Source organism: Gopherus evgoodei, chromosome 1 (genome assembly GCF_007399415.2).
Source record: "Gopherus evgoodei ecotype Sinaloan lineage chromosome 1, rGopEvg1_v1.p, whole genome shotgun sequence".
NCBI lineage: Eukaryota > Metazoa > Chordata > Testudines > Testudinidae > Gopherus > Gopherus evgoodei.
In genome coordinates this window covers 19,405,708-19,914,747 of record NC_044322.1, presented here as the reverse complement: position 1 = coordinate 19,914,747, position 509,040 = coordinate 19,405,708, and the positions used below count along the sequence as shown (strand labels likewise).

Genomic DNA, 509,040 nt, shown 5'->3' with positions numbered 1-509,040 from the left:
CATGCAAGTGACTTGTGCCCCATACTGCAGAGGAAACGAAAAAAAACCCCAGGATCTCTGCCAGTTTAACTCAAGCTAAAATTCTTTCCCGACTCCAAATATGGCAATCAGTTAGACCCTGAGCATGTGGGCAAGACCCACCAGCCAGACACCTGGGAAAGAATTCTCTGTAGTAACTCAGAGTCCTCCCCATCTAGCATCCCATCACTGGCTAGTGGAGATACTGGCTGCTAGGAATCGCAGATCAGCTGTAAGCCATTGTAGGCAATCTCATCATATCATCCCCTCCATAAACTTATCAAGCTCAGTCTTGAATCCAGTTAGGTTTATTGCTCTCACTGCTCCTCTTGGTAGGCTGCTCCAGAACTTCACTCTTCTGATGGTTAGAAACCTTTGTCTAATTTCAAGTCTAAATTTCTTGATGGCCAGTTTATATCCATTTGTTCTTGTGTCACATTGGTACTTAACTTAAATAACTCCACTCCCTTCATGGAATTTGTCCCTCTGATGTGTTTGTAGAGAGAGCAATCATATCTCCGCTCAGCCTTCTTTTGGTTATACTAACCAAGCCCATATCTTTGAGTCTCCTCTCATAAGGTAGGCTTTCCATTCCTATGATCATTCTAGTAGCCATTCTCTGCACCTGTTCCAGTTTGAGTTCATCTTTCTTAAATGTGGGAGACCAGCAACTGCACGCAGTATTCCATACGAGGTCTCACCAGTGCCTTGTATAATGGTACTAACACTTCCCTATCTCTACTGCAAATCCCTTGCCTGAAGCATTCTAAGATTGCATTGGCCTTTTTCATGGATGGATCACATTGGTGGCTTATAGTCATCCTATGATCAACCAATACACCCAGATCTTACTCCTCCTCTGTCACTTCTAATTGTTCAGTCCCCAGTTTATAGCAAAAATTCTACTTGTTAGTCCCTAAGTGCAGGACATTTTGAAATGATGTTGTCATGTACTGAGTGAGGGTGAGAGAAAGGGAACAAGATCTGTGTGATCAAGAGTGCAGTTTGAGCCCTAGGATGGAAAACGGAGACAAACTGGGATGATAACATAAGTACAAAAGTTTGAATCCAGATTCTATTTCATCCAGAACTCCAGTAGGTGGGTGAGTGAAGAATGGAAGGTTACATAAGATTAGATAACATTTTGATTCTATTTTTTCAAAATAAGAGGTCCAAGCCATTACTGAGTGGCATATAGGTAGCCCAGTACGTTTACATTACACACAATTAGGACTAAAGTATTAAATTTCTACTTAAAATGTAATCTTAAGGTACTAAAAGAAATAATCTCTAGCTGTTCAGTAAGAGGACTTCACCAATTTCATTATATTAAGCAAGACTCTTTAATAAGAAACAGATGATAAATTACCATGATCCATCTATTTAGCCTAAAACAAATACCTTCAGACCTATAGGAATGATATTTAGGAGATGAAGCTTAAACACACTGGTTTAAATATATGAAAGGAGCATGCTCCTGGCAAAAAAAAAGATTCTGAATGTTAGAAGTAATCAAGTTTTACCTCCAGACCAGCATACTAATGTCCTGCAAGCACAGCTGATCACCTGATTGATGTGTACTCAGTCATAACTGGAGAGATGGTTCCCTGCTCTAAAATTCAAGACAGACACAATTCTATTAAAACCTGGGAAGTGCAATCATTCAAATAAATTGTCCCAAATAGGCAGAGGAGAATCCAAAATTTGGTTGATTTCCAAGGAAGAACAAGCCATTACAGGCTAAATATTACAGGAGTCTTCTAAGATTAAAGGAGTTTTGATGAAAACAAGAGGTTTATTAGGAAGCACTTGTGTGATGGTCCAAGTGAAGTCAGGCATAAAAAACTATGCAGAAAAGAAATCATGCTATGCAGAAAAGGAGCGGCCACAGTCAGAGAGTAACACAGCAATATATTGGTTCACATTGGGTTTTCCAGGGACCAACAGATGAAAAAAAAGAAGAGATTATGATCTAAAAAAGCTGGGTTTAAATGGACTCAGGGCCATCTATACAATGGGTGCCCCAACACTTGCAGAAGGGTTGGGAAGACTTTAGCTTACTAGTTTTCCATAGATTAATGGGCAACTCCTGGTGTGTTTAGAGTGTATTTAAATCTGTTTGTTATTTTTGTTTTCTCTGTAATGCTTTTACTTTAAGAATAAATGTACTTAGAAAGAGCTGTGTGGTAATTTGCAACTCCTGGTAAAAACACCATCATTGTCCTCTGAGAGCATTGCACAAGGGCTGGCTTTCAGGGAGATGGAGGATGGCAGGAGACTGCATAGCCTTAAATCCCCCAGTCAGAAGGGTGTGGAACAAGGTTCCTGGCCTATAGGCAGATGATGGCTGGAGACCTGACTGGGCACTCCTGAAGTGGGCCACGGAGAGGGAGGATACAGGTCCAATTACTCTGAAACTGTGACAACAGTCTCCAGTGACTAATACTCACCTTGCCTTCACATGCAATGGCCTAGTAAAATGTAAGAAGTACAGATGCAATAAACAGTAGATATGTACATTTCTCTGAGCGTGTTTAAATACCCTCCCAATTTACTCATCATCTGCCCAAAGTTTCTTATGACTCCTGATGATGCTCATGAGAAGAATGTTAATAGTTCTTCTGTAGGGAATGCTGGAGCAAGAAGAATAACAACATTAAAAAGTTTGGGTCAGTTGATCCAAGTAGAAGTAAATTGAGCTGCTTGGGGCGGGGGGGGAAGGGAAAATATTTGACTTTTTTTTAACATTTTTTCCAATTCTTGTTTTTCAAAATTCAAATGATTGATGTTGAAAAATGTTTGGATTTTGAAATTTTCAAAAATGTTGTCCATCTTTAAAGTTAGTCAACATAGGGTTGGGGGGGAGGGGAAGACAATTTGTGAAAATGTCATTGTGAGTTCATGGTGATAAATCAAATTTTGAAATTTAAAAATTCTGAAACTTTGAAAATGTTAACAAGCTGTAGTCAGAAAAATCTCAGAGTCAGAATTTTAGGGCAGAGGGGACCACTGGATCACCTAGTCTGACCTCCTGTATACCACAGGCCACACACGCCACCCAGCACCTGCACACTAAACCCAACAATTGAAATTAGCTCAAAGTATTACAGCCCACAGGAAAGTAGACTATTATGCCACATAAAGAGAATAGGAGGGACTGAAGTACACCACTGGCCCCAGGCCAACACAATGGCAGGAAATGGATTAACTGACCTATAATGAGATAATCCTGGAAAGTGACCTATACACATGCTGCAGACATAAACTAGAACTGAGGCCCAGGGTTGCTGAGCCCTACTAGAACAAGCAACCCCATCATACAATCACACTCCTAAATGGTCCATCTCTCTCTGAAAACCATGTAAGTTGTTTGCCCTCAGAACTCCTATTGGGCAGCTGTTCCAAAACCTCACTCCTCTCATGGTTAGAAATCTTCTGATTGCCAGCCTGAATTTGTTCATGGCCTGTTTATATCTATTTGTTCTTGTGACACCATTGTCCTTTAGCTTAAATAGCTCTTTACCCTACCTGGTGTTTATTCCCCTTGACATATTTATAGAGAGCAATCATATCCTCTCTCAGCCTTCTTTTCGCTAGACTAAGTAAACCAAGCTCTTCCAATCTCCTCCCATAAGATAGGTCTCCATTCCCCTGTTCATCCTTGTAGATCGTCTCTGCACTTGTTCCAGTTTGAATTCATCTTTCCTGAACACATGTGACCAGAATTGTACACAGTATTCCAACTGAGGTTTCACCAGTGCCTTGTATAACGACGTTAATGTTTTTCCAGCTCTACTGGGAATGCTTCACCTGATACCTCCAATGATCACCATTTACCTTTTTCTCAGCTGCATCACATTGGTGGCTCATAATCATGCTGTGATTGACCCACACACCCAGGTCTCTCTCTTCATCCTGTCGCTTCCTGCTGATCACCCTCAGCTTATAGCAAAAGTTCTTCTTCTTAGTTTCTAAGTGCATGACCTTACACTTTGTGCTATGGAATTTCATCTCATTTCTGTCACTCCAGTCTTTAGTCATTCAGATCTTCCCATATAACGTTTTTGATGTTCTCCTCCATATTGATGATGCCTCCCAATTTTGAATCAACTGGTTTAATTAGCACACTCTGACTTTCTGTGCCAAGGTCATTAATACAAATATTGAATAAGAATGGTCCCAAGACCAATCCTTGAAGAATTCCACTAATAACTTCCCTCCAGTCCAATAATTCCCCTTTCAGCATAACCCACTTCTTTCTTTCCTCTAACTAGTTTCTTATCCACCTTATAATGCTTGTACTGATCCCCATCTTCTCTAATTTAACTAATAATTTCCCATGTGGTACCATGTCAAATGCTTTATTGAAGTACAAGTATATTGAATCTATTGCATTTCCCCTATCTAAAAAAATGAGTTATTTTCCCAAAGCAGGAAATCAGGTTCATCTGGGATGATGTAACTTTGGTAAACACAGGTTACATTACATCCCCTTTGCCACCACTCCATGAATTTAATTATTCTTTCCTTCACAATTTGTTCTAAAGCCTTACATACTACTGAGGTCAGAATAACAGCCTGTAATTGTCTGGATCACTCTCTCCCCATCCCCTAAATATTGGTATGACATTAGCTATTCTCCATTCACATGGTACCACCCCCGCATAAAAAGATTTATTAAAAATCCTTGCTACTGGACTAGAGGAGAGGAAATGTTGTGCATTCTCATTCAAGGTCTTTTCTTTAAATCATCTTATTTGATAAGGTTATGTTTTATTCCTCTGTAGAATAAGATCCGTGGCTGTTCCCAAGATCTGCACAAATTGGGATGCCTGTATTTGCAAATTGGATCTCGGCCTCATGGCTAACCTCCTGCAGCTTTCTCTTGAAGCACCTGCCTTCCAGAGGTTCTAGTGAAAGGGGCAACTCAGATGAAAGAACTCTGACTGGGGCTGCATTACAAGGCCATTTCCCAGAGGCCACTGCAGGAGAAGGAATGCTGCAGAGAGTGAATGTGCCCTGCATTCCCAGTTCACAGCCTCTGAACCTGCTGAACCCCATGCAATTCTCATGCAGAGGCTGGTCTTAGAGGCCGGGTCACCTTGCTTCAAGGGCAAAAGTGTGGGAAGGTAGTTCATGGTTGGGGGTCTCTTGCTTTATTTTGCTTTCCTCTGTTCTGTATAACAGAGGGTATCACATGGCTGTTCATTCCTAGACCATTTCCAGGGGAAAACACATAGTAAAAAGCAGGCAATTTATAATAGCTTCACTCCTATTTCTATAAATTGAAACTTCTCTCTAGCATATGAGATGAGAAGAAAAAGGCATATATTATTCAGCATTCAAAAAACCTCATTAACCTTCCATAACTCTGTCTAACTACTCCAAGGTCCAACAGCATTGAAGACTGAGAAATAGTAGATGTAATCTCCGATTATTTTCCCCCTCCTAATGATCAGCCTAACAAAGAATCCAATTGCATCAAATTAGACTCTCTGTGTAGAAATTCACTAACTGATCCATAGCAAACTATATAAATAAGACCTTGAAGTGTTTCTCAGTTTTCATGGAATGCCAAACAGAAATCTCAGCTCCTCGTTTTGAAAAAGGCTCTGTGTAAAAGAAGAATTGATATGTAGCCTGCCTATGCCGGAAAACGTTAGGGAAAATAAAGATGTTTTCACCCCAAAATAATGTAGTTCTACAATGATAAAGCCACAAAAACACAGGTGAAATCCTGCTCCTATTGAGGCGAAAGGAAGATTTGGAATTGATTTCCCTCGGGCCAAGAGATCACCCTGTCACTATTGTAGGACTGTACATTACCAGATGCATATTCATTGAAATCTACTCCTAACCTGGGTCACCAGTGGAATCAGCAAGGGGAATCCAAAGCTTTGCTCTGGTTACTCAAGCTGGGACCTGGGTTTATCTTTTGAAGATGAAGAAATTGAGAAGTCAACAATTGATTTGTTCCCAATGAGTACTCAAGGGAGGATAAGTGTGCAAAGAAGCTCCATGCAGAGAATGTGATGCCAGATTTTGAGGGCTTCCATGAAGTGAACTAACAACACTAGTATTGAATTTCACTAAATGTTTTTCACCAACTTCTTCCATTCCTTATGGAAGACGGTGTTATATTCTCCTGCAGATGTTGAGCTTTCCATTATTTATAGCACATACTGATTTTGAAGAAACCGTAGTGTTTTGTCTTCTTTAAAAACTTTCAGAGAAACATTTTTTGTCTAAGTGAAAATGGTCAATGGGTCCCATACAGTGACATGCCATCAGTGGAGATGACATTGATAATTGCTCTGGTGAGTTTTAAACGTTATTAACTTTACATATAAATATTAATTATGGTTTTATAAACTGGCTAAGGTTAATAGCACCAGCTGACCTACACATTCTGCGGGAACTGTGCACTGCTAAAATGATATAATTGAAGCATCAAAATATGATGAGAGAAGCATATTCTTCATTAAAACGAATGTTGCTTAAGGCTAAATTTTCTCCTCAGTTAGCAGTCTGAGAATACCCATGAAGGTTTGTGGGATGTAGGAGGAGTGGAATATTCCACTCTCAGACTGCAGATTGCCATCAGAATCCTCTCTTTCAGACATAGGGCTCCAGTTGCATCTGCTGCATTCCCTGCCTCATCCCCAATGTGTCCCAACCTCTATCCCACATACTGGGGCACAGGGAGCCCCTATGAAGCTGTTCTATATGTTTTACAGGAGGAGTCATGGTATGTTTACTTGCAGTATGTTATTCAGCCACTGGATGGCTCTGTTGATTGGCCATTCAGAGTTCCAGAAAGATTGTGGTGAGGGGATAAAACTGGGACTCAAGCTGTTTTGAAGCCTTTTTCTTCATGTCTATTCTTTGTAGTTGTTTCCCTTAATTCATTCCTCCTGTTTAAGATGACTGTGATTCCAGCAGGAGGTAACGTCCCACCATGGAACCCGCCTCCTAAATTCAACTCAGTCTCACTGGGTTGGTTATGATCAGGATCTTCCACAGCCACAGGAATCAGGATGGGGGATGATTTGCCCACCCCCCAGTAAACTGTGCACATAAATATGTTCCTGTTGAAATCTTATTAGGAAAATAAGTGGTATATTTGCACAATGAGTTATAGAAAAATCTCTTCAAGGTATGTAAATTATTAAAATGTTAAGGCCAGATTCATCAAAGGGAATCAGTAATTATCAGGGGCTGATATTTTGATATGAATTATGAAGCCCTTCAAAAATACTTTGTCAATAGTAAGTCAAAAAAATTAATAGCACTGACTCAGTTTCACAAGACTTCCATTAGCATTCTTTGGGAACTGATAAAATGTTCTTTGCCAGACTCGCTCTTTGATGCCAAAAGGAGCCTTGTGGGTGGACCTTCATAATTTTTTTCTTGGGTAAATTAAAAACTACCCAAAGTGCTCTCCTTATTTCGAGGTCTGGCAGGTGCTGAGCACCCTCAACTCTCACTGCCATCAATTTCTGTGTGTTAAAATATCACCATGATAAACTAAGCATATACATACATAGAAAGCAGATAGATGCACCACACTATATACGCATACACAGAGAATAGAGACGTATATGTGTAATATGTTTGTGTGTATAACTACACACACACACACACACACACACACACACACACACACACACACACACACACACACACACACGATTGGGGAAGTGATCAAATCACTGAGTTTATAATCTTTGGCTAATAGAAACTGTGATGAAGCATGGAAGGGACTTTTTAGGAGTCAAAGTTTAGTGTGAACAGAGGCAAGACCTGTTTTTGGTTACACAGTAGTGTGGCCTATAGTCAGTTTAGTTGGTTAAGTTTATAATTAATAGTTTGGAAAGCTGGTGTATTGTTCATTGAAGAGTGATTTGTTTTTCTTTATTGACGTTGTAAGGTTTAGCAACTAATTACCACTGGCCATTTTTAAATAATGAAATATGCAGCATTTTTGTGGATTTTCAAATTGGTAAAAATTAATAACATTCCATACTCTGATCCCCGATTTTGACCCCCTGGTTTTGGTGCTTGGACTCAGGCACTGGCCTTGACCCGGGCTTCAGTGCTTGAACCCAGACTTAAATTCATGGACTCAGACCCTGACCACTAGGCCTGACTACTCAAGCCTCAGTTGTGACACTGTGGCTCAGCTCTCCAGCCACAACCCAACTCATTTGCTCTTGTCCATAGCCAGTCCCTAACTGCTGGGCTCCCTCCCTTTCTGAAGCAGGTGTGGCAGTGTGGGGCAAAATTAAACAGGACCAGCTATCCCTTAAATGGGCAGGCTATCCTGTTACACCCCACATTTTCTGGATTTGCTCATGTTTCTGCATTTAACTGAATGGTGTCAGCTTTTTATACACTAATAACAGGGTTCAATGAGTATAATTCATCTTTTGGGAAGAACAGACCTATCTCAGAAATAGGCCAAACTGTATAGGAAACTAGACAAATTTGTTCTTAAAATAGGTCTAATATTAAATGGCCATTGTCAACTTACATTAGACAGTAATGGGGGGAGGAGGGAAGTCTTGAAAATTCTTTTTGTCCCTTGCTTTCTTTCAAATATGTACCAGTCCATGGCTCTAAGTACATATACACGCTCGTTTAAGAAACAAAAATATAATGTCAAATATATAGTGTGAATGGAAATAAATTCACCGGTCTTTCACATTTAAATAAAACCAGGTTTTTTAGTGGGACATTCCTTCGTGGTACATGGACACAAACACAACAACGTTGTGCTAGTACATGAAACCCGGAAAGTGAAACTAACATGCATTGGATTAGTTCAGTTTCATTTTTTTCCAATCTGTGTGAAACACAAAAATTAAACAAAGATTCTAAAGGAGATATTTGAAAGGTTTTTCCAGACTTTATGATCTGTCAATAACACAGGTATGTACATGTCTGTAATATATTGGGCCAGAACCGGGCCTGCATGGTAGAAAACCTTGGTGGAGCATGCATCAGCAAGTTGTAAAGGTGGCTTAAAGTCTTGAGTGCTTTTCCCCGAGCCTGAAACGTGGTGGTGTGTGGTTTATTTTGTTTTATTTTAAGCACTGGTCAGTCCCTAGCATAACCAGAGCAGACTTCAAGCCACTCTAATTATGCCAGCTCCCAATGGCCTCCACGGGGCCATTCTGGCACCTGTAACTCACCAAGCCATAAGGATGTCACATGCCTTTTCCCTGGCCTATTCCCTATGCTGGTAGTGGGTGGGAGTGGCATAAGAGCAACTTGGAAAACTCTGTGCCAGCAGAGGAGTTCCCTGTACAAGAAGAATCTGAAAATGGTTGGAGCTGCTGTCATAAACAGATAGCTAAGGGTTAATGTCTCTTTCACCTATAAAAGGGTTAACAAACAGCAACCTGAAACACCTGACCAGAGGATCAATCAGGAAACAAGACTTTTTCAAATCTGGGTGGAGGGAAGTTTTGGGTGTGAGTTCGTTGTTCTTTGTCTTGTGTCTGTGGCCTCTCGGCTCTGAGAGTGATTTTTCTATCTCCAGGCTTTCTAATCTTCTGTTTCCAAGTTGTAAGTACAAGGATAGTAAGACAATAGGTTTATATTGTTTTTTTGTATTTGCATGTGTGTAGTTGCTGGAGTGTATTCTTTTTGGATAAGGCTGTTTATTCATTTTTTTCCTTTAAGCAATTGCCCCTGTATATTGTCACCTTAAAACAGAGACCATTTTATGTCCTTTTTCTTTCTTTTTATATAAAGCTTTCTTTTTAAGACCTGTTGGAGTTTTTCTTTAGTGGGGACACCAGGGAATTGAGTCTGCAGCTCACCAGGGGATTGGTGGGAGGAAGAAGTCAGGGGGAAAAATCTCTTTGTGTTAGATTTACTAAGCCTGACTTTGCATACCCTCTGGGTGAGGGGGGAGAGAGGTTAGATCTCTCGGTGCTTGTGTTTCAAGGACTTGAAGCAGGGAGGGTGGAATCCCTTTGTTTAGATTCAGGGAGCTTGCTTCTGTATATCTCTCCAGGAACCTAGGGAGGGAACACCTGGAGGGAAGGAGGGGGAAGGGAAATGGTTTATTCCCCTTTGTTGTGAGACTCAAGGAATCTGAGTCTTGGGGTCCCCCAGGGAAGGTTTTGGGAAGACCATAGTGAGCTAGGCACTGTATAATTCCTGGCTGGTGGCAGCAATTACCAGGTCCAAGCTGGTAACTAAGCTTGGAGGTTTTCATGCTAACACCCATATTTTGGACGCTAAGGTCCAGATCTGGGAAGAAATGTTATGGCAGCTGCTTGATTTAAATCCGTGTTGTGCCAGCAGAATTAACCCATTGCAGAGTTAGAGCCCTTATTGTTGTCTTGGCAATAAGCCTTTAAAATTGTTACTTATCCCATTAGTTGGATTTAAGATTAATTATATTTTTCCGTTTTCCACAGAAAGCACAATGGTGTCGCTTTAGAGGCCAATAACATAAATATCACATGGCGAGTGAAATGCTGTAGACAAACACACTTGCCATTTACAGACAAAATGTACTTGGAATGAACAACCTTCAAAGAAATAAATTCAATATCTCATTCTTCTAAATCTTTCCGACTCTGATAACCCTTTAATTATAACGTGACTGACACTTCCAGACTTAATGAGCCCTAGGCTGTAACGGATCATTTCAGTTACTAAATGTTGTAGTTTTTGATATTGTACAGCAGACATTTTACAATCCATCTCCCATACGAGTATAAGAGGGCAACAATAACAAGAGATTTAACATTACAAGAATAGAATTTGAGAAAAGATTTGGCCCAATCCTTCCCAGTTGACTCAAGAAATGCAGGATTGCACCTAGAAGTCCCTTCCCTACAAACAGCAAGGCATGTCTCTAACTTTGTTCAGAGGAGAAGTCACACTGGACCAGAATGTGCCTCCTAGAACCATATGCAGAGCTCCCCTTCTCACATAGATCTTGTCCCACTATGCAGAACTGGGGGTGAAGGAGTTTCTTTATGGTAACTTCCTTGCATCTTCCCTTCCCAGTATTCCATGAAGGGCACTCTGTGAGTACCTGTCAAGGCTGAATCCCCACTCTGTCACTCCAAGTGCAGGAAGTGGGGCCCACCAGGATTCTAAAAATTAATACTTGCTGCTCCAGGCTTCTATTAAACTCCTAAGGTTACAGCTTTTCTCTGAACTTGGCTTGGTAAATGCTGCCACCACCCAAATGTAAAAAAACCCAACCCCTTTAACCCAGGAAGGAGCACTGGGGAATTCCTTCCTGTGGGGTACCTTCAAGACCCCCCTCCCCCGCCACAGAAGAGCTGAGAAAGAAAACAAAGGAAATTAACTGTTGCCACCAGCTAATCAAACAGCATATGCACAAACCTCTTAGGACACCAAAAATCCAATCCTATTCTTAAAAAAGGTAATTTTTATTAAAAACAAAAAGGAAGAAAATACATCTGGAAATTAGGCTTTTGCTAGATTTTAAAAGAGCAATCCCCAAAAGTAAACACCCAAAATAGCTTTCTTGGAGGTTCAGCTTAAAGGTTACAAGCAAACAAAAGCATTTGGGGTTAGCACAGAGGAGATCCACAAGCCGAAACAAAGAAATAAACCTAATCAAATCTATTTAAACATGCCCTGTCCAATGATTTCTTCTACATATGGAAGAAGAATTTTTATACCTGGTTAAAGCCTTACACAGCATTCCTGCTTATAGCATTGCTGCTCCCTGTCTCCTTCTCTGGAGAACAACAGACAAAGGGAAGGTTTCTTTCCTAATTTTAAAAGTTCTAGCCTTTCCATTGGCTCTTTTGTTCAGATACCCACTCCTTTTCTTTTACCTGTGGGCTTGTTAACCCTTTACAGGTAAAGCAAGCAGAGAACAGACACCAAAGGGATTTTACAGCTAGCTGGCTGGCTGGCTGTTCATAAAAGGGAGCTACCCCTCACACTTCATTTATCACAGTACCTGTGCAGAGGTAGGGGGTAAGGACTCAGCTGGCTATGCATGAGAAGTGGGTGGCTAAGTCTGGAGATTTTCAGCCTGAAAAATGATAGTTTCTGAAAGCTGCATAAAACTGAAAACAGAACATTAATATGGACATGTTCAAACAACCTTAGCCAGAGCGGTAGCTGCCACTCCCACTATGAGACTGTTGGCATCAGCTCTCCACATAAGAACATGTGTAACCCACAGTCACAATAATGAAGGCTGCTGAGGCAAGAGCAGATAACTCAGCTTTAGTTCATATGATTAGCTATTCTGCTACCCCTCAATCCAGCTATAGATTTCTGGTAGGGTCACCACTTCAGAATTTGTATGGCAAGTGCAAGAATTAAAAGACTTGCTGTTGTCCAAGTAAAGACCATGATCCTTGATCCTCCCTTTGTGATGTCTTATTCCATATACCTCCCTACAAGGAAGGTATGTCGTGGACAGGAAGAACACTGGGTAGCCATGTTGTCACTGTTTCTGTTGAGGGAAAGCCTTTGGAGGACAGGATTAGAACTAAAAACAACGTTGACAAATTAGAGAATTGGTCTGAAATCAACAGGATGAAATTCAATAGAGACAAATGCAAAGTACTACACTAGGGAAAGAAAAAATCAAATGCACAACTACAAAATGAGAATAACTGGTTAGGTGGTGGTACTGTGGAAAAGGATTTGGCAGATATAGCTGATCACAAAGAGAATATGAGGCAACAGTGCAGGAGAAGACTAATATTCTGGGGTGTATCAATAGGAGTATTGTATGTAAGACAAGGGAGGTAATTTTTCCATTCTGCTGGTCTCTGATGAGGTCTCAGCTGGAGTGTTGTGTCCAATAGTGGGCACCACACTTGGTGGATGTGGATAAATTGGAGAAAGTCAAGAAGAGAACAACAAAAATGGTAAAAGGTTTAGAAAACCCGACCTATGAGAAAAAGTTCTAAAAAAAGGGGAATGTTTAGTCTTGAGAAAATGACTGAGTAGGGATCTGATAATAGTCTTCAAATTTTATAAGGGCTGTTACAGAAAAGATGGGGATTAACTGTATTGCACGTTTACTGAAGGTAGGACAAGAAGTAATGGGTTTAATCTGAAGCAAGGGAGATTTAGATTAGATGTTAGGAAAAGTTTTCTAACTGTGAGGGTAAAGATCTGGAATAGTCTTCCAAGGAAAGTTGTGAAATCTCCATCACTGGAGGTTTATAAGAACTGGCTGAATAAACACCTGTCAGATGTATTTGGTCCTGCCTCAGCTCAGGAGGCTGGATTTGATGACCTCTCAAGGTCAGGAGCACCAGAAGTTCCCTAGAAGTGAGGGGGCCACCCACAACTGAATCATGGCCATGCCCCTTGCTCTGCCCTTCCCACCAAGGCCCCGCCCCTTCTCTACCTCTTATCCTTGAGGCCCCACCCACACTTGTTCCTTTCAGCTCCTGCCCCTGTCACTTGCCAGTAAAAAGTGGGAGGGTATAGCCCTCCCCGTGACCCCGCTGGACAGGTAAAAAGGGAGGGTATAGCGTTCCCCGTGACCCCGCTGGACCCTCCTGTTTCGGCACCACTGCTCAAAGTTTCTTTCAGCCCTACCTTTCTCTGATTCTGTCATTTGCTAAGAGTGTGTCTTGCCTTAGGCACTAAACATTTAGTTCATTTTGATTTCCTGAGATAGGGAGTTCCACAATGTTGAGCCATCCACCAAAAATTCTCTGCTCCCAGGAGCTTTGTCCTGGGCTCCCCCTGTTGCATTCTCCACCCTGATTACATCGTCCCTGTCAATATCTTCAGGTTGCTAAATTCATCTGAGTAATTCAGGGATATTAGTGTATGCAATTAACCCTAGTTTTTGTGCATCTATTTTTATAAAGAGGATAAAACATTTTGCGGAAGTCTCTGAATGTGGAATTTTTAGATGATCCTTTTGGTCTGGGTGCATACCACGGAGTAGTTTGCAAACTATGTAATGTTATCACACTGGAATATAGCTATTCTTTGTTTTGTTTTTTAACTGATAAAATAAATGATTCTATCGATTGATTCTATTTGCATACATCTTGGTAAAAGTATTAACGTTATGAGAGACAGAGTGAGCTTCAGAATTAAAGAGTAACTTAAAGCTATTCAGGCTCCACTTTAATTTATGTGTTTGATTTTTTTTGAAAACTTGTAAAAGTTGAAAGGAAGAATATATGCATCGTTGTGCCTTCGGCAAGCAGCATTGTATTTTATGTCCTTAGTGCTCACCTTATTAAAGAATTTACCTCTTCTATCAATGAAATACAAAAGATTTTACTGACATAAGTTCGATCCTAAAGTTGGATCCATGTGGACAGATATTTATGCCCACATCAAATCACATTGAAGTCAATTGTTTGTTTGTTTGAACTCCAATAGCACAGAGCAAACAGATGGATCTTTGCATTGGCGGAAGGGTCAGCTGAATTCAGATCACATGGCAGGATCAGGGTCATAACTTTTAATAACAAGGGGCTAGATTTTAGCAGGTGTAAATCAGACCTACTGCAATCAATGAAGCTTAGCCAATTTATGTCATCTGAGGATCTAGCTCAATGTTCTCTTGCTGTGCGCAAAGCTGCATTTCTTATAGCGGTCATTATATGCAGTCTAGAGATGGACCAGCCTCATTCTCTTATTTACTCAGATGTAAATCAGGAGTAATCCCACTGTAGCTGATGAAGTTGCACCTGTGTAAATGATCACAAAACGAGGACCAATGTAACATTTTTCCAGAAGTTGTATATACCTAGCAAATATGAGTGTTACTCTGGGACATTCCCTATGGTACAATCTGGACAGATGGATAACTGTATCTCCTCAAATCTCCACCCTTGGGTGTCTTTTACACTGCTTCTCCATGAGAGCAACCACTCCTAGTCCTGCTCTCGAACAGCTTCTAGCATGCAAAGTCACTCCCAGTTGAACTGGAAGAGTGTTATAGCTAACCAATCATAAATTACATTACAGGGTGACACCAGAAAATTCCCAGTCCCAGACTTGTTCCCAGAAATGTGCATCTTGTACTGCCCAGCTCTCTAATGGACAATGGAAGCCCATTTCATCAATGGAAAATGATATGCACAAACCTTATTATCTCAGGTGGAGGTTCAATCCAAACACATTGGTTTAAATAATAAAACAAGTTTATTAACTAAGGAAATATAGATTTTAAGTGATTACAAGCAATGAGGGGCAAAAGTCAGAATTGGTCACAAAGAAAATAAATACACAAACTAATACCTATTTTAGCAAGCTAAATAGATTCAAAGCAAAGGTTTTTCTCACCACCCGCTCTTGGCAGTCTCTTACTGGCTGGAAGCCTCCAAGCCAGAACCCCTCTCCCAGTTCAATGTTTCTTCAGTCGTTGCTGCCGTGAGCAGAGAGGAATGGTGAAGAAAGGCAATTTGTGTTGTTTGTGTTCTCTATTCTTACACCACTACCTTTTGAGGATTATTTCCAGCTGGGGTTTAGGCAACGCTAGTTTGTTTACATGGAAACCTCTAGTTGTTCTATTATTAATATGTAAAGTTCTTGCTTACACCCCTCTTTTTTCCTTAATGGCCATTTAACTAGGTGATAGTACACATGACTTTGTTGACATATGGTTAAGGTGTTGGTTTGTCTTTTGTTTTTGAGGAACAGGTTTGTGCCTGTTTTTCTAAACTTGGAGCATGTTACAGCAATGTTATGCTGTAGAATCTTATAACTTTATGTACAATGTTGCTACACATATTTTACCATGACAATAATGTTCCGCAGATTGAGTTTTCAAACGATACCTCATAAGGCATACTTTGTACAAAATGTATCATGGTCCTGTAAAAAGATGAATATAGGCATACACTCTGTCATACTCAAATACATGGAATGATGCTGGTCTACAGATCGAAGATGAAGGGGGGTGCCTATGTTGCTTTTTATCTTTTGCTGTCCCACAATAAAAAAGTTATATATACTCTTCCAAGTAGTGTAGGTAAAAGAAGAGAGATAGACACTGAGTATAGTTCCTTGGTGATGCTTTGGTGATTAGAAAAGTTGCACAATATTTCATGATCAAGATTTTTCCAGATATGTTTCAGTAACATCATTGGTGTTGGTATGGAAATCATGGTTGGAAACATGACGGGAAGCTGAAGTTTCACAAATTTAGATTAGCTATAGGGAGGAAATTTTTGTCAGCGAGGGTAATTCACCATTGGTATGACTTACCCAGGGATGTGATGCATCACTTGAAGGCTTTCAAATGAGACTGGATGTCTTTCTGAAAGATATGCTATAGCTCAACCAGAAGTTATAGGCTTGATGTAGAAAGTACTGGGTGAGCTTCTTTGGCCTGTGTTATTATGGAGGTCAGACTAGATGAGTTTAATGGCTCCTTCCAGCCTTAAAATCTATGAAGCAACCTGCAGTTGCTGTGATGCAGAAGCAACTTGCATCAAGATTTGAAAGCAGTCGAACAGATTTCACTGAAACATCTAAATTGTTTCACGTCATTCCAAATGTTGATGTGAGTTGCTTCTGGGTGGTCACAGATTTAATTAATATTCAGACTTTAAGGCCAGAAGGGACTATTATGATCATTTAGTCTGACCTCCTGCATTTCACAGCCCACAGCACAGTGTTCTGCAGAATTTGGGCAGCGAGGAATCTTGTCACAATGGCTGGTGCTTGTGAGTGGCTCTCTAGTTGCCACAAGGTGGTGCTTCCCAGGGGCTGTGCTCATTACTCTTGTTGGATCAGAACTGGTTTCTGTGCTGTGTGGGGGCTTATATCAGATCTTTCATACACCTACAGTTTTATGCCAAAAATAAGATGCAATCACTTGTTTCCTAGGTAACAAAAGCAACTGGCATGTGTAGTACTAACCATATAGGCATTGTCTCTAAAATGGTAAAGACTGTTACCTGCCTTTCTTGTAATTTGTTAGTGCTGACATATTGAATCTCCAATACTTTAGACTAAACGGCCTGTTGTTTGTGTAGTTACAGAAAATGTTCTTATACTGATGTTTACATCGCAGAATCCATTCTGGGCAAAAGTGATTTTTATGGGGGGAGACTGATGGTCAAGTATACGGGCAGTTGATTTCCCTTGTAAAGTTGGGGTTCTGGAATATTCAAAAGATCTTTTTAGATGCTGGTTTTGAACAGCACAACTGATGCTGGAACTCTGTTCAGCAACACGTTTCAAGTCCCTAACCCTTTCTTATTTCAAATATTGACAATTGCCCAATTGGGCAAATTACAATCAAATGGGCAAAGCCTGCAATCTGGATACCTACCTGGGTACCTATGACTCCCATCTCTGCCGTATTTTTTTTGTTCTTTAAAATCATAATGTAGTAAAATCTGCTGAATTCAGCTTGGTGGGTAGTTTTTCATCCCATTCAAGCAGAACTCCTGGTTACAATGCCCTAGAGCTATGAGCATTATTTTGTTTGAAAGTCTTCTTGCAAGGTCTCAAACAGCTTTACTTCATTTTCGTTGCATTGTTCTCACTCTCTGAAGACTCAGCCACTGACACGACTTACAGTGGGCTCTTCCCAAGTTAAGTCAAAATGATAAAGAATGTACCACCCACATTCTGAGTAGCCCTAGTCCTCTGTCAACCTGATGGGATTTCATCTCAGACTTACCTATTCAGTCTTCCTTGGTGTAGAAGTGTTGCTTTGCTTCCACAACCCAGAAAATAGATGTTAGGTTCCTGAAACCATAGATCCCCAATATCAATCCACAAGCTTCCACTGGTTCTCAAGCACCCTGTTCTTCCAGGGCGTCAACCTATCACAGCTAAAGTGGAGGGAGAGAAAATCTGCACAAGTTAATATTATCCGGGCTTATGACTTAAAGGTTGTTCAGATTACCTGTATGGGTTTGAAGGGTGGAGAGAATGAAGAGAAGTGTCCAGTGGACTACCCTGCTCCATCCAGTTCTGATCCACCCACTAGCTAACTTCCTTCCTGACATCATTGCAGAGGAGTCACTCTTCTCTGAGCATAGACATATGGGGATGAGGTCTGCTATTACTGTTGAGATTGTTATTCATTATTTATTATATGTTCCCAATTAAATGGGATGACTGTTCTAATTGAACAGTGGTCATTGGCTTCAAGCACCACATTTGCAAAAGCTGAGGCTATTGCCAATTCTTATACTTTCTCTTTCCTTAAAATAACCAAACAAGGACATTCCCGTTAAGGTTTATATAGAACACTTGTGAGAAGATTGTGACACTCCTCTTGATTGGTAGTTTTTCTTGTTTTGATACTTCATGCAGTTCCTGTCATAGACATAAAGTCTACTCTCATCTGTCTAACCCACTGGTCGGTGTGTGTTATGCCCTCCCCTCTATGCCCAATATACAGGGGATATCGCTCTGTTGCTCACTCAGCTTGAAAGCCTGTTCTTTTTAACTCAAGATGTACAGACTCATGCTTCTCTCTGGAGATCTGCAGTTCAATCCAGGGGGTTCATTTCAGAAAAAATCGGAGTGGGGGGGCAAAGTTGTGTCAGCATCCCCACTTTTGCCTCCCACTAAGGCAGCAGGTGCTTGTGGGGAGTTAATGGTGGGGGGGGGTCCATCCTGGAGGAGGTAGGCCAATCATATTCTGTGGAATGCAGGGGGTGGCGGGCTCGGGCGGGGCATATCTCACTAATGCCAGCATGGACAGGGTTTGGAGCCTGACTTTCCCCACATTTATATCTGGCCCGGGTCTCTGCTGCTGCTTCCCATTCAGCTGGTGAAGAGAGGGAGCAGCACCAGAGGCTACTCAAGACATCTGCAGCCCCTCTGTTCATATCTCTAGGGCATCAGATTTGGCTTGGCTGCCCTCCTGTCTTGATGGGAGGCAGCTGGGCAAAATTTGAGTAAGTGGCATTGTGACGTAGTGCCCAGGGTAGCAGCACCATTCTGTTTTGGCCCAGTGACCCTTCCATCATGATGAGGGGCGGTTGGGCCAAATCTGCCATCATAAGCAAATATCCAGACATCTTCTGTACTAGATAGCTGCCTAAAAGTCCATGAGGGGGAAACCAAGATCAGAGTGTGCAACTGCCCCCTACCCTATAGAAAATGGTCCCCATAGCAATTCCAAGTGTGTCAGCCAAGAGGGGTCAGTTGGTGGCTATTGTAATGATGTGTAACTGACCCAGAGTTTCATCCAAGGAGCCTAATCCTGATTCCATAATTTGACATTAGGTGAAAATTTACAAATATTCCCTCCTTTTCAACAAACACGGAAATTATCATTGTCCATATGAGTCCAGCTCATGTATCAAATTCATCATTCTGCCCAGTTCAGCTGATGTGTCTGACACATGGGAGAACTCTACTGAATCAGCTCCATGAGAACTTGTGCTGCAGCAGTGGCCTCTTCTCATGCTGGCATCAGAAACAAACTAATTACTCCATCAAAAAGGAACTGGAATAGGCCAACAGCTCAAAAAAGAAAATGATGAGCAAATGATGCCTTCTAATAAATGGGTAACTGGCCCCTACATACATGCTTCTCTACCTGGATTAGGATTTCAGATGTATTTATTTTAACACAGGGTGGAGAAGACCAGTCACCAATCTTCAGTGACATAGGAGAACCCTTGGCCTGTAAAACTTACTATGTACGCACTGTTGTGTTTTTAAAAATGCTAGAGAATTGCATCTTGGGGGATTGTAGCTGAGCCGGAGTCCATGACTTCTTGTAGACTTACATCTCATTAAAAAAAAACAGTAGAAAACACTGTCTTATTGATCGAACCCTTGCAGCCTAAATGAGCTTGCCATCATTTCTGGACCTTCCAAGTAGCAGTGACTGGAATGTCCATCCCCTCTAGCAATGAGGTGGTTGGGAATGACGTAGGTGGGAAATACATCCCCTCAAATGTTCTCCCTAGTAATGTCTGCTCAACTCTGCTTGCTCTCTGCCTGGCAAATTACAAATTATGAGGCATTTCCCTTCTCCCTCCTCCCCCTCCAGCTGTGTCCCCGGATGCTACTCCTTTCCACTGGATTGAAATCACAAGGAAGTAAGGTGGGAGAGCGAGACAGGTAGATATACAGGGTAGGATTTCAAAACTACCTTGTCCTGGCCTGACTCAGCTCCCACTGCAGTCATTGGGAACTTTGCCATTGACTCCAATGAGAGGCCAAGACTGAAAATTCTTTCAGAAAGGGACCATCTTTTTGTTTTGTATTCATACAGTGCTGAGCCCCACGGGACCCTGGCCCAGGACTGAGCACATATGTGACCACAGTACACACATAAATACCAGTGATGCTTTAGCAAAATTCTGGGCACCTTAGCCCTGACGTTCAGCAAGGAACAACAAGAAGACAGAGACTCTTTGAACTAGGCACTTTACTATGGCTGTTGGTTTACGTGGTAGACGCTCAGATACTGTGGTCATGGGCGGAAGTGAAAAACCCTAAGATAGAGAGGTTTAAGCACATGGTTTCAATGGAAATATGCAGTTGCTTAAAGTTAGGCCCATGGTAATTGTTAGTCCTGTGGAGTGTTGTTGCTGCTGCAGCGTTGGTGAGGCTGGTAAGTGCTGCTGTTTTTGGAGCTCCAATCTCAGCTGCAATAGCAGAGAATGCAGCATAGCGATTCAGCAGACCTCAATGTTGTTCATAAAGGCAGGCTGCAGGCTCAGTTCAGTGGCAAAGGTGCTTGGTCAGGTTTATTGCTGACAAAGTGTAACCCTGCGTGTGATGTTCTGTCCCATCTAATGGCACCGAGACCACTTACAGAGAGAGAGTGTGATTAATGAGTCCGCTCTACAGCGGTAGCTAAGGGCCATATGGTTTTTAGCTCAAGCAATAGAAGCTCATGCATTAAGCTCCAGCAGGCCCAGGTTCAATGCCGCCCGGGGTCTGTGAGCATTACAAAAGCACTGTACTAGCACCCATAAGAGTTACAGGTACCCTAACACATGTATGCCTGAGACAATGATATCAGGACCCCAGGATCCTACCCCTCCTATGACGTGTCCTTTTACACGTTGATACAAACAAGTTCTGTATTACACACCAGACATCCTCATCCATCCTCATCCATTAGCCTGCCATCCCATCCTTATTTTAGGAGGGGTCAGTGTGTTCTTGTACCATCTTGTAGGAATACATTTACATAGTTACTTGAAAGATCTGTGTGGTTTTGTACCATTTGTGACATTTTTCACATGTTTTTTAAGTCTTTCTCATTTATTACAGAAACAATATTATTATAATTTGCTTCTTGCTGGAATGATTTGCTTATGATCTATACCATGGCAGTTTATTTGCTGCAAAGGACTTTTTTAATGTAATGACATAGAAGATGTGTCACTATACATTCTCTGGAGCGCTTCTCACTAAACAAATCATTACCAAAGCAATCCTGCTAAACTTCATTGCTTCGCAATATATGTATGTGTGTGTGTATATTTATTATCTAATCTAATCTAATCTAATCTCTCTCTCATTTTTATATATATATATATAAGTGTATATATATGAAAGCTACATGAAACTTATGTAAAAAGTTTCATATAAAACTTTAGCTTTAGTTCATTTTTACAGTACAATTTTTAACAGGTATTACTGACTGATAGAGAATTCAGAAGACTCCTCTTGCTCTTGGTGGAAAAAAAAGACTATTGGCAGTGTCAATCTCAAAGGCAGACTGCAAATATTTTTATATCCAAAGGTGAAGAAATTCTGGATTGATGTTTCCAAAAGTCTTGCTGTATCACTTGAAATCTCTTCCCTTATACCAGCAAAGCTTTATATCCTACATCTCAAGAATCCTAACCTCTCTCTGCTTCTAAGTGGGTCTCTTCTGTTTTATTTGTAACCAAAAAGAGTTGTGTCAGGAAAGTGGAAAAGTACAGCTAGTCCTAAATACACAGAATAGCTAAAGCTTCCTTATTAGGAAGGTCTTGGTCCCTAGAAGCAAACAAGAGAGAGATGTGCTTAAGTGTGGCCCTGACAAGCTAATTATAGGTATTATGTGAGCGCACCCATTGTGATTAATTCACTATTGGTGTTTAATGAGAGGTTGTTGTCTTTCTGGTGCCTTTTTATAGATAGATTCATTTATACATAGTAACATGGTGAGTACAAACTCTGTTTTGGGTTGCTGCTATTTTCTGACTGTTTTGTCTCTATTTCAAATAATAATAATTTGTCTTTGTTTAAAAAACCCTCCAATATATTGGGCTTACCTGTGACTCAGACTATACATGTAACCTTGGTCAGTGTGTTTTACATGTCCCCCACCTACAGAGTATATGACTCTGTTATAGCCAACAAACTCATCTCTCTAGCGCTGAGGTTTCCTGGGTCAGTCTTCAGTGTCAGCCAAGGTGCTGGTCATCACACGTATATATAAAAGAGAAAGAGGGAGTCTGAATCCTTCCCACTAACCTCTGCTTATATCCCTGCAGGCCCTTGGATGTGCCGGACTATGCATTTGCAGAACAGCTGGGTGGGGATAAGCAGAGCCTTGGCTCCTTCATTCCTTTTCATGGGCCAGCACAACTTGCATAGGCCAGCGATAAATTACTACCCTTGAGTGCAAAGGGGTGAGAAGCAGGGAGTCTCAGTTACCTCATTGGGAATGTTTCTTGTGTGATGCAACTATGCACCACCCCTTCTGTGAGCGGTGTCCCTGTGGCAAAGTCTACCCCATTTATTGCAACAAGCTGACGTGAATGTTCCAGAGAAAACTGACGTTACAAAGCAGAGATGCTCTTGATTTTTTTTTTCAAATCCAAGTGAGATCACATCTGCAATTTGTGTTTACATTGGTACACCTTCTGGAAGTGGGTGGCCATGTTTGTAGTTTGCCATGTTTACAGTTTTTCTTTTTGCCTTTTCAAGGTACAGCTAGTGTTTGGCCTCCTCCACAAATCAGCTGGAAATCTTAAGCAAGCTATTATGTTGCAGCAAACAGGTAGCAGCTAACAATGGAGTTTCTGGGGGAGTTTGGCCTGAGAGGAGAGTGGTGATTTTGTGTTCTGAAGGTACGGTGATTTGTTCCAGGTGTGTGGCTTGATTTGGTGCTTGCTGATATTCCTCGATGAGGGTCCATGTTTGACTAGCTTTAAAGCCAGTCACTAGAGAACACTGGAACAGAGAACAGCTAGCAGGAGAGATGCTGTGGGAGTTTGTAAGTGGGAATTTGGTGGGGGGAGGGATTTTATTCCCTTTCCCTGTATTTTTTTCTAGAAATAGGGTCTAGGAAAAGAAGACAATGGTGTCTACTGAAGCAGCACTAGAAGTGACTTGAGGATCAGAGGAGACAAAGAAGATGATTGGATGTAAAATATGTGGGAGGTACATCATCCTGGAATGTGTATCTGATGGAAGCTACTTATGCATGAAATGTCACCCGATAGAGTTCATGGCAGAGAAGATCCAAGCATTAGCGATGCAGCTGGGTAGGAAGAAATTCAGATGAGAATTTGAAGGAATAATGCAGGAAAGGAGGTTGTGCAGATAACTCAAGATTTGCAGATACTTGTCAGAAGAGTAGGGTGATCTAGGGAAGAAGGGCATAGCAGAATGAGAACAGCTAATGGTGGTGAAATCTAGTTGAGTAATAGGTTTCCCGTGCTGGGGCATAAGGGGTAGAGACAGGCAGAAGATGGGGTGGTGGGGAAGAAAAGAAGGGAAGCCAATCCCTGCAAAAGAAAGAGGAAGAGATGTTGGAGCTAGCCAGGGACTAGGAAAAATGAGGATGATGTACAAGGGACTGTGAGAGAGAACATAAGACAGATTCATACCAACATCAGGAAGAAACAGCTCTATATGACCAGAGACTCTGTACTCTGGAGAACTGACAGGCCTGTCACCAGACCATAACTGGAGAAGAAAAAGTATGCTGTCTGCCAAGAAAAAGGAGATGAGATATAGCCATGAGGCTGAAAAGGATCCTAATGGGAGCAGGGAAAAATCCAATGATTGTGTCCAGGGCTGGCGCAACCCATTAGGCAACCTAGGCAGTCGCCTCAGGAGCTAACATTTGGGGGGCGGCAACCGCGGACGCCGGATCTTCGGTCGCAGTGGTCATTGATGGTATTTTGGGGGTGGGACCTTCTGCTGCCTCTGTCGGGGGGGCCATTTTGGAGGCAGGACCTTCCGCTGTGTAGGGCGCCAAAAAAGCTGGTGGTGCTCCTGATTGTGCCACATGTTGGGATGAATGACACTACTAGATTCCCACTGGAATGGATCAAGGAAGACGACACTTGGCTGGGTAAGACACTTGAAGAAGTGGAAACTCAGGTGATCCTCAGAAAAATATTTCCAGTCCTTAGAGAAGGAGGGTGAAGCATGACAAGATAATAAAGATCAACAGATGACTCAAGGATTAGAGCCATGAGGAAGATTTTGGGATAATCGACCATTCGGAGGCATACACAGAAAGAAGATTCTTCTTGACTGACAAACTCCATTTGAGTATGTGGGGTATTAACCTTCTGGGATCAAGCCTGGCATGATTGATAAAAAGGGCTTTAAACAAGATGAGGGAGAAGGTTGAGAGAGAGAATCATGTAATCTCCATGCCTGGCTTCAATACACAGGAAGAGGAAAATCAGCTAAATGAAGATTATAAGGAATAACGGAATACTGCAGAGTAAGAATATGGAGAGCAAGGAGAAAGTACAAATTTTGATTGGAATAGTGATCAGTATGTGTTACAGTTAGTAAAAGGACTATATCTAATCCAGCTAGAAAACTGGGTGAGATCTAAGGGAACCAAATGAAATTCGTGAGCATGAATGCAAGGGGTCTGGGCAATACAACAGAGGAACTGAAACTACTGGTGGAGGAGGTCAAACTACATTTTACAGGGATTAAAGAAACATGGTGGAATAACAGTCATGATTGGAATGTTGGCATGGAAGGGTATGTGCAGCTTACAAGATATAAGAATAAAGGTAGCGTTTATACATCAACAATGTAGTAAACTGTAAAGAAATAAGAAGGGATAGTACTGAGAAAACAAGATATGTCTGGGTCAAAAATGGTTTGGGAGAAGGCTTGTAAAAGAGGTTCTATTAGGATAACAGTAGCGGTCTGCTATAGGTGTCAGACTCAGATACAGATAGAGATCTCATTAATATTATTAGAAAGATAAATACTGTTAGGTATTGTGTGATAATGTGAGACTTTCACTTCCTGGGTATAAATTGGAGAATAAATGCTGCTAATACTGGCATGGCCCAGTTATTCCTGAAAGTGATGGATGATAGTTTTCTTTCTCAAATTGTCACTGAGCCAACAAGAGGTGATCCAGTTTTAGACGTGGATTTGGTAAGTAGTGAGTACGTGATAGAAGTGCTGGTTTTAGGAAATAACCTTGGATTGAGTGATCACGAATTGATTCAATTTAAATAAAATGGAAAGATAATCAAACAAGGTCATCACATTTTTTTTTTATTTCAGAAGGGCAGATTTGGGGAAATTAAGAGAATTAGTTAAAGAATTCAACTTGACTGAAGAGCTCAAGGACTTAAATGTGGAGGCGGTTGGAATTTCTCCAAATGCACTATACAAAAACTATCTGAAATTTGCATCCCAAGCAAGGGGAAAAAACTTGTAGGGAAAAGCTCCAGACCCAACTGGGTGAATAATCACCTCAAAAAGGTTATTAGGAATAAGTAGAGCACTTCTAAGGAATGGAAAAAGGGGTTGATCAGCAAAGAAAGCTGTATCATAGAGGTTAAAAAATATAGGAATAAAGTGAGAATTGCTATAAGTAAAACTGAATTAATTCTTGCCAAGGAAATTAATATAAATGTTTGTTGTTTAGCTATATACACAAAGGTTGTTTAACTATATACATAAAAGAGAATAAGGATGAGGTTGGGCAACTATGCAGCATGGATGGGAAGGAAATTCAAGATAATCTAAGTATGGCCCAAAAACTAAATGAATGCTTTGCCTTGGTATTAATAAGCATAATATAGAACATGTGCATGAAGGCAGGAAGGCTGATGAAAATGAGTGCATAGAAATTGAAATTACCACATCTAAGGTGGAAGAAAAACTTAAAGAGCTTAATGCACTCAAATCAGGGGGTGGGGAACTAGTTAATTTCTATCCCAGAATATTGAAAGAAATGGCACATGAGATTTCTGGTTTGGTAGACAGGATTTTTAATAAATCTATGTATTCGGGGGTTGTACTTTATGACTGGAGAATAGCTAATGTTGTGACTGTATTTAAGAAGAGAAAAAATGATCCAGGCAATTACAGATCTGTTAGTCTGACCACAGTAGTGTGCAAGGCTTTAGAAGAAAGAATAATTAAATGCATAAAGGGGATGTAATGCAACATGGGTTTACCAAAGGTAGATCATGCCAGACTAACCTGATTTCCTGCTTTGAGAAAATAACTAATTTTTTTAGAAAAAGGAAATGCAGTAAATCTAACATACTTGGATTTCAGGAAAGCATTTGACCTGCTATCTCACAGGACATTATTCGTTAAATCAGGGAAGATAAGAATCAGTACAAGAATTGTAAGGTGGATAAGGAACTGAGTAATTGGGAGAAGGCAACGGTTTGTGCTGAAGGGTGAATTATTGCAATGGAGGGAGGTTTTTACTGAAGTTCCTCAAAGATCGGTCTTGGGACCATTCTTATTCTATATTTTTAATTAATACCTTGGCACAAAAAGTTGGAGTGCTAATTAAATTTGCTGATTATGCAAAGTTGGGAGGCATCATCAAGACACAGGAGGATCAGAATATTATACAGGAAGATCTGGATGACCCCATCTGAGTGACAGAAATAGGGTGAAACTCAATAGTACAAAGTGCAACATCATGCACTTAGAGTCTAATAATAAGAATTTTTGCTTCAAGCTGGGAGCTCATTAGTTGAAAGCCGCTGAGAAGGAGAGAGACCTGGATGTGTGGGTCGATGACAGGATGACTGAGTCACCAGTGTGATGTAGTGGTGAAAAAGGAAAATCCTTAGATATGTCAGGCAAAGCATTTCCAATTGTTAGAAAAGTACGAATGCCATTATCAGGGCCGGCTTCAGGCACTAGCTCAGAAAGCAGTGCTTGGGGTAGTCAAGGGAAGGGGCGCCCATCAGCGCTCTTCGGGGCCTTCAATTCGGCGGGGTGTTCCTCAGTCCCTCTCAGAGACCTGCCTTGCCAAATTGCTTGGCCGCATTTGCAGCTTCCCCCCGCAGCCCGACGCTTGGGGTGCAAAAACGCTGGGCTGGGCTGGCCCTGGCCATTGCACAAAGCCCTGGTAAGACCTCAGCTGGAATACCGTGTACAATTCTGTCATACATGTTCAAGAAAAATGAAGTCTCACTGGAACAGGTACAGAAAAGAACTACTAGGATGATCAAAGAACTGGAGGGTCTATCTTCTGAGAGGAGACTGAAAGCTTGGCTTACTTAGCCTAGCAAAAAGAAAGCTCAGAGGGGATACGATTGCTCTGTATAAATACATCAAGGGTAAATACCAGGGAAGATGATGAGCTATTTAAGCTAAAGGACAATGTTGTCACAAAGCAAATGGATATAAACTGGTCATGAAAAATTTCAGGCTGGCAATCAGAAGAAGATTTCTAACCATGAGGGCTGTGAAGTTTTGGAACAGCCTCCCAATAGGAGGGTGGGGGCAAACAACTTATGTGATTTTCAGAAACAGCTGGGCAATTTAGGAGTGTGATTGTATGATTGGGTTGCCTGGTAATGGTATGAGGCAGGAATCAACATTATGTGTCAGGGTTTCAATTGGCCGCCTGCAGGGGTCAGGTGGGATTTTGTCCCCCACATCTTGCATCCTGGGAGCTTTTTAAAAAAAATCTCCTTCCTCTGAGGCATCAGCGATGGCCATGGCTGGAGACAGAATTGGACAGTGAGTTCTAAGGTGGCATTGAGCACACTCTCAGATGCGTGGCTGGTTGGTTCTTGCTCAAAGCTCAGGGTCAAACTAATCGCCATATGTGGGGTTGGAATTTTTCCCCAGGTCGGATTGGCAGTGACTTTGGGGTTTTTTGCACTTTCTTCTGCAGAGTGTGAGAGTGGGTCAGTTGCCAGGATTATCTGGATGCAGGGCCGGCTCCAGGCACCAGCACAGCAAGCTGGTGCTTGGGGTGGTTCTTAGAAGGGTGTGGCGCGTCCAGCTCTTTGGCAGCAATTCGGCGGCTGGTCCCCCTCAGATGGAAGGACCTACTGCCAAATTGCTGCTGATCACGATCACGATTGCGTTTTTGTTTTTTTCTCCACTTGGGCAGCAAAAACCCTGGAGCCGGCCCTGTCTGGATGTATCTCACGTAATCAATTCCCTGCCATTGTGTGCATCTCAGTCATGGGTGCACCTCAGTCCCTCCTATTTTTGTGTGTGGCACATAATAGTCCATTCTCCTGTGGGCTGCAAGACGTTGGTCTAATTAGGCTTCAGTTTGTGGGTGCTGGATGGTGTTTGTGGCCTGTGGTGTACAGGGCGTGAGACTATATGATTGGGTGGCCCCTTCTGGCCTTAAATTCTATGACTTTGTTTTTTGATACCAAGATGAAAGCTCAATACAGGGACAAATTCATATGAAATAAAAAAGTAGTTTATATAACCTCCCCCTGCTGCCCCCCCTCACAAAAAAACCCCAACCAACCGAAAAAAACACAAAACAAAAACAAAAACCTCAGCTCTGGTACTAAAATTTCAGTTACCTTTTGTTTCCCTGGTTTTGCTTAAATTATTTGATCCAAATGCAGGTTCATCAAACTCTCTTCTAAACCAGCATTCTAAGGGATATTTCTCTCGCTAGATTCTACATTTCATCCTAATCAAATGTGTAACTAGCTGTGAGAACTTCTTGGAGTTAACTGGGATTTTTTAGATCCTTTCTGAAGATCAGAAAGCATACGGCGAACCTCAGAGCACACAGACCGAGGTAAATATTTCTGGTCAGCCAGACAGGTGGTAGGCACGTGAGAAATCCCTTCACTAGATTTGGTTAGACAAACAAATAGCTCAGAGTGCACATTGCTCTCTTGGAGCCACTTAAAGCTGAATCTGACAGGTAACTTGACACAAGGGGAGAAGCAAAATTTAAATTTCTTGTGATCAGTGCTAGTGGCCATTGCTGAAAAAATAGGTTACTTCGGATGGCTGGCAATTAAGATAATTGACATACCATTCTTTTGAACACAGGCACTTTTTCATGTCCAGGGTGCCATCATCCCACTGAACGCCCCCTTTTTAGTAATCTAGTTATCTACTCTTACCATGAGGTCTGAGTAGCAAAGCATTTTAGTAGCAGATAGTTTCAGTCCATCCAGCCTCTGGGCACACTGCCTAGTACGCCATGGCCTTAGGATGAGGAACTGGAAGAGAAGAGACTGGGGAGACATTGAATATAAATGAGGTGTGATTGTTTACTGTTACTGTAGTAACAAAGCAACTCAGACTTGAGGGTATCACCCAGCCTCCTAAGGGAAGCAACCCAGTTGTAAATTCCTCAGTGGACATGGGCAATCATAAGGACAAATGAAACCACAAGCACACCTAGTTGATTGAGATTAGCTACGGTGAGAAGGTGCCTGGATTGGCAGACCTAAGCTTTGAGATCTATGGGCCGGCAGTAGTTATCTCCAGAACAACAATACAAAGCTTGTCCTGATACATCTTGCTGCAATTGTGTAAGCAAATAAGTTGCTAAGCATCTTTCTGTTCAATTATATTGATGGGAACTGTGCAGCTATATATAACTGTATATTCATTTATTAATCCGGTTTTTGTGTCATTCCTCTCTTGAATGAAATACTCATGCACAAATCTAGGAGCTGTTGACTGTTAAGAAGTCATCCCACTAGAGATTACAGATAGAAAACCCCATTAGCGCATTTGGGTTCAGGAGTCCTTTCATAGAGTGGAAACCCATATGAAGAGACATAGTATCTAGTGAATAATCCATTTTCATTCTCAGTCCATTTGATAATTCTGTGGCAGCTACAGCAATTGCTACATGGGAAAGCAATGTCAGGAAAGCACAGTACCTTCTTCAGGGTAGGAACTGTGCCTTCCTTTATATGTGTACAATAGCACAATGAAGATGTTACTAGAAACAAATAACTGTAATATTTAACAATTCTTCCGTATTTTAACTATTCCACTTTGCTTCCTTGAGAGTGAGTCCTGTTTTCTCGCCTCCCCTCTTTGATATACCAGCAGCTCCTGGCGGAGGCACTAAACTGACTCTTCCTTTTTGTTCCTTGCCACTTTTACAAATATTCAAGCTCCTTTTGCCATGAGGAGCCCGTACAACTACAGAAAGAGCTGGAAGCAAAGAAGTGGATCCAAACCTTGTGAACACCAGCCATCTGTGGGCTGACAGATTAAGAACTGATCTAGTCTGTGTCCTTGCTAATTCAGGATTGTTTCCTACCACAAATTGGTCCTTTATCCAGTTGAATTTAAATATCTTGGGAGTGGAGGGGACAAAGATCAGACCACCGTGTTTGAGGGAGATTTTCTCTGGCAAAAGGGAATAGAACATCAGTGTTTCAACAGAGATTCTGCAAATGGAATGACTTGTTTGTAGCTTTCCTGTGATGTTTTGCCATCTTCATTCATGAAGAAAAGGTTTGGGATATATTTAGGATGATGTTCACCCCCATGGCCCACTTACACCCTATTCTGATGGTTTAAGTGGGGCATAGTCCTGAAGCTGCCTCTCCACGAACAGGTGAATGTAATCTGTTTTCTCCTCCCCCTCCTCTGATGTACCAACTACTATTGGTGGATTCAGCTCAACTGGCTCCTGTTTTTTTCCTGCCACTTTTACAAATAAAATAGACTCAGCACCTTTGAATCTCTGCCATTAATCTCTCCCCCCAGTGGTCCTTGACTGAGCAAAACTCCCACTGAAGACAATGGGCCCCAGAGAAGAACAAACCTACTCTCAAGACCCAGGGCTAGATTCTCCTCTGCCCTGCACCAGAGTTTCATTGACACCAGTGCAAAGTGAGTGTAAAAACAGGACTGAATCAGAATGTAAGGAGTTGTTCTCACTTGCATTGGTGGAAATATCTTCACATCGTTTGGGGCAATGGAGAAACTGGCCCCCACTCTCCCTCCTGTTCATCAGAAGGGGGCAATGCTAGGAGCCACTTGGAGCACATGTAGCAGTGAAAACAAACAAATAGACAAACAAACAGAATGGGATTTGCAATTAGAGTTTCATCCCCAATTCTTGGACTTTATACTAGTCCCTCATCATAAGTGATGGTAGCTTCTAGTATGTGAATTTGTTACAGCTGCACAGCTGGGAGCTTTCAGGACATTTCATCCTTCACCGGGACTTGAAGAGCTCCCTGCTCAGATCTGAAAACCTTTCAGCAGAAATAGGAAACTCAGCTTCATGATTTTAATTGGTATCACAGCTCCAAGTTACATACTTCTGGGTCAGAAAGAACATCGTTAGCAACTAAGCACAAAGCTTGAAACTTCCTGAAAACACAGAAGTTTAGTGCTTCTTCCATCTGAGACCCACAAGTGAATTTCATGCTTTTTACTGTGTGTGATACCTTTAAACTGAGGTCCTGTCTGTTCCAGGCCAATTCCTAAATGTAGAGATTTGCTGTGGTGTCTAAAACCAAAAATTTCCATTCCCACTGTGGTTAATCCTCATTCTGAGGTGTATTTAACTGGGGGAAGTGATGCTTGTATGTAAATTGTAAACGGTGCTTTGGGCTTCTTTGGATGAACGGCGGTCGAAAATAAACATAAATGTGGATGGATACATGCATGCGTGTAATTGTAATATTTAGCACTAGTGGGAAAAACAAGAAAAGTCATGAAAAATATCACAAATTTTCTCTAGTTTTGTCAACATTTGAAAAATTTGAAAAATGCAAATGAAAAAATAGTTTGACTTACCTCTCATAATAATAATTAATCATATTTGGCATTTATTAGAACTCTAGTAAAGCAAAATACCTTACATCGGAGTTCCCAGTAGCCCTGACCCCGCTATTAGCATGATGTAGAACCTGAGAGAATGCTGCAGAGTTTCTGCTAACTCTCTATGGCAAGGTGCAACTCATTAACACCACTCTGGAAGTGAAAGTGGCTCTCTCGAAGAGAAAAGTTGGAATCAGGGTAGAGGAGAGCACCTGGAAAAAAAACACACCTCACAATGAGCTTAATCCTTCTTTAATTAGTCCCTGCAAAATTGGTTTCGGCACCATTCACTTTCCTAAATGAACTCTTCATAAGTTCACCTGTGGCCACACCCCACTGCATCTTCTCTGTACTCTCCCTCCACAAACTACTTCTTTAGTATGGGGGGGGGAGGAAAAATACTTAAAAGTTATCCTGCAATGTTCCAAATGCCAATTTAATTTTGAGTATTCTGGTTGGGTATCCAGAAATGGAGGGACCAAAAGTGAGAGACCAATTCTAAAATATTGTCCCTAGAAATATTGGCCTTAGAGGGTTTGTCTACCCTGCAGCGGGGGGCAATTTCTACCAGCCAAGCAAACAGACAGGCTCTAGCTCTGCTGCAGCTAGAACACTAAAAATAGCAGTGTGGAGGTTGCAGCATGGGCTAGCTACCAAATACAAATGCTAAGGGTCAGGCAAGCTTTTATTTGGGCAGCTAGTACCACCCTTCCTGCCACAACATCCACATGGCTAAGTGTAGCATACTGGCTAGTGCATGTGTCTGGCTGGGCTGGAAGCTGCACTCCCCAGCTCCAATGTAGCTGTACCCAGATCAACATTGGGCTCCAGGAAACAGGACACTGGCCTGCAACTTGAAAGCCCTGGGCTGAGTTACTGGTTTCTGCCTGTGTAACCTGGTGCAACTCAATGCCTCCATTTCCTGACCCATCCTTTGTCTATTTAAATGGTGAGCTCTTCAGAAAAGGGACTCTCTCTTACTTTGTGTTTGTACAGTGCCAAGCACAATGAGCCCTGATCTTGGTTGGTGCTGCTAGAATATTAATTGTCTTATATGCTTCTATATTACATACAATGTGTATGTGTTTAAATTTTCATTCATTTACTATCACTTTATAGATAGTATGACCACATGCTTGCAGGGAGATGACTTCCACTGTATGTTGTTAAAACATATACAGAATCTGGAACATACACAGGACAATTCTGTATAAGAATACATGGCAACAGAGAAATGAGTAGCCCACTTGTAGAATACAGAAGGTGGAGCAAATTTAAATACACCATATTTGGTTTTGTTTGCAAAGCCAACAAGCCTGTTTTATTGGGAGCTTTATCAGAAGGTTAATAGCATGCATAACCAAGGCAAGTGCTAAGGCCACCCCCATCCATTTATTCAGCTAGATTTTAATCTTTGATCCAGCTGCTACAAGCATCTGGCATGCTGTAACTCAGACAAGGGAATCTGACATGGAATGACACACCCGTGTAATGATAATAGTATAAGAATATAATACTATAGATGTGTGTGTATGTGGCACAGATTAAGCATATGTGTTTAAGTATATGTAATATAGTATGTTATATATAATATACTGTATATCCTACATATCATCTAGAGCAATAGAATGAAATCCAGATGCCTAGGTCTCATTTAGTGGTAGGATGCATTCTGTTCTTGCTTGTTTATATTTACACTGTATAAATGTAGTGTAAGAACAGTATTTGGGAAGTGGGTAGGGGGAGAAAGATAGGCAGTGATTGCTCAAACGAACCAGGAAATCCCTCCATGAAACCCCCAACCCCAAATCCCTATTGGAAGACACCCAGGCACTGGATAACTTCTCAGTTCCAGACACGAAAATTCATTTCCCCCCACTTTGATCGCTTTCTGTCCCCATTTCCCCCCACCCCCATACTTCCTCTCTCTCCATCTCTGGTTTTGCTAAATATATTAGCCACCTTGTTCATCGGGTGCAGGGTCCGGACCTTCTAGGAATTTCACAAATCTATCGCGCCCGCTGGTGTCAAAGACAAGGGGGGAGGGGAGAGAACAGCATGATGTCCCTCCTGGTTTGCCTCCATTCAAGCGGGGAGGGCAGGGCAAGAGCTGGGAGGGCACGTGCCCCGCGCGGGGGCGCTGCTGTGCCAGCCCTGTGGGCCCGGCTAGTCCTGACACCTCCAGAGCAGGTGTGAACAGTGTGGCTGGCAGCCGCCTTCCTGTCCAGTTGCGCTCGGAGCCGACTGGAAGAAACACGTGCTAGGGACATAGACCGCGCGCGCGGTGTCTTCTGCATTAGGGAACTGGCTGCTGCCGCCGGCGGTGCGTTCGCTGCTGCAAGGAGCCGGCGAGAGCTTTGGAAGAATGTGAAGCCGGTGGGCTGGGACTAACTGAGGAGTCCCGGTAAGCGCTCACCTTCCTGAGCCATCGCCTGTCTTGGGTTGTCCCCGAAGGCTGGCTCGTCGGGCCGGGATGTTGTCCTTCTACCAAGGGGCTGTGGGGTGTGGTGGGTGGTGGTATTGGGGGCGGGGGCCTGGGCTCCAGCAGCAATCCCCCCCCCCATGCCCTCCTCTCTTCCTAGAGCAAGTTTGAGAAAGTAGCCCCTAGCCGGACAAGTGCTTGGGAGTCGGGCGCAGATCCGAGGTGGCTGTCCGTGCAATAGCCCAGCACTCCCCGCCTGGCTTGGCTGGTGCAGATCAGTTGGTGTGCGGGATCTGGGTCACCTGGTGTTCGCACAGAATAACGTTGAAGTGAAAAAAAACAAACCAAACCCAAGGAGTGGAAAGAGCCGGGGATGGCACAAACCCAGGCTGTGGAGCAGCGGGCACGGCAGCAAAAGTATGTTAATGCTATAAAATGGATGCACTGGCTAATCCTCCTCTGCAACGGCGTCCTGGTAAATAGGCAGCCCCAGCAGCAGCCGCTAAAGTCCAGCTCAGCTATTACTTAAATGACATTTTTACATAATAGCCTGGAATAAAGAGATTCCCTCCCACTGTTGTTGCTGCTGCTGCTGCTCGTGCCGCAGCGCTCTGGGAGGTGTTGAGTTTGTAGAGACTCAGGAATGGCTGCTGAGCCCCCCTCTCTGCCCCCCTTCCGCATAACCACATACCGCTGTCGGGCTCGTGCGCCCAGGCGAACTGTTGCACAAAGGTGCAGCTGGATGTGTGAGGAGGGGGATTTGCTGTGGTGAGCGCGCGTGGTGTGTGGCTAAGGGTTGGCCTGCAGGGAAGCCAGGCCGTTTAGAGGGGACGGAAAAGGATAGACGGAGACAGCAGCATTGGAAAGGAGTGTGGGGGAGCAGGGGATCTGCGATGGGGTCCGCGGAGCCGCAGAGGTGCAGGGATGCTGACAGCGCGAAGGCAAGGGAGCGGAGGACGCTGATGAGAGCCGCTGAGTGAGGCGGGGAAGCAGGTAATGTGTCTGCGGAGCGTGCGGGTGAATAAAGGGAGGCGTGGGAAGGAGGGCGCTGAGCAGCGGGGGCAGCGTACCAGGACTCGCAGCAGGAGATGAAAGGCGGAAGGTCTCCAGCGCCGCTAGGGAGTGGGGCAGGTTTCAGGGGTCATGCGGGGAAGGGGGGGGTGATACTTAAGGCAGTAGGAGGAGGAGGGATACTTGTTCTCGGGAAAGGCGAGGGTGGGATAAAGCAGGGAGAAGAGGGGAACTGAGGAGACTGCAGCTGGCACGGATTCTGGCCATCGGAGTTGGCAGCTCTGAATTCGCCCTTGGCCGGTTCATTGCTTCTCGCCTGGCTGTGTCTGCCTTTGTCACACTGGACTGCTGTGGCGTGGTATTGCCCCCATTTCACCGGGGAGGCCTTGTCTAAAGCAGCGGCGTCCAGTGGTGGGGTACCACCGCAGGAGGGAATCTGGTTGTAAAAAATATGTTCTCCCCTCAAATAAGCATCAGGCAGAGCCAAGGGCGGTCTCGCTGCTTGGGCTCCTAGAGGGATCTGTGCCACTTGGTGGCACTAAAAAGTTGCGATGAAGACCATGGTAATCTCTCTGCATATAAATTTCAACCTCCACCCCCATCCCGTGCCTCGTCCGCACATACTGTAGGGTCTTCGGTGTGGGCTCCGTGTGATTAAACCAGAAAGAACGAGAAAGAATTGACCAGAAAACATGTTCACTCTGCAACGGTCTTTGCAGGGGGATGTAAAACTTTGTGGAGAACTAAGATATCTGCCGGCGGAAACAATAGGGGCAAATTCGTCTCTGGAGCTACTTCTGCGGAGAAAACCCTGTACAGTGTGTGTGTGTGTGTGGGTGTGTCTAGGTCTACCTCTAAAGCTTAAGGTGCTACTTGCTCTCAGGAAGCAGGTTCTAGAGATACATGATTCATGGTTTTAGGTCATCCCGGTATCATGCATGGCACCGAATTAGCCCTGTTGCCAGACCTGTAGGGAAACGGGGAGGGAGGAGATGGAATACATTGAGTGGGGAGCCTTAAACCTTCATACACCTGAAGCAACTTCCTGCAGTGCGAAATGCAAAAGGACTCAGATCACGGGGAAGGATTCAAAACCAATCGGTTATAAACCGAGACGCTGGGAGTCTGTATGGTGTGCTGAGGAGGGGATAGGAGGCTCTGTCCTGCTAGGTTTGGACAGCGAGAGGTTCTGGAGAGCAAAGATCCAGCTGCTTTTTATCCAGAGAAAACACTAACGCCTCTTGCAAACGAGGCAGTGGCAATGCTGGATGAGCAGTGAGGGAGCAGCGTGTTGCATGGCACGAGGGGGAGGATATACTCGGTCCTGAGTCAGTCTGGGATCGGGAGACAACAGGATGTGCTGGTAGCTGGAGGACTGACAGTGCTAGCCAAGTGGAGCCAAAGGCGCTGCTGCCGGATGGTGACCTCTCCAAAGAGACCTGAGGATTATTTAGCCCCCCAAAGGTCTGCGATAGGATTTGCTATCGACGGCCGTGTTAGCAATTGCAGGGGGCACCTTGCCTGCGCGTCTTGACTGACACCCCCTGGCAAGTGTCCAATGCTGCCATCCACAAGGTAATTCGGCCGAGGCGGGCGGGGGAGGCTGTGTGTGCATCGGTCCCCGTTGCAGCCAAAGGAATTTCCGTATCCGCAGGAGATCTCCCTCCCTTTCCCCTATTCTTCCGTGTTCTGATCGCATGGCTTCTAAGCAAGACAAGGCTGCACGTGAACTGGGTAGGAAGAGGAGCAGCGCCATGCAGCGTGCTTCTCCTGCACATGGCATGGCTGTACTGTCGGTATGTCTGCTTGGGAAGTCTCCGTAGTGACACGGCTCTGGGGCCAGCACAGGCTGTGGTGTTCTGCACGCTGGGACCAGCCAGTTAGTTACCTCGCGGCTTTGCAGGCGCGACCTTCCTCCACTATTAGGTGGAGGAGGAACCTGCCGATACCTGGTTTTTCCTAGTTTTAAATGATCTGGGTGCTCCGCTGGGCAGGGGAGGCTTTTCCTCCCTGGGCAGGAGGGGCGGTATAGTGGAAAGGCAATGGACTTGCTCTCCAGAGAGAGCGGCGCGGTGCTCAGCTGAGCCCCAGCCCGCCTGTCTGACCTTGGGACAAGGCACACAACCCGCTCTCAATTCCCCAGCGAATACTTGGGGCTATTAATACTTCCTGGTGTTACCAAAATCCGCTGCTGATGCGCTCTCTTCAGATACCGTGATGAGGCCAGATATGTGGAGAGATCTAGCTGGGTCTAAGACCCCAATACATAAATGCGTGGTGTAAAGGCATATATTATAGCTCTGGCTACATCTGTAGGCAAGATTGCCCTATACTTTATAAACCCCTGTTTATGTGTGTGTATAATTCAAAACCTTAGCCCAATTTGGCAGAGTTGTTACCAATACAGGTGTCCCCCCCATTTTCCCACGCCTTAACTTGTCTCTTGAAATGCCCAGCTTGGTGCCTGCCAGGTTGAGTATCTGTCTCGGGAGGTGTCCAGCTGTTAGCAGTCTGTTAAGGACCACAGACAGCTCCTTCTAATGCTTGGGGAGAGCTGGAACTGGACTGAGGATACAGCTCTTAGCAGCTGCTCCATGTAAAAGGGAAGGAACATTTTAGTTTGACTATCAAGTGAAACTCCCCACTGGTGAGATCTGTTAGACCATGGAATCAACTTCTCCAAAGGGGAGTGATGGAAACCCCCATCCCTTGAGATATTAGGCTAGAAAAGCACTTGAAACTACCCATCAGGGAACAATCCTGAAAAGAGAGTGGGGATGCACTAGGAAACCTAACAGGTCTCTTTTATCCTTGATTTTATTATTATTGCAAAACATTCAACTGTAATTTACAATAGCACCTCACAGAGGTGAAACGTATTCAGGTAGTAATGTCTGTGCTATGCAGATGGTGGTATTGTTATAGTTTTGTTTGGCTTTTATATTTTCAATGCTGAGCAATCACCCTTTGGATCCTCAATACGTGCTTTAGCCTCTTCTTTACTTATATATTTTGACATATATCTGCTTAGTAAAGTGGCAATATGGAAATACTCTTCATGCCCCCTTGTTTAGCGATTTGCTACGATGCCTTCTGCAGTTGTCACTTTGCCTTGCTTTCTGTTTATCACTTCTTCTGGGTCTGACTGTATTGTGAATAATCAAATCATTAAGCATAGTTGCAAGCACACTGGAAATATTAGTTTCTGTGTCATTCAGCATAATTGGGGTTTTGCTAATAACAGTAATACTTTGTATATATACTGTGCGGCCTTCTATAGATCATTGGCTGTTTTACTAGAATATTAGTTGCATATTAAAAAGTGTATCAAGAATTAAAGAAATGCAGAATAGACAAAGGAGCTGTGTGGGACTGTTATAGAGCAAAGATACTAGAGGAGTCAGTATAATCCTTTATGATGGTACAATGTGTATTTCGAAGTTACTGCATTGGTCCATTTTCTGATTTTATGGTCTTTACATTTTTAATTCATGTCCTAATATTTGTAAATGGAACAACATGGTGGTTTTCATTTCCTGTCCCTTGGTGTACAGCAGTTTAGTCTATTCTTAAAGGGCATGATCCAAAGCCCATTGGAATTCACAGTACAGTTAGTTCAATGGCTGGCAACTCTAATTTTTGGTCCATTTTTTAAAAAGTAAAGTTGAACGGCTTTTGAAATCTAAACACAAAATAACCTGGTTAATATAGGTCAAGGTTTCCAAAGCAACTAGTGATTTTTGGTGCTTCAATATTTAGATGCCCAACCTGAGACATCTAAGGAACTTGATTTCCTATCATGGGTGTTCAGCACTTTCTGCAAATCAGGCCCCATTAACGTGTCTCCAATTCAGCACCCAAAATCACTTGGTCTCAATGTGCAGGGATAGTCTTCAGCCAACAAAAAACAGGAGATCAGAGTTAAGTCTTATCATCCTTAAGTTGCACTCCTTACTCAAGTTTAAATGCTCTTCCTATATAGAGCAGAGCATAGACATCTTTATTCTGTATCCCTTATGCACCCCCAAACTCCTTCTGATTCAGTGGGAGATTTGCCTGTGTAAGAATTGCACAACTGGGCTTGTGTGCCAATACATCAGCGACTGTTTTCAGATGCTTTCAGTTCCCGTGTGATGAAAATCTTGAACTTTGAGTTCCCCAGAATTTATTGGTTTAAATCAGGTAGGCTTTAAATTAATTTAATTGCTTTAACAATTGGGTGGCAGTGAAGCAGTTATGTTTGGTGTATATGTATGCCTAGGAGGCATTTAATCTGCAGATACTCGCATGAGAAGTGTTTCTACATATTGAGTGAAATTTGTCATTACATATGTGTCTTGATCCCGCTAGGTGCTATGCATTCTGACCCCAATCCAGGAAAATTTAGGTAGGTACTCAGTTGAATCAAGGGATCCCTCCTGTTCTTAAAGTGGAGTATCTTCTTAGGTGCTTTGCTGGATTAGACCCAAAGCCTTCATCACCTTGCAGGATCAAGCCCATACACAGTAGATTGATTTTCTCTCATACAAAACTTAGGCATTTAAAAATGTTAAAAAATTATTCAAAAGCACTTAATACATTACGCACTAATAGGCATTGTTGTCCGTAAGGTTACAGGGCTGTAGAAAAACTGTTTAGGAGTAAAATGATTTTCTTGTTTTCCTAATGTAAAATGGACCAAATCAATCCCCCGCCCTCAAAAAAACAATTAATAAAAAAGTCCCTAACTGAGATTATACATGAGTAATGGTGAATTACAAACCCCATATAACAAGGGAGTATAACAGAAAAGCAGACAGGCTGTTAACTCTACCATCATTAGTGGGCTCTGCTATAATGTGAGCTGTTTATATAGGAAACGTTTTACATTGTAAAGACTCAAGGAAAGTTACTTTTGCTGGAGCATAAAGCAAAGGAAGTCAGAGATGCCCCACCAGATAAACTCCCAACAATTCATGTTTTGAAGAAAGAGCAAATGTTCAAGACTCCTAGTGGCTTTTGAGGAATCAGGATTAAATTAATGAAAGTACAGTGCAAAGTCACTTTATTGTTGTTATTTTTTATTCCATCAATTATAATCCCAGATAGTTTAGCATTTCAAATTCAAGTAAATAGTTTTAGAAAGATGCAGTATTACACACACAGTGCTGGAGATGTTAATTTACTGTGCTTTTAAGCTCTGTCCTTGGCACAAAAGAGCTGGAATATTGCCCTACAAGGATATCTGAGGACTCCTCTTGACACAGGAGAGTCCTAGGATGTCATAGTGGCCAAATGCCTGTCTCCCATCCTCTCTAGAGAGTTTGGGCGGGGTACATGCCAAAGGAGAAGGGAGGCAATACAGAGTGCTGTGTGCTCCATCAGATACACAGCTGGAGTAAATTGGGGTAGCACTATTAACTTCAATGTAGCAATACTAGTTTACACTAACTGAAGCGCTCATGCAAAATGTTTCTCATTCCTGACAAGACAGCAGGTGTTCTGTTTCCACCATATATTTTAGTGGCTGCAGATTCCAGTGCGCAGCATAGACTATATGCACTGTTATATTTAGGTCTGATAGCTTTTTCCTTTTAAAATATTTTCCTGGCCATATCCAAAAAACTGGCATACACCAGTAATCCCATCTTTCTTATGTTGGAATAAATCTGGAGTAGCTCTCTTGAAGTCAGTGGTGTTGTACCAGTGTAAAACTAGTGGGCAAACAGATCCATACCCTAAGTGTTTTGTTTGTTGGATTGTGTGTGCATCCGTGAAGAAGAATAAGTGCAGGTATATTAACAGTAGTTCCCAATCCTTTACTATGCACATGTTCTTCAAGAGTTCACTGCCTTCAAACCTGAACACTCTGATGGGTCCCTTGCCCGATTTTACATTAGAGATGTCTCCCAGGAAATGCCAGTGGGATGCTCAGCCCATTGAATCTCTGCTCAACTATCTTTTAGCCAAGGAGAACCTTTTAGCCAAGTTGGGATGTTCACCATGCTGACCCTGATGACATCCCTCAGTGCCCTGCCTGCAAAGACAGATGATCTCTCTTTAACGCTGGTGTAAATTCTAAATAACTCCACTGGTGCACTTAATGATGCCAGTGTAAATTCCATGTAATTTCACTAGCTGGTTTAAAATCCATGGAAGACAGTGGGAGTCTCTCCATTGACTTCAGTGGGCTTTGGATCAGAGTCCTAGCTATACCAATGTAAATCCCAAGTGACTCTGCTGGTTCTCTTAGTGATGTGGGTAAATTCCCAAGTAAATTTATTCTGTCACTTAGCTACTGTGGTGTAATTGAAATAACTGTCAGCTCTGATGTAACTAAGATCAGAATCTGGCTTTCTGGCCCTGGCTCTGAGGAGTGAAAGAGTTTGAGGGCTCTCAGAGTTGGCCTTTGGGCCCTATGGAGCCCTCAGTGTAGGCTCCCCTTGATTTTGGTGAACTGGAAATGTAAAGGAGAACCTCAGCTTTTGTTTTTTAGCTCTCTACCTTTCAGAGATAATTTTGCAAACGAACACCAGTATAAACACATGTAAACTGGGGTTGAGAGGAACAGATTGCTGGGCTCTACTTTCTGCACTCTGAGGCCTGGGAAGGCAAACATTGCCAACCTGGCACCCTCTTCACATGCATAATATTGAGTTGGTTACCTGAAGCTGTAAATGTAAAGAATCATGTCACTAACCTGCCCGGCTGCATTGGACTGGCCCTGTTGTGATAATGGTACACAGGAATTTGATAACTTGGTGGAGAATCATTGTTAAACAAGCTCATCCAAAAATACTCCGTCTGGCTCTGTTTGCTGAGTACACAGCTACCCAGAGAGGCAGGAGGTGAGCAGCACTTTTTAATTACACTCCAGCCTTGCTCTGAGCCAGGGCCAGAATTTGGCCATTTAACAATAGTGCTTTGCTGCCGGAGGAACTGAACACACTTTACAAACATCAGCTGATTTGAATAACAGGGCTTGTAGTGGAATAAAGGTGGAAATAAACGTGTTAAACATTATAATAAGTTAAATTAATTTACAGTGTAAGATTTTAATCTGTCCTGATAATTTACAAAAGTACCCTGGAATGATCTGTCATCCATAAAACAGTTTACACCTGATACTGAATTGTCTTCAGAGGCACACAATAAACAGTTGGAGGATCTAAGATAAGTAGTAGCAACATTCTGTAATTAAATTGAGACTAGTTAACCTGAATTGCATCACTTTTATTGCTTCACTGCAGAGGATTGTTATAGTGATATTCCAAGTCTTCACAGACTATAAAGCACTTGTTAAACTGATTTACAACAGTTTTGCAAGGTGTATTTCATTGCTAACGCTTTCTATTAATACTGAAAATTACAAGGACTATTTTTTTCAGTATTGTTTTATTATCACTCCTCTTTGAAGAAATTATTTTGCAGATGTTCAGCTAAACATTGCACGACTGTACTTCTGTGCAAATAGTTTTTTAGAATACTTCTTTAAAACATGATGTGAGGATAAAATGTCCAAATAAAGTTGGCTATCCTTAGACACTAATGTCTTTTGTGTTGGACTATGTGTTTGTTGTTTTCAGCGTTATGAGCTTTAACTTCATTGTGGCACAGGCTTAAACTATATACCTGTGAGTGATAAGGTAGGAATTTGCTAGATTCTGATCTACCTCAGTCTCAATACAATGCTAAGAGAAGGAGTTAGGAAGATATGCAGTATAACTTCCTCCAGCAGAAATTTCTCACAGCTTCTTTTGAAATAGCTGGCATGGGCCATTGTCAGAGACAGGATACTGGACTGGTCTCAACTTGGTCTGATCCACGATTGTTCCTAATTCCATTCACTTCAGTGGATGTATATCGGTGTAACTGAGATTAGAATCTGGTCTAGAATTTACAGTTATCTCATTACTAATGGGGTTGGGTATGTGGTTTTTCTAACCAGCTCTGAGCCTTCAGAGTCACATGTGCTTCACTTTACAGGCTGTGAATAGTCCCACTGACACAAACAGGACAACACACAGTGCCTAAAATGTGCTACAGTCTTGGCTGGATCAGGGCATGTAAGAGACTTTGAACAGAGTTCAGCAATGCGCTAAGCACCTGCTGTGAGGTTCTAAGTGTTTTAAAGTCCCTGTGACTTCGCTATTCTGACCAGGATATGAAGTCTTTGATGACAAATGAAAAATAAGTACCAAAGCAACAATTAAAAAAAAAATCAAATGCAGCTCTTTTCTAGTCTGCAGTGCAGAGTGCATAAAATGTTTCGTGCACCATTGTGTCTGCATTGCATGTACGCTGTTGTTTTTCTATCGTGGGGACCTGTGTAAACAGTTTATACTCCAAAGAGTTACACTTATCACTGGTGTAGGTGGGTTCAACCCTGCAGAAATCAGTGGCATTGCATGCACTTATTACACCTGGTGAATTTTACCTACAGATGCAAAACAAGGAAACACAGTCTACCTTTCAGCTAGTCTGATATTAGGACTAATTTACTACATCTGTGACTAAATACAGAGTAGTTAGTATTTAAAAATAATATGGATATTAATTAAAATTCGGTACTTAGTAGTTGCTAACAAAAGTGATTGTTTTCAAATCTTTCTGTCAATGGAAATCGATAGCCTTTTTTGAACCAACTGAGTTTTGCACAAGATTTGAAGGGCCAGATTCTGCTCCCATTTATATCAGTGTAGGTCTGCAGTGACTCCACTGATGGCAGTGGAGTTCCTTTGGATTTATACTAGTGGAATTGGGCCAGAGTACATTACTGTGCGTCCTATGTATATTCTGAATTACAATATTCAAATGTTCGAAAGGTTAAGGAGGAGATTTTCAAAGGCACAAATGAGAAGTAGGGCACATCAATGGGAATTAACTGCCGTTAATGGGAATTAACTGCCATTTGTGCCTTAGAAATTAGCTCCCCCAAGTGCTTTTTGTGTATCCCTTTTAAACATTCTGGCTTCAGTAGAGCTCTGTTGATTTACACCAGCTGAGGACCTGACCCAGCATAATGAAATGGTAAAGCACAAGAAGCTTTTTTAGCTTGCAAGATAATGAAAAAAGTAAATGTGTGATGTGGTGTTATCACCATTGGCAGCAGAGGGAATAGACATCCTTACAACTGATTTTAAAGCTATTTCCCGTATCTTTTTTTTTTGAAGGTTATGAAGATTATGATCACATGTGCAGCTCTGCCTAGCTGTTCCCTTGGAGACGATGGTGATTCCCTAGAGAATAGGTGGAAATGCCTGGTTAACCATCAGCTTCCTGCTCTTTTTATCCAAAAGATTCTCTAACTACATTTTAACAACTCTCCATTTTATTACATCATGTTGTCTCTACCAGCTTAAACTATTTCCTAAGATGGTCCTTTTGCTGTTCCTTGCAATCCTGTTATTGAAGGAAGATGCCAGTGGGAACTTTGGGTTTTTGGTTTCTGCACAGTCCAATGAAAGAAGGGTGGTTGCACATATGCCTGGTGATATTATCATTGGAGCTTTGTTTTCTGTCCACCATCAGCCAACTGTTGACAAGGTCCATGAGAGAAAATGTGGAGAGGTAAGGGAGCAATATGGCATACAGAGAGTGGAAGCAATGCTTCATACCCTGGACAGAATTAATCTGGACCCAACACTGTTGCCAAATATAACACTAGGCTGTGAAATAAGGGACTCTTGTTGGCATTCTGCTGTGGCTCTGGAGCAAAGCATTGAGTTCATAAGGGATTCTCTTATTTCATCAGAAGAAGAAGAGGGGATAGTGCACTGTGTCGATGGATCTTCAACATCTATCCACTCCAAGAAACCCATTGTTGGCGTCATTGGACCTGGTTCTAGTTCAGTAGCGATCCAGGTCCAGAACTTGTTGCAGCTTTTCAATATACCTCAGATTGCTTATTCTGCCACGAGCATGGACCTAAGTGACAAAACGCTGTTCAAGTATTTCATGAGAGTCGTGCCATCGGATGCACAGCAAGCTCGAGCTATGGTGGACATTGTCAAACGCTATAACTGGACCTATGTTTCTGCTGTACATACTGAAGGCAAGTGTTCTGCTTTTTTCATCCAAGCATGATTTTGAATTGCAAGCAGTAGGGAGTTAATTGCTAGATGATTATAGTGTTGTCTCTCTTTTTTTTAACCTGTTAGTTCTGAATGGTGTGGATTACGTACTTTAGTTTAAACATTAATTTCATACACTTGATGTGTCTTGATGACATTGGGCTGGTATTGATTGAACAGAAGGTTTGAAATCCAGAGTTTTACAGTGTGAAATGTGTTTTTCATATAATTTATCACTTACATAAAGTCCTTCAGGTGCCATTTAAAAATTGGCTGGGTAATTATTTTAATGTAGCTACTACTCAATACAGCAGTTAGAATATTCATTATGTTTATGGTGGTGGCAACTGCTAAGGGAGCTAATTCTGGTCTTAGCAGTATGAGCTTCACTGGGGCATGGGAGAGCGGTGATAGTAGCTAAGCCATGTGCTCCTCGTTAGCACTTGATGCCAGTATGAGGGTATGCCTAAGAGACTTGGGGACCTGGCCAGTGCTCTGAGTGACCACACCTCCTTAGGATAAAGGAGAACATTTTGCCAGGACCCCTCTCTAGTATTTAATGGACCACTAGGTCAATTTTTTTATCTATATCTGCTCCTCTGCATTTGGGGATGGGTGGGAAGAGCCTTCTTGCACCTTTGTCACACTCCCATGTTCCATGCAGGTGTGTAACAGGCCTGAATTATGCCCTGCATACCTCTCCTTCCTTTAAGTTTCTTCCAAGATTAGAGATTTTACACTGTACTATGAAGTGCATGCAGTAAAAGCATGGGATAGGGAGGAGTGAAGGTAGATTCCAAATGAGAAAAAGAGCCTGATTCCCCCATGATTTACACTGGCTTACTACACTGGGGTAAGTGAGAGGAAAAGCAAGCCCAAACCACTATAAGCCCTGCTTTTACGTGCCTGAGCAACACCAGAGAGTGGGAGTGCTGGGGCAGTACTGGTCACACAGTGCTTGCAGCGTGGGGTAGAGTAAATGTGTAGGAGTGAGCATGCTGTCCAAAAGAACAGTATATTTCTTTGCCCAGCAAGTGTTGAACACCTCTGCAGATGTCCTATTTGCTTTATCACAACCTTTGGTCAACAGCTCTTCCCCCCTCCTCCTGCCCCCCCCCTCACATACTGTGGATCTGGTGCTTCGATAGGCACTTTACCCATCTTTTTTGGGTAATGTTGACCTCATGCATGAGTGTGGTGACCTCCTCTACTCTGGTTGATACCTATAACACATCATATAGGACTTAGACCTAAGTATTAAAAGACCATTGACCCTAGTGAATGTAAACTGTTTTAGAATTTATATGCAGATTTTTAAAAGCAATTTTTCCATCCTGATCATGAGGGCTGATGAGTAATTGCAGTCTTATTCAGATATGTATGCATGAATACATTAGCAGTTTAATGTAACAGCGTATAAATCACACAGCATCATATGATGCGCTGAAGCTGCTATTGGTCATAAGACCTCCATGTCGGACATTCCCATCACAAAATGTGTGTGAATATCAGCTTGGGAGCATGATTTAAAAAAATAGGAGGATATAAGTGATATATTAGTGTTGCATATTATCATATGTCACTTTTTTAACTCTTCCAACTTCTGCACAAGCAACGCCCCCTTTTTAAGGTCACGCATCCAACACAAGCAGAGTTGAGCTAGTGTCGAAGTCTGTCTCCACACGTCATAGACACACAACATAGACCAGACAGTAACATGCATCCCCTGATAATCTTACCACAGAAGACTGGTACATAGTGGTGGTTGAATGTTGGGAAGGAGGAACATGGGAACACTGGAATTGAAGCTAGAGATCACTGCTGTGGATGAGACAAAGGGGGTGGATGGGTTTAGGGATGGGAAGAAGGGACCCAACAACCACCAAATGTGTAACTAGTAAGATGTTTGCTTATCACCATCCTGAACACATGGAATAGATGGTGGTCTTTAAACCAAAACCTTGGATAGGGTGCGGTGTGGAGCATCCCTGGAGAGATGCCCAGTCTCTCCTAATGCTGTTCTTTGCACAGATAAGGAAATGCAGTTTGTGGAGCAAGAAGCCTCCCTGTCCACTTTTCGGTGTCCTGTTATTGCAAGCAGCCTCAAGAACAGTTGTGGGGAAGTTTCTTGCTTGTCTTTCCATCCCTGCCTGGCCACACAGAGGCTGCTCACCATCTGGGCCTTTTTGCAAATTGCATCTGTGTCTGTTTTTGTCTTTTCAGGTGGTATCCTCTTGGGTTCAGGGATTGTCTTCCTCTGTGTTGGAAAATGTCTTATGCCCTTTGAATGCTACCGCCACCTGAAATAAAAAATAATAACTAACCTCCCCTCCGCCCCAAAAAAACGTGTAACTGCCAATGAAGAGCTGGATTTCCAGATGTTTCAAATGAATGCTGTGCTTTATCTTATGATCAATCTCTAGTAAACAAGAATCCACAAGCACAGAAGGAAACATCAAGGACTTTTCTTTGCTAAGTCTGGAAAGAATTGTTAGAACCTAAGGGCAGATTCTCAACTGGTGAAATTCAGCAGAGCTTCATCTGTTTTACACTAGTTGAGGGTTAGATCCTCACTGTTCAAATGTATCGTTTGGTAAATTTTTGCAAAGCAGTTTGAAAGAACCTAACATCTGAAGTACTGTGTTCCAGTAGGGGTGTTTTACATGGAAATAAAGATCTTGCCAAGTGGAAACCTCCAAGGCCTGATTACACCATGTTTACACCAGAGTAGCTCCATTGATGTTATTGGAGGTACTCCTGATTTGCAGTGGGAGTGGGTGAGAGTAGAATCTGAGGCACACATTGGGATCCTAGTATCAGAGGGGTAGCCGTGTTAGTCTGGATCTGTAAAAGCAGCAAAGAATCCTGGGACACCTTATAGACTAACAGACGTTTTGGAGCATGAGCTTTCGTGGGTGAATACCCACTTCATCATGCATCTGACGAAGTGGGTATTCACCCATGAAAGCCCATGCTCCAAAACGTCTGTTAGTCTATAAGGTGCCACAGGATTCTTTGCTGCTTTTATTGGGATCCTACCATCTGATGTCAGATGAAGACGATGAGCATGTCCTCTCTGTCTGAATAGCCTCAGAATTCCACAAACATAAAACGTGAACAGTTTGCCTTTAAAATTGGCTATAGAAATAGGAATTCGTTCAGATGTGCTGGGCACTTTCCAAACACTTGCGACGCTATTCATGTGCCTTGTTATTTTCCCTTTTAAAAATATGTCTAAACTATTCCCAACTACTCACACACCTAGTGATTTGTAGGTTTTATTTTTTAACTGTAACTCATCCTAGCCTAGTTTCTATTTTTTTAAACCTCCTGACTCTTGTACATTTACCTATTGATTTACACCCATTATTATTATTATTTCAAATACGAGTAAAAATGCTAAATCCCACTCATATGCCTAACTGCTATCTTATCCATGATCCCCACGCATTAACCATTGAGATGGCAACTCCCAGCCCCTCCTTCAGGATCTTTCATAAGCCATTCTCCTCTGCCTATGTGTATATGCACAGCACCGTCAGCCCTGACACGCAATCTCTGACTTCCTGAGGGGGAATGTTTCCATCCCCCAGGAGGCAGAGAGATCCTACACCTCATGGCTGCCTTTGGTAGAGGACCTGGACAGGGAGGAACCTGAAGGGAAAGTCCATCCTGGCTGATTAAAAGATGTTAAGGTTAGAAGGTACCACTAGTCTACCCTCTGCATAACACAGGCCATAAAATTTCACCCAGTAATCCCTGAAGTGGAGGGAAAATATTATTACTCATTTTCCAGCCCTGCGCTATACAAGCACACAGAGATTATCCCTTCCCCTGAGAATCTAAATAGACATAAGGTAGGAGGGGAAACAGAGAAGAGAAGTGAGTTTCTCAAGGTCAGTGGAAGAACTGGGTTTAGACCCAGGTCTCCTGAGCCCTAGCCTAGCTCTGACAGTACAATTTATTTCCTTACATAAACAGTGTGTAGCGAGACGGTGGGATATCCCACAGCCCCGCTGCGGGACAAACCTTTCCCAACCCTGCTTTGACCGGGGCCACTAGGGCTTGCGCCCGCCCCTCAGAGGTCACGGTGCAGACCCAGAAGTATAAAAGCTCACCGGCGGAGGTCAGTGCGGCCCCAGCCGCCAGAGAGAACAGACGTCTGTGACCGAGCTCCTGCTGGGGAGACAGCAGAAGGTCGCAGCCGGCCTGACGTCGCACCAGGCCGGCCAAGCCTACTCCTTGCTCAATATCCCGGGGAGGCCTGGCTGAGCCTACTCCTAGCTCATTACCCCGAGGAGGACTGGTCAGGCTTACCCAACTCCCGCTACCCCGAGGAGAAGCCGAGACTGCCGCTTGCCGGCTACCCCGAGGACCCACTGAGCCCACCCGTGAACACTTACCCTGAGGAGCCGATGGTGGTTGACCCCTCTGCTGACACCATGACGATTCAGGTACTCGATGAGGGGGAGAGTGGAAGTGGCCCGGGGGTAGCCGACCCCAGTCTGGCTGCAACACTGCCAGAACCAATGTCAGTGTGTTGCGGCTTGGATCCCCACTGACAGCAGCGACTCCCCGCCGCTGCTAGGCCCCCGGGCTGGGATGCAGTGGAGTGGGAGGGCCTGCGTTCCCCCCCCGCCACCCAACTCTTGGGTGGCAGGCTCCCCCTTTTCCCCTGCGCTGAGGAGGCCAAAAGCCACCTATTGACTTACTGTGTTTGCTGCCCCACCCTGACCTAAGGGCTGGGCCTAGAACTGTTACTGCTCAGCCCTGCCTAAGGGCCTGAGCCTATTGACTTACTGTGCTTGCTGCTCAGCCCTGCCTAAGGGCCCAAGCATAGTGACTCATGTTGGTTGTTGCCTCGCCCTGACCAGGGCCCGGGCTTAAGGCTACGGACAGTGAGGCTGTGGGATATCCCACAGCCCCGCTGCAGGACAAACCGTGGCTGCGCCGCGTCACACGTGGTACCAGAAGTGGGGACTTCTGCCCAGAATGTGGGCACGAGGCATTGAGCCCGAGAGAAAGGGGCTGGGGGGGAGTGAACCCCCCCCCGAGACATGGATCTGTCCCAGCTCTTCACGTTTTTGACAGAGAGCCAGGAGCGACAGCAGGCCGCCCAACTGCAGCAGCAGCAGAAGCAGCAGGCCGCCAAATCTGGCAACAGCTACAGCTGGTCGAACAGCTAGGAGCCCAGCAGCAACAGCTGATTCAGGATTTGACCACCCAGAACCAGGACTTCCAGTGAGAATGCTTACAGCAGTTCGCGACAGCGCTGTCCCGACCTGCAGACCCCCAGCCGGGAGGCCCGGAGGGGACCCATCAGCTAAACCTGCCTGTAAGGCTAACCAAGATGGGCCCACTAGATGACCCCGAGGCCTTCCTGGTGACCTTTGAAAGGGTGGCCCAGGTCACCGGGTGTGTCCCTGACCAGTGGGCCCCCTCCTGACCCCTTACTTGACCTGAACAGCAAAATCCACATATCGGAGTTTATCGACAGAGGAGGCCAGGGACTATACCCGGGTGAAGGCAGCAATTTTGGATGCTCTGGACGTTAGCCCCAAAACTTTTCTCCAGCGGTTCCGGAGTCTTGTCTACAACGCCGGCACCTGGCCCTGGCTGATGGCGTGGCAGCTGAGAGACCTATGCAAGAGATGGCTACAACCGGACCGGTGGAGCCCCGAAGAGCTCCTGGAACAGGTTATTATGGAGCAGTTCCTCCACATCCTCCCGCCATGGGGAAGGGCCTGGGTCCTTTGGCACTGGCTCCCGACGGTGGCCACCACCTTCACCCTCATGGAAAACTTCCTTGCGGGGGAAAACCCACTCGGACCGGGGACACAGGGTCCGTCCTCCAGGGCTTGAGCGCCCCAACCCCGAGCGACGGGGCGAACACGCGCGCCGACCTGTGGACACCCCTGCGGATTCAGGAACCCTGGGCTTGGCGGCCCAATGGGCCCTCTCAGCAAACTCCTCCAGGCACCGGGCCCGGGACCGGCCGTGCCCCGCGGAGCCCTGCTGCGAGCCCGAAAGGTGGTGCGAACTGACTAGGATGACCCGAAATTGGGCCCTGTTTCTCCTGCGGGAGGCAGGGGCACCTTCAGCGGGACTGCCCGGAGATGGATTGCAGCTTTGGGCACATCTGTACTGGCGAGAACCGCGCCCGAGGGCTGCAGGCCACTAAAATGCCGTGTCCGTAACCGTCGGGGACTGCCAGACGCAAGCCCTGATTGACTCGGGCTGCGGACAGACGCTCGTCTGCCAGAACCTTGGCGTCCCTGAAAACCCACGCCTGGGAACTATACGCTTGCAGTGTATTCATGGTGACGTCCGACCGTACGCGAGCGCCCGAGTTCCCCTCATGGTGGAGGGAGTCACACGAACCCTCGTGGTCGCTTACCCTGTGATTCTGGGGCAGGATTGGCCGGAGTTTGTGGGCGTCCTGCGGGCCTACACCCAGAAAAACCCTGAGGTCACCCCCGTCTTCAAAGGGGAACGCCCCGAGGAACTGGCTGAGGAGACTGAGGTGGCCAGGCCAGAGAGCCAGGACGTCTCGTCAGGGGACCCCCTGCCGATGCCCATTGATAACCCCGCGATCGACACAGATTTCTGCCAGGACCAGTGGGAGGACCCTACCCTGGGCCAGGCATATGAGCAGCTCGCGGCGGTGGATGGCACCCTTCTTGATCCCGCCCGAGCTAAAAGCTGGTCCCACTTCGAGCTGCGGCACAACTGTCTCTATCGGGTGGATCGGGACTCCCACACTGGGGAACTACAGACTCAACTGTTGGTGTCTCGGTGCCACTGACAGGCGGTGATGAGGCTTGCCCACGACGTCCCAGCTGCCGGGCACTTAGGCCAGGAAAAGACCCTCGCCTGGATCTTGTCGCGTTTTTTCTGGCCCAGGGTGCATCAGGAGGTGCGGAACTATTGCAATTCCTGTCCAGCGTGCCAGCTGGCGGCTCCCTCCCGGACGGCCCCAGCCCCCCGCATACCCATGCCCATCGTGGAGACACCATTTGAGTGGGTGGCGATGGACTTGGTGGGACCCCTCCCAAGAAACCGGGCCGGGTTTCTCTACATCTTAGTCATCGTGGACTATGCCACCCGCTTCCCCGAAGCTGTCCCGCTCCGGAGCATCACTGCGAGGACCATTGCCTACAAACTGGTCAAGGTCTTTGCCCGCGTAGGCCTGCCCCGGGAAATCCTTACCGACCAGGGTACCAACTTTACTTCCCGGCTGCTGCAACAGGTCTGTGAACTCCTCGGGATCAAGCAGCTACGCACCTCAGTGTACCACCCGCAAACCGATGGCCTGGTGGAGCGGTTCAACCGCACCCTGAAAGACATGCTGCGCAAGTTCTCGCCTGAGGACCTGCGTCGGTGGGACCAGTTGCTCCTGGCCGTCCAGGAGGTACCCCAAGCCTCCACCAAATTCTCCTCCTTCGAGTTGTTGTATGGTTGGCGACCGAGGGGCTCCTGGACCTCATGAGGGAGACCTGGGAGCAGACCCCCTCACCCACGCAAGGCCTTCTCCAATATGTCCTTCAGCTTCAGGGCCGCCTGACCCGAGCCGGGACCCTCGCTCAGGAAAACTTGAAGGCAGCACGGGAGGCCCAGGCCCTGACCTATAACTGAGGGGCCCAGACTCGCGAGTTTCAACCGGGGGACCGGCTGCTGCTCCTCCTGCCCTCCAATGAGTCTAAGCTACTGGCTCGATGGCAGGGGCCCTACGAGGTAGTTCGGAGGGTTGGGCCAGTCACCTACGAGATTAACCAACCCGACCGTCGGAGGAAGACCCCGAGGTATCATATTAACCTCTTGAAACCCTGACAGGAGCGAGAAGGCCTTCTGATCAACCCCTGCCCACCAGAGCCGGAGTTAGGACCTTGGGATGCCCTGCCTGAGGACCCCACAACACCGCAACTCGAGGAGTCACTCACGGATGAGCAACAGAAACAGACTGGATGCCTCCTGCACGCCTTCCTTAAGACATTTACCACCCAGCTGGGCTACATGACCCTGGAATATCATACCATCTAGACTGAACCGGGAGTAGTAATCCGAGAGACGACTAGGCTCTTACCTTATCAGATGCGCCAGGTCATCGAGGAGGAAGTTTGGATGATGCAAGAGCTGGGAGTTATTGAGCCATCACAGAGTGAGTGGCGCAGCCCCGTAGTCCTGGTTCCTAAACCAGACGGCACCCAGCGCTTCTGCATTGACTTCTGCTGCGTCAACTCTATCTTGAAGTTCGACATGTACCTGATGCCCCGCGTAGATGAGCTGCTGGATCGCTTAGGCGAGGCCCACTTCCTTACGACCCTCGACCTAAGCAAGGGATACTGGCAAATCCCCCTTGAGCCCGCGTCACGGGAGAAGACCGCCTTTGCCACAGCCTCAGGCCTCTATCAATTCACTCGGAAGCCTTTCGGCCTCCATGGGGCCCCGACCATATTTCAGCTACTCATGGATCGCCTCCTTTGGCCCCATCACGAGTACGTGGCCGCGTGTCTGGACGATGTTGTCATCTACAGCAACTGCTGGGAGAATGACCTGAAGCAAGTGGCGGCAGTCCTGCGATCCGTACGAACCGCGGGATTGACCGCCAACCCAAAGAAGTTCTGTATCGGGTGGCAGGAGACTACCTACCTAGGGTATACTATTGGGAACAGACAGGTGAGGCTGCTCGTGGGGAAGGTCCAAGCCTTAGCTGCCTGTCCACCACCCACTATGAAATGTCAGGTGAGCCAATTCCTAGGACTGGTGGGCTACTACCGGAGGTTTATCCCCGCCTTTGCCTCCATCACGGCCCCGTTAACGGGACTCCTGACTAAGGACAGCGCCCGACGGGTGGAGTGGATCCCGGAGTGGGATCAGGCCTTCCGGGCCCTCAAGGACTGCCTTTGCCGCTATCCCATCTTATGCAGCCCAGACTTTTCCCAAGGGTTCATCTTCCAAACGGATGCCTCAGACGTGGGCCTGGGAGCGGTCCTGTCCCAGGAGGTGGACGGGGAGGAGCACTCTGTTATATATCTTAGCCGGAAATTGTTTCCACGAGAACGACACTACGCCGTGATCGAGAAGGAAGCCTTGGCAGTAAAGTGGGCCTGCGACGCCCTGCGTTATTACCTACTGGGGGCCCCCTTTGTACTGGTCACGGACCACGCCGCGCTTCGATGGTTGGCTCAAATGAAAAACAGTGATATGCCGCTCACATGGTGGTATCTGGCCCTAGAGCCGTATGCTTTAACCGTCCTCCACTGGGCCGGAAAGGACCATGCTAACGCGGACTTCCTGTCCCGCCTGGGGGACATGGATGGGGCTGGCCCCGACAACCAGGAGCCAGTCTTGAGGGGGAGAGTGTGTAGTGAGGCGGTGGGATATCCCACAGTCCCGCTGCGGGACAAACCTTTCCCACTGTGGGCAGGGCCACCGGGGCTTGCGCCCGCCCCTCAGAGGTCACAGCGCAGACCTGGAAGTATAAAAGCTCACCGGCGGAGGTCAGTGCAGCCCCAGCCGCCAGAGAGAACAGACGTCTGTGACCGAGCTCCTGCTGGGGAGACAGCAGAAGGTCGCGGCCGACCTGACATCACACCAGGCCGGCCAAGCCTACCCCTCGCTCACTACCCCGGGGAGGCCTGGCTGAGCCTACCCCTAGCTCATTACCCTAAGGAGGACTGGTCAAGCTTACCCCGTTCCCGCTACCCCAAGGAGGAGCCGAGCCTGCCGCTTGCCCGCTACCCCGAGGAGGAACCGAGCCTGCTGCTTGCCCACTACCCCGAGGAGGAACCGAGCCTGCTGCTTGCCCACTACCCCGAGGAGGAGCCGAGCCTGCCGGTTGCCTGCTACCCCGAGGAGGAGCCGAGCTTGCCGCTTGCACACTACCCCAAGGACCCACTGAGCCCACCCGTGAACACTTACCCCAAGGAGCCGATGGTGGTTGACCCCTCTGCTGACACCACGACGACTCAGGTACTAGATGAGGGGGAGAGTGGAAGTGGCTCGGGGGTAGCCGACCCCAGTCTGGCTGCAACACTGCCAGAACCAATGTCAGTGTGTTGCGGCTTGGATCCCCACTGACAGCAGCGACTCCCCGCCGCTGCTAGGCCCCCGGGCTGGGATGCAGTGGAGTGGGAGGGCCTGCGTCCCCCACTACCACCCAACTCTTGGGTGGCAGGCTCCCCCTTTTCCCTGCGCTGAGGAGGCCGAAAGCCACCTATTGACTTACTGTGTTTGCTGCCCCACCCTGACCTAAGGGCCGGGCCTAGAACTGTTACTGCTCAGCCCTGCCTAAGGGCCTGAGCCTATTGACTTACTGTGCTTGCTGCTCAGCCCTGCCTAAGGGCCTGAGCGCAGTGACTCACGTTGGTTGTTGCCTCGCCCTGACCAGGGCCCGGGCTTAAGGCTACGGACAGTGAGGTGGTGGGATATCCCACAGCCCCGCTGCGGGACAAACCACAGCCGCGCCGCGTCACACGGTGAAAGAGCGAATGTCAGATAAATCGTCAGTGTTCACATGCATCAAGGGTGATTGGTGAGCCACCTTTGGCTAATCCTAATGGTGCTGGAATCAGATCTGCATTGGTTAGTGCCTCTAAATCAGTAGGTTGTTGTTTCTGTCTATTGGAGGAGCTACATATAAAAGTAGACTGTCTCCCGATGGCTACATTTCTGATATTGCATATAATAAAATTTGTCTTGTATTAAAAATCTTGCAGAGTGATGGTTTAAGTTAGTGAGGACAATTATTTCAGAACTGTAATCGTCCAAGAGCTAAAAGGGAGAACAAAACCTTTTCGTTTAAACTTGTGATGCTGGAGTGAGATTTTGGAACTATGCTTTTTGGCTGGATAGGGAGGAATTGGGCAACCATGAATCCTGTATTCCTAAAATGAATGTGGGTGATGGTCCAATATGTATTCATAGGAAATCTCCAGTAGGATTAAAGCACTTGGCTTTTCAAAATATCACCATGTCAGTGCTCTTTCTCCAGCTGCAGAATTCCTCAAGGTCTCAGCCCTTGTCACCTAGACCTCACTACTAAGCACACAGGCAAATGAATCAGACACACATGCCCAGTGTGCATCATCCTTAACTGCACACTTTACCAGCTTGGTGAAAGCCCTGTGCAAAATGCATTGCACATGTCCAGCGGGCAGTTCTTAAAGGGTCATAATGGCATGAAAATCCTTTTTCATGGAACATTGACCACTAAGGGTTGTTTCACTGGCAGGTTTCTGATGTCTACAAAAGAGGAAAAGAGCTGAGCAGGCTCCATATCCTCTTTTCACCCCCCAGATTTAGGGTAGGGAGCTGTTATGACTCCCAGAATACATTAAAGCAGCCCATGCAGCTGCTCTGTCTTACAGCAGCCTCCCCAGGGCTGCCTATGGACTGTACTGCATTCTAAAAACTCCATTGCATTGATTGCTATGGGTACATTCCTGCCTGACTCCAACCTACCCACTCCCACCAAATCCCCCTATGCTGTGACCCAGTAGGGGCGGGGAGCTGTGTAGGGCCACTTAGGTTGTCCTTAGGCAGCTGCTGCACTTCGGGAATTCTCCCCTGGCCTACTGTGACTTTTTGGTGACTGGAACAGAGTAGGCGGGGTGGAGTGGGGACTAGAATCGGGAGATTAAACTTGTCAGCCTGCTGGAAAGCATCTTGACTAGTCATTGTTTGAATCATTAATGAAGCAGTTAGTGATCTTGGAGATGAACTAAAAGTTCTGGATTTTGCTTTAATTTAATTTAGAATCAACTCACTAGAGATGAATGTAGCCTCCATCATATTAAAAGCTGACTGCAGTCTCTTCACTACTTGGAGTGTGGCTATGCTGCTGTAACATGATGTTATATCACACACATGCACTGAGGAGGATACACGCTGATCTGGACGGCTATTAGCACAAACAGAAAATAATAGAGGCCATTGATATATCTTTGAGACAACCCAATTTATTTTAAAAAGTCCTTATTTCTGACCTACCTTCTTATCCACCTTCTGTGGATGACACTTCACGTAAACCACAGTAAAGATTCACCTAGAGCGCTATCCTTGATTCTGGCTGACTGGATATATGACCAGCCTAAATCAATGCCCAAACCACAAGGATGTGTAAGGCCTAAACAATATCAACTACACTGTCACAGTGCCGGCGAATGATGGATGTGGGACAGCCTCTACTGTGTGCTCAGCAAAGGAGTGCAAGGTAATGTGTGGAAGGGCAATAACTGGGCATGTCCATTAGAAAAGGGACCTCTGGTAAACTGTCTCACAGTGTGACTCCACACGGCCAAAACTCAGCAGCTGAGAGAAGACAGGTTAAAAAAAGCAATACAATAAAAAAAAATGGTGCCTGACTGAGAAGATTCTAATTTTAATGATTCATCCTCAGTACGTTTATTCAATTTTATCTGAGGCAGAGCTCTGCTAACTTCCTCTTTTGGTAGCTCTGGCTGAAGCTGAAATCTTGAGGCGTTCCTACTAGCAGGCCGAGAGACATGCATAGTACTGTGTAAGGCACTGCGATAATGTATCGGAGACTGACATCTTCTACCAACACAACAGTTTCGACATGGAACCTGGTTCTCAAATGTAGATGCTTAAACCTGTGTTTGGGAGATTTAGGAGAGCATGGAGAGATGCTTTAGGAGCCTAAGTCATTCCTTATGTGCCTAAAGTAGCCATCTAGTTGGATTTTGGCACCCAGTTTTAGACACCTGTGTGTGAAGAGAGGGTAGCAGTAATGGATTCTACAAAGTGATGCCAGTGTGCCTAACATTTTTCATGCCTATTCAGCCTGAGATCTCTATTTTGGGACTGCCATTAAAGACACTGGTTAGTGCAAATTGCAGTGCTGCTGAGACATGTGTACCTGTTTGTTGGAGGCTAGACTGACACCAGAAAAGTCACCAGACAGGTAAACACGTCTGTTACCAACCTAGGCAGGATTTGAACCAGCAACATAGAAGTGAAATGCCTAGAATCATCCAGACTCCATGTGTTTTTTAGCCTTTTAATCCTAGTCTGTGACTTTATTGATCTGTTGGGAACAGTTTGAAGATCAAAGTGTTTTAATGTGCTCAAAACCCGCAAGTTTCAGTTGCTCTAGCACTGAAGTCACACAGCAAGTCTTCTTGGTTGGTCCCATAGCTCCTCTCCACACTTGATTAATAGATTTTAAAGCAAGTAGGTACCATTATGCTAATCTAGTCTGACCTTCTGCATAATTAAGTCCACGGAATTTCACCTAGTAATTTTTGTATGAAGCCCATAACTTCTGTTTGAGCTGTTGCATGTCTTTTAGAAAGGTATCTAATCACCATTTAAAACCTTCAAATGGTGAAGAACCCATCATATCCCTAGGTGAGTTGTTTTAATAGTGAATTACCCTCACTATTAACAAATTGTGTCCTATTTCTAATTTGTATCAATCTAGTTTCAACTGCCAGCCACTGGATCTTGTTATGCCTTTGTCTGCTAACCTTGTCTACACTAATGAGGTGGGTCGATCTAAGTTACACTAGTTACATAACTTAAGTTGATGTAGCTTAAATTGACGTACCATTGTGTCTACACTGCACTATGGTGAGGGGAGTTGCTCTCCTGTCAACATAGCTTCCACCTCTAGGGGAGGTGGAGTACTGATGTCAATGGGAGAGCGCTCTGCCATTTACTTATTGCATCTTCTCCTGATCCATGAATCCATGGCAGCGGTGCCAATTTAGCCAGTACTGAAGACAAGCCCTAAGAGACCTCTGCTTTCAGAAATCCTCTCCTCATGTAGGTACTTGTAGATTATGATCAAGTCACCTCTTAAATGTCTCTTGGGTCATGGATAACCTAAATCATTCTGGCTCTTAAGTGTCTCTCTTAGTAAGGCAGGTTTTTCAGACTTTGTCTTATTCTTGTAGTTTTTTCTGAACCCTTTTCAATATCCTTTTTGAAGTGTAGACACCAGGACTGGGGCACGGTATCTCAGCACGTTGGTTCCACAGACTATTTTCCTTTCTAGGCATGTCTTTCTTCATTTCTTCCTCTGCTAATCAACCAGCAGAAAGCTTCTTCTGTGTGTCAACCATGCTGCTGTTAATGCTCACCTTACTGGCTAGCCAGCACAGCTGCAGCCTGTAGACATGTACCATTTACTGCTGAAGTTTCCCATTAATCAGCCTGCAGCTGCCTCTGATAACCTACCTTTTCATCTGGTTCTTTCTTCTCACCTTTCCGGCTGTTCGTTTTTTCTACCCAGTAGTTTAAAGATGATAGCAGCATATCTGGTCATGGCAAAGGCTGTAACGGACTTGGAAAGAGTGATGTCAAGCATCATCACAAGGTGCTCTGCAGTAACAAGGTGTCCCAAAACCAGCTATTTGGCTCTTGGGTCACCATGAAATCATGATGGTTATTTTTTCTTTTACTCTTCAAAACTGCCACCAAATGGAAAAACCCTTTATTTGCTCAGCTCTAATTATTCTCACTCACTCCCTGTCCCCTGGAAAAAGACAGTATTGAATAGTTTAAAAACTCCAAACATAACTACAAGATTGTTCAACACACTTGTGTGTTTTTATGGCTGAGGTATGGAGTCCCTGTTTTGCATTGATTCTGTTTGTGTTTTGCCATATATATTTTGAAGTGAACAATTAATACTTACAGCACACTCAATTATGTGAGCTTCTCTGAATGTAACAAAGGAAACTGCACTTTGGCCTAGATGGAGGTCTGCATGTTCTGTATTTTCCCAATGAATTTTACTTATAGAGTCCACAAACCTTTCCAAGTGTGGTTCTTCTCAGAAAAAACTGACTGTAGAAATAGTCTCAGAGGTTGCCATGTTTATTGTGTCTCAATGACTTGAGTATCACGGTTGCTGAGTATGCAAGTAAAAGGTTGTTTTGTCTAAGTACCAGCCCTGAAAATTTAGCCTGGTATCTGAAAGTCAAGCTGTGCTCTTTCTTTCACCTGCATCATCGCCAGTAATAAAGGCCAAATTCTGCCCTCAGTTACACCTGTGCAATCTTACTGTGTCCAACAGAGCGGCATCAGTGTGACTGGCTTAGATAGGTGCAAGGAGGGAAAACTTTGAATGAGACTTTATAGGAGAAAGTTAATTAATGGTTCTGTTGATAAAACTTGAGAAGAAATAGAATCTAGGTCCATTTCCCACCTCTGCACTGGGTCTGCAGTGCTAGCTGCAATTAAATATTGAAACACTGTATGACTCTCTGATCCTATGGAGCAAATTTGTGGAGTAAGAAGGTGCTACAGTATTTTTGCATGGTTGCTTTTCGTAGTAGAATGGAAGTTTAGAATGTGATAATCATTAGGCAATGCTTTTCCTTCTCTCTCTCTCTCTTCAAATCACCACTTCACTAAGGGCCTGATTCGAAACCTATTGAAGTCAATGAGGAGTTTTTTTTATTAACTTCAAAGGATTTGGATAATGTCCTGAATGAGAGGGCAAATCAAAATCCAGTATCTATCTATCTATCTATCTATCTATCTATCTATCTATCTATCTATCTATCTATCTATCTATCTATCTATCTATCTATCTATCTATCTATCTATCTATCTATCTAATCTGCTAAAGGAGCACTCAAGGACAATAAAGCCATTGCGGAGAGACTAAATTAATTCTTTGCATTGGTCTTCACGGCTGAGGATGTGAGCAGGATTCTCAAACCTGAGCAATTCTTTTAGGTGACAAATCTGAGGAATTGTCCTAGATTGAGATGTCATTAGAGGAGGTTTTGGAATAAATTGATAAACTAAACAGTAATAAGTCACCAGGACCCAATAGTATTCACCCAAGAGTTCTGAAGGAACTCAAATGTGAAATTGCAGAACTACTAACTGTAGTTTGTAATCTATCATTTATATCAGCTTCTATACCAAATGACTGTAGAGTAGCTAATGTGACGCCAATTTTTAAAAAGGGCTCCAGAGGTGATCCTGGCAATTACAGGCCAGTAAATCTGACTTCAATCACAGGCAAATTGGTTGAAACTATAGTAAAGACAGAATTGTCAGACACATGGATGAACATAATTTGTTGGGGAAGAATCAACATAGTTTTTGTAAAGGGAAATTATGTCTCATCAAAGTACTAGAATTTTTTTGGGAGGGTCAACATGCATGTGGACAAAGGGGATCCAGTGGATATAGTGTACTTAGATTTTCAGAAAGCCTTTGACAAGGTCCCTCACCAAAGTACTTAAGCAAAGTAAGCTGTCATGGGATAAGAGGGAAGGTCCTCTTGTGGATCGGTTACTGGATATAAGTTAGGAAACAAACGATATGAATAAATGGTCTTTTTGGACTGGAGAGAGGTAAATACTGTAGTAGTGTCCCTCAGGGGTCTGCACTGGGACAATTACTATTCAACATATTCATAAATGATCTGGAAAAAGGGCCAAACAGTGCAGTGGCAAGATTTGCAGATGATACAAAACTACTCAAGACACTTAAGTCCAAAGCAGACTGAGAAGAGCTATAAAAGGATCTCACGAAACTGAGTGACTGGGCAACAAAATGGCAGATTAAATTCAATGTTGATAGATGCAAAATAATGCACATTGGAAAACATAACCTCAACTATATATACAAAATGATGGGACCTATAGAAACTATTACCACTCAAGAGAGAGAGTTTGGCATCACTGTGGACAGTTCTCTGAAAACATCCACTCAATGTGCAGCAGCAGCAGTCAAAAAAGCAAACAGAATGTTGGGAATCATCAAGAAAGGGATAGATAATAAGACATATTGCCTCTATCTAAATCCATGGTGCACCCACATCTTGAATACTGCATGCAGATGTGGTCGCCCCATCTCAAAAAAGTTATATTAGAATTGGAAAAGCTTCAGAAAAGGGCAACAAAAATGCTTAGGGGTCTGGAACAACTGCTAAATGAGGAGAGATGAATAAGACTGGGACTTTTCAGTTTGGAAAAGGGACAACTAAGGGGGGATATGACAGAGGTCTATAAAATCATGACTGATGTGGAGAAAGTAAATAAGGACATGTTATTTACTCCTTCTCATAATATGAGAATTAGGGGTCACCAAATGAAATGAATAGGCAGCAGGTTTAAAACAAATGACAGGAAGTATTTCTTCACAGAACACACAGTCAACCTGTGGAACTCTTTGCCAGTAGATGTTGTGAAGGCCAAGAACTATTACAGGGTTCAAAACAGAATAGATAAATTCATGGAGGATAGGTCCATCAGTGGCTCTTAACCAGGATGGGCAGGGATGGTGTCCCTAGCCTCTGTTTGCCGGAAGCTGGGAATGGTTGATGGGGAAGGATTACTTGATGATGAGCTACTCTATTCACTCCCTTTGGGGCACCTGGCATTGGCCACTGTCGGAAGACAACATACTGGGCTAGATGGATCTTTAGTCTGACCCAGTATGGCTGTTCTAAACTATCTAATCTATCTATCCTCATTCCACCATAACTATTGTACCTGAGCCACTCACAATCTTTAATCTATTTATCCTCACAGCTCCCCTGTGAGGTAGGGAAGTGGTATCATCCTGATTTTCAGTCCTACTGTTCAATTTGAAGGTGTCCAACTGTAAGGGAAATTGTAAAGCATAAATGCCAGTGTGACTGAGTGTGTTCAGAGATATCAAACTTTATGCACACTGTATAATAATTGGAATTATCCAATACCCAGTTGCCAATACAAACTGGAAATGAAGTTCTTACTGATCATCTAAGTAAGACTCAATAAGAATGTAAGCTCTATAGAAATAAGAAACTATGGGATAAGGAAAGGTTACTTGGTCCACTGAGCTCACCTCTTTGGTTATATCTTGACCCCACCTCTCTGATCTGATTTTACTATCTTCATTTCTTTGCCTTATGCCTTGTAACTAGAGCTGTCTGAATTATTCATGGCTAAATTGGTCCTTATTTCTACTCCCAAACTGACGCTGATTATTACAGATCTATGCATTATTCATAATTATTCAGTGAACAGTTTATGCAGACAGATTCCATTATATGGGCTGTTCGCAAGCTGTTCACTTAGGGCTAAATTGTGACATTAATGACCACCTTGCAGGAGGGTTGATGTGTAAACTGCACCAAACAAAGAGGAATTGTGCTGAGAGTCAAACCTCTGAATCACAATTCTGGCTCCTGGGGATAGTAATTTACGATACCAGCAGTTAATTACTGCCCCCAGCTCAGGCTGGCTCACCTACTCTGGCCAGTGAGTGGGGCTGGAAACAAAGATCCAGAATTAAGCCAGCAGAAAATGTATTCTGAGCAAAATATTTGGCATGAGAAAAGGATGGGGCCATGGTTGTTGTGGTGATATCCAACCCAAGGATGCTCAGGGTGCTGTCCTGGTACTTGGGAGAACCAATTCTATGCTCCGCCACAGATCTTGTATGTGACTTTGGGCATTTAGTGTCTGTGGCCCAGATCCTCAAAAGTATTTAGGTACCTAAATCCCATTGAAATTAATGGGAATTAGGCATCTAAATACCTCTGAGATTCTAGGCCACTGTGCCTCAGTTTCCCATCTGTAAAATGGGGATAATAATCCTACCTCACAGGAGTATTGTTGGGATAAAATCATGAAAGATGATGAGGCATTCAGATTCTTCAGTGTGGGGAGCCATATAAGTACATAGATGTCGAGACCTTATATAGCTATCCTTATCTACCTCAAGTGTCTATAGCCTAGCGTCTAGGTGCTTACATAATCAAGAGGAAAATCCATCTGTCAAGAATACTCCACAGGGAAGACAGGTGGGCAGTAATCACTGTAAGCTTTTTGGACACAGTAGAAAATTGAAAAATTAAAAACCGTTTGATATTTTTTTTCTCATTCACACACAGGCTTTTTACCGCTTTTACTGTTGAACAGTTGGAAGAGTGGGTGTTCCTGCCACTGACTCAAAACACCTTTGTGTGACAAGTCTCGTCCACAAAATACCAAGACATTCAATATCATTAAACACATGGGACCAGATTCTGCTGTGAATTGGACAGGCACAACTCCAACAGCATCTATCCATTTTGGGGACAAATGCACTAAAGATTTCTTAATGAGATTTTTAAAGATGTGATAGATCAGGGGTGTCAGACGCGAAGGCCAGTTGATGTATTTTTGCAGCTTGCAATGACCTATTCAAATCCTGCAGAATCTAAGCTTTCATTTTAAAAAAGTGCAAATTTCTAGCTAGAACTGGCTGAAAAAGAGGCTGAAAATGTTAGTGAAAAATTTCATCCCTTTTTTCATCGAAGTTCAAACTTTCAACAAAAACCTATATTGAAACATAGAGTTTTGAAATATTCCAGTCAGCTCAAATGGTTGCAAAGACAACTGGCAAATCATAATTGGAGTAAAAAACAAACAAACAATGTAGCATTGTCTGCCTGAGTCTGCGAAGAGCCTGAAACAATGATTCTGAGATGTTCAATGCCCTTCCCACCTGATAAATCTCACTGGGGTGTTAGCTCTAAGGTATGAGTAAATGCTCCTGAGTGTCAGCGTTAGCTATTTCATTGCAGATTATTTTCTGAGATGGGATGTGGGAGGCTGTGGGAATGAAGCCTATCAGGTTTTAAATTGAGAGTGAGTGCCAGGAAGAAAATGAAGAAGGATGGGAAGAGGAGAGATACAAAGATGGGAAAGATGGAGAGAATGGGGAATGGAGAAAAATAAAGGTCAGAATAGCAGAGGTCCTAAAAATGAAACTATGGTCCCACCAAGCAATTCTGAACATCTGATGATAATACTTAGCTTATGTATAGAGTTTTGCACTTATAGATTGTGAAGTGTTTTACAAATGAGTGCCATATCACTATCCCCATTTTACAGATGGGCAAACTGAGGCACAGAGCTGTGAAGTGACTTGCCCAGGGTCACCCAACAGACCAGTGGCAGAGCCAAGACAGAACCCAGGTCCCTTGTCTCCCAGTCCAGTGCTTCATCTACTATTCTAATCTGCTTCTCTTTGATAAATATTAATAATAATAGCTAAAAGATCTGCATGAATGACACCATATTCAGTCAGACCTTTTTGTGCCATCCTCCCACTGACATTTGTGAGAATTCTTCGGGGAAGTATGCAACCCCGATTTTATTCCTTCACACACAGCTGTAGCCCATAGGGCTAGCCTGCTTGCTTGCTTTATTAGATCCTTTCTTATGGGCTTCTTGTTTGTTTTATTATAATTGATTTATAGCTTTGTATTAGAGTATTTCTGGCAGTAATGCAAGGAACCTACAGGCCACATCCTGAATGATGAGCTAAAACAAGTTAGCATCCATACGTTCATGACCTTTGGCATAGATAAGTGACCTACTGATTGCCCTCTGTAATCTTAACAGGTACACCACAAAGAACATGGAAATCACCACTACCAAACGGATTCAGGCCAGAAATAACAGATGTGAGGATGAGCTAACTGTCATTAATATGTGTGACTATATTATCAATATGTATGAATGCGCCAGCCTATAGAGTAAGCACACCCAGATATTATATAGGTGGGGGACATCAAGTTTGGACTTGGGAGGTTGGGCATACAGCATGCAAGCTGTATAGGAGAGACAAGCCACCATGTTTAAAGTTTAAATTTAGGTTGTTTTTTCTTGGGTCTTTCTTGGCTTCGTTTTCTGGCTTTCTAACTCTCTAGCTTCTCCTAAGATTTTGTCTTGCACTCAAGCATTGAGTAACCTGGATCATCAGACTCTTTTGGGATGCCAGAGAGAAGGCTGGTCCTTTGTCTCTTACCACTAGGTTCTCAAGGAAGAGAGTGAGTATGTAAATCTAGGGAGTTTTATAGTAAACGATACCACATGTGCCTCCAGAACAAGACCATTTCCTTTTTAATTCTGGTTGATTACTTGTCGATTTATGTCAATGTAAGTCTCTAAGGCTGCATTTTGTTCTCAGGGGGTAAGACCTAGTCATACATCCCAAGGGTCCTTGCAAGGTGCTGCGTAGGCTGATTCTGGGACAAGAACCGTATTGTCTTCTGATTAGATAAGTTGGTGGACCTATAACCTATCTTATATGAACAATAATATTAATCCCCTAAAATCAGGCAACACAGATCATAATTGATAATGGAATTTGGCTTTTTCCAGAGAATGAATGTTACTATGGAGATAGATAATCTCAAAAAATCAGGCTAATGCAAACTATTGAATACAACAATAAACCAAGCAGCATTTGTATTATAGGTTGTTGGTACACATCTCAAACACATTGTGTGCAGAAATAATTGAATTTTGCCTGGTCCAACCAGTTTTTTGAATCAACCATGTTAATTGCTGTTCATAATGCACCCAGATACTAATGGAGATAGGTGTTCTATAGATAGATATTTCCAACATGACCATGTCAAATTCCTGTGGGTATGAAGTATCAGATGGGTAGCCGTGTTAGTCTGGATCTGTAAAAGCAGCAAAGAATCCTGGGACACCTTATAGACTAACAGACGTTTTGGAGCATGAGCTTTCGTGGTGAATACCCACTTCCTCAGATGCATAATTTCCACTACATGCATCTACATGCATCTGAGGAAGTGGGTATTCACCCACGAAAGCTCATGCTCCAAAACGTCTGTTAGTCTATAAGGTGCCACAGGATTCTTTGCTGCTTTTATGGGTATGAACTGGCTTAAGTAAACCAAAGAAAAGTAATTGCTTCACTGTCCAGTAAAGGAATCTGTCTAAAGATCTGTAGCAGAGCTATGCAAGCAAATGCAAACTGCCAAAAATAATGAGCTTTCATTTTGTTTGCTTGCTTGCTTGTTTGCTGGATTTCGGTAAAAATAATAAATAAAAAGGAAAACCCCAAATCGTCTTTGGATTTACCTCAAATTTTCCTCTTACCTACAATAAATAGAAGGCCATTTTATTTTCTGGAGGGAAGGAGAGAGGAAATTTCTCTGCCAATTGAAAATTTTCTGTAAAAATGGCAAATTTATGTGGAAATTTACATTATACTGTTTTCTTGCAGTGGAATTTTTGTATATTTTTCCTGCCATGAAATTGCTTCCATTAGTGGAAATCTCCATATTCACATGTGAAAATGTGCGAAATGAAAATGTTGAGTTTTCCTGCTCTTCTAAACATTTGTGGGAGATGTTTTCAAAAGCACAGATATGAATTAGTTTCTTAAGACTCATTGACTTCCAATGGGAAATGGAAGCCTAAATGCATGTTGTGCTTTTAAAATATTATCTCCTGAGAATCGTAGAGAAGACCTCTGAAGTAAAGGGACCAGGTCACTGATTTATTGTGCTAAGAAAAAAGGAAACAAACAAACAAACCCACCACCAGAGATTTCTTGATAACCTGCAGGACTCTGGAGGAGATCTGTTCTTTCCATTGAGGAGAACTGAATGTTAACCAGCTGCATATAGGATGCAGAAAAGGCTGATCACCATGGTTTTAAGAGCAATCCCAAAATCCTGTATGGTAGGACGCCAAGGCCAGTATGACTCTACTATTCATGCTGCCCTCAGTTCCCTGAGGAAATTGTGCAGGTCAGAAATATGCTTCATACATTTATTCTCTTTTGAAATGTCCTTCTTTGTAAACTGTTTGTTTACCGTCCCAAAGGATATAGCAAAGGTTTTGACTTACTGTGATCTTTAAAATAGAAAAATTATAAAAAGTTAATCAGAACAGCTCATTCTGGTATGAAGTGTTTTTTAAAATTATATTTATTTATTTATTTTCCCCCAAATAAGGGAAGAACAGAAAAAACCCCCTCAAAGAACAAAAAAGTAAAGGAATGCAGAAGGAGGAAAAGGTAAGGAAGGAAGGGGGAAAGGAGGGGAAAGAGGAAAGATATTTTAATTTCCATTTGCTAGGACTTACTCAAAAGTTGCTAAAAAGTTAGACCAAGGTTTAGAAAACCGGACCTATGAAGAAAAATGAAAAAAAATGGGCGTGTTTAGTCTTGAGAAAAGAAGACTGGGGGGCACCTGATAACAGTCTTTATGTTAAGGGCTGTTATAAAGAGGACTGTGATCAATTGTTCTCCATGTCCACTGAAGGTAGGACAAGAAGTAATGGGCTTAATCTGCAGCAAAGGAGATTTAGGTTAGTTATTAGAAAACCCTTTGTAATTATAAGGGTTGTTAAGTTCCGGAATAGACTTCTAAAAGAGGTTGTGAAATCTCCATTATTGGAATTTTTTAACAACAGGTTTGACAAACACCTGTCAGGGATCACCTAGGTTTACTTGGTCCTGTCAGAGTGTAGGAGTTGGACCTGATGACTTCTCGAGGTCCTTTCCAGCCCTACATTTCTTTGATTCTGTGATATCGTGTGACCACCTTTCAGTGGTAGATTGCACTACAGATTTCTAAAATGTCTCCTGTCCATAAATATATTTGGATTATATTTGAAAAAAATGACCATGTTGAATACTTTGTGCTGCTACACTGTACTGGTTGTTAGGGTTGCATGTTACCAAAATCCTGAATTCACCTTGTTATTGAAGATCGTACAGGGTGAAATTTACACCATTACATGATCTGTGTAAATCCCTACAACCAGTTGGAATGTGCTTCTGCTCTTTGTAAAAATAGCATCCTGGGCCTCCAGATTTATCGCATATTCAGTTGCTCCCACATAAAATATGTTCAGCTTGCAAGTAAGGAGATTTTGCTGCCAACCATCAGTTCTGCAAGCCCAGACTGGGCTCCTTGACAAACTGGGTTCTTCTTTTGTTGAACACCGTGCCATGGAATAATTCCCCACTCTGAACCTTAGCGTCCAAAAGAGGGGTACCAGCATGAATTCCTCTAAGCTCAATTACCAGCTTGGTACTTGTAGCGCTGCCACCAACCAGAAATTCCAGTGCCTAGTACACTCTGGTCCCCCCTAAAACCTGGCCCGGGGACCCCCAAGACCCAGTCCCTCTGAATTTTAACACAAGGAAAGTAAACCCTTTCCCTCACCGTTGCCTCTCCCAGGCTTCCCCTCCCTGGGTTACCCTGGAAGATTACTGTTATTCAAACTCCTTGAATCTTAAAACAGAGAGGAAAATTCACCTTCCCCCCTTCTTCCCTCTCCCCCTCCCAGACTCTCCCTGAGAGAGAAAGTAATCCTAACACAGAGAGAAATTAACCTTTCTCTCCCCCTTCGCTCCTTTCCCCCCACCAATTCCCTGGTGAATTCAGACCCCGTCCCCTGGGATCTCACATCAGAATAAAAAACAACCAGGTTCTTAAACAAGAAAAGCTTTTAATTAAAGAAAGAAAAAACAGTAAAAATTATCTTTGTAAATTTAAGATGGAATATATTACAGGGTCTTTCAGCTATAAACACTGGGAATACCCTACCAGCCTAAGTATACAAGTACAAATTAAAATCCTTTCAGCAAAATACAAATATGAACTCCTTCCAGCCAAATACAAATTTGCAAATAAGAAAATAAATATAAGCCTAACTCGCCTTATCACCTCGTACTTACTATTTTGAATCTATAAGAACCTATATCAGGGAGATTGGAGAGAAACCTGGTTGCACGTCTGGTCACTCTCAGAACCCAGAGAGAACAACAACCAAAATCTAACAGCACACACACAAACTTCCCTCCTTCAAGATTTGAAAGTATCCTGTCCCCTAATTGGTCCTCTGGTCAGGTGACAGCCAGGCTCACTGAACTTAACCCTTTACAGGCAAAAGAGATATGAAGTACTTCTGTTCCATTAACTCTTAACTATCCGTTTATGACACACTGCCTCTAGTAATAAAGGTTTTGCAGGCCATGATATGATGTTATTGACGCTTGTGCAATCCCATGACAAAATTATGTATTGCTTTCATTATGATGGCATAGATGTGGTTGATTGGAGTGAGTGGTCTGACTGCACACCACCAATTCCCTTTGATGTAAAAGAGAGCAGTGGATTCTCAGCATATTTGGAAATCAGGCCAATAACCTATTCCATGTTGGCTCTGCACGGCTAACAGAATCAGATCCTTCTTTTTCTCAGGAAGATGAGTAAATATGTCTCTGCATGAACATAGGGCATAGATCTATTGGGTAAGAGGGTGCTATTTTTACATATTTGCTGTACAGAGCATAATCACACTTTAAATGCTGCTTGAGAGGAAGGATGGTTTTGCGGTTAAGGCAGAGGGCTTGGTCTCAGAAGGCAGGGGTTAAATCCTTGTCTTTGCCAAAGATTTCCTCTATGACCTTAGACAAGTTACTTAACCTCTTAGGGCCAGATTTCTAAAGATATATAGGTATCTGAAGATGCAGATGGAATTTTCAGAAGTGCATAGGGGCCTAACTCCCAGTGAAATCCCACAGCATCTTAGACACCTAAATACATTTTAAAATCTGGCTCTTTGCCTCTTAGTTCTTCATCTGGAAAATGGAAATAAGAACATTTCCCCCCCCCCATGTGTCTTGTCTCTTTAGATTGGAAGCTGTGCATGGCAGGGAGTCTCTCTGACTCTCTGTTCTATATAGTGCCAAGTACAAAGGGTCTTGACCAAAGCCTGTATTCATCAGCAGGTTAAAAATAATAATTATTATTAATTGTGCTTCCAAACAAGCATGTATGTAGTGAGTCCTTCCACTCATCCCAAACTGAGAGACCATCGCAAGCTTCTGATATTTTTTCTTCTCCAGAGTCAAAGGATTAATTGCAATTAAACAAAGAAGGCTTGCAGAATATCAATCCATCGTGTACACTGCAGGGGATCAGTTCAGCATGTCTCTGGATCCTTCTGCTATTTATACACGGTGGAACATTTCAGATGGCTAAGAAATTGCATGTTTAAACTGTCCATTGTCACAATACAATAGGCTTTTGAAAGCATGTTGGAAGCATTTTTATCATTATCTGCTAGAAAAGAAGAGCAACGTCTTGGCATTTAGGTGGAATCATTGATTGTTTGCCTTATTTATGTATTTTCCCAAGAACTCTTTTAGTTGTTTGGTAACTAATACATTATTTTTTCTCCTTGCCTTATTGTGATTTTCACTGTGTCCTCCTTTCAGTGGCGGCTCCAACTCCTCGACTGGAACGAAACAGAAATATTGTAAGCACTTTATGACATAGAGCTATTTGAATCAGAGCCAACATCTTGACTTGTGTTTGGAGGCTACTGGCAGCCAGTAAAATACCAGTTTTATGCATTCAGTCCCTAGACATTAAAATTGCCTGTGTTGCACCTGCAAGTTACCGAGGGCTGAAATTGTACCTGCTATTTACAAGCACAGAAATGGAGACCAGAGTCAGAAAACCTGTTCTATAGCGTTTCCCAAACTTCTGTATTGGTGAGCTGCTGTATTTTTCTGCATCATGAGAAAATGTCCAGTCTTTGTGAAGTAAATGAATGGAAGCTTTTTGGGAAGGGACTGAGTGTTCTTATGGTGAATGAGGGGATAGCACCTCGCACACCAGGTGCCATCAAATACAAATGGTAAATAATTGCTAAATGTCCAAAAAGGTATAATTATTGTGCTTGTAAAACATGTGACCCTACTGCATCCACAGACAACATTGAGTGGTCTCTTGTCCATGTAAATCTGGCACTTATGAGAGTCATGATGCATGGACTAACTGTCTCTCTTAAACAGGAGGCATTGATTTAAGAAAACAGCTATAAATATAGACATAAACATACAAGCTTCCATGCAGCTTGAGTCCTCCCTTAGTCTCTTTTGTTTACCAGCGCACAGAGACGTCTAGTGGCTGTGTAATGTACTGCAATTAAATGTATCATTATATCCAGAAGCAGCACTGAGAGGCCCGTTTATTCAATTTGCTAGTGGTATTTGGTGCATTTGCAAGTGCAACATGTGTGCATGCATTTTGAGAGATGCAACTGTTTCAACCACATCCTAAAATGACTCCCCCAGAATCTTTAGAAATACCAATGAGGAGAACAAACATCAGCAGTATTGGCATGCATAATCTTGATGAAGAGAATAAGACATAATGAATTGTCAGGTTAGTTTAATTTCACTTCCCAGGAAGTATCATCACTAATGAAGGTGGAAATTAGTGGAGCTACACAGCTGCAAATTGGGGAAAGACTGCAACTGATGAGCTGAATAACTGCACTTACTGATAAATAAAACAGTGTGTGTGTAGCATGGTGTAACATCTATCCTGACATTCACATGCTCCAAAGGTCATGCCATGTTCACATTACACCAGGGGACCCAAATCAAAAGCGGCAGGAAAAGGGAAATGAAAATGGTCTGTAATTCAGTAAGAAGTTAGCTCTAGCATAGGGTAACTGCTAGTTCATACCCTCACATCCCCTTCTCTTTTCAAAACCAAAACATAATCAAGAGGAGAATAAGATTGAATGGAGTTTGGTTTTATTTGGAAATGACCCCAAATACACTCAGATTCTGGGCTGTACAAAATCCAGATTAAACACTGAAAGAAATCAAGGCTTTGTAGGAATATAGTAATATAGTAATTTTTGTAACTGATGGTAAAAGGCATGCAGCTAAAACTCAGTGTGTGACCTCAAACTTCATCCAACAGAGCAAGGATAACATGCAAACTTTAGCCCACAGAAAGGGCCAGATCCTCAGCAACAATAAAGTAGCATAAAAGGGAGTTGAAACTAATCTAATCATGGAGTTGAGCAGTGGTCCCCAACCTTTCTGTTGCAATAGCATATTCATGTTCCCAGAAGAATGTGGCGGGCACCGGACGACCAGCCGACGAAATGCCATCAAGAACCAGTGTCATCAAAAAGCGTTGCCACTAAAATGCTGCTGAGAAGCAGCAGCATTTCGGTGGCGACACTTCTTGATATTGCCGCTTCTTGGCAGCATTATGGCGGCTTGTTGTCCAGCGGCTGCACTCCTCAGCGGTGGGTTGTCCGGCAGAAGCGCTCCCTTGTCAGTAGGCGGGCTCACATAAATGCCTCACAGGCACCATGGCGCCTGCGGGCACTGCGTTGGGGACCACTAAAGTTGAGCATTTCCCCAGCCTGGGGGGAAAAGGAGCATTCTGTCCAGTCCTATCCACTTGTATGGCCCCCATTACAGTAGTATCTGAGTGCCTCTGAGCACCTCACAGTCTTTAATGTATTTATCCTCCAGCACCCTTGTGGTTTAGGACAGCCCTATTATCCCCATTTTACAGAGGAGGAATAGTATCACAGAAAGGGTAAATGACTTGCCTAAAGTCATCCAAGAAGCCTGTGGTGGAGCAGTTCTCCCAAATTCCTAACCATTGGCCCTTTCTGATCTTGTGTTGATGGTATGACAGTGTGTGTTGGACCAACCTTTTTCTCTTGTCACTTTGTGCAGAGTTTGAACTTGGTACAACTGAGGATCCAGCCAAGAATGTCCACAACACACTCCAGGAAATGTATGTGACTTGCTTGGTAGTTTAAAAAAATGAAAAGAATTTCAGAAAGGGAGGCAGATAAAAGAAGGTGGTGTGACCAGTGATGCCAAAATGGGAGACATTTTAGGAAGTATGAAATACAGAATCTCTAGGTATTTGTGCAACTGAAAATGAATGCATGGTCCACGCATTCCTCTGTATTCTTAGTGGGTAACATTAAGTAGAACTTGTGCAGTTATGTGTATAGAAAGATCATATACCGAGCAGTGAGTGATACTGACAGTCGTTGGAGCTCCATCTTCTCGCTGAATGCTACAAATTTGATCAGGGAGTGGTTGTACCCACAAGCCCCATTAAGGAATATTTGTGCCTCAGTGTAAGATGCAATGATGTATGTGGTTTCTTTCAATATTGATGGTTCAAAATAATTTCTGATTAATGCAGCCAGACAAGGAGCGAGTAAGTCAGTGTGTCCAAAGATCTAAAATGGATTCTGATGTGAACAGCAGCCGCTTATGCAAACAAGATGAAATGCTTGTGGCTATAGAGGGTAAATCTCAGCAGCCAAAGACAAACAGATGGACTGATTTTTATAACAGGGGAGGCAGGGGTACCTATGTTAATAGAAATGAAGGCTGCATTAGGGCTTGATTCAAAGTTAATGGAAAGGATCCCACTGACTTCCAAAGGGTTTGATTCAAGGCTTTCGTGAATAGTGAGTTGGACATGGATTAAGCTGATGTTGCATATGGTGCTGTTTTATCATCCACATGGCAAATATGCAAAATACAGTATATATGTGTGACAGTAGGGTGGCAAAGAGCTGAAGAGTTGAACAGCTGTATGTGTTTCACTTCCTCAAAAAACCCACTATTCTCACTTTCCATAGGTCCAGGGTGGAATATGGTCCTTTATGGCATAAGGGCTGCCCAAGTGAAAGGAATGGAAAGAGAAATACCAATTTTCACAGCATTCACTTATGCTCCCCCGCGCTCTCATATAAAAACAGGGCTTACATTCTTATAGAGTATTTCCTGGAGGCCCTCCCCCACCTCCCAACATGCTATAAAAACTACAGGAGGGTTGAAAATATTTACCAGAATTCTGCCCCGGGCAGCTCCGATGGAATTTAAGCCTTATATATGACCACATTCATGTAAAGGAGATGCTAGAATTCTGTTTTCTGTGCACCGCACCTATACATGTGAGGACTCTCCCTGCCTGTCCACCAGAAGGCAGTGTTGTAATGAATTCAGGAAACCTGGAGTTCATTGCTTCATTGATTTTAAACTCAAAAGTGAGGATCAAAATGATCATCTAGTCTAACCTCCTGCTTGACACAGAGTATATCCCAGTAAATCCTGTATTGGAGAGAATTATTCTTTCCTACAATATACGTAAGTGCTGTCGAGCTTGATAACTTGTGACTCAGCTAATGTATATCCTTGAGATAGATGTCCTGTCTCAATTTAAAGACTCCAGGGGGTGATGAAGTAACTGCGTTCCTTAATAATGTTGTAACAGTTAATTGCTCTTGCTGTTAAAAGAGTTGTCTTATTTCCAACCTACATTTTTTTCTAGCTTTGTTTTCCAGTCATTCTTCTAAAGAACAAATAGGACCCTGTGATCACTCCCTTCATGGAGATTTATATTTGTTCTTTGTTTGTTGTTTTCCCTAATCCCGAATAATAATTTGGACTGAAGATGCCTTCTGATCTCTTGTCATACAGCAGAGTTACTCTGGATTTACACCAGTATAAACAAAATCAAAATCTGGTCCTTAAAGTACACATTGTGATCTTTATATATAGAAAATCTATCCCATGCTATTAGGAGAGATTGAGATTGACTTTATATGAGCATGCTAGTGTGAACTCGTTTAGAGAAGGCCTCCAGTCTTGATTTCCAGTCAGCTTCTTTTTCAGCTTTTGGTTTCTCTTGCCAATATCACAGATTTCACCTTCGTGAAAGTCATCTTGAAGGAAGAAATTAATCTTTCTGGGAGAGAGACTTGCCTGTTAGTGATGCTGAGCTGATTTTATTACAGTGTTATGTCAGACAGTGATTTGCAGAGCAGTCAATACAGATGGTTTGACTAACCTGCTAGAAATGAATCACAGAACCATAGAAATGTAGGACTGGAAGGAACCTCGAGAGGTCATCTAGTGCAGCCCCTTGTGCTGAAGCAGGATCAAGTGAATCTAGACCATCCCTGACTGGTGTTTGTCCAACGTGTTCTTAAAAACCTGGAGTGATAGGGATTCCACAACCTCCCTTGGAAACCTATTCCAGACTTTTACAAAGTTTTTCCTAATATCTAACCTAAATCTTCCTTGGTGCAGAATAAGCCCGTTACTTCTCGTCATCCTTATAACAGCCCTTAACATCATTTATCCAAATTTTTTTCTATGAGAATGTCTTGTGGGACTGTGTCAGAAGCCTTACTAAAATCAAGATCTACTGCTTCCCAACTATCCACGAGGCCAGTAACCCTCTCAGCGAAGGACATTAGCTTGGGTTGGCATGATTTACTCTTGACAAATCCATGCTGGCTATTCCTTATTACCCTGTTATCCTCTAGGTGCTTATAAATTGATTGTTTAATGATTTGTTCCAGTATCTACCAAAGTAGGCTGACTAGTCTATAATTTTTAAAGATGGGGACTTTTCCAGTCCTTTGGGACCTTACTGTCCTCCATGAGTTCTTAAAGATCATTGCTAACAGTTCTGAGATTCAGCTAGTTTCTTAAGTACCCTAGGATGAATTTAATCAGGTCCTCCCAACCGGAATACATTTCACTGAATATTCTTTAACCCATTCTTTCTCCATTTGGGCTTGTGTTCTTTCCCTCTTGTTGAAGATCTGTTCTTTAATTATTTTTCCCTGCAGGGAAGCAGGTAATTTACTTGCATCATCTTAGTTTCCCAAATTGGGATACTGAGCTCAAGGACTGACTAAGACAATCTGAGACATCAGACCCTCCTCATCGTGGCTCCACCTCCCTCTTTAGATTGCTGTGGCATCCACACGATAGCACTTTTCAGGGCTGGTGAGGGGCTTGCTACTAATCCCTTTTTCGTAGGCTGGGCCTCCCCCTCTCGCTGGACTCCCATTCCCTGTCTTCAGACAGACTGGGACCTGCCCTGGAGGAGGAAGGACTCTGCTCCCACTCACCCATGCAGTGGATTTGTGTAGGGGGCGCCTGCTCATGACACCCCAGCAGAGCTATGATGGGCTGGCAGCAGTGAAGGGTGCCCTGTGTTGGGTGAGGATGGAATCCTGCAACGGCTTTCAACATTAAGATGAATGAAACATTTTACACTTTCTGTTTCAGGGTCTCTGCAGACTCAGAGAGGTCACTGCATCCCTTACACACAGGGCATGTTTTCTAGCTTTTCTTTCCAATAAGGAGGGATAGGAATGTAATTTTTTAAAATGAAAGTTGCGATTCTCATCTATGCTGGGTCAGACTGATGTCCATCTAGGCCAGTATCCTGTTTTCCAACAGTGGCCAATGCCACATGCTTCAGAAGGAATTAACAGAACAGGGCAATTATCAAGTGAGCCATCTCCTGATGTTAGGGCCCAGCTTCTGACAGTCAGAAGTTTAGGGACACCAGAAAATAGGGTTTCATTGCTGACGATCTTGGCTAATAACCATTGACGGATCTATCCTCCATGAATTTATCTAATTGTTTTCTGAACCCAGTTACTTTTTGGCCTTCACAATATCCCCTGTCAGTGAGTTCCATAGGTTGACCATGCATTGTGAGAAGAAGCACTTCCTTTTGTTTGTTTTACAGACTGATGCCTAATAATTTATTGGGTGACCCCTGGTTCTTTGGTTATGTGAAGATATAAATAACACTTTTCTATTTACTTTGTTCATAGCATTCATGATTTTTTGGACTCTATCATATTCCCCCCACCCCCTTAGTCATTTTTTTTCTTATCTGAAGAGTCCAAATCTTTTTAATCTCTCCTCAGATGGAAGCTGTTCCATACCCCTAATTATTTTGTTGCTCTTCTCTCTACTTTTCCCCATTCTAATATTTTTTTTTTGGGGGGGAGTGACAACAACTGCACACTATTCAGGGTGTAGGTGTACCATGTATTTATATGGTGGCATGATGATATTTTCTGTCTTATACCTTTCCTAATCATTCTTAATATTCTATTACCTTTTTTGACTGCCACTGAGCAGATGTTTTCAGAGAACTATCCACAATGACTTCAAGATCTTTCTTGAGTGGTATCAGCTAACTGAGTCTCCATAATTTTGTGTGTATAGCTGGGATTGTGTTTTCCAATGAGCGTTACTCAGCATTTATCAACACTGCATTTCGTCTACCATTTTGTTGCCCAGTCACCCATTTTTGGGAGATCTCTTTGTAACTCTTCATTGTCGGCAGCACAGAATGCTGTTCTGGGTGAAAGACTGCCAATGAGATCGCACCTCCAGCTGGGGTGGGGAGTTTGAAATCCAAAGGGGCAATTGGAAGGATGAACCAGAGCTGGGTCAGGAGTTGAGGGGATATAATACAAGAAGAACAGGGGAATAAAAGTAGTGGTCTGGGGAGTGAGAAGAAGGAAAGAAGGAAAGTAGGAAAGGTTTGAGGTCAGGAGAAGCAGGAAAAAAATTGACCTGGGTATGTGAGCAGGCACTATTAGAGAATAGAAGTAGAGGGAAATAAAATCAATTGACTTACCAGAGAAACAGTATCAGGGGAAAAAAAACCTGAAAGGAAATATAATGGGTGAAAAAGGAAATTGATCAAAAAGCTGTTAGATGAGAACCAGTCCTAAAAACAGTAAACGACAAGCCCACTCACAAAGGACCTAAAGTACATGAACAGAGAGTGACTGTTTGAACATCTATTGATGGAATACAGTTCAAAGTTGTCTAATGAACAAGTGAGGACCACCAGGTGAAGAAACCCTGCTTGTGGGAAAACTTGGTGAAAATAAGTGAAGCCACAGGGCCATTGAATCTAAGGAGCATTTCAAGCTGAAGAGAAGCAAAGAACAGGACAGCAAGAGCGGAGCTGGATTTACAGCCAAGGAGAGGAAGTGATATTTAATATACTTATTAAGTAGGCTTTTTTGGTTTTGTTAATAACAAATTATTTGGTACTATCTGCACAGCTTGTATAAGCTCACAAAGGTTAATGAGTTGGCAACATACAGTTTATTATTATACATAGTAAATCTTCAGTAATGTTCTAAAGTCTTTATGCTTCTGGTACAAATTTTGGGTTTTTTCCTTATAAAGTTTTAAACATTTACAATGATCCCTTTTGTCTTGGTTTGTCTCTGCCTCTCCACACGGTCTAGCCTAGCCTAGCTGGGTCACCACACTATTATATCAATATCCTCATTTAATATCCAGTTGTCTGCCTTCGTGTGATGTAACTGAATGGGATGCTTTTTTGTTTGGCTTTTTCTCTTCAGTTCCTACCTGTACTTTATCAGTTTCTATCCTCTCCTCTTTACAGTGTATCCTCTTTAATAAATCCTCCCCAAAGGATGTCTCTGTCTGAACTATGTGCTCTTCCACATGTGTTGGCTTTCACCCATCCCTTAGTTTAAAAACTTCTCTACGATCTTTTTAATTTTACATTCCAGCAATCTGGTTCTGTTTGATTTAGGTGGAGCCCATCCTTCCTGTATAGGTTCCTCCTTTCCCCAAAGGTTTCCCGGTTCCTACCGTCCTCCGAACACCATTGTCTCATCCACTCAGTGACACCTTTCAGTTCTCCCTGTCTGACTGAGCAGGTGTGAGGAACTGGAAGCATTCCAGAGAATGCTATCATGAAATTCCTGGACTTTAATCTCTTACCTAGCAGTCTAAATTTGGTCTCCAGAATCTCTCTCCTACCTTTCTCTACAACACTGGTTCCTGTGTGTACCAAGATAACTTGGCTGTGTGTGATTTTATTTTTAATGAAGCACACTCAAGATAACCAAAATAATGTAAAAACGTATCACACAAATAACAAAAGTTTAAAAAGCCCCATTCCCCCCGCTGCCTCCCAGACCTGGCAAATCCCACCCCCATTTCTTCAAGTACGATAAGGCCATTGTGGACAAACTAGATGCATCAGTCTTCACAGTTGAGTATGTGAGGGAGATTCCCAAACCTGATTCTTTCTTTTTAAGTGACAAATCTGAGGAACTGTCCCAGATTAAGGTGTCATTAAAGGAGGTTTTGGAACAAATTGATAAACTAAACAGTAATAAGTCACCATGACCAGCTGGTATTCACCCAAGAGTTCTGAAGGAACTCAAATGTGAAATTGAAGAATTAATAAGTGTAGTTTCTAATCTATCATTTAAGTCAGCTTCTATACCAAATGACTATACCAAATGGCTAATGTGATGCCAATTTTTAAAACGGGCTCCAGAGGTGATCCCAGCAATTACAGGCTGGTAAGCCTGACTTCAGTATCAGGCAGATTAGTTGAAACTATAGTAAAGACAGAATTGTCAGACACATGGATGAACATAATTTGTTGGGGAAGGGTCAACATGTTTTTTGTAAAGGAAAATCATGCCTCACTAATCTACTAACGTTCTTTGAGGGGATAAACAAGCCTGTGGACAAGGGGGATCCAGTGGATATAGTGTACTTAGATTTTCAGAAAGCCTTTAACAAGGTCCCTCACCAAAAGCTATTAAGCAAACTAAACTGTTATGCGATAAGAGGGAAGGTCCTCTCATGGATCAGTAACTGGATAAAAGATAGGAAAAAAGGGTAAGAATAAATGGTCAGTTTTCAGAACTGAGAGAGGTAAATAGTGGCGCCCCCTAGGGGTCTGTACTGGGCCCAGTGCTATTCAACATATTCATAAATGATCTGGAAAAAGGGGAAAAGCAAGTTAAGACTCAGGTAGACTGTGAAGAGCTACAAAAGTATCTCTCAAAACTGGGTGACTGGACAAAAAAATGCAGGTGAAATTTAGTGTTGATAAATGCAAAGAACAAGATCTTGGAGTCACTGTGGATAGTTCTTTGAAAACATCCTCTCAATGTGCAGCAGCAGTCAAAAAGGTGAACGGAATGTTTGGAATCATTAAGAAAGGAATAGATAAGAAGACAGAAAATATCATATTGCTTCTATATAAATCCATGGAAAGCCCACATCTTGAATACTGTGTGCAGATGTGGTCACCCATATCAAAAAAGTTATACTGAAATTGGAAAAGGTTCAGAAAAGGGCAACAAAAATGATTAGGGATCTGGAACGGCTGCCGTATGAGGAGAGATTAATAAGACTGGGACTTTTCAGCTCGGAAAAGAGACGACTCAGGAGGGATATGACAGAGATCTATAAAATCATGATTGGTATGGAGAAAGTAAATAAGGAAGTGTTATTTACTCCTTCTCATAACACAAGAAGTAGGGGTCACCAAATTAAACTAATAGGCAGCAGGTTTAAAACAAACAGAAGGAAGTATTTTTTTTCATACAATGCACAGTCAGCCTGTGGAACTCCTTGCCAGAGGATGTTGTGAAGGCCAAGACTATAACAGGGTTCAAAAAAGAGCTAGATAAATTCATGGAGGATAGGTCCATCAATGGCTAATAGCCAGGATGGGCAGGGATGGTGTCCCCTAACCTCTGTTTGCCAGAAGCTGGGAATGAGCAACAGGGGATGGATCACTTGATGATTACCTTTTCTGTTCATTCTCTCTGAAGCACCTGGTACTGGCCACTGTCAGAAGACAGGATATGGGATAGATGGGCCTTTGATCTGACCCTGTATGGCGGCCGGTCTTACGTTCTTGTGTTCAAAGGGAAAGACCTCAAACCCAACAAAGTGTAGGTTGAGAGACTTTGTGCTGGAAATGGATCTGAGCTTCCTTTATTCCTTGTGACAGTTTGGACACCGCTTTCGGGGGTGCCACCAGATGTGCTGGGATCCCACTGAGCCCGCCTGTCCTACCATCTGGGTTTCCCTCACTCTGGGCTGCTGTGACAGGCTCTCAAGCCCCTTTCCAGCACAGACACAGGCAGGGACACACCCAGATGTTGAATCACACAGCGTCTGTGATTAGCTGTCTGTGGGAGGGCTCAGCTAGGGCAATGCCCAGCTCTCCTGTGCACACAGCCTCTGGAGAGTAAACCCAAAATGATATTGTCTTGCACTGAATAGAGATCTATATCTCTATATCTACCGGGCAACACAGTATGGGAAGGAGGTGAGCAGCCCTCAGTGGTGAAAAAACAGATTAAGGGCTATTTAGAAAAGCTGGACATGCACAAGTCCATTGGTCCAGATCTAATGCTTTGAAGGGTGCTGAGGGAGTAGGCTGATGTGATTGCAGAGCCATTGGCCATTATCTTTGAAAATTCGTGGTGATCCAGGGAGGTACTGGACAATTGAAAAAGGGCAAATATAGTGCCCACATTTAAAAAAGTGAAGAAAGAGAACCCTGGGAACTACAGACCGGTCAGCCTCACTTCAGTCCCTGGCAAAATCATGAAGCAGGTTGTCAAGGAATCCATTTTGAAGCACTTAGAGGAGAGGAAGGTGATCAGGAACAGTCAACATGGATTCACCAAGGGCAGATCATGCCTGACCAACATGATTGCCTTCTATGATGAGATAACTGGCTCTGTGGATATGGGGAAAGAGGTGGATGTGATATATCTTGACTTTAGCAAAGCTTTCTTGCTAAAGTCAAGATATATTCTATATAAGTATTCTTGCCAACAAGTTAAAAAAGTATGGATTGGATGAATGAATGTCATAGTTAGAGATTGGCTTAAACCCTAAAAGATGAGTTTTAATATACCCTTCCACGACTTTATTAGCATTAACTACTACAGCTGTTATTCTTGTTATCCATACAAAGGACCAATTCCTCTTTGAGCCTTGCTAAATTCTTGGTGCCCAACAGCTAAAATGACAGCTTCTGTTTTGAAGATTTCTTAGCTCTTCGGCATCTGTGGGTAGAGGCCAAACAGATTTTTCACTGTATGAGTCACTTAGGAAGTTCAAGTCCCATCTTGTAGGATACTGAGCACCTTGTGAGAAGTGCTGAGTGCCTTCAATTTATGCTGGGAGATAAGGGTGCTCATTGTCTCCTGAGATTAGATGTTGCCACTTAGCACTGGTGGATGTAAATAGTTCATCCCACTATAGACAACTGTGGTTCCCATTAACCCAACTCCACTTGCTGCTGCTCAATTCAAAGCGGGGGAGTGACTAGAGTTACTCAAAAAATGGGCAAAAAAATCCCCCTCCCCAATTATTTTGATGAAATTATTTAATTTGAACAATCTCGACCAGCTCACTTGTTGGTCATAAAAATGAAGAAAAAACATCATGAAATCTAAGTCAAAACATTTTTGTCTGTGTGAAATTTTAAATTCAGAAAGTTCTGACCATCTCCAGGTAGCACGATGGCAAAAAGAAAGGTGCAATCAGCAGGTGTATATACTGCTTGATTCCCCCCATCTCTACGTGCTTTCAAAATTGCAGCCCTTTTATTCCTCACTGTGCTTGGTTTACTCACACAAGAATTCTCCCTGTAGTCAATGGGACTAGATTTTTAAGACCATTAATACTTGTGCTTTTTATTCAGTAGCATTTTACAGAAGAGGTCAATATCATCATCTTTTTTATAGAGGAGGAAAATGAGGCATAGAGAGATAAGGTGACTTACTCAAGGTCATCCATTGGCTGAGGCAGGAATCAAACCCAGGTTTCCAGAATCCTTAGGCCAATGGGCTATCTAGTGCTGCTAGCCACACAAATATGGCCATCTAGTCAAGCCTCATGGGTAACATAAGCCAAAGAATTTCTCCAGTAATTCCTATCCCAAGACCATAACTTGTGGCTGAGCTAGAGTGTATTTACTCCCAGGAGTAAGAGAGCAGGATTTATTTGGTCCTTTATATTGCAGCAAACATATGCATATTAATAGGATGTGTAACAGCTCAGACTGCTTATTCTGTTTCTCAAACAACAGATGCAAATAAGCACATCTCTGGGGAAATGATTGATATGTAATTATGCTGTTGGTTAAGTACTTCAGAACTGAAAAACACAAAGCACAAATGAAAAACAGGCAAAAAAACCCCAACCCCTTATAAAGTAACATTATTAAAACAATGTTCTCTGTGGTTCATTTCTATTTTAACAGTTTAAATAATAGCTTTACTTCTTTAAAAAATAGACAAAAATCATTATGCCTCAGGGACGCTGGATCCCATTCAGATGCACACCGTATGCTTCCAGCATAAGCCAAGACTTGATCACTCTACTCATGGCAAGTCGTTACACTGAAATCAGTGTGATCACAGGTGTCCAGCATCATCTATGAAAGCTGTGCATTCTCAGCAACATTCAGGGACAGCTCGATCGCATGCAGCACAATGTTCAAAAGCCCCTCATTGGTACGTTGGTGACATCTCCAATTCCACTCCTGTAGATAGGATCCATCATATATCCTGTTGCACATGTGGGACTGCCTGAGAGAACCCCATCATTTCCACATAGGCCATGAGCTCAGGACTATTGTATCCTTTGTATTGTCTATGTGGAGTCTGAGGTCCCCAGATTCCTTGTACTTGGTGGATTGCAGTACCATGCTGGTGAGCTACTCCACCAAGTTGACAGAGTTTCCCTCTGGTGCTCTGTACACCAGTAGGAGTCCTAGGTTCATTTTGTTCTTCACCTCACAGATCATATGGGTATACTCCAATTATTTTTATTTCTGGGGAGAAACATCTTCTGTATCTGAAGTTAGAGAGGACCAAGACTGCTACTCCACATCTTTTCTTTTACGGTGCACTCTGAGGTCTGTCTTGGCTTGTGTTGTATAGAATATTCTGTGAGAATGAGCTGTAGAAGATGCTTAGAAATCAGTAATAAGGTAAAATGCATTTTGTCTTCCTTTCACTGGCTCATCTTTTTTAGGGAACATTCGGTTTTAGTAAGTAACAATGATGACAGTTTTCCATGTAGTGTTTGTTTCACTGCTTTATTGCAGCATGTTTGTATAGCATTTTTTATTATGGCATCTTTGACTTCCCTTTGAGCTAAAAAATGTAATGAGATCATTGAGGGCCTGATTCTTAGTGGGTGGGTGGTGAAAGCGCTCGGCAACTCCCAGGGCTGAGCCCATAAGAATTAATGACATAAAATCTTGTCAGTTGTAGGAACAAAGGCCAAGATTCTCAAATATCAGAGGGGTAGCCGTGTTAGTCTGGATCTGTAAAAGCAGCAAAGAATCCTGTGGCACCTTATAGACTAACAGACGTTTTGGAGCATGAGCTTTCGTGGGTGAATACCCACTTCCTCAGATGCATAATTTCCACTACATGCATCTGAGGAAGTGGGTATTCACCCACGAAAGCTCATGCTCCAAAACGTCTGTTAGTCTATAAGGTGCCACAAGATTCTCAAAGGTATTTAGGAGCCTAACTCCAGCAATTTCAATGTGCCTAAATACCTTGGAGGATCTGGGCCATAGGAATTACCACTCTGGATCAGAGCCCTGTTCCACCTAGCCCAGTGTCCTGTTTCTGACAGTGGCCATTCCCAGATGCTCCAGAGGAAGGTATGAGAAACTGGGAAGTGAACATTTGGAATAACTCTCTCAAGAGGTGTTGTTCTTCCTATCCCCTGTCAATTTGCTGTTGGGTTGTGCATTGAAGCTTGAGGGTTGAGTACCCTCCCATTTTGTACTGACTATTGCAGTATCATTTTACTTTTGCTGGTAGGGAAAAATGTGCCATTTCCAGCTGCTGAAAAATCATGTTATAGCATCATTGGGGCTTCCCAGGCCAATCGCCTTGACCTTGGTAAAGTCAATCTTTGTGCCCCAGTTCCTGAGATGTAAAGGGGAATAATAAAAACTTCTCACCTCCTTGTTTAGTGATTAATATGTTGTGGATACACATTAATATGTTTTTTACATGCTTTTATGTAAACAGGTGAACTTACACTCAGTATTTTTTTCACTCAGACGATGGAAATGGGAGCCATATAAAATGCCTAGATGGCTGGATAGAGAGAGATGTCTCTATATCTGGGGCCCAGTCATTCAAGGTGGTGAGCATCCCAGTTACTTTAACAGGAGTTGTGGGCATGCAGCACCCAGGGACGGCTCTAGGCACCAGCACTCCAAGCGCGTGCTTGGGGCGGCAAGCCACTGGGGGCTCCATTAACTCCAGTGGGGTTGGGATCTGCCCTTGAATGTGGCACTGTGTAATACATACAGGTCAGTTAATATACCACTTTGTAACCCCAGTTAATACAAATATCACATCAGGTATTTTAGAAAGTCCATACAAACAAAGAATATGGCATTCAGGTATTCTAGTCTTCATGCAGCCCAGTAACCATGTTATGTGCAAAAACTTTTTCTGGTATCTCTTATTGTTATTGAGGTGAATTGCTTATTATTTCTTAGGTCAGTGGGCTAGTATTTGATGGAGTTTGGGTGATGGTAAATTGAATGTCAGAAAAAGAAAGGTAGGAAAAAAAAGACGAGAAAGATTAGCGCCCAGGCTCCAACGCTGTAAAGGGCTGAGCAACCACAACCCCAGTGAAGTCATTGGGAACTGCAGTGGGAAAGCCTTTCCTGGACATGCTCAAGCACAAACCAAGTTCTCACCCCAAGCAGATTAGCCACGGCTTTCGGAAGCAGAGCGGAATCCTGTCTGGCTGGGCAGCTGATATTCTATTCTACACTAATAGCTGATGCCTGTTGTCAGCAATGGATACCTGTTGTCGTGTGGACATGTCTGAGATATGTAGTAAAATGTAATGCAGAAAAATTAGAAAGCAGTCCTTTTGAGACTTCACTGGGATTACAAAGAGTTGGCTAGGAAATGGTTAAACAGAATTCAGACACACATAGAACTGACTAGCAAATAACCTCATAGTCATCAATTCCAAGTTCCCATCGTGGGCATCAGGCAGCATGTATATAGTATAAAATCGTATTCTCCCCAACTGGAGGGAGCTGTGTTTGAATAGGACCATGTTGAAGAAATTCTCTGCCTTGAAATCATCATGGCTGCTCACATCGTGGAGGCAGTCATCAGTAGGATTTCAATACAATTGCCAATGTTCAGACTTGTGCACTTGCCCTAAATAAGGTCAAAAATCAGTTCCCTGTGCCAGTACTTGACATGCGGCTGTAAGAATACTGTCAGTGCTGATGCCAGCCCTCAGCTGCACATCTCAGCTGTTCTGGTTGAGGAATGCTAATTGGCATAGTGGCACCACATATCAACGAAGAGCCATGCATACGTGAATTAAATATTGACGAATGGAGCCTTCACTGTGAAGGCTACCTTTTTATTCCAGCTGACACATTGGTTTACATTAAAATAAGCCAAAGAGTTTAGTTTTCCTTCTCATTTCAATTTAAGAGCCTGATCCTTACACCTATGAGTAGTAACTACTGCTTGACTATGTTAGGATTTGGGATCCAGCCTAAATTATTTGAAATCATAATTGCAGGATTCCAGTTAAGTGTCAGAAAAGCGAAACAAATACTTCCTAATAGAAACTATGAAAGAAGATCCTCACAGCTCAGACATTTTGGCTTAAGGGCATCATTTCAGGATATAAGTTCACTGCCTTCATTATGTCAGGATGATCTAAGATAGCCAATAAAATGTTCCATTTTACCTTTTACCTGCCTCCAGGCATTATTGATGATGTATCTGTTAACATAATTCCTTTGACTTCCAGTTTTCTACTACAAATAGCTATGATGATAATACAGCCTTTTATTATCTACTAGCAAGTTTGTCTTTTCTTGACTAATATAATGCCCGCTTCTGCTGACAGATAAGGACATAAGTAACTTTACTCACTACAGTAATACTATTGACTTCCAGTGGAGCCATGCAAATGCATAAAATGAAGCGCATGCATAAGTCTTTGCAGGATCAAAGCCTTTTAAATTCTTGTGCGCAGAGACCAATGTCTTTATTCAGTAGGGGACTGATGGAAAGACTTCCATTGACTTCACTGGGCTTTGGATCAGCCCCTATGTAAAGTGTCATGCACTCTTGTGTTGTTATATGCTAATTTCCAACCGTTTAAAATTAAAATAAGCACAACCAAATAAGGTTGTATTGGGAATTTTATATATATTCATTGATTTAATTTTTCATAACATGTTGATACATACATTAAATGAAAGAAGAAAAAAAGAAGGAACAAGCCAAAGCAATAAGATGGGGGAAAAACCTCAACAGAAAATCCTGTAAATCTTGTATGGAAATGGAAATTGATCAGCAGAAAAATCAATCTGAAGAAATGAATGCTGAATGTAACACTGCCATCTATTGGTTACTCTTTGCAACATGTGTTTTGCCTGATACTGTATTTTGTTCAATGGAACTCAGGCTCGGTGCCCCATTGTACACTGTACAAGCACAGAGGAAAATACAGTCCTGATAATAGGTTAACAATAGCACTGTCACAGATTACCTCAATTAGCTCATTATTACCCTACCTATTTTCATAGATTCATAGAATTTAAGGCCAGAGGAACCATCAGATCATCTTGCCTGGCCTGTATTTCTAGTTTTGAAATTTCTTGGCTTCAACTTCTAGCCATTGGTCCTTGTTTCTCAGTTTGTCACTAGATTAAAGAGGCTGTTAATACCCAGCAAAAAGCAACAGAGAGTCCTGTGCCACCTTTAAGACTAACAGCTGTATTGGAGCATGAGCTTTCGTGCGTGAATACCCACTTTGTCAGACATGCATCTGACGAAGTGGGTATTCGCTCACGAAAGCTTATGCTCCAGTACATCTGTTAGTCTTTAAGGTGCCACAGGACTCTTTGTTGCTTTTTACAGATCCAGACTAACATGGCTACCCCTCTGATGTTAATACCCACTGTTTTTTCCTGGTGAAGGCATTTATATATTGTACATAGTAATTTGTTTGACAAAGTCAACAGATTGAAAGCTGAGCCTCTCCTTCATGAAAATGAAAAATTGCTTGTTGCCACTCCATCTCAGCAACCTCACCCTATGGATTACATATCTTAATCTATACATCTTTCCCCTCTCCATCCTTACGTGCTTTGATAAGCGGTGAAATAGTTAAAGGGTGACATTTAAAGTGTTGTCACTGGCATCTGAGCTATCATGTGTTGCCATGAATGTTGCAGTTCACACCACAGAGCTATTGCTTCAGCATCTCTGAAAACTCAGGCAGATGTCTATCATTTATATTTTCTTCACATTTTGCAGGTTTTCTTTGCAGCCATAACAGCTAGTGACTCCCGTAAAAGGAAAGCAGAGTCTTTGGTGAGCAACTGGGGAGTCTGCATCCACCCCCTCCCTCCTTCATGTGCTCCACACTTTGGGAAACACTGAATTAACTATTGATTAGCTATTGTGTTCCAGTGGGAGCTAGTTCTTTATGCACTTCACACTGTGAGAAACACTCGACTAGTTATTGTACAACTTGAATCATGTATAAGATTTGCTTTTCCGTATAAATAAATGAATTAAATTAAATCAGCTGTCACAGACTGCTCTAGCATTGAACTGTCACCAAATAATCAGATTAAGGTGGTATGCAAATGAGAAATCTTGCACAATAACAGTCTGTTTGCTTGAATATTAACTTCATTCCATTTTGTATTTTAAAAAGCCTTTTTTAAAAAAAAAATCTTGTTAAAGTGAATTGCATCAATGCTCATATTTCATTCTCAAGTACCTTTCTTGGGACATTTTTTAACTGACACCTTGTCTCCTAAATCTTTAATCTTGGGCTGCTCAGTCTTCCCAAACCCTTAATTGGCTAGCTCTAAGCTTGGCCTAGTTTAGCACAAACTTTTCCTGCCTGTTGGCCAAGCAGAGACGTTGATTTCCCCCAAATCCAGAAAACAAAGACATACTGAGACATTCCCTCATATCATCAATGAATTAGAAAAATTGTGAACTTTATTCTGAAGTTGTCCCAGTTCTCCTTGAGTTTTATGAATCATCTTTCCTCTTCTTCATTAAAATAGAGAAAAATCCCAGAGAAATTTGATACATTTATCTTGAAACATAAGATTTTCTTTCTTCAAAGCAGCTTCTGGCTCACCATGTTCCAAAAATAACTAAAGTCCGAAACTATAAATCCCGTTCTATTCTGCTGCTTGTATTGCACTGTCCCATAGTATCAGAACACCTCCAAAGGAGCATTAGCCAGCTTTTTGGGTGTTAAAACATTTTGACTCATGCACCCAAGAAAAATCTCAGTTACCCTAAAAAAACATAACACACAAACTCCACAGCCACTCAACAGAGCATGAAAAATCCTGTGGAATAATGAAAGGAGATGAATCCAAAGGACAGAATTAGCAATAGCCTCATGAAGTTAAAGAAGACCCCTATATGTGCATGCTCCTTACTTTGATCCAAATTCTTCACCCAGATAGTTACTTACAACTCCCCTTTTGCTAAATTTGGTAAATTTGTTACCAGAGCCTATAGATTCCAAGTCCTCCAGGATCCCAACAGAATTTTAGAGTTGCTGTTCCACTCTTCATCCACAGCAGACAACAATATGTCCTCATTCATGCATGTAGCAAACATGGCACCATATAACAATCTTATATTTAGAAAGAGTCGTACTTCCATCTGAAAGGATGTCTAAGCCCTTGACAGCCATTAAACTGAAATATAAATTCTATTCAGGGAATCTCTTCACCAACCACTGAAATCCATCCATCTCGAGGGTGAAAAGTGGCAGCTGCTTAATAGCAGTCAGAACATCCCACAACAGTTTAGCATGAGAAGAGAAGAACATTCTGAATCAAACAGGCAGGACCAGTTTTCGGTAGGCAGAATCCAACCACCCTTCATCGAATTTTGTCACTTGTGATATTAACAAACGTTATCCCAGCTCTGAGACTACTGTAATAGGGCAAATGTGACAATAGTGGCTATAGTGCCAGCATTGCTTGATGTTTAGCCCTTGAGGTCTATTTGAAATGCACTTATGTGAAAGTAAAACGCCCACTGTTCTCTCAGACAGAACTCTTGAATTATTCATCGGTACTTCATTATCTCTATAGTGCAGTTCAAAGGACATGGAAGGCATGATGAGTTGCAGTTCTGTTTCTCAGCAGGGTGAACTGTTGTTACAATGTCAAGTTGGTGTACAGTCTGATTATTTACCTGAGAAAGTAGAATTCAGCTGGCATTCCTTGTTGAACCTGTTGACAGGATTTCAGGAGTGAGATTTATTTGTTGGAAGAATTCCATTTTAGTTATGCAGCAGAATGCTATAGAACCCAGTTAGTCGTGGTGTGTGAACCCAGCCTTTTGCTGCAGGAGATTGCTTACTGCACACATTGACTTGCAACATATATATGTGCTCTCTACTGGGACTTGGGGATTGACAATGTCCTAGAGCAACAAGACATGACCTACCCAGAGGATGTCAATGCTGAGGACATTGTCCAGGGGTGAGAGTCCTTTTCATAAAGTGATATAGTGCCTGGCAATTGTTGCTAAAATTAGGGATATCATTTCCATCTATCCATCATCCTTATGCTTTCACAGCACTTGCCACTCATTTGGAAATTCCTGTCCTGATTGCTAGAATCAATTCTAAACACAAACACTGAGTCCAAAGCAAGAGACGGGACTGCAGGTAGCAAGCAGGGGCAGGGGACTGGAGGGCAGGGGACTGGACTCGATGACCTCTCGAGGTCCCTTCCAGTCCTAGAGTCTATGAGTCTATAAAGCAGGAGCAGAGGCACTAGGGAGTGTGCAAGGCAGCCCTGTATTCTGCAGAAGTGAAGTAGCCTCACAGAAGTTTGTATTCCCTGCTCCATCTCCTGCAGCCCAGGTGCCACCTTCATTGGCAGCCCGGTGTGTCAGAGCAGCTCCATCGGCATTTGGATAACCCTAGTGTCAATAGAAGGTACTGCTCTTTGCCCTGCAGTGCATCTGCCATATAACCCAATAGTGACATTATTGGTGAGGCTGAGCTCCATTAGCTGCTAAGGAAAAGCTGCCCCTGCAGAAAGAGACCTGGTTGTTTCACACTCCTTGGAGGTTTAAGAAATTCAGACAAGGGAAGATGAGAGATTTGGATCTCTTAGAGCTCTCTGACGAACAAGCCAGCCTTGCTTTGGATTCTTATTCAGGTGGCTTTGGTGAGTTTTCCTCACGTTTTGTGGGGGATGTGGGAGTAGAAGAAACTCAACATCAGTATATTTCTTGGAACTTTCCCTAGATTCTCCTCCTGTTTTATTGAACTTTCTGAGTTTTTCTTTTTCTTTTCAAATGTTCAGCAGATGTTTAGCATATCAGGCCAGGTGCTGAGCTGTTTTGAAAGTTGATTTCCAAAAGGTATTCAAACAAAAAGTCTGATACTGATATGTGGTTTCTGGCTGATACAAATTGAGTTTCCTGTCTGAAGTTATAACAAGCTATGCAGAGAAAAAAAACCAAAGAAATACTAGAATGGTCTGATATGCAAAATTATGAGGTTGGTTGTCAATTAAAACAAAAAGTTCTTCTTTTATACACTCTAGTCTTACTCAGTTTTGTTAGATGTTGTTTATATTCCTAATATGCTGTTGCAATTTTTAAAAAATCAGGTCCGGTATATTGACAATGGCCCAGATTTTTAAAGGTGTAGAGGTGCCTAACTCCGATTGGCTATACATCTATTCCTTTATTGCTACATCCCTATTTGATTTCAGTCAAATACTACTGCATAGTGCAGCATTATTTAGCAGAATACTAACTGAATATTTGGCACACCAAACAGAATGGTAAAATATGATGTCACAAACTATCATCCGGGGAGTTTGCCAATTGCGATTCAAACACTGGATCAAGAGCACAGAGAATCCTCTTCTTTTGGTTATAGCACAAATCCTGGGGTCCTTCTTGGTGTTCTTTACTGAGTCCTTACTCAGCAAACTTATATTCAGAGCTGGTCAAAACACTTAATTTCCATTCCCTGGGAACATTTTGAAATTTTGTTATTTGTTACAAACGTGTCAAATGATTAGTTACAACATAAAAAAGAGACCTAAAGAAGAGCTCTGGATAAGCTCAAAAGCTTGTCTCTTTCACCAACAGAAGTAGGTCCAATAAAGGAGATTGCCTCACCCAGCTTGTCTCTCTAACATAAATATGAAACACTTTGATGAAGAAAAGAAGGTAAGATGTTTCAGACAGTGCTAAGTAGCAGCTGGCCTTAATGATTTTAAAAATAAAATTTAAAGAGTATTTTAAATATTATTGTATCTCATAGTATGACACATCAGTAGTAAGCACATATTATGCACTACTGTTAATACTGACAGGTCATGGAATAATGTAAAATATATATATATACAAAAATTCTAAATTACATTTTAAATTTCCAAAATGAGTTATTTCCTAAATATTTTTTCATTCAAAATTGTTTTCTATGTTATCTTTTATCTATATACTATTATAGATAGGATTTTTGTAAAAATAATCAGATCAAAAGTATTTTTTGTCACAAGAAGCTGTTTCAAGAAAAAATTTCCAAAGAACTCTACTCTTACTAACGTTAGTGGGAGTTTTCCTCTGTCAGAACTAAGTAAACAAATCAGTAAGAATCTTATGTTACCATAGAAAACTGGGTTAGCTTCATAACAGAGTGATAATAATCTGTCTCAATTCACTCTATGCATGCTAATGTTTTCATGCTGCCTTTTGTAGTGCACTCAACACTCTTGACTTTATTTGCACTATAGTTGATAGCACTATATAGTCTTTGATGTGGGGGAAGAGCAAAATGTGGCTCTTCATATGACAGAATGAAAAATTAATCTCACTGTCTCGAAAGCTACGATATTGTGGTTATATTGTACACACACACACACACACACACACACACACACACACACACACACACACACACATAGAGTCTTGTGTTCTATCAGTTCCACTGGGTAATCAAACAAAGAGCAGCTACATTGCTTTTGATATAATTCTTGTTTTTTAAGAAAAAAATTATGTTGGAGAGGCTAACATGCATTCCTGGACCAAGATTGTCAGAAGTTACAAGTGATTTGGGGTGCCAATATTGAGATACTTTTTCTAGAGGCTGATTTTCAGAGAGTGGGTGCTCAGCATTTTCTGAAAATCAGGCTCCTTCAAAGGATCCACAGTTTGGGCACCTACAAAATCACTAGTCACTTGTAAAAATCTTGACCCTGATATGAAAGGAAATGTGGAATGTGCTTAGCACTTTCCTACTATCAAACAAATTAATATCCTTGACCATTGGATACAATGTGGAAGTGTATGGATGGCATAATCAAATGCGGCTAGGGATGTGCAAATAAGACATAATGATTAGACAAAAATGATTAGGGGACTGGAGCACATGACTTATGAGGAGAGGCTGAGGGAACTGGAATTATTTAGTCTGCAGAAGAGAAGAATGAGGCTGATTTGATAGCAGCCTTCAACTACCTGAAAGGGGGTTCCAAAGAGGATGGATCTAGACTGTTCTCAGTGGTGGCAGATGACAGAACAAGGAGCAATGGTCTCAAGTTGCAGTGGGGGAGGTTTAGGTTGGATATTAGGAAAAACGTTTTCACTAGGAGGGTGGTGAAGCACTGGAATGGGTTACCTAGGGAGGTGGTGGAATCTTCTTCCTTAAGAGGTTTTTAAGGTCAGGCTTGACAAAGCCCTGGCTGGGATGATTTAGTTGGTGTTGGTCCTGCTTTGAGCAGGGGGTTGGACTAGATGACCTCCTGGGGTCCCTTCCAACCCTGATATTGTATGATTCTATGATTCTAAGACTAAGCCCCCATCGTCTCAATATATTATTTAACATTGTCTCTCATCTGTCAGTGAAATGATATCATCGTATAATCTCCAAAGCTTGTCTCTTTCACCAACAGAAGACAGTCCAATAGATGATATCACACACCTTATCAATTCAAAATTAGGTCATTATGTTTAAGGACCTTTGAATTCCTATAACCTCAGATTCTCTTCAATCTGGTCCTGAGCAGGAGAAGATGAACTTTAATCTGCAATTTAAATGGTACAAATTCAGTATTTTATTGTCCTGAAAACCTCATTCAGTGTGAAGTAAGCTGAAATATTGTTATTGTTGAGGGCCGGGAGAAATAAGACTTCATATCTAACACAGAAAGCAGAATGAATCTCAAAGACACAGATTATTTAATTTTGATCTCCTGTCTCTTAAATTAAACATTAAAAATGCATGCTTGAAAACCATACTGAGATCCATTTGCTTCTAGCTTTAAGCACCTGGCCACACAACTGGCTCCATTTCAGCTTAGGCAATTACTTTCTCACTACACTTATGTTCTCTGCCATTTCAAGTGGTTATCGTTCTGTTCTAAACCTTGCCTTACTATTTGTTAGTTGCTGTGTTATACTCTAGACATGGCTTCTGTGAAACAATGATGGCATACAAAACACAGCAGTACCCTTCCATAGAAACACTGTATTGTGTTATTACTTCATTCCTCCTAATTCTCCTCAGTTCAGAGTGGCCTTCTTTTAGAAGCTTTATTCCCAGCATGCCTTTCTGTGGGCTGTCCCTTTAAATTTGGCAGAGCTAAACAGCTGCTGCCCTAAAATGGCCATTTTGCAACTGGTGGCATCTTTTTACTATATCTCCATCTTTTCCTGCTGATAAGTCTGTTTAATTCTTGTCACTTGTTCATGAGGAGTGGGCACAGTCAGAGTGTGCTGCATTTCTGTAGTGGATGAAGTTGGTCTAATATATTCTTTCTGCAGCAGTTTAGAGTTGTGATTTGGGATCCTTTAGAATTACACAGAACTCAAATGCCCAGTGGACAAGTCTCTGGGTGCTTGGGAGAACTCAGTTGTCAGGTTTGGGGAAAGTTAAAGCATCAGATGTTTTGTAGTTAAAAAAAAAAAATCTCTGTGGAGTTGAATCAAATTGATCTTGTCAGCATTAATCATTACTTCCTTAGCACAAAATGCTTCTCTACCACATAATAACACCTTTTCTTTAATTCTAATAGATCGCTTTTCAAACCCACTAACCAGCTGTCATGTGGCATATTGTACTGTTGTTGGATTTAAAGTAGCAAAAAAAATAAAAATAGAAATAAGTAGTTTTAAAATGGCACTGAGACCATGCCAAAATCTGAAATCTTCCCCCATGATCTCGACTGTAAATCCAAATCTGAAATGTTTGCTTTGGCCCATGATAAAGATAAATTACTGTGTGTTTAAAAAATGCAAAATGGAGATGTGTCTGAAACAATACTCCAGATCCAACCACAGAGCTGCATCCGACCTCCCATGTGAGTCTGATTCTCCTCTTCTATTCATTTTACTCCACTATAATTCCAGTTATTTCAATGATGTGTAACCGAGAAGAGAATTTGTCACTATATTTCTATGATACACAAAAAGCTACATTTAAAAACAAATTAGCAAAGTCAATACATCCAACATTAAGCCTGACTGCCTCAGCCCTAGTCTTCCCCTTAGGCTCCTGGTTTGGGTCCCAGTATCTCTCCCCAGCCCTCTCATTTCCAGGATCCTGTCCCAGCAAATCTCAATTCCCCCTCCTGACGCCATCTCTGATCTGGGTCTCTCCTCCTCCTTGGCCTCCAAATCATCCCTCTCCACCCACACACTGGCTCCCAATTCCAAGCTTCCTACCTGTACTTCTTATCCAGTATCAGTCTCTGTCCCTCTCCTCCTCTGCCTCCTCCCCCCAATAATAGTCTTGGAAAATTCAGGATCTGAGCGTGAGCTTTCCCAATTCTGGGTATTATTCACTGTTCAGATTCAGTATCTTCTGAATCTGTGAACCCAAGATCTGGGGGGGTTGGCTGGCCCTATCTCTAATGTAAAATAGCACCTAGATGCTTTAGAAATAAAAAAATAGATTAAATGACAAATACATAACAGATTTGGACAGAAATATTTTATTTTGGTTGGGATTTTCAAGAGAGCCTAAGGAAGTTAGATGCTCAGCTCCCACTGAATTTCAAAGAGATTTTGGAACCTAATTCCCCATGGCTCCTTCAAATAACCCATCTTCTGTCTTTATGATATACACATTATATCTTCAAAAGCTGTTATTCCATTTGTGCTGTTGCTCTTGGATCTTTTAGAGCAAGAAAAGGATAAGACTCAACTTCCATTCTCTTTAGTGCCAGCAGGACCTACCATTACTTTGTCATTCCGTGTATATTTTTTTAACTGGTGGATAATGTTTCTGCTGGACTAATTCAAGCTGAATGTGCCACAGAGTTAGGAACGTGTTATGGCTGGACTTGTGCTAATCAGTTATAATGAAAATCAAAGGATCCTGGAAGCCAGTGGAACTCACCCTATTCTGGGTCTAACAGCAAAACTAGCCAAGGTTCACTTATATCTTTCACTGAATCTTTTTGCTCTTTTTGAGTGCCAGAAGCAGGAAAAAAGGGAGTCGTGTAAAAGTGTTTCTTTGAGAAATAATTGAAACTCTTGTTTTTTGTGAGTTTTGCAGTTTCTGGGCTTGTATAAACCTCATACCTCATGAAATTGCGCAGAAAGGGTAGTCAAATGGTTTTTTAACTGAAATATGATTTCATTAAGCCCCAGCTATGGTTCCTATCCTTTACATTGCCCATTTACCCACCAATTTGCAGTTAACTTGGGCAATTGCTTTCTCCTTATTCACATAGTCTGGCTCCAAAGAGATTATATTTCTCTGAGTAGCGGTGGTTTAGTTCGTGCTGATTTGTAGCACATGGAACTACTGGGAATCCAGATTTCCCTCTTCAGGATTGCTGTTGTGAGGTGTTTTGTGTGTATTTTCTTCCATTCTCTTAAACAATGGAAAGCTTGCAAGAAATGAGCAGTGAGCATTGTCCTTTTATCAACCTTGCTCCCAGCCCTGCCTCCAAGCATTGTGCATCAACTTGGCACTTTCCCACATCAAAAAGCTATATAACAATGATAACTCCTCCAATCAACTGTGGGCATGTATCTTTGTGAGGAGGCCATGCCAACATGTTCCTTTTTATTACCATGTTGAATGTTGGCTATGAATGGGATTCCTTCAGTACTTCCAAGACCTAACAGTAGATTAATTATCTTGATGAAATTATTTATTTTGCTAGAGTTCACTGAGCTGGCTAAATAGAGAGCTTTATTGAGCATCCCTACTACTTACTTGCTGGCCCTCTTCAGTGTATTACAGCAGGAAACAACATCATTTCGACTATTAAATTGTTACAAAACTGCTTCTTTCACACCCACATGCTTCCTGGCAGAGTTCTAATGCCTAGCATTCCTTCATCCACAGATTTCAAAATGCTTTACCAAGGCAGCGAATTATTACCACTATTTTATAGATGGGGTAATGGCATTACTAAAGTGATGAGTCAATGGCACAATTTAGCAGAGGACTCAGGTCTCCTGTCCACTGGGGTATGGTGGTTTCCCAGATTGGAAACAAGTGATGTGTAATCTGAAAGAAAATTGAAAGGCAGTGTGCTTTGGAAAACAACTTTTGGACCAAGACAATGGGAAGCCAGAACCTGATACAGGCATATTTCTGAATTAAATTGGTCTTAGTAAAGAAGAGAAACTTCTGTAGCAATATTCTGGAATATGATTTGAGAGTACAAGGCCATATTTAGGAACATTTAAACATCCTATTTGAAAACCAATCCCCAGTTTCTTGAATAAATCAGATTCTGAGCTCTCTGCAGCAGGGATTGCTTGTCTGTCTGTATTCATATAGTATAAAATACATGGCACAATAGGGTCCGATCTTGCTTGAGATGTCTAGGTGTTATTGTAACATAAATGTATAATGATTATTTGTTTGCATGAAGAGTAAATCATGAACATTCTAACAATGACATTCTAAACACACACTTCACTGGGGTGGGGGGAAAGTTATCAGCACATGTTGCTGGGTTTGGGGAAGGGCTAATCTTGTCTAGGACTTGGGACACCTGGGTTCAATTCCCTGCTCAGCTACAGACTTCCTGTGTGATCTTGAGCAAGTCATTTCTCTCTCTCTCTGTGTGCCTTATTTCCCTATCTGTAAAAGGGGGATAATAGCAGAGCCCTACTTCATTGGGATATGGTGGGTAAATACACTCAAGTTTGTGAAATGCTCGGGTATTATGGTAACAGGGGCCATATAAATACCATAGATAGAACATTTCAACAATAATTATTCACAGCAATGCTTTGGCTTTAACGGTTGTCAGATTTACCTTACAAAAGAACTGCCTTATGTTATAGCAATTGTTTCCTTGCTTAGCTGAGAAATGATCTAAATGAACTTAAATGTTTCGCAGTTAGGGCTGTGGTATTATGGACGTGTTGTTGTCAAGAAGGTAATACATCCAAATCTATCAAATAAACACATAGATGTGACCAGAGGAGAGGGAGAAAATATCGGGACACATGTGGGGGGGCGGGATCCGCCAGCAGAGAAAAAAACAACTCCCGGTGGAGCAAAAAAAAAAAGCCAAGCGCTGCTGGTGAAGCAAAATATCGGGACGTGGGACAAACACCTAAATGTCGGGACGTCTGGTCACCCTGTAAACACATAACTTTATGCTGGGAACAGTGGTGACAAAGATAGGGATTAGCATTTGCAGCCTTTCATTTATATGTAAATTTAGGGCATAAAAATTCTAAAATAAGCTCTGATAATGCCCGTTACCTAATATTCTTCAATCGTAAGAGATACGTACTTCCACTGAACTCAATATAAACACTAGTTATCACCAGAATGCAAACAAATTGCACATCAGTAACACCATTTAATCTTTTCCTTTGTAGCTTTATACAGAACGCAATCAATTTTGGTCCATAATTTTCTCCTTGTCTTTATTTTCATGGCAATACTTACTCATAGCTACAGGACCAGAAAAAAAGGATAACTAGGTAAAATGCTAAGGTTGAGCTAAATGGAATAATGGAAGCAAGTAAGGAGAAGCTGCTTATTTTCCTTCAGCTACAAAGCACTTTGGTGTTGAAACCTCTTGCAGTTGTCTTGTGAAATATAGGCAACCTATTTAGGGGCAGATCCTTAGCTGATGTAAGGAGACATAGCTCCAGTGAAATCAATGCATCTGTCTGCTAAATGGAATTGGCCTCTAACATCAGCTATCTTCTCCCTGTGTTTGTGTTTATACTGTGATCAAATCTCCTCTTCCTGACAGCTTTTGTGTCCCATGCTTAAAGTTTGCCCAGAGTACCAACATAAACTCGTAGATGTGTTAGTGTATGTCTGCAGTATGAAATTATTTCAAATGTATTCTATTGGAATTTTCGGAAGCGATTTTATACATTCGGTGTTGTGTGCCCCCACTAAAGCACGTGAATTCAGTGGAGTGCATCCACATTACCGAGGCTAGCATTGAATGTCAGAGCGGTGCACTGTGGGAAGCTATCCCACAGTTCCCACCTCCCATTGGAATTGTGGGTTAAGCTCCCAGTGCATGATGGGGCAAAAATATTCTCGCGGGTGTTTCTGGGTCTGTGCCATTGCTCGCTCCTCCCTCCGTGAAAAGTACAGCAGAGGCCATACTGCCAGCAGCAGAAGGTGCAGTACTGTGCACGGCCTGTCACCTGGTACTATGAATCCACCTCACATGTCCTCTTGTCTTCCTATCTACTCTTTTATTTAACCATTTCCCGCCAAACCAAACAGCACAGCTTCCGCCGCAAACTCTCTCCCGCTCTTGCATCGCTAGCTAATTTTTCCATGTTGTCTGTCCTGGGCTCATGTGCAAGCTACAAAAGGCAACAATTCCCTGCCGTGTTTTGGCTATCATGAACAGAGCCGCACAGCTTCCACTGCAAACTCTACTCTCCTACTCTTGCAGCTCTAGCGAGCTTCCCAACTCCATGAAAGCTACAGAAGACAACCATTTACTGCCTTTTATTGGCCATCTCAAATTGAACAGGCCTCCTACATTTCACACCCTTTTTCCAGGATTACCCATGCAATCATGGAGCCCTCTCAGATCTCTGCTACAGTTTTCACCATTGTAAATACCTCACGCATTATCCAGCACTGTGTGCAGTACCTGCAAAATGGGACAAGGAAGTGACGACAGTGCGGTTACTATACTAATGAGGACATGGACACAGACGTTCCTAGATGCACAGCATGTGGTGATTGAAGATCATGGTGGCATTGGGTTAGGTTAATGCCGTGGAACGCTGATTCTGGGCCCAGGAAACAAGCACAGACTGGTGGAACCACATAGTGTTGTGGGTCTGGAATGATTCCCAGTGGCTGCGAAACTTTCCTATGTGTAGGGCCACTTCCATGGAACTTTGTGACCTGCTGTCCCCTGCCCTGAAGTACAAAGACACCAAAATGAGAGCAGCCCTCACAGTTGAGAAGCGAGTGGCCATAGCACTGTGGAAGCTTGCAACGCCTGACCGCTACCAGTCAGTCGGGAATCAGTTTGGAGTGGGCAAATCTACTGTAGGGGCTGCTGTGCTGCAAATAGCCAGTGCAATCATTAACCAGCTGCTATCAAGGGTAGTGACTTTGGGAAATGTGCAGACCATTGTGGATGGCTTTAATGCACTGGGGTTCCCTAACTGTGATGGGGCGATAGACAGAACGCATATCCCTATCTTGGCCCCAGCACACCGGGGTGACCAGTACATAAACTGCAAGGGATACTTTTCCATAGTATTGCAAGCACTGGTGGATCACAAGGGACGTTTCACTGACATCAACATAGGATGGCCAGGAAAGGTGCATGACACTTGCATCTTCAGAAACTGTGGTCTGTTTGAACAGCTGCAGGAAGAGACTTACTTCCCAGACCAGAAAATTACTGTTGGGGATGTTGAAATGCCTATAGTTATCCTTGGGGACCCAGCATACCCCTTAATGCCATGGCTAATGAAGCTGTACACAGGCACTCTGGACAGTAGTAAGGAGCAGTTCAACTATAGGCTGAGCAAGTGCAGAATGGTGGTAGAATGTGCTTTTGGATGTTTGAAAGCGCACTGGCACAGTTTACTGACGGTTAGATCTCAGCACAACCAATATTTCAATTGTAATTGCTGCTTGTGTGCTCCGCAATATTTGTGAGAGTAAGGAGGAGACTTTTATGGTGGGGTGGGAGGTTGAGGCAATTCGCCTGGTGGCTAGTTTTGCACAGCCAGACAACAGGGCGATTAGAAGAGTGAAACGGGGCATGCTGCACATCAGAGAAACTTTGAAAGCCAGTTTCATGACTGGCCAGGGTACGGTGTGACAGTTGTGTTTATTTCTCTTGAAGGTACCTGCCCCCTATATCTAAGAAAGGAAATAAAGTTAAAATTGTTTAAAAACTGTTCTTTATTATTTGTTGCACAAAACATTGAGAGAAATCTGAAGGTAGACCGGGGGTGGGTGGGGTATTGAGTTAGGGGGTGGAGGAGGAGGGAAGGACAAGTCCAGAAACCAAATCAAAAGTTCACATATGCCAGCTTTCTGCTGCTTGGGTGATCCTCTGGGGTTGAGTGTGTGGGTCCCTGTAGCCTCCCACCTTGTGTTCTTGGGCATCTGGGTGAGGAGGCTATGGAACTTGGGGGGGAGGGAGGGTGGTTATACAGGGGCTGCAGTGGTAGTCTGTGGTCTTGCTGCCTTTCCCGCATTAGATCCACCAGACAACGGAGCATGTCAGTTTGCTCCCCCACGAGCTTGATCATAGCATCCTGCCTTCTCTCATCATGCGCGTTCCTCCTCTCTTTGTGTTCCTGTAATGCTTTATGGGACTCCACAATTGTTTGCCTCCATGCATTCAGCTGGGCCCTATCAGTGCGAGAGGACTGCATGAGCTCGGCAAACATGTCGTCCTGAGTTAGTTTTTCCAGACGTCTAATCTGGACCAGCCTCTGGGACGGAGTAGATAGGGGCCGTGTTGAAACATTTGCACCTGCAGGAGAAGAAAAAGGGAGGGTAGTATTTTAAAAGATACATTTCAGAGAACAAAGGGGACACCTTGGTGTGGGTAAGCCATGACACACAGCCGGGCAACAGAATTCATCTTTCAGGCAGCCTAGGGGCACATGGAGTTCTGCTTCTTCTACATTCATTTCAATGTTTTCAAACTGCTGGGGCCCCTTTCCCATAGCAAGCAATGCCTGGTGGTTTTGCCATATAAAAGGAGGGCCTGCGGGCTCTCTGGGATGATCACTTCACACAACACCCCTCCCCCTGCCCCGCACCCATTGCGTGGTTCCAGTGAGGCTCTGAGCGGGGATAAGCCCTTTAAACAAAATGCAAACAGCCTAGCGTGGCTGGGTTTCCGCCCCACCCCCTACTACGTGGCTCCGATCAGGCTCTCACTCACCAGAAGTACCTTCTCCAGGGTCGTGGTCCGGGAGCCCACCTTGGGAGTGGGGGGAGGCTATTGGCTCCAGCGTTAAGAATAGTTCCTGGCTGAGGGGAAAATGGATTCCCCACCTGCCGCCTGTGCACTGTCCTCCTGCTCCTCCTCCTCCTCCTCTTCGTCCTCCAATGACTCTTCCTCCTACTCCACTTGCCGAGGTGGAGTACAGAAATCAGATTAAAGAGCCCTTTAAATGGAAAAAAAACGGTTTGGTCGTGTGGACGGAATAATTTTTTTTTCTGAATTAACTCGGCTAATTCCAAAATAACAGACTCATGTAGACAAGACCTTAGTTAGCATTCTGATAAGTGCTTACTTCTTCATAATCTCTTAGGCTTTCTGGGCCTTTTCAGTTTCATCTTTGAATGTAATCAAATCAGGGATCATTTTTAAATGCAAGAAATTGAACCGCTAAGGAATAAAGATAGCATTAATTGGCTGCATAATATAAAAATATTGGAATGTGCCTGGGGGGGTTGGGGTGCTAATTAAGAAAAGCTGCGAAAATAGCTAAAGGAGAATATAGTTTTTATAGCTAGCGTACAGTGCACTAGTTCAAAAGCAAGACAAGTATGTTGAAGGTGAAATAAATTCAGGCAGAAATCAGATTATGCTCTGGTTGCTTTAAAGTTGGATGTTAGCATTATACACTTTTTATACATATAATATAGTGCATTTGCCTAATTCTAAATGAAATACAGAAACTTATGTGAATACACATGTCCAAATCCTCTTTAGTCATGCATTCTTTCCATTGAGAGAATGAGATGCAGCATAAAAACAGAGTGATCAGACTCATGATTGGTTAGTGTCATGTATGTTCCATTATTTTTTAAAAAAAATCCTTCAGTGTACACCAGTTCTGTATGATGGAAAATGAATCACAAAATAGGATCAGAAAAATCTACTTTGTGGTTCAATGTAAGCCCCGATATTTTTCATGACTGCACATTATTGTTTTCTCACTCACATTTTATCTGTTCTGAACGTCAGTATTTATAGAAACAGTTTTTTCGTGATCTCCTTTGGCAATCTATTCCACTATCAAGTTGTTATTACTATGAAACATTTGAATGTGTATCCCTGTAGCGAGGTGGTGTGGCTCCCCTCCCCCTCAGGGAGGGTCGAGTCCTGTCAGTCATCCACGGGGGCGGGGCCGCTGAGCGGAAGTCCCGCCCCTCAGAGGGTCAGGTGGTGACCCGGAAGAATAAAAGCCAGGCCCCAGCCTTCAGTTGCAGGTCTGCCACCGGCAGGAGCAGACCTGTCCACCGATGCCCGTAACTGGGAGACTGTCCAAGCCAGAGGCCGAGACCAGGAGCTGCCCGAGCTGCCTCGCCCCAACTACGATGAGGAGCTGCCGGAGCTGCCTCGCCCCTGCTACGACGAGGAGCTGCCGGAGCATTCTCGAGGCCACTACAACGAGGAGCCGCCGGAGCATTCTCGAGGCCACTACAATGAAGAGCTGCCAGAGCTGCCTCGCCCCTACTATGACAAGGAGCCGCCGGAGCGTTCTCGAGGCAACTACAACGAGGAGCTACCAGAGCTGCCTCGCCCCTACTACGACGAGGAGCTGCCGGAGCATTCTCAAGGGCACTACGGCGAGGAGCTGCCAGTGCTGCCTCGCCCCTACTACGACGAGGAGCCGCCGGAGCGTTCTCGAGGCCACTACGACGAGGAGCCACCAGAGCTGCCTCGCCCCTATTACGGCCCCAAGGAGCCCCCAGACCAGGCTTGGTCCGCATTCCCCGAGACACTACCGGACCTGCCGCCCAGCCCGGATTGGGAGGAACCGATGGTCCTGGACGTCCCCGGAGCGGAGGCCACGGACCAGGTAGGAGTAGAGGGGGAGCTAGGAAGTAGCCCAGGGGCATCTGACTCCAGTCAGGCTGCAGAGCTAACCTTGCCAATGTCAGTGTGTTTTGGTCAGGATCCCCACTGACCACTGGTAGCGGTGACGGCCGCTACCAGGGCCCCGGGCTGGAACACAGAGGAGTGGGTGGGCCTGCGTTTCCCCTGCCACCCGTATGCGGGTGGCAGACTCCCCCTCTCCCCAGCTTAAGGCCACTGCTCTGCCCTGCTCCAAAGGACAGAGCTGATTGTACTGTGTTTGGTGCCCCGCCCGAACCAAGGGCTGGGCCCCTTTTGACTTTGCCAGTGCTCTGATTGTAACTGCAGGGACAGACCTCCCCCGGGGCAAGGCCGCGGGCCCGAGGAGCGGCCCCGGGGACGACAGCGAGGCCGGTGTGGCTCCCCTCCCCCTCAGGGAGGATCAAGCCCCGGCGGAACCCGCTTACAATCCCAAACACCAAACCATTTTAGATTAACTCTCACCAATATGTTGTAATGATTGCTGTGAAGACTTAGTAGTACAGACACAGCTGGGACTTGAGAGATACAACACTAGCTAGTTACAGGTTAAGAAATAATTACAAGATTGTATAGCCTTTAGGTCAGAATTTTAACTACTTTTAAATGTGCTTTAGGAATTCCCATGGCTTGTGCTATATGTATGCCAACTGTTAATACCAGTGGTGCAAGTAAGCAGGTACAGTCAGGTATGCCATACCATTAAGATGTTTACTGCCAATATGCTGTACTGGAAAGACACATTTTCAGAACCGCCCAGCAGCCTCACGTTCTGTTCCTTTCGCTGCTGTGGTTCCCAGGAGAGCCCTGCGGTTCAATTGGTATCCGCTGAACTGAACCTCAGGGCCCTTCTGGGAGCTGCAGTGGTGAAAGGAATAGAATGTGGCCCCCATGCCAGCAGCTCCTCTAGTGCAGCAGTACCATCCCCAGCCCTGCCCCCAGCTCTGTCCTTCATCAGGGCTGTACAGACCCCAGACAGGAGATGCAGCTGCAGTTCCCGGGAAAGCCTTGCAGTTCAGAAATCATTATCTGGCATAGTGGAAGGACAGACCCCTCCTTCCCCCTGCCCCCAGGTAACATGGGATGGGGAGTGGACTGGGAAAGTACAGGGCCCCTGGGCTGGGGGCAGGGCAGGGAGCAGTCATGTGGGGGGGGGGGTCACATGGTCATGTGCCCTGCCTTTAGATAGTGCCCCTCATTATATCCCTTCTGTGAGTCACCTATGCGTACTGGTAAGAATTAAAAGCTACTTTCACCATTAGTTAATACTATGCATTTGAATAATTGCTTCTATCTAAGGATCTCAAAGTGGTTTAGAAACATTCATGAAATTAGGCCTTATAGCATGCCAGCAAGATATGCTATTATCTCCATTTTACAGAGGGAAAGTAGAGCCATAAAGAGGTTACATAATTTACTGATGATCATACAATAAATGGATCTCCCGAGTTGCAGTCCATGGCTGTGGGTAAACTGAGGGTTGCACATTAGTGGAATGATTTCCCAAGGCACAATGAGCAAATACGTGCCTAATTCCCATTGAAAATCATTGGGAGAGAGGCACCTAACTCCCATTAATTCAATATGTCCCTTAGATCTGTCGGTGTAATGGTCACTGTTCACCCACGTGAGTAAAGAATAAAATGAAATGGGAAGCTGAATATTAACAAAGCAGGAAAAAAGTACTTTATGTATTAGACTTCTCTGCACTGATTGCATTAAAAACTTGGCTAATAATGAATTGAATTTAGATTAAGGGTTTGGGGGTCCTTAAATTCAGAGGATAAGCAGAAAACTTGTTGAGATTGAAAGTGTTTTGTGTGGCAGACAGTGGATTGTCCATTGATTAATCTTATGCAGAAAACTTAATATAGAACAGTGGGAAGAAATCATTAATGTCATCTTCAATGGCAAATCAGAATAAAGTTAGAAGAAATAGAGCTTTCAGTAGCCAAATCCTGTAGCCTTTTCTCAGGCCAAATGCTCATTGAAGTGGGAATTTCAACTGAGTAAAAATGGAGGTGTCTCATGCTGCCCTCCCAGCACAAACAATAGAATAAGGAAGTCAGATTCTGTGACATATTTCTCCTTTTTCCCTCTCCCCAAGAGGTTTCTTCAGGGTCACAGATGAAAATACGATAAACAGGCATTCCTTGCGGTATTTGTGCAATTCTAGTTTGCCCATCCCTGATCAGATGAGAAAGGGAATGGAGTGCATGATCATAATGCTCTGCGTACTGGTAACAGGATATCACAAAGGGCTATTTACTGTCCATAAGGCTTGTGACCAGGGCTGGTGCAACCATTTAGGTGGACTAGGCGATTGCCTAGGGCGCCGAGATTTGGAGGCGCCAAAAAGCGCCCCCCAATTTTTTTTAAATGGTTGAGCAGCCGCTGCTGCTGGGACAGAGAGGGAGTCTGAGCTGCCGGTGGCAGCTGCAGCCCAGGGTGTCCCCTGTGTCAGGGCACCGCCGCAGCAGCCGGCAGCCCAGGGTGTCCCCCGGGTCAGTGCTCCTCCACGGCAGCTGGCAGCCCTGGGTGTCCCCCGGGTCAGGGCGCCTCCGTGGCAGCTGGCAGCCCAGGGTGTCCCCTGGGTCAGGGTGCCGCCGGAGGGGGCGGCAGGCAGCTCTCGTGAAACTGCTGCAGTGGTGCCTGCGGAGGGTCCATTGGTCTGCGGCTCCGGTGGAGCTGCCGCAGTCGTGCCTGCGGATGGTTGGCTGCTCGCGTGGCTCCGGTGGACCGCCCGCAGACACCACTGCAGCAGCTCCACTGGAGCCGCGGAGCACCAGACCCTCCGCATGCACCACTGCGGCAGCTCCACCGGAGCCGCGGAGCACCAGACCCTCCGCAGGCACCACTGCGGCAGCTCCACCGGAGCCGCAGGACCAGCGGGCGGGGCGGCGAAATTGCCGTCCGCCTAGGGCTCTCAAAACCCTAGCGCCGGTCCTGCTTGTGACTTGCTGTAGGGTGCTCCGGAGCAAATGAGTAGCTTTTAGTTTTAGAGTTCTGTGACTGCTTGAACCTACTCCAGTTGAAAGTCAATGGCCAAACTCTCACTAACGTCAGCGATGTAGGATTGAGTCTGCTGTGAACGTAGCACTGTGGGAATGGGTGAGCTGTGTCAAACGGTTACCTCCGATGACAGAGAATCAGTAGAGTTCAAAGAAAGAGTGGTGCATTGTCATTAGAGCCCAGATCCTGAACTCTTTTGAAAAAGTCTAAGTAAACAGCCTTTGCATGGGGAATTATCACAGGGGTCAAGGGAACTTTGTTTCCCCTGATCCCAGACCATAAAATCACCAGCAGTTCCACTCTGAAGCTGTTACTGCAGCCCTTAGTCTGTATTGGTTTCCGCTCAGGGGCTCCACCTACACTTGATGTTTTTGCTTAGTAGATCTATGTACCTAGCTGTGGACCAGTTGGCTGTGGCCTCAAGTTCCCCCTGCCCCACTCCTTGGTGACCCTCCCCTTGGCCCACCCCATACCTCTTCTGCAGCAGAGAGGAATACTCTGGCCCACAGCGAGGCCAAAGATGCAGAATCTCTCTGACTGGGCTCACCATCCCCTGATCCCTGCACAGCAGAATGGTGGCAAGTTCTGTTGCTTTTCAAGCCTTGGGTGGCTTCACAAGGGGCTGTCATGATAAGTTACTAGTAGGGCTGAATAGGCTGTCTGAGGGAGAAGAGAAGATACTTGATGGGCATTAACTGGGAAATTAGCCCAAGTGTATGGAGATGAAAAAAAGACATGCTAGCAAACACGGTACTGCAAACAGGAGAGTTTGAGGGGAGAGAACGATATCCCCCCGCTGAATGAACAAGGTGCAAGTACTAACCTTTGGGTGAGTGAGTTGGTTTGGCTCTTTGTGTGTTTCTTTCTCTTTCCGTTATTTCAGTTACTGGGTCAGTTGGGATTGTGTGTCTGAGGACTGTTTGAGTCTTTGTTCCCTGGATCATCCTTGACCATCTTTGGTCAGCCTCAATCAGCCTTGTAGTCACCCTCTCCCTGTGTGATTAAGGATGGGGTAGGGCTGAACTGGGAGAGAAGGTCATAAAGGCAAAGGCTAAATGACCAAGGGGGGCTAGTGAACAGGGGACCGCAAACAGGGGAATTTGTAGGAGGGAGATGTAATATAATCACTCTGATTAGGAAAGGCCACATTGCCAGTGCCAGCACTGCTCCTGGCTCCTCCACCTGCGCCTGTATCCAGACAGACCACCTAAGACTGGAGACCTCTACCCAGATCCTGTTATGGTTTTGTAGAGACTGTGGCCTGCATTTCCCACTCTCAGAAAGCTAGGCTGGGGGTTCATCCAATGCAAAAAGTGCCTGCTAGTGGAAGCTCTCAGGAGCAGCTGGGAGAGAAGGAGGAGGTGGCTAGGCTGAGGAGCATCCGTGCCCAAGAGGAATTCCATGAGAGTATTCACATGGAGACATTCAAGGCTGAGGAGTTTATCCAGCTAGAGAGGACTACTGTCACACCACTAGGGGAGGAGGATATGGCTCTGTCACAGGGAGGACACTGGCAGCTGGTTACTTCTGACAGCAGGAAGTGCACCATCCTTGCTCCCAACCCACCCACCAAGGTGATGGAAAACCGTTATGCTGCCCTGGAAATGAGCAATGAGGAATCACCCCCTTCTCATCATCATGGAGGAGAAGCCATGTACCCCAAAGGCTGGGGGGATCCCAGCTACCACTCCCAGGAGGAAATGTAGGGTAGTGGTGGTTGGTGACTCTTTTCTGAGGGGGGATGGAGGCACCCATCTGCTGCCCTGACATGGCATCCTGGGAGGTATGCTGCCTGACAGGGACCCATATTTGAGACCCTATTGAGGGATTGTCGAGGATCATCTGGCCCTCTGACTACTACCTCATGCTGTTCATCTATGTGGGCACTAACGATACTGCAAGGTTTGACCCTCAGAAGGCCAGAAGTGACTGCAGGGCTCTGGGAGTAAGACTGAAGGAATTCGGAGTGCAGGTGGTGTTCTCTTCGATCCTTCAGGTCAAGGGTAGGGGCCCAGGCAGAGACAGATTCATCCTGGAGTTGAATGCCTGGCTGCAAAAATGGTGTCACCATGAGAGCTTCGGCTTCCTTGACTACGGGATGCTGTTCCAGGAAGAAGAACTGCTAAGCAAAGATGAGTACCACCTATTCAGGAAGGGAAAGAGCAATTTGGATATAGACTGGCTAACCTAGTGAGGAGGGCTTTAAACTAGGTTCAAAGGGGGCAGGTAAGCAAAGCCCACAGGTAAGTCAAGAACATGGAGACCTGGGAGAAGGTTTGGAATTTGGGGGGAGCATGGGCTGTTATAGCAGGGATAAAGGAGAAACAAGACAGAACTGTGGGGGAGGAATCAAATTAATGTCTTATATGTCTGTATACTAAAAATCACTAGTAAATAAAGACAATTATGACATAGTTGCCATCACAAGGACCTGTGGGATAATACACGTGGCTGGAATATTGATATAGAAGGTACAGCTTGCTCAGGAAGGACAGGCAGGGAAAAAAGGGAGGAGGTGTTGTCCTTACACTTAGACTAAGGTTGATATGGAAGTAGGAGACAGACTTGTTGAAAGTCTCTGAGTAAGGATAAAAGAGGTAAAAACAAGGGTGATGTTATGGTAGGGGTCTAGTACAGATCACCTAACCAGGAAGAGGAGGTGGATGAGATTTTTTTTTTTTAAACAACTAACAAAATCATCCAAAGCACAGAACTTGGTGGTGATGGGGGACTTCAACTACCCAGACATCTGTTGGGAAAATAGCACAGCAGGGCACAGATTATCCAATAAGTTCTTGGACTGTATTGGAGACTATTTTTTATTTCAGAAGGTGGAGAAAGCTACTGGGGAGAGACTGTTCTAGATTTGATTTTGACAGATAGGGAGGAACTGGTTGAGAATTTGAAAGTGGAAGGCAGCTTGGGTGAAAGTGATCATGAAATGATAGAGTTCATGATTCTAAGGAATGGTAGGAGGGAGAACAGCACAATAAAGGCGATGGATTTCAAGAAGACAGACATTAGCAATCTAAGGGAGTTGGTAGGTAAGATCCCATGGGAAGCAAGTCTAAGGGGAAAAAAATAGAAGACAGCTAGAAATTTTTCAGAGGCATTATTAAGGGCACAAGAGCAAACTATCCCACTGTGAAGGAAAGATAGGAAGTATGGCAAGAGACCACCCTGGTTTGAACAGAAGATCTTCAATTATCTAAGAAGCAAAAAAGGGTCCTACAAAAAGTGGAAACTAGGTCAAATTAGAAAGGATGAATATAAATAAATAACCACAAGTATATAGGGAGAAAATAAGAAAAGCCAAGGCACAAAACAAGATTAAACTAGCTAGAGACATAAAGGGTAACAAGAAAACATTTGACAAACACATTAGAAGCAAGAGGAAGGCCAAAGACAGGATAAGCCTGTTACTCAATGTAGGGGCGGGAAACAATAACAGAAGATGTGGAAATGGCAAATGTGCTTAATGACTTATTTGTTTCTGTTTTCACCAAGGAGGTTGGTGATGATTGGACATCTAACATAGTGAATGCCAGTGAAAATGAGGGAGGATCAGAAGAGGCTAAAATAGGGAAAGAACAAGTTAAAAATTACTTGGACAAATTAGATGTCTTCAAGTCACCAGGGCCTGATGAAATGCATCCTAAAATACTCAAGGAGCTGACTGAGGAGGTATCTGAGCCATTAGCAGTTATCTTTGAAAAGTCATGGAAGACGAGAAAGATTCCAGTAGACTGGAAAGGGGGAAATATAGTGCCAGTCTATAAAAAGGGGAATAAGGACAACCCGGGGAATTACAGACCAATCAGCTTAACTTCTGTAATGGAGCAAATAATTAAGCAATCAATTTGCAAACATCTAGAAAGTAAATAAAATAAGTAACTGTCAGCATGGATTTGTCAAAAACAAATCATGTCAAACCAACCTGATAGCTTCCTTTGACAGGGTAACAAGCCTTGTGGATGAGGGGAAGCGGTAGACATGGTATATCTTTACTGTAATAGTTTTTGATACTGTCTCGCATGACCTTCTCATAAACAAACTGGGGAAATGCAACCTAGATGGAGATACTATAAGGTGGGTGTATAATTGGTTGAAAAATCATTCCCAGATAGTGGTTATCAGTGGTTCACAGTCATGCTGGAAAGGCATAATGAGTGGGATCCGACAGGGATCAGTGCTGGGTCTGGTTCTGTTCAATATCTTCAATGATTTAGCTAATGGCATAGAGAGTACACTTATAAAGTTTGTGGACAATACCAAGCTGGGAGGGGTTGCAAGTGCTTTGGAGGATAAGATTAAAATTCAAAATGATCTGGACAAACTGAAGAAATGGTCTGAAGTAATAGAATGAAATTCAGTAAGGACAAATGCAAAGTACTCCATTTAGGAAGGAACAATCTGTTGCACCCATACAAAATGGGTAATGACTCTCTAGGAAAGAGTACTGCGGAAAAGGGTCTAGGGGTCATAGTGGAACACAAGCTAAATATGAATCAACAATGTAACGCTGTTGCAAAAAAAGCAAACATCATTCTGGGACGTACTAGCCGGAGTGTTGTAAGCAAAACACAAGAAGTAATTCTTCGGCCCTACTCTGCTTATTAGGCCTTAACTGGAGTATTGTGTCCAGTTCTGGGCACCACATTTCAGGAAGGATGTGGACAAATAGTAGAGAGTCCAGAGAAGAATGACAAAAATGATTAAAGGTCTGAAAAACATGACCTATGAGGGAATATTGAAAAAATAGGGTTTGCTTAGTCTGGAAAAGAGAAGACTGAGAGGGGACATGATAACAGTTTTCAAGTATGTAAAAGGTTGTTACAAAGAGGAGGATAGGACAAGGAGCAATGGGCTTAAATTGCAGCAAGGGTAGTTTACGTTGGACATTAGGAAAAACTTCCTAACTGTCAGGGTGGTAAAGTACCGGAATAAATTGCTTGGGGAGGTTGTGGAATCTCCATCACTGGAGATTTTTAAGAGCAGGTTAGACAAACACTTGTCAGGAATGGTCTAGATAATACTTAGTCCTGCCATGAGTGCAGGGGACTGGACTAGATGACTTCTGAAGCTCCCTTCCAGTTCTATAATTCTATGCAAATTCTGCAGAAGCTGTTCATGCTGGACATGGTGGGCAAAATCTTCCCTTGCCTTCTGGCCCAGACATCCCCAGGGAAGTCAATGAAGATGTGAGATGTGAAAATCAGGATTCCTAGTTTCTCCACTGCCTGGTATCACTGCAACCACAACTAGGTTACCCAGCAGCATTCATTTTTGCTTGCTGATATTTGAAAAATCATTGTTATGTGAGTAACAGACACCCTCTAAGAACTAACTGTATTTAATGCTATTGTACAGCAGAATCAGGTTACCAGTTCTGATCATTTTCAGTGCTTGGAAGAAGGGTGGAGGAGCTAAGGGAAAAAGAAATAATAGATTAGCTAAAGGGACTACAGTACACTGATTTTTTTTCTTCCACTGCAGAAGCATTGTCTGAAAGCTATGTCAGCTTTTTCCTGTAGTTGAATGCATGCTATAAAAGACAAAACTGCCCCAACAATAAAACTCTTCCATCTCCATATTCAGCAGCCAGCAGATTTGTCTGAATAAAAACCCCTTTCAACTTAAGCACTAATCAGCATAAAAAATATCTAGTGCCCCTATTGAAGAGTATATTTAAAAAACCCAGCTGTTCTAGGGAGGATTTGAGATTTTCTTTGTTTTATTATTTATATTGTTTAGTGCCTAGGACCTAAGTCATGACCAGAAGCCCCTTGTGGTAGGTACTGCATGAACACAGAACAAAAAGACAGTCCTTGCCCCAAATAACTTACAATCTAAGTATAATTTCTATGGTAAAACATTCTGATGTGGTGCTTTGATTTTGGATACAAATACACTGTTATTTGATTTTATTAATAATTTTGTGCTTATATGGAGTAGTACATCTTATCTCAAAGTACAACCTTGCTGGGAGCCAGGTAAATATTTCATACATTTTGAAGCATAGAAAGGTACTGTGACTTTCCCAAGGTTACACAACATCTCAGTGACTCCACAGTAGCACACAAAAATTGTGACACTTCCCTCCTTCCCCCTCTTTCCCCTAGTGCCTTGCTCTGATCACTGAACCCCACTCCGCTGCTTTTTCAGAACAGGAATTTTACGCACAACTTGTAATTTGTCAAGGGAAAAAAGCATGAATTTGAGAACCAAATGTCTACTGTCCAGGAAATTTACCTGATTTTTGTAGGTTTTGCATAGTCACCCTGAAAAAATAAAATGAAAAACCTTTCCAGGTGAAAAGGGTGGTTGGGAAGGGTGGGCAGGGTTTTTTTTCCAAAGTTTCTTGATATGTCCTACTAAAAATACAATCACCATACTATGGGTGTTTCTTCCATCTCCCTTGTTCTACCCATTGTGCTGTTCCAGCAATCTTTGTAAGCATGCCATCCAGAGACAAGTCTATTGTGCTGGCTGACCAACTATCTTATCTAATCTTCTTTTATGACCAGTACCATTGTGGTACCTAAGCACCATTCTATTGCCTCCTGCAAGCTTCAACTCAAATACACTTGATTTAAGCCAGTTTCCCTGGTATTTAAAAATGAATAGAAATATTAACTTTGGTTAATATTAGCCCTACTGCACCCTTGGGAACTATGGGAGCTGCCAGAAATTCTGGGACCCAATGGCACAGATGGGGCTGGAAACTGAACTGGGTGTCTGCATGCTCCTCTTCTTGTTTGATTGCAGCCAAATTTGGTATTCCAATTCCATGCATTCAAAACTCATGTGTCAGCCCACCCTCCCCGCGCCCTCAAAATCCTGTGGTTGTCTTAAGAATCATGATATTTTTAACAAACCATACATGATGTATTCTTTTTATTTGCCATTTAGTTTCTGAGCCTGTAGGGGTGCACTTGTGTTGTGTTTTCAAGCTTTTCTCTGGAACCATGAGGGCTAGAAACCTACTTTTTCTTCTAAATGAAAGCAGAGTCTCCACTCATCACATGAATCCAAGATCTTGGGCTTTAAGAAAAACTTTCAGGTGTCATTAAATGAACAGTAAAATTGAGAGCGTTGTCGGTACTGGGTATAGGGTAAGCAGTGTCCTTACCACGCTCGCTTTTCCTAAGTGTTCCTCATTTCACAGGCAATTTTGTTTTGAGGCTGATTTTCATGACCTATCCTGCCATCTCACCACTGAGATACATTTGAGATAGTTTGATATACCATGCATTAGAGGGTAGTGGTACACACACCAACTAGCTGTTTTAATTAGATCAGAAATATTGTCAATATTGGCTTTGTAAACATAGAGATCTACAGGCCCTACTTACAATGTTCTGTCAGACAGATGTCTTATTAAAAATGTGTTTGGAAACAGCTGCTAATGAAGGAATTGGGGGTGGGGGGAAGTTACTGACACTGTTAAATCTCTTTTACATGTATTTAAAAGTGTGACCACAGTGAGTGAGTGATTTGGAAAGAAACTGGGGAAGCTTTTAAAACAAAACCTACAACTGATTTGCTTTTGAATTAAATATAAAACAATTTAAAACAAAAGGAATGGAGCCGGGGGAGAAAAGAAGTCATTGACACCATTCATTCTATTTTGTTTTCTAGGAGAGTACAGTTTCTGTAAAATACAGAAGCCTCTTTTCTTGGTAAAGCAAGAAAAATAAATACAGAGTGAAGGTTTTTACTTAGAATTCTTCATTTAAACACTGATTTGTGTTTCTCTATTTTCTTTTTAGCGTGGGATAATTTAAAAAATATTACATCAGCATCACCCTTTGTGTATCTGATCCTAAGTGCTTAATTTACATAATGTTGTACTAGCTAATTGGAGAAGTATGGTCCAAAATATCTAATGTATCCTTATTCCAGGAAATGGCAATACCACACTAAACTCTATTCATATTAACATTCGAATAATATGGAGTTTTAAGAGAGCAAATTTAGCAATTCATCTGTTAGAAAGTTGTTTAACCTTTTGTGGATGATGTGCATACTAAGTAGCCTTGCTTTAGTATGTGCGGTAGTGAAAACGACTGTTGTCTGGAAAATTCAATAGGAGGAGATAGAGGAAATCACGCCAAGCTAATGGCATTCAATATATTCCACAGATAAAAGTAGAACTCTCATAAATTTGGTCCCTTCCATTTGACTGTATTTTTACACAAGTTTGGTATAGTTCCCCAAGGGGAACCATATTGTAAGAAACATTATCAATGGAACTATGGTTATGACTAGATACTATTAACCTTGTTTTACGGGAATGTGAAGAGGTGCCAATTGAGATCAAGGCTCCATTGTGTTAGGTTCTCTCCATACACCTAGTGAGAGACTGTCCCTGTCCTGAACAGCTTGTAGTTTTAACATCTCTATTTACACTGATGGTTTGATAGCTAGAAAGCACACTCTGAGCTCAGCACTTTCTTCACCAGAACTCTATTATGAAGGATCAGGATCACAGTTCCTTTGTTACAATAAATGAGTTTGTTGAATAGTGAATACAAAAAAGGGTGGTAGTGAAGCTATAAGCACACACAGGCTGGGAAATTCAAATATATTATTATTTGTGTCACAGTTCAGGTCAGCTGTTCCTGTATTCCCCACTACGGTCTACCTACGGCAGCCCTTTAGGCTTCCAGCTTCCCCACTGTTGCATTTCTTGGGCGAAAGCAAGCACATTTGATTCTTAAGGGAAAAGCATTACAGAGAAACATATTAAAAACAACAGAAGAATCTCTCTCTCTTTCTAAAAGAACCCCCCCCCTCTGTATGTAATACGCTTATTAGATACCACCCCACCTCCAACACGAGCTCTAGCAGGTGATTAGTCTTTCAAACCCCACAAAGGAGTCTCTTCAGTGGTCACAACTTCTTATGGCCTCAGCAAGAACTAGCACGCGCATGAAGAGTTTAGCTGATCCTTTATACAGTTTGAGAGGTCTTTGACCTAGAGTTTCCAGGAGCAGGTTATCAGCAGACAATGGATTTTTCTCCCCAGGGCATAGCTTCAAAAGGCCTCCCAAGTACCTCCTAGGAAACGTAGTTCATATGTATTGTCCCTAACAATTCTTTGAAACTCCTAACATTTCCCTAAGGTTTACAGTAGTTACATCACCTAGAAAAGTTACATAAACAATTGCATTTTTAATACAATGGATCCCAATGGTATTAAACTTACTGAATTAAGTTAAACCTTACTGAATTACGGTTTATCCAGGATATTGCAGGAAAATGCCGTCTGTCATAATCTGTACTACAGTAATGCCTAGAATCCCCAGCTAGGTCAAAGCTCCATCACATGAGACTTACCATGCCTGTTCTAAGGAACTTATCATATTGGTTTAAGACTAGGTGGGTTAAACAAACAACCTCGGGAACGGAGAAGGACAAGGATAGTACTGCTAGCACATTCTTTTAGTGGAACAAGTTGCATGCACAATGTGAAGGCATCGCATATTGGGTACGGGGATGTTAATGGAGAAGCAGTAGTTTCAACTCATCAACTGCCTAGCAGTTAGCAGCTGTAAGTGTTTTCTAAGCATCACAGTAGAAGAGAGTCTTAAGGAAGGTTTTGAATGAGGATAAGGCAGATTTTGGGACAATGAGGATAAGGCAGATAAGGGATTTCCACATGTGAAAGCTGTCATGAAGAAATCAAGAAGGTACTTGTCAGATAAGCCAACAACCAGCAGATTGGGTTTGGAATCATTGGGCTGGAGCAAAGTTGTGGCTCCCATAGTAACTCTTCCAGCTAACATAGACAGGCCCAAATTTGCAAACAGATATGCTTAAATGCACACACATTTTTATATGCACCTGATTTTCACACACAGCTGCCTTCCCCATAGCACACAGGTTTGTGCATGCATACGTAGACATGGCCTACATCTCACCACCCATACACCAGAACAGTTTTTACACTGGGAACATGTGTGTCAGTGGTAACTGTGTACAAAAATGCACATGCACACACAGAGGAACACGCCTGCCTGAAAGCTTGGACCACTCTGTGTAGATGTTTTTCGTGACTGTGTATGATGTCAATCTCTCTGCCTTGATCAAGGCCCCATGTATTCTGCATCACACTGACCTTTTGCTCTTGTGATCTGCCCTCCACTGCATTTCCCCTTTGTCATACTTATGTGGTACAAGTCCCATAATGCCATTTCCTTCATGTGATATGTAAATTTCAGAACCCTACAATGCTTTAATTAAATAATGTAATTAAAAATGTGACTTGATGATCATAGATCACAAACCACAAAAAGGAAAGTGCACAAACTTTATTTAATATTGATATAAATTAGTGCAAACTGTCATAGGTGCTGGAACTAGGAGTGCTGAAGGTGCTGCAGCACCCCCTGGCTTGAAGTGGTTTCCATCATATACAGGGGTTACAGTTTGGTTCAGTGGCTCTCAGCACCCCCACTATAAACATTGTTCCAGCACTCCTGCTAACTGTGCTGTGGCTAATTAAAGACAAGGAATAGGAAAAACACCTGTTACATAACCTAACACCACCATTCTTTTGCTCAGTCTGTTTTGGGAACATTAAGAGACTTCTAGGCTGGTTCATGTTGTTTACTGTGAGCAATTAAATACATTGTTGTAATGTCAGTGTCCAGCTAAGTTTAACATTCCTAGCTATGGACTCAGCACAGGCAAGCATCATTATTCAGGACTGTACTAGCCTAAGTTACACTGAAGTCACTGGAACTTCAACATGTGATTAAGTGCTTTGCTAAACCAAAACTTAATTGCTCTAAGACATAAGTACTTGGATTCAGCAAAGCACATAGATTAGCATGTGCTTAAACATTCAGCAAAGCACATGCTTAAATCCCACTGAAAAGTAGGCACACGCTTAAGCACTTCACTGAACTGGCACCATATATCTCAGCCTTCATGATAACCACCAAAAGGATAATGGAATAAATCATTAAAAAAAATAAATCAAATTAGCTCATTTGTTTTGTACCATTCTTTTGATCATGGAAAAAAAGAGATAAAAATGTTATCAGAAAATATTGTCCAAGCTAGAAAATGTCTTTCTTCAGAAGACATTGCATATACAGATCTCAGACCTTGATAAATATTTTAAGATTAGAAGAAGGATATTTATCATGCAGACTGTCATCTGTTTTATTGGCATTCTCCTGTATGACCTAACCTGAGAGGTGAGAAGAATATTGATTGCCAGCAGAGCTGGAAATCCCCTGGTTGAAATGTAGTATGTGATGGTTACTATAAACCTGTATGCAAAGCTATAATCTAAGTGAACATCTCAGACATATAAAACTCTATTTGTTTGAACAGTTATAGTGAATTTCAGAGTCAAAAGTAAGTGCTATGAGGTCTGGGTATTATTTACTTGTCATTTGGACACTACTGTTCTCCCTTTAATGCCTTATGGCATTCTTTATGATATTAGAGAGTCAGGATTTGATTGCAATCCATATAAAGTGAATTCTTTATTGAAACCACTGATGATGGACAGACTTGGATTGTCTAGCTCACAGGCTAACAACATACAGCCTGTGATTACTAATGTCACACTAAGTCTTTGCTTGGACTAAGTAAACATAACAGGGACTGATGTCTACCTTATAACGTACCATGAATGGCATTACAGGATCAAGTTAATTATGGTGTAGGGAAGATATGTACATTTTATTAAAAGTGTGGTAGTATGATTGAAATATGTCCATTCAGTGAACTAGGGAAGAATGGCTGTTAAGGTAACCTCATATTTTTTCTGTTACGTTGTAGTGGTAGGTGTTCAGCAGCAGTCTCAGATTCAGAGAATCCAACAGGGCAGCAACATGAATGCCCCTGGTATGGCCCCCGCAATAAGGCTACAGAGTGGGCTTTACCATGTGCCTAACCCTGGGAAAACCTATGATTGTGGTGGAAGGACATGAGAAGAAGCAGCTAAACTCAGAATTGCATTATCTGCTATCAGAAAAAAATTGACAGCGTCTTGGACACTGTGCAGTAACATGCTGATGTCACATTTATATGAGGACATCCTCATGAAAGAAGCAGAGTCTTTGATCACAGCTGAACCTTGTTTCAGGGGACAGGGCTTCCCAATTCAGCAGGTCTATATAAGCAGCCAACTGTCCAGCCAGTGGCACAGAGTCAGCAAACAGAGATGAAAACAGGAAGGTTTGAGTGGGAGTTTGGAGAGGATATGTGTAGTGTTTTTCTGTTTTTTCTTCTTCTTTCTTGATGGGAGCTTAGGCAGGAAGGCTCTGACAGCTGCAAAGGCAGCAATGATAGCGAGCCAAAGAATAGAAGAGACAAGGAAGGTCACTGGATGAGGAAGCTGTGGGCTGTACATTATTCTGGAGGTCACCTGAAAGGTGCTTCGTTTGTATGAAGCATTGCCTGATAGATGCGATGGAAGAGAAGATCTGAGGTTTGGAGATGCAGCTGGAAGCTATGGCTGAGTTTTGAAGTGGATTTGAGCAGATGATGGAGGGAAGAAGAAAGGAAACTGAAGGGAAACCTCAAGACTTGCAGATCCATGCTGGACAAATGAACTAGGAGGGTAGACTGGATGAAGAAAGTGGCCAGTGAAAGCGTGTGAGTATGAGAACAAGGCAGAGGAAGGAGAAATAGAGCTGAAGAACTGGTTTTCTGAGTTGGAAAATGAAGGGGACAGGCAGCCAGTAACAGAAGATGAGAGAGCAAGGAAGAAGAGAAGAGGAACTAGTCCTGCAAGAGGGGATGAGTCAATGGAGGTAGCCAGAGTTTGGAGCCCCAGGAAGATAGAGGATGGATCGCAGAAGATTGCAAGTGACAACATAAGACAAGAAGACTTGAAACCAGAAATAAAAGACAGGGGAAAGCCAGAGACTCACATCCACACCAGGAAGAGGCAGGTCTATGTGATTGGAGATTCCCTACTAAGAAGAAGGTTCTTAAGAAGGCTTGTCATCAGAGTTGATCTGCAGAACAGACAGTTGTGCTGTCTACCAGGAGCTAAGATATGGGAAGTGGACCTGAGTCTGAAGAGGATCCTAATGGGAGTAAAAACTATCCACTGATTGACCTTCACATGGGAACAAATGGTACTGCTAGTTTCTCTCTGCGACATATCAATGAAGACTAAACCAGGCTGGGAAAGATGCTTAAAGAAATGGATATTCAGCTGATCTTCAGTAAAATTAGAAGAACAGGTTGTAGAGGACAGCCCTGGTTCGAGTGATCATGAGTTAATTCAGATTAAACCTAAATGGAATTATAAACAAAAATAAGTCTCCAGCTAGGGTCTTTGATTTCAAAAGGGAAAACTTAAAAAAAATTAAAGCAATTAGCTATGGAATGTATTGAACTGAAGAACTCAAAGATCTGAATGTGGAGGAGACCTGGAATAACTTTAGGTCAAAGTTACAAAAACTGCATCTCAAGCAAGGTGAAAAGATATGTAGGGAAGGATGGCTGACCAAACTGGATGAAGAAGCATCTCAAACAAGTAATATAAGAGAAAGAAGAAAGCCTACAAAGAATGGAAGATGGGATGGGTCAGCAAGGAAAGCTGTCTCTTAGAGGTCAGAAAGTATAGGGATAAAAGTGAGAACTGTCAAAAGCCAGGTAGAGTTGGATCTTGCAAAGGAAATTAAAACCAGTAGCTAAAGGTTCTTTAGCCATATGAATAAAAAGAAAACAAGGAAAGAAGAAGTGGGACTGCTAAACACTAAAGATGGGATGGAGATTAAAGATAATCTAGTTATGACCAAACATCTAAACCAGTGGTTCCCAAACTTGTTCTGCTGCTTGTGCAGGGAAAGCCCCTGGCAGGCTGGGCCGATTTGTTTACCTGCCATGTGCGCAGGTCCGGCCAATCGCAGCTCCCAGTGGTCGTAGATTGCTGCTCCAGGCCAATGGGAGCTGCTGGAGTTTAGAAGTGCTCATGGCTTGTAATCACTGGAAAATTTCCACAGGGGTATGGTGGATTCGCCATCCCTGTAAGTCTCTAAAACGGGGTTGGATGTTTTCCTAAAAGAAAAGGTCAGCTCTTCGTCAGCCAGACATTATGGGCATGATGCAGGAAGCACTCGGTGAAATTTTATGGCCTGGGTTATGCAGGAAGTGAAAGGAGATGTTCATAATGATCCCTCTGGCCTTAAAATCTATGCATTTCTTGCCTTGCCTGCTTTTAGGAGGCTTGTACTCAATGGATGTTGTGAGAGATGGTCCGAGTGTCCTCCCCACTCGCTTGCACATGGTGTGCAAGGGAGTGAAGGCTGATTGGATCCTCCCCGTTGCCCTTATATTCCTTAAAGTGCTGTCTAGACTGCAATAAAACACCCACAGCTGGCAGGTCAGCTGATTTGTGCTGAGAAGCTGAACAACTGCAGTACAGATGTTCACATGTCAGCTAGAGCCTGGCCTCTGGGACCCCATGAGGTCTACATGGTAGTTTTCTAGCTCTGCAACCTGAGCCCTGTGATCCGGAGTCAGCTGATACAGGTCATCCATGGGTGGTTTATTATTATTAATACCCAAAGAATATTAAATATCTACCCCGCGGTCCTACTTCTAACATTTTTGTGACTCGAGACTGTAGTATTGATAACATTTCATTGTGTGGTTATTGTATTTCTGCTGCCATCCAGCAGAGAGAGGAACTGAATTTTGATGTATTCCCATTACTCCCAGAAGAGACATCATGTGTTTTTCTCTGCGCTCAATAAATCAGCAGACACTGAGGGAAAATCTTTCTTAAATAAATTCAGATACATTAATAATAGTATCTACAACACCTCATTTAAAGTTTCCTGTGTGTTTGGTAAAAGTTTTTTCTACTTATCTATTGTTGTTTTTTTTTAAAAGAAGAAAACCTAAAGGGGGGAAAGGAAACTATAGGCCAACCTCTGTCAGGCAATCCACAGAGATGTAGAGAAAGTGAGGTGGTGAAGTACTTCTGCTGTCATAAGGCGATTGAAAAAAAATAAAGCTACCCAAAATTCTGTGTGTTCTGTTATTTATAATACGCCACAGTGAGATTGTGTTACACATTCCTACTATCCTGAATCACAGCAACTGCACATGTTATCATTTGAATCTATTTAAAGAGCACCCAACTGCACTCTAGGTTAGACCTGCAACTGTTGTGGATGGCAAGTGTTAGCTAATTAAGCATTCCAAGTGAATTAACACATGGAGGGACTCCTCGGCTTGCCTGGGACTACTGCAGACTTCATTTGCTAACGCCTTTTACTTGTGACTCACAGGTAAAGCCCTGGCTAACGCTCTATTTCCCAATAACAGATGTGCTGTTGCTTGAAAAAATTCAAAGTTTAAAATGTGCTACTAACCCCCCTGTAAAATGCATACAGTGTAGGAGAACAAGAATTACATTATTCCTTTATTCTAGCTCTTGGAGGAAGGGTTTGGAAGAGTCCCACATTTTCTCATTAACAAAAGAGAGAAGAAAGCGGAAAAGAACCTAACATTGCAGTTGTTGTGCACCCACAATTATCATTGATGCAACATTTATATAAGACCTGAAACGTTTATTTTGTTCAGACTCTGCCCTACCATGAGTTGATGTTATGAGAGTGAATCAGCAGGATTAGACTATAGAACTGGAAATTATTTGTATTAGCATAATGTGATGTGTGTGTGTGTGTGTGTGTGATTTTCAATAAACCAGCTCTTTTAGGGGAAATTTTTCCTTTATCAAAATCTATTTTTGTTAGGAAACAAATGTAACACCGGCATACCCCTCTGAAGCTAAATGAATGAGCCTTACCACTTGAGCTAAAAGCCACATGGCGCTTAGCAAAGGCTGTAGCAGACTCATTAATCTCTGAATGGTCTTGGTACCACTAGAGGGGACAGAACACCACACCCAGGAGGTGTGTTGGTTACACAAGGAAAATAGTTTCCATTGCAACTTTCTCTATTTACTTGTGAGGGGTGCCCAATGCATTAATATATTATTGAGGCTTTCAGTCAAAATATTATCAGAATCTAGTTGAGCATTGAGCATACAGCCATTACCATACAAAGCAATGATAAGTGGATTCTAGATATTCTTGGGCTGTTCCAGTACATGAAGCTTAAAACATTTAAAGCCTTATGCATCAACTTTTTGTGTTCAAAGTTTTGGGTTATGTATGGCTTGGGGTTAGAGATGGGCAAAGACACAATTAATGGATGTTCAAAGGGAGGATTTTGATTCAAGCCCATGTCTACTGTGGATATTCAGAAACTCTGCTCTGAACTCACAAATGGTATCTGCATAGGTTTCAATTCAATCTAATTGTCTTGCTTCCTTATGTAAGTATGAATCTGAGCTTTGGGTGTCCAAAATCTTGGACACATGATATTGAGTGTTTGATAATTTGAATGTGTAAATTTGAGCAAGCAAATTTTGATACCTTGAAAATTTCCTAAAATCTCACTTTTGTTAGCTATCGCCATCGTTGGACACTTCCACAAGAATTTATCTTGAAGAAAATTTCTGAGAGTACTACATTCCCAATCAATACTACTTCAGGTGTCACTGAGGTGGAATTCTAGATCACCTGTCAGTATTCTGGCATTATCCATGAGTTGCTGGTTAGATTAGTAAGGTATTTTGGTCTCAGCTGACTTCCAGTGTTCTCTAGTCCTGTTCCAGAAATTAAAGATGAGGTATCAATGTAACAGAAATGTTTCTGTTGCAAATAAGACTAATTTGTCCAGTTTTAATCTCAGTTGATCTCTTCCTTTAAAACAATTTCTGCTTCATAGCTTGGGTCCAGCTGTACTGCACACAACAGTAGTTGTATGTGTGTCTGAGTGCATACAAAGATTATGTAAAGTGTAATTTTGCACCTCTCAATCCTTGGTAATGGCTGGGCCCCTGGCATAAATTAGAACATTTTGAGAGGTGTTGTAACTTGTGGCAGCAGCTCATGGCCAGATTTTCAAATTACCATCAGTAGGAGGATGGTCTGGAGCCATATTGGCCAGTGATGGCAGCGAGATTATCCAGTTGCAAGGTGGTACAAAGCAGACTCTTATTTTAGAGACGGTGATAAGAGACCTAGACCTAGATCTCACATGCAGGCTTGAAGACTCCCAACTCCTGCCTCCAGCTGTCATGGAACCTTGAGACCCTGGCCACTGAGCATTCTTGTACTGAAGATTCCTGCTTTACTCTCTGCTAGTCCCTTCCCCTACATCTCAGCAGAGGGCAGGTTACAGTTGTTTATTGTTTTATTAAATTAATCTCATCTTTATCATTTGTTTCTTTCACTGTTGTTCAAATATTCTGCTTGATTTGCATTGTAGCATGTGGTTTAACTAACTAGTTGGGTGTTCCCCAGATGGCATATAGCCTTTATGGCTAAATCTATATCGTCCCTGTGCCTTCCCAGTCTGGGCATAGGGGACACAGTTGGAAGATGAGGTGGTGCAACCAAAGCATTGTCCTTCTGAACCATTGCAGCTGGAGGTCATTTAGAGCAGTCCCAAGATTGCTGTGGGCCTCAGATGTTCAGGACAAACTCCATCTGTTCCGGCGAAGTAAGTAATGATCTGCCAGAACATGTTATCCATCCCCCAACTTGCTCAATCCACAGAGGGCACAACTCTGTTACAGCCCCAGGTAGAGAAGCTGGACTCATTAGCTCAAGCTCTATCAGATCATGCTTCTACCTTTTTTCACCCCTGGTGTATCAGCCAAGATGGCAGTCATCACATTACATGTCCCCATCTTTGCCTAGTCCAGAGGATATGAGTCTGTTACTGCTCCCAGCTAGACTTCACTGAGACCAACCAGACAGGTTTATCCATCACAAAACCACCAGCTGGCATGCCAATGCTACTTCTTGCAAGTCATCCCATGGACTCATTGGTACCCTGGAGTTGGGTTATAGAACTGTGCCCCTTGTTTTCAGGATCAGTAGAGAGGACATAGATTAAATTCTTAAGCTATAGAGACTGACTATCCTCTCTCCCCTAGTGCTGCATTATCTAGTTCAGGGTAGAAGGCACATTGCCAGGAGAGTGTGAGGAATGTCACTCTGCTGCTGCCCATGCTAAAGCTATCCTGTGACTAGAGCGAGATCACCATTGCTGTCAATCCAGGATGGTTCATAAGTACAAAATTGAAACAGAATTTTAAATGAAGGTGGAGAAGAAATTTCCCAAAGGGTTGTGTGAGGCTAATGCAAAAAAGAAACAATTCCTCTGATTCTTTCTCAGTGCCTTTTGCTATGGTACACAGCTCAGCAAGCTTGTGAGTGCTTGTCAGTATGTGGGAGTGCAGTGGAAACCTTGATCCTTTGTCCTAGTGGAGTAGTTGCTGGAAAGCAATGTCTATAACAGGATCAAAATGCTGAACAGTTTGCTTTAAAAACAAACCATATGTAATCGGCGTTTTACAATTTTTTTTTCTAATTGTTTTCTTCCAGAGAAGGTAAAGGCTGGGCAGATGCAACGAATTGTACACCCTCAGAATATCATTCATGATAATCTGGATACACTTTGTATTAAGGTTCCATTTATAAAGGGCTAATAAGTTGTTAATAGGTATTATAATCATTATGGACAGGAGTAGTATGTGTTATAGATAAGCACATAAGTAGGTGTTATAGATTTTTACAAACAATGGTTGTAAGAAATCTATTGGATTTTATAACAATCTATAACAACTGACTAACCATTGATTAAAACATATGTTAATTATTTATTTACTCTTTTAAAATATAAAACACGACCAATTATCTTTTGGTTTTAAAAGAAAAATTCCATGCAGATCATCCAAGGGCCCATGTAACCCACAGCAAGCTAGAGCTAAATTCTGCAGCAAGGCGTCTATATTCCCCAGAACTTGAGTAAAATAATCATCATTAAGCTTTAAAGTTAACAGTCCATTAAGATGCATGGAGCAGTTTTCACCTCCCAGTTATTGTTTTGGGCTGTCTGCAGACTCAGGCAGACATCACTCTGTCAGTTTAAGTTGGTTTGCCTTTTCAAGTTTATCTCCTCAACCCTTAGGGTAGAAACATATCTACTGTTAAGTAATTAAAGCTGAGATTCTAGAATACAATTCTGCAGCCAGGGGTGAATTTGATGAAAAACTCTGTGGCTGCAGAATCATGGAATACATAAGGCGCTATGCATCTGCCTGGCTAACTTGTAAATGTGTGTTTCACTGTGGCTGTTGGGTCCCAGAATCCTCCTGTTCCTGTGCTGCAGTTCTCTCTCTCTCTCTTCAGCCTCTGATGCAGGCATTGTAAACCCACAGCCTTCCATTTTCACAGTCATGACTGAGTTTTAAAAAATCCACTCTTCTTCGGATACCAATCCACCTGGGAATGTTCTTGAGATAACTAGCTCTCTTTCTTCCTCTTCCTGGCTTGCCTGTGATCTTGCCTGGTAGTCTGACTGCTGGACCTGAGTTACTCTGCGATTGGCAAGCTATGTGTAACCAGAAATACAGTATTCTTTTCCTAGGGTTTCAAGTAGTTGTGCTCTTCTTAAATTCAGGTTATCCAGCTATGCTTATCCAGGTTTTTATAACACCAAAATGTGAACACTCTGAATCATCCTTTTTAAGTGCCTTGCTCCCACATCCATATGGGAGGGTTCAAAAATAAATCACAGACATTCATTTTTAACTTTCGACAGCAGAGAAGTTTTTGGAGTTGTCAAATACATTGTTGCAAGCTGTATCCTCTTGATTTTTTCGCCACAACTTCCATCTGATGATGTCAGACTGTTGACCATTGAGGAATAGGTATTGCCTACTTCATATGTGACTGTGTTTACTTATTAGCATAGTTGTTGTCTTCCTAGTGTTGATTATCGTTCTGTATTTCTTTCTGGCACTATTCATGGTGATGAACTGTGCTGTACCTGGCACTGTTAAGGCACCAATGAATCATCCCCCCTTCCCTTCACGGCATGCAGGTTGGCAACCAGAGATCCCCCAGTTTTCTAACATGGTGTGTGGGGGGGTCTGGCTATTATCTCCCCAGTTCACTTTTTGCTTCGCTGAAGAGCAGAACAGTGCAGACAACCCCCTTCATGTTTGCCTTCCAGCAGTGTTACATGTGCTGTTTCTTCAGCATTTTGCCAGATGGTTGAAGAATGGCTGGAAAGGAGGCTCCCATCAAAGAAAGCAGAGTATGCAATTGCACCAGTTACGAAAACATAATGCAAAACCTATCCTGGCCCTAGCAGACACTTGGAGAATGCATAGGCTAGACTAAGCTATATGTATCATAGAATGAACCCCTGAGGAAATGGTCTAGAAGGCAAAGGGTAGTCATTGGTGCAATAGGAAATAATTCATTACATGACACTGCAAGTTATCACCCCCACATTTATAGAAACAATTCCAAGTATATTCTGTGTTCTTTTACACTCTTTGAAATATTTTTATGCTGATTGGTATTGGGAAATAATGAAGGAAAATACCATTCTATTTTCTTTTAATAAATGTAATGTGAATAAATTATATCAGCAACTTGTATATGACATTGGAGCACAGCATTTAGATGTAATGAATGTAAATAGATAGATGACAGGAAATGGAAGATTTTTCACATTATTTCAGCAATTCTTGATGCAACGCATACACTTGTGTTATCACTCAGCCTATTAACATAATCCAATTCACTTCAACAGCTGCTACAGTCTCCTTTGCAGTTTGAAGTGGAGATCACGCATTATTTAGGGAAATGCTGCTCTGTGACTTTGAAAAAAGAAATCTGGATCACAAAACTTAAAGATTAAATCTAAATGGCATATCCAAGCCCCTGCAAGAATAAATGAGTTGCAGAATATGTCTCAATTATTTTCCAAAGACAAACTCATGCATTAATATAACTAATCTAATAATTCTTTATGGGAACTTGTCTGAGAGCTAATAGTTAACCTACAAATAGCTATGCAGAACATAAAATGTTCTGAGAAGTCAAAAATGTTTGTGCCTGGAGTAAATATATAACACATTTAAGGTCTGTCTGTCTATCTACTTATATGGCCCTTCTCAATGTAGTCTCTATGGACCTGCTGTGTTTACAATTTTAACAGACATTAATGTTTGCTTTAAACTCTTCACAAATATACAGGATTTTCAAAAGTCCTCAGAGTTCATCTAACTGTCTCATTGAAGCCAATGGTAGAATCCCTATTTACTTCAATGGGCAGGTAGGCCATTTTAATTAGGGAGTTAGGCTTTGGAAAATTCCAACCACACTATTACTTCACTCAGTTGCAGAAATCCAGTTAAAATTCACTTAAAACCCACATTTCCCATGAGAGAAAAATAATATTCTTGTGGACAGAGCTTCTTTTTCGCCAGATGTAATATTGATGCGTTATGCTCTTATTTACTTACATATTGTGCAGTAGGAGAGAGTTATTCTTTGTCCCTCTCTAGTAGCTTCTGGGTCTGCTCCTGCTTTAATTTTTCACATTTTGAGTTCTGCACATTAGTGAGATCCTAGTTGCTAAAATCTTGATTGTTCTTTTTCAGACAAAAGGAATGCCAGGCTATATATGTTATCAAATGGCTTACAGATCTAGAAGTGGTGATGGACAAACCCAAGTGAGTGAAAACAGAGATGTAATGTAGAAACGAGGGCAGAGTTAGTGGATCTGAATCAGATATGTTTGCAACTTGTAGTAATACGGTGTCAAAACAATCACATCGTGTTGTAGAATTTTGATACTCTTAGATTTCCTAAGCATAGTGCTTCAAATGTCTAATGGAGGGAGGGATTTTGTCGTTAACTGAAAGAGTGATGTATCCTGTTTCCTCACAACAACAGCATATCCTGTTTCTGTTTATAAGCTGCATCAACGCAGACAGCAGTAACTTAGATGCTTTTGCAGGCAAATGAATCAATGGGACCTCACTCAACTTTAGGGACACTATGTTATCCCAATATACATATTATTAAATACATTTCTAACGTACGCATCACTATAGTCTCTGGCTACTCTTCACATACATTTTCTTGTGGAAGGATTTCTGATGAAGGGGAACATATATCTCATCTTGTTCTTCATCATATCTTTCTTTGATCACATTCTAAGAAGAGTCGATGTAATCCTGACTAGCCATTAGGAAGATTGGGAGTTCTACCTACTTTGCAAAGTTCCATTGTTTGATATGAGGAACTGAAAGGCCCACAGTTGAAAGAAAGGATGTAACTATGAAGAAAGCAAGATCGCACTGAGAGTATCCATTGCAAGAACTTCCTCTCCTGTGTGCAGCAAGGATCCAACAGCAATGCGGGAGGAACCTCCAGGCTCACTGGGCTCTCCAGGGCCATGTTGCAGGATTGGCAGCCTGTTGAATGTTACTCACTCTCTCAGCCATGTACAATGGGACACAAAAACACCTTTGGCAGTTCTCATGGCATGTACAGAATCATAGAAATGTGGGGCTAGAAGGGACCTCAAGAAGTCAGCAGGGTCCAGCCCCCTGCACGGAGGCAGGACCAAGTAAACTTTGATCAACCCTGACAGTTGTGTATTCAACTTGTTTTTACAAACCTCCAATTGCTGGGATTCCACAACATCCCTTGGAAGCCTATTCCAGAGCTTAACTACCCTTACAGTTAAAAAGATTTTCCTAATATCTAACCTCGAAATCTGCCCTTGCTGCAGATTTAGCCCATTACTTCTTATCCAACCTTCAGCAGGCATGGAGAACAATTGATCGTCATCTCTTTATAACAACCCTTAACATACGTGGGGACTATCAGGTCTCCCCATAGTCTCCTTTTCTCAGGACTAAACATGCCCAGTTTTTCTTAACTTTACCTCATATGTCAGGTTTTCTAAACTTTTTATTGTTTTTGTTGCTCTCTTTTGGTCTCTCTCCAATTTGTCCACATCTTTCCTAAAGTGTGATGCCCGGAACTGGACACTATTCTAGCTGAGGTCTCACCAGTGCCAAGCAGAGTGGGACAATTACCTCCCTTGTCTTACGTACAACATTCCTGTTAATACACCTCAGATTGATATTAGCCTTTTTCGCAGCTGCATCGCATTGTAGATTCATATTCAATTTGTGATCCCATATAACCTCCAGATTCTTTTTCAGCAGTACTACCACGTAAGCAGTTATTCTGCATGTTGTGGTTGGGCTTTTGCATTTTCCTTCTTAAGCATAGCACTTTGCATCTCTCTTTATTGAATTTCATCTTGTTGAATTCAGACCAATTCTCCAATTTATCAAGGTCATTTTGAATTCTACTCCTCTCCTCCAGGCCCCTGCCACTCCTTCCCAGCTTGCAACCCCTCCCAGCTTGGTGTCATCTGAAGATTTTTATAAGCATACTCTCCATTCCATTATCCAAATAATTAATTAAAATACAGAATAGTACTGAATCCAGGACTGACCTCTGTGGCACTCCACTAGCTATGTCCTCCCAGATTGACAGCAAATCATTAATAATGACTTTCTGAGTAAGGTCTTTCAGCCAGTTGGGTGCTGAACTAATAATAATTTCATATAGACCACATTTCCCTAGTTCGTTTATGAGAATGCCATGTGGGACTGTGTCAAAAGTCTTATTAAAATCAAGATATGTCACATCTACTGCTTTCCCCCATCTTATCCCCTATTGTTTCCCATCACACTGTACCTTAAAGTAGTTGTCCTCCTTAGTGAGGCCATTAAGAACATTTAGATAGTGTCTCCATGGCTCCCAGAGGAAGCTCCACTGAAAAAAAATTGTCCCCACATTTTTCAGTTCAAAGTATCCCTTAAAATCTTTCTTATGTACGGTAGCTCTTTCATGGGGAGTGAAGAAAGTCATTATTAGACAGTGCCAGGCTTCCAGTTTAAGCAGCTAACTGGGATAAATGAAACAGCTTGTCTCTTCTAGCTCTTCACAGATTTTCTCTCAGGAGATGTAGTTTTATATTTTACAAAGAGCATAGTGCAATGGCTTGGAACTTCTCCTCCTGCCCACGATGATTGTAAAGCAGAAGGCTCTTCTCAGTATCTGTTCCCCAAGAGGTGATAAAGTGGAATAAATGTACAGCACCTTTGTTCTTTCCAACAGTGAGAGGATTTTAGAGCATTGTTAGGCACTCCCGGGTGTCAGGCATTCCATCCTTAAATTGGTTTATAAATTATCCTTGCAGTTTGGGGTGTAGTTCCTAAATTAGAACCTGCTGTAGCAACATTCACTAACCCCCACTCCTCCCATCTGTTCTGTGCATGGCAATGACTTTCTAAAAGAGCCTGTTGGGTGTAGGATGAATACTTAGGCAAGGACTATGAGGCTTTTGTTGCTAATGCTTTTAGTGTGGGTTATGTACTCCCCTCTGTACCTCTCGGAGCTATAAAAATGTATCTTAAATATCAGTTGCTAATTACACCATTCTTAAGAAAAATCCGAGTACTCAAGCTTTCATTAGCCCACACAGAAGATTTTCTTTGTGTGAGATCATGCATTTAGCTTGTAACCCTGAGTGAAGGGCATGCACTGGCATACTCCTCTTCCCAGGAAAGGCATCAGGAGGAGCACAATGGCTCCCAGGCTACCCAGTTGCAGGGGGAGGAAGGGAGTAATTTGTGACACTCGTTAGGCGATGCGGCGTACTCACCGTTGCTCAGTCGTCATTGTGCAACATCACTGGCCACTATGCTGGGGGGATTGAGTCATGGGTGCACCTACTCCTTGCCCATTCATTCCCATCAGGGAGCCTGGGGTGGGGGGAGCAGCCTGGAGCTCTCCTAAGCACTGAAACTGTGGTCCACATAGCCCTACTACAGGCTGCAGAATGCAGATGGGTGAGTCCTTAGTCCCATGCCCCAGTGCGGCCACTTACGGACAGGACATATTCTGGCCCTCTGTGCTGTATATGTATGTGCAGTACCTCCCTTGTCTCATAGCTGAGCACCCTAATTTATAGCTGACTAACCAGAAGGGCAGCATAAATGACTAAAACTGTGAGCCACAGCTTTTACGTACCCATGGAAATAGATTGCTCTATCCGTTAGTGGAATGAGGCTTTTTTTTCATTAAAGTCTACATGAGCATTGAAAGATATTGCAGACTGACATTCAAGTTTCCCAGTTCCCCAGGAAGACAGGCTACTTCTCACTTGAATTTACAAAGTCAGGACACCTTTATGCTCCAGGGGAAATTCAGGTACAAGTTTTATATTCTCTCTAGTACTTTGGAGTATACACAGTTACTCAGGGAGATGGTCAGATGAACACAATATACTAGCTATGGTCATCCCAGAGCTATATTGAGAGGGCTTATTGCTTACTGTCTTATGATGACTTCTCCTGTGCAGCCTGTGGTGGAGTTTCCCTTATAAGACATCAATTCCACCCATTCCCTTGCTTTGGGGTGGAGAATCGTCATATGGTTTTTGGGGCAGGCAGGAATTCATCTAGAAACCACTCAACCTTTATCAGCAACTGTCATCTTTATTAGCAAACACACAGTCCCTCTGTCACCAGCCAGGGGCCTCCTTCACTTTTGGCATCAGCTGTTTCTCCTGTATGGTGGAGATTCATGGAGGCCACATGCTCTGGCTTCTCCCTAGGCCTGTCCCCAAACCTGGAGCTCAGAATCTTGACCTGTTATGTCCCTGCAGCAGCAGCCACCACGTGTGCGCAGTTCATGCAGTTCCTTCTCCAATCCCAGGTGAGCTGGCAGCAGGGAGTAGTGGTGAGATTCCCTGCCAGGTCTCTTTCCAGCCAGAGCATTGTTTGCTCACCGGTCCTGCCAGTGAAGGCTCTGGGAATGGGGCAGTTGTCACAGCAAGCTGCTAATCTGTGGGCTGGGTCTTCACATAGCCCAAAATTCATTGGCCCATTTTGTTGCCACTGCAAACTCATGTGTAATTTGCCGTCTGCTTTTACCCACGATCTGTGTTATCAGGTTTATTTCTCCCATTGAATATATGTGTTTAGGATTATATTCCTCCATCTGTAGAGTTGTCCCCATTAACGTTTACCATTTAGCGAGTAATTAATATCACCACAAAATGCATCTATGCTCCCCCCATATTTTGGGGATGCTCATGCACGTGTCGCTTTAAGGGGGATTTGAAGAGCCATTTGTAGGAAATCAATATGGAGGAGCAAAAATGCTAACTAAAATCTAGGGAAAACCTTGACTGATCCTAACAGTTTTACTTTGCCATGTGTGACAGACCCAGACCAGTGGGGTACAGAAATCTGGTAGAGGGAAAATATACTGGTCATTGGATGAGTAGTTTTCTGTTCCCTGAGTGACCAGAGCAGGGGCTGCACTAGAGGAATCAGGAACCTGCTAGAACCAGTTAAGGCAGACAGGCTGATTAGAACACCTGTAGCCAATCAAGGCAGGCTAATCAGGGCACCTGGGTTTAAAAAGGAGCTCACTCCAGTTGGGGGTGGGGAGGAGCCAGAGGAGAGGAAGTGTGTGTGAGGAGCTGGGAGCAAGAGGCACAAGGAGCTGAGAGTGAGAGGCTGTGCTGCTGGAGGATTAAGGAGTACAAGCATTATTAGACACCAGGAGGAAGATCCTGTGGTGAGGATAAAGAAGGTGTTTGGAGGAGGCCATGGGGAAATAGCCCAGGGAGTTGTAGCTGTCATGCAGCTGTTACAGGAGGTACTATAGACAGCTGCAATCCACAGGGCCCTGGGCTGGAACCCAGAGTAGAGGGCGGGCCTGGGTTCCCCCCAAACCTCCCAACTCCTGATCAGACACAGGAGGAGTTGACCCAGACTGTGGGGAAGATCACTGAGGTGAGCAAATCTGCCAATAAGTGCAGGACCCACCAGAGTAGAAGAGGAACTTTGTCACACGTTTATTTCATACAAATGCCCCTTTTTAAAAAGAAATGTGTATGCTAACTGTCATTGATAGCTTCTGCCATTGATAGTTTTTCCATATTGTAACTCCTCTATGTGGAAAGAAATTCTGCCCCAATTAATTTAGCGCCTGTCTCTTTTTCAGGTTAAGTTCATGGTCTCTTTTTCATGTCCTTGGCACTTGCTCAAATAGCCTTGTAGCAATTATCCTTCACTGTATTGTTATCTACATCAAATAGCTTAAGTCAAACTTCTAAATCATTTTAAATTGTATGGCTCTTTTGCTTTGCATTGACTTGATATCATCCATGGTTTCAATTGATGCTAAAAGTTGGGAAGAACTAGAATTCAATGAGAAGATTAAACACAACTCACAGGCAAGACTAGCTTTGCAGAAGAAAATGGTAGTGATTTGCTCTGAGGAAGAGGAGTAGGTTGTTTGAGCAAGGGGAGATAATTATGTAAAACTCCTGGGTTATATTCTACCATTAGTAACACTGCTGTAACCCAGAGAAACTCCATATCAATGTACTAGAGCAGAATTGGCTTTTGATAATATACCTATTTGTGTAGATCCATGTTGAAATTTTGTTCAAAAAATTAAATGTTTATTTGCATATTTTAAAATATTTTGCATATAATGCTAATCTTCACTTTAGAAATATTGTTTCTATTTCGTGCAGGTGAAAGCTGTGGCTCAGCAGCCATGTTAAATGAAGTCCTCTGATTATCTATAAGACAAAAACAGGGTAGGCTTCTCCACAAACTGTTCTCCAAGCATACCTCAGCCCTCCCCTAGCATAGAAGCAACTATAATTTCACCCATTTTTCAAATAGATGGGAGGCTGCACAAGATCATTGTGTGTGACTATTTCATTTGTAAGCATTGCTTTCATTACTTGAACACACACTTCCCCCCTCAGAGCCATGAACAGAACTCAAGAATCTTGAGCCAGGGATGTAGGCAACCTTTTTTATATGGGGGCGGTGAGGGGGTGGAGATATATATATATATATATATATATATATATATATATATATATATATATAAAATTAAACTATAAGCTGTTAAATATCATTGTATTAAATAGTTTTATACCTTGACTAAATTTGTCCACTTTTAATAAAGTGAGATAAATGAGCTTCTGTTCCAAACTCAATGTTATTTAAAATAAATTAATGCAATCCCTATTTTTGAGAGGGTAAAGCCCCCAGTTGTGTATGCCCATGTACCCAGCATTCCACTTCTAACAATCTATTGGCAAAATGTGTCATGTCCACTTCTAGAAGTTGTTATATATGGAGGATAACTGCCTACTTCTGCTACCAATTGTGCCTTCACCTCTAGAGGAAAAGGTCTGTGCTGTGGATCTGAAGATCAAAGTCTCAAGCCATGCTGATTACCCTTGTGAGGAAAAAATAGTATATGATCATGTAATACACACAAGAAGACAGAATTATGGCAGCAAGCATACAGACCCCATTTACCTGTAATGGTCAGAACTGGTGATTTATAGGAACCCAATGCTGAATTTTAGAATGCGTCTATTACACTTAACCATATTCTCTTTACTCATTTTTAAAAGATGTACTTGAATAGAGGAAAAGGGAGTCAAACCACAGATTTTAACTTTGGTTTCACTGAGATCATCCTGCTACTGTTTTAAATGTACAATCCTTTGACCAGAGCACAGAAACAACAGCTGCCATCTGTCACTTATGTATTATACCATGTGTTCAGTTAAAGAAACATTCACTTAGCTGGCAATTATTGAACATGCAGTATCCTCCCTGAGTTTGAATTGGCTTATTCAGAATCCAATCATAGTGTGGTCTGTGATAGTCTAAGATTCAGAATGGTTAATAATTTCCTCCATATACTATGACAACACTTATTCTAAATGCCCGAGAGTCTCAGTTTTCCAAATATGAAATTGTTAGGTAACATACAGTAGAAGTATCAGAGGGGTAGCCGTGTTAATCTGTATCCACAAAAACAACAAGGAGTCCAGTGGCACCTTAAAGACTAACAGATTTATTTGGGCATAAGCTTTCATGAGTAAATAACCACTTATTCAGAAGTGGTTGTTTACCCATGAAAGCTTATGCCCAGATAAATCTGTTAGTCTTTAAGGTACTACCATGCAATAGAAGCAAATTCATTTGCTGGGTGAGGGAACCGATGACAGACTGTTTTATATATATATATATATATATATATCACAAAGATATTTGATTACCATTAAATAAATTCTCTTATTGTCTCCATTATTTAATTACTTATTTTTTTTTCTGGTCCTGTAAAAACCAGATTAAACAGGTGAATATGCAGAACTGTGGGAAAATAAAAGCTTTGTTGAGCTCATTATCGATGACTTTATTTTACCCAATGTAATTCTTGCATCTATGTGTGAATCCTTGTTTCTTTCTTTGTGTTAATATTTTAATTCAGGTACAAAGCAGAGTCTTAAGGAAAATAAACACAGGCTTAATTAGACATACATTAGGAATTTTTCTTATAGATCATTTACTGTGATTTGATTGTCAACCTATTTCAGTACAGCTTCTTCAACCCAATAGAGAAAAAATAAAAGAATTTACCCTATCCAAAAATGGACTAATTTCAAGGCATGTAACATACTTCTGTCTTTCACACAATTTATTACACATTGGAGTGATCTTATCAAATTCTTATGAAAGAAGTTTTAACAAGATCAGAAAATGTCACAACACAGATCTATTCTTGCAGTGATGATGGCACGAATTTAGCTCAATCTAACTACATGTCAAGATTCTGTGATCTACCTAATCGATTATATCTGTTCAAAATGTTTCTAGGGAGTTCATCACTGAAGCACCTAGGCACCAATAATAATATCATGTTTTTCTCTAGGAACAATTTGCTACAATTATTCATGAAGGATCAGAATGAAAAATGTATAGTGAATAATTCACAAATCTAGCCTTTTCTATACTCATGGAACATTCATAAACAGATTGTGATATCCTCAATAATTTGGTTGGCTCAGTCCTTTCTTTTTAGTGATTGTTTCTGTCTGTTTTACTCAATGGCTTCTTGTAAACTGTTTGCCATGAGTATTTTCTACTGAAAGTTTCAACTATGTTTGTTAGCTGTGAATGTAGGCAGTATAATAGTAGCTGTGTTGGTCTCAGGACATTAGAGAGACAAGCTGGGTGAGATAATATCTTTTTTATTGGACCAAAGTCTGTTGGTAAGAGAGACAAGATTTCAAGATGGACACAGCTCTTCTTCAGTGCTGGTAAAAGTACTCCCAGAGTCACAGCAAAATGCAAAGTGGAACAAATTGTTTAGCATAAGTAGCTAGCACATATTGTAAGGGACAGAGTGGCCTGTTACCACCTCTGCAGTCACAGGTAAAAAAGTGGAGGTCAATGGGTTACGGATTGTTGTTATAATCCATAAATCCAGTGTCTCTGTTTAGTCCATGATTTTTACTGTCTAGCAGAGCAATGAATTTAAGCTCCTCAGCTCATCTTTTGGAAGTGTCGTGCAGGTTTCCTTTGAGGATGAGGACTGAAAAACATGGGCACCGAGTATGAGAGCCTTGGGGAGGCCAAGCCTTCCCAAACAGGGCAAGAAATGCTGGATGCAGTGCACCTCCCTTTGGAGGTGTGCCAGCCCACTGCCTCTGGAGTGCTGCCACCAGAAGCTGCCGAGAAGTGTGTGGGGGGTCACTGGCACCCAGACTGTGGCTCCATTCTCGATCCGTCTCTTCCTGCCTCCCACTCTGCCTCTCTCCCTGAGACCCACCCCACCTGCCTCTTGTTTCTCTCCACCCTCTCTCTCCCCATCGCTTGCCCTTGAGGAGAGGGAGCAGAAAGGAGCAAGGGGCTTGAGGTAGGTGGTGAGCGGAGGGCACCTTGGTGGAGGGGATGGAGAGGGCAGGTGGGGGAAGTTCGAAGGAGGAGAGGAGTGGATTGGGGGCCATGGGGGGTAGAGTGGGGGCAGGAAGAGGCAGAGTGGGAGTGGGGCCTCGGGGGGAGCAGGGAGGGACTGAGGGACAGGGTCTCAGGGCGGAGTGGGGGACAGGGCCAATGTCCAGGTGCCAGTGGCCTCTCCCACTTCCAGGGAGCTTCTGTCACTCATGCCCAGCCTCCCCAAATGCAAAAGTCACGCACTGCCTATGCTGTAAGCTCAGATGTATATTGCTCACTTTGTGAAAAGTGTGCACCCACAGGTGATGTGGTGTTATTGTCTTTTATCATTTTTCTGTGAGAGTTCATTCGATAGTGTAGCGATTGTCTGGTTTCACCCACGTATTTGTTATTGGTATTGGGGGATTGTGATTGGTCACAAAAGTGACAGCATATTTAAGTCACATGAAGGCCCATGGGGGGATGAGTAACTCAGTGGTTTGAGCAATGGTCTGCTAGACCCAGGGCTGTGAGTTCAATCCCAGGGTTGTGAGCTCAGTCATTGAGGGGGCCACCTAAGGATCTGGGGCAAAATCAGTATTTGGTCCTGCTAGTGAAGGCAGGGGCTAGACTCAAAGACCCTTCCAGCTCTATGAGATAGGTATATCTCCACATATTTTGGTGGGAGGGATAGCTCCATGGTTTGAGTATTGGCCTGCTAAACCCTGGATTGTGAGTTCAATCCTTGAGCAGGCCATTTAGGAAATGGGTAAAAATCTTTCTCAGGATTGGTCCTGCTTTGAGCAGGGAGTTGGATTAGATGACCTCCTGAGGTCCCTTCCAACCATAATAGTCTATGAACATAAGCCATAACCAAGAGCAGTGCTTGAAGCCCCTGTGGCTTTCAATCTTTCAAGAAGAGGGAACAATTTAAATTGCGTTAGTAGATAAAATGGTAAACATTCTCCTTTCTGGACTCTGCCTGATATATCCTTCCTAGGTTGTTTTTGTTTTTTTGTATTTTTTTTAAGCTACCGTCAGATTTATTGACTAGGTAGAACTTACGTTTATTTTTCCCTAGTCATGTTCATACAATGTAATGATTGTGTTATTCACCATGCTTACTAGGCAGGTTGTGTTCAGAGCCTTGTGTTGTTCATGGGATTCCCTGTGAAGGTGTAACCTACACATATACAGTGGGGCTCACTGTCCCCCTCTAGTGGATGAGTCACATATAGCAGTTTGAATCCACTACAGCCTTTGATCTAACAGGTTTTGGTCTTTTAACTTAGGCAGTAGAGGCTCATTCTTCTAAATCCTGAAGTCCTGTCTTTGATCTCTTGTCAATGACTTTCCTGGGCTGTTGCATTTCAAGCACATCAGGTGTATGTATATATGCGCATGCATATATATAGATGTAGCTATTGATTTTTTAACTGTGTCATTAATCCCACATTTCCAGATTTCCCTTGCTTTGATTCACTGTAATAACCCAGAGGAGTCAATTTTGTGCCACTTAAGTCAATGCAAACTTTGTCATTAACCTGTGTCACTGTAGGATTTCAATAAAGAAATATATGAGGCACTGTACATAGGTGTCTGAGGGTAGACTGAGATCTGATTATTATTCTCATGTATTGGTACATTGCTATCAGTGTAAGTGATTTTAAGTTGCTGAACATTTTGCATAGAGTTAAAGAAATAATATCAATAGTGCAAAAATTCATAAGAGGGAGGATGAGAAAAAAATAACTAGATTGAGTTGGAAAAGATATAAAATGATTAGATATGCCTTCATGCATGAGGCCAAACTGAGTATCCAGGGATAACTATGTTGTGTTCTGATTACCAGAATGGAAAAATGGGGGATCGATATGAAGGGGTGATTATTGTTTCACAAAAAATCATAAAAGATGTTACTGAAAACACAACTGTGAACTGGAACAGGAAAATAACAGCCTTTCTGTACAATGTAACCAGTTAGTCCTGCAGTTATATAAATTCATATACTGATTAACCCAAACAGAAATACACTCAGCACATAAATGATTTTAAAATTACCTCTTGGTCTTTTCAAGTGTCTGGAAGTCAGCGTTCACCATTTCTGGACTTGTGACACATCTCAGGTTAGTGCATAGCAGGTAGTTATTTTTCTTTTAAAGATTTGCAGGTTAACTTAGTTAGACCTTTCATAAAATGGAAAAGAAATTCCATCAATGCAAGTTCCACTGGAGCAGGTCTCTAGGGGTTTGGTTAAGTGTCTCTTTCACTATATGTTACGGTTTTGCTAAGTTTTTCTTAAGTAGTATTATTTTATTCCCTTTGGAATAGGAAATTATAATGGCAATCCTTTGTAAAACCACATCACTTAGTTTAAAAAAAAATAGCACTTTTCTGATCCAATTTCCATGATCCACCAAGGTTTTGTTCTGGTTGTCATTTCTTAGATTTGAAGGCGTTAAGGGACCATTAGATCATGTATTCTGACCTCCTGTGTAACACACCATGGAATTTCACCCAGTTACCTCTGTATCAAGCTCAGTTGCTTGTGCTGGATAAAAGCAGATCATCCAGTCTTAATTTAAAGACTCCAAAAGATGGAGAATCCACAACTTCCCTTGATAGTTTATTCCAGTGGTTAACCACCCTATTAGAAATGTGAAACTTATTTCTAATTTTAATGTGTCTGGCTTTACCTTCCAGTTGTTGGTTCTTGTTATGCCTGTCTAGATCGGTGGTTCTTAACCTATTTACCATTAAGGGCTGCATATGCATCTCACTTGGTGTTATGTGGGCTGCATCCACACAATATACATACTACCTATATGGGCTGCAACTTAGTGCTGATTGGGCCATGAGCGGGCCGCGGGTGATGCCACTGGTCTAGATTAGAAAGTCCTTTAGCACCCAGTATTTCTTTCCCACCCCATGACATTATTTATACAGTGTAATGAAGTCACCTCTTTATCCTCCTTTGTGGGATATCTCACAAAGCAGGAGTTGGGGTCCTATCCAATTCCCATTGATGTCACTGGAAAGACTCCCACTGACTTCAGTAGGAGTTTGACTAGATCCATGGTGAGCTGTAACTATAAGGAACCTGAAGAAAAAGTTAGATTTCAAATTAAATATGTGCTGAATGCTCCTCTTGCTTTCATTTGGGGCATTTGTCTACCTACCCTAGGGTGTTGTACTGCTGTCCGTCTCCACTGTATTTGAGTGTTTTCCATGTAAAAATAGCTTGGCAATAGCAACGTCCCAATCCTTCTCCCTTTTAGAGTTATAAAAGATCAAGTGTAAGGTGTCTATCAGGCTTAGGGCAATACCGTGAACTTTGCTCTGGTTGTGTTGGAAATGCTTTACCAGATAGAATGGTTTTGCTGCTTTTCCTAAACATGATCAGACTCTGGATCCATCTAATCTCTCCTGGAAGTCATTGCATAGCTCAATCTCCTCAGCTGAGAATGCTTTGTCTCATTTGTAGTGCTCTGGGCTTTGTGATCTGCATTGTCCCCAAAGAGCATAATTGGCTTGGTGGTGCAAAGGTGGAGACATAATCTCTAATGTAGCTATCTGGATCCCTTAACTGCTTGAAGATTAGGATTCAGATTTTAAACTGCAAACTGAAGCTGATTTGGGGGAGCCAGCAGAGGGGTGCTGATCAAAGCAGCCTAACCTGTGGAAAGCTTTCAGCACTTACCTCTAGTTAGCTAATTTTTAGATACTTGATCATCATTTTTAAACTGACAAAAGCAGGGACATCCAAATTTAAGATTTAACTCCATCCTTAACTCACCCCAATTATGTCAACATATCGTCATATATCTGATAGCAGTTCCACTGGTGGAGATGTCTGTAGTCCACATTTATAAGGGGATCAGGTAAGGACAGACTTTCAGCCATAAATTCTAGTTTACTTGCTTTTCTGTGGCGGAGTCAGAACACAATATGAACTGTTATTTCTGTTGGATTCACTCATTATCTGCCAGAGGTGTTGGCTGTTAGTGCACAGAAACAACTTTAGCTTGGCCATGCAACATGTTGAAAAATGTCCTTCATTCTGTAGCCTCAGAGTCATGCAGCTTCTTCATTTAGGATTTGATAGTCCCTTTTCAGGCCAGTGCACCTTCCCACTACAACTCATCCTTGGTCAAATATCTCTGACAGAATCCCAATTTAAAATCTATTAGATGATGCTGTGTGTCCACCTTCAGCTGTTTTTCTAATTTAGGTGAAAATTGGCCTTCTGCAGTGGAGCAAAATAGGTCAGACAGAGCCTGTTCCTGGCTAGTGTAATCTGCTGACAAAACATGCACGGGTCCCCAAGTTGGATACACAATCAGGCAGTTTGTTTGGTTGCATTAATCAGGTTGCTCACATTGACTCTCAGCTGACAGCTGTAAACACTGAATCTCTTTAAAAATTGAATTTTGTGCCCATGAAAAAGTGTGTGATTGATAGCCCTGGAGACCAAAGTCTTTTATATAGTAATAGAACAGAGGCAATAAGAGAAATGCAATGTGATCTTCCCTACCAGAGTATGTCACCTGTGAGTCTGAGCTGGTGAGACCATTTATAGGCGTGAGAGGAGAGAGAGTCATTCAGTTCTTCATCCTCACTGCTCACACTACCAACACATGTATCAGTTGTAGTGTTGGGGTCCACAGAACATACACCACCATGTCTGCAAGGGAAATGGACTGATTGAACCAACCCGTTTCCAAAGGACAAAAAAACAGCTGTTGGATGGTAATGATTTTGAATCACATATAATTCTGACAAGTTTTGGAAGAGAAAACCTTTGATTTCCTTTGCCACTTACAGTAGCCATACATTGCCACCATCCAAGGACTGAAATCTCAATAAAAAGGGTAAGAAGTTTTGCCAGGGATAAATTGAGACATACAAGTAATTTACAACACGGTGGAATAGTGCAATGTAAGAATAAAGAGTCTATATATATTGTGAGAAGCTTAAGTGGAATGAAGAGCATGTTTTCTTCTCATAAAATTTTCCTGGCAGACAAAAACATATTTTGTAAAATTTGAACACACTATTATAATATATTGCACATTTATTCTGCAGTGTAAGAAAAATCCCACAAATTAAATGTGAGGTTGGATAGATTGATGACTGGGTTTTGAAAACATTTCCACTTTGGAGCAGAGTTTATTTATTGAAAAACAATCAGCCTGTTTATTACTTTCCACAAAGAACTTCACACTGCTTTCAGTGCCTTAACGTTCTTTCTGCTCCCTTTCCATGATTTTCCCCAGAGGTAACTCTTACAGTGCCACCAGCACCACTGGAGAACTGTAAAGGCCTGTAAGGCTCTTGTGACAAGACTTCATTATTAAGAATTTTATTTAATTTTGAATGAATGACCTTGGTGGAGAAGGTTCTCAGAGCAATAATACCAGTTAGATCTGGGACTGCTCCAAAGAGTCTAGAAAATTGTTTTTAATTTGAATTCAACATGAACTTCATTGCAAATTCTTGCTAGAGTAGCATTCCGTATGATATGCCTATAGGGATGCACTGATAAGAACACCATAACTTTGGGCTTGAATAAAAGTTTATTATTTGTTTTGTTTATTATTTGCATTATCATAGCATTTAGGAGCCTAATCATGGATCAGGACCGTGTTGTGCGAGAACCTGTACAAATACAGAAACAATGAGATAATTCCTTCCTTAAGGATTTTGCAATCTAAGTATAAGATAAATGGTGGATGGATGGAAGGCACATAAAAGATGGATAGACGCTGACAGAGAAGAACAGGGAAATAATGAGACAATGTTGGTCTGCAGGAGAGGCAGTAGTCTCAGCACACCATCAGCCTGTTAAGTTTTTTATAGGTGTCACAGTAAAGAGAGTTCTGAAAGAGATTTGAAAGTGCATATGGGGTAGAATAAAGGGTTATTCTTAAGATTTTTATGAATTTCCCACAAGCCTGCGTGGAGATTAGAAATACTACTGTTATTATTTATTTTACTATGGGCCAGAGCAGTGACTATCTTTTATGGATGTTGGTTTTAGGTTTTATTTAAAAGCAGGTACAGCTGACAGCAGAGTGCCCCCTCACATCATGCCGAGGCCTTTCCTGAATCAATAACTCATTGTAGTATTTAGGCATTCCTAAAAGATGTCCTATTCCAATACTCATCATAATCATCAAACACATGCGGTCTACTGAGGATCGTTGTGCCAGCCAGAGTGACCATGGTTGACAGGTGAGACTGGCCCCTGCTCAGGATAATGACCAAAGGCTAACAATGGACCCAGCAGATGTGGGTCAAGTTCCCCGATGGTGGTGAATGTGATGAGCGGATGCATGGGCCACATAAGGCAGAAGAAGAGCTAGAACTTCATAATGGTCATCCGCATCCTCAGTAACCAATGGCATATGACTGAAGAACTCCTGGGAAGGGGGATGGTTTCCCAAAAATAAAACTCCTCTACGTCTCTCAGTCCCAAGGATTTCAGTACTGACCCAGCCAAATACTACCTATTTTGTGACAGATCATAGTATGGCTGCAAGCATAAAAAATATAGTTGAAAAGATCCCTTTAATTTCAGTAGGTAGAATGATTATAGCATTCTATTTCTAAGCAACAAAAGTCTGTTACTTGAAAATTTTTGAAATGTCCTTGAATTATATTCTGCTGGTGGTGTTCTTTACGCATTTTATAATTGCTTCTATGTATTATCTAGGGCTTATAAAGAGACATTTTAAAGATAGTTCACCATATCAAGTTTCAAAGGTTTTCAAACTCAGCTTCACGCCATTCATTGTGCATTTGTTTATTTTTTGAGGCCAAGATGTGTTACTTTACATTAATATTATGTTTTATTTTTCTCTTGTCAGCCTAGTTTCAAAGCAAATCTGAGTTCTTTTGAAGGTAGTTAGGAGCTTTGCCTTCTAAATTCTTGCTAGTTCTTTTGGTATTAAAAGGGATTATTTTATACTCTCTTAATTTGGCCTACTTTTTACTTTTTTGCATATTATGGTTATTAGCATTTTCAAACTTGTTGGCCTGGAGTTCCTTAATGTTATTTTTATCCTCTTAATTTGAATATTTATCCTGATACTCCAGCAGTTTTTTGGCAACCTCACATGGGGTCTGCTGTGTGCATTCCTTGAACTTCCAAAATTCCCATTTATGTTGGAGGAATTAAATATCAGGCTCATAGACCAGAATTTTCAAAGGAGCTCAACACATTGCCCATTTTGTGCATGATCCAGCCCCACGCACATCAACGGGAACTTTACCATTGAATTCAACATGTTCAGGATCAAGCCATAGGTGCTGAGTGCTTTTGAAAATGGTGGTGCTTATCTAGATGTCTAAATGGGAGCTGAACTCTTTAGGAAATCTGTTGCCAACTATAGTTGCTGAATACTTGGAAACTTGGCTCTGAGCTCTTTTGAAAAGCTGACCCATTACCATAGCAAGTTGCTTTATCATGGTTCTGTTCATAGTTCAGCATTTTCAGCTTCATCCTTAGTGCCTGTTGAAGGCAACATAAACCAAAGGCATTCAACAACTCACAAGACCATGTCGCAGGTAGTATTAGTGGCTTCAGATTTTCAAAAGTGATTTTGAATGCCTCAGTTTTTGGGTGCCCTACTTGACACCCTGATTTTCAGACATGCTGAGCACCTGCTTGCCCAGTTGAAGTCAATGACTGCTGCAGGTGTTCAGCATTTCTGAAAATATAGATGTCTCAAATAGAGCACTCAAAATTACTGGGCCCCTGTGGAAATTTTGACCTAAGGTTATAAAGCTAGGGTTAAAATAAATCATTGAAAACTTTCTCTTTATCAGGTTGTCTTTGTATTTCATTTCTCCAGTCAATGCCTATGAAAGGTGCCAGATTGAGAACATAGGAAACTGAACTCACCTATCCATTGAACAGGTATAATGTACTAAGCAGTCATTGAAATGCCCACACACTGTCCCACAATTGTGTCTTAATCTAAATCTGGAGAGATCAGCTTTAGAGGTAAATACCATAAGTCAATGGTGGGCAACCTGCAACCCCATGGGCTGCACGCAACCCATCAGGGTAATCCGCAGGCAGGCCGCCAGACCATTTGTTTAGATTTGGATGGCTGCCCACAGGTCCCAGTGGCCACAGTTCACCATTCCCGGCCAATGGGAGCTGCGGGAAGCAGCGCAGGCTGCAGGGACATGCTGGCCGCCACTTCCCACAACTCCCATTGGCAAGAAACAGTGAACCGCGGCCACTGGGAGCTGCGGGTGGCCATTCAAATGTAAACAAACAGTCTGGCAGCCCGCCAGCGTATTACCCCGTCAGGCCACGTGCAGTCTGGGGGCCGCAGGTTGCCCACCACTGCCATAAATTCTGTAGTTTAGTCTCTTTATCCACTTCATTCTTAGCCTCTGTAGTTTTGAACATAGGGGGAGTGCCAGTTTGATACTAAAAAACCATTTGCCTTGTTGGAAAGTAGGTAATGAAGGTGATAAAAAGCCATCACTTAATTTTTGTATGGATATATGAAAGCTTGACAGTCCAAATTCTTTATTTTGTGTTGTCCATATACTTTAGCTAAAGAAGTAGGAACTATGATTTAGATGTGACTTGTCCTAAGTATTCCCACACATGTTTTCTCCAGAAAATCAGCCCTTTACAGTTAAGGTGAAATCACAGCAGGTGTGAAGCAGGCAGAACTCCATTGAATTCAGTGGCAGCTGTAGGATGTTCAACAGCACCTCTGAAAAAAAGCCCAACGTTTAATTTAGGTGCCTAATTATGGAATTAGCTCCAATTTTGGTCCATTCCTCTATTTAATAGAATAACTAAAATGTAAGGCCTTTGATAAATAATCAAGTGCTGCCCCTTGTGCTAAGGCAGGACCAATAAAACCTAGATCAGTCCGGATAAGTGTATGTTCAACTTAGTCCCTCCAATGAAAGCGATTCCACAACCTCCCTTGGAAGCCTATTCCAGAGCTTAACTATCCTTATAGTTAGAAGGTTTTTTCCTAATATCTAACCTAAATCTCCCTTGCTGCAGATTAAATCCATTGTTTCTTGTTCTGCAATTGATCACAGTCCTCTTTATACCAGACCTTAGCATATTTGAAGGCTGTTATCAGATTCCCCCTCAGTAGTCTTTTCTCAAGATTAAACATACTCACTTTTTTAACCTTTCCTCACAGGAACATTTCTTCACTTTGTCAAATATGTTCTTTGAAATGTTTCCTCTCCATGATTCTTGGGGCACTTTTTCTGGACTTATGGAAGACTTGTTGCTAAAGTAAGCTACAGACTTTGACTGTGGGTTGGACACTTTGGATCTGATCCAACTCCTGATGAAATCAGTGGAAATTGACTTCAATGGGAACTAGATCAAGACATTTGAAAGTAAGAGTTGGCTTTCCTTCATAGTACTTCCATCTCTATTAAAATAATAGCATTCCTATTGTTGCTGATGATCCTGTGTTCATGCATGCTCTCTCAACTGATTAGCTGTTTTAGGGGTTTGGCTTGTCACATGATACCCCACAGGATCCAAAATATGGCTATTAAAAGTCCAGATACAACCCAAATTGCTCCTGGCCTTTGATTTGTATGCATGTATGCATTTGTCATAAACAGATAGTTAAGGGTTAATGTCTCTTTTACCTGTAAAGGGTTAACAAGCTCAGTGAACCTGGCTGACACCTGACCAGAGGACCAATCGGGGGCAAGATACTTTCAAATCTTGGTGGAGGGAAGTCTTTGTTTTGTGCTTTTTGGGTTGTTCTTTGTTCTCTCTTGGGATTAAGAGGAGCCAGACATGCAACCAGTTTTCTCCAATCTTTCTAAAACAGTTTATCATGTTCTAAATAGTAAGTACTAGATAGGAGGCGAATTAGTCTTTATATTTGTTTTCTTGATTTTCAATGTGTATTTTGCTGGAAGGAAATTTAACTCTATTTGCTGTAACTTATACTTAGTCTAGCGAGGGAAGGGAGTCCCTCTGGGCTATGTAAAGCTGAGACCCTGTAAACATTTTTCCATCTTGATTTTACAGAGATAATTTTTACTTTTTCTTTCTTTAATGAAAAGCTTTTCTTTTCAAGAACCTGATTGATTTTTGTTATTCTTGTATGAGACCCAAGGGGAGTGGGTCTGAAGTCACCAGGGAGTGGGTGGGGGAGAGAAGGGGGAGGAAAAGGGTAATTCCTCTCTGTGTTAGGATCGAAGGAGTTTGGATCAGTGTACCTCTCAGGGAAAGTCTGTGAGGCGGAAGGGGGAGGAAAAGGGTAATTCCTCTCTGTGTTAGGATCCAAGGAGTTTGGATCAGTGTCTCTCTCAGGGAAAGTCTGGGAGGGGGAAAGAAGGGGGGAAAAGGTTAGTCCCTCTCTGTTTTAGGATCCAAGGAGTTTGGATCAGTGTATATCTCAGGGTTCCCCAGGGAAGGGTTTTGGGGGACAGAAAGTGTACCAAACACTATATTTTGGTTGGTGGCAGCATTATCAGATCTAAGCTAGGAATTAAGTTTAGAGGGGTACATGCAGGTCCCCACTGTCTGGACGCTAAAGTTCAAAGTGGGAATGAGACCTTGACAGCATTTATTTATTTATTTGGTAGCAAAGTCACTGTTACCAATGCTCACAATTGCATTACAAGTCTTGTGTTCTTAGCGGTTTCTTTAAAGCTCCATTTCCTAGGGTCATGTGATTAGATGAAAATCTCAAATTTCATGTAAAAAAATAAGTTTCTAGCCCTTATGGTTCCAGAGAAAAAACCTGAAAACATGATCCATGGGGACTCTAAAGCTTTAGAAACCATAAGATGAATAAACAGAATCCCAAATTTATTATTTTTTTAAAAAATCTTTTGATTTTTAATTCATAATATTTTGGGGAGCCTTACTCCTGATATTTAAACATTTGTGATTGACAATATTGGACTCAAAGATAGTGACAGTCCACAAAAGGGAAAGACATTGCTAAATCCTGTTCTCAGGGCATGATGTGAAGGATTCATTAACTAGTAATTTGTGGAAAGGCTATAGTGCAACTGTGAAGATTTTAGAATCTGAGAGCTTTGAATCTGATCTGGTTGGTAGAGCAGCACTTGACATCAGTGTTCCTCTGTGTGAGACAAAAGTCATTTTTAAACAAATTCTGAGACATTAGTGATGACATTTGAAATATAAGTGAAAACTTGTCCTTGTGATACCAAAACAGAAAAAAAAATATTCCAAATGAGTCAGAAAAAAAAAACTTAGCTCTTGACTCAACCTCCAAAGGAATGAGTCAGAAACTAACTATACCAAGTAAGCTAAAACCATGAAAAAATAATTTCAGCAGAAGGAGGAAGAAACAATGGTATAGTTTAACCTCGGGGCTCTCAGCTTAATTCAGACACTGGCTGATGTGATCAAACCTTGGGAACTAATTCATTCGTATGAAAAAGGGCACAATATATTTTGATCAATTTGCTCAGGTATAATAGAGTAATTTGATCACCTAGCTCTAGAAAAAAGTGAAAAAAACAGATTGACAGAGCCAGAAGAGTACCCAGAAGCCACCTACTACAGGACAGGCCCAACAAAGAAAATAACAGAACGCCACTAGCCATCACCTTCAGCCCCCAACTAAAACCTCTCCAGCGCATCATCGAAGATCTACAACCTATCCTGAAAGATGATCCCTAACTCTCACAGATCTTGGGAGACAGGCCAGTCCTTGCTTACAGGCAGCCTCCCAACCTGAAGCAAATAATCACCAGCAACAGCACACCATACAACATAAACACTAACCCAGGAACCTATCCTTGCAACAAAGCCCAATGGCAGCTCTGTCCACATATCTATCCAAGTGACACCATCATAGGACCTAACCCCATCAGCCACGCCATCAGGGGCTCGTTCACCTGCATATCTACCAACGTGATATATGCCATCATGTGCCAGCAATGCTCCTCTGCGATGTACATTGGCCAAACCGGACAGTCTCTACGCAAAAAAATAAATGGACACAAATCTGACATCAGGAATCATAACATTCAAAAACCAGTGGGAGAACACTTCAGCTTCTCTAACCACTCAATGACAGACTTGAAGGTGGCAATTTTGCAACAAAAAAAACTTCAAAAACAGACTCCAAAAAGAGTCTGAACTCGAATTAATATGCAGATTAGATACAATTAATGTAGGTTTAAACAGAGACTGGGAATGGTTGGGTCATTACACTAATTGAATCTATTTTACCATGTGAAGTTCTCCTCACACCTTCTATGGGTCATCTCGATTATCACTTCAAAGATTTTTTTTTCTCCTGCTGATGACAGCTCATCTAAATTGATTGGCCTCTTACAGTTGGTATGGCTACTTTCACCTTTTCATGTTCTCTCTGTGTATAAATATCTTCTGTCTGTGTGTTCCATTCTATGCATCTGAAGAAGTGAGCTGTAGCCCATGAAAGCTTATGCTGAAATAAATTTGTTAGTCTCTAAGGTGCCACAAGTACTCCTGTTCTTTTAGCTCTAGAAAGTTATTCTTTAACAAGGGAAGTCAGAATTTCAAGTGAAAGGGAACAAAAAAAGAATACCCTCAAGGAAGACACATGTATGAACAAAACTGCAGTCACTGGGAGTGCTCAATGGAGAGGGCTTCCAGAATCAAGGACTTCTTTTGACATTATAAACACTACATGTGCTGTGATATACACAACGGGTACTTACATGTATTGCAAAATCAGCTGCTTATTTCGAAGCAATGGAAAAGGACTCTAGATACTACAGTGAGCACCTAGACACTACAATTATTGTACTTCAGAAAGATGCATATAAGAATATAGGGCATGATTCACCACTGCTTGCCTCTTGCATAGGTATGGAATGTGGGTGTAAAATGGAACCGGACCCTAATTCTTCATTCACTCGAGTCACATTTTGCAGTCAATTTGCACAAGTGTAAGTGACTAGCTATGATTCAAATCAGTAGAAAATCAGACCTATAACCTTTATAAGTTCATAGTGAGCGACAACTGGAACATAAATGTTTTCCTGGTGGAAAGGGGAATTAAGGACATCATCAACCAGTCCTTCTCCCTCCACTCCATAACCAGCACCACATAAGAGTTCAGACAAAGCAGACTTGGACCTTAATAATAGACTATCTGGCTTGTTTGTTTGTTTGTTTTAAAGGAATTTGTGTCCCATCCTGACTCGTTGAATGAATTCTTGTTCAATTTTTCACTCTTAACATGTGGCTTTTGGGAGAAGTATTTCTTCAAATAATAACTATTTGCTTGGGAGCTTGTGGATGGAGGAGAAGGAGGGATAGATATCTTATTCTATTTGATTTCTTCTTGGTTAGTGTATAAGAAGAGATAAATAGCATACATAGTAGATGCATATTCTCCCACATATGGGAAGACATCCAATGAGGAACTTTTAAATTATGTATAGCTTAGAGATGCACAAGTTATTTGTGGGATTCAAGAAATCTTCAGAAAGTCCTTGAGTTGTGTAAATATTCATCCTATAAATAAAAAGAACAGGAAGAAGAGTAGTGGCACAAAAGCTAACCCCATTAGTTTGACATGACTAATGTACAAGATAATGGGAATCTGTACTAGGCAGACGATAAAATGATCACCTTTACAACCATCGTCTAACAGCAGATTATCTATATGAGTCAAAAAGAGAGGATCTGAATAACTTAATGCTATTTTTTCATTCTTATCACAGATGGTTGCAAGCTTTTGCCATTTAAAAGAAAATCACCTAAATTTGGCTTTTCACCAGTTAAGTGAGAAAAGTAATATATAATATCACCCTGTTCATATGTTGCAAATTGTACCATGGAGGGGCAGGGAGGGGAAAATTCCCCCTTTTCTATTGCAAAAAGAAAAAAACCTCTATCCACTCAGATAAATCAAATCAAATTAATGGTCAGAGACAATCATTTGGGAACAGCCTCAGGGTCATACCTTCAGCTGGTGTAGATTGGCATAGATCTTGTAAGGTCATGAAGCAATGCCATATTACACCATTTGAGGATCTGGACTGCTATGTTTTGAGCTAAAACCCTGAATCTTAACAGTCCTGACTTAGGGGAGACTTCAGATTCAGTCTAGATACAGGTTATGTAAAATGGCCTTTATCTTTGTAATGGGCGGAACCAAAAGCCCTGATCTAAATAGCCTCTGAAAACTTTGGTGTGTTCCAAACTGAGATTTGGATGTAAATGCTGTATCTTGTGCCTGTCTCTGATGTGCCCTCAAAACATTCTTCCTACTGGTAAGACTGAACTGCTGAATATGTATTGGTGACCTTTCTACATTGTCCATTTTGAAATATCATCAGTGAAATGAACTATTTAAGGCCCATGTATAAAAAGGTCACAAATCATTTCTATAGGGTTTTTGGGAAAAATTGGTCAGGAATGAAATACATCTACTTATTAAATAAATGTTTGTTGTACAGGCAGCAATATTATTTTTTGAGCAACTACAGTAGCTTCCTGTCCAAAAGACACTCAGCCTACAAGAAGAGAAATCTGAGTAGAAGGATGTGATTTATTTAGAAAATCAAATCAATCCAGGTCAGAGGCTGAGTATTCAAATTAACTTATTTTAAATTTTGTCTAACCTAATAGTGGTTAGTGCTTCCCCTCCCATCCACATGGATCTCACTTAGCTTTGCAGCTAGTTAGTCCTACATTCTCGTTCACTGCAAAAAAGGAAAAAATGTGTGCTCTTAACTCAGATTAGTTAACCCAAGTTAGCTAAATTGGGTAAAAGAGCAGTGAAGACACAGCACCCTGGCTTTTAAGCAGGTTGACAGCTCAGATTAAAGCCAAGAGCAGAGACGGAGGTTGAACTTGAATTTCTAAGCTGAGTTAAAGGCTGAGATGTCATGTCTTCACTGCTATTGTAACTTAAATTAGTGAATCCAAGTTAAGAACACACCTTTATTTTTCAGGGAAGACGTACCCTTAGTCTTTCCTAGCTAATCCTCCACATTTTATGACCTTTTTGTACCATTGTACCACACATCTGCGCCACTGCACTTAGATTTTCCAATGAGCCATTCCTGCCTGCTGTATTTCGTGTTGCCTCATCTTTATTTATTTAGCCATTCTAAAAAAAAAAAACAAATAATATTCTAGGTTTTTTTCACTAGCAAATTGCATTGTAATAGTCCTTACTCGCTTTGATTATTGCCTTACATTATGAATACTCACAATGAAGTCAATGGGAATAGTATTAGTTGGGATGTACATTGTCTCTTGTTATTTTAGAAAGAAAAGGTTGCTACTTCCCATTGTCTTTAGTTATTTTCAGTCAGTCAGTTTCAACAGGAAAATTTTGCTCTTAAATAGTATATTATTGGGATGCTACTCTTGCACTATGGTAATAGGTAGCTTAGAAATACCTAGAAAGGCTGGGTGAATAATTGGCACAAATCTAAATTATGATTCAAGTGGATATTTCTGATCAGTCAGGACACCAGTTACCAGTCTGTCATAATCAGTTTGTTTTGGTGACTACTGTTTATTAATTATATTACAGTATCAGCCAGTCAGGACTGGGACCCATTGTGCTAGGTACTGTACAATAATAAATACTGTTTTTAATAAATAATGTCTATTATCCATAATTGCTCCTCCACCTTGCCATCATTAGCTGGCTGATTTTGTTTTGTAAATTTCACAGCAGAAAAATCCCAGCAAACCCCATTCTTTAATTAATGTCAGTGGGACTAATGATTTACTAGAAGTTGACCAATAAATGTTTTGCTGAACAGGGACCTTGAATAGGAACTTGGAGAGTTTAGTGGCCTTATATGTTATTTCGAGAAGAATGTTCCATGCCTAAGAGAAAGCCTGGACATTTATATGGGGGATTACAGCTGTGCTGGAACCAAATTTTCCATTTTGTGGAAAATTCCATGATTTTTACATGTATTTTCATTCCAAACTGGAACAAACGGTCAAATTTTGAAATTTCCCATGAAACGAAATTAAAAGAATAGGTCTATTTGGGTTAATCAAAACATTTTTAGGTTAAATAAAAGCTTTTTTATATTCTTATTGGGCAAGTCACTTATTTGTATTATCTTGTATGATGACAATAATAATAAATATGATTTTTGAAGAGAAAAGTTGCTTCAAAATGAAAAATTGAAACATTCCATTCCAAAAATGTTGGAATAGAAAGTTGTCAACATGCTTTCTCCCCCTACCCTCAAATGAAACTTTTGTCAAAATCATCATGTTCCTGTGGAAATTGTTGATTTTTGACCAAACAACATATTCCAAAGGAAAAATATGCTGACGGAAATTTTTCAACCAGTTCTAAAAGAGACATTACTTTTGTATCGTAAGCAATACATACAAATATTAGTGGACCCATGAACTTTGGCTCCAGAAATGAAAATATTAGTCAACCTTTAATCCTTTAGGCCCAGATCCTGCAAACACGTATACACATGCTTAACCTTAAGCACATGAGTGGCCCCATTAATGCAAATGGGTCTACTCAGATAGGCCCTGATCCAGCAAACCCTTAGGCATGTGCTTGACTTTACTATCCTGAGTAGTCCCAAAGTTAAGCATGTGCATAAGTGTTTGCAGGATTGACACCATAGTTTAGGGGTAGGCAACCTATGGCACATGTGCCAAAGGCGGCACACAAGCTGATTTTTCAGTGGCACTCACACTGCCTGGCCACTGGTCGGGGGGGGAGGGGCTTCTTAAACATTTTAAAAACCTTATTTACTTTACATATAACAATAGTTTAGTTATATATTGTAGACTTATAGAAAGAGACCGTCTAAATATGTTAAAATGTATTACTGGCATGCAAAACCTTAAATTAGAGTGAATAAATGAAGACTCAGCACACCACTTCTGAAAGGTTGCTGACCCCTGCCATAGTTATTTCAGCATGTGTGCATGTTTAACAGGATTCGGTCTCTAGATGGTGGTAGCAGTAGTAGAGCTTTTATCAAATGCTCCATGGGATCCTCTCTGCTTGTCAAAAGAGAGAGAGATTTTCTTCAAATGTTATAGTCAGCCATTTCCAAATTTATCTTTGGTTCCCCTTCTTTCTTTGTTTTTCACTCATATGAAATTAACAATATTAGGATGATTTTGGCATACTTTTTACCTTCCAGTATCCACTTCCTTCCTTTAGACTTGTAGACTTTCTTGTCAGAGAATGTAAATTGTAAAAACAGAACTAATGTTTACTGAACCCAGAAAACAGCAGCACCAATATGAAATTGTATAATAATTGTATTTCCATTCAGAGAAAGATATTAAATATTGAGGGGCAAAATATTCTGAGATTAAATTATTTCTTTTATTATTTGAAAAGCCCCATGTTGATTTATTCCTCTGGTCTAGCATGAGGTGTTTGCCTGACACAGTGTGTATTCATTAACAATATAGTGAGCTATAAATGATGTCTCTGAATTATTTTAATCAAAATGCTTCTCTGAATTCATTATACATAATTGAATATGAGAGAGAGAGAAAGACGCAGACTCCATGAGAAAAACAACAACCCTATTTTATATGGTAAGGTATATGGAATTCCTCTGCTTCATACGATTTGTGGTATGTTATGTATTATCATCATACTTCAATTTCAATGAATCAGAAACAATGGATGTTTCTTAATACAGTAGTTCATAAATATTGAAGAGTGCAATCTTCAGCTAGGCAGGACAGCTGTCAATTCATGCAGCTGCTTGTTTCCATGAGACTAAACTTGTTATGAAAGCTGTTTAAAAGTATGATGTTTAGACAGTTAAGTATAGTTTTTAGACAGTTTAATACAGTTAAGACAATTAATTTAAGAGACAATAAGAAACAATAACTTGATTGTTGGTAGTTTTCTCATATGGGTGAACACAATGATAGTATATTTGAGGATACTTTGCAGTGGTCTCTTAACACAGGAGAATAGCTAAATGGAACAAAATATCAATATTTGAAATTTTCAGAGGAACAAAAAATATTTAGTTTTGGGTTGATAAAAATGTTTTGTTTTGATAAAATTGAAACCTTTCAATTTGATTTCAACATTTAAATTTGTATATGATCATTTATAATGTAATATAAAAGAAATTTTGAAATTATTACAGTTATTGCAATTGCATTTACATAGCTGTTCAAGTCACACATGTTAGTAAAAATATCTTTACCATTCAGTAGCAGAGGAAAGTGCATTGTGCAAGTCCAAGAGGGAACTAGGCAGCCTTTGCCAACGGATGCAGCCTGCAAGTATGTGATCCACATCATCTAAATGGCCATAGTGGCAAAGGAAAGACTCATGAAGGCCCCACTTATAGTCATTAGCAGCACATAGGATCACTCTACATCTGATGCAATTGAGCTTTGCCCACAGATGGTGTGGAATAAAGGCTGGGCTGTTGGATCCATCACAAGATGGGCATTAGCTGTATATGAAGCTTGTTCTTGATACCTACTATGCTCTCTGGAGGTGACATTGAGTTCTTTAAAGGATTTGTCCAAATGGAGTGCCTTGAACTAAGATGGTAGGTCAGTGGATTGGACATATCTTTATCAGGGGTAGATGTGTCATGTGTTGCATCTTTAAGGAGAGATTCTGCAAGGCTACTTGTTGCCTGATGTCAGAAGAGGCAATGTGGGGCAACATCGGCAGCCAGGCCAGGCTGGTTGGTCTCATGGTACCAGTTGCTGTTATATACATAGTTTAATTCAGCTGAGTGCCCACAACTCCTGTGTGAGAAGAGCTGAGCCACACTGGGGAGCAATCCTCTGTGAGGGAAGAGCACAAGGCAAGCCCAGAGCTTCTTATTGTCTGTGCACAGTCCTTTCAAAATGAAAAAGCCAAACACCCCAGTGTGAAAATGTGGAAATAGAACATTCTGACCTAATCAAAATGCTTCATTAAAATTGTTTTCTGAAATAAAATTTCATTTACCTTTCTGATCTATAGTATTGACCATATTTCAGATATCACAGAGGTGTTCACATACACTTTGATGTGTGCAGTATAAGAATATGGGTCAGACCTTATATTATCAATACACTGATAAATGTTTATAAGGGGTTGTTAAATGATTAATAGATTTCTTAATGAAATTTAAGCAATTGTTGTACCACAGGTCAACAGGGTGTTTATAACCATGACATATAACTATAACTCATGCTGCTCGTGTTTGTAATATGTTTATTACAGCAAGCATTTGTTCGTTAACCCTTTATAAAGTACTCAATATTAAGTATGACCTGAAAATATATTGTGTTCCCTTTGACCTGAGTGGTTAGCCAAAATTTGAGTCTTTCCAGAGTTGTTTCCATCATATAAGCCAGGTATATTCTTGGTGGATGTTTTTTCGAGAACAAATAAAAAAAAATAAAAATAAAAATAAAAAAGGCCTAACTTTTCTGTAGAAAGCAGACATTTTTTGTGAAAAATTTAGTTTAGTCAAAAACCCAATTTTCTGTCAAATCTGTTTCAATGCAAAAATTTTGACCAGACCTAGTCAGGAGACTCCTTTGTTCTCTTCCTAGCTCTGGTAATGATTCACGTCAAGCAAGTCAGTTAACCTTCTGTCTCATTTTACTGACTTGTAATTTAGGTATAATACTTCTCCAAGTGACAATGGTATGAGTGAATCCTAATTCATTAGTGTTTTAACAATGCTTTAAGACCCTTCTGTAACATGCCATACCTCAAAGTAACACCCTGTAATCCCCATATTCATCATTCAAATATGGTTGTGTATTTCATAAAAGGCATGGATTTCATACAAGCCATGAAAGGCTTATCTAAAAAACAAACACAGCTATTGTTTGCTTGAGCAGAGGCAGGCAGGGGGATCCCTTTGGAATGTCCTCCGTTTTGGAGCAGCGGCTTATCTGGTCTGTGAGGAAAAAAACAAAGAAGGCTATTTGCATTTTGTGAATGAGAGAGGGGTATGGGAAGGGTTTGGAACTTGCAAGGCAGGGAGCTGACACAGTGTCAGCTCCAAAAATCCACTCTCTTTGTCTTCCCCACGCTCCCTGTCACACTGCACCCCACCCCCTCTTTTGAAAAGCACACTGCAGCCACATGAATGCTGGGATAGCTGCCCATAATGCACCACTCCCAACACCACTGCAAATGTGGCCACACTGCAGCGCTGGTAGCTGTCAGTGTGACCACACTGCAGTGCTTTCCCTACTCAGCTGTACGAAGACAGCTTTAACTCGCAGTGCTGTACAGCTGCAAGTGTAGCCAAATCTGGGTTTACAAGGCTGTAAGTGAGCTGTGCAAGCATCACACAGTGGGGGATTGCTTAACTCTGTGACTCAGCAAAGCCCACCAGGATATGTCTGGACTAGTGTTTTCCAGGCACGTGAACTGAGAATATAAAATAGGGGATAGTGGCATCATCCTTTTACCTTTCTCCTCCCCCCGCCCTCCCATCTGTGCTGGAAGCAACAAGAATGCTGGGAAGACAAAGACTTGAACTGAGGAGACTGGTCCCATGCTTAAAGGGGAAGCCTGTGTATTAAGAACTGTAACCCACCTGCTACATCCAGTGGGGTGAGAAAAACTGCTTGATCCAAATACTGCCTAATGAAGTTTCAGATTTAGACTGCGCTCTTACCTTTTATTTTTTTGGTAGCTTTCCCTGACCTTTTGTGCCTACCATTTATAATCACTTGAAATCTGTCTTTCCCTATTTAATAAATCTGTTTTTTTTATCTTTTACCTAAAACTGTGTTTTGGTTGAAGTGCTTGAAAAATCTCAGTTTAGTTCACAAAGGCTAGTGTGTGTCCTCTCCACATCAGGGGAGGGGTGGACTGGGTAATAAACTTACACTGGTCAGGCTTCTGACCAGGGCACGATAGTATATTCCAGGGCTGCAAAGCTTGGGGCTTGGGAGATTTGGCTGGTGCCTTTCTCTGTGTGATTCATGAGTGGCTCTGGGCGCACTCATGCAATGTAGTTGGGTGAGAGGCTCCACGTGATGTTGTACTGAGTGATAACAGCACCTAAAAGGCGTTGCTACTTGTCACTAGCAAAGTTCTGTGAGAGACAGCCCAGGCTGGAGAGTGAAGGGGGCACAGTGGTACCCCAGAAATCCCATCACACCTTGGATGAAAGGTGCTCTATAAAGGTAAAGTATTATTTCATCTGGATCTTATCCTTTAACGCAGTTCCTTAGGGTTATTGAGACGGAAAAAAAACAGGTTTCCCTTCAAACGGTAGAAACTTTCGTTCACTGTGTGAAATAGATGCAGTGTACAGACATCAAGAAAAGGAAAATGTAAGTGCTGACCCCATTTCAGAAACCTTCTTCTTTTATTCTTCGGAACCCAGAACTGTCAGGACTTCTACATCTGTAGCTCAGAATTTGTTTCCCCAGTTTGTCCAAAGTTCTTACAGCCTGAATATCAGTCAGGTTTATACTCAAGTCCTTCCAATTGGATTTACTTTGATACACCAGTAGCTCTATGTCAAGTCATGGTGATACAGGTAAACTGGCCATCGGGCAGGTCCTTTACAATTTCACCACTCACAGTACCAAGGATGTGTAATCAATATGCAGAAAAGATCTTTCTATCTCTCAGAAGAACTGTCATCTGAGATGATTACTCAGTTTCTGGAAGGATCTTGTACAGTATTTTTGTAGTAAGAATGCCTGGAAATCATGGACCTTTCAAAGTTAAAGGATCATCCAAATTTCTTGGCAAGACAAAGTATTAAAGCTACTTGGCTTGCGCCCTCACGTTTTCAGAAATGTCCAGTAATTTTAGCAGCAAAGAATCCTGTGGCACCTTATAGACTAACAGACATTTTGGAGCATGAGCTTTCGTGGGTAAATACCCACTTCGTCAGATGCATGTAGTGGAAATTTCCAGGGGCAGGTATATATATGCAGGCAAGCTAGAGATAATGAGGTAGGTTCAATCAGGGAGGATGAGACCCTGTTGTAGCAGTTGAGGTGTGAAAACCAAGGGAGGAGAAACTGGTTTTGTAGTTGGCAAGCCATTCACAGTTTTTGTTTAATCCTGAGCTGATGGTGTCAAATTTGCAGATGAACTGAAGCTCAGCAGTTTCTCTTTGAAGTCTGGTCCTGAAGTTTTTTTGCTGCAGGATGGCCACCTTAAGGTCTGCTATAGTGTGGCCAGGGAGGCTGAAGTGTTCTCCTACAGGTTTCTGTATATTGCCATTCCTAATATCTGATTTGTGTCCGTTTATCCTTTTCCTTAGCGACTGTCCAGTTTGGCCGATGTACATAGCAGAGGGGCATTGCTGGCATATGATGGCATATATTACATTGGTGGATATGCAGGTGAATGAACCGGTGATGGTATGTCTGATCTGGTTAGGTCCTGTGATGGTGTCACTGGTGTAGATATGTGGGCAGAGTTGGCATCTAGGTTTGTTGCATGGATTGGTTCCTGAGCTAGAGTTACTATGGTGCAGTGTGCAGTTACTGGTGAGAATATGTTTCAAGTTGGCAGGTTGCCTGTGGGCAAGGACTGGCCTGCCATCCAAGGCCTGTGAAAGTGTGGGATCGTTGTCCAGGATGGATTGTAGATCCCTGATGATGCGTTGGAGGGGTTTTAGCTGGGGACTGTATGTGATGGCCAGTGGAGTTCTGTTGGTTTCTTTCTTGGGTTGGTCATGCAGTAGGAGGCTTCTGGGTACATGTCTGGCTCTGTTGATCTGTTTCCTTATTTCCTTGTGTGGGTATTGTAGTTTTGAGAATGCTTGGTGTAGATTTTGTAGGTGTTGGTCTCTGTCTGAGGGGTTAGAGCAGATGCGATTGTATCTCAGTGCTTGGCTGTAGACAATGGATCATGTGATGTGCCTGGGATGGAAGCTGGAGGCATGAAGGTAGGTATAGCGGTCGGTAGGTTTTTGGTATAAGGTGGTGTTAATGTGACCATCACTTATTTGCACCCTGGGGTCCAGGAAGTGGACCTCCCGTGTAGACTGGTCCAGGCTGAGGTTGATGGTGGGGTGGAAGCTGTTGAAATTGTGGTGGAATTTTTCCAGAGTCTCCTTCCCATGGGTCCAGATGATGAAGATGTCATCAATGTAGCATAGGTAGAGAAGGGGCATGAGTGGACGAGAGCTGAGGAAGCGTTGTTCCAGATTGGCCATAAAAATATTGGCATATTGTAGGGCCATGCGGGTGCCCATAGCGGTGCCACTGATCTGGAGATATATATTGTCATCAAATTTGAAATAGTTGTGTGTGAGGATAAAGGCACAGAGCTCAGCAGCCAGTTGTGCTGTGGCATCATCAGGGATACTGTTCCTGACAGCTTGTATTCCATCTGTGTATGGGATGTTTGTGTAGAGAGCCTCTACATCCATGGGGGCTAGGATGGTGTTTTCTGGAAGGTCACCAATGCATTGTAGTTTCCTCAGGAAATTAGTGGTGTCACGCAGATAGCTTGGAGTGCTGATGGCATAGGGTCTGAGTAAAGAGTCCACACATCCAGACAGTCTCTCACTGAATATGTGAGAGACATATCCAGAGTCTCTCACTGAAGGACTGTCTGGATATGTCTCACAATAGACTGGACAATAATTCACCCAGGACACAATTTCAGGAAGAGATCTCTCTTCAAAGAGATTTGGCATCAGTTGGGGTGGCCCACTGACAAACCAATTCCCTACAGAACTTTATGGAATCAGTGTTTGAATCTGTGTATTAGGACTAATTTACTGTCTGAACTAGAGATGGTCTCCAAAAATTCTAATCTTGGTTTTGAACTTCCCAAAGTTCAAGTATTTCAGGACACAATATTCCAATTCAGACTCATGTCATAAACAGATAGCTAAGGGTTAATGTCTCTTTCACCTATAAAGGGTTAACAAACAGTGACCTGCAAACACCTGACCAGAGGACCAATCAGAGGACAAGATATTTTCAAATCTCATGGAGGGAAGCCTTTGTTTGTGGGTTTTGAGTTTGGCTTTGTTCTCTCTGGGTCCTGGATGGGACTAGAGGTGCAACCAGGTTTCTGCCAATCTCCCTGCTACAGTCTCTTATCTATTCAGAATTGTGAGTAAGAAAAGGCGGTCATAGTCTTTTAATTTGTTTTTTTTTTAATTTGCATATGTGTACTGGCTGGAAGTAGCTTAAATTGTGTTTCTGCTGGAGAAAGTTTCTTTCTATTGTTTATAAGTTGAAAGACCCTGTAACTGTTTACCATCTAAAGTGCAGAGATAAACCTTTTACGTTTTCTTTCTTTTTTTATTAAAAGTTTTGCTTTTTAAGACCTGTTTGAGTTTGTTCTCCTAGTTAAGGTTCAAGGGAATTGGTGGGGAGAAGGGAAGGATGAATTTTCTCTTTGTGTTATATTCACGCAGCTTGTATTGTCTCTGGGTGAGGGGGAAGGTAACACTCCTCTCAGTGTGCTGATTCAAGAAGTTGAACCAGGCGATCTCCTAGTGTCCCCAGGGCGGGAAGGAGCTGGGAGGAAGAAGGGAGGGGGAAGGGAATGGTTTATTTCCCTTTGTTGTGAGACTCAAGGAATCTGGGTCTTGGGGTCCCCTGGGAAGGTTTTGGGGGGACCAGAGGGTATCAGGCCCTAAAAAAAATTCCTGATTGGTAGCAGTGCTACAGATCTAAGCTGGTAATTAAGCTTAGGGGAATTCATGCTAGTACCCATATTTTGGATGCTAAGGTCCAGATTTGGGAATTATACTTAACCACTCATCAGTAATTTAACCCATCAATTTCCACATCTGACTTTCTTTTTAAAAAGCTTTGTGGGTGGCACTCCCTCCTGCTAGGGGATTCAGAGACAACAACAACAACTATTGGAGATATACCTATCTCCTAGAACTGGAAGGGACCTTGAAAGGTCATTGAATCCAGCTCCCTGCCTTCTCTAGCAGGACTACTGATTTTTGCCCCAAATTCCTAAGTGACCCCCTCAAAGCTTGAACTCACAACCTTGGGTTTAAGCAGGCCAATGCTCAAACCACTGAGTTATCCCTCCCCCCAGACATTGAAGCATTGGCCTGTTGATTCCCCTTCACTACATTAATCCAGGAGAAGGTAGCACTAAGAGCTGTGTGCAGTATTGTTCCTGAAACACCTGCAAGTTTTCAAGTAAATTCTTCCAGCATTTCCAAGATTCTGAATATTGTCTGTCCATTAAATTCTTCTCTGAAAAGGACAGAGATCTGGATACTCCATTTTCTTTCCAAGTATTTTAGGGGAACTAAAGGACTTATAAATTCATAGATTCCAATGCCAGAAAGGACTACTCTGATCATCTAGTCTGACCTCCTGTATAACAGAGACTATAGATCTTCCCAAAAATAATGCCTGTTTGAGCTAAAAAAAATTCCCGATTGAGTTAAAAAAAAATCCAGGGTTAATGTAAAAATGTCAGTGATGGAGACTCCACCACCACGGTTGATAAATTGTTTAAATAGTTAATTGCCCTTAATGTTAAAAATGTATGCCTTATTTCCAGTCTAAATTTGTCTAGTTTCAACATCCAGCCATTGGATCATGTTATACCTTTATCTGCTAGATTGAAGAGCCCATTTTCAAATATTTGTTCCGCATGCAGCTATTTATAGAATGTAATCAAGTCATCCTTTAACCTAGTAGTATCTTAAGAATTATATTTTAGCTTATTAAAAATGTAGAAAATGTTAAAGGACCTCCACACTCAAACTAATTAAACAGGCCTGAAATAAATTTTACTGTATATAATTTATATTCAGAGAAAGCATGTTTCCTCTGTTAAAAAATGAATCAAACGTTCACCTTTTCAGTGCCTCATTCAGTGCTACATTACTTTTTACATGAAGAACTTAATGCAATCACCATAACAAGCTACACCTCTACCCCAATATAACATGACCCGATATAACACACATTTGGATATAAAATAGCACTCCAGAAGAGGGGGGCTGCGCACTCCAGTGGATCAAAGCAAGTTCGATATAACGAATTTTCACCTATAACGAGATAAGACTTTTTGGCTCCCGAGGACAGCGTTATATCGAGGCAGAGGTGTGTAATTAAGGAGAAGAAAGAAGGCAAAACTACAAATCTAATGTGCATAACTGAAGTCTTCTTCAGGACTAGCCCTGTTTTTTTTTTAAATGCAATTTCTTCCTAGCCTGCAAGGCATACTTTATTACTTCATTAGTTCTTTAAAAGCTATAGAGGTATTAATATGTAAATACAAGACAATCATTTCAAGACAATACCACTGCAGATAACAAAAGTTTATTTCTAGTATCAAATGGAGTAACAGTATTTTTATTTTTGTTACATTCATAGGGAGCCAGAAAGCCTATGGGGATGATAAGTGACTTGTTTATTAGCTGCACCTAGAGAACGGGGCTTGTTAAAAATTTCTGTGATGTTTGAGTGTACAGTGAAGTTTTTAAAACATACATTAACTTTTTAGAAGTCCAGTACACACGACAGGAGGTTTCTTGGTGGTCTGCCTAGAACCAGATCTACTTTCCCTATTATGTATTATGACTAAAGTAAAAGATGTGTCTGAGTTAATTTGTGGTGAACAATTTATTGGGTGTATTTAGCTACTTTCCCTGTTGGTAGAATGTCAATATACTGCAGCACTTATTATAAAAACAGGCCCAAGAACAGCATGTTAGAATTAGAGCTGTCTGACAAATGGAATTTCTGTCCATGGAAAATGTCAAGGTTTTACCAAAATTTTTTGATCCAATTCAGGAAAAAAGTAAACCTTTGAAATGTTTCATGGGACACAAATTCAAACATATTCCTTTTGGAGAGAACCAACAGGAATTTTTTCGGCTTGCTGGCTGACCACTCTGATGGGAGTAGACCTTATCCGTGGTGCTGTCTAGGTGTCTTAACTATTCCCCTTCTCCAGCATTTCTTGGCAGCAATCACTCCAACACTGTGGTGGTCTCAGCCCTGCAGCTAGGTCACAAATGGAGTTAACCCCTTTTTAGGGTAAGAGTCCAACAGATTACATAGAATCCAACGTCCACACAACAAAAAGGGTCTTCAGCCCACCTCCCAGCATCTGTTGGTGGCATACCTTGACTCAAGGTTTACAAAGTATCTACTCTATCCTTGTCTCTGGAGAGGCGGGGTGGGGGGAAGAGAGCGACAGGGTTTATGCTATAGGTGGGCAACCTGCGGCCGGTGGGCCACACATGGCCCATCAGGGTAATCCGCTCGTGGGCCACCAGACCTTTTGTTCACATTTGCACGGCCACCCGCAGCTCCCAGTGGCTGCAGTTCACCGTTCCCGGCCAATGGGAGCTGCGGGAATCAGAATCAGAGAAATACAGAACTGGAAGAGTCCCATTCATTCACCCTCACTGAGATAGGAAAAAGTTTACCTAGACATAATATTTGTTTAGTTGTTCTTTATCATTTATTTATTGTGTGATAGCATTTGGAAAATGCATTTTAAAATTCCATTGCAGCACATATTATTTTGTTTTCAGAAAAGGCCCACCTCCCTTACAGACTCTTTCCAGATATAGTCGGCACAGTAGGACTTTTTCTTTAAAATGTCAACCTTTCCTAAATTTTGGAGAAGCCAGAGAGAAAGAGGTACGTTTCATTATGACTGATACATGTCTGCATGAATAACTAGCATCTTCGCTGAGAAGACTGCCTTGAGGATATTGATGTTCATATAGATGAAATATCCACACACAATGTTGTATTATCTTGGCAGATGTTCCAAAATGAAACTTAAAGAACTAGAGAGGATTACTCCTGTCAATGTGTATCAATAAATAACAAAATAAAGGGATACATAACCAGAAAAACTATGCTCAAATAATAGTAAGGACTGACAAACGCACAAAAGCAAAACAATTCATTGTGAAGGCTGAAAGTCTATGCTTAACTTACCCTGTTGGGGTTTGTTATTCTAGCACATCTATGCTGTGCAGGAGGAAGTGATTATTCCTGGTCATACAGGGGACTGGAAATCAGGATTTCTATATTCTACTCCTGGCCCTGCCACTGGCTTGTTGTGTGACCTTCCTATGATCTTTCTGTGCCTCCATGTGCCCTTTTGTAAAATGGGGTTAATACTGATCAGTTTCATAGGGATGATGAGGCATAATTAATATTTTAAATTGCATTGAGGTGAAAAGCACATTACATACAAATTAGTATTATATCTGAGTCATCCACAGGTTGAAGACCCCTACAATATCTTGACTTAAGTATACGGTGAGTGAAAGGCAGAATTTCAGCCCTCATTGTGAATTTACTTGATTTTATAGGTTTAAACAGACTTCCAATGTTAAATGAATATCGTAGACATGGTGATAAGTATTTGCATATCTTGTACATATTCGTTCATTTTTAAAAGGTATGTGACTTACCTAGCATAGGAGCCATTTTGGTCTGTTCTCATAGACTCATAGACTCATAGACTCTAGGACTGGAAGGGACCTCGAGAGGTCATCGAGTCCAGTCCCCTGCCCTCATGGCAGGACCAAATACTGTCTAGACCATCCCTGATAGACATTTATCTAACCTACTCTTAAATATCTCCAGCGATGGAGATTCCACAACTTCCCTAGGCAATCTATTCCAGTGTTTAACTACCCTGACAGTTAGGAACTTTTTCCTAATGTCCAACCTAAATCTCCCTTGCTGCAGTTTAAGTCCATTGCTTCTTGTTCTACCATTGGAGGCCAAGGTGAACAAGTTTTCTCCCTCCTCCTGATGACACCCTTTTAGATACCTGAAAACTGCTATCAGGTCCCCTCTCAGTCTTCTCTTTTCCAAACTAAACAAACCCAATTCCTTCAGCCTTCCTTCATAGGTCATGTTCTCAAGACCTTTAATCATTCTTGTTGCTCTTCTCTGGACCCTCTCCAATTTCTCCACATCTTTCTTGAAATGCGGTGCCCAGAACTGGACACAATACTCCAGTTGAGGCCTAACCAGCGCACAGTAAAGCGGAAGAATGACTTCTCGTGTCTTGTTTACAACACACCTGTTAATGCATCCCAGAATCATGTTTGCTTTTTTTGCAACAGTATCACACTGTTCACTCATATTAAGCTTGTGGTCCACTATGACCCCTAGATCTCTTTCTGCCATACTCCTTCCTAGACAGTCTCTTCCCATTCTGTATGTGTGAAACTGATTGTTCCTTCCTAAGTGGAGCACTTTGCATTTATCTTTATTGAACTTCATCCTGTTTACCTCAGACCATTTCTCCAATTTGTCCAGATCATTTTGAATTTTGACCCTGTCCTCCAGAGCAGTTGCAATCCCTCCCAGTTTGGTATCGTCCGCAAACTTAATAAGCGTACTTTCTATGCCAACATCTAAATCGTTGATGAAGATATTGAACAGAACCGGTCCCAAAACAGACCCCTGCGGAACCCCACTTGTTATACCTTTCCAGCAGGATTGGGAGCCATTAACAACTACTCTCTGAGTACGGTTATCCAGCCAGTTATGCACCCACCTTATAGTAGCCCCATCTAAATTGTACTTTCCTAGCTTATCTATAAGAATATCATGCGAAACTGTATCAAATGCCTTACTTAAGTCTAGGTATATCACATCCACCGCTTCTCCCTTATCCACAAGGCTCATTATCCTATCAAAGAACGCTATCAGATTAGTTTGACATGATTTGTTCTTTACAAATCCATGCTGGCTATTCCCTATCACCTTACCACCTTCCAAGTGTTTGCAGATGATTTCTTTGATTACCTGCTCCATTATCTTCCCTGGCACAGAAGTTAAACTAACTGGTCTGTAGTTTCCTGGGTTGTTTTTATTTCCCTTTTTATAGATGGGCACTATATTTGCCCCCTTCCAGTCTTCTGGAATCTCCCCCGTCTCCCATGATTTCCCAAAGATAATAGCTAGAGGCTCAGATACCTCCTCTATTAACTCCTTGAGTATTCTAGGATGCATTTCATCAGGCCCTGGTGACTTGCAGGCATCTAACTTTTCTAAGTGATTTTTTACTTGCTCTTTCCTTATTTTCTCTTCTAAACCTACCCTCTTCCCGTAAGCATTCACTGTACTAGACATTCCTTCAGACTTCTCAGTGAAGACTGAAACAAAGAAGTCATTAAGCATCTCTGCCATTTCCAAGTCTCCCGTTACTGTTACCCCCTCCTCATTGAGCAGTGGGCCTACCCTGTCCTTAGTCTTCCTCTTGCTTCTAATGTATTGATAAAAAGTCTTCTTGTTTCCCTTTATTCCCATAGCTAGTTTGAGTTCATTTTGTGCCTTTGCTTTTCTAATCTTGCCTCTGCATTCCTGTGTTATTTGCCTATATTCATCCTTCGTGATCTGACCTAGTTTCCATTTTTTATATGACGCCTTTTTATTTTGTAGGTCACGCAAGATCTCAAGGGTAAGCCAAGGTGGTCTTTTGCCACATTTTCTATCTTTCCTAACCATCAGAATAACTTGCTTTTGGGCCCTTAATAGCGTCCCTTTGAAAAACTGCCAACTTTTCTGCTAATATAAATTCTCAAAAAAAAATGTATTATATTCTTGCTAAATAACAGCTTCTTTATGTTATTATGAAATGCCAGTAAAATCATTATTCACACACCCATTTCAGAACCATTATTCAAATCTTTAACTCCGTGAATCTTGGTAGTCATTGTTTAGCAGAGAGATGTTGTTGTCTTAATACAAAGGAATAATTTAAAATTTTGTCATAGATTTTCACCCCTAATAAATGGTGATTGAACTGCGATTATCTTTTAGAAAGACTTCTGTGTCATAGAATCATAGAATATCAGGGTTGGAAGGGATCTCAGGAGGTCATCTAGTCCAACCCCCTGCTCAAAGCAGGACCAATTCCCAACTAAATCATCCCAGCCAGGGCTTTGTCAAGCCTGACCTTAAAAACCTCTAAGGAAGGAGATTCCACCACCTCCCTAGGTAACCCATTCCAGTGCTTCACCACCCTCCTAGTGAAAAAGTTTTTCCTAATATCCAACCTAGACCTCCCCACTGCAACTTGAGACCATTACTCCTTGTTCTGTCTCATAGACTCATAGACTCATAGGTCAGAAGGGACCAATCTGATCATCTAGTCTGACCTCCTGCACAAGGCAGGCCACAGAACCCCACCCGTCCAATTTTATAACAACCCCTATCCCAGGACCGAGTTATTGAAATCCTCAAAATTGGTTTGAAGACCTCAAGCTGCAGAGAAACCACCAGCAAGCGACCCGTGCCCCACGCTGCAGGGGAAGGCGAAAAACCTCCAGGGCCCCTGCCAATCTGCCCTGGAGGAAAATTCCTTCCCGACCCCAAATATGGCGATCAGCTAAACCCTGAGCATGTGGGCAAGAGTCACCAGCCAGCACCCAAGAAGGAATTCTCTGCAGTAACTCAGTTCCCATTCCATCCAACATCTCCCCGCAGACCATTGAGCAGACCTATCTGGTGGTAATCCAAGATCAATTGCCCAAATTAACGATCCTATCATAACATCCCCTCCATATACTTGTCAAGCTTTGTCTTAAAGCCAGGAAAGTCTTTTGCCCCCACTACTTCCCTCGGAAGGCTGTTCCAGAACTTCACTCCCCTAATGGTTAGAAACCTTTGTCTAATTTCAAGTCTAAACTTCCTAATATCCAGTTTATACCCATTCGTCCTCGTGCCTACATTAGTACTAAACTTAAATAATTCCTCTCCCTCCCTAACGTTAACCCCCCTGATATATTTATATAGAGCAAGCATATCCCCCCGCAGCCTTCTTTTGGCCAGGCTAAACAAGCCAAGCTCTTTGAGTCTCCTTTCATAAGGCAGTTTTTCTATTCCTCGGATCATCCTTGTAGCCCGTCTCTGAACCTGTTCCAGTTTGAATTCATCCTTCTTGAACATGGGACACCAGAACTGCACACAGTATTCCAGATGTGGTCTCACCAATGCCTTGTATAACGGTACTAACACCTCCATATCCTTGCAGGAAATACCCCGCCTGATGCATCCCAAAATCCCATTTGCTTTTTTAACAGCCGTATCACATTGGCGACTCATAGTCATCCTGCTATCAACCAGTACCCCAAGGTCCTTCTCCTCCGTCGCTTCCAACTGATGCGCCCCCAATGTATATCCAAAATTCTTATTATTAATTCCTAAATGCATAACCTTGCACTTTTCACTATTGTATTTCATCCTATTTCTATTACTCCAGTTTACAATGTGGTTCAGATCTTCCTGAATAGTATCCCTGTCCTTCTCCGTGTTAGCAATACCCCCCAGCTTCGTGTCATCCGCAGACTTTATTAGCACATTCCCGCTCTTTGTGCCAAGGTCAGTAATAAAAAGGTTAAATAAGATCGGTCCCAAAACCGATCCTTGAGGGACTCCACTAGTGACCTCCTTCCAGCCTGACAATTCACCTTTCAATACGACCCTCTGGAGTCTCCCCTTTAACCAGTTCCTTATCCACCTTACAACTTTCATATTCATTCCCATCTTTTCCAATTTGACTAACAGTTCCCCGTGTGGAACCGTGTCGAACGCCTTACTGAAATCTAGGTAAATTATATCTACCGCATTTCCTTTATCTAAGTAATCCGTCACCTTCTCAAAGAAGGAGATCAGATTGGTTTGACACGATCTACCTTTACTAAATCCGTGTTGCAATTCGTCCCAATTACCATTGACCTCTATGTCCTTAACTACTTTCTCCCTTAAAATTTTTTCCAAGACCTTACATACTACAGACGTCAAGCTAACAGGCCTATAATTACCCGGATCACTTTTATTCCCTTTCTTAAAAATAGGAACTACATTAGCAATCCTCCAGTCATACGGCACAACCCCCGAGTTTATCGATTGCTTAAAAATTCTCGCTAATGGGCTCGCAATTTCACGCGCCAGTTCCTTTAATATCCTTGGATGGAGATTGTCCGGGCCCTCCGACTTCGTCCCATCGAGCTGTTCAAGTACGGCCTCTACCTCAGTTGTGGTAATATCCACTTCCATATCCACATTCCCGTTTATCATCCCTCTATCATCGCAAGGTTCCTCACTAGTCTTATTAAAAACTGAAGCAAAGTACTTGTTTAGATGTTGGGCCATGCCTAGGTTATCCTTAACCTCCATTCCATCCCCAGTGTATAGCGGCCCCACTTCTTCTTTCTTTGTTTTCTTCTTATTTATGTGGCTGTAGAACCTTTTACTATTGGTTTTGATTCCCTTTGCAAGATCCAGTTCAATGCGGCTTTTAGCCTTCCTCACTTTATCCCTACATGTTCTGACCTCACCAAGGTAGCTTTCCTTACTGATCCTGCCTTTCTTCCACTCCCTGTAAGCTTTCTGCTTTTGTCTAATCCCCTCTCTGAGTTGCTTGCTCATCCAGTTACAACTCTTGCCCATGGTTTTTTTCCCCTTTCTCGGGTTGCAGGCTTCCGACAGTCTCCGCAGCTGCGACTTAAAGTAATTCCAGGCCTCCTCCGCATTTAAATCCACTAATTCCTCAGTCCAATCCACTTCCCTAACTAATTTCCTTAACTCTTTAAAATTAGCCCTCGAGAAGTCAAAAACCCTAATCCCAGATCTACATTTGTTTATCCTTCCATCTAGTTTGAACTGAATCAGCTCATGATCACTCGAACCAAGGTTGTCCCCTACCACCATTTCTTCTACGAGGTCCTCACTGCTCACCAACACCAAATCTAAAATGGCATCTCCTCTCGTAGGTACTTCAACTACTTGATGAAGAAATCCATCCGCTATCACATCCAGAAAAATCTGACCCCTATTATTCTTGCAAGTACTCGTCCTCCAGTCTATATCCGGGAAGTTGAAGTCCCCCATAATCACACATTTCCCCTTTGTGTTTACTTCATTAAAGACATTAAAGAGGTCTCTATCCATATCCCAATCAGATCCCGGCGGTCTGTAGCACACCCCAAGCACTATCTCAGGGGAAGTTTTAGTTGCTTTTTTACCCAGTGTGATTTTTGCCCAGACAGACTCCGTCTTATCCATTCCGTCGCTTCTTATTTCGCTACAGTTAATTTCATCATTGATGTACAAGGCTACTCCACCACCTTTGCCTTTCTTCCTGTCTTTTCTAAACAGCACATAGCCTTCAATACCCGTGTTCCAGTCATGAGTACTATTCCACCAGGTTTCAGTTATCCCTATAATATCCGGTTTCACTTCCTGCACCAGTTACTCCAGTTCCTCCATCTTGTTACCTAGGCTCCTCGCATTAGTGTACAGACCTTTTAATTTTCGGCGTTTGGCATCAGTGACATTCTTTCCCCCGTCGTGCAGAGACCTTTTACCACCAGCATCACCCGTTACTCTGGTTTCTACTCCACTATTCCTCCTTGGATCAAATCTTGGGACCGCAAGGGTATCCCGTCTCACTTTGTTTACTTTCCTCTCCAGGTTATATTCCGGCGTGGAGATCTCCCGAACATCTCCCAACCATCTCCCCCAACTTCCTAGTTTAAAGCTCTCTTGATGAGGTCGGCGAGCCTCCATCCTAGAATTCTATTTCCCTCCTTGCTTAGATGAAGTCCATCCTGAGCGAACAGTCGTCTATCTGTAAACACTTCCCAGTGACCGTACATCCCAAAGCCCTCCTTATAACACCACTCCCTAAGCCATCTGTTGATCGCCATAATCTTGTCACTCCTTCGTCGCCCCGCTCTAGGAACCGGCAGAATCCCACTGAAGATCACCTGAGCCTCGATGTCTTTGAGCCTCTTCCCCAGTCTGGCATAGTCCTCCTTGATACAGTCCAGCGAGTAACTAGCCGTATCATTCGTTCCCACATGAAGGATAATCAACGGATTCTTTCCCGCTCCCGCTAAGATCGTATTCAGCCTCAGGTCCACATCCTGTATCTTAGCCCCTGGCAGACAGCACACCCTTCTGTTCTCCCGATCAGGTCTAGTTACAGGCCTATCTACTCTTCTCAGTAAAGAGTCTCCAATCACGTAGACTTGCCTTTTCCTGGCGACAGTGCGATTCTGCGGTCTATCCCCCACAGCAGGTGGTCGCAATTCCTTTCGATTTGTATTGGCCCTGTCATCTGCTACCACTGAGAACAGTCTAGATCCATCCTCTTTGGAACCCCCGTTCAGGTAGTAGAAAGCAGCTGTCAAATCCCCCCTCATTCTTCTCTTCTGCAGACTAAACAATCCCAGTTCCCTCAATTTAAAGACAGGAGATCTGAGTTCTGTTTCTGGCTCTGCAACAGACTTTCTGTGTGACATTGACCTGTGTGTCCACTAATTTTGGGTGATTTGGATTTTGAGTGTCCAACTTGAGGCATCCACAGGCTCCATTGTGGGAAGGTGCTGAGCCCTCTTGTAAGATTCTGAGCATATGCAGCTCCCATTTAATTTAATGGGAGTTGGGATTGCTCAACACTTAAAGTAAATCGAATCATAGCTGTCTCAGGTTGGTCACCAAAAATTACAGGGCCCTTTGAATAGCTAAGCCTTAACCTGTCTAGGCTTCAATGTACCAGTTTGTAAAATGGAGAAAATCAGTGGAGCTGGGACACTGTTCCCGTATTATCCACTGAGCTCCCCACCCTTCACCCTCACCCTGCCCCCCCAATACCCCTCTTCAACACCCCACCAACCTGACCTCATCCTCCTTATGCCACTGCCCCTTGGTTAGGATGGCATCTGGTTGTGTGGGGGTTGAGGTTAGAGGAGTGTAGGGCAGGGGTCAGAGGGTCAGACTGGCAGGGATCTCTCCAGTCCAGGATGCTGCTGTTTAGGACAATACCACTGGAGAAAATACCTCAGCAGGGGACTGGGAGGTTTGGCTTCTTTAATGTTTATAAAGTGCTGTGATCTGCTCAAACAAAAGAAGCAGATATAAGTGCAAAGTAGTATTATTAACTGAAAGGGTCCAACTGTGTTTTTCTTAATTGTTCATATGCTTGTTCTCTTGCTCAGAGGGGTTTTAGTGACATGAAGGCATCTTTTATAACTGCATGTTCCAAGTGCCGAAGTACATACTGAAATACATAAAGTGATGACTATTGCTCATTTGTCCCAAACCGTCACATTTTCAAACATGGTCACCTACATCAAACCCTGTGGATACCTAAATATGAATTTAGGTGCCTAACATCAGGCACATTAGTTTGAGAGGTGAGATTGGGGGAGGGATAGCTCAGTGGTTTGAGCATTGGCCTGCTAAACCCAGGGTTGCGAATTCAATCCCTGAGGGGGCTATTTAGGGAACTGGGGTTAAAAGAAAAAAAAATGGTCTGAGGATTTGTCCTGCTTTGAGCAGGGGGTTGGACTAGATGATCTTCTGAGGTCCCTTCCAACCCTAATACTCTATGAATGTATGATTTTCAAAGGCACAGAGGGCAGTTCCTTTAAAAGTGGCCACCTGATAGTGTTGTCCCCAGTTTCTAGCACCGTCTAAAGCAATTTATAAAAGTCTCAGTGGTGCCACCAGCCACATTCTGTTCTCAGTGACCCCTGTGCAACCCATGCATTTCAACGCAGCTACATGGGGCAAGAGGGGGTAACTGACTGTAGATCTCTGGGCAGAACTAAGACTTGTTCTCAAGAGTTCTGTACAAGGTTATTCCCAAGTGCTCTCCTACAACTGCTGATAGGTTTTCAACACTAAAGCGTGCAGGTGCTCCATGGTACATAGTGTGTTCTCTTTCAGAACAAATGAGGGGAAAGGCCCAATGCTTGGCTCTTAGATCTTTCTCCAGGCTTTTCTCTTTCTCTCATTGTGCAAGGGAGTTCAGTTTCATGTACAATATAAACCCGAATGATTACTTAATTAAAACCTACTGGACATGGTGTTTTAGAAGATCACACTTTCTCACCTGAATTATGAGGAAACACTGATAGAGTTTGGTTTTCTGAAACTCTAATGGTGCATTTTTGCTATGGATCTTCTGAAGATAAAATGATTGTGTGCCCCTGAAAACTGAGACTAGCCCGTGTTTTCAGGGCCTATCCCAGTCAGTTTTACAGACAAACTCAGTGTTTTAGAATGTGCCTTGGTGATATCACATCCATATTCCTCATTGTGTATTTGTTCATTCTCAAGGATTTCTTAGACATTTACTTTTTGACCTTCAATAAAGCATTAATAAAAGCAGAGAATTGGAAATGATTAGATGTGACCTTTTCCATGCTTCTGCCACTGATGTTCAGTGTGATCTTGGGCAAGTCAATCTGTGCCTCAGTTTCCCCAGCTATAAAATGGAGATAGCTTTTTTTTGATAGCTTTTTAGAGATCCTTGAATGAATGGTCCAATACATGTGGAAATTATTATTATTATTAATTATTAGTTTCAGGCAATAGATTGTGTCTTCTTTCTTTTCTTTTTTTTAATTAGCTCAGTTATCTTGTCTTCCCCAGTGGATTTTACCTATTTCTTTTTTGTTTGAAGAAGATTCTAATTTCACTGTGCTATAGCAGACTTCCTTTAAGCAATTTGACAATGATAATAATACTAGTAATAACTGCTACTCCAGGTTTTTGGAAAATATGAAATAACTGAATTAACGTAGTAAATGCCAGATTGTCTTAGACCCATCGTCCACCTAGTCTTAATCCAACAGTGGCTAGCACCAGGTGCTTCAAAAGAAGACACAAGAGACTCTGCAGTAGGTAGGTGAGAGGTAATCCCCCCTCCATGAAGAAGGTTTCATCTTAAACTCTAATAGTTAGACCCTAATGAATGAGATTTTATATCTCTTGCAAAAATGTTGTTAGCATTAGTCAGTATAACTTCATATTTTTGTTAGCCATATAACATCGAATCCCCTTTTGAATCTTGCTAATTTTTTGTCCTCGACAACATTCTGTGGCAATGAGTTCCCACAGTCTAATTATGTATTTTGAGGAAAAGTTTTATATTGGTCTTCTATCCATTTTGAATTTGCTGCCTTTCAGTTTCTGGAATATCTATTCATTATTTTATATACTTTTATCATATTCATGAACATTTTCATGTCAACATTTTCAAAAATTACAAAAAAATAATCCTCAGCTTTCAGTGGTAATTTTGTTTGTATAATCAGAGTGCCCAAAGACCCCACTCAGGGTTAGGGCCCCGTTGTGTTGAGCACCATGCATATTGGAGGACATGGCTCTTGCTCCAAAAGGTTTTAAGTGTCAGATTTCAATCCTGCAGTTGACGGTGCGCAGGCACATCCCTGTACCTAAACTGAGCCCTACTGGAGGACTTCACACAAAACCATTTGCAGGAATGGGGCTTTAGGCAAAGTATTCAGGGTGATGGCAGGCAAAAGTCACCTTAGATCTTTATCTTTTTCATACTTATTTAAATATTAGTTATATAAAAATTGTAACACCTTTGTTTCCAGAGATTTTTTCATGGGGACAGTAGCATTCCGGGTGCAAGTGAAGGATGAGATTTATAGACTAATAAAGGGGACTGGGTAAAAGGAGAGGGAATATAGAGGAAGGGCAGGGAGATAGGAAGAGGAAAGAAAAGAGGGGAGCTCTCAAAAGGCAGAGTTTGGGAGAGATAGGCTGAGCCTCTGAGATCTTGCAGAGATAGAGGGAGCCAACTATCAATGGTAATTAGAGCTGGCAAAAATCTGAATTTCTGTTTTGTGGGAAATGCCAATATTTCAACATTTGTTTTCATCCTGACTTCAGATGATTAGCTGAAATATCAATTTTTTTCATTAAAAATTTTCATTTTGAATCAGGTTAATATTAAAGTACATTGTCCTATGGTGGTACATTACCTCCTGAGGGCTGTAGTTCAAGTTTCCTGACACCTCAATTCTCTCCTATCGGCCAGGCTCCCTGGCTGGGCTACATCTTCCATGAATCACCATGAGCCCAGAACAGGAGACTACCTTGCACCATAGCCTGAGCTCCCTCCACTTGATAAAATGGATGATGGTGGAGAGATCCTGCTTGCAGGAGGTCCAGCAGATTTTTCTTGTTGGTTGGATGTTTTCCACTAGGTCCACCTACCTCTCTAAATGGATAAGGTTTGCCATCTGGGCACAGCAGTACCAGCAGCCCTAATGCATCCTGAGATCCAGGTGGTCTTGAAGTACTTGTTTCACCCGAATCAATCAGGGTTCTCACTGAGTTCACTGTGGGTTCATCTGGTGGCAATTTTAGCTATCCTATTGACAGTCATCAGTCTTCTCTCATCCTACAGCTATAAAGTTCCTGAGGGGCACTCCAGGATGTATTTTCCAATCAGGGACCCAGCTCCTGAATGGTACTTTAACCTGGTTCTCATGAAAGTGATGGATGCTGTCTTTGAACTCCTGGGTACATGCTCACTGCCTTCTCTCTCCATGAAAATGGCTGCCTTCCTGATAATCACATCTGCCAGTAGAGTCAGGGAGATATAAGCCCTAATGGCAAAGCCACCCTTATACAGTTACCTAGAAAGACAAAGTATCTATGAGGCTGCATCCTTCCTAAAGAAGTGTCATAATTCCACACCAACAAGGTCATCCATCTACCTGTACTCTTCCCCAAGCCTCCTTCCAGGATAATGGAACAAAGGTTGCACATGCTGGACATGCATTCAGCCATGTTGTTCTACCTGGACATGACAAAATCCTTCCAAAAATCTCAGGTTGTTTTTGGCTCATGCGGCGAGAATCAAGGGACAGGCTATGTCTACTCAGAGGATATTGAACTGGAAAGCTCAATGCAGTCAAGACATGTTACCAACTAGTGGCCAGGCAGCTGCATGGCAAAGTAAGAGTCCACCATACCAGGATTCAGTCCACCTCCATGGCCTCCCTTGTCGCCCTGCCAGTTCACGACATCTGCAAGGCAGTGACCTGGTCACATTCACAAAACACAATGTGTGGGTGCAAGCAGCCAGGGACAACCCAAGATTTAGAAGATCCATGTTGCAGTCCCATACTAAGAGGCTCCTAATACCCAACCCAGTGAGGGTTACAGGTTTGGAGTCACCAACCGTGGAATATATATACGGACTAGCACTTGGAGAAGAAAAAGTTGTTTGCCTCACTGTAACTTATGTTCTTTGAGATATGTAGTTCCTATACATATTCCATTATCCAACTGCCTTCTCCACTGCTCCAGAGTCCTGACATTGTGGGCTCTTGTGGTAGTGAATATACAGAGGCAGCATCGGGTGGCTCCATCCATTATATCTTTAAAGAGAGGAAGAGTTATGTGCTGCTCCAACGTGTACTGCTGATTAGATGTACTCTCCAACATGTGTGCACTCAACTGTGGAATAGGTATACAGACTAAACACCTCAAAGAACATGACATACTGTACTGTACTCATTTTCTTCTTCAGCTGTTAATAGCCTTACCTGCAAGGAATGTAAACTCTTTTTCCTTGACTATTGGCATAGAACATAGTTTCCATCCCAGTTATTTTCCGTGTGATGTTTCGTGTATTACTTAGAGAGATGTCACTCTAGCTCTTCTCAAGATGCCACCTTATACGCCTCCACAAAGCACCCCATGACTTGAGAGTTCCAAGGTTGCAGGCAATCATGAGTCTGTTATCTGATACTGCAGAGTGCAGCCATCCTTCCATTTGTATGGCTGGCTCTAAGAACTGAAAGTGGGAATTAAAATCTGAAACTGAATTAAAAATAGAATTTCTTAAAGCCAATTATTATCTGCTGTCACAGTTAACACTATTGTTGAACTTAGTCTGAATGGATAAGAACATCCTTTCTCTTTGAATGTGAACAGATGAAAGGGGACCAGTATGAAAGAAAAACTGTTTAGATGTTCTATTGGACTCTTCCCTCTGTGGATATGTCCACTAGGGAGGTGGGTGGGCTTCAGAGTCTTAGCTCAGCCCAAGCTGCACCTTCATAGCACTGTGTACACAGCTATTTTTAGAGCACAGGTGGAAGTTCTGTTAGCTCAAGCCTTTCAACCCAGGCTGTGAGGCTCATTCCAAAATGCAGTGTGGACATACCCTGTAATGCTTCACATTGCAGTAGAGCAAAGGTGCTTAGGCAAATCTCCCTAACTCACATACCTCTTTCTCTCTCTGTCTTTACATTGAGTGAAAAGTTTAAAGCAATTGCAGGGAAGAACACCATTCCACATAGAGGGCTGGAATAGTTGAATGTGATAACCCCGAGAAAATGGATTGAGAAATTTGGACTCATTTTCTCTTTCCACAATTCCAAAACAAAACTCATCTGAAAAACTCGACTAACTTTTAGGGGAAATAATATATTGGGGGAATTAATGTCTTGACTGAATCTGAATCTGAATCATGGAGTCTGTCCTTTTAAACCAACTGCTGATGTGAGAGGGTATAAATATTATTTGGGTAAATCCATCAGGTTTACAAAAGAATATATAAGCATAGGAATATCCAATAGGAGTAGAGAGGTTATATCACCTCTGTATTTTGAACCAGCGTTACTGCTGCTAGAATACTGTATCCAGCTCTGCGCTTAGCGGTTCAAGAAGAATGTTGATAATTTGGAGAGGAGTCACAAGAAGGATTGGAAAACATGACTGATGGTGATAGACTCAGGTAGCTCAATCTATTTAGTTTATCAAAAGAAGATTAAGGGATGATTTGATAATAGTCTATAAGTACCTACATGGAGAACAAATATTTGATAATTGGTTCTTCAGAGATAAAATACATGCTCTAAGGACTATTTCAGGGAAGTTCTATAGTCTGTGTTACACAGGAGATCAGACTGGATAATCATAATGGTCCCTTCTGGCCTCAGAATCTGTGGGTACATCTACACGCAAGAAAACCCCCTGTGACACCAAATCTCAGCACTTGGGTCAACTGACTGGGGCTCTTGCTCTGGGGCTTAACATAGCAGTGTACACTCTGGTTGGAGACCTATCTCTGACACCTGAGGGTAGGAGAGGGTTTCAGGACCATGCTGCAGCCTGAGGGGGAACACCTACATAGCTATTTTAAGACCTTTAGCGCGATCCCCATGAACCCAAGTCAGTTGACCTGGGCTCTGAGAGTCACTGCGATGGTGGGGTTTTTGCAATGTAGATGTACCCTATAAATCTAGCAGACAAAGGTATAACAAAATCTAATGTCTGGAAGTTGAAGGTAGACAAATTCAGACTGGAAATAAAATGCCAATTTTTAACAGTGAGGTTAATTAACCATCAATTTAACAAAGGATGTGGTGGATTCTCCATCATTGGCACTTTTTGGCTGTTTTTCTAACAGATATGCTCTCATTCAAACAGGAATTAATTTGTAGAAATTCTATGGGCTGTGTTATGCAGGAGGTCAGACTAGATGATCTCAATGGTCCCCTCTGGCCTTAGAATTTATGAATTTATAACCTTTTAAATGAGTATGATTCTCCAGACTAGTTTTTATTTAAATAGTGTAGAGATTTCACTGGGCTTAGAATCACAGAATCATAGAATAGCAGATTTGGAAGAGACCTCAGGAGGTCATCCAGGCTTGGACTGGTAAGGCTGAAGATAAGAGAGAATTGCAGGACGGTAGGTTGCTGTATATAAGAATGGGTAAGAAATCTGATGAAACCACCTGAATTATTGGTCTGCATAAGTAATCCCCCCTGGAATTCCTTCGTGACTCTAAATACTGAAGATATGAGATGTATTCTAAACTGAATGAGATTGACAGTGTTTGAAAAATATTTATTTAAGAAAGGTATAAAGTACCAAGAATATTATATTGTGCAAAAAAGTGCCAGACCTTCAAGGCAGGGACTGTCTTCTTTTCTTTATCCAACAGCTAGCACCTTTGGATCTTAGATTGTGACTTGGACTTCTGGAAAAATGCTGTAAAGAAATGCTGATTATTTTGCAAAACATGCTCATCTTTTACTGTTTCCTCATCCCTCCTACTCAGACTTTTGTCTGTTTCTTCCATCTGTTGCATCTTGTCATAATCCTATATTGTGGGCTCTCTTAGACTGAAAGTATATTTCACTTGTTTGCACAGTACATAGTGCAGTGGGGAGACTCTAATACAAACAAATACTAATAACAGTAATACTAATAATAGTAAAACAGCAGGTTATGACACAGTAGAGTGTCCGACATTGACATGATCAGCTAGAGACAAGTCAAACCTAGGTTACAACAGATAATATTGACCCAAATCTTCATGTAATAAAGCGAATTGAACTTTCTTAAGGTTCTAATATATTATTTTTCTTCTTTTATTTTTTTTTTTTGCCTTTACGTTACTGCACAGGGTTTTCGTGCTAGATTCAACCACTGCTCAGTCTTGTTTGCCATCCTGCCACCAATAATCATCAATGGTTTAGACTCTAAACTTTAGAGGAAAGAGAAGAAACCCCATAATACTTTTAGCCAAATGTGCATACCCCTGTAAGGGATTGATAAAATGAGGTTTCTTTCTGACTGCATCATGTCTGTCATCTTATGCTTTGAAACATGAGGTTTTTCATTTCCAGATAATTCTAATAGTCCAGTTTTATCCAAACTTTATGCTGCAGATCTCATGGGAAAGTTTCTATTTATGAGATTTTCAGTGTAGAGATCAGATTGAACAGAATCATCCTGAAGTTTTACAGTTTGTTTATGATATAACATTGTCACATTGTAATATACTGCTTAATCTGTATGTGTGAGTGTGTGCGTGTGCATAGGAGAGGTAGCTGATGTCTAGTGGCAAGCTCAAAGGGTTGAATAGAGACCTTTCTACTGGTGGAGGAAAAAAGCATTTTCCTTTAGCTTAGATTAGAAAGCTGTTTGGTTTTGTACCTGAAGGACAAGGATACTAGTCACAGCTCCCAATGTGGATGATTCATATCATAACTGAGTATTGATATCAATTGCTTCTATAGAGAGGAAAAGCAGCATTATGTGGATAAGCCTTATCAAGGGACCATACTATGAGCAAAGTGTATCATCACCCAGAGTGTTATCTGTATAGGAGATAATAAATTCTAAACATTTTACTTACATGCAGATCCCGTTACTTTCGGGCAATGAGCATCACTGCAGAGGTTTGAAGCTTAAGGACCATGATAACATTGTTTTCACTTATGAGGCTAATTTATATTGGCTTATTATAACTTTTGGTTAAATTTACCCACATTATTCACATACTCTTCAGAATTACAAACCATTCCACGTGCCATGGGGATATGTGGCTATGCAAAGTAGCTCTTCTTGTATGTACCAACAAATACAAGTGTAAGTCTCTCCTGAAACATATTTGTCAGCAAATTAAAGCTGCTGATAACAAATTGGAAACCTATGGTGCAGAAATATTACACACAGCTTTGTATCCGATTAACTAGCATTCCTCCTTTCACACAATACATTCCATAGGGAGCATGTGTTCAAGGCAGTGACCAACTCTCTGGCTCTGGATCAGAAAGCGTTCTGTTTTCTGCACTACTTTTGGAATCAGTCCAGCTGAGAGCATCGTTACTTAAACTCAAATCTATTTCACACTAAGGTTAACACACTATGATACCTGCACATTGTGGGCATTAAATCTTGTTACATTTGAGCAGTCAACTTTACAGTTTTCAGTAGCTGGCTATGCCCAGTTTGAAATGTTAATACGTTTCATAACATCAAATTCCACATTGTGTCTTTTTACCAAACACTTCATTAAAGCAGACTGGGCAATTAAAAAAGCAGATGTGGTCAAATAAGTCTTTATAACTAAGCTTTTCAAATCCACATCCACCTGACCTATTACTTGCATTTCTTTGAAAATGGTAAGTAAATGTTGGTTTATTATATGGACAGTGTTAGATCTGAGGTAAACGTTCATTTAACAGTGAGGGTGATTAACCACTGGAACAACTACCAAGGGAAGTAAGTGGTGGATTCTCCATCTCCTGATAACTTCAAATCAAGATTGGTTGCCTGTCTGGAAGATCTGCTTTAGTTAGTACAAGTTATCAGGTTTAATACAGCAGTAGTGAGATATGGCCTGGGATATACAGGTGATCAGAACAGATAATCCAGTGGTCCTTTCTGGCCTGAAAATCTCTGAATTTCCTTGCCTAAGAGCTAGATTTTTGGAGAACTATGTTATTATGTAGCAGCATCAGCTTGTTTTGCAGTGAAGTTTCTAGGGGGTTATATTTCCCAGGAATTGTTTTAACAGCTCTATTTAAAAAAAAAAAGTGTTCAGGTAAATGAATAGAAAGCTTTTAAAATGAAAAATAAATAGGTTGGAAGGGTCATCAATTTATTAAATTAAGGGTGTGTAAGTAGTCCATATTACTTTACTAACTTTGATATTTTGGGGGGAAGATTCTTTGAAGCAAATTGTACAGCCTACAGACAGTATGTCACTCCCAGTCTCTTTGCTTTGCTTTGTCAAAAAGACTTGTCAGCAGGGCTGCCCAGAGGATTCCGGGGGTCTGGGGTCTTCGGCGGCGGGGGTCCCCGCTTTGGTGGTAATTCGGTGGCAGGGGGTCCTTCCGTTCCAGGGTCCACCGCCGAAGTGCCCCGAAGACCCGCAGTGGGGGCCCCTCACTGCCGAATTACTGCCGAAGCGGGACCCGCCGCCGAAGTGCAGCCTGGTCTTCAGCGGTAATTCGGCGGCTGGGGCTCCTTCCATTCCAGGACCTGCCGCAGGTCTTCGGGGCACTTCGGCGGCAGGTCCCAGAACAGAAGGCCCCCCCCCACCAAATTACCGCCGAAGACCCGGCTGCACTTCGGTGATGGGTCCTGCTTCGGTGGTAATTCGGCGGCAGGGGGTCCTTCCGTCCTGGAGCAGAAGGACCCCCCTCCGGAGAAGACCAGGAGCGGAAGAAAATCTGGGGGCCCTGGCCCCGCGAAAGTTTTCTGGGGCCTCCAGAGCAAGTGAAGGACCCCACTCCAGGGGCCATGAAAAACTCTCATAGGGGCCCCTGCGGGACCTGGGGCCTGCAGCAAATTGCTCCTATCTCTGGATGGCTCTGCTTGTCAGGACTCTGCACTGGCAATATGTCAACACCAGTGTCTGTCATAAACAGATAGCTAAGGGTTAACGTCTCTTTCACCTATAAAAGGGTTAACAAACAGTAACCTGAAACACCTGACCAGAGGACCAATCAGGAAACAAGACTTTTTCAAATCTGGGTGGAGGGAAGTTTTGGGTGTGAGTTCGTTGTTCTTGGTTCGGTGACCCTTTCGGCTCTGAGAGTGATTTTTCTATCTCCAGGCTTTCTAAGCTTCTGTTTCCAAGTTGTAAGTACAAGGATAGTAAGACAATAGGTTTATATTGTTTTTTTGTATGTACATGTGTGTAGTTGCTGGAGTGTATTCTTTTTGGATAAGGCTGTTTATTCATTTTTCTTTTAAGCAATTGACCCTGTATATTGTCACCTTAATACAGAGACCATTTTATGTCCTTTTTCTTTCTTTTTATATAAAGCTTTCTTTTTAAGACCTGTTGGAGTTCTTTTCTTTAGTGGGGACTCCTGGGAATTGAGTCTGCAGCTCACCAGGGAATTGGTGGGAGGAAGAAGTCAGGGGGAAACCCTCTTTGTGTTAGATTTACCAAGCCTGACTTTGCATACCCTGTGGGTGAGGGGCGAGGGAGATTTGATCTCTCAGTATTTGTGTTTCAAGGACTTGAAGCAGGGAATCTCCTAGGGTCGTCCAGGGAGGGGAGCCTGGGAGGAAGTAACAAGGAAACAAGGGGAGGGGGTTATTTCCCTTTGTTGTAAGACTCAAGGCATCTGAGTCTGGGGGTCCCCCAGGGAAGGTTTTGGGGAGACCACAGTGAGCTAGGCACTGTATAATTCCTGGCTGGTGGCAGCGATATCAGATCCAAGCTGGTAATTAAGCTTGGAGGTTTTCATGCTAACACCCATATTTTGGACGCTAAGGTCCAGATCTGGGAAGAAATGTTATGACAATGTCTTTGTACCTTGAGAGTGAAATTCTGTGTCAAGGGCTTTCACAAGTCCTATGAACAACTCAGGTCCCATTATGGGTAAATATCAAAGATGTAATTGTTGACATGGCCTGTTGGAGGAGACACAGTTTGTCAGCATGTTTTCTCCATCAGCCTCGATTTCAGATAATTGTCTGATTATCAAATAATGGGAATTTCTTAAACGGTTTGCTCTTCTTATCCTTGAAGACAGCTTATTGCATGAGTCAGTGTCAAAAATCTAATCCTCTTTTAATCTTTCTGCTTTTATAAAGTATGTATCACTGTGGTCTCAAAGCTCTGTAGGGGAATTAAAAAATAACAGTGAAATGTACATGGATACGGTCAATAAAACCAACATATGTCTTAAATATTAATCTATAATGTGATTTCATTGGACTGGAAAAAGGGAGAAAACAAATGTTAGATGCCTCAAAAAAGTAAAAGAGGAAAGCAATGTTAAAGTCTTCTAATCTAAGGCAGTCCATTTATTGAAAATGACCAGAACAAATCCTAGTTGCCAGTGAAACTTACTCTTAAACAGTTCCAACTATGAGGGTTTGATTTTCATTTGAGTTATGAGATCAAAATCTGACTTATTATGAGACCTTGGTTGCAGTCTCACCGATGGAGGGGCTACCAGCGACTCCATAATAAATCATTCACATCTATAGATCTGGGTCTAAAACTCCTAAAACAGGCTGTGATTAAATGAATTTCTCTGTCCTCTATTACTTGTAGAAGGGCCTTTATGTTTTTCCCCCTTAAATTGCAACCAGCCAATAGAGGACAACGTGCTCCCATACATATAATGGGACAGATTTTCAAAAACAACTGGGATGGGATGGCTCCGTTAAGGAAGTCAGGCATAGCTCTACCTGTGCCTAACTAGCTGCTTTCCAGATGGTGAGTTAAAAGACCAATAAGCAGCTCAGTTGTGGGGGGAGAGCATTTCCTCTACAGCAGCGGCTCTCAGCCTTTCCAAAGGATTGTGCTCTTTCAGGAGTTTGATTTGTCTTGTGTACTCACAGGTTTCACCTCACTTAAAAACTATTTGCTTACAAAATCAGACATAAAAATACAAAAGGGTCACAGCACACCGTTACTGGAAAATTGCTTCCTTTCTCATTTTTTGCCATATAATTATAAAAGAAATCAATTGGAGTATAAATACTGTACTTACATTTCAGTGCTTAGCATTTAGAGAAGTATAAACAATTCATTGTCGGTATGAAATTTTAGTTTGTACTGACTGCGCTAGTGTTTTCTATGTAGCCTGTTGTAAAACTAGGCAAGTATCTAGATGAGCTGATGTAATCCCTGGAAGACGTCCATGTACCCACAGGGATGTGTGTGCCCCGGTTGAGAATCATTGCTCTACAGCATTCTTAGACCCTGGCAGTCTACAAGTCAGAGCATTGGTGCCTCTCCAAAACTAAGGTTAGATCAGCTTCCAGTATAAAGCCCTTTCTTTCTTGTTTGTTTAGACTGTAAACTGTTCAGAGCAGGGGCTATACAGCATCTAGCACAAAATGGTGCTCTGATCTCAACTGGAGCCTCTAGGGGCTACTGCAATGCTAATAATATTCAAAGGTGCATCAGTGAAGCGTATCGATGTCTAGCTGGTAGCTACCTACCTACAGCTAAAAGCCTGTGTGAAAGGAAAAATAGAGGTGGGAATAGGCAGCAGGTAGACAAGGGTGGTGAATTACTCTGACTGTGGGCTAAAGTGCCACACCTTTAATGAGGTAGATAAATAATTGCAATCCTCCTCTCTCCCATCTTCTCTTTTTCTTCTCTTTCCATGTCTGTGCCTCCTTTATACACATACAACTAATTTCATAAGGTGACAGCCTTATAAAAACATTGAGTTTAACCCTGCACCAGGACCAGAGTGCTATGGTATGGCTCGATTTTTTTATGATCACATTGAATATCTGGAGTCAACACGGTATTTCTAGTATATATTTTCATCAGAAGAGCATCCTCCCCATAGCTGATAGAAAATTTAGATGGAATGTAATCTAGGGCAGGAGTCCTAGGCAGAATTGTAACTTCTTTCTAGACAGAATTCAAAGGCAATAGATCATCTCTGGAGCTGCCTCTCACAAAATGGCTTTTCTGGAGTTCACCCTAGAGGTTTGCGTAAGTGACATTTTGCAATGAAGAACCTTCACTGATGATGGATGTTTGTATTAAACTCGACATCAGGTGTCTAATCAGGTCCATAATGGTGTCAAGAGCCTTGCAAGCTAGTAGTCTTGAACAAATAAGGCTGACAATAAAGCTGTGAAAGAGTGTTAGAGATGAATGGGGGAGAAATCTTTTGTAGCACAGCCTGTGCCCCCACAGTGGGAAAATAAATCAGTGTAGCTTACAATAACCTCAATGTAGCCTACTTCCATGTACACTTCAACATTGTCTCTAGTGAAGATGCAGCTTAACTCCTTCTATCTCAATGTTGTAGGTCAATGTCAGCCCACAATAAGGTAGCTAACCTTGATGTATTTTTCTGGTGAATATTAGTGCTCTCTGTGTGTGTATATGTAACACTGACAGACTCTGGTCACTGGCGGGGGGGATCGAACCAGGAGCTTAGTTCCTGAGTCTCTGTGGGTCTCAAACTTTTTTACTGGTGACGCCTTTCACAGTGCAAGCCTCTGAATGCAACCCCCCTAATAAGTTAAACACACTGTTTAATGTACTTAACAGCATTATAAATGCTGGAGGCAAGCGGGGTTTGGGGTGAAGGTTGACAGCTCGCAACCCCCCATGTAATGACCTCGTGACCACCGTAGGGGTCCCGACTCCCAGTTTGAGAACCCCTGCTCTACCACATGAGCTAAAAGCCAACTGGCTGTTAGCTAAGGCTATAGAGCAGACTCATTTTATCTCTCTCAGTGGTCTTGGTGCCACTAGATGGGACAGAACACCACACCCAGAAGGTGTGCGTATGCATGCACACAGATGTTGCCATTAATCTCAGCTTCTGCCAACAGTTACCACACAGTGTTACCACACCATTGATTGTTTAAACTCTGCCTGAAGGAGGCAATAATTGTGTGCATTTGGGGCTAACGTTGACTTTGTAATGATGATTCTGAGTGTATTCTTCTTTATATTTTTTCTCCAGTTTTTCCTTTCTGTTTCAAGTATTAGAGTTATTAAGCTTTGAACAGTGCCTAAAACATAGGATCCCCTGTCATCAGTCATTGACTGATGCGAGGCATTGTACAAACACACAATAAAAAGATGGTCCCTGCCCCAAATCTAAGGAACACTTTTGTACATTTTCTTTGTGCTGAAGTTTTTCAGGCTGGGGAAGAATGACTTTTCTCTTTTGCAGGTTGTCTTGTTCTCTTGTTAGTGGTTATCACATTTTTTTTTTATTTTGGAAATAAATTTCAAATACCTGCAGTGATGCTTCATTGCCCTTTTCAATTCCATCTGACAGATTGTGCTTAATTCACTGGATCTCTTTGTTTTTGTATTTAATATAATTGGGAACTCTATGAACTCCACATAATGATGCTTAAGAAACTTGTTGCCTCTCACTCCAAACAAAAGCAGTTGACACCCAAATAGGACTGAAATTTTGCTGTTGCAACTGGTATAGAAAAATAATCATGTTTGGAATCAAGATTCTCACTTTAGCATCTCCTCTTAACTGCAGAAATAGTTTACAATCCCCCAGATGACTAGTAGTTAAGAAATATGCTTTTAATGGAAATGCTTTTGGTTACTATTATTTCCTGAATACTGTGGATTACATTTTCTGCTCCAGGACTGTTGCTGATCTGTTTCCTTTGCAGGAAAGATAGGATTTCCCTTCCACTTTATTTTCAAGTGTTTTCTGTAGTCTAGCTTTAGAAGTCCCATATGAAAGAGGTCTGTCACTTCACTCAGGAGTGAGCATTGAGACAATTCCACAATGTGGTACATTATAGTTGGGATATTTTTCTTTTTACCTACATTTCTATCTTTTTTCTTCTTTCTGTCTTTCTTTCTATTCTCCATCCATCCATCCAGTTACTTCTGATTACATACCTATTTTCCTTTCTAAATCATTCTTTTCTCTGCTTGGTGCATACAGCCTTCAAATATTTGTAAGCCATTATCATATTCTCCGTCCTTTTCTTATTTTCAATTTAGCAAAGTTCTTATTTCACTCTTTCAGTATATAGAAAGGGACTCTTATATTCCTTCTTCATGCCAAGATGCACCCTGATGTGCCAATGGGCATTTTTTGAGCCATATCTCCTTGCAAAATTATGTCCCATTTGCTGTAATCCCTAGTTTCTGCTGCTCCAGGTGTCCCTCACATGTTGACAATAAATAAATCTTGGATTATTTCTCCCAAATGTTTTAATTGCAGTTTTATATGTGGAATTTAGGGTTTTTAAACTTTCTACCCAATGTTACTCCAGTGTATTAACTCTCTGTCCTAATTGGCATTCTCAGCATTTAGTGTCATCTGCAAGTTTCATTAACATGCTGTTTACTCCCTCTTTGAGATCATTAATGAAGATGTTAAATAAGACAGATGACAGTTAAGCACGTCATATGAAACTATTATCTCATCTTCGCTTAAGCATTTCAGAGGCTAAAGGAGTGTCAATTCTGATGGTCATTTCAGCCATCTGCTATGTGAACAAAGGCTTTTGTGCTACATACTTTTTCAGGAGAGGCCTGTTTTCTGAAAAACAGCATTCATCTTTTATGCACGCACAGGCAAAACCTGTCTGCTGTGCTGCTGTCTGTAAATATTTTGTCAGATGGCTTTCTTTCAAGGGCTGGTGCTGCAAGTGGCAAGAAATAAAGCAGTAAAACTGGCCCAGAGCACCTCTGTTTTGGTGTCAGTACTATCCTACTAGTCAATGACAATGAAAATGGTAGTTGTTGGTTAGATGTGGCTAAATGAGCATAGTAGATATTGATCCATCTTTGCAAGTATCTATACATTCATTAATCTGCCACACCAAGTGTCAAAACTGATCTTGCAAATGCTGCTGCGTGCAGTGTGATGTCAAGTGGAATATATGATCAGGAACATGTAGATCAGTTCCATTGGTTGCAGCCCCCTTTTCACTCCCCCCCCACCAGGAATGGCAACTCTTGGCATTTTTGTTCTGGGGAACGTTCCTGGAGAGAATGTTTGTGCATAAAGATATGTGACATAATAGCTAAATGAATGGAAAAGAGAAAACAATATTAATATATTCTGTTCCAAAATAGAATGAAGTGGGATTAATTTTAATCCAGCAAGCCTTTTGCCTGTAGGTAACAGATTGGAGTGCAGGCCCTAGACAAAACTAGAGCTGGTCAGAGCATTTTCATCGGAATATTTTTTCATGAAATATGCTGTTTTGTCAAAGCTGTGAGAGAGTGTGAATGAGAGAGAAACCAAGTCCCAGCCCAGAACAGCTGGTAGCCTAATGGCTCGGACACTCATCTGGGATGTGAGAGAGCCTGATTCAAGTCCCTGCTCTGCCTAACTCAAAATGCCTGATCTTTGGGGCTATTTTGTTGTGTGTTTTGACCAGAAATCCCATTCTGGACCTGAGACAATTTTGTCAAAACCAGCCCAGCACCCTTTCAACATTCAGGCAAGTTACTGGCCAGACAGTATAGGTTCTCTTTATAAAAGAAATTTCCTCCTCCACAATTTTTCTTAAGTAATATCTCCCAAGATTCTTCATATTAACTCTTTCAAAATCTTTTGTTAAACACTTCTGTGCAACTTCAGCATCCAGTTATCTCTCTCGATATGTGCAGACTCCTATGAGACCTCACTGCACTGCCAATCCTCATACAAATCAAATCAGGAGAATAATCAACCCCAAACTTGCCCAAAATGAACACATCAAATAAAATTGTATATAATCAGTTAAACATTAAATTAACATGTTCTCTGTTGTAACATGGAGAGTCCTCGTCACCTTCTACAATAGCTTTAAAAGTCTCAAATGTTCCTTAAAATAGACATTTAGCATGACTATAGATATAATAAATACAATTCAGCTATTAACTCAAATAAGCAAACATGAACATGACTCAAAGCAATTCAAGCAGGTTTGATGCTCAGATTCTACAGTAATGGGGGCACCTGAGTACGCTAGGTATATAAAAAGCTACAAGCTACCAAAAAGAGTTAAGAACTAACAACTGGAGCTGAGCAAAATTTGGAATTTCCATCCCACAGTAAATGCTAACATTTCAACCTCTGTTTTGATTGCAAATTGGGACAAAAAGTTGAAATTCAAAATTTTTCACAGAACAAAAATTCCAAAATAATTCGATTTGGAAATGTTGAAGCATTTCATTTTGACATTTTTGACTGAAACAGAATATTTTGACATTCCTGAAATTAAAATGTTTTGTTTGTTGAAATGAACCATACTGCTTAGTTTTGAGTCATTCCAATACTAAGTAGCATTTTCCCATGGTGGCATATTGCCTTCTGGGGGTTGTAGTTTGGGAGTGTGATGCCCCCAAAATCCCCGGCTGGACTACATCTCCCAGGATGTAACTGCAATGCTCCCCATTGGTCAGAGGGAAATCCACATTGCATTATGGGATACAGTCTTTCAGGGAGCTTAGCCCATATAGAGAGGGGATTCAAAGTACAGTTCCCATAAGGCAATGCACTGATAGGGAAATGAAACGTTTTGGGTCATTTCAACAAAATGAAATATTCTGAATTGTATTAAATGGACCCAAATCAAAATACTTAATTTTGATTTTCCAAAAATGGGCAAAAGTAAGATTTTTCTATGGAAACATTTGGTTTTGTAGAAATGGCATTTTCTGTCAGAATAGTTTTCTGATGGAAAATTACCGACTAGCTCTATGAATAATATAAGTGAATGTGACAGGCATCCGTGTTGCAGTCTGCAACATTCTGTGGACGCAAAGTAACTTGCCTGTGAAGTGAGCTGATTTTCACTGAGATATAAAACAAGTAATGGACCAAGCCCCAGCTATCTTACAGACCAAATTCCAGTTGATGAACCATTGCTCTCCTCTGGAACAAGGCAGATCACAAAATCCAGGACAAAGGATGCAACAGCTAGGGACAGCGTGTTCTGAGTTTAGAGGATATATTCTAGAAGAGAATAGCCAAATTCAGAGTCCAGCCACAATTAGGAAATATTGCAAAACCTTCCTCTTTGACAAAGACTTTCTGCCATAGGAGGGGTGACACCCTATTTAAGTGTCCCTATTTAAGTCTCCCACTTAAAGAAACAAACTGCAAGCCATAGACAAGCCTGGTTTGATAAATAGGAATGGAATAATTAGTTTCACACAGTTTAATAAAATCACTAGAAATGACAGCATGGGCGACAGTATGAACTAGTCACTTGAGTACATATGCAGGGTCCCAGGCATGTTTGTGGAGCCTGTTCTGCCGCCCATATTGCTAAAGCTTCACTAATGTTGTTGTTTGAGATATAAGGCAGCTTGGGATGTCTATACATCTACAGTCTCAGCTTGGATTGCAGAGTGAAAATACTCTTAGAGGTTTATACATCCGCTCATCACCACAGTATCACTGCAATTGCTACCCAAGCGAGCTTTGGTCTAGCTAGATTAAAGCTAGCTTGGCTCAGGTACATCTACCGGTGCTGCAGACACACCTCCTGATTGCAGGGCAGACACAAACGGAAAGTGCAGACAATTGTTAATATCTTCAGACTATAAACAAAGAAAGCAATCTGAGACACCATCGTGTTTCTGCAATAGATATCACGCTTGAAGTCTTGTACTAGACGTTAGCACCATGGAGGACTTCAACCATTATTCAGGGCAGAAGGGAATTACAGAGCTGTAGTTAGAGCTAGTTAATAAAGTGCATCAAAGGTGACCAGTCTACAAGGAAAGCTATTGACAAGACTTCTCTGGAGATTCTCAGTAAGTTCTGCTCTGGGGATTCTCAGTAAACAGGAGTGTTTTAATGAGATTTTCCATTTAAGTTTAAGCTGGGAAGTGACAACTTTAAAAGGAGACACAAGTTAGATGCATTAAACTGTGGAACTGGGTCAGAGTTTCCTAATGGGGGAAAAACTTTATTCATTTAAAGTAGCCAAAAAAAAGATGTGCAATTACCCCAAAAGGATAGCTTATCACCAAAGGAGATAATGGGCAGATGTATTTAATTTAATTAACTAAATTTGAATGTCAAGATTCATGTATTGTATTTTGTTTAGTGTATGTGATGTAGTTACTCAATTAAAAATATGAAATATTTTAATTATCAAGAGACAATAATCATAATTTAAAAGTAAAAATAACTACCTGGTTGGGAATTTTTCAATGAGATTTTTTTCACGGGAAAATGCCAGATGCAGACATTTTAAGGAAAGGGTTGGTTTCAACAAATTTATTGATTTGAAAAATATTTTGACAAAATTGTTTAGCAATTGTCAATGTTTTGCATCAACGGGCCCTGACAAACATTTCCGGGGCCACTTATAAACAGACGTCTTGTTTTTCCAAAATACATACATCAGCAATTTTAACACTCTTAGCAGGAAGGGCGCAGGGTCAAGCTGCCCTGTTTGTGGCACCCAAAACATCCTCCCCTCCTGTCTGGTTACACTGAGGCCACTGCATGACCAATTTATGACCTACTGACTTAGCTACTTTTGTTAGCAATAAGCAAGAATGGTTCAGTATGGCCTGCTAACTTGACTACTGTTAGAAACAAGTTTAGGCACTTTATTGGTTTGTCAAAATCTCCCCGAACAGATCTGCCCCTTATTCACGGAAAGCCCCGGTGGGCCGGACCGGTTTGTCTACCTGCCATGTCCACAGGTTCAGCTGATTGTGGCTCCCACTGGCTGCGGTTTGCCGCTCCGGGCCAATGGGGGCTGCGGGAAGGGCGGCCAGCACATCCCTCAGCCTCCATTGGCCTGGAGCAACAAACTGAACCCGTGGACGCAGCAGATAAACAAACCAGCCTGGCCCGCCAGGGACTTTCCCTGAACAAGCGGTGGACTAGCTTTGAGAACCACTCAGTAGATCACTGGTACATTTTCTAGTGATTTCCCCAGTCTAGTTTTAAATGTCACAAATGATGAGGTTTCTAACAGCAGGGTAGTCAAGAGTAAACTTGAGTAAATTGAGTTTACCCATTTCTTATTTGGGGAAAATGGAATTTAGTTAAGGTAAGTTTACCACTTTTTTATTTGTTTTGTTTTGCAACTGCACCACTGGTTTCTACCATTTCGCTTTGGGATACTGTTCTGCATCCTATCACCCTTGACTTTCAGAAAGATTGTCCTGATAATCAGACAGCATGTTGCATTTTATATATTGTTCCCATTGCTCCAAGTTATATATAAATCATTATACATATTCAGCTCTTCAAATACCTCCTGCAAGATGCTGTATCTTGTTAACTCTCAAGGAAGCCAGTGAATTTTAGTACAAGATGTGTGGCTAAATCTGCTGTTCTGCTTTGAAAATCTCTACTAGGATCTCTCCATACCTATCAAAAACACGGGTGGCGCTTCTTGATTAAAGAAATACCCTCCCGATGTCAGGTAGGATTATCACTAGCTAAATAAATGATGTAATACATTTCTTCGTTCTTGACTGACCATTCTGTTTTTCTAGAAAATTACGCTCTATGGTGATTTGACTTCTCCCCAACATCTGTATCAATTTTATATCTTAAAGTTCTCCAAATGGCCTCCTTTTTAGTTCCCATGCATTAAGCCTCATTTCAAAATGGGACAGATGTCTGATAACAATTTGCATTTAGAGATTAGGACAAAAAGCAATAAAACAATTTTTGTGTCTCTATCAAAATTCTCTCAGCATAGTATTTCAGTCAGCTGGGTCTTTATTATCTTGTATTGGTATCCTCTAGTCTGATAGAAGCAGATGTCAGTGTGTTTTGTTTATTATTTTTAGACTAAAATCCCTGTTGCTTTTGCCTTATAATGCAGATTAGATCTCAGAGGTTTGTATTAAGAGAGTTTAATTGGCTCAATTGCTGGGCAGAAGGAATAGTAGGAGTAGAAAGTAATTTGCCAGACCCCTTTCTATCAGATCCAAGTATTATATACTGTACTACATTCACTTTCATCCTGGGAGGAGGCGGGACAAAGAAAAAAGCACAATCTGTTCTTTTTAAGCTTCTTAATAGTCACTAGTACTGATCCAGCTGAAGCTGAGCTAGCAGGTGGTTATAGTTATAACATAGGTGGTAATGCATGTACCTTATATTGAACTAAACTGTAAATCAGAGGCAGGGCTAAGTCATTAGCAGGTGATGTAATACATGATTTATTTATATATGTTGAGACATATGGGAGCAATATTCAAGAGCTCAGCTTTCTTTTATTCACATTAAAAAAGGGCCAGACTTTCAAACATCCTCAGCGGTCACTTCTGGCCACATTTTCAAAAGAGATCAGCACCCAGCGAAAATCTGGCCCACATTCCAGTGTAGAGTCAGCTACAATATAAATTCATAGTTATTAAGTGCTTTAATGAAGAAACTGTTTAGGGGGACAGAGTTTGAATGTAAATCACTAGTTTCTCATTGCAGATTCACCTCTAGGTGTGGTTTAGTGAGTCTTAGGCCTTCTCTATAAAGTGTAATCAAAACGATGTAGCAAAGATCTACTTATCGCGGGGACCACACTACGCAACATCGATGGGAGATGCTGTCCCATTGACTCCCCTTGCTCTTCTCAATCAGGTGGAGTACAGGAGTTGACGGGAGAGTGACTGACAGTCAATTTAGCGGGTTTAGTGAAGCCCTGTTAATCGACCATTGATGCATCGATTTACACAGCATCCATCCTCCTGTAAGTGTAGACAAGCCCTTACATACTTAAATGGTGAAACAAAGTAACAGTAAATCAATTTCTCCCTTCTGTTTCTTACCTGGGGCAAGTTTTGCTCATTGTTAATGATTGTCTAAGAATTGTGCACAACTTCTAACCCTGCCTCTCCCCATCTATTTACATCTTATCTTTTTAATTTGTAAGCTCTTTGGAGAAGGAATTATCATTTTTGTATGTTTCGGACAGTGCCTATGTGAAAGGGCAGATAAGCCCCACGCTGGTAGGAAGGTGGGCCTGTGGACATGGTTGCCCCCACCCTGCTTCACCTACAACAGTTGTCAGGAGTGGAGAGGGGATTTAAATGGAAGAGGCCCAGCTCAGTTAGGGGCTGACAAGGAAGGCAGAGCAGAACCCTGTTTCCTCGTCAGTGAGGGAAGCCTGGCTCTAGCCAAGAACTGGAGACAGCTTGCTATCTGGGTGAGCCTCCTGGTGGATGTGGCGATTGGGCCCAGGAAGACTGACAAAAGGGACTGGCTACACAGAGACGTGCCCTGAGTAGGAGGGTGGGGTCCTGCTGATGAATCCTTTGAAGACTCTGCTTTGAAGTTCACAAGTTTCCTTTCATTTTGGCCTCTAATGTCCCAGAAGGGGTGGGACATAAGTGTGTCATAGGCAGAAGGCTTAAGGCATTATGGTGCCAGACCCATGAGGGGTGGGACCCAACTGACAGGGACTCATAACTGGGTAATTCACACTTTGGAGGGGGCACCAGGGTGTGCTGCCTAGGCAACCCACTTGCAGCTTAGTACAACAGGGCCAACCTCGTTGTGGCCTTTATATTACTACCACAACATAGATACCACATTTCCATTTTTATACATAATTTCCATGGATAATATCAATATTATCAACGTTTAATTTTAAGCATTTTTAAAACTTTTATCAGTTTCAGATTTCATAGTTGCACAAAATTATGGGTTTTAAGCATTTCTTTTATTTTCAGCAACTTAATTTTCCACAGTTGTGGGAGGAACAGTAAGCTAGGTCAGACAATAATTATTTAATGACAGTAGATGCTGAGATTCAAACAGTTAAAGCTTTCTAACCATTAAAGAACACATTGTCAACGTCACATGTCAAAATATACAAAGTAAATGTCCTTAAATCAAACTCTAATAAGTTCTCAAGCTACATTTTCTTACTTTGTCTATCTGTAAATTTAGATTATTACTGATGGAAATATTTTTTCATTGGTTTGGGTGTTTAGGGTGAAATTGACATTTACTGACACTTACAATGAAAATCTAATCCTTCCAAGCCTACTCATAATATGAATAAGATCTGGTTTCTTTGAGAAGTCTTACCAAGCATCTCTCCTTCCATGAACTCCCCAATCTCCAGCCCTTTTCCCCTTGAGGGAAATGTGTGGTGGAAACTCTTGATGAAAACTTCCCATTTTCTTCCTTCCCTGTTTTTTTTTTTCTTCTTTTTCCTGGAGGGGAAACATGGCTTTAAGGAAATTCAGACTAATTCATTTTTGTGATATAAGGGAATCTAACAGTAATGATTATTTTTCCACCAAAGAGCGTTCATTACCACTACAGTATAGCTAAAATTAAATATACATATCTCATCAAAAATACTCCACAACTGGGGAATTTTCTGTGAATAATTAAGTAGTTTAATCAGCAACGATTTTGACAAGTGGATTTGTACAAGTACCTTGATGCAAAACTGCATTCTGTTTTTGTTGAATCTCCCTCAAGCTCATACTGCACAGCTAGAGGTTTCCCAACTCGGAAACTCAGTCATTTTCAGAGTTAGAATATCAGGATTTTTTTTTCTGAATGCTGAAAATCTGCATAATTTGGTAAGTGTCTTCATTATTTTGAAGTACTTACTTTCATTTTATTAGAGGCACCTCTTACTCTATGGTGTAACAAAATTACAGGACCTTGAAATATTACATGACCAGTACATCTGTGACATAATCGTATTTGTTTGACTATAAAAGAGTCAATGGTTGGGACGTTCATTGAGAAAATGCTACTTGTGCTGCATTGTAGTTAAATCTATCCTCAGTTTTAGACCAAGCCTCAAGGTAATAATTTGTACTTGCACTTTCATCTGAGGAGTTCAGTGTTTTACATTTTGAAAATATCTGGTTCTGTAGGTGAATTACAACTGGTTGGAAATTTTCCCCTGAAAAATTTTTTTCAATGGAAATGCAGTTTCTGTAAAATCAAAATTTCCCATCAACAGATTATGAGTTTGCTGATAATTTTTTAATTTTCTGTGGGAAAATCAAAAGAAAATACACTTTTTTTTTTCAAATCAACTTGATGTTTCATTTTGGGTCAATTAGCCATTAGTTTGTGTAGGCCTGAAGTGCTGCAGGACCTCATGGGAGTTGTAGTTCGAGTACCTAATACCTCCATTTAGTCTATCGACTGGGTTCCCTGGCTGGACTACATTTCCCATGATGTACTGCAGGCTCAGCCTCTGGATGAACTGATGCATTGGCTCACGTGAGCCACATAACCATGGCACATTGTGGGAGATGTATTCTGGCTGAGGAGACAGGGTCATAGATTAGAATGGGTCATGAGACATGCAAGCTACAGCTCCATGAGACACCACAGCAGCTTAGAGGAAAACAAACACATTGAACTAAGCCAAAATGATACATTGTAACATTCCCAAATCAAACCATTTTTGAACCTTCTGTTTTGTGAGAACTGATGATATTTTGATTGTTCATCCGGATTTGAATCGGGCAGAACTTCTGATTTTGGACCACTTTTAATCCTAATATGGGAGGGAGGGTAGTTTTGAGGTTAAACCTCTAGACTGTAAACCAGGAGGTCTAGGTTGAGATCCTGGCTCTGCCACAAACTGACAGTATGACCTTCTACACACAAGTCACTTAATCTCTCTATGCCTCATTTCTCTTTGCATAAAATACTTTTTTTTCTCACCTTTGTCTGTGCTGTCTATTTAGAATGAATGCTCTTCAAGCTGGAACCAGTCTCTTATTCTGTTTATTTATGGTGCCTATCACAATAGGCCTTGAGAGTCTACCATAATACAAATGATGTTCATTTCATAGATATGTTAGCTCAGTTACGGAGGGCTGGAATGACTTGCCCAAAGTCATAAAGCTAGACAGTGGCAGAGCTAGAAGTAAAACTTACGAGTCCAAATTCCTGGATCCAACTCTAACCACTCAACACAATATCTTTCCATTGTTATTATTTTAGTATATTCCTGTATAACATTGATATGCTGTAAAGTTTGCACTGTTTAGAGTTTCTTTCCCGGAGGTGTTAACAGATGAGTTGAGGATCAGCAGTTCCCACCATTGTGCTAGGTGCCATTCGAACAAATAACAAAAAGATGGTCTCTGCTCCAAAGCCCTTGCTATCAAAACCAAGGGGCAACAGGTGAATACCGGCAGAGAGACAAGGAAACAGTGAGACAATATTGGTCTGCATGTTAGGCCTCAGTCTCAGGACACCAACGCCCAAATCGTTGTCAAGTTTAGGAATGTTTTAAAGAAGGATTTGAAAGAGACAGTGGGGGGCGGGTGAATGTTTAAAAGGAGCTTCTTCTGTGCATGAGGGGCAGCATCGCAGAAAGTATGAAAGTTCTTCTATTTTGGTTTGGATTTACGTTTGTACTTTAATAAAAAAACAAAAACGAAAAACAGCATTTTAACTTACCATGTCCCCTGTGTCTTCTGTTTTACCACATTTTCTCTAGAGATGCGCAGAAAAGGACCTTTCCTCAGAGGATTACTTGTGCCATGCACACATTATTAGCATGTTTAAAATACTGGTATGTTTCAGATTGCGTTATGTACAAAGTCACATTTTTTTGCTAATTAGTCTTTTTTAACATTCAGAATATTTTAAAGCAGGAAGGCAACAAACAAACAATTAGTTCTGAACACTTATTTTTACCTTTTAAAAACTGCCAAAAACCTCAAAGCAACTGAGCTAATTCAGTCCATTGAGCAGACTTTGAAGGGTTAGGTTAGTTTTGTGATTTATAAACATTTTGTTATAAGCATTGTGTTCTCTCTCTCTCTCTCTCTCTCTCTCTCTCTCTCTCTCTCTCTCTCTCTCTCTCTCTCTCTCTCAAAAGAATATTTCGTAATGGTACCTTGTTAGCATCAGTGATGTGAGCACCATTAAAATACCAAAGCATTTAACCTGATTTTTTTATTTCCTAATATGGAAAACCTTGAAAAATTAATCTATTTATTTACAGTTTGTGGGTTTCTTTTGTTTCCATTTAGGAAACTACGGTGAGAGTGGGATGGAAGCCTTCAAAGATATGTCAGCTAAGGAGGGGATCTGCATTGCCCATTCCTACAAGATCTATAGCAATGCTGGTGAACAGAGTTTTGACAAGCTGTTGAAAAAGCTAAGGAGCCACCTGCCCAAAGCAAGAGTGGTTGCCTGCTTCTGTGAGGGCATGACTGTGCGAGGGCTGCTAATGGCCATGAGGCGCTTGGGTCTGGCTGGAGAGTTTTTGCTTCTAGGCAGGTGAGTAACCCTGTATGATTATAGGCGTTCACTGATATGCATAGTACAACTGGGTCATGTGCAGATACTTGTGCGTGCATAAGCACACACACACACACAAGTTATGTACTGTGCGTGTGTGTTTCCTGAAGTTCAGGATATCATTTTAGCAGAATCTTTGTCATCTATGATATAGATACCAAAGAGGTTTGTGTGTATACATTACACTGTACACAGTGTCTCTGTTTGGAAGGTATTGCTGCATAATACAGTTTTTCAGAGAGTGGCTATAATAGATAGATAATTATTTCTGATGTATGTAATCCTTGTTCTTGGCTACGTTATTTTAAAATGCATATAAATATGATGCCATTAATAACTAAAACTATGGCTGATCTGAATGTTGTTTTAAGACACAGCTGGTCTAATCTTTGTGTGGAAATGAAGTAAAAGTCTCTTCAAAATGGAGAGATTATTTATGAATGATTATTTTCCTTTGGCGGTAGTGCTGTTCCATTAACATTGTTCTAAAGAAAGTATTCAGCTGTTCTTTCATATGATCTGGTGGTCAGTCATCCCAGGGGCGGCTCTAGACATTTCGCTGCCCCAAGCACGGCATCATGCTGCGGGGGGCGCTCTGCCGGTCGCCGGTCCTGCGGCTCCGGTGGACCTCCCGCAGGCGTGCCTGCGGAGGGTCCACTGGACCCGCAGCTTCGGTGGAGCCGCGGGGCCAGCGGTCCCTCCTCAGGCACGCCTGCGGGAGATCCACTGAAGCCGCGAGACCAGCGGACCCTCCGCAGGCATGCCACCGAAGGCACCTGCCTGCCGCCCTCCCGGCGACCGGCAGAGCGCCCCCCGCGGCATGCCGCCCCAAGCACGCACTTGGCATGCTGGGGCCTGGAGCCGCCCTGAGTCATCCTGGCTCAAATGCTCACTTCCATCTGCATGAGGAAAATATTAGCTCAATTAATCAAGCAGGAAATGAGACTGTGGTGATTGCACAAAGAGGAAAGGTGACTGCTGTATGTGCAATGTGCCTCTGTGTATTTGCAACACATTCCACATAAACTAATGGACCTTGGGTGCTGGAAGGCGAAGATGCCAGGCTACATGACGGGGTGTCAGAATAGTCACTTGACTGTGACAATCTCCCCTTCCAAGGAAGTGCAACTGGAAAGGGGAGCATATGCTGCCCTAAGACTGAAGGTTCTGTTGGAAGGTTCACAAGCATGCTGTACAGCTGGCAGAAAAAAGAGCAATGTGACAGTGAAGCCGGCTGTACTGGAGATGGAAGGGTGAGCCTGTGAAGAACATGGAAGGGAAGCACCTCCATGCAGTTGGCTTGGAATATATGGGGCTTGGGCCCTTGTCAACTATAAAATCTAGGCCTCTATTTGCTTCCCAGATCATGCTTCCTGCCCTTTTTACCATGCTGCCTATTCCTCTTTGGAAGGTGAACAATGGAGAATAGAATGGGCTCCTGCCTTCTCCTATTGACCCATAACAAGAATGAAACAATTGTGACACCCTTTTGAATAATTGTAATTGCTTATTTATTTCTGCATCTTCAACCAACGGGAGTCCATTACTATGGCTATTTTTCTTCCTATTGAGGTTGCTCTGTTGTATCATCCATGTTGTCTTGCCTTATTCCATCCATTTGTGGCCTGTTTTACAGAGAATCTGTTGACTTAGTTGGACTTGTGGGAGCTCATCACCTTTTTACCTCCTTTTACACTTAACACATGGTGATGTTTCTCTGTTGCAGGCCTCAAATTTTCAAAAGGACCTAAGTCCCGCTTTCAAAAGTCACTTATGTGCTTTGTTCATGTAAACTTCAAAGTCCCACTGATTTTATTAGAAGTTGCTCATTTGCAAAGTATTAGGATTTGGTGCCTAGTGGGTCCTCTATGACCGTGAGACAGAGTCAATGGTTTTGGTTAGAAAATGTCAAAATCAAACATTTTGGGTTTTTTTATGAATTTTTACCTCCTTTCCCTCCAACGAACGTTTGGCAAAACTAATATGAATTTGCAAAGCCTTTTGGTGTTGCTGAATCTGCATTTTTAACTAAAAGAAGTGTTGGCCTAAAAATGTCTCCGAGCTGTATCTGAGAAACATATTTCTTCACAATTCAGACGAGAGAGAAATGGAGGGGCAGGTAGCTATCATTTGCAATAAAAAGCCCATGGTGATGAGTGGGACATGAAATAAGTGGTGCCCAGTATCGCAGAGCTGGGAGAAACTAATTGCAGCTACCCAACCTGGGCCTGCTTTAAACTATAGCAACCTGGCTGGGGCCCCAAGGGGCTGTCAGCCAACTGGAGATTAATGGAATGCCGCATGTTCTCTTTATATCCTGCTGTCCCCAGGAAATGATCCTGGAGGCTGCACAAAGCTCTGTGACTGTTGGAAATGTTCTCTTCACTGGAGCCATCCTCATTTTGGAAATCTGTTCACCAGAAGCAATGTAAAGAGACTGATGCATGGCTCAGGATGAGTCTGTATACCATAATACATTCCCATTGCTGCAGCTTGTTATTGTCCAAAGATGACTTGTTTCAGCACAATAGCATTTGTTTGACTATAAAAGAGTCAGTGCTTGTTTCAGCTGAGCATCTGAGTCGTACTGGTAGCATGGCATGTTTATTTGATAAGCCACAGTGAGCAGCAAGGTTCCTGAGAGGCAGTTTAATCAGTAAGCTGCACGTCGGTGTACATTAGTGAGCTGATGGGCAAGCCTGGGGTGTGTTGCAAAGAAGAAGGTCTAAGGCCAACCACTCTGCCACAGCGCAGTGAGCCTAGAAATACACACCATGGTGCGAGGGGTGACAAACAGGAGAGGTTTCAGAAACTGCAAAAGACTTTTTTGAAGCATTAGATACTGTCTAGTGGTGGGGCCTTTATGTGCATTATTTTTGTGAGGAAAAAATACGGCTTTTAAGAAGAGCATGGAAAATGCCTTCAAACCATGGGGGTTGAGGTAGGGGGAATCATGAACCTGGCTATGCATCTACCCAGGGAAGGCAGGGTCCAAAGTGCACAATCCACTGCACAAGTCCATCGTCACCAGACATGCCTGGGGAAAGTAAGAGCAGCTACTGGTGGGCTGCAACTCTTCTTCCCACACAGGTAGGTGGGCAGGGGTGGGAAGTGACTGGAGCTTTGGATTTTCCCCCTCCCCCATATACCAGCTAGTGCAGCTTAGCCAGGGCAGATCACACCAAGTCCTAAGCTAGCCCACTAACCACTGGGATAGCCTTCCATCATGGGTTTACTTCCCTTGCTCCCTCAAGTTTTTACACACAGATACCTTGCATAAATCATTAGTAAGGCTACCTATATGTCACAGATGTCATGGAAGTCAAGGAATCTCTGACTTCCAGAGATCTCCATGACATTCTCTGCTTCAGTCCCTGGAGCTGACAGCCAATGGGGCCCTGGTAGGGTTCCAGCAACAGGCAACAGAAGCAGGTTCCAGTGATGGGTGACAGTCTCGCATAGGGGGAGGGGGATGCCTTGGGCGAGTGCCTGGGGTGTCCCATTTTCTCTTTGAGAAATATGGTCACCCTGCAGCTCCCAGCCGCCACGGGCAGAGGGAGAACCCCACAGATCCCAGCCATCACAGTGGTGGGAGAAACCATGGAGCTGCAGCAGCAAAAGTCAAAGACGGGTCACGGCTTCTGTGAATTTTTGTTTATTGCCCATGACCTGTCCATGACTTTTACTAAAAATAACCATGACAAAATCTTAGCCTTAATCATGAGTGTGATTTTTGATGCAGACAGAACTTGGGCCTGAAGTCACATGCCTACTGAACTTTGGTTTTCTCTTACAAAGGTAGAACAAAGAACAGAGACCAAAAACTTTGTGAAAAAGGTAACTCCTAATGAACACTAAACTCTCAGCATTCTCAGTAGTAACCATGATTGCATTGCCTGTCTGTGATAGTATTCTACGGAGATGAAAGATAGAAAATGTTTAAGTGACAATAGCTCTCTAAGGCTTTTTTTTTTAATGCATGGAAAACATTTTAAACGCTCAGCAAATGTTTACCTCATAGGCCTAGTGGGATTGGATTCAACCCTAAATGAAAAGGTGAGTGCACTGAATTTCAAGTGTAAAAAATTATGTGCTACTTTAACCCTGCAATTATTCAGTTTAGTAGAGATGTGTACACAAGGCTGCATCCATCTGTGCTTATTGCTTGTGGCCTCCTCAGGTCACCAGACAGATAATATTACAGATGGCATTGATTAGAGTACAAGAAATACATCCATTAAACAGTGTATTTCTCTGCAGAACATATTGCAAAAAGAAATATGGAGTATTAGTGTTGTTGGGTTAAATCATTTTATTCTTGGTTATGTGGCTAAATTACAGTGTGGTTCATTGGGTCAGGGACCGGCAATATCAGCATTCTTTTCGTCATTTTATTTAATACTCATTGCTAATAGCAAAAGTTCTGTTTCATACTGTGCACCTGGCTTTGTCTACTCCTCCTCACCATCAGTCAAGACTCTTTTTTGATATTTGAACAAAACTTCTGCAAGAGTTGCTAACATGATTGCTGTGCTGCTAATCTAGCCACTGTGCTGCTCAAGTGTTGTTCTGCAGTGAGGCTGCTCTCACGTGAGATAGGCTAACTCAAGGCCAGTTAACTGAAGTGTAGAAAGCTCCAGTTAATTCTGCAGTGAAAAGATAGCCCTAATTTCTTTTCCTCTCATTCATACCTGACACTTTCTCACCAGTACAGTTGACGACAGGATTGAGCCTTTGGTATTTATTGTTTTTCTGTATTTTTTTTTTTAATTCAAGTCCACTAATTTGCATCTAGCAGCAGTTCCCCATGCTACTTCACTATAAATAATACATATGATTCCTAAGTTAGCAGGGTGCTGTTGTAGCAGCATCTAAGATACCCCACCCTCTGGAGTAACGAAGAGGTGGATTTTCTCACTGCTTGAAGCCACTCATCAGTCACATGGTGCATTGAAACCATAAATAATAACTTTCTCTTTCCAAAAAATAATCTTGCAAAAATTTTTTTTGCATTCCTTTCTGAGCAGCTTGGTTTAGCATACTGTCCCTGACCATAAAGTGGTTTGAAACAAAACAAAACTGAAAAGCAACCTTCTCCTTAGTAAAATAGGGCTAGATCATGCTCTTTGGCATAACCCTGAGAAAGTGCCTTGGGAGGCATCGTGCCTCAGACCCACTCCTGTGAAGCAGAGTTTCTTCAGGACTTTCCTCTTGGACTGTGTGTGTAACTTAAAATTGCAACATCCCTTTATGAAGTAGAGTATACTTCCTGCCTGTGCACCCATCCAGCTCCACTAGATGGCATGTGGGGGAGGGGAAAGAAGTCTGCCACAGCCAGCCCTCTCATTCCCTTGCCTTGGGGGGAGCATGGTCCCTCTGTTCCGTTGAGCACTAAGGGGCTATGATGGGGGTAACACTAATACAGCCACATAAAGGAGGAGGGAATTTTATCCCTCTTCCCTCCCCCTGCTTCCCTTCCTGAATATGCCAGGGAAAAGGGCACGCTAGCCCTTAATTTGTTGGATTTGCTAGATTTTGTGATGCTCAAGAAGCAGGTGGGGTTGTGCATTGGAAAGAAGCCGCATCTCTGTGCAAGAAATGGCTGAGTGTGCAACTTAGCTAACTGAGGGTACGTCTACACAGATCGGGCGGGTAGCAATCGATCTATCAGGGATCGATTTATCGCATGTAATGTAGGTTCGATAAATCGATCCCTGATCGCTCTCTTGTCGACTGCTGAACTCCAACAGTGTGAGAGATGAAAGCAAAGTAGATGGGGAGTCGCGGCCATCGATCCAGCGCCACAAGGATGCGAAGTAAGTAATTTTAATTCAATCTAAGATACGTCGACTTCAACTATGCTATTCTCATAGCTGACGTTGCGTAGGTCAGTCTTCCCCCGCCCCCTCTTCCCAGTGTAGACCAGGCCTGAGCAGGAGCAAGTCAGTTTGGGAAGTGGGATTGGTCACAAGGAGCTCAGCTTTGCCTGTGTAGGACTAGATGTGTGTAAGTGGCTCAGCTATACTTGGGTAAGGTCTGGCCAAATGCACCTTAGTGTTACAAAGTGGTCTTGTTCATAGGGGCATTAGTCTAGCACTCAGGAGAGCTGGGTTTCATTTCCAATTCAGCAACTGATCTGTTGCTGATCATGGGCATGTAATGTACCCTGTGCCTCAGTTCCCTCACTGTAAAATGGGGATAATATCTCCCTACTTCACAAGGGGTGTGGTGAGGATAAATTCGTTAATGAGGATGAGGCAATGGAGGGCAATATAAACACATAGATAGCATGTGAGTGGCTGGAGCGAAGAGAAGAGGGGAGCAGTGTGTGAAGAACTTAGTGGGCAGGAGCCTGGTTTCTGCTTAGGGGGCAGTTCAGGAAGGCAAATGAAAGACCAACTGGTAGGAAACTCCGATCTGAGTGAGTGAGGAATGTCTGGTTAAGCATTAGATACAGGGATGTATGAGAGAAGCTTAGTATCACTGCTCAAAGATCAAAGCAAGATTGCTGATCTGAGGGAAATGACAAAGGCCTGGGCTACACTAGCGAGAGGGTTCAAAGTAAGATATGCAAGTTCAGCTACGCAAATAGTCAAAGTATCTTAGTTCAACTTACCTGGCCATCCTCATGGCGGCGAGTCGACTGGTGCGGCTCCCCCATCAATGCCCCTTACTTCTCCTGTCGAGGTGGAGTATGGGCGTCGATTAGCAGATCGATTTATTGCATCCAGACAAGACGTGATAAATCGGTCCCGATACATTGACCACTACCTGCCGATCTGGGTACCCTTTGTCTCAGTAATTTAAAAAGAGACCTTTACTAAGAATTACTAACTGTCTGTATCACAAAGACATCCCGGTAGAGGGCTTAGCCATTTCCTTCCTGTAAGGTGTATCAGCAGGGTAGGTCACTATCACAACTAACAGACCTGATCCAGGGTTTGTACACGTTCCTTTGCTTAGGGGCTCATTTAAAATAAATGAGGATGTGAAATTTTAGAGTCATGGAAATATTTGTGGTAAATTCATTTTCACTATTTCTTCCAATTTTGGGGAAAGGAAACCAAAATGTATCTCACTAATAGTTCTAGTGGTGGAGGCCTCAGCAGAAACGTGGAAGTAAAATTCCACACAAGCGTGCTGCCATCCTCTTTTGGGCTAAAATAACCAGGAGCTAAAAATGGCTTTACAGTGTGTTTGTGTAGCCCACTGGGGTGTGTGCACTACAGGTTCCTGCTCTGCTCAATCCACAGAGGACAGGAGTCTCTTACAGCACCACACAAGGCTTGTGGGATTTTTAGCTCAAATTCTTTTTAGCTCCAGAGGTTCCCTGGTTCAGTCCCCAGTGCGTCAGCGAAGCTGGCAGCTGTCACATTAGTACCTATTAATTAGATAAATACTACTTTTAATCAATATTAGTTGTAAGTAATTAATCCAGAAAAATTACTTGGGGACAAAATAGCTTAAAGGAGGTGCGAGGTCTTCCCTCACACCTTGCACAGTGTCTGGATTGCTGTCCTATGTAGAAGGAAAGAGCAGCTTCAATGGGGCTGTTCCACTCCCTACAAGTGAGTGAATGAGGAGGGGACAAAGCTTTGGATGAGTCCCCTCACACATACATGCCAGCCCATGAATCTGAGATTGTGCAAGGGGTGGGGTGGGGAACTGCATCCCCTAAAAAGCTGCAATAACTTGCATGGAATGAATTGTTACTGAGTTAATTCCTTCTCGTAGCTGCTCCTGGAGTGACATTGCTATGCTCTGCTCCTTATACAGCATTGGAAATTGGATCACAATGTAGCCCTTACTTATCTGTTTTATAGATTATGGCAAAGGATGAGAGATGTCAGAGCCTTTCCCCACTGCCAGAGCCATTCTCCACTGCCCCCTACTTCCTGCAGCCTTTCACTTCAGGCTCTGGAAGAGGGGATGCAGCAGGACACTACACTGCTAAAAATGTGCTTGGGCCTTTAGGGAGCCATATAGGGTATATAATCTGGGAAGCACTCTAGGCATGTAGGGCACTCTACTCTATTGCCTAAGCTGTGTCACTGTCTACACTACCAGTGCTAGCTGGACATCCCGTGACTGTGTTCTACATGTTGCTGTAGGCGAAGACATGATTTGCCTGACCCAGATCCAGGCCCCTACCCCAAACTTTGTGTGTTTAAAATCCAGATCAAAAAATTTTGTGACTCAGATCCCTATCTAAGAAATATATAATCCTGTGGTCCGTATTCATGGATTAGTATCTGGTGGGGCTGTGGGAGTCAAAGTAGTTGGATTTGGTGCCAAGTGGGCCCTCTGTGACTGTGAGACAGAGTCAGTGTAATGGATACTTGTAGATCTTAAAAAAAAGTATAAATTTGTTTCAAATAATACTTCTCACTGCACCTTTATGCAAATCCTGAATCATCACAATGTGCTGTGGGACAAATGTTGGACCAATGTCATAGTGGGCTAAGCTGTGACCTTGGAGAAGTATGTGCAATTCTTATTGATGCCAAGTGGGGATGCACATGCTTCTCTTCTCTGAGAGAGAGCTTGACCCCATATAATTTAAAGGTAAAAATGAATTTTTCATAGTGGTCTAGATAAAAAGATGAGGCATAGTCCAGTGACTTGGGCATGGAATAGGACTTGTGAGACCTGGATTCTGATCCTGGTGATGCCATTAGCTTTCCATGTGGCATTGCACTGCATAAATCACTTCTCTGTGCCTACATTTTTCCCACCCACAGTTTGTCTTTCTTGCTGTTCAGGGTAGAAACTGTCTCTTCCCACATGTATGTACAGCACCAAGCACAATGGTGCCACTGTCCTTGCTGGCACCTCTAGGTGCTATCAGGCTACAGAAAGTTAATAATAATAATAATTAATTAATAATAATTAATAGCAATAATGAAAAGGTATTGGGTCATAGCTGTTCAATGAGTGTTCTTGTGGATTTTCACTTTATGAATCTGTTTGTAATAATTAGTGTAAAGCACTGGTCTATGCTGCTACTGTAAGATAACTCTTTAATGGTGACAATGTTACTCTGCTCCTCATGCCACTCTAACATTGCATAATAACAGGCCCCAGCATGGCTACTTCGTGAATACAATCCTGTGCTCAGATAAATGGTTTATTTATTGAAGGTTCTAGTTCCCTCCCTCACTCGTATTAATACAAAATGTGAGTTTCATGTGTATTATAGGAATAGGCTACTTATATTGTAAAATACACCTCCATGAGGGCTGCATTACCTTATTTTTGATATGCAAATAAACCATAAGCACATAGGTTTTGCATGAAATTTGTTTTCATACAAACGCACAAAGACGTTGGAAAAAAGACATGAGAAGAGAAGAGAGCAGGTAATCCTGAAAGTTTTTGTTAGGGTTCAATTCTCTCAGTAGATGAAAGAACAAAATCTCTCAGAAATAAAGGCAAACTCCACATGAGGCAACCCACACAAGCACAGCCAGCAACCTAACAATGTGACAGCTTCAAAGAAAATTCCAAGCTGCCAACATATTTGCATAACAGGCACAGTAGATGGAGTTGCTGGGATACTGTTGTCATTGGGGGGTCAAATTCTGCCCTCCTACAGTATGTACATGCAGCTGATTTTACAGTCATATATGCCTGCATGTAATGCCCTGCTTTGTCCAAAAGTCTGTTAAAACAGAGATTGAGGAAAAGAATAGAGACATGCATAGCACAGGGTCTATTTGGGAAGGTGTCAGCCCTTTGGACCCTCTCTTTAAATACTGCATTTCTCCTGTTCTGAGAAAGTTCTGAAGTGGAGGACATTCAGCTAGAGATTTCTGGACTGAGGCCACTCTGGGCTGAGAAGGACGAGCACACTTAGGTTGAGAAGGACTCTTTGCTTAGAGCAAGATTGAGGATGCTGAAAGTACTCCTTAGGAGTCCTGCAACTTAAAAAAAAAAACAAAAAAAACCCAAACCCAAATTGGTTTCCAGAACGATGGTCTAAAGATGGGAACTCAATAGAGAAGAAATTTAGTGCTTTGACACCACACTGGGCATTCCACCATTTGTGGCAACGTCTGAATAAAAAAAAGAGACCTGAATACAAAGAGACAGATTTTAGAAATGATGAAAATGGGACTGAGAATCCTGTATACTAAGTAGCTTCCATCTTAGAATGATATAAGGTCATGTTGAACACTATGTTTAATTTAATAATAGGGGATATATCAATCTCCTAGAACTGGAAGGGACCTTGAAAGGTCATTGAGTCCAGCCCCCTGCCTGCACTAGCAGGACAATTTTTGCCCTAAATCCCTAAGTGGCCCCCTCAAGGATTGAGCTCACAACCCTGAGTTTAGCAAGCCAATGCTCAAACCAGAGTTATCCATCCCCCCATGGAAATGGTCTTATGTTATGTCAGTCCTCATCTTCCAAGTTTACTGTCTCTAGTGTGTTAGTTAATGAGGAAAAGTGATTCTCAAAATGTTGCCCACTCCCCCCACCCCCAGTTCATTCAGTAATTGGTACTCAACTATGATTTTGTTTTGCTTTTCTCTCCATTTAATAATTTTCCTAAATATTGTATTGACATTTCTTATAGTTTCATATACAGGACTTGGGAAAAAATGTTTACTCATTTAAAGTGCCTATTCTTAACCACAGAGGAGAGTTTAATCTTTCTGCAAATTCCTATTAACGTTATGGGGAGCCATGCATCGAACAGGAAATATATTCCAGTGTGGTTAACTGGGAAAAGCTATTTAAAAAAAAAAACTCTTGAGAAACATTCCAAATACTTGCAGAGATGGTAGATTTAATGGTAGCATTATGACACCCTTGTCATTAAGGTAACTGTACTTATTGCCATTATATTGATAATTGGTGGAAATGAATGTAGTTGTCTATCTATTCACTTTAATGAGCTTTGGTTCAGGTCCTTAGAAGCATCAATACCTGAGTGTTAACATAAAAATATGTCTAATATTTCTGTGAGATTTGAGGGGGTGTGAGTGACCCTCTTCTTGTTTGATATATTTTTAAGGCTTTGTCATCTTTGTTATAGACCTCACTTTTCAAAGGCTAAGACTTTGTTTCCTAAATATTTCCTCTGAGATAAAAGGTAAAAGACGGTTACTCACCTTTGTAACTGTTGTTCTTAGAGATGTGTTGCTCATATCCATTCCAGTTAGGTGTGTGCGTGCCGCGTGCACGTTCGTCGGAGAAACTTTTACCCTAGCAACCCAGGCGGGTCGGCTGGGCGCCCCCTGGAGTGGCGCCGCTATGGCGCCCAATATATATCCCAGCCGACCCGGCCACCCGTCAGTTCCTTCTTGCCGGCTACTCCAACAGTGGGGAAGGAGGGTGGGTTTACAGTTACAAAGGTGAGTAACCGTCTTTTCTTCTTCGAGTGATTGCTCATATCCATTCCAGTTAGGTGATTCCCAAGCTTTACCTAGGCGGTGGGGTCGGAGTGAGATGTGGCAGTATTTAGAACTGCTACGCCAAAGACCGCATCATCTCTTGATTGTCGGACTAGTGCATAGTGTGTGGTGAATGTGTGGACCGATGACCAGGTCACTGCACGGCATATCTCCTGGATAGGCACGTACGCCAGGAAGGCTGCCAACGACGCTTGAGCTCTCGTGGAATGTGCCATGAGGTGGCCAGAGGGGACACGAGCTAGATCGTAGCATGCGCGAATGCATGCAGTCACCCAGGAAGAAATCCTCTGAGAGGAGATTGGTAGACCCCTCATCTGTTCTGTGACCGCCACAAACAGCTGAGGAGACTTCCGGAACAGCTTTGTTCGCTCAATGTAGAAAGCGAGCGCTCTGCATACATCTAAGGAGTGTAGCTGCTGGTCCCTCCGCGAAGAGTGGGGCTTCAGGAAGAAGACCGGGAGGAAGATGTCCTGGTTGGTATGGAAGGCAGACACAACCTTAGGGAGGAACGCCGGGTGGGGTCGCAGGTGTACTTTGTCCTTGTGGAAGACGGTGTAGGGTGGGTCCACTGTGAGAGCTCTCAGCTCGGAGACCCGTCTGGCCGATGTAATGGCCACCAAGAAGGCCGTCTTCCATGACAGGTACGTGAGCGAGCAAGTCGCCAGTTGCTCAAATGGTGGGAGCGTGAGCCTGTTTAGGACCAAGTTAAGGTCCCAGGTAGGAGCAGGGCGGCGTGCGGGGGGGTAGAGACGCTCCAGAGCTTTAACAAATCTAGCAACTAGGGGGTGGGAGAATACGGAGCGGCCACCCTCTCCTGGTCGAAAGGCGGATATGGCCGCTAAGTGCACCTTTAAGGAGGATGTCGCCAGGACCTGCTGCTTAAGGTACCAGAGGTAGTCTAGGACTGTGGTAATTAGGGCCTGTGTAGGGTTCATCTCCTGATTAGCACACCAGCAAGAGAAGCGCTTCCACTTGGCCTTGTACGTTGAGCGAGTGGAAGGCTTCCTGCTGTTAAGGAGGATATGCTGGACCGGTGCGGAGCAGCTGAGCTCCGTCGCACTCAGCCATGCAGGAGCCACGCCGTGAGGTGTAGGGCTCGTAGATCCGGGTGACGGAGCCTGCCATGGTCCTGTGTGATCAGGTCTGGGTGGAGAGGAAGGGGAATTGGAGGGTCCACAGACAGGTCCAGCAAGGCGGTGAACCAGTGCTGTCTGGGCCACGCAGGTGCGATCAGGATTAGATGCGCTTTGTCCCTGCATAGTTTCAACAGGACTTTGTGCACCAGAGGGAACGGAGGGAAGGCATACAATAGGTGGTGGGTCCATGGCAGGAGGAATGCGTCCATGATCGACCCGGAAGAGAGACCCTGAAAGGAGCAAAACTCCTGGCACTTCCTGTTGGACTTGGTCGCGAAGAGGTCTATGCGGGGAAATCCCCACCTCTGGAAGATGGAATGAATGACATCCGGTCTGATCGACCATTCGTGGCATAGGAAGGATCGGCTGAGTCTGTCCGCCAGTGTGTTCCTGGCGCCTGGGAGGAAGGATGCCACCAGATTGAGCACTTAGCCGATAAGTGCGACTCCCCGAGGCACTTCAAGCAGGAGTCATGGGGGTCTCCAACTGGCATAGGCTTATGACAAGCCGAGCACTGCTTGAAACCCGATGAGCCGGGCATGAGCTCCGGCTCCCGGTGCGGGGAAGGGAGGGGTCCCCGATCCCCTCAAACTATAACTAATAACTACACTATTAACACTAACCAACTAACTGACTAAATAATTATATATATATACACAACAATTAACTATAACTACTATATACAACGATAGCGAAAAGAGCTGCTAGGGAGTGTGGAGGGGAGCGAAGCCGCGCTCCACAGTTCCAACGACCGACACGGGCGGTAAGAAGGAACTGAAGGGTGGCCGGGTCGGCTGGGATATATATTGGGCGCCATAGCGGCGCCACTCCAGGGGGCGCCCAGCCGACCTGCCTGAGTTGCTAGGGTAAAAGTTTCTCCGACGAACGTGCACGCGGCACGCACACACCTAACTGGAATGGATATGAGCAATCACTCGAAGAAGAACATAAATATATAGAAATTGATACAGTAGATCAAAACAGTGGCTTGGTGACTCCAGTCACCCAGGACCAGCTGCTTCAGATGAAGGTGCAAGAAGCCTTATAATAGCTAGTCCAAAAGTAATTTTTTTAAAAATATATTTTTAAAATACTGATGTTTTTCCACTAGCTGTTCAAAAATAATCAAAACTCATAATGTATTCTTTTGATAGTCAAAGCAATTCTGGACTATTGAATAACAGAGAAATTGATGCTTTTCAAAGTGTAATTATAATGCAATTAACATTTAAGAATCATTTAAGAACTCCAAACTACAAGTATGTAAATAGCATTGAGTAAAATGGTTTAAAATATCATAGTTTATCACAGTGTTTCTCAACTTGTTCCATAACAGAAGCATTTATGTACTCTGTGACTGCCCAGAATTGGCCTCTCATTTAGCAATATGACGATGGCAAGGTGGTCATGACCCCTTGTTAGCTGTTTGACCTACCTGGGAATTGAGAACCCCCCCTACCCCCAACCAGGCTGAAAATACATGGTCAATATTATGCCTATAAAAGTAGAAGTCAAGAGCAGTGACCAGCATACATAAATAAAACAGCTAAGGATTGTTGGCACATTTTCTGATGATGCTGGGAAATCCACATGGTTTGGGGTGAAAAACAGAGTATTTATAATAAGTACAGGAATATCAGAATTTTCACAGGTTGATGGACAATGGCCCTGATCCAGTTAAGCATTAAGCACTTGCTAAATTTTAAGCATATGATTAGTCCAACTGAGTTCAGTTGTTATTAAGTAGTACCATTATTCTTTTTCATGCCACTGATGCTGAGCTTGGCACAGGAGCATTGGGAAAGTAGAGGGATAAATTATCAGCCTTCTGTGGGATTCTTACACCTTCCTCTAAAGTTTCTAATTCAGGCCACCGTCAGAAACAGAAATGTAATAGAATCAACCTATAATATAAAGAGAATTATATCCCCACTATAGCATTCCATAGGATAACTATCAATTTCTGTAGGTCAGTGGAGCCATTTTTGTTGAGCTGTATTAAATTTGAGTAAAACCTATTGGCTCCACCTCTGTTAAATTCTGTATATTTCTTTATTGGACATTAAACTCCAGAATTCGATATCGTCCACAGTAGTTAACAGTGTTGATGTAGCTGTGTGGGTCCCAGGAGATGAGAGAGACAAAGTGGGTATGGTAATACCTTTTATTAGAGCTATTGCATAGCTCAAAAGCTTGTGCCTTCCACTGACAGAAGTTGGTCCAATAAAAGATATTACTTCACCTACCTTGTCTCTTTCATCAAACTCCAGAGTAACCCTTGGCATTTTGGGCAGGACTGTGAAACAATTTTTCCTCCTACACAATAATCTTGAGATTCCCCAAAGGATCATTTCACTAATCACAGTGTTGGCCTAAGAATTTAGGGGCATGCTAATGAGACACTGCTTTAAAACAGAATGGCTTCATTTTACCTAACAAGAGCGAGGGTGTGACAGGGTGCTAATCAGAAAACTGCTGAGCCAACCTTCTGTCACTCCAGTTCCAATTAAGGGAGGTGAATTGGAGCTGGGTAGATCACCTGGCCCTGATTGGGGAAGCTGGAACATCTGCTGCCTCATCAGGCTGGGGCTGGATAAGAGCCCCAGGGGGAGGAAGCCAGTGGGGAAGAGCTGAAAGAGGGAAGCTGTAGTAGAGGACTGGCAGAGAGAGAGAGAGCTTGCCCCCTCTCTCCTGCTGGTGGGCTGTAAGAAGGGGACTAGTGTATGGTGGAAAGGTAGTGGGAGCAGAGCCTGTAAATAAAAGCACCAGGTAAACACTGCACTAGAGGTCTCTGTGTGACTTTCTCAGCCCAGTGGAGGCAGGAGCCAGGAGGGCCCTGTGGGGTCCCCGTTACAGAGAGGTAAAGAGGAGGAAGAAGGTTCTTTAGGTTTGCAGTAGAGAAGCCCAGCTGCTTGTTTGGAGTTATGTGCATAGCTGGCAACATTTAAAAAAAAATTTTTGGAAAGGACAATCATCCAGTAAGCAGGGAGTCTGGGGTCTGCTAGGCCTGCAGCCAGTGGACTTTTCAAGCACTGACTTCTTCATCAGCAGCCTTTCCACTACTGATTCCCATAAAACATGATTTCACACACGGGGAAATGAAGGAAGAAAAGTTACAGCCCAGATATTTGATAGTGGCCTCTGATTTGGGGTGCCTCAATTTTTGAGTGGTCAGTTTACAGCCTGAATTTCAGAGGTGCTGAGCATCCACACCAAGCCCTTGCCCTGATTCAGGAAAGCACAGACCTTCTCTATGTGCTTAAAATAAAATGAATAGGGAGGCTGTACTGAATTGTGGGCACTGACCTATTCTTGAAAATCTAGTCCCAAAGTCTTTCAAGTTGGGCAGAAAAAAACAAAAACAAAAAAATCGCAGCCCCCCGAACCCCAAGGCATCTCCGTCACTGAATGCTTTTAAATTTTTTGGCCTTTTTGGCCAAGGCCATAGAAGGAGTGTGTGTCAGAGTTGGCATTAGAATTCAAGATCTTTTATGTTTGCCATTCTCAGCATAATATGAAGACACTTGAAAGGTTAAATCCAGGTGGGTAAACACTATGGGAAATATTTTTTACAAGGAAAGCAATATTGATGACGTGTCAATCATTCAAAATATTTTCTATTTTATTGTCATGATTATTTTCTTGCAGGTGATATTGTTTTCTGTCTTTCATCAGAACTATAGTCCTGCTTTTTGGAACACTGTATCGGGCAATAAAAGGACTAAGTACAGTCCAATACGCTCTGGGGATTGTGATAACAAGGACAGTATCCAATACACTAAATAAGATTGTCTGAGTACAATACTAATACCAGGCAGTAAAATATATTTCAAATACATCAGGATTTCTCAAACAGGGGTTGCCGCTTGTGAAGGGAAAGCCCCTGGCAGGCCGGGCCAGTGTGTTTACCTGCCCCATCCACAGGTCCGGCCAATCACGGCTCCCACTGGCCTCGGATCGCTGCTCCAGGCCAATGGGAGCTGCTGAAAATAGCAGTCAGTAAGTCCCTCAGCCCGCACCACTTCCAGCAGCTCCCACTGGCCTGGAGCAGCAAACTGCGGCCAGTGGGAGCCGCGATCGGCCGGACCTCTGGACAGGACAGGTAAACACACCAGCCCGGCCTTCCAGGGGCTTTCCCTGAACAAGCGGCGACCCTTGTTTGAGGAACCCTGAAATACACCTTATGGTACTATAGATAAGTTGCTAAGTTTCTAAATATCATTAATACTTATGCTCCTTAGATGATTATTATAATTTGAGGGGGGACTTCAAAGGCTAAAAGGAAATAAGGTCCCCAACTCTCCCATTGACTTTCAACAGAAGCTTGGGGCCTTACTGCCCTTTATGCCTTTGAAAAATCTCCCCTAAAAGGCAGCAGCCTTTGGTCCTGTGATGGTTCTTTGTGTGTGCAGGACAGCAAGTTAGGTTGTTACCCTTCAGCAAGAGAGAGAGACTTGCTTGTGCTGAACTGGGTGTCACCTCCCTGACACCTCCAGGCTATTAGCCACCCAAACTTTCTACTCTGGGCTTTGCAAGCCTTTGCTTTGCCTTGCAGGTTAAAAATTGGTGTACCCCAATTGCTGAGCTCCTTTGAAGCATTCGTCTGTAGTGTCTACTCCTTTATCCCCTGAACACCCACAATAATACCAGGTTTGCTGTTCCCAAGGGAACAGCATACATACCAGCTTGGAGGAATTAACTCAGGATCAGATCCTTGTATAATACCACAGCACTGAGATATAGTGAAAATAACATTAAGTTTAAGGTCAAGTTTCAAGAGGCAGTGAGTAAGAATAATGAAACAACGGGTTCCATATAACACAAAAGTATAACACACTTTCTAGAGACTAAATTTAACAGACTAATCTCCAGTCTAAATATGCTTATCTCAACTCCAATGTCTTCTGCCATGTTTCAGCCAAGCCTGGTTGAGATCCCTTTTTTATTAATGTAAACACACTTTCCATTTACTTTCTAGAAGCAGGATAAAGGAGTGTTTTCTTGCCTTCCACTTATATTCCCCAAGTTCATTGTTTGTACCCCAACTCAGGACAACCTCTGGGATTTATTTTCCTGCCTATGGCCTTAATCCTGAAAGTTGCCTCATATGGGCAAGCAATAGCAGATGGAAGGGGCAGATTAGAGAACAGCAATGGAAACATAAGGAAATAGATACCAGTTATGTTCATCATCCATGATTATTATGTAGTCATGAGAGCATTATTTATTTTATTTAATTTAGATCCATAGCCGTGTTTCATGTCCCATTTTGTAATCAAGAGTTGAAAGCAGGAATCAGAAATGGAGAGAGACTTTCCCCACCGTTCATACATTTAAAATGATTTAGAAGTATTTAAAACACCCAACAGACCTCACCATAAAGCTTGACCATTACCTTTGCAATGTAGATTTATACTGACAATTCTGTTTTACTAGTATCTGGGAGTGATTATGAAGAATCTCAATAAAAGTCATAAAAACTTCTGATTTGTAAACTTGAGATATAATTCATTTCTCTATTACTCTATTAAAATGAGAGAGTAACAAACATAGCAAATGCATTTCCTTGAGTATGACTGAATTGATATTTTCTGCTGAAGCTGTTGTGTCTCCAGACGTTAAGGCTGAAGGCGACTGATGACGTGGATGAAATACTAAAAACCTTTAAACCTCATTCTGATAGAATTCAGCTCACTAGATACTTGAAAAGACATTGTAAATCTTGGCAAAAAGAAACCATTTTCAGGAAGGTGGGGGGGAGGTGGAACATGTCTCTGCTTAAAGAATAGGGCCCAAGCTGAACTCTGTTGATCTTTATCTTTTTAATTAGAAAAGCTGTCATAAATAAGAAGAGAAACTGAATTGTATTTTGAATTGTCAAAGCAGAGACAGTATAAGTAAAAAATAGACTTTCAAAGGGCCAGATTTCACAACATTTACCCATGTTGAGTAATACTTTATTCTGCGAGTAATATCACTGAAGAAAATATAGCTACTCTTTGAGTAAGGGACTACTGGGAAATGTATCATGTTAGTTAACATGTTAAAGAACAAATTTTAACTGACACAATATTAAAAACAATTGAGCATGTAGTGGAAATACTGGAGATGTTTGCTGGTCATGGGTAACCCGAGAGCCTCACTAGGATTAACCATGCCCACGTACATTTTTAAACACAACTAAGACTGTGCTTATCCAAATTAAAGGCAAAATTATGTTTAACATCTTGTTAGTTACAACCTGTTAATTAACATGTTTTCTGACATGATGCATCTTCTCAAAATAAAGATGGCCAAAAGACGACAGAATCTGACTAAAAAAAGTAGGTTTGGCATAGCAAATAGATTAACATGTTGACACCTCCCATGAACTGTACTATAGCACAAATATTTAGTGCACAAGGTGAATACTCAGAAATTGATCTTCTAAGCATAAGTAAGCTTTTCTAATTTGACAAGCATTACATTGTCATGTAACGTCAGGTCAGCTACAACATAGAGATTGTTAGTGATGAAATATAAAGCTTTAAGTAATCCCACAGATGCAAAACTTATATATATGCTGAAGTGTGTTATTTAATTACACACATGCTAGGACCCCAGAAATTCACACTAATGTCTGGAAAATCCAATGTAGTTTTGTGAATCAGGACATGAATAACCACATTTAAAAATCATCACAAAGGGCACTTTGTTTATCTATTTTTATCAATTGTAGTTTAATTTTAAGGATTTAATATTGCACGGGATGCTAATAAATGTACTAGTGGTTTGTAAAAAAAAAAGTCTTAATCAGATTGCTCTACAGCATCTGCTATGAATTCTGGTAGTTTGTGTCCTTTTAAAAAAATATAAATATACCTGTTGCCATGTGTTTATATTAGAGAAGGCAAGATCAAAGAAGAGCACCTTGCAGTTGGAGTGAAAAGTGGGGGTTTTGTTGATGGTTCTTAGTTTCTAGGAGAGCCATTTCACAGTCTCAGCCCTAGAGGAAGAATAGAGGACCCACACTGGTGAGCTTTACTTTTATTGTAGAGATGTCCATTGTGCAGTTGTCAGCCACAGTCTTCATCCTGAAGCTTTAGACAATCTTTTAGGTAGCTGGGCCCAGGCCATGGAGCTCTGTGAAGATAAGGACTGAGACCTTGAACTTGATTTGATATAGACTATGCAGAAGAATGCAGGATGGGTCTGATATGTTCCCGGTAGCCTCTAATGCTGAGGAGACATGCTGCAGCATTTTCTACTAGTTAGAGTTTTCTCAATGCTGAAGGTTTCATGCCTAGGTCTATAGCATTGCTGAAATCCATGCTGACAGGCATGAATAACTGAGGCCACTCTTCATTTGCCAGGATGGGACAGAGTGTCCTAGTCAAACGGAGATGGTAGAAAGCAGATGCTGCTATGTGAGAGTTCAATGTGACACTGGCAGACCAGGTGCCAGCTTATGCCAAGGTTCCCCATGTCTCAAACAGAACACAGACAAATACATAGCTGGAATCAGTCTGGCTCACCTATGTGTCAGTATTGTTAAAAAAGGTATTAGAATTATAAGAATGCATTCAGTGTTTAGACGTTAAGAAATGCTTGTAAATTGCTGCATGCATTAATCTCACTTATAACATGGGAATACAGATATTATAATATAATATATGTGTTTGCTCGGTAGCTGCAATACACCAAAGAGGAGAGAAGGATTAATGAGTGTGAACTGCTACACCTTTACCTTAATATAACGCTGTCCTCGGGAGCCAAAAAATCTTACTGTGTTATAGGTGAAGCCGTGTTATAGCGAACATGCTTTGATCCACTGGAGTGCTCAGCCCTGCCCCCCGGAGCACTGCTTTACCGTTATATCCGAATTTGTGTTATATCGGATTGCGTTATATCGGGGTAGAGGTGTAGTTTCAATAAAGAAAGCCCATCAACACCAGACAGACTACTGTGGAACATCAGAGGACAAGAGATCAGACTAGATGATCACGATGGTCCCTTCTGACCTTAAAGGCCATGAGTCTAACGTCCTCCCCCTCACACAACCACCCTTCCCCATGAAAAGTAGATGTGCAAGTGAATTCCCCCCAAGAGCTAATTTGTAACTTGAAGGAGAAGGGAGAAGAAATAAAAAGATGCAACAAAGAGGAACTTTGCTACTTGGACTCTAGGGGGGCACGCTTGTCTAGGCATAAGAGGCCCCCAGTGTTTAGCCTGGGTTAGCCCTAAAAGACTTATAGAGCTTGCTTATTATAGAAGTCTATTATTTTTTGAAACTTAAGACTGTAACTCATTTATGTTTATCTGCTTTAACCTTATAAATAACTCTTATTTCCTTTTCTTAGTTCATAAATCTTTAGACAGTTTATAGGATTGGCTGCAACCATGTCTTTGGTGTGAGATTTAAGGGGAAATTGACCTGGGATATGCGACTGGTCTTTGGGACTGGGCTTAACCTGAATATTGTGAGTTTTGGTATAAGGGACCATCTGTCACAAAGGCAAGCTTGCCTAGGTGACAAGATTGATTGGAGTACCCAACAGAACTGTCTGTGACTCCATGCTTAGGCTGTTATAGTGCCTGAGAAATTTACACTGATACTTGGTGAAATCTAAGTATATAATTCACAGCCAATTGAGGTTTGTGCCCTGGTTTTTAACAATCTACCCTGAGTTTGCGCTCTTGAGCCACTGCATGACAGCTTGACACAGGTGAAGTCTTGGCAGAATACACATACCACAGGTCAATTAGGGTTATTGATCATACTCCCAGTGCTGTTAAGATTTAAAATTGATATTGAGAGTTTTTAAGGTTAAAGAATATACAAAATGAGTGAACTACAGTCATATGATGGTCGTGGAAAGTTTCGGAGAATAACAGAGTTCATACTTATTTGTCTGGGTACAGCAAAGTCAGATACTTTATTCTGTTTAGCAGCTACAGCAGGGAGAAGATGCACTAGGACATAGGGTCTCCCCTTTCTAGACCAGTCTCTCAACAGATAAACAATTACAGCAAGCATTTATACTATACAGACAATAATAAGCAACAGCTGCATTTTGTTTATACATAGGTCATCCTGATATCTTGATTTTCTCACTTAGATTCCAGTCTACATTTCGTATTATCTACACATTATCTACACAAGGTCGAAACAACTTCTCACATAGTTCTTTTCCACTCACCTCACACAATCCTCACTTCTACAAATCTCGCATTATTAGGGTTATAGTTAGCCTAACTCTTGCTAGCAGAGACTCTAATGCATTAAGATCCCCTACAAATCCCTGTCAGTTCTTTTTCTACTTCCACAAAAGGAAAGACCTTGAACAGTTATGTACAGAACATGCCATTAAAAAAATTCCCAGTTCAAGAACTGAGAGCTTTGCTCGTAAGTTCTGAACAAGGGGAGCCTGATATATAGAGAGAGGACCCTTTGCCCAGACACTGCAGAGGAAACCAGTGTAGTGGAACTGGCCCGGTTGCAGCTCCTTAGAGACAGGAAGAACATGAGCACAAGAGCCTGATGGCGGAATTGCAGATCAGGAAGACCAAAGCAGTCGAGGAGAGAGCCCGCCAAAGACACATGGAACAAATAGCAGCAGTTAAAGCCAGCAGAGAAGTTCAGGAGAGAGCACGCAGCAGGTAGATGGAAGCCCAAACGTTTCAGCTCAGAATATTGGAGCAGCAAAAGGAGCTTCCCCAGCCAGTGATTATAGCCTCTCTTAACATAAGAGAGTGGGAGAAATTCTGCCCAATTTATAAAGCAACTGACTGTACAACAGAGTTCCTGTCCTTTGAGAGACTATGTGGGATGCACAATACCCCAGTGGATAAGCAAATATCTATCCTCATAACCCTGTTAACTGGGAAAGCCAGACAAGTTTGTAATGATATGGAGGAGAGTTATGCTGGGGGACACATGAAATTTAAAGAAAATGTGTTGAAAAGATTTTAAACGACCCAAGACCTATCAATGAAAGTACAGAAATCTCAGGATGTTTGACAATATTACTCATGAAGGTGATTATGGAAAGCTGATTGTTATTGGTAGCTGCCTTTACCTTATCTTTAACTATCTGTAACCCCAAAAAATAAAAAATCCACAGTTTTAGAGGCTGCAGAAATTGCTGATGAATCTGTTGAATCAAGGGCTGATAGGGGATACAAATCCCAGGTGGACGCAAATCCCCATGTCACCCAGATTAAACGGGGAGAAGGGTTTGACTATAAACCTTACCCCAGCTTTGATTAAAAAAACACAAGGGAGCGAGGCTTTAAAGTCCCTTGCCAAAAGGGAAGGCAGGTAGTCTACTGTCACTGTGGGGCTCCCAGCCATATAAAATGATATTGCCCAAAAATTAAGGTAACCCTATGATCCACACCTCCACGTGTCCCAGTGTCCCCTACCATTGCTCCAAAGTCAGCAGTAGGGGAGAAGAAAATCCTAATGAACAGTATTAAGACTGAGTGTTGAGAGGGCAGTGAAGATTTTATTAAAGATGCTAAGGTCAATGGTATAGATTATAAGGGCTGGAGGGATTCAGCATCTCAAGTCACTTTGGTCAGGGTAAGTTTGGTAAAGGAGGAAGACAGGCTTCCTGGTAAGAGTTTAAATGTATTAACTTTGGCTGAGTTCCCTGTAACTGCACCTTTGGCCAAGATTTACCTTGAGTGCAAGGATTTTAAGGGAGACGTTGTAGATATTAGGAATCTGTTTCCCACTTATATTTTAAAGGGTAATGGCGTTTTAGCCATGTCTAAGCATGGTTAATGTTATAACCCGCACCCAGAAAGAGTATGGCTGTAACTCACCTGTCTTGTCTGTGGACAGCAGGGAGGCCTGTGAGAGGGAGAGAGTAAGCTGAAAGTAACCATTTGTCCCCAGAGGAGAGATTTGGAGATTCTATTCCTTTGTCAGAGTGTGCTCTTAATAGCCTGGCTGGGGAAGGAAAGGGTAAGTTTTTTCTAGAGGGAGGTTTTTTGTACAGGGAGGATCCCATTGGGAAAAAAGAGGCGCCCTAATGAGGTTTGCAAACAGATGCTTGTGCCTGATAATTACAGGACAGAATTGCTGCAAGTAGCTCATGATTGCCACTTTGCTGGACACTTAGGAGTGAAGAGAACCTGTGATAGGCTCAAACAGAATTTCTATTGGCCTCACATGTTTGAGACTGTAAAAAATTGCTGTCAGAGTGTTTCCAATGTCAGAAGCATAAGAAGTTAAAGGAACTGTGCAAGGCATCTTTGCAGCCATTGCACCTCCTGTTGGAAACTAGTGTTTCACATTTGTTAATGCTTCTCTCCTGTCCGTGATGTACAGTTACAGAGCAAACACTTTAAATATTACCTTATAACATGGGATATGGATATTATAAGTGAGATTAATGCATGCAGTAATTTACAAGCATTTCTTAGTCTAAACAAATTCTTATAATTCTAATAATTTTAACAATACTAACACACAGGTGAGCCAAACTGATTCCAGCTATGTCTTTATCGGTGTTCATTTGAGACTTAGGGACCTTAGCATGAGCTGGCACCTGGTCTGCTAGTGTCACACTCAGCATCAGCGAGGAATCCAAGAATACTCCTAGACTGCAGACTGAATAGACCAATTGCCCCTCTATCTTCAACTAAGAGAGATTGCACTGTTGCTGCAGACTCTTCCAAATTCTTTCCTCTCACCACCAGCATCACTTCTGTCTCACTCAGGTGCAGTTTCAGCCAGCTATTCTACATCCAAGGGCTATTTTTATCCAAGCATTGGGCCATCTCGATGGTAGTGGTGTCGTCCTGTGTGGTGAAGAATAGGTAGAGCTGTATATCATCTGCACTTTAGTCTGGGTTGTCTGACAAATTTACTTAATGGGTGCATATAGATGTTAAAAAGGAACAGGAGGAGAAGTGATCTTTATGGAACTCCACAAGTGAGGGGACTAGGGGTGGAGATCCTTCTATCGTTTCATGGTTGACTGAGCTTAATACTTCTTCTTCAGCCACTGGCAGGAAGGATCTGAGTTTTCTATAGGCCAAGAGGGATAGTGTCCCTGCCATTGGTGAGATGATCCTAGAGGCATCAGATTTTCTCCTTCATCAGAATGGGTGAACTGATATCACTCAATAAACCATTTCCATATCTGGAGGTCCCTAGTCCCACCAAGTGTGTTGAATATGATGGATGAGTATTAGATTCTTTCTAGCTGTCTGTTTCCTGTCTGAGAATTGGGAAAGTAACAGTTTTCTCCTAAGAGATCTGGGAGACTGATCATGTTGAAGACCCTGGACATCTCAGGGAGGGAAGAAAGTATGGCTTTCCCTTCACACTATAAGGTCAGATAGGGCCATTGTAATCATCTAGTCTGACTTCCTGCACATTGCAGGCCACAGAACCTCACCCATCTACCCCTGAAATAGACCCCTAACCTCTGGCTGATTTATTGAAGTCATGGTTTAAAGTTACAGAGAACTCACCATTTACACTAGTTTAAACCAGCAAGTGACCCAAGCCCCATGCTGCAGTGGGAGGCAAAAAAAACAAAAAAACCACAACAAAAAAACCCACCATCACCACCAACAAAAAACAGAGTCTCTGCCAATCTGACCTGGGGGAAAATTCCTTCCAGACCCCAAATATGGTGATCAGTTTGACCCTGAGCATGTGGGTAAGACCCACCAGGCAGATACCTGGAAAGAATTATCTGTATTAACTCAGTCCTCACCAACCTTCACCTAATTTCAAGCATAAACATGTTGATGGCCAGTTTATATCATTTTGTTCTTGTGTCTGCATTGGCACTTAACTTAAATAACTCCTCTCCCTCCCTGGTATTTATCCCTCTGATGTTTTTATGGAGAACAATCATATCTGTACTCAGCCTTCATTTGGTTAGGCTAAACAAGCCAAGCTCTTTGAGTCTCCTCACATAAGGTAGGTTTTCCATTCCTCAGATTATCCTAACAGCCCTTCTCTGCATCTGTTCCAGCTTATTTTGAGATGAAGAAGTTACTCAGAAGAAGCTGTTTGTTTTTCTCGAAGGCTGGTGCTGACAGTCTCTTAAGTGACATGGCTGTAGAGAAAAGGCACTGTTTCTTTCCAAGATAAATCAGATAATTTGTTACATTGTAACCTCAATTTTCATCCAACAGGCTTGAATCTAGGCCTTTTATAGAGTCAGGGCATACCTTGGGGTGAAGTGTTCACCTTTCCTGCCACTTTTGTTTTTGAAGCATCTCTATATACTCAAGTGGCAGATATGTTTCTTGGGGAGCAAACCAAACTCTGGCAGTGTTCACCTAGCAGATGGATGTGTGTCAACTTCTCCATAGTCTATCTCTATGGATGATTGTTCTTCTTAGAGAGATCCTGAGAGCCGACTCCCAAGAGTGGGATTTTTTTACTGTCAACTTTGGAGAGAGATAATTTCTTACCTTTCGTTCTTTTTCCAGAAGATATTTGCAGAAATAAATTCATGTCTACTCTCCAACCTCCCCTGCATTCTTGAAAATGTGGATTTGCATCTCTTAGTGCTTTCTACTTTTCTCTTGAAAAGGAACTGACAGTTAAAAATGCCATGGGACTGCTGAGCTCTCTAAGCAGGGACAGAATTTTCTGCCCACAGACACAGAGGAAATCAGCAGACCTCAAAACTTTCTAGCTTTGGGAGTTCATGGCCTGGCTTCTGCTGGAAGCATAAGACACAAGAGTATGACTCTATCACAATTTATACCATCTCAAAAGAAATATTACAGGTGAGTATTTTTTTTTCCTGGTTTCTGCATTTCTGCTTCTAGTCTTCTGCTGCCTCTTTGTCAGCTGACAGGGATGTTTTAGATGTTCTCAAAGCCAGGCTACAGTAGTTCTGTGTTCATGAAACAACAAAATTGCTTTGCTGTGATACAGATTGTCTCATAATTCCTACGTAAAGCTGCTTTAATTTTATACTTACTTTGGACTCTTTCTGCAGACTGGTACGGCAAAGTCCACATTCTTACACATAACTTTCAAGTGTCTTATATGTTGGTGACATATGAGTGTTTATCACAGAAAGCCCAGAGATCTTCTAAAATTTTCTCTAGACTAACATAGATGAAAGACATTCTTTGAGCTGCTTGCTTTTGGAAATAAATATTGATTAAGCAAAAGCCAGGATTTTAGACAACAATTTGCATAAATAATCTGTAGCACTTGTCAAAATATTGAAAATTTTTGAGAAAAATATTAGACTTCTCATTTTGTTTGAAATTGGTCTATTTTCCATTGGAAAATAGTTTGGGAGCTCTGTGTGTGTGTGTGTGTGTGTGTGTGTGTGTGTGTGTGTGTGTGTGTGTGTGTGTGTGTGTTACCAAAAACTGACAATGTCAACAATTTTCCATACAAAATTTCATTTTTGAAAAAAGGCCATTTTATTTAATGGAAACAATTTTTGTCCAAAAAATTATCAGCCATTCTAGAAATCTGTGTGTTCTGGATAAAAACAATGCTCCTGTAAAGCATCCTGAAAAGAGCCATTCTCCAAGAGTCAGGGGACCTCGAGTTCAGAAAATTAGGTTGGTTTCTGTTCAGTAGCTATAAAATTTTGCAGCTAAGAATTTGATCTTTATACTTCTGCTTATGTTTTTTTCCTGTCTGCATTGCCCACAATTCACTGTGTTTGTGTCACATTAGAGATGTGGTCCTCCTCATCACTGTAACTATGCCACTTAAATGGGCACACCAGCTGTAAGCAATACCAATAAACTTTTACTGTTTTTCTATACAGAGGCAGTGCTAAGATGGCTACGGCTATCTCAAAAATGTTAAGGTAGGCTGTTAAGATGGACTGTTCATTCTGTGCCAAGCCACACACAATAACAATAAGTAAACTCCATGAAGTAACTGTTTTCTATAAGCATATATGAGTGTTGTATTGTCATAACTCTAGTCCCAAATTTGGACCTTAGCATCCAAAATATGGGGGTTAGCATGAAAACCTCCAAGCTTAGTTACCAGCTTGGACCTGGTACTTGCTGCCACCACCCAAAAAATTAGAGTGTTTTGGGGCACTCTGGTCCCCCCGAAACCCTTCCCTGGGGACCCCAAGACCCAAATCCCTTGAGTCTTGCAACAAAGGGAAATAATCCTTTTTCCCTTCCCCCCTCCAGGTGCTCCTGGAGAGATACACAGAAGCAACCTCCGTGAATCTAAGCAGAGGGACTCCCCCCTCCCCGTTCCCCAGTCCTGAAGAACAGAATTACCTCCCTCTTCACCCAGAGGGAATGCAAAGTCAGGCAAATAAATCTAACACACACAGATCTCCCTCTGACTTCTTCCTCCCACCAATTCCCTGGTGAGTACAGACTCAATTTCCCTGAAGTTTCCCAGTAAAGAAAACTCCAACAGGTCTTAAAAGAAAGCTTTATATAAAAAGAAAGAAAAATACATACAAATGGTCTCTCTGTGACAAATACAGGGTCAATTGCTTAAAAGAATATTGAATAAACAGCCTTATTCAAAAAAGAATACAAATCAAAGCACTCCAGCACTATATTCATATAAATACAAAAGAAACAAACTCTTTGGTACTCACAACTTGGAAACAGAAGATTAGAAAGCAGAAATACTTCTCCAAAGCTCAGAGAAAGCAGGCAGACAGAAAACAAAGACTCAGACACAAACTTCCCTCCACCCAGAGTTGAAAAAATCCTGTTTTCTGATTGGTCCTCTGGTCAGGTGTTCAGATTACTTCTTTCCAGGTGAAAGAGATGTTAACCCTTAGCTATCTGTTTATGACATGTATAATTTCTGAAGAGGCTCAAGAATGCTTTCTCCAGTGCTGCCCCTCTCTCCACATAAACATCTGCAAAACTCACTCCTTATCCTCCTTCAAAGCCCTCCTTAAAATGTTCCATTTCCATGATGCCTGCAAAATCTTGACAGTGATTAGGCTGCTGGTGTGCCAAGACCACTGCCCACAATGCTGGCCAATGTTGTCTTATTGTTTCCTTGTACTCCCCCTTCAGTACGTCTCCACCTGTTGTAGCTACTCTTATATGCTTATATAGCTTAATCTTGTAAGCTGTTTGGGGCAGGAACTCTCTTTGTTCTGTGTTCGTACAGCATCTAACACAGTGGGGTCTTGGTCCATAATTAGGGCTCCTAGGTGCTGCAATACTACTACTACTACTACTACTAATAATAATAATAATAATTAATAAATAATTATGCTTAATAAAGAGGCTCCATATCTACTTGTTTCAGATATTAGCACAGAAATACTTTGTGCATGTGCATCCAATGCTTTTTGGGGGATTCTCCATTACAACCCTGGAAAATATGTGGATCTGGAGAGTCATGCTTTTCAGGAGAGGACATGTGAACCAATCACTTAGAGCAGAGACTGCTCTCAGCTGTTCCTCTACATAATTGATTCCAAGGACAACAGATTTGCTGTGCAAATCTTAGGGCACAATCTATTCCTTATTTCAGAATTAATGTCCTAATCAGCTATCAGGATATTAGATCAATGTAGGTGACCCTCTACATTGAATTTGGTGTCCCTGCAAGTATGGTTGTTCAAAAATCAACTGAATTGAAATAAATGCCCTGTACTTGGGCTAATGCTGATTAAAGAATCTGTCGTGAAGCAGTGAGTTATCTCTATCTAGAGCTAAACATGTTGCAAAAAAAAGTTTTCCTGCCTTTCCTATATGTACCTCACTCTGTACCTCAACCCAGTTTTCAGAGATGAAAAAATGGTTTGGTTTTGTAAGACAGTCACAGAAATTAGACTGTCCATTCAGCTTAGCTTTCTTATGTACTGTATCCTTGAGGTGTTAGTTTAGGGACAGACATGAGATCAGCTAATTAGTCTGTATTTGAATCTCATGCAGACAAATATTGGTTGTAGAGGGGAAATTCCTTGTTCAGTAATTTTCCATAGTTCTATTTTAAATACTTGTTTCAATATTGAACATTATGGTATGTTTGCCTTCTGGCTGTTGAAGTAGCAGAAGAATAGGACCGAATCTGGCTTGCATTTTTCGGTACTGGGCTTCCATACTGCTATTGTTAACCAGTGGGTCAATTTTTAGAAGATGAGTGTTGGCCAGTAGAAGATTGTAGGATTATAATTATTATAATTGATTTGTTAAAAATTCTCAGTGATGTACAAGGATGCACAAATGAAACCAGTCCTTCTCCCAAAGAACTTAAATTCTGCCATCAAAATCTTTATTTTCAAATGCTTTGCATAGCTTATAATGATAAATGTTTCTTATCTTTAGACCTTTCAGAATGCAAGGCTAAGCAACAAGAATGACGTTTTCCTGCAATCTGCACTTGCATTATTAAACAGCCTGGTATCTTTACAGTTCTCTCCCGGATATTTGATTGGCCCTGGGTTATGGAATAAATGTGATCTGGAAAAGAGAAGAATTTTAATGGAGAGGGCAACTGCAGAGTGTGAGACATGATCAGGTGCGTGGGCAGTGGTCCTCAAACTATGAACTGAAGGGAGATGTCTGGCAATATAGTCCTGGCTCTCCTCCTTTCCATCTGCTAAATCACGTTAAATGAAGTCAAAATTTATTAAGTGCTTTCCTACAAATTTTATTCTGTGTCAAAATTTGTTGTAGCTTCTGCCATGGATGTTTTTTGATTTCAAATGAAGGGGAAGTTGCCCATGTGATCATGAACAGAACGAGTGGTGGTCTAAGAGGCCAGTTTTTGTAGAGGTGGTTGAGAATTTTCCTATGAAATTTTTGCTGGAAAATGCCAATTTGTCAAAACTGAAATTTCATGAGGGAACATGTCAGTTTCAACCAATTGTTCATTTTGAGGGGGAAAAATTTCCAAAAAACATTGAATTGTCTCTTTCTGACACTTTTGGAATGAAGCATTTCAATTTTTGGTTTGAAATGACTTTTTTGTTTTAAAATGTTAGTTATTTTTAGTTAAATTTTAATAGGTCAAAATTGAAACAACATGTGAAATGTTTTGTTTTGATAATTTTGATTCAAGCCCAATTTTTTGGCATGGGGAGGGGTTGATAGTGAAAATTTTTGAGATTTCAACTTCTTGTCCCAAATTGGGCAGGAAAAAGTTATGAATCCTCAAAAATCCTCATGGGGCAGGAATACCATTTTCCACCTATTTCTAATTCTTTCAGTGTAGATGTGGTTCACCCTATGAAGAAGTATGAGTCCCCCTGCAATAAGGTCTTCTGTGCACCCTAATGTCTATTGGAAAAAATAGATTTTTTCCCCTGTCACAGTAGTGTCACGGTTTAGGGCTACTGCACTTGTATTCCCCCTTATAGTCTACCAAAGGCACCCACCCACTCTCAGTCTTCTGGCTTTCCAGACATCACCACTCTTGGGAGGAGACACACGTGTCTCTCCCTCCTGACTAGGGTATTTCCAGGTTGCACAGTTCCTTGTGCACATGCTGAATTCCCCAGGAAAGCAGACTCCCTCAGCAGGCCTGCTTTGCTTTCTTTTCTATAAACAACATAATTGCCCACAGTTAAGTTACCACACCACTTTTTCTAACACACACATTTACTCTTAAGATGAAAGGTGTCAAGAACCAGGATCTGCAGCAGAGCTCATCTCCAGGCAGCCTCATCAGTACAGCTGGCCTGCAGCAGCTGTCTGATTAGCCACTCAACCTGATTGGCTGCCGAGGCCAGCAGAGTGACTCTTAAGCCAGCAACAGCAGCAGCTCAGTGGCTTCTCGGTGCTCGTACACACCTCTCTGTGCCTGCTCCTATGCTACCTTGTTCCAGCTGCTCCAGTCTTACACCTAGTTGTGCCTCTGTCCAGTCGTTTCCTAGACTCCTTCCTTTCCTGATACGCTGCTCACTCCAGTTCCTGACTTCTGGTTCAGACCCCTGGTTGTAGCCCCAGACTATAGACTCTAGCTCTGGTATACCACTTTGTATCGGTTTTAACCTTGGCTCTGGTGACTGACTACAATGCTGACTCTGGCCACTTGGCCTGCTGCCTGCTCTAGTCACTATGCTACACTGTCCTTATCCTGACCAACTGACAAAAGCATTACAAAGAAAACAGTGAAAACAACTAAAAGAACCTGCAACTGATGCTAATAAGCTCCAGAAATACTTCAGCTCCAACAAGGGCTCTGACAGGTGAACAGTTCTTCAAACTCACCAAAGGATTTATTCTGTGGTTACACGTTCGTAACCACCTTGACTCTTAACAAGCACACTCATGAATCCGAGAGTCATTTCTTTATACAGTCTGGGGCTTTGATCTGTCCTCATGTAACAAGTGATCATCAGACAAAAAGTCCCCTCCTCAAGACAAAGCTTCAGAAGACTGAGTTCTTGTGTAACTGGAGGGTTTATATTTGCATACACCTCCTCTAGAAATTTCTTGGGAAACCCACTTCACTTTAAAAGTTCACATTAGTCATGTATCCCCCAAAGAGATGTTACATGTGATTGCACAATAATACATAAATATTTGCATTTTTAATAAAACAAATTCCTAAAATACGTAAACATATTTCGATAAGGTTTGTCTAGGATATTGCAGGAAATTGCCATATCTGTCAAAAGCAGCAGAAGTGATTTGGGGCATTCTTATTTTAAATCTGGATTTAGTTCTATCTGTGGGTAGTTGGGGTAATGAATTATCTCTTCTTTGGTGTGTTTCATTTGATTTTATGCTTGTGCTTATCTTTGATGACTCCAGTGTCCTCTTAAAAACAATAAGCACAGTAACTGAGAAGTCTATATCAGATGATAAATAAGCAATTTGTGAATGAATATCCCATGATGACACAAGTTTCAAAACAAGCTCTTCCAGATTGAGTGTTTTGCCATGGCAGCTGAATTTTTGGCAAGCCAGAGAACACAGACGGAAGATACATCTGTACTGCAAAAAAACCAATGACCCAAAATGTGGTAGCAAGTCTCAAAGCCCAGGTCAGTTGACTTGGCTTTGCTGGGCTCAGGCTATGGAGCTAAAAATAGCAGTGCATACATTCCGGCTCAGGCTAGAGACCCACTCCTGTTGCTGGGTTTCAGAGCCTTTCAAAACAAGGTCATTGGTCAAGCGGGCTGGACATTGCAGAGCACACCGTTTGTGGGAAATTTAGGAGTGGGAGCATGTTGGGGTCATCTTGCTGGTTGTAACCAAGACTAGTGAAAGCCAGAGTGGAACTGTGGGGCTGTAGACAGGCTGCCAGGGTCAGCACTGCTGAACCAGGGCTTTCTAGCACACTATTAGGGTGTGATCTGCAGTCTTGTAGTCTGGCTGTGAGTTCCCCGTACTGGGAGCTACAACAGCAAAGCACTGTAAGACACCCCAGGATTACAGGGGTAAGAAGTGACACAACCCCGATCTGGTCTGAATTGCACCAAAGCTAGACAGTTCAGAGGCAAGTTAGAGATAAGTTAGGACATAACCCCAGGTCATAGTGTAAACATGTTTTGGTCCACTCTGGTTTTTACATGTGTTTTAGATTAAATGTTGATGTTTCAGCAAATGTTATTTATATTAATGTAGGCACTAATTAAGAGGACGTTTAATGTTAAGTAGTCAATGAGAAAGAAGAAAATATTTAATTATGGAAGCAGAAATATAGATATGGTAAAAGATGGATTTAATGTTAATTAATGCAGGTTGTTTTTGTAATTGATTATATAAGAGTAGCACACTGATTTTAGATTAGGTGCACCCATACACCATAAAGGTACTGATAGAGAAAAGATTATACCTATTCTCCTCATTTAGGGACTGAGCAGCCCTAAATGCATCATTTCATCTTAGAATGTGAGTATAAATGTAGTGTTTGGTTTTCTCGTCAGACCTGTTTGCTTAATTACCTATTTTATATTAAATAAAATTTTCATGTTAACACTCATTGTGTCATTCACAGTCCTCCACTAAATTAAATTATCAGTAACCTCCCTGGAGGCTTGAACCTTAAAGAATTCTGTTTGGTTTTATTCCTCATTTTTTAAATTACTATTTGGGCACACATAAATCAAAGAATACAATAGTTATGTTGGCCAGGAGGTGTGATTTTTCTTCACACTCCCTCCTCACATAGCTGTGCCAGCAAAACTTTGTAGTGTAGACTTGAGCTTTACTCCCACCCCTCCACCCCTCTCTGGGGACAGCAAATAAAATTATCTCTGGTCCTGAACACCTGGAGCATCACCAGTGGGACCAGCAGGTATGCAAGAGACACTGTTTCCATGATCAAACCTGCCAATAGGGGGAAATTATTTTGTCTTGTATCTGGCTAGGTACTTATATGGCTCTCATCACCGTGGTACTGAGTGCCTCACAAACATTAACGAATGTATCATCTCCACAGCCCTATAAGTTAGGGAAGGAAAATTGAGCCACTGAAAGGTGAAGTGGCTTTCCCAAGGTCACACATTTGAACTGAGATCTTCTGAGTCCCTTAACCACAAACCATCCTTCCTCCTTTTGTCTGTAAACTGTTTAGGTTCTAAGTCATACAAGGAAGGCAGCTGTCCTAGCTGCCTGTAGATTATCCAGCATTCCTTTGGTTGTCATATCAATAATAAATAAAACAATATGCAAGACTCACATGTATGCTGTCTTTTGTAACTTCAAAAGAGACAAATGGAATTTCCTTTTTCTTCCTCCCTGAAAATTTGTAATCAAAACATTATTTTTGCTCCTAGACTGAATCCCTTAATGTCAATTGTTGTCCTAGAATCAATGATGACAACTCATTACATACTCCTGGAAAATGTTTATAGCAGCCATTATAGAAAGTACTCTTGTGGTCTACATAGATGGTACCAAGCATTGTACTGTAAAGTGTACATTTAGCTGAATGTGGAATAAAGCCAATACAATCTTTATTTAAATTAAAATAAAAAAGCTTTCATCCTGACCTTCAGTGTCTTTGAGAAAACCAGAAGTAGAAATGGTGGGGAAATAAGAGGTTGCAAACAGAGATATCATACACTGTGTGACACGGTAGAAGGAGAGACAGACACTGAAAGATGGGGCCATTTAATAGCTATAAAACAGAAATCAAAAAAGAAGTGAAGGAAGGAGAAAAGGGTAAGGAGGAAGAACAAAGGAAGAAATTGTGCTAATGGGACAGATTCTTAGCTGTGACGGTGCTAGCAGAAAAGCTGTCTTAAAGGGACTAGCTAAAACCTTCCCCTAATAACTCTGTCATTTGCTGGCAACCCTGTCCATGTGAGGGGGCAGGGTGTGTGTGTTGGGGATAGTGTGTGGGGGGGTAGGCTTTGCCTGAACTGTGGGGGGCACAGTTATCCCCTAAGCTTTTCTGAGTTAAACCATGGGATCATTTTGACCCCGGACAACCAAGGAGCAGGGAAACAGAAAGGTGACCTAGTTGCGTTCTGGGATTCTGGTCTGTGCCTTTGTCTTGTTTAGTTAATACGAAAACTAAAATACTTCCAGTGGGTGACATAATATGTCTTCAGTTTTAATCAGTCATTTTCCTGCACTGATTTCAAGAAAAGAAATAATTAACAATCCTTGCAGTTTTAATTGGTAGTGATTATTGCTCCCTACCACAAGACACACATTCTGTTCAAAGACAGTGGGGTGTGTTGTGAAGTACTGCATCTATTCATTTCAAGGAGTGCATGAGAATGTTAATTAGAAAACTGCTCAAGCTAACAAATCCCATAGACCATTCTGCACAAGCATCTTGTAGAAATGGCAACATAAAGTGCACCTTTCGGAGCTGAAACAAGTCCAGGTAAAGATACTCCTTTTTAAGGTATGCCATTATCATTCGTGAAAAGACAATAACCCAACCCACTCAGTGACAACAGAATATTTTGCAATGTGATGACATATGATTATTCAAGCCCCCAAACACAGAAGCAGTAACACAAGTTGGCTTCTTAACTGCTGCCATTTTATGGGAGATTTCCATCAGAAACAAAGGCAGCTGGAAATGACGGTAATGCAATAGAAGGCTTTGTTGTATTGTATTATCTCCCAATAGCAAGGAAGCAAAGTATCCCACTGTGTTTAGTGGAAATGTGTTAGAAAACTGACTGATAACACTGCTCTACAGCCAAAATGCTTCTGAAATAAATGTAGTCCAACTTTACTAATTCTGGGTCACTGAGAACGAAAATGATGCTTAAAATTGTTGATTGCCTCTAGTTTTCAAGATATACTATTGGGTCAGTATATACAACCCTTGACTTGGGGTTGGCGGAGGATAATTGAGTTATAAAGGGAAGAGATCTCAATTTAAACCAGAAATGACTAAAATACATCTTTGACTGGATCTATGAATAAATCTATGACTGGGTTTGGACAGTACTTGCTTTAGAGGTAAAACAATGAATGATGCAATCTGAAGTTGGTCTTGCATCATACATCATATGAATTGCATCATGTTATTCCTAGAAGTCATGGATGATGCAATGATAACGAAGCTTACATCACTCTGCTGAACAAATTGCCCTATATCAGCTCTAGAAATCATACAGTGTCGTGCTCTCTTATTTGTCAGTGTTTGATTTTGCAAAGGGACACATTTCTGTTTAGCCAAAGTGAGCAGAGATGCCTCGTACTTATGTGAACAGTGCAGATAACTTCTGCTATGTTTGTGGTGAAGTTACTTTTGCATCACAAAAGCGCAGTATAACCACTATGGTTAAGAAAGCCTATCACCTTTCTTTTGGCTGCAAAATTGGAGATCAGGACAAGAGGTGGGCCCCACACATATGCTGCAACACTTGTGCAACAAATCTTCGCCAGTGGTTGAACAGGAAAAGGAAATCTATGCCTTTTGCAGTGCCAATGATTTAGAGAGAGCCAACAGATCATACCAGCAATTACTGTTACTTCTGCATGGTGCCTCCAGTTGGGAAAGGTGTGTCAAAGAAGAAAAAGTGGACTGTGCATTATCCAAACATTCCATCAGCTATACGCCCAGTACCCTACGGAGAAGGACTGCCGGTTCCTGATGCACCAGAATCATTCTCACTTGAGTCAGATGAGGAAGAGGAAGAGGATGAAACTTCTGGTCCTGAACCATCAATGTCACAGGACCCACATTTTCTCCCATCCTCCTCCTCTGAACCACACCTCATAACACAAGGTGAACTGAATGACCTTGTCAGGGATTTGGAACTACCCAAGAGTAAGGCAGAGCTGTTGGGCTCCAGACTACAGCAGTGGAATCTCCTGGCAGGCTATCAGGGCAAATGGAGCCCAGCAATGCTTGCAGACTATTGCTGGACAGTGACGAGATGCTCCATTTAATGAACACGAGACAAGCCAAGAAGCGCCAAATAGACACTGAATAGGACTAAACTATGTACATAATAGCTTTTTGCCTTTTGTTTCATAATAAATTTTATTTATATAACCCTTTTGCTGATTTTTTAAAGTGTTACATAAATAGGACAGGTGAAATATTATCATGTAAAGCAACCATAAACACATGAAAAGACCTAGGTTTACAATTTATGATTAAAACTCTACTATCTACACAAAATACATAGACATAAAATGTAAAAACTTAAATATCTTAGAAAAATTAGCCAATCAGTTGTTTTAATTGTCAGATTTGAATTCAGCACATCAAAATATATAATAAATATCACATTTTATCTCTGAAGCATCCGACTTCTCAAAAATTGTAGACCAGTGTAATAAGATGCATGTAACTCTAGGAAGTGATTAATTTCAAAGGTTTGGGTGAAGCTACCAAGAGTCACTGTTCTGGGGTCAAATGGAATGTCTGGGCCAATAAGGGCACATTTACCTAGCAATTAAACAACTGCGGCTGGCCTGAGTCAGCTGACTTGGACAGCCAGGCTTTAAAATAGTTGTGTAGACATTTGGGCTTAGCCTCGAGCCCGAGCTCTGGGACCCTGAAAGTGGGGAGAGTCTCAGAGCCCAGTCCAAGCCCAAATATCTGCACAGCAATATTTACTCCTGCAGTCTGAGTTAGCTGACCTGGGCAGCCACAGGTCTGTTATTCCAGTGTAGATATAGAAACCTTGTGTAAAACCTTGTCTCGGATTTAAGGTGTGATGTTAGCACCTTGGACACATGCTAACTAACAGTTTTAAAGGGCTTGTGTGGACAAGGCACAGTGCTTTAATATATGCTAAACTGGTCCTGTTTAGTAAAGCATGTGTTGAAATATGTTCATTAACATGTGTAGTCTAGACTAGGTTTAAAGAAGCAATTTTAACTAAAGCCCATGAGGGGACTGGGTTGATACTCCTGCCTGGTTGAAGTCATGCTGTGTCTCAGAACACCCTTGCAAGGATCCCATACAAAGCTACTGAAAAGTTATTCCAAGATAACATTAGTTTGTGGAATTACAGCATTAGTCTAATGATCAAAGAGAAAAAATCAAAGACTTTCCTTTATCTTGAACATTATATACATGAAAACAACAACTGAATGGTCCCAGTACATAGTAAAGTTCAAACCACAATAGTGGAGAGAGGAAAAATTAAAATGACGGAGGAGGAAAATCTAATAGTCATCATCCGCTTCAATATTGGATCTCTTCACAAATTTTGATAATTTCCAAGCTTTTAGAGATGGAATCTATATTCAAGTCTTTGATTAATTTAAATGGCTAGGCTGGCAAGGTATTAAATAAAAAGAGATTAAATTAATACATTTTCCCCATGAGTCTGTATTTGGTATAGCAACTTTAGTCCAAAGGTTTAATTTTGCTTTCCATCCAACAAATAAAATCTGTATTTTTTTACTAGGAGGTATAAGCAATCAGTCAGTCATTGGAACCATAACTAAAGCATTGCAGCAATCTGTGTGAGAAATTCTAGAATTTCTTTCTGGCCCCTTCAAATATGAATGCATACTGGAAGCATGTTTTCAATCTACATTTCAAATAAATAATGAATGAGATTCCATGCAACAATGGTTTTTCCAACTATTTGGGGGAGAAGTTGGCAGTGTAGGATCTATGATGTCCTTAACTATCCATTTTTGTGCTTCTAAATGAAATGGTGAATGTTTACTCTATTGTCACCTAGGCCCTGATCCTGCAAATTCTTATGCATGTGCTTAACTTGAAGCACAGGCATAATCCTTTGGGAGTCAGTGTAAGTATTGCAGGACTATGAATTTAGCAAACTTAATTGAAAATTTTTCTGTTTTTGCTTTTTTAGGTCTTCAGCAAAAACTGGAAAATTTCAAATAAAATGGAAGTTTTATTTTAAAAAGAGGCTATTTTTCATTTTCAAAAAATTTCAGATGAAAAATTTGACCTGCTCTATCTCTATGTATAGAAATACTCTTTCTGAATAGTAACCAGAAAATAGATGGCTTAAAAACACAGAGCCTGATCCTTCTCTCACTGACTTCAGTGGCAAAAACACTCCCAACACCACTGAGATCACAGCTGGGCCCCAAATGATACACAACAAAAAAATCACAAATATCTTTGTTTGATTTTAACCTAATTTCTTCAACAATAGGTTTTAATGCATGGATTTCCAAGGAGATTTAACAACAGCTGGGAAATGACAGCTGTTTTCAAGATAACGGCAGACAAAGAAATGTTAGAGAAAATTCAAAATTTTAATCCTGGTAATTTTGTAATGGCTTGTAACTCATAAATGATTGAGATTTTCTCCAAACTTTACAGAAATATTCTAGAGTCAATCTGGCAATTGTCAAGCCCAAAGCAATTTCCCAAGGCAAAATTATAGTAATGCTTTAATAGGACTTCATAATGGAAACCTCTCTATAATGTTTAAGCTTTTTAATGATTGTACAAACTATAAATGAAGGAAAATAAGTGTCCCCATAATTTTTGATGATATCTTTTTGGAGTAATGCTTTGCAGTAAATGACCAGTTCTGTATTGCTGTGGATGAAATCTATAAAATTCCATTAACATTCCAATGTATTTTACCATCAAGGACCAAAAAGTCTGTTTTGTTCCAGTCCAAGGTAAGCATTTTGGCACCAGGAAAGGCTACATGGAAGCTGTATAGGGGATGAAGACCTCCCTCCTGGATTTGGAACCACCCTGACTCGCTACTGACATCTCAGAGCTGTGGTAGCTTCCATGGCTGTTGCACTTCCATTACATGTATGCGTTTGTATGAGGTTGCATGATGGATTTCTGAAGCTGTGGCTCCAAAAGTCATTCCCCATCCCACCTCCATTTTTGGGTAAATGGAGTCCCTGCAAAAGGCCTGTCCTTGAGGACAAAGATGGTGCAGATACTACACCTGCTCTTTCACTTGAAATGGAAAAGCTCAATTTTGTTTTATTCAGGACTCTTCTTTTGTTCAGAAAATTTGGCCATAACTGCAGTAATATGTACTTATTCTAGATATTGGTTTGTCTACAGGAAAACATATTGACTTCAATTAGAGTTCTGCCTGTGTAGCCATTGTTCTGTGGGTGTTACATGACCTCCTTCAATCGCTAGTTCACAAGGCTACGTGCCTACCACCAGCTAGTGGAGCTACTCCTGTAGCTCAAACAACAAAGCAAAAAGTTCTGGGTTCAATTCTTGGTGATGACCTGGTGATATGTATAGGATCTGCAGGCAAACAGATTTTTTTTGCCTTATCTGGGCTGGGATTGCAAGGAACATGCTGTTCAATCAGCCTCCCCTTCAGTCTTGGTAGTCTTCTGTATACGGACTTAGATTCACAGAAGGTAGACATAACCATAGTTAATGCTAATGAAATGTTATATATTCCATCCACAGTAATTCAGAACTAAACATTTACCATGAAGTGTTACTGCAAGAAGATGTGTTGTGAAATGGTGGGAATGTTTATTTTCCCCCAACTAAAACTGTTGCAAATGCATTAAGATATTTAAATGTAATATAGTGCCATAGTCATTCTGCAAGCTGTACCGAATATCTGGAAGGAAATCTTACTATGTATTTCTAAAAGATGCACAATAGAGGAACAAAGCAATAGTAATTAAAAATATACACTGCCAGGTGACAATCGAGTTAGCTTATCACTTGCAGATTTTGGAAAGCTATCTGTTCAGTCTCAGGCTTGGATTATTTATCACATTTGGTGTTTTTCTATTCCTTTGCTTGAATTGTTATGTAAAATAATGCAAAGTAAGTGAGCTGCTTCTTGTTGAGTGGAATCCATCTTTTGAATAAGATTTTCAGTCACATGCTTAGCTGATCCTTAGGCTGAGCATGGAAGCTACTTAAAGGCCTTCTGTGGCCCCATATGTCCTGGGCAACTTCCTCGCATAGCTCATAAAATATTTACACTACTATTTTTGTTTGATATTATTTATATTATTTTATTCCCCAGAGACTCTGATCAAGACTGGGATCGAGTTGTGCTATATGAACACATGGGTAGACGTGGCCCCAGGCCCAAAGGTTTATACATGCTAAGGACAATATTTATAATACATTTTCATATTATGGTCACACTGTTAAGATTGATTATAGCTGACCCTAATCAACCAGAGGCAAGTAGAATGCAAAATTAACTTGAAGTGTTAATTTCACATAGCTTTGTCTCTAAACAAAAAAAGGGTAGCTTGTATTAGCTTTAAAGGTTTGGGGACAATAAAAAATTTTCTATTGAAGATATCTGTGATCAAGAGAAGCTATTTTTTGTTCAGCTACTTGCATAATTTGACTCAGCAACAATTCTGGGAAGGAGAGGTTGAAATAGGAGCAATTTATTATAGCTTGCTTTTGATCAGAAGATCATGTCTCCCAATAAGTGAGTGAGAGAATCTGCCTTTGTAGTTGGGGCTTCAACTCTAAATTCGAGATTTAGTTTTAAAAGGATCTACCATCAACATGAGCAACACAGGGAGATGAGAAGTAGAAAAGGGTGAACAACAATAAGAACATGTAAATACTCAGTGAGTCGTGAACACATCTTTATGATTCTTATACACTAGGGTTTTTTTGAATAATTGATTCTCTTCTGATAGGTGACACAGCAGAAGTGAGTTCTTAGGAAACATGAATGACATGGTCTAGCAAATGGCTTTTTGGACTGCATTCCACTACATAAGATATATAAGGAGGGGTGGAAGATGAAGGGATTATTGAGGCTGGCATCACAGTGTAAGCTATGGAATGTGAGGGAGAAGAAAGGAGACCAGGTCAATTATAGGCCAGGTCTGAGTGAAAATGAGGACTAACCACTTGAATTTGATATGTGGAGCTATGAGGAGTTGACGGAAACGTTTGAAGAAGGAGGTGACTGGATTACTGGTTTTACAGCTTTGTTCTGTGTTCAAATAAATATCTGACTAAATAATAAAATGCTTTGAACCAGGAATGTGTTCCAGGCCATTATCTGCTCTGCATATCGTTCCTGTCAGAAGATGTTCAGTCAGTGACTTCTCACTCAGCTCTCCTGTGGTATTTCCTTTAGATAATAGGAAAATTAGGAATAATGCCAGAAGCTTTCTCTGTCCCTGGTATAACCAGGGCTCGTATGTTCTTCTGTCATTTTAGTTTTGTCAGTTTGTCACAATGAATTTTTTTGATTGTAGTTTCTTCTCAGTATTACATTTGCAGTGGGAAAGACCTTGTGAAGGAGTTCATTCATCTCTTTGGGCTGGATCTAATGGGCCAAGCTCTTCTGTCTTCAGGTCCTCCCCTCAACTGGATTCCCCATGCCAAGGATAGACTGCTGCCTTTGGCATTGCCTTAGAGTTGGTAGGAGAACCCAGGCTCATGCTCTCCATTGAGTTTTGATCCAAGGCCCAGTGGTAAGCAGCTAAATCCTGCACCCCACAGTGGTATACTGCTGCCTCTCTGGCTCTCTGCCTACTAGGTCCCTCTCTTCCCAATGGATAAAGTACATTAGAACAGCCAAACTGGGTCAGACCAATGGTCCATCTAGCCTAGTATCCTGTCTTCTGACAGTGGCTGGTGCTTGGTGCTTCAGAGGGAATTAACAGAACAGGGTAATTTTTGAGTGATTTATCCCTGGTTCACCAGTCCCAGTTCTGGCAGTCAGAGACTTAGGGGATGTTTACACTACCTGCCAGATCGGCGGGTAGCAACTGATCTATCGGGGATCAATTTATCACATTTAGTGTAGATGCGATAAATTGATCCCCAAACGGTCTCCTGTTGACTGCTGAACTCCAGCTCTGTGAGAAGTGGAAGCAAAGTCGACGGGGAGCCACGGCCTTTGATCCCGCTCCTCGAGAATGTGAAGAAAATAATTCTAAGTCGATCTAAGATACATTGACTTCGTCTACGCTATTCTCATAGCTGAAGTTGTGTATCTTAAATCGATTTCTCCCCTGCCCCCAGTGTAGATCATAGGGACATCTAGAGCATGGAGTTGTGTCCCTGATGATCTTGGCTAATAGCCATTGATGAACCTATCCTCCATGAACTAAAGTCATTAAATAACTGAACTCAAAGATAAAGTCTCAAACCTTCAGATTGTTGTAAATCCCTCCTTTGTGGGTGTGACCAAGTCGCTATAGCTGGGCATCAGATAGCAGGAACTCCTGCAAAGCTCCTTCCCAGGAGCTCAGACTGTAGATCACTACCACTGTCTGCCTCCTATTGAGCTGTTCTGCTCCCTTTTTAAGCTCATCCTCCAACCTGTGTATGTTTTGCAGACGTGGTAGTATGACCCAGGGACCTCTGGTGCCAAATGACAGAGGATACTGTGAGTTCATAGGGTTTTGCAGGAATCCCTTGGTTCAGATGTATGTATAAAAGTACATGTGAGGTCTTTTCTGAAAACCAGTAGCGCACTGGCTATCATAAACATTCCAAAATGCATTCGTGAATAACTTTTAAGGAGTTACATATCTATACTAAAACTTATGGTAAAGTCTTGGAGTTCAGTTAAAGTCTTGAAGCCTTGGGCATGTTCCTTTCAGGGGGAGGTAACTGACACTTATCTCCCTGTCTGATCATTTGTGTATTGTCTGAAAAAATCTATAAAAATCTACAGGAAGAAACAAAACAGCAGGTGCGTCCTGTTTATGAATGAGGACAAAGGTTGGGACCTGTATATTTTGGAGGGGCAAAGGAGCACACAGGGTCCTTCACCTAGGAGGCAGGCGATCAGTCTGCCTGCCTCATGAAAAGAGGATCACAGGCAAGCCCGAGTGTAAAACATTGTGAGGATTCTGGGTGAGCAATACTCTACAAGACATGAGAGTATACAGGTAATTAAGTCTAGGTTCTAGAATGCATGTTAGGATTTTATTTCATTTTATTTTTGTAAACATTTTTTCCAGTACTTCTACTTGGTATTACTTGAATCTATGCTGTGTTAACTCATGCTTGATTTCACGATAGATGTATCTAAGTGTTGTGTGTTAAGCAGAACAGTGAATTGCAATAGAACTGGTAAGCTAGGGTAAACTGTTTCCCTAGAAGCAGCAAATCTGTGAATACTACAAGTATCCAGTGGATCAGAGTCTGCACACTTCAGGAAGATGCTTGGGGGTTGTGCCTGATGCTAAATAGTAAAGAGACAGTGAGGCCTGCAGAGGCCTAAACAGGGGTGCTTGTGTTGCCCATGGCTGTTGGTGTTGGGGAGCTGACCCACAGCAGGCACAGACAAGGCTTCCTCCTGCTAAGGGCAGATGATAGTGAGGTGCCTCACAACCCTAGGTGTCCATAGGAAGCATCACAGGCAGGGTGGGGACACCTGGGCCCAGAGCAGCTCTTCAACTGCTTTCTTTCCAGTTTTGGATTTGTGTACCACCTCACCGCCCTGCGTGGACAGGGGTGTGCTGATTCCTTTCGATCCTGTGTTTCAATCTGGCAAGCTGGCTGGAGTGGCCCAGGAGTATAAGTATCAACCTCTGGGCATACTGTTGAGAATCAGGGCATTCACCCCAAATTGGTTGTGAGTTGTATACTTAGATTTCACCAGATATCAAGTGTAAACTCCTCAGGTATTACAACAGCCTTAACATGGAGTCACAGACTGGGATTGGGGCAGCTGAGTCCCTTAGCTCCTTTGAAAATTTCAGCCTCAGTTATTAACAAACTATTCTGTTTAACAACATGGTATTTCAACAGCAGTAATGTTATAAATTTGTGTATTGACAAATTTACCTAAAGAGATTAAATGACAGAAGCAACTATTTAGATGTTTAGAACACATACCCAAAGATTAATTTATGCTAAGAAGGAATGTCCGTTATCTCATAAGCAGGATTTTTTTTATAGGCTTTTCTAGTATCATGGTTAATTCTGAAAGAGAAAAGGGGGGACTGGATATATTTAGTAGAATTTTTTAGAAGGTTGAGTCTAGAGACATTTCATTTTTCTAATGCCTTAGTGACCTTGAACTATAAAGCCCTTAATTTGAGCCAAAAATGAATGATTTATTCAATGCCACAGGAAGGCACAGCAATCTGTCAGAGGAAAAACATGCTTAATCATGAGGCAGAAGCAAAAAAAAAAAAAAGAAAGATAAATTGTTAAACTACATATAAAGAGTAGCTCATTTGCTCTGAGCAAGGATACTAGAATCTCCTGTCAATCACTGCAATGCTGTAGTTGAAAGGATGGCGTGAATGCCAAGCCTGTGCAATATGGCCAAGCCAGAGAGAAAATTTCCAGCCTCAAAGCTACCAGGTGGTTTCCAAATGCTCTTAAAGCTTCCGATTTCTATTCAGTGTTGTGTACTTGACAGCTGGCCAGAAGACAACGATTCCTTTTTGTGGAAAATATCTAAGTTACAAATGTTGTTTTTGTTCTGATGTGGAATGAAGTGGAGACCTTTCAAATTTGAGAAAGCAAGAGCTAGAGAGAGAAAGAGAGACCCTCTTCCACTCCGGAATAGTCAGTAGCTTCGGAGTTCGGGCACTCACCTGGGATGTGGAAGACCTAGGCTCTAGCCCCTGGGTTGTAAGATGACACTATTGCCTGGTGGTTCAATGTGTCCTGTTAGACATGTTCCACTTTCTGTAAATATATATTCATTAGGCCAAAAAGAGAGATTGACTCTTCAGCCCAGTGGTTGGGGTGCTCAGCTGGGATTTGAGAGATGAAAATTCAAGTCCCTGCTCCTAATCAGCCAGAGCAGGGATTTGAATCTAGATTTCCCACATCTCAGCTGAGCACCTTGTCCTCTGAGGTGAGCCTATCTCATCTGATGTGTTTCAACCAGGTCCACAGAATATCATCTCTGTGGCTAAATACTTTATCCTGCACCAAGACTGAATTATTGGGCTGGAGTAAGGAATCAAATTCTCCTGCACAGATGAAGGGAATGTTACAGGAGCTGGTTTGTAGCATCCATCCATCCATGTCATGAGCTGGGTGAAACCATGTAATGGGTTGAGTTTAAAACCAGTTGAGATTGGTAGGTGTGAACTCACCTGTTAATTAACATTACTGTAAGAATCAGCCCCCACTTAAGACAAGAGTTGTGTGTAAATCTGCCCAGAAGCTTTTGGCTACATATTATTTTGGCTGCAGGGAGGAGGAAGCGAGAATCTACAGAAATTGACATAAAACTGAAAAAGACTGAGAGACTGAAGCAGCAGCTGAAAGCACAGTGGCTGCCTCTGGAAGAAACCTGCGGGGGAGGTTTTTGGGTCGGGGTGCAGGTTGAAAAGAGCACTCTTGATGCGGTAACAAAAGAAGTTGTTTCCTGCTGTTTGATTCCTTCTGTGTTCAGAGACACAGGACTTTGTACACTCTTTGTAAAAAAAAACCAAGAAAAACCCCCTAAACTGCATCAAAAAAGTACCTTACTACAACCGATTTCTACTCCCAACTAGAATACTCACAAGGTATTTGACTAGCCGCTCGGGTTGAAAAGGAGCAACATATATAGAGAATTCCAACCACTGTAATATCTATGTGCCAGCCTCAGTTCTTCAGTAGTGGTTATGTGCAAACAGTGTATGCTGGGCATGTCCTGTCTTTATCTGGAAGGATTCTTGAAGATTATGAATTATATGAAAAACTCTTTTGGGTGTCAAGCCCAAAATATCTGTAGGTTTATGGCTATGGCTTGCTGCTCCTGAGCAGCCAGCCATGGGCTGGCCACAGACTTTAAATGTTCTGGGTAGAGTTGGTTGAATTTTTTTTTTAATTAGAATTGAAATGTTTTTTAAAAACTATTGATTTTGATGAAATTTTGTTTCCAGAAAGTGTTTTGATAATGTTGAAATGTCCCATTGTAACATTTTCAGAATGGAAAGCTTTGATTTTTCATTTCAAGATGACTTTTCAAAATAAAATTCATTGTTTTTTTTAAATAATATTTTAAATGTTAAAATAGGTCAAATTGGAACAAAATGTCAATTTATTTGAAACAAAATGTTTTGATTGGCCTGAAACAATTTATTTTTCCAGAATTTTGTTTTGTGGGAAACTATTTATTTGTGCAGCAGCTGAATCCCTTCCCCTGTGTGGGGAAGTTTGGTCATTGGATTCATCTATTCAGGTATCCAAAACCTTTGCCCGAACACAACACTGATTCACTCCAAAACATATCTGCATGCTGTTGCAGGTGGAACCCCACCCAGCGCAACTTTGTTGTGTGCTAGAGACATGGAATTTCCTGTATATATCATGCCCATATTCAGTGGAAGCAGAATGGTGCATATTTGCCTATTTATGAGAAGAATTAGAATAGTGCAAGCAGACTTCATTAGAAGTAACTAGATGAAATTGAAAGGAAGAGCTAAGCAGAATACCTGGATGTAGATATCTATTAAACTGTGGAACAAGAGATGTGTTAAAACTCCCATTGTTGCAACATTTAAAATTAGACCAGAGAAAACATGAGAAAATGTAATGTAGGGGATAAGTGTGCACTAGACAGGGGAGTAGATGAGGTGAACTCTGAAAACTTAGCAAAAGTATAAGAGGGAACAGTTCTACATTGGAAGGAAATGGAACAGATGACCCTGAAAAGTCTTCAATGTGATTACTCACATACATAAAGTTATGCACATGCGTTACGTGCTTTGCGGAACCAGGGCCTAAGTGATTGATGCTGACAGATAAAAAAAGAGGAACTAAGCAAAACACAAATATGTTACCTAAGGATTTTAAGATAATGGAAGGAACTGTCAGTTCACCCTATGCAGACAACTTAACTGAAACTGATTGTGATAGCTATCTCATCTTTGTATTATTGTCCAGGAACAATGCCATGATATCGCTACAGGAAATTAGTCTATAGATGATCTCAGTGCTACTGCTTCACCTAAGGAACTGAAAAAGTATTTACATGGTCTGAAATGTTTCCAAGGCTAAGTTTCACAAAGCATTACAGTTCCCATCTAAATGTAGACATTTGGTTTAAGTGGATAGAGAACAATGGAGAACTTGGCCCTGTAACTTTTTGAAAAACTCCAGAGTATTTTCTAAATTGCTAGTTTTATATCTAACTAAATATAATCACACACTCATAGTCCTTTTCAATGGACTGATTTCTCAGAGCTGAATAACTTCTTAAGGCCCCATTTTCTCTCTCTCTTCCTCTTCAAGGCTACATCTTACTCTCAATGGACCCAGTCCAACTCTCAACAAAGTCAATGGAAGACTCCGGTGACTTTCAGTGGGAATTGGATTGGACTCACTGTTCTTTATGAATCTACTTCCAAGTATCTTTCCTTCAGTTACTAGATAATTCATCTCTCCACTCTAGTATCTCCTGCTCCCTTTCTGCGCTATCTATACTTCTCGCTATCTACACTTCTGCGCTATCTGCATCTGACGAAGTGGGTATTCACCCACGAAAGCTCATGCTCCAAAATGTCTGTTAGTCTATAAGGTGCCACAGGATTCTTTGCTGCTTTTACAGATCCAGACTAACACAGCTACCCCTCTGACACTACACTTCTCGGACTCTCTTACAAACAGCATTAATTATATATCTTCGTATAGACAGAGTTCACCATCTGAATAATCAGCATAGCAATTTATCAAGCATGATTAATCCAATCTGTCATGAATGTAATTTTCCTGTTACCAAGAGGAGACAATGAGAGGTCCTAGTCCCTTTTATTTAAGATTTTAGGATCACTAAAATGACAAGTTGTATGTCTATTCTAAGTGGGGTCTTATACCAGGATCTACATCGTAACTGTACATGAAGTTTAGCAATCTTAGTGATCTGTAAAGAATATTTTCAAAATTTTCAAAAGCACTCGTGACTTTGGATCCTCAGTCCCATTTTTCAAGGTGACGTAGAAACCTACATCCCAGTGACTTTCATTGTCGTTTAGACTCATAAGGGCCAGATTTTAAGGTACTTAGGCATCCAAAGAGGCAGACAGATGCCAAGTGGGATTTTCCAAAGTTCCTTGCTCCCAAAATCCCACTAGAACCCAAAGTTTTAAATGTATTTAGGTACTGCTGCACTCAGCATTGCAACACCTTCACTGATTTAGGAGCCTAAACCACATTTTTAAAAAGGACTTTAGTGGGATTTTGGTTTCTAAGTGCCTAAGTCTGTTTTGAAAATGAGATTTAGGCTCCTAAATCAGTGAAGGTGTTGCAATGCTGAATGCAGCAGTACCTAAATACATTTAATAATCTGGGCCTGTGTGTCTATATGTATCTTTAGGAACCAGAATACCTATAAAAATCTGGCCCTAAGTGCCTAACTCACTTTTGAAAATGGAACGTAGGCACTTCTAAAAATTTTACCCAATATTATTAACTACTTATATTATTGTAGCACTTGTTTTGTTGTAAAGAAGTTTCAACAATAAAAGTGAAGGGACATTGAATCTCTTTGGAACAGAGGTAACTCGAGGACTAAAATGAGCAACATTCTTAGAAGGATGTCCCTTCTGATTTTCAGACAGTGCTGAGCACCCACCCTCTAAAAAACAGGCCCTTTAACGCTGCATCAAGCTGGGTACTCAGAATCACAAGTCACTTTTGAAAATTTAGGATTCTGTATTTTTTCTTAAATCTTATGTTTAAAATCCTTTTGGGCATATAAGTATCAACTGCTATAATCAGGTAGAGGAGCCTGGGGTGCAGGAGGGTGTCCCACTGCAACAGCTATCTTGCAGTGGAGAGATTTCATGCAGAAGAGAGAGTACTTTCAGTGTGATACAGGCTGCCCATTTCAAGTCATGTTCACTTGGCACCTACAGTAACCACTATGAATCAAACAAGCCAAGAGACTGGGAGAACATTACTAGCTTCAGAAATGGATATTATTATGGGCAGCCAAGAGACCATCTGTGAGTATCAAATATGCCTGCTGCTGATGGCTAGAATCCCAGACCAAAAAGACCTTCCATATGTGATAAGGGGCCAGACCATTGCATTTCCTGCTCTGGGCTGGATTAATTTGCACAAACACGATTTAAAAAACAGTTCCTGCCGCTGCTCTGTAAGAGGCTTTGCTCCTGTTGAATCATGCATTACGGGACGGAGAGTAGATTTGTAACGATATCTGCAATAGCCCACCGCTGATTCAATTATTTGTATAGGCATCCATGTAATGTTCTTAAAATGGTCCTGCACACTAACCAACTAAACAGGTCAAACAGGTGTTAATCTACATTTCAGGGTCTTATGCAGACACAAGTGATGAACATCATTTCTGCTGAAGAGAGCATGGTAGTTACTGAGAGAGATAATATTGATATAATACTTATGTTTCAAAATAAATACTTTAGCAAGGAAAGGGAAAGTTTAGATTCCATTTTACAAAAAGGATAATTTGCTAAAACCCAATAGTTTACTTAGCTTGCAAATTATAATATGTCAAATCTATAACGGTGTCTATGATATATTTGCCCAGTTTTCTTTTCACTCCACCTTACATCTGTGGGGATGAAGGGCTTGTCTACATGGGAAGTTATATCATTACAACATAAGTTGTGAATTTACATCACTCTATATCACTCATATTACTCTCCCTTTGGGCACTCTGTTCCAGAATGCAGAGTGACTTCCGTTTTTTTAGCTATCCTGGAAAAAGCAACTCTTATTCTAGACTTTAAGTGTCTGCATGGTGGTTATACCTGCATAGTTATAGCAGTATAAATTCACACCTTATCTTATACCAGTAAAACTTCCTGGGTAAATAAGGCATAGGTGGACTTTGTACCTGCTAACACTTCACAACTTTAAATAGGGATGTTTGGATAGACACATGGGGACATATCTTTTCACTCAGCTGAAATACATTGGACAAGGAAAGTGAAAATTGTGCAAGTCGGAAAAAGAAAGAGACAGTTGTGCCTAAATAGGGACCATTTGCAGATATAGTCCTGGTCCCTGAAAATTCTATGAGGACTGTAGGAAAAGAGTGTTTTATGTTATAGGAAAGCAATGGTATTCAGTGGAACTCTCCTTTCAGGGCAAGAAACACCCTGCAGGTCAAAAAAGGAATTTTCAGGCTAAAAAGACTATGTGTAGCTGACATGCCCAAGGCCCTATAGGCTGAAATTCACTCCTGCACAGTCAGCCAGCACATGGCTGTATGCCACTGGCACAGAAGTGGGGCACAGGTCTTGGTGGACTCTCTGTATCGAGGTGATTTCACTGACAAGGAGTGGGTTGCTAAGGTTAGATTTGAACAGTCCTTTTCACAGCTTGTTGCACAAAATGTTTTTCTAAAGGAAATAGCATTTATTGGCCACCATCTTTTGTTGTCACTGTTACTGGTGCTTTTAACTGCCACCATTAAGCAAGTGTCTTACCTTTGAAAACTATTCTAATATACATTTACATATATATTTAAGAACATATGAATAACCCATAATAATGTTCCTCATGTCATTAGCAATCACTGATATAGAGGTCAGCATAATTCTAGATATTAACACATTTTCATTTCTGGCTCTGGTCTAGGATGCATGTTGATTGCTTCTCTTGGTGCAGCAGGATAATCAGACAATCTGAAATACAAGAGCCCAGTGCCAAGCAACACTTATTGTAATATTTCCCCCCCTTGGAAAGATACTCGTGTTTTCTTGTGAAAAGGCAATCTGTTTTCTCTATCGGTGTTATGGGCATCAATTGTTCACCAAGATGAAGATGAAGAATTGGAGGAGAGAGATTGCAACCAACAAATTAGATAAAGTCAGGGGAAGGTGTTGGAAGGTTAGCAACCACAGAGATACGGCACAGGGAATTTGAAGCATTACCATAGGTTGCTGTGGTTTTAAGGCATTATTTCCAGTTGAAATAATTGCATGCTTTACTGCAGTGCATCATGACATTTCGTGGGAAACAGAGTGAGATTACACAGTGGGGAGCAAAGTTATCCTTGTTGTGACACTGCACCCCATATTCTTCATAGCCATATAATTATGATATGGTTATAGCATAATTATGATTTTTTTATGCAAGATGGGTCATGTGAGGTGTCATTGGAAAAGTTATAATTTTGGGAATATGATTATCCTAATGGAATGCATGTATCATTTTTATATCTGAAGCTTTGAATATTAACTATGTATCTGTATTTCAAATGTAGTTACACCTGGGTAATGCCCACTATACAAGATGCTTTCAGTATAGATAATGGGTGGGGAAGGGCCTATTCAGGGCAATGGGCCTGGAAAAAACAATAGTCCTTAGGAGAAGCTTATCTCCCACCTGGAGAGCCTTCCTGAGAACACTACTGACAGCCTCCAGATAATGGCTGCTAGGACTTTTCACGGACATGTGACCCCAGATCACATGTCTCTGGACTTCTCTTGGGGTGTCAGTGTTTTTCCACAGACTGGTCTGGGAATCAAGCTTTGGAAACAAAGGATTCCCGCCATATGCAATAGCTATATAAACCAGGGAGTGACATCATCTGTGGTTATTCACTCCCCACACAAGAAGACTCCTGGAAACACCTGAGGAACAAAGACTGAACTGGGGGAAGTGCTGGACCCAGGCTAAAGGAATTTCTAGCCTGTGAATGAAACATCTGGGGATTCCAAGTTGTAAAGCAAGTCAATTTCCCCATTAAGAATCTGCAGCCTGCCTGTATCATCCCTTAGGGTGAGAATCTGCTAATTCATATCCAGTCTATTTAGTACATTAAGCTTAGTTTGCTTTTTTTGTTTATTTGCTAGGTAATCTGCTTTGATGTATTTGCTATCCCTTATAATCATTTAAAATCTATCCTTTGTGGCTAATAAACTTGTTTTTGCTTTCTCTACACCAGGGAGTTGGAGTGAAGTGTATAGGAATCTTAGCTCAAGGGGCAAAGGCTGTTGCATATTCCTCTCTACACTGAGAGAGGGAGCAAACTTTATGAGCTTACGCTGTACAGTTTCCGGTGCAGTGCAAGATGTTTTAATTTTGGGTTTATACTGCAGAGGGAGTGTGGGCCTCGGGAGCTGGGAGTTGCTTTGGCTGTAGACTTTCTATTGTGGGTTCAATGCAGTGGCTTTTCAAAGAACCTGCATATCATTGCAGCTGGGTGTGACCCTACCTGTATGAATGCTGGTGAATGTGCAGGCTGGAGGGCTCTGCAGCTTGTTGCAGCAGTGCAGTGTGAGAGGGAGCCCAGGCTGGTGGGTCAGGGGGCTCAGTGGTACCCCAGTTCCAAGTGACACCCCAGAAGGAATCCGTCACACTTGTGTCATTGCTACTTGATACTCAGTCAATAGAAACTTTAACTAATAAAATGAAATACTACACACAACCACAGATGCAGGGGACAAGAGCATCATCTGGAATGGAATTTTTCAGCATGCCACTGCAAAAGCAGTTTAAATATCTTATATAAACAGGTTGGTTTTCTGCTGCTCTTTCCTGCTGCCTTCATAGTAGTGATAATGTTAATAACAATCACAATTGCTTATAGTTGTATAACCACTTTCATCCCAAAGCACTCTCCAAATGCTAGTTCAGATTATGTCATTGGTTACCCTGATGTACCTCCACTGAAACCAAGAAACCTACATTACAGATTTACACCAGAGTAACTAAGAACAGAATTCGGCCCTTAAACTATGTACAAGGATTGATTTTTCCACCACTGATGGACAACCACCTCTGCAGTGGAATGTAGTGGTTGGAGGCTGTCTGGAGTGTTCTCAGGAAGGCTCCCCAGGTGAGAGATAAGCTTCTACTAAGGCCTATTGTTTTTTCTAATGTCCCATGGCCCTGAACAGGCTCTTCCTCACCCACTGTCTAGCAGAATATTTGGGGATCAACAGTGCAGAATAATTTATCCATCTTAAACTATAGAGGGAATTAAACAAGGCAGACTGTAGCTACTGAAAGTGAAATGAACACTTTGACTTTGACTTGATTGCATTTTTAAACAAAAAGATATTTTGGCTAGTTATATTTTATCACAGGCAACATGAGTAAAATCACTTTATATAAAGTATAAGGGCTCTCTGAGTATAAATCAAAAAGCTGCTTTCACCATTAACAATATGTTATAATTATTTACTGAACAGCTCATGCACACTGGCATAAATCTGCAATACTTATTTTAGTTCTGAAAGTTTGCCATATTGATTGTGATTAAAAGTAAACAAATTAAGAATAAACCCTGATAAATATCCTTTCCAAGGCTGGATTGCTGCAGGGAAGGTGTTGTCTGGACAGAAGGAGAGAAGACTATACATAAGGCAACTTAATGAGACATTGGTCATAGTCAAACAGGACATTTTGCCAGGTGGTAAGAACTTGTGACTGGGAGTCCAGGTTCCTGGGTTTTACACCTGGTTCAATACAATAGCAGGGCAGTGCTATTATCCCCATTTTACAGATGGGAGTTGAGGCAAAAAGAGACTAAGTGACTTGCCCAAGATCATACAGAAAGTCTATAACAGCAGGGACTTGAATACATGTCTTCTGAGTTCTAGGCTGGTGCCTTAAGCACTAGAACAAAGTATCAAACTGTTTCATTACCACAAGCAGTAGACACTTTGATCTGAAAAAGACCATAAAATGTTTCAATTAGTGCTGCCTTTAATGAGTGAAAAAAATAAATTAACAGAATATTTTAAATATGATGTTATGTCGTATGATGTCAGTAGTAGTAGCGCTTACTATGCATTACTCCTTACTGCTAAAACCTAGCTCTTATACAGCAGTTTTCATCAGTAGATTTCAAAGTGCTTGGCAAAGAAGGTGCATGTCATTATCCATATATTACTACTGATATGTTATGAAATAATATAAAATAATATAAAAATGAAAAATAAAATAAAATGAAATTTGAAATGAAATTTCAGAATTCCAAGCCCAATTTTTTTATTTTTTTAAGAAAATTTGATTTGCAGGAAATATCTAAATATTTGTTTTTTGTTCTGATTTGGACCAAAATCAAATTTGAAAATGTCAACATTTCCAGCATACCAGAAATTGAGTTTCAACCAGCTCTATTAGGAAGACCTGCAATTTATTTGGACCTGGCAGAAGAAAGCTCCTGTCCTAACTCTCTCCACGCTTGTGGCTAGGTTGGAGAAATGGCTGACACAGAGGAGAATAAAAGGTAAAATAGTGGGATGCATTTTTGTGTTTCTTTTCCCTCCTCTCCCGTTACCCACAGCTCCGACCCAGGCCCTGCTCATGCACTGCTATGCCCACATGAATACAGAGCAACATTTAAAATGGATCAGCCCTGTAGTTCAGCCTTTGTAAATACAAACAGACAAGCTGTGACTTCTAGGCTGAGTCAGGGTAACGGGAGGGGGCGATGATCCACTCAGTGTATTGTGTTATAGTATAAATGGCAGTCAGCCATTATTGTTTACTGTCTACATCAATTACTGCAATGCCAACCTGTTTTTAAGCATAGCAGAGGTTTACTTACATCCTTTGATAACCAGTTTCTGTCACATCTAGCCCTGGTTCCAGACAGAGCTGAGGTGCTGAATTTGAAGAACACTTAGAATTCTTGCATTTGGATGTATGCATTTGGTAATTTGTATGGCAGTTAGAATAGCTCTCTAAAATTAGCACCATTGGCTGAGCCATGAATAACACAAGAAGTCTCACTGTAGACGTCAGGAAATTCTCACCATATGCAGATCTATAGGGCACTGACTAGAATTCCCCTTAAAGACTCTCAAACATTAGCAGAAGGAGAATGTCTGTTCCATTTCACTGCCTTCATTGTCACTTTAAGAGTACATTTATTGGCGAGGAACTGATTCTTAACTCTCATTTCTCTGCTAATAATAACCCATGACTTCCTACTTTTATGAAGATTCTTTTTTGGAAGGCAGGTACTTTGTAAACTGAACTATCAGTCAAAGGCCAGATTCTGATACCTTTCCTCTCACTTTGTATATTCTTCTGCCAGTAGTTCTACTGAAATTAACATGGAAAGGCCTTACCAGCATGAGTAAGGAGATCAGAATTAGGCCCTAAGGTATGTGCACAAAACCCTTTGAATGAAGTAGGTAGTTTAAAGAGACAGGTAACTATTTAAATATCTTTCAGTAAAAGAAATGTTTTCATCCTATCCTCTTCACCCACTTGAAAAAGACCATTGGGTGAAATCTCTGCCAGGGACAGTAACATCTGCTGAATAAAAGTAACAAGTAGATTTTAACCCTTGTTGCCATTGACATGGCTTGAAAGGTGGAAATAGACATAACTAGTGAATTCTAAGAATGTAACTGCCTTTCTGTTAGGGAAATCATGAATTCTTTCTGATTTGGGCAAGCTTTGCGATCTTTTTGTAATTAGATGGACATGTTGGGCAGGAAATATGTTGGATAATATGAATAAAACACTACTGGTTACATTGATAGGTAATGACAGAATTCTTTTTGTGGAGCTTTAGTGACTCTCTTTCCTTGGTCATCATTAATAGATTTCACGTTTTTCTGTACACAAAGATAAGCTGAAATAAAGTCGTGACCTATAAAACTTAAATCTGAAGGCTTTGGCCTCTGTTGGTGCCTTGATGAAGTATATGAAAATGACAAAATGTCAAAGAATATAAGTAGCAGAATCACCCTTGAGCAGAGCCATTCTTGGAAGATGATATTAAAGATCTTCCAACTGGGTTGTAGCACTGCCATCCTTCGGTATGAGAAAAGTCCTGGTATACCAGTGAAGTGTTGTGTCAGAACCCAAGTGTTTATTGCAGAAACTAATAATGGCAAAGGGAGCATACTGTGAGAGAGGCATAGCCTGGTGCTGTTTGAGTGACTCTTCAGTTGTAATCCTGGCTTTGCCACAGGATCCTTCTGTAGCCTTCAACAAGTCATGTGGGTCCAGATTTTTAAAAGATCTCAGAGCCAGATTTTCAAGTGCTCAGTACTCACAGTTAAGGCCACTTATTTTGGTGTCTAAATTGGAGCTTGCACAGTTCTGAAAATCAGGAAAATCTGCCCCAAAATCTCAACTTCTGACAATGCTTTGGTACTGCTCAGGAAAATTATTATTCAGATGGAGTAACAGAAAAGTGTAAATATAAGTGCTGAGTTTTATTCTGCAGTTCACAACTGTGAGAAGGAAGCACATTTTTATCCTCTTTATCATAACTTATTTATGGTTATGAAATATAATACAGAATCATGATGAAGCCACTGAATTCTTATAAATTCTTATAAATATTTATGAGTTAAGCCAGTCACAGTTGGAAAATCCACTCTCATTTTAGAGATATTACTAATTCCAGCAATATTCTCCACTTAAGTATAGACCAAAATTAATTTTTAATTGTGACCACTATAGTTATAGCTAGAGCTAGTTAAATTTGTGCTGCAGGGAGGTTTACAACATATGCATATGATATCCAGTACTGGTACAGAAGACTTTAATAATGAGGGCCAGGAAACAGATTCAGTTCAATGCATTTCCATGACTCCTAATGGCATATCTGTGGCAGCCTACAAACCTACGGTAATTACAGTCACAGTAATGATTTGAGCTGCTATTCACTAACATACAATTCCCACACGCTGGCTCTCTGCTCACTTCATGCTGCTTTTCTGCTCGATAATCATTTTTATCCTCATGTTGCTTTTAAGAGCACATAAATGCTCTCTGCTATGCTTATTTTTTGAATAACTAATGATATAAAAGTTAACATCATCCAACGTAACCTATTCCTACGACCTTTTGATAAAGCTGTTTCAATAAGATCTTTGTTTCCATCAGGACCAGTGACAAGAAATAGAATTCTACTGAGGGGAAAAAAATATTATTTTTTTTATTTTAATTTAGCCATGTTGAAATCTGTCAACCATGTAGAACTGCATGCTAGGAACTACACATTTAAATCAGAATCATATCTTTTTCCTTTTGGTATCACAACATGGCTTCTCAAGAGAAGAAGAAGAGAAGAGAAGAAGTGTTGTGGGAGGGGTGTGTATATATATTGCCTGTGTGTTTGCCTACCTTGGCAATGCTTGTGTTCCACATCATTTTAACCAGTGCAATGAGGACAGTATTGACATTGTATCTTCCTGCAGAAGTCAAAAGGCAGAGCGGAATGGCATGAGGTCCTAGTTCACCAAACAGACTAGGTAACAGTCCAGCAAAGGAGTAACCTCTGTGAAATTGAAAGATAATTGAAAAATGCATTTTTATCACCATCAAACCTGGAAGGAATATCTTGATATTATTTCCACTAAAAAATTGAAATCAAAGTAGTGAATTAATAGAATAATTTACAGATGAGCAATTTTTAATTATGTCTAAATAGTATTTGTGATCACTTTTGTAGTTTAATTAATGAGTATAATAAAAACCACCTAGTCTGGAATTGTACATGATTTGCAGTTATTGCTACATTAGAAAGGAAGTTTGTTAGCTAGATTACTACTGGAATATTTTGTAATAGACATAATACTATTCCCAAATTTTGCCTCTTTATTTCTTATGTCAGTGTCAATTGCCATATTTTAATGTAAATCAGAAGATAGTAAAATCTTTAATGAAAAGTGCTAACTTTTGTACAGACCTGAATGAGGTGAGATAGAGTATAAAGATCATAGATATAATATGCGCTTTCCAGGACAGTCATGGGAAAGTCCCAGCAATCTTCAACCTTTGCTTTGTACTGGATCTAATATTGCCAGTATATTAGTGGGAGTTGTAGGAACATCATTGCCTTCGTGAAATCATTCTCCTTTAGGCTGAGATCTAGCCATGTGTGATGGCTGCCATCTTGGACAACACCGGGGCTGAAACGGGGACATTTAAGGGCTTGTCTACATCAGAAAGTTGCAGCGCTGGTGAGGGAGTTACAGCGCTGCAACTTAGGAGGTGTACACATCTGCAGGGCACCACCAGCGCTGCAACTCCCTGTTTGCAGCGCTGGCCGTACTCCCGTTTTGTCTCGGGTGTAGAGGATCCAGCGCTGGTGATCCAGCGCTGGTAATCAAGTATAGACACTTACCAGTGCTTTTCTTGACCTCCGTGGAATAAGCAGGTATCCCAGCATACCTGAGGAAGCCTCTGGTAATCAAGCTGGTCTCCTTTCCCAGTTTGCTCTCTCGTTCCCCGAACCCCCGAGCAAGCAGGTCTCCTTCCCTGCGGTTTGCAGGGTGGTTCGGGGAACGCGAGAGCGAACCGCGGCGAAGCTGGTCTCCTTTCCCGGTTTGCTCTCTCGTTCCCCGAACCGCTGAGCAAGCGGTTCTCCTTCCCTGCGGTTTGCAGGGTGGTTCGGGGAACGCGAGAGCAAACCGCGGCGAAGCTGGTCTCCTTTCCCGGTTTGCTCTCTCGTTCCCCGAACCGCCGAGCAAGCGGTTCTCCTTCCCTGCGGTTTGCAGGGGGGTTCGGGGAACGCTAGAGCAAACTGCGGCGAAGCTGGTCTCCTTTCCTGGTTTGCTCTCTCATTCCCCGAACCGCCGAGCAAGCGGTTCTCCTTCCCTGCGGTTTGCAGGGTGGTTCGGGGAACGCGAGAGCAAACCGCAGCGAAGCTGGTCTCCTTTCCCGGTTTGCTCTCTCGTTCCCCGAACCGCCGAGCAAGCGGTTCTCCTTCCCTGCGGCTTGCAGGGTGGTTCGGGGAACGCGAGAGCAAACCGCGGTGAAGCTGGTCTCCTTTCCCGGTTTGCTCTCTCGTTCCCCGAACCGCCGAGCAAGCGGTTCTCCTTCCCTGCGGTTTGCAGGGTGGTTCGGGGAACGCGAGAGCAAACCGCAGCGAAGCTGGTCTCCTTTCCTGGTTTGCTCTCACGTTCCCCGAACCCCCCTTGAAGCCGCCCAACAGCGCTGCAGTGTGGCCACATCTAACACCACTTGCAGCGCTGGTTGCTGTAAGTGTGGCCACTCTGGAGCGCTGGCCCTATACAGCTGTACTAATACAGCTGTAACAACCAGCGCTGCAAAATTTTAGATGTAGACATGGCCTTAGATCTGAAACTGGGAGTCTCTGCAGCTTGAGTTAAATAAATAGGGTCTTTAGCAGCAGTCTGTAACAGACTTGCATTCTCTGTGGATCAGGCACAGAGTGGGAAGTGTAACACAATGATCAGTGTATTAAACATTCTCACAGCCATAGTAATAGACCTCTTTTGATGGCTCAGCCCTGGAGGTGAATGAATCTGACTGGAATCCACTATGAGCGATAATAATATGCAAACATTGGATTGCTTCATTCATGCAGTTGAATTATTATATCAGATTTGGTTCCCCAGCATCGACACACTTTGCAATGATATCTTTTACTGATGATGACCTGGTGACAGCCAGTGTTTACCTCTCAGACCTTTCCACAGCCTTTGGTAAAGTGGAGTTGTTGATTAATCCACAGCTCACGATTGCTTTACAGTGACTTCCCTCCTTGGATTCAGTGAGGACCCAGAGGGTTGTGCTGATCAATTTTTCATTCTCTTTAAGGTCTTTTTCTTGGGACCCTCCAGAATCTTGTTTGTCATCTTCCAGTTTAACATATGAGGCTTCTGGGCAAGACTGAGATGTCTGTCGCTTCAGTATCACTGATATGAACCACAGCTCTCTACCTTTCTCTTTCTTCAAATCTGGATGGGCCATTCTCTTTGATTTCTCAGTGCCATTCTATGATTGAACCTAGGATGAAAGCTAGCTGTCTTAAGATCAATCTTGATAAGGTAGAGATTATGCTGAACAGCTGGAGGAATAGATGGGACTTGGAATGAAAATGAGACCTTTCAAAACTTTCTGAGTGCCAGACACCTCAGAATAGCCAGTAGCACAGTGACAAAGGCACTTACCTGGTATGCAGGAAACTCACATTCAAGTCTCTGCTCTGAAACAGGCAGAAACTCTGTGGTGGAGAGGTCTCTCTGATCTTGACCACAGATTCCATCCTGGATCTGAGTAAGTTTTAACTGAAATGAAAACTTTCCACAAAACATTTTGTGTTCACAAAATGGAAATTGGACAAAAACATTTCGTCAAGATGTTGCAGGAAGCTCACTGCTTGGTGACTCCAAATTTCCATTCTAACCAGTACAGAGATCACCAAAATATAAACAAAATAACTATCTGCAGACTCCATTCTTTGGAAGGTATAGCCAGAAATGTCAGCATGGTCAGTTATCTATAGAAACTGTGATTACAAACAGGGGTGGCTCCAGGCCACAGCATGCCAAGTGCATGCTTGGGGCGGCAAGCCTGGGGGGTGCTCTGCCGGCGCCACAAGGATCCGCTGGTCCCGCGACTTCGGCAGACCTCCCACCTCCCGCGGGCCAGCAGACCGTCTGCAGGCAAGCCGTGGAAGGCAGCCTGCCTGTCCTGCTTGGGGCTGCAAAATTCCTAGAGCTGCCCCTGATTACAAATATCTGCTTCTTGTGGTCTGTCATTTTTGATCCAGTATTTGCCAACTGAAACAAACTGTCAAGGGGTTCTTTTTGTTGTTTTTTCTTTGTTTTGGTTTGGGTTTTTTACAATATATTGTGACTTGATTCACCCTGATTCTGTTTGAGGCAGGCTGTTTGGTTCACTGACAATGTGAAAACACGCAAATTGGCCTTTTGCCAGCATGTGAATTTCATACTCATACCCTATTTGCAGTACTGCTACAGCAAAAAGCAGGGCATTAGTACTGCTACTTCTCCCTTGCTATTGCTGTAGGTGTTTTCTTTCTCTTCCTTGCCTCCACTCCCTTTCAAATTCTTTTACTTTTGCTGATCTTGATGTATCTCTTCCTCTGTTTGTCTGTGTCTGTGGTTGCCTCTGCCGGGTTCCTCTGTTCTTCTTTCCCCTTGCTCTTTCTTTCTCTCTCTTGTCACGTCTCCTTCTTCATCCTCAAATTTTCTTTCCTCCCCCCTCTCTTTTTTTTCTCCATCCCTCATCTATTCTAGCCCCCAGTCTTTCGAGCCTCTCCCACAGACCGGTGTAACCGCTCATGTACACTGCATAATGGAGGGTGGGGAATAGGGGGATTCAGCAGCAGCCGCCGAGGATTAGGGAATTTGGGAGTAGAGCACAGCTGGGAGTCTGTTCCCCTGTCCATGCTGCAAGAGACAAGTATTCTGCTTCAGCAAGGTCATTGGGTTCTCCAGCTCTTTAGTGAAGGGACTTCAGGAGATAGGATGATTGTTTCCTCGTCTTTCATAATAGAGAACAATGAGAGGAGATTAATTCCCCCAGTGCATAGCAGCCAGCCCTCAGCATGCCCTGTGATATTGGTAGAGCAGTGAGTTAGTGAACCTGAGCAGCAGGTAACAATTGAGGGTTACCCTGCCAGTGAGGGTCTGCTGTGTATAACATGCACCTACTCCACATCCAGCAGCCTACAGAGTAAGGAGGCATGTGAAGACATTGATTGGTTGACCGAATGCCCTTGAAAACTAGGAATATCCATGTGTTCGGGCCCTGTCTCAATCTTCCCATTGACTTTAAAAACAACAACAGTGTTTAATCCCAGTTTTTGACTCCCTGCCACAAGCCCCATTGTTGGTATTCCCTCTGAGACCTCTTCCACTCAGCTTATCCAGTACACCTCCTCCAGTTCTCAGAAAACACTTTATCCAGTGCTCCGGAATCCAAGAAATCAGGTCAACTCTGGACTTGTCACTGTGGTTTCTTCACTGGCATGCAACTCAAATTACACTTGAGTTGGTCAGGCTTAAGTATAGAGGGTGGTTACAATATAGGCCACAATTCCACAGTATGTACATACACAGTTAATATTATTGCTTAACATGCCATATTGCACACTTTATGATTGATCTATTCATTTTTGTAAGCAGGTCCTGTACTGATCATGAACTGTCCAAGAGCTGCAAAGTATGCTAGTAAACCAAGCTGCACCTATAAGCTTATCACACATTACTCTTCTCTTTCTTTATCTACCAACTACATATTATTTACAAGGCCACTTGTGAGTTTATGCTTCATCCACCTCTGTTCTCTTACTTCTTTTCCTTACTTCTTGCATTGTTCATGAAAGGCTGTTATTTCCACTACTTTCCCCCCTCCTTTTTAGTATAACAATGTTTTCATTTCAGACATATTCTTTTCTCTTTTTGCCTGCACTTTTTCAGGCTTATTATCCAGCAGCAGATTCCCAAAACTACAGTGGTGGTTACTAATTATACAGCCATTAAAAGCAAACAATGTCTGAACTATTGGATCTAGGACTGCTTCCTCTGGAATGACCCACCATGGGTTAATTGGTTTTGCCATGATGGTGTCTCTCTCATTATTTTGTTAGATATGATCTCAGTGATGGGTACCAACTGTTCTAAAGTGTGTTCCACTAACCCCTTGTCTTATTTCTTCTATTGCCTGAACCAAATGAATTACATGTTTATTACTGTATATGTCACCTGCAATGTTGTTGTTGTTGTTGTTGTTATTATTTATTATTATTTCCAAGACTATTGTATGTGATATACACAGTAGTAAGCATGTAATTTATTTGGTTCAGACAATAGAAGAAATAAAACAAGGGATTAATAATAATAATAATTAATATTTAAAAAGAATAAGGTGCTCAGAGGTTTTGACCATTAAGTTTTTTAAGATCCAAGCTTAAGGAGGAATAGGATGCCAAAGCTTGGGTACCGCTACTACAGCATCCTTCTACAATTTTAACTTTGCCTATATTTCAATTACATTATAAAAAAAAAGGTAGGGGAAATAATGTTTTTATTTATCACCACAGGAAATTCAGGTGTGAAACAGCATATAGGCCAATTTAAATGACATTCCTTGGCTCCATACCAGAAGTGTTTCCCCTCAGCCACCACACAATACTTGCAGTTTTAATTTACCAACTTCCCAGCATCTCAACCATAGTGCACAATTTTCAGTCTGTTCCCTCAGCATGAACTAACATGTCAGCAACTCTGTCTGTAAGACATTACACCTGCACATGTTAACGTCCCCCCAGGTGCAAACAGCAGTACAAGTCTGGGGCCCTGTCAATGACTAGCAATGTTATTCAGGGAGGGAAAACAACCTCCTTCCACACCTGCAGTGTTTCACATTTAAATTCAAGGTATTGGACCCTGGTTAATTTCCTTACCCTGCACCCATTTGTGTCACCTCCCTTGTACAATTTTTTTAACTTTTCTGTGCTTATAAATGAAGGCAAGCTTTCTTGCACCTTATCGCTTAAGCTGCTTTTACTTTGTGTAGCATGTATCCTCCCAAAGTACTGCACATCATTATTAGAACACATTGACTTAATCCCATACTTCCTTAAAACAATTACAACAATGTCTATAATAATATTAAACTGCATTAATGAGTCCTTGCTTGTGCTCATTCCATGGATGTAGTACTTTTGCTCCTATCTTTTGCTGAAATGCTTGGTTATGTTACCACAGCATCTTTATGTTAGCTTGGTTTCAGAATAACATACCAATGTCAAGCAGTCCGGTCCCCATGCTAACCCTATAAAGTTTCTTTCAGTGCAGTTGCCCTCCACCTTGGTAGTCTTCTGAATTCTAGGGGTAGCCGTGTTAGTCTGGATCTGTAAAAGCAGCAAAGAATCCTGTGGCACCTTATAGACTCATAGACTCTAGGACTGGAAGGGACCTCGAGAGGTCATCGAGTCCAGTCCCCTGCCCTCATGGCAGGACCAAATACTGTCTAGGCCATCCCTGATAGACATTTATCTAACCTACTCTTAAATATCTCCAGCGATGGAGATTCCACAACTTCCCTAGGCAATCTATTCCAGTGTTTAACTACCCTGACAGTTAAGAACTTTTTCCTAATGTCCAACCTAAATCTCCCTTGCTGCAGTTTAAGCCCATTGCTTCTTGTTCTATCATTGGAGGCTAAGGTAAACAAGTTTTCTCCCTCCTCCTGATGACACCCTTTTAGATACCTGAAAACTGCTATCATGTCCCCTCTCAGTCTTCTCTTTTCCAAACTAAACAAACCCAATTCCTTCAGCCTTCCTTCATAGGTCATGTTCTCAAGACCTTTAATCATTCTTGTTGCTCTTCTCTGGACCCTCTCCAATTTCTCCACATCTTTCTTGAAATGCGGTGCCCAGAACTGGACACAATACTCCAGTTGAGGCCTAACCAGTGCAGAGTAAGTTTCCAACCTTATAGACTAACAGACATTTAGGAGCATGAGCTTTCGTGGGTAAATACCCACTTTGCCAGATGCATGTAGTGGAAATTTCCAGGGGCAGGTATATATAAGCAAATAAGCTAGAGATAACAAGGTTAGTTCAATCAGGGAGGATGAGGCCCTGTTCTAGCAGTTGAGGTGTGAAAACCAAGGGAGGAAAAAGTGGTTTTATAGTTGGCAAGCCATTCACAGTCTTTGTTCAATCCTGAGCTGATGGTGTCAAATTTGCAGATGAACTGAATCTCAGCAGTTTCTCTTTGAAGTCTGGTCCTGAAGTTTTTTTGCTGCAGGATGGCCACCTTAAGGTTTGCTATAGTGTGGCCAGGGAGATTGAAGTGTTCTCCTACAGGTTTTTGTATATTGCCATTCCTGATATCTGATTTGTGTCCATTTATCCTTTTCCATAGAGACTGTCCAGTTTGGCTGATGTACATAGCAGAGGGGCATTGCTGGCATATGATGGCGTTTATTACATTGGTGGACGTGCAGGTAAATGAACCGGTGATGGAGTGGCTGATGTGGTTAGGTCCTGTGATGGTGTCGCTGGTGTAGGTATGTGGGCAGAGTTGGCATCTAGGTTTGTTGCATGGATTGGTTCCTGAGCTAGAGTTACTATGGTGCAGTGTGCAGTTACTGGTGAGAATATGTTTCAGGTTGGCAGATTGTCTGTGGAAGAGGACTGGCCTGCCACCCAAGGCCTGTGAAAGTGTGGGATCATTGTCCAGGATGGGTTGTAGATCCGTGATGATGCGTTGAAGGGGTTTTAGCTGGGGACTGTATGTGATGGCCAGTGGAGTCCTGTTGGTTTTTTTTTTCTTGGGTTTGTCTTGCAGTAGGAGGCTTCTGGGTACACGTCTGGCTGTGTTGATCTGTTTCCTTATTTCCTCATGCCCATATTGTAGTTTTGAGAATGGTTGGTGGAGATTTTGTAGGTGTTGGTCTCTGTCTGAGGGGTTAGAGAAGATGCGGTTGTACCTCAGTGCTTGGCTGTAGACAATGGATCATGTGATGTGCCCGGGATGGAAGCTGGAGGCATGAAGGTAGGCTTAGCGGTCGGTAGGTTTTCGGTATAGGGTGGTGTTAATGTGATCATCACTTATTTGCACCGTGGTGTCTAGGAAGTGGACCTCCCGTGTAGATTGGTTCAGGCTGAGTTTGATGGTGGAGTAGAAGCTGTTGAAATCGTGGTGGAATTTTTCCAGAGTTCTAAAGTTTACATTTTTCCAGAATTCTGAAGTTTACATTTTTGTCCATAAAGTCCTTTCAGCAGTTCTTTACCTATTCCACCAAACACCAGTGGACACAATCCTTTGGGTAACTACAAATTGGTAAAATTCAATAACACTGAAACATAAAACAACTGAACATCATTATACAATATTTCCCTAGTAGGTTTTAACCCTAAACCTTTTGGACCTGTTTCCAATGTAGGACATTTTAATCTCTTCCTTTTTTTTAATTTACAAAACTTTACCATAGAGTTTTTGTTTTTACTCCCTTAGTAACATTTACTTTACACATTTTTAACAGGATTTCAGTGGGTAGAGGTTTTGTCATGTTTTTCAGTGGTCACTGGACTGTTCAAAGTGGCTTCATCATCATCCATAATTAATAACCAATTCAAAGAAAACAGAATTTGGATGGCACTTCTGAATAGGATTTCAGTGGTTAGGCATCACTCCTTATATTTACTGATTTTCCTTGGTGCTGGGTTAGTTTCTGCTTTTAAAGCACACAACCACCCTAAAAAAAGAAAACATTACTGATCATGGCCCCTCTGGAGTTCTTATAGGATTTTAATTAAGTAGCATACCTTGTTTACATTTCTTTTACCCCTTTTACTGTATACACTGAATGTTTCACACTCCTTTCATAATGTAACTTATACTTTTTATTTGCTATAACATTATATTAGCCATATCAATTTAATTATGTATCATATATTATATATTATTATTAATATTTTTCTGCAGCTCTTTTAGCTGTTGCTTTATTACTGGCAAAGTGATCCAGGGTGTCTCCTTACTATTTTCTGGCTGCTCATTTTAGACCTTATTTTTATTTATTAATTTATAATTTAATATTTATAACCTTATTTTTTTTTAAATGTTAAACTTTGTAAAAGCACTGAGACACCTAAAGTGTTAACTAACAAAGTTAAGACTGTCAGGAGACATGGGCTGCTGCCCAGAGAGTGTCTGTCAGCTTTGCAACAGTGAATGAAAGATTCGGGTGGATTTTGAGTGGAATCTTTTAAAAGCCAATTTATTTTACATGTACATTTTACATTTTCTTTTTAAATTCTGTGGTTCTTTCCTGTGCTGTACACAGTTTATTACAAGAAACCAAATACATATTTTAAACCTGTTCATCTTAGCATTGCCAACTTATTATTTTTTCTCTTTCTTTTTCAAATTAGGTGTTCTCCCTCTTCTCTTTCTTACAATACATTGTTTGAGCTGATCAATGCCCCTTGTGTTGCTCTTAATTGTTTTTGTACACAGTTATGTGCAAGTTATATCCCTATTAGTACATTTGAAAGCAGTCGAGCCGTATAGAAATCTCTATTTCCTTTTTAGTGATATTGACTAAATCATCCATAGTCCAGTAATTCAAATCGAAATGTCACTCTGTGCATGCAGCATAGAACTGATTATTCACAGACATAGAAGGAAGGGCCCCATTTCCTTCAGAATAGCTGTAAAGGCTTCCTGGGGAAAAAAGCATAATGGTAGTAGTTGTCCTTACCTGTCCTGCACTTTGCATAATTTGTTTAATTTCTAAGGATTTTACCGGGCATGACTGCACCAAGTTATACTGCCATAATCAGGTTTTATTCTCAAATCAAGCATTCTGTTTTTTTTTAGCATCCTCTTTAGTACTTTATCACTTCCACTACCCTGGGCTATCTAGTCCCCTAGAAGCTCTGCAGCGTTGATTTGTACAAAAGTTTCTTTTAACCTCATATACCTTTTTCTTAAGTCGCTCACTTCAGTTTGTCATTGTTTAATAAGACACTTCCAAAGACCTCACTAGCTACTAAAGTCTGGGACCGTAACTCTTCTATGTTATCTCCCAGAGTAACAGATTTCTCAGCCAACTTTTCTTGGTGGCTTTAAACTTATCTTTTAAGTTTTTTGAACTTATTTCTTAACTTAGTACACTTTGCCTATAAAGCTGTCTTCACTACATACAATCCTTGAACAACAGCAGTCTTTTACTTTGGATTTATGCAAATAGGTAACAGACATTGTTTTCTCCATGACCTTCCAGGAATCTTTTCCATTGTTTCCTCCTCTACAACTTTGATTTGCGCTTTATGCTGTCTGCATTCATTGCTCTAGGTGGCACATTTCCTTTGTAAAATTTTAGCCACCAGAAATATTCCTTATGAAACTGCTGCCTTGATGTGGTCTTCCTTTGTCTCTAGGATAAAAAAACTAGATTCTCTTTTTTCCTCTTGCTGCCAATGGTTCCTATTTTTTGAAAATTTCAGTGTCATTCAGCAGACCTTTTCTGAGATCCACCAATAATTTATTTATGGTATTCAGTGAACATCTGCCATGCTCTGCCAGGTATTCTTTTTGTTTTTAATCTGCTACCCACTCTCTGGAGTTCTTTTTTAAGTACAAGTCTCCCCCTAATACTTCTCTGAGGAGTCCATAGAGTCTACCCTTAAATTTAACCCACTTCTGCAGCATGCTACTAACATCCTCACATTTAAACCCTTAAACTCTTCCGGTGCCATTTTCCTTACTGTTAGGTAGCGACCCTTACAGTCAGGGGTGTATACTTATGTAAGCAGAGTCAGGATGAGCTCTACCTGACATCTGGTGTTGAATTGTGGCGAGTTGTGGAAAAGAACTTCAGGGGCTGATCTTGTTTGCATAGGCACACCCACCCCACCTAGCATGAGCCCAAATGGTCACTTTAGCTGCTGTGGAATCCCCAGTTTCTCTGTTATTGGGGCAGAAAGAATAAAGTTTTGTTACCCTGTTTATGTAAATCAAGGACAATGACATTGTTTTATGACAGAGGGACTTGCCGTCAACTAAGTAGCACTTGCTAGACAAGGGACATGGGTTCCAAAACCCAGTGAATTGAGAGAGGCTGGGGATGGGTGTTTGTACCTGATGACATTGGCCCCCTTTTGAGGGCCTGAAACATCAATGGCTCCGGCTCCGGCTCCGGCTCACTACTGTGGAATATCAGAGCTAATTTTAATTCCATGAGGAGTCTAATTACAGGGCTGCTGAGCTGAGTTCATTTTGGGCCCATGGTGCATCAGCACTGAGGCTCCCCTGCTACAAGCTGAAATCACTAAAAAGCTAAAATTACTGAGAGCTGAAATCACTGAGTGCTGGGGGGGTGCTGAAGATATGTCGCTGAGCAGCTGACGGAGCAGAGCAGTTTGCAGGATGCCTGGAGCGGCTCCTGGGACAGCTGGTGGAGCAGACTGGCTGGCAGAGCGGACCAGCTCTCGTCCACTCACACCCCTTCTCTATCTACGCTACATTGATGACATCTTCATCATCTGGACCCATAGGAAGGAGACTCTGGAAAAATTCCACCATGATTTCAACAGCTTCCACCCCACCATCAACCTCAGCCTGGACCAATCTACACGGGAGGTCCACTTTCTTGACACCACGGTGCAAATAAGTGATGGTCACATTAATACCACCCTATATCGAAAACCCACCGACCGCTATGCCTACCTTCATGCCTCCAGCTTCCATCCCGGGCACATCACACGATCCATTGTCTACAGCCAAGCACTGAGGTACAACCGCATCTGCTCTAACCCCTCAGACAGAGACCAACACCTACAAAATCTCCACCAACCATTCTCAAAACTACAATACCCGCATGAGGAAATAAGGAAACAGATCAACAGAGCCAGACGTGTACCCAGAAGCCTCCTACTGCAAGACAAACCCAAGAGAGAAACCAACAGGACTCCACTGGCCATCACATACAGCCCCCAGCTAAAACCCCTCCAACGCATCATCAAGGATCTACAACCCATCCTGGACAATGATCCCACACTTTCACAGGCCTTGGGTGGCAGGCCAATCCTTGCCCACACACAACCTGCCAACCTGAAACATATTCTCACCAGTAACTGCACACCACACCATAATAACTCTAGCTCAGGAACCAATCCATGCAACAAACCTCGATGCCAACTCTGCCCACATATCTACACCAGCGACACCATCACAGGACCTAACCAGATCAGCCACACCATCACTGGTTCATTCACCTGCACATCCACCAATGTAATATACGCCATCATATGCCAGCAATGCCCCTCTGCTATGTACATCGGCCAAACTGGACAGTCTCTACGGAAAAGGATAAATGGACACAAATCAGACATTAGGAATGGCAATATACAAAAACCTGTAGGAGAGCACTTCAACCTCCCTGGCCACACTATAGCAGACCTTAAGGTGGCCATCCTGCAGCAAAAAAACTTCAGGACCAGACTTCAAAGAGAAACTGCTGAGCTTCAGTTCATCTGCAAATTTGACACCATCAGCTCAGGATTGAACAAAGACTGTGAATGGCTTGCCAATTACAGAACCAGTTTCTCCTCTCTTGGTTTTCACACCTCAACTGCTAGAACAGGGCCTCATCCTCCCTGATTGAACTGACCTCGTTATCTCTAGCTTGCTTGCTAGCACACATATATATACCTGCCCCTGGATATTTCCATTACATGCATCTGAGGAAGTGGGTATTCACCCACGAAAGCTCATGCTCCAAAACGTCTGTTAGTCTATAAGGTGCCACAGGATTCTTTGTTGCTTTTACAGATCCAGACTAACACGGCTACCCTCTGATACTTCTGTAAGCTGCTTTCAGGTAAACCTGCAGCTGTTAGGGGACGTGATTCAGACCTAGCTCTGGGTTTGCAGCAGGCTAGCGAGTCTGGCTCAAAAGAGGGAGGGCACTGAAGTCCTAAGCTGACAGGGCAGGAAAGCAGGAACAGAAGTAGTCTTGGCACATCAGTTGGCAGCTCCCAACGGGGGGTTCTGTGATCCAACCAGTCACATTAGCATCCAAGTATTCGGGTACATCACTCATGAGAAATTGTTCAGAGATTTGATTGTGGAAAGCAAAATATATCAATGAGTGGAGATTGCCCCTCAGTAATCGAGAATTAGGGTAGGTTGTCCATTTAGGAAATACAATCTATCAGGGAAGTCTTTCAGTTACTTTCCTTACAGCGCTTCTCACTGGCACTCCAGCTAATCCCTCCTTGTATTGCCAATGTCCTGTGATGTTTTCTATGTAGATGTCCCTCAACCATTTGATGGCATCACCATGAGTTGCCACATCAGCTGAGCGTAGCATTGACCAATTCCGCATTTTCTCAGCACTCACTCGTTACTGGAGTCCCATGCACCCAAGGCTCTGACAATCAGCGCATCTGTCTAAACCTGGTAACCCTTAGCTCTCAAGGTGTCGGCCAGAGGGGCGTATTTCTCCACTTTTCGAGCACGGGCATAGTGGAAGGACGGGGTCCTGTTTTCAAAGGGCACTGTGATGTCCACCATGATGATCTTCTTCTGGTGCTCATTGGTGATGACGATGTTCAATTGCAGTTTTGTAACCCAAAACAGCCAAAATTGATCATTTTGGCAAAGCAGCTCCATCTGTTGTGCTCCTAGCCAGAGTAGGCGTGTCTATGCCTGCTGTGCTTCTGAGCTCTTCTCCACACAGCTCATCACTAGATTTCAAGGGGGAGCCCATTCAGATCCAGCTTACACTTAACTTCAGGGAAAGTATATGATGGTACTGTATCTGAAAAGCTGCTTTTTTAAAAATCTGAGCTCCTATTGCTTTCCCAGCTTTCACATTCCAAGTTTTCTTCTTGATTTATTTTAGATAATAGTACATTGCACTACGCGTTGGTTTAAGAGAAAAAAGATATATTTTTAAAACCATTTGGAGTGTCATACTTTTGTAGTTTGCTGCAAAGCACTATGTGTTTAAGTGAGTGTTCTTAGAACCACTTTGTGGGTATTTTCCAGGGAAGTGTCATGTCACCAAATAGTTGGCAAACTATAAAAACAGAAATGTGAGTTGTTTATCACAGAAATAAATAATAGGGTCCACTTGCTTTTAGTGCATATTTCTTTTGGCTATAGGATTTAGTGGGCACAAAACTGAAAATGGTTTTACAGATAATTTCTGAGGTCCGATTCAAACTTAGATCTTGGGCTACACTTTCAGGGCTTTGAAAAAATGTGTTCCCTGAGCCATGTAGTTAGGGTAACCTAACCCACAGTGTGGAGGTGAATAGATTGACAGAAGGTTCTTCCATCGACCTAATTACCACCTCTCACAGAAGTGGATCAACTACATTGATGGAAAGCATCTATACTACAACACTACAACAGCGCAGTTGCAGTGCCGTAACTGTACCACTGTAGTAGTTAGTATTATTTACCCCTTCACAAAACACACAAACTAGGGGTCACCCAATGAATAGGCAGCAGGTTTAAGACAATAAGGAAATATTTCTTTACACAACACACAGTCAACCTAAGGAACTCATTACCTGGGGATATTGTAAAAGCCAAAGGTATAACTGGGTAAAAAAAAAGAATTAGACAAGTTAATTGAGGGAAACAACCCCATGCTCGAGGTGTCCCTAAACCTCTGACTGCCAGAAGCTGGAACTGGTTGACAGGGGATGGATCACTCGATAATTGCTCTGTTCTGTTCATTCCCTCTGAATCACCTGGCATTGGCCACTGTTGGAAGGCAGGATACTGAGCTAGATGTACTATTGGTGTGAGCTGTCAGCCTACACCCCAAGCCCCACTTTGCCTCCTGCATTTATAATGATGTTAAGTATATAAAAAAGTGTTTTTAATTTATAAGAGGAGGTTGCATTCAAAGGCTTGTTATGTGAAAGGGGTCACCAGTACAAAAGTTTGAGAAGCACCACTCTAGTGAACATCTCTGATCATTAAAGCTAATATTTTATCATAGATATTTTTAGTAAAAGTCTGGGAGAGGTCACAGACAATAATAAAAAATTCACAGAAGCCTATGACCTCTCCCTGACTTTTACTAAAAATATCAATGACATAATGGGGAGCCTGGCTAACTGGGCACGGGCTGGGAGCTCCAGGAATGCCCACCACCCATGGGGGCTGGGAGCTCCAGGGTCTGCCTCTGCTGGCGGCTCTGAGCTCCGGGGGTCCGCCTGCCTCCTGCAGCTGCTGGGAGCTGCTGGGGTTTCCCCCACCGCCCGGGATGGCCAGGAGTGGCGGGGGTCCCCACTGCTGCTCCCAGCAGCTGGGAGCGGCGGCAGTTCCCCTTGCCACCATGGCAGCTGGCGGGGGATCCTGCAGCTCTCAACCAGTGCTGGCTGAAGTCGTGAAGGTCTTTGGGAGTCACGGATTCCATGACTTCTGTGACTAAATCGCAGCCTTACTGATCATTATCTGAGGAGGCAGAAGAGCTGGTGAGAAATTTAATGTCAATGTTTATTCCATTGAAAATGAGGTTTGTGTAAGACATGAGAAAAAGTTGATGTTGCTGAGAATTTTTGATCGTCCACTGGGAAATTTATTTTTAATGGGGATTTTTTTGGGTCCATTCAACATGAATCTCTGTGTCTGCCTGAGCCATCACATGACCTCAGGCTTCATTCCCCCATTCTCCCTGTAAGTCAGGCTTCCCAGTGAGACCACATCTCCCATGATGCACTGAGGAACTTCAGCGCTAAGGAGAGACCACATTACATCATGGGAAATGTTGGGGTTCAGGGACATCGCTAGAACACTCCATCTAATACTGTTGCCTTGAGGTCCATAGCCAACTGATACAAATTAGAGCAGGCCTAACCTGTGCCAGGGCACACAATCAGGGAGCTGTTAAGTGATTGTCAAACTGTCTGGAGTGGTTCATGACCATGAGTGCCAGCCTCAGGGCAGACTATCAAAAAGGTGGGCAGACACTCCAGATGCTGGTTGTATGTTCTATAATTAGAATTCACCAACCCAGTAACAATTGTAAACTCCTGGGTCCCTGTAACAGTCTTACCATGGAGTCACAGACAGTCCCCTTGGGCACTTCAGTCTAGCTTGCCACCAAAAAAATCACAAATATTCAAGTCATTTATCCCAGATCAATTTTTACCTTAGATCTCACACCAAAGACCACGCTGGTAGCAAAAGTATAGTAAACCAACAAAGAATATATTAGCTAGGAAAAAGAAATGAGAGAGTTATTTGCAGGTTAAAGTGGGCAATATATAAGCACAAATGAGTTGCAGTCTTAGGTTCCAAAAAGTGACAGAGATGTAGTCATCTGTCCACTGAATGTCTTCTAGGGCTTACCCAGGTTGGCCCTGGGACAGTCTTCTTTTATATTTTAGCTCCAGCCCCTGCAAGAGTCCAAACAGCAAAAAGATAACCATTTCTTCTTGTGATAATCTTTATATGCTCTTCCCCAAGAGTTCAAAGCGATGAGAGGAGGGCTCCAGCACATAACTTCTTCATTGGTAGATGGGGCACTCAACACAGTTTTTGTCTTTCAGTGGCCTATTTAGTCTTGATAGTCCTTCTTGAAGGGTGGGAAAATTATTCTTCCTGCCTAGGTTCACAAGTTCAGAGCAGGCATGTTTACAGTTTTAAAGCAAAACTTACATATTCCTTTACAGCATAGGCTACAGACAATGCAAGTAAGATTAATGCATGCAGCAACTTACAAGAATTTGATGGAGTCTGAACATTAAAGAGATTCTCATAAGTCTTGAACAATACTAATATGTAGGTGAACTGGTCTGGTTTCCAGCTACGAACTTATCAGTGCTCAGCTGATGCCTACAGATTTAGCAACAAATGGTACCTGGTCTGCCACCATCACAGTGGTCATGAGTTCTCAACTTCTCATCTTTTCTCCCCTCTCCAGGGCTGCCCTGGGTGCTGCGTTTCACAGGGAGGCGTACTGTAAGGGGAGCTTCCCTAGATTCAGGCAGAGCCCAGTCAAGGTACTATCCCGCTCTTCTGCAATGGGATAGCCATAACGATTCTCTTCCCCCTCTCTTGCAATGCAGCAGGTGGTCAGAAGGGGAGCATTTGAGCAGCTGCAGCAAATCAGAGTTTAGGGCTGGAGAGTCAAAATATGGGAATTATTATTTTTTTGTGAAAATTTGAACATGAAAAATATTTCTCAAATTTTTTGGCAAAATTGTTTGAAATGAAAAATATCCATTTTGAAATGAATGGAATCTAACCAAAAACATAGTTTTCATTATTGGGGTTTCCTTCTCTCCTTCTCTTCTTCCTACCCCTTTTCTGCCCTTTTCCAGTGGAAAAAAGGGCAATAAAGGGAGAGAAGGGGGGAAATCACAAACCTTTCTGATATTGCTTCCATTTGATTCAAAGTAAAATGAGAATAAATGGTTTAATTGAAAAATCCAAACATTTCTCAAGATATATAACTTCTTTGTGAAAATCTTCAGAGTGTTCAAAGAGCCATTTTTCAATGAAAAACCTTTTTGATGAGAAATTTTTGACCAGCCCTAGAAGGGTAATCTGTTCCTCCGAGCACTCTTGGCTCATTTGGGGAAGTGGTGGAAAACAGAGTTCTCGCTCTGTAGCAGTGGATCTGATTCAAACGTGTCTGTTTTCAAATTGCAGGGTGCAGATCAGGGGGCACAGTTTCTGTTTGTAATCAGATACAAATTTTATTCTTAACACAGTCAGCCTTTGGAGTGAGAGTCTCAAGTGCCAGAAGTGGTCATCAGTTCAGACCCACTGCTGCAGGGCATTGGAGATATTAACCTAAGTCAGAGAGGGCATGCTACTTCCTCATCAGCTATATTTAGTCTCACAAGGGAAGTGTCCTGGAAAAGAATATATTTTGACGAGCAGCATTGTACTACAACTGTTTGCCAGTCTGTGAAACAATTATACTGCTGATCCCTTCACTGTACAGGGAAAGACCATTACGGAGCCAAGAAGTAAAAAGAGCTTGCATTTGGTGGTGACACTTGTGTTTGAATAACTGCAGCCAATGCAAACTGCATTGGGCTTTCACTCATGAAGAAGCGTGGAAGTCCCAATTGTAATTTGGGGTCGTGAGTAGTGTTAGGAGTGCTAATGCCAATGTAGGATTCAGGCCTGATTATTCTCCTGAGATAGTATTTTGGGTTTTCCTTGCCTGTTTGATTTTTTGAAACATATATTCTTATTAATATGTGTAAACAAAGGACAAAGACACTGTATATGTTGCTTCTGCCTAGCCAGATGGGTTTGTTAGTATAATGGGAATGGATAAGAGCAGTTAGTGTTACTGGGCATGGTGGGAATATAATATATGAGCGCACACTTGAAGACTGCCTCAATTCCTATCTCAAGGCAAGGTCAAGCAACCAGTCAGGAGGGGCAAGCAGGGTTTCGAGGGGAAGGTAAAGCACTAAAAGGAAAGAGAAATCCCTGCCCCTGATGGTAGCACAACCTCACTCCTTACCCCTCCCATGGAGTACAAAAGAGGTGAGATGAAGACCCCAGACCCATGTCTACTCCCCCCCAAACGGAACATGACTATAAATTGTAAGGGATGGGACTGTGGGCATGTATTGCAGGTATAATTATGCCTGCTAAGGGACGGGATGCTGGGAAACAAGGTTCTGAGGCATCAATGTTATGGACATGCTTACTGGAAAATAACTCCAATAAAAATCATATCGTCAGCACCTCGAACATCTGGTCTTCTGCTTTCTGGCTGCATAACAAGAACTGGGGAGAGGGTGAAGGGAAAGCCCTCTAACAAGTAGAAGAAATTGGAGGTGGTTTCTATGGTTCAAACTGTGATTACAGATGAGAATTATTGTTGTTTGTGCCAATGGACATTATACTGATACACACACACACACTCTTTACAGCTTCCCCTCGCCCCCATGCTGCTATGCACAATTATAGATAGAAACATCAAAATGCTGTCAGATAATTATCAAACCTATCAAAACACTGACGTTCTAGATTTGCAAATCTGCATGTCACTGCTTGTCCAACTGCAAAACAGCAATTGCATTTTAAGTATAAACATCAATTACTAAAAGGTATTTATTGAAGATTTATACGGCTGCAATAGATGTTACTAATCTTCAACATGTATATGTCATATTATTTCCTTATGTAGCTGCTATAAAAGAATAAATGCCTTGCCCTGAGGACCTTTCAATCTAAGGATTTGATCCAGAGAACACTTTCTTTTGCAGTCTGTCTTTATAGGTCCAATCCAACTTCTATAGGATTTTGATTCAGCAAAGCAATTTTGCTTAAATCCATCCTGATTCAGCAAAGCACTTAAATACATACGTAAATCCCACTAAACATTAATCTCATGCCTAAATGCTTTGCTGAACTTGACTGGGAATCTTTCTCTTGACTTCACTGAAAATTTGATCAGTTCCTTACTTGGTTAGTCCTATTGATTTCAATGGCCTTATTCACAAAAGTAAGGAATGCTTTTCAGAATTAGTCCCTAATGTAGAAAAAGGAGTGGGCGAAAGGATGCAACACACTCTCATTCTTTTGTTTGTAATAATAAAGGGACATCATCCACTTAAAAAATTATACTTCTGTTTAAAACTGTTTTTCTTGCTGTTATAACATACACATAAGCTTACTAGAACTCTAAGTCATTAGAAACAAAAAATAGATCTCAATTTTTCCAGTTTGTTTACTCTGACAACACCTTGGTCCAGATCCTCAAAGGTATTTAGGCTTCTGCCTTGCATGTGGGCCGTTTTCCCTAGTCAGTGTTATGACTTCCCCTATGAAGTGAGTCAGTGACCAGAAATTAAAAGTATTACCTTGCATTTCCATGGGGCCTTTCATCCATCACTGGAACTGTTTAAATCAAGATTGGAGGGTTTTTGTCTACAAAATATGTTCTAATTGAAACAAATTAATTCAAAGAAGTCCTGTGGCCTGTGTTACACAGGAGGTCAGACTAGATGATTACAGTGATCCCTTCTGTCCAAATAACCTATGAATTCATAATCTATAAAAGTAACCAAGTGCTAGAGCACCCCTGCCTTTAAGGTAGGTGATATTATCCTCACAGGCTTCTGCACAACAACGAGAGAGAATATTTTTTAGAAGATAGCAAAATGTGATGTAAAACAATTGGCAGAGAGATCTGGTGGCAAGTGTAGTACCAGAAACGAACATTGTTAGTCTTTGAAACTAACTAGATTATAAATTGATAAATGTCACTCTAGCTTTTCTTCCTATGAATCTTGAGTGTGGTCTTTCTACCTGTGTTAGCCTTAGCTGATTATTTTTTATGTGCCATGCTGTATTGTCTATTTTTGTTCAGTCTTTTTAAGCATTCTGAATGTATACATTTTTATTATACATTTATGTCTCTCTTTTTAATATTTCACTGAATCCATGGTGATTTAGTCACTTAGGTGCTGATATTGCACCACAGAAGTTGATGGGGTTTTGCCAAAAATGTGATTGGGAGCAGAATCAAGCCATTAACTCTTTCCTACTTTTGTGTAACCATCTTTTCTGTTCTTTTCCTGAAAGGTTAGTCCTTGCCTAGTTAAAGCAATCTCTTTCCCGGCCTCCTGCTTGTACCTCCGTCATTAAAATAATGTCCTCCTCCACCTGCTCACCCCAAACCCTCCACCCTGTGTGAATGAACAGTTCATTAAAAGTTAGCTCCACTGACATCGGAAGGTCCATAGAAAAAGTGAGCTGTTGCCCAGGAATTGTGATCTCAGTGCACAGCTTGTATTATTTCTGCCTTCAGCCACTAGCTTCATGCCACCTTCATAAACAAAATGCACATTTAAAGTGAACATGTTCAAGTTCTCATGCTGCTGGAAGCAGTTTAGAGATGCTGACAAATGAAGAAAAACAAGCTTCCTCCATGCTGTGCTGCTTGTTTCATGCATAGACTCATTTATTGTCTGGATAATGGAAGCATTAGAATTCAGCGCTTTACTTCATTCTCAGAAACATTGTTCAGTGCTCTTAAATCGATGCAATTCGATGGGTAATTCATAGCTGGAATTAAATCTAACTGTATTTGGGCTTTGATCCAGTAAAGCACTTAGCATGTGCACATCTTTAAGCATGCAAATAGTCCCACTGAAATCAAGTAAAGTTATTATGAACTTATCAAAAATAACTTGATTTGGGGACAGGATGACTTATTTGATTGCTAACAGGATAGGTAACCTATCACCTTCTAAACATTCTCTCACAGCCCAGGCCAACAGTGCCAAGAAGCTATTATCTGATGACTATTCAGGACCCTATATTATGTGAGATGAGTTTGGGGTCACGTTCCAATTTCTCGTGTACAGATATCCATATTGCAAAAATCCCCATTGCAGCTAGAACATTTTATCCCTCTGAGAACTGAAGCAAACACTTTCACATTTTTCCCAAGACACTGGCTCCTTACAGAATTTGAAATGTCTGATTTAAAATCTGATGTGTGGGTTACACCATTTTAGTTGGTGCAAATGGGCATTGCTCCACTGTTGTCAATGGAGTGATGCTAATTTTCACCGTCTGACAATCTGGTACCCAATATCGAATGTTGTGTCTGATTCTGTGATCTCTTATTCATATGAGTAGTCCCATTGACATCCAGATGTGGGTTGTAAGCACCTTGAGAAGAGTTAATGTCTACCTCATGCCTTGTGCAGAGCTGGGCAGACTTCAGGGGCTCTGCAAATAATAATAATAATGCTTAAGAAGAAGAATAAACTTGAGTTCTCCTTGATTTCTTCTGCATACTCTACCACGTAGACACCATCTTCCAGAAATACAATACTCTAGACTGAAATCCTGAAATCCTTCAAGTTGATGACAAAACTCCCATTGACTTCAACAGGGCCTGGATTTCGTCCTCATGCTCATAATTCAGAAAGGGAGGGTTAACTATCAGCTTCAAGTGTGAAATACCTGGAGTTTCCCAGCTTTGAATCTCGACAGCGTTGATTCAGCTCATCATTCTTTCAAGGTAGATAGAATAGCTTCCATGAACTTTAATCTATGGGGCCTTTCAGGTGGGACATTTAAAACCTCTGTATACTATGGTATTTTTTATCAGAGTGGGCATTTTGTCCTTGACTGAATCTTCCCCTCTTTATTCATTGTTGTTCTAGGTATTGCTAGCCAGCCTGCTGCCCTCCATCTCAGAGGTAGCTACGTTCCAGCTGCGAATGACGTGATTTCTTTACATGCAGAGTTTATAAAGTGCTTTAAGATCCCAGGCGCTTTAACAATGAAAGATGTCATTAAATCTTCATTCAAATACAATCAAGTGATCCTTAAAATAAGCAATTTTTGTTAAGATGCTTGACACATGCATAACATTTTTGTGATGGTTTTCAATTATCTTTCCAATGTAAACAGGTATTGTTTACAACACCCAGTTCCTTAGTCATAGTCTGATTAAATAGTTTATCATGTTCTCTCATTTGCACATCTTTTTGCTGTATTTCTCAGATCATTTTTCTGATTATTATCCATTTAAATTGTTTGAACACAGATGGTCTGATTATTCTCTTGACTAGTATCATAGCTGACATCAGTGGGGTAAATCCTGATTTACACTGGTGTAAATGAGGTAAGGCCCAGAGTCTATGACAGTCCAGTTCTGTCATCTTTACCTCCATTGTGAAATCCCTTGCTGCACAATTAGTCCCATTGATATTAATAGGATTATTATAATTTATTAGTCTTACTGCCGTGTCTAGGGACCCTAGTTGTAGACCAGGACTCCATTGTGCTAGACAATGTACGTACACAGAACAAAAAGATGGTTCCTACCCTAAAGGGCTTACAATCTGAGAACAAGACAAGAGGCAAGAGATGGATAAAGTAGAACTCAAGGAAACAATGAGAAGATATTGGTCAGCGTGATGGGCAGTGCTCTCTGCACAGGCAGTCTAACTGATACCAAGTTTTTTGTAGGCATCATGCAGTGAGCATCGACAGTGTGATAGTCAATAAGAGGTGGTAGATTGGGTGGAGATTGACTCTTAATGTCTTAAAAAGGAAAGCAAGTCACCTATGTTCAGAGACAACCCTTGTCTACCGATAGCAGGGAGTGGGGGATAGAGTGAGGGCAGTCGGCTTCAGGAGTGTTACTGAGCATGCTCAATCAGTGTGTGCATGCTCAATACAAGCCATTCAGTAAATAGAGAGGGGGCCTGTGACCACACATTCACCTCCCATGAGTCACCTCTGTTTATGTTTGGTGTTGTAGAGAAAGCAGAGCCAGTGAAAGGATGCAAGGAGAGAGGTGACATGGTAAAAGAGATGGACTAGGAAAATGATCTTTGCAGAAACTTTCGGAAAAGATATGAATGGGGCAAGATTGCCTTTGCCAAGGCCAGACAAAAGGAAATTGCGGTAATCAAGATGCAAGATAAGAGATTGGGCGAGAGTTTTCATTGTGAAGATGGACATGAAAGGCTGTATCTTGGAGATGTTATGCAGAAAAAATCAGCAAGATTTAGATATAGCCTAGATGTGAGGACCTAAGGAAAGATCTGAGTCAAAGATGATGCACAGGGTATGGGCCTGAATGACAGCAGGATGGTAGTGTTGTCCACACTGGTCAAGAAAAGAGGTAGCAAAGAGGGCTGTGGGCTTGGAGGGAGATAAGGAGCTCTGTTTTAGCCATGTTTAGTTTAAACTGATGGCTAAACACCCATGAGGAATGTTAGAGAGACAATCTGAGGTTTTAGTTTGGACAGAAGGAGATGAGTCTCGAGTAGAGATGTAGATCGGTGAGTTGTCATCATAGAGGTAGTAGTCGAATTTGTTTTTCGGAAGAGATTGCCCAGAGATATAGTGTACAGAGAGAAGAGAAGAGAACCGAGGATAGAGCCCTGGGGCACCTCTGCAGATAGTTGGAGGGAAGATGAGGAGAATCCTGGAAAAGACACATTAAAGGAGTGATTCGAGAGGTAGGAGAAGAACCAGGAGAGGACAGGGGGAGCCAAGAGAGAACAAGATTTTAAAGAGAAAGGCGTGGTTGACCGTGTCTACTTATGGAATAAGAATTCACTCAGTGTAGTTAAGGCTGACAGAAATGGCACCTTAATGTTGTGTCTATCGTGTACAAATGAGCCATAATAAATGTAGTTGCAGATCCATCTCTCACCCTTCATAATACAATTCTGTAGAACTTCCCTGGGGCATAACTGCTGGAACTAGGGTTGCTGAGGTTCGACAGAACCCCCTAGCTTGAAGTGATTTCTATCATATTCAGGGTTTGCAGTTTTGTTCAATGGCTTTCAGCACCCTCACTATAAAAATTGTTCCAACCCTCCTGTCCTGGGAAGACCCAGATTAAACTCTTGTAACTGTTTTATTTAATATTATTTAATACTATTTTAAAGAGATGGAGGGATGGGTGGGTGGATGGATGGATGGAAAACCACATCAAGAAAATTATGATATTTTGGAAATTGTGTAACCTAGGCAGGGGACTAAAATCTCAGCCATCATTTGCTGTTGACTTACATTCACAATAGATATGCATCTATTAGAAAGATGGTGTTAACTCAAAAAATATCATGAGTATCAAATCAGTTGTTTCTACAAGGAAAAAACATAGCTGAAGGAAAATTAATGCTAAGAATGAAGACCTAGAAAAGTCATAGAATTCTCATGTAAAGGTGCATATGCCCACCATAATTTTGCTTCCCATGTGTACATGTACAAGAGACTGTTCTCTGCACATTAGCATGACAACTTTAACTTGTCACACTGTCCCTACCAATGTGTCAGCTTTTCCTGCTTGGGAGGACATCTCTGTAGAACACGTCTTGGCAAGAGCATGTCTTAAGTTTTTCAATTCAGCTATATTTTAATCTCAATAGACAGGAGTGCCCATGGACACAGCATTTTTACATATTTAATTCTTCAATATTGTGCTGTTAAAAAACAAAGTTGTAATATATTCATACTAAGAGAATGATACTGAAGGAATTTGCATTTCCTCAACACAGTTTCTAATTGCTAATCCCTTCCCTATTTGCATTGTGCAACCGTAATGGAGTACGTCCAAAGTTAGCAAGGTACTTAATATGCTTACAGCAGTATTAATTTTAGAAATGTCTCTTGACCAAATACACTCTGTTAGCCAATGTGTTCTGCCTGTGATAACAGAATACCAAATGTTGAGTACAGCTCCAATCTATTTTTCTGAAAAGAAATTAGGAAGTAATGAGATGTGTCTTTATAAAAGTGAACTGTATTTCAGAATTACATGGCTCACTGTGGCATTGATCTCTCTCTGTTGTCATCTGATTTACAAGTCATTTCTTTATATCCTATTCGGAGATAACAATGGTAAGCTGGTGGTAGCATTCACATTTTGAGGCACTTGTGGCAGGAAAATACAGCAATTCAATAATAAATAATGAGCTTGTTTCTAACCTCACTCTTGTTTGACTTTTGTGATGTTACCCCTGGTTCTCATTGGTTTTAGAGAAAGGAGAATAAAGCGCAATGAGTATAATTAATACATCAAACCGCAGTGGTAATGGTACCTTACTTTTTTTTTTAGAATCAACAAAAACATCAATTTTATATTGTTGTTGTTTACATTGTGTTTTGTTTAAGCTGATTGGGTCAAATAGTTTGCTGACTTGTACTCTGTACAATACCATTCAAATCCATAGGACATATGGGGAAAGTCGTGAAGAATTTCACTCCTCCTCCTTAAGATTGCTTCTGCAATAGCATAATCTATCATTGGCCCATACGCCATGGAGAATTCCATTCTAATCAATGGGACTCGGTGCAGCTGTAAAGCAGATCGCAGGGCATTCTAGCAGATCGCAATGCAAAACTGAGGCCTAAATATATACTGTATTAGTTTGTGCAATATGCAAACATATGGAAGGATTAAAGAATGCCCCAGTTGGGAATGAAAGCTTAGCAAAATGCATCACTGAACTTCACATTTTTATGAATAATGTAGTGGATGAAACATGAAATTGTATAATACAACTTCTATCAAATATTCTTGGACAACTGCGCCTAAAAACCTGGGCTCCTCTTTAGGGCTTTTAACTACTAACAAAATCTAAAGGCTAAAGTACAGTAATCACTATTGAAAAGAAAAGTGCCTAATGTGAATGTTGTTTTAGTCCATTCAGAGTGTGTCCTGCATTGTCTTTCTAAATTATAGAAAATTACATCCCATAATTTTCATGCTGCCTTTAAATTGCTTTATATGAATCTCCCAATTCATCTTTGATTTTAGTTCATTGTACTGTATACATTGTATTAGTTTTACATAACATTATTGTTTCTTGAATATCACTGGTTTACGATAATTAGCTTGCCCGAGAGTCTGATGATGAGCATGCAATTGTCTTTGATGCAAAACTCTTCAAAAGAGCAAGCTCTGTGGCTTTATCTGCCTCTGCTATTTGTAATCATTAATTGTGCTGCCCTACTAAAGAAAATTAATGTTTTCCAAAGTCCATTTCATTGGAGCAGAGAAGAAGCTTTTATGATAACTGGCATCATGGCAGAAAGAGGCAGTGGAATAAATGGTTCATTACTTTTTAATAAAAAAGAAACTGTGAATAAGGCAGAGTCCTCCTGACTTAATCAACTGCAATTTTTGTACAACTGTTGGTCAGAGTAAAGAAAGTAAAACAAATGCAGAGATTGTTCTGAAAACTGTCTCAACCTTGAATGGAATTATCTAATCCATGACACTCCTTAAACACTACCAAAATTGTCTGTGATCCTACAGCAAAATCTGCACGCAAGCATATAGATACAATGTTTTGTGGGAGAGTGCATTATTCTTGTTCTTTGCATTTAGAGAGAGACCCAAACAACCACTTTGTCCCAAACCCCTTCAGCTTTGGGGAGGATCAGAATCTGAAGCTGGATCTATATTTCGGCTTTGGGCCCAAAGGTATGAACCAAAACCCTAGTTCTAAATCTCCAACTGATTTTGGTAGGTGTTTTATCCCTGGCTTAAAACCAAAAAACAGCTGTAAGTGGAAACAAAATGTCAGCAAAATAAGCAGCCATGTGCTAAATTACCTATGATTTTTTAGATAAGTAATTACAGGGTACTAGCTACTATAAGGAGATTGAAAATATGTTGATATCCACAGCCACTGGTACTGATGTTGAAAAAGTTATGGAATTATTGGAATTATGTTTGTTTCCCTCCAGCCTAATAGGAACATTGGACTAGATTAATGAATGCAGGAGAGATCTCCTTGATGCAATAGATAAGGGTAGGAATAATCAGTGATCTTGTTATTCTTCTTGGACCTTTGCTAGTTGATTCAATACAGTTCACGTGGGATGGACATTTAGTTAGAAACTATTGATATTTCAGATATGCATAAATGGTGCTTCCACATTTCAGAATGGCTCAGAAGGTCTTTCTTGCTTCATAGGTGGCAATATACATATGCATACTTTTCTTTCACCGTCTTATCATGTGTCCTGTATTGGCACAGCTATTTCCTATTCAAAAACTCTTCTAGTTGGCACTATAAACATTTACACAAGAAAAAGTTTTAGTCAAAATATAATTGAAGAGTTCACTCATTTATTGTGGATATATCCACTTTAGATACTTACAGAACCTTCAGATCTAGTATCTGAACACCAAGTGGAATACAATGAGTGAACTAGTCTTGGCAAATTAGGAACTGACTTGAAATCAGACCTGATTCTGAAAACTAACTCAGGGACTTGAACTCTTAATTCCCTTTCATCTCCCTGTTCCCTACATAGGTTAGGACAGGGGTCCCCAAAGCAGTGCCCTCGGGTGTCATGGCACCTGCAGGGGTATCTAAATGTGCCTGCATCCTGGCCGGCGGTGGAGCATCTGCCAAAATGTCGCCAAATTTCTGTGGCATTTTGGTGGTGACACCTCTCGATGACGTCACTTGTTGGCAGCAAGCGGTGTCATTGAGAGGCATCACCGCCGAAATGCCACAGAAACTTGGCGGCGTTTCGGCAGATGCTTCACCACCACCATGGTCCTTTGTCTGGTGCCCGCCAGATGAAAAGGTTGGGAACCACTGGATTAGGACCTCAATCCCTTCTCGCAGCCAACCCCTACTTTCTCTTCCAGCTCTTGTCCTGATTTCTGACACCATCTCACTGCTATTCTGGCACCTGGAGAGTTTAATTTGCAATGGCTGGTACATTGGGGTCCAGTGGAGGGGGCTAGAGTCAGGGTAGGATTGGAAGAAAGAAAATGCAGAGGGCAGTCAAAGGAAACAGATTGAGATTGGATTGGACTAGAAGTTAAATGAGTGGGAGGCAGCTCATGCTTGATTTGTGGGAGTCTGGCCTCTCTAGATTCAGTTAAAGTCTGGATGAGGAGAACTTGTAAATGTTTGTCTGAACTCTCTCATCCCATTATTGTTACTAACACTGCCCTTCAAGGACTTTTTTTTGGCTTTTATAGTAGTCTAACTCCTTAAAATACCTTTTAGTTTGTAATATAGTATCTTGTTGCCTTGTTGCTATAGACATATAATAATAACCAGTAGTGTATTAAATAGCAATATATCTTTGACAGAGAGAAAGAGCATGGCTTGAGTTGTCCTTAGAGTGGGAACACCATTCTGCTCATTGGTATGCAAACAGATGCACCAAGGATATGAGAAATTCAGAAGCAAGTGAGATGTTTGCTCTGTTCTTTTGCTTGCCAACAGACATTATGCTCTTCCAGCTCAAGCCAAACTATTTTATTGCTGATCTGTTGTCTGAGCTTTGGGAACAAACACAAAAGACTGGGTGCATCTCTGTGTGCCTGGAATTCTTATTTCAATATTGCAAGCAAAAATCGTAGGAGGACAGCTCTGGAAGAGGTCGAAGCTCTGTGTGTGTGTGTGTGTGTGTGTGTGTGTGTGTGTGTGTGTGTGTGTGTGTGTGTGTGCATATATATATTTGGAGATGATGTTGCACTTGCAACCACTGCTGGAAGTGGATAGGACTACCCTCAAAGGCTTCCATTTTTAATTCTAGAGGATCTAGGGGGCAGTGTTAGGCGATTGCTTTTATGGCCTGATGGGTTCCTTTATGTGGGTTATCATGAGTATCAAATTTGTCACCCCTGTTACTCAATGTGTTTGTGAGGCTGGTGGGAGAGTTAATGAGGACATATGGACTGAAGTGTTTTCACTGTGCTGGTGAGTTCCATCTTTATAACTCTCTCTCATCTGTTGCAGAGAGTACAGCTAAGTATTAGGGGAAAGATTAGATGACAGTGACCCAGTGAAGCCCAGAACTGAGAAGACGGGTGTTAATAATGGATTGGGGAAAACAAATCAAATATACAGCTGAGACTATATCAGCCTCCTTGACTGAGGCTGTCCTTTCATCAAAGTTCACAGCTCAGGTGTCTGACTGGCTGCTTCTAGACTAACAAACAGGGTCAGACATCAACCTGGCTTTTTATATATCATCTCCAGCTAGGACTGGTGTGACTATTTCTTTCAGATTTAATCCTAGCTATCAGGATCTTGTCTCACTTGTGGATTGGTTCTCTACAATGTGTTCTGGATGGGTCTGCACCTAAGTCCATTCAGAAGTTGAAGCTACAATAGAAAGCATCAGCCCACTTCCTTTGTAGGGTCAAGAGAAGATCCTGATCTTTCTGTGACTTTTGTCTAATATCACTGCATCTAGTTCTTGCCATGACTGGCGCTTCGTCCTTTTGTGTCTTTCACCTGACAATGTATTTTGGTTCTGAGTAATTCAGTGCAAGGAAAACAACTTGTTAAATACATTGACCTGCTACCTTCCGTGATCTGTTTCCCTCATAAGACTGCTGAATCATCCTTTTTTAGGGTCTGTGCAGTTTTAGGAGGCTTGTCAGTAATGAAGAAGTTTCTCTGAACTGTGTTGGATTTTCCTCAAAAGTGGTCATTCCTTCTCTGACAAGTCTTTGCCATCCTGGGCTGCTGTGTTCCAGTGTGTGGTGTCGATGCCACATCTCTTGATGTTTATCTTTAGGGTATCTTTGAAATGTTTATTTTGGCCTTCCCATTTCCTTTCTCCTTTGGTGAATTCGGCGTACAACAGTTGTTTTTGGTAAGTGTACATCAGGCATGCGCACACAGTGCCCACTCCACTGTAGCAGCTGTGTTTCAGTACCAGCACTTGATACCTTTGCTCCATGAACTGCCCTGGCTACCTACGGTCTTCTGCGTGGGATTTAATACATTGTTTTAAGCTACCTAAATGTCCAGGGATTCTCCATCCTGAGAGAGAGCCTCTCTCTCTGTACCATACTGCTGAAGAAGAGATCAGTAAGGAACATCAAACTGAAACTCTCTTGGTCTGTATGTGAAGGAGCTGCTGGCAAGGTGTTCTCCATGAGGGTCCATCACCTTTGCCTTCTATCTATGTAAGGTACATACATGTCCCCCACCTTACAATCTTTAATGTGTTTATTCTTACAACATCCCTGTGATGTAGGCAAGTACTATTATGCCCACTTTACAGACAGGGAACCGAGACACAGAGAGGCTAAGTGATTTGTCCAAGGTCACACAGATAGCCTGTGGCAGAACAGAACTTGTACCTGAGTCTCCCAAGTGCTGGGCTAATGCCCTAACCTCTGGACATCATGAGTTCATCTCTTCCCTCCTGGTCTGAAATAGCCTGAATTTGTTGACCTTCGAGGCATGCTGCAAAGTCCATCTCTTTGAACAGACATATGAGGAGGGCTGGCAAGACTGGAGGTGAGTTTTCTCTATGGAACTTCAGAGAGGAAAATTTTATTGTTTTAAATGTGTTTTTACTGCCTCTCGGTTTTATGCATGTGAGTGGGGCGTGAAGGGGAACATGCCACGGTTTAGGTTTTGCAATGATTTTGTATTGATTTTTTAAGTGATTGCAAAGGCGCCTAAAGCCAGGGTTTGATGTGCGTTTTGTTAAACCCAAGTAAATACATACAGTATCTAGCTGCCCTGTTTATTTTTAATACTGCAACCACATTTGGTAATAAAAAGCTCAAGGAGACCATGTGTTGCATATGAAGAAGCGATGCCATTTCCTCTTCCCAGTACACAAGCCAGTGCGTGAGCCACCAGCACCACTGCCCACATCACCTACTGTAGGAGCTCACTGGTGGTCTTTAACCAAGTTCCTGGCCCTGCGTAGATGATGAGGTGATAGGCCTCCTGGCATTGTTTTTTTTTCAACAGATTTTTTGCTAGTCTGGCTACTACAGTTATTTAGTATCTTTCACCCAGTATTGCCCATTAATATAATTTGTGAAGATATGCAATTTTAATTAGACTTGATATTATATTTTTGAAGAAATTGGTTACATAGCAGCTTAAAGCAGTTACTTTATTTTGAAATGAAGACCCGTAAAGCCAATGCTACTGTCACTCATCCTGAGTCACTGTGACCGTCCAATCTGAGTTGCATTCTCGTGGAACAGTGCCTCTGGGCTGGTGACTATTAGCTCTTCTCTTCGTAGTCACTGCCTGGGTTTTTTTTAGTTCAGAGGTTAGACATGGAATGTAAATTTGCTAAAAATAGATCATGATTTGGTCTGAAGAGTCTGCATGTAAGTTTGTATTTTTGCAATAAATTGTAGGACAGTGTCTTTTAAAGCAAGATCCCTTGATATGGCATTAAAACATCCAGCATGAAAACATCTGACATTTCCAGACAAATTGAGAAACCCAAATCTTTCTGGTTTGATACTTTTTTGCACAATCAAATCAGCATATAAAATCAATGCTGAGCTTTCTTTTATCATTTCTCTGTATCTCATTTTACTGACAGTTCAGCTCTCCAGATCAAGAACTTAGAAGTGCAGTATTCATTGTTTCAGTATGAATCTCACCTATCACTGTGGTGTACCAATGTTTCATCTGAAATTCACGTATTAATGAATGTTAGAAATCTCATTTATTTTCTGAGAAAACTGTCAACAACTTCTGAGCAACCTTTCAAATCAAGTTTGAAGAGCTAACATTTCAGTGAATTTCGGTTACAAATAATGACATTTTTATTAGATCTCTTTTCTTTAAGATGTCTACTTTCACAAGTCATACATGTACTATACACTCCAATATTCTGTATTTTCCAGAGGTATGATTTAGAATTCTGTACCTTTTAAGATAAAAAACCAAGAAAACATGCCTCCAACGAAGTGGTTATTCACCCACGAAAGCTCATGCTCCAATACGTCTGTTAATCTATATGGTGCCACAGGATTCTTTGCTGCTTTTGCAGATCCAGACTAACATGGCTACCCCTCTGATACAAGAAAACATAGATTACGGTACTCCATTTTGTATATAGCATATTAAACTGAAGCTGCATCCCAATGAAAGAAAGAAAATAAGAAGTGTAGGCAAAGGTGAAGTTTGGGGGGAAAAATGGACAACTGATGAAGCACAAAGGTACTAGATAGCTGTTCCAGGAGCTTCATAGAATATGAGGGTTGGAAAGGACCTTATCTAGTCCAACCCCCTGCTCAAAGCAGGACCAATCCCCAGACTTTTACCCCAGTTCCCCAAATGGCCCCCTCAAGGGCTGAACTCATAACCCTGAAGTTAGCAGGCCAATGCTCAAACCACTGAGCTATCTCTCTCTCCTCCTTCAGGAAAAGAAGGCTTTCTCCCCAGGAGAGCATATGCAGAGGAACAGCGAGGCGGTACTAGATGAACAGAAAGAAAAGGGATGGAAGCAGAGATAAATATAGAAATTCTCCTCCTCTCACTTGCATCCTTTTTCCACTACTGTAGCTACATCAGCTCCAATGGAGTCACTCCAGAATTACACTGGTTTGAGAAATGGTAAAATCCTGGCCCCAGTACAGTAATGTCAAAATTCCTATTGACTTCAATGGGGCCAGAATTTCACCTCTGTTCAGCAAAGTAAGTTGGATCAAGCCCTTGGTGGCTTTAAAAACAGGAAAGGCAATTAATCAACCTGGCTTATCTATTGATCAGTCAGGAAAGATGCCAATTCTTTGTGAAACTCAGTGACTTCTGTGTAGCAGCTGAGAAAATACACCTTTTACTTTGAATTTTACTTTCACTGAGCAAGAACTGATTTTCTCTGTGAATTTGTCATGGCAAATGAATGAGGTGAACATCTGAGACTGCTCCAAGGGCCTTGACTCTGCATCTTTGTGAAATGTGGGTTAATTTAACAAACTTATTTCATTTAAAAAAATAGGAATTTTGGGAGTGTGTGTGAAAGGAATGCAAGATGGGTCTCCCTGTGCATGCAGTGTTATAATTGCTAAATTTTCCCTAGCAAAATGCCTAAGCTGGTATGCTAGGGAATGTGTTCATTATTTAGTGCAAAATGAACCTGTTGGCTTATTATGGGGAGAAACTGAGGTGGGCATGTCAGGCTGCTGGCAAAGATGGGTATTTAGCTAGTGATGATCCCTGGCTGGCAGGGCACTCTTACACGCCAGCACAACATAGAACAACCTGCAGACTGCTCTAAGTGTCGCCATGGGACAATTCAGGGGAGGGAATGGAAAGATGGGAGAAAACCACCCCTGCCTTCCTCCTTTCTCAGCTGAGTTCAGCTCAGCAGCCACTGAGAATTCTTCCCTCTAACTCAGTTGCAATCAATGGCATTATACATTGGTATAAAACTAGTGTCAGCTCAGAACTGGTAAAGGCGCATTGCCACAGGGAGTATGTCAAACTGGAGATACCATATGGTGAAAGGAAATGTGTGAACATAGACTAATGTATGCCATACAGCGGAGTCTGTGGCAGTATCCTCGAGCACGGATGAAGCTAATTTGGTAACAGACCCTTTAAAACTGATCTGTACCTGCATAAGCTACTGTACTGTACAGAGATATGATCTACATTGCGTATGAAAATGAGCAGTTTTACAAGACAACTCTATGACATAAGCATGCTACAGTTATGAGTCTGCTGACATTTAGACGGATATGATGATTGGACTGCTTCAAAGATAGTCACATAGTTTGCCCTGAACAACATGAGTCAGTTCCACCGGAGCCGAGAATAGTGTTAATCAGCTTCCCACAGTAGAAATTTAAAATAATTCCTTCAATACTGAAATACATTGTGAAATAAGGGCCCTTAGATTGCTGTGCAGTTTATAAATAATCGCACTGAAAAGGCTAGAAATTCATAGGGCTGGATCTCAAACACTAATGAAGTCAATAGGAGTCTTTCCACTGACTTTAGTGAACTTTAGATCAGGCTCAAAGAAGGGGCTGGTCACTTAAAACCCGTGAATTCTGCTTTTCCTCTCACTTATATTTGTGTAAATCAGGTGCAACTCTGTTGAAATCAATGGATTTTTACTACTGTAAAACCTCTAAGAGGGGAATTCGGCCCGTGGGATGTGTACTGAACAACAGAATTGGACTAAGCTGTAGCTTTACAGATAGTTAATCAGCATAGGGGACTGGCTGTCCCAGGGGGAGTTTAGTAACAGCACAGAGACAGTTTTCACCTCTAGGTTGCTGGTTGGATTCCATGCCCACTTGGTTAGTAGAAACCACAATCTCTCTACAGCTATTGACTTTAAGATGGGCTGTAAGAAAAGAATCTGATGGTCTCTATCCAGCTCCCAGTGGAAAAATGCCCCCCTCACAACAATCTCAGTTTGCTTATCTCAGCCCAGAGGCTAGGAATTGAATGTGTTTTCATATATCCTTTCCCCCTAGACATGGTCCCTCCAAAATAAGATCCAGGTTCTTTAGCTCTGTGCCTTCCCTTATTTGAATGAATTGCTAAATCCATTATCCAAGTCCCAATATCATGCCTTCATTAGCACTAAACTCACACACACAAACTCTACAGATGGCCTTCAATGAGCAATTAGACTGACAAATTTATTGCATCATAACTATTTTACAAGCATTTTGTCTGTTTTCTTTTTATGGACAAATAAACCTTTTCTGTATGTATTGTGATTAGGCTTCACCTTGAAATTATTTTAATGAGATAAATAATTGGGCTGTTGTAGTTCAATACCAGGAGATGAGGCTTAGGTAAGTTGATGGTAATTATGATTGCTTAATAATATAGTGTTCACCATCCTATGATATAGCTTCCAATTCTGCTCTCTGATAAACTGATGTAATTAGAGTAACTCCGCATTAGCATCACGGAGAGCAGAGTTTAGAGCACAGTTCATCTGGAACTCATTCTAAATCAAGTTACCGTTGAGGTGATTCAGACTTTAATCATCACAGGTATATGTAAAAAGCAGGGTAAAATTTTTAGGGAAAAACTTTTGTTGGTGACATATGCAGATTCAGCAATACTGGAAAATTTTGCCAATTCATGTTAGTTTTAACTAGGTGTTTCAGCCAGAAAAAAATATATTCTGAAAAAATTGAAATGAAAAAGTGAAACATTTTGATATATTGTGATAAAATCATTTTTTGTTTTAAAATTCGTTTCAATTTAGTATTTTTAAAATGCAACTATATAAAAAAATCCCTGTTCTACATCAAACGTGAAACACTTAGACTCAAAACAATTTTTTTCAACTTTTCAATTCACCAAAAAGTCCCATAAATTTTATTTTTGGAACAACCCCAAATAATTTTTTCCCTAATTTTTCAGAATGGACAGAAGAACTAAAAAATCTGTTATTCACACAGCTCTGCTGATGATGAGCATTGTTCGTTGAACCACAGCAGTTTTAATTTCATTAATAGGAAAAAGTTATCATCTTTTCCACTCTTTTAAAATATTACCAGCTTGATATATTCACTTTTGTGGATAAAAGGCTGTCATATCATATACCCTACTGTAGACAAGCATGCAAGAAAGTACCTTCTAGATTACAACTACTTAAAGCACTAATTTATCTCTTATCCTCTTAGTTAAGATAGTATTATGTTAACTGAACTATATTTGAACGAACCAGGTCTGATTTCCTAAAGCAAGAAAGAAGACAAGCAGACTGACAAAATGAGTTTAAGACAAAATTACTGTTCCCAAAAATAGGCCACAAGACTTTGCAGGGATGGCTGTGGCAAGCTTTTGACGTGTTATTTTTAATACGACTTCTTACACTAAGTGGCCAATGGTAAGCATCTTACATAGTGAAGGAAAAGGGGTTTTTCCCCAAACATGGCTCCATTCATCTGTCTTTATCTGTGTCATTCATATAGATACTCACAGACTCCCTGGTTGTTATACATCTCACTTCAACTGAACTTCCTTTGTGGAGAATTCTCTCCCATTTGTACTGGCATGTCGAGCTAGACGTATAACAGACTTTATGCTTTGCTGGCAATTCAAAAGCAATTAGTTTGGATTGAAGCAAAAAACATTTTTTGGGGAGGAATTTTTGGAGACTCAAAATGCTTCATTTTGCTTTGATTTTGAGCATTTTTGATATTTTTAAAAGGAAATTGAAATCAAAACTCATTTTGGACAAAAAATCAAAACATTTTCATTTTCTCAAAACAAAAGTATTTGATTTTTTTCAGAGGTTTATTTTTGACCAAAACAAATTGATGAAATTGACATGAAATCATAACATGTTTGTGTGTCACTGGATCTGCATTTTTTGCTGAAAAAGGTTTTGTGTGAAAAATTTTGCCCAGCTCTCTCGGCATGACAAAATGTAAAAATCTTGTCAAGTTTCATGTTGACTGGAGCATCTGTATATGGGGCAGGATTTGGTACATGTCTGTTTCTGATTCCATGCCAAGTATATTATCAGAAAGCTTCTACGTTCACTTTCCTTTTTCTGAAAGTTCTGATTAGATTTCTTACATAGTTTGAGCTGCATCTCCCTCTAATGGTGCCTCTAAATGAACCATCTTTTTGTTCTATGTTTGTACAGCACCTGGCACAGTGGGGCCATGGTACATGATTGGGACTCCTAGGCACTACCACAATACAAATAAATAATAATAGTTAGTCTACTTAGAGGATAACATTGTTACCAGTTAATTAGGTTAGTTTTTTTAGCTCACAGAGTAAAGATCTGTTATGAAGTTATAGGTTACTGGTTCCAAAATATTTACCATCCCTGCTCGGTAACTATGCGTGTTTTTCTTTTGACTGGGACATCTATATTTTCTCTTTCCAGGAGCCAGAAGAGAAATCTTCAGAATATTTATTTGTATGTTGTACGTACAGTGAAATAAAAAAAAAACCTCTCCATTTCAATTTCTTTTCAGACATATTGATTACATAGTCTGTCCTCTTTCGGCTTCCATGATGTCTTATCTATATTCCATAATTTCTATTTGCAGTGTGTTATCATTGCTTCATTATTTACTGAGACAATTTTAGCAGCATCATTTTGAAAGAGACTGAAGGAGATGACTATTTTGAGGGGACAGGTTGCGTAATGATTACAGAGAATCATCCTCATTCTTTTCTCCCTCACTCTGATGCTGTTGTGTAACCGTCATTACCCTGTCACGCAGCCCCACCCTACCACACTGAGAAATGTGTGTGCTGTGCTGAAATCACAAAGCGCATTTCTCACTGTGGTTATTATTTCTATTAATGTAGCAACTAGAAGACCCAACTGCAGTCAGGGCCCTATTGTGCCTGGTATTGTCCATTCATAGAGTATAATTGAGAATCCCTGCCCCAAAGAGCTTGGAGTCTAACTAAACAAGACTAATGTAGGGTAGGAGAAAATAAATATTATCCTCATTTTACAGGTAGAGACCTGAGACACAGGGTGAGCAAGTGACTTGCTCTGTCACATAGGGAATCTATGGCAAAGCCAAAGATTGAACTCAGATATTCTGGGACAAATTGCATGTGTACCAGTCACTTTCCCTATGGGTAAAAGGTCCCCGGAGACCTACAAAACAGATCTATCAGCCAGAAGTACTCCATTACTCCATTGCTTTGAAACTTCATTTCCTATCTGACTCATGTTCCACTTGCCAAGCAGACATCTGCCCCTACAAACAGAGAACACCTTCTATAGCATTTAGAGTAGCTGGAGTCACTGACTCTGCTCTTGGAAAGTTCCTGAATTTCACAGCACTCCACTGGGGAGCTAGCTTTCATAGTTTACCATGTCTCGGTTTCTTTGGGTCTGGGAGAACATACCCTCTAGTGAGTGCCCACAATGAGTGTGTTGTTCCGGATTGCTAATATTTCTTTTGATATCTTACCACTGGCACACCTTGCACAGTATGCACCTGGGACTGCCTTATGTATCTTCCTCTGCTGAAACTGTTGAGCAATAGTTCATTCGTTCAAGGGTGTTCACTGATCACATCATGTTTCCTCTTGAAACCCATGCAGATGTGTGGAGGAGGCTGAGGAAATCTCTGCTTGAAGCACAGAAAACATGTGAAGGAGTTCAGCTTCACCCTGCAACTAGCTTATGTGCTTATTTCTCATTGGGCCTCGTAGGTCTGGTGGAAGGACATAGCTCTATGATCATAAGGTCCCCTTCACATGTGATATGGGGGAGTCTTTTGTTGTGAATTTAAGAATATTCCCCACTATGTCTCACAGAGATGTTTTCCTGGTAGTTTTCATGTTGCTTCTACCAGTTGCCACTACAGCACCCACTTCAGCACTGTGCCTTTTCTCCTCCAGTACGCCTTTTTTTACTGTAGCTATTACAGAAATACCATAAGGTTCCCTTATGTTGAAATAGGAGGCTTAGCTGAGTTATACCTTAAGCAGTGAGCATATTCTTCATACAGAAGCTTTCAGAAATGCCAGAGGAGTACAGCTGTGCTCATCAACAAGTACTTTTGATCCTACTAGGTGCTTAATTTCCTAACCATACTCATAATATTTTAATTGTCACTCCATTCCTGCATTGGAGGTATGGTTTGGGATTAAATAAATATATTTGCTTTTAAATATTTGCTTTTAAATGGCATGTGACCTTATGGGTTTTTTTATGAGTATCTTTTGTCCCTCAATGGACCAAAGAAGAAGGGCAGCATAGGAGCTTCTGTGGTGCCTTTAAACAGACTATGGATCCCCCTTCCCAGGGACACCTTTGTGCCAGCAGAACAGAGTAAAGTGGCTCCAGCATAGCGGAGAATCGGTGTCTTATGTTGTAATGATTAAGTGAGCAACGTATATGCAGTGGGGCAAATTTTGTCTGGAGCTGTATTCTCTACTATTACCCATACACCATGGTCCTGCTCTGTAGCAGTATAATTCTTTTCATGATACTTAGGGCCTCAATTTCTAGCCAAATGCCTAGTTAGACCTCTATAATATAATTAATAACAAATACAAGAAGTATGACAATTTGGGCAGAGGCATTGTGACAGTCTGAATCCCTATGTTCATCATTTCAACAAGACTATGATAAATTTTGTACAAAGTATGCCTTGTGAGGTATCATTTGAAAACTCATAATTTGCTGATCATCGATGTCCTGATAAAATATATGTGACAATACTGTATGTAAAGTTACAAGATTCTACTTTATGACATTGCTGAGACCTGCTCCAAGTTTAGAAAAGCAGGCACAAACCAGTTTCTTAAAGACAAAAAGGCAAACTGATGTCTCAGCCTAGTGTCAACATAATCAAAAGGACTCATACCCAGTTCAGTTTCCATTCTTTGGCAGGAAGAAAGGTGGGAGTGATTCATTTATATCTTTGCAATGGAATACCTGCAAGTAGACATTCTGCCTCTGAACCTCAGCTGGAGATGATTTTCAAATACAAAAATAACTATAAGAAGTAAGAACAAAGCGCACACATTGTTTCTCCTCCCTTTCTCTCTGCCTACGACATCACCAATGCCTGAAGGACAAGGAAAGGTTCATTGGACTGGGAGAGGGCCGTGGTTGAAAAGCATCCAGCCAGTAAGACTGCAAAATCATGCAGTGGGAGAGACATTTTGGTTTAAGTTCACTTAGCTTGTTAAGTTAGATATTAATTGTGTTTTACCATTTATTTTCTTGTAACCAAATTCAGACTTTTATGCTTCATTACCAGTACTTGTAATCACTTAAAAACTTTCTTTCTGTAGTTAATAAACTTGTTGTATTGTTTTATCTAAACCAGTATGTGTTCCATTTGAGATAACAAGATTTGTGCATATCATTTTCTATTAATGAAATGATGGGCTTTCTATGAGCTTGTATTGTCCAGGAGGGTGCTGGATAGTACAAGACGCACATTTCTGTAACTAGGAATTTCTGGAAAATTTATGGCACTGGGAATTTGCTGGTGTTGCCCTGCAATATAATTTATGAGTGACTGGCTGGCTAGCTATAGCACTCATACAGTATAGCTGCGGGTGATTTAGATGCTGGAGGCTGTGTATAGGCAGACCAGAAGTGGTTGCTCTCACAATGAAGCCAGGTTGGAGAATTGAGAGGACACAGCTGTTCAACAGTATAAATTGTACCCTGGGTATGTCACATGCATAAAGGCCAAAAGCTCACTATTTTTCTGTATTCAGGTCTTTGAAGGGTGGCTATCTAATTGTTTTATACTCGAAACAGCTATTATTATTCCTAGTAGAGACCCCAATCATACACCTCTGAACAAACTGTAGAAACACAAAACCTTACAAGTTGCCCCCAAGATATTATAATTGCAGTATTTGATATAGTTATACAAAGAATTATTTCCTTAAATCTGTTCTGATGGAAGTGATTTGTTAATTTCTTACTCTGAACCCCTTTTCTTTTTCTTTCAGATAGAAAGTAAAAATATTTGCACTCCTATTACACTTTTAGTTCATGATCTCAGCACAATTAACTAAATACAGTAATTTTATTACTTCATGATCTATCAGTGCTTTGCATTGTGCATTATCTGTTGCATTGTAAGCCTGTTCATTTGCAGTTCATGCTACTATGTTTCATAGGGCTGGTCTACACTGGGGGGGGGGGCAAATGTAAGATACACAGCTTCAGTTATGAGAATAGCATAGCTGAAATCAACTATCTTATTTCGCCTTACCTCCCACCCTCATGGCGCGAGATCGACGGCCGCTGCTCCCCCATCAACTCCGCTTCCGCCTCTCTCCCTGGTGGAGTTCCAGAGTCGACAGGGAGTGCGGCAGGGATTGATTTATCGCGTCTAGATGAAATGCGATAAATCGATCCGCGATAGATAGATTGCTACCCGCCGATCTGGCAGGTAGTGTGGATGTACTCATAGTGTAGGCAGTAAGCAATATTTTCCTAAATACCTAGCATCAAGAAGCTTAGGGCACTGACTGCAGGCAAACCTAAACTAAAATATAGCATCTGATTCTGATTTCACATCAGTGTAAATCAAGTCAAGAGCATTACAATTGCATAAAAGTAATGTAAAGAGATATCAAACCAGGTCCTTCATCTTTTTGAAGATATTTTTCTAAAGAATCAGTCATTTGGTATAATAAATCTACAGATCAGTTGGAATCTTTGTGTTAGTTTTAGGCAGTGGAAGGAGGGATGCATTCTTGATGTTAAACTATTAACTCTTGAGAAAAAGAGGGCAAAATTCTCATCTCAGATCAATACAAAGGGATCTCAAATCCAATCTGTTTCTGACATTACTGAGATTCAGTGTCTGTAATCTGACAATTAATGGAATCGTGGAAGGGGATCAGATGCTTTAAGGATTAGGTTAAAGTAAGAACTTGAATAAAACAGAACATTGGAGTGGAGATCAACTGTGCAAGAACTAAAAGGAGAATTCTACTTTGAGAAGAAACTCTCCTTGCTGGCTGATACATCAGCATTAAAGAAGCTCTTCTACCACAGTTACTAGTATGACAGCATAAAGCTTGCCAAAACTCATACCTTCAGGGACTCTTGAAGTCTCTGATTATGTTGCCTATGCTATTACCACTTTTCTGTTTTTTATATTTTCCAATTCATGTTTTACTAATTCATCCTTCATTATAAACAACATTCCCATAATGGTTAAAATATTGTATATGCCTCTGTTTTGAATTTTGGAGTTGGCAATACATCTGCTACTATCTTCACTGCACCCACTCTATGATATCCTAATTTGTTGTGTCTTGACTGTTATCATGGAATCATAGAAATGTAGGCCTGAAAGAGACTGCAAGAAGTTATTAAGTCCAGCCCATTGTGCTGAGGCCAGACCTAATAAACCTAGACCATCCCTGAAAGGTGTTTCTCCACTCTGTGTTTGAAATCCTATAATGATAGGGATTACATAACCGCCCTTGGAAGCCTATTCCAAAGCTTAGTTATCCGTATATTTAGAAAGTTTATCCTGAGTTATAGGGACATCCAGAGCATGGGGTTGCGTCATTGACCATCTTGGCTAATAGCCATTGATGGACCTATCCTGCATTAATATATCTATTTTTTTACCTCAGTTCTAGTTTTGGCCTTCATAACATCCCCTAATAATGCATTCCCCAGGTTGACTATGCATTGTGTGAAGCAATACTTTTCTTTGCTTGTTTTAAACCTGCTGCCTACTAATTTAATAAAGTGACCACGGGTTCTTGTGTTATGTAAAGGGGTAAATAGCACTTCACTATTCACTTTCTCCACACCATTCATGATTTTATAGACCTTTGTCATATCCCCCAGCCCCAACCATCTCTTTTCAGAGCTGAATGAGCCTAGTTTTTTTTTTTAATTTTTCTCGTATGGAAGCTGTTCCATACCCCTAATCATTTTTGTTTCCCTTCTCTGTATCTTTTCCGATTCTAAAATATCTTTTTTTTGAGATGGGATGACCTAAACAGCCCTCAGGATTCAAGGTGTGGGTGTACCGTAGGTTCATGTAGTAGTATTGTATTATTTACTGTGTCTTATCACCTATCTTTTTTCTAATAGTTTCTAACATTGTTAGCTTTTTTGACTGCTTCTGCACATTTGAGCAGAAGTTTTCAGAGAACTATCCACAATGACTCCAAGATCTCTCTTTTGAGTGAGAATAGCTAATTGAGTCCCCATAATTTTGTATGTATAGCTGGGGTTATGTTTTCCAATGTGCATTACTTTGCATTTATCAACACTGAATTTCATCTGCCATTTTGCTGCCTATCTCCCCGTTTTTGTGAGATTCCCTGTCTTGACTAATTTTGTAACATAGGAACATAAGAATGTCCATACTGGGTCATACCAAAGGTCCATCCAGCCCTTTATCCTGTCTGCTGACAGTGGCCAATGACAGGTGCCCCAGAGGGAGTGACCCTAACAGGTAATGATCAAGTGATCTCTCTCCTGTCATCCATCTCCACCCTCTGACAAACAAAGGCTAGGGACACCATTCCTTTACCCATCCTGGCTTCTAGCCATTAATGGACTTAACCTCCATTAATTTATCTAGTTCTCTTTTAAACCCTGTTATAGTCCCAGCATTAACAACTTCCTCAGGCAAGGAGTTCCACAAGTTGACTGTGCGCTGTGTGAAGAACTTTCTTTTATTTGTTTTAAACCTGCTGCCTATTAACTTCATTTGGTGGCCCCTAGTTCTTATATTATGGGAACAAACAACTTTTCCTTATTCACTTTCTCCACATCACTCATGATTTTATATGCCTCTACCATATCCCCCTTTAGTCTCCTCTTTCCCAAGCTGAAAAGTCCTTGTCTCTTTAATTTCTTATATGGGACCTGTTCCAAACCCTTAATCATTTTAGTTGCCCTTCTCTATTGTATTGTCTGTAAACTTTGTCACCTTGCTGTTTACCTCTTTTTCCAGATCATTTATGAATATATTGAATAGCACTGGTCCCAGGACAGATTCTTGGGAGGCCCCACTAGTTACCTCTTTCTATTCTGAAAATTGACCGTTTATTCCTACCCTTTGTTTCCTGTCTGCTAACCAGTTACCGACTCATGAGAGAACCTTCCTGCTTAGTCCATGACTGTTTACTTTGCTTAAGAGCCTTTGGTGTGAGACCTTGTCAAGTGCATTATATCAACTGGATCACCTTTGTCCTCATGTTTGTTGACCCCCTCAAAGAATTTTCATAGATTGGTGAGGCATGATTTCCCTTTAAAAAAGCTGTGTTGACTTGCAATAGCTAAGATCAAAGCTTTGTGTTGTATTTTGATGTCAGCAGTGTACTTGCAACTTGTGGCATGATTTGTTTTCTAAAGGATTTCAATTACTAAGATCAAAATAAAATACAGCCTACTGAGTAGTATAGTGTGACATTGGACAGCTACTGTACATGCAACATTTGAACTAATGAATATAGCATCTATTTCAAAAGTGAGAGCTCTAGCAAATAGCTTTTTTCAGATCTTCTTTCTTCTCCTTCCTTCAAAAAGTTCATAAATAATGTTAGCCTCTGAGGCTCTGCCAATCCATTATTATTTTTTTTCAAAAGTGAACGGATTTTTTTTGTGCTTTAATTATATTCTGTGAGAAAACTTGACTGGATTTGATTTTTGTGACTTTCAATGTATTGTAACTGTTTATTTCCAGGTGTTTTGCATTTATTTCAAACAAGTGTTTCTCAAGCAAGGTATTATTCTGAACCCCTCTTCCCACTCCTTCCACTTCAGATACTCATTCTGATTTCAAAATATTACAGACCAAATTCAAACCTGTTATTAATTGATACTACAAAATTACAATTAAGGCCTCCTCCCAGATCGGGGCCCCTATTGTGCAGGGCGCTGTACCAGCACACAGGCAATGTGTAGAGGGGAAATTGAGACACTAATGGGTAAAGTGACTTGTCCAAGGCCAGTGACAGAGCTAGGACTAGAAACCAAGGCCCTAGCTACAAGATGATACCGCCGCTATACAGTCACAAGTCATTACCAATGTTTCCTTATTCAAAACGGATTTTTCTAAATCTATATGTGAAGAAGTTAGACAAGACTGCCCCACAGCATAGAAGAGATGAAAACTATGTAAACTAGAAGCAAAATAATCTCAATCGATAATTAATTGTCACAAGATAATATCCAAATCCTGTTTAAGCAGCAAAGTCTGACTAAGTATAGGGCTACTGCTCTTAGAGATCCTAGGGGAAGATTTCCAAAGGTGACTTGTGATTCTGAGAACTTAACTTGAGATACTTTTAATGGGCCTGACTTTTAGAAAGTGCTAAGCATCTGCCCTCTGAAAATTAGGCCCTTTTAAGGTGTCTTAATTTGTAACCTGGAAAATGGACTGATGCCAAATCACTAGTCACTCTTGAAAACCTTGCTAAAGACTTTCAGCTACTCAGTGTGTGAATATCCTAAAACAATGATGCTCAACATTCAACAGCTGAAGGATGCAGAAAGCACTATCATCTAATCTAGGCTTGTCAATCGATCTTTTAGGGTTTATACTGCTTCTCAGTGAAAGCAATGACAGGTTTGCCTACAATAAGCCAGGAGTTTGCTAAAGTGGTTACTTGCTAAGTGAAGTCACAACAGGTTTTACTGCAGAGTGGTTTAGGTTAAGTGACTACGACAATAGTCAGCACATAGATGCTGAAATGAATATGAAGAAACTTGGCATCTGGATTCTTTCTGCTCAATTTTCAGGATTCCCTTAAGGTCAGCAGCGAGGGGAAGGCGCAAGGCCATCCTTAGGATTTATGGTGCCCTTGGCGGGATTATTAAATTAGTGCTCTTGTGCCTGTCTTGCTCTTAGCAACACAAACATAAACTTACAGTGTTGGAAAACTTGCCAGATGCATGTTATTAAAACCGGTTAAACTTAATGAAGCACACTGTAAGGCTGATGGACTAGCACTAAAGAAGCAGCACTATAGAAAAAATTCTGATTTGACAGAATGATGCAAATAATATATATTTTTTAATTTGTCAATGTTTTAGTGGAAATTTATATGAAGAGGTATTGAAACAAGGATTTGTTTTTAATTAAAAGCAATCGTTCTGGCTTTTCTGGCTGCAAAATCAGTAATAATGTCATCGTATGACAAAGACAAAGTGATGTCTTATTTGATTGCAAGAATAGCAAGACCAGTCAAGTGTTCCTGACTCGTTGAAGAGCGGAGATTGTTTTTAATGAGCTTTAGTTTTGAGAAACTCCATTCTTCTGATGCTACTGTTACAGAAATTGTCGGTAGAATACGAGTGGTAATGTACACATTAGGATATATATATATATATATATGTTTATATATATAAACAAGTTTGCTGGTATGAATAAACTGTACAATGTCCATCATCGATTTTGCATGTGACAACATTGATGTGGCAACACTGAAGTGTACTGAATTCTTCGTACAGTTCAAGTCCATTTAAATCAAAACGATCGCTGTGCTTCAGGAGGCTGTCTAAGTCAGGGGTCCCCAACGCGGTGCCTGCAGGTGCCATGGCGCCCGCAGGGGCCTCTCAGTTCGCCTGCATACTGGCCGGCGGACAAGCATCAGCCGAAATGCTGCCGAAATTCAGTGGCATTTCGGTGGCGATGCCTCTGGATGACGCCGCTTGCCGCTGACATGCAGCGTCATCCAGAGGCTTCGCTGCTGAAATGCCTCTGAATTTCAGCAGCATTTCAGCGGATGCTTGTCCGCCACCACGGTAAGGTTGGGGACCACCGCTCTAGGTTCTTGCACTTTGTCATTAGTCACTCTTGTTTTCCTATTTCGTTGAATTTAGTCCTACTCAGCCTGCTACCAACTGAGTGAATGGAACCCCAGGCTGACAGCGGGTTGAGTGGGTCAGTCAGGGTATCAGCCACCGGCCTGCTCAGCCCGCTGCCAGCCTGGGGTTCCTTGGGGGTCCCCAGACCAACAGTAGGTGCTGAGTGGGGCTGGCAGCCAGGACCCTGGGTAGCAATGGGTCAGCAGCTGGAACCCCAGAGCATCGACAGGCTGAGCCGCTCTGCCCGCCGCTGCATGCCATCAAAAATCAGCTCGTCTGCTACCTTTGGCACGTGTGCCGTAGGTTGCCGACCCCTGCTTTATACATTAGTAAGGAGATGAGCATATTACAGCTGTTGGAGAGCTCTATTTAGCAGTAACAGGGCTATAGGAAAGTCAGTCAACATTTTTTGTTTCTCTGATGAAAACTGGCCCACTCCCTTCCCCATACCAAACTTATGACAAATAATTGTCAACAACTTAATTTTCTGTTTTTGGCTAAGATATTGATTAAAATAAAATATTGAAATTGAATTCAGGATTGTTAGCAAGCATTTTTGGTGAACAAATTTGTTAAATGACAATCTAAATGGCAACACAGTACTGCTTTCATGCTTGGCTCACCCCCCAGGCTGCTGGTCCGACAACTCCAGTAGAGGAGGAGATAGGTGGAAAACTGCAAGACCCCCAAATCCACCTCTTGGGGTGCAGAGTGGCAACAGCAGCAGCAAACCCTCAGGTCTGATTACACGCCAGTGGGCCCCACCGCCAGCCCAATGGACCATGGTGAAGTTAGCACAGCATCTGATCTCAGGGACGGGGCACCCATGGAACCACAGCAGCTCATCCTGCCCTGTGCACCTCCCCCTGGATGAGATGGATCGCTGCCAGCCCGAGGGAGAGACGTGCTCCCCAGCTAGGGTGACCAGATCCAGATGTCCTGATTTTATAGGGCCACTCCCGATATTTGGGGCTTTGTCTTATATAGGCACCAATTACCCCCACCTAGAGTGACAAGGCAGCAAGTGTGAAAAAATCAGGATGGGGGGCGTGTCATAACATTTTCCCCAGATTTGGACCTTAGCATCCAAAATATGGGTGTTAGCATGAAAACCTCCAAGCTTAGTTACCAGCTTGGACCTGGTAAAGCTGCCACCACCCAAAAAATTAGAGTGTTTTGGGGCACTCTGGTCCCCCCAAAAACCTTCCCTGGGGACCCCAAAGACCCAAATTCCTTGAGTCTTACAACAAAGGGGAATAAACCATTTCCCCCCCCTTCTCCCTTCCAGGTGTTCCCTCCCTGGGTTCCTGGAGAGATACACAGAAGCAAGCTCCGTGAATCTAAACAGAGGGACTCCACCCTCCCCGTTTCCAGTCCTGGAAACACAAGTACTTCCCTCTTCACCCAGAGGGTATGCAAAGTCAGGCTTAGTAAATCTAACACAAAGAGATTTTCCCCCGACTTCCTCCTCCCACCAATTCCCTGGTGAGTTGCAGACTTAATTCCCTGGAATTCCCACTAAAGAAAAACTCCAACAGGTCTAAAAAAGAAAGCTTTATAAGAAGAAAGAAAAATACATAAAAATGGTTTCTCTGTATTAAGGTGACAAATACAGGGTCAATTGCTTAAAAGAAATATGAATAAACAGCCTTATCCACAAAGAATACAGTTTAACACATTCCAGCAACTACACACATGTAAATACAAAAAAAGAAACCTAAGGTCTTCCTATCTTTGTACTTACAACTTGGAAACAGAAGATTAGAAAGCTGGAGACAGAAAAATCACTCTCATAGCCGAGAGGGTCAGACACAAGACAAAGAACAAAGAACTCACACACAAACTTCCCTCCACCCAGATTTGAAAAAGTCTTGTTTCCTGATTGGTCCTCTGGTCAGGTGTTTCAGGTTACTGGTGTTACCCCTTTACAGGTAAAGAACATTAACCCTTAGCTATCTGTTTATGACAGGGTGGGATAGGTGTCTATCTAAGAAAAGACCCCAAAATTGGGACTGGCTGTAAAAGTGGGCCATCTGCTCACCCTACCCCAACCCCCTGTCCTGATTTTTCACACATGCTATCTGGCTATCCCCAGCCCAGCCTTGTATGACCATTCCAATCCTGGCTGCCTGTGAGGAAATGAGTTACTTTCATTGTCATTCCTCAGCAGGCAGCCAGCCTCCCCTCCCACCCAACTCAGCCCTGACAAAGGGGAGGGAGGAAAGAGGGGTGCTCCATGGTGGAGGAGGGAGAAAAAGGCAGGCTGCTCTGTGGGGCAGAGGAGAGAAGAATGGATGTTATGGGGGACAACAAAGGATACTGCCAGAGCTGCCAAGCCTGCCTCACCTCACGCTGGGGGAAAGAGTCACATTCACAAGTGAGTTCCTTCCGCTACCCATTCCCAGAGACGCCAGCAGCCAATCCCCTCCCTCAGACTGTGCTGCATTTATCTCTCTTTAGGACCCAGCAGCCCTGCTCTTACATTTTCCACTTCTTCCCGTTTGTCCGGGCTCCCGGCAGAGCGGTGCCCCCAGATCTAGTGATGCCCTAGGTGTCTGCCTGTTTTGCCTATGGCTAAGGACGGCCCTGGGAAGGCGGATTTTCAAAAGTGCTCATCCCTGAGCTAATTCTGTTCCTTTGAAATCAGTGGGCATTTTACTATTGTCTTCAGTAAGAGCAGAATTAGGGAACACTGAGCACTTCTGAAAATCCATCTTTTTTGAGGATTTTTGTTTGAATGGGGGGAGGAACGTAAATCCATTGATTTAGTATCTTTGAATGTGATTTTCTAAAGCAGTTAGTTGACTTAGGCCTAGTCTACAACAGAAACATTTGCCAGTATTGTAAGCAAAATAAACTATTTTGGCAAAAGCACTTTTAAGCCACTATAACTGCATTTGCACTGGGGCTTTTCCAGCAATGCATAATTGTAAGAATGTCACCCCCTAACGGAAATAGCTATGCAGGCAAAGGTTTCTAGCATGGATCTTCTCTCAGGAGAACAAGCCTGCTTAAAAGTCAATAGGGCATGTGGTCATAGGCAGTTATGACCAGATTTTTAAAAGTATTTAGGCATCTAACTCCTATTGAAAATCTGGCCCTTAGGTGATTTTAAAAATCCCACTCGTTATCTATTTTGATCTTCTTTATTTACACTTCTTCTTGTCTCTGTCATATTGTCATTGTAGTACCTGCACCTTGAAAGTCAAGTAAATACCTATTTTTGTTATTATACCAATTCTATGTTAGCCAACTGGAGGAGTGTCTTAAGCCCTGACTCAGGAGAGCATCCCTATTCAGTTATTCTGTAAGCACTTGCTTAAAGTTAAGCAGGTATGTAAGTGTTTTTGTTGAAGAAGGATTGACCTAACTATGTGCATAAGTGAGACATAGAATCAAGCTCTGGTTTGGGATCTGGCATGGTGAATCTTGGCTCTGAGATTCTGCAGTACTGACTCTTTTTTCTTCAAATATCTGACTTCTCACTGTGTAAACAGTATGCCTGGCAGCAAGTGTTTGGAGGCTTACACCTTTGTATAGTGGTTATCCTTTAAAAGATTGCTAATTATTCCTTGGGTAAATAGCTACATTTTCCTCAGCATTTGCAGTTTTACCAAAAATTATCTATATTTAATATTGGGAATAGCTAGAATACTGTAGTAGATACTGGGGTAAAGTTATTTAGCTATCGCAGGCATTACCAGAGACAATGGGAAAGCTTAAGGGCAAAGGGGATAAGAGAGCCCTGTGCAGCTGTTAGTTCACACGGATAGAGGACAATCAATTTGTACTACAGGTAGGATCAGGCCACAAAATTTGGAACCAGTTTTCAAACAGAGTCTAAGGATGTTCAGATCTGGGGTTTTGATTCAGATCTAGTCTAGTTCCTGGAGTCAATGGAACTACACCAAGTAATAAGCACTACATCTGGCTGTGCTTGGGTAATTGGATCCTAGAAACCAACCCATAATACCTAATGTCAGTGGGAGTCTTGCCATTGATTTCAGTGGGAACAAGGACAGGCTGTGAGAGTAAGCCATATGGGCCTTGCATGCCTACTCAAAATAAAATGAAGATTCATGTGCAATGACATTTAAAACAAGCAGTGGCTCTTGAAATCTCTGTGCCATTTGGAAAGGAAAAGCTGGAATGTATATGGTGTATTTGCGCCATGCAGTTTATTATTTTACTTTAGAGACCTTTCAATTATTCAGATATTACAGAGCAAGACCCCGCTACTCATTCATTGATAAATCTGTGACAGATTATGGTCTATTGTCATAATTTACAATTGTTTTAAATCTTCAGACATGTGATAGTAACCTTGTAGATTTATTCTTATATAATTTCAGATTAAACCACATTGCACTGTGCCATGTATTATATTCAGCTGTGAAATATTTACAAGGTGATGTTATTTATCAAAATCCTATGTGAAATATGACTTTAATATATCACATCAAGCTGTCACTTATTTTACTGAAAAGAAGATTCTGGGTTTACATGATTGTTTTGAGAAATTTATAGCATCTTCTCCCTGCTGCTGTATATTATTTAATTCTGTAATGTGTTTTGGGCTCCATTTTGTATGAAAGATGCTATACAAAATGAAGTTAGGTTGTATTATTGCGCTGTAAAATAACCATCTATCTAAGCTGTCTTAAATACTGTCACAAAATATCATGATTCTGCCCTTAGAACATGAATTCTCCTTTCTTTTCAATTCCTTTTATTAGCAATTTTGTATTCAGAATATAAAGCTGCAGCAAAATATTTGTAGAGTAGTATATAGACGTAATGATAGAGTTCATATCCTGTATTCATTACTCATATTGGTAATCATAACAAAAACTTTGGAATCCTAGTGTCTGGGTCTGATCTTTTAAGGGCTTTACACAAACATAACCCCATTGGTTTCAGTGGAGTTACTCTTTATTCCATTGTAAGATAAGGCTCCAAATTCTTTCTTTGTGGTAGATGATGACGCTCTGTTAAGGGATTAATTTTGTTTTTATTTCAGGAACAGTGTAATGGCTGATGCTGTAGAGTATGTACTGTGCAGTATGTGACTTTTCACTTTGTGCACCAACTATTGAAATCTTTGAGCAAATCTCCATTTTCATGCCCATGGGACTTATATTCATAGGTTGAAACTCACCTCTGGATTCTCATATGCATCCAGGCCACAGTACACCAGTCTGGTGAATGATGGGCATTAAAGTGGGCATAAATTCCATTAAGTGAGAATCAGGCCCACCTGTGCAGAAAGCCCAGGCATCATCTAATGGTCTTGAACTAACAGTTTCTTCTGGCCTTAAAAATCTATGAAGACCTCTCAGACCACTTTTAGCGTCACCTTCTGCAAGTGTAATCAAGTGGTGTGGCAGCTTAAAGGGATCTTTGCACTTCTTACACAAAGGAAGAGTTAGTCTGTTCTGGTGGCTTTGGACATACTGATGTGGAGAGCAGCAGCTATAGGGACTGGGAGAGGAACAACTGTAACCAGAATTTTGAAGACCCCATACCCTACACCTTATACAAGTGATGTGGGGAGAGGGATCTAATCAACACCCAAGTCTCTGTACCTTTGGCTTCAGCCCTATGCCTTGGCCTAAAATTGGAGTGGATTCTTATACACAGCAACCCCAGCACACTTGAAACTGGATTACTTGAGCTTTATCTGGATGACATACATTTTCACCCATGTGTAACACCTACCCACAGAGGGGCCTTGGAAGTGGGGATCAAACCTGAGACATGTGGAGCTTAATGCATGAGCTTCTGCTGCATGAACTAAAAGATGTGTTTCTCTTAGCCAAGGCTGCAGCAGGCTTATCAATCTCTACCTGGCCTAGCCACCACTAGAAGGGGACAAAATGCCACTCCAGGCAAGCAGGGGTTACACACGTAAAATATTAGTAGAATACATGAACTGGCATGTGCTGAACTGAGCTGAGGGCAAAATGTTACCTTGCGTAATGGAAATCTCAATTTGAATACAAGAATTTGGTACTTGCTGCTGTTGGAGACAGGAAACTAGACTAGAAGGACCTTGGTTCTGATCCAGTGTGGCAATTCCTATGTTCCTATGGTGTAGAATTTGACATGATATACATATGGTCATAGAGGTCAATGGGAGTTCCTCACCTTTGAAAATCTGGTCACTGATTGAAGGTGTCTAACTTTAGGCACTCAAGCTAAAACATTTGGCCTAAAATAACACAGTATTTTCCTTCTGATAGAAAAAAATGTGTATTTTAAAACAAGTTATCTATGTAAAAATGTTTTCTCTTAAAAAAAAATAAAAGATGTAAATGCTTTTCAACCCCTCATCTTCCCTCCTGACCACAGTAAGGAAATAAGAACTACTTTAGCTCGATAAAATATATTTATACAGGAAATGAAATTATTCTGTGTTTTTCGATTACTTCACATTCTTAAGAAGTGTGACTCTTCTTGTTTAAACTTGCTGTGGGTCCTGAAAGAGATTGGTGGCTCGCTGCAGCAAGACATCTTTTATTCCCGCTGTGCAAATCTTTCAGTGTATATTATAGATTAAATCTGTCATTTCAGCGAGTTTATTGTGATACACAGTGTTCAGGAAGAAGTTGGCTTTGAATATTATAGTGCAGATGATGTTATGCTGGCTATGTGAGGGCTTTCAAACCTTTTGCCTCCTTTCTTTGTGCAAAGAACCTTTCTTACAATGTTCATATCTGATCAGCAGCAGGGAATGAGTCCATCTTCCAGGACAGTTATTTGAAGAAATTAATATTTGGGGACCATAACACTTGAGTAAGTTTGAATTTAGCTTAGAGAGATAGCAGAGCCTCGTAAGGACATTCAAAAGCAGATGCAATTCAAAGCAGTGTTACCAAGAGGGAAACTATAAGGGGATCTCATAAGTGTTAGTAGGAACCAGCAGGAACCACTGCATGTGGAACCAGCCTGTGCTGGGTGAGAAATCATGAGAACAGAGAGAAAAAAGCCCAGTGGTTTGAGGACGAGGCTGGGAACCAAGGTGAAAGCCTGACCCCACTGAAATCAATGGCAACATTCCTACTTACTTTAACAAGGTCAGGATTTCATCCCACAAATCCCTCTTGGGGTCTAATCCTAGCTCTGACAATATAAATTGTTAGGTTATCTAAATATAGGGGTCATTAAGAGCTCCCTCTATAATATATAGATAAATGTCTATCAGGGATGGTCTAGACAGTATTTGGTCCTGCCATGAGGTCAGGGGACAGGACTCGATGACCTCTCGAGGTCCCTTCCAATCCTAGAATCTATGAATCTGTATATATTTGTCAAATTGTACTATATATATAAAATAAACCCTGTGTGTGTGTATGTGTACACACACTTACACACACCACACTGTCTATTGCCATAAATGTTTTTACAGACAAAAAATTGAATAAGTAAGATTCATAGAATCCAAGGCCAGAAGGGACCATTGTGACCATCTAGTCTGACCTCCTCTGTAACACAAGTTATCAAATTCTTCCAAAATAATTCTTAGAGCATACATTTAAAAGGATTGTATATCCTTTCACGTGAACTCACAGTTTCATTGAAACAAATGTTGTGTTCTGTGTTGCAGTATTCATCCAGTTTTAGTTAAAAGCCTATCTCTGATACCTGTTCACTATTGTGACTACATGTGAATTTATCACACATACTCCTGTTGCTTATCTATACAAGTTGTGTTTGGATATCAAATGGAAAATCATTCAGTAGATGGCAGCTCAAGCAAATCATCAATCCAAGAGAAATCCAATTAGATATAAGCTATTTTTTCTCCTGGTGGACATGATGCAATGAAACATCCTATCAGTCAAGCACAAGTAGAGTTAATCAGTGGTAGAAAAATAGCCTTGATCATGTCCTATTGTTATGGAACAAATTATAGAACTTTTGGGAAGTGGCTCCTGCATTGCCATTTTTGAGCTATTTCAGATCTGGGTGTGGGGGATGCAGAAACATGTGGTTTTGTGACACTGTTTTAAGGAAATAGATGTTCACTGATTATTTCTGCCTTTATCTTGGTATAGTATATAACTCTAGGTATTTGCTGTTATGTAGATATTAGGTAGAGAGCAGGTATGTATTATATTGTAATGACGAATAAACAAAACTTAATGAACATATTCTGATGAGTTAGAACAAACATTTTTATGGTACAGATATTCTTTTTCATATAAACAGTTTTTTCCTTAATTATTTTCTTTGCTGCTAGTGGTGTTATGTTATCTCTTTGGTAAACCCATATTTTTAAAAGCTGTGACTATCAAGAAGATTGCAATGTAAAGAGTTCAGAGTGACTTATCACCTTCAGAAAGCAATTTTTCATTCTGATTAATGGAAGGGCAAGTCCTTTTATACAGGTGCAATATAAACAATCTTATTTCAACCCTTTTGACTCCCAGCGAATGATTATATGAAAGTCCTTTTGGGGCTTTGCTCAATAAATGCTAATGCCCTGTTTCCTAGACTAAATATTCTGATATGGATCTAATTAAATAGCTGAATATAGCTGCCAATGCTAAGCATATTCTTCATATGATTAATGTTCAATGTAATCTCAGATACAAAGGTAGGGCCATTACTTTATTACCTTTTTGTCAGGGTTACACATATTGAATTAAAAGTAGGCCCTTAGAAAATTGTATAGGCATAGAGGTGTTTTTATTTTCAATCATTGGTCCATGATCCCTTTATTTTTATGAATCCAAGATTGTTGGTTGCACACCAATTGTTTGCTTGCCATTCGAACTGTTTGTATGCAGTGTTGTTGTAGCTGTGTTGTCCCAGGCTATCAGATTAAGCTTTTCACCCACTCACCGCTTTCTCAAAGTTTTCCTTTTGGCTGAAATTTCTATTGCAATTATATTATCATTGGAGAGACACAAATTTAAATACAGAACTCTCCGGAGGGCAGCACAGAGTGTGCATTCTAAAACATTCTAAAAGATGAGTGAGGCAATGTCTTTTGTTGGACCAGCTTCTGTTGGTGAGAGAGACCAGCTTTTGAGCTTTCACCAATAGAAGTTGGTCCAATAAAAGCTATTACTTCACCCACCTTGTCTCTCTCATTCACCACTGAGAAATTCAGAAGTGGGCAGATAGGCTGAAAAATGCTCTTGGTATTCCACAATTTAGCATTCATCTACCCATCTCCTTAATACAGAATATACAGGTTCCGGCATGCTCCATTTTAGTCTGAGCAGCTAGACAAGACAACTTGTATCAAGGTGGAGAGTTGTGTATTCTTTGAAGATCTCACTTCTGAACTACAGATGTCAGCAGCTGTAAATGCAAAAAAATAGATTGTTCAGCAGCTGAATTTTTTAAACTTTATTGTTTTTATATAAAATATAAACACATAACAAAACAAAGCATATATAAATACATGGACAAGCTGGAAATAGCATATAAATAACAAAAGTCAATGTTCATTATTTGCAAGATCTGGGGAAAAAAATCTAATAACAACAAATACAGAATTTGAATCCTTAGAGGTCATGCAGAGCATCAGTTATTAAAGTGACTAAAGAGATAAATAAGTGAGAACATAACCTATGAGTATCAGGGACTAATACATATAAACTGCAAAAGTATGCAATAGTTTCATGTGTGACCAGGCATCCTCATATTTTTTCAAAGTGTTTCTATTAGGCAGTTATTTTTTCCATTAATGCAGTAGCAGAGAGCTCACTACCAGTGTATGAGGAAGGAATTGAAGATTTCTTTTTGTTCAAAATAACTCTTTTGGTCAGTTAAATAGTTACTGCAATCCACTTCTTAATGTTAAGTAGCAATATCACTCAGCCAGAATCCTGCATCTGAATTTTGATGATGACATGCTTGTTTATTTTTTTAAATTCTGATTATTTGGAACTGTCAAGTTGTGAAATAACTAACATATGTAACAACTTGATCTTATAGCTACACTCATACTCTCACCACCCGTCCTCTTCTGTTGTGCATCACATTCCCCTGTTACATCTTGAACCAAATCAGAATATAATTAGGATTGTACCACCACAAAAAAACAATAAAACATAATAATAATGCATTGATGACATGGAACTCACTGACAAAACACTACATTTAAGTTTCAGCTTTATGTTTTGATGCCCTGAAAAGATTTCAAAGGCTTGACAGAGATTTAACTTCTGCATTTTGCATGGACTCACAAGGTCATTGTAAGATTACTAAAAGTGGAGTTGGGCTGGTCGGGGGAGAAGCTGCATTTCGACCATGACAATGACTAGTGGCATTATGAGTTCGATAGCTCGCACAATGTCTCCAAGCGCACCCATTTGCAGTCCTTGCTGCAACTTTGCCAAGGTATAGTTTGGGCTCCCCTCAGAGTGGTCTCTAGGGTACACCATTGTGGGGGGCGGGGAGGTGCGGTATGGCTGACAGTGCTAGGGTAACCTATCCTGGCATGATTTTTTGTCATTTAGTAACTGGTTCACATTAAAAAAAGGAGTCAATTAGTGCTCCCTGCTTGAGGAGTTACTCTGTTAGCTCAAGCAGTGGTGATTCTAGTTTTAGTGCTGATGGTCTGGAGTTCCTCCTGTAAGTGAGGTTATTATACAAGCACATACTGCTTTTTGGATGCATTTTGTACAAGAATGTGAATTCTTGTGCCCTCTCGCCTGTTCCCCTAAACCTCCCAGTACACCTGCCGTGCAGCAGCTGTGGTTTTAACCTATAGAAATTAGAGACGGAAAATAACCTATTCAATCATCTAGTTCACCCCCACGCCTGTACTTTGGTACATTTTCTAGTGTGTTATCCAGTCTGCTTATAAAGTAACAAGCAATGGAAACTCCACTACTACCCTTATTATTAGGTTATTGTATAACCTAACAGAATTTACTGACAGGAAGCTCTCTCTAGAAGCAGTGTTACTTACTGAGAGAAGGCTAAATCCAATGGTTAGGGCATAAAAAGGTTACAAAATATGCCAAGGGATTGTAGCATTTTTGGTCATAAAAAGAAGCTTGCAGAAGTTGCAAGAGGAGACAGTTTTAAATCACAGGTACAATCGGTGGGTGGGTCTTTTTGGTTGGTATAAGCACATTATAGTTATTCAGACCTACTGTAACTCCCTTGACTTTATTGCTATTATAGCTTCACATGCCAGAGCTGAATATAGCCTGAAGTGTTTATCTGTGAATTTAACTGGAATTTGCACATAGGTCAATAATACAGAATAAGAGCTTCCAATGCAGGTGCCAACATTAAGTATTGTGACAGGGTCAGGCCAGATGGCTACAGGAGAGTGATCGAAGGTAGATATGTTAGCCCCAGATTAAGCAGGGCCCTTTTCCCTGAGTAAGATAATGGGTTGTTCCAGAACAATCAGGAAGTTGCTGGAACCAATTAAGGCAGGCAGGCTAATTAGGAAACCTGGACCAATTATGAAGCTACTAGAATCAATTAGGACAGGCAGGCTGATCAGGGCACCTGGTTTAAAAAGGACCTCACTTCAGTTAGTGAGGTGTATGCGAAGAGCTCGGAGCAAGAGGCGCGCAAGGATCTGAGAGTGAGATGGTGAACTGCTGGACGAATGAGGAGTACAAGAGTTATCAGACATCAGGAGGAAAGTCCTGTGGTGAGGATAAAGAATGTGTTGGGAGGAGGCCATGGGGAAGTAGGCCAGGGAGTTGTAGCCATCACACAGCTGTTACAAGAAACACTGTAGACAGCTGAGATCCACAGGCCCTGGGCTAGAACCCAGGGTAGAGGGTGGGCGCGGGTTCCCCCCAACTCCCTATCTGATACAGGAGGAGGTGACCTGGACTGTGGGTCCCACCAGAGTGGAAGGCCTCTTGCCTGTCCCCTGACCCACTAGGTGGATCAGCAGAGACTGCGGGGATTGTTCTCCTCCTTTTCCCCATGCTGGCCAGTGATGAGCTTAGCTGAGTGAACAGCAGCTTTGAGCCACTAGCAAAAGTGGCCAAACTGCTGTGAATCTCTGAGGTGAGCAAATCCACCAATAAGCGCAGGATCCACCAAAGCAGGGAAGGAACTTGGTCACAGTATTAAGATCCATATTTATCCAAAACTTTTGGGGAAAGAGTCTAGGTTAGAGATGGTAGATTTTTTTTTTAAATGACTTTTTCTAAAAAATATTTTAACAGAAAGATATTAGAGGTAGAACTAGTCAGGAAAAGCATTTTATTCCCATGGAAAAAAAATTCTATGAAGACAAAAACATTTTAACTTTAATTTAACATTTTCTTCAAATATTTTGGAGTTTTCATTGAACAAACATACAAAACATCCTGTGCATATATCAACTCCAGCATAGGCAGAGTAAAAATGAAGCATAGAGAATGATGCTATTCTGGATGGAAAGCTATTAGGTGCATATTACTAATAAAGTTGAGTATTTCAGAGTAGATGACAGACGTGAAAGACCAATACAGAGAACACTCATCGCCTGGAACTGTATTAATAGAGTATTCAAACTTCCCACCTCTTACAGTAGCAATCATAATACTTTTACTTACATTAAAAAAGTCAGTACAGCCAGCTTCTATACAGCACATTACAATGATAATCCTACTTGCCTACTCATATTTTAGGAAATCAACAAGTTTCGGTCATAAAGACCTAGACCGTTGTGAGTCAGTGTCCTGCAGGATTTATTGCTGCTGTTATGTTTATTTGTAAGTGCACTAAATGTGCAAGGCTTTCTAGTGACATTATTGGAGCGCTGCTGTGGAGTAATACTGTAGTGCTTTTTAATACAAGTAAATTAGGCAACCCTTTTCTCCCAATGTGAAACTCCCCTCTTTCATTTTTTTCTAAGGGTTATTTTAGACTAAACTCTCTATCATTCTGACTCAGCTCCTGAAAAAAAAAACCCGTGGCAATGTAATCATGCAAATAAGCAATAATGTCATATATGGAAAATTGTGGACCAATATCTGCTCTGGGGCTCTAGTAAAGTCCATGGTATTGTCTCAGATTTATATTTAGCACAATGCAGCAGAATGTGGCCATACACAAATTCACTGTTGCAGCATTTCACTATGGTCTGCCATATTTGCAAATAAACACATCTGTCAAAGATTGGAACATCCTTTTTGACATCTGTAAGATACTGTACATGCAAGGTGTACACTCTTGTATGTTGCCAAATAAAATTAGAAAATAGAGTGCACACATTCTTTGATCCTGATCATCTTTCTCATGTTTTTGTTTTACAAAATAAAGCTTTTAACTCTCTACCAAACTTTTCTTCAGGGTCAGTTTTTAAATGAAGATTGGCTAGCATATTCGTATTTTAGAAAAAAGATCCTTTTTCCTCAGAACACCCAGAACGATTATAGACTGGTAAAATATTTGCTGATAGAATCACCTGTATCACTAAACTAAATGTTGGTATTTGATGAATTTGCATACACATGATATTTGTATATATATTCATATATGTACTTTGTACTCACTCATATTTTTTAGTATGTAAAATATGTGTGTATAGCTATATGACTATCTACACACACACATAAGATGTATGTGTACAAATATATGTGTATGTGTAAATATAATACATTGAAGAAGAACTGAATGAATAACTGATTTTTTGGTTCAGGTGGCAAAAAAAAAGTTTCATTTTTTTTTTTCAGTTTTTCTCACCAAAATTAAAAAAAAGAAAAAATTTTCTGCTCTAATTAAATGGTTTATTCAACCCAAAATTATTTTTTTCAGGTTTTTTGTGTTCTTTTGAGTCATTTTCAAGTATTGTTCTTCCCCCTTTTTAAAAAGTTACATGAATTTAGAAACAAAGCACCACTTCAAAATGAAAAGTCAAAATGTTTCTTTTTGAAGTGTCTGAAAAAAGCCATTTTGACTTTAAAATAATCCATTTTTTTGCAGCCAAAACTATTCATGGAGTTCAGCCTGAATTCACTAGTCATGTTGGTGCTCCAAAATAATGCATTTTTCAGTGATTTTTTGTGAAATTTGTTCCCGGTTCTATATAGAACACTTTTTTTAGTGTTTCACTTTTGATAACCTGTTAAAGATCTGGTGGAATTTACTTTGTGATCGCTTGTTGTGAGTTTAGCTATAATTGACGCTACTGAGAGCAATGCCAATTTTTCCCTCCTCTTTCATGATATAATTGTTTATTATCTTGGGTTTGCAAGCATTTTAAAATATTTTTTTAAAAAAATCCATAAATGGTGACACAATCTTTCAAGATGCAGATGCTACCGTACATTACAATGTGATGGTTTAATAAGAAAGTTCCAGTCATTAGGCTGACAGCATGGAATAAAAAGACAAAATTTAAAAGAACCGGAGAAGTGGAAGAGATGAAAAATGATCCTGAAAACAGAACCCCCTTCTGTGTATGTGTGTCTAGTATACGAGTAGCAGCAACGTCTGCTCATTGCATAGTCATCTTTCTTTTACTGAAAGTCTTCGGTCATGACAAGATGATGAATAAGTTATATTACCACATACCTTGTAAAAATCTCCACTGTGAGCTTTTTACCACTGCTGCTGGGACTGTTTATTTTTCCAGGCAGCCAGGATTTCCTGATGTTCAACCCTAGTTATAACTCCTTGTGGTAAGAAAATTTGCATATGACATTTGATTTTTTTTTAAAATCACATTTCTTTGCACACACACATACACACACACCCCACATGCATACAAAGGAGTTAAGTAAAGGATCATACTTCAAGACATAAAGAACATTTATTGTTGTTCCACAGTCTTTCTGATGGGATTTCCTTCTGATCTCAACCTTCTCACCTCCTGGCAAAGAGGTGGGCATCTCTGCTTACTATGCCACTTTGATACGTGCTAACAGCCAGGTCTTCAGATTGGGGTGACTCCAGTGATTTACACCAGTTGGTGATCTGTCCCCAAACATTTAGGGACAAACCTTTTGAGGGTGGGTAGAGAGCCACAGAAAAAGGTGGTTTGAGGGGATGAGCTAGAGGAGGAGCGAGGCCAGAAGAAATGGAAGCACATCAGTTCTAGGGCTTCAGTAATGTCTTTGGCTGGAAGTTCAGAATCTTTCTTTCTCTCTTGCCCCCTCTTTTTCTCTCCAGTACACAACCAGGCTACTCAGGCTGAGGTCAAGAGTCATACATCCTTACATGAATGTAGACATACGCTATAAAACCAAGGCAGAAATGCATTTGGTACTGCCTATTCCAAGCTAAGTAGAGTGGTCATAAAATGGAGAACTTGCCCAAAGAGTTCAACTTTTATAGTCGGGGCCTGCATTGTTTTAAATGGAGAAACAAATAGAGCGATGCAGCCAAGTACTCCATGTGCTTTGCAGTGCACTGTGAGGGCAGGTGCTGGTTTGCATTGTAGGAAAAGGGGCAGAAATCACTAGTGCACATACTCTAATGCCTAAGGCAGTAGCCAAAGCTTTAGACACAAACAGGGAGAAATACAGTAGGGTGGCACTGGCAGAAAAAGAGATGAGAGGCTAAAGAGAAGTCAAATGCTCTACCAGAAAATACCAACACAAAACCTCTGAGAGAAGATGGGAGTGAAAGTACCCAGCATTCCACAAATGACAGGCATGGAGAGTGTAGTGCCAGCCAGGATAACAAAGAGTGGCTTGTGCATTTACTGAGGACATGCCTACTCTATCTGTGATATTTCTGGACCCAGCAGAGAAGGAGATAGACAGAGAGGGAGCTGATAGAAACACAGCAGTGTGCTGTGCTTACTTTATTCTGGCAGCAAACCTGAAACTAACATGAAAGTGAGATTTTTCACAGGGGAGGGGAGAGTGCTCAAACATTTAAAGGGATGGGACATCACATTCTTCTACCCTACTTTAAAACACTTCCCAAGCACATATTGTTTACATGGCTAACAATAAACACAATATGACGTAAGAGTTGCAGGTGGACTACTGCAGACTCTTCAACTGCAAGGGATTATTGTGCCCTGGAACAGCAATTTACTAGCTAAACAATTTATACGCTCAGGTGCACAACTGGTTTTCACACTGTCTTGGGATAATGTGGTGATGGTGGTGTGGCAGTGTCATTAGCAATATGAACAGTAGGTAGTAAGAAATCAGCTAGATTGGGTATGGAATCAGCTGGATCCAGTACCAGAGATTCTTCTACCAAATTGAAATTAGGAGTTGTAACAATAGCGATTCAACAGGAGGATCAGAAAGTCCTGCTGGAACATCTCTTGACTCTGGTACTTGTCAAGGCTGCAACTGCTCCATATATGATTTCCATAAAATGCTGTTGGATAATTTTACCATGAACCAAACCGATCCTGTTCATTTTACAAGTTCTCCAGGTACCCATTTCACTTCACAACTGTAGCTGCAAGCTCACACCAAGTTTCCAACTTGAAAAGAATATTGACAAGTCTCACACTGAACACATGAGGCAATATCAGGATGTAACAGGTCCCAACAGATATGTAAAGATGACTCCTGGGTACTAGCATGTGATATGTTCCTGTAGACCAGCAAGAAATTGTCCAGTTTCTGCTGATGTCTCAAAATAGACTTGTTAGCTTTTAAGGCATGCTCTAGCGTTTGTACAAAGTGTTCCTCTCGTCCATGTGTAGCAGGATGGTATGGAGCATAGTATATGTGCTGAATTCCATTTAAAAGGAGGAACCTCTGAAATTCTTCAGAACGGAATTGAGGTCCAATGTCACTCACCAACTGTAATGGTAAACCAAATTTGCTAAACAAGGTATGAAGATGCCCACGTGTCTTTGTAGATATAGCAAATGTCATTCTGAAAACTTCTGGCCATTTTCAATGGGCATTGACAGCAATCAAAAACATATAACCTTCTAATGGTCCACTAAAGTCCATGTGAATACCTTTCCAAGGAGTCTGAGGCCATGACCCAGGGTGTGGACAGGGTAGGCCAGGATCATACTGAATTTGCTGACATGTTGTACAGCACTTTGCCTTCCTCTCAATGTCTTTGTCAGTCCCCAGCTACAAGACATGACTCCAGGCCTATTGACTTCATCTGCACAGTGCCAAAATGACCTTCATGAAGAGCTTCCAAAACCTGAGATTGAAGTGATTTCTGAATGATCTCTCACATTTCCCATAAGACACAAGCATTATTCACAGATAATTCATGTTGACGTTACACGAATTGTGTAAACTGGGGATTCTTTTGATCCAACACTGTACCTTCTAGTGCCATTCCCCTCACAAGAGAAAGCACATCATCCTTAGTGGTTTCTTTGTTGATATCTGTACTAAGTGATGTCACCGGGTTGTCTTAACCGAAAGCTATGGTAACTAATCTCTGTTTTCCAGGCAATGTCAGGAAATCAATCAGTGGGGGCACAGCAGCTCCATCTGATAAATGATTGGTACACAGAAGAATGCTTCCACTCATAAATTCTTTTTTAATTGAGTACTAAACACACATCAGATTATAGCAAAAGTCTAGAACACAGCAAAATATAGTTACTCAAAGTCTGAGGTGGTATGGAGTGACAGCAGAAGGGCTCCGGTGACCAGCCTCTCTCCTAGTAGCTGGGGAGGTAGCAGTCAGACTCCAAGCTCATAGAAATCCAAACTTCTCTGAAGTATACACTCCCACTGAATTCTTTATAGGTTTATCCAGAAAAAAATACATCACTCATAATGGCCCCTAGTATGCTAACGATTTCCCTAGGAACAGCAAATAATAACTCATTATTCTAAATAATAAATCATTATCAGCAAAGCAACTTCAGCAAGAAACTTATAATTACATACACCCACTAAGAAACGTACAGAGACTCTAGGTCCGTTATCCACACTCCCTTCCATTCCCATAAATCTGTCATTTCACTGGATCTATCCTTGTTAGTAACATGGCAGCTGCAGCTGTTTTTGTCTGCCTAGGCAAAGCCAAATTCCTTTTCATTATTAGGTGTCCTTGCTTCCAGCTTATAGTGGCTGAGTATACAAGATGACTGCAAGTTATGTCAAGTCCAGGTTATGCTAAATCCAGTTCTCTCATAACAGTGCTGGATAACCTATCCATCAAAGGGGAGGGATAGCTCAGTGATTTGAGCATTGGCCTGCTAAATCCCAGGTTGTGAGTTCAATCCTTGAGGGGGCCATTTAGGGAACTAGGGTAAAAATCTGTCTGGGGATTGGTCCTGCTTTGAGTAGCGGGTTGGACTAGATGACCTTCTGAGGTCCCTTCCAACCCTCATCTTCTATGAGACAGAACGCTTTGTCTGAAGTTTCTTTGGGTTGACATGAGCTTTGGGCCAGGTAGATATGATAGCCCATCAGCATTGCCACACTGAGTCCTTTTATGGAATTGAATAGTTTAGGAATGAGCTGAAAGTAGCAATACCCATTGTTAAATACAAACAGCAGTTAACGATGGAATTCCATGTTTTGGTCCAAAAATTGAAAGTAACGGGTAATGATCCATCAGTAAGGTAAAATATCTACCATGCAGATTGGCATGGATATTCTGAATTCCAAAGATAATGCTGAGAGCTTTTCACTCTGTTTGTGCATCATTCTTCTTAGGAGTAGTGAGTATTTGTGATGCAAATGCAATTAGTTTCTCCATGCCATTAGGAAAAATGTGGGAAAGAACATCATCCACTATATAGGGTGAAGCATCACAAAGCAATTGCAATGGCAGCAAAGCATCAAAGTGCGTAAGAACTTTGGCTGATGTTAGCCATCTCTTAGCTTCCTTAAATGTATCTCTTTGCTTATAACAGTTCATGTCAAGATGCCAATACTGTCACCAGATTAGGTAGAAATTTACCATAGTAGTTAAGCAGACCTAAACTCTGTTCACTCCCTTCAGAATCTCATCCATGGCTTTCTGGAAAAGGATTGGTGCCAATGTGATACCGAAAGGCAACCTGTTGTAGCAAAATAAGCCTTTTTGTATGTTGATTGTGAGATGTTTGTGAGATGCCAGATCAATCTCCATTTGTAGGTATGCACTGAGAAAATCCAATTTACTGAAACACTGTCCTCCACTAAGAGTAGCAAACAAATCTTCAGTATGAGGTAATAGATATTGATCTGCACCAAAAAACTGGATTCAATGTCACTTTGAAATCTCCAAAAAATCGGACTGAACTAATGGCCTTGATCACTGGTACAATGGGTGAAGCCAGTAACAAGTCTCCAGTGTTCATTAAATGATCCAGATCAGCTTTCACTTGAGGCTTCAGAGCAGAGGCACAGCTCTGGGCTTGCAATACTTTGTCTGGCTGTCAGACTTGACAGAGATTTTCACTGACACAATGTTCAAGCTCTTTTTCAAAAACTTTGGAATACCTGTCCAGTGTTTCCTGAAGATTTTTAGGTGCTTTTGTAATTGCCTCATTATAAGTCCAGGTCACCTGGAGCTTCTCAAGCTAATATCTGCCCAGTAATGGTGGATGCTTTCCTTCAGTCACACACAAGGGTAAAACAACTGATTGTCCATCCAGCTGAACTTTCACCTGGAGTATTGCTTTGGGGACCAACTTTTCTCCAGTATAAGTCTTCAAAATCATGGATGTTTCTTCCAGAGGAACGTGTGACAAAGTCTGTTGATAGGTAGATGCAGAAACCAATGAGACGGCAGCTCCCGTATCAAGCTCCATTCTTGTAAGAACTCCTTCAATCAAAGGTGTAACCCAGATGCCATCTCTGAATCCAGCTTGCAAGAACACGTGTAGTGCTAAATCCTAGTCAATGTCACTAGAGCTGTCGTTTTCTTCCAGATTATGAATTCCCTCCTTCCGTCCTTTTTTAGGTTCAGTTATCATAGATGTTTTCTTGAATATATAGTTACTCTTTGTTGCTGATCGTTGAACTGTCCCACAGCTCATAGCAATGTGTCCCTTCTTGTGGCACTTTCTGCAAATAAACTGGCATGCCCAGCAGTCCTTTTTAGCATGCGTATTTTGTGCGCTACAGCCACATGGAAATTCCTTATGTGCCCATGGTCCTCTGTCTCAGTGATTCACGAGATGAACTTTTTGGTTCACACTAAATTCCAGAGAATACTTCTTTGTAGTCTCCATTGCAACTGTACTTCAACAGTCTTTTTGGATGTAAGCACTTACATAGTCAATAATGTCTTCTGGACCTGGTCATTGCATTATCTGGAGACTAACTGGTCACGTGGGGCAACACTCAGTGTTTGTCCAAACTGATGATGCTCTGACAACCTCCTGAGAACAACATCAAACTGTGCTATTGACTCTCCACTTCCGTGATGTTGTTGATGAAACTAATACGTTCTGCTATCACGTCCCTGAACTGCTGCAATAATTGTGGTGTACATGGCAGTGCCAGCACTGGAGATAATAGGTCACACAGAAGTCCATGTGTTCTCACCCATCACTATCAACAAGGATGAAACCTGTTGTCCATCTAGAAAGGTGTTGCAGGTTACAAATTGCTCGGAATGTTTGCGGTACACTGCCCGTGATTCACAATTGTCATCAAACTCACCAACATTGCCCACACCATTTCACTGCTCTCCTGTTGCCTCCTGGACATCTCCTGCCACAGGGAGACGGTTTTTATTTGTTACTGCACTATTTGTACCCCCTCTGCTGGCCATGTGCTTACATGGCAAAATGCAGAATTTTTCCTTTGGCTATACTTGGTCTCCATCACAGTTGCTAACTTTCAGACAGTAAATAAGCACCCTAACTTCCACAGTAAACCAAAAATCAAGCTAAACCCATTTCAAAACAAGTCAGTCCCTAAGAACCCCAACACTCTCTGTGACTAGAACCCCCCAACGTGCAGTCTGGGACTGTGGTGGGCCCTCTGTGCACTGCTGACTCCCTCTCCCGTGACCCCCCTGCTTGTCCCTTGCCCCCGCTTGCTCCCCTTTGCCCCTGCTTGCTGGGAGCCAATCAAATAAAAGAAGCAACAAGCTACAATAAGCAACGAGCTACAAGCCAAACAAGCACCAAGCCAAAAACGAGCCAACAAGCAACTCACAAGCCAATTAAGCCAAAAACAAGTTAAAATTCTGCATTTTTTCATGGTTTGGCATGTCTGGGCTCCCTCTGCTGGCTGTAGACCCTCAGTGCAGGCTGCAGGCTGTTTGCCTGGCTGCCTGCTTGCACATGGTCAACAAAGATGGCTGTTTACTTCTCCTTCACTGCTCTGTTTGAACGGTTCTAGCAGTATATGCAGAACTTGTATCCTTTGTTCTATCTTTATTTACCTACTTGCCCCATCTAGCTGGTTGGTTCCCACGGTCCCAGGAGCAAAACCAGCAGTCTGACACCCTGTGCCAATAAGTGAACTTTTTCCCCTTTTTCATAGTATTATTTACGTAGTTTTTCTTCTTCATGTTCAATCAGTGGGAACACTGGACACTCATGGGATATAAATTCCTTGTCGTCAAATGTTATATTTCTGGATCCAGTAGAGAAGGAGACAGACACAACATAGAGGGAGCTGATATAAACACAACTGTGCACTGTGACTGCCTTATTGCTCTGGCTACAAAACTGAAACAAAGACAAGGTTTTGCACTGGGAAATGGCGAGCGCTCCAACATTTAAAGGGACAGGACACTGTGTTTTCTATCTAAATTCTTACACTGTGGTACCCAAGTAGTCTTCAGATGGACTGATTTTATTCTCTAGGCTGAAGCTGCTCAAGACCATTTATCTGCTGAAAAGATGAACTCCCTGTTTCGTATCTTAGCACAACCATCATTTCATTAGTTACAGCATATGCACTTACCACTTTCTTTGTGCTGGATGCCTTCTTCCGGAGTCTTCTGTACCATTTCTGGGTCTTCATGGCCATTTGCTATATCATGCATAACACCCTTTAGAGTGCACCTGAGAGGTTGCTTTATTAGTACTTCTGCATGTCTTTGCATGCATATTTTCCTATCTCACTTTCCTCCCTTCATGCCTTTTAGACCTCCTCAGAACGTAAGGACGTTGCATGTAAAATTCTGTTGAAATATCTATATTTCATATGCAAAACCCCTAGTTCTCTGATGCACAAAGATGCTAAGAAGGGCTATTTCCAATGCTATTGAAACAAGGAGTCAGTTCATGTAAAACGAGGGAGGGGGAGCACGTGGCCTAGAATTCTCATTTCTAATATAGACTCATAGACTCATAGACTCTAGGACTGGAAGGGACCTCGAGAGGTCATCGAGTCCAGTCCCCTGCCCTCATGGCAGGACCAAATACTGTCTAGACCATCCCTGATAGACATTTATCTAACCTACTCTTAAATATCTCCAGCGATGGAGATTCCACAACTTCCCTAGGCAATCTATTCCAGTGTTTAACTACCCTGACAGTTAGGAACTTTTTCCTAATGTCCAACCTAAATCTCCCTTGCTGCAGTTTAAGCCCATTGCTTCTTGTTCTATCATTGGAGGCTAAGGTGAACAAGTTTTCTCCCTCCTCCTGACTTTAATCCCCCTCCTCAAAACTTTAATCATTAGCATCCCCGAAGTATTATATCATTGTTGCTTTAACAACTCATGACATTTACTATAGAAATAAGATCCTTTCTAAAGGTGTGGCCTTGGAGTTTTTTAAACAATCCTATACAATTCTATAGCATGGATATAATTCTGCTAAGATGATTGAAAAAAACTATAGAAGAGCTGCTATTTGTTGTTCAGTTATATAGGACTTTGCCACATGGGATGGAAACATTTAAAATCTTGCTGAACATGAGATGAACATTTTGAATATAGCAAATCTATTTAGATAATTTCTACATTTAACTGTCTAAAATGTGTTTTTATTGTAGCACCAAGACAGACCTGTAAATGATTCCAGCCCTTGGGCTAGTAAATATCCTTCTGGGGGAAACTAGACTTTTTGCCAGAATTGATTCCAATTAGCACATTCAAGAACATTGACTCCTGTTTCCATCCCTAATATTATCTTAGTCTTAGGATAAATTTCAAAGCAGTATGTTGCACATCTCTCTGTGATATCAACTAAAAATCATTGCTCACCTCTTTTCCTTCATAAATATGTCTTATTCTCTCTTGCAGTAAATAACTCATTTTACCCTTTAATGTTTATTTTGAATCTGAAGCACTTTCTTTCCTCCCAGTATATCCCCTTCATCAGACTATTAGACTATTCAGGAAGGCACAAGCTTTTTGTTCTGTGTTTGCAAGTACAGTGTTTATAGACCTTACAATCTATGGCCCCAATGCTGTATGTTATAGAGGACAGGTGGACTTCTGTGCCAGCACAAAGCCAATATCCCCAAACAAGCATCACCTCACTGAAGTGAACAGGGGTCATGCAGTTTCAACAGTCTTCCTGCATGTTACAAAATTCATGATCAGGTTCTAAATAGGGACAACAGCTGAATTCAGAATACAATGAGTGGAGGGGCTGATGGTAATAGGAAAGAAAGGTTGCTTCTGTTAGTTGCAGTATTTCCAATCCCCAGGATTAAAAAATCAAGAGATGGTCTTTTCTAAAAAAATCACAAGATGATCTTAAAAAAATCATGAGATTTTAAAAAATAAGTAATGTTGGCTTCTTTTTATTTTCCTTATAGTTTTGAACCTTCAGAGTGCACATTTCCAAGCTTTTCTCAGCAACTATGAGGGTCAGAAACTCTCTATTTTCCCCTATGAAAACCAAGATTCTCCCATAATCCCATGGCCTCAGAAGCTGGGGCTCTATGAACAATACCAAATATGGCAATCATGGTAAAACAGCAGGAGCTGGGAACACTATGCTTAAATATGTATCATTTGGAGATGGAGCCAGATGAAACTTTCAGAATTTTAATTTTTCTATGGAAAATTTTTGTCAAAATTTTGAATTTCTATGAAAGAAAAAAAACGCTTGTGCATGGAGAAATCCACTGGAATGTTCATGACTTTTTTCCTGTATTTCTACCAGCTCTGCTTGGAGTTCAGAGTCAGAGTTCTGAGGGGATTTTAAGTGAAATAAGTGGAGGAGAATCGCTAACAGACTGCTTGATGGCTATTATCATTTGGTAGTTTGCCATTGGCATCTCAGTTTACTGTGATGCTCTTTTAGCCATGATTCTAAAAGCCAGCTTCCTGTCTGGTTTTTGCAAAGCCATTACAGATTCTGTGGAACTTTCGTTAAGTTGTCCCCTGGCTAGAATATGCCCAAACAAGCACCAGCCCGCTGAAGTCACCAGGGCTCAGTGCAATGCAGAGGTGCACATGCACACAGTCAATTACAGGACTGGGGCAGTGGCTTATATTGCTGGTCTGGATTCCTTGGGATACAAGCTTAAGAATACACTATATAAATAAAAAATGCTGATTACACATGAATACTCAGTGTAAGAAAATAGAAGATGCTGAATGCTACTAATCGAAGTATTACTAATACTTCACTGAACTCCACGCTCCAGATCTCTGGTGTGAGTGTGCATCTATTTGCTTCTACTGCTATTTGCAAAGTAGCACTTCCCTTGTTCTTTAGAATGGCGCATGAAGCAGTATCTTCACAGTGTTTTCTCTCTTTTATTTCTCTCTGCAGTGATGGCTGGGCAGACAGGTACGATGTGACAGAAGGGTATCAGCGGGAAGCTGTTGGCGGAATAACAATCAAGCTTCAGTCTCCTGATGTGAAATGGTTTGATGACTATTACCTGCAGCTTCGGCCAGAAACCAATCTCCGAAATCCATGGTTTCAGGAATTCTGGCAGCACAGGTTCCAGTGCCAGCTGAAGGGGTATCCACAGGAGAATACTAAATACAACAAGACTTGCAACAGTAAGTAGTTGGATTTATTTATGTATTTGTACTTAAAATCACTAAGGTTAAAGCCTTGATTTAACTAGATAATACCATGCCAAGGCAGCAAGATTTGCAGGAATAGAAGTCAGAAAGTCTGGAATTTTAATCCCAGATCTGCCACTGAGCGGATGACTAGTCAAGAAGTTAAGAGTACTAGGCTGCTTATGAGACCCAAGTCCAACTCCCTGACCTGACACTGATTTCCTGTGCGACTTTACTGTTACTTAACAGTAAAAATTCTCAAAAGTATCTAAGCGATTTAGGAACCTGCATCCCATTTTCAAAACCAATTTAGGCACTTAAAAGCTGATTTGGAAATGTATTTAGGTGCCTGAAAATTCAGAGAAGCAGCTAGTGGGATTTTCAAAAGTGACTAGGCACCCAACTCCCATTGGTTTCACTGGGAGTTAAAAGCTTAGGTACTTTTGAAAACCTCACAAGGTGTCTATCTGCAGTGACCAAAATGCATTTAATTTAAGTCCCTTCATAATTAAGTCTAGTGGAAAGTCAATGGAATTTAGGCTCCTAAGTGCTTGTCACTTTTGAAAATGAAATTTAGGCTCCTCTTAATCTGTTTGCTATCAATCTGTGAGCAGAGAAAGAAGGACTAAATTTGTCAAATTGGTCTCCCTGAATACTTTCTCCAGCTCTGATGCTTTGTCCAATGCTACCACGTCAATGAACTCTGGAAAAGGAGCAGACTAGACTAGGCTATAATATCCTTAACTGCTTTATTGTTGGTTTTTTGCGTGTAATTAACATAGTTCCATCTGCTAAAGATTTAATGGTGACCACTATTCAGACGCCATTGATGTGTCCAGGTTGGTATCTATTTCAATATGCATTGTTTTGCAAATATGGAGTTTATGCTCAATTTTATTGGTCATCATGCTGCTTTAGTTTCCTAAGTTTTACTCTGATCTAACCATCTTGTGTTAAAACTCACAAGAGGGGAACACAAGGCTTGGCTAATAACTCTGATGTTCACCTTGCAGAGTTTCTTTGAATGTTGCCCTCAGGAGCAAGAAGTCTGGGGGCTGCAGAGGTTGGCCTCAAATCCTTGGGTTTTTCTCATGATAGCTTCCAGTCCCCAAAGTAGCAGTATGGCTTCCTCATGAAGTCAATGAGTGCTCAGCACCTCTATGAAAATCTATCCATTTATATAGGTGCTTACGTATGGATTTAGGTGTCTGCCTTTAAGCACCCAAATTTGAAAGTTTGGACTTAAACTTCTGTCCAGCTCAATTTCCTCATTTTTAAAACATACTAACTGCAATTCTATGGGTCCTTTGTCCAGCTGACTGAAAGAACAAGGGTGATAGCCCCTATAGGAGCTTCCTCTGCTATTGGTGACAGAGGGGGAGGACAGGGAAGGCTTACCTGAATCAAGCAGGGAGGAACAGGAAGTGGCCATACCAGGTTGGGGGGAGGGTACTGAGCTTCCAGGTGACCAGAGGAAGGTGTGGTATTTGTATCCTGAGCAGTTCCAGAGAAGCCTTCTCTCATTGGGATCCAGCTGGCACCATCCATCTTCCCACTCATAGAATCAGAGTAGGACCGGATGCCTTCAGGAACCACTGTGGGGATTACGCTAGTCACCTCTTTCCTTGGGGGATGGGAAGGAATGTTTCCCTCCCTATCAGTCTGGCTGAGTCAGGATGGGTTTTTTCACCATTCCCACAGTACGCTTGGCAGGGAGGTTCACACATCACAACTTAGTAAATTGAAAAATGTGGCAGGTGTGCAGTGCATCCCTTAAGGAAGCTGCGGGAGGGGGATTCAGGGCTCCTGTGTTTGGTACAGCAGGAAACCAGCCCCCAATAACTCCCATACGAGGGGAGGGCAGTGGGATCCCAGCAAGGGGCTTGCTGTAGCTAGGACAGGAAGTGGGAGGACTGGCCGCAGCACTCTCCAATGGGGGAAACAGTTAAGGAAATAATGATGAACTGCACTATTTATTGCAAGGTACTCCCATATACTTCACGTGAGTAAAGTTGTGGCCAGATTGTACCACAGACACTGTCTCCCGTTCTTCTGGTATGATTAGACAAAGGGTGATATTGATACTTGCTTTCCTTACTAAAATGCTTTGAAGCCTACAGTTGAAAATAATATATTGTTGATGTGTCATATTTATCCTGCTATGAGTGCAGAATTTTGCCCTTAATTTCATCCAGTTAAATATTTTCAGCTCAATAGGAGTTGCATAAAAAATTATTACAGTATCTTCTAGTGACTCCAGTCAAAGGACTCCCAGCTGTATTGGGAGCTGTACAGAAAATTTAAAAAAAAAACACAGCCCCTACACAGAGACCACATAGTCTAAGACAGTGGCAAGAAGATATCGACAAAAAGGTGGGATGGAGGAGGTGGATGAAGTAATAGTTAAAAGAACAACTTGGTGAATAAGCAATATGCTAAGGTCACTACATGAGTGCAGAATTTGACCTATAGTCAACCACTTCATTTTAATGCAGTAATGTCATATTGATAATAATATCTATTCATATAAACAATATATTTTTTAAATATTGAAATAAGTAATAGGAGTTATGGCCAAAATTTGCATATGTGGATGTCTAAATCTGGATTTTGGTACATAAATTTAGTCATCCATGTTTGAAAACTCTAGCCTGTGCTTTCAAATCCCTGTATATTGAGATGATGAGATAGATTCACTCTCACAAATGCGAAATGTATAGATTGTGATGGAGTCCACTCACCACAACAGTGCCTCCTGCTGGCAATCAGAGGGATTAGCTCTGCCAGCTGGAGTGCCCTCTCAAGGTGGTGTCTCTCCCATCATTGTCTTTGCCTGCAGACCAGCCTTGGTCCAACAACCATAGCGTCTTCTTCATAAATCAGACCTCTGAATGTGTCATCATCTGTGCTTTCCCCCTTCCAAGTGTGAAGTAGCTCAGTTCAACAGTCTAGTCACTTCACCAGTTGCAAGTGGGAGAACCCAGGCCTACCCACTACTCCAGGTCCCTCCCCAGGGACACTGTAGATATCAGCCTCCTGAACTTCACTCAATGCTATGTCAATTCCCTGGGTCACTTCCCTGCCCTCTTCTCAGGGTATTCAGCCAGCAGCAAGCCAGGAGCTCACTCTTGCTCTCCTGGTCCCTCCAAGCAACTGCTCTGTTCAAGGTGCTCCCCTTCTTGCAGCCAACTAGGAATACAGTCCTCATTCCTTTGGCTCTCCACAGCAACTGACAGTCTCTGGCCTTGCAGATCCTTTTATGCGAGTCTGCTGGGCCTTGACTGGCTGTCTGTGCAGCCTCCCTCCACTTGACTGCTTCCCATGCAGCCTCCCTAGGCTCCTTGGAGGACTCACCTCCACTGCTCCTTTCTGCGACAGGGTATGGCAGGCCTCCAGGAGTATGGCAGGGTATGACAGGCCTCTTCCACTCCAGTGTGGGGCGAACACCCCATCACAAGATTCATGAGTGATGCTAGCCTTGTAGATCTCATTTTATAGTAGGCAAAAAATGTACACAGTCATTGTTACACAGTCACTATTTATTAGGGCAGGAGGAAATTCAGTGAGTCATGCAAAATGAAAATGTGATGATAAAGTAAAGAGCACATGAAAAACAGCCCCAAATGAATATAGCTTTTCTTCTTTCATTTCTATTAACTTCTGATAAGTTTCCATGTCTTCACATATACTTTGACTCATGTTGACATTTTAGCATCAAGCCTTTTTTTATGTGCAGATTGAGTATATTTACCTAATCCAAATGGGTGCCACTTCTACTGCTGTTGTTTAGTACATTGATTTTCTGCCCAGCTAGAACACTACTGAAAGGGAGAAGTTTGCAGACTTATCTGACTTCATGCTCAATGTTATCAATTCTGTGTCACAGGAGAATTGATGTGAGCCACCTAAGTAGACTGAGGGTCAGAGCAAAGGATTTAAATTACACCTTTAACTGGAGACTTTCCATAGCCCAAGAACACTTGAGATTTTACAAGAATTGGAGTGTGCTTCCCCTCTGGCACCAATCAGATGCTTTTGATTAACCAAGGCCCCAGTTCAGCTAGGCAATTAAACATGAGCATAGCTCTAAGCAGCTGAGTAATTCCACTGAAGTCAATGAATGTCCAACACCAGCACCATGTCACAAGAGGTTAATCCAATCCCTTGATGTTATATAACTTTAGACCTTTGCAGCCTGAGTATATATGAGTGTCTCCCTCTTTCACAAAAGAAAATACACACACAGAGTTCCAAATTCCTAGGGCCTTTTCTCCCTAGCAACAATGTTTTCCTAATACATCTCCTCTCTAGGCAAACTGAAACCTCACCAAAATAAGTCATGTGGTACAATCCTGGATGCATGGAAGTTAATAACAAAACTGCCATTGACTTCAATGGGTCAAGGAATTTATCCATTGAATTTACCAATCTGTTGTTGTCAGTCTAGAGGCCTCTAATATGGGTGCTTATGGCTCAAACAGTTACTGTTTTGTTTATTTATTTGTATTACTGTAGCACCTAGGACGGCATTGTGCTAGGCACTGTACAAACCCAGAGCAATAGCATGGCCTCTGCCCCCAAAATCTCATGGTATAAGGCAAGAGACGACTGATGGATCAGACAGACAAATTGGGGAATACAAGGAAACAATGAGACAACATTGCCTCATTATGATAACCATTGGTCTCACCACACCAGCTGTCTGCTGTCAAGTTTTTTGTAGGCATCACAGTGAAGACACTTTGAATGAGGCTATTGAGGCCGCTTTGCAGATGTTTACAGAGTGCTCCTCCCATGCATGAGGAGCAGCATGGGAGAAAGCACAAAGGTGTTTGTTGGAAAATTGAACAAGTGGGTAACGGAGGCTGGGATCATTGATTGATCAGAGGTGGGAGTTGGCATCTTGATAGTGAATGAGAGTTGATGAAAGATAGGGTGGGGATAGGCCATGAATAGCCTAGAAAGTGAAAACAAGGTAGCTTATGTCTGGTGTGATAGAGAAGAGAATGGAGGGATGCAAAGAGAGGGATGACATGGTCAAAGCAATGAATTAGGAAAATCATCTTTGTACCAGCATCCTGAATGAATAAGAGCAAGGCCCCAGAAGATGAGAATATCTTTCCATTAATGATCAAACTAGTTAACTCTTCACTACCTAAAAAAAAAGAGATGGAAATGCCCAAATAGCAGAACTAAAACTCGAAACAGTTTTCTACCACGATTGCTATAGAAAGCACAGGCACACAAAAGCCAAATGCAAACATGTCTATGGTGTTCACTGAAAATCAACTAGCTGGAATGGCAGATACTTAACAAGGTTGAGAGGACTCACCAGTTATGGGAATTCAGGTCCAGCCACAGTTGTTGTCAAATCTGGTCCCCTTGATGTTGGAGTTCCATCACACATTGCTTTTTTGAGGCTTTTTGATATAATGTTGGAGTCAAATGTAAATATCATCTTGTTACATTGCAGAATTGAAAACATATGTTGGCTAAACCCCAAAACAAAAAGCCAAAGTTGGTTTTACATGGCTAGGCCACAGCCAGCATGGGCAGGTCCCAGTCCCTGTCTGAGACTGTGCCTCTTAAATTTCCCTCATTTTGAGGGACATCGCTCATTTTAGCTGTCTACATTCTACACTAATTTGGCATGTCCTCACTTTTATGGTTAATTACTCATATCAGAAATTTAAAAAAAATAATCGGACTGAAATGATAGAAGAATCCACTTCGGTTTTTAAAAGAGTGAATTTTAATTTTCCTCCATAAATAATTTTTGTGTCCTTCAGTCTGGCGCTTTGGCACTCATTCCATCCCACATTTGGGCCTTGGCAGGTTAAGATATGTTCTAGCCTTAGAACTGATTAGAAACGTGCCCAAGCCCACATTTCAGGGACCCTGTTAATTCTCTCAAAATTCAGGAGGGTGGTAGGTGTGGTTCAAATCCAGAGGTTTTCAATTTAACTCATTACAAAGATGCAGGGCAGCTACAAAGTTTGGCTCCAGCTCTGAGGTTTCCCAACATTTGGAGGCATTCTGATCTGGGACTTTAATGCAAATAAATCTCCATTTTTTTAGAATCGCTCAGAGAAGAAAACAGCCTGCAGTGAGGAGTGCTATAGACAGTGCTGCACCTGACTGGAGAAAGATGCTTGTGGTGTTCCTGGATTTAAAACATTAATAATTCAGTCTCTTAAACAAATTTATTTTTCCTGCTACAGCTGCTTATTTCCAAATTCTGCAAACTGCTCTGAACGCTGACTTCAAAGATAACACTCGTTTTCTTCCACCCTAACTCTCCCCATCTCCCTCCTTTTATGCATGCTGGTATCCTTTGATATTGTATATTATGATTTGATTCCTTACAACATCATCATTCCCTATTTCTCTCCCCATGGACTACATATCCGAACTTGAACAACTCCTTGGAGTATCTAATGTCATGGATTAGGTAGATGGAGTGTCTCTATCCTTAATAACAAATGTAAACTGTAACTAAATGGATGTAGGTCCTATAATGTTTCTTATCTGATGGCTTACTTAGACCAATTTCTTTAGCTTTTTGTTTCAGCAGTATATTTTCCCTAGTGTAGAATTTAAGGACTTCATGTGGTGTTTTGCAAATGCAGGAAATTTTCAGTATAAAGGCCCAGATTTTCAAAGATATTTAGGCATCTAAAGATGGGATTTTCAAAAGTGCCTAAGCAAATTAGGTGCTTAGTTCCTATTGATTTCAATAGCCTGCTTAGGTGATTTTGCAAATCCAGTTAGGCACCTATTTGCACATCTTTAGCTGCCTACATATCTTTGAAAATCTGGCCCCTGATTCAAAACCCATTACAATCAAACTGAAATCCATGAAAAGAGTCGTTTTGTTGGGGCAGGTCTTAAATGCAAATCAGGCTGTGAATAACACAAGTAAATATTCGTTTCATGATACAGTTGGTGGTGGTGTTGGGGTTGTTTTAAAGAGCGTGTTTAGCCTTTCAGCTTTACGGAACTCAGTTTCTTTGACCATAAATCAGAATGGAAGATCCGCTCTTCTGGACACAAAAGCATATTAAATGTATCACCAGGAATTCCCTTCAGTCCCAACGAGTGAAAATTAGAGCTGGTCAAAAAAAATTCTCAGTGGAACAGTTTTCCACTGGAAAATGCAGTTTTGCTGAAATCAAAACATTTCTCATGACTGTTTATTTGATTAAATTTTCAAGAGAAAACATGTAAAACATCATTTTGTCTTTCTCATTTCAACTTTTATTGTACAAGAATGTTAATATTCTATTATATTTATATATTATAGAATATAATCATTTGACATTATTCAAATTAAACTTTTCAGTGTTCCTAAAGCAATATTGGGGGGGGGATTTCTATTCTGTGACAGAATTTAAAACTGAATTGCAGGGGAGGGCATATTTGCTTTTGTACAGTGCCTAGCACACGGAGGCCCCATTCTTGGTTCATCTCGAGGCACTACCATAATAACAGGATTCATAGTAAATTCCTGTTACTAACCCACTAACTTAACATGAACACAATATAAAAACAATTTGATTCATATTTAAGGCTTATTTGTTTTGAAGGAGACCCTTGAGAGTCCCTCATTTTTCCCCACCTAATTCTTTCCACTTAAGCATGCTCTATCATAGCAATAATTCTTACCAAGGCTTAGAGGGATGGGCCTAGTTCCAGAACCACTCAAAATGACCTTTCTCATCCACCAGAGGGAATGCTCAAGAGGGATGCAAAGTGCGTCATTGCATCAGGCCTAAGCAAGTTCTTTCTACAGTGCTTCCAGTCCTTGCTGGCTGAAAAAAGTTAAAAGCCAAACTGATTATCCACACATGAGAGCACTGAATACCATCAGGTTGGCTCTTCTTGCTTGTTTGATTTTTTCCTGTAGAGTTTAACCAACTGTTCTCACCGTGAGTGAGACAGCAGGAGATTCCCCAGATTGGAGCACCAGGGAATGCAAAATCAACACACGTTTGTTTTCTTCTTTTTAAATTCTTCCTCTATATGAATGCACAAGACAGAGCAAGTAAATCCTGAAAATCATGCAGCGTGTGCCAGAGTGTACATTCATGTTTATGTTCCATTCAAAGAGAATGGAACTTAAGTACATGCTTGGAAGTTTTAACTGTATGCTTAAATGCTGTTCTAAATGGGAATTGATTTAAGCATCTGCTGAAGGGCTTTCCAGAATCAGGGCCTAATACCCAGTTCAGCAAGGTATTTAAGCATGTGCCTTACCTTACATGCACAGTCCCACTGAGGAGAGTGGGAATACCTATATGCTTAAAGTTAGGCATGTGCTTAAACAATGCTTGGTCAACTGGCCTCAGATCACTTTAGACTTTGTAAAAGAATTAGAGATGCAGGCCAAGTACAAATTTTCCCAAAGTTTGGGAATATTCTGATTTGGGACTTTAATGCAAACAAATCTCCATTTTTTAGTGTTTCGGTATTAAGAGAATTTATTTCCTTCCCTTTGGTTTTTAGATTTTCTCTAACTACAGAGCCTTGATGTATTGCAGACCAACAGACACATGCTGTGGGGCAAATTTGCTGCTCTGTGGCAAGTGGAAGCAATCGCATGTAATGATTGCTTTCCCCAGCTGCAGAAACCAGAGCACCTAATTCCCTCAGATTTCCTTTGACAATTGCTAGCAGGTTCTATGAAGAGCTAAGCAGCCTCATTACAATGTATCAGGTGAACTGAGTGAGATCAAATGTGTAAAGAAAGGCTGGGTAATAATTCTATAAAACAGCAGCACAAAGCCCAATAACTAGAGTTCCTACAACTCAGAGTAAAGTTATTACATTTTGAAGCCATCATTAGTAATAAGGCAGGTGGAATATCATTTTAAAATAAATATTGTTGCTGATGCACATCAGATTCATTATATCGGTCACTCTAATTAATAGCACAGTTTGTGAGCTGTTAAGTTTGAGGCTGAATAATTGGATAAAGTTGTGTGCATTGTAATGTAATACGCTTGTTCAATTTTCCACTTAATTTCGATTAATGTGGATTTTACATGTAATCTATTGTTACAGTTATTACGCCTATTATTTTTAATTAGGGAAAAACATTTCCTCAGGAGAATGAAACAAATAATTTGCAGGTTTAAAAAAAAAACATAGTCATAGACCTAGGAAATTTGGTTTTCAGAGAAGTTGAGTGTCCACCACTTCACCCAACGTTCATAGGAGCCGTGGGAGCGCAGCACCTCTGAAAATCAAGACCAGAGATTAGAGAAGAGAAAGATCTTTTACATCACCTTGTTCATCTTTTGACCAGTGTGAAATGGTTTTCAATGAAAAAACAGTTTTATAGACATATTTTCCCCCTGGTGAACTTTTGCACCACTTCTACATTTTAGACGTGATTAAGAACTAGATTGTAATCCTCTCATCCTGCCCCAGTAAGGGCCGAGCACATTGGTGCACTGCCCAACAGCAGGGAAGGAACCAAACTGTGCTTCTCAGAGCCACAATCTGGCCCCTGTTTCTCCAAGGTGGATGAAATCTGAGCTAGTTCTTTTACTAACATGTGGTTGTAACCAGAATAGTGACTGTTTGGAAAAGATATTGTAGAGCTCATTGTTTATTGTCACTTATGACTGCCCACTTCACAGTTATTCCCATTACATATGAAATTGCTAGCGCCGAGTTCACCGCTCCTGCTTCAGGCCCACTGACAGCAATTCCAGGCCCCAGGGCAGAACAGTCAATGGGCCCCCACGTGTGGATGCGGTCCGCCTGACATTTGGGCGGTACTGCGCCTGCGCTGGTTGGTGCCCAGCGAGCTGCTGGCTGCATTGCTGGGCACGCTCTTCCAGCATGACCAAGGCTTCCATATGCCCGCCCGGTAGGGTTGCCAACGGTCTAATTGTGCAAACCCAAAGACCCTTGTCCCACCCCCTGCCCCACCCCTTCCCTGAGGCCATGCCCCTGTCACTCTCCTTCTCCAAAGCCCCACACCCTGCTCACTCCATCCCCCCTTCCTCCAGCGCTTACTCTCCTCCGCTCTCACTCACTTTCACCATGCTGGGACAGGGGGTTGGGGTGTCGGAGAGGGTGTGGAGTCGGGCTCTGGGAGGGAGTTTGGGTACGGGGTGCAGGCTCTGGGCTGGGTCAGGGGGTTGGGGTGCAGAAGGAAGTAAGAGGGTTGGCGCTTACCTCAGGCGGCTCCCAAAAGCGACCAGCACACCCCTACGGCAGCAGCTCTTAGGTGTGGGGCCTAGGGAGTCCACTACCTGCAGGCACCGCTCCCGCAGCTACCCTTGAACGCAGTTCCTGACCAATGGGAGCTGCAGAGTTGGCACTCAGGGCGGGGGCAGCATGCAGAGATTCTCTCCGCAGGGGCCACAAGGATGTGCTGGCCACTCCCGGGAGTGGCATGGAACGAGGGTGAGCAGGAAGCCTGCCTTAGCCTTGCTGCGGTGCACTGCTGGCAGCAGCGGCCAGGGACCCCCGGGCCCTTTTAAATTGTCCAGGCCCCTGGGCAATTGCCTGCTTTGCCGCCCCCCCACCCCACCCCTGTCTGCAGGCCTGTCCTGCTGTTTCTGCCTCTTCTATATTCATCAATGATAAAGATAGCTGGAATGTAGCTGACAGTTTTGCTGATTTTACACAAGGCTTAGTAGCATCCAGTCTACTCTCCCTTGGCTGTATCAGTGCTGCCACTAGTAGGTTATAAAGGAAACCCTGTAGGGTACATCTCAACGTGACTATGACTAAAGCAGGCCAAAGGACCAAGCTTAAAAGGAAGGAAAAAAGTTAAGCAACCTGACGTTCAGCATAGTTAATGTATGTAAGCTTGCATAAAATGCTGAATAATGGAAAAACAGATAACGCAATGGGACACAATGGGGAATTATAAGATCTTGGAAGATAAATGAATGGATGCTGAAGGTTATTAATGTCATCTAACGATAAATATACTCTGGATATAAAGACTAATGAAAATGAGCAGGATATGCAAGAAGTAATTTAAAAACAATAAAGGAGAGACACGTATGAAAGATGAAACACCAGGAAGAGGGAAGCAGCAGAAAGATAAGGGATTAAGGTAAGAGATTAGTACTGCATACTAGAAGTAAAGCAATAATGACAAATGAAATCTTAAATTAATGCATTTTCCAGGGACATTAAAATCAAGAGGTCACTAAACCACAGGAACATAAGAATTGCCCTTCAATTGGTCTCACTAATAGTTAAACATTTTCTTAATGCAGCATGAGTTTTTATCTCCCCTCCAAGACTTTTCTATTGTTGCATTAATTGTTATATTCTCAGGGAATATTCTTGTCAGCCACATACATGCCCAAACCCTCTCTGAGGAGAGATAGTGGCAGAGCCAGGTTTTGCAATGGGAGGGGTGGGGTAATGAGTCAGTGTTGATGCCACTTTCCATTATACCTTTTGGCTTATTAATTTCATACATGTTGTCATGCCTGATGGATCCACCACAAACTTAATCTCAATTTAGTGTGGCGGGGGGGGAGGGACGGGGGTGGTTAGTGGGGGCAGGGCTGGAAAGCAAGCCTCCTGCACATTCACCTGGCAGGAGTGACTCTTATTTTATGGGACTGGGTCTGGGTCCCCACTCTGGACGTTGCAGTCCGGTGCCCAGGATCGCAGTGCCTTTCAGATTTGGCCTGGCTGCCCCTAGGTCATGAAGAGAGAGGAGCTGGGCCCAGCCCTATGAGACAGGAATCACCACTGCTAGGCGAGTGCAGAACAGGCTGGTTCTCCAGCACCATGTGAAAAATCATGTTAGATTCCTCCTTTTGTCAATTGGACAATATACCTAAGGGCTGCTGGGCCAGGCGGGGAGGTTGGGGGTCAACAATGGAACTAATTGTGTGCTTAAAATTGATTGGAAAAAAGCAAATATAGTGCCCATTTTAAAAAGGGAGAAAGAGAACCCGGGGAACTACAGCCTCACTTTGTTCCCGGCAATATCATGGAGCAGGTCCTCAAGGAATTAATTTTGAAGCACTTGGAGGAGAGGAAGGTGATCAGGAACAGTCAACATGGATTCACCAAGGGCAAGTCATGCCTGACCAACCTGATTGCCTTCTATGATGAGATAACTGGCTCTGTGGATATGGCAAAAGAGGTGGATGTGATATATCTTGACTTTAGCAAAGATTTTGATATGATCTCCCACAGTATTCCTGTCAGCAAGTTAAAAAGTATGGATTGGATGAATGTACTATAAGGCAGATAGAAAGCTGGGGGAGGGGTAGCTCAGTGGTTTGAGCATTGGCCTTTTAAAGCCAGAGTTATGCGTTCAATCTTTGAGGGGACCACTTAGGGATCAGTACTTGGTCCTGCTAGTCCAGCAGGGGGCTAGACTCAATGACCTTTCAGGGTCACTTTCAGTTCTATGAGATAGGTATGTATATATATATTTTAAGCTGGCTAGATTGTTGGGCTCAATGGGTAGTGTTTAACAGCTCAATGTCTAGTTGGCATCCAGTGTCAAGCAGAGTGCCCCAAGGGTAGGTCCTGGGGCCAGTTTTGTTCAACATCTTTGTCAGTGATCTGGAAGATGGGATTAATTGCACCATTAGCAAGTTCTCAGATGACACTAAACTGGGGGATAGGTAGATATGCTGGAGGGTAGGGATAGCATCCAGAGTGACCTAGACAAATTGGACGATTGGGCCAAAAGAAATCTGATGAGGTTCAGCAAGGACAAGTGCAGAGTCCTGCACTTAGGAAGGAAGAATCCCATGCACTGCTACAGGCTGGGGACTGACTAGCTCAGCAGCAGTTCTGGGATTATATAAACAAGAAGCTGCATATGAATCAGCAGTGTGCCCTCGTTGCCAAGAAGGTCAATGGCATATTGGGCTGTATCGTAGGAGCATTGCCAGTAGATTGAGGAAAGTGATTATTCCCTTCTATTTGGCACTGGTGAGGCCACACCTGGAGTATTGCATCCAATTTTGGTCCCCGCACTACAGAAGGGATGTGGAAAAGTTGGAGAGGGTCCAGCGAAGGGTAACAAAAATAATTAGGAAGCTGGGGCACATGACTTATGAGGAGAGGCTGAGGGAACTGGGGTTATTTAGTCTGCAGTTGAGAAGAGTGAGGGGGGATTTGATAATAGCCTTCAACTACCTGAAGGAGGGTTCCAAAGAGGATGGAGTTAGGCTGTTCTCAGTGGTGGCAGATGACAGAACAAGGAGTAATGGTCTTAAATTGCAGTGGGAGAGGTCTAATCTGGATATTAGGAAACACTATTTCACTAGGAGGGTGGTGAAGCACTGGAATGGGTTAGCTAGGGAGGTGGTGGAATGTCCATCCTTAGAGGTTTGACAAAGCCATGGCTGGGATGATTTAGTTGGTGTTGGTTCTGCTTTGAGTAGGGGATTGGACTAGATGACCTCCTGAGGTCTCTTCCAACCCTAATCTCCTATGATTCTATGTTCTGGAAATGGATGAAAATCCAAGTTCACTGTATGGGAATCTTTCAGGAAGTGCAGGTTTGTGTTTGTTTTGGCTGCAGTCTTCTGGTGTGGAGCCTTCCAATCCTTCTAAGCTACTGTTTGGTCTGCTGCCTGGCACAGATTTTAATTCAAAAAGAGGCAGCAAAACAGATCCAGGAGCCATTACCTAGTATATTTAAAATCTTGTTAAAGGGGGAAAGTATTGATTGAGCTGGGCCGGTTTCTTAAACAGATCCTAAGTCTCTTTAAATGTGTTAGGTACTGAAGTATTTCATGAGTCAAAGATTTGGGTTTGATACTCATTCCTGAAATTTAGTCAGTTCATTTTTATGACCTTTCACTATGTGGATACAGAATCCCCTGTATAGAATGTGTCTGAGCAGAGTGACCAAGTTGGCCAACTTTCAAATTTTATTTATTTATTTAACCAGAGTCAGGTTTCCTTACAAAAGTTTTCTTTGTAAAGTTGAACATTCTTTCTAACAGAGAAGGATCACATTAATTTTTTGAATTAGTAACTTGTCTCTTGTGAAGGGACAGATGAGTTAACCAGGGGAGGCCTGGCCAGATCCTCTCATCATTAACCATGTGGACTGCAGGAAGAAGAGACAGGCACTATTATTTCAGCTGTACACCACTGGAGATCCACGTAGGCTGAAGTGATGCTTTTGCAGGCAGCTAAACTCGCTTTAGGGTTGCTCTGCACTTGCAGTTCAAGGGATAATCTAGGCCATTATCTACATGTGAGGCCTAAAACTAGAAATGTGTGTCTCTTTAACGCTGTTACCAGACAAATATTCTACAGGGTCGACTGACAGTTAGATGCTCCTTTCTAGTTGCACATATCCTGTTAACTTCCAGACCTTCTGCCAGACATAGGAAGGTTCAGTTTTGAGTGAATCACAGAAGCCGTAATCCTGAAAGGTTCTGAGTGTTCACAACTCCCATAGATTTCAAGAGGAGCTGTAGTTGCTTAGCATCTCACAGGACCAGGTAGCAGGATGATGTTAATAAGATCACTTTGCTGACAGAATATCAGTTTGCCAATTCCACTCAAGATTTCATTTCCATAGTAGCATTTTGGGTTGTAGTCAGGGGTGGCATGTTTGTAGAAATTTTGGTGGTGCACAGAACCTGCCCAAACTCAGGGCTCAGGGCTAAGGCAGAGGATCAGGGTGTGGGGGTGAGGGCTCTGACTGGGACTGAGGATAAGGTGTTTGGGGTGCCGGAGGGGCTCAGGGCTCAGGCACAGGGTGGAGGGTGTGGTGGGGGGGGTGAAAGCTCTGACTGGGGGCGTGGGCTCTGGGATGGGGCAGGGCTGGGGATGAGTTTGGGGTGCAAGTAGGCTGCTCTGGGACAGGGGACAGAGAGGAGGACTCCCCCTAGCCCTTTCCCTGCTGCCAGTAGCAAGCTCTGGAGGAGGAGCCCCCCTTTCCTGTCCCCACCAGCAGCACTGTCACTGCATGTACTCCTAGGGCCCCTCTCAGGTCCAGGAATCTCCCTTGCCTCCCCCTTGGTGGATGCCAGCGGATGCTGCATGCGCCTCTTCCCCTGCTGTTGTCCCTGACTGTAGCCTCACTGGGGGTGAGGGATGGGGCTGCCTCCTTGCCCAGCATGGGGCAGGAACAGTGACTGTGGATTTGGCGGGGGATAGGGGGCTGTGCTGCTGGAGGGTCCTGCCAGAAAAGGGAAGGATTTGAGGGGGAAGGGCAGGCTCACAGCAGGGCCGCCCGGGGGGGGGGAAGTGGGGCAATTTGCCCCGGGCCCCGCAGGGGCCCCTAGGAGAGTTTTTCGGGCCCCTGGAGCGGGGTCCTTCACTCGCTCCTGAGGCCCCGGGAAACTGTCACGGGGCCTGAGTCCCCGGAGCTTCTTCCGCTCCCCACCACCGAATTACTGCTGAAGGAGGACTGATCTTCGGCGGTAATTTGGCAGCAGGAGGTCCTTCTGTTCCGGGACCCGCCGCCGAAGGGCCCCGAAGACACACGATGGGAACCCCCCGCCGCCGAATTACCACCGAAGACCAAGCTGCACTTCAGTGGCGGGTCCCACTTCGGCGGTAATTCGGCGGTGGGGGGCCCCCGCTGTGGGTCTTCGGGGCACTTTGGCGGCGGGTCCCAGAGCGGAAGGCCCCCCCCGCCACCGAATTACCACTGAAGTGGGGGCCCCCCACCGCCGAAGACCCCAGGTCCCCGGAATCCTCTGGGCAGCCCTGGCTTACAGTCAGTGTGCCCTGGCACTGGAGAAGGGGGCGCTAGGACACTGCGGCAGCAGTTACTACAGGGAAGCAGCGTGGAGGAAAAAGACAGAGACACTCTGCTCCAGGGCCTGGGAAAGGCAAGCAGGGGGAAGGGGCAGCAAGTCGGGGCCATGGGACACTCGGGAGGGGGGGCGCAGGTCAGGCTGCGGTGGGGGAGGGCGCCCTGGTCCCAAATTTTGGTGGTGCTGGGCCCCGGCTCTGAATATTGCTGGTGCCCGAGCACCACGTGGGTATGGAACTTGCAGCCTATGGTTGTAGTGGATTTCTCAATTCCTTGCATAAGAAGGCCGTATTGGGTCAGACCAAAGGTCCATCTAGCTCAATATCCTGTCATTAGACACTGGTCAATGCCAGGTGCTTCAGAGGGAATGAACAGAACAGGTAATCATCAAGTGATCGATCCCCTGTCACCCGTTCCCTGCTTCTGGCAAACAGAGGCTAGGGACACCATCCCTGCCCATTCTGGCTAATAGCCATTGCCTGACCTATTCCCCATGAACTTATCTAGTTATTTTTGAACCCTTGGTTTCCCCATAAATCCAGAAACACAGAAGATGATACATAACGTTCCTATTACATAGGCACCCTCCCTGGCACACCAGCCACAAAGGGCTGCATCAATTAGCTTTGAGGTCAGTGGGAAGATTCTCATAGACAGTGGTCACTTCCAGGGAGCTTCAAAGTATTACAGTATGCTTTAATAGATCCATACTCACAAAAATATAGGGTGAAAGACTGGTAACCGAAAATGAAGATGCACAGGTTCTATTGCTTCATTGAGATGGAGACCAATGAGGACCTGTTCTCTCCTCCCTTTAGGGTTTTTTAATACTAATAATGGATATGCAGCAAAAATGTTTGAAGATTCATCATGTTTCTGTCTATGTTAATAACTAAACTTTGTGCTGTTTCCTAACAGGCCAGTTGACTCTCAAAGCGCAACATGTTCAAGATTCTAAAATGGGATTCGTAATCAATGCCATATATTCTATGGCATATGGTCTTCACAACATGCAGATGTCACTATGCCCAGGCTATGCAGGTCTCTGTGATGCCATGAAGCCTATAGATGGTCAAAAACTCCTGGATTCCCTCATGAAGACTAACTTCACTGGGGTTTCTGGGGAGGTGATCTTGTTCGATGAGAATGGAGACTCACCAGGAAGGTACTGTAAATATTTATCAGAAAGTGCAATGCCAGATATGCTTCTTTGTTATTTACTCAGGATTTTAATCAGAGGGCATCCCCAACAAGATGCTCACTCACCAAGGGAAGGGCTCCAGGTTGACTGTGCTCTTTACTCAGTGAGGCAATGTGGTTGCCAAGAAGCCCTGTCTCACTGAACGTGCACTGAGTAAAACATGGCTCTCCATGTGCAAACTAATGCATCATATAGAGGAGGAAGGATTCTAAAGACCTTGTTACTTAAAAACATAGACCTGCTTTCTGTGATCTTTCAGCCCAGTGATAGACACATTATTAAATCTAGCTCTAGTTATAAAGTTTGGGCAATATTTTCTTTTCAGGTATGAAGAAGAAGGCTTTTTAGCAGGGTCTACCTCTATTTCCTAGCTTCTGATTTGTCTTCTAGCTGGACTGGTCCCTAGTTCTTTCAGGACTCAAGCAACTGTAGTTAGCAATAGTGGGAGAACAGATCAGAACTCATCCCCACCTCTTCCTATCTTAAATATCTACATTAGAGTTGCCAACTTTCTAATTCCAGAAAACCAAACACCCTTACCCTGTCCATGCCCTACCCCTTCCCGAGGCCCTGCCCCTTCCCGAGGCCCAACCCCCACTCACTTCACTCTCCTTCCCCCACCCTCTCTCACATGCTCATTTTCACTGCAAGGCCCAAACAGGCATATTTATTGTTTTGACTGATGTATTATGCTAAGTTCAGGTTTCATTAAGGTTACAGGATGCGAGAGCTGGCAGCAAAATTGTCCAAAAGGGTAATTTAAAAAAAAATAAAATTTCACAGAGGTTTTCATGATTCTTTCCCTCCTCTCTTCCCATTTTTAGTAACCAGCTCCATGTTTTTTTGTTCACTAAAGTTATTGTGATTTTATGTGTGGAATTAGGACCACACATTCTCACAGCTGCAATGGATCCATTAATGACTCACTCATGAAGCCCAAATACAAATCCGTAAAGCACAACCACAGAAATGCACCTGTCCAGATACCTATATAAATAAATCTGTAGCAACTGACTCCCACACCTACATGCAGATACACACACATATTCCTGTGTACACATCTAGCATGCGCTAACACATATACAGTATTTCCACATTATTTGATATCACAGTTGTTGTTCAGTGCCTAGAGACTAAACTAAGATCAGAGCTCCAAGGTGGTAGGTGCTGGGCATGCACATAAAAAAAGAGAGTCTGCAAGACAGAGTTTATAATGTAGCTAGACAAAGGTGGGGAGAAATGTATGATACATTGGCTCTTCTGCATTTACTAGTCAACAACTTTCATTTTTTAAGAAATAATACATATCTTTTAGAGTTTCCTTCTCTTTTAAAAACTCATCATGAAATGAATACACACATATTTTATGTCATCAATTCTTTTGTGGGCAAGCCAGCAGAAGGAATAAAAGTCAAAGTTAGTCTGCAAATTTTATTCACGCAGGTATCCACACATGTGGCAAGACACACACCTCCCTACACAAAGTCTCTTACACACATACAATGCATGAATCACACACTTGCCTACACAGAGACACTTGTTCATACACTTTCCCAGAGGCTGCCTAAATCACCCAACTGGGAAGGGAGGAGAGTGGGCTGGAGGGGAAAAGATGGGGGTGGGGGTGGAGGAGATAGGGTGACCAGATGTCCCGATTTTATAGGGACAGTCCCGATTTTGGGGGCTTTTTCTTATATAGGCACCTATTACCCTTACGTAAATATGACAGTGTGGCTTGGCTTTATGGCCTCATTTTTTGCCCACTGTCTGCAACAATTTTAATTATCAGTTTAAGCACTGAGTAGTCACTAATATTTTTATAAATGCTTGTGGTGACTACATTGCACTCAGCTTCACTATTTTGAAATTAATTGATCATTTACTTTCATTGTCATGTGCTAATGTCTTGTGCAATCTTGTTCTGTACAATTAAGATACTCAGTGAGGGAAAGGTTGTTAGCATAACCTTAAAAAAACTGCACTGCTCTCCAAGTATGTTGTTGCTACTGAGGATATGACTATACTACCTGCCGGATCGTCGGGTAGTAATCGATCTATCGGGGATCAATTTATCGCGTCTCATTTAGACGCAATAAATCAGTCCGCAAATCGATGCCCATACTCCACCTCGGCAGGAGGAGTAAGCAGTGTTGACAGGGGAGCTGCAGCAGTCGACTCGCTGCTGTGAGGACGGCCAGGTAAGTCGAACTAAGGTACTTCGAATTCAGCCACACGAATAGCATAGCTGAAGTTGCGTTTTTTAGATCAATGCGCCCTCTTCCCCAGTGTAGACCAGCCCTGAGTAAACACTAAGGCCTGGTCTACACTACGCATTTAAACCGCATTTAGCAGCGTTAAACCAATTTAACCCTGCACCCGTCCACACAATGAGGCCCTTTATATCAATATAAAGGGGTCTTTAAACCAGTTTCTGTACTCCTCCCTGACGAGAGGAGTAGCACTGAAATCGGTATTGCCATGTCGGATTAGGGTTAGTGTGGCCGCAAATTGATGGTATTGACCTCCGGGCAGTATCCCACAGTGCACCATTGTGACTGCTCTGGACAGCAATCTGAACTCGGATGCACTGGCCAGGTAGACAGGAAAAGCCCCGCGAACTTTTGAATTTCATTTCCTGTTTGCCCAGTGTGGAGCTCTGATCAGCATGGGTGGTGATGCAGTCCCAATTCCAAAAAGCGCTCCAGCATGGACTGTGCGAGAGATACTGGATCTGATCGCTGTATGGGGAGACAAATCTGTTTTATCACAGCTCCGTTATGGAAGATGAAATGACAAAGCATTTGAAAAAATCTCCAGGCTATGATAGACAGAGGCCACAGCAGGGACTCAATACAGACAAAAGGCTTGACAAGCATAACGGAAAGCAAAAGAATCAAATGGACGCTCATGGAGGGAGGGAGGGGGGACTGAGGACTCCAGCTATCCCACAGTCTCCGAAAAGCATTTGCATTCTTGGCTGAGCTCCCAATGCCTGTAGGGTCAAACACATTGTCTGGGGTGGTTCAGGGTATATCTCATCAATTTATCACACCCCCATGAAAGAAAAGGGGAAAAAATCGTTTCTTGACTTTTTTCAATGTCATCCTATGTCTACTGCATGCTGTTGGTAGGTGCAGTGCTGCGGCACTGAACAGCAGCATCCTCTCCCCTCCCCTCCCCAGTGGCAGACGGTACAGTACAAAATGACTGATAGCCATCCTCATCATCCTGTGAGTGCTCCTGGCTGGCCTCGGTGAGTTCGGCCAAAGGCGCCTGGGTAAAAATAGAAATGGCTCCCGGTCATTCCCGGCAGATGGTACAGAATGGCTGGTAACCATCTTCATCATAGCAACTGGGGGCTGAGCTCCATCAGCCCCCCCACTTATGTCTAAAAAAAAGATTCTGTACTGCCTGGACTATCATAGCAGCGGGAAGCTGGGCTCCTCTCCCTCGACACCGTTTAATGTCCTGCCTGGACTATCATAGCAGCTTGAGGCTGCCTCCGCCTCATTTAATCTTACTAAAAATTCAGTGTTTCTTATTCCTGCATTCTTTATTACTTCATCACACAAATGGGGGGATACTACCATGGTAGCCCAGGAGGGTTGGGGGAGGAGGGAAGCAACGGGTGGGGTTGTTGCAGGGGCACCCCCTAGAATGGCATGCAGCTCATCATTTCTGCAGGATCTGACACGGAGCAGCTGTGCTCTCTGGTTCTCTGGTACACTGGTTCTCTAGTACACTTGCCCCATATTCTAGGCACGACTGACTCTATTTTTAGATAAAACATAAAGGAGGGAATGACCCGGGGAGTCATTCCCATTTTTGTCTTTGCGCCCCCGACCGACCTCAGCAAAGGCCAGCCAGGAGCACCCATGACAGCAGCAGATGGTACAGAATGACTGATAACCGTCATCTCATCGCCAATTTACAGTGGCATGGCAGACGGTACAATAGGGATGGTAACCGTCTCTGCTACCTTGCAAAGGCAAATGAATGCTGCTGTGTAACACTGCAGTACCGCCTCTGTCAGCAGCATCCAGTACACATACGGTGACAGTGACAAAAGGCAAAACAGGCTCCATGGTTGCCATGCTATGGCGTCTGCCAGGGCAATCCAGGGAAAAAGGACACAAAATGATTGTCTGCCGTTGCTTTCACGGAGGAAGGAATGAGTGACGACATTTACCCAGAATCACCCGTGACACTGTTTTTGCACCATCATGCATTGGGATCTCAACCCAGAATTCCAATGGGCGGGGGAGAGTGCGGGAACTATGGGATAGCTATGGGATAGCTACCCACAGTGCAATGCTCCAGAAATCAATGCTAGCCTTGGTACGTGGACGCACACTGCTGAATTATTGTGCTTTGTGTGGCCGCGTGCACTCGACTTTATACAATCTGTTTTACAAAACAGGTTTATGTAAAATCGGAATAATCCTGTAGTGTAGACATACCCTAAGATTACTAGGCTAGCAGGAGGGATGATTCAGTGATTAGTGTTCTATTCTGGGACTTAAAAGGCTTGGGTTCAAGGCTTGGCTATCCCACAGGCTTCCTGTGTGACCTTGGGAAAGCCACTTTGTGCCTCAGTTCATCTTTAAAAGGGGCTAACAGTACTTTCCTACTTCACAGGGATGTTGTGAGGACACACACTGAAGACTGTCAATCACTCAGACAGCACAGTAATGGGAACCATAGAAGAACCCAAGATAGAGCTCTCAGAGATTAGAGAACAACATTTTTCCTTTTTTATTGTTTCAGTTAGTGCATTTGGCAGCACTTTGTGTATAGTCTGTTTCACCATTTCCCCTACTAGGCAGTTGTCAGTCAGTTTTTCCTGTATTCTGTAAGGATCTTTCACACAGCAACAGGGGAGAGAAAAACTTTGTTTAAAAAATGATAGGATAATAGGCTTATAAAACTGCAACAAGAGGCAGGGGAGACTCAGTGGTCCACGTAGCACAAGAAAATACATTTAACTTTTTTTTAATTGATTAGATTTTGATTTGATAGTGCTCCTTTAAATTGAAAAGATTTTAGTGGAGCAAAAGATTGTATCTTTTGTATCGTATTGTATTATATGTATTGTATATTTTGTATCACTAAATTGAAAAGATTTAGTGATTACAAAACTACTCAAGATAGTTAAGTCCCAGGCAGACTGTGAAGAGCTACAAAAGGATCTCACAAAACTGGGTGACTGGGCAACAAAATGGCAGATGAAATGTAATGTTGATAAATGTAAGGTAATGCACGTTGGAAAACATAATCCTAACTATACATATACAATGATGGGGTCTAAATTAGCTGTTACAACTCAAGAAAGAGATCTTGGCTTCACTCTGGATAGTTCTCTGAAATCATCCACTCAATGTGCAGCAGCAGTCAAAAAAGCAAACAGAATGTTGGGAATCATCAAGAAAGGGATGGATAATAAAACAGAAAATATCATATTACTGCTATATAAATCCATAGTACACCCTCACCTTGAATACTGCGTGCAGATCTGGTCGCCCCATCTCAAAAAAGATATATTGGAATTGGAAAAGTTTCAGAAAACGGCAACAAAAATTATTAGAGGTATGGAACAGCTCCCATATGAGGAGAGATTAATAAGACTGGGACTTTTCAGCTTGGAAAAGAGGTGACTAAGGAGAGATATGATAGAGGTCTATAAAATCATGAGTGGTATAGAGAGAGTAAATAAGGAAGTGTTATTTACTCCTTCTCATTATACAAGAACAAGGGGCCACCAAATGAAATTTATAGGTAGCAGGTTTAAAACAAACACAAGAATGTATTTTTTCACACAATGCACTATCAAGCTCTGGAACTCCTTGCCAGAGGGTGTTGTGAAGGCCAATACTATAACGGGGTTCAAAAGGGAGCTAGATAGATTCATGGAAGATAGGTCCATCAATGGCTGTTAGCCAGGATGGGCAGGAATGGTGTCCCTAGCCTCTGTTTGCCGGAAGCTGGGATTGGGTGACAGGGCATGGATCATTTGATGATAACCTATCTGTTCATTCCCTTTGGGCACCTGTCATTGGCCACTGTCAGAGGACAGGATACTGGGCCTGATGGACCTTTGGTCTGGCCCAGCATGGCCGTTCTTATGTTCTTAGTGACTGTATCGTAAACTCAACTGTTTGTTCATTTTGTGTTTCAAAAGGTATGAGATTATGAATTTTAAGCAAATGGGGAAGGATTACTTTGACTATATCAATGTTGGAAGTTGGGACAATGGTGAATTGAAGATGGATGATGATGAAATATGGTCAAAGAAAAATACTGTAATCAGATCGGTCTGCAGCGAACCATGTGAAAAAGGCCAGATAAAGGTGAATAGGGTGCTTTTCGATTGTACTGATGTGTTATTTGCATAGTCTTCAAATGTTACCTAGAATGTTTGTCAAAATCTTCAACCCTGAGAACCTAAAGTTACGACCTTAAAAATAGTTTTGTCGCCTAAATAAAACGTGCAAGAAGTTGTTTATGTGATTACTGCTTCTTGCTGCTCTTTTCCTAATTGTCTCATTATTTTCTTATACGCCCTCATTTTCTGTATCCATCTGTTGCCTTCTGTTTTATACTTAGATGGTAAGTTCTTTGGGCAGGGATCATCCTTTTGTTCTGTGGTTTTGTACAGTGCCTAGCACAGTGGGGTCTCAATCTCTGATTGGGGCCTGTAAGAACCAGCCCAAAGCAAATAAACTCATAATAATTATCATCATTTAGGTGCTAAAATCTAGATTTAGGAACATCACTTTTAGTCACCCAATTTTGAAATGTTTAACCTTAGCTCTTAAGAGCCCTTAATTTCTTCTTATTAACAATAATACACTAAACACAGGAAAAATCTTTCATTTATAATTAATAATATGTTTAAAGGAAAATCTCATGAAAAGGTAAGTAAGCTAGCTGGATTTGCTAAAATCACAATCTGTTTTGCTTAGGGACTGTCATGTTCCTATTTTCATTAGCGGTCTGCAGTCTGCAAGTTGTGTTAATCTATAATTAAGGGGGCAAAGTGATGTGAATCAGGAGTAACTCACTGAAGCAAAAAGAGAATCAGGCCATGGTCTGCAATAACAAGAAGTGCTTGGGGGGGTTGAACTTAGTGATCTGGCTTCAAAACAATCAATACGTGTGGTGAACAGCATCACTGTACAGAGATAGGCCCAGGTCACAAGTTTTAGACCTGGATCTAAACCTTCTGAAATTTCAGGATTGTTTGGATCCAGGATTTGGTTAGTACCTGACTCTACTCTTCACCATAGATCCTAATTCAGCAAAGCACTTAGAATGTGCTTAAAGTAAAATGTTCTACACCAGGACCCATATCTGTAATCTTCTTTCTTTTTACATTTGATTGTTGAATATAAATCCCAAATTTTTGTTCATGGACAAAAGCGCATGTGCTAAAATAGAGGATGAGGCCTGGCTCCATTGAATGAAGTCAATAGAAGTTTTACCGTTGACTTCAGTGGAGTCAGGATTTGACCTAGGGAATCTAGACGCACACAAAGCAAGTGTCCCATTATTTAGCAGCATCCAGCATGTCCCTTCCTGCGTGGACTCATGCAAACCAAAAACAGTACAGCCCAGAACACCTGAAATATTCTGGAGACATCAAAACTCTTTGAAGAATCACAAGAATGACCTGCAGGAGAGTGGCCTGGGGAAAATAACTGCAGTTGAAAAAAGGATGAGATTTAGTTAAATAGGGCTGGATAAATTGGGGGAGGAGTTACAATGGCATCAACTGTAACTGATGCAGTCGGATGTTAAAGAAATGGACAGTGAAGCAGCTGAAAAGTCCATTTAACAAACACATCAACAGAGGGCTTGATCTTGATGTTTGCTAAGAGATTTTTACCCAGTCCTATGGGAGTTGTTCCCAACCCTTCACAATCAGAGGAAAGTTTTTGGAAATCTTCCAGTCTGTTTTCTCATTTACTTATTTCATCAGATGATTTTGTCCTTTAAGAATCTAATGTAAACAACCACCTCTTTTTGTAAACTCATTCAAAGCCATTGAAGGAGATTTCTTTCCCAGGTTTCTGAGCTATACAACAGCCTTGCAGGACTTTGGTTGACTATGCTCCTTTGCATTTGATTAAAATCCCAGTCCATGACATTTGCTTGTGAAACCAAATTCTGAACTGATCCCTACTGAAGAGTTAAAATCCATGTGCATTTTATATAACAACCTGGTATATGGATTGTGCCAGCTCTTTCTCAGACCCAAAGTCCAGAGTTTGGTCTGGAGACCAGAGGCCTAGCAAATAGTGATTAGTTAAGAGAAAGCTGGGGTAAACAGATAATCTTGTTTTGCTAAAAGAGGCCTGGTCAGCAAATTGCCAGGTGATGGAGCTAAGAACTAAATAATTCTGTCTTATTCAGAGTTGCAAATTGAACAAAGGATCCCTGTTCCTATTGTGTCAGTCTCTTCTTTAGGGACCGTTCTTCCCACAGATCCAACCTTGAGTTTATGAAAAGTTGGCACATGTCAATGTAAGATATGGCATCCTTCCACCTCTCTTCCCAGGGACCAATGCCTGCCTTAAGACATAAGGGGGACCATCATTATTGTCATATACTTTCACTATTTCTTTGCTTTAACCCCTGGGAATGTACCTGTTGGACAATCAAAGGAGTTGCTCCATTCCTACGGACCCCAAATCAGAATTCAACATATATATTTTATACTAATAACATTTCATCAAAGTATTAATTAAATGTTAACTTGCTAACTTGAGACCATGAGCGGAGACATTATGTAATCTTTTAACCATTGGCAAATGTGCTATCTTGTCTTGCTGCAAAACCGATCCTGGGGTGTGGAACTGCCTACCCCGTCACTTTTCTTTGCCCATGGAAAATCTATATATTCTATTGTAATCGATTGATTGACACTGTCTCTGAGCCTAATAAGCAAGGTGACCCTCCGCCAGCGCTGTGTGTAATAAACTTCTATGCTTGACCTCTACATGGTGTGGATTTATGTCCTTCACCTACAAAGGCGAGACAAGTCAGCCCAATGCTGTACTTGGTAGTATTTGTTTAAAAACAAATAGAACGTGATGAGCACGGACACTGAGAATACTTTATCTCAAAGAGGAAGGGACTTTCCCATCACCCTTGGCAGATCGCCAGGGATCACAGATGTGTTCAACGCCCAAGAGAAGTTACATGGGGGATTTTGAGAAACTCACATTTGAATTGCCAGGGTTCAGTAGGATGTAACATGTTGAATGGAAAGAGATGAAAATCAGTCCTGAATGTTAAAATGGATACACATTACACTCTCCTTATTAAATGTTAATTTAAAATGTGGCTGATCTGACTCAGTTTGGAAAAGGGACATAAAACCTGAATTTTCTCAGACTGATCACAAATTGAACTCTACCCCAGCCCAATGCTTAGGGAAGCAAATCTGGTTTTCCATTTTTTCATGCTGCATTTGGACTAGAACTGGGTAAATTCCTGTATCTACAGTGAACAATATTATTCCCCTTTTTCCGTGTGAAAATGATCACTGAAGAGATTTAGACCTTTACAACGTTGTTTGCTTGACAAACAATTTATCTGTACATATTTCAGCCTATAAGATGGTTGCAAACTATCCTAAGTGATTGTTTCTTCCAATGCCCATGAGTCACAGTTCATGCTGTGTGAATGATCAACCAGTTCTAATCAGAAGGATTTATAATGGTAAGAATAATATTAGCAAAAGGGGCTTCCTCAAAAAAACGGGCTCATCTCTATTAGAAACAGTGAGTAAAAAAGGGACTTTGAAAATCAAGTAAGGAACCTCAGCAGCATTAAAGAAAATTGATTTTAATAACAAATCTAATTGCTCTTTTAAATATTCATCTCAGGTGATCCGTAAAGGAGAAGTCAGCTGCTGCTGGACCTGTACACCTTGTAAGGAGAATGAGTTTGTCTCTGATGAATACACATGCAAGGCGTGCCAGCTGGGCTCCTGGCCCAACGATGACCTTACAGGTAATTGAGTTATTGTTGTGTTTAAAACCCAGCAAAAGTCAATGGAAATGTTCATACACTTTATACCTGAGTATCTATGCACTATGAAACAAAATATTAGGGGTGTTTAGATTTTATTTAGCCTAGAGTTTGGGTCCAAGTTTGAACTGAGGCTGGCATTTGTATTCATGGTTCAAGCTGTTCTCCATGAATCTTTGTCACAAACCAGGGGAAAATTTGTCGGAAGAGCTATTCCCAGAGTTCTGGATCTGGAAAACGGGCTTATTCTAGCTTTAGATCCAAACTGAGCCAAAATCATTGGGGGCAGGTTCAGATATGAACCTTCCAAAAATGGGCAGGAGCTAAGTTGTTGCAGAAATTGAGTGGGGCCCAATTTTAGGTGCCTCTGTTTTTCTCCAAAACGGCACAAAATAATTCTGTGAAATGTCAGAGTTTTCCATCCAAATTCTAGCCAGTTGAGAGACCCTCTGGACAACTTCCTGTGCAGCATACTCCTCCGCAAAACACAACTGATCCAAGAAGCATCAACATTTTTAATAGCCTTGGGTGCACCAGACAGTCTGAACTAAAACACACGGATGATGTCCTCCCAGCTCTGGATAATGTGCCTCTGTGTTTCAGTGCAAGGAAGTCTGCTGATTATCTGTTAGCAGATTTTTGAGACCATCAGTGTGTGGTCTCAGAACTGGTACTGCCCGGGTTTTCTCCTAGCTGCCTAATCATAGCATTGGCATTCAAATATTTTTATTACATTAACATCTACAAATGCCAGCACGGATTAGGTTCTTATTAGCTGGTCTGTGTACAAATGGATAGCAAAAGGCAGTCCGTATCCCAAAGAGCTTGGAATCTTGGTTCATGACAAGATGGATGAAACACATGGGTGGTGTGTGGAAAAGGGAGAATGAGAACATAATAGAGAGAGAGAGAAAGTGTGTGTGTGTGTGTGTGTGTGTGTGTGTGTGTATGCGTGCATGCGTGCGTGCCAGAATTTGGATTTAGGATATAGAGATGATATTGATGTTGTTAGACTAAATATTTCTTTTGCTGTGTAGGAAAGCTATAGTACTGTAATGTGTGCACCACTGAGGTATCTATTTACCATATACACAATTTTAAAGTAGCATTTTTTACCATTTTCATGCTTACTGCTTCATATCAATACACGCACTGCTACATTTTTATCGATCATTCTTCTGCTTGATTGATTCCATTTAATGTCCTCGCTGTTGCTGAAACTGACACGTGTACATATAAAACTACCTGTGGGTTTCTGTGACAAACAGTGTGATCTGACCCCTGCTCTTTAGCACTGTATTAAAAACCAGCTTCTAAAAAATGCTTTTCTGGGGGATCTTTAGGGTGGATGGAGCACTAATGTTTTATAATCATATCTAAGGACACCAGCTTTTATAGCTTGTAAAGAAAATGCATTTCAGTCTAGCCTTGTTTTTAATATAAGTTTGGGGGGGAGGGGAGAGGGAGAGAGAATATTTTGTATTCTGGCAGGAAATTTCCTTCAGTTTTACAAAGCACACACTAGTCTCCTTGAAATGCCCTTTTATGTTTGCTACTGCAGCAATCTGTGCCTCCTCACTGCAGGATAAAGCCACGTCATAGGTAATAATGACAGCTTCACAAAGCTTCGTTCATAAAAAGCTGATTGGAAAAAGTCTTTCTTCCACTATCTCCTTCAGATGAAAGTCTTGATGCTGTGCCTTCCTGGAAATATATCAACGCCACACCTGTAAAGGATGGCATCTCACTCTTTGCCACATATTGGGAAACAGCTATTGGCACACCTGTCGCATCTCAGTGTTTGCCAGATATTGGAGCGCTGATAAAATCTCTCCTGGCTCATTCGACAAAATGTTGCTCCATCTTTCCTCTGCTCAATGGCCAGGATTGGTTTTATGCCACAGACTTGATTAAATGTAATGAGGAGGAGCTGGGACGTTGCCAGTGGGGAGAAATTGAGCTTGGTGTGTTGCTTTACTCATATGTTTATAGGACATCAGAACACAAATGTGTCCTGGTGAAAAACAATTGTCAGAAGCAGAAAATGAGGATTAAGTCTTGAAGGAAAAGTTTAAAGTCCAAATGTATTCGGGGGGAGAGATAATTTCTGTTGATAAAGGCTGTCAGTGGAAAATAGCTCTGACACCATCTAAGAGTAAACACTAGAGGCCAGGAAAACAGTGATATGTGGCCAAAATTTTAACTATAGGATCCCTCAAAACTTTTCAGCCATACATGCAACATTCCCTGGGTAAAATACTTCTCATCCGCTTAGATAGTTCGTTCTTTCCCTTCCCAAAACCCATCAGTTCCATATTCTTCCCACTCCCAAATCCATCTATCTTTCCATCTACTCCCCAGCCTGATATCTCACAAACCCCTGAACCCCTTCTTCCCGAGTACCTCCTCTTGGGGGCTCCTTTGCACGGCACCTGCTCTTCATAAAGTGGTGGTTTTTCCTGTAGTAATAATAGTGGCAAGGAGGATGCCCTGAAGTCTCTGATAGTACGGTGGTTGATTGGATGATAATGAGACTGCACTGGTAGTGGTCTGGGTTGGAGGATGGGCAGCCCTGGCTTCTTGATTGGCATGTGTCCTCTGATTGCTGGAAGTCTCCATGCAGTTGGTGTGTAGGGATAGGGAAACAGGTGCTCCTTGGCTGGTGTGTGGGGAAAGAAAGCTTCGGGCTCCATGCCTTTGGGGATCAGGGAGGAAGGCACAGATGGGGGAGAAAGAAGTCTGGGTGCTGTGACTACAGGACTCTCACTCTACATCGGAAACTTTGCCCCCTGCTCTCGCCCAGCCCTAGTTCAGCTGGAGGAGGTTGAGAAGAGTGTGTGGAGCATCTCTCGTGCTCATTTAGAGGCACTAGTGGGTGACTCAAGAAGGGACTGACTTTCAGAAAGCTTTGATCACTCACTGTCTGAAATTCAGCCCTTTTAAAATGTCTCAAACTAATCATCTAACAATGGAAGCACCCAAAATCACTAGTCACGTTTGGAAAATGTAGGCCTTACTGAAGAAAAGGAAGTACTAGCAGGCAGTTCCAAAGAAAAGACAGAGATGGATACTTTTCAAATTTGCAGTAGGACTCTTTATTAAATGTTGTATTAATAGCATCCATGATTATTCAGGGTGGCTCTCTTCCCCCATATAAAGATTTAAGAGACTATTACAGCCTTTAAGCTAACACAGCCGCGTCTTTCAGCTCAAGGCATAGTAGCTCATGGGTTTAGATCCAGAGGTCCCTCATTTAATGACCCACCCAAGAGTATTGTCTGGATTAACTCTACAGTGGAGGGAGGAGAGAATCCAAACATTTTCAGACAGAAACAAGGGGATTCGCTAAACAGGCTGGATCCAAATTCCAGTAAAATGAATGGTAGTCCTTCCAGGGACTGCAGTGGAATTCGGATCAGAAACAATATCCCATTGGTTCTCTAGGTGATCATATTGTTTTTGAGGACACTGCCTTCTGTGTCCAAAAAGAAAGAGTGGGCTCAGGAAGAGTGTTTCATATTAGAGTTGTTTGAAATTCCAGTGCTGCCTTGATATATCTTGGGGATATCCTCTTTCTTTGTTTCCTTTTCCTTAATGGCTGATTTCAAAACATTTTTTGTGGGGAAGGGAATAAGTCACACTTTGTGTAACTTCTGAGACTGTGCAAGAGTGATAGCAACAAAGTTTTAGTGGCAACTACTTTGAGGACAGGAACGGAAGGTAAATACTTTTAGCATCGGTGACATTTGGTTCTTCTTCCTAACGTACTCTGCATGTGCTGGCGATTTGATTTTCTTAGCTGGATTCAGATGAGATTAGGAGGAAAAGTATTTCATAGTTCATTGAAATGTTTTCGTTTTCTTTTTTCTTTCCTTCTTTGGACGGCTGTTGGCACACAATGACTGAATATCAGAAATAGGTTTCTTTTTTCATCACAGTTACAAGAAATGTTTTCATTTGATGTGGCAAAATAAAGCAAGGACATTATTACAACTATGGTCAAGTCTTGTGGTCTGATGGTCGTATTGGTCGGATGTAGCCAGATTATGACCCTGTTCTGAGCTCTTAGCTGTCAGGGATTAGGTTTGCGTATGGAGACTGCATTCTAATCCTGGAGAGGCAGGGATTGGGAAAATCTTCTTCACCCTTAGGCAGCCCATTTGACTGCCATTTGGAGTAACAGGGAAAGGCTGCAAAGAGTGTTGCGTTCTCTCTTCTTTGTCTGGGGGCAGGTGAGTAGGAGCCCTGAATACTTCATGAAAACTGGGCTTGGATTTAATAGTGTGGCTAAACAGTGAGAAAATGGGAAGAGCCCAAACCCAGAAAACAAGATAACAGGCATTTGCAGTGCACTTTCCATAGAAAGAGCTTGACAATTCTATGCTGTATTCCATACAAAGCATTCTGTCAGCGAGAGCCCAGGATCAAAACTGGTCTAGTTTTGTAAGTACTGAACAAAAATGACCCCTTCCTTTGTACTGTGTACAATTGCTCACTCTCTCACTCCCTCTCACTGAGAAGATCAACAGAAAGTGACCAATTCCCAGGAAGCAATCATTGCTTAGTCTTGGTTTCTGGCACAGTTTGTATGACAGCTTATGAAAAGCACAGACCAGGGTTGAGTGGCAATGGCAAATCTCTGCGGATGCTTAGAGATGCTTATTGCTTGTTTCTGCTAGGTGCCAAGCACCCTCAATTCCTACAGAAATAACTGGGAGATATATGCAAAGCACCTGGTAGGATCAGACTCTAGGTACTTAAGCAATAGAAGCTGCTAAAATCATGCATGCACACACATACACAAGAATATTTTACAACTTTAGCTCACAGTTACGCTTCTTATGTCATCATAAGTAAAAATATAGATACTGCAGTCAGGAATTAGCTGACAGTTCTGATGATAATGCATGAGGCAGAACAGGATTTGGCTCATGTCTCATATGACTTTGCCGCTATAATGACATTCAAATCTTCTTTTGTCAGAATTTGAACAGCTGTAACTCAGAAACACAAGGATCAGATACAGGGAGAGTACAATTTTACACAATTGCTTTTATGACTCCAAACACTCCTCGGTACAGAACATTTATTGCTTCCATCATAATTTATTGTTTTCTTCTTTCTTTGCAAAATTAGATTTGATCATTTGCATAAATTATTCTTTTGCCAGGCTTTGGGGGAAGAAGGAATGAGTGGAGGGATGAATCAAGGCGTAGGGCAGTTATATTGTCATCTGGGATCATTGAATGGAGAAGGGTTTTTTTTTTCTCCCCTTTCTGGTTGAGGAGAGCTGCTGTTTAAGGTGCTTTATATTTAGTTAGGAGAGATTGTAGTTAAGGTGTTGGCCTTGGACTCAGAAGATCTGGGTTTAATTCCTGGCTTTGCCAAGTGATTTTCACTGGGATCGATCCAAAAGTCATTAAAGTCAATGACTGTCTTTCCATTGACTTCAGTGAGCTTTGGGTCAGGCTCTAAATCTCTGTGCCTGAGTTCTCCCATCTGTAAAATTAGGGTAACAACATTTCCTTTCTCTCCGCCCTTAGTCTAGTCCACACGCCCTACAGTTGGACTATGAGGTGTGAATACAGTGTGCACAAATGCTGTGCTGTAACTCCCCCGTGTGGACCTGTAGCTGCAAACTAAAAGATTCCTAGTTTGTGATAATGTAATTCTGTTTGAAGAGAGCGCCTGAAGCATCCAACTGGGGGAGTTCAGTGCAGCACAATTGGCAAGCACTGCTATTGAAACCCCCACAGTCCAAACTGTGGGACAATTGCAGCTAAGCTCTTAGTTACTTATCCATTAGATTATAAGGTCTTCAGAGCAGGTCTATGTACTTATACATACCTAGCATAAGTAGGGCCTCTAGGGTTTCAAAGGAATTCAGAGAAATAAATAACATTTTACGATCAGATCCCAAGGGTGAATACTACATGTCTTTAAACTTTTCTCACTGCTGAAGCATTGTTCAGCAATACAGATCACAAATGAATGTAATTCGTAACACCGTAGAGAGTGCTCTAGCTAATGTCATCTATATTTTTCACAAATGTAGCTGTTTCCTGTCAACATGTGAGCTTGCCTGTAATTTGTAGTTTTCATATCTCAGAGACTGAGAGACATTTTTATGGGATAGAAGATACTGCATATCAGAGTACTGTGCACACAACTAAGTGTATATAAATGTTGCAGTATGTTGGTGCGAACATCTTTATATAGCAATAAAGGGGGAATTCTTGTCTGTCTATATATCAATTTATTTCTGAGGTGCTCATCCTGACCTGTAGGCAGCTACATTTCTAGCCTCAGATACATTCATGCAGCTTTATTCCACCTTTGCACCACCCCTCATCCAAATCTATGGTGATCCTGGGGTCAATTTGCTCTCAGCACAACATAGTGCACCCTCAAGACAGTGCTAAACTTCCCCAGATGCTAAAAGCCTTTCCACCAAGCCAAGATTGCCCCCAATGTACCTGAGGGGGCAGGAGAGAGGTTACCGCCTTAGAATGCCCTTATGACTGAGAAGTCCCCAGCCAACCAATCAAGCAAGCTTTCCAGATGATTTGCCCTGCCAGTGGGGTGCAAGTAGATGGAAGGTGTGTCCAGGCATATGTCTGGTGGAGCAGAATTGGGCTCCTTTATGTATAATGCATTTTTCAGTATTGACATTAGTTTAATCTTGGCCAATTAATCTGGCATAGTGTTCAAAATCTTTTCCTCCTTTTCCTTCTTTTACTTTACATAATCCTCTCCTTCAAATGCCATTCTCAGATCCATTACTTGCAAACGTGTTTATATGATAACCACGCTGATCATCATTTCATAAAAAACATTCAGTCTTTAAACTTCAAAGTTTCAGAAAAGGGCAACAAAAATTATTAGGGGTATGGAATGGCTTCCATATGAGGAGAGATTATTAAGACGGGAACTCTTGGAAAAGAGACAGCTAAGGGGAGACACGTTTGAGGTCTATAAAATCATGACTGGTGTAGAGAAAGTAGATAAGGAAGTGTTGTTTACTGCTTCTCATAACACAAGAACTAGGGGCCACCAAATGAAATTTATAGGTAGCAGATTTAAAACAAAGAAAAGGAAGTATTTCTTCACGCAACACACAGTCAGTCTGTGGAACTCCTTGCCAGAGGATGTTGTGAAGGCCAAGACCATAACAGGGATCAAAAAAGAACTTGTTACCTTCATGGAGGATAGGTCAATCAATGGCTATTAGCCAGGATGGGCAAGAATGGTGTCCCTAGCCTCTGTTTGCTATAAACTGGGAATGAGTGATGGGATAGATCACTTGATGATTACCTGTTCTGTTCATTACCTCTGGGGCACCTGGCACTGGCCACTGTCAGAAGACAGGATATTGGGCTAGATGGACCCTTGGTCTGACCCAGTGTGGGTGTTCTTATGCTCTAACAAGTTCAGAGAAGGTTCCAACATAATAAGAATGATGAGAAGACAATATATGAAAAAGGTATCTAAATTATGGTTTAATTATATTCAAGAAGATAATAGTTAGGATTTTGAAATATAGACTCCTGCCACCATCATCAATATTTTAGGAAGGGTTAAAGCTTTTAAAAAATACATGTTTCCCAGTGGCTGGTCTTCTTATTTCCCTATCTTCCTTGACATTCCTTTGCTGTTAGAGGATTTTGGTCCCATAGAGCTTTCCTGGCTCCTTTCCTTTCAGGAAGTCCTGACTCCTGCTCACAGTTTCAGTGGCTCCTGTTTCCTCTCCTCCTCCTTGTTAAGTAACAGCAGCCCACAGTGGCTGGCTCCTCCTCCTTATTTCCATCTGCTGCCAGACGTATCCAGGCTTTCTAGTGCAAACAAGGAGATGGATGGATAGAAACATTAAAGGGATGCCAGGAACAAGTCACTTGCTAGCTCTTACTTCAGTTGAGTGAACTGGACTCAAAGGAATTAAAACTTCATTGGCTTAAAATGTCTTGTTTCTCATAACAACAGCAATTAAAGTGTTTCTTCATATCCAAGGCTCCTCACAGACACACACAGATAACCTACATTACAGGACCTTAACTGGGGGCTGTGTGGGCCAATGGGCCAAAATCTTGCAAAGAGTAAAATATTCAGAGAAAAGGAAAAATGCATTATTAATACAGAGATCCATCTAAGAATAAGGCAGAATGGGAGCAATGCAGAAACTCAGAAGATTTACATAGAAGCAGAGAGGCAAAGGCAGACGAACTGGTGATTCTGCTATTTAAAAATCTTCCCTTTTCTTTCAATTCCCACTCCAATCCCCACTTGGAAATGCAGAGGGCTTTATATTGGAGCCACTAGTGTCTTTTTTTTTTTAAAGACTACAAAATAGTAGGCAAAATCTGTGACTGATATAAATTGGTCTAACATCATTGATTTCATTGGTGTAATGCCAGTTTATGCCTGCTGGGGATCTGGCCCAATATTATGTTATCAGCGTGTATAGTATGCACCACCCCAAAGAGAACAAAGTGCCCCATTAACATAGTAGACTGATATACAAACACTATGTAGGGCTCACTTTCCTCACCACTGACATTTACCCAGCTCTGGATTGAAACATGGCAGGTATACGTTTTTGTAGGCAGAATGCATTTAACTGAGTTAGAATTTGGACAGAGTTAACACTCTACTCTTTTCAAAAATGCCATGGGGCAGGTAGTAACTACAAGTGGTCCAGTCCTCTATTTTGCATATTAATCAACAAGGCCATTTGGACAAAGCATCACTGTCATGTGTGTCGCCTCGGAACCATATGCTTATAGGGCCTGATCCAAAGCTCATTGAATTGACGTCTTCAACTGATGTCAATGGGCTTTGGATCAGGTCCACGGTTCCTGCAGCTGCTTGGCTAAATGCCCCTTTATGATTCTCCAACTGTAAAGGGCCATTGTAAAGACTCGTGATCTGAGATAAACACAGATTTTCTCCCACACAAATAATGGTGCAAATAGACAATAGATTTAATTACTGACAAAAGTTCCTTCTCAATAATAAAAAAATGTTCTCTGCAGAACTCTGCAGAGTTCATTTTTTCCTGCAAATATGTATCACCCTTGTTATTTATTTGTTTATTTGATCCATCTCATTCTCAATTTGTAAACACTTGGCACCTCTGTTTAGAACAAGTGTTGTTTTGAAGCTGGGGAGACCTCAAATTGGCAAGCGCCCTATCCAGGTGCCAAGTCACATTCTTGAGTACTGAAATGAGCTTCCTTATGCAATTGTTTTGCTATACTGACATTCCCAGAAAGGAACCTTCTGTAATAAGAGCAGAGTCCTCAAAAACTGAGTGCACACATGGAGAGCTGAACTTGGGGCAAAAAAATCTATGATCTTTAGGCAAGATAACTATAGCAGGAACGCTTGGAAATAGTGACCATAATACAATAGCATTCAACATCCCTGTGGTGGGAAGAACATCTCAACAGCTCAACACTGTGGCATTTAATTTCAAAAGGGGGCACTATGCAAAAATGAGGGGGTTAGTAAACAGAAGTTAAAAGGTACAGTGACTAAAGTGAAATCCCTGCAAGCTGCATGGTCGCTTTTAAAGACACCATAATAGAGGCCCAACTTCAATGTATACCCCAAATTTAGAAACACAGTAAAAGAACTAAAAAAGAGCCACCGTAGCTTAACAACCATGTAAAAGAAGCAGTGAGAGATAAAAAGACTTCCTTTAAAAAGTGGAAGTCAAATTCTAGTGAGACAAATAGAAAGGAGCATAAACACTGCCAAATTAAGTGCAAGAGTGTAATAAGGAAAGCCAAAGAGAAGGTTGAAACGGCTAGCCAAAAACTCCAAAGGTAATAACAAAATGTTTTTAAGTACATCAGAAGCAGGAAGCCTGCTAAACAACCAGTGGGTCCCCTTAATGATAGAGATACAAAAGGAGCGATTAAAGACGATATAGTCATTGCAAAGAAACTAAATGGATACTTTGCTTCAGGCTTCATGGCTGAGGATGTTAGGGAGATTCCCAGACCTGGGCTGCTTTTGTAGGTGACAAATCTGAGGAACTGTCACAGATTGAAGTGTCACTAGAGGAGGTTTTGGAATTAATTGATAAACTCAACATTAACAAGTCACCGGGACCAGATGGCATTCACCCAAGAGTTCTGAAAGAACTCAAATGTGAAGTTGCAGAACTATTAATTAAGGTTTGTAACCTGTCCTTTAAATCGGCTTCGGTACCCGATGACTGGAAGTTAGCTAATGTAATGCCAATATTTATAAAGGGCTCTAGAGGTGATCCTGGCAATTACAGACTGGTAAGTCTAACATCAGTACCGGGCAAATTAGTGGAAACAATAGTTAAGAATAAAATTGTCAGACACATAGAAAAACATAAACTGTTGAACAATAGTCAACATGGTTTCTGTAAAGGGAAATCATGTCTTACTAATCTATTAGAGTTCTTTGAAGGGGTCAACAAACGTGGACAAGGGGGATCCAGTGGACATCGTATACTTAGATTTCCAGAAAGCCTTTGACAAGGTCCCTCGCCAAAGGCTGTTACGTAAATTAAGCTGTCATGGGATAAAAGGGAAGGTCCTGTCATGGATTGAGAACTTAAAAGACAGGGAACAAAGGGTAGGAATTAATGGTAAATTCTCAGAATGGAGAGGGGTAACTAGTGGTGTTCCTCAAGGGTCAGTCCTAGGACCAATCCTATTCAATTTATTTATAAATGATCTGGAGAAAGGGGTAAACAGTGAAGTGGCAAATTTTGCAGATGATACTAAACTGCTCAAGATAGTTAAGACCAAAGCAGACTGTGAAGAACTTCAAAAAGATCTCACAAAACTAAGTGATTGGGCAACAAAATGGCAAATGAAATTTAATGTGGATAAATGTAAAGTAATGCACATTGGAAAAAATAACCCCAACTATACATACGATATGATGGGAGCTAATTTAGCTACAACGAGTCAGGAAAAAGATCTTGGCGTCATCATGGATAGTTCTCTGAAGATGTCCACGCAGTGTGCAAAGGCTGTCAAAAAAGCAAACAGGATGTTAGGAATCATTAAAAAGGGGATAGAGAATAAGACAGAATATATTATTGCCCTTATATAAATCCGTGGTACGCCCACACCTTGAATACTGCATACAGATGTGGTCTCCTCATCTCAGAAAAGATATACTGGCACTAGAAAAGGTTCAGAAAAGGGCAACTTAAATGATTAGGGGTTTGGAGAGGGTCCCATATGAGGAAAGATTAAAGAAGCTAAGACTCTTCAGCTTGGAAAAGAGGAGACTAAGGGGGGATATGATAGAGGTATAAAATCATGAGGGATGTGAGAAAGTGGATACGGAAAAGTTATTTACTTATTTCCATAATACAAGAACTAGGGGTCACCAAATGAAATTAATAGGCAGCAGGTTTAAAACAAATAAAAGGAAGTTCTTCTTCACGCAGCCCACAGTAAACTTGTGGAACTCCTTACCTGAGGAGGTTGTGAAGGCTAGGACTATAACAGCGTTTAAAAGAGAACTGGATAATTCATGGTGGTTAAGTCCATAAATGGCTATTAGCCAGGATGGGTAAGGAATGGTGTCCCTAGCTTCTGTTTGTCAGAGGGTGGAGATGGATGGCAGGAGAGAGATCACTTGATCATTGCCTGTTAGGTTCACTCTCTCTGGGGCACCTGGCATTGGTCACTGTTGGTAGACAGATACTGGGCTAGATGGACCTTTGGTCTGACCCAGTACGGCCGTTCTTATGTTCTTATGTTCTTAAGGTCAGCTGTGTTGTGTCAGATACCTTTGACTGTAGTGAGCTATTCATCTATATAAGGGGCATTCAGTGTGGGGAGCAGTATGGGCCTGACCCAAACCCCATTGAAGTCAATGGGAGTTTTTCCATTAACTTCAATGGTTTTTGGATCAAATCTTAAAAAAAAATTAAATAAACACATAGATTGGATAAGATATAAACAGCTCTTGGCTCACCATGCAGCCCTCCGGCCTGGCCTGCTCCTCCTTACTCTGTCACTTCCCGGGTCCAACCACATACAAAGTGTTTCCATATCCTCCCCTATTAGCTAAGAAAAGGGACTGAGTCATCTCTTCCAGCCTGGAGAGTCATAGGTTGGCAACATGGAAGCTGATGAGAACAGTAGTTAGTTTCCTGCTTAGGAAATATTTCATTCGCTGTAGGGTTGATTGTTAAAGTTATAACTACAGGAAAATGGAATGACTTGTTAATGCAAGATTACAGGGCATCCATTAGTGTCCTCTCTGTCAAGTTTGTGTTTTCCTTGAGCACCTTTCATCATGGTAGCTAAGTGCATTTTGAGCTGTAAGCTCTTATTAAAGACATGCAATTTTTGTACCGTTACTTCTATAATAATTTGATTAAATATTATTAGTATCATTATTAGTGGTAATTGACAGGAGGATATGTTATTAATAGCTAATCAAACTGTGTGGCCTTAAAATTATAATTTGCAAAATAATCAGTGTTTGAATTATGTAGGCATGGAACAGGTGTAAAGGGCCCAAGAGCCATATTATTCTTTATATGGACTGCTCCTGCATAGCGCAGGCAGTACTGCTAAGCTCAATCCTTAAAAAATCCAAAATCAGTCTACAGAAATTCAAGAGATTGGCTTAAAAATCATGCTGTGGTTTTAATAAATAAATAAATATTGGGGTTCTTTTCATTTTCCTTCTGGTTTGTGAGTCTTTACGATTAATTAATTTCACGTGTTCAAGCTTTTCTCTGTAACCATGAGGGTTAGAGACTTACCCTTTTTTAAGTGAAAGTTCAGATTCCCACACAGTCTATGGATTCCAGCAACTGAGGCTTTAAGAAAAATAACACACATTGTAAGGCCTGCAACCAAGTGGCAAGATTTGGCACCACTGGCTCTGTGAAGGAAACCTCAGATTTCCTCAACTAATCTTCCCTTGAGCGGGCTGTGGTACCCCTTGTAGGACTGGCTGGGTATTTGGCCACAAGATAAACAAGATCCCTTGGATTCTCAGAGGCAGGTGCATCTATTCAGAGGCCCCTGTGCAATGTCAATCAGCCCTTATCACAACAAAGCTCTAATGGAGCCATATTGCCAAGAGCTCCCGACCCAGCTGCTCCCCTGGGAACAGCCCATCACCCCAGAAAAGTTCCACATTGCAGAGGATAAACCAGCCAAATCAAGGCTAACAATAGAGACAGCACTAACGAAGGCCTTGCCTCCATGAGAAAATTTATATATAGCGGTTTGGAGCTGGTTTTGTTAAATTGGTGCAATCTTTGCGTGTGAATGGCCTTAATGTGGTTTAAAAGTGAATTATCTTGAGCTTCATTTGATTCCTTACTGGTTGAAACTAAACCCATATAAACACTAGACCAAACTACAAGTGTCCATGAGAAGGCTTTGCACTGATTTATCTCAACTGGTTTCTAAACCCGTTTAGTCAACTCAGTGCCATTGTCTTGTGAAGACAAGGCCTTACTTGCGAAATGTCTCATGAGGATGAAGGGAGGATACAATGATGCAGAGAGTGATTGTTATTGGGACCCACCATTACACCCCAGCTGTGCATTCTGATCCCATAGAACACCCAAGAAGAAGAGCAGAAAAAGGGGTAACAGTGCTGAGGAAGCAGCCCTCTGTCCTTCCATGCCCCTGAGAGACAAACAGGGCCAGCTCCAGGCACCAGCCAAGCAAGCTCATGCTTGGGGCGGCAGATTCTAAGGTGCAGATTCCCTCAAATTTTTTTTTTTTTTGCTTCACCACTTCAGTCGCCCCACAGGTTTTTTTCTTTTTTCTTTTTGGTTTGCTGCTCTGGAGGTGGGGAGCACCCCGCTAGGAGCAGACTGCGCCCTCCATCTGCCCTAGCTGGTGCCAGGTCTGTAGCAAGCCTGGCAGGGCAGCCCGTGTCCTTCCTTCCCCGCAGACCGGAGCGGAGCAGAGCCCTCCTGGCAGGCGACACGGCGGAAGCCCTGGCCGCCCCCCTTCTCTCTCTGACCCTGCTCCTCCCCCTCTCCTCCACTGCCCGGGGCACGTCTGCCGTGCCGGAAGTCCCCCTGCACTCACGTTCTGACCACCCTAAATGGGTTTTTTTGCTCTGCCGCTCTGGCCGCCCCGCAAGTTTGCTTTTTTTTTTTTTTTTTTTTGCTTTGGTGCTCCAGCCACCCCGCAGCCGGAGACAAAGCAAGATCCCTGTCATCTCTGTTCCCATAGAACTATATAGTCCACAGAATATAACATACCCGAACATGCTGAAGATGCAGTGCCTCACTGAGCTGTATATTACTACAGAGTAACTACCTTCAATTTCATGTAATATGACTGTGAAAATGGCTGATAAATTATTATAATTACAAATAAAAAGCCAGAATACACAGCATGGCTATAGGTGGCTTGCTCAAAAGCTCTCAGAGTGGCCTAACTCTCCTCCCTCTGAAGTTAATTGAAGTAGGCCTGTGCTAAGTGCTTTTGAAATTCCTGCTCTAAATGTCTGCTTGTACTGGCCTTTTTTAGAAGATGTCATCACAGGCTCAAAATAAGATGATCTATGTTACTAAAATAAGATAACACTGAAAAATGTCTCATGTCCCATCCTAGCAATGTCATCTTAACGTTAGTTGATTGTCATTCTGTATACATAAGCCTCTGAAAATTCTGGAAAGATTAAAATTAGATAAAATTAACAAGAAGAAACTTTAATTATACAAATCTGACTCTTTATATTTCAATATGCCACTTTTTCTTTTAAAACAGGTTGTGATCTCATCCCAGTCCAGTACCTCAGATGGGGTGATCCTGAACCAATAGCAGCAGTTGTTTTTTCCTGTCTGGGTCTACTGGCCACCCTGTTTGTTACAGCTATATTCATCATGTACCGCGATACCCCAGTTGTCAAGTCATCCAGCCGAGAACTCTGTTACATTATTCTCGCTGGCATCTGCTTGGGTTACTTGTGTACTTTCTGTCTCATTGCAAAGCCTCAAAGGATTTATTGTTACCTTCAAAGAATTGGCATCGGTCTGTCTCCGGCTATGAGTTACTCTGCCCTAGTAACTAAAACCAATCGCATTGCAAGAATTCTAGCTGGCAGCAAGAAGAAAATCTGTACAAAGAAACCTAGGTTCATGAGTGCCTGTGCCCAGTTGGTTATTGCATTTATCTTAATATGTATACAGTTAGGCATAATTGTTGCCCTTTTCATAATGGAGCCACCAGATATAATGCATGATTATCCAAGTATCCGAGAGGTCTACTTGATTTGTAACACCACCAACTTGGGTGTCGTAACTCCCCTGGGATACAATGGATTATTAATTTTAAGTTGCACCTTTTATGCATTTAAGACTAGAAATGTCCCGGCTAATTTCAATGAAGCAAAGTATATCGCCTTTACAATGTATACCACCTGTATCATTTGGCTGGCCTTTGTGCCCATATATTTTGGTAGCAACTACAAGATAATCACCATGTGTTTTTCTGTAAGCCTGAGTGCCACTGTGGCCCTCGGCTGCATGTTTGTGCCAAAGGTGTACATCATCCTTGCTAAGCCAGAAAGGAACGTACGCAGCGCGTTCACCACCTCCACTGTGGTCCGCATGCACGTAGGGGATGGAAAGTCATCTTCAGCTGCAAGCCGTTCAAGTAGCCTGGTCAACCTATGGAAAAGAAGGGGATCGTCTGGTGAAACTCTAAGGTAAATTTTGCTAATATGTGAGTGTTTGGAGCAATTATGGTCTTCTGAGTGTGGAATAATACTAGTAGGAGGATAAATGGAAGCCAATTTAATTTATTTCACCTCTGCACTGGGATGTACTTCACCTAGGATTAGCAGATATGCGCTCCTGTGTTATCGCAGTTTCATGGTAGGTCTGTTTCAGGTAAAAAGTTGCCTATGGGTGAAGACCATTTTGAGTAGCAAACCAAATATAAGTAAACATAATTACTAGCTTGAAAGAATCAGCTGAGTCAACTGCATGCATGTTAAAGGGAGGGAAATAAGATCATTTAAAAAAAACAAGAAATATAAATTATTACATTTTCCTGAACATGTTCATTCGAAATCTCTTGCACTCTGATGAAAGTCATAGCCACTAACATACTGTATTTATATCTAGTCACAACAGTAAGACAACAGAATTGCTGCTAAAGCTACATACTCAGAGATGAAGCTATCAATACAAATAAGGTCATTAGTAGCAACTCTTAAGCCTCCAGGGATTTATTTCATAGGACTATTCTATCCCTTCTCTACCATTTTCATGTTTTCCTTTCTTCTATACACTCTTCCAGTCTTTTGCCCTCATCTACCTGCTCTTCTTTTTCCTGATACGTTCTCTTTTTTCATCATCTCAGTTTCCTCAATTCCTGCTGTGAACCGGTTACAATCTTGCAACCATACTTTGTCCTGCCATTAACCAAGTACTACTTCCCAATGAAGCATTTGCCCTCAATGGTCATCAAGAAAACATGTGTATTCAGGGTGCAGGAACGATTGTAGGTGAACAGCAGAAAGAGATACAGTCTGGCCTTGGAGATAGACTAGGGAAGGTTCATTTACTTCTTTTGGTCCTTACCACTTGTGGCATGGTTGCAATGGGACTGATTTCAGCTGGCTAAATGCTGCTAGGTGAGAAAAGACTTGACTATGTAAAGGTGCAGAAAACATACCTTTTCATTACTTAGCTGTGTTTGTATTGCATTGAAATTACAGAGGGACAAATTCCAATTCACTTTGAAATAAATGGGAGCCAGGGCATGCATTTTAGGGCTTACGAATTGGATGCCCTCAGATATGCAGGCCCAATGGCCATTGAAATCAGAGGGAATTTGCTTCTGTATGCTTCTTGATGCAGGTCAGGGTCAAGCACACATTTTAGTACTTGTGCCGGGTGGAAGGAGGTGCAGCTTTTGCCAAAGGAACCCATGCTTTTGTCACCTCAATTATTATAATGTACTCTGCGAGGCGACTGCTTAAGACCACTCTGAAATTTTCCGCTAATGCAGACGGTGCCTGTCTGTGAAGGGTTATGTTATAAAAGAAATATGTTACATGGGCACACTGGAATCAACACTCACTTCCAGTTCATTTCCAGGTGCAATTTAAGATGCGAGTTTTAACCTATGGAGCCTTAAATGAGTTGAAACATGGGTACTTCAGATACAGGCTCTCTCCATGCAATACCTGGGCAGCTGAGATCATTCAAAATGCTCAAGTTAACAGCTCCATGGTTTGTCTGTAAGTGGGTTCAAGGAAATTATTCTCCATGAAAGAGCCTCAGCTGTGGAATATTCTTCCTGCTTTGGATCATTAGAGTCCAAATGTGTTGATGTTCAGGTCAGGCTGCAAGGCCTATTTCCTCGCCCAGGCTTCTTCTAAGTAGTAGGAAGCAGCAGCTGGTTTGATTTGGTGGAAGCTCTTAGTTTTGGGGTAAATCCAGATGGAAATGTTTGTTGGACACTGATCTTAAATTACTGTTGTGTTTTTAAGAGTCGATACACATGAGCTCCGAGCATTGAATTCTAAAAAAAATAACAATAAACCAATAATTTGTTCTTCTTTATTGTTACTATCTTGCTGGTAGTGAGCTGGGCTCCATACAGCACTCAGAATGCAATGTATGTATATACAAGAAGAATATGCCCCCAGACTATCAGGTTGACATGTCTGTTTGAAAACGGATCTAAATTAAGCTGATTTACAATAGGGTATAAATTAACAGCAAGTCCATTTAATCTGAATTCTAGGGGGACATATTTCCTTGATTTGTGAGGAGCATGGATAAATGACTTCTAAAATGTATGAAAGCAGACCCGCAGGTGAACCCAACTAGAATAGCTCCACTGAGGTCAACAGAGCTATGCCAATTTACAGCAACTGAGAATCTGACCATGAATTAAAAGGGCCAGTAGAGGCCATTAATCCATCAGAAACTTTCTCTGTGGTCAGGCCTTTTATTATACTTTTTGGGTTTGCATTTTAAATGGTAATATTAAATTCACAGGGTACATTTAAGATTCCACTCCTGAGTCTACCCAGGTCTGATGTCATCTCCAAGGTGGAAAAGAAAAGCGCTCTCAACTTTAATTCTGCCAACTATACTGTATGGGCACCTTTTTATTTAATGGTCAAACACTTCTCCATAATAATATGGTGTATAAAGTAACAATTTCAGAGAATAAATCAGTACTATGTTCAACAATTTGTTTGGAACCTATTCAAATCAACACTAAAGTACTTGCAATCAAAGAAAATATGCACCAGAACTACATGACATATTTAAATAGCATAGAGGGGTTTTATTTAAATAGGGAGTGAGTCATTGTTGAGTTTTTAAGGAAACGTGCTATTTAAGTCACCAGTGCAAGGAAGGGCCCCTATCATTAAAGTTTTGCTTCTTGACACTAATTTATACCACAATGTAGTGTTCCATCAAATTATTGTCAAACAGATAATGCCATGGCTCCATTCAAAGCTTTCACGTCAGCTGCAAAATGACAGATGAAGAGACTGCTCTTGCCTAAATAAAGTAGTGCATCTGTTAGAATCCTAAATGACTTTTTGCATAGGGTGCTGTTCAATTCAGAATCTCAGAAATACCATGGCTATATACTGAAATGAGCATTCAAATGCTAAAATATGTAGAGAGTGCTACTTACAAAAATATTCATTACCCAATGAAATGAAATTCACTTTGTGAATTTAATGTGAGCTCTTCTGATTTTGCAGTATCCACCCAAATAAATTCCCTCCTCAATTAAAAGAAAAGATCATATATCAAATCAATGCACAACATTAATTGAAGCAAATCCACTAAGATGTATTTCTGGATTTCTAGAGTACTTAGTCACCATAATATCTAGGGGACGAGAGATGGGCAAACTGGTTGAGAAAAAATGAATACCATATTCACTCCAAAAGCCTCTGCAATTTTTAGCACAAAACATCAACCAAACATTTTTTTTAAGATTCTGAAATATTTGGTTGAAGTTTCTCATCCTCATTTTTCATGGACGTCCATCCCCCAGCCTGGATGAAACCACAAAATGTTTCCACAAAATCTACTCTGGTAGCATTCTTAGCTGGGACCAGAAGCAAAAGGTCTGGAATATATCTACTATTGCACAGAGACTGCAAAGACAGTTAGCTAAGAAGACTAATGGCATTTTGGGCTGTATAAGTAGGAGCATTGCCAGCAGAACGAGGGACATGACCATTCCCCTCTATTCAACATTAGTGAGGCCTCATCTGGAGTACTGTGTCCAGTTTTGGGCCCCACACTACAAGAAGGATGTGGAAAAATTGGAGGGATTCCAGCAGAGGGCAACCAAAATTATTAGGGGGCTGGAGCACATGACTTATGAGGAGAGGCTGAGAGAACTGGGATTATTTAGTCTGCAGAAGAGAAGAATGAGGGGGGATTTGATAGCTACATCCAAAGAGGGGTTCCAAAGAGGATAGATCTAGACTGTTCTCATTAGTACCAGATGATAGAACAAGGAGTAATGGTCTCAAGTTGCAGTGGGGAAGGTTTAGGTTGGATATTAGGAACAACTTTTTCACTAGGAGGGTGTGAAGCACTGGAATCGGTTACCTAAGGAGGTGGTGGAATCTTCTTCCTTAGAGGTTTCTAAGGTCAGGCTTGACAAAGTCCTGGCTGGGATATGTTAGTAGGGGATTGGTCCTGCTTTGAGCAGGAGTTGGACTAGGTAACCTTATGAGGTCCCTATCAGCCCTGATATTCTATGATTCTATGTTTCTGTGATTCTATGTTTGGAAGTGATGTGCCAATGGTTCTGTTATATCTAATTTCTTAGGTCTGAATCTCATGGGAAAGTTCATTCAGCAGTACATTTGTGTCAGTACCTATCCCTTAAAATGTACATTCTCAAAAGCACACAGGTATGTTTCCTTATGCCCAGCTCTTACTCACAAATACTGTGATAGGTGTGCATTCATCCAAGACCTCCTCCTTAGCTCAGGCCTGGGCCATCACTTGCTCATTCATTTTCCTTTTGAAGGGTGATTTTTAGCTCTCCCTGTCCTCAGAGCTGGGGAGGTCTCAAATGCTCCTTCCCAGTTGCCCCCACTTAGTCCCACCACACCCAGATCCACTTTTTTAAAAGATGGTGGGAGGTAAGGGTAACCATCTTATGATTTCTGCAACCTTTTCAGGCAGCTGCTTCTGTCCTAACTGGCCACACCTTCTGTGATGATGTAGGAGCCCACCTGGGTGGAACTCCCATCAGCAGTCACACAAGAGACAGGGTCAATTGGGAGCATCAAATGTACACAAAAGCCACAAACAAACAAATCAAGATTGGCCACTTACTTATGGTGACACTGATTGTTATGGAAAGTGAGGGTCCATTTTAAAAAAGCATGAGACATACTGTAAAGCTAGTTGTAGAGATAGTTACATAGCAGGAGTATGTACATAGAATGGTACATAGTAGTCACTCAACAGCTTCTGATGGTCAACTAACCATGTGTTTCAACTCTTCAGCACTTAAAACTCTTCACCCATCCAGATCTGACCAGCAAGATAGAGCCTGTAAACAGAGAAGGATTCCGATTAACCTCTGTTTCCCATATGTAGAAGTCCACAGACAACTTGCAGTGCTCTTTGCATTAAAGTTTAATAACAAAGTGTGGCAGTGATATCTCGCATTACTAAAACTTCATTAGCACATTGCTTAGATTTGTAGATTCATGCGTACTAAGGCCCAAAGGGACCATTGTGATCGTCTAGTCTGAGCTCCTGTATAATACAGGTGATAGGACTTTCCCAAATTAATCCCTCTTTGAACTGGAGCATGGCATTAGAAAAAACATCCAATCTTGATTTTAAAATTAACAGTGATAGAGACTCAACCATAGTCCTTAGAAAGTTGTTCTAATGGTTAATTACCTTCACTGTAAAAAAATTGCACCTTATTTCTAGTCTGAATTTGTCTAGATTCATCTTCCAGCCACTTGATCTTATAATACCTTTGCCTAGGGTCAATGTCAGCGTAGCAGGCCTACAAGTTATTCTGGTCATCCCATTTACCCTTAGTAAATATTGGCATGACATTAGTTTCTCCCTATCATCTGGAACTTCCCCAGTGTTCCAAGACTTCTTGAAAATAAACATTACTGGTTGAGAAAGCTCTCAGCCAGCTCTTTCACAGCTTTTGGATGCAAGTTACCCAGACTTTCTAATTTTTAAAATGTCTAGTTTTATTAGCTGCTGTTTAACATCCCTTCTGAGTTCCTGGTAGAATGAAAAGTTCATTATGCAGTATTCTTAAAGGAATAAAATTAAACTGCAGTTTTCAAAGAAATTAATAAAGTATATTTTGTGATGTTTTCTCCTGATCTTATATTATATTTGTCCACAATTTGTGAATTCATAAAATTCAGTAATTCACTATGGGACTCCCAATAATTGGTGTGACTTAGCGAGATTCTACTGATGCAAATGAATTTGAGAGTATTATTAATGAGTGTGATTAGTTGTTGTTTGTATTTCACTCTGGAGATTTACAGCGTTACAACTGGAGACTCTTTAAATGTGTTTGTCTTTGCTGCAGTACCCTCAGCAAAGCCAGTGCATCACAATGAAGAAATCAGTCCTCTTCTCCACAGCTGCTGAGACAAAGCAACTCTTTTAAGAGACTCCACTGTCATATAAGAGTGAATTGTTGCTATTATTTGTTATTTTGAAGACTCATGAGAGTTCCCTGAGTTTCCAGCCAATTGGGAAACCAGCCCATTCAAGTCAAGTATTTGTCATTGAATCCTGGCATTATACCAAGCTGCTGTAGGATAGAGTCTAGTATTCGCAATATTTTAGCCATTCATATAGTCCAGGTAGCAGATTTTGAGTGGTTGGAGGACAAGTCCATGAACCGGTGGACAGACTCTGAGACATGGACCTCAAGCTGTTGGGTCAGGTGCTGTCAGTATGCATATTCACCAGCCATGCAATGCCAGTGATGAGCCAGAGAGAGATTCAAATTCTATGTACCTTACTGAGATGAAAATCCTAAGGGAAGTAAAAGGACTTTTACCTGATATGGAACTGTTTAGCCGAGGAAAGAAGACAAGGCCATGCTGTAAAGAACACAAGCCAAAATGATGCAGCAGGAGAAGATAGCTGGTCCTTGCTGAAAACTGGGCCTTGTTGTTTGATGGCAGGCACTTTTTTCCATATCCCCACTGAGTAAGAAGTTTGTTGTGTGAGTCGGCTACACCTTATTCTGCAAGGACAGAAGACATTTATTAGTACCAATGCTGTTTTGCAAAGATACTGTTACTGTCTTGATTAATCTGAGGTGTGGACAAGTTCTTTAACACATGTATAATTCTTTCCCAAGACCCAATTAGTTGAGGCATTTTTTGCCTACCAATGTTTTATGTCAGGGCGTACTCTCTAAAAATCAAGATCACATCCATTACAACCAAAAGGCTGAGAAAATCTTAGTGGTCTGTTGGACTGAAAAGACTGATGAGTGCATATGTACATCAGCTGGCAAGATAAATTGATAAATACAGGGATGACCTTAAAAGAGCATTTCTTACACATAGAAATAACAGGCTTTGGAATTTTATAGATTATTTGTTTACAGTTCTTACAAATTGTTGTAGTTCTACTCAGGCTGGTGTTCTGGCCCAAACAAAAAGGTACACCTCTATCCCGATATAACGTGACCCGATATAACACAAATTCGTATATAACGCGGTAAAGCAGCACTCCAGGGGGAGGGGCTGCACGCTTTGGCAGATCGAAGCAAGTTTGATATAACGCAGTTTCACCTATAACGGTAAGATTTTTTGGCTCCCGAGGACAGCATTATATGAGGGTAGAGGTGTACTAACAAGCTGGTAGTTTCACTATGTTAAGATCAGTTATAAGGATGGCTCCAGAGCCACTTGTAATGACCTATCCCTACTTTGGGTCACTATTTATATAGACTACACACACCAAAAGAGTTGTATGCTGTACTCATTTAGCAACAGAACAGGTTTGAAAAATAACTGTATTTATTAGGTGAACATTGCAAAATGCTGAAAAGAAATGTGATTATTCATAATTCAAACAAACGCTTCCTGACTTTTAGAATGTGGATAATGAGAAAATTTAAAGGAAAATTTTAGTGTGGAATATAAGATGATATACTAGTTACTATAAATAATTATAAATAATAGTAAATCACTTTCAAAAACATTTGTCTTCAAAAAATTTTAAAATTCAGTCACAAAATTTTAAAATTCAGTCACAAAATGTTCTTTATGTCTCTGCCACTTACTATATTTTCCTGAAAAATTAAGAATGTTCAATATCAATAGCATTGTAATTGCCACTAGCTTGAGTAGTGATTTTACTGTCCACTGACACAGTATTCTGTGATTGACACATAAAGTACAACCTTTAACAGAAACACATTTCTGCTCATGAGAAACGGTTTCTCTGTTAGCAGTTTCTAGCGGTTAGATTTATCTTCAACTCCCTATCAGCCACAGGACTGATGGCTCCATGAAACTCCGGCTGCATTTTCACCATGTATGGTGTTTGCCTCCATAACTACTAGAACATCTGTGAGATGCGAATGGCATCTCTAATTAGTTGCATTCTCACATAGAGAATTTTAGCCGTCTTTCATAGCCTGCCTTTTCTTCTACTATTGATCAGAGGTCAGAAGCAGAAAGCCTTTCTGTAGGACCTATCCTTGTGAGTTAGGAGAAACCAGCCCTTAAGAGGTAACATACAGATAATGCATCCCTTGACCCAGAAATGACTTGAAGTTCCAGAGACAACACTCTTAGAATAACTGTTAACTGCTGAAGAGAAGTGAAGAACTATAATGGATCACAACCCCATATGTTAGTAGAGGCAAAGTATGACTTCACAGCCACTGTCAATGTAGTAAATATAATGGGACTTGCTCAATAAAATTACTGCTTGAAAATGGAGAGGAGGATGCAAGAGATGCTAAGGATACTTTTTATTGGAAGAGAAGTTTAAAAAGTGCAAATACAATTGGAGGAGCAATTTAAATTGTGCAAATGCTAATTGCACATATGTGATTGCAGAAGTTAGTTTTTGAACTACAGCATTCCCAAAAAGACTAGGGGCTAAAGCCATAGGGGGCATAAACTTGTTTAGCTCAATGAACTCTAATGGAGCTGTCAATTTACGCAGCTCAGAGAACAATTTTGACAGAAGAAGGAAAAAACTATGACTCTTCAAAGAAAACAGTCATCTCTTTTGACTGATTTGATTGCACTTACTAATTGCTCATTTTCCAAACAGAGAATTTGGAGCTGTCCTAAATTCGTATACCACAAAAATTGAGATCTGGAAGTTGTTGAATGGTTTGAGTGATTCAGTTCTGCATAGATAATTTACTCCAGTGTCTTTCTGGGCAAGTGTGATAATGTGATTAATTAAACTTCAAGGATTGTAAAATAATTGAGGAATATTTTACAAAACTCTCTGTAGGGTATTAGGTCTGAATTATTTTGATGAATTGCTGCTAAAGCACTCCCTCTGTATAATGTATTGATCTTCTTGAATGCTCTGATTACAATGAATTTTAATTTGTGTGCAGTGCTAGAGTTGTTTGGGGATTTTTTTCTCAACTTAAAATTTAATGAAAACATTGTTGATAGATTGATATAAATTATTTGGCTACATACACTAAGTTCACTTTCTGGAATTATTTTTGTTATTAAGACTTTGCATTGAGCATCATAGCTGAGTTGTACAAATTAAGTTACATACAAATTTCCTGTCAACTTTGACACAGTATGCGCTAGCAGATAAAAGAAAGTCTCACCTTTATATCCTCATGAAGGAAAAGAGGAAACAAAGAAGGTGGGCCCCTACAGTATTGCTCTTTTAAAAAAAATTGGTTACTGTTTTGCCTCATAACAGCATCCTCTGTTTATCTAATTTTCCATCATTGCACTAACCCACAAATTCCACTGAGCTGCAAGTAATCGTTTGAGGATGGCACTAGTGCATGAATGCTGGTCATTGATGCAAGTCGACAGCAATAGGTAGCTATTGCCTGATGTACCTGAACTTCTCCCAACTAGTTTAGCACAATCTCTGGTTATTCGTATTAAAATGGCTACCCTTTAAAATCAGGCTTTACATCCATAAAACTTCTTTCATCTTCCTACAGCTTTAGTTTTGGGGTGCAGTTATATTTCTTTTATAGGCTGGTAATATGGTCCATGTGGTATGTTGCCCACTGTCGAGGTTGGTTTACAGCACAAATAAGTTGACCAAAAGAATGCATTGCTCTGCAGTGGTTTTTCTCCTGCTTGAGAAATTATTGCAGCCTTATTTCTCCAAAATCCAAATAATGCAGTGGCAGAATAGAGCTCTGAAACCAGATTAGAAGACTGAAAATTGAGTAAAGAAGTAGCAAATTAATAATACATATAGAAAATAATTAAAAAGGGAAGAAAGCTGACTTGCTAGAAACATAGGATAGAGTTAAAACAGTGTTAATCAGAGAAGATCTTCCTTGCAGAGTAATTTACTGAATGCTGATCAACTGTTTTTGGTGATTTTTCCATCTGTAAATATTTTGGGATTCCAAACCACAAGACTCAAGTAGCTTGAAAATGTCCAGCATGTTGTAATGTTTAATTCAAAGCCAGGATAAAGCATCGTGCACTGTTCATTTACCCTTATTTATTACTAAAAGTAATGAGGTCTTAGTAACGAGACCCCCCTCACTGCATATATTATTATATTTTTATGGGGAAATGAGGTGAGAATACTGCTTTGTGCATGGACTAGAGTGTGTAAAACAGCAAGGTTCTTCTATTACAGGGATTTTGTGGGTGGGATTTCTTAAGATCTATATTTTCAATAGCACCCCTAGAGGAAGATAAATGGAAGCACTATTCAGTCTGCGCTGACAGTCTGCTCTTTCCATCTATCTGTGCAATCCTCAGAGCCTTTGTAGATCTCTACATCAAGAAAAGTCATTTTAACTCACCAGTTGCAATTACATATGATTGCCTCTTTATAACTGGCTATAAAAAAAAAAGATTACGCTCTACATGGAAAAAAATAAGTTGTAAACTTTGCGTTAAAGAAATTCTGTTTGTTGAAATTGTGCCACTAAGCAATTGTGTTTATATTCTGTTAAAAAAACCCTGAAGTGTTCAATAGTATATAACTTATTTTAGGCATTGCAAAACTAGTATAATATAAGGGAGTGAGATCATTTTAAGCCAGTCACTGCATGATGGTACAGTATGGAAACATGCCATTAGGGTATGCAAGTTATTGCACTACTGAATTTCAAGGACTTTAGTGAGTTTTGTAGCTCAGTGTAACAGATCAAGTGAATATTATTAAACATTCTTCAGAGTTCTGTCTTTACCAGTTTAAAACTGTGCAGAACTCTCCATGCACAAAATGTTTGTTTCTGTAATCTAGTGTGAAGGGCAGAGCTTATCCTGTTGCTGTGAAATGCAGAATCCTCATCATTTCCTGGTGACAGGGCCAGATAGTATTGAAAAATATTGTGCGTGTATGAGCTGACACTGTTAAAATTTGTCACTGTCTGGGAAGATGGAGGATTAGTTTTATGCAAGTTTCTAGATAAATTCCAAGCACAAATAGATTAAAAAGCACCATTAAAAAGCATCATTAAAAGCAACTCTGGCAACAAAAGGACAGCACTTCATCAATGCTTAATTATAGACTTTAAATCCATGGATTATTAACATTATATATTACATTGTCTCTTCCTTACATGACACATAAACATACCATGCTTATAGTTTGCTAAGAAATATACTCCACATGCACAGAAAACCAGAATGAGGCAGTCATTAATCCTGAAAATGTTCAGAGAACAAACTGAGGGCCAGGTTCAGCAAAAGCACCTAAGCAGTAATTTTGTTTCATTGAAGACAGTCCAACTTAAGCATGTGCATAAATGCTTTGCTGAATCAACACCTGAAGGACACAATCAGTCTTTTCTGGCCATATGATTCTGCAGGCCAGATTTTGGCTTCCTTTTATATGGATACCAGAAAACACGAAACATATGGCCAATGATTACCTTGAGCCCTGCCTAACCTGAAAAATCCTGGAGAGTCTGCTCTGCAACAGGAGTCATGGAGGGGAATGAAGGAACTTGGCCAATGAGCCAGGAAGCAATCAACATGTTCACATGCATGCTTCCCCAACATAGTCCTGACCCCTGTGCAGAGCAAAAATGTAGTCAAAATCCTAGAAGGAAACAAATTCATGAGAGAAGCTTTCTCCAAAGTGTTTACAACCAGATTGTAATTGCACCAATTGAGGTCAGCGGTTACATCATTTCCCCCATAACTAGAATGCCCTCCCCCCACATGGTAAGAATATTTAAGCATTTGTCTAGACTAGAGTTTATGGCCCTGTTTTGATATGAGTTAGCTGGTTGCCAGTCAGCTCAAATTCACCAACACTGTCAATCTCAGCGTAGACACTTGGCAAACATTTAGACACAAAGGTATGTGATTTACCCTAGTGTGGAGTTAGGGTCTAGTTCAGAGGCTTATTCAAACTGTTCAAATCTTGGGAGCCTGCAAAATGTACCTGGAACTCTCATGAGAACCAGTGTTCTTACTGCATTTTAGTATCTTTTACTTCTCTCGATCATGAAATGAAGAGGTGGATGAAATTTTATTTTAAAACTTCGAATACAGATTAATCAAACATTCCAGGAGGTTCACAAAGTCTTGGTTTGGGTTCCTCTCTAGGAATGGTCTACTGCAAGGCTGTTTGTGAAAAAAGGCATATTTTTTAACCATTTTGTCCATTCCTAAAAATAATGGCCAGATCTGACTCCATTTTTTTTTTCATTATGCCCATTGAAATGTCACCTTTTCCATCCCTCCAGGCTGCAGTTTTATGAGGACATTACTTCTGCCTTGAGAAGGAAAAACGTTGATCAGAGATGCTGTCTTTCTCTATGATTAATCAGGACCAAGCACACTGTTGGCATTCAATAAATCATAACAATAAAATACCTGTATGGTAATGGAGGAGCCATTTAAAATGCATATGGAGAGAGATTTATATCCGTTCTCTACTCTCCTACCCCAGCAAATTATCCGTGCTTTGTGGTGAATGAACAATGGGCTAAATTCTGCAGTCCCATTTAATCCTTATTCAGGCAATGGAATTCAGAGACTGATGATGAGAAGGATTTTGAGACAGGGAAACATTCTGACATGATCAGAGAGATTGGTTCTACTCTTTTTAGAAAGCATAAGAAAAAACTAATGAATATTACAGAAAAGTAGATCAAGATCTTCTATTTACCCTTTCTCATAATACACCAGGTATCAGCAACCTTTGGCATGCGGCCCATCAGGGAAATCCACTGGCGGGCTGGGACGGTTTGTTTACCTGCAGCATCCACAGGTTTGGCTGATCAGAACTTCTACTGGCCATGGTTCGCCATTCCGGGCCAATGGCGGCTGCGGGAAGTGGTGGCCAGCACATACCTTGGCCCATGCCGCTTCCCACAGCCCCCATTGGCCTGGAACAGCAAATTGCAGCCACTGGCAGCTGCGATCAGCTGAACCTGTGTACACTGCAGGTAAACGGACTGTCCCAGCCTGCCGGCAGATTTCCTTGGTGGGCTGCATGCCAAAGGTTGCTGATCCCCGTAATACATGATAAAATGACAGCCAATGAAATGTAAAGGTGGCAAATTCAAAACTAATAAAAGGAGAAAGTGTTTTACATAATCCTCAATCAATCCATTTAACTCATTGCATCAAGATATTGAGGCCAAGAACTTAGCAAAATTCACAAACGTTTTAGATGTGTAGGGATGTAGGGAGACCAAGAATATCCTAAGTCATTATATTAATCTTTTTTTAATTTTGGAAGGGATAGAAACCTTCATGCTTCAGAGCATAATTCTACCAGTTACCCCATAAATGCCTACTACAAAGTTTCTTGCACCTTCCTCTTTGTAAGTGGTACTTCTATTCTGTTCTATTTTACAGAGGCCCCCTGCGTTATGCAAACCCAACTTAGGCAAATCTGCACTTTTGCAAAAAGCTTCATAAGCTAGAAATAGAAGGGTTTTTTTGTTTTGTTTTGTCTAATTGTCAGGTATAAGTTTCCGACTTATGCAAAATTCAAGTTATGCAAGGCGTTCCGAAATGGAACGCTTGTGTAAGTCGGGGAGCAGCTGTATATAGGTTTTTATACCGTCCTCATAACCAGAGTATCTGAGTGCGTTCCAGTAATGCATTAAGCAATGTGACTACATGTCTGGCAAGTGTTATTCTCTCCTCCTCTCCCCAAAAGGTGAAACGTTGCAATGGAGTGCCTTGTGGTAGGGTATTTTTATTATTCTTATTTATAAATATGCCTGGTGCTATGTGTTTATATTAGACAAAACAAGGCCAAAAAATGTGCCCTGCACTTGACCATTCTCAGTGCCAGAACTGCATAGACCACTGGTCTGATCCATGATGGCAATTCCGTGGCTTTCCAGTGGCTCAATTACTGCTAGTCTTCAATGGGAGTTTTTATCTGAGAGAGGACTGCAGAATTAGGCCATTGTTTTCTTACACCTGAATATCCTACTTAGTGTTTTCTATCTAACATCAGCAGCTCACACTATATTATCATATTTTCTTTCAGCCTGCAAGCAAACTCTTCTCTCCATCATAACCTACTGATCACCCATAGAAAGTGCAGATCACCTTTAAATTCCCTCTCTAAGGTCAATGGGAATTTTGTAAATGGAGTGAGTGCAGAAGTGATCTGCCTGATGGATTACTTTTGAAATTTCCTACTATTGATAGGATTGTATGGTGCATATCATTGTATATAAAACACTCCTACCTCTGGATGCAACTCACCCTTGTTCAGAAAACCAGCAGAAAACCTATATGTCCTTATGCCCACAAAATATAGCTTAAGTGGTACATGGCCCTTCTACTGACCCTCTGCATAGGAGAAAATCTCTCTTACCCTTTCTGCTGAATAGAGTCATCATGATGTTTTATAGTTCAGGTGCTTGCCTAAAAAAGAAGAAATTATCTTGACAACAAGTAGTTAAGTTGAACTTAGCTGTATTTATGACTGTATTTAAAGTGAAAAATAATTTTTGCATAGAACTTCTTAATGCTAACTGAAAATGTATATTTGAAGGGGTTTTTGTTTGTTTTTTTGCTTTCAGATTTAATATATTTTTTAAAAATCCTTTGCATTTAATGACTAGGATGAAAAACAAAACTTTTTATAGTATTTCCAAATAAAGACAACATTGGGGCAAAATCAGGCCCCACATTCACTGCCCTCCATTGGCACAGAAACCCTATATCCTATAGAACCTCCATGGTTCCACTGCATGCAAGCATGCAGACTCTATTGAAGCCATGCAGAGAGACTCACAACTTTTTTGTGCTCTTTGATGCTTTTTCTCCATTGTAACATGACTAGGACTTTAGGAAGTAGGTTAGGGAGAGATCTGTCCAGGGGGTTCATAATGACATGAATACATTGGCAAAAATTAGTGCTGCATAAGCAACCATGGAGCAGATCCCTTCTTTCAGGTCCTTGACGTAACCCTTGATCATATCAAGACTTCTTTCACAAGTGTCATCGGGTCTCAAAAAGACTATAATCATTGGGATCTCCCCAGCAGTCTTTCCAAGATCCAGCATCCTGATTATCACATTTATCATGGGACCTGGGGGACAGAAAATTATCCTGTTTTCTTTATCTGGGCTACAGGTGTCCCAGCCTAGGTTTCTCAGTATGACATCACCAATCAGGATTACTTATCTCCTCTTTTTTTCTGGTGGCTACGTTTCACCATTCAGCTCATAGTCAGTAGTTTGACCTCTAACCTCCCTGGGTTGTTCTTGGTCTTTTCCTCCTTCTGCCTTGTGGGGAGCAGAGTATCTGTTTTGGATACCAAGGTTAAGTGTGTCGATATTTCTCTCCTGTGTTTCCTGCCCCCTTTCCTCCATGATGTCACATTCTTCCTCCTCTTATTTGCTCCTCTCTTGTCTGTGTGATTCAAACTTTTCCAACTCTGAAAACTTTTCTTTCTTTCTTTCTTTCTTTCTTTATTTCTTTCTTTCTTTCTTTCTTTCTTTCTTTCTTTCTTTCTTTCTTTGTTTTCTAAGGTTCCTGTACAAATGGAAGTGCCTGTGTGATCCAATTTGACTCCCTTTCATATCTTTCAGTGATTTCAACTGCTGTTCAAGCCCCTCCACTTTTTCCTCCACTGTAGGAATCAACTTGTAATTCCGATGTATGTATCCTGCATGGTAACATTCATAATTGGGAGCACGTCACATGCAGCACAATGGGTTACCTTGGAATCTTTGGTAGTGGTTCTTTTTAGCATTGTCGCATCTTCCTTCAGGATGGTGCCTCACTTGTTAGAACCTTTAAATAATGCAAGAGTTTGCTACACTGAGCACATCCCACATGGCAGTCTCCAGCTCACTGCTACACTAACTTTTTGGCTGATCTATATTAATTCCTTCCTTTGCCACTCACTGTGGCACCGTTTCCCTACCCAGCATTTACTGGAACTGCCACTCAAAGTACTGCTCCCTTTTTGCTTGCACTCAGATTGTTGCTGTCTAACTGCGTTGCTGGCTTTGGATTAGCCGTTTGCTACTTGGCTTTCCTGCAGGTTAATAAATTGGCAACAAATTAGCTATACGGTTATGTTAATGATCATGTCATGTTAACTAACTCGTGTCAAACCAAACAGATTTGCTTTAAAGAATTTTGCTAAATGTGAGTGATGCAGATCATGGCATCTGACGATGGAATATCACAAGCAATTATTTAAAGAGAGGGGACCTAATTTTCAGTATGAGTATCTCTATAGGCTTTCTGAATCACAAATTCAGGCATTTAAATGGATACTTGAAGCCATAGAACTTGAACAACTAGGGTGAAATTCACCACTGCGCAGAGAGCCAGCGTAAGACCTTTGCATTAAGTCCCACTGTAATTCTGTTTTGAGGACATAAGTGGTGAACAGGCCTTGCACTAATCCCCCACTTAGGGATGAATCAGACCCGTGAGTACCAATTGCTCATCCAAGTGTGAGCTATGGACATTCACTCATAGTGTTAAATTGTGCTCAAGGTGTATCCAAACAAGGGTCAGTGTTCAGGCTTCCCAAATGGAGAGAAGGAGTTAGATGCTGCAGAGATGCAGAGCTCAGTGCTTTAGGGAGGGATATTAAGGTACGAATGAGAATTCAGGCCTTGTTCTTTGTGACCCAGGGAGCAACTAGTTAACTTCTCTTAGCTCCTTAATTTCAAATTCTCTATCCCTTAATCTTCCATTTGGTCTGTGCATCTGATTTACCTAGAAAGAAAAGGCTGGTTTGGTTTTAACTCTGCAGAATTACTCCACTCCTGCTAGAGCAAAGAAAGTGCTTGAGCTCATCTGTGCACTGCTGCTTGTGTTGAGCACAGGCCTGGAGGGCTTATGCAGCTTCTCCAACACCCCTAAGGCGGGCTGGTGCAATATTCACCATTGCAATAGCAACCTTCTCAAGTGTGGCATTCTGCACAGCAGCTGTAGCACAGGGTGGCAGCTGAGCACACAAATCACTTCTTTCTGTTTGCTCCTGTTGTTGTCATGATTTGTTAGGTACAAAGGCAGGAGGCTGGCCCAGCACAAGTCGGAAATAGAGTGTTTCACCCCAAAAGGGAGTATGGGAAATGGTGGGAGAGCTACAATGAGCAGGTAAGCAAAGAGTGGAGTGGCCTGGGGGCAGTGTGGTATGTCTGTGAGCAAGAGGAGCACCTCTGGGACAGTTCTGACCCAGATCCTCTATCTGTAATGACTGTTCATCCCATAGAGTATGTCCAAAAGAAAAAAGCTTGGCCACCACTGGTTTACATGTTATGTTTGATCTGCAAAAATGCACCATGTTCATTTAGGTGATCGGAACTACTTGTCATTCATGATGTTGTCATAACATGGGGCTCTTGTCAAGACAAACTTTAGACCTGATCATACACCCTGGGCCAGCCCATTAGAAGGTAACAATAAGCAATGGTAATACAGTATCTAGCTATCAAGTAAGTAAATTCTGAGTTCTATCTAAATGTGGATCATACTTTATATAAAGGGTTACATTAATAAATAGTTTCTAAAGGGTTAATGAAGAGAGCTAGTTGGGAAAAAATCGATGGAACTGTCAGAATTGAAATGTTTCATGGGAATGTATTCATGTCAACAAAATTGTTAATGGAAAAGCTTCACAATCATTCAAAATCAAAATGGAGCCTGGCTCAATTGTTTAGTTTCATTTCAATGTTCTTGTTTTGTGTAATTCTGACTGTTTTACTTCATTTAGATTTTCACATTTCATTTTGACTTTTATATTAAATGTTACTATTATATTTCTATATTATGTTTAATATTATATGTATATTCACTTTGGGTAATATTTTATATGATATTATAATGTTTTTACATTAGTGAAATGAAACATTTCAATGATTTTTTCCCCCATATATCCCAATCAAAATATTTCAAGATTTTTAATTTTCATCCTAGGTTAGGACAAAAACAAATACTGAAATGCTGGAATTTCCCGTGGGTTGGAAATTCCATTTTCCAACCAGCTCTGTTAACATATGATTAATATGATAAATGTGTTACAGGCGAGTAGCATGTGTCATACATGGTTATAAGCACATCGGTAGAAGGTAGTATAGATGATTATAAGACATAATAATAAGCAACTGTTAAGATTCTACTGCAGTCTATAACAATTTGATTTACCACTTCTTAAAAGATGTATTTAACCCTTTATAAACAACTTAGAAATGTACCCTTAACGTAATACATGACCAAAGGGGTGAACAAAACATACCTTTGGCTTTACTGATTTTTGTACCAGGGAGCCGTCCTGTAAGTGCAGGAAGACATTCCAAGATGCACACCACATGATGTTCCCATTGTGTTTAACAATGCTCACTCAAGCACACAAGGCATGTTATTACAACAATGCACTCTCTAGGGATCCTGGCTGCTTAAATAATGTCAGCACCATTCATTCACATGTGGTTGTTCGAAATTTATTGACACCTGCTGTTTGTTTGTCAACCTGTCTGTGTTCTGCAGTCTGTTCTGTGGGAATATTTTTAACTTGCATTGCCTGCAATTAGATTTGTCTTTTTCTTAAAAGCAAGTTAGAGACAGTGAATAAGAGAGAATTGAAGAGGAAACAAGTGCATGTAAATGTGAAACAATTGTATTTCATTTTACATAGTTTAGTTCCCCTTTTTACAAATACTTTACACATACATATATATAAACTAATGTATAAAACTGTATATCTATATATATATATAAACTCTCCCTATATTTTATATCTTCACAGTGAAGAATCTATGTGCATTCCAGAGTATAATCCATCTGAGCCAAGTAGAGATGAGAAAGAGGTTCCTGTGAAAGATGATGCCCTAATAGTCAGAAAGACTGGAAACTTTATCAGTGTAATACTTCTATAGCAAGACTGTCATTCATAAGACCTACTCAAACAGTTAAGAATATTTGTTGTTTACCAGATATTAGATTTGTATTTTATGGCTGTGTTTTGTTGTCTCCAGCCATACTAGCCCGAGCTGTGGTTCTATCAGCTCTCAGAAGCTAACTAGAGCTGGAATTGGCTAGGATGGGAGACTTCCAAAGAAAACATAGGTGCTGCAGAGTGCAGTGTAGGTGGTGTTCTTCCTTTTCAGTAAGTATCAAACCTGTATTTAGAGGCACAGTGATGCTTGAAGTCTTGAGGAAACATAGAAACACGGCTTTGATTATTTTGGGATGATTAAAATATCCCAGCAGATTTTTTTTTTCACAACTGTAGGGGGTACTGACCAAATTACAGTTACATCTTTTTGGTTTAAAATACCCCATGTTGTTTCAATTACACATTATTCACCTCTATAAACCTCTTGTGCAGTATTGCTATTGTATTCCAAACTAGACGTGGGTACATTTCTGAGGTGGATGAATTATCCTTATATTTGCATCTTATAATGAGGTTTGGGTTTCTTCAAGATGGAAAGTGCTATCTAAATGTTAGCAGTTATTATTTTTGTGTTACTGTATGCAAGTTACTCTATATGTAAGGGGAGTTAATCTGTTCTGAATCACATACAAGCATCTTTCACCTACATCACATAAACATCAGTTATGAAATGGAATGTTTTATGAGACTGTCAGAAAGTAGGAGTCTTGGTAACATTGCTATGATTTAGAATTTAAATTACTGGCTTAATTAAATGCAACAAATAAGAAGCTGATTAATAATTCACAAGTGATTTTTCCAATAATGACATAAATCCTATGTGAATAAATGTCTCTGCAATAATATATCAGTCAAGCCATACACCCTAAATTACCTCCATGCTAGATACTCTGTGCAGACTGGAAATAATCAGACTGGAAAAATTCAAGATGAGTCTAGAGACTGAAAACAAAATCCAGGTAGTGCTAAATCTTTCTCCCTATTCTGCATGGTGTATGGGTGTGGGTGCGGGTGATACTCATTTCTGAGAGATGAAATGGACTTTCTCCACTTTTACTCAAATAGATATTGTAAATGGTGTAATGTAAAGCCCATTAAAATCAAAGGAGAGACTGCCACTATTTTCCATGGGCTTTGCATCAAGCCTCAGCTAAGCAGGGATGAAGAACTGTAAAGAATACCTAGCTCCTTTAGGAAGTGGAGTTGATGGTTCGATAGGTGAAACTCTTCTCTCTCTGAATTGCACAGACTTGAGATGATTGAGCACCGCGATGCTGCAAGTGCCATATTTCAGACAGAAAATAAAACACAGGTCCTGACCGCTTGTGTTAATGAGCAGTCTCAGGGTCATCTCTGTAAGTGAAGAAAAATGTTAACTCTGGGGTTCTGACCAGTTTCCAGCTTGGGTAATTATATTAGGCCTACTAAAAATCCCCCAGTAGTTTCAATTAAATAACATATATTTCACTTCCTGTCCTAAACAGCTGTGTATTGTTAAAACAGATGCTGTGATTTGCCTCGGTGGTTTGTATATCTATTTATAATTTGCTTTGGGTTCCTTTGGGATGAAAATTGCTCTGTCAATATTGGCTGAGATTTTCAAATCTAAGTTATTTGGATACCCAGTTTCCATTAAAATTAGCAGGAATTGGGTGTTCAGATCCCTCAGGCAGATATAAAAATCTCAGCCATCAGTTTTTATAGGATGGACCCTAGACATGTGCAGAAGACTTTACAAGCTTGCCAGCCTAGCAAAGAGTCTGACACTTCCGGGGGTACTCAGCATTGTGAGGCACCTTACTAACACCGGTCCTGAGCATGAGGGAGCCTTGTCTGTGGCTGCTGTGGGTTTGGTTCTCCAACTCCATCAGCCTTTGGCAACACAAGCATGGCCTTCCAGGCCTCTGCAGGCCTGCATTCTCTGTACAGGTCAGTGATAGGGCTCTCCAACCATCCCTCTGGAACAGCCAGGCCCTGTTCCTCTGACCATTCTCAGAATTCACAGATCTGCTACTCTCTAAGAATAGCCCACACCCGCTTACCAGTTACACCTCAGTATACTACTCCGCTCAACTCCATGCATCTAAGAGCTGTTACAGTAAATACAAGAAATTTATTTAACAAGAGCAGAGACTTGAGAAGAAGCAAGTAGACAGAATGAAAACAAATAGTTACATGTAAAATAAAATCATAACTTACTTTCTGGAATTCTAAACGGAACTAACCAGATATTTTCTTGGGCTGATGAAATTTAGCTCACCCAAAGTTTTTACAGTGGTTTTCAACTGGGCAGGCTGTGACCCTTCTTTCATAAGACAGAACACGCTGGCAGTTCGTCTCCTCAGGATGTCCCTTTGCAGTCTTAGATATAGTTCCAATGGTCCATTGTCTTGTAAACAGGGCTTCCTCTTGCTGATTTATTTCTTTCTGTAACCTCCCCCTTTAGAAAAATCTCACAATCCCTTCCTTAGCATTTTGTTCAGACTGTAAATCGGCACCTATTGTGAACCATACAATACTCAATTTACATGTAGCCAGACAGATAGATAAACATCTCTTGCCTGTTTCCAGCCCCAAATCGTTGGCCTTGAGAATATATATTTTCCTGTATAGATATGTAACTCTTTACATGTCATCTGTAAATACATGTTACAATGCTTATGAGGACCAGTGTGACCCAGGCTTTTAGCAGAGACTTTACATGGCAGTATCTTTGCTATGGTGAATCTTCTACGAGGTCCCTGGGTAACAGGAAGTGTCTTGAGGAATAATATGAACCAAGTTCCTTGTTCAGTGTTAGAAGAAAGCAATTCTTTTTCATTCTTTGCCATACACTTGTGAAAGATCTGCAGTGAAACTGTAATGGGTGAACAGCTTCCTTGGGAACACAGGCTAGGACAAAATGGATGGTTGCTTTCCACTATTCAGTGTTCATTTCCAGTCTGATTTGTTTGGTTACCTCTTATGTTTACAAAGCACACAGCGTAGGAGTCATTTAAGCTGTATGGCTTGATGGATACGACACTAGTGGGCTACTTATGTACAATGGAATTAGAGTGTCACTGGGCAGCCATTCTGCATAAATGGACCTTGGGGTTACAGTGGACGAGAAGCTGGATATGAGTCAACAGTGTCCCCTTGTTGCCAAGAAGACTAACAGCATTTTGGGCTGTATAAGTAGGAGTATTGTCAGCAGATCAAGGGATGTGCTCATTCCCCTCTGTTCAGCACTGGTGAGGCCTCATCTGGAGTACTGTGTCCAGTTTTGGGCCCCACACTACAAGAAGGACGTGGAAAATTTGGAAAGAGTCCAGCGGAGGGCAACAAAAATGATTAGGGGACTGGAGCATATGGCTTATGAGGAGAGGCTGAGGGAACTGGGATTGTTTAGTCTGCAGAAGAAAAGAAGGAGGGGGGATTTGATAGCTACTTTCAACTACCTGAAAATGGGTTCCAAAGAGGATGGATCTAGACTGTTCTCAGTGGTAGCAGATGACAGAACAAGGAGTAATGGTCTCAAGTTGCAGTGGGGGAGGTTTAGGTTGGCTATTAGGAAAAACTTTATCATTAGGAGGGTGGTGAAGCACTGGAATGGCTTACCTAGGGAGGTGGTGGAATCTCCTTCCTTAGAGGTTTTTAAGGTCAGGCTTGACAAAGCCCTGGCTGGGATGATTTAATTAGGATTGGTCCTGTTTTGAAGGGGGTTAGACTAGCTGACCTCCTGAGGTCCCTTCCACCCTGTTATTCTATGATTCTATGGAGGAAAGAATGATGTGACTATTTATTCACTTTATTTGCTGTGTTTAATAAAGCTGGTCATTAAAATCTTAACCAATCTAGACGGGAGGCATCTCTACACTTGCCACCACTTCTCTCCTGCTGATTGTTCAGAGGCAGTTGGAGCTGTCAATCAGGGTGAGCCCAGGGGGCCTGCCCACTAGTATTTTGCCAGAAATGTCTGTCTTTGCTCCATTCAGACCTCACCACCACTTCAGCAGTGAAACACTTTGTTCTTCCATTCTATTTTCCTTCTGTTGCTCTCCATTTCCCTCCTGCTACTCCCCCAGTTACTGCTCTCTCCTCCTCCACACCTGGGGAAGCTCAGTGGGTGGGCAGCTCCAGACTGCAGTATGGCAGGGGACCACTCACGTTCCAGGTACAGGGGCTCTCTTTTCTCCTCAGCTTCAGGCCCAGCCTGTGTCTTCAGCTCACAGGTACCACAGGCTGTTGGAATTTGATGAGGAGGACTCTGCAACAGCCTCCTCAAAGCAGCACTCAGCAGGCAGCAGCAGCAGCTGCTGAAGAGAACAGGAGACCTGGCACTGAGCCAAAATGCATTCATTCCAAGACTGATCCCAACAGCAGCTCAGTTGATGCAAAGTAAGATCACCAGCAGTAAAACCAGGCTAATGCACCTGCCAACAACCACACACGATTAAGGAGGGCAGATGAGTAATGCTAGTAGAGGACATCAGAGGTGCTCCTCTTCTATCCTGTGCCCCATGACCTCTACCTCCTCAGAAGTACTGTTTTGAATATGGCTGTTACACACGCAAGCAGGCCTCATCCCTACGCTTCTGGGAACCCAGCTCAAAAGTGTGGTTTGAGCCTGGTTTAAAAAAGTAAAAGAAGACTTAAAAGAGGCATATTGTATGAGCAGTGAAAGAGCTCACCTGCTTGTGTGGGTCTTCCTTCAGAAGCGATCCCGAGCATTCAAACAATTCATTAAATCTAAGGAGGAAAACAAAAAACAAAGAAATTCCTCTTCTCTTCTTTTCCTGGACTTCCACGCTTTCTTGGGAAGACCTTTCCCTCAGACAAGAGGGATTCCTTGAGTCTCATTCAGAGAAATATAGAGCAAGATCCAGGGCACATTTCTGCCCAACCCTGGATAACAGAGTAATTCAGAACAAAGGCAAAACAGATAGATAGCAACCGACCAAAGCCATCCACACAGAAGTTCCAAAGGAATCTAGAAGCATCAGCTTTACAGTGCAAATGGCCAGGATTCCTTTGGTTGTCCACCAAGTTGAAGGAAACGGTCATTGCCAGCAGTGCTGTTTTCTAAGAGACCAAGTGGACAGAAAGGTTGAGACGACACCCTTGAGAAACTGTACATTCTCTGTAGGCTCACTGGAGCTGTCCATATAAGCCACTTAGTTCACCCAAGTGTCTGTAGCATGGTGCAAGGAGTTGGATGGGTGGCAGTCTTCAAAGGATAAAGGAACTTAGGCATTTCAAAAATTTCTATCAGCCTGAAATTGCCGATTGCCCAAGTGACCAGTGCCAACACACACACAAAGCTCCAGTCAGGAAAAGCCAATTACTAGATAAAGTATCTAATATTTTTCACCAGTTTTTCAGAGAGAATGATTATTTAGAGAGGTCGTCAGAAAGGTGATGGCAGAGAACTCTGAGAAGAGACTCTTGTTATCAGTTTTCTTTGCATTTGAAGAATCTTTCTTGGCAGAAGGTTGGAGGGGCCTCTGATTAAACAGATGAAGTAAGACAATGCCCTAACGACATTAGTTGCATAAAACAATATGACTATTTCTGTTCAAGTCTGTATGTGGGCACACTAGGCTAGGAACAGAAATGACTAAAGTCAATTTAGGTGCCGACTATAGCTAATTGAGTTTACTCCAGAAACAAGACCGTCCATACCTACACTTGCACCGAAATAGCTAAACCAGTTTTAACTGAGACCTTTTCATTTCCGTGAAGGTTTGTGTTCAGACCAGGACTTTGTCAAGACTTGGATAAGAAATCCAGAAATACATAACTGAAATCAGCAAAATAATTTTGGATTTTCAACAGTGTAACTGAGGACTGAATCTGGTCTGTATAGTTTTAGGCAGCATTTAAAAATATAGTTTCATTTTATTCTGCTTTCGAGAAATATACAGTTTTAAATGTGTAGCTCTCTGTTTTAGATTGTCTCATAAACATGGAATTCCGTGGGTTTTATGTATATTTACATACTGTAGCCAACAGATGTTAGCAAGAAAATAAATGACTTATTTTCAGCTTGCACTTGCATACAATAAATTACCCACTATTAATAAGAGAGGAAGACTGTATGTCCACACAGTACTACTAAGAACTTTTCACCAAATTACTTATATCAAGCTCAAGTAATCCATGGGAATGACAATCTTGCTATAAAGTTAATAGAGAGTTTCCAGTTTATGTGTCAGTATGTTTTCTTCTTGTTTATCCCCTCCACAAAGCACAGTCACTGCCCTCATGTTTCCGTTGCTGATTCTATGATGGCAGTTGGCTAAAGAGTGTTGCCCGTTCTTTTAGATATCAAGAAACACAAGGAGAAACACAAGGAGCAGAATTTCAGTTACATCAACAAAAACAAAGGGCAAAATAATATTTGCTAAATTAGTAATGCAGAAAATATAGAGGAGAAAACATTAATTTGTATTGGCTTCATTTCCATTTTTTTCTTTCTTAAAGACATTGGTTTACTAGTCATAAATAAAAAAATATTGAAAGCCCAGTTAGAAGATTAGAAAATAAAGAGTGGAAGAGAATAAGGAATGTACACAAGCCATTGTCATACCAGAAGATGTGGACACTTGGAGAGGGAAGTTGTGAATGTTAAGGATTTCAAAGACCCCATTTAAAGCCTTAAATTTCTTATTCTTGTTAGGTCATGGTAAGCCAGACTGGCTGAGAATAAAATTTATTAGGTGACAGGTTTGTTTTGAGGAGATCTTCCAGTATATAAAACTGAAGTTAGCCACCTTGTAAAAAAGAAATATAAATCACAAAAATGTGCCACCACTAAATACCTTTCTTTGCAAATAAATAAATAAATAAATAAATAAATAAAAAAGTGCCCAATGTGCATTGTGGGCTATATATTGTGGCACTATCTCAAAGTTTGCATCACTGGATTGTAATCAGTGACCCATCCAGTGAAGCACAGTGGAGCCAAAAGATCTGCACGACAGAGTAGCATATTAATATATATTCTGTACTCCACATTCTGGCATTTATTTGGAAGCTGAAAAGAGTAAATATACTGTCCCTATGAGAGAAACTGAGAGGAAGCAAGGTTTCTTAGTGAGACGAATCCCTGATCTAGAATATCACTGACCAAAAGGTCCCCATCACTCAACAGAACATGGCATGATCTGGCCCAATAAATGTAAACAACTGTTTGTGATATTCCATTAGCAGGCATCATGGTCTATGTTGTCCATGTGTATCTATTTATTTCTCTATAAAGTGTGTACTTTGTGATGTGATTTAGCTAACTTGGCAATATATAGTTGGAGTAAGAATTGAAAAGGTGATACTTTAATCAGTCCTGCCCCTCCACTCACCAATCACAAGGTGGATCACACAGCCCTACCAAGCGCCACACCACCCTCAAAAGAAAAAAAACAAATTACTTTTACAGAGAGATTAGCAAGCTCAGTTCTTCTTATGACATTATTAATTTTGCATTAGGTCATAGAATAGGAATTAGGAGCAGCAGGATATAACAGAGAAGCTGGATGTCTGAAATTAATGTTCTAATTATTGCTGAATGTACTGTTGTTGACTTTTCATGTCTGGGCTTTTTTTAATGGATAAATTGCTATTCACTTGGTGCATGCTAAATTCAGCAGGTTATAACATGGGACATGAAATAGCTAAGGGCCAAACCATTCAGGTCATTCCTCAGGAAAATTCCATAAGTAGCCAATGGTCCTTCTTTTAGTCACAGATGCAGCTAGATTGAGCCTTTACTTCTACCGCTGTGTAAGGGATAGTGCACAGCGGCATCAATCAGGTCTGGCCCACAAGAGAGTCGCAGCTGCTCCATGAAAGAGTTAATTTGCCACTGCAGCTGTCCCAGGTGAAAATTACTTCTCCTAGTTTCTCTCCTCCTCCCCTCCCTATGCTGGCTCAGCTCTTCACTCCCACCCCTCTAATTCAAGATGCTATCAACTTCTCTACTAACTTGTCACAGAGGTGCAGGGGCTCAAGAAGTCTACTTGCACCTGGTCCAGCTCAGTAACCCAAGAGGCCACGCAGGTAGCTGGGGGAATATTACTCCTCTTATTTCCCCTTTATATCTCTTCACAGCCACATAAGGCTGGTCCGGCATCTGGCTGTTAGTGAACAGGAATCATGTCAGGCCCTTTGGCTTAAAGTGGCAGTCGCTGTTATGAATCAGAATGACAGAACGGTGAAGAGTAGAATGGATCAAAGCTAAGGATAAGAATGGGCTGTTTCTTCTTGCCCTGTTTAAGGGGCCGCACATTGTTGTGTCACCCAAGGCGCCGCAGAGGCAGGGAACCATACCTCAGGTAAACACAAGTCCTTCCCTGTTCCCTCCTTCCGTCAAGGGGCTAGCGATTTGCTGCTGATCCATACTAGTCACACATTGCTAGCCTCCTTCCCCTGCCTCATGAAGCACAGCTATTCTGATTAGCATGCTGAGAGTGGTAGGGGAGAGAACCAAAGCTCCATTCACTCCCCACCCATTTGCTAGGAATGGGGGAACTGTAGGTGCACAACATCCACTTACTTGTGAAGACCTGATGTTCAGTGAGCTGTGTAGAAGTGCAAAGAGGGCTTGCAGGAGTGGAAATTAGGTTATAATCGCTCCTTATGCAGTTATGCACCCACACAGGTTATCGGACAGCTTAGACTAAATTTGCTTCCAAACAGCTTGTACCCTGGAGGTTTAGGTTGTGTTCGTCTCCTAGAGTTTGTTTGTAAAGAAAAGGTGTCATAGTATGTCATGTTACGTGATCCACTGTATCTCCATATATTGTAACCATAGATATGAATCTACCAGGAGTTCTTTTGTTCACACTCACTAGAAGGTTTTTAGATCCCTGGAAGAGACAAAAAGAGCAAGGAGTGCTTGTGGCACCTTAGAGACTAACAAATTTATTTAGGCATAAGCTTTTTCAATAGCAACTCCCTGCAATCTGAAAGCACCCTATGAAGCTCTATACGAAATTCGCATTGTTCTAATACTGCAAACTATTTCGTAACAAACAAAATGTTAAAGTGTAGTCTCTTCCGGCTTTAATACACATTGTTTAAGATAACTTGTCCTAACACAACCAGGATCTCAAATTTGCTTAACTTTCCAAAACAGTAAATGGTTGTTGCAAATATTTTGTAAGCCAAAATAACTTGTTAAAAATTCTGTTATTTTGTATATAAAACATGCCTGCATGTAATTTTGTATGTATGGACCTATGTTTTTATGTGGACATCATTTCTTAGTCATTGTTTGTTTTTCTGGAGAAATATTTCCATTACTAATGGTCTTTTTTAATCCTGAGAGCCACAGGTGAATGTACGGGCATTATATGGTCATGCCCAGGCACACGCCCATGACCGATCTCACAGAAGGAGGGGAAGAGGTGAAAGGAGCAGTTGCATACCGTGCGTGAGAGAGATCTGGAACTCGCTCACTCTTATAGGGGAGTGTCTTGGTGCTGGGGAGACTCTGAGCAAACAGTAAGGGGAGATGGGCCCGTCTCTGTGATGATGGCCTGAAGGGACATCAATTTTGGAGGAGGGGAAAGCAGGATGTTGCCACTATTTCTCACTGTGTGAAAACTCATTCTGCCATTGGGCCAGAAAAATGGCTCTTGTAAGTTTGTGGGTCACTTACTTCCCTCAAGGACGATCTCCTGCTCTGAGCTGACCTGCAGTTAAAAATCCTGGATGCATTAACTGAGTGACATATCTGACCCAAGGCTGGAAATGAAAACTGCCCACCAGTCTCAGTCTCCAGCCAATGTCACTTCTCTGATGCCTCCAGCTGTGCTCGGGAAGAGCGGATGCATCATGATCCATTCATGAGTTTTGTTCAGAGGCCGAGGTGAGGTGTAAGGGGAAATCGCCACGCTATTATTACACAAATATCTATAATACAAGTATTAGAGCCAGGCTGGCACAACTTCATTTCTCCTGTTCTTCAGTGATGTTTATAAGGCAAGAGACCAGTTGTTATTTTCAGCCTCTGCTCAGACAAGATGGACAAGTGATGCTGCTGGGATTTTTAAATACAAGTCAGCAGCTTCTCCAGAAAGTTGTATATAATTAAATTTCACTGGACCAGACCAGATTGTGGCTGCTCTGAGTTGCCAGGAGTATGATCTTTTTTTTCTAGTTTGGGATTACCTGAGATTAATGCATTGAACAGTCACTTTTTGTACCCTAAATACAAAGGAAGTAATGAGAATCTATATGTTGTGGGAAGTTAATACACCAAGTTATTGTAATCATTGCAAGATGAACATCCTTGTAGCAGATTGCCACTTGTAGTCTCTGCTTAACTGGTGCATGCATCAGTGCTTACTCTTTTCTGTAGCATAATACTTTTTTTTTTTTACCATCAGCTTTACAACGCGTCTGACGTATCAGTGCCAGATTGTCAGCTGTCCGTGTTCGTGATTTAATGAGCTAGTTAAAGTGAGTCCTTGTGATTAAAAGATAAATGTAAGCCATCATCATCTCTCATTTTCATTCGCAGCTCCAATGGGAAATCAGTCACGTGGGCCCAGAGTGAGAAGAGCAGCAGCAGGGGAGCACACCTCTGGCAAAGACTCTCAGTCCACATCAACAAAAAGGAGAACCCTAATCAAACCGCAGTGATCAAGCCCTTTTCGAAGAGCACAGACAGTAGCCGACATAGCAGCAGCACCACATTTCCAGAGACCAGTGCCAAAATGCTTTATGACGTCTCAGAAGCAGAGGAGCAATACCCAGCTCAGTTCCAGCCACAGACCCCCTCACCTATCAGCACGGTGAGCCACAGGACTGCCTCCATTAGCCGAACAGATGATGATGTCCCCACATCCCAGACAGAACATGCCCAGCGGAGCAGTTCCTCCCAAGGCTCTCTGATGGAGCAAATCAGCAGTGTGGTCACACGCTTCACAGCCAACATCAGCGAGCTGAACTCTATGATGCTTTCAACAGCCACACCAGGGGCAATGGTGGCCACTCCCCTCTGCTCTTCCTACCTGATCCCAAGAGAGATCCAGCTTCCTACAACAATGACCACTTTTGCAGAGATCCAGCCACTCCCTGCCATTGAAGTCAATGGTGCATCTCAGTCTGCTAGGAAACCTTCATGTGGCAGCATCAAAGAGGGTACTTCGGAGGCACCAGCGATGAAACAAGATCTTGACGAGTTGGTGGCTTTAACTCCTCCCTCACCTTTTAGAGACTCCATTGATTCTGGGAGCGCATCTCCCAGCTCTCCAGTGTCAGAATCAGCTCTTTGTATTCCATCCTCCCCCAAGTATGACAAGCTTATCATAAGAGATTACTCTCAAAGTTCTTCTTCATTGTGAATGTAGTTCAAGACACCATTGGAGCTCAACAGCTACAAGCAGGTAGAGCGGGGACAGCCAAGCCTTCAAGGTCTCCAGTCTTTACACAAATACAGTGATAGGCATTGGGTCATCATGTGAAGAATGGTGGGGGCAATAGAGAATTATTCGATAAATGGAAACATCGGATTAATTATGCTTTTTAAAGAAACAAAACTACGAGCAGATTTTCGTGGCCTTACAAAACATGGGCTTTTAAGAAACACTGCATATATTTTTGAGGGCTTATAAGGAGTTTGTTAAATCAGTTACATACCAAGTGCTTTGCTTTAGTATAACAATGAACTGTGTGTATAATATATGAAAAAAGTAGACTGTAAGCAACTGTACAATGTTTTCTTTATTTACTCTGAATCCTTACCCAGAAGTGAACCTTGATCTATTATCAAGAATAGAAGACCAAACATTGAATGTACATTTTCTAACAGACTCAAAATCTGGCACCAATATGTCAGGCTCTTTTTTTTCTATGAAGATCTCAAAAAGCAGTAACGTATGTTTAGTAACTACCAAACTTTTGCTGAAGTGTATCATGCTGGTGATACCCTACGTGTAGATAAAAATTAACTGTGGCTTTGCAATGTGTCACTGCAATATGGAGGGCTTTACAAGTGACTTCTCAAACTACAGATTTGTTTATGAAATTCTCTTCTATAAGTATTAAAAGTTCAATTTATTAACATTGGATACACCTTCATTAGCAACAAAATGTGAGGACGATTTCCTGACTCTTTCACCACATTGCCAGCCAATGATGGAGTAGCAAAAAATATTTTCTGGAGCACTGTTTTGTAATTCCCTTATCAGGACAAGTTGTTGAGGAGAATATTATGTTTCTAGCAGTATTATTGAGCTATAGCCTAGCTGCATTCCCTAGTGAAATTAACACATTTTTATGGTCATTCTTATGGTAATATTGCCAGTTAAAATACTATACTTCTTCAGGCTCCCATATCCTTTGCTTTTAAGGAACAGGTGGACACTCTGGTTTTTCTCAGTTATTATGAAGGTAGAATACTGAGAAAGCAGTCTGGATTATGATGAACTAATACTATTGATGGAAGGATTGTCATGATCATAATTCATTTACGAAAAAAACCCTGTGTCAAAATCTGCTTAGAGGTGGTTTAGCTACTCTTCAATAAGCAACAATTTTAACTCTAGTTAGCTGTGGATGCATTGCAGCTATGAACTGTGACAAAAGAAGATTTTCAAAGCAATACAGAGTATATGTTCAAACCAGGGGGACCTAATGAGATACAAACTAACGGAGTCTTTCTTTGTTTCTTAGCATCTCATAGAAGAGGTGAGGGAATTATTGAATTTTTTTTTCCTGTATCAAAGTACAGTTTAGTACACTTCATGCTGCCATAGCACTTTTTAAATACATACAGGAAGAGATTTACAGTTTGAATAGAAGCAAAATAATTTTTGATAGCTATGATAGCTATGTTGAAACAGTGAACACTATAATTTGCTTTCTCCCTTCCCTCTCCCAAGGACACAGCAATCCTCAGGTGCCAAAATGTTGTGTTTTTTCTTATAAATAAGGATAGTATGAAGGGGCAGATGATTAACTGTAATTCAAAGTCAAGTTGATGCAGCCTTGTACAGAAGATAGCCTTGTGGAAGGAAGCCTTGGAATAAGGCTGATGTGTATTATTTTTTAAACCCTGAATCTTATTTCTTTGCAGATCTGCAAATACTTTTCAATCAAAATGTATTTTTTTCAGGCATTTTTTTTTCATTCATGAAAAAAGGTATAACAACTATATGATTAAAAAGTGAAAGAACATTTGTTCATTTCAGCAGAGTATTACTATTCTATTTTTACGTTAGCGCTATCATTATTTTATACCATGAATCCCAGTTCTCCATTCAATTAATTTTTTGTAACAAAATGATACCAGGTTAACACTATAAAATAACACCCTCAGCTAAACCTGATCCAGTACATTTTGCTCAAGGAAAAGTAATTCTTTATTTAACTAGCTGCCTGTGTCTTATGAAACACAGACCTTTTAACTTTTCTTAGTCCATCTGGAAAAATGGGCATTTTAAATCAGGAACACAATATACACTTCTACCTTGATGTAACGCTGTCCTTGGGAGCCAAAAAATCTTACCGCTTTATAGGTGAAACCATGTTACATTGAACTTGCTTTGATCCACCAGAGCGCGCAGCCCTACGCCCCTGGAGCTCTGCTTTATCGTGTTATATCCAAATTTTTGTTATATCAGGTAGTGTTATATCGAGGTAGCAGTGTATATGTTCTTAGTAGGGACTCTAGACCATTATGAAACTATCTGAAATATTGTACATGGAAGATTTGCAAGGTACTGTATATGTTTTCCTTTAACACAGAACTGCTTTGATTCATGGATAGTTTAGGTGGGTGGTTTACCTGCATTTCAAAGGGACTATATTATTGTATTATATATTAAGTCATTGCCAAATATCATTAACAGAGCCCCCCCCCACCCCTTAAACAACTGCCTCAGTTGTATAGCCTGCCTTTCTCATGCTGGCAGGTACTTACACAATTATTCCTCAATGGGATTGCTTGCATGAGAAAGTGATTACAGTGTAAGTAAGGATTGTACAAGTGGTCCCTTAAAATGTGTTGTTAATCAGTTTTCTTTAAGAAAAAGGAGAAGTAAGAAGGGAAGGCTAGCAAATCATGATTCAATATAAATAATGCATTCACTGTTACACAGCTCCTAGGTCATAATTCTGAAGAATCATTCAGTCTAGCTGGCCATAGTTGCTGTTCAGAGTTTGTTAATCGTTTTTATATTGCCAAGAATGCATTCATCCCTAGGTTTAATGATTGGGTAGCACTTCCATCTATTGGTTGATTAGGACCCTAACATTATACTAGCCATCTTTTAAACACTCCTTGCTTTTGTCACTAAGGGTTCACTTTCCTTGTACTCCTGTTTGCTATATAGGAAGTTCTGCATGCACAAGGAATGCAAGACTGGCCCTGTTGAGACCATACTTTTCTTCTCTGATTGACTTCCAAGACTTTGATATCTAATCAGCAATGAAGAATAGCTCATTATTAGTACTAGGCATGGAATGGTAGAACACATTTTGTTGGGCAGGCTGGTCCTTGGAAGATTTACATGAATTTTATAGGAGAGAGGAGAGGTTGTGGGAATAATGAGGAGCAACACAAAGGACTGAGGCATTGTAAGAGTATGGAACTGTAGGGTACCAAGAAAGAGTCTAGAGGATTTGGTGGAGGAAGGGAGAGAAATTGGGGGTTCTAATAATTATTTTCACTGCACCACTAGTATACTATATTCTTTACAGGGAGATGTGAAGACAAGGTCCCCACCTGGAAGACCTCACAGTCTGAATAAACAATGTGCAAGTAGATGATGGGTTACCTTCCAGTTCTACTGCTGGAAAGGAAGTTGTTTACACTGCAGGGGAAACACTAACATTCTTGACAGTGAAGACGCCCAGAAAAAACCACACTTGTTCTGAAGGGCAGCCCTGGGAGAGTGCAGGCCTGACCTCTCTCTGGAAGGCATGCTATTGAAACAAAGTGAACAACTACAGCAGCCCAGCTACAACCATTTGTGTAAAGTACTAGAAAAAATGAGGCAGAACTGTATTTGAAAACTAGCTGTTTATTGTATGACTTTGGAGATGTATCCCTTCTATTTATCATCTAAAAATATTGAAGATACTTTGTGATTGGCCTCCTACAGATATCTTAGACCAGAGGTTCCTAGATCATGGTCCATAGAGCACTTGCTGATGGCTCTTGAAAACCTAGCAAACCACATGGTGCTAGCTCCTTCTCCTGACTTAATGTAGTTGTGAAACTACATTAAAAGACAGCTAAAAATATGTTAAATACTTTCCTTAACTTACTTGGGCAGATATGCAATTGCTGTGGTTGGTACAGGAATGTTTGTGATCACAAATGGAGGGGAAGTCATCTATGTGAGTGTGATTAGGAGGAGAGGTGATCCATGAGTCAATCTCTGGATTATCATGTGGTTCACACTAAAACTTTTGGGAACCTTTACCTAGAGAGCAAAAGAGACTAGATAGAGAACGCAGGTGCAAATGTTGATGCCCGAGAGAAAATTATCTTTATGCTCCACCGACCAGACAGAAGAAGAGAAAATAGGGGAAGATTTTATCGCAAATGCCAGTTTCTGAGAAAAGTCAGATTACTGTGCTTGTGATGAGTAATTATGGCTAGATCGTTATCTCAACAGACACCAGTGGAAATCCACTGAGGTCAATGGAGTTACTCCAGGTTTATGTCAGTGTAAATGAGGTCTGAGTCTAGCCATGACCAGTGAAGTCTAGACATTGACTCTTTACTCCAGCAGGGGATGGTAGGATCCATACACCATAAATAGTTGATTAGATTAATTCTTAAGAGAACTCTTCTAGTTCAGTTGCTAGAACCTTCCCTATGGATTTGCTTTACTACTTTCCTAGCAGGAATCCCTATAGACAAGTAAAATTGTGGTTGGAAATGTCAAAGGTTGTGAGGATAATTTATCCATAAGTAGGAAACAGGTCATGACTTTACTGCAGTTTCCTGATTCCCAGCAAGAGAATTAAAATGTTCCCCCAAGAATCATATGCTACACTCCCAGTATATATGACACATATAGGACACTTTGACTGAAGTCACTTTTTTGCTATGGCTTATCAATACACCTAAGCTTTGAAATCTCTGTAGTTACCATTTACAATTTTATACTGTGACAAGAATAAATAAATAAATAAAGAATACAGATCAGTGAAACGTGAGGGTAAGTCAGAAATTCATCTCCTTGATGAATTGGCATAGGTGGCTGGTTTTCTCTTGTCTGAGCAATGACAGTGTAAACTCTAAATAATAAACAGCTGAGTCACTCTGATCTGCCAAATGGGAATAAATATACTATGTATATTACATGTATTCTTAGAGTTCAATGGCAGCTGCTGGTGGTATTTGTAATTAGAACTCTATATAGAATATAGATGTTTTAGAGAAACGGTGCCAATTCTAAAAGATTTGTGTGGGCTACAAGTGCTTGTAATTACTATTATTATTTTTTTATTTGCTAATAAGTTATTATGAAAATCTGGTTTTAAACATTCTGTGAGTGTTTGTCCCTTTCTTATGTTGCTGCTTATACTATTAAAACAATAGAGAATGTAAAATTATTTTGATGTGAACTGAAAAAGATTTTTCATAAAATTTAACATTTTTATCAGCTTTGGTTTTGCGGTCTACTTGTAGAATGCTTTATTTTAGCATTTAAAAATACATTTGCTTGTTTCTCGGTTGTCTACATCATGTTATAGTTGATGTTTATGTAAAGTCAGGTACTTTTTGAACAGTATTAAAAAAAATCCTGTGATATGACTTAAACTTTTGATTTTTTTAAATAAGATGTTATTCACATGTTTTTCTGTGGATCAAGTGAGCCAGCATACTAACCATATGAGGGTCCTACACATGCCCACATTCTGCAAAGGGCTAACCCCTCTCCACCCCTATAAACACACACACACACACATGCACACAAGCATGCATAATTCACAAAGATGGGTTGGTTTATCCCATTTATAACTAGCAATGTTGGCCCTGATCCATAGATTCATTTATAGATTTTTTAAGACCAGAACAGACCACTGTGACCATCTAGTCTGACTTTCTGCATAACACAAGCCATAAAATTTCACCCAGTAATTCCTCCATTGAGCCTGCATTGTGTGTCTAAGCTTGAATAAATCTTTTAGAAAGACATCTAATCTTGATGTAGAAACTTCCAGTGATAGAGGATCTACCACAGCTATTGGTGAGTTGTTCCAATGGTCAGTTACCCACATTGTTAAAAAAAGTTGTGCCTTGTCTTATCTCTAGCCTGAATATATCTAGCTTCAGCTTCCAGCCACTTGATCTTATTATGTCTTTGTCCTCCACACTCTATTCCAAAATTTCCCTCTCTGCTATACTAGTGCAAATCAGGAATAATTTCACTGAGCACAGTGGAGATTGGTACCAAAACAATGTAGGCTTCCATTCTTCTGATCAGGGCCAAAATGACATGAGAATCAAGCCTGTTATTTTCTGAACAAGTTCCCATAAAGTCTATTGGAGTTTTCTCTTTGCTACTTAAGGTTGAAAGGGAGGGTTTTCAATGGCACGAAGGGCATGTAGGTCCCCAACTTCCATTAAAAATCACCCAGCTGTCCTTTGTGCCTCTGCTCATCTCAAAAATTCAGATCTCAAAGTGAACAATTCCACTGCAGGGAGAAATTTCTTCCAGCAAAATACACTGTTACATTTTAAATTGACAGTTGTTTAAAAAAACAGGAGAAACGTCAGACCCGTGCAGTCGAGGGTGTGCACGTTTTATTACACAATGGCTTATTTCACTGAGTTATATTTGTCTGCTGTAATGTCTGGTAGACACAATCTCTGGAACACTGCCTTACTGTCCTTTTGATGGCAAAAGAAAACCAACCTCCTTCTAATGGCAATCTCCTACTAACAGCTCTTCCGCTCCTAATACTGCCCTTACATGGAACCCATACAAATATTGTGTGGCAGCATAAGAGGGTAAGAGGGTGTAAAGCATGCACTAATTCCCACTATCTGGATCACGATAACAGCGTAGGGGGGAAAGTGGCCCCTCCTTCACAAGTAGGCAGATCAGGGCAAAAGTGGGTGGAGTCCTGGCTCCCCATTCTCCAAACACCTCAGTCCTGATGCGTGGTACTTCCCCCCAGAGTAAGGAGGACCCTGGAAAACAGATGGTGAATCTCAGAGTCACCATGGCCCAGATCTTAAAAGGTATTTAGGCTCCTAGCTCCTGTTGGTTTCACGGCATTTAAATACCTTTGAAGATCTGGGTCCAACTGCCTTCAAGTCTGCTCCAGGTCAGTGCAACAACATGCCTCCCCTTGTGAGGCACTTGTGACGAAATCACAGTGGAGTGCATTGTGTATTAGTCATGGAGACAGAATTAGACTTGGTTCTTTCCAATAGCTGAAGACTTTAGTGATGTATTTACATTTACCCAGAGAAGTTCAATTTGTAAGCAGCATCTGGTTTTTAGTGAGGTCCTGTATTTTATCCAATTTTCTAGCCAGTTCAAGCTGGTCAGGTCACTTGCTTAGTATCACACAGTAACTCAGTAGTTCCACTTGGCTTCAAACATTCCATCCCCATGCTTCCTGGTAACTTGCTGACTACGATACCACGTGGCTTCCTTAAACAACAGTGAAAGGAGCCCACCATTTCACTAATAAATATTGCCAGTTCTTTCCAGACATGGGCCAGCAGGTCTGCTCTCTGGAGGGAACTAGGGACTCTAGGTAAATCTGGAGCTGCCAATAGAAAGGAAGCACCACAGGTGATGGGCATCCAACAACTTTGCTATAAGAAAGGCAGCAACAGCACAAGCTCCCCGACCCTACCTTGCCAGTGCTCACTCACATCTGAGCTGAAGGAACTGCCGAAGGGATGAAGGGCTAATTCAGTCTCTGAGACCACTCTGTCCACCAGAGAGTGCCAGCAAGGCTGCTAGGGGGAGTCACTCAACCAGTGCAGCAGAAATGAGCTCCAAGATGTCTCCATACAAGTGCAGCTGCTGTGGAGCCTCCTGTATTTGTGTTGCATACATGGAATAAGTAAGTTGCACAGAGCTGTACTATAAAACTACACTATGAGACACAAATTAAAGCATTCATTGAATGGGTTAATAACAGTGGATTAGAGAACTTAAATGACATAGGCAATGCGGGAGAGGGATGTTAAAGGTTTGAAGAGAGATGGAGTGCCAATTAAGCAGATGGATAGAAGGTGGCTGTTTCAGGTGGCAGGAATGTGATGAGATTATTGGAGAGAACAGAGAGGGAGTAGCTGCTATATGCAAAGAGAGCAGGGAGAGAAGTAGAGACAGACATGCTCCCAGTACTGTCTTGGAGTAAGACCATAAAGTGTTCTGAGAAGGAGAGAATTTTTTAATTGTATCCTGAAATTAACGGGAATCTTGTAGAGGTGTTTGAAGACATGGGTGATGTGGTCATACTCCTTGGCACACATGAAGAACTGCAAGCAGCATTCTGCACATCCTGACACCTGAAGATCTAGGATTTGGGGAAGCCATAGACACAGATATAAACAGTGTTGGGGATGGTATCCAGGCATTGGAATGTGTCAGCAATATTCCAAACTAGTGATTTGGAGACGTACCAATGAAGAACAGTTCAGGGTCAAGGCTCTGGAGACAAATAGCGGGAGTTCTGAGCCAAGGAGGGAGATACCAGAGATGGAGAATGGCTTCTGCATTCCTGCCATTTGTGTCACACAACAAGCAAACAAAAAAATCACACCAACTAAATGACCTTGTGGTTAAGGTATTGGAATCTTGGACTCAAGGGATGAAGGTTAAGTTCCCAGTTCTGCCACAAAAGCCGTGTACTAACTTGGGGAAGTTATTTAATCTCTATCCTCATCTGTAAAATTGAGATAATAAGCCTATAGATGAAATGTCAGCCCATCAAGACAGGAATAGGGCAGATGTCAAAGCAGAAGTCGTAAAATGGGTGAAAAGAGATGACAGTTCAGATATACAACCTAAAAGTAGTACCTTAAGAGTAAAAGTTGAGATAAATTGACTCAGAAGGAGAAGGGAGATAGAAAAAAGGAGAGCCCAAAACTGAATCTTGAGATGCCATTAAGAAGAGGTGGAAAGGAAAAGCTATTGCCAGACGTAGGGAATGATCTGTGGAGCCATGAAAGGAGGCTGCCAGAGATGCCTGCGCTACTCTGGAGGCTCACATGAAAATGGAATAATCAATAGCATTGGAGACTGCACTGAGATCAAGCAGAATGCAGAGGGAGGAGCTGTCAACAGCAGAGGGGAGCTCATTAACTACCCTAGAGGAGATTGATTTCCATGCCATAGCCATATGGAAACCCAGAGAGAAATCTGTCAAGGCTTGTGTTCAGTGTAAACTGACTGCATTTCCTCCTAGAGTACTTTGCTCTGTTGGTTTGCAGATTTTCACTGCTATAGATTGGCTAAAGAGGCACTGGATATTATGCAATTGCCATATAAAATGTTGCCCACAAGTTAGAGCCACAACATTTAAAATAAAAGGACTTCTTTCAGCAGATCAGCCTGACATATCTGGCTTAGTACAGCTTGATAAAGATTTTTAACGGTGTCAAACCTCACCCATATGTGAGTACCATCTGTTGAAAAGCTTTTGGGCCAAATGGCAGGTGCCACCAGCCTCCATCTTAAAACAGACTGATGGAGTATCTTGGTTTGTGCCAAGGTTACTTACAAATCACTCCCACTGCCTTCAAACGAGCACTGTGAGGCAGTTGGAATTATGACTTCACTTTGTTACAAGATACTATGCATCATGGCTGTGCTGCTATTCAAATGGAAAAAAGCATCTGTTCCGATGGGGGGAAAGCACAGTGGCAACCCAGTTAATATATATGTAACTTCAATGAATTAGAATTCCCTAGTGTATGTTGATCCTCCACAGGACCAGAACAGAACATGGCTACGATGGAGTCAACATTCTATTATAAATACTTATAGAAATCACTGATCTGAGCTCTCTATCAGTCCTTTACTAAACGTAAAGCTTGAATTTAGTCAAATGGTGCATGTATTTCTTACTACTGAGCAAAACTATCTGTAGTACTTTTAAGGTACATTGAGCGCCAAAGCAAAAGTAAACAAAGCACATAAGATTGTGCAGAAAATTCAAACTCTGCTGTAATGCATTATATGAATAGGTAGTAAATTATCTTTTTTATTATCCTTTGGGTATCTGCTGATGAGAGCACATGAGACAGTGGGTTTCCAAGCCCTTTGTTATCCTTTTACTGTCCTGGTCAGACAAATTGACCACAAAGTGGCAGACAGGGGCATTTCATTATCTGATTATTCATATTGTACCATCAGCAATTGTCTTGAAAACAGACCTGGAAGTCCTTGTTATCGCACTCCTAGAAGGAAAGTGCAGATAGGGGAACACAGCAAAACATCAACAACATTATACTGGACAAGGAAGAAGCAGAGGAGCGGCGTAAATGCAGAATACTACCACTGAACTCACTGGTCATCTGTGTTATTCTGCACTTGTACTTGTGTATCAGACTAGAATCTGGCCGAGAAAGTTCAGATGAACCCTAACGGGATCCAAATGCAAACCCGCCTAGAAAACAAATATGGAATCAGACAGTCATGGAGTTTGACACAAGACTTGCAGTTTTATGGTTAGGTATTTTGTTTTTCAGCTTCTATATTGGCTCATTTTCAATGCTGACCATTTTTTTGTCACAACTGTTTCCTTAAAAGATTATTTGAATTGTTTATTTGAATTGTGGCTGAGTAAACTTGAGCAGAAATTGGTCATTTAAAGAACTAAACATAAAAGTTAAAAGTTCACGCAAACTGTTTTTAAAAAGCCTCATTTACCATTTTTACCCGGTCCTCTCACCTTGTTTATAACCTTCCCAAAGAAAGGGCCAATCACACTAATACTATTCAACTTAATAACTACAAAAGGAATGAACCAAAAACGATACAGGCTGTTGTTGACAGTGAACACTAGGAACAGGAAGTGAATTTCACGAAGAACCTCTTTAAAGAAACCTTGCCAGTTCTTCAAAAACTGCACTTGGTGCTGTTTTCTTGGTGGTTTTTAGTTTAAAGTGAAAAAATGGAGGATCAAATCCTGGTTCCAATGAAGTCAGCGGGAGTTTTGCCACTGAATTAATGGGGTAGATTTAGCCCAGAATATGTTTGTTGTTGTAGCTCATAGTAGCATATATACATAGGTAGATGTTATGCTCCCATTAAACAAGACCATTTTTTTCTTCACTTCTTTCTTGCACCTATTTGAAGACTGAATCAAACCAGAACTATGCATTTCAAAATTATTTTTCACAATTTATTTTCCTTAGTGACATTTTTAATAGAGGCAAAGAGTCCTGCACAGGAGAATAGGAGCACAAGGCAATAGAAAGGGAACTCCCATGAGGCACTACAGAAGTATTTCAGAATAGATGTATTTCAGTTTTCAAACATTCAGCTTTTTTGACAAAAATATCAACATTTTCCATGGAAATCAGACCTTTTTTTTTTTCAACGTTTTGTTTGATTGAAAACCCAATTTGCTGTTGAGAAAAACAGTTTTCACAGAATATTTCCAACCACTCTTTGTCATCACCCCTGTGCTACTTGGTACTGGGCGGAAACTCTAGAGTGGAGACACCAGGGACCATGTGTTAACCCACCTCCTGTATAAACACATTCAGATCCAGGTTTTTGTGATAACTGCTCATATAGCTGGGAGGCACTATACATAGATCATGTTCTTTTTTTCATCTGTGCTGGTGACAAGCACTTTTTGCCCAGATAGAAGCTTTTCCTTACACAGGCTTAAATATAGATATATTTAGTTCCAAAAGCTGAAACAGAACTCCTCCTGTAGACCTATTTGGTTTAGTCAGCTTCCCACACAATGCAATTAGACCTGTCAAACAGTGGTACTCCTGAGAATATGGAAGGGGCAACGCTTCTGTGGAATTCAGCGTCTCTCTCCATTGCCTGTAATATTGCCAGTAATTGCATTGCCACGCCCCCATACTTGGACTCTTTCCATTTGCATCCTGAGTGTATATGAAGACTGTTGTTAGCATTACAGAGGAGATGCCTGCAAGGAGGTGGATTCCTCTCCTACTCCTTAATCTTGGTTGCTGTGTGGTGGAAGGGGGTAGCTGTTATGTTTTCAGCGAGGGTTTGCAAGAGCCCACACATCATGGATTCAGACTCAAAGAAGCCCATCTCCGGTGGGCCCTTCCCAACAAAATGCTTGTGACTCCCATGTATTACCCGCCTGAGGGTTAAGCAAAGCTGGGGTGCACATCAACAGAGATCAAGGGTCAGGAATCTCAACCATTCTGCCTTTCCTATGTTGCTAAATGGGAGACAGATCCCAGCTGGCTGAGGTAGGGCAGCAGGCAGCATCAGAGGCGTGGGGCAGTATGGAAAAGGCTAAAGATCACTGTCCTAGCTGACTCCAATATATATATATATCTCCTTGAATTAAGACCTGATCTTGCTTCCATTAAAGTCCATGGCAAAATCCCCTTTTGGGGCTTTTAATGAGCAAGAAACAGAGGTTTCATAGAACTTTTAAAATTAATTTGTTTCATTTAAAAAGTTCATACAGATGTCACAAGTTCTGTGAGACAGGGAAAATTTGCATGATGCACACCACCAAGCATGTTGTTGATTAAAATCTGGTTTTTTCAGGTGGCAGAAGATACTGTGAATTATATAGACTCAGTGGTTTGCACATTGTTCCCCTGAGCCCAGGGTTGTAAGTTCAATCCTTGAGGGGGCCATTTAGGGAACTGGGGTTAAAAAAAAAACTGTCTAGGGATTGGTCCTGCTTTGAGCCACAGGTTGTACTAGATGGCCTCCTGAGGTCCCTTCCAGCCCTTATATTCTATGTTTAAGATCTTGATCCTTAACATTAAAGTCAATGGCAGTTTTGCCATGTGCTTTGGTGGCACATGGCAAATTTCATTTATAGGTAAGTAGCCTCTCAATATGGCTCAGCTTTTTCAGCTTTGACATTGGTTACTTTATATACAATGAAATGCCCCAAGCCCCCAAATCAGTAAGCGCATGTCTTAAAAATTTGCTTAACTTTTTGGCTGACTCAGGACTCATGTATGATTTGGCAGCAGTGGCACAAGGGCTTTGCAACCTCCAGGGCATGCACAGTATAATGCCATGTATGGTCGCACTGGGGAACACGCATTATAATTAAAGCTTTGGGAAATGACCACACAGTCCACTGCTCAGAGTGTCCTCATCATCCCCATGGTGCCTGGTCTACACAGGATATGAGATTGCTGCAGCTACGCTTTAGCTCAAACTGTAAAGATTCATGCTCTTAGCTCTGGAGCGCCAAGGTCCAGTTCCCAGTAACAACTATGATGCTGTTTATTACATATACAAATAAACCAGGAATCATGTGGCACTCCCCTGATTTCAGGCTAACAGACTTGAAACAGACTGAGAGCATTAAGAGTCAGAAACCTTTTGAGCAAACCTGGGGCCCAGTTTCGAATAGCACATGGACATTATGGGGTTGCATCAAAATCATTCATTGTGCATGGGTTTATGTGGCATTTCAATGCAAAGCCAGGGGCAAGCCAGCAAGTCTCATCAGGTCTTGTTTTGAGTTTCAGGGTTCATTCAAATATGAAAAGCAAAGAAAAATTTGATGGTGGGTGGGGGATAGTGGGCTCAGCCTTCACCCCCCGCCCCCCAGATTAAAACCAGGGAGAATGTTCCTCAGTGTTCCTCAGCAAACAAAAGCCCATTGATTTTCACAGAGCTCTAGTAACATTTGGACACCTTCCTCTGTTTTCCCTTGTGGGTTAGATGAAGTCTCTCAGGTAGGTCATGCAGTGAGCAGGGCAACGGTTTATGAGGTGGGTTCAATTCTTGGCTTTGCCACCAAATTCCTATGTGACCTTGGGCAAATTGCTTAGCCTTTCTGACTCTTTTCCCTAGCCGTAAAATGGAAATACCTTACTTCCCTACCTCACCCAAGTGTTACTCCAGAGGCATGCACAAGTAGGGGGACGCAGGGGCATGGATCTCCCCAATAATCTGTAGAGACGTGGAACCTCCCTGGCTCCGGGGCCATGGTAGGACCTGACAGCTCCTCCTGCCCTGGTGACGTGGCAAGGGGAGAAAGCTCCTCGTACCCCGGGGTTGCAGCATGGCACAGAACTTCTCCAGCCCAGTGCAAGGAGGATCTCTCTCTCTCCCCGCCATAGCCCCGGACCAGAGGAGCTCTGTGACCCACCCCACAGCCAAATGCATGTGGCTACATTTATTCAGATGGCGCCACAGCGCATGGATTTTCATTGAAATGGTGAATATACTGCTCTTTAGTTCTCTGCATATCATGTATGTGCCTGTGGTGAAATGGTTTAATGTGTATACAGACACATTAACATTAACGTTCCCCCTCCAAAAGTGGTCAAATTTAAATTCCTGTTCATATCCCATGTTACTCTGAGAAATACATCGCAAATTGTGAGGTGCTCGGGTACTGTAGTAATAGGGGCTGTATACGTACCTAAGCTAGATAGTCAGGCCGTTGGGAATTGAGCCAATAACTTAGCTAAAGCCTGTTCTTCATGAAATGGCTTCACCAGTCTTGTGTGAGGAAAGTCAGCAGGGTTTGGCCCATATTGGCCATCCCTGAAGCCTGTCGGCTTGGTAATAAAAAAATCTAACTCAATTAGTGCTATATACAACTGTATTCTTGAGAATGGCTTGGTACGGCCTTGTCAACCAGGGCCAAGGGCTGACAGTCTTTGCTCGCATTGCTGCTTTTTCCCACACAGCTGGATGTGTTCTAAAGATGTTCTTTGTGCAGGTGCTAGAAGTGACTGGTTTGCTTTACTTGGTTATTTATTCGTTTTTACTATTTAGTCAGCAGGAAAACCATCTGAATTGCCCATTTTGTTTGCTCCCTTGTCTTCCTTTACTACTGCCTCTGAAAACAGATCGATGCCCTCGGATGTTACACGTCAGCAGAGTGTCGGTGTAGGTTTGGGTGGAGGTTGGTAGTTGTCTCCCCTCCCCCCTTCCTGGGTCAGTCCCCTCCCCCCCAGCTAGTTCTCAGAAGAAAGACCACTTAAAAGGTCAGATATTATTTCAGGTTTTCATGACATGTTACTTTTTACTCAGAATATTTTTCTTTGTTAATTGGCAATTTGTATTTGACTGACAAGGAAAAGCGTTCCAAGATTCAAGCCATAGTGATAGTGTTTATAATGCTGGGGTTTGGCATTTTCAGGGACTCATTATATTTGTACTTTGGGGACTGGTATTTTTATATTAAACCTTGTTCTATAAGAGAAATCCAGCTGAATCCTTGAGGATGAAGTCCTACGGATTTGAACAGACAAGGGTTACTTATGATATGCGTATGTAATAAGCATGATGCCAATGAGGGAAATGGGATTCAAACTATTTCCCTTGGAGGGCTCTTGCCCAGGTAACCAACCACTACCTGACATGTTTTAGAGGCTCCCGGTGATGATCCAATCACAAATATATTGCCTTAATTCTCCTCAAGTAAACAGAACGGCCGATTTTTAATAGGAAAGGTAAACTGTGTGACTTGAGCACAATGGGTAAACCAGTCCAAAGGAAGGGGAAAAAATGTGACTAGTACATGATGGGATGAAGTAGAACAATGAAAACATTTCCTAGTCATGAGCTTGCCAGTACAAAGTAGAAGCTGATCCATCAGTTGAGTAATCCAAGAATGGACTAGACAAAGTGTTCAAAAGTATGACGTAGGGAATAATTCTGTATTGACAGGAAGATGACTCAGATGCACTAGCAGGTATTTCACCACTCTGATGTCCTTGGCTGTGTTTCCACTGCAAAAAAGTTGTGTTTTTACATCATTAGCTAATGTCAAGTAAATTTCTAGTGGAGACAAAGCACAGGTAGTTTTTAGCTCCATGTAGCTAGTCGAGGTCAACCCAAGCTAGGTGGCATATAGTTGACCTTCATTAGTTTCATCAAGCTAAAACCTACCTGTGCCTTGTCTCTACTAAGGTTTTACATGGATTTTAGCTATCTCCTTTATTTGCACTTCTTTATTTGCCTTGATTCTGTAGCCCAGTATCCCAGTCCACTATACCAAATCCTGCATTCCAGAGCTTTTGCTTTATCGTATCTTATCTTCTCTTGATATCAGCTTCTTGGCCAGGGAATTCTCGTTCCATACAATGTGCACAATCTCAAAAGCCCTCAATAAACAAATCTTTTAACAAAAGATTTCTGAGGCTTGTGTATTTCCAAATGCTGTTACTGAAATCTTGAAGTGCATGTCAATGGCATTAAAAGTACACCCGGCTGTTATTCTAAGCACTGATGTGCTTCCCACTAATGGTCAGCTTTGTTAAAAACACAAAATGTTTGTACAGCACCTAGCACAATGGAGCCCCAATCCCGATTAGCCTTTGGATGCTCACACAAAACAAATTAGGAGTTCTTATCAATGATTAGTATTATATGCTCAACTTCTGCCACACACAAATCAAATGCAGTTTTGATTGACTCAGCTGCTGCACCCCAACTGTGCCTGTGGATTAAAGCCTGGTCCAGCCTTACCCAAGCTAACTGAAGTGAAAAACAGAGGGCTGGTGGTCATCTGTGGCCTCCAATAAATAGGGGGAACGCTCCACAGCATCATTTGAAGGCAGCAGCAAAGGGAAAGTAAAGGGAAAGGAGGATGTCTAATTCCAGGGGCCTACAAAATGACATCTTAAAGAGCAAACAAAAACCAGAAAGGGTTTTCAAGTGAAAACAATCATGCAGAGGGGAAATATCTATCTATACATTTTTTAACAATTCTATCAGAAACATGGAAAATAAACATCTGACTGTATGTTGGTACTTTTGAGATTCTGACTTATCTTTTATAAACCTTGGGGCTGCTCTGGACCTTCAGCACAAACCCAGCATTGGGTGAAGATTTTTATTAAGGCTGTTGGCAGAGTCCGTTGATACTGAATCTGTGCTACAACAGTCTGTCTATGCGCATGACCCCTGTTTCCACAGTATGGGAGCACTTGCGTACAAATCTTGCACCAGTTGGGAAGGGTTAATAAGAACCTGGGTGTTCAGTTAGCCCTGTCCTTCATCACCTGCAAGAGGTGCCAAGCCTGGAGGAAGGCATTAAAAAGGGGAAAGGCCAGTTCAGCAGGAAAAGGAGAGGATCTTTTGCACTAACCCCTAGAGAAAAAGACCTGACTGAGGCCAGGACCTATCCCAGGACTACCTGAAGGAAGGCCTGGCTCAGGGCTGGAAGATGACCAGGCATTGCTAGATACCAGAGCCGCCTTATTGGGAGGTAGGCATGACATTGGCAAGGATCTCTTATATGTACTTTGTGCCTGGGTCTATGGGTTTTTCCTTTGGGGATCTGCAGGAAGGAGCTAGTGGAAAGAAACAGAGGCAGGATGTGGTAGGAAGTGGCCCAGGGATTACAGGCTCAGTTGGCCAGACCCCAGAGTAGAGAGAGAGCCTGGGTTTCCCAACTGGCCCACTGACAAAGATAGCATGGAGGACCTGGACATAAGGGCTAGAAAACACTTCTGTTCTCAGGCTGAAGATCCAGTGTGCAGTTGCAGAGCTATGGATGTGTGAGTCTTGGTTTACATCAAAGGGGAGGGACCATATGTGACCTGACCAGAGGGTTAAGTCATGAGAAGAAGCAGACCACTGCAGGGCTGGAGTGGCTGTTGGCAAGGGCACCAAATGGGGAGAACCTGCTATGCAACACAGAGCCGCAAGGGGGCATGCTAGCTGTGAATCAACTCATTGACAACACTTTACAAGCCTTATCCTCACAATATCCCCATGAAGCAGGGATATATTATGAACCTCATTTCATAGATGGGGAGATGAAGCACAAAGAGACTAAGTGACCTGCCCATGATCACATAAGAAGTCTGGCGGAGCAAGGAATTGATCCCAGGTATCTGAGTCTCTGCCTGTTCCTTAGCTATTTCTTGCGTTCATACAGTGATTGACACCCAGCTCTTTCTTCACTGAATGCCTGGTGCCCCTTGATGGGAACTGTTTTTCCCAGCATGCCTTTCTAGACCTGGCCCTTTAAAGCTGGCAGAGCATCACAGCTGAAGTGCTAAAGAACGTTTCTTTGTGACTTGCAGCTGTTGGCTGTATCTCTTCCCACCAACACCAGTTAGTATTTGTTGTGTATTTTATTTTATTTTGTAGATGCACTCAGAAATCAGTATGCCCCTTTTACAAGTCTAATCAATCACTCAATCTCCAGGCAAGCACAATGCAGCGTTCAGTAATTAAGTCATGGCATAGTAAATACTTCTCCACATCTTGGTTCAAATTTTTCAGCTTGACCTGGCTCGCATGTGTAAACAGAGGAAATCAGACGTTTAACAAATTCTGCACTGGCCCTGATTTGTATCATACTCAAGACTATTCACCTAAAAAGATGTCTGCTTTTTACAGTCATTGTTAAATGTCAGATGGTTTTCAGGGAGATTAAAATGCACTCATGCATTGTATCGTGTTGTGCAACTGATTTTTTTTCAACATCTGTGAAGTTATTATCGACAGACAAAGATTGCTTTATGAACTGGTGCGTCCTTTGAAATTGCATCTGCCATACTGCATTAATGGGCCATGTTTCGGTAGAGTGGGTGGGTGGTGAACCACACAGAGCTACTTAGCATTCATGGAGCCTTTTCTTTTCTTCCTTTCCAAAACAATTCTTTAAGACTAGAACAAGTGCTACTGAAGTTGTTTGGCTTCCAAAGGTGCAGCTGGGGATAACTCTGCAGTAAGTCTGGTGTAAAGAAAGGACTTTACACTGCTATTCACTAAATGGCATCGAAGCAAATAGAGTAAAATAAACAAATAAGAAAAAGGACTGTTTAGATGGAGACTCTTCTCTGGAGAAATATTAGAAGGAATGTTGCTTGGTTGACATTCTTTTCTTTTATCCAAAGGCCATATTTTTAGAGACAGACACTAGATCAGATTCTTAGTTGACGTTTATGGCTTAGGTCTATTGAAGTCAATGGAGCTAAACAGATTTATACCAGCTAAGAATCAGACCTAGCATCTAATGTTATTTGTATTATTGTTGCACCTAAAGTCTCCAGATGAGATTGGGGACCATTGTGCTAGGCAATGTTCAGACACATAGTGAAATCCAGCCTTAGATGGAGCATAACTGCCAACGAGCTAATCACCTTAGCCCTGGAGACAAAGAATCGAAACACGCTCTTTGCCATTTATACCGACCAGCTCTTTCCCATGGTCTGCTGGAGAGGGTGGGACTTTCAAAAGCTGTCTCCTTCTAAAATTTTGTATTAGTGGAATAAAAATCACATAAATTCTGATGACATCTATCTGATCACTTGGCTGCCCAGTGCAAGTGGGTGGATCTCTTCTACAGAAGTAATGTAGGGTTTTGCTTCCACCTAATTAACCTTTATTTTGAGTGTCACTGGCTACGTCTACACTTACAGTGGCACTTAGAATAGAGACTCTGCATGCCCAGCTAGCATGAGTATAAATAGCAGTGTAGATGGTTAGAAACGGCTTAGGTGAGTAGAGTAGATGGACGTACTGATAGGAGCCAAATTTTACTTTTCCCTGGGGGTGCTGGTTATAGGATCCCATGTCTGGAACCCTGTATATTGGGAGGGCCTTGGGTTCCCCTATCAGCAATTGGTATGATGGTGTGAGGCCAGAGAAGGGGACGAGGGCATTTAAGAGCCCTGAGAAAAGGAACTGAGGACCACATGACCCAGAGTTGGGGCCGAAGACCTGATACAAGAGCTTGGACATTGGCTTGTTGGATTTCTTGTTACCCTTCAAGGAGTGGACTGAAATTGTGATCTGGCCAGAGGGCCAACTTGCAGGAAGCAGCAGACCACTGGAGGACCAGAGTTGCCATTGGCAGGGGCACCAGATGGGGAGAGAATTGCTACGCCACGCCCAGCCACAGAAAGGTGTTCCAGGATGAGTTATCCCTTTTACAGATGGACACTTCACTTTTTACTCCATGCCTGCTACAGTCTGGGAACTACTGAAGCTGATGTAAATGGTCGTCACTGTTTCTGTTGACTAACTTATCTAGCTTTGTGTATACTGGTGGCTGCTACACCACAGAATAGAATTCAACATCTTGGGATTAGTAATTAAGCCCTATAAAGCTAGACCTTAAATACCTGAGTACCCTTTTCCCTAGACCCCTTCCCAGTAACTGTGATTGTTCACAGCAGATTTACTCTAGGTCTGTAGGTGTAGTTATGATTGGACTGGACTGGGGCAGTTGAGTCCTGGCCCCAGATTCAGAATTTTCTCTGGGACTAGCTGCCTTTCCAGCATAACATAAGTCTCAAGCTCATCCCTGATTGCTTTTGGGCTCCCCCTCCTGGACTGCTGGGGATTTGTAACTGCTGTCACATTTTTACTGCGACTGACCCCTTTTCTCTGGTAAGCGACTTTCCTGGGTGCTATTGTATTTGTCCCTGGGCCGGGTGCTTTGCTTGAGATTGCTTTGTACTTGAGTTCATTGAGACAGTGTGTAGATCTTAATGGTTTTTATCAGTTTTATTCTATGGTCCTTAGATGCCTATAGGATATAGATCTATAAAAGTATTAAATAAAAATAAATACACCGTAAATCACGGGTAACATTTTCAAAGGTGCCTAAGTGACTTAGGAGCCTAAGTCTCATTGAAAATCAGTGGGACATAGGTTCCTGAGTGCCTAAGTCCCTTTTGAAAGTTGGACTTGGGCTTCTCAGTCACGTAAGTTTTCTCAGGGTATGTCCACACAGTTGCTGGGAAGTATACTTCCAAGCTTGGGTAAATGTACATGCTCTTGCTCTTGCATGCTAAAAATAGCAGTGTGGTCATGGTGGCACAGGTGGTGGTTTGGGCTAGCCGCCGCCCAAGTGCAATCCCATGTGAAGTCCTAGGCACGAATGGAATTATAACTCCCAGCTGCTTTGCAGACATACCCTCTGGTGCTTTTAAAAACATCCCCCACATCTAGTTGTCTGAAGTTCCTCTTTCCCCTGACGGAACAGTGTGTTTGTACCCAGCTGTTGAATTACTCTTTTATTGAGGATGGCAACTACTATTTCAAAGAGCAGCTCTTTCTTTCATGTGTCGTATTTTCACTGTTAAATGTGCTAACACATAATGGCTATATGATGTAAGTAATCCAACATTTTTCTGCAGGAATAAATCTCCATGTCACTGCTGCATGCATTTCCCTGGGTCAGTGGTGATGTATCATTTCATCTGTGGCAGCGTGTTATCTCACATCTTACTATCCCCATCTGGTGCTTGACATCTGTACTATCACTTTCATCTCCAAAGCCTTGTTTGTGCTCTGTCAGTCAGGGTGGGTGGAACCCAGAGCTCAAGGAATAATGCATGCTAATAAAGCCATAGATTGTGGCTGATCTACATTAAACTGCCTTTCATTTGTTCAGTCAAAATTTCAGTATAACATCCACTAGGGAAATCCACAAACAGTGCTACAGCCAAAGAACAGCGACACCTCAGAGTCCTCAGGAGGCTCTTCGGAGACTACAAAATGTGATTTCAGACAGGACATTTTTTCCTCTAAGACATTTATTAAATATAAGTGTAAGCAAATGGAAACAGCTCAGCAAGCAAATAGCATAGAATCACACCTCACTCTTATATAGTGCTTTCCATGAGCCAATAGCAAAGCACTTTACCAAGGGACATAAGTATCATTATCCCCATTTTACAGATAGGGAAACTGAGGGACAGAGCAGTGAAATGACTTGCCAAGGTCACTCAACAGGCAGTAGCAGAGCTGGGAATAGAACCCAAGTCCCCTGAATAATAGTCCACTGCGCTAGCCACTAGGCAGCCTTGCTTCCCTTTAATAGCTCACTTCCTGTATTTGCACATCACTCTTGTAAGCAACAAATTCAGGCATTATCCGTAAACTGAAATTTGCCTCTTCTTACTTTCAGAAGGCATCTTTTTTTATTACTGTTGCATGCTGTAATAAACTTTAGTGAGTACTGCATGTGTGCTGCTGCCCTCTACTGAATGTAATGAGAACTGCTGAATTGTGTGACATATGTACTACACTGCTGACACACAGTTGAGACACTCCATTAGCTAAAGTGCCCAGGGGTCTATGTTTATGAAGCAGGGGGATGAGAGTTCTGGAGCAGGAGGCAGAGTGTAAACAAGGCAAGAAAGCGATAAAAGAGCTATTGGAATGAATGGTTAAGTTAAAGTAAAATAATGGAGTATAATAGGTAGAATGATGGGTGCTTTTTGCTGCTTTGGGATGTGTAAAGAAATCATGACAAAGTTTTTTACCTTTGGAATCTCCAGCTCTTGTGCTCGAAAGACAAAGAGACTCCTAGGATCTGAGTTAAAGGAGGCTCTCCATACTGTGCAGCAATATTAAGACTTATGTAGCCAACATAGGGTGACCAGATGTCCTGATTTTTTAGGGACAGTCCCGATTTTGGGGTCTTTTTCTTATATAGGCTTCTATTACCCCCCACTCCCATCCCGATTTTTCACACATGCTGTCTGGTCACCCTAAGCCGACGTGATCCTGCTTGCTTTGATTAGGTCTGAGGGAGTTTCCAGTGAGGAGTGGTGTATCTATATGCACTGGCCTCCACTGGGAGTACTGGTCCCAGCTACTGTAAACCCTGAATGAGGATGCCCCAGGGTACAAATTGCCTTAGCCAGTATTCCTTCTGATCAATGTTTCTGCGTGTCAGGCAACAGGCTGGATGAGGGCAAAGATGATGTTCTGAGCACAAATCCTTCCCCTTTCCCTATTAATACACTTGCTTCCTCCCTTCCTCCCCTCCTTCACTCTCACCCCTTCTCCTCCTTCATTCTCACATGCTTTGTGCTGGCTCTCTGCACAAAGGTGAATTTACCCTCAATCCCTTTCCTGCTAACCCTCCTCTCTTTCCCTATTCTCTCTCACTCTTTCTCCCTTCCCAATTCTGTCTTCCCATTCTCCCTCATCATTGCTATTTCCAGCTGTGACAACACCAGCATTTTCTTCTGATAAATTTCCGTCTGCATGAACCCCTCTCCCTAAATCTGGTTCCCTGCCTTCCATGACAGTCCAGCTGAGTCCCTCCTCCCTGCATGGGTGGGACACCACCTTTGTGACCACGGGGAGGGGAGGACTTGCCCCATAGTGTATTGCCCTCTGCCAATTCAGCCTGGCATTGGAATATGGCAGCAGCAGCCATCGTGGGGAAAGTGAAGTCAGCATCAGAGAGTCTATTAGATAGGTGCAGTGGATCTCTTTTCTTGGTGTGAAAAACAGTCTGCTCCCTGGTGACTTGCACAAGAAGAAATAAACAGATTGTAGGAAGCACATCAACTCTGCAGAAGCCAGGTGCTGCTTACCCTGTGTGTTGGTTACAGCTTCAGAAACACTCTCTGGCAAAAAAAAATAAAAAATAAAAAGTTCCTAAGGTCCAGATCCTCAAAGGTAATTAGGTGCCTAACTCCATCATTTAGGGATTAGTGAAATTTTCAGCATACCATGCAGTTTCCACCTTGCCCAGTAGGTACCTACCTTCTCTAGACACCTACCTTTCTGCCAGCTGGCATCCACAAAGCAACAAAGCCCTGGTGCTACCCCATAACTACTGAGCAGATACTAGCTCAAACCAATGCCCTGAAACCCTGAAGTGGGAATCTCAAACGATAAAGGGAACACCTGTCTTGCCAGTGAGGCCCGACCCTTTAGACATGCTCCGAGCACAGCTGTGACCTGATTCCTGTCAGACCCCACTGCAAGAGAGCAAGATGTGAGTCGCCAACAGGTTGGGGAGCAGCACAGCACCAGGGCAAAAGACAGATGGGGACAAACAAAAACCTAGGGCCAGTGTGAGACAGGTAGTGAGTGTGAGTGAGAAACAGAGAAATGATTTCAGCTTCTAGAGTTTAAGATACCTACATGGCTGACCTGGCTTAGGCACCTAACACCAGCAGAGGATTCATGGCTATGGATCCTGAGCAGAGAAGACACCTCTCTCTGGCCTGTCAGTCAGGTGCACCTGGTCAGATACAGATGCCTGGTCTAAGTTAGGTCAACCCAAAAAATCCATACCCTGAGTACCATAGCTATGCCAACGTCGCCCCAGTGGTAGATGTGTCTTGGTCAATGGAAGAATGCTTCCATCAACCTAGCTTCTGTCGCTTGGGGAGGTGCAGTTCCTGCAGCCTTGAGAAAATCCCCTCCATCCTTGTTGGACGCACCTACACACGGTGCTACAGTGGCATAGCTATAGTATCATAGCTGTGCCGCTGTGATGATGTTCGTCCATCGTTGTTGATGAAGACCTCAACAATTCATTCATTCGATGACTCGGCTCTGTGCGTCCTAAGATGACTGATCAGTCCAATTTGGGCATGGAATGTCCTGTCACACGTCGGGCAGACATGTGATGGCACTGTCGATGATGTGCAGGCAGCTCTGGACTTGCGCAACTTACGCTTTCTTTCAGCCTCAGCAGTACGCCTCACCTCAGAGGTATTACTGCCTGTGTGAATGAGGCTGCACCATGCTGGATGGTTCAGTGCGAGGGTTTCCCATGTGGTGGTGTTGATCTCGAGGGACTTCAGAGAGGTCTTCAGCTTATTTTGTCCTCCATGGGAGCGCTGTCCCTGGGTAAGTTCTCCATAGAAGAGCTGTTTAGGAATGCGCTCGTCTGACATTCTCACGACATGTCCGGCTCATCTCGTCTGGGCTCTCATCAGCAGTGTGTGAACTGATGGCAGACTGGCTCTGGTAAGGACTTCAGCATCGGGCACTTTGTCCTGCCATCTGATTTTTAGAAGCTTTCACAGACAGGAAATGTGGAAGTGATTAAGCCTTCATGCATGACTCCAGTAGACAGTCCATGTCTCACAGGCGTACAGCAGAGTTGGAAGCACCACTGCTCGGTAGACCTTCAGCTTCATTGGTAGGCTGATCCCTCAACGTTCCCAGACATTGGCATGCAATCGGCCAAATGCAGAGCTGGCTTTAGCAATTCTGCAGTTTGCTTCATCATCTATTGACACTGCTCGGGAAAGGGTACTGCCCAGGTACGTGAAGTGGTCCACTGCCTGAAGTCTCTGTCTATTTACAGTGATGGATGGTTCTGAGTACGGAGCATGGGGAGCTGGCTGGTGCATGACCTCAGTCTTCTTGATGTTAATGGTGAGACTGAAGTTGTTACATGCAGATGAAAACTTGTCCATATTGGCTTGCATTTCTGGCTCTGTACTAGTATTCAGAGCACAATCATCGGCAAAGAGAAAGTTTTGAAGTACAGTTTCCTTCACCTTGGTGATGGGATGCAGTCGCCTCAGATTGAATAGTTTCCCATCAGTTCTGTACTTCAGGCCTACTCTTCAGTGCAGTGTTGAAAGGCATCAGTCAGAGTGGCAGAGAATATCATGCTGAACAAAGTGGGTGCTAAAACACACCCTTGCTTGACGCCGTTGGTGACTGGAAAGGCCTCAGATGTTTCACCGTCATCCAGGACATGAGCCATCATACCGTGATGAAATTGACGTACCAGTCGTATGAATCTGTCTGGACAGCCGAATTTCAGCATGATCCTCCACAGGCCCTGGCAACTGACAGAGTTGAACGCTTTCATGAGGTCCACAAAAGTTGTGTAGAGTTCACGATTCTGCTCTTGACATTTATCCTGTAGCTGACACGCAGCAAAGATCATGTCAATAGTCCCACATCCCTTGCGGAAGCCACACTGTGATTCTGGCAGTAAGCCCTGCTCCAGGTGAGTGATCAATCGGTTCAACAGAACCCATGCAAGAACTTTCCCCGCTGTAGAGAGCAGCGAGATTCCATGGTGATTATCGCATACCTGGCGATTGTCCTTCCTCGTATAGAGGTGCACGATGGACGCATCTCTAAATTCCTGTGGAATGGATCCCTGCTTCCAGAAGGACTGAAACAGCTCAGTGAGTTTCCATAGCAGCAAGGATCTACCGACGTTGTACACCTCTGCTGGTATGGCATCTGACCCTGGGGCTTTGCCACTTGACAGCTGGTTGATGGCTTTCTTCACTTCGTCCTCTTCTGGTGAAGCATCCATGGAGTCATTGACTGCAACCTGGGGCATCTTGTCAATGGCCTCATCACTGATGACTGAGAGGCAGTTGAGAACTGCTTCAAAATGTTCAGTCCATCTCTGGAGAATCTGCGTCTTCTCTGTAAGGAGCACAGTGCCATCAGAGTTCAGGAGGGGAAAGCTCCCAGAAGACTGTGAACCACAGAGTGTGTTGAGGGCTTCATAGAACTGCTTATAGTCATTCCTATCCGCATACGCCTGTATTTCATCTGCTTTGGCGCTCAGCCACAAGTCCCACATTTTGTGCAGTCGGTTCTGTACTGTTCTGTGAGCGTTGATAAAGGCGGTCATCTTTGCCGCTGAGGATGGGTCGTTCTGATATGCATGATGCAGGGAGTGCTTCTCAGCAAGTAAGGCCTGGATTTCTGCGTCATTTTCATCAAACCAATCTTGCCGCCTGCATGTGGAGGGCCCCAATACCTTCGATGCAGCTGTATGGACAGTGTTGCGGAATCGCTCCCAGTCTTTCTCAGCATCATCCTCAATACGAAGATCAGCAAGCTCATTCTTTAGGTCTTCTACTAGATTTTCAGTGATGCGACTGTTCTTCACCTTTGACACATTGATCCTTTTGAGAGCCTTACAGCCTTGTGGTTATCTCTTCGGCATGATATGGAGCTTCATTTTGGATACTATGAGCCTGTGATCCATCCAACAGTCAGTGCCGCACATAGGTTTTGTAACCCTTACATCTTGTCTGTCCCTTCTCCTGATGATGACATAGTCGATCAGATGCCAGTGCTTGGAACGGGGATGCATCCAGGAAGTCCTGTTACGGGTAGGAAGGCGGAAGACCATATTGGTGATCAGAAGGTCATGTGCTGCACAAGTTTTCAGCAGTAACAGGCCATTGCTATTACACTTTCCCACTCCATTTTTCCCAATGACTCCTTCCCAGGCTGCAGCATCGCATCCGACTCTTGCATTAAAATCGCCAAGCAGGATCAGCTTGTCTGTGTGGTGCACTGATGATAGCAGAGCATCTAGTTCTTCATAGAATTTATCCTTCACATCCTCTGGGTTGGTCATTGTGGGAGCGTATGCGCTGATCAGAGTAGCTTGTTTTCCTTTTTGAAAGCAGAAGCTGCGTTGTCATGAGTCGATCATTCACACCCTTGGGGGGACTGGCAAGTTTCCGAACAAGATGATTCTTGATGGCGACTCCAGATTCGCAACGCTCATCACTGCTGCGGCCACTCCAGAAGAATGTATAGCCTCCGCCTGACTCGGACAGCCGTCCTTCATTAGCAAGGCGAGTTTCGCTAAGGGCTGCAATGTCAGTGTTGTAGCGTGCGAGGTCTCTGGTGACAAGTGCTGTTCTTCTCTCCAGTCTGTCTGCCATGATGTTGTCCAGTAACATGCTTACATTCCATGTGCCAATGGTGATCGGTGTCACTCTAAGTTTTGTTTTTGTTCGACCACTTTTATGGGATCCCCGCCAGCCGTGGTATGCTGGCCAGGGTAAGGTGAAGCAGACAATGTTTAGGGCACCTTTTCTAGCCCCCTCCTCATTCTACGGAGGTGAGCAGTGCAATCCTGAATAGGACTGCTCAGTCGCTCAAGAAGACGCCAAGCTCCACTGCTGCTTCGGTCAGTGAGGAACGACCATTATACTGAGCTGCCTGTGTGCAGGCCCGTGGCTACAGCTCCCAGTGTATCCACACCTGCTGCTTCGTCGCTCGCCCATCACCACAGGACTTGATATGATGTGATATGATATGATGTTGAGACTTGCGCGTAAATTGGATTAAAGTGAGGGAGAGTTGCGCGACGTCAACCTCATTCTCTCTTCCCGGTTCCTATCTGTATCCAGTGGCAGGACAAGATTCGAGGCGGCTGGAAATAGGGCAGGGCCCAGTGTATCACCAGGACGCCTATGTGTCTTGTTGTGCTCTTGAGCGTTCCACAACGCTTGCTGTCGCCGACTTCCTGATCGTTAAACCAGGTTTCCTCAGTCAGTCGGATCCAGCCTTTGTATGCAATGGGTAGACAGGCCCTAACTCACTGAGGGTCTCAGACTCATCAGCTACCCTCACCTGGTTTAGCCCGCCAGTCGAGACGGTTTCCAGGGTGTGGCCGCTGTTGCGTGATGACTTGGAGCCACAGGTGAGAGCTGGGTGTCAAGTGGGGACCAAAGTGGATGAGCTACTCCTAGGAGTACGACTGCTCCCCCATCAGAGGTACTACCCCTCCCTGACAACCCATACACCCCTGTGCCGCTGTAACGCCCGAAGCGTAAACATGGCCTTAGGCACCTCTTAGGCACCGTCTCAGGCACCCTCTCTTCCTCCCAGCTCTCTCCTTGGCATGTCACTCCTGGCTGGCTTGCTGGCTTCTGAGTATCCCTTTCTTAGGCACCTAACTCCCCAGGCATCGTATGAGGAACCTGGACACCTAGATCGGGGCTGGGGATTCTGGTAGGCACCAACATGTGGTAGACGTGGCAACACCTAAGTACCTTTGAGGATCTGGGCCTAACTGACTTAGCCTCCTAAGTCCCATTTTCAGAAGTGATGCAGGCACTTAGGAACCTAAGTATCATTGAAAGTCAATGGGACTTAGACACCTACATTCTAAACACTTTTCAAAATGGGACTTAGCCTTCTAAGTCACGTCGGTGCTTTTGAATATTTTCCCCTTTATCAGTTTTGACATGATTTTGCAACCTGATACTTATCTGAGTAATCTCATTGAACTCAGAGGAACTCTTTGTCTAGTATGTACAAATCAATGTGAATAAGGTTTCTAGAACCAGACCTTATGGTTGAAATCCTGACCCCTCCTCCCGTTCAAGTAAGTGGCAAAACTCCCATTTACCTCACTAGGGTCAGGATTTCATCCTATATCTTTAACTGAACTATTTTCTTCATATTGACATGCTTGAGCTATTCAGATTTGCTGTGGGCTTACCTAAGGCCTGTTTCTGTATGGCACTGAGCACCTTCCACTAAGTGCCAGATGTACCCAAATCCCCCAAAGTTCAGCACCCTGCAGATCTGAGCCCTTTGTGTGGAGCCTTGTCACATTTGTTTGCTGCGGATGCATCCCCCAAGGTGGAACAACAACACAGAAAGGAGAGACTGACACACCACAGCTTCCTTTGGGGGATTTCTGCAGAGATTCTTGAGGATGATCGGAGGAATACAGCGTGTGTGACAAGAGGAGCAAGGCACTTGCAAGTGGAGCTAGTCATCAGAAGCCATGCATCAAAGTAAACATCAGTAAACGCCCAAAGGAACAGGATTTAATAAGCTGCTGTCAACATCAAAAGGCTACCTTGTGCAAAAGGAATCCCCAATTTAGCCACATCAAAAGCATTTACCAACAAGAGTCGCAAATGCAGTGTGATCATCAATGGTGCCTCCAGAACTCGACTTACCTGTTACCTGCAATGGCCACAATTTCAAAAGTGACTTTAGGGGACTCAACCTGAGACACCTTAGAGGGTCCTGATTCTTAGAGGGACAGTGAGCAACACTTAACGTTCAGTCTCCTTAAGATTGTCCAGAATCACCAGTCACTTTTGGAAAATCTTGACCAGTATGTCCAAACCTAGGAAGCAGCTCTGGAGCTAACTGATTTTTCACTAGTCAGTGGAATTGAAAGGAACTATGTTCCTTGCTTTACTTTCTACATCCCACAATGTACTTCCCGAAAACAAACTCATCTCTGCTAACTAATTACGCACGATATGGCAGTTAATAAATTAGTTTAGATTCTTTATTGAATAGGTAACAAAAAATACATTCCCTACATAAATAATAAACCGGTTCATTTTCTGGATAGCATGGAATGAATTTGGTTCAAACTGTAGTCATCCGTGAGGTAAATAGTGTCCAGTTTCAGGAATAAAACATTTAAGGGCAAATTCTGCTTTCAGATACCCCATTCTGTGCATTTTCCGTTGAAACAAAAGGAAAGCTTTGGGAAAGAATTTGTCTGTTTTTCATAAGACTTTGTAACTCTTTTTAAAAGAGTGAAGGCCTCTGAACTCACTCTTGTGTTTTATTTGTGGCACTTTAGAGCCTAACCAATTTATTTGGGCATAAACTTTTGTGGGCTAAAACCCACTCCATCAGATGCATGAAGTGGAAAAATACAGTAGGCAGAATATACATACACAGTTCATGAAAAGATGGGTCATACCAGTCAGCTATGTGTTCTTGGGGAACCAGGGTACAGTATGCAGCCTGACTCATGAAAGACACCTCCCCCCCCCGCCTCTGCTTAAACCAAAACCCATCAGAGGGGAAAAAAAAACTTGCAGAGAACAGTGAAGGGCATTGTGAGACACACCTAGACCTCTCCTGACAAGAGTGACAAGAATAAGACATCTCCATTAGCATACAGAATGAAGAACAGAGACAACTCCCCTAGCCTCATCTGCATGAAAGATGGCACAAGGAGACATCTCAATTTGCATACAAAATGAAGAACAGAGAACCGCACTGAACTCTGGGACCAGAAAAAGCAAGAAAGCACTGCATCCTGGGAATCTCTGCTCCAGATGCTAATGAACACCTGCACACACCCAGCTCAGCAGTTACCAGACCAATTCTAGTAAAGAATCCTTGATTGATATCCAAAATACTGAAGCAGCCTAGTTGCATTGTGAGCTCCCTGGAAGAAAACACCACCCATAGCCAAGAGTGATCACCTCCTATTGTCTAACCTAAAGAAAATCCTTGAGTCATCAGCTTACCTATAAACAAATCTAGTGTTCTCCCTTGAACCATTGTTTTTTCTCTACAAAAATCCCTAATCATTCTCCAATCAGTGTTCTGATGCTTAGATCCAAACTATGCATTAGTTCCACTCGGACTCCATCTTCTCTTGACTGATCGTGCTGGGGGCTCTCAGGGCTGCCCAGAGGGAGGGGCAAGAGGAGCAATTTGCCCCAGGCCCCGGGCTCCGCAGGGGCCCCCACGAGTTTTTCGGGGCCCCTGGAGCGGAGTCCTTCACTCGCTCCGGGGGCCCCAGAAAACTCTTGTGGGGCTGGGCCCCGGAGCTTCTTCCCCTCCCGGTCTTCGCTGGCGGGGGAGTCCTTCCACTCCGGGGTGGAAGGACCCCCCGCCATCGCATTACTGCCGAAGCGGGACCTGCTGCCGAAGTGTAACCCTGTCTTCGGCGGTAATTCGGCGGCGGGGGGGCCCTTCCGTTCAGGGACCTGCTGCCGAAGTGCCCCAAAGACCCACGGCGGGGGGCCCCCGCCACTGAATTACCACCGAAGAGCAGGCTGCACTTTGGCGGCGGGTCCCGCTTTGGCGGTAATTTGCCGGTGGGGGGCCCCCGCCGCGGGTCTTCAGGGCACTTCAGTGGCGGGTCACAGAACAGAAGGGCCCCCCGCCGCCGAACAGGGCCGGATCTAGACATTTCACTGCTCGGGGGGCCCCCTGCCACTTGCCAGTCCCATGGCTCCGGTGGATTTCCTGCAGGCATGGCTGTGGAGGGTCCGCTGGTCCCGCGGCTCCAGTGGACCTCCCGCAGGCATGCCTGTGGATGCTCCACCGGAGCCGCGGGACCAGCGGACCCTCCGCAGGCACGCCTGCGGGAGGTCCACCGGAGCTGTCTGCCACCGATGGCCCCAGGCCCCTGGAATCCTCTGAGCGGCCCTGGGGGCTCTGCCTGTCTCCAGTACTCAGGACCCTGAGCTACCACCATCACCTGGGAACCCCAACCAGTTCAAGCCTCAAGGAGTGGGTGAGATCCCCCTCTTTCTCTCGCTCTATTTTCCTTTCTACCTTAGGTATTAACCTTTAATAATGTATGTTATGTTGGTTTGGACTCTCCTTGTGTAGTTATCGCTATTATTCAATAAATAACTTCTATGGTTAACTTGGTTGCTTCTCTCACTCTTGCTGAACTTCTCTCTTTTGTGTTTTTAGCTTCCCTCATTCACTCTGCAGCAGCGTTTCTTTTACCTAAGCTAAAGATCCCTGCAGCACCGAAAATACTATGGGGTTTGCTCGTCAGCTAGGTTATTGCCAGTACAATTGTGATGTGAGAGTGGGAATAGGGACGTGCTGAATCTGGGACGCATAAGGGTAACCCAGTTCATGGAGCCCAGGGGCATATAAGGAGAGGTAGCTTGAAAGTGCTGCTTCATCCAGCCCAGTGAGTCCAGAGACATATAAGGAATCAGCTTGACAGTGCTGATTGACCCAGTCCTCTCAGACTTGCTCTGTTGATGTATGTGTGGGTGAGTGGGTGTTCATCCGGTTCTGGGCTGGAAAAACCCAGCCCTAGGGAACCTAGGTCCTGCAGGTTCGCTCCATTGGGAGGGGACTTGCAGAAGGGAGGAGTAGAGCTCCATAATGAAAACACAAGTGACATAAGCAGTACACTGATAGAATTACAGAATCCCCTCCCCCAGAAAAGTAACCCGAATAAATGACATGCATCTGACGAAGTGGGTATTCACCCACGAAAGCTCATGCTCCAAAACGTCTGTTAATCTATAAGGTGCCACAAGATTCTTTGCTGCTTTTACAGATCCAGACTAACATGGCTACCCCTCTGATACCGAATAAATGAGCATACTCCAAAGTAATGGGCAAATCTGGTAACAATGGGAGTTGTCTTACCAAGTGGGGGGGAGGGGTCAGTGCTAACGAGAAAATTCAATTAAAGTGGAAGTGAGCTATTATCAACAGGAGGGAAAATCACTTTTGTAGTGATAATCAGGGTGGCCCATTTCAAACAGTTGACAAGAAGGTGTGAGTAACAGTAGGGGGAAATTAGCATGGGGAAATTAGTTTTTAGTGTGAAATCTTTGATTTTTGCATCTTTAGCAATTTTCTTTAAAAAACCTCCTATTATTTTGTGTCACAGAGGGAAGACTTTTGCCCATTGAACACTTTTGCCCATTGAACAGTGTCTTTGTCCCAAATAGTTGCTCACATCTCTTCTTATACTGACCATACTTCTTCTTTTAAGCTAATGAATGGAACTCATATTTTTCACACTGCTCATTAGAATTTCTAAACAGAGGAGGAAAAGCTAGTAGAAAGAGATGTTACATGACTGCTGCTTACATCTGAGGAACTAATGGAAAACCAAACTGGATGCTATCCTGGTGGCTAGCTATTTCATATTATATGTTGTACAGCAATTCATAGATGCAAAGAAAATCAGAAATGTAGCTGCTCAAGGGTTTAAACAGAACACAGAGGGCTAGTGAGTCTGTTCCCCCTAATAAAATATGCTTCAATCCCCGAGAATACAAATCACGCACAATAAACACAAAAGACACAATCTTGGGAGCCACTGTATAGTAATGAAAAGAGAAGGGTGAATGGCACTCAGATTGGATACCCGGGTAAGTGGGATTTTCCTGAATATTGATTTTGAAGGACTTCTATTTATCACAAGCTGAGCAACAGCAGCTGGCTGTGGCAGGAACAGTTTATCAGATAAATACACCAAGTTAAAAACAATAGTTAGTGACATGATGAACAATCTACACAAAAACACTAGCTTCAGAGTAACTTCAATCCTTAGCCTTCCTGGCTCAATTTCCTCATTTTCCAGAGGTGGGATAATAATACCCCACTTATTTACCCACCTTACAAGCCAGCGAGAGGATTAGTTGGTTAATGTTTATAAACCACTTTGAAGATGAAAAGTGTTATGTAAATGCTAAGTCTTATTACCAGAAGAGGAGGGGGAAACAGTAACGGGAGACTTGGAAATGGCAGAGATGCTTAATGACTTCTTTGTTTCGGTCTTCACTGAGAAGTCTGAAGGAATGTCTAGTATAGTGAATGCTTACGGGAAGAGGGTAGGTTTAGAAGAGAAAATAAGAAAAGAGCAAGTAAAAAATCACTTAGAAAAGTTAGATGCCTGCAAGTCACCAGGGCCTGATGAAATGCATCCTAGAATACTCAAGGAGTTAATAGAAGAGGTATCTGAGCCTCTAGCTATTATCTTTGGGAAATCATGGGAGACGGGGGAGATTCCAGAAGACTGGAAGGGGGCAAATATAGTGCCCATCTATAAAAAGGAAAATAAAAACAACCCAGGAAACTACAGACCAGTTAGTTTAACTTCTGTGCCAGGGAAGATAATGGAGCAGGTAATCAAAGAAATCATCTGCAAACACTTGGAAGGTGGTAAGGTGATAGGGAATAGCCAGCGTGAATTTGTAAAGAACAAATCGTGTCAAACTAATCTGATAGTGTTCTTTGATAGGATAACGAGCCTTGTGGGTAAGGGAGAAGCGGTGGATGTGATATACCTAGACTTTAGTAAGGCATTTGATACAGTCTCGCATGATATTCTTATAGATAAACTAGGAAAGTACAATTTAGTTGGGGCTACTATAAGGTGGGTGCACAACTGGCTGGATAACCGTACTCAGAGAGTAGTTGTTAATGGCTCCCAATCCTGCTGGAAAGGTATAACAAGTGGGGTTCCGCAGGGGTCTGTTTTGGGACCGGTTCTGTTCAATATCTTCATCAACGATTTAGATGTTGGCATAGAAAGTACGCTTATTAAGTTTGCGGACGATACCAAACTGGGAGGGATTGCAACTGCTTTGGAGGACAGGGTCAAAATTCAAAATGATCTGGACAAATTGGAGAAATGGTCTGAGGTAAACAGGATGAAGTTCAATAAAGATAAATGCAAAGTACTCCACCTAGGAAGGAACAATCAGTTTCACACATACAGAATGGGAAGAGATTGTCTAGGAAGGAGTATGGCAGAAAGAGATCTAGGGGTCATAGTAGACCACAAGCTTAATATGAGTCAACAGTGTGATACTGTTGCAAAAAAAGCAAACATGATTCTGGGATGCATTAACAGGTGTGTTGTAAACAAGACACGAGAAGTCATTCTTCCGCTTTACTCTGCGCTGGTTAGGCCTCAACTGGAGTATTGTGTCCAGTTCTGGGCACCGCATTTCAAGAAAGATGTGGAGAAATTGGAGAGGGTCCAGAGAAGAGCAACAAGAATGATTAAAGGTCTTGAGAACATGACCTATGAAGGAAGGCTGAAGGAATTGGGTTTGTTTAGTTTGGAAAAGAGAAGACTGAGAGGGGACCTGATAGCAGTTTTCAGGTATCTAAAAGGGTGTCATCAGGAGGAGGGAGAAAACTTGTTCACCTTAGCCTCCAATGATAGAACAAGAAGCAATGGACTTAAACTGCAGCAAGGGAGATTTAGGCTGGACATTAGGAAAAAGTTCCTAACTGTCAGGGTAGTTAAACACTGGAATAAATTGCCTAGGGAGGTTGTGGAATCTCCATCTCTGGAGATATTTAAGAGTAGGTTAGATAAATGTCTATCAGGGATGGTCTAGACAGTATTTGGTCCTGCCATGAGGGCAGGGGGCTGGACTCGATGACCTCTTGAGGTCCCTTCCAGTCCTAGAGTCTATGAGTCTATGAGTCTATAAGTAAGAATGAATTAACTTTATGTAAATTAAATCGTGTCGTCGTGCTTTTGAAATCCTAGACACTGCATGTAAGGATGTAATAATAGCTGAGTCGTAACAGGGTTTTTTATGTTGTACCAAAGCCAGGACTGAATTCTCATTGATTTTAAGAAGAGGGACCGTTAGACCATCTAGTCTGACCTTCTATGTGACACAAACCACAGAATGTCACCACTGTATTGAGCCCAATAACTTTTTCTGACAAAAGCAGATCTCCAATATCATAGTATCATCTTCAACCGCCAGAGCTCCAGATATCATGGAATAATTAACTGTGCTCATTTAAACACAGACATTGTTAACTGAGTTGTTAATTGGGAAATAGTCACTTACCTTAGGGAATTATTTTAATCATCACACATTTTTATCAGTGCGGCTGCCGGTGCAGAGCTCATTCCAGGATTGGGGCCTATATGTCTTGGTCCTGTAATGTGAGACTCCAAACTTGATGCAGCCTTCATAGTCCAGGCTATGAGACCCTGCCACAGGATCAGAGCCAACAAGATTGTTTTTAACACGTACTATAATATGGGTTCTGGACCTTTATTTATTTGAATTTGAAATTTTGCCATTAAAATAAAATGAATGTGTGTGAGTGATTTGAATATAGTCAGTAACTTTAGTGGGGTAAGTGATTGGGTCTCCCTGCACTTCAGTTGACCTTATCTTCACCTTGTGTTTGCACAGCTCTACTTCCAAAAAAATCACACCACATTTAAAACAAGAGATACATTTTTATACATGCCTACAGGGAGGTGATGTGGTCTGGAGGATAGTATGCTGGACTGTGACTTAGGTGGAGACCTGCATTTTATTCTTGGATTTACTGCTAGTTTGTTGGGTGCTCCTGGGCAGGTCAGTGCCTCTCTCTGTACCTCAGTTGCCCCATCTGTAGAATGGGAATAATATTTACCTTCCTTTATAAAGCACTGATAGATCTACTGATGTGATAAGAGTGAAGTATTATTATTGAACCTTTGAAAAATTTCTAAGATATTCAGTTGCTGATGGCCTGGATCCAGGCTATGGTATTACTCACTGACATGTCTGGCTTGAAATGAGGCTTTTTAGATGCTTTACAATTTGGGCTCCATGAAACTATGAAAAATGCTTTCTCTAATGCTCCTGAGTGGGAGGAGGACAAAGGTTCACAGCAGAATATATTGAAATGAGGCAAACTGTGAAGGGTTTGGTAATAACTCCTAACTTGCCCGCATTTAAAATGTTTTTTTCCATTATTTAATGTTATGAAGGCAGAAAATGAGATCTATCATGCAGTGTTGTATAAACTGCTTCTTTAATGTTTCTCCAAGTAAGGTGCTGGATGTCACAGGGACTTGCTAATGGGTATGTTGACACTGCAAGACACACATAGCTGGCCTGTGTTTGCAGTGCTCAGGCTAAGGCACTGTTTCATTGCTGTGTAGATGTTCTGGCTCAGGCTGCAGCCCAAGCTCTGGAACCCTCTCGCCTCATGGAGACCTAGAACCCAAGCTCCAGCCTACACTGTAATTAAACAGCCTTTTAGCCGAAGCCCCATGAGCTCCAGTCAGCTGGCATGGGCCAGCCACAGGGTTTTTAGTTGTATTGTAGACATAGCCTTTAGCACTGATACTCCATTCAGTTTCAGCCCAAGTTAGTGACCAAAACTGTTAGCTTTCTCTAAAATGAGATGGAGCTTTTTGTCTGGATCCTACTGAACAGTGTTCATTGCATGGACCAAACTGGCATCTTTCTTGGCCATAACTAGTCAATGAGGTGGAACTGTCATCTGAGTCAAGTCATAGGCACACTCCTAAGAGGCAGCTTTGTCCAGTGGTTATAGCACAGGCCTAGAAACTGAGCCTCCTGGGTCTACCATTGATGTGCTGTGTAGCCGTGAGCAAGCAGGCCTGCTCGAAGGGTAAAAGGGTCAATTGCCCAGGGGCCCAGTGATTTAAAAGGGCCCGGATGGATGGGATAGATATGCATTTTTTAAAATAAAAATTAAGATTAAAAAAAGAAAGAATTCCAGTTTCCTGGTGCTGCTGCTCTGTACAGACCGCTGTCCCTCACTGTGACAGTAACAGTTTGCCAGAGCACTGCTGCACCTTGCTGGTCTGGCAGAGCCTCAGCAACAGCAGCCTGGGAACCGAGGAGCTTGCTGCCTCCTCTGGCTGCTCGGAAGCCGCTTTGCCTGCCGTGTTGGCTTTCTGGCTGTTGGGAGGAGGATAGGGAGACTTTAAATAAGAACAAGCTCCCTCTGTGCTAGCAGATTTCCTCCCCCAGAGCTGCATCTCCTCGCCTAACACAACCCAGCAGGTTCGGCCACCCAATCAAGCCATCCTAAATTTGCCAAGATGCAGCCGGGGCTAGCCCCCGCTTTGCTGCTGATAGCACTGGCTGATGAGCCGCTATCATGAGCACAGATTGAGAGACCACCTCCGCTGCTCAGCGAGGGAACGAGGCATGGGTTTCCCCTCTGCCTTCATGTCTGACCACCTCCTCAGAAATCTGGTAGATGTGGTGCACTAGACCTGCCATCTCCTCATTGCTCTGGGTGTTGATGTCGCACAGCAGCAGCAGAGCAAGTATTGTATTGTATATTTTACCTTTGTTGGTCATATCGGGTTACATCCTGTATATCGGTTTTTTCCTTGTCTTTAGATTACACATGAATCATGATTTGGTGTTTAATTAGCCTACTTGATACTTTAGGTGTTTTTTACTTTGTGCTTCTTCAGATGTTTTATATATTAATTAGTTTCATTCCCTAATGTATTTATTTAATTTAAATATATAATTCAAAATAACAAATTCTACATTTTATATTTAGGCTCACCATTTGTTTAATACTGACGCTGTAACTGGAAGAAAAAAGTTAACTCAATCAAGCAATGCCCCAACTTATGCATAGTGGATTCTAGGTATTATAAATAGGATAAAGTAGTATCATAAACTTCAGCCATCCCTTTCTAGGAGGGCCATTGACTGTTCTGTCCTGGGGCCCAGAATTGCTATTGGCAGCTCTGGTCACAGGCAACCAGATTTTCAAAAGTGGTCACTGATTTGAGGCTATCTCCATTTTTTGTGCTGGTCTCTGGATTAACGCAAGGAGCGCTTACATTAAACAAAATTTACATATTTCTTTAATTGTAATTTTTGCTTCCATTTAACAGCACACAAACCAATGTGTACTCCTAGCCAGAGCAGGCAACTCTCTGACCTGATCAGCAGAGAGCTCTGCATTGCACTGGGAAGGCTGGGACCCTTTGACCCAGAGTCATTATGATTTATATGAAAGATAACTGATAGTCATTGGGTCTGGGAAAGAGATGACAAATGTCCCTGTAGCCTGGTGGTTATGGGTCTCAATCAAGATGTGGGAAAGCCAATGTCAAGTCACTGCTCCTGTCAAGGTTCATTCCCACTCTGAACTTTAGGGTACAGATGTGGGGACCTGCATGGACACTTCTAAGCTTAATTACTAGCTTAGATCTGGTATCACTGCCACCACCCCCAGGGACACCCTTTTCCCTGGATAGTCTTGAGGGACTTCACCAATTCCCTGGTGAACACAGATCCAAACCCCTTGGATCTTAAAACAAGGAGAAATTAACCATCCCCCCTCCTTTCCCCCCACCAATCCCTGGTGAGTCCAGATCCAATCCCTTTGGATCTAAAAAACAAGGAAAAATCAATCAGGTATTAAGAAAAAAGGCTTTTAATTAAAGAAAAGAAAGGTAAAAGAAAACCCTCTTGGAGAGATTAGCATACCAGCTACTCTCACAGACAACAGATTCAAAACACAGAGGATGTTCCCCTGGGCACAAATTTCGTTACACAAAAAAAATACTCCAATACCCAATTTGATTCTACCTCATTTGCATAAGAAAGGCTACAAAGAAATAAACATAAACCCATTTATTCCTTTCTAAAACTTACTACTCTGATCAGAGGCTGGTTCCTTGATCTTTTTCACTCCGGCTGAAACTGAAAAACTCAACAAAGGAAAAACTTCCCTCCTTCCTTTTGAAACATCTTGTTCCCCCATTGGTTCCTCTGGTCAGGTGTTAGCTAGGCTAGGTGAACTTTTTAACCCTTTATAGATAAAAGAGGCATTAACCCTTAACCATCTGTTTTTGACAGCTCCAGTGACGATTTAATTATTTATAAAAGGTGGAACTGCTTCAACAGGACAGATTGAGAAAGACACAGACCGCAATATCCCATAGTCCAGCAGTTGGGTCACTTATCCAAGAGGTGGAAAACCCATGTGCAAATTGCTGCTCCTCATCAAGCAGCAGGATATTCCATATGACTGCCTTAATCACTGGGCTAAATGTTATAAAGGAGGCTGCCTTCTCCTCACTCACTGGCTATTTTGGGAATCTAGTCCTCATTGCTTTTTTCAAAATGTCCAAATTCAAAACCAAAAACTTCAAGTTGGATCGAAATGAAACATTTAATTTAAACTTGAAGTTTATTCAACTTTTCAATTTGCCAAAAAAAATTCAAAAAAATTCATTTGCTCTTTGACCCAAAACAAAATTTAGATATTTGGAACTTCCAGACAACTGAAAAATCCATTATTTTTCCAATTCTACTTGTAAACTTTGGTGCCAGCAAGTCAGTGAATGCTTTCACAAAAGATACAACAACAACAAAATTGTTGAAAGGAAAGCTGTAGCAACTTGCATGGCATTTGGAGGCAGATCACCAGCTGCAGGAAGCAAGAGTTTGGAGGAGGCAGCAGGAAGTTAGTCTGTGTTCACGTGGCTTGAATGCTAGCTGCAGTTGCAGCATCTATGTGAATCCTTCACTTAGTTTTACAGGCTTGGAGTCTTCTCATGTTACTACCCAGAATATTTTACATGAAACAGGTTACACTTGCATCCTGTGTAGTCAATTACACATGGGAAAAATCACAGTGGGTATAAAACAGCATCACTGTGATGCAGTTTTGCACCCAGTTGGCATGGCCTTGGCACAGTTCTAGCCAGTAAGAATTTAGTTATTGACTTCTCTGGGAAGCAGCATCAGAACCCAAGCAATGGACAATCAGGCCCTTTGTTTTTGTAACAGATTTTTCTTCCCCTTTGCTTTGCGCATTTAGTGCACTAAACTGAAAATAACTACTGCAGTGAAGTAGATTCAGTAAATCAAAAGTACCACATCTGTCAACTGTAAATAAAACACTGAACATGGTCTAGTTTACATTATTATTATTTTTCTGCCAGAAAAAGATAAGTTCAAAACTCATCAAGAGAATCATTATGATAACGTACATTTCAGACCAAATTAGCATTTAGAATGCTCTGGTGGAGTGTCTCGTCTCGCTCATTCTTTGCCATTTAAAAAGTGTAAGTCAGTCATACTTAGAAATATTCCATTAGTAAAATAGCAGCATAAACAGACAGTAAATTATACAGTTAGATCACAGCATACACAAATGAATCCTTTCACAGGAAAATATTCCCTCAAAGAGAGATCTCTAATGAGTATCGTTCTCTTTCTTTACCTGCATTGAGCCCTACATGATATAGGACCGGGCGGCACCAGATTACATTCCCTTTATAGAACCTTACAGGAATACAAATACTCATCACAATGTGAGAGGACTAGGAAGTTCAGGTGCACGTAATGAGGATTTTGCCACCAGATTCTTGTCCAGGACTTTGGAACAACCTAAAGGAAAAACATGTCCCCAGAGAATCCATTTCCTGGTTTACTCAGTGCATGTAGGGACAGGATTTTGTGAATGTAGTCACTGCTCTCAAGCCCTCATCCAGCAAAGCACTTCTTCACATGCTACAGTAATACAAATAAATAACAATAATAACACTTATACTTAACTTTAAGCACGTGATTTGTTGAATTCAAATAAATAATTCCTGCATTGAACCTAATAACCTGTTGAAGTCAATGTGACTACTCACTACAAGTAAGTACATGCATAAGTGCTTTGCTTGATCAAAGTCTCAGTTGCATAACTACATATGCCACAGCTATAAAAGCAGGATATAGCATCAATTGTGTCTATGAAATGCATCTTATATTGGACATCTACTACAGCCAGCTGGTGTATTGCTGTATATAGAATTTCACTTCTCTCTGACCTGCAGGCCTCATTGAAGTGATTTAGCTTTCAACACCCGTCATGAATGGTCTAGTTATACCTAATCCAGCCTTGGCATGGGGGGTGGATTAGGTGACCTCATGAGGTCACATCCAGCCCTACCTTTCTCTCATTTCTATGATTTCACATAGTGCCGGTCATTTGCAGAACAGGCCTTTTAAAATCAAGGTTGGATGTCCTTCTGAAAGCTATGCCTTAGTTCATCCATAAGTCTGTCTATTTCTGTGAATGTACAGCTCTGTTACAGAACTCTACAGCAGGGAGAAGAGGAATGCCCATGGTTTTGGATCACAAACACACCAGCAAGTTCAGAACCATAGAGATTTGGAGGACTTGGTATTACTCTGGTCCCTAGTGTTTCTGTGGTGATGCTCTCCAGGGGTGCATCTGTCCCTGCCTTGATGAGAGCAGGAAGTGTTGTCCCCGTGGCATCATTCCCCACATTCCTAGAAGCCCATCGCTGCTCTTCTCCTAAGGCTTCATGCTATAGGGACACCACAGTGTTCGGGTAACCACAAGCTACGGTCGATGTAGCTATATTTCTTGCATCTGGGAGACAGTACATCTTACAGCTGCCTTAACTCCCTCTGGGTCCCCTCCCTGGTTCCAGCAGAGTCTCCAAATTGCTGCTATGCAACTGCAAGTGGACTGGCCAATATCTCAAGTTATCCTGTCAAAGGGGAGCTTGGAGGGCAGTCAGAAGCAAGTTAGACACATGGAGAGGCAGCTCCTCCCTTTCCATATGTTGGGCACCCTGGATGTGCAGAGGTAGATGGCCTTGCACTCTGCAAACTTTCCATACCCCTATGCTGCCCCCTCACTCGCTCAGCTTGAGGAGATGCTTCCTAGGAAATGTCATGGAGTTTTGCTACCTCTCTGGCACCCTTCTGCAGGTCTTGCTGTGGGATCCTTTAGCCGAAAGGGATGCTGGAAACTGACATGCTGCTTAATGATATTCAAGTAGGCATTGATTATGTATATAAATGACTAACTAAACTTCAGGGCAATTACCCACACTATGTTGACCTGAAATGTGAATTAGAGGTCTTTAACCCTTCCTGGGGGGATTATGGAAGTCAATTAACTGCTACTGTAATGCTGGCAAATATTTTCTTTGCTGAAGTGATGAAAGCAAGAAGGATCCTTACGCTGGATATTTACCAGATTAATGGAGTATGTCTTCGTTATTGCAATTTGTCAAATGTCAACTCTAGAACACAAGATCAAACCAATTACCCTCCACCTGGTGTAAGTCAGTCTTTTACCTATTTATCCTTAAGCTTGGCAGAATTTGATTTTTATATTCTTATAATTTTGACAGATATCAATGTTTATTTTTAAGCTCTTTTCCTGATTTTATCAATTTTAATCTTCACAATTGAAAGAAATTATTGGAGGGGGTCAGACAATGGGGGAAGGGTCACAAAATAAATATGTCATTTGAGTAGATGTTGAGAGTCAACAAGTTATAACGCTTTAAACATTAAAGCAGAACTGGTCAATTTCATGTCAAACTATACAAAGTAAATAGCCTTAAATTATACTCTAATTTCTCAAGAAACCATTTTCTTACCTTGCCTTTATGTACATTTTGATCATTAATAGAAATATATTTGTCGGTTTGTGTATGTACAGTGAAATCGATATTTACTCACATTTACTGGTAAAAAAACTAATTCTGTCCAAGCCATCTTACCTTCATGGAGAATGGCAGTTATAGGACCTATTAGAAGGTCCTATAAAATAAAAAATATTGTGCAAACAGTTGCTGTGCAGACCTCCACTTCCCTTGCTAAAATATACTGACCTGTAATACTGCGTGTTTCCTATATTGTGTGCTGGGCAATAACATGAAAGGACTCTAGCCTTGTAAAACTCAATCGGCTCCTCTTCACGAGAGCTATTTACAGAGATGTTGCAACTGCAGCTAAGCATTCAACCCATGCACACACATATTAACTTCCTCATGCCTCCTGCAAACTCTCTCTGGCAACCTGTGCTTCTCCATCTATGCAAGTTGCTTGGCATACCTCCACTGTCCTAGCTCTGGAATTTTCCATACCAGAGACTGCCAATTGTGACAGATTTGGTAGTAAACTGCTGGTGATTGGACATTAGGAAAAATTTCCTAATTGTTAGGGTGGTTAAGTACTGGAATAAATTGCATAGGGAGGTTGTGGAATCTCCATCATTGGAGATTATCTAACCTGCTCTTAAAAAAAACACCTGTCAGGGAGGGTCTAGATAATACTTAGTCCTGCCATGAGTGCAGGGGCCTGGATTAGATGACCTCTTGAGGTCCCTTCAGGTCCCATGATTCTATGATATCCTGAACTCATTTTCTTCTGGAACAGAGCAGGATTTGAATTGAAGTCTTCAGTGATATTTTATCTAGTCCAGATAGGATCTGAACCTAAATCAGCCACACGCACTCTGGGGATCCAAATGGCAATTTGTTTTTGCTAGTTTTTATTTTTAAATTAGGACTGACAATTTTGAGCCATACAGTAGAACTTCAATTTTTAAGAACACCAATTTTAAAAGTGTCCAGTTACGCAAACCAATTTTCCCCAAGAGAAAAAAAAGTAAAATCATATAACGATGTCACTGAAGAACAAGTAGACATTGCTTCACATTCTAGTGCTTTCAATGCACAGGAAATCACTTTGTAGTGGTTAAAATGGCAAGAGGTAAGTAAGGTGGTATCATAGCTACTGCAATTTGAAATGTTCAATTTTACGAACTTTATCTTACTGTAAAATGTTAATTCAGAAATTGTTGATAATCCAGGCAGAACATGGATTACTCCTTCTCATAATACTAGGGGTCACCAAAGGAAATTAATAGGCAGCAGGTTTAAAACAAACAAAAGGAAGTATTTCTTCACGCAACTCACAGTCAACCTGTGGAACTCTTTGCCGGAGGATGTTGTGAAGGCCAAGACTCTAACAGGGTTCAAAAAAGAACTAGAAAATTCATGGAGGATATGTCCATCAATGGCTATTAGCCAGGATGGGCAGGGATGGTGTCTCTAGCCTTGGTTTGCCAGAAGCTGGGAATGAGTGACAGGGAATGGACCACTTGATACCTGTTCTGTTCATTCCCTCTGGGGCACCTGGCATTGGCCACTGTCAGAAGACAAGATACTGAGCTAGATGGATCTTTGGTCTGACCCAGTACGGCCATTCTTATGGATATCCTTTACTATTGATCTTCAGTTTTGCAACATCTCAGTGTTAAAATGATTCTCAGGACAGTCTTTGTTCCCAAGATGGGCTGTATGGGCCAAATTCTTCCAAAATCTGTTCCAGAAAAACCAGGTCAAACTGAGTGAAAGAGTCATCTATAGTTATTTTTTATTTGATTTAAGACATGCCTATAACCTGCTTCAACATCAATAACTGAGGGGCTCACCCAGTAACACTTTTGTGTAGCACAGCTAGACAGCTGTGAGCACGAGTCTTCCAGATTCACAATAGCATAGTCCCATTTAAATCTGTCAAATGGATGCAAAATTACAACTAAAGGAATATGTTGTTGTTTTTTAATGCAAGCACTTCTTGCATTAATCTGGAGACCACCACAAAAAATGGAGATAGACCCAAATCAGTGACCACTTCTGAAAATGTGGTTGCCTCTGACCAGAGCCATCAACAACAATTCTGGGCCCCAGGGCAGAACAGTCAATGGCCATCCTAGAAAGGGATGGCTGAGGTTTACGATACTACTTTTTATCCTATTTATAACACTGCAGAGGATGTGAGGAAGATTCCCATACCTGAGCCATTCTTTTAGGTGACAAAGCTGAGGAACTGTCCCAGACTGTAGTGTCAATAGAAAAGTTTTGGGAACAACTTCATAAATGAGACATTAATAAGTCGCTAGGACCATATGTATTCACCCAAGAATTCAGAAGGAACTCAAATATGAAATTGCAGAACTTCTAAGTGTGGCGTATAACTTATCACTTAAATCAGCCTATGTACCGAATGACTGGCTAATGTGATGCTGATTTTTCAAAAAGGCTCCAGAGGCAATCCTGGCAATTACTAACCCAGTAAGGCTGACTTCAGTACCAGGCAAATTCGTTGAAACTATAGTAAAGAACAGAATTATCAGACTCATAAATGTACATGGTATGTTGTGGAAGCATCAACATGGCTGTTGTAAAGAGAAGTCATACCTAACCAATCTTTCAACATTCTTTGAGGGTGTCAACAAGCACATGCATTTGGACTTTCAGAAAGTATTTGACAAAAGCCCTCAGCAAAGGCTCTTAAGCATAGTAAAGAGTCATGTGATAAGAGGGGGTGTACTTGTGGACTACTAATGTGCTCATGGATGAGTAACTGATTAAAAGATAGGAAACAAAGGATAGGAATAAACGGTCCATTTTCACAGCAGAGAGAGGGAAACAGCAGGGTTCACCCAGGGATCTGTACTGGAACCAGTGCTTTTCAAGATATTCATAAATGACCTGGAAAAAGGGGCAAATAGTGAGGTGTCAAAGTTTGCAGGCAATACAAAATTTAATTGCTCTGTTCTATTTGCTCCCTCTGAAGCATCTGACACCAGCTACTGCCAGGAGACAGGATACTAAGCTAGATGGACCATCGGTCTTATCCAGTATGGCTAGTCTTATGTTCTTACGAGACAGGCCATGAAACCTTCCTGAAATAATTCCTAGAGCATTTTAGAAAAAACATCTAAACTTGATTTTAAAATGGCCAATGATGGAGAATTTACCTCAACACTTGGTTAATTGTTCCAATGGTTAATTACCCTCACTTTAAAAAAATAGGTATCTAACATTGGGTTCCTTAGTGTATATTTAGGGTCCTAAATAAGTGGCCTGATTTTCAAAAGCACTTGAAGACCCTATTAATGTCTATGGGAGCTTCTGAGTTCTTAGGAGCTCTGAAAATTAGCCCTCTAAGAACCACATTCCCTTCTTTCAGTAGTATCTATAGGAGGGAACAAATCATGTATAAACCTGGCAATAACTCACAGTCTATTTAATATGAGCAGGAAAGACTTGACGTCTTGCATTGAGGAAAGGTTTATCAGGAAAGCCAACCTAGGAATAACTAAAAAATAGATAAAGAAATGGAGTAGGGATCTAATTCTGCTTTCACTTTCATTGGGATAAACCAGGAGTAACTCCATTGAGGCCAATGGCTAACACCTCTGAAAGTCAGGCCTCTCTTGTTTAGCTGCCTTTCTTGTTTTGAACAATCAACTTTTGAGCAAAGTTTTGAGAATGTTGGATTACATCTCTTAGAGACCAGCACTGTCTGACTCATGACTGAAGCATTAAATCTTAGTGCTAATCAAATGGTCTTTGCCCTGAGTGCTTCATCCAAGGTTTAGCCTGGCAAAGTTATTGCTGCTTTTGCTTTTTTCCTTCAAAAGTCTTTTAGTCTGCTGCCCTTAATCTCTCTGTTTCATAGATGTCTACAGTGAGCAGCACTCTTCTTCCTGCACTTTAGATACAGCCTCTCTTTCAATGTATATTGGCTCTTCCAGCTCCATTTAATGTACTTTGGAACCAATCGTTCTAAAATGAGCTACTTGCTCCATCCACCTCAGGAGCCCAATCTAACCATTTAAACTCTAAATTTGATTTGCCAGAATCTCCATTGCCTTATATTTAATTTTCCTTACTAATGGCTGGATAGATGACTTACTCATGCTGTACTGGAGCTTTCCAGCTCTTTTTAGGTCCTGGCAGTGTCAAAATGGATCTCCAGGTTTATCTCCTGTGAAACCTGTTTGTTTGTGGTTTCCTTGGTGGGCATGTTACCTGGGAAAGGGGAATTCTCGGTGTCTTTGTTGGTCATTCTGTTATATAAGTAGCTCTGCGCTGCATGACTTACAGAGCATGGCCCAGCTCATGGAGCACTGGACCAGGAGTGAGAGACTTGGTTTCTGTTCCTCTGACTGCCACTATGGGTATGTCCACACTGCAGCTGGGAGTGTGCCTCCCAAGCCAGGTAGACTGACAGCATTAGTTCTGCTTGAGCTTGGGCTGTGGGTCTGCTTAATTGCAGGGTAAACCTTCAGGCTTGGGCTGCAGCATGAGCTCTTGGACCCTCACACCTCGCAGGGTCGTAGAGCCCGGGCTCCAGACTAATCCTGAACAGCTACACCACAATTAAACATCCCTTTAGCCCAAGCCCCACAAGCCAGAGTCAGCTGGCACAGGCCAGCTGTGGGTTTTTAATTGCAATGTAGACATACTCTACATATTGTGACAGAATATACCCCAGTGTTCACACCTACACACTGTTGTAATAACTTTAAACAAGGCATGTCTTGTAAGGTATCATTTGAAAACTCATAATTTGCTGCTTGGTATCATCCTAATAAAATATGTGTGGCAACATTGAATGTAAAGTTATAAGATTTCCCTGTATGATTTTATTAACACAGGTTCCAAACCCCACAGCCATGCCCAAAGATAAGTTGGAAAACAGGTCTGTCCTAAACAAAGAAATATGTGCTTTACTTAATTTGTATTTAAGCAGTAAACAAAGTTATCAAACAGGCTCCGTGGGTGGCTCTTATCATGTTCTGGCTCTGGCTTCCAGCCTAGCCAAGGGACAGGACCTCAGGAGGAAGAGAAGCAGCAGGGGTTGAGGCCTAAGGGGAAGAGGAGGACCAGGGATAAGCTCAGGGGCAGAAGTGGGACTGCAGAGGGGGTGGGGCTCCTGCACGTTTCCCACTTTTGCCTTGAAAAGGTGGTCACCCTCAGTGTCTGAACAACTGTTTGACATAATAAACTGGCACGTTGTTCCCTTTAAGGAATAACAGACTTAAAATATTTTGTACTGTTGAGGAGACGGTGGGGAAATCTGGGAATGGGGCGTGTTGGGGTCACTTTGCAGTATAACTGTCATAGTATAATTCCGAATTCTGAACCTTAGCGTCCAAAATATGGGTACTAGCATGAATTCCCCTAAGCTTAATTACCAGCTTAGATCCTGTAGTGCTGCCACCAATCAGGACTTAGAGTAGAGTGCCTGATAAACTCTGGTCTCCCCCAAAACCCTTCCCTGGGGACCCCCAAGACCCAAATTCCTTGAGTCTCACTGTCATAAACAGATAAGAAAAGTTAATAGCACAGAAGTACTTTATATCTCTTTGACTATAAAGGGTTAACAAGTTCAGTAAGCCTGGCTGTCACCTGACCAGAGGACCAATCAGGAGACAGGATACTTTCAAATCTTGAGGGAGGGAAGTTTCTGTGTGTGCTGTTAGTTTTTTGGTTGTTGTTCACTCTGGGGGCTCAGAGTGACCAGATGTGCAACCAGGTTTCTCTCCAATCTCTCCGATACAGGCTCTTATAAGTTCAAAATTGTGAGTACTAGGTAGATAAAGCGAGTTAGGCTTATGTTTGTTTTCTTTATTTGCAAATGTGTATTTGGCTGAAAGGAGTTCAGATTTGTATTTTTGCTGAAAGGAGTTTAATCTGTACTTGAATACTTAGGCTGGGAGGGCATTCCCAGTGCCTATAGCTAAAAAACCGTGTACCTATTCCATCTTAAATTTACAAAGATAATTTTTACTGTTTTTCTCTCTTTAATTAAAAGTTTCTTGTTTAAGAACCTGATTGTTTTTTTATTCTGGTGAGATCCCAGGGGACTGGGTCTGGATCCACCAGGGAATTGGTGGGGAGAAAGGAGGGAAGAGGGAGAGAGAGGCTGATTTCTCTCTGTGCCAGGATTACTTTCTCTCAGGAAGAGTCTGGGAGGGGGAAAGAGAAGGAGGGAGGAAGGTGAATTGTCCTCTCTGTTTTAAGATTCAAGGAGTTTTGAATCACCGTGATCTTCCAGGGTAACCCAGGGAGGGGAAACCTGGGAGAGGCAACGGTGAGGGAAAGGGTTTACTTTCCTTGTGTTAAGATCCAGAGGGTCTGGGTCTTGGGGGTCCCCGGGCAAGGTTTTGGGGGGACCAGAGTGTACCAGGCACTGGAATTCCTGGTTGGTGGCAGCACTACAGGTTCTAAGCTGGTAATTGAGCTTAGAGGAATTCATGCTGGTATCCCATCTTTTGGACGCTAAGGTTCAGAGTGGGGAATTGTACCATGACACTCACAACAAAGGGGAATAAACCATTTCCCTTCCCCCTCCTCCTCTCCAGGTGTTCCCTCCCTGGGCTCCTGGAGAGATATACAGATTCAAGCTCCGTGAATCTAAACAAAGGGATTCTCCCTTCTCCTTTCTTCCTCCCAGATCTTTCCTGCCCTGGGTACACTAGGAGATCACCGTGATTCAAACTCCTTGAATCACAACACAGAGAAATCAGGTGGGTTCCCCCCCCTTTCCTCCCCCTCCCTTCTCCTTCCCTGTTAAGTACAGACTCAATTCCCTTGAGCCTCAACAAGGGGAAAAATCCGACAGGTCTTAAAAGCAAAACTTTTAATAAAAGAAAAAAAGAATAAAGAAAATCACTGTAAATTCAAGATGGAATATTACAGGGTCTGTCAGCTCATAGAAACTGGAGAAAAAAGCCTCCTCCAGCAGAAATACAATTTAAAATACTTTTAGCCAAATACACATTAGACCCCTACCAGTCAGATACACATTTGCAAATAAAGCAAAAACAATCAAAAAGACTGAACCTCCTTTCTACCTTTTGTACTTACTAAATTGGAATAGAAGATTAGAGAGCCTGTAGGTACGTGTGGTCACTCTCAGAGCCCAGAGAGAACAAAGCAAAACCCAAAAAACACGAACAAAGGCTTCCCTCCACCGAGATTTGAAAGTATCTTGTCTCCTGATTGGTCCCCTAGTCATGTGTTTGGGTCCCTGTTTGTTAACCCTTTACAGGTAAAAAAGACATTAACCCTTAACTATCTGTTTATGACAATAACCCAGGCTGGTGAGAGCCAGAGTGTAACCCAAGCGTGGCTGACAGGCTGCAGTTACACACAGACACTCAGAGTGGGGCTTGCATGCTGGAAGGCTGTTTGTGAATGGCCCAGGTGGGAGCTAATTCAGCAAGGGATTGTAGGGCACCCAAGGTTGCAGGGCAGGGCAGAGTGACAGCTGCTCATTAGTCTGGATTGTGTCCTGGTGTGTCACACACGTACAGAGAGTGTTCACAAAGGGACACTACCCAATTCCTATGCACTACACCTTTCCTCAGGGAAACCAGAACGGTATCTCACCAAATGGACAGTGTGTTGACAAAGCTTTCCCTTCCCTAGGAAGCCTCTTATTATGGTTGCCATCCCCAGACTAGGAACCCAGCTCCCTCTGAGCCTCTAGGGATGTTGTTGTTTGTTTATTTGTGTTGCCTATGAGTTCTAGTCATGGACATGGTCCCCGTTGTGCTAGGTGCTGTATAAACACAGAACAAAAAGACTGTCTTTGCCCCCAAGAAACTTACAATCTCAGCATCCAACAAGAGACAGGCAAATACAAACAAACAGGGAGCACAAGGAAGCATTGAAAGACTATTGGTCAGCATAATGGGTGGTGGTCTCAGCACACCTACCACCTAACCATTGGCAAGTGTTTTGTAAGCATGATGGAAAAGGAGAGTTTGAAGAAGGCTAGTGAAGTAGTTTTGCAGATGTCTACAGGGAGCAACTCCCCAAGGGGGAGGGACAGCATGGGAAAAAGGATGAAGGTGCTTGTTTGAAAATGTAACAATCGTGAGCCGAATGGAGGTGGGAGTCGACATATTGATAGTATATGAGAGATGATAGGCGGGGTGGAGCTAGGTCATGAGGGGCCTTGAAAGTGAAGACAAGTATTATGTGTCATGCGACAGAGAATGGCAAGCCAGTCGATGGGTGACATGAGCAAAGTGATGGGCTAGGGAAATGAGGTTTGCAGAAGCACTCTGAATGGATATGAGAATTCTTATCGACTTTAAGGTCAAAAGGGACCATCATGATCATCTAGTCTGACCTCTTGCACATTGCAGGCCACAAAACCGCACCTCCCACTCCTGTAATAGACCCCTAACCCTTTGGCTGAGTTACTGAAGTCCTCAAATCATAGCTTAAAGACCTCAAGTTACAGAGAATCCACCATTCACACTAGTTTAAACCTGCAAGTGACCCATGCTACAGAGGAAGGCAAAAAAAAACCCATGGTCTCTGTCAATCTAATCCAGGGGGAAATTCCTTCTCAACCCCAAATATGGCAATCAGTTAGACCCTGAGCATGTGGGCAAGACCCACCAGCCAGAAATCTGGGAAAGATTTCTCTGTAGTAACTCAGAATCCTCCCCAGCTAGTGTCCCATCACAGGCCATTGGAGGTATTTGCTGTTAGCAGTCACAGATCGGCTACATGCCATTGTAGGCAGTCTCATCAGATCATCCCTTCCATAAACTTACCAAGCTCAGTCTTGAAGCCAATTAGGCTTTTTGCCCATTGGAAGGCTGTTCCAGAACTTCACTCTTCTAATGGTTGGAAACCTTCACCTAATTTCAAGCCTAAACTTGTTGATAGACAGTTTATATCTATTTGTTCTTGCATCCATATTGATGCTTAACTTAAATAATTTCTGTTTTTCTTCAACAGCACATACTCTTCAATACCTATACTCCAATCACAACTACTATTCCACCATGTTTCTGTTATCCCTATCATATCTGGTTTCACTTCCTGTACCATTAGTTCTAGTTCCTCCATTTTTTTACTTAGACTCTTTGCATTGGTGTACAAACATCTTAGTTGTTGCTGCTTGGCTTTGCCCACATTCCTTGCCTGGTTGAGTACAGACATTCTACTGCCAGTATTGCCTTTCTGGCTGGTATCAGACCTATCCTTCCCCTGAATGTCCATTTTCCTACCCACTGCTGTTCCCTTCTTCATTCCTCATCCTCTCTTACTTGATTTTCCTTGATCAAAGCAGCTCCCTTTGAAGTCTGCCTTCTCCTTTGTATCCTACTCCTTCTTGATTAACTACAGAGGCTCTCCCTATAGGCTTAGCACTGGCAGGTGCTGCTGGGTACAACACATGTAAATTTCTGTCTTCAGGACAGAGCCTTAATTACTTCCGTCCTTGGACCAGTGTGGGTTCTGACTATGCCATCGCACACCTACTGACTCCATGAGGAATTTTGCTGCATTAAAGTCTGCCTAATTTTGCCCTTAGTACTGGATTGTAATGTTGGATTTGGAAATCATAAGGCACAGTAGCTGCAAACATCTGGAGCCTTTCAGTTTTAATGGCACGTCTCTTATAGCAAAACTCAAGAACAGTCTCATCAAACATTATGACTGCTGGGCTAGTTAGAATTCTCTGAGCCAAATTGTGCCATTGGATGCATGAATAAGTCTGTCATAGAAGCCAATGGAAGTCTGATACAATCACCAAAGGACAGAAAGTAGCCCTTAGGAAGAACATTGTGAACAGAATTACTTTCTCACCATTTTATTCTTTTAATTAAAAAGGAATGAGAATGTGATGGAAAAATTCTGATAGTAAACAGATGCCTTAAGCTGAGTAATTGCTGTAATTCCACTTTCCAAAAGTAACATATATAATGGAAGATTCAATATTTTCCTGCAATCCTTAGATCTCTAATTAGCCATTATTATTAATTCTTTCTATAGCATCAAAAGCATGACCGGTGCTTTAAAAATGCCATTTCTAACTATGAAACATTTAGTACCTAACATGTCTGGAATAGAAGTAATATGTTGAGCATAATCATTGAGTTATGGTCAACCCACTAAGGTCAACACAGTGCAAGTGTAGCCACTGTGTGACCTGTGTCAACCCTAACAGTCCTCCATCAGCTGTCCCATAATGCTTCATTCCCTGCAAAAGTGACCACCCTGGTCACAACTATAAACTTCACTGTCCAGTGGTCATGGAGACTGTAGTACCTGAGTAGAGCAGGAACTTGAACCTACCTCTTCTGAGTGCTATATGAGCACCCTAATCACTGAACCATACTTCTTCTCTAATTGTTCCTCTACCTAAAATTTATTTGCATGATTTGCAAAAGGGACCCATTCTCTGCAAATCCTCTGAGCATCTCATAACTCACACAACAGAAACTCTATGTGAAGAGCCACACACATGGACCTGTTATAATAGCAACTTTATTGAACCTACAAACTTACGAACAATTAAACACATTAGTATTCTTCTATGTCATTAGATGGTGACCTTCAATTATACCAGCATACAGCACTACAGACAAATAGAGAAATTACTTTCTAAATGAAATTCTCTGAACACTCTGTGTTCAGCAGCTGGGAAAATCAGGCTGGAGAGTGTCCTGTTGGGATCCCAAAGGTTGGGATCCCAAAGGCTGATGCTCAAAGCACAGGTTTCTCAAAGCATATTTTTGTGATATCAAGTTTATCTTACAGTGAAGGAAATCTTGCATGCAGAGCACCTGTGTACCAATGTCTATGATATGACATGACATGGTGATACATGGTTGTAATATCTGCAAGTGAATTAAAGAAATGACAAATAATTAAATGCATTTGGGTCAAGTCCTTGTGTTCTAGCGGGCTAGGGAAGCAGAGAAAAAGACTTCTCCTTCCCACCTTTCCCATGACAAATTGCAGAATGGTAGTGTAGGGGACCAGCTACCCCACTCTGGCGTGGAAGGGGTTAGAGCAAGCCAGAGAGGCTGCACAGACTCCCCAGCCAATCCTAGAAGGGCTTATTAGGAGCCAATCAAGTGGAGGCTTGAAGGCAGCCAACCAGGGGCAGGCTGGGCCCTATAAGAAGGCTTTGGGGCAGAGAGGAGCTGAGTCTCTCCCTGGAGGACAAAGGGAGAAGAACTGACCCTTAGAGAAGCACCTAAGACAGAGCAGGATCACCAGAGGCTGGGGGAGCTTTACACTGATGACTGCCAGAGGACAGTGTTCAGAAGCAGTTGCCACAGTCTGGGAGTGACATGGGTTTGATTGTGAGGATGGTGGAGACCGAGAGAGTAATGGTGTGTGAGACACCACCAGCGAAAGCGCACTGCTGAAAGAGCTAATTCCCAACCAACCAACAGGAGGCGCCACTGTGGTGAGTCTGTGCCCTGTTACATGTAGCAGAATCTCCCAGGAGTCATAACTCAACCCTCAGGACTGCAATAGTCCCCTTGACTCTATGATGGAGAAGCAGACAACATATCCACAAATCCTGCCCCTTCGCTCCATCTTACCCTTACCTCCCAACATCTCATGCAAGCTGGAGTTAGGAGCAGGGTACCGAGTACAATATCACTGCATGCAGGGGGTGTAGACTCCTTGTTTGGGGTTAGAGAATCTCATCCCCTTATTCAGTGAAACCACTCCAGATCTGCTGCATCTAGGTACTTCTGTGAGCATAGAATGGGTGTGGGAATTAACTCTCAAAATGCTAGAATAGTGTCATTTACAGTTATGCATCATCTTTTAAGGAACAGTTCTCTGGTGATACACAAATACCTGCTGCAACTCCTTTCGCCTTCAGACAGTTGAATGCTGTGGGGGTTTGTTTCATCAGTGCTGAAATCTGTATGTCTAAGACCTTCAGTGAAATACATACTTTGGGGGAATGAACAGCTGATTTACACTCCCAGTAATGTCATTTGCTTTACTGGTAGGTTATTCTTTTTAAAAGCTACAGAGGATGAGATACTGTCAGGGAAAATAAATAACTTAGGTTAGATGTATTGTGTCGTTATAAAGTTTATCTGCAATCTTTCATGTTTTCCCTTGTGCTTTCCTATAATGGTATCCTCTCAAGGTCAGAGAGCCAAGCACTCCGGAGAAGCGTGGATGGAAAAATGGAGCAGTGTGTTTTGAGACAGAGAAATGTTCATCTTCAAAAAGCATTTCAGCTTGGCCTGGATTGTGTTTGATTTTTAATACCTTCTTCTCCTGCTTTATTTTCACAACTGACTGCATCCACTATACTTGGTTGCGGCTTATTAATATTGTGGCCTTCCTCTCACATCCTCCAGTGCAACTTCATTGACTTTAATGGAGTTACTCCTGGTTTACACCAGCATGAGTGGAATCAGAATCAGTCCCTATGTGAGAAGTTTCAGGGGGACTAGTTGCTTCCCAGGGAATTCCTTTAAAAAAGTGGAGTTTCACACCCTAAGACAGAATTGAACCCCATGTTGAGGAGTTTTTCTATTGATTGGTGCTTACATGATCTTACCTTGTTTTCTTCTTAGAAATGCTAGCTCCCGAGGAAAAGACCTTGCTGACCGCCATTTTGTTTTTCTTTTTTCTGTTGAGTCATTCCACCAATTTACTCAGTGGAATGGAAAGGAGCTGAAGGGGGATTTGCAGTTAATCTTCTTTACTTTCAGTGTTACGGTTGCTGAGAAGAGAGCCGGAAGAAATTTTGTTCAAATAATAAATTCTAAAATTAAAAAAATGCCATTTCAGGGTGACAGAAACTATTTGTGAATTTGGCAAACAGTTTCAGACAAATAAAAATGAGGAATTTATTGTTTTTAAGTCAAAACCTTTTGACATTTTCTAAATGATGTGTTTTGACATTTAGTTTCAAAAAAGTTTCAAATTGACCTGAACTAGATGTTTTCATTTTGTTTTCTTTTTTTGGCCTGAATGGAAAAATCAATTCTAGTTGTGAGTAACATGGTTCCATTTTCGATTCATGTAAAGCACTCACTGTATCCATGATCCTTAGACTTTGCCTTTGTCTTCAAGTGGAGCAGGATCAGAATTCAGTATCATCATCAACCTATTCCATTGATTGCTAAAGGCCTCCACTGTGGTTTTGTGTCCCAGTCTTAGTTTTGGTTCTCAATTTTTCCAGCCCTCCCTTGATGTAGGGAAGGTTGAACTGAGCTCTGATATAACAGCTAGAGTCTCTGCAATGACCAGGGAGAAATGTGTATGAGTGACATGAAGTGCTCTTCTTATCTCACCCCAGGAGCTGAGCACATTGCTCTGATTCTCCACTGCCCTGCACTTGTGGGTCACTTCCGCCTGTCCAAAGCGGATGTAAAATGCTGTGAAATCAGAATTCTCTGCTCAGACGAGTGGTGATGTTTTGACCCATGCTTCACAGATGTAAATGGCTACATACTAGGCAGTGGCCCTCTAACTCTAATATGCTTCCAGTCCCTGAGTGAAGGACCAGTTCATCAGAGCTTGAGTCCTGATCGCTGCATGGCAGTAGATTGTGCTGCTATTTGGCTCAGCCAGACTGCCTCCTAAGGCCCGGTCTACACTACGTGTTTAAACCAAATTTAGCAGCGTTAAACCAAAATAACCCTGCACGTGTCCACACAACGAGGCCCTTAATATCGATATAAAGGGCTCTTTAAACCGGTTTCTGTACTCCTCCCCGATGAGAGGAGTAGCGTTGAAATCGGTATTGCCATGTCGGATTAGGGTTAGTGTGGCCACAAATCGATGGTATTGGCCTCCGGGCGGTATCCCACAGTGCACCATTGTGACCACTCTGGAAAGCAATCTGAACTTGGATGCACTGGCCTGGTAGACAGGAAAAGCCCCGCGAACTTTTGAATTTCATTTCCTGTTTGCCCAGCGTGGAGCTCTGATCAGCACGGGTTGTGATGCAGTCTCAAATCCAAAAAGAGCTCCAGCATGGACCGTATAGGAGATACTGGATCTGATCGCTATATGGGGAGACAAATCTGATCTATCAGAGCTCCGTTACAGAAGACGAAATGACAAAGCATGTGAAAAAATCTGCAGGCTATGATAGACAGAGGCCACAGCACAGTGCTATGTGACAAGCGTAATGGAAAGCCAAAGAATCAAATGGACACTCATGGAGGGAGGGAAGGGGGAATGAGGACTCCAGCTATCCCACAGTCCCTGCAGTCTCCAAAAAGTATTTGCATTCTTGGCTGAGCTCCCAATGCCTGAAGGGTCAAAAACATTGTCTGGGATGGTTCAGGGTATATCTCGACAATTTACCCCCCCCCATGAAAGAAAAGGGGAAAAAACCATTTCTTGCCATTTTTCAATGTCACCCTATGTCTACTGAATGTTGCTGGTAGACACGGTGCTGCGTTGCTGAACAGCAGCATCCCCTCCCCTTCCTTTCCTGATGGCAGATGGTACAAAATGGTGGAAAACCATCATCAGCCCATGAGTGCTCCTGGCTGGCCTCGGTGAGGTCAGCCAGGGGCGCATGGGTAAAAATGGGAATGACTCCCTGTCATCCCTGGCAGACGGTGCAAAATGCTGGGTAACCATCCTTATCATAGCAGCTGGAGCCTGAGCTCCATCAGCACCCCTCCCCCACCCTTTTTGTGTCTAAAGAAAAGATTCTGTACTCCCTGGACTATCATAGCAGCAGGAGGCTGCGCTCCTCCCTCTCCCCCTTTAATGTCCTGCCTGGACTATCATAGCAGCTGGAGGCTGCCTCCCCCTCATTTTATCTCACTAAAAAGTCAGTGTTTCTTATTCCTGCATTCTTTATTACTTCATCACACAAATGGGGGGACACTGCCACGGTAGCCCAGGAGGGGTGTGGGAGGAGGGAAGCATCGGGTGGGGTTGTTGCAGGGGCACCCCCTAGAATGGTACGCAGCTCATCATTTCTGCGGGATCTCTGGGGCTCTGATCCGGAGCGGCTGTGCTCTCTGGCTCTCTAGTAGACTTGCCCCATATTCTAGACTTGCCCCATATTCTAGGACTGACTCTATTTTTAGACAAAACATAAAGAAGGGAATGACCCGGGGAGTCATTCCCATTTTTGTCCATGCTCCCCTGGCCAACCTCAGCGAGGCCAACCAGGAGCACCCATGACAGCAGCAGACGGTACAAAATGATTGATAACCATCATCACCACTTTCCAGTTGCAAACGGTACAAAATGATTGATAACCGTCATCTCATCACCAATTTACAATGGCAGATGGTGCAATAGGGATGGTAACCATCTCTGCTACCTTGCAAGGGCAAATGAATGCTGCTGTGTAGCACTGCAGTACCGCCTCTGTCAGGCATCCAGTACACATACGGTGACAGTGACAAAAGGCAAAACAGGCTCCATGGTTACCATGCTGTGGCGTCTGCCAGGGCAATCCAGGGAAAAATGGCGCGAAATGATTGTCTGCCGTTGCTTTCACGGAGGAAGGATTGAGTGGCGACATTTACCCAGAATCACCAGCGACACTGTTTTTGCACCATCATGCATTGGGATCTCAACCCAGAATTCCAATGGGCGGGGGAGACTGTGGGAACTATGGGATAGCTATGGGATAGCTACCCACAGTGCAACGCTCCAGAAATCAACGCTAGCCTTGATACATGGACGCACACCACCGAATTAATATGCTTAGTGTGGCCGCGTGCACTCGACTTTATACAATCTGTATTACAAAACCGGTTTATGTAAAATCGGAATTATCCCGTAGTGTAGACATACCCCTGAGACATAGCTAAACTCTCTTCCCCCATTTAATCAATTCACCTGAATACAGACAATCGGTTTATCTTTGAACGTTGTAACTTGAGCAATTCTGTCATTTGTTTCCATAGAGCACAAGAGGAGGTTTAATCATGTGAACATATTTTAGTTTCACTTGAATGCAATCCAGTTGGTTCTTTGTATTTTATTATATCATTGTCATTCATTTGCTCTTCAAGGACAGTCAGGTCTATCAATCAGAGCTCTAGGAACTTGAAAGTTGGGGAGATTTCCATTTGCACACTGATTTCTCCCATCCAAATGATTTTTTTCCACTGTTTTGCCCCTTATAAGGTCATTTGCACATGGGCAAAGTGTTAAATATACATTCCTGATTTGATAAGGTTCTTTATCCTGTTTGCTCCAGGGTAAATGATTACACAAAGTACAAGGCAGCTCAGAGCCATGAAGTAATTAACTGGGGATCGACCTTTCTTTATTATCATCTTCGTGTGTCAAACGTCATTTTTCATCCGTTAGAGTGCTGATTCAAGTCAGAAATAGCCCTCAAAATCTTCAGGTACCTCTTTGCTCTTCAGGGAAGAATTTGAAGTTATTCTTCAGCATTACAGTTTTCAAATTGGAACACCATTAATTGATAACGTAACAGAGAAGAATCGCTCCTCAAGCTCATAAAAACCTGATGATCGGCTAAAGGTGACAAAGCTATCAGCGCTTGTTAAAATTAGGCTTATATAGGGTTAATGGTTAATATGTACAGTGTCTGTCTTTAATTTGATTTGTCCACCTGAAGCAGAAATATATTGGATTCATGCCCTGCCTGCAGTAAGCTTGTAGTTCAAGAGGTCTCTCTTCCCTAGCAGAGTTGTGGCCCTCGAGGATAAGGAGAACATAATCAAAGTGAATGGAGAATGTAACAGTGGTGGGGAGGGGGAAGAGAAAAAGGCATGAAAAAAAATACATCTGTGAGCATTGTGGATGACCCACCATGTGGGCAAAGTCCCTTTTTGTTACAAAGCTAGTAAACTAGTCACCGAGCCCTGGTTCCCACTAAATGTGATCCCCTACTGTGCCACTAGGGAAGGCCTAAGCTATACTGTGATTTTAGCCGCCATTGTTGCTGCACTGGTACAAACCTCCTGTGCAGACGCGATACATGCCAGTGTAGTGTGATTCACCAGAGCAGTTTTACCCTGGTTTTCAAACCCTACTAACTCATTCAGGGACAAATCACACTACACTGGTGTCAGTGATGGTTATGCTATATTATCTGTCTCATCAGTGTAGTGCTGAGTATCCTAGAGGAAGGATTGGGACTGATTAGGGCACTAGCCCAGGACTTAGGAGATACGGGTTCAATTCTCTGTTCTGCCACAGACCTCCTCTGCAATCTTGGACCAATCACTTAGGCTCTGTCTGCCTCAGTTCCCCCATCTGTAAAGCAGAGATAACAGTATTTCCCTACCTCAAAGGATTAGTTTTAACTAGTAAACCAGTTTGAAAAATGCACACCCGAAAGATGCAGCTCAGATGGCCTGATTCCTGGTGTAGACATCGCTAACGCCTCTTGAAGAGGTGGGTGGAAGGGAAAAATGGAAAAACCCCTTCTGTTGCTGTAGAAGTGTCTACACTGGTGCAGCACCACAGGTGTGCCACTATAGCATCTGTAGTGTTGCCAGCACTTTAGCATCTGCAGAGCTGAACTCTCGTGCCTCTGAAGGTGGATCCCTCCCTCTGGTTGATTGTGATGTGTAGCCGTTCCATTCCCTGATTCATACTGAGATGTGCATGTGTCTTGTGCTGATTATTGGGTTTGGTCTGGGTTCTCGCTGTGAGGCAGCAGCTCCTAAACACAAGTTTTTTGAGGGAGATGTGGTTGGGGGAGAGGTATCTAACGCTCAAAAGATTTCTGTGTTAAAGCTAATAGGCCCTGAATGTGGCACAGAAATCTGTCACATGGTCAATCTATTCCTTGTTGCTGCATTTCTGTTCACTGTCATCTAAGTAATTCTGTCCTAAAGAGTGACTGATCGCGTTCACTACAGTGCTTACCAAATGGGAGCCACAGAAGTCAGTGTGTTTTCTGAACTTGATTCCTCTTCATACAGTCCTGCCCATCAGTACCAGTCGCCTTTAGCTTTCTAGCCTCCCTCAGCTCCCACTGTCTACCAAAAGAGACTCACTCACAAGTGGGTGGAGAACTGTTTACTGGCTCTGGCTTATTCACCAGCACAGAGATTTCAGCTGGCTGAAATTGTTTTTGACCAAACAGTTTTCGGTCAGAATATACAATTCGGTCAAATGCTGAACATTACATGGGAACATGATGATTTAAACAAAATTTTCAAAAGGAAAAAGTAAAAACAAATAGTTTCTATTTCCTTCATTTCAAGACTTAAAAGTGTTTTGCTTTGATTTTATCACTTTGATTAATTTCATTTTGACTTGTATATTGTATTATATAATATTAACTTTAATAGTTTAGTTTTACATGTCATGTTAAATGCTATATATAATATCGTATATTTTGTGTAATGTTTTGATATTATCAAAACAAAATGTTTGTACCTTGTAAAAATGAAACATTCTGACATTATCAAAATACAACATTCTGATGGTTTGAAATAGTTCAGAATTTTCACTCCATGGGAAATTTCCACATTTTGGGGTTTTTTTTCCAATTCGTAAAGAAAAAAATTTGAAGCAGCAGAATTTCATGCAGAAATTTCATTTTGTGAACAGCTCTAATTGGGATCCATGCCTGGGAAGTCTTGCTTAAGCTTCCACTGCTGCCTTGAACTGACCATTTCCAGCAGGACCCCTGAGTGAAGGACGGGGCGCATCTTTAGAGCTTGTCTACACAGTGCTTTATTCTGCACCAGAGAGATGTACATTTTAATCTGCATTAATGTGTTGCACAGTCACTGGCACATGTGGACCCTGTTGGCACACACTAAAGGTTCCCTAGTGGCCATTAATGTAGACCCGTTTCAAACACTACTACATGAACACACACTAAGGAACTTTTAGTGCGCACCAGTAGGGTCTGCACAAACCAGCTAACGAACAATACGTTAGCAAGGACTAAAATTCACACCAGTCTGGTGTGAACAAAAGTGCCATGTAAACAAGCTCTGAAGTGGCCAGTCAGAGAAGTGAAGTGAGGCCAAGTCAGGAATCCCAGCCTGGTTCTTTATTCTAGCAGCCACAGACTCCCTTTTTTCACCAGCACAATGGCCACTAATGGTCCCAAACTTAGCTCAGAAATTAGCCAGTCTCCAGATGAGAGCCTCTTGAAAAACGGTCCATTTCCTAAAGGATAATATGATCCAGTTTTGGCAGCCTTTAAGAGGTACAAGGACTCCTGTTTTGATCCTCAGTGGAGGCCCTATGGATCTTAAGACAGCACTGTCCACCTGTACTAGAATAAAAACAAAAAGTGTAGATTGTATAAAGCATTTAGCCCATAGCAAACTCTTTGATCCAATGCAGTACAGTTTGGTATACTCTTCCTATCGTTCAGTGCTGGTAAATTCAAATGGAGATCTTATTTTCCTAGCAATGACATATATCCCCATCTTTGTAACAATCAGCCACTTGAGGCCAAAGTTTCACAAAACTTTGTGTGTATGCAAACTATACAGACGTGTAGGCAAACATGAAAAGCCAGGCCCTAGGAACATAGTGCCTTGTTCTGCATATACAGGTTGTCATAAACAGATAGTTAAGGGTTAATAGAACAGGAGTACTTCATGTCTCTTTTGATTGTAAAGGGTTAAGAAGTTTAGAAAGCCTGGCTGTCACCTGACCAGAGAACCAATCAGGGGACAGGATACTTTCAAATTTTGAAGGAGGGAAGTTTTTGTGTGTGCTGTTAGTTTTTGGTTGTTGTTCACTCTGGGGGCTCAGAGGAACCAGATGTGCAACCAGGTTTCTCTCCAATCTCTCCGATACAGGCTCTTATAAGTTCAGAATAGTGAGTACTAGGTAGATAAGGCAAGTTAGGCTTATGCTCGTTTTCTTAATTTGCAAATGTGTATTTGGCTGGAAGGAGTTCAAATGTGTATTTGGCTGAAAGGAGTTCAAATTTGTATTTTGCTGAAAGGATTTTAATTTGTACTTGTATACTTAGGCTGAGAGGGTATTCCCAGTGTCTATAGCTGGAAGACCCTGTAACATATTCCATCTTAAATTTACAAAGATAATTTTTACTATTTTTCTTTCTTTAATTAAAAGCTTTTCTTGTTTAAGAACCTGATTGGTTTTTTATTCTAGTGAGACCCCAGGGGACTGGGTCTGGATTCACCAGGGAATTGTTGGGGAGAAAGGAGGGAAGGGGGAGAGAAAAGTTATTTTCTCTCTATGTTAGGATTACTTTCTCTCTCAGGGAGAGTCTGGAGGGGGAAAGAGAAGGAGGGGGCAAGGTTAATTTTCCTCTCTGTTTAAGGATTCAAGGAGTTTGAATCATAGTGATCTTCCACGGTAACCCAGGGAGGGGAAGCCTGGGAGAGGCAATGGTGGGGGAAAGGATTTTCTTTCCTTGTGTCAAGATCCAGGGGGTCTGGGTCTTGGGGTTCCCTGGGCAAGGTTTTGGGGGGACCAGAGTGTACCAGGCACTGGAATTCCTGGTTGGTGGCAGTGCTACAGGTCCTAAGCTGGCAATCAAGCTTAGAGGAATTCATGCTGGTACCCCATCTCTTGGACGCTAAGGTTCAGAGTGGGGAATTATACCATGACACAGGTACACATCCTCCATCTTGGCCGGGGGTTAAACTAGATCAGGGGTTCTCAAACCGGGGGTCGGGACGCCTCAGGGGGTCACAAGGCTATTACATGAAGGATTGTGAGCTGTCAACCTCCACCCCAAACCCCGCTTTGCCTCCAGTATTTATAATGATGTTTAATATATTTTAAAAGTGTTTTTAATTTATAAGGGGGGGTCACACTCAGAGTCTTGCTACATGAAAGGGATCACCAGTAAAAGAGTTTGAGAGCCACTGAACTACATGATCCTTGCAGTCCCTTCTAACCTTATGGTTCTGTGATTCTTTACTGGAGATATGTATTGTACTCACATGTGCATATTTTGCCTGCCCAGCTTAAATGCCTATATTTTAAAATACCAATACTTTACACATCAGTGCCTTTCAGAGAAGTATCTCAATCAGTCATCAATGAATTAATCCTCACAACACACTATGAAGTTTCCCATTTTACAGATGGAGAAGCTGAATCATGGAAAGGTAAAGTGACTCCAACAGGATGTACAGGGATTTATAGACTCGTAGACTCATAGACTTTAAGATCAGAAGGGACCAATGTGATCATCTAGTCTGACCTCCTGCACAAAGCAGGCCACAGAACCCTACCCATCCACTTCTATAACAAACCCCTAACATATGTCCGAGTTATTGAACTCTTCAAACTGTGGTTTGAAGACCTCAAGCTGCAGAGAATCCACCAGCAAGTGACCCATGTCCCACGCTGCAGGGGAAAGCGAAAAACCTCCAGGGCCTCTGCCAATCTGCCCTGGAGGAAAATTCCTTCCCGACCCCAAATATGGCGATCAGCTAAACCCTGAGCATGTGGGCAAGACTCACCAGCCAGCACTCAGGAAAGAATTATCTGCAGTAACTCAGATCCCATCCCATCCAACATCCCATCACCGACCACTGGGCATACTTATCTGCTGATAATCAAAGATCAATTGCCAAAATTAAGCTATCCCATCATACCATCCCTTCCATAAACTTATCAAGCTTAGTCTTAAAGCCAGATATGTCTTTTGCCCCCACTACTCCCCTTGGAAGGCTGTTCCAGAACTTCACTCCTCTAATGGTTAGAAACCTTCGTCTAATTTCTAGTCTAAACTTCCTAGTGTCCAGTTTATACCCATTTGTTCTTGTGTCTACATTGGTGCTAAGCTTAAATAATTCCTCTTCCTCCCTAATATTAATCCCTCTGATATATTTATAAAGAGCAAGCATATCCCCCCTCAGCCTTCTTTTGGCTAGACTAAACAAGCCAAGCTCTTTGAGTCTCCTTTCATATGACAGGTTTTCCATTCCTCAGATCATCCTAGTAGCCTGTCTCTGAACCTGTTCCAGTTTGAATTCATCCTTCTTAAACATGGGAGACCAGAACTGCACACAGTATTCCAGGTGAGGTCTCACCAGTGCCTTATATAACGGTACTAACACCTCCTTATCTTTGCTGGAAATACCTCGCCTGATGCATCCTAAAACCGCATTAGCTTTTTTAATTTCCATATCACAGTGGCGGCTCATAGTCATCCTGCGATCAACCAATACTCCAAGTTCCTTCTTCTCCTCTGTTGCTTCCAACTGATGCATCCCCAATGTATATCTAAAATTCTTATTATTAATCCCTCAGTGCATGACCTTGCACTTTTCACTATTAAATTTCATCCTATTACTATTACTACAGTTTACAAGGTCATCTAGATCTTCCTGTATGATATCTCGGTCCTTCTCTGTGTTAGCAATACCCCCCAGCTTTGTGTCATCCGCAAACTGTGTTAGCACATTCCTGCTTTTTGTGCCAAAGTCAGTAATAAAAAGGTTAAATAAGATTGGTCCCAAAACCGATCCTTGAGGAACTCCACTAGTAATCTCCTTCCAGCCTGACAGTTCACCCTTCAGTACGACCCGTTGTAGTCTCCCCTTTAACCAGTTCCTTATCCACCTTTCAATTTTCATATTGATCCCCATCTTTTCCAGTTTAACTAATAATTCCCCATGTGGAACCGTGTCAAATGCCTTACTGAAATCGAGGTAAACTAGGTCTACTGCATTTCCTTTGTCTATATAATCTGTCACCTTCTCAAAGAAGGAGATCAGGTTGGTTTGGCACAATCTACCCTTAGTAAAATCATGTTGTAATTTGTCCCAATTACCATTGACCTCAATGTCCTTAACTACTTTCTCCTTCAAAATTTTTTCCAAGACCTTACATACTACAGATGTCAAACTAACAGGCCTATAGTTACTCTGATCACTTTTTTCCCCTTTCTTAAAGATAGGAACTACTTTAGCAATTCTCCAGTCATACAGTACAACCCGAGTTTACCGATTCATTAAAAATTCTCGCTAATGGGCTTGCAATTTCATGTGCCAGTTCCTTTAATATTCTTGGATGAAGATTGTCTGGGCCCTCCGATTTTGTCCCATTAAGCTGTTCAAGTTTGGCTTCTACCTCAGATGTGGTAATATCCGCCTCCATATCCTCAATCCCGTTTGTCATCCTTCTATTATCCCTAAGCTCCTCATTAGCCTTATTAAAGACTGAGGCAAAGTACTTATTTAGATATTGGGCCATGCCTAGGTTATCCTTAACCTCCTTTCCATCCTCAGTGTTTAGCGGGGCCACTTCTTTCTTTGTTTTCTTCTTATTTATATGGCTATAGAACCTTTTACTATTGGTTTTAATTCCCTTTGCAAGGTCCAACTCTACTTGGCTTTTAGCCTTTCTCACTTTATCCCTACATGTTCTGACCTCAGTAAGGTAGCTTTCCTTGCTAATCCCACCCTTCTTCCACTCCTTGTAGGCTTTCTGCTTTTTCTTAATCACCTCTCTGAGATGCTTGCTCATCCAGCTTGGTCTACAACTCCTGCCTATGGTTTTTTTCCCCTTTCTTGGGATGCAGGCTTCTGATAGTTTCTGCAGGTGCGACTTAAAGTAATTCCAGGCCTCCTCCGCATTTAGATCCACAAGTTCTTCAGTCCAGTCCACTTCCCTAACTAATTTCCTTAATTCTTTAAAGTTAGCCCTTTTGAAGTAAAAAACCCTAGTCCCAGATCTATTTTTGTTTATCCTTCCATCTAGTTTGAACTGAATTAGCTCATGATCACTCGAACCAAGGTTGTCCCCTACAACCATTTCTTCTATGAGGTCCTCACTACTCACCAAAACCAAATCTAAAATGGCATCCCCTCTTGTTGGTTCTTCAACTACTTGGTGAAGAAATTCATCTGCTATCACATCCAGAAAAATCTGAGCCCTATTATTCTTGCTAGCACTTATCCTCCAGTCTATATCTGGGAAGTTAAAGTCTCCCATGATCACACATTTCCCATTAGTGTTTACTTCATTAAAAGCATTAAAGAGGTCTCTATCCATATCCAAATCAGATCCCGGCAGTCTGTAGCACATCTCAAGCACTATCTCAGGGGAGGCTCTGGTAGCTTTCTTTCCCAGTATGATTTTTGTCCAGACAGACTCTGTCTTGTCCATTCCATCACTTCTTATTTCTTTACAGTTAACCTCCTCATTGATGTACAATGCTATTCCACCACCTTTGCCTTTATTTCTGTCTTTCCTAAACAGCACATAGCCTTCAATACCTGTACTCCAGTCATGACTACTATTCCACCATGTTTCTGTTATCCCTATAATATCTGGTTTCACTTCCTGCACCAGTAGCTCTAGTTCCTCCATTTTGTTCCCTAGGCTCCTCGCATTAGTGTACAGACATCTTAATTTTTGCCATTTGGCTTCACTAACATTCTTTACCCTGTTAGGCAGAGACATTCTACCACCAGCATCACCCGTTAGTCTGCTATCTACACTATCCTTCCTCCTTGTGTCAATTCTTCTGTCCACGGCTATATCGCCTCTTACTTTGTTTACTTCCCTCTCAAGGTTAAATTCTGGCATGGAGATCTCCTGGACATCTCCCAACCATCTCCCCCAAATTCCTAGTTTAAAGCTCTCTTAATCAGTTCCGCGAGCCTTCATCCTAGAAGTCTATTTCCCTCCTTACTCAGGTGAAGTCCATCCCGAGAGAACAGTCTTCTCTCCGTAAATGCTTCCCAATGGCCGTACATCCCAAAGCCCTCCTTATAGCACCACTGCCTGAGTCATCTGTTGACCGCCATAATCTTGTTACACCTTTGTTGCCCTTTTCTAGGAACCGGCAGAATCCCACTGAAGATCACCTGAACCTCGATTTCCATAAGTGTCTTCCCCAGTCTTGCATAGTCTCCCTTGATACATTCCAGAGAGTATCTAGCCCTATCATTCGTTCCCACATGAAGGACAATCAATGGATTCTTTCCTGCTCCCGCTAGGATCCTTTTCAGCCTCAGGTCCACATCCTGTATCTTAGCACCCGGCAGACAGCACACCCTTCTGTTCTCCCGATCAGCTCTAGTTACAGGCCTGCCTATTCTTCTCAGTAAGGAGTCTCCAATCACATAGACCTGCCTTTTCCTGGTGACAGTGTGATTCTCCGGTCTATCCCCAGCACCCGCTGGCTGCAAGTCTCTCGATTCCTATTCACCCTTGCAATCCTCCTGGGGCTTATATTTGGTGTTGCCTCCATTGACTCCTCCCCTCCTCTTGTAGAACAATCAGCTCTTCTCTTTTTCCTTGCCCTCTCTCCTTCAGCGACCACCTGCTGTGCCCCTTCTTCATTTTCCAACTCTGCAAACCTGTTCCTGAGTTCTATTTCTCCTTCACTGGCCCGTCTTTTCCTCTGCCTTGGTTCTCTTAGTCACATGCTTCCACCGTCCACTTTCCTCCCCCAGCAGTCTCTCCTCTGAATTCTTTGGTCCTGCTTCCATCTGCACGTCTGAGCTTATCCCTTCAGCCCCCTCGTGTCTGTGCTCTATCATCTGCTCAAACCCCCTTCTAAACTCAACCAGAGTTTCCACCTGCATCTCCAGTCCTCTGATCTTTTCTTCCATCAGCTCTATCAGGCGGCACTTCATGCAGACAAAACTCTTTTCAGGTACCTCTTCCAGGATCATGTAAATGCCGCAGCTTCCACATCCAGTCATCCTCATTGTGTCTTTCACTGCTACCTCTGTATCAGTCATAGCTTTCCCACCTAAAGCCTGGTAGTGCAGGGAACAGAACACAACACAAACCCCCAGCAGGCACCAGATCACCACCCACTCCCTTAACAAGCCTGTCGGTTCCTCTGTCTTAGTCTCCCCCGCAACCTCCCCCTGTAAACTCCCTCTGAAACTCCCGTTGGCAGCTCTGTTTGCTGGCTCCTGTGCCGCTGCAGCTGTGGCAGAGGCAGGGAATAGAACCCCAAACATCTGAACCCCTTTGCTTTCACCACTAAACTATGCATCTTCCTTAATCTAGCCATTGATTTTTGTATAACTAATATAATTCACATACAGCCAGGCTCTTACAATGTTATACCCATTTAGCATCATACTCTACAAGTAGATGGGACTATTTGATGAGTGAATTACTATTCTTGACTTAAAAGAGAGAATCATAGAACTGAAAGGGACCTTGAGAGGTCATCTAGTCCAGTCCCCTGCATTCATGGCAGGACAAAATATTATTTAGACCATCCCTGACCAGACCTTCTCAAAGGTCCAGAGAGGCCTGAGCCACTTCCAGCTTTTGAGGCCCCTAACCATAATAAAAATAAAAAGCGACAACACATGAAAACAAATTAAGGCACCAAAAAAATGAGTGAGACATAATTTGATATTTTTTTATTTAACAAATGCTTTTCTGCCTTTTTCTGTGTGAATGCACTAATTATTGAGGAAAAATCAAGCTTTCGTGCAACGTCACAGTTGATATTATGAATGGCGAACCCATTCAAACGCTCTTGTCCCATAGCTGAATGGTGATAGTTCTTTACCTGCTTCAACACATTGAAGGTGCATTCTCCTGAAGCCACTGATGCAGGCAAACTGACAAAAATACACAATGCAATTGTGATATTAGGAAACACCCAAAGAGTCCAAGTTTGAGTATTTCTTGAAGCATAAATAATTCCTTAGTCAACTAGACGTAAAACTATAAAGACACTAAAATGTAACAATTCTCTACCGTTCAACATGCACTTGATCCAGCACCAGCCACCAGTAGTGGTTTGTTTATATATTCAGCTGATCTGAGAGGACATGTTCATCACAGTCTAATCTTCTGCCGTCAGAACCGATGTATTTTATTAATATTTATTAACATTTTTAACTCTTTAATATGACAAAATCTATATCAGTTAACAAAAAAATTATGTCTTTACCAAAACACAGCACTTATTTGCTTAAATTTGCAGCTGTAAGCTGAGAGAGTGTGTCACATTTTGGTCCGACAGGGATGCGCATAAAAACAAGTGGCAAAACTTATCAAATGCCAAAAACTTAACAAGTGTCTAAATTTGAGGCCCCCTTTGAGCTTGAGGCCCAGGACAAATGCCTCCCCTCTCCACAATTGGCCCTGTCCCTGACAGGTGTTTGTCTAACCGGCTCTAAAAAATTTCCAGTGTTGGAGAGCCCACAACCTCCCTAGGCAATTTATGCCAGTGCTTAATCATCCTGACAGTTATGAAGTTTTTCCTAATGTCCAACTAAACTGCATCAGAATCTGACCCATATGTAATAAACGTAACACGCAGGGGCGGCTCTAGGTGTTTTGCCACCCCAAGCACGGCAGAGGTCCAGAGGTCCTCTGCGGGAGATCCGCCAAAGCCGCAGGAGCAGCGGACCCTCCGCAGGCATGCCGCTGAAGGCAACCTGCCTGCCGCCCTCACAGCGACTGGCAGAGCGTCCCCTATGGCTTGCCGCCCCAAGCACGTGCTTAGCGTGCTGGTGCCTGGAGCCACCCCGGTACCAAGAGCTGCAGACTTCTTCAATGTTAGTGTAAACTTTTAGGATTAGGAATCCTAAAATCTAATACTAAGGACAATAGTTAAACTCATTTTGAAATTACTTTTACACTTATCTTCTGAGATTCTAATACTTGCGGAGAATCATAAGTTAAAATTTAAAATACTGCTTTTGGCTGAATTTGTGCTACACTTGTTATGTAGCTTTCTGGTGCAGAGATTTTAGCTGTGGGGAGAGAAGTTTCTTATATAAATCCTCTGCTTATAGTGGTTGGGTGCATAATTAACAAACCAATACAAGTGCAGCTAATTAAAAGAGGCATTAAGAAGGCAAAGTCTAATTGTGGCTCTTAAACTTTATAAATGAGACAGAGCTATCAGGCAGAGTCAAAAAAGCCCCTTCTCAGCAGAGAATAATATCTGCAATGCACTTTGTCCTTCAGGAAGGATGTGAAACTTTCTGACAGAAACACGAGATGGCAACTTAACTGAGTCATAATATCACAAGATCCAACAGTAAAAAAACACAGAGGAGACTAGGCACCAGCAACCTCCTTGCCTGTAAATATTGAGGCTGTTCAGTGCTAAAATATACCAAAACCCTAAGGTGCCATAGCATGCAAGGTGTGTCTGAGAGGCAAGAGCTGTAAGTGCTTCAGCAATGAGGCCTTGTAGGCACTAACCCTGGTGGGTCCCAATAATCACTCACACATATGGCTAAGTGAGATGGTATTTTACTAGGGCTGGCAGGAACGATTGCCCATATCAGTTACAGTTCAAAGTGAGCACTAGCATTTAAATGTTTGAACGCCTGGGGAAGTTCAGTCGAAGGTTAGGTCTCTTCAGTCCTACTGTCTCTCCAATCCTGTCTCTATTCAAGCAAATGGGTTTGCAGACATCCAGGCCAGGCTCAGAGAGAGGATATCACTGGGCCCTGCCCAGCTGCTGCTGCTGCTCCCCCAGAAGTCCCACACAGACCTGCATTCAGTTGTAATGTCCAACAGTCACAACCTGTTCTACCACATACAGCTCTGCATAGCCTCTGGGGAATCTGCCTGCATCCAGCTTCTCCCAGCTCCAGCATAGCAATGTGGTATCTGCTATAAAACAGAGCCAGCCAACTAACTCCTAGCTCAGGATCTTTCCCTTGGGGGACAGGACAGGATGGGAGGGTCCCTCTTGGCCATTGGAAATGGGAAGTGCAGTGAGGAGGGGCTGGTGGGAGTTGTAGTCCCCTGCTTAGCAGCTCTGCCATATCTCTCTTTTCATCCTGTTTATTTCTGAGTGATACCCTTCAGGCATTGTAATCTATTGGCTGCAGCTCAATGTTTCTGTTGCTGCGGCCTCTTTGGCTGTGTATATTGGGCACAATGTTTCAAATGGCCATTTGCCACATGGTATTATTTACATTCTCTGCACAGTTAGTGCTAGTCCCTATAACTTTAATGAAACATCCAGGGAGGTCGGGGGATGGCCTCTTTACTCCTTTTAGGGGCTACCTCACTTATGTCTTATTCAAAGGTACCATGGGGTGGGCATGTTTTGACCCCCATCCTTCTCACCAATGTTCCCTGTACACAGTAGGCACCTGCGGTCTTGCAACAAGCCTCTGTAGGCCACGTACATCACAAACCATGCCACACACAACTTCCTCTGTCCTAGGGATGGGCGCTGCAATGGCCAAGCCAGTGACTCATGCCAGGCAGGGCTCTGTGGCTGCTATGGATGGAAGCAGTGGTACCTAAAGAGGCTGGGGCTGGATCGGGCCAGGGAGCAGGTAGGAACCAGGGTAATTGGGCCTGAGACCAGAAGCAGCTATCCGTAGTGAGAGAGACAGGAGCTATTGAGACCCCACTTCCTAGCCTGGAGCCAGCTTGCCATCCCACTGTGTCTCAATATCTCCCCCCAGTCCCGAAGCAGAGCACTCACCACACTTCTCCTCCTAACCCTGACACCCTTATGGTCCCCGGCTCACCAAGCAGAGCACCCACCCTGACACTATGACTCACCCCACTCCTCATACAGAACACCCACCCCTACATCCACCCACAGCCTGGCATTCCCCTGCTCCCTCTACACTTGACACCCGTTTCCTCATTTCCTATGCAGAACAGCCACCTCAACTCCTCCTATGCCTGACATCCCAACTGCCCCCCCACTCCCTACGCAGAGCACCCATCCTGACACCTTCTTCTTTCCCTGCTACCCCAGCTTTCCCCCAGGGACCTACTGCCCCTGGCTCTACCCATGAGCACAGACTCAGCGGAGCAGCAGTTGTAACAGATTGACAATATCCTGAATGAACTTTACTAAATTAAGTTAAACTTTATTTAACCTTATTCAATATCGTTGGGGTCCATTGTATTAAAAAATGCAATTGCATAGGTGCTACTGTGGAATTGTATGTACCTTCTCTAGTAGGAGGATGTTAATGTACTTTCTGTGTTATCACTCCTTTAAGTCACCCCCGCCTCCCCGGAGTTCAGACAGGATTCTCCAGAGGCCAAGAAAGGATTTTTGAATAAATAGCCTGGTTTTAAACTGGCTAAGGACCTTCTTCCTAATCTACTAAATGGACAGGACCCCTGGTCCACAGAGAGCACCAATCCTTACAGAAGGGTTGGAAGGACTTGGCCTACTGAGAGGCCCATAAGACTGGGGGCTTGTTCTGAGCTAAAGTCTGCTGCTGCCAGAGCCCATGTGAGAGTTGGGGTGATGTCTGGTAAGCTTGTTAGCACGAGTGTACTTTTATTTAATGTTTCTAATATGTTTTTGCTGTAATGCTTTTACCTTAAGAATAAAGTAGGCTTGCATAGAAAGAATTGTGAGATGCATTATAACTGTAGCAATTACACTTGGTAATGGTCTCTGAAAAGAAAGTGAGCAGGTGTGTCTGGGCAGCCTGTCTCTGCAGGGAATAACACAGTAAAGGCAGGAAACTGTGCAGCCTGGAAGTACCCCAGTCAGAAGGGAGATTCACAAGTCTTCACCCAAGGCAGGGAACTGTTGAGGAGCTGGAATCCTGAGAGTGGGTGCCCTTGCTGGGCCACCGAGAGGAATAAAGATGCAGCTGCCTTGAACTGTGACTGCTGCATCACCTGCAGCTTCCTGTGGTGGAAGCGTTTGGCCCCCTTGATTGGGGCCCTGTTGTCCTTTGGGGCAATAGTTTCCCTCCCCCCCTTCTGGGTTCAGCCCAGCAACTCTGGGCTCAGGCCTCTCTGGGTGCTGGGGGCGAGCCTAGGTGTTGGGAGCAGGGCAGCCAGTGACCCCATCCCAGCGAGGCTCCTCAGAAAATCCATCCCTGCACACACACACACACATTGTAACTGTCCATCCTGACAGACATTTTGCTTTCATGGAGTTAGGGCATTAGCAGAAGGATCCGAGGTGAGGGTCAGAGTTAAATCAGAGATTTATAGAGGGCCTGATCCTAACAGAAGAAGTCCTTAGTCACCCAACTGAAGGCAGGGGAATTGAGAGCTGCTGGGTTCTGAGCAATTTGGAAAATCTAGATACAGGACTTCATGTATGTGCTTCAGTGGAAGTGGTTGGGCACTTAGCTCTTTTGAAAATCGAGTCCAATATGTCCATCAGGACTGGAAACCCTCCATTATAGTTTGTGTTTTGAGAGTGGGCTTGAGTGTGTTCAAGAAACTTGAGCCCCTGTCCTAAAAATAAACTTTCCTTCTTTCATTAAGGTCTCCTCTACTTATTTCCCCATAATTTGAGTCCTGGGAACATCCTGTAAATACCACTGGAAATGTAACTACTATGGCTGGCAAATGTCCATTGGCACCTAGTGAAGCTTAGCATGTAAGCTTAGATGTAAATAGGAAGCACAAGGGACTGGCATGGGGGGGAGGATTTGTGCTTTCTGTGCCCAAATAAAGGGTCTGATCCTGCAAGAGCCTCAGTGCCGGCATCTCCCACTGAAGATAAGGGTACATTGAACTTTTTTTCATTTATATTGCAGTCTTTACGACAGGCATTATAACTTTGTTGGCATTGGAGACATTTTGCAAAAAATGAAAACAAATAAAAATATCTCACCCTTGCTAATGCTGGTTCTGCATCACTGCTGTTGGAAACACTGGGGAAGCTAGAGGGGATGGTTAATTGGTTTCCACTGGTATTTCAAGTTCTATGCCAGTTAAACCTGTTCATAGCAAGATTAGATATCAGGGACTTACTAGCTACACGCTCCCACCATGACTGGTACCAGCCACAGAGCCAAACTCATGGTTAGAAACTACTGCAAGTGTAAACTAGGGTCATGAGGCATAGACAAGATGTGAAGAAATGCTGATGTATCAGCCGTCAGAGGTTTGCAGGAGGAAGTGGCGAAGTCACAAGATGTTGTGCTGTGGTTTGGCTGTTTCAGCCCTTCTTCCAAGCAGTTTTGCTTGAATCCTGGCTGCTGGTTAATTTTCTGCATTTAACAATTCAGACCTAGTTTGACTTCTGGAGTAATGGTCAATTTAATTAGCTCTATAGCGAGCAATTGAGAGTGGGAGTTAGCAGATTTTTATTTTTGAAGGAATAGGGAAAACGTCAAAGCTGTCTGAAAAGGAAACCCCAACCTATTTATTATATTTGTTCTCTGGTTGTAATTACCTTGCCTCTTTCCCATTCTGTTATTAAACCCTGATTCCAAAACGGTATTTTAATAAACCTTATGTGCTCTTCACTTCCTGTTTAACACTTGCTCCTTTTTTCACTCGCTATTATTATACTGCAGAGACCGTACAAAGTTGTCTGGTTCTAGGAAAGATTTTCGTGCAATCAGGGCTCACGGGTATGTATGAGGCACTGATGAATGAGTAAATTTCATTATCTTTTCTATTAGCAAGGAAAGAAAATAGCTTTTGAAAAATAAATGATTAAATGGATTAACAATAGCAAATAGAACTGTGTGTTAGAGATGCCATGGCTGCATGGTGGTAGAACACTATATTCTTGCTATTGCCTCTGTCAGGTACAAGTAATAGGCTAGACTCTCAGGGGGTGTAAATCAGTGTTGTTCCATTGAAATCACTGGAGTTATGCTGATTTACACAGCCTGAGAACCTGGTACAGAGATGTCAGTAATTTATAGGAAGTATTACACACTTAAAAAGTAAGTAAAGACCAAATTCTGCCCACGGCAGCTGTACCCTGCTGATAAACTTAACGGAAACAATTCCCTCCGCCACATGTGTAGCTCTCAGAATTACATGTGCACATCAAAGGGAGTATAGAACCCTGAGGCCAGCTCCAACTTGCTTTAGACTTTATCCTTGTTTTACTACAGCATATTTTATCTGGAAATTTGGAGCATTTCATCATGAAAAGAACCAGTAGTGCATTTTCCTGTAGAAAAGGATTTGTTAATTTCAATTTGTGGACACTGTAAAAATTAAAATATCTTTAGACCAAAAACAGCAACTCCCAGTCAGAATCCAGCTCAGGCCAGTGGTTGCTGATTGTTGTTGATCTCATGGCCTTCCGGAGGCATATGCAAAATGAGTTTGGTGGTCTGTTTCCGGACTCTAACGGACAAATGTCCACATCCCAGCAGCTGGCACTGATTGGTGGCTTCTCAGCTATCTCAGCAGAGAGACTAAGAACTGATTAGACCAGAATAACTGCCCTGTTGTCCACAGGCTAATTCCCTCCCAAGCAAGATTGAGCCCTATTAGCAGAACAGAAAGGAATCTGTACTCATACATCCATGAGGTACCTGTTCTCTGAGTGAATGCAGAGGGATCTGGCTGTTTGATGTCTTGCTCCTTCTGAAGTCTTTAAATTTGTGCATTGTGAGTGTAAAATACTAATGGATCAGATTAATGTTTTATATATATTGTCCTGATGTATGGTGCAAAGCATTAGGGAATCCAGACCCAGAGGACTTCAGTCTCCAGGGTTGACTATCGGGTACCTTTGATGAGCCCACATAATTTAGAAAAGTTTCTTCAAACAATAAATTCTATATAAAATTCTTCTGCCAGCTTTACATAACCACAGAGTCATCATCATCATCATCATGTTCCTATTATGTCTCTGGCGTTTAGGGCAGTGACAAAGCTCCTTCACTCCTGTCTGTTTCTGGCAAGTCTTTTAATGGTTCCCCAGCTGTGCCCCAGGTTTTTCCAGCTTGGCTTCCACACCTCTTCGCCAGGTTGTTTTCGGGCGGCTTCATTATCACTTGCCTTCAGGTGTCCATCGTATTGCTACTCTGGTGATGGAATCAGTTTCCAACCAAAGCACATGATCAATCCATCTCCAACGCCTCCTGGCAATGATGGTGCTCAGATTCTCTTGGCTGCACTGTGTCAATAGATCGTGGTTTGAGATTGTTCTGGGCCAAAGTATATGGAGGATTTTTCTGAGGCAGGTTGTATGGAATGAAGACAGTTTGGACATGTCATACTTTCTCATTTCCCAGCATTCTGCACTATAAAGTTGTGTTAAAAGTACACAGCTCTGATAAATCTTGAGTTTGGTTTTGGTGTTGTATATTGATGATTTACAGACTGTATTTAAGCTCCTGAAGGTGCTCCTGGCTTTATTGATTTTGTTCCGGATGTCCTGGCTTGTTCTACCCTCCTGGCTGATGGTGCTGCCCAAGTATGTGAATGTTTCTACATTGGTGAGAACATAATCCTCTATCCCTACTGGTGATGGTGAAGCAATACTAAAGGTCATGATGTCTGTCTCACTGCGATTAATTTTCAATCCAATTTGCTGGCTGAATGCGTTGAGTCTTTGCATGTCTTCTGTTGTACGCTGCATTACCCAGTCAATGGCAATATTGCAGAGGATTGTAGACATGTACTCCTCTTTTGACTTCAAAACTGAGCTCACTGTGATCAACACTGCATGTAAAGTTGAAATAGAAGCTTTTGATAACATTGATTATACGGAAAGGAATTCCATATGCCTGCAGAATGCACCATAGGCTGGTCCTGTTAATACTATCAAAAGCCTTCTCAAAGTCTATGAAATATATGTAGAGTTGCTGTTGCCATTCTAAGCACTGTTCTATTATATTTCGTAGAGTGAAGATCTGGTCTGTGCATCCATGCCCTTTCCGAAAACCAGCTTGCTCTTTTCTGAGAACACTATCAACTGCTGCTGATATACGCTGGACTATGATCTTACACAATACTTTACTTGGCACAGAGAAAAGTGTGATACCACGCCAGTTATTACAATCACTGAGAGTTCCTTTCTTTGCTGTCTTCACTATAACCCCATTGGTCCACTCATCTGGCACTTTTTCCCTTTCCCAGACTGATGTAAATAGAGGGGCCAGGATAGATGTTGCTAATTTAGGATTTACCTTGAACAATTCTGCATTCAAATTATCCTTGCCAGGAGCTTTCTCATTTTTTAAGGATTTGATGGCTTGAAAATCTCTTCCTTAGTTAGTATCAAGATCTTCTTCTGACTCCTGGATGTTTGCTTTCTCTTTAGGTGGCTCCCTGTTCAGCAATTCTTTGAAATGCTCTGTCCAGCACATTTCTTGTTCTTTTTCGGTTATTAGGAGGTAATTTGTTCCTAATGAGAGAGTTTGTTGGTGTCTGCCGTTTACCACTGACAAGCCACGTCACTTTGTAAACTGTTCCTTGTTCACCATGAGCAGCTACATCCTCTGCTTCTGTTGCCAGATTATCAATATAAAGTCGTTTGTCCGCTCTCACAAGGCGTTTGTGCCTTGCTATACTGCTCGTGGTATTTGTCCTTTAGCTTCTGGGATTTTGTGTCTAAAATCTTTTTCTTCAGGGCTCATCTGGTTTCTATGGCTTTCCATGTGCTGGGTGTAATCCACTCCTTCCTCTCTTGTGCCTGTAGCCTAGACAGGCTTCACTGCTCTGTTTATAAATTGCTGTTACTTTGTCCCATTTCTTGTTGATCTCCTCATCTGCATTCCCCTCCTCTTCATCCAGGTCTGTAAGTGCTTGGAACCTGTTCTTTAACTGCTGAACCACAGAGTAGTGTGTACATATTTAAAAAAAAAAACACATCATACCAAAGCAAAACACTTCACAGCGCACACAGTTCTCCCCCTGAGGAGTTGGTGAGAGAGAGAGACTGAGCCACGCATGACAGATGTTAATCACCTGAAGAAGAGCTCTGTTTTGTACCTTCCACCAACACATGTTGGTCAAATAAAGATATTACCTTACTTCCCTTGTCTCATGTTGTTTAATGCACTATTGGAAGGTCCCCGGAGGCTATGCTGAGAGGAAGGTGGCATATGAACCTATATACAATAGAATTCTCCGATTTGCACAAGTATTTGACCTAACTGCATGCATAAATTAGGCACACAACTGCAAGTACACTGAAACTTTTAAAAAATCTAGCTCTTAATGCTGAAGCACTAATCAAATCCTTTTGTTCCCCAGCTCAGATTATATAAGGGTATATGTCTGAATAGATAGTACAGAGTCCTTTTCCTTTTGTGTTTTATTTCTGTATATAAATCACATTCTCTACAACATTCTTTGAGTTTGTATTTAATTGAATAGCCTATCAAGATTCACTCCACAGAGCTAGTCTGGTAGGAAGGCTGCACAAAGTAAATTGAGAGATTCTGAGAAATAATATTGTTTCGTTTTGTTTTTTTGAAAATACACTAAGAAAAACCCCTGAAATTAGTCTTGTTCTTAGTGGGATCCTCCACTGTGCAGTAATAATGAAAGAGTCAAAGCCTCTGTACAGCCGCCCACATATATGGAAAATGTTCACTTAATAGGCTACATCCAGCTCAACTGCTGGGTAACAATGGCTGCCTCTTGCGGGCCAAAAACTCAATATGAGAGGTGGGTGTTACAGGGTAAATGGTTGCTTAGTTCCTCTCACCATCATCTCTCTCCACAGTTAGTGGATTGTATTTTAAACCCCATGCAGACTACTGTGCCTGAGTCCTTTGAACAGAGTTTGGCATCACACCCGTGTTCTAGTGCTGTGTGCGTCAGCCTGTCCTCTTTGGGCAAGGAAAGGGATGGACTATAATGATCAGATCCATAGAACTGCACCTGTCATTCCTGGCGAGCCTGCTGGGGCCTGAGCATCCTCAATTCCTATTGCTGGCAGTGGGGATTGAACTTCTCAGCAGTTCTTCAGCATCTTGTATGACTGGGTCCAGGAAACTCAGTGGGAGCTGCAAATGTTAAGCATCTTTCAGGATATAGTCTCTAGTAATTTCGGTAGTAGTAACATAGATAGTCTGCTGCTAAAAATAATTATCTTGTTATCTATAGCTATAGAGTAGGATATGCTTGACAATGGCTTTCCCTTAGGTGCATCAGAGTAGAAGGGAAACCTAAATCCATGGAGAACTGCCTGGTTTTGGCTCCCGCTGTAAACTCTATGCTCAGCCCAGCTGTGTCAAAAGGTTAATGAATTATCAGAATGTTTGCGCAGACAGCTAGTCTATGCTAAAACATCCTTGTTGTCTTTCCTTCTCCCCACCTGCTTGTTGAGTTCATTCTTCTGCTTTATCTTGTCTTTTAGTATCATATTTTGGGGGCAGGGATGGTTTGTATATGTTTATGCAGTGCCAAATACAATGAGGCCTGATTTTGCAGATGCCCATGGGCACTACCACAGTATAAATAATCAATTTTCAAATGATTTACAGCTTTGGGCCAAAATCTTAAAAGGGAGAAAAAGGGGGTAATCTCATGGACTCAGCAACTTTGAATGTTTGGCTTTGGGTTTTCCTGTTTGTTTGAAACCAAAGCTCAAACCAGAAGTAGGAAGTGGGAAGTAAGGGAAGCGAAAGTACTGTGTTTAACACTGATCTTTAATCTGTTAGAAAACAAGCATAGGAAACTCTCTAGTTTGCAATGTGACGGGGCAATTTCCTGCCATGTATTGGGAATCCCATGTGGCATTGAGTGTATGAATAGTTTATGTATCATTGTGGGCCAGCACTTCATAGAGGGAGGGGAGCCACAGCTCCTACAGGAAGTGAAAACAGCAGGGGATGATTCAGGCAAATCACTCAGGTTCTAACACCTCTAGAGAGGAACCACCTCCTGGGGAGGATCAAGTATTCTGGTTCAAATTGAATTCTCCAGAGACCAACAGACCAAGAACGGACAGTTGGATAAATAGTCCTAGCTTAAGGTGACTCAGGACCTCTCCCTGATCCAGCAGACAGGATCTGCTGTCCAAGGACGGCCCAACCCTTGTGGAAGAGTTGGAAGGACTTTATCCTCCTGAGGCCCAATAAGACTGAATGGTGACTGCTGGTGAGCTGTTAGCATGCATATAGGAATGTTTATTCATTTTGATATGTTTTCTCTGCTGTGCTGTTACCTGAAGAATAAATGTGCTTGCTTATAAAGAGCTGTGTGGTGACTTGTAACTGCTGGGAATACACAGTTCTTAGTCCATGGAGCAAAAGCAAAGTGCAGGCACTGGCCATTTTATGCAGACTGGCTTGCTTGGGGTATTGCAGTGTAAACTATGGAGCTGTACAGCCTTAAAACCCCTGGTCAGGAGTATCTGCCCAAGAGATGTAACAGCTGGGAGCTGGAAACCTCTAAGTGGATGCCTTTGAGAGACCACAAAGGGGGAGGGGAAACAGGTATAATTACTGTATTTGCAATTCTCTGTGTTTTCCTAGCCAGGACCTTGCTTAATCTATGGATGGGAATTGAGTGATAAACTCCCCACTGTCTTTTCATTTCCATGGCACAGGTGTGCTGAATTCTATGGAAACCCAGAAATTCTGTGACAGGGTGAGATGCACAGGAGAATATTAAAAAAAAGAAGGGGGTGATGGCAGTTCTAGTGTCAGAAATTAGTGGTATCTTTTTACAGAACAATATTGACTGTGTTCACCTTCTAATATTTAATTTGTTTAAACCCCCTCTCTGGCTGTCTCTTCAGCCCTTTCAGGTTCTTCATTTCCAGTTTGCCACAGGATCCAGTAAATGCATGGCACAAAACCCCAGGAATTCTTGATGCAGAATTCAGGGCCAGTGTTCTGTATCCCTCCCTGTGCTTCCTAGGGTGGAGAGGGAAGCAATGGGTGAGGGGGAAAATGATGGGAGACAATGACCCAGAATTGGGGAGCAGGTGGGCAGACAATGGCAACAAATGAAGTGTTAAAGTCACTAGGGAAATCAGATGGAAGCAGCACCAGGCAGGCAATCCACTCAGGGGTGGGGTGGGGGATAAAGGGAATTCTTGTAGCCTTTTTTGATAGCAAACAAGAAAGTGGTATGATTTCTCAACAGTTGTCCAGTATTTCTTTAGATAGAGGATTCATATAACCTTGTCCAATCAAATACCAACTATTATTCAGGAACCTTTTAATGACCCTGGTATTGGATGACCCATCAGCACACTGGTCTCCAGAGCAAGAACTTCCTTGTTCTCTTTCCCCTTTGTATGTGTGCAGGGTCAGGCAGGACGGTCTTGCAATGTAAACACTTGCATGGGACACAGGTGATCTGGCTTCAATTCCCAACTCTGCCAGAGACTCGGTATCCCCTACTCTACTGATTTCAGTGTGAGTCTTGTGCTATATCTATTCTTCTTAAAGCCCCACTTCCTGGAGTCATGTGAGTATGTTATGATCTCACTTTTCCTATTTCTATGGAGTAAAAGCTTGGAAATGTGAACCCTGAAGGCTCAAAAACCAAAAGACAAGAACAGTTTCATAGGCTACTGTGATACTCCCGCAAACACTGGAGATTTGTTTCCCACTTCACACTTATCCTTGTCCATTTCTTGCACTTTAATCCAGCTGTGTCTTCAGTTTTCCAAATCAAGCATTGAATCCCCTGGAAAAAATGTTTCTTTCAGAGAGTGCTTCATGAGCAAGCTGGATCTTTCCACGCACAGGCAGAAGGAGGGAGCATTGTAGGTCTGTAAGGTGCTCATGATTTTCGATGTAAGTTTTTCTAGTGTAAAGGATCTCTTGGTTTCAGCACATACAGGGTCCACGTGTCCATTCTGCCAGTGTTCTGCATAGCACAGCAACTGAGATGTAGGGACAATGGTGTCTTAATTCCACTTTAAAGCCTTCTCAAATTCTGAGGCTGGCCCCCAGCATAAATCAAGAGAGCTTCGGGGCTGCTCTGATTTATTCTACACCTCCAATCTGTCCCCTACACTGGGGCCTTTGAGTAGGAGTGATAAAAGGTCAGCATAACAGCTCTGTTCCATCCAGAGAATCCTCAAGTGCCATAGGTATTCTCCAGTGACCAGATCTGCTGGCTTCATTGCCACTTTATAGCACTGGGTCAGTGTAAAAGAGCCATAGGACAATGGAGAATTGGGCCTAGAGTTTCTCTGGAATTCTTGCCTCCTTGTAAAAGAAGCCAAGGGTTTGCTATCATTTACATCCCTGGGGGGGATGATTATGGGGGAGGAATAGCTCAGTGGTTTGAGCATTGGCCTGCTAAGCCCAGGGTTGTGAGTTCAATCCTTTAGGGTGCCATTTAGGGAACTGGGGTAAAAATCTATCTGGGGATTGGTCCTGCTTTGAGCAGGGGGAGGTTGGACTAGATGACCTCCTGAGGTCTCTTCCAACCCTATGATTCTATGTCCCCAGAATGCCATGGGGACACTGCTTTCATATGTCAAGCACTTGCCTCCACAATGCTGCCTGGATTCCTCTCTCCCTCCCTTGGCTTCTGCAGGAGCCTTATCTCAGGGGCTTTCCCAGATCTATTACAAAGAAGTGCAGTGTTGAAACCCAAAGCTATGCAAGCAACTGCAGAGTCTGCAAAACTTTGCCCCAGAGGTTTGGGTAGAGAGGAGGAATTACCAGAAGTCAAGTCAGCCCTAACCTATGGAAGCAGCATGCAACATAGGCTAGCCAATCCAGAGGGACTTCTGTGGGGTAGGAACAAAGGGAGCATGCCATAAACATATCTCCCCTTTTCCTGTGTTTCCAGAGTCCCGGGGTGTGGGTTTGTCTCTGCTCACAGGAGCAGAAGGGAGCATTTGGTCCTGAATTAACAGGTAGTATAAATATACACACATACTGGCAGTCCCTGTTGAAATATACCATAGGGAAAATCAAGCATTGTTCTGAAGTGGATTAAGGGTGGAGGCAAAACCTTTGAGTTTCAGGCTTGTCTTGGAATGCCAATGTTTTTATGAGACAAAATCGGATCCTATGTTATGTTTAACATTTTTTTCCCATTCCTTTTCATTGTTGTGGTGAGGGGAGTTTTTTGTTTGTTTGTTTGTTTATTTGCTCGTTAAAAGCATCCTCATCCTAAAACCACTGAAAATGTAGCACATAAAGAGAAATGAACTGGAACCTATTTAAAAAAAAATCAAGATCTGCGTATTCAGTGCTAAGATTTTGTAGGTAAAGAAAAAGGCTTAAACCAGGTTTACTGCTTCTGGAAGGTGCCAGCACAAGGCTCTGCAGTGTTTTAGTTAACCAATGAACAGGCACAACCCATGTGGTGTTAGTGTGACCTTTTCCACACCAGAAATATCCCTCAGAGCTTGATGTGAGTAGACCTCCTCTCAGAGTAAGAAAACAGGACAGTTCAATCCTGAGTGGCCATAGAATGCCAAATGTTGTGGAGGTTTGCATCGGTGGCAATCCCTCAAGGTCGAGGATAATCTCTTTCACGGGTTTTATTTTGCATGGGTTCTTTGGTGACTGAAGAGTCTGATTCTTGAGCCACAGGTTCGTTGGCAGACATTGCAGGTAGAGGTGGAAGACAGGTTGGGCTGCGATTGCTGTGTGACCACTATCTTTCCTTTCTTTTCTGGCATTTTTCTGCGACCAGGGCAAGGCGATTTTCCTCAAGGCGATTTTCCTCAAAAGTGTACATTCCCTCTCTGACAAATCTTCATCAGTGATCTCTATCCTGGGCTGCTGTCTCTCAGTGTGCGCTGTTGATGCCACATTTCTTGATGTTTATCTTGAGGGTGTCTTTAAGCATTTCTTTTGGCCTCCTCATTTCCTTTCTCCTTTGGTGAGTTGGGCATACAGCAGTTGTTTTGGTAAGTGTACATCAGGCTTGAGCCCACAGTGTCCGCTGCACCTCAACTGGTGCTGGATAATCAGGGCCTCAACCCTGACGTTGGCCTCTGTGAGGACACTGATGTCCCAACTCTTCTCTGTGGCTGTGAGACTTGGGTGACCGGTGTTCCCTCTAATTTTTTATGTCCATGGGTGGAATGAATTTTGTTATGTGCAACAATATGGAGGTGATGTGTGACACATCAGCTTCATATTGGTACACATAACAAAATGCATGTGGTGGGGCCAGGGATGAGGGATGCAGGAAGGGGCTCGGGACTAGGGCAGAAGGTTGGAATGCAGGGGGTGTGGGGCCAGGGATGTGGAGTTTGCAGTGCAGGCTGCCCAGGGACTACAGTGGAGAGGGATGACTCCCTCTCACTCCCAGCCCTCTCTCGCTGCAGCAGCTCGGAGCCGGGGTAGAGACACCTACCCCCGGCTGCAGCAGTTCTGGTGGGGCGGGGCTGTGCCGAGGGAGAGGCTCCTCTCCCCTGGCTGCAGTAAGTCCGGGGCAGCTCCATGCTGGGGCCGGGGGGGAAGGAGCACCTCTGCCTCCTGCATCAGCTCCACGCTGGGGCCATGAGACCCTGCATGGGGCTTAATAGGCAGCTGCACTGCCGCGCAGCTTACAGGGAACTTAGTGGGTGACCTATAGAAAACACCTGAAAAACCCTGGAACTATCACTTCCTTTGGAAGATCCTCAACATAAAGTGGGAGGATTATTGCAGAGAAAGAAGAACTGGAAAATGTAGAACACTTTGCCTATCTTGGCAGCCATCTCTCACAGAGGGCAGACAGAGACATTGAGATTCAACACAGAATTTGCTGTGCCAGCCTCGCCTTTGGCAGACTTTTTTGCCGGGTGTTCAACAATCACAACATCAGAATACATACTAGACTTTGAGTTTATAAAAGCAGTAGTAATCCCAACTCTCCTCTATGAAGGTTTATGCCATTTGTTCATTGTGTACTAGAAACATTTCATACAGGCCACTGAACCACCATTTTGCAGTCAAGCAGTAACTGTAAGTCACTATACAGAAATAATGAGGTTGAGAAGAGGCGGCATCCCGCTCTGATGTCAGACACCGAGTTCTGTCCAGTGCTGTGGCTGACCTGCTGTTAGACTGTGACCAAGCCACTTCACTTCTCAGAGCCTGTTTCCCGCCTTGCCCTTTGTCTGCCTTGCCTGTTTGGATTGTAAGCTCTTGGGGGTATGTTTGTCAAGTGCCTGGTGCTACAGAGCCTGGATATCATCTGGAGCCTTTAGGCACTACCATTACCAACGTAACTGACCTGGGCTGCATGTGAACTGACAACCCAGGTGAAAGTTTTCACAGAGATGAAAGTCTGCATCTCATTACCCATGCCCAAGCCATGCCACCCCGGCCACTAACTATAATTTTACAAATGATGTACAATTGGTTGTTCAGCCAGGAAAGAAGACACACCCTGCACAGCTCTCTCTCCCCTGGTGAGTTATATGAGAACTAACAAATAATGTAGTAGATTTTTATCAATAACGGTCACAGAGGAAACGTTTCTTGCACAAAAACAATGCTGCCCTCAGAACATGAATCCCGTTTCCATTGTATATGTTCAGTCTGGCACCTTTCATCATCATCATGGCAGATTGAGTGCCCCCAAATCAATTCTAGCTGGGTCCTTATGACAGTCTGGCTGGATCGATGTTCAGTCTGTGTCATCCCTGGCAGTCTTATCACACCACTGAAGCTTTTGGCAATGATGTGATTGCTGGCCATGTTGCAGAGTTATCTGGCATCTTTCACATATATTCAATTCACTTGCGGGGAAGAGGGAGAAGAGGAATCCTCAGCAAATCTGACAAACAGCGGCCCCAGCATTCACAGGGACCCATGAAGGCAGGCAGATAATTGTCCAAAGATGCATGCTGAGCAACCAGTTGCTTTTTTGTAATGCACATATTTTGTGGGCAAAGCTCGGTTGCCCTGTAAAAGCGATTTAGCTCAAAAGCTTTTGAGTTAGAACAGCACAAAGGATGATATAAAAATTGGTGAAATTAAATTCCAGGAAAATTGAAATGATGCTTTTTATGTCAAGCATTAGATATAAATGGGATGTGCCTGGGCATGTCACCAGCCTTTCCATCTTTGATGGAGAAATTGCATCAGAGGCTAGAAGAGGAAGTAATGCAGGTATCAGCAATGATAATTGGGCTTTTCCCACCTGAAGAATGAGGTCAGGTTTCAGTCCCATCTCCCATACAATGAGCTGATAAATGTTAGGCACAGACTTAATGACAGCGAGACTGGATTACTACAAAGAGCTGTATTGTGGGCTAATGAAAAGGCTGCCTGGAGCTAGTACAGAATGGAGCTGCATGATAACCAGAGGTGTGCCAGGGGATTCTGCATACATGTTGCTTCCTTCTCTGCTAGCTGCCTGCTGGTAAGCAGAATGAGTTCAAGATCTTGCTCACATTTGAAGCTGTAATGAATGGATCCTCGGGATATTACTAAAATTCTGGCATGTTAAGGACTTACTGAATGTGGGTAAAGGGCTACATAAGTGCTGATTAACATTACTGCCAATTTGCCTCCCCTTTTCAGGTCAGAGGGTAAGAGCACTTGGAGTGGGATGTCTGCAGAGAGAGTGGATTTTGTACCTTCTTCACTACAGCCCTGGAGTGCACTCCTCAGGCAGGGCACACACTTGACCTTATCTAAACACACATGTACATATGACTTCAAAGGGTACTCAGCATTTCAACTGAGTTGGTTTTAGAGGTTACTGGTAATGAGGTTTTAGTTGGCTTTATTCACGGTGCACAATCATGCTGCCACAAGCAATGCTGACTATTACTGTGTAGTGACAAGTATCAGAGGGGTAACCATATTATTCTGGGTCTGTAAAAAGTGACAAAGTCCTGTGGCACTTTATAGGCTAACAGACATATTGGAGCATAAGCTTTCATGGGTGAATACCCACTTTGTCAGACGCATGGTGGCAGCACCTAGTAGCTCCCATCAAGGACCAGGACCCCATTGTGCTAAGTATTGTACAAACACAGAACAAATAATGGTCCAATTTTCACCAGCAAAGCTGGGTTGGGCCTAGTCTGTACTTGGAAGATTGGATATAAACTCAGGTAGATATAGAGGACATGTAGAGAAAGCACAGATGCTTCAGGAAGTAGTGCTGGTGATTCATAGATTCATAGACTCTAGGACTGGAAGGGACCTCGAGAGGTCATCAAGTCCAGTCTCCTGCCCTCATGGCAGGACCAAATATTGTCTAGACCATCCCTAATAGACATTTATCTAACCTACTCTTAAATATCTCCAGAGATGGAGATTCCACAACTTCCCTAGGCAATCTATTCCAGTGTTTAACTACCCTGACAGTTAGAAACTTTTTCCTAATGTCCAACCTAAATCTCCCTTGCTGCAGTTTAAGCCCATTGCTTCTTGTTCTATCATTGGAGGCTAAGGTGAACAAGTTTTCTCCCTCCTCCTGATGACACCCTTTTAGATACCTGAAAACTGCTATCATGGCCCCTCTCAGTCTTCTCTTTTCCAAACTAAACAAACCCAATTCCTTCAGCCTTCCTTCATAGGTAATGTTCTCAAGACCTTTAATCATTCTCGTTGCTCTTCTCTGGACCCTCTCCAATTTCTCCACATCTTTCTTGAAATGCGGTGCCCAGAACTGGGCACAATACTCCAGCTGAGGCCTGACCAGCGCAAAGTAAAGCACAAGAATGACTTCTCATGTTTTGTTTACAACACACCTGTTAATGCATCCCAGAATCATGTTTGCTTTTTTTGCAACAGTATCACACTGTTGACTCATATTAAGCTTGTGGTCTACTATGACCCCTAGATCTCTTTCTGCCGTACTCCTTCCTAGACACTCTCTTCCCATTCTCTATGTGTGAAACTGATTGTTCCTTCCTAAGTGGAGCACTTTGCATTTATCTTTATTGAACTTCATCCTGTTTACCTCAGACCATTTCTCCAATTTGTCCAGATCATTTTGAATTTTGACTCTGTCCTCCAAAGCAGTTGCAATCTTTCCCAGTTTGGTATCGTCCGCAAACTTAATAAGCGTACTTTCTATGCCAACATCTAAATCGTTGATGAAGATATTGAACAGAACCGGTCCCAGAACAAACCCCTGCGGAACCCCACTTGTTATACCTTTCCAGCAGGATTGGGAGCCATTAACAACTACTCTCTGAGTACGGTTATCCAGCCAGTTATGCACCCAACTTATAGTAGCCCCATCTAAATTGTACTTTCCTAGTTTATCTATAAGAATATCATGTGAGACCGTATCAAATGCCTTACTAAAGTCTAGGTATATCACATCCACTGCTTCTCCCTTATCCACAAGGCTCGTTATCCTATCAAAGAACGCTATCAGATTAGTTTGACACGATTTGTTCTTTACAAATCCATGCTGGCTATTCCCTATCACCTTACCACCTTCCAAGTGTTTGCAGATGATTTCTTTAATTACCTGCTCCATTATCTTCCCTGGCACAGAAGTTAAACTAACTGGTCTGTAGTTTCCTGGGTTGTTTTTATTTCCCTTTTTATAGATGGGCACTATATTTGCCCCCTTCCAGTCTTCTGGAATATCACCCGTCTCCTATAGGTGGCACCATTCACCAGTATGCCAACATGGTTCTAAGAGTCACTATACTGCTGGTTGTCCATACTAATCTCCTGATTAACTGTGGTCATTATGAATCGCATGGCATTTTATGCAAGAACTAGAGCTGCTATCTAGTGCCTTGCCTTAATGTCCACCAGAGTAATTATATTCTGATTATATGAAGGCACTCTGCATTGTCAACTGGAGATGGTATTCCTCACTTCCTGTCCCAAACTGGTGTGTAGCATAGCTGTGTGCTGCTAAGCACTTTGTCCCATTAATAGGGGAAGTGAGATATATAGGTCTTGTCTATAAGGGGTTTCTTTGCACTGATAAAGTTACACTCATGAGGTGTCCCTGCTCCCCAAGTGTAGCTACATTGTACTAATGTAAACTGAGGGCAATAACCAGAGCAATTTACCTCAGTAATTTACTAAGTTAAGTCACATTGCACAGCAAGCCACATTTCACACCAGTGTAGCGTGCCTACATTCAGGGTTAATGATCCTTTAACACCAATGTAATTACATTTTTATTTTACCTACATTGATGAAATTATATCAGTGGAAATTACTTTAATCTAGGGGAGCCTGTAATGTATTATGATGTGTAGTGTTTGGTTTGGGGTTTTTTTTGTTTGTTGGTTGGGTTTTTTTGTTCTTTTTTGCTTTGTAAAACTCGACCAGGTCAATCTGGATGAAAGGTGGATACAAGAAAGAACCTTACCCTGCAGTAAAGAATGCTACGGAAAATAGGGACTAGCAGCTTTATAAACTGTATACATATATTGTTAAAACCATTGTTTTGTAAAATACCCAAGCATACAAATCTTCAGATATAAGACAAGTTTCAGAAAGGCTCAAATGCTTGAAAATTGGTGAACAGGGGAACCCTTGACACATCCTTAAATCCCTCATGGGCCTGAGTCTTACTTACATGGAAGCCCCTTTACACTGCTTTAGCTTCTACAAAATTACATTAAATTAATACACTTACACTCTTTTTCACAGTAGTAAGCAGGAGCGCTAGTTCTGGACCCTACTGTGGTAGGCACTGAACAGACAGTCCCTGCCCCAAAGAGCTTACAATGTAAGGGCATGTCTGCACATACAGCACTGCTGCAGGGCAGCTGCACCAGCACATCTGGTGAAGATGCTCTATGCCGACAGGAAAGAGCTCACCCATCGGCATAATAAAACCACCACTGCAAGTGGCAGAAATTGTGTCAGTGAGTGAAGCTCTCTCACCAGCTGTGCATACCAATGCTTATGTCAGTGTAATTTATGTCACGTGGGGGGAGGGGTATTCACACCCCGGAGTGACATAAATTCTGTCAACATAAGCTGTAGTGTAGACATAGCCTAAGCATAAGTGTAGCCATGTCTACACTACCACTTACATTGGCAAAACCTGTGTCACTCAGGGGTGTGAAAAAGACAATCCCTGAGCAACAAAAGTTTTACCGGCATAAGTTGCAGTGTACACAGAGCTTCTCCTGCCAACATAGCTACCGCTGCTCATGGAGGTAGTTTTATTATGTTGACAAGAGAGCTCTCTCCCATCAGCATAGCGCAGCTATACTGAACAGCCAAACAGCTGAATCAGTACAGGCTGTGCCCCTGTAAGCTTCCTAGTGTAAACATGACCTTGGACAAGAGAACAAGTGGATACAATAGCTGGATGGAGGACGCATGAGATAGTATTGCTTGCATGATAGGCAGTGGTCTCAGCACACCAGCATCCTAACCAAACTGGTGTAAAGTGGCCTTAGTGTAAATAAGAATCAGGCCTAATGGTTCTATAATGGGGCTAAGCGGCTCTCATTTAAATAAAGACTCTGTGTGTGTGTGTGCAAAAGAAAGCAACAATGGGAAATCAGAAGGGGAAAATTGAGAATGGTGAGAACAGCAGGACAAAAAGGAAAGGAGAGGAGCTAGTGGGGAAAAAAAATGGAGAATCTGTTCTGTCATAACTCAAAGACATATGATACTGTGAGGTGTGACACTGAGCAGATCAAGAGTGACTACAGGGCTCTGGGAGTACGGGTTAAGGAGTTTGGAGCGCAGGTGGTATTCTCTTTGATTCTTCCTGTCGAAGGTAGGGGCCCCGGCAGAGACAGATGCATCGTGGAGGTGAATGCCTGGCTGCGAAGATGGTGTCGCCAGGAGGGCTTTGGCTTCCTTGACCACGGGATGCTATTCGAGGAAGGACTGCTAGGCACAGATGGCGTTCACCTTTCTGTTTGACCCCCAAGTGGGGCCCCAGGGCCAGACTACGGGTGCTCCGGCCTCCACCCCCCCCAACGGATTTTTCCCCCAGCCCTCAGAACTGCCACCTGTCACGCTCAGAAAGCAGAACTTGCAACAGGAAGCCTTGTGGTTAGCCAGCCTGAAGAGACCAAGTTCCCCTGACAACAGTCGCTTCCTGGGTAGAGACGTTGGGGCCCGACTGCCTCCCTTGTATGGGCATATGCCACTCGCGACCCCCCAATTGGCTTATCACAAACAATGACGACAAATTTACTATATATTGCCGGTCCCCTCCCGGGGACGGGCGGAGAGCCCCCGAATTCCTGTCGAAACCGTATCCAGGCCTGATCACCCTGCATGCTCTCTCGGCTCACGCGTTTCCTGAAGCCTAACCGGTTGCCGGCCGTAATGAAACTTTTGTGGTTTGTATGTGTAAGTATAATTAGCTGTTAAGTATTCGGTACTGGTAGATAAGAGGCAAAGACTGATTCTAGCCGCCCCAAGATTCCTGCTAGGGGAAACCCGTTGACCAGGAACTCTTGAAAGCAAGGGGGATCAGTTAAGCCTCACAATTTATTTAGGGAAATTAGTTGCTGCACTTATGATTACTAATAGCACCAATATCACTTCTACTAACCCCTGGAATGATTTAGATAACTATTGGGACTTAGAAAAATACCAGGGCCAGCTTTTATTTGTAATTGCAGTATTTGTATTATTTGCTTTGGTAGTGTGTTGTAAGCCCCAGATGTAACTGATCGTGTTCTCCCTTATCATTATCTGTGATTCATTTAATAAACCCTTATTCTCTTAAACACTAAGAGTGATTGCTTGCGTGCTCTCCGTCGCTACCCGTGGGCACTTGACACCCCCCCCAGGGCATCCAGTGATCGAACCTCCGCCCTACCCCAACGCTCATTACCCGGTAGATAACGGGCACCTGGTGGCCATATTGGTGGAGCAAGGGGCGAGAGTAATCAGTAATCAACATGGCGTCACGAACAGGATGCCTTCGGGAGGGTCAGTGCCCGTGGTGTAGTGGGGACCGTGAACAATCTGAGCTCGAGCAATTTCAACATTTACAATTTCACCAACTGGCCAGCAGACAGTCTGCGAGGCCCACCCTAGATTGGGTTTGTACTATAGAGTCAGGGTCAGGGTCGAAAAGCTATACTACCTCATTAACCCTGCCTGCCGTAGGATGCCTCCTCCACTGCCACCCCACCTTTAAGTGTCAGCCGGCCGATGGTTCCCTGCAACCCCAGTGCACGGGGGTTGCGGAAACTAGTCGGACTGAGACACCGTCAGGCATTTGGAAGGAGTGTAGCCGTATCATCAAAAAATCCGGGGCCACCGTTTCTAAACTCATACCCCCGCCCCGGGTACAGCCAGGTGATCCTGCCCACGGGTTGCTAGCCCAGTTACTGCAGGAATTAGAGCAGACCAGGCGGACAAAGAAACTTAGACCAGACGAGTTTAAGTCGGAGGACGTGTCCACGGTCTTGTTCAGTGCACTTAACAAAGCGCTGGACCTCTGTGCGGTCCTTCATGGAAGCACTATGTTTGCTGCTAAACAAGCCGCTGCGAGCGGTACCGACAGTGCAGAAAGTGAGATAAGTGACAAGGAGCAGGAGGACGGGAGTCAGGCTGGTAAAAGCCCACCCCCCTATGAAGCTCCCCCTTCGATCTACCCTGCTCTCCCCCCTGCTCTTCCCTCAGCCCCACCTGCGCCTGAGCAGGAGAGGCAGATGGAGGCAATGCCCGTTGCTATCACTAAAAGTAAGGTGGATTATGAGACAGGTCAGACAGTTACGACTACCGAGTATCGAACTCGCACCAAGGCGGAGATGAAGGAATTTTTGGCAGACACGAGGCGCAGGGAGGGCGAGGCACCCCTAGTGTGGCTGGGTCGTCTGGCCCTGGATCACGGGGCAGAGACGGTAGACAGGGAGGAAGCCGCTGTTCTGGCAAAAACGTCCAATTGGGCGTCGGGGTTCCCAGGTCATCATCTCTTGGGAAATCAGCTATGGCCGATTACCACCCCGGCCGCGGCCGTCTTGACCATGAAAGGCAGTTTTAGGGGACTGTATGTGCCTCCTGGCAGCGTAAATACACCCCATGAGATCATCTGGGCTATTGCCGGAGCGTCCATCGTAACGTGGGATGCACAAGCGGTGCCGTTAAATTTAAGCGACGAACAGGTTCAGACAGGTGTCCCCTTTATTTATGTCACAGACCCCACTGAAATCCCGGTCCACCGGGACGCGGTGGACTTGGCCGTAGAGGGCGCCCCACCGATTGACACAGGGGGACTCCTGCTGTTGCAAAGTTGGGTGGGGCAACCCCTTATTACCTTATATGAGGCCGTGTCCCGGCTCCGAATGCCACCGACCCCGAAGAATCCCATTTCAGCCCTTCCAGCTGGGAACCCTGTTAATAAGGGTCAGCCTAAACACCCTGAACGAACCAAGGCTGAAAGGGCGCTTTTTGGGTTCCTATTACATAAGGGGATCCCCAAGGAGGCACTGCGGAAGATGTCTGATACCCAACAGCAAGATTTGGGAAAACAGTTAGGATGGAAGGATTGGGATGACTATTTGAGGACAAAAAACGAGTAGAGGCCGGGTGCGCCCCGGCCTCCACAGAGACTTGGGATGACCGACCATACCACACCCTCTTAGTAGCTGGTCCCAAACCCCCTTACACCCCTGTATCCTTTCTGTTGGACACCGGAGCTCAAATCTCCGTTATAAAATCCGATGTGCCCCACGTACCCACAAGTTCTACTATGTTTGTCCAGGGTCTTAACAGTATTGAAGAAAAGCCTGTAGTCAGCTTTACTTTAATTCATAAGGGGTACAAGCGAAAAGTAAAGGCATTGTTGGGAGGAACCAATTTGTTGGGGGTTGGGGATATAAAACGACTGCGATTACAAAAACAGGTCTGTCAGGCCCTGCCTGTCGCCCTGTCACCCGATGACCCCCCCCCCTTATAGCCCCGAGCTTGTTAATAACAGTTCATGGAAATTTTCCCCTATTCCCACGAAGCCTGAAGGCATCCCCCTCATTAAGCAGCTGCTCGACCAGTTGTTAAAGGAGGGACGGATAGTACAGGCGACCGCGTCCAACTATCTATCTCCCGGCTGGGGTATCCCCAAGCCCGGCAACCCCTCTGAATTTCGATTGGTAATTGATTATAGGCAGGCAAATAGCCGAGTCCGACACCTCCCGTTTGCAGGCCCAGCCACCATTCCAGAAATACGGCAGCAGCTAAGTGATGCCGGTGGGAGGTGGGCCTGCACCCTGGATTTAAAGGATATGTTCTATCAAATTCCTTTGGAGGACAAACCCCAAATCTTAAATTTCGCTTTCCAGGGCGCGCAGTACCAGTGGAAGGTGTGCCCTCAGGGGTTCTGTAATTCCCCAGCCTTGGCAACGGCCGCTCTTGCGAAAACCTTAAAAGGGGTAGAAGCCACTGGGGGCACCACCATTTTAGCCTATGTGGACGACATAATTGTAATTGGGCCCAACGAACACATTGTTCAGCACGTAACTAACGCCGTGGTAGCTGAACTAAAGGCCAATGGGTGGCGAATTAATGAGGCAAAAAGCCACCTTGTGCCCTCTCAAAGCTTTTCCTTCTTAGGCCAACATTATGACCCCTACGACTGTGGCCAACCCACCTCGGGGATTCTAGATCCTTGGGTAACAGACCCACCCGAGAATAAAAAGCAACTGCAGAGACTTTTAGGCCTAATTAATTATCACAGACACTTCATCCCAGATAAACACCTTGTAGACCTGGAGGTGATCCAGGAACCCCTCTCGTCCAAACGGAGACGGGAAATATGGAGTCCTGAAGCTCAAAAAAGCCTGGAACGAATAGCCACTTGGTTTGCCTCTAACCCACGGCTGGCCCGATATAAAAGGGACTCACCTTTCACCATCACCCTTTTCTTTACACAACATCACTATGGGTACTCAGTATCACAGGACGGGCAACCGGTCTATAACTGGGTCCGACGGCTCAAGGGCCCTCAGTATCGATACGGGCCCATAGGACTCATGTTACTAGCCGCAGGTGAGGCACGCATTTGGGCCCCGCTATCTAGTAAGGGAACCCTGATTGGCCCTGAGGTACACCTCATTCCTTGGCTCACGCGGTTGCCCCCTCCCAGTTTTCATGGAACCAGCCTAACGTGGCAACAGCTGTGTTATGTGGGGGAGATCACGTGGCGGGAATGGACGCTTAAATCGCTGCCAAACGATGTCCGATTCCCAATAGCCTCGGAGCCCCTGTGTATAGAAACAAAATATGACCCCTGGATTGTATCTGATGGGGGCACTTCCCCGACCCCCCGGGCAGGTGTCCTCTGTGCTAAATGCGACCACTTCCAGGTTGACCTCCTTCCCCCGGGTTCATCGGCCCAGCATAGCGAAGTTCATGGGGTTCTTCTCGCTGCCCAGCACGTTACCCAGGCCCATTCCGTTTCTGCTCAGGTCGTGCTAGGCATAGACTCACAATTTTGTCTCAGCATCCTCACGGGAGAGGCTAACCCCACAGCATTTACGCCCCTGTGGGAGACTATTTTTGACCTCATACGTAAGTTCCCACGGCCCTGGTTTGTAACCCATTGCCCGTCACATCGTCCTGACTCTAACCCCCTCCACTCCGAATTGGATCACAGAATGAGGGAAGTTCAGGCACCACCCCAAGTGTGCCTGGGGCAGCAGCCCCAGCTTAACACCGACCCATTCCTCCAATGGCTTCATGAGGATTGGGGGCATTTGCCTAGCGGCCGCCTATACAATCAGTTAGCCCTAGGTGCTCAGGGAAAGCCTGAGGTACGGCGGCAGGACTGCGAAAGAGTCGTGCAGGCCTGCCTTAAGTGTGCACAAATCAAGTCCCAAAACCGCCCGCGCTACGAGCGGTGGGCGTACGCTGCAGAGTACTTCCCTCCTGGCGCGGTGTGGCAAATAGACTTAATGGGACCCCTACCCGGAGCCCGTCGCCACCCTAAGGCTCTGGTAGTGGTAGATTTGGGCTCCCGTCAAACTCACTGCATTCCCCTGAATACCACCACGGCTGCGGCCGTGGCTGGGGCGCTGCAACAGGTAGCTGCAGCATGGGGTGTGCCCTCCGAGGTTCAAGCAGATGGAGGACCCCCGTTTACCAGCAAACGTTTCGAAGCATTAGTGCTGGGATGGGGGGCTTCCCTCCATATTCACTTGAAGTATCACCCCGAAAGTAACGGTGTTGTAGAGCGGAAAATCGGGGTTCTGAAAACCATGATACGTTCAGTTAATCCCCACGATGACTACAAGGGCTGGAGTGCGCTATTACCCCAGGTTCTTATCTCCCTCAATGCAAACTATTCTCGTTGGCCGGAGATCAGCCCCAGACCTAGAGGTCCCTGGACTCCTGTATATCACCCTGATCAACTAGTCTGGGTGGCTGAGCCACAGGCCTCAGGTCGCCGGGAACCCTACGCCGCACAAGTTGTGAGTGCAGGTAAATATCCTAATACCTACACGGTTGTGGATGCCCAGGGCACCCACACCTTGGTCCACCACAACTGGATAAGCAAACGTTCTGAGTCAGGAGCGAACTAACGGGGGCCAATAAGGCCGCCTTCTGTTCTGTCTTACAGTTTGCCATAGCGGCAGGGAGCCAGAACGACGATCGGAGGGGCCCACCTCTGCTGAACCTGAGACGGTATCCTGTGGGCGAAAATGCCCATCAGCTTCTGTTTGCAGCCTATTGGATCCAGGAAGCCCTGGGAGGAAACATCGACTTATCTTCGCTGACCTCTGATAATTGCCTTGCATGTTCTAACAAGCTGTCTGTAAATAGGCCTTTGTTTGATTTATTACCGTTAGTGTTTAACTTTAGTAGTATTAATGGTCCCCTTAATTGCTCTTCCCCCTCAGCTCAGTGGCTCCCTACTGCGCAGTGGACAGGTTGCACGAATGACCTTTTTAACCCCATTTCCCCTCTTGTTTTCCCTATTTTTAATAGAACTAGAGCACGCTGCAGGGACCCACTCCCCTTGTCACCTGCACAGAGACCCATGGCGTCCCACTGTTGGGCATTTTATGGCAGGGAGGAACATAAAAACCGGTCAGACTCACCTCATTGGGTCGGCACGTATCCGAATTGTTCCCAAACCCTTGTCTATGGCAACGTGTCTCACGGTGACGTTGTTATGGATCGGGACACCCCCTTGCCAATAGTCAATGAAACTGTCGTGGAAATAGATGTCTGGGACCCACCCTTTAGCACCTTTTTTAACCCTCTTAAGCACACCTATTTTTATTCTAATTGGGTTTTAAATAGATTACGACCCGGTCATTTCTGGCTATGTGGCGAGGTTGCCTTTGCGGCACTCCCTCCCAACCCCAAGGGCATATGTACTATTGGCTCTCTCCTGATAAAAGGGGGCGGTGTTTATGTTAAGACCTGGCAGCCCAGTTCAGCCGGGAGGGTTCGACGTTCTTGGGGATGGTGGGAGAGGGCGAAGGGGGCGTTGTCCTCTATGGTTTCTTCAGCAGTCTCGTTTAACCCCGTGGGGTACATGTTATTGCGTGAGCAAGTATTATTCCAATCACTGGCTATTGAAACGCTAGCTAATACTACTGCAAAAGGCTTTACTTTAGTTAATCAGCGGCTAGGTGAATTAGCAGATTATACTTTTCAGAATCGCTTAATGATACAATTTTTGTTACAATCACGGGATTTTTGTGAAACCCTTGTATCTATGTATCCCCAGTTTAAAGATAAGTGCTGTATCTCTCTTTCTTCTATTTCTGGAAACTTAACTGAAGTAATTGATGATCTTAAGGCCTTAGGAACCGCTGTGCGTGAGTCCAGAGAGACCTTCCGCTTCTGGTCATGGCTGGAGTGGTTGGGGCTTGGAGCCTATAAGGCTTATTTTCAATCCCTTTTTGTGTCGCTTGTGGTGGGCCTCTGCCTCCTCTGCCTTGGGTGTGCTTTTGTTAAGGCCTGTGTTCGGCGGATGGTGGGAAGTGCCCTTATTGCCTCGGCTACTGAGAAACGTCCGCTCGTAGGGGCGGATGCTGACTCAGACACTGAGGTTTAGGTACGTGGGGTGTTGTCGGCCGGAGCATGGGGGCATGTTTGACCCCCAAGTGGGGCCCCAGGGCCAGACTACGGGTGCTCCGGCCTCCACCCCCCCCAACGGATTTTTCCCCCAGCCCTCAGAACTGCCACCTGTCACGCTCAGAAAGCAGAACTTGCAACAGGAAGCCTTGTGGTTAGCCAGCCTGAAGAGACCAAGTTCCCCTGACAACAGTCGCTTCCTGGGTAGAGACGTTGGGGCCCGACTGCCTCCCTTGTATGGGCATATGCCACTCGCGACCCCCCAATTGGCTTATCACAAACAATGACGACAAATTTACTATATATTGCCGGTCCCCTCCCGGGGACGGGCGGAGAGCCCCCGAATTCCTGTCGAAACCGTATCCAGGCCTGATCACCCTGCATGCTCTCTCGGCTCACGCGTTTCCTGAAGCCTAACCGGTTGCCGGCCGTAATGAAACTTTTGTGGTTTGTATGTGTAAGTATAATTAGCTGTTAAGTATTCGGTACTGGTAGATAAGAGGCAAAGACTGATTCTAGCCGCCCCAAGATTCCTGCTAGGGGAAACCCGTTGACCAGGAACTCTTGAAAGCAAGGGGGATCAGTTAAGCCTCACAATTTATTTAGGGAAATTAGTTGCTGCACTTATGATTACTAATAGCACCAATATCACTTCTACTAACCCCTGGAATGATTTAGATAACTATTGGGACTTAGAAAAATACCAGGGCCAGCTTTTATTTGTAATTGCAGTATTTGTATTATTTGCTTTGGTAGTGTGTTGTAAGCCCCAGATGTAACTGATCGTGTTCTCCCTTATCATTATCTGTGATTCATTTAATAAACCCTTATTCTCTTAAACACTAAGAGTGATTGCTTGCGTGCTCTCCGTCGCTACCCGTGGGCACTTGACACCCCCCCCAGGGCATCCAGTGATCGAACCTCCGCCCTACCCCAACGCTCATTACCCGGTAGATAACAGGCACCTGGTGGCCATATTGGTGGAGCAAGGGGCGAGAGTAATCAGTAATCAACACTTTCAAGGAGGGGAAAGGCCTTATTTGCACACAGACTGGCTAACCTAGTAAGGAGGGCTTTAAACTAGGTTCGACAGGGACAGGTGAGCAAACCCCACAGGTAAATGGGGAACAAGATCGGTTGGAAACAGGAGGGAGCACGGGCTATAATGGCAGAGAGAAAGGAGGGTCAGGGCAAAGCTGGGAGGCAAGATCAAACCAGTATCTTAGATGCCTATATACAAATGCAAGAAGTATGGGTAATAAGCAAGAAGAACTGGAAGTGCTAATAAATAAATACAACTATGACATTGTTGGCATTACTGAAACTTGGTGGGATAATACACACGACTGGAATGTTGGTGTGGATGGGTATAGTTTGCTCAGGAAAGATAGACAGGGGAAAAAGGGAGGAGGTGTTGCCTTATATATTAAAAATGTACACACTTGGACTGAGGTGGAGATGGACATAGGAGATGGAAGTGTTGAGAGTCTCTGGGTTAGGCTAAAAGGGGTAAAAAACACGGGTGATGTCGTGCTAGGAGTCTACTACAGGCCACCTAATCAGGTGGAAGAGGTGGATGAGGCTTTTTTCAAACAACTAACAAAATCATCCAAAGCCCAAGATTTGGTGTTGATGGGGGACTTCAACTATCCAGATATATGTTGGGAAAATAACACTGCGGGGCACAGACTATCCAATAAAGTTCCTGGACTGCATTGCAGACAACTTTTTATTTCAGAAAGTTGAAAAAGCTACTAGAGGGGAAGCTGTTCTAGACTTGATTTTAACAAATAGGGAGGAACTCGTTGAGAATTTGAAAGTAGAAGGATGCTTGGATGAAAGTGATCATGAAATCATAGAGTTTGCAATTCTAAGGAAGGGTAGAAGGGAGTACAGCAAAACAGAGACAATGGATTTTGGTAAGCTCAGAGAGCTGATAGGTAAGGTTCCATGGGAATCAAGACTGAGGGGAAAAACAACTGAGGAGAGTTGGCAGTTTTTCAAAGGAACGCTATTAAGGGCCCAAAAGCAAGCTATTCCGATGGTTAGGAAAGATAGAAAATGTGGTAAAAGACCACCTTGGCTTAACCACGAGATCTTGCATGACCTACAAAATAAAAAGGCGTCATATAAAAAATGGAAACTAGGTCAGATAACAAAGGACGAATATAGGCAAATAACACAGGAATGCAGAGGCAAGATTAGAAAGGCAAAGGCACAAAATGAGCTCAAACTAGCTATGGGAATAAAGGGAAGCAAGAAGACTTCTTATCAATACATTAGAAGCAAGAGGAAGACTAAGGACAGGGTAGGCCCACTGCTCAGTGAGGAGGGGGAAACAGTAACAGGAGATTTGGAAATGGCAGAGATGCTTAATGACTTCTTTGTTTCAGTCTTCACTGAGAAGTCTGAAGGAATGTCTAGTATAGTGAATGCTTACGGGAAGAGGGTAGGTTTAGAAGATAAAATAAAAAAAGAGAAAGTAAAAAATCACTTAGACAAGTTAGATGCCTGCAAGTCACCAGGGCCTGATGAAATGCATCCTAGAATACTCAAGGAGTTAATAGAGGAGGTATCTGAGCCTCTAGCTATTATCTTTGGGAAATCATGGGAGACGGGGGAGATTCCAGAAGACTGGAAGGAGGCAAATATAGTGCCCATCTATAAAAAGGGAAATAAAAACAACCCAGGAAACTACAGACCAGTTAGTTTAACTTCTGTGCCAGGGAAGATAATGGAGCAGGTAATTAAAGAAATCATCTGCAAACACTTGGAAGGTGGTAAGGTGATAGGGAATAGCCAGCATGGATTTGTAAAGAACAAATCGTGTCAAACTAATCTGATAACATTCTTTGATAGGATAACTAACCTTGTGGATAAGGGAGAAGCGGTGGATGTGATATACCTAGACTTTAGTAAGGCATTTGATACGGTCTCGCATGATATTCTTATAGATAAACTAGGAAAGTACAATTTAGATGGGGCTACTATAAGGTGGGTGCATAACTGGCTGGATAACCGTACTCAGAGAGTAGTTATTAATGGCTCCCAATCCTGTTGGAAAGGTATAACAAGTGGGGTTCCGCAGGGGTCTGTTTTGGGACCGGCTCTGTTCAATATCTTCATCAACGATTTAGATGTTGGCATAGAAAGTACGCTTATTAAGTTTGCGGACGATACCAAACTGGGAGGGATTGCAACTGCTTTGGAGGACAGGGTCAAAATTCAAAATGATCTGGATAATTTGGAGAAATGGTCTGAGGTAAACAGGATGAAGTTCAATAAAGATAAATGCAAAGTGCTCCACTTAGGAAGGAGCAATCAGTTTCACACATACAGAATGGGAAGAGAGTGTCTAGGAAGGAGTATGGCAGAAAGAGATCTAGGGGTCATAGTAGACCACAAGCTTAATATGAGTCAACAGTGAGATAAAGCAAACGTGATTCTGGGATGCATTAACAGGTGTGTTGTAAACAAGATACGAGAAGTCATTCTTCCGCTTTACTCTGCGCTGGTTAGGCCTCAACTGGAGTATTGTGTCCAGTTCTGGGCACTGCATTTCAAGAAAGATATGGAGAAATTGGAGAGGGTCCAGAGAAGAGCAACAAGAATGATTAAAGGTCTTGAGAACATTACCTATGAAGGAAGGCTAAAGGAATTGGGTTTGTTTAGTTTGGAAAAGAGAAGACTGAGAGGGGCCATGATAGCAGTTTTCAGGTATCTAAAAGGGTGTCATCAGGAAGAGGGAGAAAACTTGTTCACCTTAGCCTCCAATGATAGAACAAGAAGCAATGGGCATAAACTGCAGCAAGGGAGATTTAGGTTGGACATTAGGAAAAAGCTCCTAAGTGTCAAGGTAGTTAAACACTGGAATAGATTGCCTAGGGAAATTGTGGAATCTCCATCTCTGGAGATATTTAAGAGTAGGTTAGATAAATGTCTATTAGGGATGGTCTAGACAGTATTTGGTCCTGCCATGAGGGCAAGGGACTGGACTCAATGACCTCTCGAGGTCCCTTCCAGTCCTAGAGTCTATGAGTCTATGTTGGCCATGTTTTCTCTACATGCCCTCTATATCTACCTGAGCTTATAATCTGTCAGCATTATTCATTTAAAACATAGTTCCTGATTTCTGTTTCTAAAACCACTAGAGATTATTAAAAATAAAATATTTTCTGTCTTCTGATACCTTTTAACATTTTTGCTTTTTTGTTCGCTTTGGCCACTGTAAATAGACTGGTCAATAGACTTCTGTCCCTTTTAAATTTCACTCTCTGGTTCCCATGTACTAATAGAACACAGTCATTTGGGTTTACAACACTACCTTTCCTGAGGGATTCCATAAAAACTCTTTTTGAATAAAGTAAAAAAAAAATCTCCACAAAACATTCAAACATTTCTATTAATATTGCCCAACATTTTCAAAAGGGACTAGTGATTTTTGGATTCTTGACATGGAACCTGATTTTCAAAGAACATGTGTTGAGGCCTGGATCCACACAGAGAGTGTTACAATGCCTAACTTTTAGGTGCCTAAAAAATCACTGGAACAGCAAGGGAATTAGGCACCTAGGTTCCCTATACAATGAACGGGGAGGGATAAGTGCCTAGGAATGGTATCAACAAAAGTTGGCATGCTTGGCGGGGAACCCCATGGGGTAGTCAATGGGAGATACTGCCTCTCTCATACAGTGGTAGTTCAGCAGCTAACTCCAGGATGCAGGGAGGCACCTATCTCTGCTAGTGATCCACAGCCAGGAGCTTGAGTCACGGTAGCTTAGGCACATAAGCTGGTTCTTGCCAGAAATGACAGAGGAAGAGGAGAGAGGCAGGGGTCCTTTACCTCTCAGGAGGGTGCCCTACCTACTAGGCTGTGGGATGTTCTGATGTGGGTCTTCCTCGATCCCTCCTGTTCAAGCCATCCACTTTGGATAAACCATTAGTCATTGGCCCAGAGAGAGCAAGAATGACTCTATATGATGTTAGGGCACTCACCTGGAGACCAGGAGACCGTCAGGTTCCCCTGCTCCAATGACTCGGTGGCTTCAACAGGAGAGAGTGAGGGAGTCCCACATTGGAATATCCCATATCCTAGTGGCTAGGCCACACTCCTTTGAGGCTCCTGTTCAAATCTTCTCTCCTCAGCAGGCAGAGAAGGGTTTGACCCTTGGTCTCCCACACCCTGGCTGAGCATGCTAACCACGGGGATGAAAGTTGTAAGGGAGGTTCCACCACCTCTTCTGGCCAGCTTTTGAAAGGGATCTGATTTGTAAGACATGCTTAGAGTCCACCTATTGGATTGGGCCCCTCAGACAAGATAGGTGGGTGAAATCCTGGCTCCGCTGAAGTCAACAACTAAATTCCTATTGACACAACAGGGCCAGAATTTTACTCAATGTCTCTAATCACAACCACTTGGGTTCTCTCACTAGGTCTAAGAGCCATGATTAATCTCTAAGGCTTTATCCACAGCACATACTTTGTATCTAGTCTCCTCTAAATATCGTTTGGCCCAAACAATATGTGGTTAAAACTTGATTAGTAACCATGGCAGCAAATGGTATTTCACCCAGAGGTCTAGCCTGTCACATAGTTCTCTTCCTCTAACCCAGCGGTTCTCGAACTGTGGGTCACGACCCCGTTGTAATGGGGCTGCCAGAGCTGGCATTAGATTTGCTGGGGCCCAGGGCCAAAGCTCGAGCCCCACCGCCCAGGGCGGAAATCAAAGTCTGAGCTCCACTGCCTGGGGCTGAAGCTAAAGCCTAAGACCCAGCACCTGAGGCCAAAGCAGAAGCCCAAGTTCTTCAGCCCTGGATGACGGGGCTCAGGCTTTTGGCTCTGGGCACCCTGCCCGGGAGACAGGACTCAAGCTTTGGCCTTCCTGACAGGAATTGTAGAGCTCGGGCAGGCTCAGGCTTCAGTCCACCGTCCTGGAGTCGTATAGTAATTTTTGTTGTCAGAAGGAGGTTGCAGTGCCATGAACTCTGAGAACCCTTGCAAACCCCAGCTTTGGTGCACTATGGACAGCCTCTCCTAGCCATTTAACTAGCGTGGCCAATATTCCTTCCCCCCCGGGACAACCCAGAGCGTATTTCCCACATGCTGCTGGTGCAACTCTGTCTATTTGTTCTCCAGGCATTTGACCTGCTGTTGAAGCAGTATGGAATAGTCAGGGGTGGCTCCAGGCACCAGCACGCCAAGAGCGTGCTTGGGGTGGCAAGCCATGGGAGGGCACTTTGCCAGTCGCCGCGAGGGCGGCAGGCAGGCTGTCTTCGGTGGCTTGCCTGCAGAAGGTCCGTTGGTCCCACAGCTTCAGCGGACCTCCCGCAGGCTGCCGCCGAATTCGTGGGACCGGGGACCTCCTGCAGGCAAGCCGCCGAAGGCAGCCTGCCTGCCTTGCTTGGGGTCGCAAAATGTCTAGAGCCACGCCTGGGAATAGTTACCCACTTTTCCCCAGAATGCACTGACTATTAGCCCAAGGGCGTACTGTATATTAAGAGGCTGCTGATTAGGCCACAATTTGATTGTGCATAATGACATAATTAAGTGCTTTTTGTTGTTTTTTGTAAAACTATAACAGGTTCCCTTTAGCTAAAGCCACCAAAATTTAAAGTATGTTCATTAACAGCCTTTAGTTTTGTGCCATCTCTAAAATTAGCAAATCAAAGGAAGTTTGTACAAAGAATGGTTGGGATCTAGGTTCCATTATATCTGAATCTCCAGTGTGCCCAGGAGGGACGTGAGATAAAAGGCTTTGGGGTTGGACCATTTCTAATATAGATAATATATGTTGGTGGGGGGGCAGAAGGCAGGGGAGTCTGTCCAGGAGGGAGTTTGTTTTTTTAATACAGTGTCAGAGGGTGAAAAACAATTAGGCATGGAAACTGCTGATAAACAGGCAGGCAATTATAGTACTTTTTTGAGGAGAATGTTACTCTCCCCCCCCAACCCTTCAAATCTGATGGAAAAATGGAATGTTAGGTTTGACAAGATTTCAGGAAACCTGCTAGAAATTGATAAGCTCTTGACATACTTAAAATGCTTCAATTCATAAGGCAGCTTGGATCAACAAGCAAAGAACTGAAAGATGAACATGTAAAAAGAAACCTCGAATAAATAACATTCGTTTTCAAAACCCCAGGGAGAAAAGCAATTGTTAATATATAGGACATTGAATATTCTTTTAAGTGCATATAGAGGTTAATTGCTACTTAGTGTAGAGGTCACACTATGCAACTCAGCATGCATATCCATCATATGCATTACCTAAAATACAGCTTCATTTTAAGGTGAAGTGTGATTTGAGCTGGAAGAGCAGGCAAAAATAATAGATTAAGAACAATTCTATTAAACAGTTGCATGATTGCAAATTTCCATTGGTTTTCATTTCTCCTCAACAAGGAGCATGTTGCATATCCTACCGAGACAGAAGCTTCTCTTACATTTGGCAAGCATCTGTAAATAGCTATAAAAACCCAGGGGCTGATATTTAACTGAAATCTTGCCTTGTTCACCCTTACCTTATCAGCCTGTACAATGCAGTAATGGCTCATGAATGCCATGTTACACCCTGGCCACTTGTCATGTACACATACACTATCTAAGCTGTTATTTTTTGAAAGTTTCTGAGGTCTATTGCCATATTCTATAATACGAATGTGCTCAGATGTAACTGATGAGCTCCTGGTCTAGTATAGACGAAACCCTATGTGAGCAAATGTTTTAGTGAACTGATGACCAGTACCACAGTGTAGGAATATGTGCATAAGGGTG

The 509,040-nt window shown here is 42.2% G+C and overlaps 1 protein-coding gene and 1 pseudogene across 4 annotated transcripts; one reads left to right on the top strand and one right to left on the bottom strand.

Moving 5' to 3' along the window:
• Positions 1–34,180: 34,180 nt before the first annotated feature.
• On the top strand, positions 34,181–405,123 carry GRM5 (glutamate metabotropic receptor 5). Of its 4 annotated transcripts, XM_030559067.1 has the most exons (11): positions 34,181–34,330; positions 44,512–45,392; positions 200,630–200,879; positions 329,831–330,066; positions 346,721–346,967; positions 353,182–353,350; positions 356,894–357,020; positions 371,789–372,728; positions 389,692–389,787; positions 391,436–391,597; positions 402,090–402,177. In XM_030559067.1, the coding sequence occupies exons 2-10, from the start codon at positions 44,714–44,716 to the stop codon at positions 391,563–391,565; spliced, it is 2,874 nt and encodes a 957-aa protein (XP_030414927.1). In that variant the 5' UTR covers positions 34,181–34,330; positions 44,512–44,713; the 3' UTR covers positions 391,566–391,597; positions 402,090–402,177. The 4 variants fall into 4 exon arrangements, with proteins under 4 accessions (XP_030414927.1, XP_030414937.1, XP_030414918.1 ...); XM_030559048.1 differs by lacking the exon at positions 391,436–391,597 and having other exon boundaries at positions 34,184–34,330; positions 402,090–405,123; XM_030559077.1 differs by lacking the exons at positions 389,692–389,787; positions 391,436–391,597; positions 402,090–402,177 and adding an exon at positions 378,608–378,843.
• Positions 405,124–418,342: 13,219 nt separating this feature from the next.
• Positions 418,343–430,115, bottom strand: LOC115648291 (annotated as a pseudogene).
• Positions 430,116–509,040: the final 78,925 nt, after the last annotated feature.

What these genes read in the sequence shown, in the direction of transcription:
- GRM5 (XM_030559048.1), top strand. Translation starts at nt 44,714, where the DNA reads ATGGTCCTTTTGCTGTTCCTTGCAATCCTGTTATTGAAGGAAGATGCC. An exon ending in ATACAACAAGACTTGCAACA is followed by an intron (nt 330,067 to 346,720) that starts GTAAGTAGTTGG and finishes GTTTCCTAACAG; the next exon opens with GCCAGTTGACTCTCAAAGCG. An exon ending in GCCCAACGATGACCTTACAG is followed by an intron (nt 357,021 to 371,788) that starts GTAATTGAGTTA and finishes CTTTTAAAACAG; the next exon opens with GTTGTGATCTCATCCCAGTC.